Source organism: Gopherus evgoodei, chromosome 2 (genome assembly GCF_007399415.2).
Source record: "Gopherus evgoodei ecotype Sinaloan lineage chromosome 2, rGopEvg1_v1.p, whole genome shotgun sequence".
Lineage (NCBI taxonomy): Eukaryota > Metazoa > Chordata > Testudines > Testudinidae > Gopherus > Gopherus evgoodei.
The window spans coordinates 69,470,951-70,047,666 of record NC_044323.1 but is presented as its reverse complement, the minus strand read 5'-3'; the positions used below and the strand labels follow the sequence as shown (position 1 = coordinate 70,047,666).

General features: G+C 40.5%; 1 protein-coding gene across 3 annotated transcripts; it reads left to right on the top strand.

Moving 5' to 3' along the window:
• The first annotated feature begins 151,266 nt into the window (after nt 1–151,266).
• Nucleotides 151,267–511,897, top strand: ZNF385D (zinc finger protein 385D). Of its 3 annotated transcripts, none has more exons than XM_030550947.1 (9): nt 151,267–151,307; nt 320,483–320,625; nt 339,914–340,003; nt 390,669–390,779; nt 431,826–431,988; nt 500,988–501,218; nt 503,820–503,998; nt 505,287–505,388; nt 509,378–511,897. In XM_030550947.1, exons 1-9 carry the CDS (start codon nt 151,298–151,300, stop codon nt 509,609–509,611), a joined length of 1,263 nt encoding a protein of 420 aa, XP_030406807.1. In that variant the 5' UTR covers nt 151,267–151,297; the 3' UTR covers nt 509,612–511,897. The 3 variants fall into 3 exon arrangements, with proteins under 3 accessions (XP_030406807.1, XP_030406806.1, XP_030406808.1); XM_030550946.1 differs by lacking the exon at nt 151,267–151,307 and adding an exon at nt 274,897–275,083; XM_030550948.1 differs by lacking the exons at nt 151,267–151,307; nt 339,914–340,003 and adding an exon at nt 274,897–275,083.
• The last annotated feature ends 64,819 nt before the right edge of the window (nt 511,898–576,716 follow it).

The following is a 576,716-nucleotide window of genomic DNA, read 5'->3' as shown; positions in this document are numbered from 1 at the left end:
ATGGTAATGGAACATAAAAACATTCACTTCTCCTTTGCCAATCCAAACTCAGCCCAGGTTGAGCTATGTGAAAAAAGTTGATCCTTTCAGTCTAGTTCTTAGTGGGTAACTACTCAGTGTCTTCATAGAAAATTATCATTACTTTTATCACAAATTGACACCATTACTGGCAGTCACAGGAGAAAGGCCGCGGACTGAATGGTGTAGAAAATGGAGCTACTCCTATCATCTCTAAAAGTATTTTCTCCAGGTCAGGGTACAGGCATATAGATGAGGCAAAGTGGAGGAGTTTTTACTGCTGCCCCTGTTGCTGATAGAGGTCTACCTGGAGGATGATTTTGGTATCATTCACACCAAGCAATACATTTATTTCAAAAAGTTATCTAGATATGCATTTACAAATGTTAAAGTTTGATTCTTTTGCATCTAGGAATAAACTTGTATATTTAAAAATGTGTCTAATATAAATCAATCTACACTGTTGGGGTGAATGGGGTGAGATATTTTGGGTCTGTGTTTTCCTCCACTGTTTACTTATAGGTAGAAATGTCTGAAAGTGTAATTTGTTTTTTTCTTCTTGAAAGAAAAATGCAGATCAGTGTAAAAATTCTTGAAATGGTAAAAGGGATCACTGCCTTAGCCTGTTTGTGAAATCTTACCACAGGAGAAATATCAAAATCTTGCTGAAGCAGCAGGACAGCAATAATGTGAAATGAGGTCCGGTCAATGAAGAGCGATAAGTGCAGTGATCAATAATCAAGTGATTTTTGAAAAGCAGTTGATGACAGTGAGTGTGTGTTGGTTCCAGATGTGTACTGTAGGGGCAGGACTCATTATAGTCCGTAACATCACTATGTTGCAAGGTAAGTCATTCAAGTTTTCTTTCTGAGTAAGTGACAATTGCAAATTCCATTATCAGGACTGTTTTCAGTAATTTTAAGTAGTAGAATGATTTCATCCAAATCAGGAAGTAGCAGCTAGTGATGGAACAATCTCGCATCTGTAAAGGCTTGGGGGAAGGTCAGTTGTTCAATTGTTTACTTTTAGGCTGAATGTGTTTTTGATGGCTTTGCCTGCCTGCAGTGTTTACTCTTTGTATGCCTCTGTAATAAACACACAGGGAAAGTGTGACAGAGATATCAAAAGAACTGCCATTAAAATAAGACAGACGTATAAAGTGTCTGGAATTTAATATAGTCTTTTTTTTTGCTGGTTGTTTTTTTCTGATGCCTTTATTCTAACAGTTTTTTGGCATTAGAACATAGTTTTTCTTTAAAAAGAAACAAACCCACTGACAATGTAAATGTTGAGCATGAAAACATTAATTCAGCACAGTTTATAAATCTTCCAGAGAACTAAAAATAGCTGATTTGTTCAGGATTGATTAAGTTAATGACAAACTGTTACAGGCTTTTACTGCAGAGTAATTAGCTCTTACTACTCAGCTAGTGGAACATTTGCACAGTTTTATCATTTACCGTTTTATCAAATCTATTTAAAATGCAATCCTGCAAACCTTTTCACTTGAGAAGTCCTTACTCATGAAAGTAATCCCACTAAGTCAATGGAATTCTAAAGTGGAGATATTTCAAATATGGTAAGTGAAGTAAGTTTTCTTTAAGCCAAGCAATACGAGATAAAATAGATTTAAAAAGTGACAGTTTTCAAAAGCCATAGCGAAGAACTGCAGAAAGTCTGGTGACTATTTAGGTGTAGAACTACTGTAGGGATTTTAGATTTGACTTGAAAATGCAGGGCCTGATTTTGTGCCATTTTTATGCCATTGAAACTCTATTGGCTTCAACGGACCTACTCCTGTTTCTCATTTGCATAAATGACAGTAGAAACTGGTTTGCAATCTTAAGGAATAAGGTGTGTTTAGATATCTATTATGTAGTATGATATTTTCCCCATTGTGGAGTTACAACAATAAGTTAGTATTTAAGGTTGCAAACCTTTTTCTGTTATAAATCAAATTTTTATACCTAACTTCTTCCAAAAAACTTTCAGATTGAAGTTTTGTACTGTTGTACGTTCTAGCTAAAGCCCTTTTTTATGATTAGTTTATCCGGCAATGTATTTCTGAGATATGGGGCTTTAAAAGATGAGATGGATTACATTTTCTGAAAAGTCTTGTAAACTTTATTTGTATAACCGCGTCTCAAAACCTGCTTGTTCTAGGAATTTCAGTTTCATTTTATTCAGTAGTCTTAAATATCCTTCACCACAGAGGAATATTTTTAATGATAATTTTAGGTGGTAATTTGCTATGGATTTGGAACAATCAAATCCTCTGACAACTCTCAGGGGATCTTATAAACTTCTTCTAACGTCTAACAGAGTTTATAAGCTTGTCCAGCTGAATCAGCTTTGATGAAGGAATTTAGAAACTTCTCCATATGTCTCTGCTATGCATTGGTTCTTCTCAGCAGTTTTCAACAGAGTGCCAGCCTAGCTAGGGGGGTTGGAGTTTGCAGCCTGCCAGCTGAGCCAGAGGAACTCAAAGTAATTTGCAGATTCAGCAGCTGTAGCAGAGCCACTCCAAAGGACATATATAGTGCACATACTTCATTATAACAGTAGCTTCATGAATCTAGTCTGAACAAACACAACAAACAGTAAGTGGGTGGAAAACCACAAGTCTGCTGCTGCTGGGACAGGGGTGGGCAAACTATGGCCCGTTGGCCAGATCCACCCCCTCAGGCTTTGGATCCAGCCCACGATTACCCCCTGTGGCACAGCAGGCCCCACACCGCTCTGCAGAAGCGGCTGGCACCAGTTCCCTGTGGCCTCTGGGCAGGGGGGCAAAGGGCTCTGTGCGTTGCCCTTGCCTCCAGGCACCGTCCCCCACAGCTTCCATTGGCCAGGAATGGGAAACCGCGGCCAATGGGAGCTTCGGGGGAGGAACCTGGAGTTGTGGCAAGGGCAGTTCAAGCGGAGCCCTCCATCCCCCTCCTCCTACCCAGGGGCCAAAGGGCTTCCTGGAGCGGCGCAGGGCCGGGGACAGGGCAGGCATGCAGGGAGCCTGCCTGGCCCCAGTGCACGCCACTGCCACCCCGGAGCCAGTTTAGGTAAGCAGTGCCGGGCTGGAGCCCAAACCCCTCCTGCACCGTCCCCCCCAACTCTCTTCTGACACCTCGCACCCCACCTCCCTGCTCTGAGCCCCCTCATGCACCCCACACCCCTCCTGCACTCCTGCCCTGAGCCCCCCTGCACTCCATACCCCTCCTGCACCCTAACCCCCTTCCCTGAGCCCCCTCATACACTCTGCACCGCTCCTCTGCCCCAATCCCTTGCCCTGAGCCCCTTCCTGCACCCCGCACCCCCTCCCATGCCCTGCACCCCCTCCCACACCCTAATCCCCTGCCCTGCATAGAATTTCCCAACCCAGATGTGGTCCTTGGCCCAAAAAGTTTGCCCAACCCTGTGCTGGGGTCTCTCAGGGAGTGGAGGAAAACATAATTTTGCTTCAATGTGTATACAGAAACTCCTCGCTTAACCTTTTAGTTATGTTCCTTAAAAATGTGACTTTAAGTGAAACAATGTTAAGCGAATCCAATTTCCCCATAAGAATTAATGTAAATGAGGGGGTTAAGTTTCAGGGAAATTTTTTTCTCCAGACAAAATACTATATACACACAGTATACATTTTAAACAAAGAATTGAATGCTATACACAGCAATGATGATTGTGAAACTTGGTTGAGGTGGTGAAGTTAGAGGGTGAAAGAGGGTGGTGTGACAAAGTTCCTCCTCTACCTTGGTGGGTCCTGCGCTTATTGGCAGAGTTTCTCACCTCAGTGATCTTCCCCACAGTCTGGATCAGCTCCTCCTGTGTCTGATCAGGAGTTGGGAGGTTTGGGGGGAACCCAGGCCCACCCTCTACTCCGGGTTCCAGCCCAGGGCCCTGTGGATTACAGCTGTCTATAGTGCCTCCTGTAACAGCTGCATGACAGCTACAACTCCCTGGGCTACTTCCCCATGGCCTCCTCCCAACTCCTTCTTTATCCTCACCACAGGACCTTCCTCCTGGTGTCTGAAAACACTTGTACTCTTTAGTCCTCCAGCAGCACACCCTCTCACTCTCAGCTTCTTGTGCCTCTTGCTCCCAGCTCCTCACATGCACTTCCTCTCCTCAGGCTCCTCCCCACCAGACTGGAATGAGCTCCTTTTTAAACCCAGGTGCCCTGATTAGCCTGCTTTGATTAGCTGCAGGTGATCTAATCAGCCTGTCTGCCTTAATTGGTTCTAGTCCAGCCCCAGCTCTGGTCACTCAGGGAACAGAAAACTACTCATCCAGTGACTAGTATATTTGCCCTCTACCAGACTCCTGTACCCCACTGGCCTGGGTCTGTCACAGTAGGATATTTCCCGGGAATGCCTGACTGCTAAATGATGAAGTAGCACTCAGCTGAGCCCTCAAGGGTTAACAAGTTGTTAATGTAGCCTCACACTCTACAAGGCAGCACGAATGGAGGGAGGGGGGAGAGCATGGAAGATAGAGACAGAGACACACACCCTGTGTGTGTATGTGTGTGTATGTGTGTGAGAGAGGTGCATTGCCCCTTTAACTATGCTGACACCACATTCTAAGTACATTGCCTTTAAAATGATCAAGAAATTGAGACAGCAGCTGTGAGCCTTGTTGTGTCTCCCCCCTGCTCTATATGGAAAGGCTGTCAGTGGGAGAGGGGGAGGGCAGAAGTAGGGGGAGTACCCTGACATTAGCCCCCCACTTCTCTCCTCCCCTGCACAGCAAGCAGGAGGCTCCTGGGAGCAGCTCCAAGGCAGAGGGCAGGAGCAGCACATGGCAGTGGGGAGGAGGGAGGGACAGCCAGTGGTGAGCTGGGGCCGGTTCCCACCGGTTTGCGGGAACCAGTTGTTAAATTTAGAAACCCTTTTCGAACCAGTTGTCCCACGAGGGACAGCTGGTTCGAAAAGGGCTTTTAAATTTAACAAAAGCTCCAGCAGCTCCCTGCCCTCCCCCCGGCCCCAGCTCACCTCACTCTGCCTCTGCCTCCTCCCTGAATGCTCCCCCAGGTTCTCCTCCCCCTCCCTGGCTTCCCACAAATCAGCTGTTCGTGTGGGAAGCCTGGGAGGGCTGAGAAGGAAGCAGCGGCTTCCTGCAGGTGAGCTGGGGCAGGAAGGCGGGGGTGCATGGAGGGCTCCAGGCGCCGCACAGCTCCAGCCAGGCTCCCGACCCCGACCGACGCGTGTCCGGCCCGGCCCCGATCTTGGCCGGCGCGGCTCTGGCTTGGTCCTGATCTCTGCCAGCTGGGTGGCGCGGCTCCAGCCGGGTCCCAATCTCGGCTGGCTGGGCGGCGCGGCTCCAGCCCGGTCCTGATCTTGGCCAACCGGCTGGATGGCATGGCTCCGGCCCGGTCCCGATCTTGCCCAGCCGGCCAGGTGGCGCAGCTCTGGCTCGGTCCCAATCTCAGCTGGGCGGCGTGGCTCCAGCCTGGTCCCAATCTCGGCCAGGTAGTGTGGCTCCGGCCTGGTCCTGATATCGGCTGGGTGGCGTGGCTCTGGCCTGGCCAGCTGGGTGCCTCAACTCCAGCCTCAGCCAAGCACCCCGGCTCCGCCCGAGCAGCTCCAGTCCCAACCCCAGCCCCGGACGAATAGCTCAGCCCAGCCCTGGCTGAGCGGCTCCGGCCTGCGGCCCACCCAACCCTACCTCCAGGCAGTGCGGTAAGGGGGCAGGGAGCAGGGAGGGGGTGTTGGATAGAGGGCAGGGGAGTTGGGAGGTGGATTAGTGTCAGGGCAGTTAGAGAGCAGGTAACAGGGGGATTGAATGGGGGCAAGGGTGCCGGGGGGCAGCGGTTGGATGGGGCGGTGGCAGGGCCGGCGCTACTATTTAGGTGACCTAAGCAATGGCCTAGGGCGCCAGAATTTTTGGGGGCTGCTATTTTGCCGGGGGGGCGGCATGCGGGTCCGGTGGACCTACCGCAGTCATGCCGGCGGACGGTCCGCTGCTGGAAAGGCTCCGGTGGAGCTGCCGCAGTGATGCCGGCGGGCAGTCCTCTGGTCTAAAGGCTCCAGTGGACCTGCCACAGGCATGACTGCGGTAGGTCCGCCGGAGCCTTTAGACCAGCGCACCATCCACCAAAATGACTGCGGCAGCTCCACCGGAGCCTTTCCAGCAGCGGACCGTCTGCCAGCATCACTGCAGTAAGTCCACCAGGGCCACGGGGGGCGGAGAAATGGCCGTCCGCCTAGGGCGTCAGAAACCCTGGCGCTGCTCCTGGGTGGTGGGGAGCAGTCAGGGGTAGAAATTCCAGGGGCAGTCAGGGACAGAGAGAAGGTGTGGTTGGATGGGGCAGGAGTCCAGGGGGGGCCATCAGGAATGAGAGGAGGGGTTGGATGAGGTGGCAGGAGGCAGTCAGGGGACAGGGAAGGGGGATGGATGGGGCAGGGACCCGGGGGGTGTGGGGGGAGCATGACCGGCTCGTGGGATGAGGAGAGAACCAGTTGTTAGTATTTTGGCAGCTCATCAGTGGGGACAGCTGAACAGCCGATGGATAGCCTGCTGGGAAGCTGCTGCACAGGGAACTTACTGGAGCGGGGAGCTGATAGAGGGGCTGCCAGTCCACCCTGATTCCAAGCCCCCACCAGCTAGCTGCAATGGGCTGCTCCTTCTGCAAGCAGTGGACAAAGCAGGTGGCTGCCAAACAACCTTATAAGGGAGCACTGTGCAACTTTAAACGAGCATGTTCCCTAATTGATCAACAACAAAACAGCGGTAATCAGGATGACTTTACGTGAGGAGTTACTGTACGTGTATAAAAAAGTAATATTCTTTCCTGTGATTTTTATAAAATTCCTTTAAAATTACTTTTAAACTAGTGCTAGGATAAATTAGAAATAATACTTTTAAATTTCTTTGTAAAAGACAGTGGGGTTTGGGGACTGGAAAGAGACAGATGGGGAGGAAGTAGGGTGATGTGCTCCACATGGCTTTATCATAAATATATATGGCAGCCATGACAGAGAAGGAATTTTAAGGAGAAAAAGGGAGTAACAACAGGTAGGAATCATGGGGACAATATATCGGCTGTGATAGCTCCACATGGGTAGAAAATGGAACAAATGTTTTTTTTTTTATCTTGAATAAAATCCAAAGTATTCCTCTCCCACATTCTATAACTTATTTTCTCTTTTTTAGCAACAACAGGGCAGTATTTTTGAGCATGTAGTTTAGCAGACTCTCAGCAAGCTCCATTAACTTCCCAGATGTGGGCAGACATTGCTGAATAGCTTGTAAAATCATTTACTGTACTTGGAGTTTTATAGTGACTTATTTGTACAAAGCAAACAGAAATGCAAACCCATGTATTGGAGGGCAGCATTGGCTTGAGGTCTGTAATGTGTACCAATCCATTTCCCTTTTTTTTTTATTATTGATTTTTATACATTCAAACCAACATGTGTTCAGTTTTTGAGCGTACACAGAGAAGGCTCAATCCTGTTGCGTCTAAGAAGGCAAAGCTTGTAGATTGATGAAGTGTTGTTTCCTAAGGTCAGCCAGATTTGACCTGATAATTTTTCCATAAAGTTTTGGTGGACCTGGAGCTCAACTACGCTGGAGTTAGTAAGAGAATCCTAACCAAACTAGGCTTCCTCTCATGTTATGTTAGACAGCACTAGTAGGGACTGGATCTTATCATTGCAACAGAACTCAGCAAACCTTTATGTAACCAATTTAAATTTCCTCTTGTGGAAACACTAATATGATCTGGTCTCTGCAAACTCATTCTGATGCATTACTAGTGTTTAGCTATGATCAAAACCTGTAGTTTTACACAAGGAAATTAATGCATTAGGCTCTTCAGAGAGTTATATTAGAATATGATATGCTAGCACACAAATTCAAAAGTGTTCTATCAAATCAAAGTGTAAATCTTTGGGGAAATGCATTGGAGTTAATAGAGAAATGTTAAGTACTCCAGGTTTCATACACAGTGTCGTCAGATGTTTGGCTGCATGTGTTCCCTTTGTAGGCCATCCCAGCTCGGAGTGGGGCTAACAGTGGGGTCATGTAGGGGGTGGTCAGAGAGGTTACTCCCCTGACTCCCAGCTTCTCCGCCCAAAAAATGTCCCCCAGTTGCTGTCCCGGCTTGTCAGGGTACGCAGCTGGCGCACTGGGACACTTTGTTTACTTAGGTTTACCTCCGTGCCTGTGGACCCTCGAGGTAAACAAACCATCTCAGCCCACCAGCGGCTTATCCTGACGGCTCAGGAGCCAAAGTTTGCTGACCCCTGAATTATAGGGTCGGCTTATGAACGAGTTATAAAAAATTTCCATTTTTACTTAACGAACCGGCTTATGATCAAGTACATACGGTATATTGGTAAACTCAGGTTTCCCTGTAGAATTATATTAAACTATGCCTATTAATCTATGTTCCAGAGGATGCAATATAGTTTCTCAGTAGTTAGATTTCTGTCTGACACATATTTCTGTTGGCTATGCTTTCTAGAAACACGTGACTTCTAACTGTGGTGATATGCATATTAGAAATGTCATACTAACAAAAAAGTATTTTGTCAAATTCCTCCCTCTGTTATACATGTGCAACCCTATTGATTTCATGGTCCATTGTTATTGCAGTAAAATACATGAGGCTGCCTCTGTAGTGAACTCTACCTAGGTCAGCATGGATTAAGGATTAAAACTAGGAGGACCATGAAGAGGACTATAGCCCAAAATTTGTTGTTGGGCTCTGTCATGGTATAATTCCCCACTCTGAACCTTAGCGTCCAAAAAGATGGGGTACCAGCATGAATTCCTCTAAGCTCAATTACCAGCTTAGTACTTGCAGCGCTGCCACCAACAGGAATTCCAGTGCCTGGTACACTCTGGTCCCCCCCAAACCTTGCCCGGGGACCCCCAAGACCCAGACCCTCTGGCTCTTAACACAAGGAAAGTAAACCCTTTCCCTCACCATTGCCTCTCCCAGGCTTCCCCTCCCTGGGTTACCCTGGAAGATTACTGTGATTCAAACTCCTTGAATCTTAAAACAGAGAGGAAAATCCACCTTCCCCCCTCCTTCTCTCTCCCCCTCCCAGACTCTCCCTGAGAGAGAAAGCAATCCTAACACAGAGAGAAGTTAACCTCTCTCTCCCCCTTCCCTCCTTTCTCCCCACCAATTCCCTGGTGAATCCAGACCCCGTCCCCTGGGATCTCACACCAGACTGAAAAAACAATCAGGTTCTTAAACAAGAAAAGCTTTTAATTAAAGAAAGAACAAAGGTAAAAATTATCTTTGTAAATTTAAGATGGAATAGGTACAGGGTCTTTCAGCTATAGACACTGGGAATACCCTCCCAGCCTAAGTATACAAGTACAAATTAAAATCCTTCCAGCCAAATACACATTTGAACTCCTCCCAGCCAAATACACATTTGCAAATAAAGAAAACAAACATAAGCCTAACTCGCTTTATCTACCTAGTACTCACTATTCTGAACTTATAAGAGCCTGTATTGGAGAGATTGGAGAGAAACCTGGTTGCACGTTTGGTCCCTCTGAGCCCCCAGAGTGAACAACAACCAAACCCAACAGCACACACAAAAACTTACCTTCCTCAAGATTTGAAAGTATCCTGTCCCCTGATTGGTCCTCTGGTCAGGTGACAGCCTGGCTCACTGATCTTGTTAACCCTTTACAGGCAAAAGAGATATAAAGTACTTCTGTTAACTCCTACCATCTGTTTATGACAGGCTCTTTCCTGACTGTTGTCAAGAATTGACCTGTTTATGCCAGACATTCCTAATATTGCTGGAAAGATAGGGGCAAATGATTAATATAAATACAGTAGCTAACATCAAGAATGGATCCATTGTATCAGCCAGGAAACTCATGAAAAGAAGACATGAATTTTCAAGATGCATAAGGAAGAATATATTTTTAAAGTTATAAGCATTGTGTAATAGATTTCAAATAACTCCTACTGTGTTTCCTAATAGGAGTTATGTACCAATTTCCACTGGCACTGTGGTAAAAATGTACCCTGTGCTGAATTTCTTCAAAGTCACTGTAGTAATTTTCAAAATGACATCATTAAATTTCTGGTACTCACTAGCAAAAGCATCTATTAACCTTTATTAACATAATACATTTTTACCTTGATTTGTTCACGTTCAGAAAGTGATCTGGTCTCCATTAAATTCAACAGTGAATGATCCAGTGGGTGTACTGAAGCAATAAAAACAGTTAAGAGTCAGATCTATATGAGCAAATTATAATTCATGGATGAAAACAATTGCTTGTATGTAAATATAATTATAATTTTCAAATATGCGCTAAATTCTGTAGCTCTTACTAATGTTGAGAGCTGCAAAATTGATTCTACAGTGAGAGTTATAAAGGGGAAAAATTCAGTCTTGTGCTTTATAAGAATGTCAAAAAGGTTTTTGTAAATAACAAAAAATTAAGGTAGGGGAGGATCCTTGTAAGCTTTGTTTTTTACAGTTGAAATGCTTCCAAAACTCCCAATCCTTTATTTGTGAGAGCTCACAACAACAACCCAACCCTGGGAGCCCCAGAAATCCTTTAGCAAAACTTATAAAATAATCACTCCTGTTATATCTAATGTGTAAAGAACAGCAATTAACAGTAAATTCAAATTTCAGACCTACTTTATGAATCAAAAATAATCAAAAAAGTGCCCAAGCCCAATTTTTAAAAAATCTATTACTACTATTTTCCAAGCTGAGTCTATTTTCAACATATTGTCAGTTAATTTTATCAGATGAGATTTCTAATGACTATAATTCCTAGGCACAAGAAGGATCATTGGGGATGAAATTTCTGTCTCAAACCTAGATTTCTTTATTCTGCAAGGCATTTTTTACACATGTATACAAGTGAGCTTTTTTTCTTAATCTGAATTCCCTTAAGGAGTTTATTTTTGTAGGGATTTTTTTAATGAACATTTTGTTGAAATGACAGCATGCTTAGCCACAAAGGAGGAAAAAATTGACATGTTCTAAACAGTGCATCTCACCAGACAAGTAAATAGCAGTATTGATGAGTTTTGAATAGTTGCATCCTTTCCTTCTCAGCAGAAGGACAGTGATAGTAATGCAGTGGCTCAGAGGTCAGACTTCAATTACAAGAGAGTTGGCAGTGAATGAAGGGATCATTACGATGCAATAATGATGCAGAGAACATTTCCTCCACATCTTTTTAGGGAAAAAATGATTTGCCTATGAAGCTAAGTCAGGTGTGCTCACCCAGTGTTAGGCTCAGGGCCGGCTCCAGGCCACAGCATGCCAAGCGCCTGCTTGAGGCGGCATGCCGCGGGGGACGTTCTGCCGGTTGCAGGGAGGGTGGCAGGCGGCTCCGGTGGACCTCCCACAAGCGTGCCGCTGGTCCCGCGGTTCCGGTGGAGCATCCGCAGGCACGCCTGCGGGAGGTCCACCGGAGCCACAGGACCAGCGGACCCTCCGCAGCCATGTCTGCAGGAGATCCACCGGAGCCACAGGACCCACGAGCGGCAGAGTGTCCCCTGCGGCGTGCCGCCATGCTTGGGGTGGCAAAATGGCTAGAGCCGGTGCTGGTTAGGCTATCACAATCTATCCAGGTACTTAGACACTTTGATGTCTTTCATCTTCATAGGTTCAACCTAGCACCTAGGAGGAAATTTATATGATTCCCTGAATATAAATTTTGGGATGATTAGTATCAGGGCTTTGTTGTGGAAAAGTAGCTGAAGAGATCTTCCCAAAAAATCAAAAGGGGCCTCCAGAGTAGAACTGTGCAAATAACTGTTGTGGTTTTTTTAATTTCTGTGGCTTAAGAAAAAATATGACAAAAATTGACATTAAATATTTTTTTTTAATTTCAGCATGCCAAAAACATAAACAAATCCTTTGTTTTGGTTTGAATACATGTCATGGTATCTTTCCCCAATCTGAACCTTAGAGTCCAAAAGTTGGGGTACCAGCATGAATTCCTCTAAGCTTAATTACCTGCTTAGATCTGATAGCTGCCACCAATCAGGACTTGGAGTGCCTGATACACTCTGGTTCCCCCAAAACCTTCCCTGGGGACCCCCAAGACCCAGACCCCCTGGATCTTAACACAAGGAAAGTAAACTCTTTCCCTCACCAGGGCCTCTCCTAGGCTTTCCCTCCCTGGGTTACCCTGGAAGATCACTGTGATTGAAACTCCTTGAATCACAACACAGAGAAATCAGGTTTGTTCCCCCCTCCCTTCTCTTCCCCTCCAGGTGTTCCCTCCCTGGGCTCCTGGAGAGACAGACAGATTCAAGCTCTGTGAATCTAAAACAAAGGGATTCCACCCTTCTCCCCTCCTTTCTCCTTCCTTGTTAAGTACAGACTCAATTCCCTTGAGCCTCAACAAGGGGAAAAAAATCAGACAAGTCTTAAAAGCAAAACTTTTAATAAAAAGAAAGAAAAAAATAAAAGTTGTCTCTGTAATTTAGATGGTAAAAGTTACAGGGTCTTTCAGCTTATAGACACTAGAAAGAAGCCTCCCCCCAGCAAAAATACAATTTAAAATACTTCCAGCAAACTACACATTTGCAAATACAGAAAACAATCAAAAGACTATAACTGCCTTTTCTACTAAATACTCACTATTCTGAATATATAAGAGACTGTAGCAGGGAGATTGGCAAGAAATCTGGTTGCATGTCTAGTCTCTTCCAGGACCTAGCGAGAACAAAACCAAACCCAAAAAACACAAACAAAGGCTTCCCCCCACCGAGATTTGAAAGTATTTTGTTTCCTGATTGGTCCTCTGGTCAGGTGTCCGGTTCACTGTTTTTAACACTTTACAGGTAAAAGAGACATTAACCCTTAACTATCTGTTTATGACACCAGAGTAGAACTGTGCAAATAACTGTTTGTTTTAAATTTCTGTGGCTTAAGAAAAATATGACAAAAATTGACATTAAATATTTTTTTTTAATTTCAGCATGCCAAATACATAAACAAATCCTTTGTTTTGGTTTTAATACATTTTTTTGTTTGACCTGAAACAAAACATTTCGTTGTTTTTGTTTCTTTTTAACATTTTTAAAATGAAATTGAAGTAAAATTAAAAACAAAAAAGTTGTTTTAAATGGAAAAGATTTTTTTTTCATTTTAACTCTTTTGGAAATTAGTTTTTCAACTGTTGAAACAATATGGCAAATTTGACATGAATTTGTGAATTGTCTTAGTCAGACGAAATCTGCATTTTAAGGTGAATTGAAGTTTCCCCTCCAAAATTTCACCCAACTCTATTCCAGAGCCTTCCAAAATCATTGTGTGAGTCAACAACTGCCTTCTGCTGTATTGAGATCAAAGTTTAGAAATTAACAACTAAATGGGAGAGGAGAGGTTCAGACAATATCATTTTTAAAATAAGGTGCTACTTGTGAATACTGTAATAATAATGAACAAATTATGTTAAAATACTTGATAGTAGTGAACCTTCCTTGGGCTCCTAATCTACTTTCTCATAGGTTTCTCTTGAAGAATTTTCTTTAAATAAATGTCAGAGGGGTAGCCGTGTTAGTCTGTATCTGTAAAAAGCAACACAGAGTCCTATGGCACCTTATAGACTAACAGACATATTGAAGCATAAGCTTTCGTGGGTATTTCAGACGAAGTGAGTATTCACCCACGAAAGCTTATGCTCCAATACATCTGTTGGTCTATAAAGTGCCACAGGACTCTTTGTTGCTTTAAATAAATGTTCTTCTAATGCCCATCTACTTAATGTTCTTGGTTCCTACCAAAGTGATTAAATTAAATATCTTCCTAGTAGACTTTTCAGCTACTGACATTCTTTTGTCTCCCTCCTAAGGTCTGTAGTTTCTGCTACTCAGACATTGCTCACTGCATCCTGCAGAAATATTGCTAGGTCTGTGGGTGTGGAGAAGAGTTATGGAAGCTGGATTTGCTCCACAAAGGAGCAGACAGAAAATATGCCTGCAATAAAGATCTGCAGGATGTCAGAGCACTCTGCATTGTGGGGTCACTCGCTCCCAAGCCACTGTCATCTCAGAGCAATGCTGCCGGGACCTCCCAAGCCACTAGCTGTCTTCAAAACTCTCATTAGAAAGGGTTTTCCAGGCATGGAAGGCCAGAGTCCAAAATAATAACACTATCGGACTGCATTGACTTGTGTAAGAATTGCCTGTTGGACTGATGTGTGCCCTTCCTAGCTTTGTCCCTGACTAGAACTAGGTTGGAAAAAGTTTTCCTATCCTGTAATAATTTTCATGATTTTGAACAAAATCCCACTCCACCTTGACATGAAACTGAGGCCTTTAAACTATTTCCACCAAAAACCTGACAGAAAGTGAGACCTCAGAATAGTCATTAGTTATGGCACTCAGCTGGCATGCAGGAAACGTGGAAATCCAGTTTAAGTTCTTGCTTTGCCTGATTTAAAGCAAGGACTTGAACCTAAGCCTCTGACATCTCAGGTGAGTGCCCTAACATTGAGTGCCAGAGACCCACCCCCCAAAAATCCTCTACCCTGAGGGTTAAAGGGATGAAAATGATGTTATAGACTCATTTTACTTTCCCTGCATGGGAATGGCAAGATTATTGTGTGAGGGGTCCTCTCTGTGCTGGTCCCTCAGTTTTTTTAGTCCTTTTGTCTTCAGTAGGAGTTCTGTCAGAATAAGGACAGAATAAAAACCTAGTAGGGATTTCAGGGTTTGGCTGTCTGACTGTAGAGAGATTAGTCACCACAGCAGTGCTTCTCAGATTCTAACAGTTGATGTTTGCAAATTAATTACTTGGTCTTAAATAGTTCCAAACCACCCAAAATGCTCCATTATGTTAACACAAGCTAGAGAAATAGATATGTATTACTATCTAATTGAATAACATATGGTGTTGATTAGTGCTTACTTCTTTTTATAGAACTCAATTAAAAACATGACTGTAGTATATTTTAAGACTATGAGATGGCTGGGATAAGGTTGCTTCTGGCATGTAGGAACTACTGAACTGAGAAATGATGAACTTTTTCTTTTAGTTTAGCTACAAGATCCTTTCAGAATTCATGGTGTGCAGTGTTGTGACTGGGAAATAGAATGGAGTCTGTTCATATGCTGCAATACTAAAACACAGTCTTGAAAGATTTAAGTGCTTTCCAGGCCAAAAAAAAAAAAAAAAAAAAAGCCCCAGGTTTTATTTTCTGCACTATGGCTGAAAATGTACCAGCATATGGTGAACCTGTCCCAGCTTTTGGGATTTAGTAGTTTTAGGAATTAGTTTATAGAGAGGCCACCCTGGAGTGAATTCTCAAGACATAGGTTTTAAAATGAAGGAGAAAAATAAAAAAAAAATAAAACTTTCAAGGAAACCCACACCTTTGCTACTAGTAATTGACAAAGTTTTTGCCCAAGAAATTCTTCTTCTCTTAAAAATAGCAAATGCATCTGAATTTATTACTATATTTTGATTATTCACATGGATGGTTAAGGTATTACAACAGCAACAGGGCTAATTGCAGTGCTCAGACTGGAAGGAGAAAAAGGTAATGGCAGGAAAAAATGAACAGAAAAATAAGGTAGGTATTTGCTCCCCACTCCACCAACCTTTTTTTCCAATCCATCCCTCTGCTTTGTGGTGGGTAGAGGTGAGATAATCTTTTCTAACAGTCACAGGGAACATGATGATAGGCGCTTCAGAAACGCCAGTAGATTAGATATAGGAAACAGCAGTGAGAAGTCCCAATCTCTGCCCCAGTTTCAGCATTGATTAATAACTACCAAGCCAACTTTTGGGATTATGACCTGAGGAGCATACTAACGTTGTCCAGTTATGTAAAGTGTTTGTTTATTTCAGTTTCTCACATCACATACCATATACTAGTTGTACTGACATCAATTTCAAAGACAACTGTTAACCAACACAGAACAAAACAGATCTTAAAAAAATAGACAACCTTAAAACAAAAACAAATCTTTCTGAGCTCATAAAGAATCCCACCGCTTACCACTCCCTCCAGTAAATCCAAGCTCATCCACTTGGGGAAAATAAGTGAGTCTTGCAGCATTTCCTGAAGCTTCCTCAGATCATTTGGGAGGGAAGTTTACGAGACCCAAGGACCTCTCAATCAGAAGGTCCTACCGCTATCTCTCAATTGTTTAGTCCTCACAGTAGTTGTGTGACACTTCCACAATATTGCATAGGATAGAATAGCCAGGGCACAAATCACCCAGGGCTTAAAACTGTTGGCTGAAAATTCCACTTTCAATCATCAAGAGCTGGTTGGGAATTTTCTGCCAGAATGACTTTTCAATTGGAATATTTCATTTTGCATTGAATCAAGCTGAATCAAAACATTTTAGTTTCTTGAACTTCCATAAAACGTTTTATTCTGCATTTCCATATGGTGCCCCAGTGCCTCATGCGAGCTGTAGTTCAGGCATCTCATGCTCTCATTCTCTCTTATGGGCTTCACTCCCTGATTGGACTGTATCTCTCACAATTCAACATGGTCTCACCTCTGACTGAACAATGTGATATATCATGGGAGTCATATCACCACAGGAGATATAATCAGGCCAGGGTGCCTGGCCAATTGGAAAGAAAGGGGGCATGAACTGCAATTCATATGAGGCAATGTAGCACAATAGAGAAATAAAGTTTAATGTTGAATTGACTCACATTTAAAATGAAACATTTTGCCATTTCTGAATCAAAAGTTTTCAGAACTTCTCATTATGTGAAAAATGTTGGTATTTCAACATTTTGTCCTGAATCTGCACAAAAGCAAGCTGGAATATTAGAATTTCCAGTGGGACAGAAATTTAAGTTTTCACTGCTCTGTAACCTGGAGCGAGTGCAGATTGGAAAGCACAGGTGTAATGTCTTCTCTGCCTGGAACACTGCCTTGCAAATGGGCACCTCTACTTTGTGCTCACGGCAATATCTGCATGGTTTGAATGTATAGCCTTATGGCAATACCATAATACCAGCCTCGAGGTGACCAAGGTCTGGATAACTGTTATACCTTGGTATCCAGACATATCTGGGGATCCAACAAGTTACCCAAGTTGCAAACTTTAGAAACAAGCATGGGGCAAACCATATTAGTCAGGTCTGCCGATATAATTGCTATTATTGCTATTGCTTCCTACACATGAGCATCATCTCAGTCTTGTCTGCATTGAGTCTCTTCTATGCTCAGTATCTGTAGATACTGGACAAATTGTTTCACTATATTAGCAGAGTCTGAAGATGTGGAAATATAGAGATGGGTGACATAAGCACAATAAATACCCATAATTCATACACTATCATGAACCCTCCCAAATATACTAGCTACATGATGAATGAGTGTGACAGAACAAACCCTGTAATAGCTTCAGTGTCCGTAGGATAGATGAAAAATTGACCAACACTAACCTCTGCGACCTCTCAGAAAGAACAAAACAGAACTGCTCATGCTACTCCAGCTACCCTGTAGGGTCAATAACTGGGTCAGTCACAATCTAAAAAATCAATACAGGCACGTGGAGAACGAAGCAGCTATGTGTATTTTTTTAAAATAAGTATCATATGCACTTCAGTGTACTTGTTTGATATCATCCTACCCACTTGCATAGAATTAAATCAAAGAAGGCTGGTAGGGGGAAGCAAACAGCAAATGAAACAATATCAGAGATAAGGCCCTTTAAGGGAACAATATGGAGAGCTGTTAAATTGGGAATGCCCCTGCCTGGCTCCATCCAGTCTAGCATGGTTTACCCATCACAGGCCTGAGCCTAGGATAAAAGAAGATAATAAAATCTTAAAAGACTTGCTCTAAGGTCCTACGGTACAAGGGGGATTGAGACAGCTGTCAGCAGTTGCCTGTGGGGAGATGCAGATGCTACCAGAGAGACACGGAAAGAGGGAGAGAATGCAGCAGGGTATCTGTTTCTCCCAGCCCAGAGATGGAAGTAATTGGATTGAATGGAATTTACCAAAGTTACAAGTTTAAAGATTAAAGGTAAGAAAGGAGAAATATACATATAGGTCTTTATTGTTATAATGTGTGTCATTGATTGCTATGTACCTTTGGGTGAACAAATAAATAATGCTTTATATTGAATCTGGTTTTGTGTCACTTTAATGAACCACTGTCAGAGGTCCCCAGAATAAAAGGGTTTACAGTTACCAGCACTGTTGTGCTTGTCAAGTTAACACAGTTGGTAAATGGGACTGCGGGAGAGATCAAGTCTGGGAATAGTAGGTGGTTCCAGCTATGGTGGGTGGCAGAAGGTGAAGGTAGAGAAACCTGTAACTAAAGGGGTGGACTCAAGAAGGACTAACGGGGTCTAAAGCACAAGTTGCTTTGTAACCATGACAACATATTCATTAATTGCCAAAGGGATATCATCAATCAACACCACCAATGCAGCTGCCAAGGCTAAAATCAAAGAGACTTGAAGAGTCCAGCTATTACTGTGGGAGTTATGCTACAACTTTTTTGATAACCTTCCCCCAAAGTAGGAAACTTGAGACAGGGTGATAATTGGATAGATAGTCTACGTCAAGAGATGGGTTTTGAAGCAAGGTTCTAACAACTGTTTATTTGAAAGAAGCTGACTCCTTTTGCTCCCTTTTGACATTCCTCTCCAACAAAGATCCCAATATCTCTCAAAAGGCTTTCAGCAGCTAGGAGGACGCAGGATTAATTCACAGGTCATGACTTAGGCAAACTCCAGTGCCTACAGAATTTCAGCAAGCATCACTAACTGAAACTCAAGCAGAGGCAGTTTTGTGTGGGCTAGGCTGTGCTACTAAGAATTCATGCTGTAACTGCAGAGGCAGATAGCTTACTTCCGATCCAAGCAATCTTATCTGCCTGCTAGTTTGAAAACTCTTTCACAAGGAGAAACACTTGACTCTGTCACCAGATGTAAACTAGCTGGATTAACAAGAGTATTAATTGCCCAGAGCAGTTATGCCATTCTGGGTTTCAAGGATCTTATGGTGGAAGTGAATACATTTTTCTTTACTTCCTCTACTGCCATTGCTAATGCCCTCAAATCTCTTTGTGCTGCAATTAGTGGACTTTGCCACTGATTATCTAGCTTTATTCTCTGTTTTGTCTATTGCAGGATATTTGTTTGTCATGGTAACTGGAGAGGACAAAGCCAAGGAAAAGAGCCTTAAGCAGGGCCGCCCAGAGGATTCCGGGGGCCTGGGGCCATCGGCGGCAGGCGGCTCCGGTGGACCTCCCGCGGGCGTGCCTGCGGAGGGTCCGCTGGTCCCGCTGCTCCGGTGGAGCATCCGCAGGCACGCCTGCGGGAGGTCCACCGGAGCTGTGGGACCGGCAAGCGGTAGGGGGCCCCCCGCGCAGCAAAATATCTAGAGCCGGCCCTGTTCGGCGGCGGGAGGCCCTTCCGTTCCGGGACCCACCGCTGAAGTGCCCCGAAGACCCGCGGCGGGGGCCCCCCGCTGGCGAATTACTGCCGAAGTGGGACCCGCCTCCGAAGTGCAGCCCACTCTTCGGTAATTCGGTGGTGGGGGGCCCCCGCCGCAGGTCTTCGGGGCACTTCGGCAGTGGGTCCCTGAACGGAAGGGCCCCCCGCCGCCGAATTACCGCCGAAGACCGGGTTGCACTTCGGCGGCAGGTCCCGCTTCAGCGGTAATGCGATGGCGGGAGGTCCCAGAGCGGAAGGACTCCCCCGCCAGCGAAGACCGGGAGCGGAAGAAGCTCTGGGGCCCGGCCCCGCAAGAGTTTTCTGGGGCCCCCGAGCGAGTGAAGGACCCCGCTCCAGGGGTCCCGAAAAACTCTCGTGAGGGCCCCTGCGTAGCCCGGGGCCTGGGGCAAATTGTCCCTTTTGTCCCCCGCTCTGGGCGGCCCTGGCTTTAAGAGACACTGGTATTTGGTTGTCTGGTTGTTGAGTATTACCAACCCACCAATACAGCGGTGGATTGGTAACACTTCATTCTTCCTGTGAAGCCTGTTGTGCTCCAGTAGCCTCTTTAATGGACCTAATATGTGTGGCTATGCAAAATAGAATAATAGAGAGTAGTACTGACTTGGATAATTTTATACTCAGAAGACACTCAGCTAACAACATAATTAGCTGTACTTTAAGAGAACAAAGTTGTCTCTCTTTTTCCCTGTATGGAAAGTGCACTTTTGTCTCAAATCAGAAGAGGTAATTGTTGGTTCATGACAGGGATATAATTTATAATTTTATTCCCTCACTTCCAGTCCCATCTCAGAAACAAAATCTCCAGAGTGTAGTTGAGCCAGCAAACCCCATAGATTGTAGCGGGACAGTTTTCTACTTTGCTCAAAGCTATCCCTTCATGCAAAGTTCATTTTACTGGTAAGCATAATTGAACCAGAACTGAGTTCAGCACTCCAGGGAAAGTAGGCCTGAGCATTTATCCACAATGCCATTTAGCTGGCTGAATTTTTTTAATTCGCAGTTTGCTAATTCAATTGTAGTGCACTACTGCTCTTCTAAACATCTGAGAACTTAGCTTGTGCCTCATAGTCACTGATCCAAAACAAAGCTGTTCACAAAGGTAATAACTATCCACGTGTCACTTAATCTAATACAGTGAAGATAAATTCTATGCTACAATGGAAAGGAAACAACTTTCATTTAATAATACTTTGTAGGGTAGATAACATAAGTTAGTTAAGTAATTCATATAAATTGAAAGTGTTTAACTTTTAAAAATAGGACTGTGTGCTTGCTTTTGAATATTTTGAACACAATTACCAACTAGTATTAATGAGACATGTTTCCTGCAGCCACAAACTGAACTTGCTTGTGCAAACAACCAGAATTGCACTTAAATATCAATTTGTGTGACACCCAAAAATAGAAGTGTGTAACTGTGGGTATACACTTTTAGAGGCCACTCTTGAAGTGTGGCCTTCTGAGACTTCCTGGCTCATTATTTTTCCACTCTATACTATATAGTGAGTAGTAGGATGCTAGTGTACTTGCAGTCCTCATGAGAGTCAACCTACTACAGTATACTTCTGGAGGCTTGACTTAAGGGGTATTTGTTTACGTTCCTCTAAAATATTGTATCGACTAGTAAACATAATTTTTTAAAATAACATCAACAAATGATGTACAACAAGTTATCTCCTTCATCCCCTAGCCTGCTTCACCTCCACCCCTTCAAAAATAATAGAGAATGGTCTGGAACCATAAAGTCTGGATCCAGACCAGTATCTGAACTTCTCAAAAGAATTGTCAGTTTGCAGAGTTGGGTTTTTGTTCAGACCATTTCTGTCCATAACTACATACAAAATAAAATCCTCAAACACTCCCATGGAAGTGCATAGGAGTGTTCCTAGAGCAGGAAGAGAAGTGGCTTGTACAGCCTGAGACTTATAGTATGTTAGCCAATACCCCCAGTAATGCTGTTACATACGCTGAATTCACTGTCTATGTGTGAAGACCATATCAGCATGACATGACATGCTTCCTGTGCCTACCTCTGTCGTCCTGCTCTGCTGCTGCAAATGCTACCCTTGTTGTGCCAGATTTCAGAAAGAGAGCACAATAGTCAGTGTTTTATGACTATAATGCCATCACAGGTGTCTAATGCAAGCACTAATCAAATGATTGGAGCTTGAGTTATTTATTTCCAACATGGCATTTTGTTCCATTACATTCTTGTGCATTTTGTCTTTTTCTAGAATATTTTGATTGTCTTACACTCCATACTGCAGAATAAATCATACAAAGTTGTCATATTTATCCTAATATTAGTGATGTCTTATTTCACTATTATTACTTATTTTGTCTCCTTATTTCTATGACAGTTAAGAAAAAGTATTATGCATGTATGAGTACACACACTGAGCAGGTATGTGTAATGGACTATATAATATTTACTTATAAAACTGAATGTATTGGCCAGAAGACACACACATTACAGTAACTCCATGCTTATAACACTATAAGCTTAGAGAGTTACAGTACTGCATTTGTAATCTTAATATCATACTGCACTCTAGTGGGGAATGCTTTCAATGCAGAAGTTGTTAGGTATTGTACAACATATACAAACTGGAGTTTCTGACCAATTATTATCTAATTAACTTCTAATAATAGTAGGAAATGTAATAGTATGATATTATTTATTTATTCTGTTTGACATTTGATTAAATGCTGAATTTCTTCATTTAAAATTCAATTAAAATATAACTCTCTGATGATGGATTGGTACCTCCAGCAGATTCCAGAGGAGTTAGGCTTTGGGGAATCCCTTTTTCTTCCCTAGGGGAAATTCTTACTTCCACAAAGAAGTATTTGGAGGAAACTCCACAAGAAGAATCTGAGTTTTCTTACTACCTCTCACAGATTTTCCTACAAGGGAATGTGATCTGGCCCATAAAAGAGACACCGTTATCACTGTTGGTATAATACATTTATTTAATAATAATTATTCATTTCTATGTTGGGTTTTTTTTTTTCATTTGGTGTTTGTCCTGGATCCAGTGGTTTAATCTTCTTTTAGATTTCTGAAATCCTATACAATATAGAGAATTAACTGTATTTGTAAGCAGAAAATAAGCCAATAAAACTGAAAGCTGATCCTGAGAGATGCTGATTTTACTGAAGGTAGCAAGTGCTGAGGCACCTCTCAGGTTTGGATGCCTGTTCTTTGCATAATTGTAGCAAACTGTTTTGAGTAAATATTCTTCAGTTTACATACATGAACCCAATATTAACTGGAGATAAAGCAAATCTGGAAACTCAGATTGAAACTCTCAAATTTCAGGACTGGAATGTTCATCTCTCAATTTGCCCCGTACGCTTTGGTTCCAATTAAGTGAATACCTTCTGGTTCTGATATAGCCAAAGCCTTGAGATCAGTGGTGGGCAACTTGTGCCCCACGGGCCACATGTGGCCCGTCAGAGTAATCCTCTGGCAGACCACCAGACTGTTTGTTTACATTTGCGTGGCCACCCGCAGCTCCCAGTGGATTACCCTGACAGGCTGCGTGTGGCCTGCTGGATGCAGATTGCCCACCATTGCTTGAGATGGTAGCTGAACACATGAAATGTCTACCATTTGGGTAGAACAGCTTTCAGTATTTTTGTGTAAACCGGTGCTTCTCAAATGTATTGGATCGTGCTCCCACTTCTTTGTGTCTGTACTACTTTACATGCTGTCTCCCTCTCCCACTACACAAGTACATATACCAATAAAAAATATGCAACTCTCAAATATTAAAAACAGCCAGGCATTGATTCAAACACAGTCAAAAATCTATTGTAATAAGAGCAAAAGCAAAACTGAGATTGTGGTCGATGCTTACAATTAAATGTGCACATCAGGTTAACGTACAGATGGCAATGACTTGGTTTACTGCTATGCAAGCTTAAAAGAAATCTGTCAAAATGCACAGCACCATCTGAGGATCTGGGATGTCTGGAGGAATCAGCTTTGCTAATTATTCATTGCTGTGGGTAAAATGTATGCCGTAAGGTTTTTTTTCCCTAAAGCTTCTCATGTCGTTTCCCCAACTTTCCCGGAGGGTGCGGGGGAGGAGGACACCTCCCAGTTTGAGAACCTCTGGTGTAGTCAAATTAAAATCTGCCTAGTTTTGATTCACTTTTGGAGTCAAACTGTGTCATAAACCTAGTCTGGCTCTGGAAGTAAAGATGGCCTTTGCTAGCCCTCATGTATAGAAGCAGCTAGCTTTCACTTTCCTCAGTATGACTGACTTGACTGTATTATTGAGTCATCAAAAGGGGCACCATATTTGGAAAAACTGAATGCAACTGCACTTAAAGCACAATGTGCGTTGATTAAGTATGCAAGTATCCACTAAGTTTGCAGAACTGGTATTTTGCCTAATAAACTTTACCTCACTGGGTACTGCTTTCATACACCATATTCCTTCAATAATTAATTAATCTTGTTGTGTGTGCATGGAGCATGACTCATAAGTTTGTGTTTATTTCACTTTAGCTTCTAGGAGGCAGACTTTCCTCTCTCTTCTTCGCCACTGAGTTTATGGGAATTACTTTTGGTACACCTTGGTGTGAGAGGAGAATCAAGGTCTAGATTTATAGATTAACCTTACCTTAAATTATAATTCAGGAAGACTAAAATAAGAGACCAGTAATGCTTGTTTATTATTCCTCTTTAGAGTATTTTGGAGCAGAGCAGGAGAAAATGAGCAGAATCTAAACAAAAACAGAATCATCTTTGATATTTTATTCTTGGTTTTATGATTAATTTAGATTTTGACTTGAAAGCAGCCCAGACAAATGCAGAGAGTGAATAGGAATTGTACAATAATTAAAGTGATGAATACAAGAATGATCTGTCTGCAACTTGCAGGGTCAGGATTTTTTATGCTTCAGGTATCTTCAGCATACTGAATCATAAAGACTGGAAATAGACTTCAGCCTTTCCATGGGTTTTGATGGAAATCTTGCAACAGGGCCTCCAGGGTGTGCTTTACAGCACTCCCACCAACAAAGCAACTTATTGTCTGCCCCCTGTAGCCAGACACAAACATTGTATAAATATTGGAATATATTTATATGTTGTCCTCCCCACAGAGCTTAACACTGGCCTTTTTATAGTACTAGTTGATGACTAAAACTGATAACATGTTATTTAATCATAAAGAAAACTGTAAGTAAGTTCCAAGGGGGTTCAGCCATCTCACTTGCTCTTGGGGCCCTTAGAAGTACACTTACCCTTTAAGAACTTTCTTTCCTAGCTTTTCCACTAGCTCTCACTATCCCCAAATGTGGTATTCCACCCAGGCTTGGTAGCAGGACCCTGGGGAGTTCTGGCTTGTGGAGACTAGGAGATTGGAAGCCTGCTTAAAATGGCAGGGTTCCCCCAACCTAGCAGTCCCACGCCAGTCCTCAGGGAAGTTCAAGTCCTGCACTTTGGGCAGCTTTTTGCCAGTTTGCTGCTCAAGCAGGATTGTCCTCAGCCTCTCTGACAACCACCCTGATTTGCCTAGGTTGAAGCTTATTATCCCAGCTATTACTGGTCAACCAGTTAGCCATATCTAAGGAGGTAGCAACTCTGTCCCTTAACTCCTTCATGGCTGGGGCAAAGTGGGGTTATACATTCTGTCTCATATGTGAATGTATTTCTGTTACAGTAAATAATTGTCCTTTCTCAGGGAAGGTTACTGTTAGGCTGCTATAGACCCCATTCAGAGCTTGCTAAGGAAAAGGTTACCTTCCCTTCTGGCAAGAAGAAGGAGTATAATCACCTGTCCTTAATGCAGCATCCTAGGGCTGGACCAGCTGTGGAGAATTGAATCCTCCTAGCACACTATAAGAGGGAAGTGAGTTGGGATCTGAATCTAGTAGTTAAGAAAAAGAATCTCTAAGAAGAACTGGGGCTGAGTAGTAACCCAAGCAAGTTTTCTTCTCTCCCTTGTCCCCGTTCTTTCTTGCTGGAGGAGTTTGGTGAAATGAGCCATGTTTCAAAACTTTGGTTTAGGCTTGGCTGAGGCAAGCAATGCCTTGAACCTTTGCTTTGTCTGAGAGAAGCACTATTGTACCTGTGTGTGGCTGACAAATAAACATATCTCTCGTGTGTTAGACTCCAGTTGTTACAATTGTATTTGGCATAATTTAATCCTCATCTAGGGTACTCTCAAAGTGCTTTATTAAATCAGGTAGGCATCATTCTCTCTCTTTCTCTCCCCCCTCACTTTTTTTGTACTGGAGGAAACTGAGGTATAGAGAGGAAGTACTGTTACTTGCCCAAAACAGAGTCAGTTATTAATAGAGCTGGGAACAGAACAAAGGTTTCCAGGTTTCTAGTTCTGTGACCCTAACCACTAGAGTAATGTTCCATTCACATAATGGTTCATTCTGCTCTTTTTGTTCAGCTAATGAACAAATACAGCAAAATAACTGGAAGGTCAGAATAGAACTTAATTAGAAAAGGATTTTGCAGTGACAGTTTAACTCCAGGGACAGACTTACAGGTCCTGTTAAAATGCGTAAATACTTGCCTTCGCTTAACTTTGGGGTTTAATGAACACTCACCAAGAGGAAGCAAAATGTGTGAAATGGAACTGTATATTTTAAGGGCTGATATAAAATATGAAGACTAACCAATAGCGGTTCTCTCTACTTTCCAGGTATTGATACTGTGCATCGTTTGTTTATTTTTTTTAGAAAATATGAAGAAGCCCTGGAGCCCTGATGTCCCCCATGGTAATCATTCTTATACCCCAGGTTTCCCAAGTATACCAGACAGGGAAAGCGAGACAGAATTAGCACCTGATGACAGTGAGGAAAAGCAAGAGAAGGAGAAAAAACACACCAATTTCACTTTGTGCAATGTTTGTAACATTCAGTTGAACTCTGCTGCTCAAGCACAAATCCACTATAATGGCAAATCACATCAGAAGAGATTAAAGCAGCTCAGCAATGGGAATCTTAAAAATGATAAAGGTAAGCTTTAAAAATATATATCTTCTGTCTTGTGTGAGGTGTACACACTTGTCTGCTTAGTTCATGCAGGACTATTTAAACAATTTAAACTTGGTTCTTTGCAATATTAATGTAATTGACTTTGGCAAATATGTCATGTGAAAAATGTTCATTTTATCAGTATTTTTCAGCTATTTTTTTTGGTAGTACTCTACTTCAGTTTCTGTGCCAATAAGAAATAGAAACAGCAAAGTTGATATCCTATGCCTATAATACTGAGTAGCAGCATTAGGTTTAAGGTTTTTAAATGACTTAAATATGCCTCCTAGTAAATCTTCATGTTAGCGTTCTCTTTTTGGTAAATATCAGATTAAAACAAATGGAACTAAACTTATGTCAAAATGTTCTCTGTGCAAGCCAAGTAAACTTGTACCACAATTTAGCTCACTATGTACTATGTGGTAGGTAAAGAGTATTATTGATATGAATCTGCGAAAAACAACATCAAATACGATTTAAAGATCCACAGCACATTGCAGTTAATAGAAAGAATCCCATTGGCTTCAGTGGATTTTGGATGAGACTAAACCTGAGTGTTTAAGCCTGTTGCTAATGTTTTTTTGCCTGTATTGTTTCAAAGGTATTGGTTTAAACTTCGGTTGTTGGTCCAGGTTCTTCCTATACTCCACTTGCATTTTACATAGTTTAAACCTATTCAGTGGCTTTTGGTGTCTTCAGACTTTGATTGAGCTTAAAGCCTGTTAATAGAGTGTTTACCTTTCATATTTTTAAGGCAGTAGAACACTTGTTGAAATTAATTGACTATTTGCATATCTGATTCTAATTGTTGTTTTGCATATAGGGATAATACACTAATACTATGTATAAAGATACTTTTGTTGCTGGTGTATTTTATAGTATATGCTAAGAAAATCATTCCAAGCCTGATCCTGTTTGATTTGCTCATTCAAGTCTTAATCCATGTCCCATTGAAGTTTATCAAAAGACTCTAATGGACTTCAATGGGAGATGGATCAAAGATTCTGTTATGTTAACGAGACCAACTGACATCTGTGAGAGTTTTGCCTGAGTAGTTTTGGTCACTTGGTGCAGTGTTTTTCTGTATGTAATCAAGGTGAATGAGATGCTTATAATATAAACATGGTTAGAAATTTATGTACAGATGTAGAAGGAACCAATCTGAGATAGTATCTTTTAACATCATTTTGTTTTTTTCATATAAAAGGAAGGAAAAATATAGGTTTCATCCAGGATCAGTGTAGTTATTTATTATGTATATTGAAACAATACATGGATGCTCCAGTCATAGTTAAAGGCTCCATTGTTCTAGACACTGTACAAACACTAAGCAAAATATATGGTATCTGCACTCAAAAGCTTAGTTTAATATTAACTTATCTAATATCTTAAATTCTTAGGCCCCAATCCTGCAACGTGTAGTTCTCAGCTGGGCTGCTATGTCCATGCAGAGCTACACTGAAATCAGCGAGGCTCTATCTGGTTGTAGCAGTCGGTTTGCATGCTATAAGTTACAGGACTGAGGCCTTATATGATGTATATATGATTGTCTTGTGTGTTTTCTTCAAACTAAATGCATATCTTAAAATGTTCTGTAATAAAATCCACTTCTGGGGTGAAATTCAACCTGTGCATAGGAGTTGCCAAGTTTCTAATAGCAGAAAACCGAAACCCTTGCCCGCCCCTTTTCCGGGGCCCAGCCCCTGCTCACTCCATCCTCTCTCCTTCCCTTCCTCCCTCTCCCCCAACCATCACTCACTCATTTTCACTGGGGTGGGGCAGGGGGTTGGGGTGTGTGGGGGGGTGCAGGCTCCGGCTGGGGGTGTGGGCTCTGCGGGTTGGGCAGGGGATGAGGGGTTTGGAGTGCTGGAGGGGGTTCCTGGTTGGAGGAGTGCAGGCTCTAGGGTGGGACCGGGAATCAGGGGTTTGAAGTGCAGAAGGGGGCTCTCGGCTGGGGCTGAGGGGTTTGGAGTGTGAGAGGGGGCTCAAGGCTGTGGCAGGGGATTGGAGTGTGGAAGAGAGTGTGGGGTGCAGGCTCCGAAAGGGAGTTTGGGTTGGAGGAGGATGCTCGGGATTGGAGTGCGGGCTCCAGGAGGGAGTTTGGGTGCAGGAAGGGGCTCAGGGCCGGTGTGGTCTCTGGGCAGCGCTTAGCTCAGGCAGCTCCTGGAAGTGGCCAGCATGTCCCTCTAGCTCTGCGGCCAGGTGGCTCTGTGCACTGCAGTTTCTGGTGAATGGCAGCTGTGAAGCTGGCGCTCGGGGTGGGGACAGCGCATGGAGCCCCAGTGGCCAGCCCTATGCATAGTCTGCAGCCTGTCAGCCCCACTGCACTGACAACTGGACTTTTCATGACCCAGACAGAGGAGCTGACCGGAGCCACCAGGGTCCCTTTTCGACTGGGTGTTCTGATAACCCTACCTGTGCAAAGTACTAATACAAGGTGTATGCACAATATGCATCCTGAAAACAGGTTTTAAATTGTGTGTAGTCTTTATGCTGCCTCTGTGCACATGGCAGCAGCTCACCATTTGAGAATCTGTTGGAAATAATGTGATAATGTTGCTGAAATATAGTGGGAATGAATATTTCACCATGTATAGGTGAATGTGTCTTTTTTTTTTTCCTTTAAAACAACCCAAACGCTGTCTTTTAGAACTGTAGGACTGCTAAAGAGTAGTTTTATGGAACTGTTCATAGTTTAGGTGTAGGCATAATCCCTATTAATTTTAATGGGAGTTGTGCACATGATTTAAACGCCAACAATGCTGATCATCAAAAGCACTGAGGTTATAAAAAATAAATCATTGTTATTATTAAATGTCTTCAATGAAGTGCAGATTGGATTATTGTAGTGAAATGTGCACTAATTTATGAGATTATAAAAAGTGCTCCTTGTAAGAAAAACAAGTTTATTTTTGTACTTTTATGCCATGGCAGCAACAGAACTTGTCATGAAGCATCACTGAAATGAGTAATGTGTAAGATACACAGGACTTGAATAATATTGAAGTATTTATATTTCAGAGTTACCTGAAATATAGAGTATTTATTCTTGTCTCCTCTAAAATATCCCCACATTATTTATGGCTGCATCTATCAGAGCGGAGGTAATTGCACATCTAGCTCCTTGTTTGTGAGTGCAGTTTTTCAGTTTGCTTGAAGAAATGCGAGGTTTTTCACCCATGCCAGTCTGTTTAGAAAACAGCCAAAAATGCGGGCCTGGTTAACTTCATACCATGTCTAGAGAGCATAGGAAATCCTGCAAAATCAGAAAGTCTTCACACAATGTATGGTAAGTGAATCTTTTTTGTGTATTGTCCTCTTCGCCTAACTATTTCTGTATCAAGGTTTTGGTACCTTGAATTAGCAATTGGCAAAATCTCAGCACTGCTGCATGTTTTGTTTGTGTTTCATTGTTTTCATTTCCATTCTGTTCTGCCATTGAAAATGGGTTAGACATTAAACTTTATTAATCTGCATTTTCCCAGCAGACATAGATGCCGGAACTAGGAGTGCCCTGGCTTGAAATATTCAGGGTTTACAGTTTGGTTCAATGGCTTTTAGGACCCTTCCTATAAAAATTGTTCCAGCACCCTGACAGAATCTCAAAACCAATACAATAGTACATTTCAACTAATCCCTGAGAGCGGGCAGAATATAGTCTAGTGGTATATGCTCTCATCTTCATACACAGGGATTTACAAACACCATTTCCATTAGCAAGAGTTGCACATGTAAATCCCTGGATATTGAGATGAGAATGAGACTCCACCTTGAAACAGCTATTTTGATAAAGATAATAGTTATAATTTGATCCCTTTCATGTGGGATATATATTAAAATATTAGGTGCTATTTATGTATCAAATTCTGTACAAACTAAATATATCTGAGTATTAAAAAATCTTCAAAAATAGATATTATTTAAACCAACAGGGTCAAAGCATCCAACCACGTAGCCTGTGAAGTGCTGCTTATATGCAGAGTCAGTGTGGAAACGCAGGGATCCACAGGGATGGCTCTGACCTCGTGGATCCCCGTGGAATCTGCTAGGTTTTGGGGTAGGTCACACATGCTTTTCCACCCACTGATGGGATAGTGTGGGCAGGAGCAGGCTCCATGGGAGTAGGTAACTTAAACCCATTGAATTTTAGGCAGGATTTTACAGTGAACTTGTTTACTTAAAAACTGAGAGTATAATATGGCCCTGAGTGAGACCTGGCCCATTTGTTTTATCACCAGTAGCATAGCTGGGGGGAAGCAGGGCAGCGGCCACTCTCCCACGGAGCACAAGTGGCTCCTTTTCAATTTCTTGGTGCCTTTTTAATTTTTACTCAACCGGTGGCACTTCGGTGGCAGGCCCTTCACTTGCCCCGGGCCCACCGCTCTTCAGGTGCCGAAATGCCGCCGAAGACCCGCAGAGTGAGTGAAGGTCCCGCTGCCAAGGTGCCGCTGAAGACTCGGAATGCCGCCCCGTCAGGAAAAGCGTCGCCAGGTGAGTAAAAGTGCCACAGCTGGTGGCGCCTTTTTTTGTGATCGCTTCCCCTGTTCCCTCCACCTGGCTACGCCACTGTTTATCACATGCACATGGATGAATACTTTCAGCACTCTTTCTGCAATAACTGTTGCTTAAATAATACCATAAACTTTTTAAATAGACTATTGAGCTGCTTTCTTTATAAAAGACCATTATATATACATATGTGTATAAAATCTGATTGTAAAAGCAGGGACTTACTAAGCCCAATGTACAGGTTTATTGTCCAATCATTCTTAATAGACTAAACTCTGCTGTAAATTAAATGATGAAAACAAACTGAAGCCTTTGTTTCATGAAAAAGTTTTCTAAAGCCTACACATCAGCAGTTACTGGACATCTGCTGTGTTGTCTGGCACAGTGAAGTGCTTGCATCTGCAGTAGAAAATCCTGTTTCCAAGCTCAGTGATTCACTGATTGCAAAGACATCCAAGATCAGTGCAATGCAGAAGAGTCTGTTTTTTTTAAGATAATACACAATTGCAAGATCAACAACGAGTCCGGTGGCACCTTAAAGACTAACAGATTTATTTGCTTTATGCCCAAATAAATCTGTTAGTCTTTAAGGTGCCACTGGACTCCTTGTTGTTTTTGTGGATACAGACTAACACTGCTACCCCTTGATACTTGACACAATTGCAAGGTTGGTGAAAATGTGAGTGCAATTGCTCCTTGTTTTTTGTCATCTGTGAGTTATTTCCACAAAGCAAGAAGAGTTTGAGTGTTTTATATTGCAAGGGGAGTAATAGAAATTGAGAACAGATTTATGTGAAGTGACAGCAGGGCTGCCCAGAGGATTCAGGGGGTCCGGGGCAAAGCAATTTTGGGGGCCTCTTCCATTAAAAAAAAGTGGCAATACTATAGAATACTATATTCTCATGGGGGCCCTTAGGGGCCTGGGGCAAATTGCCCCACTTGCCCCCCACCTCTGGGCGGCCTTGAGTAACCGCCCCCTCTTGCTTCCAAACAAGTTTGCAATGGGCTACTGAATAGAAGTAGGATTTGGCTGTATTATGTTTGACTGTGCAATTAAAACTTCTCACTACAGTCTTTATCTTCAGAATATAAACCAGATAGACTAGATATCTGGCTAAATATAAACCAAATATTTTTTTAAAAGTTACTGTACTTTAGTATCCATACATTATTTAATTATAAATTACATTGTCTTAAATATAAAGCCTGTTTATCAGAAAAAAATACAGGGTATAAACAGCAGCATTACCGTGGTAAAAATGGCATCTCTTTGCAGGTATATCAGTGCCTGTATTGAATTTTTGAAACTGAGAAGGAAAAACACCTTAGGGCTTTCTTTAAAGTAATTGCTGAGCAATGTGAATGAATGAGGTGCTGCTACAACTAAAACTGCTTCCCTGTGCAATAGTTTTGTCAATATTTTAAATAAGGTAGAAAATACTGGCATATAGAAGATGAGTACAAAATGCATATGATGCCACTTCCCGTGACTTTAAAAAATTGCATTCTAGGGCATTATTTGTTGTTTTGAACACAGAAGCCATTTATTTCAGTGAGGCAGTTGGCAAGAGGTCTTTTATCAAGCTCTATGATTATTCATTTCCTGAATTCACAATCCAGACCAAGAATTATTCAATATAGTGAGTCCTATTTACTGTCTTATAAACTGAAATCCAGGTCTTTTCAGGAACATAAAAATTCCATTCTTATAAACTGGATCTTAAATTTATTGTTATGTAAGCCAGTCCTGTGTGTGTGTGTTTTCTTAGAAACTTATATTTTAAAAGGGTGACATATATTACTATTAAATATTCAGTTTGTATGTGCTGCTAATTGTAGAGACTTGTTACGCTCATAATTCAGTACTAAATACTGAGCATCAGTAGTCAATCCATAGTTATGTTTACATTGAGATTTGTGCTTAAAATCCATCTGTTTTACACTTTAATGGTTGAATTTAGTTTCCAAAGATACCACAATAGCTATCACTTTAGTAAAATTCTTATAATCAGGTGCAAAGGAAACATCTAAATATTAGCCCATTCTGAAAAAATAAGATGGTGACTTTTTCTATAGCTAAGAAACCTGAATCACTTCAAACTCCAGTATTCTCCTAACCTCCTACATAAAGGCCACTTTTCAAATATTACACTTAACACAAAAACTGTTACTCTCTTTGTGACGCTGCACCCTGTATTCGTCATAGTAATATTATTGTATATGATATGATTATGGAATAGTTATGGTGCATTTTGTACAAGATGGGGTGTGTAAGGTATCACTGGAAGAGTTATGATTTGCTGAATATGATTATCCCATTTGTATGCATATATCATTTTTGTATCTGAAGTTATGAATATTGACTACGTATCTGTAATTCACATGTAGTCACACCTGGGTGACACCCACTAGGCAACATGCTTCCCATCTAAATAGCTGGTTGTGAAGGATCCATTCAGGGTAATAGGCCAGTAGGGAAAACAATAGGCCTGAGGGAGAAGCTTATCCCCTGCCTGGTGAGCCTTCCTGTGGATGTTTCAGCCAGCCTGTAAGTATGGCTGCTATGACTCTGCAAGGGCATGTGACCAGCCCACATGACTCTGGACTCCATTTTAGGATGTCTGTATTTTTCCACAAACTGGTCTGGGAACCAAGTTTGAAACAAAGGGTTCCCACCATATATTAAAGCTATATAAGGCAGGGAATGACATCATCTGTTGTCCATCAGTCCCCCACAACTGAACATGTAGAAGAAGCTCCAAAAGAAAATGACTTGGAATGGGGGTGAGAGATTGTTAATTCAAATCCTATCCTACTTGTATGTTAAACATAGTTTGTGTTTTTGTTTGTTTACTAGATAATCTGCTTTGATCTCTTTGTTATCACTTATAATCACTTAAAATCTATCCTTTTGTAGTTAAACCTATTTTATGTTTTAATATAAACCAGTAAATTTGGAGTGAAATGCTTGGGAATCTTAGCTCAAGGGGCAAGGGTTGTTGCATTTCCTCTCCACATTGAGGGAGGGGTGAACTCTATGACCTTATACTGTACAGTTCCCTGTGCAGCACAAGATGGTATAATTTTGGGTTTATACTCCAGAGGGGGGTGCATGCCTGGGGAGCTGGGAAACTGGCTGATGTTTATTATTTGCACTCAGTCCAGTTTAGGTGAGTGGCACCATCTGCTGTCATGTTGGATGATAACAGGGACTGGGAGCTGAAATATTTGAGGAATTTTTATCAGTTTCACCAAATTGTTGACGTCAACCCGAACCCAAAAATATGAAAAAAGTTGAAAGATTTCAATTTTCCAGTTTGACATGATTTTTCACTTTGAAATTTCTTTCAATAACTTTAAAAAAACCCTTGAAAATGTTGGAAATCAAAACACAATATTTTGTTTCAGCTTGAACAAAACATTTTTATTTGAGCCAAAACAACTTTTTGATTTTATGGAAAAAAATTGGTTTTCAGTTGACTCAAAACACTTCTTAAAATTTCTCTGAATTGCCAGCAAATTGGACAATCAGTTATTCTTACAACTCTAGTCCTCAGGAGGGTTCTTACTACCCTGAACTCAAGTAGCTTGTTGTCCAAGCTTCTTTTTTTAATCTCACCTTCTCAGCAAGTTCCTTCCAATCAGTAAATTCAGGATGACTTATCCCTGGGATTGGCAACCTTTGGCACCAGGTAAGCATCCTGGCGGGCCAGGCCAGTTTGTTTACCTACCATGTCCACAGGTTTGGCCGACTGCGGCTCCCACTGGCCATGGTTTGCCGTCCCAGGCCAATGGGGGCTGCGGGAAGCGGCATAGGCCGAGGGATGTGCTGGCCACCACTTTCTACCACCCCCATTGGCCTGGAGTGGTGAACTGTGACCAGTGGGAGCCATGATCAGCCAAACCCGCAGACGCGGCAGGTAAACAAACCAGCCTGACCCACCAGGGTGCTTACTCTGGCAGGCCACGTGCCAAAGGTTGCTGATCCCTGACTTATCCTCTGGTTTAAATCTACTTTTGACTCCTAAAGCTGCTGACATTTGGAAAGAGGCCTCAGCTGAGCAACACAACAGGCTCCTCCTGGGTATTCTATAATGATTTTCAAATGTCATAGCTAGCTATCTCTGGAGAAGTGAGATCAGCTAAGTGCTGTGCACCATCACAAGTGCACTGTCTGCCACTGCATCCAGATGCTAATTTTTGCTCTTGTTGCAATACACTTGTCTGCTTCCCTTTCCATCAGACTGTTATGCCTGTTACTAAAATATTAATATTAACTGTTGCTTATGAAAATATCTTACAAGTAAAATACTCTCATTTTATAGCACTACTTGTGCTTACAAAGATTTACTTCTTTTTAATTAGACTTCTTCTGATGAATTCAGTGTTGTCTCAATACACAGTTAGTGACATCACAATTAATCTCACTGGAAACAGTTCGGATGTCACTGAATGCCTGTTCCTTTATTCTTGATTCAATCACACATGCCAGGTATGTGTTGCTTATGTTCAAAGGCAATTGGCACAATGGAACCTACATTAATAAAATGTTTATAAGTGCAAGTACATGCATTTAAATACACTTGTGCAAACCTCTAATGCAGACAAACTGAACCTATATAAAGTGGGGCTTATATAACACAGAGGTCAGGAGAACAGAGAAATGTTCTATTGCATTGATTTTGTTCAGTATCAATTTCCAGTTTCACAAATAGTTATTGAAAGGGTTTTGAGTTTGGAAACTCACTTTTAGTGGTAGAGAGAGAATACTGAATTAGTGCCATATTAAGAATGACTTGTATATTGATTTCTTGGTCTTGATATTGTTAAGCTCATCCAGATGTATGAACTTCCTTTAATATAGATGTCACATATACAAAGCAAAGGTAGTTAAACAGTTGTGGGTTTTTTTTCCAGGTTTCAGTAGAGGGATATGATGTGTGCTGGAGATCTAGAGACTAAGTTCAAGCTTTTTAGCAATTGGGAGGGAAAGATGTTGGCCATCTCCAGGATCTCTTTTATCATCTATAATGACATACTGGCATGGTGGTGTAAATTGCTGTCAAGTTTACATCATCTCAGGATGGTCTTACTGAATCTGAGAGAAGAAATTTATTAATAGCTGTGCAGTCCCTTATGCAGGTGGTGATGTTATCTATTTCAGATTTTAAGGTGACCACTGTACCATATATGATAATATTAGAGAACCTTTTACTGAAGACAGTGTGACATTACCCAGCGTACAATCTGGATTGATGAACTACAGTGTCCCCTCAGTTCTCCAACCTAACCTGCCTTTTACACTGCTTTGCTGGGAGAGCTACCACACCTGGTCTGCTCTCTCTCAACCTCCAGTATGTAAGTTACTTCTAGTTGTATTGTATGAGTTCTATAGCCAGACACTCTTGAATTACACTGCAGTGCAACACCAGAAAATTCACAGTCTCAGACTTTTCCCCCAGAAACGTATGTCTTGTACTGCCTAGCTGTCTCCTGGTCAATACAAGCTCGTATAAAATCCATCATTTTATTAATAGAAAATGATATACACTAATCCTGTTATCCCAAAAGGAGTTTCCCAAACACTACAGTCCAAATACACTGGTTTATATAAAACAATAAAACAAATGTATTGATTAAGGAAAGATAGATTTTAAGTGATTACCAGTAATGAGGCAGAATTTGTTACAAGAGAAGAAAAGTAAAATCCAACTAATGCCTAATTTAACAAGCTAAAATAATTTCAAAGCAAAGGTCTCTCTCCCCATGTATTTCAGAAGTCTTATTGGCTGAATTTCTTTCAGTCAGTATCCTTCCCCCAGTCCAATGCTGCTGCCTCAGGAAGGAACCTCAAGAAGTCATCAAGTCCAGCCCCCTGCACTGAGACAAGTCCTAATAAACCTAGACCATCCCTGACAAGTGTTTGTCCGACCTGTTCTTAAAAACCACCAGTGATGGGGATTCCACAGCCTCCTGTGGAAGCCTATTCCAGAGCTTAACTACCCTTATAGTTGGAAAGATTTTCCTACTATCTTAGGTAAATTTCCCTTGCTACAGATGAACCCAATAACATGTTTTCCTACCTTCACTCAACATGGAGAGCCAATTCTTCACCATCCTCTTTATAACAGCCCTTAACATTATCATAACTTTAGTCCCAGATTTGGACCTTAGCATCCAAAATATGGGGGTTAGCATGAAAACCTCCAAGCTTAGTTACCAGCTTGGACCTGGTACTTGCTGCCACCACCCAAAAATTAGAGTGTTTTGGGGCACTCTGGTCCCCCTGAAAAACCTTCCCTGGGGACCCCAAGACCCAAATCCCTTGAGTCTCACAACAAAGGGAAATAATCCTTTTTCCCTTCCCCCCTCCAGGTGCTCCTGGAGAGATACACAGACACAAGCTCTGTGAATCCAAACAGAGTGCCTCCCCCTCTCCGTTCCCAGTCCTGGAAACAAAAGCACTTTCCTCTTCACCCACAGGGAATGCAAAATCAGGCTAGCAAATCCAACACACACAGATCTCCCCCTGATTTCTTCCTCCCACCAATTCCCTGGTGAGTACAGACTCAATTTCCCTGAAATTTCCCAGTAAAAAAAAACTTCAACAGGTTTTAAAAGAAAGAAAAATACATACAAATGGTCTCTCTGTATTAAGGTGATAAATACAACGTTAATTGCTTAAAAGAAATATGAATAAACAGCCTTATTCAAAAAGAATACAAATCAAAGCACTCCAGCACTTATATTCATGCAAATACCAAATAAAAGAAACCATATAACTTACTATCTGATCTCTTTGTCCTTACACTTAGAAACAGAAGATTAGAAAGCAAAAACTACTTCTCCAAAGCTCAGAGAAAGCAGGCAGACAGACAAAGACCTCAGACACAAAATTCCCTCTACCCAAAGTTGAAAAAATCCGGTTTCCTGATTGGTCCTCTGGTCAGGTGCTTCAGGTGAAAGAGACATTAACCCTTAGCTATCTGTTTATGACACGCCCCCCAAATTGCAGACAGTGGGGAAGCTCACTGGTGGCGATTTCCTTCTAGAACTTTAAAATAAACAGATTACTACAACACATGCACCTTTAACATATACCACTAAGTATATAACTAACAGACTTCAACATTTTAAGAACACTTTTTAACTAGTGAATTGTGGGAAACTCTCACGGGAGAGTGCATCAGCTACTTTGTTAGAAGCTCCTGTGATGTGCTGTATTTCAAAATCAAAATCTTGAAGAGCTAAACTCCAACGAAGAAGTTTCTTCTTGTTCCCTTTGGCAGTATGAAGCCACTTTAGTGCAGCATGGTCAGTTTGTAGTTGGAACTGCCGTCCCCAAACATATGGGCGTAGCTTTTCCAGGGCGTACACAATGGCATAGCATTCCTTTTCACTGAGTGACCAGTGACTTTCCCTCTCAGACAGTTTTTTGCTGAGAAACACGACAGGATGGAAGTTGCGATCTGTTGCTTCCTGCATGAGCACTGCTCCTATACCACGCTCAGATGCATCCGTGGTTACCAGGAATGGCTTGTCAAAATCCGGGGCCCTGAGTACGGGGTCAGACATGAGCATTGCCTTAAGTTGGGTAAAGCCTTTTGACACTGATCAGTCCACTTAACTGCATTTGGCTGGGTCTTTTTGGTCAGGTCGGTCAGTGGGGCAGCGATTTGGCTGTAGTGTGCTACAAATCGCCTGTAGTATCCGGCCAAGCCTAAGAAGGATTGGACCTGCTTCTTGGACCGTGGGACAGGCCACTTTTGGATAGCATCCACCTTGGCCTGTAGGGGGTTTATGGTTCCTCGACCCACCTGGTGCCCCAGGTAAGTCACTCTGTTTTGGCCTATTTGACACTTTTTGGCCTTAACAGTTAGTCCAGCCTGCCTGATGCGCTCAAAGACCTTTTCCAGGCGTAGTAGGTGTTCGGGCCAGGAGTCTGAAAAAATGGCCACATCATCGAGGTAGGCGACTGCAAATTCTCCCAGTCCAACTAGTAGACCATCTACCAGCCTCTGGAAGGTGGCGGGTGCATTTTGAAGGCCGAAAGGAAGGACATTGAATTCATACACCCCCGCATGGGTGACGAATGCTGACCTCTCCTTGGCAGGTTCATCTAGCGGTACTTGCCAGTACCCCTTGGTTAAGTCTATTGTAGAGATGAACTGGGCACGTCCCAACTTCTCCAATAGCTCATCGGTGCGTGGCATTGGATAGTTGTCCGGACGAGTTACCGCATTTAGCTTACGGTAGTCCACGCAAAAGCGTATTTCCTCATCTGGTTTGGGTACCAGAACCACTGGAGATGCCCATGCACTGGTAGATGGGCGGATTATACCCATCTGTAGCATGTTCTGGATCTCCCGTTCTATAGCAGATTGGGCATGAGGAGACACCCTGTAGGGTGGGGTTCTGATTGGGTGAGCATTACCTGTGTCAATGGAGTGGTATGCCCGTTCAGTCCGTCCTGGGGTGGCTGAGAACAATGGGGCAAAGCTAGTGCACAGCTCCTTGATTTGTCGCCGCTGCAGACGTTCCAGGGTGATTGAGAGGTTCACCTCTTCCACGCCACCGTCTTTTTTTCCGTCGTAGTAGACACCGTCAGGCCACTCCGCATCATCTCCCTGGACTGTAAACTGACAAACCTGTAAGTCTCTGGAAAAGAAAGGCTTGAGAGAATTAACATGGTAAACTCTAGGTTTTAGTGAGGAATTGGGAAATGCTATGAGGTAGTTTACAGTTCCCAGGCGCTCTTGGACCGTGAATGGCCCTTCCCATGATGCTTCCATCTTATGGGCCTGTTGCGCCTTCAAGACCATAACCTGGTCTCCTACCTTGAAGGAATGTTCTCTGGCATGTCTGTCATACCAGGCCTTTTGCTCTTCCTGAGCATTCTTGAGGTTCTCTCTAGCAAGGGCTAAAGAGTGTCGGAGGGTGCTTTGTAGGTTGCTTACAAAGTCCAGAATGTTAGTTCCTGGAGAAGGCGTAAACCCCTCCCATTGCTGCTTCACCAACTGTAATGGTCCCTTAACCTCGTGACCATACACAAGTTCAAATGGTGAAAACCTTAAACTGGGATGTGGTACAGCCCTGTAGGCAAACAGCAACTGCTGCAACACTAGGTCCCAATTATTGGAGAATTCGTTGATGAATTTTCGTATCATGGCCCCCAAAGTTCCATTGAACCTTTCCACCAGGCCATTGGTTTGATGGTGGTACGGGATGGCAACCAAGTGATTCACCCCATGCGTTTCCCACAGTTTTTCCATGGTCCTTGCCAGGAAATTAGACTCTGAATCTGTAAGGATGTCGGAGGGCCAACCTACCCTGGCAAAGATGTCTGTTAGGGCCAGGCACACAGTGTTAGCCCTGGTGTTGCCTAGAGCTACTGCTTCCGGCCATCAGGTAGCAAAGTCCACTAAAGTCAGTACGTACTGCTTTCCTCTGGGTGTCTTTTTTTGGGAAAGGACCCAGAATATCTACAGCTACTCGCTGAAATGGGACCTCAATTATGGGGAGTGGCTGGAGAGGGGCCTTGACCTGGTCTTGAGGCTTTCCCACTCTTTGGCATACCTCACAAGAACGGACATACTTGGCAACATCCTTGCCCATCCCCTCCCAGTGGAAGGACTTCCCCAACCGGTCCTTGGTTCTGTTCACCCCAGCATGGCCACTGGGATGATCATGGGCTAAGCTTAAGAGCTTCCCCCGGTACTTAGTTGGAACCACCAACTGTTTTTGCGGCTGCCATTCTTCCCGGTGTCCACCAGAAAGAATCTCCTTGTATAAAAGTCCTTGGTCTATAACAAACCGGGATCAATTAGAAGAGCTGAGAGGCGGTGGGGTGCTCCGTGCCGCCGCCCACGCTTTCTGAAGGCTGTCATCTGCTTCCTGCTCAGTCTGGAACTGTTCCCTTGAGGCTGGGGTCACCAGTTCTTCCACAGACTGTGGACTTGGGCTTGGTCCCCCTGGAAGCGATGTAGATGAGGGGTTTGTTTCCGTTGCTGGTGAACCGCTCTCCGCTGGTGCACCTGAGGGTATTTCAGGCTCTGGCTGAGCCTTTTGGGTATGGTTGTCTTTTGCTTCTCCCAGTTCTGGCTCGCTGGCGCCCTCTGGCGTTGAGTTTGAAGATGTGGTTGCACTTGCTAGTGCTGGTTGCTGTTCCAGTTCCGGGCCTGGGACTGGAGGTGCTGTGGCTGTTTCAGTGGTAGGCATGGAATCCGGGTCCACTACCTCTGTCTGGGTCTCTGGTAACACAGACGGGGCCTCTGTGGACGGCTCAGGAACAGGAATGGGTCTGGAAGCTTGCCTGGTTTGGCTACGTGTAACCATTCCCACTCTCTTGGCCCGCTTCACCTGGTTGGCCAAGTCTTCCCCCAGTAGCATGGGGATAGGATAATTGTCATAGACTGCAAAAGTCCACATTCCTGACCAGCCTTTGTACTGGACAGGCAGTTGAGCTGTAGGCAAGTCTACAGCTTGTGACATGAAGGGGTAAATTGTCACTTTGGCCTTTGGGTTGATGAATTTGGGGTCAACGAAGGATTGGTGGATAGCTGACACTTGTGCCCCCGTGTCTCTCCACGCAGTAACCTTCTTTCCGCCCACTCTCAAATTTTCCCTTCGCTCCAAGGGTATTTGAGAGGCATCCGGGCCTGGGGATCTTTGGTGTGATGGTGGTGTAATGAATTGCACTCGCATGGTGTTCTTGGGACAGTTGGCCTTGATATGTCCCAGTTCATTACACTAAAAGCATCTTCCATCTGATGGGTCAGTGGGCCGAGGTGAGTTACTGGAGACTGGTGAGGTGGAAGAATAGGGCGTCTGTGGCTTGACTTGGGTTGTATGTGGGGTCTTTGGCTGTCCTCAGTTGTAAGGTTTATGGTCGGTGTGCCCCCTGGGGTATTCGTTCCCCGTGACCGTAGCTTTCTTGCTTTCTGCTACTTCCATCCATCTGGCTCCAATCTCCCCCGCCTCAGCGAGATTTTTGGGTTTTCCATCTTGTATGTACCGTGTGATGTCCTCAGGAACACCATCCAAGAACTGCTCCATTTGTATGAGGAGGTGCAGTTCTTCCAAGGTTTTAACATTGTGTCCTGATATCCAGGCCTCATAATTTTTCCCAACGTAGTAGGCGTGTTTGGGAAATGACACATCTAGTTTCCACTTTGGGGTTCTGAAACGCCGACGGGCATGATCCAGGGTTATCCCCATTCTGTATCTGGCCTTGGTTTGAAAAAGTTTATAGTCGTTCATGTTCTCCTTAGGCATTTCAGCTGCCACCTCTGCTAAAGGTCCACTGAGCTGTGGCCTCAATTCTACCATGTACTGGTCTTCAGGGATGCTGTACCCAAGACAGGCTCTTTCAAAATTTTCCAAAAAGGCCTCGGTGTCATCACCTGCCTTGTAGGTGGGAAATTTTTTGTGCTGTGGAACAATCATTGGCGCAGGCTTGCTAGGGTTGGCTGTGTTTTGCTTAGCCTTTTCTAATTCCATGGTCTGTCGGTGGGTTTCTCTTAGGAGTTCCAACTCTCTCCTGTGAGTAGCCTCTTTTTCTCTTTCCCTCAGCTCCATGTCTTGTAGTCTTTTTTCCAGTTCTCGCCTGTGTTCAGCTTCTTTGATTTGTTCTTCGGCCTCTATTTTTGTCTTGGTAGACATGGTTTCTGTTTTCTTGTGTTGGGGTGCCCTCTGGTGTTTATCTTCAGAACTGCAGGTTCTCTGTTGCCTCCTGAAGTCTGCCTAGCAACAGTGCCTTTTCTTCCTCTAGCGTAAACTAGAAAAACCACTTTATTTGCATATATATAGTGCTGGTATTTGACTCCTAATGGGAGTGGTATTGCATGACAAAAGACCTGTAACAGCTCCTTAATGGCTTCTTGCTTAATATGCAAGCCACAAACTGCCAGAGAGAGCAGAAAAAAAAATTCTCTCTGGTTCCCTTTTAAAACCAAACTGTTTCTCTCTGCTAAAAAGCCCCTAGCAGAGAAAAGAAAAATATAATATTCTTACTGGCTTCTGGATTCTGTCTCACCACTGCACACCATGTCATAACTTTAGTCCCAGATTTGGACCTTAGCGTCCAAAATATGGGGGTTAGCATGAAAACCTCCAAGCTTAGTTACCAGCTTGGACCTGGTACTTGCTGCCACCACCCAAAAATTAGAGTGTTTTGGGGCACTCTGGTCCCCCTGAAAAACCTTCCCTGGGGACCCCAAGACCCAAGACCCAAATCCCTTGAGTCTCACAACAAAGGGAAATAATCCTTTTTCCCTTCCCCCCTCCAGGTGCTCCTGGAGAGATACACAGACACAAGCCTCCCCCTCTCCGTTCCCAGTCCTGGAAACAAAAGCACTTTCCTCTTCACCCACAGGGAATGCAAAATCAGGCTAGCAAATCCAACACACACAGATCTCCCCCTGATTTCTTCCTCCCACCAATTCCCTGGTGAGTACAGACTCAATTTCCCTGAAATTTCCTAGTTAAAAAAAACTTCAACAGGTTTTAAAAGAAAGAAAAATACATACAAATGGTCTCTCTGTATTAAGGTGATAAATACAACGTTAATTGCTTAAAAGAAATATGAATAAACAGCCTTATTCAAAAAGAATACAAATCAAAGCACTCCAGCACTTATATTCATGCAAATACCAAATAAAAGAAACCATATAACTTACTATCTGATCTCTTTGTCCTTACACTTAGAAACAGAAGATTAGAAAGCAAAAACTACTTCTCCAAAGCTCAGAGAAAGCAGGCAGACAGACAAAGACCTCAGACACAAAATTCCCTCCACCCAAAGTTGAAAAAATCCGGTTTCCTGATTGGTCCTCTGGTCAGGTGCTTCAGGTGAAAGAGACATTAACCCTTAGCTATCTGTTTATGACAAACATATTTGAAGAATGCTATCAGATCCACCCTCAGCTGTCTTTTCTCAAGAGCAAACATGGTTAACATGGGAGTTCTCTAGCAAACTCATGATAGCTGCTAGGGAACTCAAGTGAGCACTCAGTTACTCTGCTAAGCCTGAGAGAGGCTGGAATGCTAATACAGGCCTTCAGTTGAGCATAAAGATTGCCATTAGATCTAGATAACAAGTGCCAGACCTGAAGTTTTTTCTCCTTTCCTTGTGCACCCTCACCCTACATTGAACCCCGTCTCTCTGCTTTCATCTTTTCAACTCTTCTTTCTCATTCTGTTGCTTCTCCCAAACTTCCTTCTCCCATTATTCCCTTCATTGCTTTGTGACCCTTGTCTTGTCCTCTTCCTTTCTTACAAATGACTACACTCTCTCTACCCAAATCTATGTTTAAAACATGCTGTCATGATATAATTCCCCAGTCTGAACCTTAGAGTCCAAAAGATGGGGTACCAGCATGAATTCCTCTAAGCTTAATTACCAGCTTAGATCTGATAGGCTGCCACCACCCAAAAATATAGTGTTTTGGGGCACTCTGGTCCCCCAAAAAACCTTCCCTGGGGACCCCAAGACCCAAATTCCTTGAGTCTCACAACAAAGGGGAATAAACCATTTCCCTTCCCCCTCCTTTCTTCCTCCCTGGGTACACTCGAAGATCACCGTGATTCAAAATCCTTGAATCACAACACCGAGAAATCAGGTTTTTTTCTCCCCCTTCTCTCCCCCTCCCAGGCTTTCCCTCCCTGGGCTATCCAGGAGAGATAGACAGATTCAACCTCCATGAATCTAAAACACATAGGAAATTCACCTTTCCTCCCCCACTCCTCCTTCCCTTCTCCCACCAATTCCCTGGGGAGTACAGACTCAGTTCCTTTGAGCCTTAACAAGGGGAAAAAATTACTCAGGTCTTTTAAAAAAAAAAGCTTTTAATAAAAGAAAGAAAAAAGTAAGAAATCTCTGTAAAATCAAGATGGAATATTACAGGGTCTTTCAGCTTATAAACATTAGAAACAAGTCTCCCCCCAGCACAAATACCAATCAAAATCCGTCCAGCAAAATACACATTTGCAAATACAGAAAACAATCAAAAGACTACAACCACCTTTTCTACTTAATACTCACTATTCTGAATATATAAGAGACTGTGCAGGCAGATTGGCAAGAAACCTGGTTGCACGTCTAGTCCCTTTCAGGACCCAGAGAGAACAAAGCAAAACCCAAAAAACACAAACAAAGGCTTCCCTCCACCGAGATTTGAAAGTATCTTGTTTCCTGATTGGTCCTCTGGTCAGGTGTTTCAGGTTCACTGTTTGTTAACCCTTTACAGGTAAAAGAGACATTAACCCTTAAGTATCTGTTTATGACACATGCTTCTTCCATAAAGATGTCAACAGTAGTGTCCTCCCAAAAGCTATTTTAAATAAAATAGATTCCTGTATCACTTTGGGACAGATACTGCCATTTGATGCATTGTTTAGCTGAACTGAATTGTCTCTCCATTTTAAATTAATGTTCCCATAGGTAGAGATTGTTTTAATCTGTTTTGGATGCAGTAAGCACACTTGAAACCCAAATACTAACATAATTGTATTCATTTCAGCTACTCTAAGAATAATCCCATGTCCCATTTGTGTAATTTTAAAGCTGTATGGAAATTCCTAATCTGCCATTCTTCACTTCTTCCTGAGTGTGGCATCAATATCATTTGTGAGAGAACTAGCATTTGACTGTACTTGCTTAAATTCCCCGACTGTTGAAACCTGGTTTGCATGGTTGTATTCCCGTCTCATTCTGTTTACATCACTGGTTTCAATATAGACTATGATGATTGTGAATTCTTTCCAAGCCCTGTCAGCCACTTGTCTTCCTTTTTAATATGATGTCTTTCTCTGCTTTGGCATCTGGCAGGCAACAAATCATATGAGTCATGACCACACACTATACTTATTAACATTTCAAGGTATTAATTTCTCCCCAACTGTCCAGTTTGTCTCCCACTCTGTGTAGAGGCACATGTACAACACTTATGTCTTAAACCTACATGTCCTTGTCCTGCCATCTGTACATGCATTGTAATAATTAGGATCTCACAGAAGTTAAAATTCTGTTTGGTAATATATCTTGTGAAATTTACATGGGTCATTACAATTTTCTTTCTCTTCTGTCCACATTAATCCAGGTAGCACTTCTGTTCTTGGTCTTCTATTCTTCTCACTCAAAATCTGCCCTGTTCTTGGTATTTGCCTTTCTGATTTATTCATCAGCTAATGTTTCATTCATTGAATATTACACACTTGAGCAAATTGGACCTCAAGATTGGGGTGAAATCCTGGCTCCACTGAAGTCAATGTCAAAACTGGCACTGATTTAATTGGAGTAAGTATTTCATCCCAACTGTCTATTTGTTGAGGCTTTTCAAGCTGGCACTGCATGCACTTTCAGAGCTTCAGGTCACTTCTGCCAGGAAGTAAGCACTAGGTTTTAAGTTGCTTATAAATAGTATAGCTGCCTTTTATGCTCTTAGTTTCTCATACTCACAGGGCCACATTAATCTCTGCTGTATCATTATAATTTCAATTTTATTTTTATCGTGGTAATACCTAGAGGCAAACCAGGTCAGAAGCCCTTTGTGCTAGGTCCTGTATATACACTGGAGACAATGGGTTTACAGCAGGGATGGACTTGGCACAGTGTCTTTTGCAAATAGCACAAAAAAAGCTGAAGGAGATATGCCAATTATGAGCAATTGAAAACACAGCAAATCATAAGAACATGAGAATGTCCATACAGAGTCAGACCAATGGTCTTTGTAGCCCAGTACGCTGTCTGCTGACAATAGCTGTTGCCAGATGCTGCAGAGGGAATGAATAGAACAAGGCAATTACCGAGTGATCGATCCCCTGTCGTCCAATCCCAGCTTTTGACAGAGGGATGATTAGGGACATCCAAAGCAAGGGGTTGTGTCCTTAACCATCTTATCTAATAGCCATTGATGGACCTATGCTCCATGGCCTAGTTATATTTTTGACTTTCATAACATCCCCTGGCAGTGAGTTCCACAAGTTGACTCTGTGTTCTGTGAAGAAATACTTCCTTTTGTTTGTTTTAAACCTTCTGGGGTGACCCTGGTTCTTGTGTTATGTGAAGGAGTAAATAATACTTTCCCATTCACTTTCTCCACACCATTCATGATGTTACAGACCTTTGTCATATGCCTCCCTTATCTCTTTTCTAAACTGAACAGTCCTAGTATGTTTACTCTCTCCTTATATGGAAGCTGTTCCATACTCCTAATCATTGTGTTATTGTTCTCTGTATCATTTCCAATTCTAATATCTTTTTTTGAGATGAGGTGAGCAGAACTACATGCTGTACTGAAGTTGTAGGTGTACCATGGATTTATATAGTGGCATTATAATATTTTCTGTTTTATTATCTATTCTTTCCTAATTCTTTTAGCTCTTTTGACTGCTGCTGCACATTGAGCAGATATTTTCAGAGAACTATCCATGATGACTCCAAGATCTTTGTTGAGTAGTAACAGCTAATTTAGACCCCATAATTTTTATATATATAGTTGGGATTATGTTTTCCAGTTAGGGTGACCAGATAGCAAGTATGAAAAAATCAGGACAGAGTGTGGGGGGTAATAGGCACCCATATAAGAAAAAGCCCCAAATATCAGGACTGTCCCTATAAAATCGGGACCTCTGGTCACCCTATTTCCAGTGTACGTTACTTTGCATTTATCAACATTGAATTTTATCTGCCATTTAGTTACCCGTTCACCCATTTCAGTGAGATCCCTTTGAAACTCTTCATTGCTTTGCTCTTTACAGAGAATCACTTGATATATTCCCTAATTATGTAATCATCACCAACTGTAGCCTTATTAAACCAAACTGTTCATCTTCTTACATATTTTACTCCAAGAAATCCACTATCTTAAAAACTCTTAAGATTTTAACAAAGTGGTATAACTTTTCTTTTAGACTTTAAAAAAAATTTTTAGAGTCTTTCTTCTTACAGGATTCTGAAATATAGTAAATGAAAAAGGACACAGAGATAAAACAAAACAAAAAACCAGCTTTCCTTTGGGCCCAATCAGTGTCTTCAACTTTCACATCCTTCTCACAATTGGAATCCTTGCAGGATCAGGTCCTCGGTTAGTAAACCATTTGGGTTTACTATGAGGATATTTGGAAAACCGGAGGTAGTATATGCAGCTGGATCTCTTCAACTTATTTTCTGGCTGTTTTCAGTGCTGCTGCCTTTGTTTTACTGTTTACATTTTAGATATTATTGGATTTAAAAGTGGCTATTCTAGAAAAGATAGCAGTGATTGACTGACGAAGTGACAGCATTCCTTCAAGTACTCTGAACCAGACTTATTATAAAGGTGATACTGACCAGAATCTATGGGCTAACAGAATTGAGGATGCATTGAGGTATTTCAAGAAATGTCCCACCAGCTAAGCAGTGCCACCTGACCCTGTGATGTATCTTTGTTGTGCAATATTTCCAAAAATGTTTGAACTCTTTAGAAAAGACAGCAAATTCTGGCAATGGCCACGTTCAGAGACAGGTTCTGACTTTACACCAGGCCTGCACAACATATGCGGCCTGCGGAGTCTCACTGTGCGGCCCCCGGAGGGATTCTAAATCCCACACACACGGCGCTCTGCGGGCAGCCCAGAGCCCTTTAAATCCCAGCTGCGGCTGGAAATCAAAGACCTTTGGGCTGCCGGCAGCTGCGGGGAGCCCTGAGCCCTTTAAATCCCAGCTGCGGCCGGGAGTCAGAGGGTTCTGGGCTGCCGGCAGCGGCGGGGAGCCCTGAGCCCTTTAAATCCCAGCCACGGCCGGGATTCAAAGAGCTCTGGGCTGCCCGCAGAGATTCCCAGCGGCGGCTGGGATTTAAATGGTTCAAGGCTCCCCGCGGCTGCGGGCAGCCTAGAGCCCTTTGAATCCCGGCCCGCCGCTGCTGATTGCCCCCTCCCCGGACTCCTGGCCCAACTGTCCCCCAGGACCCCCACCCCCTATCTAACACCGCTGGTCCTTGTCCCCCCATTTGCCCTCTCCCGGGACCCCTGCCCCTAACTGCCCCCCAGGACCCCACCCCCTATCTAAGCCTCCCTTCTGCCTGTCCCCAACTGCCCCCTCCTGAGACCCCCCCAACTTTTCCCCAGGACCCCACCCCCTACCTGTCCCCTGATAAATCCCTGGAACTCCCATGCCTATTCAACTGCTGCCTGTCCCCTGACTGCCCTCCTGAACCTCCGCCCCATCCAACCCCCCCCCGCTCCCTGTCCCTTGACTGCCCCCCGGACCCACCTACCCCTTCTCTAACCTCCAGCCCCCTTACCACGCCACTCAGACCATCGTGTCTGGCTGCATGCAGCTCCAGACACGTTGCTGCCATGTTCCCCCGCAGAGCCCACAGCTTCTCCCTCCCCCCAGCACCTGCCTTCCAGATTTGACCACCTCAAAATTCAGGAGTGCTCAAGCTCAGTTTGGGCAGCTGTTACTTCATTTCTCCCAAATCAAATATACTGATCCACTGTAACTTGCTGTAGAAAAAGTAGGATAAAATTGAGCAAGAAATGCTTATTAGGACTGGAATTGCTATTTTCAACAGCCATTGCCTTTTTGTTTGTTTAAAAGGAAGACAGTGATATTGCATTGGCAAATTCCCCATAGAAAGAAAAAGTGGAACAAAAGAATAATAAAGGCACCTCAACTTTTCCTCATTTATGGAGGACAGTCTTATAATATGCATCCAGGTATCCTCCAATCACACAAGCTGAAAATTGTTCCACTTTACTGCAGCTCTGTAACCATATGGGAACCAGTCCTGTCTGTGTTTTGTGCACATCCAAAATTCCTGCTGAATGACCCGCACTGGGAGCGTTACCAGTGACCCAGGGCTGGGGTAGCAGAAAGTGTGTGTGGGGGGACACTAGTGGGGGGGAGCCCAGGGCTGGGGCAGCAGCGTGGTGGGGGAAGCCCAGTGCTAGGCGGGTAGGGGGTGTGGGTCGGTGGGGGAAGAGCCCAAGACTGGGGCATCAGGGGGGAGCCCAGGGCTGGGACGGGGGGCAGCCAAATTTTTTTTTGCTTGGGGCAGCAAAAAACCTAGAGCCGGCCCTGCTGGGATTCCCCAGCTGCCGGAGCCCCGGGCCCTTTAATTTGACCGTGAGGGCTCCCAGCCACCTCTTCAGCTGGGAGCCCCTGGTTGATTTAAAATAACGTATCACCTCCCCACCCCCAACCTTCCTTTTTGGCCCACAGCTGTTTTGGTGGGGCGCCGCTGGGGAAGGAGGGTTTGTTTCTGCAGGGCTGGGTGGCCCTGGGGTGGGGTGTTTCTGCGGGGCCAGGAGGTTTCGGCCTTCAGCTGTTTTCTTTGGAGTAATGTGGCCCTCGCCGCTTTACGAGTTGTGCAGGCCTGCTTTACACCATCAAGTCATCCTTTTCAAGGGTGCAAGAGCTGTGCGATCTTGTGTCCTGGAGGAAGTGTCTTGCAGCAGCTAATAGAGTGGTAGCTGTGACTGGGGATCTAAAAGAAAGGTAATATGAAATGAAGACTAAAAATATGGAGAGAATCCTCAGGGATTAAAGACAATTTTAGTGGGCACTCTGATTAGCTAATATCAGGGACTGGGTGTATGGTCAAGGGATACTATTTTTTTTTCACATAATTCAACATAAGTTTGACAATTTACCCAAATAAATCTCTGTTCTCAAAAAGCTTTTGAAATGCAAGACTAAAACAAACTTTGCTTTAAAACCTCTTTAAATATTTTTACAGCTCTTTAAATTGCCTACATTGTGTTTTTGTATATACCAGTTACATACACCAGTTCTCTTAATCCAAGGCAAACTAACTAGTTTAAATTAAATAGATAAGATCTTTACCTCAAAAAGATTAAATTAAGGAACAAAACTATTATAGTTTAGAACTCAGTCTTCTCAAAATTTCCTCTCCTCCCACTAGTAGCAGGGAAAAGCAGATAATGCAGGGGTCTCATCAGGTTCTCCATTAATCAAAAATACATTCAAACAAATATGTCTGTTCCTGGTGATGCACAAGAGTGCAAATATTAATTGCATTTCAATATAATTCCAATAAAATAATTAACTTTTAAAGCAAATTATTGAAGCTTTTAAGAGCAGAACCAGTGGCATATTTATTTATAATATAGACTAAATGGCTCTGTTTAATCACAGGCACATTAATTAAAAATAAGTTTGAATGTTTGGCATGAAAATATATGGTGGTTGGTTAATATCTAATGTTTTGTGTTGAACCAAACATATGGAACATACAGTTAAAAATGTGGCATTTGAAGCCCAGTCTCAGAAGCACTGTATATCAGCACCAGAGTGCTCTTAGTGTTTGAACTTAAAATCTCTCACTTCTAGAGAATAAAAAATGGTCATAATAATTCATTACGTTCTCTCTGATTCTTATCTGCAACTCTTTTGACGTCAATGACCCTTGTTACATACAGACAAGAGAAAGCCGAATCAAAAATCATGGAAGTGCCAGGCTTGGAGAATAATGTATTATCCTGACTTGCAAAGGTGCAATTCAAAGACTTGTTACTCAGAAATGAAGTTTCTGGAGAACAGTTGTAAACTTCTAAAGTTTTATGAACATCACAAATTAAAATTGTGTAACTTCAAAAGAAAACAAGCAGTATTTCTGTAGCTAAGTAAGAACACTTAAGTAAGAGAGGCTGAGCCAACATAGAGGCCTGAATACTAGTCAGTATTGGGATATTAAAGGAGAGAATGCTTTTGCCCTGGTAATCAGTCTCTCTCTCTCTCCTTTGTTTCTATTAAAAAGACTTGTTTGTAAGTAGTTATAAATTAGCCATAACATTTTGCTGTGCAGGCTGAAAATACATCTAGGCTGCAAAGATTCAGTCCAGTAACGTACATCTCTCTGGTGTTCCATCAAGACCCGCATCAGGAAATCTGCAGTGGGGCCCAGGCAGAAATTGTTTGCCCCTTGTTTTGACTTCTCTGAACTGAGACATGCAGACTGTTGGATGGCCCTCCCTGAAAGATATTACAAAAAGAGCATTATGGAGCATGGATTAGGTCTAGGTTTATGGACATACACTTCTTGACATGACAGTGATTTCCAGCCACAGTTCCCATCAGCTTATTCTTATTCTTAGTAGAAATACCTACATCTTGGGGCTAGCTTGAGCCAAAATGGTAGTGCAGTTCTTTTTGCAGGGTTACCCGTTCAGATATTCATGTTTACAGATGCTCATCCAAATTTTGTTGAATTGATTTTTGTAAAAGATCTAGAATAAATTAATCATTTTGGCTCATCAATTAATCTTCCAAATAGCATCTAATTGTGGCTTTAATTTGCTAGGCAAACAATATGGATAAGATTTGCAAATTCACATCAATAGGAATTGGGCATACAAATCCCTAAATTGGCTTTGAGCCTAAAATAGCCTAAAATAGCCTACATATTTTACGAATTGACTTTACTTCATGATAGTGTAACTGGCAAGTTCAATGAGTCAAATCACATACAATAATAATATCAGAATATTTTTTCTTTAGTTTTTAAAAATTTTTCTCCAATATAGTTCCAGAAAATTAATCACCAAAAAATATCATCTTCTATGTATTCCAGTAATAACGTGGGTCTGATGTATGCCCATGCAAGGCAAAATAATTGAGACTAAGAACTCTAACTGTATCAGGGTCTTAACATTTCTATAATGTTGTTGTTTTTATTAATGTGTTTTGTTTTGTCTTACAACTTTTGACAGATCTGTGTGAAATCCTGAGTAATTGAGTTGTTGATAGTATTACTAATGCTAGTTGTATCTTTATGCAACATTGATTTTTGTCAATAGTAATATTAAGTGGTACAATTGCAATTCAGTGCAGTTAAAATATCTCTGGGATTTTAGTGAGAACAAATGTGCAGCTTCTTATCACTAAATTTTAGAGTAACTTCCATGCAATTATTCTTTTCTTGTTTTAGGCCTTATCAGTAATAAACTATGCTTACTGTACTACATATAATCATAGAGAAAGCTCAAGAAATCTGACTAAACTGATCCCCAATTACTCATGTGTAAATCAGTCACTATACTTTGTTTCTGGATATAGTATGCATTTCCATTTAATCTGTTCTGATGAGACTGTTCCTGGTCTACAGTCACTCTGCCATAGATGAGATGCCATTACATTTTGGTGTGCGTGCAAATGCAAAATAGCAAAAATTATGAGCTTATAATGCATTTTCTGAAAAACAAAAACATCCAATCAAATAACATGTCTGCTTCACCTTTGACAACCCTGCATACATTGGTAACTTTTGAAAGATTGCATTCATAATAAAGTATTTCACAATGTTTTTGAGTGTTTTCTAAAGTAGACAAGCAAAATTAGACATGCTAGTAATAAATAAACATTACCCCACTTGCGAGGGGGATTAGATGGTCTCAGACCATTTGGCTGCACTGCCCTGACTAAGGGATGGTTGTGTGAAGGGAGGCCATTAGGCCATATTGGGCCACCCACAGAGAGGTGAGCACATGAACTTGGGCATGGCAAGGTTCCAACACCTCATACCACCCGCCCCCCCAAGGGGCGATAAGGTTCCAGGCCCGTCACAAGGTCTCATTGTCTTCAATGAGAGTTCTACCTGAGTAAACACTTGAGGGGAAAAAACTGAGGGACATTCCATGCAAACCTTTACTGGGCAAAACTTCTGTTGACTTCAATGAGAATTTTGTCTGACAATAGGGATTGCTTGATTCGGATTTGAATAAGGACCTCAGGATTTACTGTCCTCCCCCTCTCCCGCTCCCAGTGTGCATATATAGATGCCCCAGTCTTTTTTTTTTTTAAATTCAGAGCCCATAATCAGAGGCTTCACACTGCACTAAAGCTAGAAAAACAAAACCACTCTGATCCAAGCCCCAAGATAATCACAACTGAAAAAAAATCCCCTTTACTTGTATCTCTTGTTCTTTGTTTCACCACACAGCTAAACAAATGTAAAGATTAAAAAACAAAGCAATCTTCAAACAAGCTGAAACTTGTCTTGGTGGAAGAGGAATCTGTCTCATTTTGGAGGCTAGGTGATCTGACCATTAAATTGCTGAGCAGTGCAACATACAATTCCCCACGTTAAAAGTTTAGAGATATTTGAAAGAAGTTTCTCATGGAAATATGACATCAGATGCTACCCCCACTCTGTTGGGGAAAAAAATAACACTGAAATTTGAATCAGTGTCATAGTATCTACAGCAAATTGCTAGCATCAATTATACTTCCATCAGTTTTTTAATTGTATAATTCCACAGATACAGTGATCTAAAGGCAATATTAGATCTAATATGTTGACAATATGTGTGTGAGGTGGTAGTCTTGTTATCTTTATCTCCATTTAAGATTGAAAGTTTGACAACTTCTGAGTAATGCTATATGTAGCATAAAATTTTGGCAGTAACAACTGGGAATTTTAAAAATGAAGCTGAGAAGGGGCTTCTGAGGGGTTGGAAACATGAAAGGAAAAGACCTGAGAGAAGTTCTTGCTCAGATTCATTTGAGAACAATTGGTTTAATGTTTTTTTTTAAATGACATTTCCCCAGCCTGCCCTTCTCTTGCCATGTTTATGTATCATTCCATGTGCAATTTGGTTCCAGTCTTTTGCTCCAGAGGTATATATAGTTTAGTGATTATGTTGAGTATTCAATTCCAGTTATGCAGGACCTATTAATTCCTTATATAGGCAAAACTCATGGATTTTAGTATCAATAAAGATTTGACAGGCCCTTTGTTTATATGGGTCTCTTAAAAAACCACCAAGTTAATGGTAACATTGTCAAGTATAATTCCCAATTCTGGACCTTAGCGTCCAAAATATGGGTACTAGCATGAATTCCCCTAAGCTTAATGATCAGCTTAGATCTGATAGGCTGCCACCAATCAGGCCTTAGAGTAGAGCGCCTGATAGACTCTGGTCTCCCCCAAAAACCTTCCCTGGGGGTCCCAAGACCCAAATTCCTTGAGTCTCACAACAAAGGAAATAAACCATTCCCTTCCCCCTCCCAGCTCCTTCCCGCCCTGGGAACACTAGGAGATCGCCTGATTCAACTTCTTGAATCACCGCACTGAGAGGAGTGTTACCTTCCCCCTCACCCAGAGGCCATACAGATTCAAGCTGCGTGAATCTAACACAAAGAGAAAATTTATCCTTCCCTTCTCCCCACCAATTCCCTTGAACCTTAACTAGGAGAAAAAAAATCAGACAGGTCTTAAAAGCAAAACTTTTAATAAAAAAAGAAAGAAAAAAGTAAAAGGTTTATCTCTGCACTTTAGATAGTAAAAAGTTACAGGGTCTTTTAACTATAAACAATAGAAAGAAACTTTCTCCAGCAGAAACACAATTTAAGCTACTTCCAGCAAGTACACATATGCAAATGGAAAAAAAAACAAATTAAAAGACTATGACCGCCTTTTCTTACTTACAATTCTGAATAGATAAGAGAGTGTAGCAGGGAGATTGGCAGAAACCTGGTTGCACCTCTAGTCCCATCCAGGACCCAGAGAGAACAAAGCCAAACCCACAAACAAAGGCTTCCCTCCATGAGATTTGAAAGTATTTTGTCTCCTGATTGGTCCTCTGGTCAGGTGTTTGCAGTTCACTGTTTGTTAACCCTTTATAGGTGAAAGAGACATTAACCCTTAGCTATCTGTTTATGACAAACATACTCTGTTTATCCTTGTGAAGATGGAATAAATTGACATTTGTGGCATTTGAACCCAGGGTTCCAAGAAGTCTAGTCATTTCAACCCAAGCATTAAGCAAGTGCTCTGGAATGAACCTGAAAGAGCACTTGTCTCATGCTCCTTCCTTTTTTGCTTGCACTGAACACACTCCACCAGCAAAAGTGGATAAGTTCTTTTAATTCCAACCATGTCCTTCCATAAACAAATAGTACCACTGGTAACTTCAGAATGGACCATTACAGTATCAAGGGTTATGAAATGCTTACTGTGTGCAGTGGGTGGAAACTTTTCTCCTCCCCTTTCCACTGAATAAAGTCAATTATTAGTGATCTCTTCTATGGAGACATTATTTCGAACCAATCCCTCAGAAGCCCCCTGTAGGGAGGCGCCCTGGCTCCCCGCTGTGCCTGAGAGGGACGGGCTAGAACTGACGCTGGAGTGGGCGGAGCCACCGCCGCCTGTCCCCACCCTCCAGAAGTCCAGGGGCGGGACAGGATGTATAAAGGCCCAGCCCCAGTACTCAGTTAGGTGCAGGCTGCCGGAGAGGACAGACACTGGTGCTCGAGTTCCCGCTGGGCCCAGCCTGCCCCGTGCCCGGTACCCAGAGGAGCGGCCTGAGCTTCCCTATGCCCGGTACCCGGAGGAGCGGCCTGAGCTTCCCTACGCCCGGTACCCGGAGGAGTTGCCTGAGCTTCCCTGCGACCGCTATCCTGAGGAGCCCATGGTCTGGGACCCACCAGATGCCGCCGGCGAGACACAGGTACCCAGAGAGGGGGAGGTCGCAAGTGGCCCAGGGGTAGCCGACCCTGGTTTGGCTCCCGAAGAGCCTGAACTCATGTCAGTGTGTTGCGGCCAGGATCCCCACTGACAGCAGCGAGTCTTGGCCACTGCTAGGGCCCTGGGCTGGAACGCAGTGGAGTGGGAGGGCCTGCGTTCCCCCTGCCACCCTTCCAAGGGTGGCAGACTCCCCCCTCCCTCGCCTGAGGAGGCCTTCCTGTATAGACTTACCGTTTAAACTGCTGCTCAGCCCTGGCCTGAGGGTCTGAGCCCTGTGCCTTTTTATTGCCCCGCCCTGAACCAGGGCTTGGGCTTTATAGACTTCCTCGTGGAACGGCTGCTCAGCCACCTTGCTGAAGGAGCTGAGCCTGAACTGCTTACTGCCCTGCCCTGCCCAAGGGCCTGAGTTTATATACTGGGTTTGCTCACCCTGCTGAAAGGCCTGAGCCTGAGCTGCCTACTGCCCCGCCCTGCCCAAGGGCCGGGGCTTATATACTGTGCTTGCTTAGCCCTGCTGAAAGGCCTGAGACTGACTGCCTACTGCCTTGCCCTGCTTCAGGGCCGTGCTTATAGACTCCATGGTTACCCGGCCCCTGCTGAAGGGCCGGGACTCTGCCTTGTTTAGAGACTATTTGTTTGCTCAGCTCCTGCTGAGGGGTCTAGGCCCTGGACGGACTGCTGCCTGTAGGGAGGTGCCCTGGCTACCTGCCACGCCTGAGAGGGATGAGCCCCAGCACCGGACCCTTACACTCCCTCAGCTTCATTTCTGAATTTCCCACTTAATACTGAATGGCCTAGTAGCCAAACTTTCATGATATTTGTAGTATTACTCAGAAGTTGTTAGAGTCTTCCTACCCTCTGTGAAGATCAAGATAAGTTTTTTCTCTCTCACAGATTGTCAGCGCGTCAGGCGTAATATTACCTTATGTTAGATCATTGTGTCTGTGAGATTATTTAGTTAGAAAAATGGATGAAATATAACTGATGCATTGCCTCCTTGACTTATGGGGCTGCCATTGCCTTTAATGGCAGTTTTTTGAGTAAAGATTTCAGGCCTGGTCCTTATTTTTCAAAGTGCTTTTGGAAAGGGGAAAGAAGTCCTATAAAATGTCTCATTTATTTTTACATTATTCCAAATAATAGCCTTTTGGGGAGTTTTCTGAAGACTCATATAGCCACGTTACCCTTCATTGCACAGTATGAGAAGGGACAATGTATAGTAGGAAAAATCCTCAAACGTAGGGAGAAGAGGAAGAAATGACTCTCCAGGAGAAGGAAAAGATGGGAAATTCCAGAAATCATTGGGGGCCCCCTCCTTCCAAATGCATGCAGTATAGGTGCCTCATCAGCTTTTATAGTGGAAGGTGCATGGGAGGAATTGTGCAAATTCAGTTCTCTGTGGACCTAGACATATTTCCATTTGAAAATTTGCTTGTAAATTACTGTTCTTGGACCATCCCTAATTAGCCCTGCACGTACATTACTCATCTTGGAAAGGGTAAAATGAAGGCAGGGGAATTTAATCAGTGCTGCCATGGCTTTTAGTGGTGATGCTATTATTTTGTGTGTGGTGAGGGTAGCGTGGTGAGGATGGCTTTAGATCTGTGGGTATGACTTCTTTTCTCATGGATCTTTGGTGTAAGAGAGTAATTTGCAGTTTTTTCTCCTCCACTCTTATTCCGCTCCCCTTGCCCCATCTTCTGTGTGCTTCCAAGCCTCTCAGCCTTGAGAGGAAAATCAAACAGGAACTCACAAGTATAAATTAGCAGGTTTTCTATGGTGTTCTGTCTCTCCCCCCCACCATGGGTTTTCCTGTTTGGGCCATAAATTGGTGAGAAAATAGAATGTGGAAAAGGCAGGAAAATTGCCAAGCAAAGTTCCACTTGCAGTCTCCTATCCACTGAAGGTATACTATGTGATAGATAGAAAAATATAGTTGTTTTTTACCTGTGTTTTCAGTGAACAGTCTTGAGCAATAAATTCAGGTAACTAACCAGTTCTGAACTATTTTGACTTGTTATGGAAGTACTGCAGATGGATATATGACAGTGTTTCTCAAACTGGGGTCACTGCTTGTGTAGGGAAAGCCCCTGGGGGGCCAGGCCAAATTGTTTACCTGTCCCATCCGCAGGTTCGGCCGATTGCGGCTCCCAGTGGCCGCGGTTCACTGCTCCAGGCCAATGGGAGCTGCTGGAAGCGGAGCAGGCCGAGGTCCTTACTGGCCGCCGCTTCCAACAGCCCCATTGGCCTGCAGCGGTGAACTGTGGCCAGTGGGAGCTGCAATCAGCCGGACCTGTGGATGGGCCAGGTAAACGAACCGGTCCGGCCCGCCAGGGGCTTTCCCTACACAAGTGGCAACCCCAGTTTGAGGAACACTGATATATGAGAAGAGGATCAGCTATTCATGGAAAGAAGAATGGCTACATAAATTATTTAATAATGTACATACGCTGCTTAGTGCTAAGGGGGTTTTGGTTAGTTACTAGAATAACATATAAATCTCTGCTCCTTTAAATTCAATGATTTTGAAAAATGAGGATTCCTGCCGTATATAGGTACAGCTTTCAGAGGGGTTATAATAAATCTCTTAATCTCCCTGGGCACTTATTCTCCTCTAGATTGTTCACAGGTATTTATCCAGATGGCATTATGTTCAATCTGTATTTAAATCCAGGCATGAATGTCTGAGATTTGAGCTATCTGTTTTCATGCACTCCTAGTGGGGGCTCCACCATAACAACTCTGGATGAAAAGAAAAAAAAATCCAAGCTCTGCCACATTTGGCTTCCATTTCAGCTTCAGCAGAGTACAGTTCAACCTCTGCTTGCCCTTGGTGATTACAGCATTAAAGAAAGCAATTATGTGGAAGAAAAACAGGCAGGGTCCACAAAAGTTTTCTCCAGGCTTTACACAGAGTAGATGGACATATATTAGGCTACAGAACTTTGAATTTAATGTGTTGCACAGTGTGATGGGTCTGATTTGGGCCTGACAGACATTTGAAACTGCTGTGTAAGACTCCAGCACTGTTTTATATTCTGTACCAAAACTGTGGTACTTATCCTCAGTTGCTATAAATGGGCATAACTCAATCTGTTCCTTTTAAGGAAGCAGTAACTCACTGAAGGGTGTGTGCTCACCAGTCAGTATGCACACATTAAGATGACATGTGCTTAACTTATGCCACTTATTTTTGTAATACAATTTTTAAGTCTGTACCCTTTGGTTATACTGTAATTACAAAGAGAAACATAAAGGCCGGGAGTCCAATTGCATAGTTTAGAGGCAACTGTCTCTTGAACATCCAATATTTCCTATTCTGTTGATATAAGAAAGTATCTAAATTTTGGCAACACCATTGCCATAAAAAATAATGTAAGGAACATGTATGTAACAGTAGTAAGAAGAGTTCTCAGTTGTGTTTACCATACCTATATAATGTTCTTTGACTGTAAATTGGCCCTCTCTATATAACTTGTATATAAGTGACCCTATGAATGAACTTATTTGCTTCTGAATAACTGATTAGTTGTGTTGACATTCAGTCAAATCCTCTGTGCTAAACTCTGGTCCTCAGTATCTAACCTAATATTCCCTTCATTCTCCTCCACCCCATACCACCTAGTCCCAAACTACCCTCACCTTCACTGCAGCTGCAGGAAGTTCTCTGTTAATTCAGACATTCCTATATTAATTCAAACTTCTTTGCCTAGATAACTTCAAATACAATCATGGCCCTCAAAACCAGTTTATTGCCAGTATACTTAAGATAAACAAACAGCCCTCAGTATCTGCAGTATTCTCCCCTCTTTTCCTACTCTTAGGCCTTGTCTACACTACACAGTTTTGTCAACAAAAGTCAGCTTTCATTGACAAAAGAGTGGTGTACATACTGAAATGCTCCTCCCACCACTGTAACTCTCTTGCTATGCCAACAAATTTAAACACAGTGGCTATAGGCAGGAACATTTGCTCACTACAATTAAAGCACAGGTAGTAAGCATTAGAGGGGTCATTCAAGGTGGCAAGTAAACATTGCCTGGTTGAATGCATCACATAAAGACACATTACTGGGGCTTATTGTCAAAATGGTCATTCAAAGCCTCTCTGATTCAAATAGACTCTGCTGAGCCCCTCTAATTGCCCTGATATCTGGCTGCTCAAAATCAGCAGCCAGTCAGTCCACCTCAGTGCTCCACCTCTGGGGAAAAATTTCCCTCTTTGCTTTGCAGATATTAAGCAGAGCGCAGCAGGCTGCTACAACCATTGGAATATTTTTTCCCCTTAAGATCTAACCTGACAAAAAGGCAGCACCAGTGACCTGCCAAAGGTACATTCAACAACGGTCATTCAGCACTTGCTGAGCCTGTTGTTGAAGCGCTCCTTGGTGCTGTCTAGATTCCTGGTGTAAGGCTTCATGAGCCACAGGAGAAAGGGGTAGACAGGGTCTCCCAGGATCACAATGGACATTTGCACATCCCCCTTGGGAATCTTCTAGTCTGGAAAGAAAGTCCCAGCGTGCAGCTTTCTATACAATTCAGTGTTCCTATATATGCGTGCATCATGAACTTTCCCTGACCAACCTGCATCAATGTCAGAGAAATGGCCCAGGTGATCCACCAGCACCTACAAGACCATGGAGAAGTAGACCTTTTGGTTGATATAGTCCGTCACAAAATTAAAATACACATTCAATCTATCGTCCCACTGAAATTAGGGAATCCCATTGCCCCAAAGCCATCAAGTATTTCCTTCACATTACCCAGAGCCGCAGTCCTTCATAGCAGGGGGTGATTAATGGCCCTGCACACTTGCATCATTATAACCACACGGTGGACTTTCCAACTACAAAATGATTCGTGACTGAGCAGTAGCAGTATGCATGTGCCAGCATCCACACAACCATCACCACTAGCTTTTCCACTGTGAGGCAGCTCTCATTCTGATGTCCTTGCACTCCAAGGCAGGGGCAAGCTCCACATACTGTTCTAGGAAGTTGGCTTTGTTCCAGGAAGGTGGCTTTGTCCATCCAAAAGTTCTGCAGCCAATGCTCATCATCCCATACATGCAATATGGTGCGATCCCATCACTAAGTGCTTATTTTCTGAGCTCGGTACCAGTGGTCCACTGTGTGCAGCTGCTCCATGAATGCCAGCAGCATTCTTGAATTGTTTCTTTCCGTTGCACACTGCAAGGCAGATACCATAGCTTCATTTTCTGTCTTGCAGCTCATGAAATATTGCAGGACTAGCTGTGTTGTGTTCATAATACTCATCACCAGACTGGTCAGTAGTTCAGGATCTGTGCTTTCAGGCAGAGATGGTGGGCACACAGTTTACAGGAGATGTGCAAAACCAGTGCAAAATGAAGTCAGAAGCCTATGGCATGATGGAATTGAAAGAACTGCATCATGGGTTGGAGAGCATGCCCCCATGATGCACTGTGATCCATTCCCAGATCTCCCAGTGGCAGAGGGCGGCAAGTTGCACAGTGGGATAGTGCACTTCCATGATGCATTGCTCTCTCTGTCAATGCAAGAACACCGACTGTGGATGCAGTCTGCCAACACAAGAAGCATTGTGTGGATGTGCACAACCATTGTAATTAAAGCAGCTTATGATCATTGACGTAACTTAAATTGACTCCACACTATAGTGTGGACATGGCCTTAGGATATGTTTACACTACCGTGTAGGTTGGCATAACTTATGTCTCTTGGGGATGGGGGTGAATAAATCACCCCCTTGAGTTATGTAAGTTATAATGATCTAAATACTGGTATGGAGCTTCTCCCGCCGATTTAGCTACTGCTGCTTACAGGGGCTGGAGTAGGTAAGCTGATTGGAGAGCTCTCTCCTGTCAGCTTAGAGTGGGTACCTTAGTGAGCTTACAACATACTCATGTTATCTAACTTCAAATACTTACCCAGTTACTGGAGGTAGCTATATAAGATTTGTAAGGGTTTCTTTTGTAAATGTATTTAATCTGAAATATTACATTTGAAAATATTCCTACTAGTGTGTAAAGATATTGGTGAGCTGTACAACACAGACCTTGTTACCAATGGGTACTTTAAAAAAAATTACAGGGCTTTGACTCAAGCATACCTTTTAGTAGAAATCAAATGGTTAATAAAAATGTGATGTTTTGTAAATAGTGACATGTCCTGCCAGGATCCTCCTCTTTAATGTGAAAAAGTCTGACTCAGGTCATAATAGTATGACTAATCTTTTAGGGAGTATATACTGATGGACATTAGGAAGAAAATTGATTAAAGGCCCAATTCTGCAAGGTGCTGCTCAGCTTTCATTAGCATTAACGGGGGCAGGCCAGATGATGGAGGGGAGGGAAGAGGCATGGCCAGAGGCAGCCCTGTACCCTAACATTCCCTACTGCCATAAACCTTCTAGGGGCTAAGATTATGAAACTTGCTTAATGCCTTCTAGTCTTTGTCAGATGCACCACTAACTGGTGAACAAGAATAAGCTTACAAACCTGTAGAGCTGTTTTCACTAGGATGCAAAACTCTGGCCAACAACTAATTATGGTTCTGAATCATAACTGAGAAAGAGCATGGCTTATCTTGTCTTCAGTTTAAGCAAATATTTATATAGGAGTGGACTGCATTTATGTAGCTAGGAAATTATTGCTTAAGATCACAGTTTTTATGAGATATTTGTATATTGCCTTGTGTACAATATCATATACCTGTGCAACAGCTTGTAAGTGAATTTCATAATGTTCAAAGGTAAAATGAAGATATAGTTCTGGAAAACTGTTCATACATTGTTTATCTGAAGTAGGACTCTTCCAAACCTCACAATCTAAATATTTTCTGTAGTAAATTAATGTTCTATGAGATTGGGGGTATTTTAGGTCACACACAGTTCTTGTTTTTATATTTAATACAAACTGCACTGCAGAGTGAAAATATTTCTTAGCAGTTGTATTCCATTTATTAGCCATAAAAATACCAAAGTATGTCTTAGATGTACATCTGTTTGAAAACACATTTAATTGGTAATTCAGAATAGTTTACCTGAAAGAAGTGTGTTAACATTCCTTGTGATGGCATTTATTTTACATTCATGACTGATGGCTGTGGGCAGTTGTTATCCACATGATGTCTGAGGGAGCTGCAATCCAGATTTTCCCTCATCCTGCATGAACTGTTGCCACCATAGTCTCTCTTTTTGCAAGCTGAAGAGTAATGGGGACCAGAAAAAGGTTATATAGACTCTGATGTTCCCCTCGTGTTATCTGGACCGATGATCTGCTAGGTGACCCCAATCCTTGACTCTGGGAGCCAGCCTTACCCTGCTCTGCTGTGAGAACACCCACTCTTGAGCTGTTCACACACAACTTCTGGCATGTAAGTTGTTCCTTGGATTGTGCAACCCAATGACACTAGCCAATATCTCTAGTCCCAGACACAACCCCAGGAACCGTCTTGCAGTGTCCAGGCTTGTTATCCCAAGGGGAGTCTCTGACACAGTTCAAACCAAATGCACTGCTTCAGGAATAAACAAACACATTTATTAACTACAGAGATTGACTTTTTGCCTATCACTTGATATCACTTAAAATCTGAGTGGTTACCAAAATAAAATAAAATATAAGCATGCAGTCTAAACTCTCCCCCTATTAGACTGGGCAACATCTAGATTAAGCAGTTTTTTTCACCCCACTGGATATTGCAGTCCTTAATATACAGGTTTGTTCCTTAAACTGGGCCAGTCTCCTGTGTTGGAATCTTGTCTTCTTCTCAGCGTCTTAGTTTCTTGCAGCGAAGGTGGGGGCAGGAGAAGGGCCCACTATGTATCCACTCTGTCTGTTATATACCTCAGTCCATGTGCTTGGGGAACACAAGTCCTGGCATGTCTGGGGGAACATTGCTGAGTGTCTCCAAAGTTTCTGTTCAAGTCATTTAGGGCTTCAAGTTGTCATTATTTGGTGTACTAGCTTCCTTTTGTTATTCCAGCATCTAATACCTATATTTTAGGAAAGATATGTCCTGCTTATAACTACTGGCCCCTCACATTTCAGTAGTCCACCTGGGTGAAATTTGTCAGATGAATAGTTTATATGTGTTTCAGCTAACCTCAAACTATTTGTGAATTTGATATGAATACTGAATACATTGTGGGGAAGGGATTCACAAGGGGACTTAGGCACATTCACAAAATGGCTGGTGGTGATGGCTGTGCCAGTGCCCACTTTAAAACTTTTAGCCCTGTGGTTAGGGCACTCTCCTAGGATGTGGGAGACCTGGGGTTCAATTCTCCCCTCCAACTGAGGGAGATTTGAACAGAGATTTGAATTTGGGTCCCCACTCCCTTCCTAACCACTGGGCTATGGGGTATTCTTGGGCAGGTCTTTCTCAATCTTTCCTGTTGAAGCTGTTCTGCTTTGTATAAATAACGTAACACAGGGCCAGTAAGAAGGCGTGAGAATGGTCTGGTGATTAGGTACTTATCAGGGAGGGGGAGACTCAAGTTCCTGCTCCACTAATATAATAAATTATACAAAATGGAACAGCTTCAGCAAGAGAGATTGAGACCCCATACTGGGTGAGTGGCCTGACCATTGGGCTACAATTTATAAAGGTGGCACCACCTTCCTCTGTTTTTTGTGTGTAACCAGCTCTTCAAAAGTACTTAGTGAAAAAATGTTTCAGGTTCAATGAAATGTTTTGTTCAACCTGAAATGGATTTTTTTTCTGATTTGCCAAAAACTCCTTAAAAAAAATCAGATTCGGTTCAACCCAAACTGAACTTTTTTCTTCTATTTTTTGGAACTGCCAGTGAACTGAAATATCAGTTATTCACCCAGCTCTGTTCAATAGTGCCTGTCTGGCTTTCTTGGTATTTCTACTGTAGTCATTACTAGAATTTCTGCACAGATTAACTTGATATATTATAAGGTGTTTGATTATGAATGCTGGAAACAATGTGGCCTACTGATGGGAAAGCTCCATACTAGTGAGTACAACAGCTATCTTCGGTACACTGTCATGTGGACTACTTTACATCAGTTTTCTAAGCTGGACAATTCTCTGACAGCCTTGCATGACTTTTAATGGTGATGATAATAGTGCTTATATGATGCTTTTCATCCATAAGTGGCAAGTATTAATATCCTTGTTTGACAGATAGGTGCCAGAAAATGAAGCATAAAGAAATTAAGTGACTTGCCCAAGGAGTCAGTGCAAGCCAGGACTAGAATGCCAATCTCCTAATCCCCATTGCAGTGCCCCATCATTTCTTGCATCCCTTTTTGACAGATGTAATTTAGATCCGACAGATTTCCCATATCTATCTCCTTATCTCCCTCTGAACAGGCTTACTTTCTTAGCCACTCCCAGAATAGCAGTGGAAAGATGGTGTGGACTGCATCCTCAGCAAGTTTGCAGATGACACTAAACTGGGAGGAGTGGTAGATACGCTGTGTCCCTGCCTGCAGGTATATGGGATCTTGGGGAGCAATTACCACACAGGTGGGGTGCCAATTAATTTCTTTATTAAAGGAAAAAGGAAGTGGTGGGAATTTAACAATGAAATGGGATGGGATGGGGTGTATAAGGTGTTTACAATAGATAGTGATAAGGGGGTGGGTTCTTATTGAACAGTGTAGGGAGTTTTAACAGTGGGGTACAGTAAGTGGGGTTCAGCACAATGGGATACAGTACAGTCAATAAGCAACTCAACTTTATATAGGAATAACTCTAGATATAGTGTGGAATGCAAAATAAAATGACAGCTTCTATACAAAAATGGTATACAAAGTATATTAGAAACAAGTAAAATGTGAGTCACAGTGCAATAAGACAATATGGGTGATAGGTAAAATTATGCAATGTAGAAAATTACTGACTTAATTTGTGAGGCTGTGATAGCAAGAGTATACCTAAAAGCTGGGTCAAAAAGCTGGAGGGGGGAGGGGAGTGAGTGATTAGTGGTAACTAACTAGAGGAAAGTGCAGCTGCAAGCAGCGAGAGACTCTGAAGCCCTGTGGGGTGAAGCCCAGAGCAGCAGTCTTCAGGAGCCTGCGGGCTGGAGGTACGGGAGACAAGAGCAGCTGGAGCGCACTTAAGGGGAGCCTGGGAGCAGCAAGAGGGGAGGGCACTGAACGTGTAAGCGATGGGAAGGCATGTGGAGAATGGGGGAGATGGCTGAGGGAAGAAGCAGGTTGCAGCAGCGGAGAGCACTTCAGGGAAGTTGCGGAGCAGCGGGGTGAAGACAAACAGAGCAGTGTGATGGTGATCTTCGGTAGGGGAGGGGCAGCGGAGGAGCGGGGGCACAAACACGGGATACGGGGAGAGGCAGCAGAGAGGTGTAAAGAAGGGCTAGAGGGACACCCCAAAAAAATGGGAAAGAAGCGGCAAAGGGTTTGTGAAGTTACACGGGGGGGGGTGAGCAGCAAGGGGTTACCACAGGGAGAGACAGAGGGGGAGATGGGAGCGGGGGAAAAACAGACACGGGAAAGTTCAGGGAGAGATTGGGACAGCGGGAAGATGAATTCAAGCAGTAAAAACCTTATCTATCCTCTAACTTAATTAAACTTACAAGCAGCTTATACAAAGTAATAAAACAGGTACAGAATACAACCAGGCAATGGCTTTTTTAAACCTATCTTAATCAACGACTAGGCAAAACAACAAATATTACAATTCTAAGCAAAATATAACAAGCAACTATACAGAGCAACAAAACAGCAAACTATAACAAGGCGGGTGAAACTTACAAGCTCTACAATCTTAGCAAACTAGAACTTATTAAACTAAAAAGCAAAACCTATGGTGCACTTTATGCTATGGGGAAGTCACAGAGGGCAGAGTGGTATGTGCCCAGGATACAGCTCCCAAGGCAGCCCCCAAGGAAGCCAAGGGATGGTGGTTGCAGCAGTGGATACAGCTGAGAGAGGGAGCAGAGTTTAGCAGCAGCACAAGCTTATTTTTAACAGCAAAGCGCCGCGGAGTTTGAGAGGTTTTAAGACACAGACCAAGGTTTAGCTTGAGTCTGTGTGCTAGGGAAACAGAGCCAGCAGCTAAAGTAATAAAAGAAAAGTATGGAAAGTTTTACAGAGGGATTCTTACCAGTCCCCAAGGCAGCAGCAAAGGCAGAAGCAGCAGTAACATCAGAAGAAGCAAGGAGGACTCGGTAGGGTCTTGATAATCAGGAGATCTCTCAGGCAGCAACTCCTTCTTTGTGGGGGGCGGGTTTAAAAACCGAGGGTACGCTCAAAAATAAAACGAAAGCTGGAGAAAGGACCCCCCAAAACCCCTGGCTGATCAGACCAGGCAGCAATGCAGGAACCTTTCTGATGTTTGTTTCAAAAATGTCTGTTTTTAAAGGCAAACTTAGGCAGTTTCCCGCCAGTAATCCTGATAGGCTCCCTCTGTCACAGGGGAGGAGGCACAGGGAAAAAACTGCAGGTGAGCACAGAGACATGCCTGGGCAGAGTCCTGTGCAATAGGTGACTCAAAAGCACATGAGGCCTATGACTCATGCCCAGGATCTTAGAAACACAATAGGTCTTGCAGCTCTGGACCTTGCCTGCCCTACACCAAGCCCAGGTTCAACAAGGTGATAACAGGACTAACCCTTTGAACAGGGCAGTGGTCCCACTTAGCATGCAGCACAAGTGGCTATCCCTTTGAGAAGGGCAATGGCTCTTGGTAAACAACTTAAGGGGCCTTCCCTTTGAGAAGGGCAGTGGCCCTGGTAAACAACTTAACAGCCAGGGAAGGGCGGCCACAAGAGGAGAACAAAAACAAAATGGAGTATGGGGACAGCTGTAAGAAACAAAATGGATTAGGGGAATAGCTGTAACAGACACGCTGGAGGGTAGGGATAGGACAAAGAGGGACCTAGACAAATTAGAGGACCTGATGAGGTTCAACAAGGACAAGTGCAGAGTCCTGCATTTAGGATGAACAAATCCCGTGCACTGCTAGAGATTAGGGACCGAATGACTAGGCAGTAGTTCTGCAGAAAGGAACCTGTGGGTTACAGTGGATTAGAAGCTGGATATGAGTCATCAGTATGCCCTTGTTACCAAGAAGGCTAAATGGCATTTTGGGCTGTGTAAGTAGGGGCATTGCTAGCAGATCGAGGGATGTGATTATTCTCCTCTGTTCGACATTGATGAGGCTGCATCTGGAGTACTGTGTCCAGTTTTGGGCCCCATGCTACAAGAAAGATGTGGAAAAATTGGAGAGAGTCCAGTGGAGGGCAACAAAAATGGTTAGGGGGCTGGAGCACATGACTTATGAGGAGAGGCTGAGGGAACTGGGATTGTTTAGTCTGCAGAAGAAAAGAATGAGGGGAGATTTGATAGCTGCCTTCAACTACCTGAAAGGGGGTTCCAAAGAGGATGGATCTAAACGGTTCTCAGTGGTACCAGATGACAGAACAAGGAGTAGTGGTCTCAAGTTGCAGTGGAGGAGGTTTAGGTTGGATATTAGGACAAAGTTTTTCAATGGAATAGGTTACCTAGGGAGGTGGTGGAATCTCCTTCCTTAGAGATTTTTAAGGTCAGGCTTGACAAAGCCCTGGCTGGGATGATTTAGTTGGGAATTGATCCTGCTTTGAGCAGGGGGTTGGACTAGATAACCTCCTGAGGTCCCTTCCAACCCTGATATTCTATGATAATAGTTGTTGGTTGTTGTTGTTGTTTGTTTTTATTTGTATCACCAGTACAGCATGATTTGGATGTATTTTCATTTCATCATTAATATTACCAAAATTAATCTAACACATGCTATTTGTACTCTGATCACTGTTTTAACTAACTTGGTGACTATCCAAAGACGTGTACCTTCGTTGTTTCAGTTCTGTATACATATATCTGTATCTATATCCCAAAGCTGTATTTATATCTGAATACTCTGAAAGCTTGGTGCAAAACATTACATATAGTGGCCGTCAGTTTGAAGGACTGTTTTTCTCCATCTCTTAAAGTATTTGAGCATGTCTGATTGCCTATCAAGAAGTAACTGGTAGGGCTGGGTATTGCACACTAGTGCAGTGACAGTTTTTTAGGGACAGCTTGTGCAGGTTGTTGAGAGAAAGGATGCTGAATACTTTGCAGGGTCAGGCCCACAGATATACTTTGGAGCTCTGTTCAACCCCACCACAGTCAGCAATTGCAATCCTGTTGGATGATTGTTTCATTTTATCCACAGATTCTTGATTAGGGTCAAACAAACGTGTGAGATATTAATCTTATTAAAAAGTCAGACCTCAACCATTCTGTCTGTAGGTTTTTCATGTATTATAAAAACTTCCTCTATCAAGAGCAGGAAGTGCTGGTTCATAGTATATAACTTTAAATCTTGTGAACTCTTAGTATAGCTACTATCAGTCAACTGGGCTTATTGTCCTGTCCCAAAGAGATCTATATTTATAGTGGCATATTAATAACATGCTAAATATAGTTATTACGTCTAGTGTGATAGGAACAAAAAAAATTCTCTACACTGTCTAAACAGAGTAAGATATAATCTGTGCTCTGAAGAATTTACAGTCTCTGCAAACAATTATGCACATGCTTAACTTTAAGCTTGTGAATAGTCGTTTTCAAGTAATTGAAGATAATGGGATTGCTCACATGTTTAAAGTCAAGCTTGAGAGTGTTTACAGGTCTGGAAGCTAAAAACTCAGAGGAGGAGTGTGAAAAATGTATATTCATACTGGTGATAAGTTGTGAATGTATATTTATGCAGAAGACAATGGAAATACACTTTGTATGTAAATATATTGCCGTGGCAGGCCCATATTTTTCATATATATATTTTCTTTTACTTTTTAAAGTTATTTCCTTGAGTTGAATAAGATTTGACTTAAAAATATATTTGCTCTGTCAAGAATCTGGTTGTGGGGTTAATTAAAGTGACCACTTTAAAGTCAGTTCTGATGAACTGTGGGACTTGAATATTACATGGCTGCACAAGCATCATTAAGATGTTATCTGTTTTCCCCTTCCTGCACCAAAACATGAAGTGAAAATGGAAGCTGTTAGTTGAAGCTATTGTTCAACTTTTACCAGGCAAATGCTGTAATTATTTGAAGTGTATTCACATATATATACAAACATACATATTTTTTAAAAGGTATGGTCACGTATTCAGCTGTTGTAAATTGCTGAAGCTCCACTGACTTTTTTGTAATGGATCTACACTGACCTATATACTAGCCAAGAATCTGTCCCTGTAAATATAATGTGTGACATGTGACTCATATGGTGTTTTTGTATTTGTTTACATCTTTGTGATCGCCTCTCTCTGCTAATCATGATGGATTTACTAAAACATCTGTAGTTACTATTAATATCAATTCTTTGGTGTACTTATTTCTATTTTGGAAAACTGTTTGGAAGAAAGGTCTTTCTTATTCGCTTCCTTCTGTGTCTAATTTCACAGCACCATTTTGTTCTTTATTGTATGTAATAATTATAAACCTTTCAGAAAATGTTTGTATTTTCTTAATGGTCTCCCTGAAAATTATAATGAATTACTAGCTCCTACAAATAAACTAAATATTAAATCTTTACTCTCCTGAATGTATTTCTTATATATATGTGTCCATAAAACCTATGAAGGTGTGCCTGAAAATATTTTTGGCAATGGCTTTTCAAACATTTCTTTTTAAAGTTCGTTTATGTAGTCTTAAATCTTTCAAATCTCTTCCATTTCCATCTGTTATATTCCACCTGGATGTTGGCTTTTGAAAAGTAAGAAACATTTATGTAGCTTGAAAATTCAACTCTATGTATATTAATACATAGGTTAGAAATATGAATGTATTTTACTTGCTCTTGCCCTGAAAAATCATGCAACATGCCCAGTCCTGAGCAGAGGCTTCTTTCTGGCAGGAATTTTTGGTAGTTGATTAGGAATAGTATTGAAGGTCTTTTGGGACCTATATATGTGTTAGTTGTCAGGGATTATTGCTGGTGGGCAAGTTCTATCTGTGCAGATGTAAAAGGGAAATTTCTGGTAGACTTCAGGTTCATGTCCTATCAGGCAGGAACGATTCTCAATTGATAGTTGGAAAAATGACAGAGAAAGCAACCTCTATAGTTAAAGTTCACTGAAAATTTGTGATGCTGCTGTTCCTGAATTGTTGTGTTTGGAACAACAGTGTTAGAAGTCAGGACACCTGACCTTTTAAAATAGTGGAGTAAGACCTACATTGATTTTTCTTTTATTTGGTGGGATGGCCAGGCATTTAGCATATAGTGGTGCCAGTGAGTCTTTTTTCTGAAGGGGGTATGCACAAAAAGAAATGTTGTAAATATAGTTTCACAGCATCAATGAAAACTCAAAGGGACAAAAAGAGCGAAGGGAAGAGATGCTGTAGGAGCTGGCTGATCATTTCAAAATGCAAAAGCTCCCTTTGTGTGTCTGTTTCCTTCTCTAAGAAGAACCCTCTTTCAACGGCCTCTCTGAATCCATAACCAGAGAAATAGGCTTTCATTGTTTTATTTAGACAAAATTCACATAATGCTTTTCTAGCAAACCTGAAAGGCTGTCTGTTGCCATTGCAAGATGTTACCCAATGTTTTCCATTCTCATTTACTAGGTTACATTTTAAGATACTTTAATCAATACCTTTTCCATTTAAATTATATTAAGAGGCAATTTAAAAGTTTAATCAAAGTCTGCAGCAATTGTTAATGATTATATATGCTGAATTAGATCTTTGTGCAGCAAAGTGTGAATTGATTCATGAGTGAGGCACGAAGTGATAGGAAATGAAGTGAATCAAGTCTTTTCTCAACTCTGTAAGGAGGTTTGCAAGTGAGGTATTGATCTATTTGCCTTTGTGCTTCACTGCATGGCCAGTCAATTATTTACAGATCACTGAGACAGTGAACCTCTCTGATCGGTTGAATGAGGAAAGTTGAATCTGATGTACTTGGTATTTTGCTTTTGGCATTAAGGAACTAATAAGTAGTTCACTGCTTTGAAAATCATGCTTTGAAAATGTAAAAAGATGTACTAAGTCCATTTTCTAAGTGAGAGCTTTGAAAAGTTGTCTTGAGCACACACACATGTATGCAGACTTTTTTTGCATGTTGATCTAAAGCAAGCCACATACGCACTTAGCGGTATAATCTCCTCTCAGTGTGTGTTACTTTAATGGAGGTTTTATTTTAAGAGCAAAACTTAACACTTAAAGCATGTTTATACTCTGAAAAGAGTATGTATAATACCATTGCAGGTTTCTATTTTCCATTATGGGGTTCTATAGCTGGATATTCACTTCATCATTTTCAACTGCCTTTACCTTTCTCATTGGATAGGATCAACTGTGGAACAGCCAATGTAACTGTGGATGTAAAAACCCAGAGAAAGCAAATGTATAGGTAGGAAATTCTGTTCTCATTCAGTAACTTACAAATTAAAATCACCATTTTAGAAGATGAAAGGTTATTTGTTTCTATGTCAGCACTGCAGAATAAATTGGGGACCTGAAAATGAAACTGTGTTTATAATAAATACCGTGAATCATTTACATCATGATGGTCCAAAGGCCTAAATCAGGATTGGGGTCTTATTGTACCACATGCTGTACAAGCACAGATGAAGAGATTATCTCTGTTGCCTTTCACTTCTCCACCAGGAATAAAGATTCTACACCTAGAACTTAGTTAACTATTTTGTTGATTAACAATAAAAGGCAGAATAGAATGCAGCTCATTCTATAGCTATATTAGCTATGTTAAACTGGATAGATTCATAGAGGTTAAGTTCGTTAATGGCTATTAGCCAGGATGGGTAAGGAGTGGTGTCCCTAGCCTCTGTTTGTCAGAGGGTAGAGATGGATGGCAGGAGAGAGATCATTTGATCATTACCTGTTAGGTTCATTCCCTCTGGGGCACTTGGCATTGGCCACTGTCGATAGACAGGATACTGGGCTAGATGGACCTTTGGTCTGACCCAGTACGGCCATTCTTGTGTTAACAGCAAGAAAGCTTGTTTTTTCAGTAAACTAAGCTGATATTACATCAAGACAAATAGGGAAACAGATATGTTGAGCAAGAAAGAACTAACAGATGTAATCATTTTCTAGCCATAGCCACACTTTAAAATTAGCAAACAGCAACCCGATGACACATTTTTAAAAGATGACTATGTAGAATTTTGTATTAAATGTTTACTTGCTGTCATGCATTCCTAGCCAGAGTTGAATTTCTGGGGGATTCATAGATGCATTGTATTAAGTTACCAGCCATGCTAGATTGAAATGAGTCAAGTCTAGCTGCTAGTTGACAGGTGTAGTGCTTAGCATTTCTGTTTTATAGTCCTATCATTTAGTAGGATCAAAACAAATTTGATAGTCTGAAACTTGGTACTTTGTCTTGAGGATAAAACAATCTATTTTCAGTTCTCATAAAGCCATCTAATCCATGACTAAAAGAAAAGATGTCAGGAATTTGTGCAGAGTATAGAGGGCAGAAGTGAATAAAAACATAGAAACTATCTCATTGAACGTATATGTGCTTTTAAGTATTTGACTAGTACTTAGCAATTTAAATAAAAATCAAAATAAGACTGAATTTGCTCTGATGCTTATAGCAATCTTACTAGAGCAGGGTAGATGCATTCCCATAGTAAAGAGGAACTATGTTACAGGGCTCTCTGGGCTCCATTTTAGCTTTACAGAGCCGAAACTATAAGCGTCCCAGAAAGGGAATCTTGGATGCCCGTTGTATTAATGTTTTCTGGATAGCATTGCTGTCAGCTACAAAGGGATCTGATGACTGCAGTCTTTGCCAGAGGAGATTTTCTTGTTTCATCAAAGATCTCTCATCCGCCGTGCTTTATCTTGACTGGGCCGAGTAAATCCACATACCCTGCACCCTTCCATAAAGATTTGCTTTGAGTTATCTTATTAGGAGGTGGGGAATGCAATTTTGAGAGTATGATGATGTTGCCTGGCTACCAAAAACTGAAAAGGAGGGTGACATAGGAATGAATATTTGGATTACAATGATATACAGTAAAGTACCATATCTTATGTTAACAATGGCAATATTAGGTTGGATATTAGGAAAAGCTTTTTCACTAGAAGGGTGATGAAGCACTGGAATGAGTTACCTAAGAGATTCCACCACCTCCCTTCCTTATAGGTTTTTAAGGTCAGGCTTGACAAAGCCCTGGCTGGGATGATTTAGTTGGGAATTGATCCTGCTTTGAGCAGGGAGTTGGACTAGATGACCTCCTGAGGTCCCTTCCAACCCTGATATTCTATGACTCTATGATAATGATTTATCATAGAACAGTTGCTGCAAGGTTTATGGGGCTTGATGCATGATCCAATAGGATAACCTCTTTTTCTAAAGACATATTTAAGCAGGATGAGACCCATTAGGAGATTAGTTTGTGTTTCACACACCCATGCCCCCTCTTATGACAGTTCTTTATGCTCATACTGTACACTGTACTTTCAAGATGGCTGCTTTTTTCTAAACTATCTCCCTCTCATTTGTAATACTACCAGATATTCATTCGTAGATGCCTTTTAGTTCAGTAGTGCATAAAACCCCCAACACAAGAACACTCTACTTAACAAGAAAGTACTGCGCGTATGATTGTACTAAGACACAATGATGTCTTTGCTATGCTGCCATATACATATTAATACACTTGGGTTCTATGTTCTCAAAACATATGTATTCGAGAGCTATATTTTTGTGTATCTAACAGAATTGTAAATATCAATGTTCCCAGAGCAACACTTGCTTAAAAGATACACACACACAAACTCCATTTTTTTGAGTTAACTGTTTTAACATTAAGCAACTGTTATCTTCAGACATTTCCAGATTATTTTTAACCTGTTAGAGCAACAGCCCATGGCAATCTATGTATGCTATATTGCAGAGCCAGAAGTAGATTGAATAATTGAGCTTCAGCATCTGAGTTTTGGTTGGTAAGAGGATGCTCCCTGCTGAACTGGCTTGCCTGGTTTGCTTTTTATAATAAGATTTCAATTATGAACTCCACATGAGGGGCAAGTTCTGATGATATAGTGGCATACAAGAAGTCATCCAATATTTTCTTGACATGGAGTGTTGAACAGGTTTGCTAGGATATCACTGCTCCATGTGTTTGAAGATTTTTGTACTGTTCTTTTAATTGCTGAACCATACAGAATAAAACATAGATACATGTCTTGAAAGCTGCCAAAAAGATAAGAAATTCTTATGTTGCATGAAAACACATACTAATTTTTGTACGAAATTCATTGTTAGGGTGAAGAGCACCAAGAAGTTGTTAAGATTTCATATTGATTTCTTTAAGAGTTGCACAGGGTGTTTGCAGTCTCCTGTTGGCTCTACTTGATATAATGCTGTTTCCGTACTGGAAAGTCACTAACATCTACTTGGATTTTCTTAACTAACGTCCTTTCTTACTAAACATAGATTTATCCAAGCTTGAAATATATATTACCATCCTCTGCTTTTTAGCTTCATCTCCAGCTCTAATGAAATATAAGTGCAAGATTTAGCAACTGATACCATACTGCAGGGGTTCTCAAACTGGGGATTGGGACCCCTCAGGGGGTCACGAGGTTATTACATAGGGGGTCACGAGCTGTCAGCCGCCACCCCAAGCCCCGCTTTTCCTCCAGCATTTAGAATGGTGTTAAATATATAAAAATATGCTTTTAATTTATAAGGGGGGTCTCACTCAGAGTCTTGCTATGTGAAAGGGGTCACCAGTACAAAAGTTTGAAAACCACTGCCATACTGTCACACATTTTTGTTTACAACACACATTAAACCTCTTACATGGTTTCCTATCTCTTTACGGAGGAATTTTCTTGTTGGAAAGTAATGTCCATTACAGCATTGAAGTGTAGGATGTCCAACACCTGCAGGAGGTCGTGGAGTATTGCCCAGCACTGAAAAATTATCCTCAAATTTTGGAAGGACAATGATTACATGATTTTTTCAGGGCAAAAGCAAGTTAAATAAATGGGTTTTTTAAAATAAGTTTCATTCTCAGATGGCACTTGCAAAGTTTCTAAGGGCAGATTTTTTTGTGAAAGGAAAGGGTGCTCATCTCAGGCCTCCATTTCCCAAGGAAATACTTTTTCTGGACCTGATGGCCATTAAGATACACAAGCCCAGCCATCCAAACCTGGGAACAGCTCTCCCTGGGGCCATTCATTGTTGATTGACCAGCCTGGAGTTTCCTCAGACCTGGCCAAGCAAATTTGAGATAGAAGGGAAAAGGGCTATAAGACATCTCCTAAGACAAAAAAGGTGGTGTTAGAAAATACCATTAAAAGAGTATCTGGGGAGAAAGCAGTTTGTTTTCCCAGGAAACACCTCTGTAGTCCACAAAGTCTATTGTGAATATGAAAATCAGGGACAGCATTTGCTATGGGTCAAAAGGGGCAGTTACTTCCAAACCTTGATTTTGCTTTTCCTCCCCTCCAATTTTCAGAGTTTTTTATGATGTATTTAAGTCTTCTACTTTTTGCAGCCCTCATGCTGAATTTGGGGGTGGTCATTAGGAAAGCAAATATTGCCTCTGCACCTTGAAATGTTTCTCAAATCATGTCACTGAGGGGGCAAAAGGAAATGCTCTTTAGCATATATCTGGTGGACTGGAATGCTCTCACAAACTAAAGTGGGTGCTGATAGCTGGCTGACCGAGGAGGTCATACAAGAATTTACCTTTATGTGCTGTCTTTTTTGTAACATCAGGTGAAATAACCTGAATTTAACTTTCAGCAAAGTGTTAAAATTACACATAAGGGAATACTTTTTAGGTTGAAAACCTTTTCTCTCTAATGCTATATATAAACTGCTTGTGTTTGGAAAGGCTAACCCAGCTTTTTGATCTCTGACAAGAAAACATGTTAGTAACTTCAGAGAAAAAAGAGGGTTGTGGGCATGTCTAGGAACCTAGGAGACCTACTCTTGTCCTGGTCAAAAGGGTGTGATTCAAGGGATCTTCTCCCACTGAGGTGTATTGTAGATGGCTATGGTGGGTAATAGTGAGAAACCAAGCTGGAGCAACAGGCACAGGTGTCCCAAAAGTTAACACTGCCCTTTTGTGTGCAGAGCTGCCATGATTGTGCAGACTGGGTGCTTCCATGTGCAGACTGCTAGGTAGGATCTACACAACTATTGCCGGGCCTTCAAGTCTTTTGTTGATCTGATAATGCTTTAGTTTTACATATAAAACTGCTTTACATCACTGTAATTTGGGCCAGATTGTATATGGTCCTTGAGTGGGCATGTAAGTAAAATTAAGAAGGTATAAGAAACTTTTCTCCTCACTGCCACCACCACCCCTTCTGCCCTGCATAGGGGCCCATAATTAGTAGAATAAGCAGTTTGCTAGGCTGGGACTACTGAAGTGGGATGTATCTATTAACACAGGATATGTCACTGGATTAAATGACTTTTTTGTTATCTTTTTCTCTCTCTCATGTAGTATGTAACATCTGTCATTCAGATGAGAATACATGATTGTTATATACTCTTTCCTTTTTTTTTTTCTATTTCTCTCTCTTGTTTTTTCCCCCTGCAATTGCCTTGTCATTTGTATTCTTTGTAAAAGGACAGTCTGGTTCTCTAGATATCATTTCCCAGACAACTCAGTGGGGCTTTGTTGAGTTGTTTGAGAAGGTGGCAGCTTATTTAAAGCAGGTAAGATTTAAAAAAAAACCCCAACAAAATGATAAAATTTAGCCAGCCACACAGTGATTCACTAACACAGATTAATAATTACCTTTCTCTATCACTCTGTAATGTTTTTAATAAAGGATACTGCTTAAAATTTGAAGCTGGGTAGGATAAATAGCTTAACCTACTATGTTTTACACCATTACCCTTTAACCACATATAAAATTCCTGACATATAAATTTTATTTATCATTATCTAATGTGATTTCTTTTGGAAGTCTGTGTACAGTATGTAAATGTTTCTAAATTACTACATTTTTGGAGGCAGTAGTATTTTTTCTTTAACTCTGGCCACCTTGAGAAGGCACTGATTATTCTACAGAATGTTCATTTGTCCTATGTAAATTTCTGCTGCTTCTGAACCCATTTTGAAGAATGTCACGTCAAAGCAACAAGTGAGATGCATGAAATTGTGTATTTACCAACTTTTTCCTAATCCAAGATATATTTGGCTACCAAACACTGCTTTATCTGAAAGTCTTCCTTTTAACTATTCCACTGTGGCTTAATAGTGAACTGTTTTAATAATTCAAGTGTGGCTTTCTCACAATTCAACTAATAATCTGCCTTTCAAAAATTTGATACCAGTACATGGAAGCACCAAAATATATAGTTGGTCTGGGCTGTTAATTCATCTTTTTGCACTGCGTATGTCTTAAATAGAATCATAGGACTCACACAAACTCCTAATATAGACAATTGAGTCTTTTTGTAAGACAGTCATTTTCACTCTCTCTGCTTCAAATTATTCTAGCAAATGCTTCCAAAAAGAAGCCTTTGAAAATGGGATTTAGTTGTATTTTTCTCCAGTGGCATTATCCAAGATAATGTATCAAATTTTCCTTATTTTTAGATTGCTTTTACTTAATGTCATGGTAGTAAGACCCAACTCTGTAATTTAGCAACAGCTAAACTCTGTATATTGTACCTTTTTTGATCCTCTTTTAACAAGATGCTTGTTCTGTAATAATCAATGCAATCTTTCTGCCCTACAGAAATTCATGGAATTTTTTGACTGCAAATATATTACCCAGAGTCTCTTTTTTTTTTTGTCAGAGCATAGGCTTCTATTTTTTTCTGCTTTAGCTCATTCTGGAAGTGGAGACAATTGACCTTTCAGTTCCACCTGTCATTTTAAGTGGTACAGTGGGCTAACTTATACTGTTTTTATCCTCCATTGTGACAATTCTTACTAGTTCCACAAGCATCCCTCATTATATGTACTACTTCAACTACAGAATCTGTCTAAATGAAAAATAAGTCTTCTGACTGAATTACAGCACCTATAGCTACAAATGTTACATGCTAACATTAGTTCCAAACTCGGATCAAAATGTACTTTGCAGATTTCTTTAATCTTTCAGTCATTTCTTTAGTGTCTACTCAAATGCCATAAAAATTGTCAATCCAAGCCCAAATGGTATCTTTTTTAAAACAGTGGAATAATTGGGTCTCTCTCTGTACTCAAGTTCAGTTCAAAACTTTCCATAATAATTAAATAGGGCTTTTAAAGATTCTCAGTTCTGCCACTTTAGTTGGACAAGGCTTTAAGTCTTCTGCATTGACCATATGAGACAAATAATTCACTTGTGCCTGTAAAGAAAAGAGCTCCTGCAGTCCCAATCTTTTTCAATCACTTCAGCACATAATGTGCATTTCTGAAAAATGCTGCATCATTTACACCTGTAAAGAATATATTACCCAGATGGCATATTACTCTGATCAAAATCTGTAATACTTGATCCATTATCCAGAGTTTTCCTTGGCAGAGGTTTTAAGAGCACTGTGTTGGTTATAAGGTCACATTCTGAACAATAGCTCCCTCGTTTCTTAAACTTATTTTTTTAACTAAATATAGTTTTAAAATCACCTTTTTCTAAATGGTTGTGGAAAATGTTTTGTCTCTTTAAAAAGTCAGCCAAAGCTATTATCATCTGTTTGTAGTAGTCTCAGTAGTGCAGTGTTTTGCATGCCATATACCTATCATAAACTGCTTCATCTAAAACCGGCCCAAACTGACATTTTTCTGCTACTTCCTCTAAATTTGCCAGGTAGTTGGGAAAATATATCCCTTTCTAGCTGCTTACACAAGTGTAGCTTGTAACAGTCTATAATACAACTTTTGTTTTGTAGGTGTCCTGATTTCCCTCTTATGGGTTGTATCCATTATGATACTTTAAGAAGCCAGTTTCAATTTTTTTATACTTTTCCAAATGAATTCCAACCAGATCCTAGATTTGCCTCTGGACAAGACATTTGAGTGGCTACCATCTGGAAGTGTACCTGGGAGTGCTATGCTGCCGTTGGATAAGAAATGCAGGAAAGAGTAAAGCATGGAGTAGGCTTTGATTGATTTTATGGTACACATGGCTGAGGATGGATTGATTTGAGAAGTTTGTGGTGATGAAAGGTTTATTGAAAGATTTTGTGGTGATCTGGAGATCTCCCAGTGCAGAGAAGCAACTGACTACCTTCACTAGGGTAGTTTTCAAACACTCTGAAAATCTGTGGGATCACTAGTAAATATAAACACAATCTGGAATATTTGTTGCAACAATACTTGAAGTTAGTAGTCACTTGTTAGAATTAATCTAGGTGCAATAGATTCCTAGTTAAACCATTAGATGCTGGATTTTAATACTGTGAGTGGACGAGCTCTGACAGTGTGTCCCTCTCACTCAAGTTGTCAGGTGTACTTATTTATCCTTTTAATTGTGTGGTATCCATGAGAGGGCACTGCAGGACTTGACTCAGATGCTGAGCAACTGTACATGAAAATCTATAGTAAAGAATTCAGCCAGAGGGAGAGAACTTTAGTTTGTTATTTATGATTCTTTATAAGCACTTACCATTGTGATATTACCCTGTACTATTGCATTCAAAACCCAAAGCTATTTGTTGTTTCTTAGCAAAGGTGAACAACTCTAAATAGGGAAAGACTTCACAGGCATTTAATTCTAATATACAAAAAAAAATTGAAAAACGTGGTGGTTTATGTTGGGTACTGAATTCCATATTTGAATAAAATGGGCCCGACTTTTCAGAAGTGCTGAGCACATCCACTCTCCCCACTGAAGGCACCTAAACTGGAAAACTGTGGCCAGAACTCAAAACTTCAAAAACTTCATAAAAATGGAAAGTGTTGGAAGGAAGTTCACATTTATCAGATTGTTGGCAGTGGAGAGGATGCATCAAGTTATCTTTGGTCTAATTCACTAGTAGGTGAAATCCTCCACTGCTGTAAATAAATATAGCTGCTTTTAAATTAATGATGTTACACAGTTTACATCTGCTGAGAATCTGGCCTAAGTTTTTAAATTCTACTGCCAGAGCAGGAAATAGTTTTCCTATATGGATGAATTAAGCCTGATAACAGTAAACTTCCATCGCTACCCTGGTTGATATAGCACTACTAGATGTAAGCCATTACTACAGCTTGGAATTTGAAAGATATTCAACTGATAAGCAACTGAAGGCAGCACTGTTTTTTCTTTGATTTTCTGTATCAACTCTCCAGTGTATATATTAAAATACTGAAGCTTAAAGATTTCCAATTTTTGGAGAGCTGAGGTACCTGTCTCAAGATTCTTATTTGTAGCATTTGTGAACTAACCCAGGTGCTGAAAACTCTTGAGTTATCAATTTATCACTGAAGAGCTTCTAAATAGATTGAGCAGTTTCGAGATGGATTTGAGCTATTACTGTCTAACAGAGAATTCACAATTCTTCCGAAGAGAGGAGTGGGGATACTGAAGTTCTGAAGTTTAATTCTATTGCTTTTGACAAGCTTTATTAATACGTTTTTACAAAGATTGTGGAGCTGCATCTGTAACCATTTTATTATTTCCTAATGTTTAATTGATATTGATTTGAAATTATTTAAAAGTACAGATTTCCCATTATTTTTCCCATTGGTACTTTTAAAGGTATAAAATAATACCTTTCTTATGCAGTGCCCTTCAGACCCAAAGTTCACAAAACACTTCACAAATTTAATCAAATTGTATGAAAACACAAGAATCACTTCACCTGCTATATAACACGCTCACCTTAGAGATGAAACAGTAGCTGTGTTAACAGTGTACAGCAATGTTATATGTAGTTCAGAGAGGCAGTATGAGCCAACAAGTAGGCACTGACCTGGTGTGGCTCCTCTGCCCATGTCTGCCACTAACCTGCTGTGGGATCTTGGGCAAGACACCTTACCTCTCTAAGCCTCTGTTTCTTTTCCCACCCCTTGTCTCTCATGTCTGTTTATCTTATAAACTCTTCAGAGCTGGAGCTGTCTTATGTATGTACAGTACTCAACATGATAAGGCCTTGTGACTAACTCCTCTTTAGGTTTTTAGGAGCTAAATTTCTAAATTTATCTGTGCCCAAGCTACCTAACATCAACAAATGAGAGGAGGGTTGAGTTTCTCTGTGGTGTTAATTACTTTTTCACAATGCTTAATTCACTTATAAACAGGGCACCAGTTTGCTCTAAATTGTTAATTCTGATATTTGTTTCACCTTACTTAGTATTTGGTATCAGTGAGTGAGAGTATTTGAAATAATCTTCCAGTTGGTTTTCCCTTTACCTAATCTTAATTGTTACTCAGAGGAACAGTGACCATGAATTTCTGTAAGGATCACATTTTTATGTGGCCTGCCATATATCTTTATTGAAGGAGTGCCCAAAAGGCATTTCATTAGTGTAACTGCAGGATTTTTAAATTATAGCTGACTGTACTCTGGATTGCTGATGAATTTCACTGACAGCTTCTGCAAATCAGACTGATGGGACATTTAAACTGTGGTTTTTAATTTGATATCTTATTCTAATTGAGTTTTTGGTGCATAAAGGAAATCTTCGAAAGAAAAGATAGTATAACTGCAATCCCACAATTTGCAACTTCTAGATTTGTGCCCCTTATGGTGTGTATGTAAGATAATAGATTTTTATGGTTTACAAGGATATGGATCTCAAGATGCCAGCAGTTAGAAGAATTTGATGGAGGGAAGTATGGATGAATTGCTTAATATGTTTGTAATGCTACTGATGGATCATTTTTGCCTGGTTGTCATCCAGAAGAAAAAAATACAGCCTGCTCACAATAGCTAATGTGAGGAACCAGATGGTTTGTCATATATGCCAGACAGAAATGAAAGGTGTCTTTATTATTTTTTAAACATCATGGAATCAATGTCATAACCACCCTATTCTACCTAAAAGCAATTTGAGTGAGTATCCTTAACAGGAATCTATGGCATGGTGTTGAAACCAAGAGCTTGACTAGTAGCACTTCACACCATTCTGAAGAAGCAGTTAGGTTTTCATAAAGGTCATTGTGCAGCAGGTCATGTCTTTGCCTTCCATCAAGATTCTTGCTCTACAGATTAGTTGCTTCAGTCATTATATTTAGTATAGCTAACTATTGACTGTGCCAAATAAGCTACTGTGATGGCTGTTCTGGAAACTTATTATTAGTATCTCTGTTTGAAAATGCTCATTCTGTTTTAATTAAAACAGGATACCCCAAATGCAACCAGTCAGACACTAAGTACCTTAAAGTAACAATTCCAGTCCAATTGACACCCAGTACAAATATTTCTTTATTTAATGCTTTGTTTTATTCGCACCTGACCTAATTTACTGTAAATTGCACCATGTCAACTGCTCTTCAGGCTGATAGGTACAAATTAGTAATCAAAATATTTTTCTGGATTCAGCAAAACACTCCACTTAGTTCAGTTATGTGAGGATAAAGTAACATCACAATTCACCCCCAGTCGAATAACTTAGACTTGGATCAAAGTGTAGGCAAGTTGAGGTGAAATCGTGTCTCTATTAAGTAGGATTTCACCTTAGTTATACAAATTTAAGCACCTAAACCCATATTTAGGAAAAATAAACATATGATTTCAAAGGCACCAAGCTCCTTCGGCTCCCGTGATGTTTCAAGGGATTTGTGGGGCTTTTATACATCTAGAAATTAGGCTATTTTTATTTAAGAGCCTAAACTTATGCACCGAAATTTGACAATTTGGAACTTATTTTTAATAATAATTAAAAGCCCTTCATTTTTTACCACACCCAAATTCACCCATATTCTTTAGGATGTAAATGATCATGGAATGACAGATTTCATGATTTTAAGGAAAGAGTGAGAGCAGAAGAGTAAGGACAATAGAGTTCAAAAAAGCAGCTTAAGGAATATTTAGATAAGTTAGATGTAATCAAGTCAGCAGGGCTTGACAAAATTCATCCTAGGGTTATTAAGGAACTAGCTGAAGTAAGCTTGGAACGCCTGTCAAATATCTATGAGAACTTAGGGAGGATGGGTGTGGTCCCATAAGACTGAGGAAAGGCAAACATAGTATCTTTAAAAAAGGGAACAAATAGGACCTAAGGAATTAGAAATCAGTCAGCCTAACTTTGATACATAAAAGATAATGAATTCATCAGTCCGTCAGTCTATAAGCAACTAGAGGATAATATGGTTTTAAGTAATAGCCAGCATGGATTTGTCAAGAATAAATCATGCCAGACCAATGTAATGTCTTTCTTTGACAAGGTCTAATGGATGTGAGGGAGCAGAGGACATGATATATTGTGATTTTAGTAAGGCTTATGACACGGTCACACATGAAATTCTCATAAGTAAACTAAGGAAATGTGATACAGATGAAGTTACTATAAAGATGGGTGAACAACTGGTTGAAGAACTGTACTCAGAGCAGTTATCAATGTTTCACTGTCAAACTGGGATGATATATCTAGTGGGGTTCCACCGGTGTCTATCCTGGGTCCAGTATGAATCAACATTTTCATTAATGAAATGGAGCATAAGTTTATAAAATTTGCAGACAACACTGAGATGGGAAGGGTTGTAAGCACTTTGGAAGACAGGATTAGAATTAAAAATGGCCTTGATAAATTGGAGAATTGTCTAAAATCAACAAGATAAAATTCAGTAAAGACAAATGCAAAATTCTGCACTTAGAAAGGAAAAATCAAATGTAATACTACAAAATGGGGAATATATGGCTGGCCAGTAGTACTGCACAAAGGGATCAAGGGGTTATAGTAGATCAGAAATTGAACAAGAGCCAACAATGATAGTACCCTTTTTTGCAACCGCAACCTATGATATATTAGAGTGCTGTATGTAAGACGTGTGGTAATTGTTACACGCAGCACTGGTGAGATCTCAGATGGAGTATTGTGTTCAGTTTTGGGCACCACACTTTAAGACAGATATGGATAAATTGACAGAACTGCGAAGGAGAGCAACAAAAACAATAAAAGGTTTAGAAAACCTGACCTATAAGGAAAGGGTTAAAAACCCAGGTCATCTTTAGCCTTGAGAAAAGAAGACTGAGGGAGGAACCTGATCAATCTTTCAAATACGTTAAGGGCTGTTATAAAGAGAATGGTGATCAATTGTTTTCCATTTCCGCTGAAGGTAGGACAAGAAGTAATGGGCTTAATCTGCAGCAAGGGAAATTTTAGGTTAGATATTTGGAAAACATTTCTAACTATAAGTATGGTTGAGTACTGAAATGCGTTATCAAGGGATGTTGTGGAATCCCCATCACTGGAGGTTAAGAACAGGCTAAACAAACACTTGTCAGGAATGGATTAGGTACTCTTGGTCCTACCTGAGCAGTAGGATGGACTAAATAACCTCCTGCATTCCCATCCAGGACTACATGTGTTTGATTTTATTTTTAGAAGCTTTTATTCTTATATTTTGACACCTGAACAAAAAAGCTCTGCACAATGGAAAAGCTCAGGCTTCCTACCTTTTTTACCAGAAACAATAAAGAGATAGCTGTCCCCATTTTTTAAAAGTAGAGTATTACTTGTGGCTACCACCCAGTGATAGCTCAGATACCTCTCTTATAGCTTACATTTTATCTTGTGTATAGGGAAACATTGGGGAATCGTGTAATGTGGGGAAATTATTTGCTTTGTTTGTCTGTTTGTGGTGGCTACTGCAGACAGCCAAGCTTTGAGCCAATGATAAGATTTCTTCCTCTTAAACCACAGTGCAGCTCTTGTCAGAAGAGAGTTGGAGTGGGGTGGGCCCCGCAATTAAAGTTCCAGCTCCCAATTACTCACGGTTAGTTTCAAGCATGACACAGGTTAGAACTGCTGCCAGCTCAAAATTACACCAGTCATATATGGTCTTTAATGGGCCCTATACCAGTGAACGATAACTGTAACATAGTAGAGTTCTGTCACACACATTCCTCACACTCTTCTACCTTGACTTGCACCCTACACTAGGCAAGGGAAGGGAATAAGCTGAGACACAGTCGAAGTCCATCTAGTACACCAATGCCCGGGCAAGTTCCATTGTGGCAGGGGTGTTCTCTGTCAAGTATCTGCAGCCAGTGGCATAAAGAGGCCATAAACTCACTAGGGAATCTGACCCAATCTCTCTTGATTTAGGCTTCACCCCCCAATTACATAATGGTTAGAATTTTTGATTCAAAATGACTTATCATTTCAGATTTCACTTTAATTTTTTTTAAGAAAAGAAAAAAACACTCAAATTTGGTCAAACAACTTGTTTTGTTTGACTGGAAACAATTTTTTTGACTTTCAGTTTGGCCACTGAACCAAACAATTGTTCATTCACACAACTGTAGTGCCAACATATCTGCCACCTCCTGTTTGATCTATTCATCATTTGTCTTATACCACCAAAACCTTTTGCTCCAATATCCTGTTACTCAAACTTCAGCTCTATTTCTTTGTTATGCAACCTTCTTTCATTCCAGTCTTTTCATAGAATCACAGAATATTAGAGTTGGAAGGGGCCTCAGGAGGTCATCTAGTCCAACCTCCTGCTCAAAGCAGGACCAAGCCCAGCTAAGTCATCCCTGCCAGGGCTTTGTCAATCCTGACCTTAAAAACCTCTAAGGATGGAGATTCTACCACCTCCTTAGGTAACCCATTCCAGTGCTTCACCACTCTCCTAGTGAAATGTGCCATACCTATGCTGCGATACTTGCTTCTGTAACATGGATCTGCAATGGACAAAGTGTTGGGCTTGGGGTACCTATTCAGCACTGAAGTACCTAACAGCTCTTGCAACCTCCAATTTTTTTAAAACTCCAGAACCAAGGGAACTGCTTTGTTAGCTTTATTGAAAACTCATCTAGCTGTCAACAATCTTCGAGGGGAACCTTTTTCAGAAAATTCATCATAAGTTCTGCATATGTGCAGCTGACAGACACACAGTATCCTGGGAGTTAGTAATAACCGGTTGGCAATTCTGGCAAAGGTTAAACAATGACAATTCAAGTGAAAGTGAGAGCTGTTCTGAATACATGACATCATCTAATGATGATTCCAATGGCCAAAATAATATAAAGAGTTAGAGTTCTCTTCTTGTTAAGAGGGGGCAGGTAAATTGGCTTAGACACATTCACATGCTGTGAATTGTTAAGAAACAGTGTAGAGACCAAAAGTCCATGGTGAAAAACAGTCTTGTTTCAATTAACTAGAATTTTAAGGGAGAATCATAGCAAAATGTCCTATGATAAAGGTTCAAAGCTATAATCACTGAGATTGATATATCTATTTCTTTTATTCTTGGCTCATCTGATTTGTTTGAATGTGTTGCATGGTCATTACGTTACATTACATTCCTCATGGAATGTAATTAGAAAAGGCTGGCACAGCCAAACGCCTCACTGCCAGTATAAATAAGCACACAGAGATAGACAAAACCAGTATTATTGTGATAATAGAATGAAGTCGTACATGGGAAGGTTTTTCTAGTCAACAAAAGGAAATTCCCTGTTTGCTACTCTTATTGCTTTATGAAAAGCCACCAAATTTGAGAGCTGTAATATGAAGTTGAAATAAAATATTGATGATCTTCTACTCCAGGGTTATGCATCTGTGTCCTGGATTATCTTATTTTAGAAAAGGTATAATTCCATCTGTTTTTAAATTGCTCTGTGATTTTACATGTTTATCATAGGCATCATGGTTTTGCCACCTGGTTATTTATGATATCCATCTGTGGAGCACTAAAACAGTTTATGGTAGATGACATAAATTACATTCTTTATGAATGTTTTGTCAGTTTTCAGAACAGAACAGTATGTTCAGTGTACCAGTTTAGTATTTTAAACTTTTGACTCTTTTTTCTAGACTATATTAGACTATTTCTAGGAAGGAAGAGATTTGTATGTTGTTTTTTGTTTAATAGCCATAAGTAAGATAGTTAGCTTAGAGTCTTTGTTATTCCTGGTTTTATTAATTTATAAAATATACCAGGCTATAACAAGCTCTGCACTGAACTATAATACCAGAAATAACAATCAGGTTAAGTCTGACCTTATACATTCTTTAAAAACGTATTTTACTTTTAATTCTAGAACTGCATTAAGAGGTGAAGGTGTGCCTGTCAGTGAACACTACGCCAAGCTTATTGATGATGTAAAAATATAGGGAACCATAGTCTAAAATTATTTTTTATTTTATTCAAGTTTGTGTAATGGCTCAGGAGTAGCAATAGAGCAATGAAACAGGATTGAAAGCCGAGTGACTTAACAATCATTGCTTACTTTTAAGAGTAGTTGAGAGCATTAGTGTTCAAAAGCTACATAAAATCAGGAAAAAAGGCAGAAAGAGATTAACTGTTCTCCTACTTGGAAATATAGATATCTGATTACATAATAAATCAGCAAGAAGATGCATTTAGACAAATTCACTGTTGATTCATGCTGATTTAGAGAAGCATAAATGGGGACAGCAACTCGGGCTATGCAGCAGTTGCGGTGGCTTTGTACTGCCACGTCTCAAGGGTTTTCCAAAAATATGCAGCTGGACCAAAAGCTAGGACATGGTGACCTCAGTGTAGCAGCTCTCTTTATTGGCCCACATAAAAGCACAACAATGGAAAATCTGTCTGTTTTTTTCTGAATTTGACTTATTTTAAATGTTAATAATACATGCCTAAAAAATTAAAGTCATAAACTGAAAACTTTAGAAGTGGCTGGCAACCTTCAGTCTTGGCTGTGCGCCCTCTCACCCCCCATACATTTGCATTATATTATAATCTCTAACTACATGATCACGGTGCTATTTTTTCCACAGGGCCCCTGCCTCATTCAATGCACTGAATGGACTGTACTCTGATTAAAAATAAATTATGATTAAGGCCTACTTGAATTACGGGATGATTGTCCAAAAATTGCAGCTGAGTTACGGATAAGTCACAGAATATCACAAAGTAATAATAGACCTCATTATTTGTGGTAATAAGGTTCATTTATTACTTTTTTTTTGTGATTTTTCCACTCTCGGCTGCCTGGAGCTGAGAATGAGGGTCCCTGCTGTCAAAATTGTGATGGAAGCCTAATGTTGTGGGATCCACAATTACTACAATATTGCAAATTAAGTAGGGTCTTCGTTATGATCTGTTTGCCTTTTTACATTACAGGACTTCCAAAGAAACACAAATATTAAATTTAAAAAATAAAATGAGATGTAAAGTTCCAGATATAATCATCATCTCAAGAGAATGAGGTACAGTTACTATTCTACCTTTAACTCCCAGCATACATCTCAAGGTGTTTTGTTGCATGTGGAGGAATCAAAAGACACCTGAGTATGAATCATTGATACAGTTCATTGGATTAGCTTCTGAAGAGCTATTATTTCTCTATATCAGTTTGCAGCACAGAAATATTAAGTGGGTCTTTGATGCAGTGACTTTGCAGTGATTAAGATGTATTATGTCAACAGAGCTATTTCGGTGTTAATATGGACATGATCCAGACTTTATATTTTGAAGAATGAGACAGACAAGGTGAGTGAGGTAATATCTTTTATTGGACCAACTTCTGATGGTGAGAGAAACAAGCTTTTGAACCTGCACAGGTCTGGGAAACATACTCTGGTGTGTCACAGCTGACTCTAAGATGGAACAGATTGTTCAGCAGAAGTAGTTAACCCATATTTCAAGGTGAAGGGAGGGATTGGCAGCCGGGTGGGTTGTTAGTGGGTTATAGATTGTCATAATAAAGCATAAATCCAGTGTGTAGATTCAGTCCATAATTTTGAGAGTCTAGCACAGTTATGAATTTAAGCTCCCAGGTTCATCTTTTGAAAGTGTTGTGCAGGTTTCCTTTGAGAATGAGGTCCGATAGGTCAGATATAGAGTGATCGCTTTGTGAAAAGAGTTCAGCCAGTGGTATTTTTGTCTTTTATCATTTTCCTGGGCGAGTTCACTCAAGAGCATAGTGATTGTCTGGTTTTACCCACATAGTTGTTGTTGAGGCATTTAGTGCACTGGATGAAATGTTGTGATAGGCATGTGTAGGACCCAACAGAAGCTAGCCCAATAAAAGATATTACCTCACCCACTTTCCTTCTCTAATATCTTGGCACTGACATGGTTACAATAATACTGCATATTTTAAAGAATGTCATATAGAAAGAATAGTGGACTTAATTCAGCTCCCACTGAAGTCAACAGGAATGTTTCCATTGACTACAGTGAGGATTGAATCAAGTCCATTATATGCTTGCAATACCTAGTTTTTCAGCATTTGAAGGAAAAAAGTGTGTTGCATTTGGGAAGCAGATGGAAGAGCAGGGAAGCATTGCTGGCACATGGGGTCTCCAGGTAGCTGCCCCATGATCCAGAGTGGGCTGAACAGGCAGTACTTCCCCTAGCTGCTGTGTTGGGTGTGACCAAATACATGATGCTAATAGTCTAGGAAAACTGGGGTCTTTGATTTCTACTGAGAAGGGCCTGTGGAGGAAGCAGCTATACTGGATTGCTCTTGGGATACAGTCTCCTTGGACAGGAGGGGAGGGTTGAGCATACCCTATTTACATTCATTGTTGCCATGTTGCTGCTGTTTGTTCAGTTGGCTTTGAGCACTGGCCTTTATTTTGTCACTCCTGTCCTGTTGATGAACTTGGACCCACAAGCCATAAATATGTGTTAAGGTATTAAAGAACAACAATGTTAAAAAAAGAACTTCATCTTGTGATTCTTTTTGCAGTTGCAAACCTCATCCTCCTCTGACTTCTCCACCATTTCTTTCTGTCCTATGTCTGGGCAGACACTATTCTTTTGAATTTTCTCTTAAACACCAACCATGGTTATGGTACTTCAGAAATAATAGACTATATCAAATAATAAATATATATATATATATATATATATATATATATATATATATATATATATATATATATATATATATATATATATATATATATATATATAAACAATAAAAACAATTTTTTTGAAATTGCAGAATTTTGTGGAGACTAATATTGCTAATGTCCTATATATATGTTACATTTTTTCTTGGTACTAAACATTTTAAAAATTAAGTTCATTCATTTGAAGTTTTTTAGGCAAATCACAGTGCAGTTACATAGTGCAGTTATCACTAGACTTATGGGATCAGTTCTTTGACAATAGAAAAGATTCTGTGCTTTAGACATTATTATGCACATGTCCATATGATCACTCTTATCTGGAGGGTGTTAAGGGTTGAAATGGTTGGATATTTGATAACTACTTAGTGTGTGAGACAAAAGGGAGACAGAAATCTGGGTAATGGCTGTAGTGAATGATCATATTACATTCACTACTACCATTTAAAAAAGTGAATTTTAATGCTGGTAAAAGATACCAGAAGGACTGCTCTGAATACCGAAGGCTTATTTATTTAATGAACATGTACAACTCTGACAGCAGTATTTCAGTCTCTCTTTTACTTCCTAACTCTATGCCTCAACCATTTTCTAGAAGGATCATTTCTTCAGTATGTTAGAAGGTAATATTGTCTTCAAGTCATTAAATCCTTGTTTTCTGGGCAGAGGCTGACAAACAAATTGCAGAACGGGTCAGTGTAAATGCAGCCACATGATTTGAATTGGAGTTAACTGAAGAAAGAGCCACTAGATGTATGCTTATGTAAGATCTGTAGCTATTGTACTATTGAGCAGGACTAGTGGCCATGGATGGATTACATTGTAACTCTGCAGCATTCCTCCTGCGTCCTTGATCGTGAGGATGGATCATTTGTATTTCTTTCCTTCCCCAGCACAATTCCATATACAAAAAGTCTGATTCCTTGAGATTAGTCTGGGGGAAGAGGTGTGAAATTTTGTCATATGATTTTCTACAGATCTTGTCACTGTTGTACGTAAGTGTGGAATATATAATCAGAGAGCAGTACAAAGCCCTAATGTAGATGGTTCATGGTGGATTTTGCTCTTCAACTATCCCAGATTTTAGGAAGTGTGTGTGTGTGTGTGTGTGTGTGTGTGTTCTCTTTCTCTGATGTTAGTGTATCTACTGCAGTATCAGTGTTGCCTCCTTTTATGGTAGAAAAATGGTATCAGTTTGATGAGTCTTCTGGCATATTTAAAAACCAGAAGGTTTTGGCTAAGTCTTATATTTCCTTGTTTCAAGATCAAGTACTTTATCTCAGGCTGTTAAAAACTTTGTCCTAGGTCTGGTTAGCTGCATTGTCCCAGAAAAGCACAGCTGTCTTTGGGTGACAACTGGTTCCCAGTCCATTGATGGCTTTGCAGATTAAGAACAATGCCTTGAATTGTCACTGGAAGTAGGGTGACCAGACAGCAAGTGTGAAAAATCAGAACAGGGGTGGGGATAAGAGAGCCTATATAAGAAAAAGACACAAAAATCAGGACTGTCTCTATAAAATCAGGACATCTGGTCACCCTAACTGGAAGTAAATTTGAGATTAATGAGGTGTGTAGAGAATTGGTGTGCTGTACTCTCAGTGGCTTGCCTTCATGAAGAGGCATGCTGCTCATTTTGTGCAAACAGGTGGTGACAAATGTTTGGGTAACTGTGACTAGATCCTTAATAGCAAATGGGACAATCCTGTAGAAAGTTAAAGGAGAGAGGCTGCATTTCTGCCACTGTTGCTATTTGAGCATCCAGGGTTAGTGAGGAGTTCACCAGAACCCCCAAAGATTTATACTGTTTTTACTGGTAATGAGTGAAGTGTGCAGATAAAATGGATTTGCTTAGAGTGACACCAGAAGATAATCTAAGAATAATGGAGCCAAATGGGTAATATAGGGTAAATATGTGGGAAACGTTCTTATTAAGACTTAAAATCTCCCCTTAGCACATGTGCATTTAAGTCTGTTATACTGTGTAATAATCCTGGAAGATGGTGGAAGCAATGTTACTTAAAACAGGATTGGACAAAACTCAAGATAATATATTGTGACATCAATCCTGAAACAGCAAGAAGCTGGACTAGATGGCTAATGAGTCTTTTTCTATTTCTAATTTGTTATTATAAATACTTTGGTGAAAAAAACAATATGCAAGGAAAGGTTTTAATTAAATTTTTAAAATGCAGTTAATTTTCAATAAATGTTAGTGACCATTGACTTTAGAGACTTATGATCCTAAGTCGCTTCTCAGCTTTATCTATATTGAATGAGTTGTGGCTACAGTGGAGGAAGGGCACGTAAAAACTTGCTATTTGGGGGATAGAGAAGAACAAATGTTTTAAAATCAGAAATTAGTTTTATAACTTGGCTCCAAACAAGGGCGGCAGGTGTGGGACCTCTCCCCCGTACTGGCTTTTCTGTAAAGATTTGCTTCTTTTCCCTGAGCTGCAGCAACTTCAAAGGGTCTGTTGGCATTAGCACAGCTTGGGTGGAAGCAGCCAACAGTTTGTTTGAATATTTGTACAGGCTTTCTAATCCCACAAGGTCCTTTTGCTGTTTTATATGCAAATATAATGAATGATTAAATGAACAGAAAAAAAACATGAAACATATTCTAAATATATTGTTCCCCAAATAGATTATTTCAGATCATTGTCAGTCCCAACTGAATACCAGTGAAGTGATTATTAGTTAATTTCTGGTTTGATAGATTATAATCACATAGCTGGAATCCAATCAGGTTGCCTGGTACAACTTGTTTTACAGTGCAAAGTATTTAAGTGCATCTGCCTGGTGTAATATCAAAATTTATAAATTTATTATAGTGGGGCACTGATTTCTGTAGCCTGATTTAGGGTGTTCAAATAATATTAATTTAATTAATCAATGTTATTGTATTTTTTATTAATAATATTAATACTAATTTAATTATTAATATTAGTATGGTTTTAGGCTTGCCAATCTGTTTGATCAGAAGATAAAAGTTCTTGTCACAAATCAGACTCTACGGAATTTACAAATGACCCTTGGGGGTATGACAGGATACAGCCTTAAAGACATTTTATTGAAATCAATAATAGTTAAGTAAATGGTAAAATACTCAGAGTTACAAAGTTACAGTTGCATTACTGCTATTTAAAAAGATACATATGATAATATAGTATTATGTGCAACAAAGGTTTGTTAATATACTCACACCCTTCCTTGATAACCAGGTGGTAAGAGACACAGGATCAGCCTTGCAGTTCAGGTTTCTCAATTTGTGAGTGAGGGATTCGATGCTTAGAAAAAGCTAATGCTGCTTAGGGTTTACTTGACTAACTTAAACTTAAAATCAAAACCTAATAAACTAAGAATAAAAACTAAGGGAAACCAAGCTTAGCCTAGTTCCCGTGAAACTTAGTTTAAGAAAAACAAGTACAGCCTACTAATAGTAGCAGTCATTGTAGATAGATAGGATAGAGAGAGTGGAGGAAGTATGAAAGAATGATAGAGCAGAGTACTCTAGCAAGGTGGGTCACCTCTTTTATGGGGCACGAGTGCTGGAAATCCTTCCACCTATGCCCAAATTTCATTTCTCACCCACAAAATATTAGGGTACACTTACTCCATAGGCTATTACAGGGATATGCAACCTATGGCACACTTGCCGAAGGTGGCACTCGAGCTGATTTTCAGTGGCACTCTCACTGGCCGGGTCCTGGCCACTGGTACGGGGGCTCTGCATTTTAATTTAATTTTAAATGAAGCTTCTTAAACATTTTAAAAACCGTATTTACTTTATATACAACAATAGTTTAGTTATATATTATAGATTTATAGAAAGAGACCGTCTAAAAACGTTAAAATGTATTACTGGCACGCAAAATCTTAAATCAGAGTGAATAAATGAAGACTCAGCACACCACCTCTGAAAGATTGCCGACCCCTGGGCTAGTATGTTTGTGCATATTGACGACACCTATATACGCACATAAGTTTTCTTGTGGTGTACCTGTTAAGTCTGTGGGTACAACACTGAAAAACCTTGTATGCCATTCTCCATTGGTCTAGATAAAAGTCATAGACGTAGGCATGGGTACTTATCTATTTAGGTAACAAGATATAGGTCAACTTTGCTTTCTAATTAAAAGGTCTTAATATAGATATGCCAACTTTACCTTTGCTTAATATACAGGATATGGCCTGTAGGTCTCTTGCATTACAACCAAACTTATTTTTAATATAAATTTATAAACCTATTACAATACTTTAAATACTTAAACTATAAGAAAAATATATATTTTAATGCAAGCAAGCAGGTTAATCCTATAAACTATATTACAAACTATCATAAACAGATAGTTAAGGGTTAATGTCTCTTTTACCTGTAAAGGGTTAACAAACAGGGAACCAAAAACACCTGACCAGAGGACCAATCAGGAAACAAGATACTTTCAAATCTTGGTGGCGGGAAGCCTTTGTTTGTGTTTTTTTGGGTTTTGCTTTGTTCTCTCTGGGTCCTGAAAGGGACTAGACATGCAATCAGGTTTCTTGCCAATCTCCCTGCTACAGTCTCTTATATATTCAGAATAGTGAGTATTAAGTAGGAAAGGCGGTTATAGTCTTTTGATTGTTTTCTGTATTTGCAAATGTGTAGTTTGCTGGAAGTATTTTAAATTGTATTTTGCTGGGGAGGAGGGGGGCTTCTCTCTAGTGTCTATAAGCTGAAAGACCCTATAACTTTTACCATCTAAATTACAGAGACAACTTTTACTTTTTCTTTCTTTTTATTAAAAGTTTTGTTTTTTAAGACCTGTTTGATCTTCTTCCCTTGTTAAGACTCAAGGGAATTGAGTCTGTACTTACCAGGAAATTGGTGAAAGACAGGGAAAAAGAAGGGAGGGGGAAACGGTGGAATCCCTTTGTTTAGATTCACGGAGCTTGAATCTGTCTATCCCTCCAGAATAGCCCAGGGAGGGCATGCCTGGGAGGGGGGAGATAAGGGGGGCAAAAAAAACCTGATTTCTCTGTGTTGTGATTCCCCTCCCTGGGTTACCTCCAGGGTAACCCAGGGAGGGGAAGCCTGGGAGAGGCAACGGTGAGGGAAAGGGTTTACTTTCCTTGTGTTAAGATCCAGAGGGTCTGGGTCTTGGGGGTCCCCGGGCAAGGTTTTGGGGGGACTAGAGTGTACCAGGCACTGGAATTCCTGGTTGGTGGCAGCGTATCAGATCTAAGCAGGTAATTAAGCTTAGAGGAATTCATGCTGGTACCTCAATTTTTTGGACTCTAAGGTTCAGATCGGGGATAGCATACCATGACACAAACACATTATGTTATGTATGAAATAAGTTTTCTTTTCAATACCCTGTTTTCTTCTTAACTTCAGATTGGTATTTCTCTTGCTTGGTTTCTGCTTAAAGAAGAATTTGGAGGAAAAGTTTGAGCAAAAAATTAATCTGTCTGGAGTACAAAGAGAGTGGGGATAAAATACTTACTGAGCCTTTAATGTCTCCATTGTGGAAGCCACTAGGGGTAAAGTTGGAATTTGGCAGAGAAAGATTCCCATTGAGGATAAGTGATATGCAGTGTTCCAATGAACATTCTTTTTTCTGTATCTCAGAGTTATAGTGGTACACCTCCTTCCAGCACAGCTCTGCCTCAGGTAGTTTGGGGCATATAGCAAATATTTTATTAACTATTGGGACAATTTGTATTTTGCACATACCTACAGGAAGGATCACCCTAAACATCAAACATAAGATTTGGAAAGCAAAGAAATGCCAATATGTGGAGCCATAGCTTTTATGCCATTGCAGCAGGTGTTTATCTACTTGTTTCAGTGCATTCTAAGAGAAATTTGCTGTTCTGATAAATGAAGCATTAAGCATCTCTAGGTAGCAGACATGTTAAATATGTGTCAGAGTAGTCCAAACATTATAATTTTATGTAATTCTTTCGGCAAAGAAAGCAATAACAAGAACAGATATACTGGATTCCAGAAATCTAGCAATAGAATTCCATAATTCTCCTCACCCTTTAGAAATAGGGGAAGATACTTAGTGCACATCAAATAAGAGACAAAGTCTGATCCAAAGCCCATTTTAGTCAATGGAGGTCTCCCCAATTACTTACTGGGCTTTGGATCAGGCCTTGAGAGAGGGAATAGCATAGGCAAGTGACCATATGTCAAAGTAGTGCAGAGGATATAGCTACATTACATTCATTAATGGAAGATGTCTAACTACATCATTGCATTGCTTTGAACATCTCAGTCATTTTCATTCAGGATTAAATTGAGGCTAACACTCATTTCATTTATGGCTAGTGCTGTGAACCTTTACATGATGCCATTTAGCAGTGGGATGTTTCTATGGGAAATTATTTCTGTATTTGTGGGCCCTGTGAGTGCTGAGTAAATTTAGCCCCTTGGCTTGAATAGCAGAGGGCTTATAAGGCACTTATATGTCCCCCATTACTGTAATAAGCGAGTTATCATGATTTGTAATGTTTGTCCTCACAACATTCCTTTGATGTTGGGAAGTGCTATTATCCCCATTTTACAGATAGGGAACTGAGGCACAAAGGCATGAGTGACTTGCTTGTAGTCACACAAGAAGTCTGTGGCAGGACAGATAGAACCTGACTCTCCCAACTGCTAGGCTAGAACCCAAACCACTGAATCATTCTTCCTTTCTAAGGATCATCCTTTTTGTGTCTCATCCTGATGTGAAGGAGATTGGTCTAGGAGTGGCTCTAGCAGAGTGATTTATTGTAAGAAAAATTAGGATTTTTTGTTGTCTTTTTACACCTTGAGTTGCCAGAGCAGTGGATGAGCATCCTGTAAGTGTGAGTATAGGAGATGCATTGCTGAGAATTAATTTGATTTTCATATCACTGCAATGTAATTCACAATGATTAATATATTTAGCAGTTGTGTGACTATGAGAACCCTCTATAGATGTGTTCCTGCAGCTGTACATAAGTATCTGCAGGAGGAGGGGTCTATAAAGATTTATTTGCAAGGGTCCTTTTACTACTTTTTTAACAAGCAGCTTTTAGTGGCTGTTTATGACTTTGGCAGAGCTGTGGGCTGTCTCCTAGGACTACTCACATTTTAGGGAACAGGTGTCTTACACATTGCTTTATTTGTAAATTAAGAGTAAACTTCACAGTCTGTCCACTGTGTATTTTGATTCACTCCAGCTGAGGGTTGCTAGCAATAGCCAGTTGCTTTGAGAAAAGAGGGCACTTTTAATATTTCCTTAGCTGAAAGTTCTTGGGAGTCATAATCTTGGTATGTTTAGTACTTAGTTTTACAAACAAGTCTCCTTTCCTCCTTCCTCACAGTCTCCTCCATGGGAGACTGACTTTCTTGTATTCAGTTGAAATAATTATCCTTTTAATTATTGCCCGTTTGTAAAGCAGAATATCCAAAGGTTGCTAAAGCAGCTGGATGTACAGAAATAAGGGAAAGCAGAAAGCAATAATAACCCTCAAACTAATCTTAAATTCCATTCTTTCAGTTGATTAAAAAGGAGAATCACTTATGAGCTGATTAAAACAAAAAATATAAAAATGTAAAAAATAAAAGTTGAAAAATCTGAGTTAACCCTAGTTGAGTAGAGTGCAATTTGGAGAGCAAGATATCCCTGTAAAGAGGAAATTGGAGACTCAGAGCTTTTGAGCCACAAAATTATGACAAAAAATTATTAGAACACCATACTTAAAAGTGATTTTTTTTTTAAATATTGCCTCAAGTTATAAGTTTGAAGCACCTTTTTATTTCTATAGTTTGATTTATCCAACGAAAATAGATTTGACTAAATAATGAAGGGTGCTGTATCATCTGAACAGTGCTAGGAACTGGGAACAAATCAGAAAACCAAAACAAAAAAATCTCTCAGTGCTAAGGTGAAACAGTAAAGATGCAATTTGCATAATTACCTGAGTTCAGGTGCTCATTGAAAGCTTTTCTGATCTGTTAAAGGCTCCTCTGAGATCCCCTTTCCCTCTCTGATTTTCTAATAGAACCCTGGCTTTTTTTCCTTCACAATAGGTCTTGGCTCCCTTCCATTCTGCACACTCATGCCCCAGTATATCTGCTCTTATAACAGTTTATACACTTGCTGTGTAAGTGGCAGGAACTTGAGGGAAAAGGTCTCTAATGTGAATGGCAAGCCTGTGTTCAGGTGGAGGCTTGTAGTGTCTTCTCCCTCTTTCCATGCATCAGGAATCTCTAAGGAGTAGGCCATAGTGGTGGCATGCTTTCTCACCTTTGTTACCCCTTTTTTGTAGGCAGTAGCAGCAAAAGCCAGAGTGGTCTGGTGGGATTCTGCATGTCTGGCAAAATCTCTGCTGGATCATATGGTGATTCATTGCTTCCCTACAAGTGCCTATGCCAGTGAGTTTTCAGTCAAGCATGACACACATTTTAAAGTTGTTCTCTCCTGATGGAAAATCTGGTGGAAGGCAGGCAGTAGCAAGGGTGCCCCTCTGGAATATAGATTGTTAATGTCATGTACCTGCAGGCATGACACCATCCCTAAAACAGAAACAGACTACACATTGTCTCTCAGCTCTGTGTATACTGGTACTAGATGAGCTATGTGCTTGGGGATCTGTTTTGTGGTGACTTCCCAAGTTTTAGTGTTCCATTTGGAGGGTTTTTTTCTTTTCATTTTCTGTTTCAGTGAAATAGAATACCTCATCCTGTGAACATGAATAACTGTTGTGTATTGGTTAATACTGTACCTGTGGTACCAAAATGCCTGTTGGAGGAAAAAAACTAGTGCCATTATAGTTATGGATAGTCATAATAGGTAATGCTAATGCCTTTGGGTATTTGGGGAGGAGGGGAAAACAAAATAGAGTTTCTTTGTCAAGAAAATTGCTCTCAGTGCACTAAAAATGGCATCAGTATTTCTGACATGCAATCTCAAGAGCATGTGCAGTGGCCACATTTGATAAGTCTGTCAATAATATATGGAGTAAAGAGTCCCACAGTAGTTGTTGACACTGTACATCATAATGACTTCAGAGACTTTATAGTCTGTTGTGTCAATAATGCACACATTTATGTGATAAAGTAGAATGGCTCCTGTGAGACATTAGAAATAGACATGTGAATAATACAAGTTTTAAAAAGTGTCCAAATGGTGCTTACAAGGTAAATAGCTATGGCAAAAAAATAAAATAAAATAAAGAAATAAAATTAAAATGTCCGCAGACGTAGTATCAATCCTTGCAATAGATAAGCCATTACAGTCAAATCAGCCAGTAATATACACTGACTCCTTTCACCACCCCTAATGCTAGTGGCCAGATCCAAGTATCACTGAAGTCAGTGAGAATTTGCTCATGACATCAGGGGGACCATGATTTGCCCCCAGATAACCACATGTGCCTATTAGATTTGCCATGAAGCTCAACAAAAAAGTTAATTACACGTGTTATACTTACTGCTAACACTATCAGCCTTGCTACTCCTTTTGTCTCCTCCTTTCACCAACAGATACCTGCCTGCTTTCCATGCCATGCTTTAAGCTTGGAATGTGCTTCCGAAGTCAAAACTCCCCCCTTGACTTGTTCAAATCACTCTTAATGCTTCCTTGGCCACCATGACCACACAGAATGACATGTTACGCTTTTTAAATAAATGATAAACAAAAATTTCACCCATTTATATGCATGTCTCCCTAAACTGAGGGTACACATAATCCTATATCTTTAACCTGCAACTTACTTTTTCCCTTCTTCTTGCTGTATTTTTATATTCTCACCTATCTGTCAGGTCCATCATGTAAACTCTAAGGGCTAGATGCACCAAGGTACATAGCTGCCTAAGTCCAATATATAAGCACCTCTGACAGTCACAAAATCAACACTCAGCTGCCACATAACCCTGAAGGTCCCCAAACACCTACAGATGTCAAAGTTTCCATCGGTATGAATGCAACAAGCTGCCTGAGTTCTGATGCTAACAAGTTGCTTAGAGTTTAGGCATGCCCTGAGCATGCCCACCAGATTGGGCCTTTTAGAAAGGACTGCTGGGGCAAGCAGGTTGGGTCTGGATTGGGGAAAAATGACAAGCCTGACTCTCCCATACCCCACGAGAGTGCCCTCATCACTGGGCTGTAAAGTCCCTTTTTCCCTCTGGCCCAGTGAATATTTAATTCTTCATACAAGGTGGAACATCTCCAGCAGGAGAGAGTGAGAGAGTCCTGCCCTGGAATAACCAATAGACTGGTGTTAAGGGCACTCTCCTGGGGTGTGGGAGATCGGGGTTCAAGGTCCCTGAATCAGGCAGACCAGGAATTTGCATCTGGATGTTTCACATCCTGGTGGTTAACTACAGTGGGGTGGGTGTGTCTCTGTTTTTTTACTGGTAAGGGATGACCTGATTTAGGCACCTATTTCCAGGAGAGGGTTTGCATCTGAGAATCCCTAGCAAACAGGTTCCTCCCTCCAGCTCCCAAGTACAGATCAGTGGGCGTTAGATGTTTAAATCCCTTTGTGAATTTGGGCCCTAAGCGCACCATACCTTCCCTCTGTATTTCATTCCTTCTTAGCTTAGGTGTCTTTTGCTTAGCTTGCTGGCCTCTGAAGATCCCTGTCTTAGTCTCCTAACTCTCTCCTGCATTGTATGAAGAACCTGGTTTTCTAACTCGGGGCTGAGGATTCCTCTGGATGGCAGGGCATCTAGAAGCTAGGCATTGTAATACCTGATTCTCTTTGTGGATCTAGCCCTACCTAAGCTCTTGGAGATAAGTACCATGTTTTTTTTGTGTTGTGTGTATATGCATAGCACAATGGGACCCTAAATCCTAACTGGGATTTCTGTTCTGGACTGCAATACAAAAAATTAAGTTTTTTTTAAATATTGAAGAATTGCTCTTTATTAGTGTTTTTGTCTAGGGACAATTGTCACCTGTGACAAAGAGTGCAGATAAATCATCCAAATCCTTCCTTTGGTTTGGTGGTAGAATATTAACATGATGGCTTGCAAACCTCCCTTCCAGTTTATTCTGAGTAACTTTGTTTTTAATATACCTATAAATAGACGCCAGTCGTTATGATTCATCTTCAGTCCTAGCCTCAGATAGAACATGTTTATCGGACCAAAGCCAGACTTCAATCAGGTTTTCTAAATGTTCTGAAATTTTAGTAGCTTGCAGCTCATATAGGCCTTTTTTAGCCTGAACTGAAATGATATGAACATTTATTTTTTTTATGGAGATCTTAATGCAGCCAACAACTGAGAGAGAGATTTAAATTTAACAGGAGTCTAACTGTTTCTTGATTTACTCAGTGGACTTCAAAACCCATAAAAGTACCTACTCACTGTACCTACCTAGGTCAGCCTGCCCTGGACTGAAATGAACAGGATTCTACCAGTGAGCAGCTTTCAAGTTCAATGCGTTTCTATGGCTTAAGTGTTGCAAGGCTTAGTTGTTGAAAAAAACAAAAACATTCTGAAACTGTTCAGGAGGTAAATCCCAACTGTGCCACTTTTCCATTACTGCTTAGTACAACTCGCTGTTTAACTCTGCCTCCAAATGTTCTCTTGAGCCTCAAATCAGCATCAAACGGAAAAGCAGCATGGTCAGGACAGCATTCTATATCTCTCACAGGTTCAAGACACCTTTTTTTTCCAGCTTACTCTCCAAACAGTTGTCTCTCTAAATTGGTATCACATAGGTGACATGGCTTAGGAGAGTACATCTTTCATAGTATTAAATTGCCTATTTCCCTAAAAGCAAAAATAAAATACAAATAACTGGATAAAACACAAATGTTTTCTGGCATTTAATGGAGCCTACATAGCAGAGTTGTGAAAATAAGTACTTGTACAATCGTTATCAACCAGGGCTCTTCCTTTACTTACCACTGACACTTCTGGAAGTGATGGGTTTCCTTAGGAACCTGCTGTTTCTTGAGGTGCTATGTGTACTTTATGGAAACAAAAGGCTAGAATCAGCCTACCTGAGAGTGGTTTGGTTCAAGACTGATGAACAATGCCCCAGGATACAGGCTCAGAAGGGGTGAGGATAATTTCTGGAACCCTGCTCATTACTGTAATTACTCGTGCTGGACTTGAAGCTCATGATCTTCCTTCAGACTAATAAAAAGCTACAGATAGTTTCCTGGTCTGTGTTACAGAGAGCCTACATCACTAGCTATTATGACGGCCTCTGATATCATAGTGGGGACCTGGCAGTCTCTTCAGTTTCATCTCAAATCCATTTGTTACTCACATTTCACTAGCTCATATCAGGCGAAAATATAAATAGGCCCTACACTCTAAAGCTTTCCAACACTGTTAGCTCTTTGTAGGAGAAATACATTTGTAATTGGTCCCTCATGCACTACAGGTATGGCAGGAATCAGCTGGTACTTAGGGGATGAGGTTCAAAAGGTGACCCTCTCTTTGTTAAAGGGCTTTGCAAACAAAGTAGTATTAGAAGCTGTCATGGTACAATTCCCCACTCTGAACCTTAGCGTCCAAAAGATGGGGTACCAGCATGAATTCCTATAAGCTCAATTACCAGCTTAGAACCTATAGCGCTGCCACCAACCAGGAATTCCAGTGCCTGGTACACTCTGGTCCCCCCAAAACCTTGCCCGGGGACCCCCAAGACCCAGACCCTGTGGATCTTAACGCAAGGAAAGTAAACCCTTTCCCTCACCGTTGCATCTCCCAAGCTTCCCCTCCCTGGGTTACCCTGGAAGATCACTGTGTGATTCAAACACCTTGAATCACAAAACAGAGAGGACAATTCACCTTCCTTCCTCCTTCTCTTTCACCCTCCCAGACTCTTCCTGAGAGAAAATAATCCTGGCACAGAGAGAAATCAGCCTCTCTCTCCCTCTTCCCTCCTTTCTTCCCACCAATTCCCTGGTGAATCCAGACCCAGTCCCCTGGGGTCTCACCAGAATAAAAAAAACAATTAGGTTAAACAAGAAAAGCTTTTAATTAAAGAAAGGAAAACCAGTAAAAATTATCTTTGTAAATTTAAGATGGAATATGTTACAGGGTCTTTCAGCTATAGACACTGGGAATACCCTCCCAGCCTAAGAATACAAGTACCAATTAAAATCTTTTCAGCAAAATACCAATCTGAACTCCTTTCAGCCAAATACACATTTGAACTTCTTCCAGCCAAATACACATTTGCAAAATAAGAAAACAACCATAAGCCTAACTCGCTTTATCTACCTATTACTCACTAGTCTGAACTTATAAGAGCCTGTATCAGAGAGATTGGAGAGAAACCTGGTTGCACGTCTGGTCCCTCTGAGCCCCCAGAGTGAACAACAACCAAAACTAACAGCACACACAAAACTTCCCTCCCTCAAGATTTGAAAGTATCCTGTCCCCTGATTGGTCCTCTGGTCAGGTGACAGCCAGGCTTACTGAACTTGTTAACCCGTTATAAGCAGAATAGGTCCACTAAGTAGAGGGATGAAATTGAGACTCAAATCACTTGAAATTCCGAACTCCTTTAGGCTGTCCTTTAAAAAGAAAAAATAAGAAAAAGAAATTGTGGACTATTTGGAAATAATGACTTTGTGTTGCTAAAAAAGTAAGTAAGGCATACTTGAAGGGACTGTAGCATATACAGGGCTTATTGATGTGTTTGAATGATATGCATTTACAGAGTTAAGGGAATTAGCTATGCTCTGACCATTATTTCTGAAGTCACAGTAAATTAGGCAGAAATTGAGGGGTGGAAACGCTTACAATGCTCTCCAGTACAAAAAGTGTTGTGATGCTGTGTATAAGAAAAATGACCATTTAAATCATTGTTGCCACCACTGTTATACAATTGTGACACAGCCTGCATTGCACAAAGTATCTTTCATGCAAGATATCAATGGGAAAGTTACAATTATTCTGTGTATATGCATGTATCATCCTTGTATCTGAAATTATGAATATTGGCTATGTATTTGTATCTTAAACATGTGTTGTGCTCCTGGGTGACATTCTCCAGATAGATTTACATCAGGCCTAATTATTACGTGTTGATGTTCCACTCAGCTCACAATGGGCCATTGAAGAAATTAATCCAGCCCAGTAAACCTTTCTTGTGGATGCCTCAGAAAGAGTATGTGCAATGGCTGCCCTGTTGGTCAGCAAAGCATGTAAGGACATGTGATCCTGGACTCCATCTTGGACCTGTAACTTTCCATGTACCTGGGCTGTGGGCTTGGTTTGGACAGTAAATTTCCATGCACAGGTCAGAGGATGTAAAAGACACCTGACATACCTCCAATTCTCTAGACTGTGGATTTACAACTAAAAGGAGTATTTTGAACTATGGACTGAGGACCTTCCAACCTTTTGGAAGTTGCCAGAGAGACTTTTGTAGCCAGTAGCCTATTCCATCACTGATACAAACCTGATATAAGGACTTTGCCATCATTTGTATGTATGTGATCTATCAACCATTCATAACTCTCTTATTTTCTTTTATTAATATATCTTTAATTAGTTTACTAAGGATTGGCGGACAGCATAGTGTTTGGCTAAGATCTGAGATACATATTGACCAGGGGGTAAGCGTTTGATCCTTTGGGATTAATAAGAACCTCACATATGGTGAAATGTGTTTTCCATATGCCCCCACTATATTAGACCAGTTTTTCTGGATGGGAGCCAAGGACTGGAATGCACAAAGGGGACTGTGTTTGGCTTCTGGTTAACTAGTGTGATACCGCAGAAGTTCTTTTATTATTGGCTTGGTGAATCTTATTATTGAATAAACCACCAGTTTTGAGGATCATCTGCCCTGTCCCTTGCAGTCTGTCCTGAGCATGGCATTCTCAGTGTGGTCCATCTGAGGCATGTGGTCAAAAGTGTGACTTTAGCAACTGACATCCTATAAATCTAGATGGCTTTCCTTGTAAAATAATGGTACAAATATTATTTAAAATGTTTCTGAGCATCTAGAGAAGAACAGAACCCTCTGCAATAAGATCATGGATTTATAAAGAACAAGCAATACCAGACGAACTGCTCCCCTTACTCATTTGAAGTAACACACTACCATGTGAATAATCCCATTGATTCCAGTGGGACTGTTTGAAAATTAAGGTGCTACTCTGCATGATATTAAGATCTGTCAGAGTGCAGAATATTCTCCTAAGGAAAGGGGCAAAGGCCCATTACTTGAGACTTTGTAAAGTAGACTGAGCAAAGTACTAGGAAATGCACTATATAGAAAAATCTCTTCACTTTCTCCCATCTTGGATTCAGTTATTTCCATGGCTTTCTGGTGAGTTCAGGGAAGGAACTGGAAAAGAAGAACCGTATCTTAGTAATAGTGAATGTTAAAATTGAAGTACTGAAGTAGACCAATTGCATTCTAATATGCTGACACTCGTAGTGGTCTCTGTTGGATGCTTCAAAGGAAGATGAAACAAGACCACATCTGTAATACATCTGTCCATTTCTTCAGTATGATATCCCATGCTTGACCAGAGAGTAAGCCTCTGTAACTTTTCTCATTTGTTTAACTACAGATTCTGTTATTGGGGCAAATACTGAAATCACTATTCAGTTTTTACTCTGGCAAAGCTCTCATTGACTTCAAATGATGATTTACTTGACTATGGACTGAATAAGGACCTGTTCACAAAGATTGTTTAGATACAGATAGAGTTGCCTGGTGGGATTTTCAGAAACACCTAAGCAGTAGAGCTGAGCAAATAACTGATTCCTCCATTAGGTATCTGAACCAAAACATAAAAAAAGATTAAATGGTTTGGTTCAAATTGAAAACTTATTTTCCTGGCTTTCTTGCCAAAAAAAAGAAAACAGAAAAATTGTGCAGGTTGGTTTGAATCAACATTGCTGAAACAAAATATCAATTTGAAATGACATTTTGAAACATCTCTTTTGGAAAATATTGAAAGGAAAATAAATGGCAACTGTCAAAAAAAAATCATATTTTATTCGGCCAAAACTATTTGCTAAATTTGACCTAACTTTGCAAATAGTTTTGATTGCTCCGAAACTGTACTTTTTTGTGTGGATTTAATATTTGCCAATAAATTGTTTTCCAGCTCTATTAAGCAGGTTAGGCACTTAGCTGTGTAGTGGGATTTCAAAAAAAAAACAACAAAAGTTTGTTGGTTTTGTTTGTTTGTTTGTTTTTAATCTGCCTCTTCAGGTGCTTAACTACATTTGAATATCTGGTCCTTTAGGATTTAGTCTGCTAACTGTTTATCTAATCCTTTTTACTATAAAGGATATAAAAATGATGTATATATTGTCATCTTAGTATTTTCTGTATTTTATGTCACCTTCCAAATATAACTTTACACCTTACTCAGCACTGTAGAAAATATACTACAAGCCCATCTGTTGTGCTAGCCCCTCTTTGCCTCATTCAATTATATACACTACATATACATATATATTTTTAACTACAGTAAAACCTCATTAATTCTCACTTTGCTATTTTACAAACATGACAATTTTCACAAAGCTCAGCAGTCTTGCCCCATTTCTCTTGAAAATAAAATAAGATATAGTAGGAGAGTGCTTCAGTGGGTTCTCATAATTGCTAAGGCATCAGAGAAATGTTGTGGTCTGTTATGCAAGAGGTCACATTAAATGGCCACATTCCAGCCTCAAAACCTCGGAGTCTACAACTTTTACAAAATGTATTGTTGTTTGCTTGCGCATTAGTGTTTGAAATATAATTAAACCAAGCTACAGTTGTCAAAAATGATCAAAATGCACTTTCAGTACAATAGCCTTGTTTTGGTTTTCTACTATGTTAGCTTGCTTATTCGCAAAATTCAGCAGTCTGCAATGGGTATTCTAGTCACTAGTTTGAATTGGGAAGATTCCGCAGTATTTTCATCGAACCCACTGCTACTTTCAGATTGTTTGCTTATTTTTATTTATTCAGGATGCTTTTATTTTCATTTTGTAAGACACAAAAGAGGTGCACCTGTGTGTGGACAGCTGTTTGTACTTTTGCAAATACAATTGTAATGTTTTCACACTGGCATTTTCTGCTGTGTCCATTGCTGTCAATGATTTTTGTGATGAGATAAGTCAACTGCCATTGCAAAGAGGTTTTTTTAATAAATTAGGATAAAATTAATGTGTGGGTTGACCACAAGACATGTATGGAAGCTGCTATGACAGCGGTTTGATCAAAATAATGAAGAATCTTAACACATTTATAAACTAGCATTAGAGAAATAGGAAACTTAAATTTTAGAATGCTAGTTCCACTGAGAGAAGAATGTTCCCAACTCATGTTGTTGTGTAGCTAACACAACCTGTTAGGCACTCCTAACACTTTTTCATCCTCGATGAAACTTTGATTCTCCTGTGATGCTTTCTGGGGGATCCCTGGGGCTTTGAGGCCAGGGCCGGTTCTAGGCACCAGCATTCCAAGCAGGTGCTTGGGGCGGCAATCTGCAAGGGGCGGCAGTCCCTGTGTTTTTTACCCCAACCAGCACGTTGAATTGCTGCAGAGGACGGCGGGGGCAGTCCGTGTGCCATTAGGGTGGCAGGCGCATTTCCACGGTGGCGGCAATTCAGCAGCAGATTCTATGTTCAGCTGCCCGCAGCGGCGCAGCTTCTGTCTTCTGGCTGTGAGCAGAACTTCAATAGGAGTTTCACACATCCGTTTGAAGACAGGTATTCATTCCTGAAGCAACTGGAATGATGTTTTTTCAGCAGGGATAAATTTGGCCCTTTGTGTGCAGATAGAAGAGGTACAAAATTATTGAGAATGTTGCAACTGGGGAAAAAAATCATTAGTTTTAGTTTGAGGAATGAGCAAAATAATTCAACTGAGATTTTATCCTAAGCTTCAAACTGGTGGTGGTAAGAAATCAAAGTACTAGTGTAGCTATTCATCTGTGGTATTCTATCCTATCACTGATAAGAGCTGGTATTTCTTTACTTTGGTGTCTCCTAATTATGTGAGATCTTGAGAGACAAAGAGCTAATTTTTTTCATGGTGTAACGCCACTGAAATCAGTGTTCCATAGGGTCCAAAATATTTAAACCAAAGAGAAACTATCACACTTCAGCTACCAATATGAGATTGGCACAGGGTAGCTGATCCCTGTGCCTAGACTAGGTCCAGTGCCACTGTCTGAGCCCAGTTGATCCAGTTGTAGGAGGCAGAGCTACACCTGGTGCCATAAAGGCCTTTCAGAGGGAAGGAAGGGGAGGAGTTATTAGGACAGGCAGTGCCTGAGGAGAGGAACCACAGAGGAATGGAGCTAATTCTCGTTGTGCATCCCTGGAACATGGGACCAGGTGTTCAGGGTGGTAGCCTCTGAGGCCAGGGTTCCTTTTGACAGGGATCCTGTCACTGTATATTTTGGGTCTTCATCTTAAGAAAGTTGTGACATTTTTTAGAGATAAAAGTTGTAACAATTGGTTCTTTTCCATATCTATTTTGAATATCTGTCCAGTTCTTAAATAGTGATTTGTCACATTTCATGATTTAAATGAAAAACAGAAAACCTAATTTTCTATAATAAAGTGAGGCTAAAGATACCCACTTCCTGAAGAAATGAATGCTAATTTATGATCTATATTCTTTTAAACTGAATCATATTCTATCTATAGGTTAGTCTTTCCACTAACTCTAAAGGGCCTTCTCATTTTTCAGAACCCTTAAGGGTATATAGATGGCTGTCACATTTCTCAGATAACTTAATTGTTATTCACTATTAGATTATTATGGCACTAACTTAATTTCCTATTGGGATTTAGGCTCCTAGGTCCCTTAGGCACTTTTGAAAATGTTACCTTATATAAATGACTAGATAGTCAGATCATTTATCTTCTCTTGTAAGCAGACATCAGAAATCAATATCCAGGTTCCATAAACAAAGGATAGCCACTGTATCAAGGGAGGCTAGGTGTTGTAAACCAGGGCTGCCCAGAGGATTCGGGGGGTCTGGGGCAAAGCAATTTCAGGGGCCCCTTCCATAAAAAAAGTTGCAATACTATAGAATACTATATTCTCATGAGGACCCCTGTGAGGCTGGAACCCTGGGGAAAATTACCCCACTTGCCCTCCCCTCTGGGCAGCCCTGTTGTAAACTGCCCTGTAGATGACTAATTGAGGCTCTCTTCTGCCATGGGCTGATAGTTGTGTCAGTAATACGTGTTTCCTGAAGCAAGATGACGTGTGTTTCATGTTCTGCGACCAGCTGGAGGAGGATATACTTTTGGGCTGCTGAGATTTCCTTGATATTGAAGTGCAGCACCATGAGAGCTGACCCCAGCACTAGGGTTTGTGATGCTGACTCTGAAAGGGACCCCATTGCTGGACTCCTTTGGGCAATATTTATCTTTCGCTTTTTATTATCAGAACTTCAACTAGTGCTCCAATGTTGCGTTTTGTCTAATTTCACTCCTTTTGTTTCTAGGAATGGGGTGGGGTGGGGTGGGAGAGTGACATGAACACAGTAGACTTTCTCCCCTCACTGACTGAGGAAAAGAGACTTAATGGGTATTGTCTAAGTGCCATAAGTTTTTGGACATTGTCTTTAATTTTCAACAAGTTTTCAACACCTCTTGGTTTCAGGCAGGATCCAGGGACTTAAAGCTGAGTTTAGCCATCCCTAGGGCAAACCCTTAAAATGGCCCTTGTTACACACAGTTTCAAAGTCCCCCTCTTTCTCCATCTTCTCCCAAAAGTCCATTGTGACCCTAGCCACTTTCACCCCTTTATCCCTTAATAGCTCCTCACAGCCCCTCTCTCTCTAAAGTGGTCAGGTAGGCTCAGGCAGTCTGTGTAATATCTTTTGGGAAGCCCTTTGTACTCTCCTAAACTGTTTTGCAAGATACTTTATGTATCCTTGATACCACGGCCCATCATATGGACATCTTACAGGTGGTTGCATACCAGCACTGTTTTTAGTTGTGCAGAGATACCTCTTCTGGAATGGCTACTAATTTTATCATTTCACCCTGTTGTTATAACACCCTCCAGTTATAGATAATACACAATTCAGAGAGGTTAATTGGATAGTTTTAATCCCCTGCTTTGTTCACTTCCTTCTATGTAGCACTGACATGCAGTGCTTTGCTGGCAGCATGTTAAATATTATTCCACATATGTATTGTGACACATGATTTTTAATTGAAAACCAGTGTGCACCTCTAAGGCCTGTTTAAGCATGCTGATATATTAGAATGGGAAAAATGAACAGACAGTTATGTACTGTGAGGTCTCTAAGGAAGATGTGAAAAGGAGCTTTGAAGCAGATACCAATTCTGAGGCCATGAATGGAAAGTAGTGAGCAGTATTAACTGTCCCATGCTATTGCTTAGCTGAGCTAAAATAAACTGTCATATTATGCGACCTATAAAGTGGCACTAGGCATTTTATTAATAGCTTACTGTCAACTTGAGTTCTAAACAGTTATTAAAGATTATTTAGAATGCTGCTCATTTTATTTTACAGCACAGGTGGAATGGCGTTAATGTCCACAGACATAAAAGAAAGTAATGAGATAATTTTTAAGATGATGATCTAAGTGCAACAGAAAGTATGATAAATATAAAACAAACTTGTGCACTCTTCCTTGCCAATAGCCTTTTTATATTCCAGCACCTCTGCCATTATTTTTAGAGCTCCTTACCAGAATAAATTAGAAAGCAGAAACATTAAAAGAGTAATTTCACTATGCAAAAAGGCATCTTTAGAGTCACATTAGGGGCAGTATCTGAGTATGATCTTTGCTTTCATAATCCATTTAGTGGTTTGATGAATGTTCGGGTTGTAAGGATGCTAAACAGGAATGAAACACTTTTGATTATGAGCATCATTGATCTTGATGAAACACTGGAGATACAACTTGTTTTTAGCAATGCAGCTCATGTTTTCTGTAGAACTTGTTTTAGATTTCCTTGTATTGATGACTACTTTGTTTTCCATGTGCTTGGTTTGATCTACACTCTGCAGTTAATATCTCTGTGGTATCTGGGTTGTTTTTTTGGATCACTGGATAATGAAATCAATGCATGAATATCCAAAGCAAGCCAGGCACTTGGCTATCTGTGTGTCAAAGTTTTAAACCACCACAACATCCAGATGTCAACAAAACTGCTTGTGTCCAGAGCTGCTGTTCTTTCATCTCTTTTTTGTACGGGTGTAAGACGTGGACACTATATAGGCGACACATCAAGCAGCTCGAAGCATTCCACATGCATTGCCTCCGCAACATCATGAAGATCCGCTGGCAAGACAAAGTGCCCAATCTTGAGGTCCTCGAGAGAGCCCAGATGACAAGCATAGAAATGATGATCATGAAGTCACAGCTACATTGGACCGGTCATGTCAGCCGCATGGATGCCAACAGAATCCCCCGCCAGCTTCTCTGTGGTGAGCTCTCCCAGGGCATCCATCATCTGGTCATCCACGAAAACGTTACAAGGACACCATCAAAGCCAATCTGCAGTATAGCAGTATCAAACCCAGGGACCTTGAGGACCCCGCCAGCGACAGAACACAGTGGCATGCAACAGTCAGAAATACCTGTATCGCCTTTGAGGAAGACCGCTGCTGGCATCTATAAGAGGCACGCAAACGACGTCACAGAGCACCAGCAGTGCACAACCCACTGACTGCGAACTTCCCATGCACCATCTGCAGCCAAATGTGCACCTCTAGAATTGGCTTGTATAGCCATCAGAGGGCACATCACGAGACCAAAAATAGATGATTTGCTCAGATTTGTCGTCATCGGATCGATGGACTACCAAGAAGGTATCTGGGTTGGTTTTTTCCCCCTCCAAACCATTTTATTTATAAATTTAAAAAAATATATATATATATAAGAGAAAAGAGAAATAGCTTTAGTGCCTATGAGAGGTCAGTAGCACTTAATGTCTGTTTAATCTTCACTCTCACTGGCTAATGCAGCCTGAAAGGAATACATGAGTATGTGGTATGCATAATATTTGGAACAAGCAGTCTTTATTTTAATTGTCAATTCATTTAAAATTTCTCAGTAATAACCACACCACAGGATCAAGGAAAGCGAATATCCCACAGGCTGTCCATTTATGATCTGCGTGAATTTGAGATCACCAATTTAACAATGTTTAGCTTCAGGTTATGCAAAGGATTATGAACTTATAAACCTTTGTTCACTGTAGTGTAATAATAAATATTAATTTTAAGAGGCTACTTTGGACTAACGGAGCAGTGAGGACATGCAAAGAAATTGGTTCAAGGTTTCTTTGGCCCTCTGTTCTCTTAAAATGACCCATCTATAAATTAGCTGGAATTAATAGTGCAGTTGATTCCATACCTACGTCCCATCCAATAGACTATAATTTTTATTAGGTTTCACTAGGATACTTTTTTGACATATCAAATTTGGTATTCTAAGATTGGTTTTAGCAACTTCTGTGGGTTTTGTTTTGGTTTTTGCTTTGGTTTGCAGTGGTTTTCGGTGGCATTTCAGTGGCGACGCCTCTCGATGACCACTGATATAGGGGGACCACTGATATAGTCCCTTCTAATTTAATTTATTACTATGTTAATATTTCGCCTCAAGCAATGGTGAATTAGAACCCTTTAATGTAACTCAGCATAGACTCTTATAGTCAGCCTGTTGTACAGCTGCTATGAAAACAGTTGCTTAACCAAACGACTTTATGCCCGGAGGTACAATGTGTTATGAATTTTGTTTCATTACCAGTATAAACAATTTCTGCTGCTGGAACATCTGCTTGTTACTCTGAAAGGCGTAGAAAACCTCACTATATAGTAATTGGATAATAAAGCTATTGAATTTGAGATAACTGTTTGTGGTAAAAGCTTTTTCTTTTTTTTTTCTTTTTTTTTTCTTTTTTTGCTAAAGGCCAAATTGTTGTCTCAGATCCCTGACTCAGGTTACTGTTAAATTAAATCAGTTGTTTACCAACTGTATTCAGACTTTCATTAATTGTTGCTGCTTTGATAGCTGTCAGTTTCTGTAGGTCACAAAATTATTAGTTTGCTATTGAAGAGAAAAGCTAATCAAAATACTATTCATTATACATAATGGCCCAACCCTGCAGACTTGCACCTTTACACACTGAGCAGTTCCATTTAAGTTCATATTTATAATGCCTTCAGCTGTAGTGAATCTTGCAAAAACCGTTCATGTTTTTTTTTTAAAAATGTATTTATTATTTCCAGGAATTCACCAAATACTCTCAGTGAATGTCAGAACAAGGATGTGTCTGAGAACTGTTTGCTTTCGTGGTGTGCTGCTGGCCACCTACGCCAGAAGATATTGTTTAATCTCCTTCTTTGGGTGACTGACGGATTTTGAACAGGAGAGTAATGAATAAATAATGTCTAGTATCAAGTGTTTGTGTTTAAAATTATTCAACTCTTGAGATTCATCAACGCTTTCACTCAGTGATCCTGAGTGATTTTCCAGATACTTTGGACTAAAGAGTTACATGACTCCTATAACCATAACAACCCAAACTTAACACCTTGGTTAAACTATTTGATCAGCTCTCCCAAAAAGCACTGTTTTTAATGGACTGTATTAAACAAATTTAAGCCCGGATCCAGCAAACTGATATTTGCGGATGCCTTTGGGTTGGTGCTTGAAGGGCTCCCAGGAAGAGAACATAAAACAGAGAGGAAACTGAGGTTGTGGAGGGCAGAGAATTCTTTTGTAAAAAGAAGTGAGCTCTGCTAGAAAAGGACTTTTCTTTTAATCTACAGTAAAAATTGATCTTGCCTTATTTAACTGGAACACTGAATTGCTATTAATATTTTCTCGATGGTCTCCTATTGGTATATAACGGGCCCTTCTGTTTTGATCAGACTTCTCCCTCCCTGCCCTCCGTAACTCCTTCTCTTGATGATGGTGATTCATTGACATAGCCACAGATTATTCTCCATTGTATCTGCCAGGGTTGACAATTATATGAGTAATAAGTGCTAGTTCAGTAATGTTTAGTCACTCACCTCTTCCATCACTATTTTTCTTCATGGGGACAACAGTTTTGGAAAGTGCCTCTGTCCTCACCTGGAGTTTTGAGATATGAAAATTCATTTAGATTAGTTACCATTCCTCACCCAGATTAATATGGGGAACTGAACTGAAGTTCTCAGCAGCAGCTGGCATAAATTGCTTGCCCACTCAGTCTTCTCTGCTCGACTGACTGTTCTTGAATCCAGTTTATCTTGGTTCCATGAGAGCAAGCAGACTAATATAACAGGGTTACAGTTACAGTTAAATTTCAATGTCAGCGTTCAAATAGTGTTTGTAAATTCATCATTTTCTGCAATTATAAAAAAACCATGCTATTGGAATTGTTTGTTTTTTATATTGCTTCTCAGCTCCCAGGAGTCAGAAGGTTCCAAGGATCTTCCCAATTCTCTTTTTTTATACTTTAACTTTCTGTGCTCTCAAAAATCTCATATCTTGGTGACCTGTCTTGTTGTGGAGGAAGGCTGAACATAGCTTCCCAGAAACTATGGAAGATAATCCTTATGTTAGCCAGAGGGTCACTAGGGAACAATGACATGTTCCTTCCTCTCAAGAACTACATATATCCCAGACCAGGAGCTCAGGACCTAACCAGAAATCTGAGCTCTGTTTTCCACATGGCAGTGTTGTAGTGCATTTCATCTTACACATACTGAAAGTGAAATAACCCATATGCCCCAGCCACCCCAGCTGTACTGCATCATTTTGTCTTAAACATTATCTACATTTGTTTTCCACACACATTATACTCTCATACTACTTTGTCTCTGGGCTGGTCTACACTTGGGGGCGGGGGGATCGATCTAAGATACGCAACTTCAGCTACGTGAATAGCGTAGCTGAAGTCGAAGTATCTTAGATCAAGTTACCTACAGTCCTCACAGCGCGGGATCGACGTCCGCGGCTCCCCCTGTCAACTCCGCTACTGCCGTTAACATTGGTGGAGTTCCAGAGTTGACAGGAGCACGTTCAGGGTCCATATATCGTGTCTAGATGAGAAGCGATATATGGATCCCCGAGAAATCAACTGCTACCTGCCAGTATGGCCGGTAGTGAAGACTTTCCCTCTGTCTCTCTCTTGTGCACAGGCACATTGATTAACACTTATTACTCCATAAAACTGTTCCTCTTCATAAAGGCTACTTTTGTTGCCAATTGATAGAAGAAAATACATTCTTGCTAAGCAGAAATGGATCAGCAATACATTTAAGTGACAATTCTTACTGTTGAAGTCCCAAGTATAAATTCAATAGATATTTTTGCCTATGATAAATGGAGATACAATAGTGGAAATACCCGGGTGTGCGGGTAAAGGGAATGAACTCACAAATCAAACTTGTTCACCTGGCTTTAGCAGCAGCCACAGTCCTGTCCTGTACAGGTTAGTGTCTTTTAAGGGGAAGGAACAAATTTTGTTAGGCTGAGTGCTGAACTCATATGCATTAGAAATGTGCAAGTTACCCAAATTCTGTGTGACATGAGCCAGTGCTTGTTGATCTCTAACTTGGAGACAAACTCATTTCATGTAGACCTATGTTTCAGCTTGACATGAGATTCCAGAAAGAAAAGTGCTTTAGCCACTAACTTACAGCAGCCAAATGCTTAGGCAGAGAGAGAATTAAAAATGAAAAAAGACTTGTTTCCCTATGGCTCAGGACCTGAGCAAGAGCGTATAAACATTGCTCAGAAAACTGCATTATTTATTTTATATTTTGTTGCTTTTTTTTTTCTTAAGTGCAATAATAAACCCATAGGCAGCAGTGTCTTATAGCAGGTATCTGTAGCAGTAAAGACATTCACGATTGAATTGAATAGTTGTCAGGATTTTGATTTGTTGGCTGAATGATGTGCTAGATGTCAAGTCATAGGTTGTTTTATTGACTTTCCCAGCTGGGGAATAAATCAGCTGGGTTTTTATAGCATTGCCAATTATTGGACTTGAGTGGCTTTCAGCTGTAGAAAATAGTGAGCAGATTGTAGAAGGATTAAATGGACCTAAAACACTTTGATTTGACTGTTTGCAATACAGTACCATGGGGATCACACCAGTCCATTTTACAGTACAAATAATACTTTTATTTTACATTAGAAACGGTTGTGTTGGAGTGTGGTAATTGGACCACACATATATTATTCCGCTAAAAAGTTCTATCAATACATATGCAACTTCTGTACATAGACATCTGTATGTGTGTGTTTAAAATACTATTCCATTGTAAATTTTGTGTAAGATTAAGTAACCACCTTACTTTAAATGCAGATATTGAAAACACATTGATAGAAAACACATTCTGGCAGGAAATGAACTATTTCAAAATACTTGTCTCTTATTACATGTTCAGAGCTTTTTGCAATTGTGATAGCGGTTGGTTGATTTTAGCGAGTGCCTGAAATGGTTGCATATTTGAAAGATGAATCAAGCCAGCAATATGAATATATGAATTTTCATTTTGTCAGGTCTGTAGAAATATGGCTGCTATACCACATTGATTTTATTTCAGGGCTTCTCAGTTTTTCAGTATTGAATGCAGTCCCCTGGAAGTGTACTTTATGATCTGCTTTTGTTAGCAAGAGCTTGTGTCATCTTTGACGTGCAATTTATCAGTGGCTTTATAGAAAATTGATTAAAAATTGAAGTCACATTTCGATTGCCCATATTCATGATCTCTTAAACAGAACTTTATTTTTTGTAAAATTATACACAAAGTGTGGAAAAACTAATTACTAAGGTAATTTTCACTCCTTTCCAAGCCAGTAGCCAATGCAGCTACTGGGGAAGGGTATGTGTTCTGCATTCTTCAAAGAATCTGAAAGACACAAGTTTGCATGCCTTTGTTGCCTTTTAAGAAGTTAAAAGCTGTGTTTCCAGAAAACTAAGTAATTGCATATTTGTTCAGGAAATACTTGTGACAATTTTAAACTTGACCTATGCTGAAATGCAGTAGTGATTTATTTCAGTAGAGGCATCACACAGGGTGGTCAATATTTTATAATTAACATGTACAAATAGATATTACAGTTTGCCCCATATATTTAGAATAAGAAATAATTGACCTGTGCCACTTACCAAATGATGACAGTTCAATGACAGCTATGGTATTTACAACTTTGGCCTTCCCTTACTCTGCTAGGTGCTTAAGGAAGTCACCTCTCTCTGCACTGGTCACATCCATTGCTCATTTCCAGCTCAGCTTTCTTTTTGGCCCACTACATCACCCTTCGTATAGTAAAGTACCTCTTCCCTCCTGGTCTATTTTCTTTTCCTGCCTCCTTTTTCAGCTTGCTGAACCACTCTGTCCGTCTGAACCTATACCTCTTAATTTTTCTCTCTTGTTTTTGTCTTGTGATTGATTTGATGATTTGGGGACTCTGCAGTTTTCTATAATCAAACTGAGAGGAAGAACCAAAGAAATTGAGAGATCCACCAACCTGTCGAGCCGTGGGGGCTCAAAATCTGAGATTTAGGTATAATGTCATAAGTTATGAAAGGACTTTATTGAAAATGTTTAATTACATTTGTAAAATTGTACCTTATTTATTTCTGAAACACAGCTACTTATAAAAAGAACAGGAGTACTTGTGGCACCTTAGAGACTAATAAATTTATTTCAGCATAAGCTTTCGTGGGCTACAGCTCTCTTCTTCGGATGCATAGAATGGAACACACAGACAGGAGATATTTATACATACAGAGAATATGAAAAGGTGGAAGTACGCATACCAGCTGGAAGAGTCCAATCAATTGAGATGAGCTATCATCAGCAGGAGAAAAAAAACCTTTGAAGTGATAATAGATGACCCATAGAAGGTCTGAGGAGAACTTAACATAGGGAAATAGATCCAATTAGTGTAGTGACCCAACCATTCCCAGTCTCTGTTTAAACCTAAGTTAATTTTATCTATTTTGCATATTAATTTGAGTTCAGCTACTGATGTGTTCTAAAGCATTTTTTAACTTAAGATCTTCAAAGGTCCTCCCTGCAAAAATCCTAATAATAGGGCCTGATCTTTGGATCTAGCTAAGTTGACCTCATTTGAGGAACTGAGGTAAGGAACAGCAGTCCTTGAGAGCCACACCGGCCCCACACCCTCAGTGCACGCACATTTTAGAACGTGCCTCAGGATTGCCCTAGCCTGTTCTGGAAGGTAATGGCTCCCAAAGGATCATAACAGACAAACACTCTGCAGTTACTGGCAAGCACTCTATTTATTCTGCATGGTTTGGAAGAGATGGAAGAGCTGACATAGCTTCAGATCTCTGTTGGCTCAGTTAAAGTAGCTCTTCTGAACTTCTTCATAGTGCAAAGGAGCCGAATAGTAGGGGCAAAGATCAGACCCACTCTGTGTGTGTGTGTGTGTGTGTGTGTGATTATTATAAAGTTGTCATATATAGTGATTTGAAAAAGGCAATGTGTGATCAGACTCAAAATAAAAATTTAGAGTAGAATATATAATATCAGGGGGAAAAGATATTTGTAGTATCTGAATCTATGCCTTTCCTCTTCACTATTGTGATGGCTCTGATGGTATAATACTGGATGAAAATAAAGAATTCATGCAAATATGATGAAACCGAAGATATTAATTGCAGCTAATCATATAGTTCACTTTTGAGAATATTCTTTAGATGTCAATATTTTATTTATTCTTTATAATCTCAAAAGTATTCTTGACAGTGTACTTTGTAATATAAAAACAAATGTCAGGAAGAAATGATACATTTCAGTTGCCATTTAACTGTTTGCTTGGTGGGTTCTGTAGCATCACCAAGTGATCACACATTTTTTGTCCATCAGTCACATCTGGTAATTTATGTCAAGATGATTTGTTAAATATTTAAAAACTTATTCCTATATTTTATTTTTTGTTTTTTATGACTGAAATCATGTAAATGATTTTTCACTGTAGAGCATGTATGTGTGCGTATCTAACTATAGGTATAGATATTTTGCTGCAGTGTAGAAATGTTTCAGTGTGTGTGTGGGGGAAGTAATATTAAATTGGAGTTATGTCATACTCATGTTGTTTCTGTCACAAAGATAATGTAATGATTTGGTTCTCAGTACTGAACACTGTACTCTTCTACGGGATATGACAGTATTTTTATGGCTGTGCACAGCATGGTCTCATCAAGGCTGCTGTTAAAATTAATTCTTCAACAAATGCTTGTTTTCCACACTGAATAACCAGGTGAATGTTAATCTGAAGAATCTTTTTGAGATTTTTGTGTAGTAAAGATTAGGAAAGAGACAAGAACTTGGCTTTGTTCTCAGGTGCATTGCTGATGCCATTACTATATATCATATTTAAAATGCCCCTCTGCCTGCACCTTCATTGCTGGGGAGGCTTTGTCTGGGTCAGCAGGGGAAAGAAGACTTGAGGATTTCAACCCATCTCCCCTCCTCATGGACTTGAGGACGGGGGTTCTGTATCTGATTGGTTGGACAGAAGGGTGCAGCATAATTCTATTGGTTCTTGTGCACTCAAATGGAGGCCTTATAAGGTCCTTTCTCTGCCATTGGGGACATTCTTTGTCAGGAGGAAAAGCCCTTTCCCCCTAGAAATAGATTAAGGCCAGGTCTTTGCTGTGGGCATCATGCTACATGACACTGGGAGGCTTGAAGGAATTTCCCCTCATTTCTCGGTTGGCCTGGGCAAATTGGGTTTTTTAACTTTCCTCCCAGCAGTCCAGAGACTTGGTGGGTAGATTAGGTTTAAAGTTAGTTTGATCATAGCTGGCAGGTGTCCCGAGTATGAAACTGATCAGTAGGTAGTCTAGTTCTCTCACAAATTAGGACTTCATATCAGGATTAAGAGAAGGAATCTCCTAAAGAAGGTGGGAAATGGTAGTTGGGTCTCCTAATGGCAGGTATAGTGAGAACACAACCTTCTTTTCTCCACTCCCTTAACCTATAGAAGGAGAATAACAATGGGGTCTCAGGAGTGGTGTTGGGACCAGACTAATGGGATAGTGGGCTAAAGGCAGGCCTCCTGCAGATGAGTTGTTATTGGATATTTCCCAGATGTGCTACTTGATAAAACTAGAGCTGGCCAAATTTTTTTCATCTGAACGATTTGCTGAGTAAAATTGCCTTTTTCACAAATCCAATTTGGCCACAATATTCTGGGTGGCTCTTGACAAGGTAGGTGAGGTAATATCTTTTATTGTGTCAACTTCTGTTGGTGAAAGGTACAAGCTTTCAAGTTTAAATAGGGTTTTTCTTCAGATCTAGGGAAGGAAGCCCAACCTCTGAGCTAAATACGAATTGGGACAGGTTCTTAAGCAGAAGGAATAATGCATGTTGGAAGTGATCACGTGAAATGAAGTGGGCAATTGGGGGTTAGATTGCTATGCATAAAGTGTTTTGAACTGGATGGCTCTTGACAATTTCATTTCAGAGCTGAGTTCTGGCCCTTTCTGCCTCCCAACCTCCTCCTCCACCTCTGAGCACTGGAGAGGGGCAGAGTCAAGGTGCTCAGCCTCTCCAGGCTCAGGACAGACAGAGGGAGGCAGGGAGGTTGAGTGCCCTGGCTATCTGCCTCTTCAGCAGCTGAGCTGAAAGACTCTCTTGTCAATTTCACTTTCTGCCTGCAGGTAGAAAGGGAAATTGACAAAAGCTTTCCACCAGGATTCCTGAAGCTGAGCTGGTGGGGGGAAGGTGAATAGACTGAGTACATGGGTTCTCTGGGAGCTGGAAGGGACGCTTGATGTCCCAGGTCTTCTCTTTTTCAGAAGCTGGACTAGAAGGCCTTTATCAAATTTACAAAGCCAAACACTGATTTTTTTTCAAGACATAGGAATGCTTGCATTGGGAATCAGATTGAGGCCTACTCTGTAAATAAGATAGTAGAATGCAAATAATTTATCCATATAGTAGCTGTATAGATATGTTTTTTCTCAGTTGAAGTTTTCATTGTTTTCTGCCTAACTTATCTATCTTAACTCTTTCTTCCTTTTCTCCCTGTCCCTTTGTTTTCCTTTCATAAAGCCTTTTAAGAGGTGGACCTTTGGGATCACTTTAGTTTTCTCTGTTTAATTGCTCCATAAAAAGTCAAGATGGTCAAACTAGATTTTAGCTAAGGAGCTCAAAGTATAACCTTTTGACCTTGAGTATGTACCAGCTCCACCAGCCTGAGTACTGAGCAGCTGAGCTCAACACTTGTGTGTGACCCCTAGGAATCAATGCGTTCCACTGCCATTACATTTCCAAGCCAGCACGCAAAATGCCTTTCCTGAGGTTTCTTCAGCAAGTGCTTTTACATATGTACATATTATGATTATGTGCATATTTTTAATTAGGGATATCACGAATTTGCCATCTGTTTAGATGCGTGCAATATTTTCATAGTAATTCAGTGAATAAACTGATAAAATGCAGTGTAATACTCCCTCACTCACCTTGGAGGAGGGAGGTCACTAAAGGGCTGGTGGCAGTCCGCCGCCAAGCTTGTCGCAGTTTAACTAGGGCCGCAGTCTGTCTGGGTTCTAGCAGCAGGGGAACAACAGTCTCAAGGGGCTGGCTATAGTCTGGACAGGGCTCAGGCAGGCAGCAAACAGTCTCAAGGGGGCTGGCTACAGCCTGGGCGGGGATTAGGCAGCCAGTGAACACTACAGTCTCAAGGTAGTCTGGGGCCTGGGCTTGCAGGGCTCAGTCAGTCAGCAAATACTACAGTCTCAAGGGACTTCGGGCCACTCGTCTTCAGAGTGAGAGCCCCTTGCAGAGGCACGAGGGTCAGCCACCAAGCGGGAGGTGGGGCAGGGGGACACAGGCCCTCCCTACTCCACTGCATCCCAGCCCAGGGCCCTGGTCGGTGCAGAATCAGAGGCCCCCGGGTCGGCGGGGATCCAACCGCAACACGCCAAGTGGGGGCTCGGGGCTTTTCAGCCAGTTCTCCGGAGGCTGCCTCTGGGCCCCGTCCTGCCTCCCTTGGGGTGGGTACTTCTGGTGTCCAGTCATCGTCCGGCTCCTCCGGGTAAGCGGCGATGGGCACTCCGGGCCAATTGTCGTCAGGGTCTTGGGCCAAGCCAGGTAGGGGATCCGCTCCATGCTGCTCTGGAACCAGCGGGGTGTCCTTCCCTTTTCAGGCTTCCCCTTGAATGGGCTGTGGGTCTGGTCTTTTATACTGCTGGCCACACCTCTGCCCTTCTGGTGAGGGGGGCAGGGCGGCCTAGGCTCCACCCTCCAACCCTCACTCACTCATCCAGGAGGAGAGAGGTCTGTCCACCTCAATACATGCAGGTATAAAAAGAACCAGATTTCCTCCTATTTAAAGCTTGAAACTAATGTCTGCGTTTTACATTAATATTCTTGCTCTTGGTGGGAAAGTGACTCAGCATTAGCGTCTCATGTAGACAACGTTGTAGGCAGAAGCAGAGAGGCTATTGTTTGTTTTCTTAAATATTACAAACAGGCAGCCAGATAAAAGAAGGACAAATTAAAATCTATACTAAAAAGTGTTAATTAGGCAAATTGAAATGACAAAACTACTGGAAGCCTAGACAAAAACAAACAGTCTTATCAGTGTTGAGAAATCTCAGCTGTGTAAAACCAAGTTTTTCTCTTGTGAATCGCTTTGTGAATGAAAAATTTAAATTACCTAGGTAGTACAGAGCTGAGAGAGTCTGACAAGAAATCTCTTCTTTTAAATGTAGGGAGAGCTTCAATACAGTAACTTGCTCTTCCTTTAAAATATGATATTCTGACATTAATGCTTTTTCAAAAGATTCAGTGCCCTGTCAACATGAAAGCAGGCAGATTTTTAAAGCGACAGGTCATAAAAGTACAGTAATCCTGCTGTTGTGTCCTTCCCCCACCCTGGTGCCTTTGTAAGTTCCCACCTTTACCTTTCCTTTGAAATCCAATAAGCACATGTGCAGTGTTTAAGATAAAACAATGTATCTCCCTTTCATATTGTAGTTCTGTTAATTCTAGATTTCAACTACCCATAACACTGTTCACCATCTTCACTTATGATTTAATAATAATAAATATCTACATATTATATAGTACTTTGCATCCATGGATCTCAAGATTTATTAAGGTGAAATCATTTGCTCTTAAGCATTTTCTATCTGAAAATTCCCACTCATTGTAAGCTCTCTACTTTAAACTAGAATATACTGTGGGTAAAATTAATCCCTGGTATAACCCCAGTTAATTGACTGAAATTATACCAGAGATACTTTTGGCCCAGTATAATATATATATGAACCATCCGTCTGTCTTTTGCCCTTCTGTTTTGAGTAGCTGACTTTTCCTTCCACTCCTATATAAATCTGTGCATGATCACTTCCAATTTCTTTCCCTATATACCACGTTATCAACTGCAGCAAAATGGGACTGAAGCAGAGCACCTCATAACATCAGTAGCTCCTCTCCCTACCCAGGGACGGCGCTTCCATTTAGGAGATCTAGGTGGTCGCCTAGGGCACCAGGATTTGGGGAGGTGGGATTTTGCAGGGAGAGCAGCAGGCTGCTCCTGTGGACCTCCTGCAGGCACGGGTCCGTTGGTCCCGCGGCTCCAGTGGAGCATCCATAGGCACGCCTGCGGCAGGTCCACCGGAGCCGCAGAACCAGTGGACCCTCCGCAGGGACGCCTGTGGCAGGTCCACCGGAGCCGCAGAACCAGCGGACACTCCGCAGGGACGCCTGTGGGAGGTCCACTGGAACCGCGGGACAAGCGAACGGCAGAACGCCCCCCGCGGCGTGCCGCCATGCTTGGGGCGGTGAAATGGCTAGAGCCGGCCCTGCGCCTAGGGTGCCAAAAACCCTGGCGCCGCTCCTGTCCCTACCTCAGGATAAATCAGTTGGATATGATCATGGGGCCATAGAAATAAGGTAAGGTGGATATGATCCTGCTGTGAAAATGGCAGAAGTGACCCAGACCTTTTTCGTGCAAAGTTTTGAGGTGCTGGTTTGCCAAAATTTGAGAGCCAGATTGGTAACATTGGTGTAGCTGATATTAGAAAAAAAGATAAAAAGTTGGATGGCACATGAAATGCATTAGTTGTCTCTCTTTTGTGCCCAAGGATTCATTTCAGAAGCACCTCATGCTTCAAATTTTTAGCCATCTATAAAATAACTGTCTTTTCCAAATTGTTTTCACACTCCATCTTGTGGGATATTTTCTGCTTACATGTGCTTGTTTTATAAGCATGGGAAAACAAAATGGGATCCATCATAAATTATTGCAGTTACATGTGAAAGTAAATCAAGTCTTGAAAAATAATTCATTATACTTCTGGGAACAATTTAGATGTGATTCATTGCTAAAACTTGTGGAAAGCAGTGTATCATGTCTGATGCGGTTGTAGGAGTGAAGTCTTTTGATTATAAGTTGAGAACAGAAAATTCCACATGTTGTTTCCAAGATTTTTTTACCTTTTACAGAGCTGTTTCATTGAGTAAAAAAAGTCTGATTAACTAGAAATAACAGTTATATGGGCAGAGGCAAGTTACTCATTTATTCTTTTCCAGAAGTCAGTCTCTTTAGGTTGTATTCTAGCCAAGCAAAACATTTTTGTCCCAATTCTGTATTCTTATGTGTGGGTGTGATTCCCATTGAGATGAGAAAATGCAGTGGCTTCATGTAGGCCTTCGCCTTTGGAGACAAAAGACCAGATCCTCAGCTGGTGGAAATCTGCCTACTTCAGTTGACGTCAATGGAACTGTCATCTTACACCTACTGAGAATCTGGCATTCAGGTTCTTGTGTGTGTGTGTGTGTGTGTGTGTGTGTGTGTGTGTGTGTGTGTGTGTGTTTTTATGATATGCTTTTTAATTACGTGATCACATACAATTTTGTCCTTAGGACTCCTGCCTCTTAAGGTAAGAGAGTAACTGACAATAGTTGGTTGCCATCCTCTGTGTGGACCAGTGCAAGAGGAGGATGAGACACGTTTTGCCCAATTTCACAGATATTTGCTGATGGCAGATCCATGGTGAGTCTCAGGAATCATGGTTTCCATTTCAGGCTCTGGAGGGCAGTGTACTCCTGCGGTACAGGCTCTTTTGTCTGTTCACTCCAGGCTCGACCCCTTCTGCCCCATCTGCAGCAACTTGTCCCTGCTTTACAATCCTGTCTGCTCCTGCCCTCTGGCTCCTTGTCCCAGTGCCAGTGTTCAGGCTTCTCCTTCCAATCCCCAGTATCCTTGCTCAACCAGTTTTAGATGCCCCCTTTGGGCTCACTCTCCAAGCTGCAATCTGCTGCTAAACTTAAAGTCTCTACTGAGCATGTGCAAAGTTCAATTTTTCAAAGGCTTGTAACTAGGTCAAATATGGGTGGATTTTCATGGTTCTCATAAATGGCCAAACCATTTCAGCTGTAATCTTCCAGTACATTTCAATCTAAGGCAGTCATCCGGCATGGAAAATTTCAGGCCAAAAGGTTGAAGTTTCACAGAATTATAAGCCACTGAAGACAGGGTTTTATAGTTGGAAGTGTTGAGCAAACTTAATGATAGGAAGCATTACCAGCCCCATCTATAATAAGTACAAATGAGGGGATGTCTGTAGCTATGACAGCAGGAGGGGCTAGTTGCCTTGAGTGCGTAACCATCTGAGACACTAGGCATGGACCGCTAGCTCCTCCTTTCACTCATGCTGCCATGGATACACTCTATTTTTAGCACTTTAGCTCAACCAGAATGAGCCTGAGTATGTCTCCTTGATCTGGAATTTTCCCTCGAGCTCAAAGGGTAGCCATATCTGGAGTTTGGTCAGTCTTAACTGGAACAGATCTTTAAGGATTCTGACAGTATCTAACATACACAACTCCAGATCTCTCTAACAAGCAAGCAAGTCTGCAAATGGCGAATCCAAATTGTAGTCAGCCTTTTGCATCTGGGACATACAGCCTTGCATTAAGTGTTATGTCTAGCCAGTCGGATATACCATCTCTGCATTCTAAGGGTGGGAATTCCAGAGCTGCTAAGTCACTTAAAGATTGCAAATCATACTGAAAATCAGCCTGCTGGGTCAATGGGATTTATGCTCCCAAAGCACTTTGATGTCTTCAAAAGTCCCAGTCTAAATTCTCTTTTCTCAGTAAATATTGCCTCCTCACCTCAACTGGGCTTTGTCTGCTAGTATATCCTGCTGTAAACGCAGTGTGTGTGTGTGTGTGTGTGTGTGTGTGTGTGTGTGTGTAAATATAGCAGCAAACGTGTGTGTGTGTGTGTGTGTGTGTAAATATAGCAGCAAACATTGATTATCAATATTTAAATCTTAACCTGAAAGAACCTTCTCTGCAGTGGAGAAGGGTAGACTTGCTATGTCACGTTACAGCTAGTGTTTCTGTATCACTGCTCTGTTGGATCAAGTGTCACACAAGCTCAAATGTCTAATTCTTAACGTTCAGTGGATGGCACGGGGATGATATAAAACAGCAGAGCACTAGAGCTGATAGAAAGTCATCTTTAGCTCTTGTTCTGTAATCCTGCTTCTTTTTTTTAACCTGAAAGTTGAGAGTACACCTGTTGTGTGTAAATCTATCCTATATAGCAGAAAACTTTTTTGAAATTTTTGCAAAATGATGTTACTTTAAAAAAATCACTTTTTTTTTATCTGCTGTAGTTCTGAGTTATGTTCCCACCAGTGCCACATGTAATAACTGATGCTTTATTTATGTAGATTGTGGATTTAGTACATTACACTACACTCTGATTACGTATCAGAGTAGTAAATAATAAAGTCCCTTATGCAAGTTAGCAAGACATTATTTTTTACCTATCTCCATATTTCTAAGAAAAACTGTATTTTTGTAGCTGCTTTATTGGTCTCTTTGTTGGAGTCTGTACTGTAGAATCTATGAAATCTGGTCTTCATTGATACAGGAAAGTCCTTAAACTTGTGCTTCATTTTATTCCTGTTCAGGACTGCACTTTAAGTTAAGCACACATTTGTGTGTGACCTTAACTCCCATTATTTTCATTGGGACTTAAGTCTGTCCTTAACTTTAAACCTCAGTTTAAGTGCAGTCCTGAATAAGGGTCCCTCTATGTTCCTTTCTTTGTGGTTGGCATAAAAGAAACATCCATGGGTCATAATTCATACTTAAACCTCTTCCTGAATCAAGGCCATAATTAACACAGTGAATACTAAATATCTCGCCTTTAAAATAAATCTTAGTTGATTTCAATTACTTAACATATGCAAAGTTGCATTTTTTTTCTTTGAGAAGAACGAAGAGATTTTAAGGTTTAAAAATATTACAGTATATTTTAGAAGAAATTTACTTGTCTGTGTTGCTACTAACATCTTATGGGCCAGATTTTAAAAGGCAGGAATGCAGAAAATATTTGTGTGCTCAGTTTAGATATGCACAGATGCAAAATTCGGGTGACCAGATGTCCTGTTTTTTTAAAGAGACAGTCCAGTATTTAAACCCTCCTACAGATGTCCCGACTTTTTCCTAAAAATGGGCAAATTGTCCCATATTTTCTGTCTCCCCCATCCATCAACACTGGCAGGTCCTGCTGTTGGCCAGATCCCTGCTTGCCAGCTACCCGCCCACCAGCAGTGAGTGGAGGGTCCAGTGGCTGATGATGGGGGTGAGTGTGCAAGGCTGGTGGCAGAGCAAAGCTGCAATGCGCAGGGCCGGCTGTTCCCCCTGCTTGTCCATCAGCACAGCCCCTGCTGGGTGCCGGCTCTTGGCCCCCTGTCCTGTTTCTGGCCAGAGCTGGCTGCATGCTGCGAGCTGTGGCAGCTGGCGAATGGCACTAGGCAGCAGCCAGTTATGTGTCGCCTCTACTTCCCATCCAGCAGCCCTTTATGTGTACCTCCCTCACTGTCCTTTCCCCTTCTCTCTCTCTCTCTCTCTCTCTCTCTCTCTCTCTCTCTCTCTCACACAGACAGAGCCCTGCTTTTCCTCCATATAAACCCGCTGGCAGGGCATGTCCCGCTCCCAGCATGGTGCAGAGAACCATCCCCTGGTTGGAGTGCTTAGCTCACCAACAGCCTTCCTCTCCCCACTGCTTCTGGCTGGACTGGCACCCTAGGCGAGCCCAAGACCCTCTGGCCTGGGGCATGTGAGAGAGGAGTACAGGAGTGTGTGTGTGTGTGTGTGTGTGTGTGTGAGAGAGAGAGAGAGAGAGAGACACCTCTCCACCTGTGAACCCTAAAGCCTTAAAGATAAGGTAAATAAAAAGAATCTAACTACACAGTATTTATTTTTAATAGGGGCTCAGTCAACTTGCTGTTAATTTGACCATTTGTACTGCATCATTCTGATTGATTGCAGTTGAATTTCTTGAATATGAGTAATTTTACCAGGTGTCCCATATTCAACATAGGGAAATATGTTCACCCTATGTAAAATACAATCTGTATAGGGTTTTGTTGTTGTGTTGGTTTGGATTTTTCTGGAGTTCTTCTGCTATGTATGCTTTAAGTATAGTCATTCTAATCAATGCATTTAGATTTATTAAAATGTAAAAACAAGTTATAATGGTCCACAATATATGCTGTATACATGTCTATAAACCATTCACTTTTAAATGCATAGAATGGGACAATTAATATTTCTACATCCACATGTTCTGTCTGTTATAAAAACTATTACGAAAGGGCAGAACATTCTACAAACAAAAAGAAATTATGGTATGTATCACATATTTTACTGGAAATATATTACATTAAACATGCTTATTTGAATTAAAATGCATCTTCAAATTATCTACATTTAATATGACAAGGAGGAAGGGAATATGTCATGGTGTGGTATGAAGGCTTTCTGGCAAGATTAGTCATGAAAAGTAAAGCCAGGAGTGAGCTATTTGATCACCCCAAATGAATGCTTATGAAAACCTTTATACAACATATCATCATACTCTGTACATGCCACTCATTCTATATGAAAATGGAAAAACTATTTTAGTTCATCTTAAAAAATTGCATTGATACTATGTCATATCCTTCCATCTATGTTTGATATTCTTCTAACGCAGGGATCTTCAAACTTCATTGCACTGCAACCCCCTTCTGACAACAAAAATTATTACACAACCCCAGGAGGGGAGACTGAAGCCTGAGCCTAGCTGCCCCAGGTGGCAGGACAAAACGCCCCAAGCTCCACCATCCCAGGCAGGAGGCCTGTAACCTGAGCCCCACGACCCAGGGTTGAAGCCCTTGGGCCCTGGCAACCCCAGTAAAATGGAGTCGTGACCCATTTTGGGATCCCGACCCACAGTTTGAGAACCGCTGTAACTCCTGCTTCCCTTGAGCCCTACTGTACAGATCTTGGAGGGAGCAGAAAATTATAATAAAGTTTAGAAACTACCAGCTAGCCCTGAACTGTTGCAAAATATTGGATCTGAAAGCCAGTACTGGGCCAGATCTAAATAATATCCCAAGTCCTGCACCTCAGACCAATGCAATTTTGGGGTCAGCTGACACATTTGGAGATTGTTTTAAGCTGTTCAGAAGCTTGAAATGTTAGAAGTACTTCTGGTGAGAGAGCAGTGGTGAAGGGTAGTGAAGCAGTCAAAGATTCAGGATCACTTAGCTCTCGTATATCACCACAACATTTGTGGGGTCTAGGCATTTACTCTGCAGCTGTCATCTTGAGACATGTATATGAAATGCTGTAATATATACCGTATGTGTGTATTTACTGCATTGTAGTTATATAAACTCAAACAATAACTGGTGACCAGATAAAGTACTATAACATGCAGTGTTTCATCTTCTGCTACATTTCTATAGTAAACAATTTGTTTCTAACTGGCTGTGAAAGTTATGGCCATCTTTTTCAGTTTATATCACACCACATTTTGATAGCTTCTGTACTTGTTGATTGACATATCCAACAGTGGGTAGGTTTTAAGGTTCTTTCTAGATGTTTGTCCTCCCATCAAGTTTTTCAGATTTCTCAACCCTTTTCTTGTCTGGTAGGATGCAGTGAAAGCTGCTGCTATTATTTAATTTGCAAACAAATCTATATTTAGTGGCAGTTATGGGTGATTCCGGGCACATCCAATCTACCCCAAACCTTAACAGTATGGAGATAAAAAGTTTTAGGGAAAGACTTATCCACCTTCATATTGCCTAAAACATTGCTGATAGCATAATTAAGGCTAAGATTTAGTCACAGGTATTTTTGGTAAAAGTCATGGACTGGTCATGGACAATAAATAAAAATTCACGGTCTGTGACCTGTCCATGACTTTTACCAAAATACCCATGACTAAATCTCTACTTCTGGAGCCCTGCTGCTCCAGGGGGCCCCTGCTTCAGTGCTGGGCATTGACTTCACCCTAGCCACTGCTCCCAGGGACCGCTCTCCAGCTGCCATGTGACCACTGCTGCTTGGGCAATTCCCAGGGAACCCCCAGGACTGCTGCTCGGGCACTCCCCAGAGCCAGCCACCACTGCTTGAGCGGTCCCTGTGCCAGCTGCCTGGAGCCTCCTGAGCAGCAGCTGGTGCAGTTGGCTCTGGGGACCACCAGAGCAGCTGGCCCCGGGTCGCTCCAGCAGCAGTCGGTACAGCTGGCTGTTGGCGCCTGAGCAGCTGGCCCCAGCCAACTGCTTGGGCAGCCCTGAAGTCAGCTAAATCAGCCACTGTGGAAGTCACGGAGGTCATGGAAAGTCACAGAATCCATTACTTCTGCGACCTCTCTGAAAGAATTGCAGCCTTAAGCATAAGCCAGTACTCCAGAATTCTTTTACTTCCATCTCCAACAGATATCCAAAGAAATCCCAATTTCATCTGACTTGCTCTTTAATGCAAAACCTTAACAGGTTTTATATTAATATTAACATGCTTTTATATTAATTATATCAACAGAGCAGCACATCTGCCATACAGTCATTGTATTTGGGAAGTTATTTTGCTGTAACACTGCTGAGGTCACTGTTAAGTTTTTGTCTTAATGTGTATTCCATGCATAAAGGTGGTACGGAGGAAGATATGAAGACATTTGTGAAAGGACCCAGTGAGCTGGCTTTTGAGGCTGCCACCAATGGACGTGTGGAGAGAAGTGGGACAGTGGTTTGATAGGAGGATGAGTGGATAAGTAGGGAGAGGGAGTGTTCTGAGGAGATTTAAGATGGAATTTGTTTTGGTAAGAGAGGGAACTAGTGGAGGACCCAAAGGGTAGATGTGGGAGTGTTATGGTCAGAGTGACAGTCAAGGAAGATAATCTCACCAGTTGTTTGTCTGGATCAGAATGGGGCTGCCTTGTTTACATTTATAGTAGTCTCATGGTAGCACACTTGTGATTACTAAACTGTCTAAACCACCAAAGCTGCATCCAGGTGCCACATCCGAGCAGAATTGTAGCTCAGTGTTTGTGAAGGATTCTTAATATTTTGTCTGAACATCTGGGCCATTTTGCTTACTGAAGAAGTTCTAGTTGACATTCCTGAGTAATATTTTTTTCTCTGTAATCTAGAGACTTTTTATTTTCTTCCATTTACATTTCTATACTGTATTGTAATAAGATTACAGTTGTAGTTCACATTGAATAAGAAAATGTCCCTTAGTTTATTATCACACAATTAGCATTGTTTGGTTCTCAGTTAAAAGTTTAATATATCCTAGACACCACAAAAGATGTATGTTTGATAAACAGAAGAGAAGTGGAGAAATCCAGTAGAGAATTGTGACGTGAATGCGTTATTTGTTGTTTTTTTTTAAAAATTGTGTGAAAGAAGAGTCCCTAATTTGTCATTTCAGTGGGATCAAAACTATACTTGAAAAGACTTCAGATGCCTTTAAACTAGTTTGCCTTTTTGTGGAAGTAGGAAGAAGGTTCCACACTGTTCTTTTGAATCTGTTCATTCAAGAGGTTGTGGTCTAATCAGATAGTAATTTGTCCATGCTTTGGTTAAGAAATGGGAAAATTATTTGCACAAGGAAAATAGGGCAATAAGAAAAAAAAACGGAGCTGAACTCATCCATAAAAGCATGACAGGTTTTTAATTGTGGAAGGGGGTTACAGATCATAGAAAGATATAGCTGTAATCAATTTGTAGCTTTTAAAAGATGTTAACCTATTAACGCCAGAGAAGTAAATAAAAAAGCCTTGTTGATAGTGATCTCAACCTTAATATCACAGTAACATATTTTACATGTTTCTTTTTTAAAAAAAATGAAAAGTGGAAAAAACCCAAAGAAACATATTAAGTAGGTTAGGGTGAAGGAGGTCTTCAACCAGAACTGCAAGAAGTTAGTGTCAGAAATTAAATAATGCACCAAAGATTCAAGAATTTGAGAGATTCCATTCTGGGTCAACCCTTGCTTTGCTTATGAGATTAGACAAGATACCAGCTATGGCAACACAACAGTATGGAGACTGTATTGTCAGCAGCATAGTTAAGGCAGCATTGAGCTTTTCATTTCATTAGGGATGAAAACAAATATTTATCATAACCAGGATGACCCTACTTCCTCTTAGGGGGCAGATTTAATTATCTAGAAAGTCAGAAGTAAATGTATTCAGTAGTTTGGGCATACAAAAGTTAAAAAGATTCCTTTCCAATGCTTTTGAATGCCTACGCTACTGAGTACATTTACTTCTGACTTTCTCGATAATTACATCTGTCCCCTAAGAGGAAGTGGTATCATTCTTGCTATTATGTTACTCATTTAAAATTTTAGGACTGCTATCTAATGTTTCTTTGAAACTTTCTAATTTACAAACAGATATGTTCTAACACGGAAATTTCATGAAATATCAAGTTACAAAATGTAGTGCAAAGAGTAGTTGAAGGCAAAGAAAGTTCCTTTCTATTATGATAAAAATAACCATGCACAGAAATCTTCATCCCAAAGAAAAAAATCAAATATAGAACACCTGATTTGAACATCTAAGAACCCTTTATTCAGACAGGCAATATAATATCTATCACTACGAAGGAAAGAGGGCAATTTTTTTTCCAAATGAACTGTAGGCTCTAATGTGGACAATGAAATTTAATGATACAATACCAAATCTCCTAGCAAAGCTAAACTTCTCTGTTGTGTTCTTCTACTGGCTCTATTTGCCATCTTTGACACTGTTGATATTTCCTTCTTGGATTTGAGACTTTGGTCTCTTGCCTCTTGCGCTACCTCACTGAAGGCAATTTCTGCATCTCCTTTGTTATCACAGCATCCTTCCTTGTTTGAAAGTAATGAAAACAAACTGAAAAGACAAGTAAGCAATATGATTCTCACAGTCAAGCCCTTAGCTAGCTTCCAGCCTTCTGCTGGAGGAAGAATCTTTTATTTTCAGTGTGGACTTTGTCATAAAAAGAGCTGGTTGAATAATTTTCAAAAGAGCAGTTTTCAGTTGGAAAATAGATTTGTTGAAATCAAAATGTTTCATGGGAATGTGTTGATTTTTTACAGTTTTCCTCAGGAAACAGTTGAAATGAATTTTTAACTCTTGTTTTAATAATGTTGAATTTTAATATATTACAATATTGTATTTGATATTTTATATTGCAAGGTTTTGAGAATGAAACAATTTTACGCTTTATAAATGAAACATTGCAGTAGATTAAAATCAATTTCTTTTTCAGAATTTTCATTTCAAAACTTCAACTTTTCATTCCAATTGAAAACAAAAACAAATTAGAATTTTCTGTGGAACAGAAATTCCATTTTCCAATCAGCTCTAATCATGAACTTCTCTCTCATTATTCTGACAGCTGAAAAAACCCTCTTTCCCTTGACTAATCTTGTACATTTCCCCTGACCAGTATGTGCAGGAAAGGAGGAACCGTGACAAAATGGCATTCTAATGGGAAAAGGGTGCATGATATGTCCCAGTGACGTGTCTAAAGGACAGTTACAAATCCATTTTAACTCCTTCCCCCAAAACTGCTCCAATCCATTTAAAAACAATAGGGTAACAGTTATACTCACAGGTGCAAGTGAGGGCAGCTTTGTAAAAAACATTGTGAAAAACACTCTCAACACTACTGACTTTTGAAAATGGTGTTTTGAAAATCTCAAGAGGGGAGAAAGAGAATGGCAGAAATCCTTTTAAATTCCTTTCAGAAAGGCTGTTCGGGCTTTGTGCAGGAGGCAACAGCACTGATCCCTTTTCACTGTATCATCATCTATCTTCTTAAATAATTGTAAATTAGAGAAGCTTCAAGCTTCCCATCCAATAGAGTACATTGCTGCCAGGGTGTACGTGACTGGCTCGTGTTTGGTAAAGTAGGTAGTGCAGTTTGTAATAGCCATGGCTTTCAACGTACTTTGATTTTTTTTTTGCAACATTGTTACTTACAGGTTGTCCCAGTACATCCTGCAATATTTTATTTCGTTACTTACAGAGAACCATCTCTATGACAGACACAAACATGTGCCTAAAGCACTGAAGAAGGAAGTATCTTTCCATAATTATTTTTAGCCCAGGAGTCACTTAAATTTTCATAATTATTTAAGATAGTTTTATATGGAATTTTACAGTTTAAATGAAAAATGATAGTCAGAGGTGGTGGTAAATTAGTTATTTTGCCAAAGCATTGCAGTTCTTGGGTACTGTGGGATGTGGACACATTCATCTGAGCTCACATCACCCTGAACTGGGTATTTAGTACAGCAGATTCACAGCATCAGTCTGCTAAACTGGAACAATTTGCCAGATGATTTGCTGCACTTACATATAACATGCCACTTTAGGAGTGAAATTGAGGCAACATATCTCATTTCTTTATGCAGTTTAGAATTCCCTGATGAGGGTTACTAATCTGCAACCTGGTTCCTTATCTTTTGGGGACGAATAGTTGTAAGGATGAAAAGTGAATGCAGTGAAAGTAATTTTTAAAAGAAGGGTGAATTTTGTAAGAGAAAGTAACCTAATACACTAGAGTGGATAAAGCACTGGAAAGTATTAATAAGGAAAAATCCTACAGGGACAGGGGGATAGATTGCATTATTTAATAGATTCCAAGTTCCTCTTCCATATAAAAATCCGTGGAAAGGGAAAAGTTGCAAAAATCGGTTGAAATTCATCTGCAGATCTTCACCATCTTATGGCTTAGTTATTGCAACCTCTCTGATCTTGCTGAATTCCCCACAACCCCCTAATCCACACAAATCACAGTTACACTGTCTCGCCCATATTGGAATCCTTTAATGGGCTCCCTGGTTTCTTTCATATCAAATTCAAGATTATTTTCTTCAGTCTTAAGGCCCTTCATAACTGCGTGTTTCCTACTTGTCTGGTCTTGTGTCGCTTCCCTCCCATTCCACTTTTCAATGATGCCAGCCTTGAATAGCCATTGGTCTGCTTCTCCTTGCATGTTCTTGTACATTTCTTCTTCAGCAGGAACCACCACGAATGAAGTACTCCATAAGGCTACCCTAAACTATCATCCTTCATATCTTTCACAGACTCATAGACTCATAGGTCAGAAAGGACCAATCTGATCATCTAGTCTGACCTCCTGCACAAGGCAGGCCACAGAACCCCACCCATCCAAATTTATAACAACCCCTATCCCAGGACCGAGTTATTGAAATCCTCAAAATTGGTTTGAAGACCTCAAGCTGCAGAGAAACCACCAGCAAGCGACCCGTGCCCCACGCTGCAGGTGAAGGCGAAAAACCTCCAGGGCCCCTGCCAATCTGCCCTGGAGGAAAATTCCTTCCCGACCCCAAATATGGCAATATCCTCAAGACCCTCTTCTGTTTTAGAACCTACAAGAAATCAGCTAGGTAAAGATAGTTAGGCTGAGCATCTGTCAGGGATAGGATGCATAGTTTCATAATGTAACAAAAACAAACAAAAAAACTAGAACAACAAAGCTATCAAATGATTCCAAGTCATCACATTAGGTTTATGCTATGTGACTATATTATTTTATTATTGTTACCCTCATCCTCCCCTACTCCCACTCTCACCGGTTTGTTTTTCCCACTTGTTGCTGTCTTATTTCAAATTCAACTGTAAGATCTTTAGGGCAGAGATGATGGATTCCTATGTACAACAGGGCCCCAGTTCTGATTGGGTACCACAGCAATAATGTCATTGGCAGAGAGGGCAGCAGTCAGCTACATGGACAAAGAGTTACTGCACAGCTATCCCTTTTGTGTTCTTTCCTCATACCACATTATGGGCTCTTCTGGCAAGGGGATGAGCTTTCTGAAGTCAATGGGAACCACTCACATGCTTAAAGCTAAGCACATGCTCAGGTGTATTGCTGTGTCAGGCCAAGAGCATTCAGCACTGTGCCATCCTGAGCCCTATAGCCCTTCTGCTGCTATCAGACAACAGAAGGACACAGAAGAGTCTGTTGTTCTTCTCTCTCGTCTAATAAACTTGCAAGTGCTGCAGATCATCTCAGTAATGGAACAACAGCTTGTGAATTGAGTGATTTTTACATGAGAGAGCCAATATGAATCCTTGTGGTGGTGGTGGAATAATGACTGTGTTTCAAATGAAAAAATATCCTCCAGAACGTTCCAAGAGGGTAATTTTTACATAGTGCATGCACACACAAAAATTACAGCACAGAGTGGAGAAGTAGATTATAGTGCATGGCATTGATTCTCCAATACTTACCCTCTGGGATTCATTTTGAATTAAAACTGAAAATGAAAAGATAAAAAAACTGGGAAAAAAATTTTACTGAGCTGCCGTAAAGGTCATATATAATGTGTTGCATTAAATCACCAGAGCACATATATAGCAATTGGTGGCAGCAAAAGTAAAAATATAGTCTTGCTTAACAGTTTGACAGATTTCATCACAAGAAATGGCATGAGCTAAGCCAGAAAAGAGAGAGACACTAATTTTATTGTACAGGGAGTAGCCAAGGCAATCTGGCATGGATGAAAGAAGAAAAGCATTTTATTGTAAGTTAGATATTTACCTTGCGTTATGTTTCTTTCTATCCCAGTGGCAAACAAACTGTTTTTCTGGGGGGGGAGGGGGATTCCCAACACTGTTTTATGTTGTTATTACCTCTCAAATTTCCTTGATGGTGAAATAGCTTTAAAATTTTTATTTTTAATTACTGAAGTTCAGTTGAAGGATGAAAGACAAAATTACAAGCATTATAAATACATTTAAAGAAGTACGAAAACACAAGACGGTTTAATTTTTCCATTTGGTGTGTACGTGTTGGAGTTTTGACAGTACTATTGACACAATTCCCAGTTTCTTGTGTGTGCAGTGGCCAAAATTTGCTGCAGAATAGCTTTAATTCACTTCACTGATGTTACAAACCCAAGTATAGACATTCAAGATCTGTTAAACGTGGCTAAAGGCATAAATGAAAGGAGGTAGATGGTCTCATTTTAACTTCAATAAGTTATATGGGGTTTCTTATAGGACTCTTACAATCAATCACAGAAATTAGAGATGTTAATAGCCTACTTTATAATTCCTAGTGCCAGGATTGGATAGTTTCTTACGATACATCTTGCATTTTTTTCCGGTCTGTTTTAAAAGGCACAAAGAGATTAGGGCTTCAATCATTAGTCCACAGCTTAAGCTAAACCTCCCATCAGGAACGGTTTTCCATTTGGCCGAATTTTTCCTTTACTTTCATTCCATTAACTTCTGTTTATTCTTCTGTGTACTGGAGCCTCTTCCCTCATGTGACTGAGTAGCAATGTTGCCCTTACTAATGCTTGAAAGCAGAAGTATGGATACCACCTACCATGCTGGTTGACATTTCAAATCCCAGAGGAGATATGGTCTCTACCAACCCAGTCAGATGACACTTGAAGTCCCTTCTAACCCTGTGGTTCTATACTTCAGCTAGCACATATGTTGTGTCATCGGCAGCATATTCAAACCAGGGTCTGAAAATGCTTTTTAAGAGAAGTAGAAAATGCATCTAATAGTTAGCCAAACTATCTTGCCTTCTCTGTTAGTTTAGTATGATTCATATGATGGCCTCATAGTTGGCACTGCTTTGCCCTCCCCTCCCTTTATGTGTCTACCTCACATAGTAGCAAGATATGGCCCCAAAAGGGTTTAAAGTTATTTTTGGTGTGATATAGTTCCCATGACAACAAAGAGACAAATAAGCATTTTCTTCCCAAACAGAGTTCACGTCTTGTTTGATGTGAGGATTTTTAACTGCTCACACCTGGGTCTCTGCAGCACTCACATAGAGATCACTTTTTCTGGGAATTTTATAAGGATATTTAAGATGAAGACCAAATGTTCTAACTTAGGTCTTACTCAGCCTCTGATCACAAATACCATGTGCCTTCTCCTTTACTCCAAACAACCATATAAATCTTAGTCCTTCGTAAGCAGTGAAATTCACTTACAGTCAAAATTGTTGTTGAAAAATTAGTTTATATAGCATGGTATTTGCAACAAATACAGTCACACCTGGCTTGAGTGACCACATAAAAAGATCATCCAAGTTCTATTCACTTTTTTGATTTTACTCTAAAGGCTCAAAAACCAAAAGACAAATAAAAGACTCCAAAAACATCATCTTTTCTTAAAATCTCATGATTTTGAAGTCTAGTGCATGATTTTTTTTGAGGCCTGACTCATAATTTGGAACACTGAAATGATTGTAACACCAGCAATCTCATTTGATCAAACCCAAAAGAAATAAAAACTAAGTAAGAGTACCAAAGAAAATAACAGCTCATCTTCAAAAGCCTAATTCATAAATGTGGAAGGAAAAGGAAAATTCCAACTTGAACCAATGGATGTAATCTCTCTGTTTTGCTTCATTTAGTGGAGGTTGAATTTACAGTTGAGGACTTTTACTTTTGGCAAATTGTCATAGTAATAAAACAATAATACATATATTTAACTCAATTAAAAAAAGACCCTGGTACTTAACAATAGCTATCAAACTTGCAGAATTGCACGTGTCTTTTCTGCCAGTCACTACAATTACGTATGGGCACAATACACAGAATGTGGAATTCTACTTAGTTATCTCCTGCTTCATCTGGTTGCAGAGGAGATTGTGCTTTGACTGCAGCTCTCAGATAACACAATGTAAGACTGCTGAAGTTGGCATAGATCTTTTAGGCTTTGGAGAGGACACCACTCAGTTTTACCGTCAAAGAATATCATCACACACAGATTCAGGCACTGCATGAATGAGTATGACTATCACAAACAGTCTGCTTCCTATGTTGTGCCTTCTGTGAGGCCATGAACCTGAGTAAGAGAGTTGGTATGTCTTGCTTCCATGACAGCATGCAACTTCTCCAATATGTTGTGTTTCTTCTCATCGACATATGCAGTGTTATCTGCCAGATAATGATGTTGCTCCTGCTACTGAAATTGGCCCAGTGTGCACTAGCAGACACTTAATCAGTGGTCTCGAAGTTGTCTGAGGATTTTGCAGCTTGGCAAAGATTTGGTACAGGCTTTTTTGAGTGGGGAATTGGTGGCATCTGCTTCTAGGGAACAGCAAGAGCCATTATTTTCCAGAAAGCCCACACCTTACACTTGAGATAAAGGGAAAAGGTCAAACCCCAGCTTCTTGGCACACGTAGAATTCAGTAATAGGGTACTGAGTTTGTATGTCACTTTGGGGCTTTCAAAATGCATTCTGAATGCGCTTCCTGAGTTGTAATGACACCGTGTCTCCTGCAGGCTGTGCTCTACCTGAGTTATACTGCTCTTGGGTTCCCACATGACCACCACATATACTTATGACTATATTTATTTTGTGAATATGCAATACTCATTTGTAAGGGTTCTGATCCATGGCTAATCACCATCGGATATATTTCACAACTCGCCCAACAAATGTTCCCCAAATAGAATACATTTAATACTATTTCTCCATTATTTCATGTCCTTCTCAATGATGGACTTCTTCCCTTCCAACCCATTCTGTTATTTCTTGTGCAGAGTGCTTATTTATTTATTTTAAAATAGCAATACAATTCTATGACAAGAAAATGACTAAATTCCTGGAAAGTATTAGAGGAACTGGAATTTGTTTTTCACAGGAAATTCTGAAATTTTGAAAAAAATCAGAACAAAAGCAAAATTTTGAAATCTCCTCTGAAATTAAAGTTTTTATAAAAGTTCATTTTTAGTCAATCAAAACACTTCTTTTGATTTAAATGTTTTTTAAATTTTAATTTTTGTAATTTATAATATAAGATTTTGAAATAGTCATTTTGAAACAAAGAGCATTTCATTCTACAAGGCTTTAACAGCATGTTTTGACCTTATCAAAATGCTTATTTTTTAATTTTTTTTTAATTTTGTCTGACTCACACATTTTGATACTATGGTATGTGACAATTTTGATGAAAAAAATTGTCATTTTTTTTTACCAACTCTACTAATTATAACAAAGAGATTATTGAAGTTTAGATGCATTAGTCACAGTAAGGATAGAACTGCTATTTTCATCTTATATCTCTTGTAGATTTTCTGATCTAAACAACTGCATACAAGATTTCCTGTTGTGAATATTGTTTTGACCATCGTGTTTCTGGTATATGGATAAACAGAAAAAAAGCAAGTTCTTTTATCTTCTCCCAAATTATTTTAATTTGAGTTAGAAGGTATTTTTACACATGACTTTGACTGTGTAAACAAATATTGAATGGCTGGCTGTGCTAAAGTATACAATGCTGTGTCCCAGGAACTCTGTGAAAGTGACATTTTCAGTATAAATAGGGAACATGGTAAATAGTTACTTTTTTGGCAACTCATATATTACAGAGACTCTTTAGACTTGAAAAATAACTACAGCTGGACTAAGAGAGAAGCTGCTAAATGGATTTCCTGTAGACAGAACAAGTGAGTCATTGTAGATGTAACTTTTTTGCATTTTGACTCTTAATTACAAACACTTTTTTTGTGGTATACTTATGAGCTTCTAATGAGTTACAACTTAAAGCTGGCCAGGAAACAGAATTTCTGTCCCATGAAAAATGAATTTGCAACATGAGTTTTTGGTGGGGCAGCAGAGGGGGAGAGGGAGAGAATTACATTTTGATGTTTCCAAAATGAAATACGCTCCTAAAACTGCCAGGAACAGGGCATTCCATCTGCTGGATTACCTGGCTCTGAGGCTGCCTGAACTGTCTGCCTCCCTCTCTGCCCATCTGGCAGGCTGCCCCACTCGAACTTTTCCTTGGAAACCTGTCTGGTTTCTTGCTAGCTTGACCATTTAGTTCTTGAGCAGCCCACCTGGCTTGCAGCTTCTCATAGCTCAGGTCCCAGGATTTCAGGTTCCTCTGCTCCAGACAGCCCACCAGGTAGGCTATCCTGGAGCCGGTGCTCCCAGTAGAACTGAGAGGAGAATAATAAATCTGTTTTGCAGAGAATTTCAAAATTTTGGATTTTCATTCTAATCTGAGCGAAATCAAATATGAAATATCTGAATCCTCTATGAAGTGTAATTACTGTTTTCTGGCCAGCTCTAGTCATGACTAGAGCTGGGTGAGGTAACTGATTTTTTGATTTGCTGGAAATTCCTATATATATATTTTCTATCCAAAATTTATGACAAAATTGGCAAATTGAAAAAAATTCCATTTAAATTCAAACAAAACAATCTGAAATTGATTTTCCCTAGCAAAGATAATGGCCTCCCTTTATAGCCTATAGCCCAGTGCTTAGAGCACTTACCTGGGATGTGGGAGACCCAGGTTGAACTCCTTGCTGGCTGGTCTCTCTCAATCTCTCTTGTTCAAGCAGTTCCACTTTGTTTAAATAATTAGTCCTTGGAGCAGGGATTGGAACTTGTGGCTTCCCCATCCTACATCAAGTAGCCTGACCACCAAGCTCTTACTCTTTTCTGGGTCCAATGACTCTTCTTTGTTGTTGTGAATGACTATGACTTGCTATTGTGAATGACAATGAACAGTAACTGGACCAGTGAGCACTTTAACCACTGGGATAAAGGTCATAAATATCTCCCTATCCTTCGCCACTAGCATCACTGCTCCCCCCTCATAATTTTTTTTAGCTGAAACTATTAAGTGAATTCATGTGGAATTCATAAATATTTTCAGGTTCACTGAAACAGCATTTTTTTCTGAAGTATTTTGTCCAGCTCTAGTCATGAAAACTTTAGAAATAGTGAGGACAGGCTTTGAAGATAGAGTGCCACCACTCTATCCTGACTTGTATCACCACCACTAACTACATCCTGACACACTCTTCAGTTTTCTTCGGAGGTTTGCAGTCCAAGCATTTTCCAGAACCATCTCTCTTTAGCTTGTGAAATCTGAGCGGATCACAACATAATGTTGGAATAACTGTTTTAGAGTTAAATGCATACTACCCTTTGATCTCTCACATGCATTACTTAGATCATCTCAAATTTTCCACTCCCTGACAGCAATGCACATTTAGAATAAGAGCGTATACAGTGGCCGGGTTCTGAATATTACTTCCAATTCCAGCACCTTCTTTGGTTCCTAAACTTGGAGAAGTTTTGGTTTCCTATTAAAATTGTGGCTTACTCTTCAACATGCCCCTAAGTGGGCATATTTTTATCATTCAGGATGAGGAGTGTCAGTGCCTTCTGACAATAAGATAACAAGTCTTAACACATTCTGTCTGTCAGACTTCACAACTCCAGAGAATAATTGATTGCCATTGTCCATGGTTGTTCTAAAGCAAAATATTTAATGCAACTGGAAAGCCAAATAGTGGTGTATATTCATTGTTCTGGTTTTTAAAATATCATCCCACATATAACACTTATATTTGCAAAGCTCTGTAAATAATCCCTCACACAATCCCAGTGGTCTAAGTACAATGCTTCGCATACCTTTCCCAGTAGTTACCAAGTGGTATGTGAGATTACCAGAGGTTTTTTTCCATATGCAGTTCTTAGGATAGGATATAGGACCTGTAGAAATTGTGTGCCAGTGCTTGGAAAATGCTGACTTTCCAAAATTTTCTACTGTAAATATTAATTTTCCCATTTGATATTTGGGCTAAATCCTGTACTCCTTACACAGGCCAAAATCCCAGTGATCCACAGACATTAGTGTAGCTGCTTGAAGCACTTGCCCTCTGGCTCTGGACGTCAGAGCTACAATTCATAGTCATGAGTTTCCGAGCAATTCTCCTATCATGAGCACAAATCATATATCTAGCTTTTTAACACATATTTTAGGTAATACGAAAAGAAACCACTACATACATATTTGATGAAGTTTATATCTTGGCAAATTCTTTTAGACTTGGAATAGTACTAGAAGTTTCTATTTTGTAAAATTCATTCAATATGGCCATTGTGTTACTTCCAATTTATAACCTTACGTTTCATTATTTATTTGCACACATGGATTGTCATTGGCTGGAAAGCATTATGTGATACACAAAATAAATTGTATCTGTCTAAGAAAAAGTATTGTGCATAGTATAAATTCTCCCAGAATAAACAAACATAGTAAATCAAAACAACATGACAATTAGTCTATGAACAAGTTTATAGTTGATTTGTAGGGAGTGCTAAGAATCCAAGAAAAGACACAGTCCTGTTCCCATTGAGATCACTTGGGAAAACTTTTATTAATTGTAGTGGATGCAGGACTAGGACTGAAGGCTGACTGAAATGGTTCTTAAAATGAACAGGAGTACTTGTGGCACCTTAGAGACTAACAAATTTATTTCAGCATAAGCTTTCGTGGGCTACCGCCCATTTCTTTGGGTGCATAGAATGGAATACACAGACAGAAGATATTTTTAAATACAGAGAACATGAAAAGGTGAAAGTACGCATACCAACTGTAGGAATCCAATCAATTGAGATAAGCTATCATCAGCAGGAGGAAAAAAACCTTTGAAGTGATAATCGAGATGACCCATAGAAGGTGTGAGGAGAACTTAACATGGGAAAGTAGATTCAATTAGTGTAATGACCCAATCATTCCCAGTCTCTGTTTAAACCTAAGTTAATTGTATCTAATTTGCATATTAATTCGAGTTGAGCAGTCTCTCTTTGGAGTCTGTTTTTGAACGGTTTTTTTTGTTTGTTTGTTTTGCAAAATTGCCACCTTCAAGTCTGTCACTGAGTGGCTAGAGAGGTTGAAGTGTCCTCCCACTGGTTTTTGAATGTTATGATTCCTGATGTCAGATTTGTGTCCATTTATTCTTTTGCGTAGAGACTGTCCGGTTTGGCCAATGTACATGGCAGAGGGACATTGCTGGCACATGATATCACGTTGGTAGATGTGCAGGTGAACGAGCCCCTGATGGCGTGGCTGATGTGATTAGGTCCTATGATGATGTCACTTGAATAGATATGTGGACAGAGCTGGCATCGGGCTTTGTTGCAAGGATAGGTTCCTGGGTTAGCGTTTACGTTGTATGATGTGCGGTTGCTGGTGAGTATTTGCTTCAGGTTGGGAGGCTGTCTGTAAGCGAGGACTGGCCTGTCTCCCAAGATCTGTGAGAGTGAGGGATCATCTTTAAGGATAGGTTGTAGATCTTTGATGATGCGCTAGAGAGGTTTTAGTTGGGGGCTGAAGGTGATGGCTAGTGGCGTTCTGTTATTTTCTTTGTTGGGCCTGTCCTGTAGTAGGTGGCTTCTGGGTACTCTGCAGAGTTACTTTAAAATGACAACTTCTTATTCAACAGCTCTGCCCCCGTGAATATTTAGGGTTGTATCTACTGATGATGTTTGTGACAAAATAAGATTTTTCTACTCTACTCCTGTTAGGCTTGTGAAGCCAACATAGTTCAGATGGAATGAGCTGGATTCTATCTCCTCTTGTACATCAGCAACAAAATTGTTTAGTAAACTCCATTCAGTTCACATGCTTTAGAACTTTTGCTCTGTCATGTAAGTTTTGGATTTTTTAAAATATATTACATCTGCTAGAGGAATGGGAACTTCAGGTGGCAACTTTCTTGCTAGAAAACAACTTGAAAATTCTGAATAAAGGATGAAATCAGAGCAGTGGGACTATATTAATGAAATTTGCATAGTAAAGAAAATTGCATATTCACAAAGCAGTTATTGAAAAATAACTTCAGAATGGTTACGCAAATTTTTGCACTTTGATTGGTTAATAATGACTTTCAGGCAATCAGAGTACAGGGACTGGTATACTATGTGGTTATTTTAAAAATAACTTGATGCTGCAAATCAGACACCTTCAATCAATCAGATTGCAGGGAACTGGATAAAATCTTATGGTGATGCTTCAATAATTTAAAAATCCCTGTGCTCAGAAATGACTGGAGCATGGTTGCTGACACTTAAGTCATCCTGAGGCAGAAAGCAAGCGTGGAGAATTTCAGTCAAAATCTTTGGCAAAATTGTCAGAAAGAGAAAGCATGAGCTTATAATGGAAAGTGGCAAGTAGCCTCAATTATAAGCATTGCTACTTTTTCCATCTCTATTACTATTCAAAATGTGGTACAGTTTTTTACTTTGCCATTAATTAAATTCACAAAATACCCATCTACAGGTTTGGAAATAATTTCTGTGTAGGATGGATTGTTGCTTAGAAGAAACCGTTTCCTGTTGGTTCCCCATTTCCTTACTTGGACTAATCCTGAAACAATTTGCCCTGGCATTAGGGCTGGGGCAACTCTACCAGTTGACATCCGAGGAGGGATGTAAAAGTGGTTTAAGGACATGTTGGGTACAGCTGTGTTCATTCATTGGGGTTGTATTGATAGAGCCGAGGGAACTGTGCCCTTTGGTGCCTATAGAGCTGCTCAAGCTCAGGATAATTTTAGGTTGCCATAAAACAGAAGGACCTAGTTATCTAGACTGATTGGAAGGCAGGCCATGATCATTAGGAATCTCATGAAAAAGAGAGTTTGTGTGGCATGTGGATTCCAGGGTTCATGGGGAAAACTCATGTTGCTTGACAGGTTAATGCTGATATACAGAGGCCTGGTAGAAAGATGTGGCCACCAAACTTTCACTTGTTGCTCGTGCAACCATGCAAGAGTGTACAGGTGTAGGTGATTTAGAATTGCAGATACCATTGTCAATTATTTACTTGTATAAAATATCTTAGGAATGTTTGTTTCTCATTTTGAAAATTGCTGTCATCATCTATGTTTAGAATTGATTGGAAAATGGTAGCTACATTATGCCGTCAGTTTTGAAAGAATTTTTTTACAAAAATGAAAAAAAACTTGGACTATAAACTGAAAAACAGCTTGGCTTTTGATATATAATGAATTTTTAGATTTTCAAAACCTACAATTTTGGGGGAGGGTTGATTTTTCATTGAAAAATGGAACATTTAGGAAGAAAATAATGTTTATTGGGAGGGAGAGGGGAGAATACCATTTTCAACTGGAAACGAGTTTAGATGGAAAATTTTGTCAAGCTATATTTGTATCGTACTGCCCCACTGTAATTTTGTTGTATTAAATCTAAATCTATAATTCCTTAATATTCAAATACTTCACCTGCATATTTATAGAAACCTAGAATTGAAACAGCTTTGATCTCTTATTTTTTCATATTTTGCTTTATTTTGGTACTATGAATATTCAAAACTAAAATTCTAATTATCCTATATACACAAAAGCTTCTTTAGTACTACTGTACTAAAGGCTCCATAGCACATTGTATTCCAAAGCTGTTCTTCCACAATGATGTGCTGAGAATTTTTGTTTGTTTTTTAAAAAGCAGAGGGCCTGTAAAGTTAACTTACTTTTAAAGAGACCTGCTTGGTGTAGAGAGCTCTGTTTTAGGATAAATAGCTTCAGGAACGGAAACCTCACAGATTCAATGGAGCAATACCCATTTACGCCAGATAAGTATCTGGCCCATCTTGACTAACTCTTGGCTGTTTAACTCTGCATGTGTCTGAGTAAATTAATCTAATGGGAAATTCAGTTAAAAATGAATAAATGTGTAATAATAAATGAGTGTATAATGGTGGCCTAATACTATGTGGAAAAAAAACAATGTAACTCAGAGTGCTAATCAACTGCATTATCCCAGATGTTTCAAGTATTGTGACATACGTTGCTGCTGGAATAAAACCTTCATGACATCCTGCATCGCAAAATTGTTTTGCATGTGATCATAGCAATTGTATCAATGGCCAGTGTCATAATATTTCTTCCCAGATCTGGACCTTAGCGTCCAAAATATGGGTGTTAGCATGAAAACCTCCAAGCTTAGGGTACCAGCTTGGACCTGGTATCGCTGCCACCAGCTAAGGATTATACAGTGGCTAGCTCACTATGGTCTCCCCAAAACCTTCCGTAGGGGACCCCAAGACTCAGATTCCTTGAGTCTCACAACAAAGGGGAATAAACCATTTCCCTTCCCCCTCCTCCCCTCCAGGTGTTCCCTCCCTGGGTTCCTGGAGAGAGATACAGAAGCAAGCTCCGTGAATCTAAACAAAGGGATTCCACCCTCCCTGTTTCAAGTCCTGGAAACACAAGTACCGAGAGATCTAATCTCTCCCCCTCACCCAGAGGGTATGCAAAGTCAGGCTTAGTAAATCTAACACAAAGAGATTTTCCCCTTGACTTTTTCCTCCCACCAATTCCCTGGTGAGCTGCAGACTCAATTCCCCAAGACAAAAAAAAAAACTCCAACAGGTCTTAAAAAGAAAGCTTTATATAAAAAAGAGTAAAAAAGGACATAATATATAGTCTCTGTATCAAGGTGACAATATACAGGGTCAATTGCTTAAAGGGAAAAAATGAATAAACAGCCTTATCCAAAAAGAATACAATTTAAAACATTCCAGCAACTACACACATGTAAATACAAAAGAAAACAATATAAACCTATTGTCTTACTATCCTTGTACTTACAACTTGGAAACAGAAGATTAGAAAGCCAGGAGATAGAAAATTCACTCTCAGAGCCGAGAGGGTCAGACCCAAGACAAAGAACTCTCACCCAAAACTTCCCTCCACCCAGATTTGAAAAAGTCTTGTTTCCTGATTGGTCCTCTGGTCGGGTGTTGGGTTCCCTGTGTTAACCCTTTACAGGTAAAAGAACATTAACCCTTAGCTATCTGTTTATGACAGCCAGAAAAGACAGAAACAAACAAGTGAAAGGAGACTCTTAAGCAAAGCTAGCAACCCCAAAGCTAGTACGGGAATTTTATCTGCATAGGGAGGTTTATGTTTAGTAGGAGGTTCAGTTCTGTTGCCTGATGGGATTTAATTTAATTTCTGTCTATTTAACTTTTGTCAGTGATGCTTAAAACCCCTTTTTGTTGTGGTAGAAACCCAAAGAAATAAATAATAAATAAATATTTGGAAGCAGCCAGTGAGGGCTGCCTGGCAAGGATAATTTACTTGATATTTTCACTGTGAGGTACACTGCCAGTTAACCAGGCATCAACAGTTAATTTTAGATCCTAACCCCAAATCCACTGAAATCAGTGGAAAGACTCTCTTTAACTTCACTATTTTTTGGATCAGGCCTTTTAACTGTAAATGTGCACTCAATATAACACAAAGACAATTGAGGCATATGAATGTTTCTCTCTCCATGACCTGGTGTACTGCACATGCTACTTTTGTAAAAGTGCATAACACCTTTCTTAACCACAAGTTAAGGTGATGTATAGGGAAGAGTTATAAAAGTAGAGAAATGGAAATTGTGAATGCAAAACCCTACAGACAATTGCATTCAAACTGACACAAAGGGATGCCAGTATTACAGGAATGGCTTAGAGCCTTGCTCAGCAGGGCAAGGGAGCATTAATATTGAGCCATGAAGGAGCCCATGCTAGCTTTACACACTAGCCCATAACCCAGTCAGTCTCTAGGGTCACCATGAGTAATCTTTCAATATATTCCATGGTAAAATGAAAAAATGACTTGGACCATCATTGTGCTCATCCTTTTTGGCTCAGACCCATCTCATATTAACCAACATGCTAAATCTATGCATGCTGTCTCTATATTCTGCAGCATCAGAACAATTTGAAACTTGAAAGCTGGAAATTTATCATCTCTAATGGATGCTCTCAGAAGCTGGAGAATGGCCAAAAGGAAAGACTGGGGGATGGGGAGCACATTACCATCAAGTGGAATTTTCTTTCATTTTCATAGATGTTTGTACTTAGCATATTTATCACTACTCAAAGCCGAGATTTCCATGTGTTGTACAGGGATTCCTGTTTTTATTAAAGGAAACATAGCCAATATTTCAAATCTGTTTTAAAATTTGTGTTGGATTAAACTTCAAATCACACATGAATAGAAATGCTCAATGCTTATGTAGAGTAAAATGCTAAAGAAAACGATTCGTTCCAAATTTTGCTTTTCCAGTCAGGTAATATAATTTAAAGAGACTCAATTTTATGTAAGAAAAGTTTAAATGAAATTCAAGTTTAAAAACATTCTATTTTATTTCCTAACAATACCCATTACAATAAATGTTCTTCTTTAGCTATTTCATTGGCAGGCTCCAATATACTGTATATGGTATCTTCAAAAGAGAATTCTCCATATTTTATCATTTTAAAACTCATTTCCTTTAGCTAAAAGTACATGTATAGTATATAGAGAGTAATTTTAAATTATACTATTTAAAATCCAATGTTAGATGCTCAGCTGCAGCTCCTAACATAGCATGAGAAAAATAAATTTTGCAACATGCTTTTCTAAGTGCTAAGCATGCATTTTAATGTGAAATGGGAGAGCAGAGAACTCCCGTGTTCTTAAGCTACACTATAAGCCCAGAGGCTCCACCACACTGCAGCTGAACTGCTCTTAAAAAGCTTGGAGAAAAGCTGCAGATTAACAGTATTTAGATGCACTGGTTTGATGTAATTTCAGGCTGCCTGAATTAATGTTCTGTGACAAGCCCTCCCTTGCAAACCTTTAGAAGCAAACTGTTTCTTTGTCTACAGTTTTAAGCTTGGTTACAGTCTCTCGTATATTCTGCATTGTTTCTCACATATTGGTTTTTGGACAAAGTCGAATCATCATCTATGAAGGACTAACTGCCCAAAGGGTATACACCCAATTGCTAGTGGTTTATTCAGCTTTGACACTTCTCAGTGTGATCCTAACTGCCTTTTGTAAAACAAGCAGTCAAGGGAAAGGCTCAAGAGACTTTCTTCTATTCATTTCTGTAATAGTTTTTTTGCCACGGGAGGCTTAAGAAGATTTGTACTGCCTGCTTTCTTTTCATTAGCAGTGAGTGCAATGCTGTTGGGTAAGTTAATGTGCTAGATTGTAAAAAAAAAAGCACAGGAATTTGAAAAATATATAGTTTCTCTTTAATCCATTTTAATGTTATTTTTCTTAACTCATTTAGTATAGGATGCAGACAAAAATTTAGCAAAGTGTAACAGTTAAGATATTTTCTGTTCTGAGCCAGAGAATTAGATTCTAGCTTTAGTCTGTTTGTTGAATGCAATACTATGCTTCACTGATTTTTGGCAGGAGCATGTTAAAATTCTCATTATTAGACTGACAAGGAAACCTGATTGAATTTTCAACATAATCATTGTCTCTATCATGGAATGTAACACTATTTAATAATTCTTTGTATTTCTATATGCAACAAAATAGAGCAGTCTTTCAGGGGCTTACTGTGACCACCACTTTGCATTAACCTGCCATGCTTAAATTACTGTTAGATGTATTTACTTTTTCTTTTCCTGACTGTCCACTTGAATCTGGGAAGGAAGATTGGGCAGATTTGTTAGTAAACGCTACAACTGTAGTATACAAATTCTTATTGTGTACAGTACAATAGCTATTTGGATCATAATTACTTCAAAGGTTAAATTTGGCTGAGAAAGAGGTACTTCAGCACTGAGTTTTAAATGTTAGTATAGTTAATACATAAAATTTATATTGTGTGTATATATGATGGCATTCTCTTTGTATTTGTACTATATTATCACCAATATCATCACTTTCCCAAAATTTCAGGACGCATAAAATTCCCCAGGAACATTATTGATAACCAGCGAACATAAATTAGTTTTGTGGAATAATGCTTTCAGAAGGTGAATGATGCATGTTAAAATCTACATTTGATAAATTAATACAGGATTCTCATCCAGTACATATATACATTCAGAAGAGTGACTCTAATGATAAATGGTAATAGTCACTAAAAGAAGATTGCTACATCACTGAATTTATTAATCATACTGCTCATCAGCAGCAAATTGAATCTTTTTCTTTGATATTTTTTCCTCTTGCTGTGCTATGCATGTTTGTTGTGTTTGCATTCCACAGATATGCCCAGAATATATATCTCAACCACTCTACCAGGAAATAGAGACAAAAATAATTACCTAGAAAAATACTGAGAACGCCAAGGAAACATTTTTGCGAGAATGATGCTTTTAAGAGAGTGAGCAAAACCAGTGTGACCTGAATTGTAGACCATAAGTTCAAGATTTATAAAGCAATTTCTTAGTAAAATATATACCAAGAAACAGAAATTTGTAGAGCAAAGTTTTATTATTTTTCCCAGAGTGTTTTTGGTGGTGTCTTTGACATTCTGAAATATTAAAGTAGAGATAACCTTTGATAGATTTGACTTACCACTATCCTTTATTAAAGAAATCATGTTACCATAGACCATACTGCTGTCAGCAACTCTGCATACCTGATGTTCCAGTTGCCCATAAATGCATTGTATGTTGAAGCACTGCCAGCAAATATCATAAATCAAGAAACAAATTATATACTTGCTTATGTTGTCTTTGACTTTGCATGCATACACATAGTTAGAAATAATCACTCACAATTATTAAGTCCTTAAACAACTACAGTGGCTTGTAGATGATTTCCCTGAATTCTATTTGTATCATTTTATAGGATGGAAGATTGAGTCACTGGAAACTGTAATGTAGATCAGAGCCTAAAAGAGACTGTTACTCATGCACAGTTATATAGAAAAGGAAACAAATGGAAGTGTCATGCTCACCTCATATAACCCCTCCCCCCGGAAAATAGAAATATCATTCATTTCTTAGAAAAGCTGTTTAAGTCTCAAGTGGATAGAATTACTTCTTTTTAAAGATGTGACACTTTATTGGCTTTCTAGACACCATGCCACTTTCCAAAGATGTTCTACAGTGGTCTATTTCTGCCAGCTACAGTAACTCAGCAGCAATTTGAAAAACCAGGCTACTCATCTGGAAGAACCTGAAGTGAAATCCTGGCACCATTTCAATCAGTGGCAAGCTCCTCTCACTTCAGTGGAACCAGGATTATTATTTACTCTCTAAACTAATATGTGGAGGGGGAAAATAAGCAAGACTTACTAAAATGAAATAAGATTCTAGTTTTTAAAGTCATGCAAGCCCGTGTGCACTTTTATGTTTAAAAAGGAATTCAGCAAGTAGTTGATTTCCCTATTCCTTTCACATGTTTTTGGCATGCTTTGCATATTAAAAGTCCATGTACACCAACAGTACATCAAGAATACTATTGATAAACCAATAATCATGATAGATGTACCTCTGTTGCTACATGCATTTGCTGAAGGCGTCATTCCTTTGAAAGGTTTAAGCTTTGCTTGTTGATTTCTCCTCAAAATAATAGAAAAACAAACACAGTGCCTTGCAGCAAACGTAACCTGTAATCATTTCTTGTACAGAGTATTTTTAACGGTCTCTAAGGGCCCTGTTCAGCATTCTTTAGTCACTCAAACTCCCATTGAGTTCAGTGGGCATTTTGAGGTTTAACAAGTGAGTAAGGAATACTAAATAGTGCTCTAAGATAAGAGTTTATTCAAATGTGAACAAGCCTTTAGGGCTACATTTTTCAAACTAAATTATCTGATTCTTACTTACAAATGAAGTTTGTGCTCACATTAGAGTGTTTGTGGACCAAAAAATTGGCAGTAGAAGCTCCTACCATCTTAGAAACTATTCATTATTTTGACAATGTGGACATAAACTGTTCCTCTTCAGATAAACACCTCATTTTACATAGCAGTCCATAAAATATTGCCACTTCATTTTAAACCTTTAAATGACTATGTTCCAGAGGGACACATTTGAACTATACTTTGTTTGAAAAACTAAATTTTAAGTAGTTTCTTTGTATCCCATTGTCAGATTGACATTGTTCACATTTTACTTTTGTTTGTTTGTTTGTTTCTTCTTGTACCAGGGTGATTTTGTTCCCATTAAAGGCCAGTGGGGCTTGCCCAGCCCCTGTTCCATGACATGGTCACTTTAAGAAAACAGATGTTCAAGGGATCAGCAGACGAACTGGGAATGGGAGCCAGGTGTTAATCAAACGGCTGCCTCCTGAATGACAGGATAGAACCAAGCTGTGAGGTGACTGGGGAGGAGGGTGTGTGTGACAGTCAAAGAGTGTGCATTGGAGCACAGAATCAGGAGAGCAGGTCCCTGGAATGGGGACATGAGCTGCTGGGCTGAGGATGTCTGCTTGAATCACAGTATAGCCCCAGGAAGGAGGGTTGTGAGTTACCTGAACCCAAAGGGGAAAAAGTGTGAGAGTCCAGGGACCAGAGCAGGACACCTATGTGAAAGACTCTCCAGGGAGGCCAGGAGCTTCAGTGGGACTGGCAGAACTCCACAGGTCAGAAGGAACTGGTGGGATTGAGTGTACTAGGGACCTGAAGCCCTGGAGCAAAGTGAATTGGAGACCCTCAAAAGGAAGGTTTGGGCCTGAAGGCTCAAAAGAGTCTATATTAAAAAAATAAGGAAAGGAGCATATTACTTGCCCTATTCTGGGCTGTAGAAAAGTTATTGGGAGAACCAGAAGGGAATTGAAATGTCTGTAGTTCCATGCCATGCCACAAGGGAGTGTGCTCTGAGATAGGCACACAGATATAACAGAGACAAAGGACTGATTATGCAAGAGGGAAAGTGAAACAGACTATATTCAAAGTCCTGTCAAATTAACAAAGAAAGCAACTTGAGAAAATAGAGAAGCTCTTTTTCTCTCTAACATCTTTCTGTTAGTGTTACTTGTAATTATAGTAGGTAAGAAACTTTCAGACCAAGTGTGATTCGTAAGAGGTTCGTGTTCCTTTAATGCTGCCTACAATAGGACAAATCCTGAAATCATCAACATATTACTGATGTCAATATAAGGATTTAAGGATTTGGCCATAACATACTCAGCAGGGTCTCAGTCCCATCTAGACCACTAAAAGTGGGGTAACCTTTAAAAAGAACCCATTATCTAGCTCATTAAACACTCCTGGGCCACAGGACAGTCTGTTCTTTTTTAAGCAAGTAAAGTTGGGGAATCTGTTTGACATAAATACTTCATTTTATTCGTCTGCAGGCAAAAGCGGTCATTCTTGACATGCTTAACTCCATTAGGAAATTGTTGCCTGTTAAAATGTAGACAAAAGGATAGTGAAGATCTGAGTGATGCTTAAAATATTCATCTATTGCTTATGGATTATGATGTGGATTACTACAAAGTGGATGGGATAGTGAGAGGGAATATTATTAAGGGTAAAATTTGCTTGAATGGTTCAGAGGATTAAGATTGTTGAAATAAGAAAGCTTGGAAAGAAGAGTTTAATGGTGGTGAGTAGATGAAAGAGGTGGTTCTCTTTCTTTTCTTTTTTCTTTGAAGGTGTGAGATCTCTGGAGGAGATTTGATGTTTGCATTTTGTGGAACAATGTTTTGCAAGCAAGGAGATTAGTTCTCACTATGCCAGAGAGGTGAGAGATCCATGTCTGGGGATATTCTTCTGTGATGGTGGTGGAGTTGTACAGTACTACTCTGAGGAGGTGGGAGTTTCACAGGGAGTAGAGATTTATTTCTTTTTGGGAAATGAGAACTCTGCAGGGGACATTTTGAGTCCCTCTAAATTAGTAATTTGGGGATGTACCTCTGTTTTAGGAGGTAAGGAAGTCATTGTGCAGCTCCTCCTTGATAAACCCAATACAGCACATTAACGATATGGCCAACCCCTGGCCTGCATTGAATCTCCTGTTTTGGGAAAAGCTTTTTGAGAAAGCTGTTGCAGATCAACTCTGCTGATTTCTAGAATCTTCAAACTTTCTGTGTCCTGGTCATCCAGGTTTTAGGTCTGTGTTAGGGGATAGAAAGAGCACTGAGTGGTTTTTTGTCCTGGCAATACACTACGACAACGTTTTCTGAACTCTTTCTTTTCTCTACTCCTCAGTCTCCAACTCCCTTCCCACGGGAGCATCTCCCTGCACCTCTGGAGCTATTACAGATTGCAGGAAATATAAAAGTGCTGTTACTGTACTTTATCCTCCCACATTGTTGGGGTGCTAAGGACAGGACAGTTTCTAGATGTATCCCATGTCAGGTGTCTGACTCTTTTTTCCTTTCTTTCTCCACCACAGTAGGAGAAATAGAGAGAGTATGCAGGCAGTGTATGCAGTAAGTAGGGTGGTGCAAAGGGATCTGTGAGGCATCCAGAAGGATGAATGGCAGAGACACAGCTGAAGTGAACTTATAAAACATACATTATATACTTATTTACGTGCTTTTTTCATAACTTGGGTACCTACTTCACAAGAAGCAGTTTAACCTAGAATAACTCATTCATCATATGTCTAAAGAGAGTTTGTATATAAAAGTCTTTGCGGAGTCAAACTAGTTTGTGAATAAATACTACAGCCAGATTTCAAGGTTCTGAATGGCTGGTTGCTCAAGAAAGATAGGAACTTCAGTTCAAAGTGATATTACCTCAAGGTGGTATTACAGCTCTAATCATGTTCCAGTATCAGCATAGACTTCCCACGGGGCTTAATAGAAAGGGTTAGCTAGATTTTTTTACCTGTAATATGTCTCTATTGCTGCAGAATGAGGGGTTGTTGGTGAATAGCCAAAGGGGTCCAGGCTGGTGACAAGTTATTTGTTGAAGGTGGTAGCTTTATTTTCTTCAGTTTTGATGGTGATTCATTGACCAGTTTCCTTTTCATAAGGCTCATGTAAAGCAGTAAGAATACACTGGAACCGAAAAATTTTCACTGTTTGTTTGTGATTCACTCTAAGATATATGGCCTTTGCAAAGCTTCCCGGGGGCTATCCTGCCTGGTGGTGTAGGCTCCTTGGCTAGCTTAGCATTCTGCATGTTCCTTTAACATAATGTTACGTCCCCACTTTGCTAAGTCCATTTTTGAAGTTTTCTGGTTTGTAAATAGAGTACCACCAGACTTTTTTGTTTTTATGAATGTTTTTAATCCTTTATACGTAAATTTGAAGTCACTTAATTAGAACTGGCTGTGAATTTTACAATCAAATATTTTTTATTGGAAAATGCTAATTTTTTAATACCAAAACAGTGAAGAAATGTATGTGTTGGTGAAAATTTCATTGGGAAGATTTCACAGATGCATGCTAGCCCCATAGCCCAGTGGTTAGGGCACTCACTTAGCACATGGGTGAGCCAGGTTCAACACCCTATTCTGAATCAGGCAGAAGTGTCCTAACCCTCAGGTTATTAATCAGTCTCTCCTGGTGAAGCTGTTTTACTTTGTGTAAATAATAATCTTTGGGCCAGAGAGCCTTTGACTTTTAAAATACTTTTAATAAAATCAGTATATGAACACAAGAAAATATATTACAAATTCAAAAATAATTGCCCATCCCAAACAGTAAAAAGTGCATTTCCAAAACCGACTGCTGAATAAATTGATCCAAACAGCTTATTAGTATAATATCTGAACTCCAAATGAAAGTGTAAAACCACTAAAAATCTAAAAAGCTGAAGAACTTTAGCAACCCCAGTATCAAATAATGTACATTTACTTTTTTTAAATGGCCATCTTGCTTGACCCAAAATAAAATTTGCAAGACATACCATAGATCTATTTGTGAACGTATACTTAACAGCAAAAATAAAGACAGTAGGAGAAAAATCAAGGGACAATACCTGAGAAATACCATGAAGTAAAACAAATAATGGCTGTAATCTGGAACAAGTAAGAAAAACAGTGTCATAAGACAATGACAAAACATGGACCTCTCTGGAGTCAAACAATGCACAAAAACATTTGTGGCGATAACTCCATGAAGAATTCTCCATTGGAGATCACCCATCCTCTTCGTAACTGGAGGCTTGCATGCAGTTTGACAGGCTGGTTGGCTGGAGTCTGTGCCCAGAAGCTGTCTTCTCCATATCATATTGGTATCAACAGGAGTTCAAAAATGATTAATCTTTTCCACAAGCATATACAATGACTTATGGCCTTTGCTATTAAAAGTTAATTCAGAAGACCCATTGAAGGCATGCAAGCTGCCCAGCTTGTCAACATCCCAATCCACGGCAGGAACAACAGACAAGAAAATAAAAACATTAGTATGATCAGGAATGGCTCACATAAGGAGGCAACTGTCTAGCCTGGTGGCTGATTCCACCTCCTGATTAAAATTGAGAAATCCAGTGAATGAAATGAAAACCAAGCTTGACAGCTAAGATATCCACTAAGACCCAGGGAAAATTAGCAAAATCAATTAAATGAACCAGTTTTGTTACACCTGCTGCAATAAGGGAAGAGGCAAGGCTCCTAGAAATAAGACTGAAATCCTCGTGGCTGGGTTATAAACAATGTAGCCCTGTTCAGTATGTAGCCCTGAGACCTCTCGCTGCCTATCCTGTGGCCTCTGTTTAAAAAATCTCCAAGAATTTAAAAGGCTTTTATTAAAAATAAGGTAACACCTCAAAATTGAGGCACCCAGGGTCCACCAAAAAAGTTCCCTATCAAAACCCAACCCCCCTACCCGCTGAAGAAAAGCAAAGACCAGTTGCATTCAAGGAACAGGTTCATGCACAAACACAAGCTTCTGCAGAGACTGTAACCAAAACGTAGCAACTCTTCTCAAAAGATCAATGAGACCTTGACTCCCTTCCACAATGGGTAGATACACCAATATTCTGCTTGCCAATGATAACTATCCCAGAAAAAGTCCAAAAGAATCTTCTGAACTTTTTCTAAATAGAGTGGAGGAAGATGCAAAACAGTTAAACATTTATGCCACAACACAGAGGCAATTAAATTATTAATGACTAACACCCACCCTCAGAAGAAGAATTGAGGAAAATACCACTTCCACCTTTGTGACCTCTCCTTTAACCTTTCCATATCTCCCTCCGAATTCTGACCCAAAATATCATCCAGTCCCAGCATAATTCCCAAGTGCTTTAAAGCCAGTTCGGCTCCACAGTAGCCTTATTGGCAGGAATGGGAGATTAGCCATGCCCCCAGCAGGAGTGTGTCACTCTTCCTCCAATTTATGTAAGATGAAGAAGCCTCCTCAGAAGAGCGCTGACATTCAGTCAAAAGCTGGACATCACAATCATGAGAAATAAACATAGTCACATCGTCAGCGTGTGCAGTGACTTTCACTGGAGTACAAGCTGGAACAGGAAGAGAAAGGTCAGAAAGGCTCTTTCGCAACATGCATAACAGAACATACAATAACCCAGACATCAGATTCCCCTACAGACTGGAAAGAGGGACCTCAAAATACCATTCACCTGAAGTAGACTCTGTGTGTGCACACTAACTGCTGGAGACAAACCTCGGCCCAAAATCAAAAGCACAAAGGGCAAGAAACAAATATCCATGATCTACACAATCAAAAGCCTTCTCTTGATCAAGCGAAATCAACCCAACATGCAAATCAAGCATTTTTTGGAAATTACATCCAACAATAGGAAAAGTATAAAAAAAATGGACCTGTTGGGGATGCAATAGGTCTAATCAGGGTGCATGACCAAATCCATCTCAGTTTTCAATCTGTTTGCCAACGCCTTTGAAAAAAGTTTATAGTTGGAGCAAAGCAGGGACACAGGTCTCTACCTCTTCACCTCCCCACGGTCCCCTTTCTTGGGGAACAGGGTAGGAACCACTTGAAAATAACTGAGTGGCAATATCTTCTCTCTGATGCTCTCCTAAAAGATTTGGAGCAAGTCAGGCTCAAGAAGGATCCAAAGGGCCTCACAAAACTCAATAAGCAAATCATTAATGCCTTTCTTGGAGCAAAGTCATTTAGAACAGAAGTGTATTCTGAGAATTTCAGGTCCTGTTCAAGTCTGTCAGCATTCAAAGTTGAGTTCCTGGAAAGATCCAAAAAGTAGCCACCGAGTATCAAATGGATACACAAGAATGATGGAAGCATAGGCTCCGTTGCAGAAAAAAATAAAAATGAAAAAATCCACAGCAAAGTTGCTAATCTACACAGGATCTGAAAGCACTCAATCTTGAAATGGATGCTTATCTTCTGCTCTTCATTTTTCTTTTCCAGGCCAAAGAAAAACTGAATAGTTGCATCCGTTTAAGAAAGTCGCTGAAATTGGGCCCTAACCGGTGCACCCTGAATTTTGCTATCCAACAGGTCCTTCAAGAGCTGGGTTTTTTAAAATATTTCAAGATCTTATGCAACCCAACTTCATTACACTATGAAAGCCTTTCAAGTTCCACAATCCCCAACTCTAACTCCTCCATATTCCAGTGAAGGCTACAGGATTGTCTGCTGCGTGTATTGCTGCCAAAAACATTTCATATTAACCTTACACACCACTCACCATTGCCTCCAGGAGGTAAAAAAGTCCTTTGAGGCAACTCAGGCGCCCCAAAAATAGAGAGGCTGGAAAAGAGTGACTGTTAAAATGCCAATATGGATTATGAGCTAAAAGGAAGAGACAACACAAGTAAGACCTGATCTGAAGTCCCTGTAGGGACAGTACTACTGGAAAGTAAACAAAAATGGTGCCTAAAAACATAAAAACTGTCCAAATGGTCCACAGAGAAAGAGCTGGCACTAGCACTCAAGCAGATATACTGCTGCACATCAGTCAGGTTAGAAGCCTGAAATAAAGCTGCAAGTTGCTGAGCAGACAGTGGGTGAAATTCTAATTATTCCTAGCCAATCTTGCATTAAAAGTACAAGTAAAATCGTTCTGCCCCCCTCCTTCCCATTGAAATATTGCTTGTCAAACAATTTGTTAAAAGAGGACCCCAGGTCAGAAAAAACTCAGCCTGACTTTCCCTCAGTAGGAGCATAGACATTAATTAAAAAAATAATTATATTGATCAAAAAGTAGCTTGAACGATCAGTAAACATCCTGGAACAACTTCCTGTACAACCACTGAATCAGGCTTTACCCTGTACGCAAAGAGAATGGCAACCCTGTACAGCCATGACTCAGAAGAACTTCCCTTTCCCAATCAGCAGCCAATCAGTTTGGTTGCCTGCATCTATGTGCATCCCTTGCAAAAATGAAATGTCCACCTTTTTCTGGGACAGAGACTCAAAAAGAACCATATTTTTTTTAATGTCCCTGCACCCATTCACATTCAGAAAGCCACATACAAAATTATCTACCAGACTAATACTCATCAGAAAAAATAAGAAAAAGACATAGAACTCCTCTTCCCCTTTGTCCCCCCATAAGAGTGGCCATACTGGGTCAGACCAGAGGTCCATCTAGACCAGTATCCTGTGTGCCGACAATGGCTAATGTCAGATGCCCCAAAGGGAATGTACAGAACAGGTAATCATCAAATGATCCATCCCGTCACCCATTCCCAGCTTCTGAGCAACCCCTCAAATAAAACCACCAGATTCTCCTAGATAGATGAATCCCCAACATTTCCATTGATCAAAGAGACACACACTTTAGTCATCAGAGTTTTTTCAATCTGTAACGCTTCTGTTTGTCAAATTCAGACAAAGACATATGTCTCATAGTATACTGAGCAGACAACAAAAATAAATTAAAGTTAAGAAACCAATCTGCCACTTCTGTTTCACATTTCCCTTTTGTCTCACCCAGAAACCTACCAAATAGTGTCCAGAATATATCTCCTTGAGCCAGTTCAGGACCCAAAGAATCTGAGTTTGTCATCCCTCATACCCTCCGACTCAGAGTTACTACCGACCTCAAAGGGGGAAAACCTCAGAGAGACCAGAGAACAGCGTTCTTCCCAACTGCACTGACCAAACTAGTTCATTTCACAGCCCCCTCAGAAACTGTAGCCCCCTCTTCCTTATATGCCATTTTTTGCTTTGCGGCTTTGAGTTCCATAGCAACTGGTTCAGCTTCCATTTCGCAGTCGGGCTCAGGCTGAAAGGCCACTGAGTCAGGAGCCACAGAACCAGTAATGCCATCTCCCCCAGGTTGCAAGGGGGGCACTAACCTCTCAGAAATATCCCCACAGATCTTTGGAGACTCTTAGGACTCAGTCTCTGCCACAGCCAGCCCACCTTGTGCTTTACTCTCAGACACCCCCACATTGCCAGTTACAGGGTCACTATTCTCAGGGGCAGTTTGCCTCCTCTGAGGGGACTAATTAACCAAATATATCAGAATCCCACAACGAATACGGACCATGTCCTCAGTGGCAAGAAATACAGTATAGTCACACTCCCCAATCCTATACTTAAGGATTTAAAACTTTGGAAGTCTATGAAAGGACAAGGCATGCCAAATCTCTGGGGCTTTACAGCCCAGAGAAATCCCCCTAATAGGGCTAGTCATCTTACTATAGTTCACCAAGGCACTAGCCAGCTGCTCATTTTCTAAAAAGGGAGGAACATTAGTACTAGTGACTTGACTAGCAGGTGTTGAGAGGAGCACTACAGAGACAAAAACATCCCACACAATAATCCCCTCCACAACCACCTGCTCAACAAGGCTAAGGATGGCAACAAACACAACAGCCTTGCTCATGTGGGAGGCATACCTCACATTTTTAAACCTGGTTGCCTTCCTCACAGCTGGAAGACACTCCTCTGCAGACGCAGAGTCTGGAGACAAAATCCACAACCCGTGTCCATGGGTTAAACCTTCATAATCCACAACAAACTTTGGTCTCTGTCCCCTGGACTGCCTGTGCAGACAAGAAATCCTGCAGATAAACCGACAACAACCACAAAACTTTAAAAAAAATAAAATAACCCCCCCCCCCACAAAGCCCGAGAGAGAGAGTCAGGAAATGTCTGTTTCATGATCTGTTATATTGCCAATGAAATGTTTTCATGAAAAACTATTAAAACTTCCTAACTAGCTATAGTGGTACTAGCTAGCTCATTCTTCTATTATGTGATAGATGCAGGTTTGAGACCCTTTTCTGATTGAACCTGACCCTCCCATACCCCAACTGAGTGCCCTAACCACTAGGCTATTGGATATTCTGGGGTTGGGTCTTCTCTCATATTTTGTTTCTCTCACACAAAAAATTGAGGGGTCTTATTTTTGTTCCAATGTAGAATTAAAACAAACATCAAAATATTACATAAAACAGAAATATTGTTTTCTGACTTGCCCTACACTTAGGTCATCTCGGTTCAGCATCACAGGATGAAACAGCTGTATAAATCTCCAACCTCTATAATGATACCAGTTTAATCTAGCTTCATTTATTTTTATTAACTTTTGTGCACTTCTAATCAAGAACTTAACAAATATCTGTGCCCATTCAGATTCTTAGAACACATTTTGGTTAGATTTACCTTTAAAGACTTTCACTTTGCATTGGCTTTTTCTAACATATAAAATACGTTTCATCTAGTCTTTGACTACTTGAATATATTTATTATCTGTTGGGTGTATTAACATTCAATCATTTACTATTTCTTAAACCACCCGTATACGTTTACCTTTATTATAGATGCTATTTTGTGATTATAGTCTCCTAGCAGCAAATTTCTCTTAAACTGACAATTGTAATTTCAAGATGTCTGTGTCCAAATTACTTTGAATAGTCTTAATTCTCCATACAGCTTCTGTAATTTAATCAATTCTCCTTTTTGTCAATTTGATTTAATAACAAAAGCATTTATTATTTCCTGAATCATCCAAAATGTGAACATTTTAGATCTCTATGGAATGAATACTTTGGCTTATTTAAACCTTATCATGAATGCACAGGAATATGTTGTTGTTGAACAGGATTATTGAGTTAAAATTTGTGGAAGTGTTTTTCAGTACTCTTCTACTGAGGCAGGGCCTCACCAATACTCTGTATTTTATGAGTATCATCTCATAGCCCTGCCTGAAGGAGTAGGGTGGGAAACAAGGTTGAAAGGGCTATATAGAACTACTTCCTATCTTCTGTTTGCTGGTAAGGGGAACTCTGTTAGCTCCAGATATGCTGATGTTCAGGGGAGCACTGGAGAGCAGCCACTGGGTCAATATCTGTGAGCAACCTGGAGCCTGTTTGAGCAACATGGACTAGCAACTGTTTCTATTCCAACTCCCAAACTAGAATAGCAAAGGTGGAGGGGTAGTCTCAAGACTCACCTCTGGATATAGAGTGGATTTTGTTACAGGGCATGCTCGTGAGGCATTTTTACTTGTGAACGTGATAAAAAAAACCCCAATTAAATAGCTAAGCTGGTACTATAGGAGGTGTTTGTTTCTGTCTAACAATTAATGTTCCTTATGTCATTCTATATAATTGATGCTGTAGTTCTACATGATCTGTGTCATGCTTATTCTTTTTAATGGTTTATTTGTACATTCCAGGGGGAACATGCACTTGTAAATAAACATATAAAATGGAATCACAGAAATAAACATATTAGGTAAGAACACAAGTACCTGGTTCAGCATTTTATATGCACATATAAATACTTGTTGCAATATTATTTAATGCTGAGAGGCTCAAAGGTCCACAAACTAGGCTCTGAGTTTTTTTTAAATACATGTTGGTTACCTGAGCGTTTGGTGCAGAATAAGTATAATCAGCAAAGTGTGCAGTATGTATAAAAGTGATATTGACATTGTGATAGGTATGGCACTATCCTCGACAAACCTATTGAATTAAATTAAACCTTACTGAATTCAGTTTAAGTATTTTAGGAATTTGTTTAATTTAAAATACAAATGTTTATGTACTATTGAGGGATTATATGTATTTCCCTGGGGAAAACTGATCACAGCCCTCCAGGAACTAAGAATGATGGTGGTTGCTAGACAAATTTACTTGGGTGTAATGTCTCCAAGAGAGCTATAACAACCTGTCCAAGTGGCATGGGGAGAGGTGGCATTGACTTGGTCTAGTCTGGTAGTTTTGAGTAAAAACTATTATGAACTTGTGACCACAGGCAAAACCCTTGTGTGGGATTTGAAGGACTAATCACTAGCCAGAGTCCTTATTGGATTTAGAAGGTGATCTCTGATAACCTTATTAGCATGTTTGTGGGTTCCTTTATTGTTTTTAATGTTTCCTCTATAATGTTTTTACCTTAAGAATGAATGTGCTTGCTTAGAAAGTACTGTGTAGTAACTCATAACTGTTGGCAATTATACTGTTTTGTTAGTCTTGGAAGAGAAAACAAAATGCAGATGCTGGCTATTTAAGACAGTCTGTCTTGATGAGGGATATCACAGTATAAGCCAGGGGCTGTGCAGTCTGGAAATGCTCCAGTGAGGAAGGAGAGAGATATAGATCTCTACCCAAGCATAACAGGGCCTCCTTGGTTCTGCTTTTGTCTCTGTCAACAAACCATACAGAGACCCTTGTGTTGGTTCAAAACCCTGTGCAGTTTATTTATAATTGAGTCCCACCACCTTCACAGCAAACCTAGCACCTTTGCAAGCAGGAGGAGAGGGAGAGGGAGAGCAATCCCAATCTCTCTCCCTGCCTGATTTCCCGCCCCCTTCACTTCCTTCCTGTGCTTATTTGTGGGCTCTGGCCATTGGCTTCATTAGCCTTTTTGCCCTGTCTCACCCACAAATTAGGCACAGGTTTGCCTTGTCAGCTCCAATCTGCTATGCCTGATTGGAGCTGCTGTGAACAGAGTGCTGACTCAGGGTTTCCTACCTAGCACTCTCACACCAAGTGGTGTGACAGCTGAAGATCTGAGAGCCTGCAATGGGTCCATTGTTGGATCATAGAGGAGGAATTCAGGTGCAGCTGTCATTATCTAAGTCTGACATTGTTCTAGACATAAAACAGGGTAGTTTAGGTTCAGCTGGTATTTGTCCTCGTTTCTTGCACATGGCATATCACTCATTGACTGAAGCCAAGGGCTTCTCAAATCAGTTTGGAACTGCCTAATGCAAGCTGTGATCTATCCTTATCAGTTTATCCCATTTTAAGATGTATTTTAACTATAGGGTCAATCAGCTGTAAATCATAGTTTGGGACTACATTTCTTAGCTGCTGTTATGATTTTGAATAAACATATTTTGTTGTTTTGTAGGTTTTGGATTTTTTTAATCCAAAATTGTCATTTCTATTAGCTTTTATGTATGTGGGAATAGAGTAGGTATGGTGCTCTGCTTGACAGATCTAGCAGATGTTGGAACTGATTGAGTTCATTTTGTTTGTAATAATAAAAGTGTAATTACTTAGCACTGGCATGTTCTCCATGAGGGCAAGAAAATGGTAGTCTGTGCATTTTGGCAAATATCCACCTCAAAATGAAATTTTATAATAATTTTGTAAAAGCAGCAAAGAATCCTGTGGCACCTTATAGACTAACAGACGTTTTGGAGCATGAGCTTTCGTGGGTGAATACCCACTTCCTCAGATGCCCACGAAGTATTCACCCATGAAAGCTCATGCTCCAAAACGTCTGTTAGTCTATAAGGTGCCACAGGATTCTTTGCTGCTTTTACAGATCCAGACTAACACGGCTACCCCTCTGATACTATAATAATTCTTTCCCTTTTCCTTGTATGTGCTGTGACTTCTCTATTCCAGTGCTATTCAGAGCTGTACAGAAAATGGCAATCCGTCATTTTAAATGTCTGCTTTTTTTATTCTTTCTAATCATGATTAGACTTTGGCAAGGTTTGCTATATGTTGCCCTTTCCATTTTTATATTGAAGCTGGAAATATTTCTAAAAAGATTGCTCTTCTAGGTTTGTATTATTGGGAACAATGTTCAGAAGATTTCAGGCCTGAAATGTGGAAAGAGTAATTTAGCTAGGTCAGTTTTACAATAGCTGTAATCTTAGACTGTAAGCTTTTTATCCTGTTTGTACAGCACCTAACACAATGGGGTCTTGGTCTATTGCTGCAGCTCCTAGGCTTTATACCACAATCATGAGACTAGGTATCTTTCTAAAAGGTTTGCTTTAATCTGACTTCCGGGAGAAATTCTACTTGGTGGTTCTCAAACTTTTGTACTGGTGACCCCTTTCACGCAGCACACCTCTTTTGACTGGAAACTTACAAGGAACTGTCCCATAGTATAATCTCCTCAAAGAGCAATAATAAATGTGTCTCGAGATAACTCCCTCACTTCACATCATGGAGATATATTAATGATGACAGTAGGACTGAATGTTATAACATTCTTGGAAACAATGAAATAAAGCAGCCCACCACACAAACTCATGAGATATACATAGCGCATGTGTAATGCCAACAGACACCAGTTGTTATTGGGCAAGATAGAACCGGGGACTTTTGGAGAGAGCTTCTACCCCAGGAGCTAAAACCCGGCTCGCTGTTAGCTAACGCTATAGAACAGACGCAATCTCTCTCTCTCTCTCTCTTTTTAAGTTGTCTTGGTGCCACTAGATGGGACAGAACACCACACCCAGAAGGTGTGTGGGTTACACAAGCATGTCATCATTGTATTACTAACTCCTCTTCATCACACAGTCGTCCTCCTCCCTTCCCTTTTTCATACAAGCAAAGAATCATCTGAAAACAAAGTACATAGCTTCAGGTCTACTTTGTTGCAAGAGGCCAATATTGCATTCTGTGTTGCATGCTCTTTTTCCCTATTTATTCTGTAAAACAATTTTCAGTTCATAGCTGAACTTAGTGAAAAACTATTTGTAGAAAAAAAATGCTTTCAGTTTTTTCTAAAACACAATTCATTTAAAAGTTTTGCTGATGTTTTGGATAAATTGACCTTCCGTGAAGCTCAGCAGTGTCAATATAGCTTAATTACAGTTTGAATGGAGCAATCTAGCTACTACACCTGATTCTCATTAATATAATTAGGAAGTCTTTGTGACATTATCAATCTGAGGCTGATTTTTTAAATCATCAATATTTCAATGAGTTCCATGATTTTAACAACTGAATATTTGTAGATAACTCTGGTCACAAGTATATAATTTATACACAATTTATATATATATTACAGATACCAATTAACTTTTGAAATTAAGCAGGTACCTCACTTTTCGCACATGAATAGTTCCATTGACTTTGAGGGGCTACCCATGTGCTTAAAGTTAAGCATGTACATAAATGTTTGTTGTATTAGAGAGTAATTTTTTTATTAAAAAGTCTTTGTACCTATGTTTACCATTACCAAAAAAATGATAATTTACTACTAAAAATGGTAAGAAAGAATTAGCAAAATGTAAATAAAAATGTGACAAATTAAAATGTACTGAATGCTAATGCATGTGGCATGCAATTGTTTAAATAACTGTCTGTACTTAATGAGCCACATAATAAGGCTGTATACTGCATTCTGTGCAGATGCAGTTTTAAATTGTGGAACCCAGGTATACATTTTAATCATTTAGGATATGGTTTCATCATATGTTATTAAGAAGCAGGAATAGCCTGGATATACTCTCTTTCATAGTACTTTAACTGATTATCAACCTATCATAACACTGAGGCTGAGCTGAATAATGAAACTCTCACTGCATTGTAGATAAAGCATATAAAATATCTTAAAATTGAAAATCCGTATGTTAAAAATGCTGCAAGAAAACTATGGTTTGAAATGAGTAATTTTCTCATTCTGGAACTGAATCGCTGAGTCTTGTATCACTGTTTCAGTTGCTCTGCTTATATTGTCCTTTTTGTTAAGATCATGCCTTCCAGCTTGTACAGATCGTCCAATTATTCAATTAGAGAAATAAACTGTAATGCTTAGAAGTAGCTAGGGCTAGTTACAATTAGAGAACTGGGGAAGCTTAGGAAAATCCTCCCAGGAAAGATATTTTTTTTCTTCCATCAAAAGTTCTTTAAATTCCATAGTGTCTTAGCTTCACTAAGAGAAGTGCTCCAATTCTATGGTAACTGAATATGGAGAATGGCAAGCACAGAAATAGTTTTAATTTTTTGCTGTGCATATCTGCACTTAGGTAAGCCTTAGGCTCCAAACTGTATGTAAGGGGCTATTCGTATGACATTTCCTAGCCAATTTTTTTTAGCCCAAGAGGTTTGTGTGTTTTGGGAAAGCTTTATATAATCATTGAACTTGAGTACTTCACTGAATTACAGCTCAAAACCATTTTTTTGAGATTCACCTATTTATGTTTTGAATAGTTTTCCAGAATCTATTTATCCAGTGACATTCCTAAATCTCATTTTTGCATCCCAGCCTTCCAGAAAAGGGTGTTGAAATTAAAGACACAGGTATCTGAGCCACATAGTGCACACATGTCTAAACCTGTCCTTTAATTTATGTCTGATATGTATTACATCCTCACTTCCCTCTCCCATCCATGTTCATCATTTAGGCTGATCCTGCAAACACGTCTCTGCATGTATTACAATGAGGCTGTTCATGTGTGCATAGTTATTCATATGCCCAAGCATTTGTGGAATTGAGGCCTTTGATAGTAAGCTCTTTGCTCAGGTACTTGTTTCCTGTGGAGTCCCTTGCACATTTGTAGGCATAATAAGATGGCTTCTAATGACAACTGACTAGTATTAATATTAAAGACTGATAGTGTAAGCTTTTATTAGATCTTGCTGCATAACATATTTTCTGTTGACAGAGACAAGTAGGTGAGGTAATTTTTTTTTTATTGGACCAACTTCTGCTGGTGAAAGGTATGAGCTTTCAAACTCCGGGTAGCTCAAAAGCTCCTACTACCCACCCTCTGAAGTTGGTCCACTAAAAATGATTACCTCACCTTCTTGTCTCTCTCGTATCCTGGGACCAACACAGCTACAACAACACTGCAAATTAATTTCTATTGGCTATCAACACTTGCTTGACAAAAATATGGTTTTACTAAACTACCATATATTGTATGTTATCGATAGACGTTATACTTCATTCAGTTAAGGCCAAAGTATTTGAGTCATAATATAGTGTCAAAGATGTTGCATATGGCTATTTTTTCCCCAGCAAGGTTTCTCTCTCTCCTTCAACTATGAGGACAGATGTGTCATCATATGTCATTATTTCTACAGTGGAATACTTACTGTGTATTTATAACTAAGATGTATATGGTTCTCTACAAAAATGCTGTCTTGAAAGCTTAGAAATACTACTTTCTCCTTTGCATATTATGTAAGCCTAATTAGTATTGGTCCTCTTAAAAAAATTCATGTCCTCTCCTTGATATGAGTGGAATGTGTAGCTGTAGCTTACCAACAAGCTAACAAAAATGAAAATATTCTTTTTCATGAATGGTTTAGCTGTAAACAAAATGTTGTGTTAAACTAGCAATGAAGAAAAAATACATTCAGAGAATTGAACAAAGTCTCAAATTAGGGCAATTTCACAGTCTAAATGTTGCAGTTTAGAGATTGGGGTAAAATTTTCAAGAGACTAAGTCTCTTTTGAAAATGGGTCTTAGACACTCTGAGCCAGATTTTCAAAAGTATTTAGGCACCTTAAGATGTGAATAGATGCTTCTGAAAATTCCAGTAGACACATATAAAAGTTAGACACCTAACTCCCATTGAAACCAATGGGATTTAGGTGCCTATCTTTTTAGGTGCCTTTGAAAAAATCTTACCAGGCTCCTATCTGCATCTGCAGGTGCCTAATACCTTTGAAAATCTGCTTCTTAGTCTCCTAAATCATATAGGTACTTTTGAGAATTTTACTCTAACTCTTCGTTTTATCATAGACTTCAGTGAGGCCAGTCTTTCACCCCTGCTGTAGATAAGTAGATCGTGTGAAGCAATCACTTGGATTCACAAGGAAATATTTGGAAGAACTGCCCAAACAATCAATTCAGACATTCTTCTGATGCTGCCAGTACTCAAGCTCAGAAACAGCTGACTCCCCATCCTCTGTTTCATATGCCCATGCATGCTCTTAGGAGAGAGCACATAGTACACGCAAGAACTTCATGTACCAAAAGAACAACAAACTCCAACTCCTCTTTCTCAAAATGCTGTGCTGTTTGGGAGAAGAGCAATGGAAACCATTTCAAATTGTACATGGGATTTTAGTTATACAACTCTTATGGACTTTCATGACTGCTGTCTAGCCAAAAGTCCATGTAATAATTGAAAATTAGGGGTTAATAGTTTTGTGGTGCTGGAGTCTTGAAGCGGAGTCCTTCGGAATAAGGACTTAACTTCAGAAGAAAGTCCTCTTCCCCCAAAATTAATCTGAGACACTGAATGGGAATTTTAATTTTTTTTGACAATGAGATTTTCTGATTAATTTGTACTAAAGTGCATGTGCAAATAATTTTGAAACAGAAGGGTGAGCAAGACAACATTTTCAGTCAAATTATTTGACAGCCTAAGATATGCAAAGACAAAATACAAAATAGGACTTTAAATCAAACAAATAGGCATTGGAGCATCTATCTGGAAAGTGGAAGCAATTAATAAGATGTTCAGTAGAGATCTACAACCTTATTTTGTTATCTACATGCAGTTTATCATGCACACAAAATGTATGTCATAGGGATATTTGTAAATAGCCATTATGAATAGGAATTACTCCAAATGTTCTTTTTGGTGGGTTTCAGAGTAGCAGCCGTGTTAGTCTGTATCCACAAAAAGAACTGGAGTACTTGTGGCAAATGTTTTGTTTTTAATTTGGCTCTAAGGAAAGAAGTGTAAAAATTCAGTTACAATCTGAAGGATATATGCTGAAATTAGAGTACAGTAACATTTCTATTAAGAAATGTATTATAAGTGCTATATATAACTCTGAAAATGCATAACTTACTTATTACAACATTAAACCAGTACCACTACAGTTAAATGTGTGTTTCTACTATAAGTTCCAAATATGGGGAACTCAATATCTCAGCTACTCAGATTCCATCTCATTAGAAAGTTGGTCTTCTATACACTTATGATATGGATGAAAAAATTTTTTTTTAATCCTTGCATAAATATATTTATTCTACAAAGTACTTGGAGTAGTGAAGCTATTTCTATTAAATTCTTTTCATGAAACCCCAAACAAAAACCAGCTAACTTCATTGATGATGGTAGTGATAATGAGTGTTAACTTTCTATTTCGTTATTTTAAAGGATATAGTATTAAAAGTTAGAAATATTAAAACTTGCAGCTGAACTTCTGTCCCATGTTTATTAAGAACTTTCAAGCTGTTGTATTGTTGATGACATTCACCTTGTTACAACTTATGAAATTTTACTCAAAATAATAATGAATTGAGACATAAAACTTTAATGTTGTTATGATGTCCTTGCACACATTTTTGTGCGTGGCTAAACACAGCATAGTTACACTATTGCAACCTTATTCAGCTTATCTCAAAACAGTGACTGATGTTACATACCAGCTGTATACTGCAAATATCTATTCACAATGAAATGAATTAAGGATGTCATGGTAACCCTACTTTGCTTTTTCTTCTGTTTTCTTGCTTTTGTGAGTTTATGCCTGACCCTCAATGTTACTTTAACAGAGTTATTTGGTATTTAATTGAATTATAGTGTTTAGAGATAAAAGTGTAGAGTATACAAGCCATAAAAGGATTTCTGGACAGATGGATGAACAGAGAACTCCACTGAGTTGCATTCTTTGAATACCATCTGGTTTAACAAATACTAGCAGAATAGAGTGAACATATGTTGCTTAGCTGGCCCTGCGTCTTGCCAGGAAACACATTACAGACATGCACGGGACAATGGTCTGCGAAGATATGATTCCAGCTTCCCAGAAAAGTGAAGGCTTTAGATGCATGGATAGCTGCCATTCATATTAGAAATAAGCAGGGGGAATGGGGAAGAGTAGTTACCTCTGATTTTAGGTGAGTATGCTGTAGGTCAAACTGAGTGCCTCTGCATGGCAGGAGGAGTGGGAGTGGGGGAGGGAAAACACCTGTGGCAGCGAGTCTCAGAGCCTAGGTCCAAGACTTGATCTTGCACTATGGTGCTAAAAATAGCTGTGTAGATGTTCAGGCTCAGATTCTGAAGCCTGAGAGGGGGATGAGTTTCAGAGTGTGAGGCCAAACTTCTACATGGCTATTTTTAGCACCATAGCCCAAGCCCCATGAGCCAGAGTCTGAAGTCCTGGCCTGTGAGACTCACTGCTGCAGGTCTGGTGTTTTTGTATTTTGGCTGTGTAGACATAACCCTCTGAGGCTGATGCATAAGGAAAACATTTTAATTTGTATTCTTCACTCATTTGTCTCTTAGCTATATTGGGTCCAGTTCTGCTCTCACTGAACTGAAGGCCTTTCCCCTTCTGACATGTGTGGCCTTAGAGGTGGGGAGGTTTCGTCAAGGACAGCAGGGAAAAGAAAACCCCTCTTGACTCCTTAAAGTATTGCACATACTACCTTCCTCTCCTCTGGGGCATGAGGAGTGGGGTTTGTGGCTGATTGGTTGGACAGAAGAGATGCAGTATAAACCCATAGGCTTCTGCACACCAAAGGGGAGGTGCTTACAAACCTTTTCCCCCTGACTAGGGACATCTTCTACCCTGGGAAGAAATGCTCCCTCCCTCTCTGCCCTTGGGATTAGAGTAGGACTGGCTTTTTGGTCTTGCTGTGGACATCATGGCAGTTGCCTTTTTGATAGTGGGAAAGGATTTTTTCCTCACTGCCAGGTTGGCCTGAGCAATGTGGGGTTTTTAACCTTTCTCTCAGCAGCCCAGGGATCTGGTGGATAGGTTAGGTTGTAAAATTAATTTTGTCACAACTTGGCAGGTGCCCAGTGCAGGCAATTGATCAGTAGAAGGCCAGGTAAACTGGAATTGGAAGCAGATTAAGAAAAGGCATCTCCTAAAAAGCTGAGAAATAGGGTTTGGTCTCCTAATATGTGGTACAGCAAGAAGACAAATCTCCCTTCCCCAGCTATTTAATCCTCAAAGCAGGGAGCGGGTCTGTAAACAAGTTTACTCACCACTATGCACCCCCTCAAAGTTAGTTGTGGCATCGCAACTCTCTTGTTGGGTTAGCACCTGCCAACAGTCATTCCAGCACTCCTTTTCCAGTAACTCAGCAGCGATCCATGGCCAGTGGGAGCTGCAATCGGCCAGACCTGTGGACGGGGCAGGTAAACAAACCGGCCTGCCAGGGGCTTTCCCTATACAAGTGGTGACCTCTGTTTGAGAAACTCTGCTTTAGACCCCTTCCTGGGCTCAATAACTCTTGTGATGGGCGTGCACTCCCCCTGCCTTGGGGTCATAAGGGAAACCCAGTCCCACCTTGTGTTCCAGCCCAGGGCCGTGTACTGAACAGCTAGGTCTGCTCTTTAACCTGTGCTCCAGTTTTCTGGCCAGCTTCTTAAGGTCTCCTGGGGTGTCTGTCTCTTTCCTGGCCTCCCTGCCTGGAGAGCTTTTCCTATTGTCTTCCCTGTTTTTGTCAGGGTCTCTCTCCAGGCATGGATGCCTGAGAACTTTTTTCAGACTCTGTGAGCTTTCTACCTGTCTTGCTACCCAGCTGGGATTGCCAGTCCTCCCAGTTTTGCCAGGAGTCTCCCAGAATCAGGCTCTATCTCCCGGATGCTACTGAAGCCACACTAGAAGATTTTAGGGTGCTAAAAGTCAGGTGGTGCAGCGGTGCTAAGGCAGGCTCCCTGCCTGCCCTGGTCCCATGCCGCTCCTGGAAGTGGCCAGCACATTCCTGTGGCACTGCCCATGCCCCCAGCGCTGACTCCGCAGCTACCGTTGGCCAGGAACTGTGGCCAATGGGAGCAGAGGGAGTGCCTGCAGGGATGTACTGGTTGCTTCCAGGAGTGGTGCACAGAGCGGGCAGCATGCAGAGCCCCCCAGCCCCACTTAGCCCTGCTATGCTGCTGTCTGAGGTAAGGCAGTCTCTGCCCCCTCCACCCCTCCCACCCCATAACCCCCTGCCCAGAGTCTCCTCCCAGAGTTTTCACCCGGCGTCCCCTCCTGCACACCAGCCCTCTGCTCCAGGCTTAGCCCAGAGCCCTCTCCCACACTCTGAACCCCTCGGCCCCAACCCCCTGCCCTACCCTGGTGAAAGTTAGTGAGCATAGGGGAGAGGGAGCGACAGAGGGAGGGTGGATAGAGTGAGCAGGGCGGGGTCTCAGAGCAGGGGCAGGGCAAGGGTGTTTGGGTTTGTGTGATTAGACAGTTGGCAACCCTATACCCAGCCAGACTTTATCACTCCTCAAGTCTGGTTTTCATTTCAATTAAAGATCAGTAGATGGCTGCAATATGGAGAATGTGCCTGATTCCTCTCAGGTCAGGTTCATTCTCTAATCAGGTTGACTTAGTCCCAGGATCTCCAGCCCACAGGGAAAGCCAACCTGTTACACTATTATTGGGACCAGGTTAATGGGGTTGGGGACTAATGTCAGTCCTCCACCAGGTGGTAAGGATTACAAAGGAATGTTGACCTGCAGTGGGTGAGTTATTATCAAATAGTTCCCAGATGTTTTACCTAGTAGTATTGAGGCCTGATTAAACCATAATACTGGTGACTTGGCTGTCTTCCTGCAGCAGGGTGACCAGACAGCAAGGGTGAAAAATTGGGATAGGGAGTGGGGGTAATAGAAGCCTATATAAGAAAAAGAGCCAAGAATTGGGCCTGTCCCTATAAAATCAGGACATCTGGTCACCCTATGCTGCAGTGTCTAGGACAATAGGAGTTTTCCCATTAATTTCAATGGATGCAAAATCTGCTCTGTAATCTTCATCTTCTGCCACTTATGTATTACTTTTTGTTGAGGACCAGAGATGCAAAATTCCTCTTGATTATATTTTTCAAACCTTATCATGGCCTCTTGGCAAAAGGAGACGCTAATGGAAGCTTGCATATTAGTTTTTCAAGCTATCATGCCACTTATAAATATAAATTGCATTGTGAAAAAAGTGCGTTAAAATGTTAAATCCAAATGTAACACTTTCTGTGTGGAAAAAATTTGCTATGAAGATAGTTTGTATTCAGTGGATTAAACTTTCATTTTTGTCAAGCTTTCTCTTTACTACCTCTTTAATGGCAAGATAAAATATCTCTTTCTGTTGGAAGTACTAATGGTAATGAAATGGCACAATATAAATAGATTACTTTCATCATAATGCACTGTTTTTAGAAATGTTTATAATTTAAACAATTATGTTCCTTGACTTCTTGCCAATTAAGTTTAGCCATCTAGGGGCTGTGAATTTTAATGAGGAAGCTGAATGGCCTTTTGCAGATATGATCTGTTGGCGGGGACACAATCAAATGAGAAAAGGTTTAATCTCATTTTTTCTATTTCTTTAAAGGCTTGTGAAAGAGATAAGAGTAAACATTTAAGTGACTGGAGAGACAAGTGCTGCACAGAAAATGTACTGAAGGTTTATGTAGACTGAATAAATTTAAAAAAATCTTTGCTTACTAACCCTTGAAGTCATCATGACTTTTCAGCAGAATTAGATATTTTGTCTTGTTGTTTCAAAGATATAAGGTATGTTAAATACACCCAAGAGAAAATTAAAATTAGAACAAAACTGTAGCCAATAGCTATTATATCCTGATTAGTCAGACAGTCCTAATGAACTCTGCAAGGAAATTCTGGAACCCAAATTGTTAAAAAATATATCTTAAGTTATTTCTTATGGTAAGCTGTGGTGCATGCATCTAACTTTGAATGGACAAACCAGAAACCTCTTGTGGATTAGAATTATATTAGCTAAATGCCTAACAGCTGTCTCGCAAGCATGAGACTAGATAAAGCAACCACGCTGTAAATCTGTGCAAACTGCATGAAAGGCTACATAATGCAAACTGATTACTTTAGGACTTGCATTAATGTGTCTGTGAATAAAAATAACCCACCAACAAATCCTCTCCTAATTTTAACAACTACTGAAGAGAAAATCTTAACAGATGGATCATTATGAGGTATGAATCTACAATGAATTAATATTATGATCAAAGAAAAAACTCAGAATTACTAATCCCCATGAAGTAAGAGTGCTAATCTCTGAGCAGAAAGTCAAACAGTGGAGGCTTTATCATGACTTGATAGGAGCACTATGTGGAATACAAATGTCCTTTGTGGCAGGTTTATGGGTTTTTTGTTTGATTGGGTTTTGTTTTTTTAATGAAGAAATAGAAACACTTTAGGATTTATATTTGAATAAGAGGGAAGGTTCATGATGTAGTTACTACATCATTGGGTACAATGTAGGCTATCAAAATGTGCCTCTTTAACCTCTGACATCTATTAGGAAGGATTAGTTCTCTGCAATTTTGATGTTAAATGACTTCAAATTAAGAATGATAAGAGCAGTGATTTAATTCATGGAGTCACTTAGGCCCTCACAGCCTAATTTCAATTCAGTTCCATAAATATTTCTAATGATACTTGTCTCTATAAAGTCATGTTATCTAGTCAGCAGAATCACATCATAGAGATATAAGTTTCATTTAGTGAGTACTTTGTCTACAGTAAATGTGTAGACTATGAGACTTTATGTGCTAAATAGCAATGAAATTATAAAAATACAATAAGACCACCTAGGTATATTCCCTCCTGTCATCCCAATTGTATTTACATTTGGGGTGTTGAACTGCCTAATGCTGATGATTACTCTTCTGTTACTCTGTACTCCAAGCTAATACCAGAGGGCTTTGTTTTTCCTTTGAGTTATCATGCTCCTGTGTGTAATCAGAATGGCTTGATACTGTGAAGTGCTGAGTGCCCTATGTCGACTTCCTTGGGAATTAAAGGGGTTCAGCAACTCATAATTTTGCTTGCTCCAAGAATGCAGACACTTAGCACCTACCAAACATCTTCTAAGTAGCGTCAGCCATATTCATACCTCGAGTAAGTCCACTAACTTCGGTAGATTTACACCAGGGATGGATTTAACCCTGTGTGTGTTATCTAGCTTACTGTAGCTTTGCTGCTCAACTGCTGATTAAATTTCATGATGATAAATTCAAAAAATGACAGCAAAATTTGCCAAATCTGACCAAAAAAATCGTGCAATTTGGATAGTTTCACAAAAATAGTTGTGATGTGATGGTTTTGCAGAGCTTTACCATAAACACTGTTTATAAACCATTAAAATGATAATACTCAAAGTACTATTGAATCTCTTGGACTTCACATATTATCATAATGGACTATTCATGTTGTCATAAACAGATAGTCAAGGGTTAATAGAACAGAAGTACTTCATGTCTCTTTTGCCTGTAAAGGGTTAAGTTCAGTGAGCCTGGCTGTCACCTGACCAGAGGACCAATCAGGGGACAGGATATTTTCAAATCTTGAGGGAGGGAAGTTTGGGTGTGCGCTGTTAGTTTTTGGTGGTTGTTCTCTCTGGGTTCTGAGAGTAACTAGGTGTGCAACCAGGTTTCTCTCCAATCTCTCTGATACAGGCTCTTATGTACTCAGAATAGTAAGTACTAGGTAGATAAGGCGAGTTAGGCTTATGTTTTTTTTTTATTTGCAAATGTGTATTTGGCTGGAAAGAGTTCAAATGTGTATTTTGCTGAAAGGATTTTAATTTGTACTTGTATACTTAGGCTTGGAGGGTATTCCCAGTGTCTATAGCTGAAAGACCCTGTAACATATTCCATCTTAAATTTACAAAGATAATTTTTACTGTTTTTTCTTTCTTTAATTAAAAGCTTTTCTTGTTTAAGAACCTGATTGGTTTTTTTTATTCTGGTGAGACCCCAGGGGACTGGGTCTGGATCCACCAGGGAATTGGTGGGGAGAAAGGAGGGAAGGGGGAGAGAGAGGTTAATTTTCTCTCTGTGTTAGGATTACTTTCTCTCTCAGGGAGAGTCTGGGAGGGGGAGAGAGAAGGAGGGGGGAAGGTGAATTTTCCTCTCTGTTTTAAGCTTCAAGGAGTTTGAATCACAGTAATCTTCCAGGGTCACCCAGGGAGGGGAAGCCTGGGACAGGCAACGGTGAGGGAAAGGGTTTACTTTCCTTGTGTTAAGATCCAGAGGGTCTGGGTCTTGGGGGTCCCCGGGCAAGGTTTTGGGGGGACCAGAGTGTACCAGGCACTGGAATTCCTGGTTGGTGGCAGCGCTACAAGTACTAAGCTGGTAACTGAGCTTAGAGGAATTCATGCTGGTACCCCATCTTTTGGACGCTAAGGTTCAGAGTGGGGGATTATGCCATGACACATGTATATTACATAATAAGGAAAAGATGGTAAATGTAATTATTGTTCCTGTATAATCACCCCATCTATAACATTAATATCTCAAACATTTTAATTTCAAACTTTCTCTATTATGGTTTATGCACAAGACAGAACTGACTTTAAAATTCCCTGTTTTAATATAGAATACCAAACAAAGCATCTGAAACTGAACAAAATACTAAATTTTTATTACCAAAAAAAAAAAAATTAAAGGAAAAACATTGCTACTGGTCCATTAATGAATACTGTGAGTTTTATCCCCAGGCATGTTTTATGACACAGCTTTCCATTCCTGGATAAAATGAAGAGATTCATCATGGAAATGCTAACAAAATCTTATAATCATATCATTATGTTTCCTGCCTTGAAGCAAAAGAGTGACTCCTAGTTATGAATCACCAGCCATAATTCCTCATGAACTATGACTTTTTTTTAGGGAAACAAGAATATCATTAGCAAAGTCACAACATAAGCAAATCATTGATGTTCAATTTCAGTTCAATGACAAGAAGATGTCCACACAGTAGATTTTCTTTCCACCTTGAGCACATAAGCATAGTTTATTCAATCAAAACAGAATACATAATGCTGATAAGCAGAAGTCTGATATGTATCAGTAGCTTTGGTGACATGTAGTTAAGGTCAGTCTAAGCCATTTGTGTTAAAAGTACTCATTGTTAAGTTTTGGGATACAATCTATTTGCACTAAAGCAGTAGTTCATTAGTTGTTCACCCTTGGTGTATCCTATTTGATTTCCATTAAGCTCGTGCATTTGTATTTACCTCATTTGCCAGCAATTTTCCCCATGGTTTGTCGTCCTAAAGCTGTACTTCAGGTTGTTTTATGGTGACTGTGTTTCATTAACATGAGTCACCACTGCCACTGTATATAGAGAACTAAAATACAGTGCAGCAGCCTGCTGGGCACAGAACAGAGTCTTTTGTAATGTTGTTAGTATTAGAGTTTGTTCATTTGGTTTCTTAAAAATCTGTCCTACACAACACAGCTGAAAACTTAATGTCTTTGCTAAATTCTCATCTATCTCATCTTAATAGGGTGAACTCCTGCTGCATGACACAGAGAATGGCAATTTATACCATAACAGCTTCCTCAGGTGATTCCAGAAAGAGAAGGTGATTGTTACCCTGCGTGTTCCACGTTGCACACAGATGATTGTCTGGGTACACCGCAAGAAGGACAGGAGACACTTGTTATGGACTTTAATCAGGCCGCATCATCTATTAGATGTCTGGGACTACCCGGCAGATAAAGTGTACAGTGCAGGCAAATCCATGCTTATTCTTCGGGGCTTGCACCAGCCCTCCTTTGTTTCCATCCAGGTCCCCTAGCCAACCCATGGCTTAGACCTTACCATCCACCACCCTCGTAAGAGGATTAAGGTGGGCTATAAGAATGTGAGGGGTTGGCTCCGTGCCCTACCAATCAGAGGAGTCCCCAACCCCATCCCCAGTTCTGTTCCTTTATCCAATACCTCCTTTTAAGTCCTTTACCAAGCCATTTATCTGGTCACTGGCTGCCTTCCCTATGGAGTAGCTGCTCTGAACATCCACTTCTCTGCATGGAACAAAGAGACTTGTCCCACCCAGGTTTCTTACCTTTATGCTCTTCGGATCACACATTCCTGGGGGTGGAGGGTGAGTCATTGCTGCAAAACTGACCACTGAGCACCCTTTTTACAGCAGTTTCTGACCTCCTTCTTCCCCCACCCTCCCCATCATAAAGCAGATCTGTCCTTCCTGGGTAAGCCCAGACAAACTCTGCCCCACCTTAGTTGTAGTGCAGTCATTTTCCTCCCTATAACATGACATGGCTATTTTGTAAGAGCATAAATTGTTAATCAATTTGACATGTGTATTTTTCAGTGTTATGACATTGATTAGACATTAAGCTTCCTTTTATTGACAGTGAAGACTTCTGAGAATGTGTGCATCTAGAATTCCAAACTTTAGTCTTGATACTTAAATATGCTGCAAATAGCTTTGATTGTGAGTAGTCTCCCTGAATTCGGTTAAGTAGTATGTGCTGCTTTCCAGGACTGGCCTTATCATTCAGTAGGACTGTGTATATGAATAGTTATGAATGTGCATAAGTGTCTGTGTGGTTGGGCCCTATTTCAATATTTTTCTTGAGGCTGGAAATGTAGAATTTAAGGATTTACAGGTCAGAACTTTATTAATGTTTATAAATCCAGAAAAGCAGAGCCCTTATGGCCAATACCTGATGCTTCAGAGGAAGGTGAAATGCCTGTATAGTGCAACAAACTAGTTGTACAGGATTTTGTATGAAAGCGCAGGTGGGAAGAAAAGTAATTAGTTTTATGAGTTAAGTAAACTTTTTAAAAACTTTCATCATGCACTTCTTCACTTCCAGCCGGGAATGGAAGTAGAAGACCCAAAACAGCTTGAGTGGGTTTTCTTGGTTTTAGTAGTTCCTGACATAAGAAGTTTCAGTGGGCCTGTCCTCATAAGATTTCCAGCCCTGATATGCAGATCTGAAAAGATTGGATAAGCATCTAAAATTCTGATTGCTTATCTGAATTGAACTTCTTAACCTTTTAGAAGTAGACCCTACACCACCAACAAAACAGTCTGCATGCAGTTTGGAATGCCACATAAAAACCACTTTGAGATTCTGAAATGTAGAGTCATACTGCACCATGGCTGAGATTCTTGGCTCTGCTACAGAATCATGGGAGGCAAATATCAGAGGGTAGCCGTGTTAGTCTGGATCTGTAAAAGCAGCAAAGAATCCTGTGGCACCTTATAGACTAACAGACGTTTTGGAGCATGAGCTTTCGTGGGTGAATACCCACTTACAAACTAGTTGTACAGGATGGGAGGCAAAGTTGGCTTTACGCCATCTTTATGCTTCCTGCAGTGGCTGCTGGAGGCAAGTTTAGCCCCCACCACAAGCTTGGACATTTTTTGTGCGGTGTTTAGATGTTGTTTGTAATTACTAGAACTGGGAGCACTGGCTGTTGGGAGTCTGAAAGGACAGGAAACAGGAAGGACGGGGGAGGAGTTGAGGAAAGAGTGAGAGTTACAGAGGGTGCAGCAGAAGCTTGGTAAAGAGGTTTCCACTTTATCTTTAAAGTCCTGTTGAAGTTTGTTAGTACCTTGCCTGGCTGATACAACATTTTGGTGATGAGGATGGGATCTTCTTCTGCCTCTGAACCCACCTGCACCCTTTCTGCAAAGGTGAGCCTCCAATTGCTTTTACTGCCTGGATCCATATGTTTGAGACTTATCTGCGTGCATTCAGTGCTACAGAGATTTCTGAAGTAAGAAAGCGTGCTCTGCTAATCCACTGCCTTGGAGCAGAAGGGCAGCGTATATTTTACACTTTCCCCCTTGCAGTTGACAAGAAGTTGTGAGGAACAGTGGGAGAGGGGGAATAAACATGGGAAAATAGTTTTACTTTGTGTAATGACCCATCCACTCCCAGTCTTTATTCAAGCGTAATTTAATGGTGTCCATTTTGCAAATTAATTCCAATGTAGCAGTCTCTTGTTGGAGTCTGTCTTTGAAGGTTTTTTTGTTGTAATATTGCAACTTTTAGGTCCTAAAAGTCCTTAATCACCATTAAATTAGGCTTGAATAAAGACTGGGAGTGGATGGATCATTACACAAAGTAAAAATATTTGCTCATGTTTATTTCCTGCCCCCCCCCACACTGTTCCTCACAACTTCTTGTCAAGTGCTGCAAATGGACCATTTTCATTACCACTACAAAAAACTCTTCTACAGCCAAAATGCTTCTGAAATAAATGTAGTCCAACTTTACTAATTCTGGGTCACTGAGAACGAAAATGATGCTTAAAATTGTTGATTGGCTCTAGTTTTCAAGATATGCTATTGGGTCAGTATATATGACCCTTGACTTGGGAATGGCGGAGGATAAGTGAGTTATAAAGGGAAGGGATCTCAATTGAAACCAGAAATGACTAAAATACATCTTTGACTGGATCTAGGAATAAATCTATAACTGGGTTTGGACAGGACTTTCTTTTTAGGCAAAACAATGAATGATGCAATCAGAAGCTGGTATTGCATCCTGTTATTCCTAGAAGTCATGGATGATGAAATCATAATGAAGCTTACATCGCTCTGCTGAACAAATTGCCCTATATCAACTCTAGAAATCATATAGTGTCGTGCTCTCTTATTTGTCAGTGTTTGATTTTGCAAAGGGACACATTTCTGTTTAGCCAAAGTGAGCAGAGATGCCTTGTACTTGTGTGAACAGCGCAGATAACTTTTGCTATGTTTGTGGTGAAGTGACTTTTGCATCACAAAAGCGCAGTATAACCACTATGGTTAAAGCCTATCACCTTTATTTTGGCTGCAAGATTGGAGATCAGGACAAGAGGTGGGCCCCACACATATGCTGCAACACTTGTGCAACAAATCTTGGCCGGTGGTTGAACAGGAAAAGGAAATCTATGCCTTTTGCAGTGCCAATGATTTGGAGAGAGCCAACAGATCATACCAGCAATTGTTACTTCTGCATGGTCCCTCCAGTTGGGAAAGGTGTGTCAAAGAAGAAAAAGTGGACTGTGCATTATCCAAACATTCCATCAGCTATACGCCCAGTACCACATGGAGAAGGACTGCTGGTTCCTGATGCACCAGAATCATTCTCACTTGAGTCAGACGAGGAAGAGGATGAAACTTCTGGTCCTGAACCATCAATGTCACAGGGCCCACATTTTCTCCCATCCTCCTCCTCTGAACCACACCTCCTAACACAAGGTGAACTGAATGACCTTGTCAGGGATTTGGAACTACCCAACAGTAAGGCAGAGCTGTTGGGCTCCAGACTACAGCAGTGGAATCTCCTGGCAGGCTATCAAGGCAAATGGAGCCCATCAATGCTTGCAGACTCTTGCTGGACAGTGACAAGAGACGCTCCATTTAATGAATACAAGAGACAAGCCAAGAAGCGCCGAGTAGACACTGAAAAGGACTAAACTATGTACATAATAGTTTTTTGCCTTTTGTTTCATAATAAATTTTATTGATATAACCCTTTTGCTGATTTTTAGTGTTACATAAACAGGACAGGTGAAATATTGTCATGTAAAGCAACCATAAACACATGAAAAGATCTAGGTTTACAATTTATGATTAAAACTCTACTATCTATACAATAGACATAGACATAAAATGTAAAAACTTAAATATCTTAGAAATAGTAGCCAATCAGTTGTTTTAATTGTCATATTTGAATTCAGCACATCAAAATACATAATAAATATCACATTTTATCTCTGAAGCAGACGACTTCTCAAAAATTGTAGACCAGTGAAATTTTTCTCTCTCCTGCTGGTAATAGCTCACCTTAACTGATCACTTTCGTTAGTGCGTATGGTAACACCCATTGTTTCATGTTCTCTGTGTGTGTGTGTGTGTGTGTGTGTGTGTGTGTGTGTATATATATGTGTATATGTGTATATATATATGTGTATATATATATATGTGTATGTATGTATATATCTTCCTACTGTATTTTCCACTTTATGCATACAATGAAGTGGGCTGTAGCACATGAAAGCTTATGCTCAAATGAATTTGTTAGTCTCTAAGGTGCCACAAGTACTCCTGTTCTTAAATCTCAGGGTAGTTAATGGACAAATTGATCTTCCTCAGCAAAGCACTCTTGTGGTACACACATCAGTTTCAGCTGGGACCCAGCACCAGGTTGAGGAGAAACTCGGCTGTGCTTATGGGTTTCTGCATAAAGTTAAAATGCGGAATAATGTGATGCCTGTACGACAGAAATTACGACTCTCACTATTTTCAGTCAGGGAAGCTGTTTCAGAGGAACTTAGAAAACTTCTTCAAAAAGACATTATTGAAAAGATTAACTCCTCGGAATGGGTTTCACCTATAGTAGTGACACAGAAGGGTGGAGGCATTTTCCTTTGTGTGGACTTAAGGGAGCCAAATAAAGCTATTGTGATTGACAGCCATCCTCTTCCTAACATAGAAGAAGTATTTGTAGAACTCCGTGGAGAGAGATGTTTTCTACTCTTGATTTGCAGAGTGCATACTACCAGGTTATGTTGCATGAAGATAGCAGAGACCTCACAGCATTTATTACACATGAGGGACTATTTCATTTTAAACATGTTCCATACAGTCTTGCATGAGCCCCAAGTGCCTTTCAAAAATGATGCCATTGATTCTGAAGAATCAACATGGAATTCAGTGCTATTTGGATAATATCATGTTTGGAAATACTACTGAGAACCTTGACAATAACCTGCAGTCTGTACTAAACTGCATCAGCAAATCAGGCCTCAAGCTCAATGGGTCCAAATGCAAATTTAGACAAACTGAACAATCCTTTCTGGGGCATACAATGTCACAGGCTGGACTAAAACCTGATCCAGATCATATCCTGGCAATTTCAAATGCTCCTCCTCGAACAGATTGGCAGACCTTACGTTCCTTCTTGAGTCTTACCTCCTGGTATGCAAAATTCATTCCCAATTATGCTTCTGTCATTGAACCATTACGAGAATTACTACGGAGATGTTCAACCTTAGTGTGGACAACAGGTGCACAAACTAGTTTCAAAACGGTGAAAGACTTGATTGTACGTAGTCTAGTACTTGCACTATTCAGTCCTGCATTGCCCACAATTGTAACTACTGATGCTTCTGATTATGGCCTTGGGGCTGTCCTCACACAACTTCATGAGGACAACACAGAGAGGACTGTTGCATTTGCTTTAAGGACACGAAGTAATGCTGAGAGAAAATATTCTACAGTCGAAAAAGAAGCACTTGTTTGTGTCTGGGCTACTGAAAAATGGAGAACTTACCTGTGGGGCTGCACGTTCAAGTTGCGCACAGACCACAGCCCTTTGATGATGTTGCTCACCATGAAAGGACCTGAAGAGCAGGATATTGTATTGCTAGATGGTCTGCAAGGCTACTCTCTTTCAATTATGAACTGGAATATAGGCCTGGAAACAAAAATGTGGTAGCTGATTGCCTTTCCCGCCTGCCTTTGCCTTCACCAGATGATCCACCGGAGGATGAGGATGTAGTGGTTGCGCTTATTACAAGCATCCCTACTGCAGTTACAAGAGAACAATTTCAAGCTGTTTGTTCAGCGTGTCCAATTCAACAAAAAATACAGGAATTTCTGAGAAAGAGATGGCCTAGTAACCCTAAAAACCTTGACCCAGTTTTGCTGCCTTATTTTAGAGTTTGGGATGAACTTTCTTTGCTCAATGGCTATGTGCTACGACTATGGGATCTGTATTGGTGCCCAGGGATGGACTCTCAAACTGAAGCACTCAAAGTGCTGTGTCACTTGCCAAATACATGGTAAGACAGCAATGACATGTACCCCTCCATTACAGCCTGTTCCTCTTCCTGAATCTGCATGGGAAAAAGTGGCAATTGACATTGTAGGACCCTTTTGATACTGCTCCAATTGACTGTCCTTATGCCATCACTTTAACAGACTATTTCAGTAAATGGTCTGAGGTAGCGTTTACATCACAAATCTGTTCTGCTACAGTAATTAAGTTCCTCTCTTCAGTTTTTAGCAGGGAAGGTAACCCCAAAGAACTGGTTTCAGATAATGGTAGTCAGTTTACTTCCCTGGAGTTTGAAGCTTTTCTAGCAGAGAGGAACATTTTACACAGAAGGTCATCCCTATATTACCCTCAAGCCAATGGGAAAATTGAACAATTTAACAGAAGTTTGAAAGAGTTTGCAAACAGCTAAAGTGGAAGGGCAATTGTGGATACCCTTCACTACTGATTTCTTGCAAGCATTCCAGGCTACATGGCATGCCACAATGCAAAGATCACCTACAGAGTTACTGCAAGGGTAACAGATGAATACTAAACTGAACATTGCTTGATTGTTAAAGGCATGACCTGAGGCCTCAACCGAGAATGATGTGAGAAAAAACTGTTGAACAGAACCAAGCAAAGTATAAGACTTTCACAGACAAGCGGCAGGGTGCTAAAGAACCAAAGTTTGAGTGTGGTTCCTTCGTTAGAATACAAAAACCTGGAACTTTATGCAAAGGGGACCATAAATTCACAGCTCCTCTTAAAATCATAGGTGTAAGGTCCCTTCTTCTCTACTGACTTTCTGATGGGCAGGTATGGAATGCTTCTTATCTTGCACCTGCCTATGCACCAAGAGGCGATTATGCCAACACCCAGTCTGTACTGGATAACTTCACTGTAGTATCAATACAACAAGACATTGCACTGGAACCGGGACTTGAGAGACGGCCTGTCAGACCCAGACGACCACCTGTCTGGACTAGAGACTATATTATGTGGTATCTACAGTGTTTTCGGTGTAATATTTCTGCCAATAGTATAGTGTCTTGTTTCCTATTTGTTCCTGTGGTTAGAACAACCAATGTTTATTTTAATTGGGAGAGTTTCTTAAGAGAGGAGGGAATGTGGTGTTTAGAGGTTGCTCGTGATTATTAGAGCTGGGAGCACTGTCTGTTGGGAGTCTGAAAGGACAGGAAACAGGAAGGATGGGGGAGGAGTTGAGGAGGCAGAGTGAGAGTTACAGAGGGTGCAACAGCAGCTTGGTAAAGAGGTTTCCACTTTATTTTTAAAGTCCTGTTGAAGTGTTAGTACCTTGCCTGGTTGATACACTAGGCTGCTCTAATGTACACTTATAATGCCTTTCTCCTTTCTTTGGGCCCAATCCTACTCTCATTTAAAGACTTGGAGTTTTAGTCCCACTGACTTCAATGGGAGCTGGGTTGAGTCCTTGAAGAAGCATGACTACCTCTATTGAGGGTAGTCTAGTGAAAGGCAGGAGGACAGAAGGGATTTCTTCAGGCTACTCTGTACACTCATACAGTATACACTAGTAGATTAACTCAGCTACCTATGTGCTTCAAAATCAAACTCCTTTAAATGGTTGTTAGCAGATTGACACTCCAAAGCCATACATATCACTTTAGGGTAGCTGGAATGTTGGTCAGGCTGCCTCTGAGAGTCTTCCCATCTGTGCATGTTGTATTTTTTCTGTCAGCATGATCATTGGAGAGAGCATGAGGCCATCCCTGCGAGTCACCTTCCATATCTGAGTGTTAAGGAAGAATAACTTCTTGTTCTACAGTGATGGAGAAGTGTTTCCGAGTTGCAGCTCAGAGAAGTACTTAATGGGCAATGGGCAGTCTGCTATATGAATGAACTAGAGGTACTCTTATGTGATCAAAAACACTGGACATGTACTGAAACAGCGAAGTACTCAAACACATCAGGGAATCTGACATACAAATATAATTGATAAATGGTAACAGTCAGATTTTCTGAGGTCCCTTGTATAACCTTGTACATACATATTTTTCAAACAAGACAATTGCACAAACACAGATGCATATGATGACCATAAGTGTTTTGTGCTTTGAGGCTTACATATGTCTGCTTATCGTCTAATCTACCTGTTCACTGCCTTGTTAGAAAAGGATTTAACCATTTTAAATAGCCTAATAAAGCAAGACACCATTAGTGCTACGTTATTGCCTCTAGGAACTCCTGTGCATACTTTTGAGCCCTGGGATCACGGCTAGATGACCCCTGATTGTGTCTTGCTTAACTTGCCTATTTAAATTACTTATTCTTTTCTACTGTCTTGCTATAAATATATCAGCTGACACTTTTCATTTTAAAACAAGGCGTGTTTTTGGAAATGCCATATGTTTTGGGTGGGATAATGCTTTGCTTTGTTTAGAAAACTACATTACACTTTTTAATGTTTTTATCTAAAATTTTAAGTCTAAAATCAACGGAATGTCAGTTTAAATGCTAAACATGATATATGATGTCGGATAAAATGATGTATTGCGTTTCTGTGTAATGGGTTATACCAACCCCCACTAGGCCTGCGGGGTTGAGGACAGCCTGTGGGTGTAATCACATCTCCCAGCACACCTGCAGCAGTTGTCAGGCCTGGATGGAGGAGTGAAAAGGACTGTAACTGGCTCAGTTGAGGCCTGACCAGGAAAGAGAGCAGATCTCTTGATCTCATTCAGGGAGAGAAGCCTGCCTGATGTAAGAGTGCTGAGGTGGACTGCAGGCAGATAAAGCCTCCCTGAAGGAAGGAAGGCCTGCAACAGAGAGCCCAAGGCAGCTGGGAAGAAGGGTCAGAAAGTCAGTCAATCCAGAACTCTATGTATTGGTGGAAAGGTCTGTGGGAAAACTTCATTTAAGTGAAGGATTGCCTTGCAAGGGGAATTGAGAAAAGTCTCCCATGATAGAACCATCTGTCTAGCAGAAAGGGCTAAATAGCTCTACAGTGAGATAGTGGAAAGGGCTTAGTGGGAGTGGAGTTCATGTAACTCCTAAGGAAGAGGCTTAGGCAAAGGCCCAAGACTGGGCAAGGTAGGATGTAGTCCAGGGGTCTGTGGAGTCACACTGTGACTGCCTGGTCAAGGTCCCTGGAACGGACCCCTGTGGAGAAGGACGGCACTGGTTCCCCTACCTAGCCCACTGAGGAAGGTGGAGTGGAAGCCACTGACAAGCTCTAAGGGATACCAAAACTGCCTATACCAAGGTAAGAGCTTGTAAGGACTCAGACTGAAGAGCCAATGTGAAATTGAAAGAATATTAGTTATTGAACTATTGGTTTCCGTGGGAAGGGATGGAACGCTGTGTGACCCAATCAGAGGGTTGACTAGTCACAAGAAGAAGCAGGCCACTGCAGGGCTGGAACATCAGCCAGCAGATGTCCTAACGTGCCAGACCCCTTGAATCTCACATGTTACAACCCAAGACTCCTGTTTCTTTGTGGCAATACTCCGCAAACCCCACAGAGATTCTCATTTACTGAGAACTAAATCTTTGTCAGAGTACCAATATAACCACCACTCCACAGTCACTGCCACAGCACATGATTGACAGTAATGTTTGTTCCTCTTGTGTGGGGTTTGCAAATGAATCCCCATAATCACGGACCCCACTGGCCATGCACCCCAATCTCAGCTTCTGTTTTCCTCATATTGTTGCAGATGTGCCACAACAAAGCACTAAGGCTCAGCAAAACACTTAGTAAAAGCTTAACTTTAAATAAACTATAGGTAGCTCCACTGAATTCAATGGGACTATGTGTGCTTGAAGTGTAAGATAGAAGAACTTCTCTGGACTGGAACGTACTGGGAGGACTGGGGGGAGGGAAAGGTGACAAAGTCTCCCATGGTGGCTTCTCTCAGTCTGCTTCTCCTATCAAATCTGCTTAGCTGAAAGTGGGGATGGGAAGTAGACAAAAAAGGAAAATCAGCATGAGCACATTTTAAATTGACCATAGACACACTGCTGTGAACATACTAAATAAGCTTCCTTCACAGTGAGCAAATCAGGAGGATTGAGAGGAAGGCAAATAGATATCTTTTTCACAATGCAAACAGAATCCTAACAGCATTTGAATCCATTCATAACAAAGTTAGCAGTCTTCCACTAAGCTATAGCATGTCTGTAGTTAGACACAGTTAGGAATGTTCATATAAATTAGTCACCATGGTGAGTTCTCATTGCCCTGTAAGTGTAAGAGAAACAGTCTCTCTGGCCAAAACAAAACAAACAAACAAAGGAAAAATCCTGCCTTCCTTTTGCCAGATAAAACAAGTACGTCCGTCAATTGCACACCTGTCTGTGCTGCCAAACATACTTGGTATGTCCTGACATTCCACTGCTTGGAGTATGATTTTTTTTTTTTAAGGCAGCCAAAGAAGCACAAGTTGGGTTGGGAATAAGAGGAATATATTTGATATAGATTTGAAGAAAAGGATATTCCCTGATTCTTTCTTGTTCTAGCTGCACGTCAAACATAATTAGCTGTTTTGTTTTGCAATTTAAAGTAAGTGGTTGAAGCGTTTCATTCAGACACAAGGCGTTTTTGTATGATAAATACAGTTAAGAGTTTAAAGACATTAGCTATGCAGGTCACACTAAGAAAAAGAGCAGGGTAGAATTTTAAATAAAAATTGCACCCCTTAAGGGGGTTTGAACTTGCAACCTTCTAGGTATATGACTGACACACTATTGATTAGGCTACACAGTTTTAAATAAACAACTATTCAAATTTGTTGATCTTTATTTAACCACTGGAGGGAGCCCAGATTCCATGAATGTTATAGAGACCTACTGATAATTACAAAGAAAAAAATGAATATGAAATGACAATGTGTGTTCCTGCTTCTAACAGAATCTACATGTATGCAAAATTTCTGAAAGTCAGATTGTTTTTGCTTCTTAATGTATGACAAAAGAAAGAGAGACAATGAGGAGGCTAGAAAAGCCAGGTGTTGCCTGCTTTGGGATACAACTTTGTCTCTTTTAAGATGACTTTTAGTATATAATACTTGAGTAAATCGATAAAACCAAAATGAATATAGTTCCCATGCTTTGTATATTCATGGTAATATCCTGTACTTGTATTTTTTAATATCCTAGATTCCCCATCAAGTTTGGTCCTTCATAGATAGTAATGATAGTGCTCTTTTCCTAATTTGGCAGTAGTTGCTGCTGTGACTCTTTGTTATAGCTGTGCTCTGACTTTTTTGATATGATCCACATTAATCAGCTATAAAGCATGGCTCAGATGCCTAGAAAAGTTACTGGTGCAATGCTGTTTGTCATCATCTTATAATAACCAGTTGACGGGCAAGAAGGTATTAAAGCTTTTTTCTCCCTTGTGGATTATTTGATTTGTCATTCACTATTTCTGCAGCCTGTGTACTCAAACCAATTTGTGATAACATGACCAGAAAGCTAAATTCAGTGCAGAGTTCATGCTGACATTGTTATTCCACACAAGAGGCCCCAGAGGGGACAGATAATGCTATAATTCAGATAACATGATGAAATGAGATCTTGTATCACAAAGACTTTGGTGGATGAAGAAATGTAAACATCTTCTCCTTTAATATAAATTAGAAAGAGATGTGCGGTCATATTGAAGCACCATCTGTGCTTTTCAGACAATTCCTGTGACTTAGTAAGCCAGTTTGAATTGGGAAATGGTGTTGATTTTGTGGAGTTATATGCACACTTTTAGAGATACTGATTGGCTTTGGCAAGTTGCTTTGATTTCAGATGTTTGGATTAGGTCAGAAGAAAAACGTGCTATATTTATCGTTGTGTATATTTTCCAAAGCTGGAAAGCGTTTTCAGTTTCCATAATTAAGCTATAATTATTTATCATATAATCCTTAAGGATTATTTTTGGAGGTTTGGGGACATCTTAGACTATCCCCTGTTGTTCTCAGCAAGCATTCCATAGAGAGAGTAAAATATTTTCTACTTGAAATGTGTGATTTGTAGGTTCATTGTGTACTGAAGATTTCACCCAGCTTGTCTTAGCTCACATATTTTTACTCCCCTCATTAATCACATTCTAGCGGTTCCTCACATTAATAATTGAAATGTAATGTTCCATATCAGTTTAGACTACAAGGTTTATTCTCACCTCTGTGCATAACCACCCCCTTAATAGTAGGGGATTTCTTTATTTGTATAAGTGCCTTCCACATTAACAATGGAATTTCAACCTTTTCTTTAGATTTCACATAATTGCGTTGCAAGACAACTATAGTTTTGTATATTAAAATAAAAATGAGGATAGTATTTGAGGACATTATTTAATGAGGAGGGTAAATAGGGATGTCTATCTTGTGAAGCAGTATTGAATTAAGGGCAGAAAAGTACATTTCAGAAATGATCATTCCAGACTTTAAAATCCCTGGAGATTTTATTCTTAGAGAATTTATTCTGACAAGCCCGAGGCAAGTCTTTTACTGCACTCTTTTTAGGATTCTCCAGTAACGTACTGGGGTGATCTATAGAGAATTGTACACTAAGGATTTCAGGAGAGGAGGGTGGCGAAAATAGAGATGTGATAAGTGCACGTATACAGCTCTGTAAGCATGTAAATGTAAACATCTGTCTTTTAAAAATGCAAATAAGCAGAAATATTTATACTGAAGGGTTTCTGAAAGGTATGTTGCTTTCCAGGTAAACAAATGTGATGTTTTAGGTGTGCAAATTGTAAACTCTATTGCATAGAGTATGATATTTCAACATAAAGTGTCACACTTTCAAAGGTGGGCTTCCATCTGCTCTCATATTAAGGTCCATTGATCCTCACAAAGGCTTTTCAGGCTCTGTAGAGCTTTGGGATGAGATAATAATACTTATATATTCTATCATTCAAAGGAAGTCAGTGTAATTATCTCCATTTTACTCATAGGGAAGTTGAGTCAAAGACTGGGGACAGTTACTTGCTGAAGGTCATCCAGCAGACCAGTGCCAATGGCTAGCATCGAATTTCCAGAGTTCCAGTCCAATGTTCTGTCCACTAGACCACATATGCAGGTCATTGGATAGAGATAATCCCCACCTGTTGGAAAAAATCCCAAGTAAAAGGTGCAGGTCCTTAGCAACTCTAAAAATCAAAGCAACAACTGGATTGCCTAGACCTTCATCTGCTGATTGTTTATCCAACTTCTTCTTAGACACAGTCAATACTGCTAAAGTCTACAATACTTATAATTTGGCTTCAAAATTGGTTGTCATAAATTCAGTAAACCGAGTTGATGAACAAGATCTGGAAGACCAAAGAGGGGGCCCAGGAAGTAGTTTCAGGCAGCCTCATGAAGAAGGAGCCTCTGCAGCTAAGTGTGAGGGAGCTGCAGGGAACACAAAGTTATAATTAATACAATAATTGTGTACTCTCAAAGCATTTTGCAAAGGAGATCAGTATTGTATCCCCATTTTACAGATGGGGAAACTGATGCACAGAGAAGTGATGTGACTTGCACCTAGTAGGGAACAGAAACCAGCTCTTTTTGAGGCCCAGTCCAGTTCTCTATCAACTAGGCCACACAAGTTCTGGACTGTCACTTAGAGAAAGGCAAAGTCTCTATGTTGGATCTGCTTATAAAACTCCCACCATTGGCAAGTGCACAGGTAAGACACTCATTGATCAAAGAATGTAGATTACAAACAAGCTGGTGTCTCCTTTGTTCCACCACAGAATAAGGGGTAAGTCAGCCTCCTGTTTCTACAATCTTGTCTTCCTCTTCAAGCTCCTCTCTCCAGCCAGTATTAATGGTAGTTTCAAGCAAAATGTAGCTTCCTAGAATGCCTCTGCTTCATAGCACTATCTGCAGACTAACCCCCAGCTCTCTCTGTTTCCTCCTGCTCCCTGGGCTCAGTTCCTTCATTCTGAATATAAGTAAGAAAATCATCCGATTTCTGAAATTCTAACCAGCCTACATCTGAGATTCCTGCTGCTTTATTAGCTCTCAGAGAATAGCGTTCTTGACTCATGAAAGGACGTGTAAAACCAACGACAGATCAAAACTCTCCTAAACCAGAGGACAAATTCCATTCATGCCGTAATAAAGATAGAAAGAGAGCTTATCTCCAGTCTGGAGTTTCAACACTCTTTTCTTACCTGAGTTAGTTTAATATCTCTGTAAAAGTTTGCAAACTCTGAAGCTCTTATATTCAGAAATTTAAAATAAAAATTACAAAGTGTACCCAAATGTCCTCAATTTCTTAGGACAAACCAGCAGATAGACAAGTGGAGAAAAACTGTCATTAAAAGAGTGTGAAGAAAATCACAGCACACTAAGAATCTATCTATTTCTAAAGCACCTACTGCCTTGGTATCCAAGAAGAGAAAATACTCCTTTTTGATTAACTTCTCATCCACCACAAAAGCTGAACTATCATTGCAGATTCAGCAACAGCAAAACATTTCACGAGTACATGTTAGTTTTGTTTTGAATTGCTTGTGTGTTTAAAAAAAAAAATCCAAACTTTTCATTTTGACATTGTTGAAATTAAACTTTTTGAATTTCTAATTCAAAATGTCTGTTTTTAAATGTCCTTAACTTTTATTTTAAAAAGTTAAAAGCTTGAAATGAAAGCAAAACATTTAATTTCAAATGATAAATACAAGGGAGGGAGAAGAGTTAAGTGCCAAGTACACAAGTACACATTGATATAAACTGGCATCAACAAGTTTAGGTTTAAAATTATGCAAAGGTTTCTAACTATCAAAGGAGTGAAGTTTTGGAACAGCCTTCCAAAGAGAGCAGTGGGGGTAAAAAACCTAACTGGCTTGTGTCATAAACAGATAGCTAAGGGTTAATGTCTCTTACACCTGGAAAGGAGTAACCTGAAACACCTGACCAGAGGATCAATCAGGAAACAAGACTTTTTCAAATCTGAGTGGAGGGAAGTTGTGTCTGAGTTCTTTGTTCTGGTGTTCTGCCTGTACTCTCTCTCGGCTATGAGATGATTTCTGTCTCCTGCTTTTCTAATCTTCTGTTTCCAAGTTGTAAGTACAAAGATAGGTTTGGTTTTTTTGTATTTACATGTGTGTAGTTGCTGGAGTGCTTTGAATTGTATTCTTTTTGAATAAGGCTGTTTATTCAATATTTCTTTTAAGCAATTGACCCTGTATTTGTCACCTTACTACAGAGAGACCATTTTTATGTATTTTTCTTTCTTTTTACATAAAGCTTTCTTTTTAAGACCTGTTGGAGTTTTTCTTTAGTGGGGAACTCCAGGGAATTGAGTCTGTAGCACACCAGGGAATTGGTGGGAGGAAGGAGTCAGGGGGGAAAATCTCTGTGTTAGATTTACTAGCCTGACTTTGCATACCCTCTGCATGAAGAGGGAAGTACTTGTGTTTCCAGGACTGGAAATAGGGAGGGTGGCGTCCCTCTGTTTAGATTCACGGAGCTTGCTTCTGTGTATCTCTCCGGGAACCCAGGGAGGGAACACCTGGAAGGGAGAAGGGGGGGAAAATGGTTTATTCCCCTTTGTTATAAGACTCAAGGAATTTGGGTCTTGGGGTCCCCAGGGAAGGTTGTTGGGGGGACCAGAGTGCCCCAAAACACTCTAATTTTTTGGGTGGTGGCAGCTTTACCAGGTCCAAGCTGCTAACTAAGCTTAGAGGTTTTCATGCTAACCCCCATATTTTGGACGCTAAGGTCCAAATCTGGGAATAGGTTATGACAGCTTGATAACTGAGTTTAATAAATGTATGGAGGGGATGGCATGATGAGTCTACCTACAGTGGCACGTGGCCTATCTACAACAGCTAGCAGCAAATATCGCCAGTGACCAGTGATGGGACACTAGATGCGGAGTGCGCTGAGTTACTACAGAGAATTCTTTCCCAGGTGTCTGGCTGGTGGGTCTTGCCCACATGCTCAAGGTCTAACTGATTGCCATATTTGAGGGTGAGAAGGAATTTTCCCCCAGGTTAGATGGGCAGAAACTATGGGGGCTTTTCACCTTCTTTTGCAGCACTGGGTATGGGTCACTTGCAGGATTAAACTAGTGTAAATAGTGGATGATCTTTAACTTGAAGTCTTAGTCATGATTTGAGGACTTCAGTAACTAAGCCAGAGTTTAGGGGTCTATTACAGGTGTGGGTAGATGAGGTTCTGTGCTCTGCAATGGCAGGAGGTCAGACTAGATGATTATGATAGTCCCTTCTGACTTTAAAATCTATGAGTCTAAATAAACATATGGTTCAACCTGAAACAAATATTTTTATTCTTTTCATTTTGCCAAAAAAATTGTAAACAAGTTGTTTTTGGTTAGCCCACTACACTTTTTTTCACTGTTTTGGAACCAACAGCAAACTGAAAAGTCAGGTAGTTGTGCAGTTCTAATCCCAAAAGTCATAAAAACAGACAAAGTATCCCAGTAAATCAATCCATCTAACCAGAAAAAATTCAGAAGTCCTGCATTGTCCAAAAGAATAAATCCAGTTTTGTATTTGTCTTTAAGGGAGAGACAGCCTTGGCTTTTACTAGTCCAGTACATACTCATCCATCTGAAAAAGGCTTCCTTGTGAAGATACTAACAGAGAGAAGAATGCAGTCTTCCTTAAGAAGGAATAATAGGGTTTCTCCAGAGACTCTTTAAGCCTTGGCTGACTCTGGTATTTTAGTCTAAGGCCATGTCTACACTTACAAGCTTACAGCCATGTTATGCCAATGGGAGAGAGCTCTCGTGCTGACATCATAAATCCAGCTCAACTAGTGGCAGTAGCTATGTTGACCAGAGAGTGTCTCCCGCCAACACGTTGGTGTGCGCAAGAGTGTTTCTGCCGGCAAAACTTATATCACTTATGGGTGTGTGTTTTTTCACACCCCTAAGCAACAGTAGTTTTGCTGACAAGTGCTAGTGTAGACATGGTCTAAGACATTCTTGCCTGGTGTCCCCATACAATTACTCCTTCAAAGATAAAAAGCTTAAAATCTCCTTTCAGAAAATATTCCCTCTCCTTGTCCTGAGACATTTGTGTCCAATTTATCCCTAGGCTGTCTCCATTTTGTAGCTAGATCTATAGTATCTAACAGTGCAATATGTTAGATTATGCCTGGAAAACTGAGTTCTAGACAATGTTCCCTCTAATTTTTTATATCCATTGTGGAATGAATTTTGTTATGTGCACCAATATGCAGGTGATGTGTGGTGGGGGTGGGACTGAGGGGTTCGGAGTGTGGGAGGGGGCTTGAGTCTGGGGCAGAGGGTTGGGGTGCGGGGGGAGGGCTCTAGCATGTGACGGGATGAGGGGTTTGGGTTGCAGGCTGCGGGGGGGGGGGGAAGACTCCCTCCAGCCCTCTCTCACCGCAGCAGCCTGGGGCCAGGGGAGAGGCACCTTTCCCTGGCTCTGGCCACTCCAGGGCTGGGGCCGGGGGAGAGGCACATCTTAGAGGGATCTTAGCTTCCAGCCAACAACTTGTGTTGACACCAAAATACCTCAGAGGCAAATTAGTTAGCGACTCAGTTGACAAAGGTGTGGCCAAAACTTATGTGCAAGTAAACAGACAGACATGGCCAGATTTTCAATGTGCATTACTAAAAAAAAATAGGGAGCTGCTGGGTGCTGAATGTTTCTGAAAATCTGGTCAGTAGTGGGTATTTGTGTACAGAGATATAGGCATACCCTGAAGAGACTCTTATTTTCAGTTGAGAAAGACAACTGACGGGACATTTTAAGGATAGAAATAACTTATTTGATGTTAGCAAATGCTGCCAAACAGAGATTGCATGTTTCACTGTTTCTCTGTCTGGGAACTTAGTTTAGCGAGGATGAAGACTTCTCTCCTTTTTGGCCAGTGGTCCCAAACAAACTGAGATGGGCAGCCAATAGAGGTAAAATAACTTTGACTATTTACTGATTTATCAAAAAATGATCAGTCCTTCTTGAAAATCCAAAACTACCAAGGGAAAAAAATGAGATGACAGACATAATATATCATTTCATACACATAGCTACTCTGCACTGAGCAGATGTTTGCATTGAACTGTCCTAAATATGTTGGTCTTTTCAATGAGTGATCACAGGCTGAGAGCATTTATCAGAAGCTTACAAAATCAAAAGTATGTTCCCTGCTTCATTTCTTATGGCACACATGCTCAAGTGATAATAAAATGTGTGTCAAGAGTGCGTGTCAGGTGAAAAATAATATCTAAAGTTTTTAATATTGTATGTACTGGCTTACATATGTATTGCAATTGTGTAAATTATCTCTGGTAGTTAGGCAGAACTTAGTCTGTGACTCAGCTCTGGTTCTGCCCTCTCAAGCCCCCATTAGGATTGGTTTCACCTGAAAAATTAGATAGTCTTGTTCGGGTAAGAATATATAGTGTACACAAATGGCCCAAAATTATTTACTGTGTTAATCATTTGCAGTTGAGAGGAAGTTTGTCTAGTAGTTAAGTACCCACTAAAGCACCAGAGGATTCTTGGGTTTTATTCCTGGCTATACCACTGACTCATCATTGGCTATGGGCAAATACCTCACAGCTTCTGTGTAACTCAGTTTTCACATCTGTAAAATGGGTACTGTATTACTTATCTACATCACTATATTCTGCTAAACTAGTGTTTGTAAAGCACACTGAAACCCTTTGATTAAAGACATGAAAAATATAAAGTAATATTGACATGTGAATGTAGTCATTCAAAGGAACTGATTTTGTTTTTGAATTGCAACAGGATTAGGCGATAAAAAGAAAATAAATTAAAAGATTATGCAACAGGGAAAGGAAATGGAAACCCAGATTATGCAGCCATCTGCAGGATATATTTTAATGATTAATACCAAACCATTTTTAAAGATTTCAAATTCTCTGGAATGCCAACCTGTTATTTACAAGTTGGCCTTGTTAAACAGCAAGGAGCTACTATGGTTTTGGTATGCAGATGATTACACAAAACAAAACAAAAATAAGGTTGATTAGTGATTTAGGAAGGGATTTTAATTGCTCTGTGTGACACTGAAGTAAGTGTTTATATAAAAAAAATAAATACTGTCTTTGATCTTAAGTAAAGGAAGGAAGCAAATAGGGAAAGAGAAAATTAAGGCAATTTGTACTTTAACTGAAATAAACCTGTTTCAAAATAGTGCTAAAATACAAACCAACAAAAGCAAAAAGGACTGAAATTCCTGTTAATTCTTTGTTGCTCAGTTTTTAATGCTTGTTATCATCATCAGGAGTTGTGTGACTTTTAAGACTGGCAAATTGGATTCCAGGAAGAGTTCTTTCCCGTGCCAATGCTCGGGTTGGCATGGGGACAAAAGAAGAGGTGGATTGCACCTCTCTTATTCAGCGATGATTGGGAGCCATTTCATGCCTCAGTCAGGTTACTGGAACCCTGAGGACTCCCCTGACTTGGGCCCATATGGCATTGGCCTCTGTAGGCTGCTGTCATAGGGGAAGAATTGCCAAGAATAACCCATCCACTCTCCCTCCTGCCCACAGCCTGCCTCAGAATGTACCTTGATACCTCTGCAGCTTCCAGGGGTATTTTCCAGGGAGCATGTCTGCCTGTCTTGTGGCCCATCTATGTCATTGCAGTACTAAGGAGCCATATGGCAACGATGAATCAGATCCCATACCTTGGACTGGGTTTTTGTTGCTGAGTTATAACTGTTGTGGGTGTGTCTCATTCTCGAGTGGTATTTCTCTGAATTCAGTGAATGCATAAAAATAAAAGAAATATGGGTTTTAGACATTAGAAACGGCTATTTTAAAATGATTTTTTAAAAAATAAATATCATGTGGAAAATTCCCATTTCCCACTGAGCCAATTTTTTACTCAAAAACGTTGGTTTTGTGAAATCTTTGGGAAGTGGTAGAATAGTTTTGAAACATTATTTATATTAGGAGCAGTAGCTAGGGGCTCCCCATCAGATTAGGGGCCCTTGTGCTAGGCACGATAGAACCACATAATAAGAGCGAGTTCCAGGCCAAAGGAACTTGGAATCTAACCAGAGAAGACAAAGTAAGAATAGAAGCAGAAGCAGAGACATATGAAATGATGTGAAAATGAAAATTTTCAGCATTTATTCAAGAATATGGTAATTTAAGTGAAAATGGGGAGATTTTTATTGAAATAACGGGCCCATTCTCAAGTAGAAAAACACCACAAAAATGAACAGATTTTCACAAAAGTGAAAATTTCACTAATATCAAAACATGAACCCCTACCTTTTTGAGCATTTCCACTGTGAATATTTTGAACAGCTCTGCTTTTAAGGATCACATGGATTCGTTCTTCTCTGTGGAACAAATTGACTTTCAATAGTTTCTTTATATTTTCAAAGAGCACCAGCCATTCAAACTTGAGTGGCCTTATCGATGCTAGTTCTTTCCTGAAACTTCCCATCATGGCTACCATCAATTCATCTCCATTGATGGGAGAAACAATGGAGGCATTAGTGTAGACAAAGCATCAGCAGCGGCAAGTATTTTTAATCACCATGTGTCATAAACAGATTGTTAAGGGTTAATGTCTCTTGTACCTGTAAATGGTTACAAGCAGGGAACTGGACACCTGACCAGAAGACCAATCAGAAGACAAGATACTTTTAAATTTGGGTGGAGGGAAGCTTTTGTGTGTGTTCTTTGTCCATTGTGTGTTCTTCTCTCGGAGGGTCTGAGAGAGACCAGACATTACTACAGGCTCTCTAAGTTTCTTTTCAAATAGTAAGTAAAAACAGGCGGTTTAGGCTTTTTGATTGTTTTACTCTATTTGCAATTGTGGATCTGGCTGGTTAACTTTTATATGTGTAGTTGCTGGGAATATTTTGATTTGTATTGGTACTGGGGGGAAAGTCTCTTTCTGGTGTCTGTAAGCTATAGGACCCTGTAATATTTACATTTTGAAGTTACAGAGATAATTATTTACTTTTTCCTTTCTTTTATTAAAAGATTTCTTTTTATAGAAGCTGATTGATTTTTTCCCCTTGTTTCCCTTGTTTTATTCCAGGGGATTGGGATAATTCACCAGGACGGGTGGGGGAGATGGGAGGGGGGAGAGAGAGAATCTCTCTCTGTTTTCCTTGAATCTGTTTGCCTCTTTGTGGAAGGGAAGGGAGATGCTTCTCTGTATGGTGATTTAAGAGGTTGGATCAGTATCTCTCAGGAGAGCCCAGGGAGGGAAATTCTGGGAGGGGGAAAGGTGGGGGAATGGTTTATTTCTCCTTGTTTTAAGAACCCAAGGGATCTGGGTTCTTAGGGTCCCCAGGGAAGGTTGGGGAGGTCAGAGTGCCCCAAAACACTACATTTTTGGGTGGTGGCAGTGCTATCAGATCTAATCTGGTAATTAAGCTTAGAGGATTCAGGTGCTAGTATCTCTTTTTCTGAACTCTAAGGTTCAGATCTGAGAGGGAATGCTATGACACCATGTTAGCCAGACCAGCTCTGACCTAGATTAGAAGACAATGGGAGGCCTAGCTAGATTGATTTTCCTACCACTAGGGCAGGTTAAGTGGCTGTAGCAACTGTGGGAAACCTTTGAAGAAAATTCCCACTGGAGACACATCCAGTAAATCTTGTAAAATGCCATCAGGTTGCAGATATAGTGAACCGCAATGGCAGTAAACAGAAGAAACACAGCAGATGAAATTTGTGGGGAGGGAGAAAAAAATTGCAATGTATCTAATTTTAAAAAATGCAAAACTAAATGAACATTAAGAAGCATCAAGGGCTTAAAAGCAATGTAACGTTTCTTCCATGGACTAATCTTTGTAGCGTCAAATCATTAAACAATAAATAATGGAGTTTTTGCAAGGATGACATCTCATGCTATCAAATCAGTGACATAAATCTGCCCATATGGTTAGAAAGTCATTGTTATCTACTTACAGTCTAATCTATTGATGATACATAATGTGTTCTGTTGTCTTTTCTTTAATATGGTTGGAGCCGAAGAACCCATCAATCATTTCCAGATAGCCATCAATAAGGATCTTTTACTGAAGATAATTTTTAACAGTGAATTGTGTGTAACTGCCTGACATGACTAATTAAGATTCAACAAAGAAAAAAGTAAATGAATTATTGTAATAAGATCCTACTTGTCTATTATCCTAATGGTATTCCCCCCATCAGAAAAAATGCATGCTCAGAATCTCTGAGGATAGTGTGAATGACAGAAGTGTTGTACTTCTGTATACATTAAAATATCTTAACTGGATAAAAGTTTAAAAACATGTCATGTCATGTCATATTAAAATACTTTAGCAATGAGTATAAGAGCACTTAAATGGCTTGCATATCAGCCATGTTGGAAATAGAAAGATTACGATTTTTGCTGTACAGATAATTCTTTATTTTATAACATTTCCCCCTCTTTCATAGGCTTTAAAGCAGCACCAACTGGTGTGGGAGGTTTTAATGACACTTGATGTGCTTTCTGCAACTGCTTTGTATGATGGTTTGCATATGTATGGGCTCTGACTGTCATTTTTCCTGTTAGCTGTAAGGTTTCCACACAGCAGAACCCAAGCACTGCTAACTGCTTATTCAGACATAGGGATACCTGGAACGATTTCCTTCATAACTCTTCCTTTTTTAGGGAGGCAAACTTCTAAGTGGTCAGGAGAGAAGGTGATAGTTGGATTATTATCATTCCCTTAATCCTCATTCTTCATCACCAGAGGAAGGGAGTGCTGAGGTTATAAAATGGATCCGAAATATCCCAGCTGCATCCTGCAGTGGTGTTTGTAATTCTGTTGCTGAAGTTAAAAGGTGATAATTCTGAAGAATGGAATATGTTCCTGGGTACCCTATAGTGTCTGGTATGTTGTGCCATGAAACGAGGTATTGTTTGTTCATTGTTAGGCTTTTTTTTTCCTAGGTGGCACTGTTTTTTTTAATTGAAGTAGTGTTCCATGACAGGAACAGCTGTTGAAGAACTCTTCTACTTATAAAATAACTCCCAGATTTATTTTATAACAGATAAATCCAGATCATATACTGGCTTTATAATATTAGTTCATTTATTATGGTAGCATCAGTGACTTGGTAAGCAATATATTTTAGTATTAAATAGGGTGAAAATTTGTTTTTCTTTTCCTCTTTGGTATGCTGCATTAATATTCTGTTTTCAGTATAAAACAGCTATATTAAAACAAAGACAGCAGCAGCTGCAAAGGTAGCAGAAAGCCAACAATATGATCACAAGGACAGCAAGAAGTTGATCCCTTGTGTCTTCTCATGAGTATACATTCTGTCACTTAGAGAACTCTACAGTTGTGCAGAAATAATTTAGGAAAATATATTATTTTATATTAAGCAAACTCCATTCATTGAAGTGATAGGGCATGGCAGGCAGCAAAATGTGATTTCTTTCTATCCATGATTTTTTTAATCCATTGAGAGGCAAATTATCTCATCAGCTGACTGGCTTGTTACTGTCACTTTCTGATAAGCCTAACATGAAGGTTTTGACACATTTTACAACTTGGCACTATTTATATGTTAAACCCCTCCAGAAAGGTGTGTATTTCAGTTGGAATAAAAAATAGGCACCCCAGTTTTCAATGTTACCATAGCAGAATATCTTGGTGGCATATGTAAATACAACTGCGAATGATATTATTATTATAAATAATTACATAGATGAAGAAAGGAAAGCATTTATGGTAATTACAATCCCAAGAACAGCTGACATGTTAACAAGTGAGGATTCATTTTGTGTTGTCATTTGAAGGAAAACCTGCATAACCATTGCCAAATTTGTAAAACTGCTCCTTAATTCTAAAAAGCGCGTGAAAAAGACAGTGTGTCATTTTATGACACAATTTCAAGAAAATGTGAAAATGGGGGAGGACCAAGATGATGAGTTTGTCTAGCCTGATCTAATGATATATCATAATCAGGGCACCAGCTCAGCAAGCAGGTGCTTGGGGCGGCCAAGGGGAAGGGGCGGCACGTTGGGCATTTTGGTGGCAATTCGGTGGTGGGTCCCTCGTTCCCTCGTTCCCTCTCGGAGGGAAGGACCTGCTGCCGAATTGCTGCCGAAGAAGAAAGGGGCGCGGTGGAGCTCCCATCAATTGCGACCATGGCTGCTTTTTTTTTTTCTTCCCCGCCGCTTGGGGTTGCAAAAACCCTGGAGCCGGCCTGATCATAGTTACTTTCTAAAAAGTGACAGCATGTTTGGAGTTAATTCTCCAAACAGCAGATGTTCATGTGTGTGTTTATTCCATTTTAATTTATCATATTTTTCTTTATTGTAAAATATAGGCTGCAAGCTCAATAGCCACTGCCTCTAATAAACTACCAGTAATCTTTTACAAGTGAATTAAAAACACTCCTTAAAGTGTTGTGCATCAGGTTATTTAATTGTTCTTTCCTTTAAACCAACTGGAAGGAGTTACTAGGTTCTCTTGTATGATCTTTATATCAAATCATCAAGTAAATGAACTGCATAAGCCCATATTCCTCTTTGCTCTCAAGTTTCTTATTAAATATATTGGAGAAAATATATGTATTCCAGAAAATATAAGAATGGAGACTCTGACTTCATACCTGTCCTCTGATCACTTCATTCTCTGCCTAACTGGCTATTACATTTTTGGAGGTCAAATTCAGCCCTAATGTAAAGGGAATAATTCTGTTTAAGCCCACAGCCAAGTTGTAACTCTTAATACCAGGGCTGTGTTTAGACCTCCACGTGTAAGATCTACATGCAAGATTTTATTGCAGTGATTCCCAGAAACACACAACTACATTTATCCTTGTAATGATTTCACTGTCCTAAAGATGTAAAGTATCTGTTAAAAATGTGCATGCTTTGATGACATTTGCTCTATCTTGGTATATGCCAAACACACACTCAATCCCTCTGACTGACAGCATTCAGACCCATACACTATTGTTGCCGGCAGATAACTGCCTGAGGCCAAGCAACAGCGGGGGGGTCCGTCGCCTGGTGTGCCGCGCCAATAAACACACCAGGGTGGAGAAGCAAACCAAGTTTATTTGAGATCTCAAAGCGGTGCAGGAAGATTGACTCAGATCAAGCACACCTAAAACAAGCAGTCTGTTCCTTTATATCCATGAGAACTTTTCTCACTGACTAGCAATCCCGTTTCCCCTCCCTCCTCCTCCTTCCTCCCCCTGTAGCAATTACGTAAGCGCAGGTGCATTAAGTAATCTTGGCCGCGGCAGCTCGTTAGTAAGTTTTCCTCCTGCAAGTTATCTTGTCCTTCTGCTAAAGGTGCACAGGCCTCATTATTTCTGCTTTAGACCAGTTAGAACTGTTGCAACTGATAATGGCTGTTACACCTGGCCTTTTAGGTCGATTAAAGTTCAAACATGGAGGGACTCTTGTCTGCTGAGGCCTAAAACCAGGAAGGCTCCATACTCTTGTGGCCTTCCACCCTCCCAAGTTACGTAGGGTTATGCTTAGTGACACCAACACTATTGAAGACTTCCTTTTAATTTTCTGGACTGTATCAAAAGAGGTAGCAGTTAACACAAGAACAATGTGTACTAACAAAATAATGTAAGGACTAAATACAAGGTTGGGATGGGAATGATTTTCTGTTGGAAAATGCAGATTCTACAAAATAGGAATTTTCTCTGGGAAAATTTTTTTATTTTGCTGAATACTTCTGATTTTTCATCAGGAAAAGGAAAATAAAATATTTCATTTCATATCCATTTGACTCAAAAGGGGAATATTTCATTTTTTGAACTGAACCCAAATATTTTCTTTTGAGTCAGCACAACAAAACATTAACTGCATTTCTCTGCGATGCCTCATAGTAATTGTAGTTCCAGCCCCATTCTCGCCTATGGGCTGGGTTCCCGGGGGTCTACTTATGCCATGAGGCAATATACTTATTTCTCTCTGGCCTAGCACTGCGATGCATCACGGGAGTCACATGACTAGGTACATTGTGATATGGAGTCTGGCCAGGGAACCTGGCCCATAGGGAAGAGTGGGGGCATCAGGATTCCAAATTAGAACTCCCAGAATGCAATGGGAAAATGCACTTTAATGTTGAAATGTCTCAGAACAAAGCATTTTATGTCATTTCAACAGAAAAAATGAAATGTTTACCTTTTGGAGAATGTCCAAAACTTTTGTTCCAATTAAAAATGTCTAACCACAAAGCTATTGACCACTTTAGGGTGTGTCTCATACCCCATAATACTTTACAAGCTGCTGGTTAGGCCACTAACCTGGGAGGGGGAAGACCTGGATACAAGTCCATGTTTTAAAGTGGAGATTCAAACCTACCAGGTGAGTGCCCTAATCACTGGATTGTTGGGCACTGTTACTACAACCTCCCTCTGTCACCCTTTGTTTCCTAAATTCCTTTGCTTTTATTTGAAGAAAATTAGAAACAGCTGGAAGTTAAATGAAACATTTTATGGTTGGGTTGAACTAAACTTTTTGTTCAACACAGTTTCCCCCCCGCCCCCGACTTTTCAATTTACTGAAAATTCCACAAAAAAAATCAGTTTTATATTTAACCCAACCAATTTTTTTTTCAGAACTGCCAGCTAAATTAAAAATTATTTCCCCAGCTCTAGAGTTCAATCAGTTTGGACCATTAGTAGAGTGTCTTGCACTGTCTCAGGAGTTGCTTAGCAGTCCTTGCTTCCGTACAGCATCGCCCTCTCAGATGAATGTTTCACTTCAGCAATCTCAATGCTCCCTGACATACTAATGTCCTGAAACTTGCTTTTCTCATTATCTTTATAGTATATTTTATATGAACTCTATCAATTATCAATTACACACTCAGAACAACCAGCTAGAATACAGATTCACATATATTCCCTTAGATACGTAGCTGATACATGAAGGAACATGAAACTTATCTTCCAAAAAGCTCAGGTAGACAATAATCCCAATGATGATCTCACCTCTTCAGCCAGAGGAAACACATGGCTAGATGCCAAACGCTGTTAGGGTGAGATGCAAGAAAGAGGTTGATATTCATAAACTAATGTGGGTTAAATTCCTAAGTAGTGTTCTCTTGTCAAATACTGGCCCCATTGAGGTCAAAGGGCATTTTCCATTGACTTTAATGGAGTGGAATTTCATAATACATTTTGTTGCTCACGCTACTGTTAGGCAGTACTTGAAGGGGAACTGCAGACTCAAGGTTACTTTATAGTCCTGGGACAGTACCCAGAAGGGGAGAAGGAACTAACACAAATAGGAGTGGAATTTTTCTTGCGTTGTTCAACAGGAATGTCTTTGCTTAAAAAAAGGCAGTTCAGTAAAAACCTATATTGAAATAAGTAGTTTTTTTTAATTTTTGGCTGAGGAATTGTACCCTCTCTGTAAAGAGTGCTGACTAATTCTGAGAGAGTCAATGAGATCTGGAGTATCTGCAACACATTGCATGCAAATACTGGATCTGGTCTCTTTGCTTCATTTTGGCCTTTAATATTCCCTCCCAACATATTCTGATTTTGTAAATGTGGGCAAAAACCACATTCCAGCGCTTTCCGTTAAAATTACAGGAAGATCATATCAGCTGCTCCTTCCCTGACCCTGTGCCAGATTCCTCTCTCAGCTGCAAGCTGCCAGCTCCCCACCCCACCAGCTGCTTCTAGAGCTGTGTTGAACTCAGCAAAGGTGTGAAGCTGTGAACTTGGATTTAGAGAGACAGCCAGCAGGGTCCAGAGAGGGGTGGCTTTGTAGATGCCTTGCACATAGTTCTGGGACACTGGGCAAGAATACCTTTTTTCCAGTAATGGCTTTTAAATATGGGACTACCTTGGCCAAACCGGGACTTTTGGCAGTTACAGGTGTGGATTTGGTCTCCTTATCTCATTATAAAGCCAGAAGCATGATTAGGGGTTGGGGAAGTGGGGCTATTATCAATAATAGAAAACACCATGTGACCTCTCACCTTCATCGTCCTAACTAACAAGGGGTATTAGCAGCAGGCTGTAGTTGGCCAGATTGCCAGTGTTGAGTGATGACTTCTTTAACGAAGGCCAGACACACGATTCCTTGACTGCTTGGCCCCCTGCCCTCCTCAAAGGAGGTGATGACAAACTCCTCCAACACAGGGTCTAATACGTCTAGGAAGGAGCATAGCGATCCAAAGCAAAGGCAGTGATGTGAAGTTCTGTCAGCAAATCCAAACACAAGATGGTAGAGGAGGCTATTGTTCAGGTTACCCAATGGGTGTGATTGTGAAGAAATGGATGTGTATGTTGTGAATAGTTACATTCTGGAACTGTACAGATGTTTTGCTGGGGAGCAGCGTACTCTGCTAATATATGTGGCTATGATGCCTGGGTAGTAAGGTAAGAGTTGGGGTTGGTGAAGATAGCGCTACCTGAACTAGTATCATCCAGCATTGTTAAGAAATGAACTTGACCAATCTTAACTCTAAGTCAATTAATTTTTTGGGTGGGGAATTTCATGGGTTTTGTATGATGACTATTATAGTTTGTATGATAAATATTATAGTGTCCCCCGCTCTCCCAATTTCTATGGACCTCTTCATCAGCTGCACTCTACCAGTGTACTTCCTAGATTCCTGCATCACTCCTGAATGCCTCCTTTCTGTGATTCCTCCAAATGTCCCTTTCAGGCCCCCTATCCCCTGAAATCTCATTGCCTCAGTGATCCATTGTACCCTGGTTTCCTGCATGCTCCCTCCCTTAACCCCTTACTGCCTCCCTTTTATGGTTCCCTTATTCCTCATTTTTTAATATTGAGATTTTAATATTTAATAATGGAACAGCGTAGGGGGCTGGGGAGAAGCACATGGTAGGGGGAACTGACTTGGGGGAGCCATTGTGCTGTACAACTGATTTTAATAATGAAACAGCGTAGGGGGCTGGGGAGAAGCACATGGTAGGTGGAACTGACTTGGGGGAGCCATTGTGCTGTACATCTGATTTAATAATGGAACAGCGTAAGGGGCTGGGGAGAAGCACATGGTAGGGGGAACTGACTTGGGGGAGCCATTGTGCTGTACATCTGATGTGGTGGGTTGGTGAATATGCCTGGGCAGTGGGCCTGTCTGCTAACTCCTGGGATGTGCTGCTTGCCTCGTCCAATTCCCTGGCCTCCCTTCCATTTCAGCCCCCTGGTTTCATGAGCCTTTTCCTTCATTTGCTATTCCAAAATGAAAGATTGTTCATGTTTGAGGGGTTTTCTTATGAAAAAATTAAATGTCCCAATAAATAACTGTAGAAAGTGGATAGGAGATGTGGAATTAGGAAACCAAACTTGGCTGGGCAGCGAGGATGAAGAGGGGTGAATAGCAGGGCGAGGGAATCAATGAGGAGCCTTATGTCCAGTTCTGCTCTTTCACACTCTGCAGATAAACATTTGAATGCTCCTTGGCTGGACTGTTCAGGGGACTCCTGTGGTGATGATTTAAGTCCTTTGGGGAGGTGTGGACGAGCACAGGGGCAGTGAAGCATCTAGTGTCAAAAACTACTAGGGAAAGAAATGGGATCGGAGCATTCAGGAGGCAGCATCAGAGGATGGAAGCAGTTGGAGTATCTGGGCCATTCCTACAGTTACTAAATTAAGCTAACACAACCACAATGAACAACTTCTTTTTCTGTTGTATGTAACCTTTGAAAGAGCCCCAAGCCTGAAAATATTTGTCTGGCAATGTGCAATTTGTAGTGCCTGTGGTTTAACAGTTCCAGGGATCTGAAAGAACATTGAAGTGACAATAGGAGAAATCTTAAAAAGGGATGATTGTTTTAAAATTTCTCTGCCAGTGTTAGTAAATACTTTATTAAACAAATATTATGGAAAATTTAGCTGTGCTCTGAAGCTGCTGTGTTAAAAGTAAAGACAAAATGCAGTCATCAAAGCTTGGAGAAAGGAGATTTAGAGCCTCATTATAATCTTAACTATGGAGTTGCTCCCTACAACTTCATAATATATTGCCCAAAACCTTGAACCTGCAATGAGACCTACATAGGCAGATAGCTGCACCCACAGACAGCCCTGGTGACTTCAATAAATAGATACATTTCAAAACTGAAAGATACTTGTTAAGATGGAAAATCTTGAGTCCAGGGTTTTGTTTCTCTATCAGGCTAAAGCCTGAACTGCTTTAGATGATGATGTACTGCATTGTTGTCCCTACTTTAGATGCTTGTGATAGTATCAGCTCCTTGCAAGTACTTCATAGTTTTAAGCATTTAAGTGTTTTGTTAGGACTAGCTTCCAGAATGACAAACACATAAATAAGAATTGTAAGTCACATGTGTATTTCAACTGGACATTGCCACGTGGTGAGCTGTGTCTTTAAGGGATACTGACCTGTGCCTGGTTCCCCTTCACATCAGTTGTGTGATGGAGAGGGAAGGGCCCTGAGAGGCTGTCTTGCTAGGGGACACTTCAGATACCTGTGTGGCTCAGGCTAGAGAGAACCAAAGAGAACAGATTGTACCTGAGTGTGCTGGGAAAGAGGCCTAGAGAGAGAGCCTGTTAGAAAGGGTAAGGAGTAGAGTGGATTTTTGTGGCTGGAGCAAAAGTCTGTTCCTCTTATAGAGTCTGGGGCAGGCAAACTGAGACGCAGCAGCTCAGGATGTCAGAGAGGTAAGACTCACCCTCACAGATCAATTATGTAAGTAACTGCTCACCAATGAGTAAGAAGGACAATCTGCCCTTTAATATTGGAGCAGCTAAAACAGTATTTAGCATCTTTCATCTAGTGCCTGATCTGACTCCTACTGTAGTTAGAGGTAGGTTACTAGCGGAGTTCCTCAGGGATCGAATTGGGGACCAATCTTATTTAATCTTTTTATTACTGATCTTGGCACAAAAAGTGGGAATGTGCTAATAAAGTTTGCGGATGACACAAAACTGGGAGGTATTGCCAATACAGAGAAGGACTGGGATATCATATAGCAAGGTCATCCAGATCTTCTAAACTGGAGTAATAGTAACTGGATGAAATTTAATACTGAAAAGTGCAAGGTCATGCATTTAGGGATTAATAAACTGGGGAGGCATCAGTTGAAAGTAACAGAGGAGGAGAAGGCCCTCAGAGTATTGGCTGATCACAGGACGACTATGAACTGCCAATGTGATATGGCTGTGAAAAAAGCTAATGCAGTTTTGGGATGCATCAGGTGAGGTATTTCCAGTAGAGATAAGGAGGTGTTAGAACCATTGTACAAGGCACTGGTGAGACCTCATCTGGAATACTGTGTGCCGTTCTGGTCTCCCATGTTTAAGAAGGATAAATTCAAACTGGAACAGGTACAGAGAAGGGCTACTAGGATGATCCGAGGAATGGAAAACCTGTCTTATGAAAGGAGACTCAAAGAGCTTGGCTTGTTTAGCCTAGCCAAAATAAGGCTGAGAGGAGATATGATTGCTCTCTATAAATATATCAGAGGAATAAATACCAGGGAGGAAGAGGAATTATTTAAGCTCGGTACCAATGTGGACACAAGAACAAATGGATATAAACTGGCTATCAGAAAGTTTAGACTTGAAATTAGATGAAGGTTTCTAACCATCAGAGGAGTGAAGTTCTGGAACAGCCTTTCAAGGGAAGTAGTGGGGGCAAAAGACATATCTGGCTTGAAGACTAAGCTTGATAAATTTATGGAGGGGATGGTATAATGGGATAGCCTAATTTTGGCAATTAATTTGTCTTTGACTACTAGTAGTAAATATACCTAATGGCTTGTGATGGGATGTAAGATGGGGTGGGATCTGAGTTACTACAGAGAATTCTTTCCTAGGTGCTGGCTGGTGAGTCTTGCCCACATGCTCAGGGTTAGCTGATTGCCATACTTGGGGTCGGGAAGGAATTTTCTTCCAGGGCAGATTGGCAGAAGCCTTCCTCTGCAGGATGGGGCACATGTCACTTGCTGGAAGATTCTGTACACCTTGAAGTCTTTAAACTGTGATTTGAGGACTTCAATGGCTCAGACACAGGTTTGATACAGGAGTGGGTAGGTGAGATTCTGTGGCCTGCGTTGTGCAGGAGGTCAGACTAGATGATCATAATGGTCCCTTCTGACCTTAAAGTCTATGATTCTATGGTTAATGGACAGACTCTTACAGAAGTTGTTGTGATTGAATCACCCCCATAAAAAGCATTTCAATTCCTCTGTTACATCGGGTTGTAAAAGAGAGGAGAGTGAACCTGAGGCAGTGACATGCTGGAGGTAGCAATAGGGTGACCATCCATCCAGAATGGGGCAGAACAGTCCCAAAATGCAAAGTTCAAGTCATAGTCCTTGGCTGAATGACTGTGGGACAGCATTTGTCCAGGATTTTCTCACCCCCAAATCCTACAAGGCCCTGCCTCCTCCTCCTATTCCCGGAGGCCCCACTCCCTGGCCAGGTCAAAAGCCAGAGCCGAGCAATGGTAAGAGCTGCTCAGGGAGCCCTGAACTCAAAACCTTCCCTCGGGGGCAGGGACATGGGGTGTGTCCTGCTTTTGCCTTTTAAAAAAATGGTCAACCTAGGTAGTAGTGCTTTACATATCACACATGGGTAGGGTCCTGGTATGCATAATAACCTGTCCTATGCTTAAATTGTAAATACTTTCAGGTGAATTCAAGCACTTACATTTTCTGTAGCACTGGTTTGTGTAAGGAACCTAATAGTAGTCTGATTCTTGAAGGTATTGAGCACCTGCAGCTCTTCTTCCTTTCAGTGGCAGCTGGGGTTAATTAGCACTTTTGAAAATCAGATTGCTATTTAAAAAACAACAAAACACAGCACTAGGGGTGGGCAAACTATGGCCTGGGGGCTGAATCCACCCCTCCAGATGTTTTAATCTGTCCCTCAAGCTTGTGCCGGGAAGCAGGGTCTGGGACTTGTCCCACTCCATCCAGGGAGTGGGATTGGGGATTTGCCCTGCTCCGCATGGCTCCCGGAAGCAGCAGCATGTTCCTGCTTTGTCTTCTATACGAAGGGGCAGCCGGGGGCTCCGCACGCTGCATCTGCCCCAAGCACTGCCCTCGCAGCTCCCATTGGCCAGGAATCATGGCCAATGGGAGCTGTAGGTGCAGCGCCTGCAGATGGGGCAATGCACAGAGCCGCCTGGCTGTGCCTCCATGTAGGAGCTGGAGGGGGGACATGCCGCTCCTTCTGGGAGCTGCTTGAAGTAAGCACCATCCAGAGGCTGCACTCCTGAGCCCCTCCTGTGCCCCAACCTTTGCTCCATTTCTGATCCCCCTCCCGCTCTCCAAACCCCTCTGTCCCAGTCCGGAGCAACCTCCTGCACCCCCAACACCTCATCCCCAGCCGCACCCCAGACCCCACAGCAAAAGCCCTCATCTCTTCTCCTCCTGCACCAGGGCTGCCCAGAGGATTCAGAGGGCCTGGGGCAAAGCAATTTTAGGGGCCCGTTCCATTAAAAAAAGTTGCAATACTATAGAATTCTATATTCTCATGGGGGCCACTGTGGGGCCTGGGGCAAATTACCCCACTTGCCCCTCCTCCTGGGGAAAAATAAACATTTAAAAACCTTCTGCATCTCAGCACAAACCCAGTTTTGAGAGAACTTCTTTTCAAGTCACCTTTACCAGGTATCACTGGTGCTCAGCATCAGCTAGTACTAAAAGTCACTAAAGCTCATTAAAAGAGTTGGACAAATATTTTCTGTCAAAACTTTTATTGAATACAAAAATAGGGATTTTTAAAAAGCAGAAAAAAATCATGGACAATGTCTGCTTTCCTTCAAAATTTGTTGTGGTTTTTAATTGAAAAGCTGAAATTAATCTGCCAAAACCTGAACATGGTTTAGGGTTTCAGAAGTGTGTGGCCAAATATTTGCTGCTTGCTGTGTTTGATTGTTTAAAGAAACAAGAAAAAAAATTCTGCTTAAAAAAAATCCAAAACTTCTGAACCACCTCAGCTTGTCACCAAACGCCTGAGTCTATCCAGTCAAAGATTTTTCCAAGTTTCTGATGCTCTGCTGGCTTCCTTGACTCATATTTGTCTCCATAACTTTGGGTTCATTTAGGTTAGAACATAAAAACATAAGAATGGCCATACTGGGTCAGACCAAAGGTCCATCCCAGTATCCTGTCTACCTACAGTGGCCAATGCCAGGTTCCCCAGCGGATGTGAACCTAACAGGTAATGATCAAGTGATCCCTCTCCTGCCATCCATCTCCACCCTCTGACAAACAGAGGCTAGGGACACCATTCCTAACCTATCCTGGCTAATAGCCATTCATGGACTTAACCTCCATGAATTTATCTGTTTCCTAGAGACTGGATCCATGGGGGGTCCCTCACAAACTGGAGACAATTACTGTGGGTTTGTCTTTAAAGGAGCTTATGTACATACTCCACGAACTGAGCATTTGAGCTTGTTCCAGAATCTGGAACAAGTTGTGAAAAGTGAAATGCTCAAAATAGCACATGCATGTGAATGGACACAGGGTGCTAAAAGTAAATTAACCCAGGGGGTCTCGAGGTGGTTATTGGGGGTCGCGAGCTGTCAGCCTCCACCTCAAACCCTGCTTTGCCTCCAGCATTTATAATAGTGTTAAATATGTTAAAAAGTGTTTTTAATTTATAGCGGGGGGTCACACTCAGAGGTTTGTTATGTGAAAGGGGTCACCAGTACAAAAGTTTGAGAACCACTGAATTAACCCCTCTGGAGCTTCGGGGAATGCAGGGGTGGCAGGGAGTGTGTCTCCCTTGGTAGAGTTGGGAAGGAGGTAGGTGGTGTAGGATATTGCTTTTCCCCCATGGCTCTCTTGGCTCTAATACTGTTAATCTAAAGTGGCTAATTTTAAATGAAGCTACCCTCTCCTGACACGAATCTCCCTATGGAACTGAAATTAAATGTAGACTATAATTTGTCATTTGAGAAGTGAAAGGGATGGTAACCCTAGGAAAAAGATAACAGCTTGGCTCTTTGTGTTAAATAGCTGTCTGCAAGTCTCAAACTGTTGAATGAGCTTCAAGGTAGGGAAGGCTGTGCCTCCCCAAACAGCCTGGCCCTGGCCCCTAGCCAACCTCCACCCACTTCCTGCCCCCCGACTTTCCCCCTCAGAATCTCCGACACATCCTGATCCTTGTCCCCTGACACCCTCCCCAATCACCCCATGGGACCCCACCTCCCGTGAACCCCCCCGTTCCCTGTCCATTGACTGCCCGACCCCATCCACCTCCCCACAGAGTCCTGACAGACCCCCAGAATGCCCACGATCCAACCCCCAGTTCCCCGTCCCCTGACCACCCCCACAGAACCTCTGCCCCCTCGCTGTCCCCTGACTGTCTTCGGGACCTTTTGCCCCTTATCCAACCCCTACGCCCTCGGCTCCCTTACCATGCCGCTTACCCCCGCTTTCCCCTATCCCCCAGCTCCTCAGCGCGTCATATCCAGGAGTGCCCCGGACAGCGCTGCAACGGCCTGGCTCCAGCAGAGCCTGCGCTCGCAGCCCCACCCCCTTACCACGTGGCTCTAAGCGGGAGGAGCTCAGGCCCCACTGGAACCACACCACTTTAGGTCTGTCCAGGGCCACTCCTGGACGCGGCGCGCTGAGGCGCTGGAAGATGGGGGAAGGCGGAGATGGGAGGGAGCCTCCGACATTCTTGTGGGGGCCCCTGCGGGGCCTGAGGCCTGGGGCATATTGCCCCACCTGCCCCTCCCCTGGGCGGCCATGCCCCACACACCAATTCCCTGTCCCAGCCCAGAGCCCCCTCCCACACCCTGAACTTCTCATTTCTAGCCCCACCCCGGAGTCTGCATTCCCAGCCAGGGCCCTCACCCCCTCCTGCACCCCAGCCTCCAATTTCGTGAGCATTCATGGCCTGCAATATGATTTCTATGCTCAGATGTGGCCCTTGGGCCACAAAGTTTGCCCACCCCTGCACAACACCATATGTTGTGAAAAATTCACATTTACTTAACAATCCAGGTAGGAGAGGAGGTCCACCTCTATATTCAACTTAAACTCTACTGTCACTAATAAATTTGTTATGCACTTAGTTTTGACACTGCCTACAGTGCATAATATAATAACCTGCATGGCTGTAACAGCGTATTTAAAATGCATAAATCTTCTTGTTTTCTAATAGCACTACATTTACCTTAACAACAATTCACTATTGATTAGGTAGGAGGACATTGTTTTATGATTCTTATTCAAGACAAAGGATATCTTCTATCCATGTGTAATGCAAAACAAGCAATGGAAATGATTTGAGTTCAGTTGAACTCACAGTGCATAAAGTTAAATACATGCTTAAATCTTTGCAGGATCTAAGCCTAAACAAACTAGAGAAAGAGGGTGGCAGGGAGGAAAATATTATCTGTATTTTGCTGATGGGAAACAGATTTGATGCAAGAAAACTGACATCACCATACACACATGCACAAAAGGCAATGATTGCTAATCAGGTAGGACAGGTAACAAAGGTTGCTTTGGGTTTGTTATAAACACACCTTGATTGTTAATTATGGCTTATTATAAAATATAAGTTAAATTTGCATTTTATAAAGAAAAGTTGGTAAGGTGTCTCCACTGGATGCTCTATGCAGTAGGTGACCTACTTCTTATTTTCATATTGAATGCATATTAAAGTGATCAGGATTTGATGATGCATGATAGTGTTTGTAGGACACTGCAGCTAATAAGCCATCCATGCAATTTAAAAAACCTATTTTGCTGATATGTTTGGAAACACTGGTACTTACCATAGCTATAGAACATGACTGATGAATACTCTTTGACGTTCTATGCTAATGTTGTGCTCTCTGACACTGCACCTCATCCCTGTAGAAATATACTAACCCATTAGCACTGGTAAAATAGTCTTTAAATTAAATGATGAGATAATCTCTTTCTGTTGCCTTAATCTTTGTGCTAATGAGTTTGTATAATGCTGCTTACTGCATTGTTATGCAGCACGCAAGTGTACTAAAAATAACTGGTTAATTTTTTTTCACTGCATACTGAAACAAAAGATATATTTTATCTTTCCTTTGATGTAACTCCTGCTGGCTTATATTCCTGTTTTTAAATGTCGTATTTTTCAAGATACCCAGAGAATGTGATGGGGCCCTAAATCCCATCCCCACAAATAGGTTCTATTCCTGCAAGGCATCATTTGCCTTCAGTGCCTATCTAACAGATGGATCACATTTTCCTGCTACAGTAAAAAGCTGTTAAACTAGGAAGGAGAGCCACAGCAACAGCATTTTCATTTCACTGTATTTTCAATTAATTTTACTTACCCTCTTCCTGGAACTTGCATCGAGTCTTGAGAAATGGATGATTTGCTTTCTATGTGATATCCATAAAAATGTTCAAGGCAACGTTAACTCCCAGTCATGCCTGGAAATAACAGCTTGAGTGAGGTTACCTACCTCTTAGGTGATAGGGGGAGGCAAAGTTAGGTTCTGCAGTTAACTAAAATGTTATGTGACGAAATCAGGAGATTTTGAACACATATAAGGGTCATACTGTGGTTGCACATGGTCGGGGGAGCTCTTCTCTCTCTCTCTCTCTCCACAACGTCCCCACTGCATCTCTTGTGGACAGGTTCTCCACAATTACAGTCGCTGCACTTTGGTGAGCACAGGGACTCTTCTCTTCAAATACTCATCTGGATGCCAGCCATCTGAAATGGTCATGTCCTCTTGTCATAAACAGATAGCTAAGGGTTAATGTCTCTTTCACCTGAAGCACCTGACCAGAGGACCAATCAGGAAACCGGATTTTTTTCAACTCTGGGTGGAGGGAAGTTTGTGTCTGAGTCTTTTGTCTGTCTGCCTGCTTTCTCTGAGCTTTGGAGAAGTAGTTTCTGCTTTCTAATCTTCTGTTTCTAAGTGTAAGGACAAAGAGATCAGATAGTAAGTTATATGGTTTCTTTTATTTGGTATTTGCATGAATATAGGTGCTGGAGTGCTTTGATTTGTATTCTTTTTGAATAAGGCTGTTTATTCATATTTCTTTTAAGCAATTGACCCTGTATTTTGTCACCTTAATACAGAGAGACCATTTGTATGTATTTTTCTTTCTTTTTATATAAAGCTTTCTTTTTGAGACCTGTTGGAGTTTTCTTTTCTGGGAAATTTCAGGGAAATTGAGTCTGTACTCACCAGGGAATTGGTGAGAGGAAGAAATCGGGGAGATCTGTGTGTGTTGGATTTGCTAGCCTGATTTTGCATTCCCTCTGGGTGAAGAGGAAAGTGCTTTTGTTTCCAGGACTGGGAACGGAGAGGGGGAGTCACTCTGTTTGGATTCACAGAGCTTGTGTCTGTGTATCTCTCCAGGAGCACCTGGAGGGGGGAAGGGAAAAAGGATTATTTCCCTTTGTTGTGAGACTCAAGGGATTTGGGTCTTGGGGTCCCCAGGGAAGGTTTTTCAGGGGGACCAGAGTGCCCCAAAACACTCTGATTTTTTGGGTGGTGGCAGCAAGTACCAGGTCCAAGCTGGTAACTAAGCTTGGAGGTTTTCATGCTAACCCCCATATTTTGGACGCTAAGGTCCAAATCTGGGACTAGAGTTATGACATGGTGGTAGCGGTGGGATATAGAGTTATGACACCTCTCTCCCCACCATCCAGCAGAGCTGTAAAGAGACACAAGTGGAGATATCCCACACAATCTTAAGAAATGGTGGAGGGAAAGGGGTGCAAAGGGAAGAGGGGAGATTGACTTGTGATATGTGAAAGTGGAGAAAAAACGAATTGACCTTACATGAACAGCAATATAAATTGAAAGAGGAAGATTTTCCTCGTCACTTCTCTCATGGCTTTTTTTTTCTTGTTGCATTTTTTATAGTATTAGCTCCAAAAATCAGGATAGGCTTAGTGTTTGATAAACAAATGCCTCTAAGGCAGGAGTTTCAAACTCAGTTTACCTTAGGGCCAGTGCCAGTCCTCAAATCCTCCCAGCAGGCCAATAATGTCACTGAAGATGGTGTTCAGAAAAGAAAACGTTTATATTGTATTTTTTATTTTGAATTTCTTAGAAATAGTAACTGTCATACAACTTCATACAATTCTTTGCCTGCCAGAGAGTTTTTAATGTTTGCCAGACACCTGGCAATGCTTCAGTTCTGTCAGTTTGTTGATATTTGGTCTCAGTGAGTGAGCATTTGAAACCTTCAGGATTGCAGCAAGGTGTGCATCAGAAAGTTGTGTTTGGTATTTTGACTTGTTTATATTCATTGTGGGGAAAAAAGTGCCACCGCCTTCATGGCTGACTCTGCCCTGCGACTAGTGATGGTATCTCTGTCCGTCTCCCCCAGCCGATGATGATGAGGGGCCGCGCCTGCAGCGAACAGTGCCGGCAGCATGGCTACATGGATCTCTTCTCCGCGGGCTGCAGTCGGGAGGTTCTTGGGCCGCAGATGGCCCATGGGCTGGGACTTTGAGACCCCTGCTCTGAGGTTTTGATCATGATTACTGCCTTTGATTGATGATGAATTTATAACATAGATTACTTTAGCTGCTTGGGTTATTTTGTAGAGATGTTAACTGTTAGAACTGGCAGCACGGGGCTTCTACATATCAATTACTATTACTACATCTATAACCATTGTATTATTGAAATTCTTATTAATTAAAAAGAAAATATATATTATAGTCTACAATTTAGCTTATCTGGATTTTGCAAGCAAACATTTAATGCATGCAGTAGTTGTACCAGGATAGAGAAATTGACTTCTCAATTGGTAATTGGGGGTGTCTGGTTTATCTTCTCTCGCCTTAAGAAACGGCCTGATTCTGGTCTCATTTACACCAGTTTTACACTGGGTGTAACTCTATTGACTTCAGTGAGACTATTTCTAACGTGCTGAGCTGTAAATGTTAAAATCAAGTCTCTAATTAGTTTTTGACACACATTTTATATATAATTTTGCAATATACTCAGGATGAGAAGAAACTAGTGGTTAGGAATCAAGTGATTAATGCTGAATTACAATAGATCAAATACTGGAACACAATGAGAGAAGAGAGAAAGAGGTGCTAAAGGAGGAGATAAGTACTGGAATTTAGCAGTTCAACAAAAGGAGTATGTGGAAGGACACCACTGGAGAGGGATCAGATAGTGGATTATGTCTTTCCTGGGTGGTTATATACTAATGGAGAAAGATGCACAACTGGAACGTAGCCATCCTGGAGAGAGAGACTACTGAAAAGAGATGAAGTATTGGAGCACAGCCAGCCTAGAGGGACACCCCACTGAGCGCAGTGAATCAAGGTCTTAACACCTGATTATTCCAACTTCAATAAAAGAGCCCGATTCTCTTTTCATCTTCATTGGTTTTATATTGGTGTAACTCAATTGGCTTCAAAGGAGTTACTCCTTATTTATGACAGGGTAGATAGGAGAAGTCTCAGGCATGGTGTCTTCTGCTTCCTATGAAAAAAGAGCAATGACCAAACTGTATTGCACTGTAACCCATTAACATTATTTAATGCCTACAGAGATGTTTACACTTCCATTTAGTTTTAGGTATGTCACTTTACGTTTTACATGGCAGCAGGCTTAGCATGTGGTTAGATTTATTACCATAGTATCTTAAAGCTTATACAAAGAATAAATGAAGAGCTGAAATACTCAGGTACCAGATAACTCGGGGATGGGCAAACTTTTTGGCCTGAGGGCCACATCTGGGTATGGAAATTGTATGGCTGGCCATGAATGCTCATGAAATTGGGGGTTGGGAGGGGGTGAGGGCTCTGGGGTGGTGCCAGAAATGAATTCAGGGCACAGGAGGGGGATCTGGGCTGGGGCAGGGGTTGGTGTACAGGGGGCAGGAAGAGGTAAGGGCTCCAGCTGGCGGTTTGTGGTCTGAAGTGGGGCTGGGGATGAGATGTTGGGGTGCAGGAAGTTGCTCCATGCTGGGACAGAGGGGTTTAGAGGGCAGGAGGGGGATCAGGGATGGGGTAGGGGGTTCGGGTGTGGGAGGGGGTCAGTGGTGCAGGCTCTGGATGGTGCTTACCTCAAGCAGCTCCCGGAAGCAGCAGCATGTCCCTCTTATGGCTCCTATGTGGAGGCACAGCCAGGAGGCTCTGCACGTTGTCCTGTCTGCAGCCACTGCCCCTGCAGCTCCCATTGGCCGCAGTTCCAGGAGCCATGTGAAACTGGGCAAATCCCCAATGCCGCTCCATGGCTGGAGTGCTGGAGCGAGGCAAGCTGCAGACCCTGCTCCCTGGCGGGAGTTCAAGGATCAGATTAAAACATCTGGAGGCCTGGATGTGGCCCCCGGGCCATAGTTTGCTCACCCCTGAGCTAACTCAACTTCAGGATCAATATGGCCCAGTTGGGTCCTACCTGCCATTCCTTGCAGCTGAATGCCTAAAATCCCTTTTTGTTACTGAGCATCCTCCCAATTTTGACACCGAGACAAATTAGAAACAACACTTGTAAGTAAAAAGCTAGAAATAAATAAAATATAAATCATAACCTTCATGTCCTGGTGGCCCTAGCTGTTTCATCCAGTGCTCCCTTACTTCCTTGAAAACGTGTAGCCTGTGTTACTCTTTGTTTATAGTACTATAGTTATACCTGGAGATATCTTATGTATGTATAAAACAAATACATCTGGAGGAAAATTGCATCACCCTCCACTTCCACCGAGTAGTCCCACTGAAGTGTATATTCTGTCAGCAAAAGAAAAGATGAAAGCAGCACTACTGAGCTTTTGTCCACTTGCAAAATCATGGTTTTGTGGCAATGCACCCTAAGTGCATCTGCAACAGAGCTATTGTGGAATTTGCTACTGATTCACAAAGGAATCGTAGTTTACAAATGGCACAGCTGATTCTTGAAGGTACATATGCTTTGATAGTGGGCACATTTCCGTCCCTTTCTGCCATATCAATCACGTATATATACAATTGGTTTGACACACACCTGGTGTTGATAAAAGTACAGCCTACATATTCCTTAGTATCAAACGTAAGAAGGAATTCAGGGGACTAAGACAGCGCAAACAGCACGTCAATGATCTAGCTAGATGGCAAGATGCAAACCCATCAGTGCAACCACATATGGAGTTTTGCACCATATGCTGAGATTGCAGCTGGAGTAACAGACTCCTCAGCTTTGAATCTAGAAACTTTGTCTTCTCTCTGTGTAGCTGTAGGTGCTGACCCCACTCCTGGAAGGAGTAGATAAGGAAAATGTTTTAATCTGTATGTTAATTATTTAAATTATTACAGTAAACAGATATTTTCAGAAACTTAAAGTTCTAAATGGATTCTCTCCCCCCATCTCCCATTTGAAGTGCACTGTGTAATTGTGTATTATTTCTAAGGCAAGGGATCTTTCTAAAGATTCATACATTATGTATGGCTTACTGTGCTGGGACGCGGAATATGTCATGCTCCATGTACTAGTGAAATGGGGGAATTATTCCATACACAGTTGGAGAACAGGAAAGAAAACTTTTTTTTTTCTGGAACGAGACGCTTGTAGATGTTAGTCAATGCATGTGTCTGAGATTTCTTTGCTCTTTTTGTTTGCACCCTACCCCAACTAAAGTTTTTAACTGTAAAAATGTGAAAAGCTGATATAGTAGAAAGGAGAAATAGTGGCTAAATGCACAACACAGGTACCAGTTCTGTCCAGCGTAGTTCAAGTACTCTGCTGTTACCTCTGTTCCCCTAAAAACCAACCCAGGGTCACACTTGTATTAGTTTTATTACAATACTGCTGTTAGGTCAGATAGAAAAGAGATGGAGCTTATTCATACATGCACACATTCATTGCATTCATACTCTCATGCACCCACACACTTACACAGGCGGAGAGTTACCAGAGATAGCATGAAGGCCGAGAAGCCGAAGCGTGGTAGATCTGGTGTGTCCGCCTGTGGTCACAAATCCAGGCTGTTGAGCAGGTCAAGGAGCAGCAGCGGCTTGTGTGCATGGCTGCTTCCTTTTGCTGGAACTGGGCAGCTCCTGTCACGTACACTGAGTTTTCCTTCTTTGACCGTCACCGAGAAGCATTCCCAGACCAGTTCCTTTCATGCATGCCAGGTTCTTCTTTTGTTTACAGCACTCCGTGATTGCCTTTTCAGGGCAGATTATATTAGACACATCTGACTCCTGACTCTGGGCTCCTTTCTCCTTGCACTTCCTCTCCACCCAGTCCCTTGTTCACACTCTCTTATCTTCCTCACACACTCCCTTGTTCACACGCACTCTGATTGTGTGATGGGATATTACATAGCTTGGAAGTTCATACAAGTGGTAACTTGGAAAGGTTACAGAACTTGCAAAGGTTACAAAACTTAAAAGGCTATATGCAGAGGGATGGGACCGGGGCTCAACCCTCCCTGAGTGCAGAGGGGAGCCACACTGGCTCGCCCCACGCTGTCGGCCTGGTTCCTTGGCTTCAGGGCTGAGGCAGCAACGCCGAGTCGCTGGGGAGTGCGGGCCTTCCTCTGCAAGGCTGAACAGCGATAGTCTCACTTCCCAGAGTTAATAGGCTCAGGCACTCAGGCAGGGCTGAGCAGTAATAGTCTGGCTTCCCAGAGTTAATAAGCTCAGGCCCTCAGGCAGGGCTGAGCAGTAATAGTCTGGCTTCCCAGAGTCACTGGGCTCAGGCCCTCAGGCAGGACTGAGCAACAAACACAGCTAGAGACTGAACAGCAAGGTAACCGGTACAAAAGGTCTCCTCCGGCACGGGGGATGGGGAGTCTGCCACCCTTGGAAGGGTGGCAGAGGGGACGCAGGCCCGCCCACTCCACTGCGTCCCAGCCTGGGGCCCTAGCAGCAGCAGGGATTCGCTGCAGTCAGTGGGGATCCTGGCCACAACACACTGACATAGGCTCAGGCATATCTACAGCCTGACTGGGGTCAGCTACCCTCGGACCACTTCCAATCTCCCCCTCACTGGGTACCAGCCATCCACTGGCATTGTCTGGTGGGTCCCAGACCATGGGTTCCTCAGGATACCGGGTGTCGGGAGGTCCAGGCCACTCCTCTGGGTACCGGGCATGGGGAAACTCTGGCAGCTCCTCTAGATGCTGGGTGTCAGGAAGCTTGGGCAGCTTCTCTAGATGCCGGGCGTCGGGGAGTTCAGGCAGCTTCTCTAGATGCCGGGCGTCGGGGAGCTCCTCCGGGTACTGTGCACGGGGTAGGTCAGACCAGCGCTCCTCCAGGTACTGTGCACGGGGCAGGTCAGGCCAGCGCTCCTCCAGGTACTGTGCACGGGGTAGGTCAGGCCAGCGCTCCTCCAGGTACTGTGCACGGGGCAGGTCAGGCCAGCGCTCCTCTGGGTACCGAGCACGGGCAGGCTGGGCCCGGTTGGAGCTCGGGCACCAGCGTCTGTCCTCTCCGGCAGCCTCCTCTCAACTGAGTGCTGGGGTTGGGCTTTTATAGTTCCTGTCCCGCCCCTTGACTTCTGGGGAGCGGGGACAGGCAACGGTGGCTCCACCCACTGCCGCGCCTGTTCTGGCTTGTCCCTCTCAAGCGCGGCGGGGAGTGAGGCCTCCTCACTACAATATGCTAACAATAACTGAAGTTAAAGTCTGCAAAAAGGTTGCAGAACTTAATGATACAAGTTACAGATCCTATAATCGCATTTGAGCGGAAGCTTTACATAACATCTAAAAATAGACATTTTCATGTTTCTTCAAATTTATAATACTTACCTAGAACTTCTACAACAATATTTATTTTGGGGATATACAGTATAGCAGAGTATGGTATCTTAGAGCCAGGCAAATGCACATACAGAAAAGTGGCACTGACTCAAACATGGTGGGTCCCATGTCTAACTTCTAGTCTAACTTCATTGTCTTTGTTGAAGTTATGGTAGGGATGAACTTGACTCAGTAAGTTAGAGACTGTTTTATGAAGCTATGAATTTATTAGAAGCAGAACCAATATGCTCTAGCTATGTGCTAGCAAAATGTGCAAATATACAGACAGCACTGAAGTGCCTTCCCCTCACATCAGTTGGGACATATTCTGTCACCATTACGCCCATTTTCTTAATTTTTTTTAACCCTGGATTTTGCAAGTTTAGCCGTATACTCCAGCTTTTCTTTTCCTTAGTGGAATAATAGAGGAGAGAATTGTTGGTCCACCCAATTACAATGTCATCATGAAGGGCAAAATCCAGGCCCCACAGAAATCAGTGGTAACATTCTTCTAACAGACATCTCCTAAAGCTTTAAATAAATTTGAATGGATAAGTAAATACCAGTAAATTTGCGTAACTTTTAGGGATCCATCTTTTCTTTACATTATTCATAGAGATTTCGACTACAGACACTGGCAAAAGACAGACGCATGCCTAATGTCTTGGATTAGCTATTAGTGGACTCTCCACTGAAATTTGCTTGTATAACTGAACACTTAAATGGCAAAAAGTTGTAAAGTCATTGATATGAAGAGAGAGATTTCATTTTCCTATCTGCCACTAAAATGATGTTAGAAAAATGCAAGAGGAAAATTATCCTAAACACCTACTCACTGAGAGTGGAAACCTGGAAAGCAATCATACTGAAAGAGATCTAGAGATGAGAGTAGAGAACACATTAGACTTCATCTTGCAATGCAATGTGGAAGTAAAAAAGCCACAGGCTACCTATCCCAGAAGTTCTCTATAGCCCTGCTGTGACTGTACCTCCAATATTGAACTCAATAATGTTGAGTTCAATATTGGACACCTTCCTAACTATTAGCCTCCTTTGAAAACCCCAGATTATGTTAATAAAATAAATACATTCATTAAAATAACAATTAGAAGAAAGCAACATATATGTTATGAGGCTGAAGGGGGCTGATTTATTATAAGGACGATTTAAAAGAACTAAATTTATATAATTTGGCCAAGCAGAACTAGGCAGAAATATGATAAAACCACAAGGATTTTAATAAATTAACATCTACTTGTCCTCTCTCAAGAAGGATAGGAATTATTTAGGATCTGGTGCTGCATGTGAGTGAATATATTTATCTGAATTCATGGAGACTAACTGTGTAAGGGATTGCAAGATCAAGCCTTAGGAATAATGTCCTAAGGGAAGTAGAAGGAACAACCAATGGATACAGTTATAAAATAGACTAGACAAGACACTAAAATGTTGGAGAGTTAAGCCAGTGGAGCTTAGTGATTTACATCAGCTGAGGCTTTGGCCTGTAATGTTCTTCACTGGCAAAGAAATGGTTATATTCTATATGACTAGATCTTTTTCATCTCTGATATCTTAAAAAGCTGTGAGTCAACATGGTTGGACATTTTTCAACAAACATTTTTTTTGCTGGAAAATGCCAATTTGTCAAAACCAAAACTTTTTTGCAGAAATGCATCAGTTTCAATGGGAAGGGTTTCTCAGGTCCAGAACAGAATTTCTGGTCAAAACTAGAGGGGAACCCTAGTGAAAAGCCCATATATAGAGCAAGGACTTGAACCTGTATCTTCTACCTCCCACATGAGTGCCTTAACACTCAGGCTAGTGGCTGTTCTGAGCTGGGTATCTTTCTGCATTTTTCATGAAAAAATTCAAAAGGTTTCAGTTTTATCGTGATACAGAACAAAGCCAACTGCTTGAAACTTCTACATTTTTTGCAAGATGTAATTGTTGTTTTCTGGTCAACCTTAGTTATGAACAAATATTCTTTTCTTGACATTGCTTTCTCCTCCTCACTCATAGCTTTGCATCTGTTAGAGGACCATATGGTGGTAGTCCATAAACAAGCACTACACAGTTAGTCAAGGAAGACACTCGCCATATTAAAAACCATGACCATAACCATTTGCTAATTAGATTTTAATTATTTCATTCCATAGCTTCTTGTGATGAATTTTGTATTATTCAGCACTGATTTTCTTACTCTGCATCAGAAGCTTTGGATATCAAATGTCTCATCTTCATGTTTGATCTTTTGAATAGTGTGATATATATATATATATATAAAGGATATGTGAAGCTATAAAGGTTGAAGATGTATTTGGAGTTGTTTTGAAAAAAAGGTTATGTTTTTAGCTGTATATCTTAATTTCTCCACAAAATATTAATTTTATATTTTGAGTAGTATTACAAACAGTGCTCTCACTGAAAAAATGCAAGTTGTCATATTTATGGTAGCATGCTATTTTTGGAAAAGCAGGAAATTCTGGCAATATATATATGGAAAAATATAATCTGAAGCAAATGTATCCGTTGGTTGGAGGATTCTTGAAAATATAGTAATGCAGAAAGACATCTAGATTTATGACAGACACAGATTAGATATGAGCTTTAAATAAAATATGTTTGTCTTAAAAAAGAGTGATTTAATTTTTGATATTTTTACAGAGACATCTTTTAATGGCCTCGGGGCTGCAGTCAGCTCTTAGGCCAATATATAAAACTGTTCTGTTTTTTCAACAGCTATCTAAACCCCTTTGTAGACCAGGTTGAGGAAGAGGAGGAGGAGGAGGAGGAGGAGGAGTGCATATCAGAAACACTTTTATTGATGATGGATCCATCAGACTCTCTCCTTTCATCCTAACTTGGTGTGACGACTGTCTTCTTGGTCAATACTTGGAACTAAACTGAGAACGTCAGAGTTAAAAGCACTGCGCTAAACTCTCAAGTTGAGAACTATAATAGAACTGTAGATCAGGCATACAGAAAGATGCATAACCAGTGCTTTAAACTAGCAACTGTTCCCCACCCTTTGCCCTGGTCCACAGTAGTGGAAACAGGAGCATTTTACTAATAACTTTTACCTCATAAAATATCTCTCTTGGAATATATAATTTATATTAAATGTTTCCACAGTACCATGTGTTGATAGTGGAGATTCTGACCTGCATATTACTGGTACATCTGGCTCACTTCAGAAAGCAGTACAGTCCTTGATATATCTAAGCGATTGATTTATCAAAAACATCCAACAAAACTACTTCTAATTTAGTAATAGCAATTGGGGAATTGTTTTGATCTTTTACTTTGGTGATGTCTTTTCTTTTCCATGAGTAAATCAACTATATATTTCAAGCAGGTATAGAATGAGGTATGGGAGAGTGTATGGATCCAGATCTCATTTAGGCCAAGGTTGAGTATCATTGGTGCCAAAATCTCATAAGCCATTTTTATGACTCTTCAATCCACTGCAGTCAGTGGAGCTGTTGAGATTTTAACCACCTTGAGACAGAAAATATTTTGGTTATGAGAAATGAGAATTCAACCCCTTTTAGTTTTGGATCTGACACTGTGGATGTAGGGTTGGGTTTCAAATGCAAATTACCCCTCCCCAAATTCAAAAGTGTTAGTATTCCAGGTTTCATTTTTGAATCATCTCTAATTTCAAGGGTTCTTTTGTTCTGTTTTTGCTTTTTTTTTGGGAGGGGGTAGATTTTAATGATGATCTTCTTCAAAGTCAAGTATTTTGTTTTGTACATATGATGGTGAAGAATGTGAAGTCACACTGGCCATGATGCATGGAAATGTTAAATTACATTGTTTCCTTTTTTCTAATTATAAATGCAGTGGGGTGTGCTCACATTATTCCTCTGAATAAAGCAGATCGATTAGTGTTCTAATTTTGTATTGTTGAACCAGTAGTATATACAACATATTGTTTTATTTAAAAAAATAAATGTTCCTGTCTTTCATTTTTTTTTTTTTTTTGAAAAAGTAAACTTGTCAACCCACAAAAGATTAATGAGATTAGGTAAACAGTTAAATCAATGTACTGTATGTTTGTAATAATAATAATTAATAGAAATATATGCCACTTGCTCTTTTTACAGCTTTTCATCATCAGAGTATTTAAAAAGATGACTTTTTTATCCCCACAATACTGCTGTGAGGCAGATAAGTACATATTATATAACCATTGTATTAAATGATAAACTGAGGCACAGATTTAGCGTATTTGTGCTTGAGGCAGAAACAGAGCCCAAGAGGCCTGACTCCCAGTCCTCTGTCTTAACTGCTAGACAAACTTCCATGGCTGGAGTGTAGAGATTTAGCCAAGAGTTAACTTCTGAGAGAATAAAGTCCTTGCTAATTGTTGCATTATAAATCTTTTCCTAATTCTTTCTCCTGGGAACTAGAGTGATGGGAGACATAAAAGAACCTAACTAGAGCTATACGTTTGAAATTTTCTCACTCATTTCCATTCAGCACCTTGATATGCAGCATAGCGTATTCTGTGGCTTTGGTCATTCAACTATCTTTTCATTCGATGTATGTATATCCATTCTAAAGCATTCAAAAACAGAAGAAAAATCTCCTATGGATTGAAAGTGATGGTTGCTTTCTTTGATGAATTTCAGTACGTATAGCTTTTGTTCATTTCATTTTACTAAAATGTAATGCCATGTAAACTTACATTTGCTTAGTAAGACCTCTATCCATCTAGTTTAGTGGCTTTCATAGCTGAAAAGACATTTTAAAAAAAAATGAAATATAATAGCACTAATATTAGATATAGCATATTTGAGGCTTTTATGAGTTCATGGCATATCAAAACAATTATGCTTATTATTTTCCATTAGGCAAGAAGTCACATCTTTGTGCTGAAAATACTTCTGTCAGGCACAATTTAAATCTCTGCACACTTACTTTTCATCACAGACAGCTAATTCCTATTTTAAATAGCAACTTTGCTAGCCAAAGAAGCAATACACAGAATTTAGCATTCCTAAAAGTTGACCAATTTAGTTAAGTAATAATATACCTCTACTTTATTGGTAAGATCTGCATACAGCTCAGACATGATATAATCTTACATAGTTTGGAGGCTAATAAAGTCTACCTATTTAACCCTCTTGTCTTGCTTTATGCTTCTCAGTGATGGAGTAGTGTGTAATTAAGGAGCACAATGTTTATTTCATAATTACTATCTTTATGAAGTAGTCATTAGAAGCTTTAACTTGAAATAATCAACTCTACAATTTTCAGTTGTTTCAGGATGAACAAGTAATCTGGTATGTTTTTTAAAGTGAGGTTCTGCGGCAAAAAGTGAATGTATAAATGGAATATTTGGGGCTCTATCTCCCAATGTCTGTCTGTCTCCATATAAAATTTACTCAGTTTACAGCAATGCAAACTCAGCCGAAGATCTGAAAGTTAAACTGTATTTTTTTCTGGTTCACACATAATCAGGAGGAATGCAGTTTCCCCAAATGAAACTGAACAGATAATTCTTTTAAGATTGTAAATTCTTTGGTTTGGGAGAGGGGCCATCTTTTTGTTCTGTATTTCTACAGGGCTTAGGATAATGAAGTCCTGCTCCATGATTAGGGCTCCTAAGTGTTATGGTAATACAAATTGATCTGAAAGACAATATGCCTCTTAGTTGTTTTGACTCTTTAGCACTATAAGGCATAAATAGCAGGGGACAGTGTTATTGAAGTAAGGAGTTGTGACTTGAAATACACAAGGAGCAGACTTTTTAAATAAGAAGATAGCTTTTTATGTAGCCAATTTTCTGTCCAGGACCAACTCTAATTTAGCAAAAGCTGTTGCAGATTGACAGACTGGATACTGAAGTACACTATCTCTGCACACAACAGGTACTATAAGGTTTGGACATCAGCATATTTACATGGCAATGTGATTTAGCCCTGAGTAACAAAAGCTACAGGAATTTTGGTATTACAGCACCAAAACACTTAAACATTGAACCAGATCTTCAGCTGGTGTAAGTTGGCGTATCTCCACCAAGTGAATACTTGGCCTGATTCCTGTAAGTGGCACTTCATTTTGGTTAGGAATGGGAGGAATGCAAAAAAAAAGAAAAAAAGAAATGGTGAGTAGTTGTCCATGTTACATTTTAACCTGAAAAGTAATTGGATTATTTGTTGGAATTACATTTTAGGGCCATATTCTACTCTCAGACATCATGTAGAATTGATATACCTTGCATGGAATGAGGATAGAAAAATGTAATTTATTATTGTAATCCAGTTTCTTAAAACAGTATTTAATGAAAATCAGGAGAAAATGTAATGCTTTGTGATAAAACAATGTCTATTAAGGAAAATAGGAAAGAGTACAAACTCTGGCGGGTTAAGTGTAAAAGTATCATAAGGCAGGCCAATAAAAATAATTGACAATTAACGTGCTAAAGATGCAAAAACGAACAGTATTTTTTTTTAAATACATCAGAAATAGGAAGTCTGACAAAGTAGGCAGTGGGGTCTTAAAGGAGCACTCAACAAAGACCCGGCCATTGCAGAGAAACTACATGAATTCTTTGGATTGGTCTTCACTGCAGAGGATGTTGGAGGAGATCCCCACATCAGACCTGTTCTTGTTGAGTGATCTGAAATACTGTCCAAAACTGTCTTAGAAGAGATTTTGGAACAATTTGATAAATTAAACAGTAATAAGTCACTGGGACCAGGTGGTATTCATCCAAGAGTTCTGAAGGAACTCAAATATGAAATTCCAGAACTATTAACTAATCTATGTAACCTTCAGTGACTGAAAGATAGCTAACATAATGCAAATTTTTAAAAAGGACTCCAGAGGTGATCCTAGCAATTACAGGCCAGTGAGCCTAACTTCAGTGCCAGTTAAATTGGTGGAAACTAGAGTAAAAAACAGAAATATCAGACACATAGATAAACAAGATAAACAAGCACTGCTTTTGAAATTGGAAGTCATGACTCCCCAGTCTCTTAGCAAGAAGCATGTGATTAAAGTGATCCAGTCGATATAGTGTAGTTGGATTTTCAGAAAGCTGATGATAAGGTCTCTTTCCAAAGGTTCTTGAGGAAATTAAGTAGCCAGGAGCTAAGAGGAAAGGCCCTCTCATGGACCAGTAACTGGTTGAAAGATAGGAAAGAAAGGGTAGGAATAAATGGTCAGTTTTCACAATGGAGGGAGATGAATAGTGGGGTTCCCCAAGGATCTGTATTTGGACCTGTGCTGTTCATTGTTCACCCCATTTTCCAGATAATTAATGAATATATTGAAGTGATAGTTTGCAGACAATAGAAAATTACTGAAGCTAGTTAAGTCCAAAGAAGATTGTGAGGAGTTACAAAGGGATCTCTCAAAACTGGGTGACTGGGCAACAAAATGGCACATTACTTTACTTTGCACTCATCAACTTTTAATTTCATCTCCCTGAGCATCACTTATCCGTCTCTAAATAGAAATAATTCTTTCTTTCTTCAACCCACCCTCCATTTTGTCTGTATAGGCTGTTTAGGTGGTGTTCCTGCAAACACTAGCCCTAGCTGCTTAACTACTACTTACATCTTAATGTTAAGCATCTGGGTAATATTTGCAGAATCAAGGTCTTAGTCTCTGTCCCACATAGCTTACAGTCTATCTCTGTATTTGTACTGTGCTGGGCACAATGGACCCCTGACCTTGCTTGAAGACTCCAGGTGCTACTGAAATACAATGAATAATACAGATACCGGAAGCTTTTTTATGATTTGTAACCTGGCAGTGTCAGGTTAAATCAACTTTGTGTTAACTGTTGTTAAAGTATCTTTTGTTCAGAGATTGTGCAGTATTTAAAACTGCTCCTGGAAATCCTGAATGATCATTATCGGTGCTGAGCATTGATATCTGCTGGGACTCAGGCGCTATAAAATCGTGAATTTGACTGAAATAATATACTTTATAAGTAGTCATGATTCAATTAGTTACCTTTTTATTATTGCCTTTCATTTTATGGTTTGCACAGATAGCCGTCCTGCACTAGCATGAGAAGACAGAAACACATCCATTTAAAGATAATAGGATGCAGCACCTATAGTAAAAGCTTGGTTACAATTGCATTTTTTCCTCCATGCATCATAAAGTAGTTTAACAATTTAATGATTTCTCAATAAAATGACATGTTCCCCCAAGTTTGATATACAGTTCTGTACAATCCATTAACACATATTGACTTTCAATAAACCTAAGCAGTCGAGTCCCAATGGGGACTACAGAAGCAGAATATTTTCTGTTGCAACTTTGTGCCATGCAGTCAGATAATCTGCTTTGATCATATGTAAGTATTACTTGCTCCATTTGCATTTAGTGGTGCATTATTTGGAAAGAAAACCTTCTGTGGTTATGGAGTTTTCTGTTCTGATATTGTTATTGAATTTTGTTGCACTAGCTGAGTTTTCTGGTTAAATTCTGGCATATTTCTATTAACTGCGCAAAATTAGTTGCTTGGGCCAGAAAATTCATCGGTACACAGCCATGCTCAACCAGATCCCTAGAGAAAGCCTGCATCCTTATGAGAAAGGAAGTGAAGTAAAGCAAACTGCTTATATGTATTCTATATATACTAAAATAGGAATGAGAGGGTTATATGTGTGTGTGTGTGTGTGTGTGTCTTATTGATACTTCATTAATAAAAGTTAACACTAATTCAGAATTCAATCTCCATGGATTCTGTTAGAATAGTTTTGTGTTTATCCTTAAGGGAAAATACTTATGGCAGGGGTGATGCCATAGTAGATGCTTAGATACCATGGGCACAGTGTAAGACCCTTGACAGATTGTGAGACAGAAATAATTCTTTATGTGAAGTATAAAATATGTTCTGAGACACTCATGTGACATGTAAACATGTTCCCGGGGAAGAGGGAAGAGGAGTGTTTACCTGAATGAAATGCAAATTAAAAGGAGGACTTTTTTGTTTGTTTAAAGAATATTTATTAAAGTGGGCTAAGGAAAGACTCAATTCCATCAAAAGTAATGAGCTGAAATGGAGCACAAAGCACTTCAAGGTGATATGACTTAATCTGATCCACTCCTTCTCTTGGCTAACTCATGTATTCATTTACTGGTTCAAAGAATATGTTCACACATATGTTCATAAATCAGCAAATCATTGCCATTCTGTTCTTGCAAAAAGCATATTTGGAAACTATAAGTTGCAATAATAATAATTGTTAATATGTATAATAACTTTGAGGTAATCTTTGAGTACCTGGCTGTGGCAGAATTTGCTAAAGAGTGACCCAAGTGAGTACATAAAAAGACAGATACTATATAATTTTGCAGCATGAAATAACCTTTGCTGGCTTTTTACATCTAGAAAACACAATGCTGAAATGAAGCCACTTGGAGAAGTAAGTATACTTGAGACCAGCATTTAATTTGTCCATAGCATAAGGCTCATAAACAAACACCCACATATTTCATTAAAACACTTAAGGGACGGATCTCATATAATTTATATCTACTGTTAGTCTCAGGGAGAAATTCTTTCCTAGGGCTGATTGAACAATGGAAACATTATTTGTGATTACTTTGAAAAACACCCCAAATCAAAAAGAATAGTGACCAAGATTCTCAGCCATGCCAAATATTTGTTGTGTGCTGCTGGTGGGGAACTGGTTTCTGCTACCTTGGTGCCATAGGTACTTTAGATCACACTTAGTGTTCCTCTAAAACAGTGGTTATCAAAGTTTTGTACTGGTGACCCCTTTCACATAGCAAGTCTCTGAGTGCAACCCCCCTCATAAATTAAAAACTCTTTTTTATATATTTAACACCATTATAAACGCTAGAGGCAAAGCGGGATTTGGAGTGGAGGCTGACAACTTGCAACCCTCCCCCATGTAATAACCTTGCGAGCTCCCCCCCCAGGGGTCCTGACCCCCAGTTTGAGAACCCCTGCTCTAAAATATGTTGTCTGGCTATGGACCTTAAAGCCAGGATGTAACCCAGGGATCAGTGAGCTGCAGCAGCATTTCAACTAGATCTCCCATGCCAGTGGCTATGAGTAGCCGGGTGGTAGAGGAAGCAGCAATGCCAGATCTATGTCGGCTAGGGAAGGGGATTCTGACCTGCTCAGAGCTGCTGGCCACAGTCTATTGCAAAGGAACTAGTGAATATAGGGGAGAATCTGATCTCATATTCACAACAAACTATTCAACCAATTATATTCTTCACAACTTTGTGCAAGCCAGGAGAAGATGGCGAAGGGATATAAGAAAATGGATTGTTATCTTAGTCACAGAAATTAGCAGCTGAGCAATAGAAATGACTTTCTGTTCAAATCCAGGCTGCTTTATCGATTTTAGTGTGTTTTTTTTTTATATAAATGTACTGTATATTTCTTATCAGCTTGATGCAGCTTCAGTTGGTTTGGCACTTTATGATGATCTTGACATCATTCTTAGTAGTATTGAGTTAAAGCTGAACAGTTTCCTTGACCTAAACAAAAATGTGACAGTCTTGGAGCTGAATTTAAGACCTATTTGCACATCTTCAAAAGTATTTTGGAACTTTTCTTTTAACAGGTGGCTAAGCTGAGCCCATTTCCAACTATTACTATTGATAATATGGAAGTAAATATTCACCAGCTAGATTGGTACTTTCTAACAGAAATGAAAATCATTTAGAAGCTGAATAAACATGTCAAAAGGACAGATTCATTGATTTTTGGTCAGGGGAATGTAAAGTATCTCTCCTGGTGGGCATTAGGCTCTCTGTACCATTCAAAGCCAGCAGGTAGTGTTGTCTATGATGGGAGGCTTTTCATCTTCCCCTGCTGCAGCTTGTATGAGTTGTCATTGGAGAGCATGTACTGGACTTGATGGACCACAGGTACTATGGTATTGCCACTACTTTCCCTTGCTTGACGATTTTGCTGAGGAAAGAGGTTGGTTGAGTATATGACTGGGGGGTTCATCGGTGCTCTCCGCAGAGGCTGCTGAAGGTATGTGCTGAATTAGCACATCTCCTGGTTGCCCTGGCCAGGCCCACTTCTTTGTTGGGTAGGCCTCCTACTGTTCTTCTGGTGGATGGGAAATTCTGACCACTTTCCACCACTGCAACTTGCTCCTATCTACGAATTTCTACCTTCAGGGCACTCCTCCACGGTATGCACAATTTCCTTCCCTGGCTACTTTGCCCCTCTTTAAGGATGGTCCACGGCCTGCTAGCGTCTCCCACTGGCAGCAACTCTTTAGATGGATGCAACGTCACACAGCCGCTGCTGATAGCAGCTGGGAAGGAGGTGGTCAAGGTGCACTATTTTTTTATCCCTCGTGAACTCTTACATTCCACAAAAACGCATCAGCTACAGTATGTGTATTTTAAAGTGATGGGGCTGAGTGCACAGTAAGGAGGCAGGACCTGGAGTTCACAACAGACCTGACTTGGTAAAAGCCAGCAGCGTGTTTTGGGTGGTCCTTCAAAGGAGGCAGGGTGGGTGGAGTGATTTGGGGGAAATGTGGAGAAATGTCTCCAAGGAATTGTTTCTAGAGGGAGATGGCAGTGCCTTTTAGGCTTGTGATTGGGGGAGGGAAGAGGGAAGGAACAGAAAAGCATCTTGGTGTGTCCTCTTTTAATAGAACTTGTCCACCTTAACTGATTGGCCTCAGCTGCAAAGTAACTAGGTAGCCGCTATTGCAGTCTTCAGGCTGTTGTAGTCCTTTCCACTTCTGCCCCTTACTTTGTGAGGGCTGATAGATGCTTGTCCACAGGACAGCAGAGATCTGCCAAAGCTCTGTTTTGCAGGCAAAAAGCCACATCCATGCCCCAAAGAGCTTGATGAACACTGTTCATTGAATAATTCTCAATATTTGCATTTTGGTTTGACATTAGGTTACTGGCAACCACAAAGAGGCAACAGGAATTAAATACTTGAATTAGAAAATACTATAGTTCACTTGTAATGATCTAATGAATCTTAGTTATGCCTTGGAGAAGTTGTTTTTCTGAAAAAAATATGCAGTAATGATCATTAAGTATTTGCTCTTTAATTTTCACAATATGATCACGTCTTACTGTAAGATGTAATGAGTAATACAAAGAAATCCTATCTACCTTACTACAAAACTGTAATTTCTGTGAAAGTGCATGAGACATCATGTGCAAACTAAACAAATGGGTCACATGTTAAAAAATATAAACATGGGACTTAACATACCATCATAAATTGTGACATATGAAATAAACAGTTTCTATTGTACATGGGATAAATGTGTCTCTAAATGGTATTATGTGTTACAATTTATAGGGCTGTAGATGTCTTTTTATTTAAATTCAGGGTTACTTCTGTTTGTGTATGTAGGTGTTCATATGACCTAAATTGGTTGCCTATTTTTTAGAAACAGAAATAATAACAAAAATTCCCTCCTTCCTAGTCTGAAGGAGAAATTGTTTTGTGGTTTATAGGTTTTTGCTTGTTTCATTGTATCAGTTTGTTCTTTTGTTGTTTGTGTGTCTATTTCTTGGGTTTGTCAAAGTGTAGAGTGACTGTTGTGTCAAAGAAATTAATATTGCATTTAGTTCTGGTGAATTTTATGGTCATTATTATGTCTTGCAGGAATGAATTCCATAGTCTAGGTCCAGCTCTTGACTTGACTGCTAAGAAAGATATACTTTTTCTACCTCAGGGTAACTAATGTGTGTGAGTTATCCTGAGGTAAAAAACCCAGTGAAGACAAAGCAATTTAGTTTTACCTGGAGTTAAACATAGGTCAACCCAATGGAGGAATATAGTACTGACCTCACCTAGGTTTACCTCCAGGTGCCTTGTCTTCACTGGTTCCCACCTCTCCCCGCCCTCCCACCCCCAGGTTAGCTCATGCCCCAAGGAAAAAGACACCTTTTTTAGCCATGAAGCAAATGCCATAGGGAAAGGAAGTTAGATAGTGGGCGGCAGCTCATGAGGTCTCTAATGTCAAGTGATGATAATTTATTTAGTATCGATCAGACTGTTGCATGTTCTAGGGTGAGTGGTAGATTCCACTCTTCTGAGGAGGTATTGCAATCTTTGTCAGGTGTCTCATGATGTCTGCAATCTCTTTTACTATCCCTATTAAAAAAAAGTGATAATGGACCTTCTAATTTGTTAAATTTAGACACTTAGAGACTGCAGAAGGACCGGCATTGTACATGTCAGCCAGAGGGCAGACTGCAAACAAACAAGAATCAGCTGTGATGGTTTGTATAAAAGAAAATAATCCCACTCACTCTACTATTGATATACTTCAGCTTGCTAGGGAAACTTCATCTGTACTTTGAATTTACCAATGATGCTAAGTCATTTTTTCTTAGAGTTAATTTTGTACTTGATTGATTTCTCTGAATCATTACACTTTGCTGATAGCTACCATTGCCACATTTCTGTTCATTTTAATTATAGCTTACATCAAGAGATTTACTTCTGTCTCAATTCCTGCTGACTGTCACATTTCATCATGTAAATAAAACAATTAAAAATTCACAGAGAGGCATAGCTGTGAATAATGTACACATAGCAATGGCTTACATAAGTAAGAATGCTCTGCTGCTTAGGGCATAAATGTCTTCCATCTTGCCTGTAAAATAGTCTTTGTAGAATAAGTATATAATGTAGCATTATTTATCTATTTTTGCTGTGTGACACTGCTAATCTCTCACTGTATCATAGCTATGATGTTTTCATTAAAGTCTTAATTTTGCTCTTGGGTGAGTTGATGTGAAATCCCCTTTGCATTTCTGCTGCCATATAATTACCTGACTATTAAACCAAGCTCTATCAAGGACCAGAACAGATTTCAACTGGAGGCGAGGAATACAAAACTACCTGTACTCACGTTAAGTGCAGTTTAGGTGGCATTGCTCCCATTGGATCCAAACTTCCCTACAATTAAATGATCCCCAAAGGATAATTAGAGATTGTTCACAATCTAAATGCTGTACCTTTTAGATTGTCTTTGTAACCAGCAAATGTTATCCTAGGTCTATAAGGAGTTTGTAATTAAAACTGGTTGGAAAATTCTGAAAATTTCAAAATTCTTATGAAAACTGAAAAGAAACACTCGAATGGATTCCATTTTTTCAGCCAACCACATTCATAACTGTTGACCAGATCAAAATATACATATATAGTTTACATATATTTTTCAGTAGTCAGGTTTCTGATTTTTTAAAAGAACTTGAATAACTTTGCATTATTTCTATTTATTGTTTGTTGGTTTTGTGATAGTGCCACGGCCCTCTTGTGCTGGGTGTCACATATGGAGACAAACAGAGTAAAACAGATTTTCTGTCACAGAATACTTACAATTTAATGATGACACATGACTAAGGCTCAGATTTTGTCATGGTTTTTTTTAATAAAAGTTATAGGCAATAAACAAAAATTCATGGAGCCCATGACCTGTCCCTGACTTTTACTAAAAATAACCATATAATCCATAGGGCAGGGGCACGCGGTCCTGGCTGCAGCAGAACGCGGCCCCAGCGGAAGTCCCGGTCGGAAGCTGCGGGGCAAGAGTTTGTGGCCCCTGCTGCAGCCCATGGTAGAAGCCACGGGAGCTGGGGGACACGGCCCCAGCTGCAGCCCCTACCACAGGTCAGGGGTGCATAGCCACGGCTCCAGCCCTGGCTTCAGTTGCTGACATCTGAAGTCGAAGAAGTCACGGAAGCCCGGTAAAGTCATGGAATCCATGATTGCCGTGACCTCCATGACTAAATCATTGCCTTAGACATGACAACATAACGTAACAAACAATATGAACCAGTGAGACAGAAGTAGAGTAATAACTATAAGTTGTGGTTACAGAGGCTAGTTCTGTATACAATTTATGCTTCTGATTAATATAAAATGAAATAAGTAAATGATCATCCGTTTCACTTCCACTTAGTTATCTTCAGTTTTTGTGTTTTTAATATAAATAAAATGAAAATGGATGGTTTTCATACCAAATCTGATTCAGAAAAAGAAATCAAATTTAAAAGGAACATGTCTTTATTTAGCCTATGTCAGCAAAGCATTTCAGCAGAGATTTACAGTTAAGCATGTGCTCAAGTGCTTTGCTGGAGAAGGATGGGACATTGCAATCCATGTTCTATTTCAGTGTATAGGACTTGAATACGTTAAGCACATGCTTGAATGTTTTACTGAATTCAAACCCAATGTGAGTGAATATAATACATTTTAGTGCTTATGAATACTAAGGTAAGGACAGCATGGGCTAGCGGCAGGTACAGTAGTAGCAAGTTCTGTTCATTCTCCCTTACGTGCCAATACACCTTGCTCTTGACCAACTCAAACTCCTCTCCTGTGACAATGACAGGCAGACTATTCTGAGGACGAATGACTAATTGTGCCAAAATTATGCCTAACTTTTACTGTAAGTAGAAACTAGATTGTGTCTAGGGCCACATTTCATTCACATACCTCTAGTCCTGGACTGCCTTCCCACCACTTTTCTGGGGAAGTAGTTACTGATGGCCAAATATTATATCAGTATATGGATGTACATGAGAAGAGTTGAAAGACTATCCTTCTGTCTGATGTAAAAAATTACATGAGGACGCAGGCCTATGGGCCTTTAGGTTTTGCAAGTCTCTCCCCACACCTAAATATACACATACATACAACCCCAATCGTTCTTTGGTGGGAGTCCCACGCCTGTGATGTACTTTCAGTTTCCCTGAATGAAGTTCCAAACATATGGCCCTACTTAAATAGGATAATCCCAAGAGGATGTTGAATATTTTTCTCAGGCAGACACTGAGGCAAGCTGCAACTTCAGAGACATATTCTTGGGTTGAGAAAAGAATCCCCCCTTTAATGTTATTTTATTTAAGAAGAAGAACCCTGGTCTGTGAAACCTGTAGGGATAGTTTTGGGCTGCACATGGTTGGAAAGGTAGAGACAAAAACTTGCCCTTAAGAAAATGGGTTGTTATTAATATTCATGTCTGAATTATGGAGCAAGAAATCCAAACCTGAATATTTTCCTCCATGCACAACTTTTGTTGATTCAACCAAATATATGTACTATTTAGGGAAAATTGGAACTAATGCCTCCAGGGCAATTAGCACTTTTTCTGCAAATACTTTTTCTGCAAATAATACATTTTTGTTAGTGAGTAATTTGCATGCTACTTTCAGTTCCACTCTGTGACAAACTATTGTTGCTCTACTAGATAATGTATACTTTTCATTTTATTTTTCCTTCCTCATTTCAGGTATGTATGTTAAAGAAGGCCAGATAACATTAGATGTAATAAAATACTAGTTAAGTTGATAAGCCAAAACTTTGTGGTTCAGATAATATTTTTTCCATCACTTTTAAATGATACATTGTTTGGGTAATTGTCCATTTTTTAGATGATTATCTACACTGAAACAAAACTACAAATCTTCTGCAGTTGCACATCTGTGCATGTATTTGTTGTTTTGGGAACAACAGTTTTTAAGCTTGGAGGCAACTTAGAAAATCAACACCTGAGTTTAATAAGTATGCATGAGCAGGAAAAAAAAGTTCTGAGCTTCCGCATAACCTGACTGTCCAGTAGGATATCAAGTAATAAATTGAGCATGTGAAACGCTAAGCAAGCCACATTATGTGTTTCCTCAGAACAAGCTCCCCGTGGCTGTTCATATCCTGGTGGCATGATGCTGTTTCTAGGACCTTATGAAAGCTATCTTTTACAAATAATCCTTTTATACTCCACATTTGTTTAGTTTTTCAAATCTCTTTGGGCATTTCAGCTACAGTGCCTCTTCTTAATTTACTCAAAATGTTGTTCTTTTCAGAATTTCAGTTATCTTTTAAGCTGGTGCAATACTTGTAAGCTACAACAAGAATGATATTTTAAAGGGAACGTTTGTAATGTGTTTTGGTACAATTCAGAGATGTGTTGTGATTGCCTTAGAGTAGTAGAAGATCTGAGGAGGTAGTTTAATGATTCATTGGTATATTCTTAACTAGTTCAGTGTTAACTCAATTTCCACCCCCCACCTCCATACATAAAGAAGATGTATTATAGTAGGAGATGACTACTAAAGGGATAAATACATCAATGTGTATTTCTTTCACAGTGTTTCTTTAGCAGGTATTTTCATGGGGATATGACTGTAATTTCTTATATGCTTTACATATCTGCACTGTATAGTAAACCTCATATGCTCTCTGAATCAAACCAGACATGCAATGTAAACAGTACATCGTCTCTGCAATCCGTGCTGATAGCTTCAAGTGCTTTGCATTATTTATTTGAAAATGTCTGTTGCTTAAACAGTGATTTTGACTCTTGTGTTTTTGAAGTGGCAGAAAGTCTTTCAGTTCAGATCCATTTAGAGAAAAGGGAAAACTACTTACTATAAATTTAAAGCACTACAGTAGGAAATGGTGTCAGCAGGGATGGTAGTGAATCAAGTTCTTTATAGAAAAGGTAATTGAATCTTCCAAACAAACGGTCGTATCGCTATCTGAGCTTCAAGTTTCCTCTCTCTCCCTCTGCCAATCGTATACTGAACATATAATTTAATTATGCCATCCCCAGCAGAGTGGGCTACCCAAAAGTGAATATTTATTATTTCAAGTGGCTGGTTCTCTACTCCCAGCAAAAAGATTTTGAACTTTACTTAATAACTTGAATATACTTGTGGAATAATTGCTTATTTCTTGTGTGTAACCTTTGGTGAGCTCTGTGAGTGGATGCATGATGTGAGAAAAATTCTTGATGAACCTGTGATAATAGCTGCAGAATCCCAGAAATGACACTAACTCCTTGAGAGTTGTGGGTCTCAGCCAGGTGGTTACCACTTTCACCTTCTTTGGGTCCATAGCTATACCATCTGCAGACACTATGTGTCCCACATAGTCATGGACATCAGGCAGAAGATATACTTGTCTAAGGATAACTTGAGGCCAGCCTCTTCCAAATGATCCAGGACTTGGCACAGCTGAGTCCCATGTTTTTCTAAAGTGTGCCCAACCCTACGATATCATCCAGGTACACCAGAAACTCCTAATAGGTGCATGTCCGCTACCACTCGCTCCATGAGTTACTGAAATATGGCTGGAGCCCCAGTCACTCCCTGGGGCATGTGATTAAATTGGTAAAACCCCCAGGGGCAGATAGCATTTACCTTCTGACGGTCCTCTGGTGCTATGGGTACTTGATAGTATCCACTGCAGAGATCAAGGACAGAGAGTCGGCGACTGCCGTTCAGGCTTTCCAAGACATCATTCACCTGGGGAATTGTGTATTAGTCAGGGATCATCTGCCAGTTGAAGGTGCGATAGTTGACACACATCCGCACCTTGCCACTTCTCTTTTGTACTACAATGATTGAAGACACACAGGGGCTCCTGGACCCTCAATGATACCTGCTTGAGCCAGTTCCTGTAGGTGCTGCCTCACATCTTTGATATCAGCGGGGGCTAATTGTCTTGCCCTTAATCAAAAAGGCTGATCATGCTGCATTCAGATATAGGGCTCCACATCATGAGCACACCCAGCATCCTACTCGTGTGTACAGAAAACAGCCTTCCTCTTGACTAACTTATTGCACAGATGGTCCTTCCACTTGGCAGGAACATTGGAATCCTCAAACTGGAAAGCATCCCTCCCAAAAAGTCGAGCATTGGTCTCCTTTTTGGAATGGGTGCCCCCTCACTCACGGGTATGTGGTTTTACATAAAGTGTGCATTAGCAGCTCCTGCAGATCATTGTTCCCTGCCACCTCACAGCACTTCCTTGCCAATCTCTGGAACAGGTTTGCATTTGCCCCTAAGATTAAAAGGTACATATTCTGTTCCCTCTAGATCTGGGCAGACTAGCACCAATGTTTCTGTTTCCTGGGTTACCCCTGAAATGTCCTTTGGAAACTGGACTTTCAACAGAATATATCCCCAATACGGGCAGGAGTCATAGCCAATTCTCCAGACTGTCAGGTCGGACAGGGGACGCATGAGTAAATGACTCTGGTGTTCTCGGTAGTAAGATCCATAAAGTATGTGATCTGTGATCCATTGTCCAGCAATGCCTTACACAATCATCCTTCTATACGAATGGTTACTACAGCCGGGGCTCCCAATAGCCCATACGGGTAAACCCTGTCTGTGGTATTTGCTAGGGAGTCTTGGAATTTCAGGGTCTTGGGATGCTCCTTCCCCAACCCTCCTTAGCATTTCCCCAAAGCTTCCTAATGGTTTGCTACAATCTCTGAGATACCCTTGATGATCTGTCTTGTTTTGGCAGTTCAAGGCATAGTGACCATCTCTCCCACAGTGGTAACCTAAATCTTTTCACAGGCTATCACCCCTCCAGCAGGTGGCGCAGTATGTCCCTGAGCCTTCATCATGATCACTTCTCAAGTCAAATCTCTCAGAACTGCTGCCATTAATGGGGCCTCTTCCCTCACTCCAAGCACTGTGGTGAGGGAAGAGGCCCCATGATTTTCATGAGTGTCCAAAACACATTTTGGCTTAACACATTGGGCTAACTATATTTCAAAACTGTCTCATCTGGGATTGAAGATTGGGGTTGTGAAGATACCTTTTGTCATAGTTCATGGGTTCATGATTCTGAGAGGTGGTACTCCATGAAACTAGAGCTGAGTGAATTTTTTGTCCAAAATGTGGTGTTTGGCCAAAAAAAAAAATGCAGATTAGGTGATGCTTAAATACTCTGCAAAGTCAATATGGCTGCATTGTGTTGGTAGATGCCCCTCTGCTCCCCATTCCCAAAAAATCTGAATGTTTAATTTCAGTGTTTTCAAAAAGAAATATTTTAATTTTTCAATTTGAAATGACTTTTCACTTTGAAATTTCCTTTAGTTTAACTAAAGTTATGTAAAATATTAAAGCTGCTTATATACTGGTTTTAATTTATTTTTTCACTTTTCTGAATGGCCGTCAAACCAAACAATCCATTATTTGCATAGGTCGACAAGAAACAATCTGTTCAGTTATGGAAAAAATGAGAATCCATGTTCTTGCTGAACTCAAGTCTGTTCAACCTCTCAAGCATGCTGTGCTGCAAATTTAGTTTGATTATAAAATAATGAGAGGTGTAAGGTATTGCAGAAGGTGGAGGTCACTTTGGGGGTAGCAATTTCATTGAATTCTTTAATTAGATTTATGGTTGCAAATTCCTTTGGATTAATTTGTGAATTATAATTTTGTTTTTTAATTAGTTTTATGCACATGTACTTAGAGATGATCAATGGGATCATTTTATAAACTTGAAAAAATACAACACATATGCATATTATATATATAGTGCCCTATTCTGTTCCTAGAGAGATGAGTGGGAGTTTTCCATTGCTTGCCAGTAGAAGCAAGCTCAGGGACATAGTATGGATTTGTGTATCTTAAAGTATTTATTTATTTTAAAAATTGTGTTAGTGTTATACAGAAATAAAAAATTGTTCTCTTTGCTACAGGATAACTGTTGCTCCTAATAATTGATAGATTGATTTACAAAAATAAGAAGAACATATTTTTCTTATGCTTTGGATTTGACATGCCTAATATACTCAGACTTTGGTTCTATTCTTAACATGTTAGAAGAGTTCCACAGATGCTCACTGGTGCTATTGGTAGGTCAAGAGGAGAAAAGGGATGAAATGGAGTGGAAATTCTAAACAAAGTTGTCTTCTTCTCTTCACAAGTCATACAAATTATCCTTCAAAATACAATTAAATATCACAGTTATGGACCACACTGTAAGTCACTAAATGATCTAAGTAAACACATTAGCTTCCATCCAAATGGTTAATATAAGAAATTGTTTACTGAGATGTTATGCAAAGTTCTGGATTTCCCCCCTTCCCTTAAAAATCATCTGAACTCCATACATTATTTTATCTATCTGCTGGAGAAATATAATTTAGAATGGCATAATTGCATGTTTAATCCAGTCTTTATGACAATGGGCTTAATGTGTAAAACACACAAGACTCTGAACCATGAAACCTTTTACAAATGTAACTGTTGGATCAAAAAATAATGTGTAGTGACATTTTTAAATGTGCATTGAACTTTGAGCGTGATCACAGTGTTGGAAAAAAAATATGACCCATTGACTATTAAACCAGCACCTGTAGTTCCCAGTGCCAATGCCTGGAAACCAGTACATTCTTCTGTATAAAGGACAGTAGTGTGGCCCTAACAAAATCTCAGAGGAAAGTAAGAGGGAGGAGAAACATACCCTTAACCATTTCCTGCACCACTATAGATTGCCTTAAGGAGCAGAAAGGTTGTGGATAGGGTCCAGTCTCCTCCAATGTGCCAGTGAGCAGAGCTGAGATGTCACATGAAGGGGACAGTATGTCACACTTGGGAAAGGTGTGTAGCACATTACTCACCCCTTCCCTCCAGGGCAAGGGGAAGAAGTATGACTGTGTCACAGTTCTTTTAAGGGGCTTTTTTTAGGCTGCCACTACAAATAATAAAATATGATGCTTCATATTCAGGTCACTGCTCAGTCTCGACCAATATGAGTGGCTTTATAGAATAGTTTCACAGTAAGGACATAAAAACTCCCACATTTCTGATTTAAAAGCACTGCAACTCCTATAGGCAAGTTTCTGACACTCATATTCACGTTGAGTAGTAACTTGAAATCCATAGGACTAAGTGCTTAGCAATGTTACTATTCCCTTAGTAAAGTATTACTCAGTTTGGGTGAAGTGGCAAAATCTAATCCAAAATGACTTAATATTTTTCAGTGACAATTTTCAGACTTTCAATGCACACAGAAGTCTGTACCTGGAGAAAATATATCCTGAATGGCTCAGATGTAGTGTTTTGAACCACAATTCCCACATATTCACAGTAACTACTATGCTATGCACAATTAGTCTGGGAGTTCAGAATACCCGAATGTATACAGGTATTTCTTACCTGTCAAGATTTCAGGTGGTTTAATTGGGATTCAGCAGCACTGGGTTTGGCCTGTACACCCTTCCGTAGATTGAGACAGAGGGGTGGATGGGCTACCTTTGATTGGCACTATGGCCCTGTGGGCTAGGTTGCAGCGCCATTCAAATTTGGCCCAACCACCTCTCCATAGAGCGGTAGCCAGGTCCAACTTAAATGGTGCTGTAGTGCTGCGCGCCAAGTTGCAATGCCACTCAGTTTGAAGGGCCTTGTTTAACACAGGGCCCAGGTTAAACTGCTCTTCAATCAGGACAGAAGATTTTTGGGGTAAAAGTAGGACAGTCCCACAAAACCTGAGGCTTTTGGGGGTGGTAAGCTCTTTGATTCTGATTTCATACATTCCTGTTTCCTTTTGCATTCACCACATAAGTTTCAAAGTTAGCTAGTGCCATGTGCTCCTAAATAGAATATCTGCTTTTAAAGATAAGAAATCGTAGTGTGCAATGGACTGGACTGGCTCTCAGGAGATCTGGGTTTTATTTCTGATTCTGCCATAGACTTCCTATATACCATTGGCAAGTCATCTAGGCCCTGTCTCAGCAAGGTACTTGAGCAGCAGCTTCAATAAAACTATTGCTCTCAGACTTAGTTACACTGTAGGATCTCAATCTCTTTGTACTTGAATTCTTTCTTTGTAAAATAAAGTTAATTTTTTTTCTACCTTGCAGGGGTGTTGTGCAGATAAATTTCTTAAGGTTTTTAAGGCACTCAGATACTGTATTGGTGGGCCGATATCAGTTCATATAAGATAGCTCTGGATGGTAGCAGGTAAAACATGTCTCTGTCCTGAAGATCAGATTAGAGACATGAGTATTTGTTATTAATTAATTGCTCTAAATGCTCATTTAGGACCTGTGCTGTGAATGTGCGTTAAGAAAAAAACCCAAAACTTTTTTTTAATTTTAATAAAAAGGATAAACGCAAAACCAAGCTAACAGCTTTGCATATTATGGGTCCATGTCTAATGGTATATTGAGTTTAATTTACATTTGACTGTCATTCTTAGCACATGTTTTTAAAATATAACCAAGTAAACAAACCTCACTAAAGGAATTAATATAAGACTATTTTCTGAAAATCAGCAACACGTAGCCTGATTCCTTGCAATAGAGATAAATGTATTTTCAGTAATGTGCTTAAAAGGCAACTATTAGTTTTTAATGAATGTAAGAGATTTATTTTTTTAGCAGAGCTACTAAAATAATAATCATACATAAAGGAGTACTTCATACAAGCTCAGGAAATTATATTCAGAGATTTAACTGGGGAATTCGGTTCTGGTTTGAAAGATAATGTTCATTTATACATACAAAAATGTTTAGTTCATTAGCATACTTCTATTCTGTAGACACTCAAAAGCTTTAATGCCCGAAAAATTACTTAGATGTAACTTGGTTTTATGAATTACCAAGCACTAAAGATATAAATGGTCTTATTATTCTGTCACATCTAGTGCTGTACTGTTCCAGAATGTAGCTATTGTACAATAAGAGGCATTCTACAGTTGTTTTTTATCACAAATGTACCAGCATAGCTTGATTCTAAGGTAATATACTGACTACAAGTGGATATATGATTTTAAGACGTTTGGCAAAAGTGCAAACCTTCAGAGCAAAGGCTTTTGAATGTTTCAAACTTGTAGGCATTATATTTCATGAACTGAGGCTTTTATGTGTTTCATAATAAAAATAACCACTAACAAAATAAGAATAATCCAGTCATTTTGAATGATTGAGAAAAAGCAAATGGGCCAAAAAGTGTTAACTTGCTGCTAAAATCACTCTGTGTGATTCTTCAGTGTAAATAAGGAGAAATTCCACTGAAACCAGTGGAGTTAAAGTGATATAGAACTGGCATAAATGAGAGGAGAATTTGGCCCATTATCATTTACCTTTTCAAAGCAGTGGGTAAGGACCTAGCTGAGTAACTCCAACAGATATCAATTGGAGTCATGTGGCTAAAAATGTGCTAAGAGCTGACATTTCTCTCTGCTCTCTGAAGCACCTCATGATATACTGGTTAGAAATTGGTATTTATCTTTTGTCTGTAATTAATTATCATCAGCACTGATTATTTCTGACTCTTTAATTCAGTTCAGATTATGCGCTAACAAATCTGCTATCACTTTGTGTTTTGGCTTTGGGTTTTCTTGCCGCTCAAAGTTTTCTCTTAATCATTGCGGGTTTATCAGACATAACACATACATTTGGGACACAGAGTTCTGAAAGCAATTGCCATTGTCTGGAAAATAGGCCTGAGAGTTGTTAATGGCCTCTTTGTAATGGGGAAGGAAGTTTGCCCCTGTTTATTCACTGTTTTTTGTAAGTGTTTATTTTTAACTTTTAATACGGGCAAAAATTATTCTGAAGAAATGTTCACTGTTAATACCCACACTGTGCTAAATGATAAAGCTCTTATACCAGAATGATAAGCACCTGTGTGAAAGAAACTGATTGCCAACTGAATTAGTCTGGTAATACTGATAACTCCATAGCAAGATCTATAGTGTCTGCAATGAAAAAAAAAAGTTGTGCTTACAACCTATATATTTAGTCTTTGCATACTATGTGCATGTCAATCAAGTTATTGTGGAAATAGCTTAACTTCCCAAAGATAGAAGTTGGCCTTGAATGTTTTCTTCAAATAAATGTCTCCCAAATCCTCCATTCAGCAGGGGGAACGTGCTTAGTGCTTCCTGCGCTAAGTCTTTAAAGCTGGGATTTTCAAACTGGCCTGAGTTAGGAGTTGTCACCAAACTCTTTCAAGCCTGTTTGGAAAATCTCAGCCTAAAAAAATGAAGCATATTTGTAACTAATGGCTGTGTATAGGAGTGGTGACACCCCTAGATATTAGAAAAGGGTCTATGGACCAGAATCTCTGCAGCCATTTTGTGCTATTCCACTGCATCATCTGGTCCTAAAGTCAGTTTAACCAGTCTTGCATGCATCACCTCAATATGTGTGCTCCTCGATGGCATAAAGACAGTATAGGGGCTCTTACACCACTTACACCCATGCTGTTGTGAAGAAGGGGAATGGGCATGACCTGGATGTCCTGTGCTATGTCGAACCCTGGCTAGCACTTTGAGGCATCTCTGGTTAAATGCATGAGCTGCTCTAATGTGGGAAGAGGGGGACCAGCCCACAGAGCCAGCAGCAGGATCAGGGGAGTTCAAAGATAACTTTTAAATCCTAACTTGTGCTCTGTGCAGATCACTCCAGGGTCTGGCGCTGTACACTTTTGAAAGTAAGGGAGTTCATCTAGTTGGATTAGAATTAAATGGGTTAAAGATAGTTTAGAAGAGGACATTTAATGAATTGTATTTGTATGGATTTGAGATATAGCTTTGTAGATGTGAGCCAGCATGTATATTCTATATAAGATTCATAAACCAGCAATGTACCGGGGCATAAAAGCATGTGGGTAAAATATAAGTGATTACAACAATTCAAACTTGGGGGAAATGTATCCTTTTTATGGCCACAGCTGTTATTTTCACTAGCCTATTCTGCCTGCAGAATTTACCCTGAATCTTGTTTAAGAATGTATGAGGTAGCTGATGGGTATTAGGCATCAAATGAGTCTGTCAAAGAGCTGACTGTTGATAAGGTATTGCAACCAGTGGCATGGCAAATCTCTGTACACCAACTCCTTGCAATCAATACTGTATTAATCGTTTAGCCTCTGCTAGTTTAAAATGAACATCCTTCCAGGGACAGCATTCAGCCCAGTGGCATCCAGGAAAGTAGCAAACACTGCTGTATATTTGGAGAAGGAAGTTAAATTAAATGTGTGAAGTTCTAAATTGAATTAGTAGATTGAATGCAGCATTAGGTACTGGAGTATAAGTAATGCATGGTGATATAACATGGGGATGTGTATGTAAGCTATTGTTTCTGATGGGCCTCTCACCAGAGGCAGCGGGACAGACCAGAAAACATAAGCACCAACAACAGTAAAATCCTAGTCCTAGCTTCTGGATCCTATCCAACAACCTCTAAGGAAAAGGGAAATAAAGCAAAAAGAATGAACGGAGCCAGCTTCTCTGTTGGATATAATCGTTCCAGAGGGCAAGGTCACTCAGTTGGCCCCAGGCGTTCATATAACAAAAATACATCTGAACGCAGCACTCGTAGGAAGAAATGGTTATTGACCTGACACGAAAAGAAGGAAGCCACCTTTCCAGAATAACTCACGTTATTAGAGCAGAGTTTGAGGACAGAAGTCTATTGCTTTGCGATGTGTCATTTTATTATCAAAGGAATAGAGCAGAAATTTTATGATTTTTTTTTAATTCATGATCTTGTTATCCCTTCATCACAATCGAAAGGAAAGGAATTGCCAGTAGATGGTATAAGTATTACAATCCTATTCTTCAGAGGCTGCCTCCCAGGTGTTTATTTTTTAAAAAAATTGCTTGTTTTCATTACCTCTTTCAAAGCAGCTGTTAATATTGCCCTTTTAGGGCTGAATCCTGTTGTCAAATGGATCTGTGGATTGATCGCTCCAAATGTCTATGTAGAGTTCTGCATAAGAGTAGGTCAGAGAGATAGCAATCTAAATCTTTCTCATGCTGACACATACAGGGTGTTCAATAAGCAAATAAAATTACTACTCTGCTTTGAAAAGAAGTGACACACACCATATAGAACCCAAACATATCTCTTTTCTGGAGTTTGGTCCTACTGATAACTCAGATACCAAAAAATAGACTTCAGCCTAAGCTTTCTCTCCAAGTTCAGTTTTTCCTAGTGTAGCCCCTCCCCTGAGGTGTGGCTTAAGCCTCTTCCTTAGTGCTTGCTAATCAGCGTTTCTTCTCCTTCATCCTTGCATGGTTTGGGTCCTAGGTTCTTTGTTGTGAGGGGTGCTGTCCCTTGGGAAAATAACTAAAACTACTACTCTTAACAAGGAATATGACCCAATACATAAGAAACAAAATACATTCCTACAAATCCCAATAAATGAAATGCTACATGTGGCACTGAAAGGCTCCTGCAGTGGAGAAAGGCTCCACTGCTGGAGACTTTCACTCTGGTGAGGACAAGCTCTGGTAGATGGGAAGCAGTGGGACACTACACAGATAAAAATAGAAATTTAGATGTGGGCAGCATAGTTTGGGTGTATAGAGAGCCTGTAGAGTATATATCCTGGAGGATTCAGGCATATAGAGCACTGTATTCACCTAAGCTGTGTCTCACCATCTATGCTGCTATTTATACCTGTGCTATATGGGTGTGCAGTGTCTAGTCACACTGCCATAAGTGGCTTGAGGGACTGAGCAGTCCTTGTTCCTCACTGGTCCTGCAAACTGTCTTGTATTAATCACTCCTTCAGAAGCCTCTCTGTTGACTTGTGCAGGAGTTTCCAGTCTATTGTGTCTGCACCCCCGACTCTAAACATCTTGGGAATTGGTGTTTGGAGGCTCTGGAGCCAATGTTGTAGCCCACAGGGTAGATGCCATCCAGGCTCAGACCTGCGTCCCAGGAGCTCTCAGAACTCCAAAAGAGATTACATGTGTGTTTTCCTGAAGGACTTCTTCTTGCCCCAGAGAAACACTCCAAAGTTAACCACCTTATAGCAGGGACGCTGCAACAGTTTTTATAGAGGGGATGCTGAGAGCCATTGAACCAAACTGTGTAAACCCTGTATATGATGGAAACCACTTCAAGCCAGGGAGTGCAGCAGCACCCCTCACATCCTTAGTTCCAGTTATATCCTTGTTATAGCTAACACGATCCATCTATCAGCAGCAGTGACCCTGCAGGAGCATAGCACTTGAGTTTAGGGTGACCCACCAGGGAAGGCTTATATTCTATTGAGGTCCCCAGAACCAGCCACCCTGTTGCAGAAATATTCACAGATCTGTTCAACTACCTGGCTAGCAGCAAAAATGAATTATGTATTGTCAGTTCAAGGTTTCTTGACTGTAATTATTCTCCAATCCACATTTATGCAGACTATTACATTAGCATTATCTGAAACACATTTACAGAATGATTTTGTACTGGTAAACCAGGGACACATCAGATAATCTATATGAATATTTCATGATAGATCACCAGATACATTATTTTCAAAATTTCTAATTTATTCCACAAAATTCAAAGATTATGTCAATTATTTACTGGCTGCTATGTCATGATATGCCACGATCACTGTCCCGAAGGCATTCTTTATACAACCAAATGTAGGAGCCCAGGCTGCAACACAACTAGCTTAAGCAATCTTAAAAATGTTAGCACAGTTTAAGATGGGTGTGGGAGGGCATCAGTTGAGTTAAGCTAACACAAATGAAAAGGAACCTTGTTTTCTCATGTAAACAGAGACCAAACGTCTACATTCTAGAAGAAAATAATAGGAACTGCATATGTTATTCCCTTTATATGCATTTACATTTTATGGTCATTTAATCAATGTAAAAGCTACTTATTCCTGTTACATGCCTGCACACTTTCTTTTGGGTGTTACCAAGTCTCAAAGGCAAAACCAAAAAAGTAGGGATATGTCATATTTCTCTCTTCTATGCATTCACACAAGCACAGGACTGCCTCTAGGCACCAGCAAACCAAGCACGTGCTTCGGCAGTTGGCTCTCAGAGGGTTTTGGTTTTTTGTTTGTTTGTTTGTTTTTGCTTGGGGCGGCAAAAAACCTAGAGCCGGCCCTGCAAGCCACAGAATTCTACCATCTTTTTCACATATTGGTCGAACACTTTCGTATTGTATTGTCTGTCTCCTACTACAGGAACAAATACACACCACACATACAGAGGAGCAGAGATACTTCTTACCTTTTTAACTTTAAGCACTTGTCTGAGCTACCGTTTCCCTTTAAATTGGTTGAAAGCTTTGAGGGTAGGATTATATCTCTCCTGAATTACCAAATGCTTTGTGAAGGAACTAAAATCCCAAATCCACACAAAGTTCTTATGTGTCAATATTTGCAGTCGGATCTGTACACAGTCATAATGTGTGTGTTCATTCATCTGTATAATAGCTCCACATCTGACAACATGGCTGCATACCACCTAAGAGCTGGAATAATTTCTGTTTCTGCCCTGTATTTTAACTGCTGGAAATACAGTAGAATCCAAAATTGTGCTAAAAATGATCTTTCTGCCAAGCCAATATCTCCAGAGCAAATGCAGTGTGCAACTAGACACTATTTCCAGCATGGGAGCATCCAGCTGAGTAAAAAAAATTCTCCATTGTACAGCTCAAATAATCCTTCATTTCTTCCATTTATTTGAGATTCACCCTGCTTGAAGATCTGACTGGGAGAATTTTGCCCTGGGTATTGAGGTAAAGTAGGTTTATTATCTTATTAACAAAAAAAAAGTCACTAAGATATTAGTAGGAAACTGTTATGTAAAGACTATTAATACATTTTTGTGACAGAATATATGTCAAGAGAGTACTCTTTTCATGGCAATATTTTTATTAGATTCACTGTATATTTATGAAACAGTTGGCTACTGCATGCCAGAGCAGCAGACTTATTCATTTTGCTAATATCAAGCTGTGATATGAGACTTTTTACATACTGTCCCAGCTTCCTAGAATTTAGGAATTAGAAAGGATGTGAAAATCTCCATGCCTCTTTGAAATGTATGTATATTTTTATATATGGTATTTCCTCCCAGGTCACCTAATCAGAATTGTTCTCCAGTGCATTTCAAGAGCTGCACTCAACTGCAGGTGGAGGCAAGACTTGCTTGATTGACTGTAAAATGCCTCCACGTTTAAATGAGAGAGAAATGTGAAGATAAATATGTGAGTTAAATATGAAATAAGTCCTTTGCTTGTTTCTGAACCAGAATGCAGCTGCCACCATCATGAGACTGTGTGAGCTGGGGGAGGAGGAATGGGGAGATGGAAAAGGAAGGAAGAGGAAAAGGAATGTTCCATAAACATGCGATCTTAAAAACAAATATTGAATGAACAACAAAAGAAAAAAAAACTTTCTGTAAGACTGAGTAATGTGCATTTGACAAAGATGCAGAAGGCAAAAAATAAATTCTAAATGCAACTGAGATGCTACTTAATTTTATTTTTATCATGAGATCTTTCAATGGAAATGTGGTTGCATTATTGCAAGGGATCTACTAAACTGCTATGGCCAGAGCAAACATAGATTCTTGCCATTGAACCATCACACTATCTATCTACCACATTGGCATGAAACAAAGCAGTGATGCCACTGTAAATCTTATATTCTCTGGCATATTATCCTGCTTCCTTTGGAAAACCCTTCTTCAGTATTATTTTTTTTTCACCTTAAACACTGTGTAAGAATGTGCTGCAATGTAGTGTTTATGGAAAATAAACGCACTTCAGTAAATTGAAAATGGGTTCCCGACAAAGATCAATAAATGCTGCATACAGCAGAATGAAGTTATCAAAATGCAAATATTTTAAACAAAATAGAATTTAAAATTGCCAAGATTAACTATTCCCTTAAAGCATACTGGTGGAGACATTTTCTAGTTTACATAATGTAATTAAATTCAAGCTTGAAAAATTCAAGACACTCTTGGCAACACGATTTAATGTGGTGATAAGGATGAAAATGTAGCATGTTTGAAGGCCACAAGAGTATTATAAAATTGTGTTTGAAAGCTGACAACAATTGTTTGCAAGCATTCTTAAGAAAGGCTGCTCACTAGAGGCATTATGAAAATAAAACCTATTTTCTTATTAGTCACCTCAAGGAGACAATATGGACCAAAATCATCCCTGATGTGACTTCACTGGGTTCACTGGATTACCCTAGGGATAAATCTGGCCTGTTTTATCATGCAGAAAACAAACCAATGCAAATGTAGTGGATAGAAAAGAAATATGAATCAGAGTCTTCTTAAAACATTGTAAGACATGTTGCTTATTGTTTTGCTGTATTGTATAAGAGTGGTACAGGTGTTACACAGTCTGCTTTGTTACACTGTTTGTTCTCATTCTTTATTTGATAGGAGTCAGAATGAATGCAGGACTAATAGTCCGGACTCAGAAGTTTTTATCCTGGCTCATCCACTGATCTAATGTAACCTTGTTCAAATGATTTTACAGATGGGAATGCAGAGGGTTAAATGAAGATAATACTGCCCAACAGCCAGGGTCAGGGAAATAGGATTAATTAGTTTACATTCTTACAACACCTTTAGAAAAGGTAAAGCACCAGCTCTGCTATGATTAAGGTTAAGATTAGTTTCCGTTTAAAGCTTGAATTTTCTAAATGCTCTAGAATCCTCAGTTACTCAGATTCAGAGATGACCCGTAACCCTTGATAGTGAGGAGAGGGCACAATTTAAAGGTTTAAACTGTGACTACAGGCAAGGAAGGGATGGGACTCAGAAGGCTTCTGCACGCCCCCTCTGGTGAAGTTGTGTTGCCAGCCCAGGCTTGCTTCCCTGTTCTGGGCACCACCTAGTGTGGCTCAATATGAGCGCTAGGTGCTGATGCCTTTCCCAAGCACACCCCCCTCAGCCTGACTCCCACCCTGACTGAAATTGGGGGGGACAGGGCATGTGACACCATGTGTCTTGCCGCACATGTTGCCACTGCTTAGATTACCTCAAAATTTGGTGCCCCTCTTGGGGACATTTCATTACTAGTCTAATTTTAGAGCCATTGGACCCAGGAGTTCTTGAGATTCATCCTCCCAAAAACCAGCTTTTCAAAAGGTTGGCCTACTTTTTGTAACTTTTATTGCACACTCATAGGGATCCAACCAGGACTGAAATAATTACACTCGAGTCTCAAATGCTTGAGAATTACCCTCCGAGATATGCATGGCACCCATCAGCCCTTTGGAGGAAATCAAATTACAGTGTTGTTAGACAAAGAGTTTAGTTCTTCCGTTAGGTAGGCTGCAAGCAGTTCTAATGCTCACATGGCAAATGGATCGCATGTGCAGAGAGAGGGGATGAGGGCACTGAAAGCTAGCCAGGACTCATAGGACCTGAAAGGCTCCAGGGGGAAATGGGCACTGTGAGTTCAGAGCCAATCTGGGCAGAAATCTGAAATAAAAAAAAAAGGCATGTTGCTCCAATCTGCCTCTGGTAAAGGGGGGTTGTGGATGGCTTGCTTTGGGGGTGGGGGGAGGGTAGGGAATCTAATCTGAGTGTAGCAGACTATTCAGAAGGTGCTCAAACTGTTTTTTTTAAAGAAAATCAATTACATGTGCAAATGCTTGCTGGGAGGGGAGGATTATTAGGGACGGAAGAGTAAGCGAGAGCAGGGGGAGAGGGATGGGATTCAGCGAAGGGAGGTGGATAAATGGAGTGGGGTTGAGGGTTAAGTTGAGAAGGGGCCAAGAAGAGTGGGAGGGGAAGGTTGGGTCACTGAGAAGCAGGACATGGGAATAGTGACAGGACTGGGGGAGAATGGAAGCAGGGGCACCTGTCAGACCCACATTCCCCTCTTGTGTGTGTGCCAGGATCTGGGGCCCCCCTGCTCGTCTCTAGGAGTGTGACTCTCCCTCCCCATGTGAGCTAGGTTCTGGGGGTCTTGCCTGCTGGGGGTGGTCTGAGCTCCTTCTGACGTGAGCTGAGATCTGGGGTCCCTTGTCCCTCTAGGAAGTCTGAGACCCTTTCCCTACTCCCTAACATGTGAGCAAGGATCTGGGGCAACCCCAACCCTCTGCTTGTAAAGCTGAGAACAGGCATGCTAGGAGGATGCACCAAGAACACACTGCTGACATTGGGATGAGGAACTGAGAACAGGCATGCTTGATGCATGCGACAGGTTCTCCGGCCCAGGGGAGTGGGGATGGGAACATCCATTGATATGAATGGAGCAGTTGATACTCCTCAGAGCAATTGTTTCAGTTTATATTTGTCTCCATGAGTCTCCTGTCAGGACAGTGAGCTGGAAATGATAGCAATGTGGGGAATTATGGGGGATGAGGGGAGAAAAAGAGAGAGAGACACCAGTCTTTTCTCACATGCTTACATTTCCTGTAACAACCATGTAATGAAACTGTCAAATCTTTGGAACATAGAACATATCTGAGATTTCTCTCACCAGCCCTGCTAGCAACTACATATTGCAAACATTTCAAACAGCCACCATTATCCCCATTCTGCTATAACAAAGGGTGTGTCTACTCTATGCGCTGCAGGCATGATTCCAGCTTGAGAAGTCATGCTCCACTAGCTCTGATTGAGCTAGTGCACTAAACACAGAGAATCAAAGTTTCTCTTCCAGAACATCAAGTTCAGCAAAACTCACACTTGTGAAAACCAGGAAATAGAGTTAAGGTAGTGTGGGCATGAACCTCAACTCTGCCCTCTTAAGTGATTCTCCACTACTCTCTTAAAACGTATATTCTGCCTTTACACTGTATTTAACAGGAGCTATCCACAGCCATCCTACACACAATCGCTTAGCCTACTCCACAGAAAGAACACCCCATTTGCTAAATTTTATAGCCCCTTCAGTCCCTTTACAAACACTTCACACTTATGCCATCAAACACTTTGTTTTCACTTACTCTTCATTAAACTCACAGACACATTCATCGCCTGCTAACAATGCCCATGGCAAGAAGACTTCTGTGACCCACTACTGCCACCACCTACACAAAACAGCACAGAAATGAGGCATTCTGGATCCCTTCAGGCACACATAACACCTTTCCTTTGATCATACAGACCTGGATCAGAGAGGAGGGCTCACATACACAACCAGAAGGACATGGTTCCCCTAGATCATTTCATATCACAATCACCACTCTTCCGAGCTGCTCCAACTAATTCCTCCACCACTCAGTACAAGTACATCTACCACAATGAATGCAACTGGCGTACATGCAGATAATTTCCAGTAGCTATTCCCCGCTCTAGCAGGACTGAGTTAAAGATGCATGGATGTTTAACCATAATTCTGTATTTCTTGGTTTTGCTGAACTTGACATTCTGGAAGGGAGCAAGATACCACTGTGCAACCTTAACTATGCATCAGTGAAGGGTTGTTGGTTTTTTTTGCCATTTAATACCATAAGTATTAAATATTCTCTAGGCTTCTGACTATCCTTTGATCATGTAGGATTATGGGTGTCCTCAACTCTCAAGTCATTTGGGAATTGAATCAGTGGAACTAGAGTCCTCAGTGACTTGCAGGAGGTTCTTTGCACCTTCTGGCATCTGATTATATACACTTTCAATATTTTTGTTGTTTATGAACCTTTTCCTTACTTGTTGGCAAGCATTTACAATCATAACTAGAATCAATCAAAGGGAGGAACAATTTGGATCTCCCTGTAGTGTCTTCTTTAAAACATAAAATGTGTCCCTTTTGAATTAATTCACCCATGTCATAAAATCTTGATGTCATAATCCCCTGGTGACAGCCATACAGTATTTCTATTTGATATTATTTGGCCAGTCTTTGCTTGTTTGTCTTTTGGCAAGCTTTGTTTTGAACTGGTTATACCTTCTCAGAATTTTTGTCTTCATTATTCAGGCAGGGTGTGCCATTTAACTCTCCATTAAATGTCCAAGATGGGTGATATATTTAATATTTGTACATTTCCTTTTCTTCCCACGCACATTATTTCTTGTTGCACATTTGCCTTTCTTAAAATTCCATAAACACACATTTTTTAAATTGTCCCTTCAATAATTTTTGGAGAGAGAGATTGTTCTGTGTCTTGCCCTCCAACCCTTTTCCCCTCAAAGTAATGGGCCAATTTGGTACATTAGTCTTTACCTTTTGTATACACTTCTGTTTCTGACATTAAAAAAAAATCTATTTAGCAGGTTTGAATGCCTTTAACAGGTTTGAATGCCTTTGAGTCATGGAACTGAGATCAAAGACTAATCCATTAGTTGCCTCTCAGAATTGCCCTTGCCTGAGAGACACTCACAGAAAGTTGAAAACTAACCTTGGCACAATGTGTTGACTTCAGCGAGACTAATTCTGAAAGTGTGTAGTATGCCCAGTAGTTCTTCATTTGTTATTTACTTCGCCAATCTTGTTAAATAATCACATAAGTCATATAAACAGTTGTGTATCTTTAATCTTGTTTGTTTTGTCTATTGCCTTATAGTTCTTTGAGTAATTTTTCCCTTGAAAAATGGAAAGTAGTCACTTCTATTGATGATCTGAGATAAATAGTGCACTTTTAGCTTAGCTGCTGGTTTTTAAAAATGCTTGAAACCATTTGATTTTCTGTTCTAAAATTTAAAATACTAAACCAATTCCTCACCAAGCAGTGCATGCTTGGGGCCAATGCCCAAACAGCTCACTGGGTTACAAGTATCTCAGACTGGACCTTTCCAACTGACAAATCTCATTGGGACCCATCTCATGATTTGTTCCAGTCAGATCTCAACTAGCTTCAGTGGCCTGGGTGAGTATGAAAACCATGCCCCCTCTCCATTCTCAGGCCTGTGCAGGGACCCTGACAGAAGCCAGAGCCTGAAAGTGCTCCCTTGCTCCATTCTGGAGGTAGCAGAGATGAGTGAAGCCACAAGCTGCATGAGATATAGAGGCACACCCCCTCAGTATGGATTGCAGTGCTTAGGACCATTGACCAAACAGCCCACTAGATTACAGGGGCCTCATCTGCACACACTTGCTAACCCACCAACTGCACTACAACTTGCTAGTGTTGCAACAGTTGTAATTTAAACCTGCAAGACTAGACCTCTAAGATGCAGAATGGAGGTGAAAACCCGTATGAGTGAAACATCCCTTCCAAACTCCAGGACAGTACTTCACCCTAGGCACTGGTATTGAAGGAAATCCAGAAAAATAGTTTAAGAGGGGGAGGAGTGGGACCCTCAAAGCATTACTTGCCTTAGAGCAAACTGTAGCAACCTCCAGCTCCTCCAGAGAATAGCCTATCACTGGCCCCATTACCACCCCTGCTATCCAATGGCTGTAGTGGTAGGTGGGAAAGGAATTGGAAGAGAGAAAACAAAGAAGCAACTGTCTCCACAACACATGCTGAAATGAATGAGAGGGGGAAGGGGAAGCAGAGAAGCACATGAAGCATTGGCCTAGCTGATCCTAGTTGTGATCTTTTCCACTCTACCCATTCGAAGGTGACTCTACTACTTTTGGCCTCATCAAAGCTGCACTCTAGCTAGTGAGCTGAGTAGTTGCTCAAATTTGCTCATTCATACAAAATACAATATTTACCTATCCAGTCAATCCAAACAAGATTTTTTTTCTCTCTCCTGCATGCACACACCTGCTTGCGCATACATACACAAAACAAAATCTTGTTTGGATTGACTTTCATGGAATATTTCATCCCAAAAGACAGGGAGTTGGCTGAAAAAATGATGTGCCATGGGAGAGTTAGAATGGAAACTACATCTCAGTTTTAGCTAAAGAACTTGCTATTGGCAAACATAATAGATAAGGTTCATTTGAGGCATTACCATTTATCCAATGCTTTTCTTGTGAAATGATTGTAATGAAACTGTTACTGCAGATTTATAGTACGGCATGGGTACTTAACCAAAAAAAAAAGTAATGATAACCAAATAACCATTTTGACTCTTATTTGTCAGTGAGCTTTTTTTGATAGGACCAAAAGTTGTGTGGCTCAGTTTTACTTAAATTTGATATCCTGTCCTTGGTTTTATGGAACTGGAAAGTTTTCATAGCTCTGTTTCTACTTCAGATTTATTCACATGTTCATGGATGTCATGACTAGGCAGCTGTTGTGAAACTAGCCTCATTGTTGAGAAAAATAACCTATTTGGTTTCATCTTGGTGCATTTTAATAAATAGAGAACGTTTATATTTTATCATAGATGGACCTAATTCTGATCACTGTTTACAAGTAAATCCGAAGTAACTCAATTGAGTTTTATTACTGAGATTAGAGTTTCATGCTGTCTTGTATGATATTCATTTCTTGAGCTGACTGATTATTAGTCATGTATTTAAATTAATTTGTTCAGAAATTGGTGGATTTTTGGTATGCTTTTCTATCAGCTATTTTTTTCAGCAAAAGACCTTTTAGACATAATTAAAATTTAACTTTTTGTATTGTGTTGTAACCAACATCTCATTATTTTCACATATTATGCCACCTACTGTTGATGTCTGAAGAGTGGGCCAAACTTGCTCAGTTAATTTTAATGTGTAAGCAACTACTTTTAGTAAAAATAATTACTTGATGAAATGCTCTGGGGGTCAGTGTTCAAGGAAGGACATGATAGATAAGTAACGAAAAAGAGTTCTAATACAAAAAGGAGCAACAATTTAAAAAAAGATTATCATTGGTGGGATGCTATAGGCTTTTGGATAAAATGCTTACACTGGGTTTTTCTGTCTCCTCCACCATTTTAGCAGTGCGGGCTTTCCATTTAGTGATCCCATTTTCTATTACTCAGAGCTAAATTGCCAAATTGCTGCAACACAATATGAGCTAGAAGTCACTTTTATACTGCAGCCAACTTTCTAGGAGGAGTTGGAAAAGAAATCCACCTAAACAAAACTCACTTCCCTCACAAAAATGAGAAATCAGGCTTTATGCATATGAAGTTCAGAGGAGGTGGGAAGGTGACAAGGCAGAGGGTTGCAATATACGGCTACTCACTCTCCAACACAAGTTTGCTATTCCATGTCATGGGTTAGAATGGTGGCTGCATTCAACCGTTCCCCTCATCTTTAGTAGATGTTAAAGTCACAGCATCCATGTAATCGAAGACCCTGTTTCCTTTCTGGACTGCCACCGTCAACATCACTTTTGATTCTGGTTTGTGCAGAACACAGAGGCAGAGAGACACATCCTCCTACCCCCATGCTGATCCACCAGCAAGCCCTTCCTCACTTTAGCTCCACTGCAGAGCTAAAGTGATACACAGAGCTTAGTATAGATCCTCTTCGCTGAGGTGAACTTTTCAGAAAAATAGTTTAGTCACCCCAAAATTCAGAGTCTGGTTAGCCAAACTGCAAATTTGAGACAAATGTAGTGGTGAATAGTTTTGGACAAAAACAAACACCCGCCCCCTAAGAAATAGTGGGGGGAATAGATTCACAAGGAGCTTGGGTGCCATTCACAAAACATTACCCTCCTTTCACCCAATAGCACAGTGTTTAGGGCATTTGGTGGGAAGAAAGGAAACCCAGGTTCAATTCCCTGCTTTAATTGTAATGTATTTATACAAAGTGCAACAGCTTCAAGGGGAGAGATTGAGAGTCTCCCCCTGCAAATAACCAACATGCTGGTAGCTAGGGCACTCACTTGGGAGAATAGAGACCTGGATTCAAGTCCCTGCTCCAGCATGGGGATTTGAACCTTGGGCTCCTACATCCCAGCTCAGTTCCCTAATCACTGTCCTATCAGGGAGTTGTTTGTGTGTGTGTGTGTGTGCATGTGCACATGTGTGCGCGCACACACACAGTTGTCACTGGTGGTTGTTTTTTTTTTTGGGGGGGGGGGTAAATCCAGCCCTTTGTTTTTATTTTTAAAAATGTTTTAAATGCCTGGAAATGAAACAAAATTTTTGTTCCCTTTTTCGATTGACCAGAAATTCAAAATATTTTGGTTTGACTCAAACTGATTTTTTTCCCCATTTTTCAGAACTGCCAGTGAAGCGAAAACATCAGTTATTTTCACAGTTATACTTTGCCCCATAGATAGTCCATACACTAGTAATAATCACCTTGAATGCAGTTTTCTTGGAGGTAATTCAATTACTAGATGAGTAGTAGTGAGGATAGGCAAGCAACTGCAAAGTCTGTGGATGGAGATCCCAAACCTATATGAAATCATTGCAGGTATCTAATTATACTTTAAGAGGTAGAGTAAACTTTTAATTAAGCCCTTTTGCCTTTCTGATTTATCACAGAGTTCAGAGATGGGTGCACATAGGAAGAAGCTCTGTGGTCTAAGAACCTAGACCACTATTTTCAAATGTGTGTGCCTAAAGTTTGACACCATTCCCTCTAAATCCATAGTTAGGCACCTAAAAGTGGTCTGATGATGTTTAGAGGTACTGAGTTTGCGAACCATCCAAAAAGGCGAGCCACTTAAGCATCTAATGGCCTAAATTTAAATGCCTGTCTTTGGGAATTATGTATTTTGTCCTTAATATATTTGAGAAGTGTTGTATTTAAGCTTTATTTATAGTATGTGAGAGAGAGCTTGACTGGGAGGTATAGCACTGGTCTATACTACAAACTTATGTTGTTCTAACTACGTCGCTCAGGGGTGTGGAAAATCCATGCCCCTGAGCGACACAGTTACACTGACACAGTGTAGACAATGGGAGGACTTCTCCTGTTGACATAGCTACTGCCTTTCAGGGAGGCATAATACCTATGAGAAACTCTTTCGTTGGCGTAGTTAATTTCTTCACTAAGCACTACAGCGTTGCCGCTGCACCACAGCACCACTGTAACTGTAGACAGGCCTGTAGTCTTTTCACTGGGACATGGGAAACAGAGAGAATTAATTTATGGGCAGATATAGTGGCAGGGTGTTTTCAGACTTCATAATTAAATTCAGAGATACAGCAGATCAAAAGGGACCAGTACAAAAAGATGTAACAAAAAAAGCAGGTGCTGATACAAATTAGAGTTTCTCTGTGTAAATGTCTTTCTGAATTAGAATGACAAGAGGCTCTGTTAATAAGATCAAAAGGTGGGAACAGTGATGAAACCCTCCTTTTAAAGCTAACTATTATAAACCAGATACGAAAGTATTTGAATGTTATTGGCAGTGTGTTAGAAAAGCACTGTCTTTGTTCTTCTTCTGTAAGAAAAGTACTGGAGCATTCAGAGTTTAATCAAAATCAATTGTTCCTGAGTGATTTTACAATAATTTTTTTTAAACAGTAAATGGCAGTACGCATTTTGTGTTTTGATCCCATTTTGCCTTTAAAGATAAGCATGGATGGCCCATGTTAGTCCTCAGAGAACTCAGTGGAACACTTAGTTACAGTAGGATGCCGTATTGGCTGTTGTTTGGTCACAGTGTTCAGTCTATAGATTAAGGAACCAGTGCCTCAACACTGTTTTAGAAGTTTGGAGATGCCATTCTTTAGTAGGGGATGAAAAATTAAGGTCATTAAAGATCTAATGGAAATCTTGCAAGTGTAGGGGTGTTATTAACAGCAGTGTTCTCATCAAATTGTCAGTGGGTAATTTACATTCTTCCCACATACATCCTAGTTTGGTTTCAGTGGAAGATATTCCTCACTTTCTGCCCTAAACTGCTGTGTAGTGCTGCTGTACACTGCCACCAGCTGCCATGTTCATCCCAGAGGTGGCTGGGTTTCAGTGGGTGTGAATGATCCAATAGTGATCCCAAGTTCTGAAGCCTCCTGAGGTGCAGTGTATAAATGTAAGTCACTGGCATTTTCTTTATATGCCAACACGTTTTTTTTTCCACACTGTGTTATGTAGCACACAGGTATAGAAGTGCGAGGTGTGGATTTAAGGATCAAATTCAGAACTGATGTGAAAAAGTCAGTGTAAGTTGCTTTAAAATAGCTGTTGAAAGAGCAGAACCTGTACTTTATCTTACCCTATCCTTCCACCTGCTCTGTACATAGGTTACTGGTGTGTTACAGTTTACTGCTGTGTAACTTGCCCTATCTTTTATGTCGCTGTAATTTTGCCCAGAATGTTTTTCCTTTGAGAACTATACTTGACATGTTGATTGTGCATGTTTTCCATCGAATTAATTAACATGGTTTATAGCCTTCTCTTCTTCATTGGTATTTTATTGTATATTTAGAGTCCAATCCAATTCCCATTATAATCAACAAAAAAAAACTCCCATTGACTTTAGTAGGAATTGGCTCAGGCTCCTTCTTTGCAACAATTTCCAGTTTGGAATTACAAGTATAGAAGATATCATAGATTGTATGTTGGGAAAGAGAGATCTTAGTTCATTATCAGCCTTCAATTTTGGACCTTGCTGTGATGAATGAATCACTAGACTGGTTATATAAGGACCAGTGATCATGATCTAATTACATTCAATATGGCTAAACAGAGGACAGTTCCCAGCAGTATATACTTGTGCTTCAAAGGGCCTAACTTCTCAAATGGAGGAGAATTATTAATGAAGTTATTAGGGAAAAAATTCAGACAAAAATAAAAATGAGTATCAGGAGTTATTTGTTTATCAGGAGTATTTACTAGATAGTCAAAAAGCTGTGATTCAATAATCAACAAAGAGAGTAACTTTAGCCTAAAATCCATCTTGGTTCAGTAGCAAAGTGAAGTCTGCAATTAGAAATGAGGAGGCAACATATAACAAATGCAAAAAAAGGGAAAACAGATCGCAATCAATATAAATGAGAAGTTATAAAGTGTAGAAAATAGAAAAGGGCAGCCGAAGACATTGGGGGAGACTCCATGGGTGACAATACTATGGAAAATTAAGTTTTTTAAAGTATATTAAGAATAAAAGAAATCCTGGCAATGGTATAGGCCCATTACTAGATGGAGATGGTAAAACTGCCAATAGTGATGCTGAAAAGGCAAAAGTGCTTAATAAATATTTCCGTTCTGTACTTGAAAAGAAGCAGGATGATGTACTATGCCTATCACGAGAAGTACTTTCCAATCCATTAGTAATCCAGGAGGCTACTAAGAGCTACTATGGAAACTCATTTTTACATCAGAAGGCCCAGATAACTTTTCCCCAAGAGTCCTAAAAGAGTTGACTGAGAGGTTTTCTCTGGCCCCCTGCTGTCCATTTTTAATACATTTTGGAAGAACAGGGAAATTTCAGAAGACTGGAAGAATGCTTATGTACCAATATTAAAAAGGGCATTCGGAATGACACAGGTAACTATAGGCCAGTTAGCCTGACATCAATTCTGGGCAAAATAATAGGAAAGCTAACATGGAATTCCATTGATAAAAAATTAAAGCATAAAATGAATACATTTCAAAGCTAGAAGGGACCATTGTGATCATCTAGTTTGACTTCCTGTATAACACAGGAGGTCAGATTAAAACACAATTAATGCAGTCATCATCATTTTATGGTAAATATGTCTTGACAAACCAGAATTAACATTTTATGAGATTACAAGTTTGGTTGATAAAGGCAATAATGATAATGTAATATAATTGGACTTCTGTAAGGCATTTTGATTAAGACACTAGAAAGATATAAAATTAATATGTCACATATTAAACAGATTATAAATGGGATAACTGACAGATCTCAAAATGTTGTTATACATTATCAATCATAACAGAGAGAGAGTATGTTTCTAGTGGGTTGCCACAAGGATCACTTTTAGCCTTATACTGTTTATATATCTATCAAGGACCTGAAAGAGAACATAAAATCATTGCAGATAGTTCGAAGATGACACACAGAATGGAGGAGGAGTAAATAATGAAGAGGATGGGTCACTGATATAGAGCGATTTGGATCATATGATAAGCTGGGTGCAAGTAAACAATATATGTTTCATTATGTCCACATGTAAATTTATACATCTAGGAACAAAGAATGTAGGCAATACTTATAGGATGGGGGGACAAGGGATTCTACCTTGGGAAGTAATGACTCTAAGAAGGATATAGGGGTCACAGTGGATGAGCAACTCAACAATATTGTGGCAAAAAGGTTTAATGTAATCTTTGGATGTAGAAACAGCAGAGTAATGAGTAGTAGGAGGTTGATTTGACCTCTGGGTACAGCATTGGTGAAACCGCTAATGGAATACTGCTTTCAGTTCTGGTGTCCACATTTTAAAAAGTATATTGAATAATTGGAGATGGTGCAGAAAACAGATTTAAGGGATGAAGAAAATGCCTTATGGCCAGAGACTTACAATTCAATCTGTTTAATTTAGCCAAAAGGAGATTGAGAGATGACTTGATGACAGTGTATAAGTATCTTCCACAGGGAGAAAATATTGGATAGAAAAGGCTTTTTAATCCAGTGGAGTAAAGCATAAGAAGAACTAATGATTGAAAGCTGAAGCCAGGGAAATTTAAATTGGAAATTAGTGAAGGTGATTAGTCATTGGAGTGGTGGATTCTCCATCTCTTGCTGTCTTCAAATCAAGACTAGATGCCATTCTGGAAGATATGCTTTAGCCAACAGAAATTATTGGGCTCAAAACAGGGGTAACTGGTGAAATATAATGGCCTGTGATATATAGGAGTTCAGACTAGATGATCTAATGGTCCCTTCTGGCCTTATACCTTATGAATCTATGCATAAGGGGGCCCTACATAGCTGAATCCTCTGTCCTCCAGGATGGACCATAACCTGTCTGTACAGGAAACAGTGGTCTGGGAAGCAAGTAAAGGCCCATTCTCCTGAAATAGAAGCAGTGGTGAATTTCTCATTAGTCCAACTAATATTCTTATGTGGATGGTCCCTGTCACAGCCACCTGAAGGAATGGATAAGGTTACAGTCTAGGGGCAATGGCACTCGGATAGGGCCAGTGGGTTTGTCCAGGGCCATGAATTGCCTTAGTCCAGCTCTTGACTGAAATAGTTACGGATGTTTTTAAAAATATTTTATCTATAACATGAACCATGAGTAAGACTTATCACTTCCTGCCACCACTTTTTGCTTATATGATTAGAATATCTCTAACAAATTATGATCAATACACATGATCAAAGAAGCTTCTGCATTAGGCATATTATTCATTCTGATTTATCATCTTAAACCCAATCAAATACCTGAATGGGTCCCTTAGTGGAATAACAAGCAGAGCCAGTGCCTGAAATGTTGAATTGAGTTTTTTTTAAAGGCACTATAATAAACATCACTATTCATGAACAAACTGTGACCTTTCATTTGAAATAATATCTATGTCCAGACCTTTCATTTGAAATATATCTATGTCCAGACTGTAAACTAGTATCAGTATAAAATTTAAGCCACTTGGTTTCTACACATAAATGCATATTGGTGCTATTCATAGTTCTTAAACCTCATATTTGGAAAATCCCAGCATTTTACACATAACGTTTGCTGCAAGTATTGTTATTGAATAGATAAAGTCTGCATGGTTAAGATTTGTAAAGATTTGTAAAGGTTCGCCACATCAAAAGGAGAGTCTTTGTTTATCTCTAGAAAATGCTTTTATAAGAGGTTCTGGATAGTCATTTCCAATAGAGAATGGACCAGTTGATCAGATAGCAGCTAAACTAATGAAAAGCATCATGGAAGTGACAGGAAGATTAATTAAGTTCCTCCAGTTGTATTCACGTGTGGCAGTACAGAGTTCCTTTGGGTACTGCTGCAGTTAAATGGTATTCATGGTGACAAATACTGCAGATTTCTAGAAGTGACACTTTTGAGTCAAGGGTAAAAAGCACATTTGGTAGTTTTATCCAGTGGAAAAAGACCAGAACAGAGATGAGCTACTATGCTAGTTACACACACACACACACACACACACACACACACACACACACACACACACACACACACACACACACACACACACACACACTCTCTCTCTCTCTCTCTCTCTCTCTCTCTCTCTCTCTCTCTCTCTCTCTCTCTTCCCCTTTAATTTAACCTCAGGGGATTAGTTAGGAATTACAAAATCTATGTTATTTTGTAGTAAAAATGTCATATGTCTTAAACTATTCCAGATGGCTTCAAAGTAAAAACAAACCAAACTTCTAGCCAATGTATTAAGTGTATTTGACTTCAGGCACAAATTTATGCACACTTGGAAACACTTCCAATTACTTTTGGATTCTTGCAAAATTGTAGCTTGGTTACTCTTCTTTGTGCACTCTTGTTGTTATGACATAAATAATAATAAAATATTCATTATTCATAATGTTCTCCCATTCCCAATTTGCTAAAATTCTACTCAGTTTACCTTGAAGAGGTTTTTTTTGTTTTTCAAAGGGAAACAAAGAGATTCTGTATGATTTGGGCTGCTGCTTCCATTTTGTTTTCAGATTCAACACAGTACATTTCTGTCGTGCACAATAGATGAAATTTATTTTGAGAAAAATTGGAACCCTCTCAGGTGTATGAGATCTTTTAACCTTCTATACGAGACACATAAACTGATAATGTTGTGTCACTGGTGTCTTTTGTTGCATGTTATTACATTTCTGCCAATAAAGAGTCCCTGGATGTGCTTCTGCTCTCACCTTAAAAAAAAAAAAAGTGTGGTAAACCTCTCAGATTGAAATTCCTCAAAGCCAGCCAGTAAGAATCTTGATATAAATCTATTATTGGCTGCTTCCTGGGATAATTCAAAAGCAGAGAGATTTCCAGGAATCAGCAGGCATGTTAATTTTATTAAATATTAATCAGTGTTTGCAGTATACATGTCTGCATGTAGTTTTAATTCCCAAGATGGGGGCAGTGTGTAAACTAGCAATAAAATGTGTGAGAAAAGAGTGGGATCAAAGTTAGAAAACAGGATAGTAGAGCATATACCTTACCAAGGGCTGTATTGTGGCTTTGGTCCTGAGTATAGGGCTGGGCCACCCCAGGAGAGAAACAGGGCACAAATTAGGTCTTTGGGAAGTACAATTCCCACCCTACTTCTCCCTTGTTCTAGGCAGGTTGTAACATGCTGCTGACCTATACCTGCAGGAAATTATAACACCTCTGTGCCAGCTCAGCTCTGCTGGTCTATGTATCAGAAGGGGAGAACCCAGGGTTTTCCCTACCTGCCCCCTAGCTTATTCCTGCATGCCCAGATGCCTGGTCCGAGTAGTGCACCCAAGGCCATAAGGAAGGTTCTTACTTACTTTATGATCCTGCATAGCTTGTCCTAAAACACCTATCACCGCAGGTTAAAATTATCGCACCAAATCCTGTTTTCCTGTGCAGCCATGCAATTCCATTCTGGGATCAGAATTTGGCCTGTGTTTGTTGGAGCTCTGATGCTTTCTGCGATTTTTGGTGGATTATACATGTGGTGAGAGCATGATTTGACCCAGACTATGTGAATTTGGGCTACGGAAGTTTGCCAGAAGGAAAGACCAGCCTCTTCCCTTGCATCTGCTCCATAATGGAAATGCAAAGTTACTTAAATAAAATATCCAGTTCTCTTATGGCTGTTTTTGATTATAGATTTTCTTTATTTATACAACAAACATATACTAACTGGAGTGACAGTTTTAACACATTAGAATATAAAAATGAAAATAATCATCTGAATTGTGTCTGTACTAAAGATGTGTTTTAAAAGGGACAAGATCATCTGGTGGTGTAAATCAGGTATGCTCCATTCAGTTAAACAGAGCTACAGTGCTTTACATCAGCTGAGGATCTGGCCCAAGACTCATGACAATTTACGATCACACAGGCAGCACTGCACATTAAGCAGCTGTTTAGAATGAGGAGGTGATGGCTTCTGTGCCGGCAACTAAGTCGCAAATGCAGCTGTGCTGATGTACTCCTTTAACTATTTGTGCACTCTGTACTCACCAGGTGAAGAGCCTCACTTTCATTTGTCCCTGTTCGTTGCCAGAAAAATAAAGCCACCACAGCAAATAGCTGTGTTACTATCAGCTTCCCCCATGTCTATAACCTTTGCTTAGGGTTACCAGATAGCAACTGTGAAAAAAAGGGATGGGGATGAGGGGGGGAAGGGGGAGTAATAGGCACCTGTATGAGAAAAAGTCCCAAAAAACAGGATTGTCCCTTTAAAAATGGGACATCTGGTCACCCTACCTTTGCTATTAGGTCTAAATGTAACAGCTACTTCTACCTTCCTTGGTATAGAAGGTCCTCCTTCAGCATGCTCAGTGTAGTTTTGCTGTGCAAGATGGAGGCTGGATTTGGGACCTCCTGTAACCTAAAGATCTGCAGAGATGATAGGGACAGGCAAGGTTAGGCCAAGAGTAGAGTTGAAGGATTTGCCATTGGATAGATCCTCTGGTCTTTTTGCCCTTGATTAAGTCTGCTGATGATCTGTGAGGATTCCTTCCCCCTCCTCCAAAGATGTCACCACTTCTTATCTGAAATACTTGGACTGCTCATCAGGAACCACGTTTCTGCTACAGGTGAAATATATTCCCCTGTACAAAGAGGAAGCAAATGAGTGAGTGACAATGACTTTGTAGCCTAGTGATTAGGGCACTCCCTGTGGGAGGTGGGAAACTGAAGATCAAGTCCCTAGTCTGGTGAATATTCAATTATTTATACATAGTGAGAAAGCTGAAAGAAACCTACTCCAGAATATCCCATACCTCACTGATCATGGCCCTTGCTTGCAAAGTAGGAAACTCAAGTTCAAATCCCTGTCCTGCAGAGGGGGGTAATTGAACCTTGGTTGTGCATATCCCACATGGGTGCTTTATCCACGGGATAAAGGTTATAAAGGAGGCTTCCATTACCTTCTTCTCACCTTTTGTGAACCTAGCCCTTTGTGTCCTTTGATTTTGTATCAAAAAGTGCATGGAAACACAATGAAATGGTTCATTTTTAATCAACCAAAACATTTTGCTTGACCCAAAATAGTTTTTTGTTGACTTTACAATTTGCCCATTTTGGGGGGTTTTGTTTAGGTCAAACTGAATTTTTTTTCTTGATTTAGCTTTGCCAGAGGAAAAAAAACCAGTTATTCATCTAGGTTTAGCCATGACCCCTATACACCCCCTTTTCAGGGCTTTCTTGTCATGAATTTCATACCATGGCCTTTTCCCTCCTTCAGACTACACTCAACTCTTTTGGCCTTTGTGGAGGTAGCATGGAACCCAGTCAAGTCTTGTATGGGATGTAGAGTTCCCTTGTACGCCTAGTATATAGTCACCATCTACAACAGAACTTTGCTTGGCTCCTTTGGTGCTAGAATAATTTCACCCTACGTAATTGGACCTTATAAAAACTGAACTTAGTGTAGTGTGGAGGATTTAAGGATAAGAAGTGGAGCTTTAAATAAATTGTACCATTAATGATCTGGATGATGGGATGGGTTGCACCCTCAGCAAGTTCACGGATGACACTAAGCTGAGGGGAGAGATAGATACGCTGGAGGGTAGGGACAGGGTCCAGTGATGTAGACAAATTGGAGGATTGGGCCAAATGATGAGGTTCAACAAGGATAAGTGCAGACCAACTGGCTAAGTGGCAGTTCTGCAGAAAGGATCTGGACAAGAACCTGGATGAGAGTCAACATGTGCCTTGTTGCCAAGAACACTAACAGCATATTGGCTGCACTAGTAGGAGCTTTCCAGCAGATCAAGGGAAGTGATTATTTCCCTCTGTTCGGCACTGGTGATGCCACATCTGAAGTATTGCATCCAGTTTGGGGCCCCCCACTACAGAAAGGATGTGGACAAATTGGAAAGAGTCCAGCAGAAGGCAATGAAAATTATTAGGGGGCTGGGGCACATGACTTATGAGGAGAGGCTGAGGGAACTGGGCTTATTTAGTCTGCAGAAGAGAAGAGTGAAGGGGCATTTGATAGCAGCCTTCAACTACCTGAAGAGGGGTTTCCAAAAAGGATGGTGCTAAGTTGATCTCAGTGGTGGTAGATGACAAAAGAAGAAGTAGTGGTCTCAAGTTGCAGTGGGGGTGGTCTAGGCTCGATATTAGGAAAAAATGATTTCACTAGGAATAGTGAAACACTGGAATGGGTTACCTAGGGAAGTGGTGGAATCTCCATCCTTAGAGCTTTTTAAGGCCTTGATTGACAAAGCCCTGGCTGGGATTGGTCCTGCTTTGAGTAGGGGGTTGGTCTTGATGATCTCCTGAGGTCTTTTCCAACCCTAGTCTTCTATGATATCAGTCATCTTCTTTCCTATGGCATGAAAGCATTTAACCTATTAGACCCCCCATTATAATGAGATAAACACTTCAGTGTACTTTCCTTTGTTATTTTTAGTTTATTTTTATTTATTTATTTATCTGAAGTGTATTACTAGTGAAAGATGCCATACTGGCAATACACAAAGATAATGCCCTTTACTGATCCACAGAACAGACTCAATACATAAAGAGGCATGGACAGTGCAACCTCACCAGTGCTGCCAATGTGCATCAAATGTAACCTGAGGCATGACCTCTAGGGCAACAGGGTATTTCATTATCTATGTCTTTTGTCTTTCTTTTGGAGACTGCCAGCAAAGATGCCAGTTGTAATAGCAGCTATGATCATGTGGGGATCTGTCTATTAGGACCTGGCTTTGGATCACCACATTTGTCACAGAGACAACAAACTAGCCATCAGCTGCTAATGACTTACCAACCTGGACAGGACCTTGAGAGCTAGAGGTGAAAGGTTCTTAACCTCATTATTAATCTTTTCTGCCATCAAGTTTGCCTCTCACATTGTTATTTATGGGCAGAAATCATAGTTTGAACTATCATTTGAGCACAACTGTATTTCTGTTTATGATTTCTGGGTTTTGAAAAATGCATTTAGAGGGAAACTGAGCTTCAAACAAGACTTGGATGGAAACATCTGTTTAACCTTTTAGGGGCTCATTCTGCAAAGTGCCAGCCACCTTCATATCCCATTTAGGTCCATGGGAATTGAGGGCATTCTATACCCTTCTGGATTGTGCTCTTAGTGAGGAAAATAGGTTAATGATATATGTGCTGTCTTTTCCCACCTATTATATAATTGACCATATTATGTCACTGAGTGCATTTATTACACACACACATATGCCAAACAGTATAAAATTTTAAGATTATTTTTTTCAAGCCGAGATTAGTTAAACCAGGATATTAGAACACTCCAATGGGAGCTAGTTAAAGAAAAAATCTGTTTGTAGTACTCTTAGTACTGATGTCACAGGCACAGCAAGGACATGACAAGGAGGAGTCAGATTACAGTAAGAATGGGCAGTGCAGCATGCAGCCAGAGTAAACGCTAAATCAGACCGGGATTGTATCAGGGATAAGACTGCCTGCAAAGCACTCATCCTGAGGAGGCACACTACTCACTCACTGTTCCTATGCTGGGAAATTTCCACGCAATGTAGAATGAAAGAGCTCTGTTTTACATGTCAGCCCTGTTCGGGAGCTAATGCTGAATACACAGCAGTGGGATTCTGACTACATGATTAATGAGAAACATCATGTATTTTGGTAAGTGTTAACTATGATGATGTAATTCTGCTTCTGCTCACATCTTATCAATAGGAGTAATTATTTAAAATTTTAGATGCAAGAACATTTCATGCTGGCACGCACCTAAAACTGACAACTAGAAAACCACATAGATTGTGCAGTTTAAAAAGGAACCTATTGTCTTAGAAAGGATTCTGTTTGAATGGGTTATGGCTTAGTGTTAGCCGCTGAAAAAAAATGAACTCACCCTACAGTTTGTTTTATATGAACTTGTGTTTCGTCTGCTCGGGGGGGGATGAAGAATTGATGTGAAGCATGGGAAGTTACAGAAAAACTTAATGAAATATATAAGCTACTATTGCATGGTTTATGATTGGAAGTCTCAGTAAGTATTAGGTTTTCATTCAGCATTTAGCTCTAAGAATTCTAAGGCTGAAAGGAGAAACAATGCTTTATTTGCAATGGTATGTTTACCGAGTACTCTGCACTTTGCAGATCACAGCTATGGGGCTGGCTGCTAGCATACCATGAATTACATGTAATTTTAAGCCTTTAGAGGTCTCAGAACTGTTAAATATTTGTGCAGAGTTTAGTTTCGTGGCTTGATGGAAATCTTCCTTAGGTTTGCAGCTGAACTGGCTGCATACCCAAAAACATGCTGGATCTTGGATATGTGTTACTAATGTAGTGCTGCAATACAGTGCTGAGATGTGCAATCACACTGTAATACTGCAACTTAACGATGGGAAAATATTTTTAAAAATGTGACAAAAGGGAGGAAAATCCTATCTTTTTATATTTGAAGTCTTATGCAACATTGGTATTAATGTATTGCTGCACAATATCTAGTAATGAACAGAACTGGAGGATTTCTGGGACATTCAGCAGCTTTCTCTGTTTCCTTAAATATTAAATCAACAGCTCACTTTAAGCGTAAAGTATTTCTTTGATATTATGATTGACTGTGCTATACTGTACATAGTAGTGGGTTTTTAGTGTAGCCATTATTTCCTTATTTTCTTTATCGTCCTTAAAAATATAGGGGGAAGGGCCCCAACTTATTTACTAAAGCTGACGTCCATCAGTTGCCTTGAAAGCAACTATGATTTTGCTGTAAATTGTCATAATAGAAAAGATATTTTAAATTACTGGCAGAAATAGCCACCTTCAAAGATTAATTTCCTCTAATATATCCTCAGAAGAGTGTGAATAGATCACTTATGTATATTGAGTGAACTATTGTTTATGCCATAAACATTTTAGGTTTGAGTGAATTGGATAATTTTGATTAAGAACAACTTGGCATTAGGATTTGCTTTATTTGTTTATTTGGCTTGTTTTTATATCACTGCAAGTGCTTAATGTTTTCCTTGCAGTAAGCTTTGCATTGATTGCCTGCTTAGTTGGGGTAAGATTTTCTGGTTGACTATAGTTGTAAGGATTAAAAGTGTTGGGTAGAGGTCAGCTATACTATCTTAAATTAAAATGTATCTGCTGTTTTAATGACATTTTCATATCTACGTAACATGGGTCAGTCAGTGATTACTAATGTTTTGCCATTCCAAACTGAGTGTACTGCCCAGTGATTTGCATGGTAATTTATTTAATTGTGTAATTAAAGTTTTTAATGGGGAAAACTGAAATGTGACCTGCTTAAACCTCTCTTCTAAGGGTTCAACTATAGTTTCTATTACACAAGTTTTCAGTATGCTTTGTTCAGCCTGAATCTTCAGGTAACATTAGTATAAAATTGGCTTCCTATTTTCCTCCTTTTGGGTAACAGACCATGCTCTCGGGGGGAATGGCACATTCATCTACAGCTATTCTAGGCAGTCTCATACTCCAACTGTCAGAAACCTAAAAGTTCACCTGCCCTAGTAGAGTATTGTACTGGTACTAAGCAATACTGCACAAACCCAAGTGAAGGCAGAGTAGTGTACATCACACACACACTAAGACCTAAAACTGAACCTTGTGCTCTATCCATCATTTACACAAAATAGACATTTTATAGTTTATGCTTAATTTATTGTAGTATTTTTTTTATTTTGCTTCCAACTTTAAAAAAAAATCTTTCTTGCTGCTTTTTTTTGAATGTTGATTAGAATGATGTTAATCTACTTTCAGACTAAAATAGGGGGAAAAACCTTCCCTGGACTGCAGGGGTGTATGTACATGTTTTACTTGCTTCATTAGGCCTTACCAGCTAATTGGTGCTGATGTAAGGTAGCATGATGGTAGAACATGTCCTATGCTGGGTGCCAAGTAAATATTAAAATAATTCCCATGAAAAAAATCTAAACCCTTTACCTCTGGAAATACGATTTTACATAGTAAATATCCAATGAGTGAAATAAGCCTATATGAAGCACTCTCTCTAAAGTTATCTTCTATCAAAGCCAGGTTATTGAATGCAGAAGTCAATAACTGTGCACTTTCCCATATTTAAACCTGCAACTCCCAAGAAAATGTTGTGTAGATATTGTATATATAGATCCACTATATAGCGTAAAACTTAGCTTTCAAATGATCGAACTAATGGACACTCTTAATGACATAAGCTACACTCTTGCTTTCTATTGGAATTTCAATACAGTGATTTTCAGGAACTGTTAATTTTCACTCACTGTGCTGTGATGTAGAGTTTGCTGTTCAGTCACTGTGGATACTTTTGTTACCTATTCTAACTGACTGATAGTATAGCTGACCTCTACCCAACACTTCTAATCCTTACAACTGTAAATAAAAATAAAACCACAACCCTACCTGGCAATATATTTGGCGTTTGTGGAAACTAAATGAAAATAGTAAATACTCGTGAAGTATTTTGTAACTAAATATTTTACACTGTTTAAAAAAAAATCTTTTGTCAAAGATGATTATCATGTTAATAATTTAGCAACCGATAAAAGTCTCTGCTATGAACTTTCTCCACAGATTAGAGAAGAGAGACTGTGGGTGGTTGTCAGTGTCACAGGGCTGATGTTGCAAAGTGGTTACAGGGGATCTGCTCCAGTTCTGTACCGTAATTTCTGGTTAAGGCAGAAGCATTGTTATGACTGACAGATTATTTGCTCCTGTATGCCAAGTCTGTTTTAAAAAAAGGTACAGTTTGGGATTGCTACCACAGTTTAGCTCCCTCTCCTAGCACCATGCATTTATATCACCCCAGCATGATCATATGGGCCAGTGAGTAGAGCTTGCTTATTTTTCAGCACCATTGTAATGGTCATTGTTGCCGCTGGTTGGGTCAAAATATATATTTGAGGCAAGGTTGTTGGGTCTAGACGTGATGTGACGTTCATTCTTTTCAGGCAGGAGATGAAGCCGCTGGGAGGGCATTTTAAGAGGGTTATACATGTTTGTGAGCTAGCAGCATATTACATGATTGTCAACCAGGGGATACGCTGCAGTGGTATTGCAGTTCAGGGACCATGAACACTGTTCCTGAGAATCCAGTAAACCTTCAAAGGAATGGAGGGAAAGATTTTTACAACAGATTAACACAAACTTTAATTAAAAATGAAAAAAGTGGAACATTGTGCAGTGATGTGTGCCTGATTGAGGGTGGAGATAATATTCTGTAAGGGTCAAATTAATAAATAAAAAGAACAAATAGGAAAAATCCCTAATTCTAGGCAACCTGAAATTCCATCACATTTCTGTTTGCACATTGGCTGTTTCCAGGTCCAGTTTTATTTTCCAGCAAACGTAGTATTTTGTTTGCATTTGACGGTACCACTCTGAGTATCACTTTTTACTCCTGGAAAAATTTCTTGAAAGAGAAATTCATATTGGATGAGTCATGAAGGAAAAAATGCTCCCGGAATCTCACAGGTTCTTTAAAGAAAATACATATTGTAAAAAATGACATAAATCTTTCATAGCAGTTTTAGTGAAAACATTTTAACAGTTGTCACTTTGTTTTTAGAAGGTTATGATGTATATGCTAGATTAGATATAGCAGAGTCCTCCCTCACTAGTTCTGTTTATCTTCATGTAAGGAAGGATGAATCAGTGAGCATCTTTAAGATCACACTTCTAAAAAATATGAAAAACTATTGATACTGGGTTATGCACTGTACTGTAGTTTATTACCAGCCATATCCAATAAAAAGTGTAGTTAATATATAAAGAATGCTGAATATGACAGAAGAATGTAGTTGAGAAGAGCCAAAGTATAGTCTCCTGAAATCTAAAGAAGCCTTATATTTATACTGAGATCTTTACAGAGTATATGTCTTTACAGAGTACTCGTCTTCTGGAAAGTGAAGTTCATATCTTGAAATTTGAAGAATCAATTAACACACAAATACATAAAATAATAATAATTTTAAATCCTGCTAAATACTTATCCAGTGCTGTGGTGTGTTCTATGCCTCAATTCAGATATCATGAAAGCGGGTTGTTAGAAGTTTCTTTAACTGGTTGCAATATACTTATGGAAATATGATATGTGTCTATTTGAGAGAGAAGTTCCCAAATTCATGAGAAATTGTGGCTCTCAAGGTTATCCCTTTGTGGGTAGCATAATTGTTCCAAGAAGAAATGCAAAATTTAAATTAGTGCTTTCTTGCTTCATTAGAGAACATTTGGTCACAGCTGCTTTTGACTGCACCTCCCTTAACAGCAAATGTGTTTGTGTGTATTTGCTTTAACTGTGATGAATGGAGTTTTCCTTGTTTCAGGCGCAATCATATATCCTGCTCAGGAGAATCTTTCACCGCTGTTACACAATGCAGAGTCAGACCCATAGCAACCAGCTACCATCTCTCACTTTTCTTAGTCCTATCTCTATGTAGGATTCATATTTTTTTTCTTCCAAATGGTATTTAATACAAATTCTTTATCGTAAAATACTTTAAAATAGGAATGTGGCATTTGACTCCAGAATTCTGTTTGACTCATATGGCTTCTACTTCTATGTATCTGTGCTGAAATAAAAATATATGACATTTTTATTATATGGCGTAGCCTGTTCGAAATTATAGAAATTCTTGCAGTTGCAAAAATGTTATCAGGTTACAAGAATCCTTTCAAAGCCTCTGGCTCTCATTATGGCAGAGAGAACAGTGATAAAAAAGCAGAAATGTATTTGGACTTTGATCTTGAGAAAGGGAATGTTTCAGTTTGGTATTAGACCATGAAAAGTTCTTAAAATACAGCAAAGGTCATACAGTCTTTATTTTTAAAAAGGGGTTATTACATATCATTTACTGCAAAGATTAGTTTTGCAACTGAATTTCACAGTTGATTGGTAGCATTAAGGGGAAATGCAGAATAAGAGGTTGGCTAAAAATATCAAAACCTAAAGTGCGTGAGATCCTAGTTGAGTCAAATTACTAGGTTTGAAAAGAGGAAGAAGCTTTGCTCTCTTGCAGTATTAAGTATTTTATAGCAGAATCACATATTGTAAGTCAGCCTGTATTGACCACAAACACATATTTCCACAAAATCTATATGGGGCTGCAAAATCTAATATATATAAAATATTCTAGCTCCATGTAGCACCCATGTCTCTTCATCCCTTTTATTTTCCTCTTATCTCTCTTTTTGCTTTGTCTAAGGCTAACACCATCATAAACATGGCATGGCAAGACACTAATCAAGAGAGTTTAGACTCAAGTTCTTGCCAATGTCAAAGGAAAAACAAACATAATTGCAGTTTGAAATTTGGATTATTAAGGACATTATTGTGTCCTGATAGCATCATGAATACATCTGCCCTCTGTCTGCCTTTATGCTTAGAAGTTACGGTGATTAGAAGCTTGTATCATTTTGAAAGAAGTTAAAACTTCTGTAGTAGATGTTTATGGCTTTTAAAGATTGTTAATTTTTCAATTTCCAGTTTAGTAAGGCTAACAACTGTTTAAAAATATAAATATAACTATGGTTATAACATTCTATTCAATGTTTATTTTTTAAAGAACAGGACTGAATGGTCAAATCAGTGGTTTGGAAATTAAGGGAAAACGGTCATCATTGTGGGGTCAGATTCAGATAGTCTTTCTCAAGTTGAGTAACACCTCACTCCATATCTAGTCACATTGATTTCAAAGTCTAGAATCAGAATCTTACTGTCTTCAAATACAGCTGGAAAAACTCCTTAGTATTTTATATCTTATGGTATTTTGATCTTGGAGGCAGAGTTACAAGAGACACAAGAATGAGATCACTTTGCAGTGTCTCCTTACTCTATGTATGACCAGTTGATATTTTAGTGGGATGCATCAGAATCCAAAGGCTTTGGCTTATATTGAGAATTTGTATTTCATATAGTGAACGTACTCTACATAAAATAAAAGGAAATTGGGAAACACATAACTCTTGTTTTCCTTCATAACACAATGCAGATCACAAAGGGCTAGTTTGGGAGAAGTCTATCCCAGCATTATAAAAAATCAAACAAAGCAATGGTTGAGTTTAATTTAATGTTTGATTTCTGCTCCATCAATGTGCGCATTTTTTTTCCTGTCCTGAAAACTACAGAAGCAGATTCCAGATTGTTCAAATGTTACAAGCCATGGAATTATTGTTCAGTTTCTTTTGTTTGTTTATTCAGTTTGTTTACAATGGAGTGCAGTAACTTATGAAGACAGAAGGAAATAGTGGCTGTGTTTTCCAATACTGTTACCCATCATTCTGTTAGGGATCAATATTTTAAAAAGCAGAACCTTGACAAGATCTGCAGTTGTAAATGCACAAGGGAGAAGAAAAATAAAAGACTAGCCTTGGCACCACAATTGAGATCACTGCTCTTCTTCCTAAGCCAAGACATTTGTCACTAACGACTTGAGACTGTATTGTCTGTATAGTCCAGTGTTTAGCAAATGAGGTTTTTTTTGGCCAGTATTTACCTGTGAAAGTCAATCCACTCACCTTCTCTCATGACCAACCACTTATCAGAAGCTTTTAGTTTGTCTGATATGTGACTATTATATACCAAGCACAGTGTTTTCTATTACTATTGGTAAGTGGTGCTGATAGAAGCAGCCAGTTTTTCAATAGTATGGGTTATGTGAGCTTGTCTGCTGCTGAGAAGCATTAAAAACTGAAACAACCCCTCAGTACAGCATGTGTTGTTTTTGGTAGCCATAGTTTCAGCCATAAGGAATATTACTACTCCTACTAAGAATATTAATAACAAAAAATAATAAAAAACACACCTAAAAGTTTCTCAGAAATGCACAGCTTACTCTTGCAGTTTACAGGTCCAGTAAAGATACGTTCTTACAAGCCAAACAGGCTGTAGAATGGGGAGTATGTTTGTGTATGTGTGTGCCACAAAGTATTTTCATACTGTTTCTCCTCTCTCTCTCTCTCTCTCTCTGAAGGAATGCCAGGCAGGCAAGTATCGGTGCTCTAGGGCTATTTTTATGGAATATTTTCAATACCCTGTTACACATTTAGCACCAAGACATGAAGTAATAATTTGACAAACATTGTTCTACTAATCCTGACCACAGACTCTAAACCCTGCAATACTGAGTATTTAATCTACCATGCCACATGCGGTAGTGTGTCATTTACACTAACCACATAATAATATTTCATTTCCATTGGACCAAATCCTGAGAGGTGCTGAGTACTTGCAATACCTATTGGCCATTACAATATGGTATAATGCTTTCCCTTTTTTTCCTGAGAGACCATGAACTAACTCCTTTTTTAAAGCAGACTTTTAAGCCTTTTTTTATTTCAGATGGGCTATTGATTTTAATTTATAGTTTTTATAGTGATTTTAACTGTTGCTTTGATCTTGCATGTTTTTAGTCTTGGACTGAATAGTTGTTTTATTCTAGACCACCAATGATATTTTTGTACATTGATGAAACTGGACAGATACTGAGGGGTGACAAGCAGCTACCCAGCACTTGGGATTCCCACTGACTGGGCGCTTTTAGAATCAGCAAGATGCTCAACATCCCTCAGGATTTGTCTCACAGTGCAGCATGTTGTGGAAGTAAGTCTAGTCAGACCTACAGAAGTGGGATTAGGGTTCTAGTGCAGACTGCTGGAGCTCTGCTAATAACTCTCTCCAGGCACATCACTAGTTTCCAACAGTGCTGGGGTTCACAATTTATAATCCAGCGGCTGTACAGGGACACATTGTGGTACTTACGCAGCAGATATAAAACCTACTTTACAATAAAACAAACATAGATTAAAAAACTGAGAACACATACAATAAAAACAGCAATTAAAGTCACTGTAAAACCCACGAATGCAATCAAAATGCAGTTCCAGAAGGCCACATGAAATAAAAGAAAAAAAAACTACCTTCAAAGGGGTTAAAAGTGCCATGTCTTTCATATTGCAAAGCAGAAGGTAAACCCTATTACACCTCTGGGTCTACAGAGGCAAAAGGATAGACTGATAACCCACGTGCCCCTGTAAGACTCTGGTCACCACAGAAAATTGATTCATTTTTCCATTAATGACTAATTGGGCACATCACTATGATCAGTTGCAAAGATCAGCATTCAGAGAAGAAAATTAATTTAAATGGTCTAGCATTACCCTCATGAAGTCAATGTACAGTGACGCTGACACCTAGACAATAATACATAAAGGCCATTAACGTCTTTATATTGTTTATGCTTTTACCACCTACATTTTATTCTAAAATAGAAATTTGAACAAACTGAAGTGAATCCAGTTGTGAGAGGAAATTATCTTTAATATAGCGCTATCACCGTTAACAGTATCTGCCAACGGGTACCACTAGAACTGGGTGGGCATTTCCCATTAATATTCCAACAAATATTTAACTGAGTTTCCTATGATTGTGTTCTCACAACTTTTGTGATTGCTTTCTGTGAATTTCTAGCCAGATACGTTTACTAGCGGGAACATTTCACAGAACCAGCAAATTGTAATGAAATATTGTGTAATATTTGCAGAAAACTAATTTTAATTTTATAATAAAATCAACAAAAATGATTTTAAGATTCATCCAAGCATGAAACAGAAATTGCCATATGACCTTGGTGTCCAAACAACAAAGCTTGAATGCTGAGTACGTTGCAACAAATGGGATTTCAAACACAAGCAGCAAGTTAATAATTATTTGGTGTATATTCTGGCATTTCAAATACATTTAACAAAAATCACAAACAACAATAAATCATATTCATCAGATGTTATTAGCCCAGCTCTAGGAAGCTAAAAATGAGATGAGTATCACAGTATTCCACAATATATAGAATAGTAGATACAGTGATCACTGTTAAAACTTTCCAGGTTGCCTTAAATAAATACAGCTGCTTCAATATGTACAGTATTCTTCAATTAGACCATAGTAAGTACCATATTTGGAACTTTAGGTAATACTGCAAATACATAGAGAGCTTCATCAGTTCATCTCAAACAAAACTGGTTTTTAAGGTTGACCACTGCATGGGGTATGTGGCAACAGTTGGCAGATACCTGTCTATTACAAAATAAGCTATTAATTCTTGGAGTCCTTAGGTAAAAGGGCAGCTGTCTGTGTTGGATTTGATTTCTAATGAAAGAGTCCTTGTCTTCAGCAATAGGGGAAGTATGGGAAGGAGGAAATAATCATCATTTGTAATGAACTGTAGACTGTGTTGTAAAGAGATGGCTTCAAATCAGTTCTGCACACTGTACCTAATTCTGCAGTCCCTGAGCAGGCAAAACTCCCATTGGCTCCAGTTGAATGGGAAATTTGCTTTTGTTGGGAACGATGGATCAGGGCTACTCTAATTAAAGTGATTGTAAAATAATTGGTAACAATTGTTAAGCATTGTAGCTTTAGTACAAATGTTTAAAATGTTAATTGAATGTTCTTTAAAGATCCTGAATCGATGACCTAGAGACTGAAACCCCGCATTTCTAAAAAGATAAAGTTGGCTATAATCAAAGCTTTTCTGTCTATAGCCCTCCTGCCTGAGTACTTTAAGATTTTATTGTGGGGGGCGTCCATGTTTAATGGTAAGATAGTAATTCAGTTTCCATGCCTGTTAAAGCTTTGGGCCCATGTGCTGAGATTGCCAGTACATAACAAATAGTGCCAGCTGGGCTGTTTTTTGTCTTTGAGGAAGGGACTTCAGACACCAAATCATTTTCTAAAAGTCCACAAGCAGCTTTGAAATCACAATAAATTTCAATGATTATTACTATTCATGATTTTATCTGTTCCAAGCAACAGTTCAACCCAAGTCACTTTGACATACTGGCAACAATCTGAAAGGCTCCATGTAACTTTTTAAGACATCTGAATTGTTCACTTCCTCACATAAATATATATTCCTGTCAGGGCCGGTGCAAGGATGTTTCGCGCTCTAGGCGAAACTTCCACCTTGCGCAGCCCCTCCCCTCGCCCCCACCCTGAAGCGCCCCCCCCAGCAGCTCCCCTACTCCACCAAGAGGGGCCCCCCCTGCCCCAGTTCACCCCTGATCCGAGCACGAGCATGAGCACCCCAAGCACGCCGTGGCTGCTTCACTTCTCCTGCCTCCCAGGCTTGCGGCGCCAATCAGCTTAGGTGCTGCAAGCCTGGGAGGCGGGAGAAGTGAAGCAGCCACGGCGTGCTCAGGGAGGAGGTGGGGCAGGGATGAGCTCAGGCGGGGAGTTCCCCTGTGTGCCGCCCCTCCCACTTGCTGCAGGCGGCGCTCCCCGCACTCCCCTGCCCCAGCTCCCTCAGCCTAAATGCTAGTGGTGACCGGGGCAGCCGAAGATCCGGCCACCGCGGTCGTTGCTGAAGAAAATGGCACCCCTCCAAATCCCAGTGCCCTAGGCAACCGCTTAGGTCGCCTAAATGGTTGCACTGGCCCTGATTCCTGTATCATTGCCTTCCATTCTCTTAAAATCTGAAAACTAATGTTATTGCCCTTTTAAAAATGTTATACTTAGTAAGGAGTGATCTTTTTTCCTTTTGCTACTTATGAGCAGGGTCCAGTTCAGCTGCCCTTACACACAAGAGTAGTGCTGATTGAAACCAGTTAATTTCAATGGGAAAACTTACTAGGTTATGACTTCACATATGTAGGGGTTGCCAGAATGGGTCACGCTGGCTTTTTCTTACTTGTTTATCAACATTATTGGTGATATCATTAAATATATCAATTCACTTCAAAGAACAGACTCTGTTGGTTATCTGGTGCTTCTTCACTAGCTCACAGGCAATAGGTGGAAAGAAAAGCTATTGGTTTATGTTTTTAATTTCTTCTTGTAAGCAGCAGGGTCTTATCATTTGTCTAATAATGTCACCTGTTTAATATTACACTTGCAAATCATATAAACACTCGTTTTCAGGGGTTTGCAACTCAGCCAGAAAATGTTGTACTTGGATGAAACTTGATTTTAGTCTCCAAACCAAAATTTTAACATTTCCAGTTGTGTGTTTGAAGTATATTAAAAACATCAACAAAAAAGGGATTTTTAGTGAGAGAACTGTTTTTACTCATAACCGGAAAGTGGCTTTGACTTTTAAAGGAGTCATTTTTGAGAGGTTAAGCCATGTTACAGTGCTTTAAAATTTTGTGGGGAGGAAAAATACATCATAGTGGAAAAAGTGTATAACAAGAGGTGCAGGCATGTGCAAAGTGAAAAAAAAAAGGTGAAAAATAAAATTAAAGAACAAAAAATTCTCATATCACTCAGTTTCTCTCTCTCTCTCTCACACACACACACACACACACACACACACACACACACACACACACACACACACACACACACACAAATGTGTGCACAGACGTGTAGATTACTTTATATTACATGTTGTCACAGGGATAGTTGGCCCTTTAAGGGGGTGGGACTCAGCTGTACCTTATGCCAGGCTCAGCCTTCCTCCCCAGGTGAAGAGAACAAGTCCCGGGATCATGTAATAGAAGCTTGTGACTGGGAGCAGTTGGAGTTAAGGAAGGGACAGGAAGGAGCAGAAAGAGAGATTCTCCTTAGCTTCCTGGTAGAGGCCCTGGGCTAGGCAAAAGGATTTGATTTATATATTGAGTTCAGGGCTGGATTTAGGGGCAGGTGGTGCCAGGCTTGGAGGGTACTGGGCTTGGGGTGCTGTTTTTGTTGGTGGTGACAAAAGGGAAAATAGAATGTTTGAAGTAAAATATTTCAGGTCTTCCATATGTGGTTTCATTTTTCACTAACCTCCTAGAATGTTCTGGACCTTTGTAGAATCTCATGGAACCTTCCAGACTTTCTGAGAACTACATTTTCCTTGAACCTCCTAGAATATTGTCAGGCATGCCCTTGCCTGTATATAAGGGGAGGGACAGGCTTATATGACAGACATAAATCATGCATGCAAATTGTGCATGACAGTTGTGAAATGGGCTACAAATGCAATACAAAATAAGATATTCACAAATTTAACAAATGGCGTGGGGTGGGGGGAGCTGGTCTAGGGCTGGTCCTGGTTGAATTTGTGTAAAACTGTTTTAATTTGGAGAAATAAAATTCAGCTCTGAAGAGAATGGACTGAAATGCTGCTGATACTGGTGGGAGTGATTTTTGATGCACTTGCTGGTGAGTTGGCCCAATGTCTTACATATGTTTTCAATATTAGTACTAGAAAATGTGTTCTAATTGACTAGTATGTATACTGCAGTATGAACAATTATATCTTCTAATAACCTGAGTAGAATAACCCATTTATTATTTATGCCAACTGTTAATGTGTGTCTTTCCAATATGTATTTCCAATAGTGCAGGTGGATTCTTGCGTCACTGCAGAGCAAGGTTCTTCCGGGGTGGATTCAGTCAAAGTTTGGGGCCTATGTCATGTCTGTCTTGGAAATATAGTTGCTTTTTCCCTCTTTTTAATGGCATTTTGTAAAGCAATAAATGGAACACCTGAGGTAGATAAAGTATCTAGTTAGATAAAGTAGTTTATGATACAAACTTGGCATGAATGGGCTTTCTTCTGTCGAGTCTAAAACCCTGGTCTTGATTCCGATTCTCAGTTTAGTAGGGAGAATCAATTATATATTTGTTCTCCCTTCTGTTCCAATTCCTCTCTGTGTTTGGAGACAATCTAATTAAAAATGTTTAATAATTTTCTCCTTTTAAAAAAATGTTCTTTTTAGGTTGCTGCTTTAGTATATTTTAATTACATTGATACTATCATGCAAAATATTATATGGAGATTTTCTGCCATGATCAAATATAGGGTCTGATCCTGCTCCCATTGAGTCCAATGGAAAATTAGCCATTGACTTCAATCACAGCAGAACTGAGCCTATGTTGCTGTCCTACATGCAGCATCATACATAATGGCAGGACATGTGAGAAACATAAAGAATTCTCCAATATCAAAATTTTGAGTGTGAAATAGTAATGCAAATGTCATGTGAATCAAGCAAATCTGGAGCCCATCTGCATGCCATTAATCAGGTCTCTCCCACGTACAGTAACTAAGCTTCAGGAGTAGGATAATGTTGAGAGTCTTGAGCCTAATGCTGGACTTTCAAAAGTAACTCACTGAACTCTGTGTGTGTGTGTGTGTGTGTGTGTGTGTGTATATATATATATATAAAATATGTATGTAAAGGTCCTAATATTAAAGAGATATGGCCTTTAAGGGAAGGGGAATGTTGCCCTGGATTTGAGGGATGTACATACACCCAATCATCCCATTCTACTCCTTCTCAGCTGGCATGGCATAGTTGTTTGGAATGAGAGGAGCCAGTCCTATAGTATGAGGATGGAAAAAAGAGAATGTGTCCAGAATTTTGTAGAGGAAGTTGTAGAAATAGTTAATGGAAGGCTCTAGTTAAACAAGGAAAGGGGGAAAATTCCCAGGGCATCCACTTATCACCACATAGCAGTAAGACGTACTTCTCAGCAGTAAGCAACCTGTGTACTTCAGTTCAGACCATGTGACTGGAGCATGACTGCTGATGATTGTCATTTCAATCTTTTGCCTGTGAGCTGCAGTCTCCAGCATATAGGGGATACCCCAAGACTGAAGGTTTGGCAGTATTGCCTGGTCTGGCCTTGGCAACCGTGGGACAGAAATCACCCGCTGTGTCAAACTCCCATGCATAACAGGGTAGTTTACTGATGGAATCTGAGCCTGAACTCTGCTATGCCTTGCTTTTGTTGGATTTTCACCGCTGCAGTGTTATTTTGCATGTAGCTTTCAGCTTCTGAATACTTCACAGCTCTGTTAGCACAGCTGATGCTTGGCCTAGGACATGGAGATTTGCCTTGCTTCTGCCATTTTTGGAAATGCATATGCTAATATAGTTAAACACCATAGCCATTTGAATGCTTTCTGTGAACTTAAATGGCACGCTAAGTAAGAATTCTCCTGGAACCAAAATGCTGATTTTTTTCTACATGCAGTAGCAACAGAATTTGCATAGCAACACTCAACAGCTGTGTGTGCTGTAGGATGTCTTAAAATGGGTTAAGTATAATTTAGCTGTCTGAAGAGTATAGTAAAGAAATCGTGACACTCTCCATTTATATTCTATCTTTATCTGGGCATGAGTTCTAACAGATTTTGTCCAACTACACAACAAAATGGAATAGCCAGCAACATACACACTCAGTAACCCTTAAATATTGAATCAAATTCAGTCCTGGTGTAAAATAGCAGCAACTCCATTAAAGGCAGTTTAGTTGCACTGACTTATACGAGGTCTAAATTAAGTCCCGGGAATGTGGAAAGCACCAGTCTTCGATTCAGACACAGTTTTGACACTAGAACTATGCAAACTTTTGGTTGTTTCAATTTGAAGAGGTTTGTGCAAACCTTGTTTTAGGATTTGGATTGGGTTGCTCCACACATGCTGAGTTTTGATTAACGTTTCATGTTAAAACAGACCAAAGCATGCACTCAGCTCTTGTTATTCCCCCCAAACCATAAATCAGACCATCTTTGCTTGCAACTCCAGGTTTGTAAACCTGATTTGAATTTAGGATTTGGAATGAAACAGACAAATTATGCTTAGTTTCTGGTGTCTTAAAGGGTTTCAGTATGAAATTTCCACATTGCTCAAATTGACACCTCTAGTAAACAGATTCAGTGAACCGCAGTAATTGACCTTTAATTTTATGGGTCAAACTAATCAATTTCATTAATAGCATCCTTGTACTAGGGATGCAGTTCGCCTCTTGTCCCCAAGACCTTCTCTTTGCTGTGAGTGTGCTGTTTTTATACCTTTCCTAGATTCAAGAAACAAGTTTTCATCTCTGGAATATTCCTGCTTCTTTTTAAGGATGTCATGTAGGAAATAAATGATGGAAATCTTAATGTATCTTTAAAAGGACACTGCCAGTGTGTTGAGACTAAGGATTGACCTAAACTCACATTTCAGGTTTCACCATATGGATTTCCCCAGTACATTTTAATCCATTTTAATACTGCACAACTTGTTAAAGAAGCCAAAATGTCTGACGCTGTAAACAATTTTCTTCCTGTATACTACAATGTAAGTCAATTATTTGGGTTTTTGTTTCACACTTTACATTCTCTATCTCTTATAAGGATTTAATTTATAATTAATAGGACAGTAATATATGCTATTTAAGAACTGATTGTTATGAAATTTTTTGAAGTGCAATCATCTGAAAACAAAATTGGTGCCACTAACATCGTGCAAACAAAGTTTAGACCCTGGTTCTGCAAACTTACTTACAGGATTGATTTTGTTACTGTGAGTAGTCACTAGAGCTGGACAAATAACTGATTTTTGGCTTGCTGGAGAGACAAGGTGGGGGAGCTAATACCTTTTATTGGACCAACTTCTGTTGGTGAGAGACAGGCTTTCAAACCATGCTAAGCTCTTATTCAAGTCTGGGAAAGGAGTTGGTCCAATAAAAGATATTACCTCACCTACCTTATCTCGCTAATATCCTGGGAGTGACACAGCCACAACAATACCGCATATTTGGCTTGCTGGCAATTCTAGGGGAAAATATTAGTTCAACTCAAAGTGAAATATATTTTTTAAATTTTTTGGTGAATCAAATGAGTTAACAAAACTTCATTTTGTTTCTGGTTATTTTACAGCTTTTAAAAAAAAAAATAAAAGCAAAGGAAATGAAGGGCTAGAGTCACAAAACCAGCAGAGGAGGAGCCCATCCCCCTTCTGTTATATTCAGCAACCCAGTGGGTAGAGCACTTACCTGGGCTATAGGAGACAAAGGTTTGAATTCTCACTCTACAGGAGGTACCTGTACCCGGTTCATTGTCTCTCCAGGTGAGTGCTCTAATCACCAGGCTACTGGCGGACAGGTTTCTCTCAATCTCTTCTGTTAAAGTTGTTCCACTTTGTGTCAATAAGTACTCATTAGGTATGAAAGAGAATGATTTTATAGCCTGGTGGTTAAGGCACCAACACGGGTTCAAGTCTCTGCTCCAGAGTGGAAGTTCCAGCCTGGGTCTCCCACATCTCAGATGAATGCCCTGACTACTGGGTGTAAGGAGAGTAGCCGTAACACCTCCTCCTTCCTTCTGATGTTTTGTGAGTGGTGAGGCCTGAGCTCCAACATTCAGATCAGATCCTGATCTGAACTTCTTCAAAGTTCAGGGGTGTAAAAAGATCGGGGAGGAAGGCGTTGTACAGGTTAATCACTAATAATCACATTGATTATTTAATGTACAAAATGCAACTAAATGCACATGTCTATTGCTTAGTTTAAGTGATATTTTTAGTTTGAAGAAGAGTAAGAGGAGATATGATAGCAGGATGTAAAATAAAGGATGACATTAGAGGTCAAGTGGTGGCTCCTATTTATTTATTCCTACTACACAAAAAAAATAACATAATAGAAATTAATAAGTAACCTGGTTAAAATGGATAATAGGAAATACTTGTGTATGCAACATCTGCCGTTAAACTAGCTAGTGTATAAACATTATAAAGATTAATAATTCTCATGTTTCAGGGCATAAACTGGTATCCGTAAGGGTTCATCACACAGTATTGCACTATAAGGAGAATTAAGAGGCTTTATCCCTTCTCATAAGCATCTGGCATTGGCCTATGTCAGATAATGATGCTGGCCAAGATGGACCGGTGTTGGCATTCTGTTCTAATACCTATTTAGGTCCTGAAGCAGAGAGTGGTTTAATAAAATACATGGTTGAAATATTTCAACCAAGACTCTTGCTTTGAGCTGTGGGGCAATTGTTAAGGACCAGTAAGTGAGGTTTTGATGGCTCTACTGTGTTACATCCCACGGTCTATATTTCCAGCACTTTGGCAGGGTTACACACAAGATTATTTGATATTCACTTTTGGAAATGTTCATGTCTCTGGATTGGTTCAGGCCTATTTCTAGGTATGGTATTTTTAGTCCATTCAGAAGTTCTGTATTCTAATCCACGCACAACAGTTGAAAGAAAAGAGTAGTTATGTTACTATGTTATGTCATGTTACTATGTATTTCTTATAACACTCACATTTAGACCTTTTAAAATTATTTTAGAGAATCAATAAATGCTCTTAATTTTGCATATAATACCACTAGAATTGTTTGATTAAGGAGCAGGATTCTTAGAAATCTTTCATCTCATGCCCACAATCAGCTCTCGAATTAGAGCTAGACTGTAACATTATAATATGCTCTGAGTAAGGGGGAGTGCACAGCACTGCTGGCTCAGGAGCAGATCAGCAAGGGAATTGTAACACTAAAGCACAGTTCCCTCCATGGTAACCATCTTGCTCTAGGAGGAGAAGAAAGTGTCTTGCATATTGATTACTGCCCCCCTCTGTGCCAGATCAGCTCCATTTTGGGTGATGGTGGGAGGGCAAGGTCCAATCTATTCCTTCATCCTTCCCCTAAGCAAGGGGTCAGCCAGGAGGCAGGTTGCTATTCCTTCCATCCACAAGATGTGCCTTGCATGAGCTACGTTACTCCTCTGAATGGTAACATAAGGGCTGGTCACAATTCTGCCGTAAATTAGAATGCCTGATATCTCCCTTGGGGATCTATTGCTGCCCTCTTCATACAGGTTATATTTCAGTGTGTATCCTCTATAAATGTCTTGTATTTGGTCAGTTAAGAAAACATGACAAAACCTTTTCAGAGTATACAGCTAGAAAGCTAAAAATGTTCATTGGTAAATGTTGTCCTCTGTGAAAAAATATTTTGAATGAGTTCAACAATAGCATGGGAAAAGACAACATAATGTGTAATTAAGCTACAATAATATCACATTGTCAGAAAAGACTGTCCTGAGATTTCCATTCCATGTAAGCAATGGAATAGCCAGCACATCACAGGTAGCTCATGCAGGTTGCAAAAATACCATCCGGCTGACTTTGCTGGTAGTAGGCTTTGAAAAGTTTCAATAGTTCAAGCTGCTTTACTATCTGCATGTGTCGTTTAACACAGTTTGTATTGGTCAAGGACAAATAGTCCTCGTAAGCTAACTGTGTGAAGGATGTGTCTTTTTCCACTTCCCTGTACTATTCATCAGAGGCCTCAAGTTCCCAACCCTGGGCATAAGTCTGGAGCAGCCAAGAGGTCACCAAGCTGATCACTTAGGCATGCTGCTGCTGAAATGCTAGGAATCAGGGTCTTAGTACATACAGATTTTCATCAGGTCCTACTTTTCTCTCTGCAGAAGGAATGAATCGCTCCCTGTCTCCATGTTATACCAGAGGCCAATTTATTTGACCCTCTTGTAAGAACTTACCACCAGAGCAAGTAGGCATAAAGAGTGAGGCCATATATACATACTGTAACATGCTGCTGGGGATACCCAGACCTATGAGTCACTGTGTTACCTCTCTGCCTCAGCAGGAGTCAGTTTAGCTGGCATTTAGACTGTGTGTCAGCTCCCTGCCACATCTGTCTGTCTTCCTCACCAACAAACCCCTCAAGGCTCTCCTGGCCCAAAACTTGCTTAGCAGATAACAATCAGTGAACTGCAATCCCTGAGTTCCTCAGAGATGTTTCTCTGCAATGCATAGTCCCTACCACTATGCTTTCACAAAAGATATTAAGCTCTGTTAAAGAATCAGTACATCACAGCTTATTTATTTAAGTGGTGGTAAATACACCCTTTCCTTCACACACAATACTTAAATTGTTTATAGTGAAAATAAAACAAGTTTATTAACAAAAGAGCATGGATTAAGTGATACCAAGTAAAAGAGATAAAGATAGAAATGGATACAAGAAATAAAAGTGAAAACAAGCATCTAGAGGTCTAAAACTTAATCTTTTACCCCCCACCTCCTGTCTGTTTTTCTAGTGTTTTTCTGGCCAGCATGGCCAGGACCCATCACAGAGATCAAATCTTTGGTTTCTTTGTCTCCTGAAGTGAAGGATAAAGATGGAGTGTCTCGCTCTCACATAGCACCAAAGAGATTTTTTTGTCTTACAAGTCAGGAACGCCTCCTGGGGATTCAGTCTGCTGTGTCTCTTTAGGGTACAGGAGTCATGTTAATTCTCTGTCTCTAGAGTTCAGGAATAGGATAACTGCTGCAGGTTTAGCTTGATAGCTTTGTTTACAGCTTAATATGTAAATCAAGGTAAACCCACAATCCTTTGTAGGACAGACCTGTTTATTACCTAGGCTAGGTTCTCTGATCTTAAACATGTTACTAGATGTTACTAGAACAAGGGAATTCATTGTTTCATGTATAATGTTAACACATGCATTTTACAATGATATGAATAACAAGTGTGGAACTTAGCTTTCATATAATATCATACTAGGCATATTTTGTACAAATATTATTGCAGTAATGCGTCGGTTGTGAATACAGGGGTGCCTAGGGTCATATGGAAATTATGAACAAAACTGATATATGGTACACTTTTGCAACACAGAAGCAAATTAAATAACACAAGGTCCTGCCTCCCTCTCATAGACAATGACACATAAATACCTTATAGGAAAACATCATCCATACTGATGGGCACAGAGAATGGTTGTGAATCTGAATGCAGAACTCTATCACTATGGACTAGATGGTAGGAGAAGTAAAGTCCAGCTCAAGATAGCAACAGGAGGGTGGATCCCCACCCCTCTCTAGTGCATATCCCTACCAAGGATGTGGACTGCAAATGGACAGGCTGGTTGAGGGCCACATCCCTGGGTACTCCACCAATCAGGAGCTAGCAAGCCTAGAGTTTAGTCCTGAAATGTGGTAATTAATCCCTCATGCCCTTTTTAAAATGAATCTTTCCCAGAATCCTTTTCTGGTAGCTGGCCTTTTAAATTTGGCAGAGAGAGCAGCTGCAAGTCCTAAATTGGTTGTTTGGCTGTTGGATGATAGATCTCCCTTCTTTCCAGCTGGTAAGGATTCCTCTGTTTCCCCTCTTATCAGTAAAGAGGTAACAGATCCTGACAGGCAGTTTTGGGCAATATAGTGAAACGGAGCTTTTAGCTGAATTAGATTTCAATATGACCACTAGAGCTAGCTGGTAAATGGAAATCTCTTTCCATTAAAAACTGCACATTTTGGGGGGAAAAATTCATCCTTAATCTGGATGGAAAGTGAAAAACATTAATTTTTTTTATGGGAAGGGATTTCCAGAAAAACCCTATTATGGGAAAACCACAATGGAATTTGGGGGCTTGCTGGCTGCCCACCTGAAAGGCTCTTATCAATTTCACTTGTTGCCTGCAGGTAGATACTGAAACTGACAAGAGCCTTTCTGGTGGGCTGCTGGAGGCTGAGTACTCAGCCCCCTGTCTCCCTGGCATCCCCTCAGTCCGGCTGTTGGGAAGGCAGAGAGCCAGGACACTCAGACTCTGTCATCCCTCTTGAAAAGGCTCTTGTTAGTATCAGTACGAATGAATACTGACAGACAAAGTGGGTTGAAAAAAGCTATACAACCTCCACAAAATGAAATATTTTTATTTTGTGCAGAATCTTCTAGTTTTTCTATTTTTAAAAAAAGTGTTTTAGTTCCCCCCCCTTTCTTAATTTCCTCCCCCTATGTTTCCCGGGGGGGGGGGGAAATTGAAAAGGGAGAGAGAAGAGGAGCTGGGGACAAACAATGACATATTTTGGTTCTTCATTAAGAAACTGGAAAACTTAAACCAAAATTAAAACTTTCATTTTGGTTGAAAAGCCATTTGTCATTTAAAAAAAAAGAAAAGAAAATTTTTGAGGGAAAAAATGTTGAGCAGCTCTACTGGAGAGGTGAGAACATAGGGAGCAGCACAGAGTGGTCAGCATGCTAGGATTCCAATAAAGCATCCGTGAGTCTGGGAATAACAACATCCCATGCTGATCTTTAGGGCTCGGAAGGGTTTGTCCTCTGTCCCCACTATATGGCTGCAGAATGAGGTGACAACTGGGCGAGCCTGACCTCATGATGGTTGGAAGTATGTTTTTCTGCAGGAGGTGATGGATTGACACAGATTAATATTATTTTAACAGGAATGAAGATGTCTTATCTATGCAATGGTTATCCATTGTGTGCATAGATACTAGGCTAGTGGGTCAAAAATTCATTCTTTCCATCCCATGAGAAATTCTGGCATTTCATCATCTGTTTTCATCCCAAATTGGGATGAAAAGTTAAAATAATGATATTTTTTTCCAGAAAAACTTTCAATTTGGAAACGTTGAAGCATTTCACTTTGGGCCGATTTTGATATTGAACTGCATCTGCTTGACCTGCTTCGGTCTCTATGAGAGTTATAGTTCTGGTACCGCATGTCTCCATTTTCTTATAAGCATTTGGCCATCATCCCCAAGATAGAACTCATTTCTCATGATGCACAACAGTCATGGGACATCCATGATGCACTCTAGTACTTCAGCCAGAAAAGAGATCATAGTGCATGAATCATGGGAGATGTAGTTCGGCTAGGGTGGCCCACCGAAAATGAAGAGGGGAACATGCATGAGGCACTGCAGCACCTCAAGTTTCTCAACCGAAAACCAAAAATTGGAGGATAGAATTGAATTTTTCCCTTGGAAAATTTCAGATTTGCACAAATCACATTTTTTATTTAAATAAAAAAAAGTTAATTTGAAATTTTCCATCAACTCTAATGTTAGGCTGACAGTCATTAGATACTTCTAATCCTAAAATCCTCAGCTGTTTGGACGTCCTTACACTATGTGAGGATGGTTGATAAAATACTGAAAACAAAAAAAAACAAAAAAAACAATCAGTAAATACAATACTGAATCATTTGCATAAAACTGTGGTAACTTGTCTTGCATTTCAGTTGCGTAACCGAATTCATGAAAAATATCAGTGTATCTGACTTTTTTTGTTTAACATGGAATAGGAGATTGGTATTGGCATTGGTTGGTTTTAGTAAATGGGGTTATAGAGATGGATATTTTCTGTATAGTCATCTCAGTTAAACAGTGCCCTATAGTCATGACAATTTAATGAACTTGAGGGCTCAATACTGGATACCTTCTCCATTCAACTGAATGAACTGCAGAGAAAGTGTCTAGACTGCACTGTTACCCAGTTCAACATCTAGTTAGTAAAGGGCTACATAATTCCCAGAGCACAGTGAAGAAATATAATATCCTGAAGTGAGAGGGAACCAGGCCCAGGACACAGGAGAGAGAGAAGCTGTGTGAGAGCAGAAGGCTGGAGGCAGCAACCAAGGAGCTGGCTGTGAAGAGAAGGCCAGGAAGCAGGCAGTCTGACAGCTGGAACTGGAAGGTTCTCTGTAAATACATGGCGGGGGCGGGGGGAACGAAGGAGGGAGAAGCGCTGTTTAAGCTAAAGGACAATGCTGGCACAAGAATAAATGGGTATCAACTGGCCATGAACAAATTCAGGCTGGAAGTTAGAATAAGGTTTCTAACCATCAAAGGAGTGGGATTATGGAACAGCCTCCCAGTAGGAGTCATGGGGGCTGGAAAAATGTATGTATGCCAGGATTGCTTGTGATGGTGGGGAGCCAGGTTCAGCAGCCCTGGGGGTCTCTTCCGGTTTCTGTTTTCCGTTCCTAAAATCTCATGCATCAAGGCTTTAGTTATCAGAGAGGTCGTCGTGTTAGTCTGGATCTGTAAAAGCAGCAAAGAATCCTGTGACACCTTATAGATTAACAGATGTTTTGGAGCATGAGCTTTCGTGGGTGAATACCCACTTCCTCAGATGGCCCCACAATATGCCAATATTTTTATGGCCGACCTGGAACAACGCTTCCTCAGCTCTCGTCCACTCATGCCCCTTCTCTACCTACACTACATTCATATCATCTTCATCATCTGGACCCATGGGAAGGAGACTCTGGAAAAATTCCACCACGATTTCAACAGCTTCCACCCCACCATCAACCTCAGCCTGGACCAAGCTACACGGGAGGTCCATTTCCTAGACACCACGGTGCAAATAAGTGATGGCCACATTAACACCACCCTATACCGAAAACCTACTGACCGCTATGCCTACCTTCATGCCTCTAGCTTCCATCCCGGGCACATCACACGATCCATTGTCTACAGCCAAGCACCGAGGTACAACCGCATCTGCTCTAACCCCTCAGACAGAGACCAACACCTACAAAATCTCCACCAAGCATTCTCAAAACTACAATACCTGCACGAGAAAATAAGGAAACAGATCAACAGAGCCAGACGTGTACCCAGAAGCCTCCTACTGCAAGACAAACCCAAGAAAGAAACCAACAGGACTCCACTGGCCATCACATACAGTCCCCAGCTAAAACCCCTCCAACGCATCATCAGGGATTGACAACCCATCCTGGACAATGATCCCACACTTTCACAGACCTTGGGTGGCAGGCCAGTCCTCACCCACAGACAACCTGCCAACTGAAACATATTCTCATTAGTAACTGCACACCACACCATAGTAAGTCTAGCTCAGGAACCAATCCATGCAACAAACCTCGATGCCAACTCTGCCCACATATCTACATCAGTGACACCATCATCTGCACGTCCATCAATGTACTATATGCCATCATATGCCAGCAATGCCCTTCTGCTGTGTACGTCGGCCAATCTGGACAGTCTCTACGGAAAAGGATAAATGGACACAAATCAGATATTAGGAATAGCAATATACAAAAACCTGTAGGGAAACACTTCAACCTCCCTGGCCACACTATAGCAGACCTTAAGGTGGCCATCCTGCAGCAAAAAAACTTCAGGACCAGACTTCAAAGAGAAACTGATGAGCTTCAGTTCATCTGTAAATTTGACACCATCAGCTCAGGATTAAACAAAGACTGTGAATGGCTTGCCAACTACAAAACCAGTTTCTCCTCCCTTGGTTTTCACACCTCAACTGCTAGAACAGGGCCTCATCCTCCCTGATTGAACTAACCTCGTTATCTCTAGCTTGCTTGCATATATATACCTGCCCCTGGAAATTTCCATTACATACATCTGACAAAGCGGGTATTCACCCACGAAAGCTCAAGCTCCAAAATGTCTGTTAGTCTATAAAGTGCCACAGGATTCTTTAAGGCTTTAGTTGGTCATCTGCAGCAGTCAGGAAAGGTTTACCCTTAAATTTATGCTATTTTTTGGTCTCCTTTCTCTGAAGCATAAGAGGTGGCCACAGCTGGAGATGGACACTGAACAGGGTGGGCCAGTGCTGAGGTGGCCCAAAGTATTTCCTCTCTCAGGTGCTTGACTGGTTGGTTCTTCCTCACATGCTCAGAGTCTAACTGATTGTCATATGTGGGTCTGGGAAGGAATTTTCCTCCAGGTGAGATTGGCAGTGACATTGGGGTTTTCACCTTCCTCTGCAGCACTGGATGTGAGTCACTTCCTCGAATCATCTGGATATTCTCACTTAATCAATTCCCTGCCATAGCATCTTTGTTTTACATGTGGAAGACCAGTGCTTTGCCCACTTAGCCACACTTCTTCTTCGAGTGCTTGCTCATATCCATTCCAGTTAGATGTGCGCACCGCGTGCATGTTCGTCGGAAGATATTTACCCTAGCAACACTCGGTAGGTTGGCTGGGCGCCCCCTGGAGTGGCGCCGCTATGGCGCGGATATATACCCCTGCTGACCCAGCCACCCTTCAGTTCCTTCTTACTGCTCGTGTCAGTCGTTGGAACAGTGGAACGCCTCCACTATATATATATATATATATATATATAGGTATACGTTTTTTCTTTACTGGCATAGTTAGTTTAGTAATAGTTAGTGGGGTTCGGGGACTAGCCCCTTCCCCACACCCGGTGCTGGAGCCTATGCTGGGCTCACCAGGTTCTAAACCGTGCTCAGCCTGCCACAAGCCGATGCCGACAGGAGATCCGCACGACTCCTGTTTGAAGTGCCTCGGGGAATCGCACTTGACAGCTAAGTGCCCCATTTGCAAGGCTTTTAAGCCAAGAACAAAAAGGAGTGGGACTTTCACTTACCCCTCCACCTTTGGCACCAAGCGATGATCAATTGGCAGACAGAAGTGCCTCCTCGGCACTGGATCCCGCCATTACTGCCAAGGACTTTCGGCACCGGCCGTCGCCGGCACCAAAGTCGACTCGGCACCGCTCCCTCTCTCAGAGGTTGAGAAAGCCTACAACTCCCCCTGCCAGTGCCTGACGGCTCCCCAGCACGTGCCGTGGTTGAGCTCCCTGCTCCTGCTGCTTCCGTGCCACCTGCACTGCAGCCAGAGAGCTCGTCTAAGTCGGATTGCCAGGCACCGACACCTGCTGAGGCACTGACGACGTCGGCACCGTCGATCCCGGTCCCACGAGGGCCGTCGAATCCGGTGCCTGATATCTCCCCGGTACGCGCAGTGGTTGAGCTTACTGTTCCCTCCACACCGGAGACATTCCCAACGGTGAGGGATCTCATTGCCATGACAGAGTCGATGCTGCCTGACCCCGGCACCGCCGGTGCGGGTAATACAGTCTCTTGGCAAGCCTCCCTTGATATGACTATCCTCTGTCGGCACAGCAGAGCGGCTCCGTTAATGATCACGGTCCCGCAGTCGCTCCAGGTCCCGTCGGCACTCCTGCTCCTGACACCACTTGCAGTCCCGGTGCTGTTCTCCTCGGTACCGGTTGCACTTGCCACACCAGTCGGTATCCCGTTCACTGACCCGCTACTCTCAGCACCATTCCAGCTTCCGGTACTGCTACAGGCACCATGACTCCTGTAGCCGCTCCCGACGTCGAGCCTCGAGATCTCGGTCGACCTCCCGGCACCGTTCTGGTCGCCGGTCTGGATCTCGTTCCAGGTACTGGCACGCCTCCTGGTACCGGTCCCTGGTGCCAAGTTGGGAAAGGTCCGATAGTCAGATACTCTACCCATGGTTTTTCAGCACCTCCATTTCCATCCAGACATGCATCAGTGTCATCCCACGCGGACAGCTCTTATGCTTAGGGCCGCTATTCTGATGTGCCCACCAACAACCTGAGAGCCCATCAGGACCTCCTAAGGAAGGTAGCACTCCATATGGACCTCCAGGTGGAGGAGGTCCCAGAGGTAGAGGACCCGGTAGTGGGCATTCTATCGGCGGTTGCCCCACTAGAGGGGCCCTACCTGTTTATTCGGACCATCCAGGCGAATGCCGATACTATGTGGCAGTCCCCAGCCTCTATCCCTCCTGCGGCCAGGGGAGTCAAGCGTAAATATATGGTGTCCTCTAAGGGGTACGACTACTTGTATGTCCGTCCTCCTCCCTGCTCACTAGTCGTTCAGTCTGTTAAGGAGAGGGAACGGTATGGCCAGCAGGCGCCAGTCCCGAAATCAAAGGAGGCTAAGTGAATGAACCTACTCGGCTGCAAGGTGTACTCTGCAGGGGCCTTACAGCTCTGGGTGGCAAATCAACAAGTCTTGCTTAGCCGCTATACTTATAACATCTGGGTGGCGGTAGTTAAGTTTATGGAGCTTCTCCCTCAAGGCTCCCGCCAAGAGTTCGCTGCCCACTTGGAGGCAGGGAAAAAGGTGGCCAGAGCTTCCCTCCAGGCCTCGTTGGATGCAGCAGACTCGGCAGCCAGGACTCTGGCCTCAGATGTTGCCATGCGGCGCATCTCATGGCTTCAGGTTTCAAACCTCCAGCCGGAGCTGCAGTGTACCATTCAGGACTTACCATTTAATGGTACAGGCCTCTTCGCGGCAAAGACAGCCCCAGGCTTCAAAGCCTGAAGGACAACAGGGTCCTACTGGGCTCTCTCAGCGTGCATACACCGGTGACCAAACGCAGGCCTTTCCGTCCCCAGCCACACTACTGTACTCTGTGCTTAACCAGAGACAGGACTTTGACAGACGGCGCGGCCGAGATGGTCGCAGATGACCGTCTGGATCCCTAGAGGGCCAAGATCTAGGTCCCTCGCAATCATCATTGGGACCAAAGACGAACTTTCGTAGGTGCGCCTGAGGGCGGCGTACCAGTTAGAGGCCGGGATCCCACTCCTACTTTCTCCTGGCGTGGTCCCAGTTAACTTCAGATCGCTGGGTCCTACGCACGTTGGAGAATGGGTACCACCTCCAATTTGTTCCAGCACTGTCCCCCTTCCGGGACCCCTCTCACAAGCAATTCCTCTTACAAGAGGTACAGACGCCAATGGACGAAAGGGGCAATGGGTTTTACTCCTGTTATTCCCTAATCCCCAACTCGAACGGAAGTCTCAGACCTATCCTAGACCTGCAAGGATTCAACCAGTTGATGATAAGGTTGAAGTTCCGCATGGTATCCCTGGGAACCATTATCCTGTCCTTGGATCCTGGAGACTCGTTTGCTGCCCTCGATATGAAGGACATGTACTTTCACATCCCCATCTTCCCTCCGCACAGGAGATACCTCCGCCTTCTAGCCAACCATCAGTACTTCCAGTGTACAGTCCTGCTGTTTGGCCTTTCTACAGCCCCATGGGTATTGACCATATCCGACGTCGGATATGCGTATTTCCGTATCTGGACTATTGGCTTATCCGAGGAGACTCCGAGACGCAAATCACTCAGCATGTGGGCATCGTCAAGGACCTATTCACATGTCTAGGCCTGATGATTACTATAGAACAACCCACTCTGGTTCCCACGCAGAGGTTAGACTTCCTAGGAGTTATCCTGGACTCCGACCTAGCCGGAGCCTGCTTAGCACAGCCGCGGTTTCAGGCGATGGCAACAATCATCTGAGGTCTGCAGACTTTCCCAACAACCTCGGCTTGCACTTGTCTCGGTCTCCTGGGTCCCATGGCTGCCTGCAAGTTTGTAACCAAACACGCCAAGCTCCGCCTCTGTCCTCTCCAAGTGTGGCTCAACTCGGCGTACTGCCCGGACAGGGACCCAATGGTCACGATAGTCACCATTCCCTCGAGCACCCTAGGCTCCCTAGAATGGTGGCTAACTCCCTCTCTGGTGTGGGCAGGGATGCCGTTCCATCCGCCCCAGCCCTCGCTGTCCCTGACGACGGACACGTCATCTCTTGGCTCAGGTACTCACCTCAGTCACCTTCGAGCTTAAGTCCTTTGGCCTTTTCAGGAGCAGGCATTCCACATCAATGTCCAAAAATGAGAGCAGTCCGCCTGGCATGGCTGTGAGGCCATGGTGTCTCAGTGTTTACAGCCAACACAACGGCCAGGTGCTACATAAACAACCAGGGAGGGACACGGTCCTCCCCCTTTTCTCAGGAGGTCATCCATCTCTTGGACTTTTGCATAGCCCACTCGATAAATCTGGTAGCGTCCTTTCTCCCAGGCGTTCAGAACACCTTGGCGCTTCGACTCAGCAGGTCTTTCCTGTCTCACGAGTGGTCACTCTGCCCCGATGTGATGCATTCTGTTTTCCAGAAGTGGAGACTTTTTTCCCCACATAGACCTGTTCGCTTACCACGAGAGCAGGAAATGCAAGTTGTTCTGCTCCTTCCAAGGTCTCTCCCAGGGATCGATCTCGGATGATTTCCTGATGCTGTGGAAGGGCCAACTCCTTTATGCCTTCCCACCATTCCCGCTGGTTCATTGGGTCGTGCTCAAACTCTGCAGGGGCAGAGTGCGCATCGTCATAATCACTCCAGCGTGGTCCAGGCAGCACTGATACACCACGTTGCTCGACCTGTCAATAGCCAACCCAATTACCCTGCCACTCCACCCAGACCTCATAACTCAGGACCACGGCAGGCTTCGCCACCCGGACCTGCAGTCTCTTCACCTCACAGTGTGGCTGCTGCGTGACTAAACTGGGGTAGCAGGAAGCCTTCCACCTGGTCAACGTACCTGGCCGAGTGGAAGCGTTTCTCCTACAGGTGTGAAACGCTTGATCTTACTCCTACTGAGGTCTTGATCCCCTCTCTTTGGCCTCCCTCTGGCCTACAACAGCAGGGCCTAGCAGTGTCATTGATGAGGGTACACTTGGCAGCCATCTCTACCTTCCGCCCAGGCTAAGGTGGTCGTTCCGTGTCCTCACACTTTATGGGTTTGAGGTTCCTCAAGGGCTTGGGGCGCTTACACCCTCAAGTACACCTCCCAGCCCCAACCTGGGACCTCAACCTGGTTTTAACCAGACTTATGTCTCCCCCATTTGAGCCATTAGCGACCTGCTTGCTGCTGTACCTGTCTTGGAAGACTGCTTTCCTCGTAGCCATTACATCGGCCAGACGAGTCTCCGAGCTCAGGGCTCTTATGGTGGTTCCGCCGTACACTATGTTTCATGAAGACAAGGTGCAGTTATGACCACACCCTGCTTTCCTCCCTAAGGTGGTTTTGGCCTTTCATGTTACCCACTCTCAACACAATGGGAGCAACAATTGCACGCTCTGCACGTCTGTAGAATGCTCACATTTATATTGCGTGGACAGAACCATTTTGTAAAACGCCCCAACTCTCTGTCGCGGTAGCAGACCGAAGGAAAGGCCTACCTGTTTCCTCTCAGAGAATCTCATCTTGGGTGATGGTGTGCATCCACACTTGTTATGATTTGGCTCATATTTCCCCAAGCCACATCACCGTGCTTTCTACTAGGGCTCAGGCTTCATCTGCCACCTTGCTGGCTCGTGTACCTACCCATGAGATCTGTTGCGCAGCTCCATGGTCCTCGGTCCATACCTTTGCTTCACATTATGCTCTGGTTCAACAGCCAAGAGATGCTACAGCCTCTGGCTTGGCAGTTTTACATTCTGCCACATTTCACTCCGACCCCACCACCTACGTAAGGCTTGGGAATCACCTAACTGGAATGGATATGAGCAAGCACTCAAAGAAGAAAAGACAGTTACTCACCTTTGTAACTGTTGTTCTTCGAGATGTGTTGCTCATATCCATTCCAAATCCACCCTCCTTCCCCTCTGTCAGAGTAGCCGGCAAGAAGGAACTGAAGGGTGGCTGGGTCAGCAGGAGTATATATTTGGCGCCATCGTGGCGCCACTCCAGGGGGCGCCCAACCGACCCACCGTGTGTTGCTAGGGTAAAAATCTTCCGACGAACGTGCACGCGGCACGCGCACACCTAACTGGAATGGATATGAGCAACACATCTCGAAGAACAGTTACAAAGGTGAGTTTCTCCTATAACAGAAAACTTTCCTGTATATTAAAATCTGCTCGATGATAGCCCAATGTTTCCTTTTTCTGTTAATCCCACCAAAAGTATAAGTACTTACTGCTTTATAGGGTGGGAGTTTCTTGGTAATAATCCAGTCTTTGGTGGCAGAAACTCACACAGTTTTTGCAAGGAGATGTAAACATTTATTCATCAAGAGGCTGTAATAGATGGATTCCAAAGTACTGTATGTCACATTTATGTTTGTATTAAAAAAAATACCTGCAGCCTTTAAAAAATTCAAAATACACAGTGCACCTTGTGTTATTTCAATGAAGTATTTTAGCAACTGACTTAGTATTTTAAAAATGCATTAGTTATTACTACCCTAAAATGCCACCAGGCTGAAAAATTTAGTAGAATAGGGTTATGATGAACAATATTTTAAGATTCAACTAATAATTTATTTTTAAGTATGTTTTATGTGCCCTAATTAAACTTTATTAAAAGTGACTAGATATAAAATTTCCATAAACCATCCTTGTAATTTATTCCAGCCAAGGTTAAAATCTGATCAGTCATTCCCTGTTTTATTTCCAGTCTCTTTTTCTTCTTTACCTCCTGCTCCCCAAATTTGATGTGATCCATCAGTTCTAAACTTGGGAGATTTATGCCTGAGTGTGCACTTGCTCTTCTTTCATGCTTGACCCCTTGTTGAACCCAAACACTGTATGCTGTAGACCAGGAGTAGCTAATCATTTGCACCCCTGTCCCTTGTCAGCCCAATTCAGGATGGCAGATGTGTTGAGCAGTACAGCAAAACAAAGGCGTTATGACATTTAGTGACAATTGGCAATTTGTGGTGTTTAAATGACTGATTTCTTAATCCTGAAAGGCTGGTGTCTTATCCTTTTGCATGTTTTTACTTTATGAGTCATCTTTGATTTGTTACATAGCAGTGGTTGTGGTTAACCTGCAATCATGTGGTATAGGACTGTCCTAGATAATGTCTGATTTTATGTTGTCCAGCCAAGTTTGTATGATTCAGGCTGGCCTGGATGAATTTCATAACAGTGAAGTATGGTGTAAAACATATTCACAGTCCCTGGTCTTGTAAAGTTTACTATTGAAGCTTTGCATATCTGAGTTTTGAATGCCTGTAGATGGAGCAAGCTGTGGTTCTTTAATGTAAACAGCTTATATTTAGTGTTTTAAAACAGGAACATACCAGTTCAAACTAGTTGCCCATTTAGTTAGATATCATGTCTCTGAAAGTGACCAGTATTTCATTGTGGAAAATTATAAAATAACCTGCCCATTGGAGCAAGTTTCTTCCAAACTACTATCCATTTTACTGGTTGCTTTATGCCCAGAAGTATGAGGCTTTATATCCCTTATAAATCTTATTCCTATCTAATGTGACTGTGGATGTTCTCATCCATATAAATATCCTTTTGTGAATTCTGTGCTTTTGGCTCCACTCTATTTTCTCACCCACTAATATTTAGCTAGAAACAATTTATCTTACCCCCCTGCCTACTTCTTAAGGGACATAAACCTAGCAGAAATCAGATTTAAACATTTATTCATCCAATATTTACTGTGAATCAAAACCCAGAGGCTATAATAGAGGAATTCTAAAGTACAGTTTGTCACATTTGTCTTTTATGCACAAAAAATAATCAGACCTCTTAAAAGCTGAATTGTGCAGAGCACCACAGTATTCTTGCTGGCAAGTTAAGGAAGTATGGGCTGGATGAATGGACTATAAGGTGGATAGAAAGCTGGCTAGATCGTTGGGCTCAATGGGTAGTGATCAATGGCTCCATGTCTAGTTGGCACCCGGTATCAAGCACAGTGCCCCAAGGGTTGGTCCTGGGGCCAGTTTTGTTAAATATCTTTATTAATGATCTGGAAGATGGCGTGGACTGCACTCTCAGCAAGTTTGCAGATGACGCTAACCTGGGAGGAGTGGTAGATACATTGGAGGGTAGGGATAAGATATAGAGAGACCTAGACAAATTACAGGATTAGGCCAAAAGAAACCGGATGAGGTTCAACAAGGACAAGTGCAGAGTCCTGCACTTAGGACGGAAGAATCCCGTTCACTGTTACAGACTAGGGACTGAATGGCTAGGAAACAGTTCTGCAGAAAAGGACCTAGTGGTTGCAGTGGATGAGAAGCTGGATATGAGTCAACAGTGTGCCCTTGTTACCAAGAAGGCAAACGGCATTTTGGGCTGTATAAGTAGGGGCATTGCCAGCCGATCGAGGGACATGATCATTCCCCTCTATTTGACATTGGTGAGGCCTCATCTGGAGTTCTGTGTCCAGTTTTGGGCCTCACACTACAAGAAGGATGTGGAAAAATTGGAAAGAGTCCAGCGGAGGGCAACAAAAATTATTAGGGGACTAGAGCATATGACTTATGAGGAGAGGCTGAGTGAACTGGGATTATTTAGTCTGCAGAAGAGAAGAATGAGGTGGGATTTGATAGCTGCTTTCAGCTACCTGAAAGTGACTTCCAAAGAGGATGGATCTAGACTGTTCTCAGTGGTACCAGATGACAGAACAAGGAGTAATGATCTCAAGTTGCAGTGGGGGAGGTTTGGTTGGATATTAGGAATAACTTTTTCACTAGGAGGATGGTGAAGCACTGGAAAGGGTTGCCTAGGGAGGTGGTGGAATCTCCTTCCTTAGAAGTTTTTAAGGTTAGGCTTGACAAAGCCCTGGCTGGGATGATTTAGTTGGGAATTGGTCCTGCTTTGAGCAGGGGATTGGACTAGATGACCACCTGAGGTCTCTTCCAACCCTAATATTCTATGATTTCAGTGAATTGTTTTGGGTATCTTCTAAAATCCATTAGAATTACTAACAGTGTAGTGTTTTAAAGCAAGAAAACTATATGGGGGTTGAGGCAGGGAAGAATCATACCCCACAGCTGCATATGACTAGTATAAAGTGCTGCAGTACATCTTCCTTGTTTTGAATTTTCTATGCCCCAGTATAAGGGGTATGGTCTGGTGGATCCACTTAGCCATGTACCTGTTGGCCCCCTCCTGATTTCCCTTTTGTATCAGCAGGGCCGGCTCTAGCCATTTCGCCGTCCCAAGCATGGCAGCATGCCGGGTGGGGCGCTCTGCCGCTCACTGGTCCCACGGCTCCGGTGGCCCTCCCACAGGCGTGCCTGCGGATGCTCCACTGGAGCCAAGGGACCAGCGGACCCTCCGCAGGGCCGCCTGTGGGAGGTCCACCGGAGCCACCTGCCACCCTCCTGGCAACCGGCAGAGCGCCCCCCGCGGTGTGCCACCCCAAGCACGCTCTTGGCGCGCTGGGGCCTGGAACTGGCCCTGTGTATCAGAATAGAAGTTGCTCTCTGGAGCTGTCCTTGACATGGTTAGAGTTTGCTGTTCCTTTATAGACTCCTATCATCCTTCCCTCACCTAATCCTTAACTCCCTGTATACTCCACCTTTCCATCCATACACTGGTTTTGCTGCTGGCATGACCCTCCATGGATGGAGGCAGGTAGGATTTTCTCCTAAAAATATACATAGCAGCATAGTTGTCAAGATCAGGTCCCCTCTGCTCCTTAGTGCTTGTGGCTAAAAAAGTGTGTAATGACAACAACCATTGGATTAATAAGAAAGTTTTTAGCTCTCAAACTTCCCATGGCTGCTTGAAAATGGCATTGCTGTACACTATTAGCTTCATTGCCAAAGTTTTACAAAATGTCAGTGGAGTCTGTTGAAATAACAGAATCTCTTTTATGATATTTGTCTCATTTGTTTCTGAGTTGTGTACCTATTGTCTTTAAAATAAAGACATCATAGCTGCAGAAGTTAATTAATTTTATTTTTTCCCAAGCATGCTCTTGAAAAATGGGGCTTTTTAAATAGCTAAGATATTCAGCATAAAAATGAAAAATTCCTCAAAAATCTGTTTGCGATATAGTGTTTCTCTGATTAATAACCCTTGCAAATGTGTGTTCATTATACCATAAACATGACCTTTATAAGGACATTAGAAAAATCCAACCGCCGAACAAGCCAGGTCAAAGATTTTTAAATGTCAGCAAGTATAATGCTTTTAAATTAATGTGGGTTTATAGTACTCAACTGTTAGACCTATTTTTGAATTTTTTAAGGCTTCATGGTTAAGGTATATTAATGGAACCTGACACTGGAAGAGAGTACATTGGATTGACTCTGGTGCTGTTTAGCAGGCTCCCACATGCAAGTCCACTGTGGGGTCCATGAGGTTTATAACGAGCTTTTTGTTGAGTCCTGCATCAGTTACTCCATGGCACTATCTGGGAGGTCTTTGATCACAATATATTATAAGCTTCTTGGATGGTGAGAGAATCTAGAATACTCCAGCTAATAACAGAGCAGTCAGTTTGGTTCCCAGCAAAGATATTGCCACAACTGCTGAACCCCACAAAAGAAAGGGGTTGTGCTGTTTGAATGGTTTGGCCAAAACTCCAAGCTGGCTGAAGAGATCCTCATAACTTCAGGTTTTCCTCTTCTGATGAATGCATTTATATAATTGTTCATGCTGTGAGTTCATCACATTGCAATGCCAGCCAAAAGGAGCCAGTGCTCCTCATGAGAACTGGATCTAGCTGCCATTGCATTTAATTTGTTAAATGACCATTGACTTCAAATGGAACAGGACTGAGCATAGACACTGGGTGAAAGCTGCACATGGAAGTGCCTGGCCAAGAGGAGTCCTTTAGTTCTTTACATGAGTCTACATGGTCAAAAGAAAAGGGACAACTGCTTTCCCCTGTAGCTAGCCCTCTTCTGTTACCTGCACTCTGTACAAAATCCTCGGGCTGGCATTCTCATGTCATGATGAAAATGTTAGCATAATGCTATGCATTATGGGCTTGGTTTCAGCAAGCTAGTCTTTGCCGCTGTAACCCTGGCTTCCTCATGATCACCTTGCTCTAGTAAAGAAGTTGATAAGGCGGGGGGTGGGGGGCGGAGAAGGTAATGGCCAACAAGAAATGAGAATCATCGTAGTTTGCCAAGAGGAAGGGGAGCTAGTGGAGCAGATGCAAACAGATCTTTCAGTTGTTCTCCAGAATCTGTTTTCACTTTTTTAAAAATAAATAAGGTCTGATCTACACTAGGAAATTAGGTTGGTTATAACTATGTCAATCAGGAAAAAAATCTGCACCCCTGAAAAATGCAGCTAAATCTAACTCCTGGTGTAGACACAGCTAGGTCGATGGGAGAATTCTTCTGTTGATCTAGCTACCATCTCTCAGCCAGAATTATGTGTAAATTGCATAGAGTGGCAAATGTTTTCATTTTCCTGAAGGTGGGGCTTTGCTTTGAAAAGCTTGAGAAACACTGACTTAATGATATTCTTTCTTCTTATTGTTCAACATACTAAGCCTGCTTGGCATTTAAAATCAAATAAATATGTTTACCACTACTTTTCATGTATCTTAACGATGGCTAATTGTAAGACTCCATGCTTCTCTGGAAGGTTGCAATAGGCATGTGTTTTGTTTGGTTTTTTTAGGAAAACCTTAAAAATAAAGGTTCAGAATAGACAGAAAGGGATGAGACCAACTTCAATGATAGTGAAAGATTGTGCAATTCCCCTGAAATCATTAGAGCTGGGCCTGGTTAAGCCAGGGCTGAATTTGGCCTATGGCACACCAGGTTATTTTGTGTTTCTAAGACCTGGTTCAGACACAGTTATTCATGTAGTTAAAGTACCATTTCTGACTAAAAGTTATACTTGAGCGTCCACAATTTCTGTGTCCTGTGATAATTAGTGCACAGTAATTAATTCATAAAAACATAAGGCACATTAGACATTGTTGCATATAAACACTACATGTACCATAATTAAAAATACTGTCAGTTACTATATCTCCATTCTATGGAGCTATAAACAGATATCTGTCTGATCACGACAAAACTCATTATAGTTGTTAACGTATACAGCCCAATGAATATGTGCTCAAATGCCTGTGAGACCAAGGGATGATGGTTCTGTGGTTAGAAGGCTGGTATGGAACTTGGAGAACTTGGGTTCAGTCCTATTCTGCCTTCAATTACTTGTGTAGCCTTGGAAAAATCCCTTAGCCTCTCTGTGTCTCAGTTCCTCATCTGTAAAATGGGGATAATAGTTTACCCATCCCACGTAGGTGTCAGGAGGATATATATAGTAGACTTGTGCAGATAAAGTTAATTCTGTTTTGTGGGGGGATCTGATCATTCAAAACATCCTTTCATTCTAATTGGGAATGAAAACCAAACGTTTCTAAACATTTCTAAATTGAAAGAGATTGGAGCCCAGGCTCTATCATGAGCTGTGCTGGAGCTGCTGGTCCAGGATGCCTTGAGGTCCCTAGCTCTGGAGCAGTCTACATGGTAGGTTGCTGAGGAGCCAGGCTGGTGGGCTGGCAGGAAACATACCTGTGTTCCTTTGGAATTTGGTTGAAATAGTACTGTCTCGACAGAACATTTCAATTTTGATGAATGGGCAAATTCCAACAAAAGTTTAGTAGGAATTTTTTTTGACTAGCCCTAATAAATACATTAAACATGGTGATACAATTGGGTACCATTTATTCCTTGGAAAGCAATGATTATAAGTAAGATGTGGGGTACAATGGGTTAATATGCTTCATGGCTAGAATGTGTGAAGTACTGGGTTGTGGGTTCAGATCCTGTTTTTAGTCGATTTTATATTAATTTATTTTTTTGAAAATTCTTGTTTATGTTCGCCAAATGCACTATGAATCAGGAGTACAGGGGATTTGAATGGTTTCTCTTGTGCTAAAAACAGGACGAGGTGAAAAGTCATGATGTCAGTTTCATGTGACTACCATAGGAGTTGCATACAAGCAGCAGAGAAATGTGCTTCCATACATGCATGACTATAGAGACAGGTTCATTATCCTATTTAAATATATCTGTCTTAAAATGCATTTTTTATATCTCCCAACATGCTCCAACCATATTGTAAATGCAAAGAAATAATGTAAAACTGAAGTTGCATTACTTTGCATTGAAATACATAGTCCCAGGTTGCTATAAATAAGTTAGTTTATTTTCCCAAAACAATTTACTAACTTTGCAGGAATCACAATTATCTCCAGACAAAAATAATTCTCTAGATATCAACAGCTGAGGCACTGTCCAATTCATCCTCTGCAAAGTTATCAACTGTTAATGTGACCAGCTGCAAAGCCTATGAAAGGAAAGCATGAATTACCATATGTTGTACGGGATTCTAGGCTTCCAACTTCCCTACTCATGGAAGTTAGGGGACTTTTGCACAAATAAGGACTACAGACTGGACCCTCATTTCTGAGGTTTATTCTCTGTTGTTAGGTCTCCTGTGTCAACTTTTCTGAAATTAACAATGATTATATCACACATTTATATTTGAAATCTGAATATTTTAATTTTCAAAAGCATCTTTAAGATTTTTACAGTATGAAAGAACAGCAGTAAAACCTGTAATACCAAACGAGAAATCAAGTGCATATACTTCTTTTAAAACTTCAAAGAATTGAGACCTAATGTTATAAATGTTAGGCATCATCATCAGACTTCCAAATAATATGTTGCTATTGAAGCACTGGACAAAGTAACTCAGCCTTAGTGTAGATTCCTTAAGATCAACAGGGATAAGTACCAGAGATTAATTTAGTCTGCCAGATTTTAATATTTAAAATAGATATATTTACATATAAATAATACATAGCATGAAAATCAAATTAATATTCTGTACACTGAGTGTGTGCATACTCTAAAAACTAAAATAGTATAGTATAAAGGCCATTTGGCATTTAAACAAAGAATATTTTACCAATGGAGGTGAAAATAATTCATCAGTGGATACTGTTTATTACGGAACAAAAGTAATCTTGAAAGTGCCAGTATAGCACTTTCTAAGAAAAGCATCTGTTGCGAAAATTAAGACCACTGATCCAAAGATGGGGAGCTTGTTCAGAGCCAAATGAACAATTTAGCAGTAAGACCATTAGTAAGGGAATGTGACCTAGTGGTTGTAAGTCCTGGCAAATCACATTAGCCTGAAATATTCCTAGAAGGCAGATCTATATTTCATATCCTGTGGACACACCAATTATTTTCAAGTTCTCTCCTAATCAAGGAGCCTTTTTCTTTTGTCTTGTTACAATTCTTTAAAAATCTCCTTCCAATTTCTCCGCATATCTGAGTGTAGTCAGCATTTGTTCAGAAATTATGAAAATTTAGTATCCATCATAACCAGCCCATCATTCTTAATGCTTATATCTTTTCTTAATTCGTGAACAAGATCAGTTCAGACATGGCAAGAACACTTACCTGTCCTCACCGATGACTAAGGGCTAGGTCCGCAAAAGGACTTAGGTGTATATCTGCCCCTTTAGGCACCTCAAAACCACTGCTCAGCTGACATCTAACTCTTTAGGCACCAAAAGGACTTTAACAATAGAAATTTAGGTGCCTAAGTTTCTACCAGTGAGCAGGACTACCACTGCCTCAACCTAGGTGCCTATCCCATGCTTAAACCCTGGCAGGAATCTCAAACTAGGTGTTCCCCTATGGGTCGCAATTTCTTACACATGCTCTGAGCGTGCCTAAACATACTAACAGCTTGCAGAGGAGGAGTTGGTCTCCTTATCCACTTTTAGCTCAGTGATGTGAGCATTCACCCAGGCTGTGGGAGACCCTAGTTCAATTGCCCTTTCTGCCAGCTGTGGAGAAGAGATTTGAACTTGTGCTCCCTAACCACTGGGCTGGGAGATATTCTGGGGTGAATCTTTCTCTGTCTCTCCTGTTGAAGCCATTCCACTGTATATAAATAATTAGTCAGTCATTGGATCAGGGAGACTGGAACCTATGTTACTACCCTCCCATGTTACTACCCTAACTGGACTATAGTTATTCTCATTTTCTTTGGTCCAATTAATATTTAATTATCCCACTGGTGGCAAGGTATCTAGAAGTTAGGGCATTGTAATGCCTTAATTGCTTTGTGGATCTATCCTTAAAATTTAAGCTGTTTTGAGTTTCAAAGCACAAAAAACCTTAATTAAAATAAAAACAAAACATATGCATTCCCCAACTTCTACCCAAACACACTTGTTTACTGTAAAAAATGTCTCAGCTAATGTTGAAAATCTTCTGCAAAATAAATATCACTTTTGGGCTCAGACTCTGCGTGATAAATTTTAGCCCTTAACAGTGATTGGTTGGCTGACTTTAAGGTCCTGTAGAATGAGGTTCTCAACCGGGGTCCAGGACACCGTGGGTGGCTGCTAAGCAGGGCCAGCATTAGACTCTCTAGAGCTCAGGGAAGAAAGCCAAAGCTCCACTGCAAAGGACTGCAGCCCGAGTCTCTGAGCTCCACCACCCAGGGCTGAAGCTGAAGCCTGAGCAACTTATCTTCAGTGTGCCCTCTGTGGTATGGGGCCCTGAGCAATTGCCCTGCTTGCTACCCCGTACTGCCAGCCCTGGCTTTTATATGCAGAAAAACAGTTGTTGTGGCACAGCTTGGCCAATAAATTTTTATTGCTTTGGGGGACGAGGCTCAGAAAAAAAAAAAGGTTGAGAACCCCCACTGTAGAAGAATGGGGGGCTTTTCTCTTGTTACCTTTAGCTCAGGTAGTAAAACCCTGCAAGATTATTATTTCTGAGTCCCATTAACTCCAACCAGGCTATAAAGGGAATATGAGTGTTACTGTGAGCCAGAAGGAACTAGGGTAAGAATGAAGGTGCTGGAGAGGATTCCTAGGAATAGCCATTTGGGGAGAAAGTGAATGCTAAGACTTACATTTTGCTATTGGTTTTGGTTTACTGAAAAACAGATTCCAGGATGGGAGTGAATTTAGACACTAGTTTAGAGTCTGGTTGATCTGCTGAGAATGGAATTAGGGAATCAGCCTAAAAGGGAAAATGTTTGCCAAGTAATGAAAGAATGAAAATACAATTCAGAATTGAATTGTTCTTTCATTTTATCTTTGTGGTGGTGGCAGCTAGCGATGGAATAATTTTGAAAGGATTAGATTAATAGATTATACAAGTTTAGAGTTTGTGCTCAGTTGCATAGTACCTAAAAGGTTCCAAATACTTTTGCAAATTATTTAAACTGTTTGATTCTGCAACATTGAAATTTCCTTTCTGAGAGATATGGCTCTTCTTCTGGAATTTAAACCTGAAGTTGAGGGAAAGGACTAGGAATGTGCATGTACACGTGGAAATGACATGTAGGCTGACAAATAGAAAATCTTTCTCCAGGTCACAAGAGTTGTGTTGCCCAAGCTCTTCTGAGTAGAATGTCAGTGGGCTTGAGGGATAACGGTGTTTTCCTATCACTCCAGCAACCAACAAAAATAGTATTTCTGTACTCTGCATAGTAAACAATCATTTGTTTACTATGCAGAGTACTTCGGTACTCCCAGGCTATTTTCTGCTTTGTCGTCATTGTTGCATAGTTTATTTTGCTTCTGGTCCTAAACCAGATAAAGGGTAGCTGTATTGTAATATATATCTTCTCTCTCTCTCTCTCTCTCTCTCTCTCTCCACACACACACATTGTGTGTGTGCGTGTGTGTGTGTACACACACACTCCTCCTCCTCCTCCTCCTCACCTAGCAGTGATCTACAGAGCATATCAAATTTTCATTTGGAAACAAATTTCTGTTAAGAAATTTATTTTAAATTAGAATATCATACAATATAATATAATCAAAAACAAAAAGCAGAATGCTTTTATTTGACCTGACATGATTTATTTTTAATTTTATTTCATGGAAATGTTCAAAATTCTTTGTTAAACCACACTCCCTTTCCCCACATTATGCGTTACAAAGTATAAAATTGCACGCTAAAGAGAACGGGTAGGAAAGGTGTTTCATGCACAAATCACTGCTGGCTTTGGAGTAACATCTGCTCATGTGAAATATACCATCTAGAATGTGAATCTTACATGGCAGGCAAGTGCTGCGCCAAGTATAGTGTATGCTCACAGACACAAATGCAGTATTGACTGCTGCGCTTGACTTAAAATACTGCAAAAATAGCCTTTTTAGTGGCAACATATTCAAATGTTGAGTTGGGAGTGAGTGGAATTAGTTGAACTTTTCAGAATTTCACCCAAAACACATTTCTTTTGGTTATAGGAAAGGGCAAAGGTTCAGGTGGGTGAGTTATTTTTTTCAAAACCAGTTCACTCGCATTTACCCAGTGCTTAATTTGTAATGAAAGAGGTGCTGGGGCTCAAGCAATTTTCTTACATTCATACCTGATGCAGCAAGCCCAGAGGTGCCAGAGCTATGAACTGCCAAGTGTAGAGGTGCTAGGGCTCAAATTAAGCACTATATTTACCCTGGATGTGTTGTCAGTGACTCTGGCAGAGGAACTGTGATGCCTGTATTTTAGATCCTTTGGAATCTCAGCCAACAAACGATTACCTCAAACTTAGTTCAAATACTAAGGTAACTGTGTTTCTAAATGGCAATATATTTTTCTCCCTTATGAAGAAAAAGCTGGGCTCAAACCCCAGACGTGAACACTCCTGAATTTTGGGGAGGTTCAAATCCAGATTAGGATCTGAACTTTTTGTTGGGACTCTGGCTAAACCACAATATCACTAGACTGCAAATACTAAAGTATTAACAGATGTCCTGCCACTTTAAAAAGCAGTAGTGTAGTGAGGGTCAAGAATAGCTTTATCTCAGGATAATTTTTGAGGGAATGTTCAGGGCCTCAAGCAGTGCCCAGTCCATAGAAAGACTCTGTTCTACCCCTCCTGGTGATCTCTGGGAGGGGAGCCTATATCTGCTTCAGGCACTAAGTACAGGGTGTCAAGGGCATGGTGTGAGGACAATATTCCATTTTTAGTGATGGTCTATAGGATGGGGTATGAATATACAGTTGCATATCTCCCTCCATCCACAGTGAAACTCCAACTACAGTCAATGAAAGGTTTGCAAAAAGATCCAGAATAAGTACGTCCTTCATGTAATAACTAAAACCGTGTAGGTATTGTTACTAGCTAACTACATTGTTGTCACATTCAGTGTTGCTCAGTGGGAAAATGTACTCACCTCTATGGCCACCATATTTTATTTCTTTTCCTCCCGTTTGCCTTCCTCTTTTTGTCTCTCTCGTCTCTGTCTATCCTCATTTTCCTTCCCTCTGCTAGTAATGAAATTAGATTCAATGAAATTAGACCTGCTTAAATAGCCACTAGTGCTAGTATACAACTGTAAACTGTATCCAAGTGTACTGAATATGGTTAGTTCTTAGCAGGGAACCCACTTCCAGAATGATGTTAATGCTATGACAGCAGAACTCTCCAAAGCTCCGGGTCCTGATTACGTACAGTGATGGCACTGTAGTTCCCATCTTCTTATAGGATGACATACCATAAAGGAAAAAGTGACTCCTTCTATGATCCTTTATCACTGTCACATGACAAAGGCCTCAGCTACATACTGCTGCCACCCATCTCTGCATGGTGCCATCTGGTGAGAGGAACAGAATTAAAAACATAAACTTCAGCCAGTTCTACAGGCCACTGGTTGGGACTAGGAGCCTCCAGAACTGAGTTTAAAAACCCAGGACAATCCAGGCTCAACAGAGGACAAATATACTAAGCAGCCCAGCTACTCCATGCTATTATCAAATATTCACCCCACTTGATGTAGTTATGCTCTAAGACTGTCAGATTCTCCAAAATTTGATCTTTCATTTTTGTTTTTATAAATTAAGTTTCTCATTCTTATGGGTGCAAACATTGCATTTGGTTTACATTTGGAAGGTAAGCAAGGGCAGTGCTGTACTCCTGTGTCTGCAAACATACAGCCTGGAGCAATGGTCATGCTCTCACATGCACCCTTTATCTCACTGGGGTGTTATCTCAAAAGCCTTATGATGATATTTCAGAATGTCAGCGTTGAAATAGTTAAATGCTGATAGTTTAGCAGATGGGATGTGGAATGGGTGGGAGTGAAGACCATGAGGGGGAGTCCTCAATAAGGTGTTAGTAACTAGTATGAGGTTCCCAGTTCCTAGCTACTGTAAGTGTAAATCCCAACAAAGAGATGAGGAATATCTGGCATCTAATAGGCACCTTGGCTAGGACTTTACTTGTTAGTAATAGTGTGGGTGGTTTGTGGTCGGACACCACCTTGAAGTAATACTTTGCAAACATACTGGAACCCTCTTGCCTATCCATATATTTACCAAGTTTTCTTTCTCTGTTTGGCTGGATTTATCCTGTGTAGCACTACATCGAGGCCTGTCAGTTATTTTTTACATAGTCTACATAATAATTACATAATAACATTCCAGCAGTTCATCTAGTCCGGTATCTTATCTCCAACAGTAGCCACTCCATTAATTGCTGCTATTATCAAGCAGATGATAAATAACTTTCTAATGGACTGCAGTGATTGCAGACTTCTTGTAGTGTTTTTATGTAGTCTCTGTGTGCTCAGCTGCCTTATTGTACAGTCCTGATTCTGTGCACTCTTACACTCATGTAAATCAGCAGTAACTCCAACAGAGTCAGTGCAGTTACCCTAGTGTGAAACCAGTGTGAGAGTATGATGAGCCCTAAATTAATTCCTTTGGTGTACTGGTGATTAATGCATCCTATTCAAGAATACTTTGTAAAGTGTTTCACAGAGGAACTGAAAAGATGTTAAAACATAGTCTTCGATCATTTGGCTCCAGCTGAATTTATATTGAGAAGCCCAAATGCTGATGTCCCTGCTACAACTGATTAATTAAATCTTATGCCATTAGCACTCGGTTAGAAGCACTGAGTTGCAACTCTGGTTAGCAGCTTTGCTGGCCAAATGTGGACAGATTTAGTGTGTCATTCTGACTGCTGTATATATGAACTCTAATTTAAAAAAATATACTACTCATCTGTGAAGCAAGTGTGTGTGTGAGAGAGAAATTTTTGATCTGTCTCTCTCTGTGTTCTGTGATGGGGTAAAACTCCCTTTCCATTTTGTTCTTTGAATGTTTCTTGGCCTCCTCCCAGCAGGTTTTTACAGTCTGCTGCCTGCCTCTCAGATTAGAACAACACTGGCATATTTCAACAGTTTCCTAGGATTCAAACAGTCTTTAATTAACAGTGAATTGATGTTTTGAAATGTAACCAGAAGATGGGAGACAGTGGAAGCCGAGATTGGGTTTGAATATTTCCAGCTCTCAATCATCTGGACTATGTTGGGATCTGTGGCAAGGGGCAAATAAATCTGTAAAATCGTGGTTCATTACAAACAGGTGGCTGCTTATTAGTATGCAAGGGGATTTATTCATTTACATAATGTTCCCACAGAACTGTTCATTGGTAGCTTTAGCAAGGAGGAGCTTTTCTGCCTTACAGAGTTCTGAACCAAGCCCATCTGCCGCAACAGCAAAAAGTATCTGTCGGTAGCCTTGGAACTGCAGTAGCATTCAGAACTTTGACAAACACCTGTAATGTGGAATTTGTTTTATAAGTGTGCGTTCACAATAGACTTTTACTGAGCAATGCTTGAGGCAGCAAGGTATGCTCTGCTAGTTAGGTTTAAGTTTGTGCTGAAGTTGCTGAGCTAGCGAAATAAATGCACATTTAAGAAAATACAATTTAAAACAAACAAGTGAATGGAAAAGTCTTGGACAGTCACCGGCTGAAATAATTTTTACTGAATGGAAGAGTAAAAAAAGTCTTTTGGAGCTAAGTTGACCTGGAGTGTTTGAGTAAAGGTCAGTGGTTGCAGCTTTGATTTTATAATAGAATCAGGTCAGCTGAACATCTAAAGGAAAATTTGACTTGAACAATACTAACATTTCAAGATAATCCAGAGGAGGGAAAGGAGGTTTGCTAGCTAATTTTAGAGAACTGAAAGACTGGTATCTTAGTCAATTATCAGCAAAGAATCATAAACATTAGTTAAGCCTGTTGCACACTTAACAAGGTAGTAATTTGATGGTAAATACAAATGTGTGTGTTTAACCTGATATTGGCATAAAACTCTTTCTATATTTATTTTCATACCAAGAATCACTTGCTTACTATCTTCTTTCATATTTTTCCTTGAAGGTGGCACATGCCAGAGCCCTGCTCTTCCAGCCCTGGTGCGTACTCCAGCCCCACCATTACAACCATCGCTGGATATTAAACCATTTCTTCCATTTCCACTGGATACAGCAGCAGCAGTCAATCTCTTCCCCAACTTCAATGCAGTAAGTAGCACACTGATGGATTAATGTCTATTCCTCCAATTTACAATTCTCTGGAGACACAAGTAGGCTCCAAATGGAACTTTGTCTTCACTTAGGATATGAGGACATTTTACCAGACTAGGTTTTGGTACGTGTTACAGGGTGGATCCAAGATGAATAGCTCTCATGATGATAGAATTCCATTGTCAGTCACCAACACACTTCACTAAAAATCCTAAATAGTAACATATGTGGGTGAATATCAACAGCAAAACTTCAGGGACAAACTGAAGCAACAATGAAAACATAAATACATGGTATACGTGCAGATTTGAATATCAGAAAACAAAACAATGTATTTTTTCTCTTTCAGCTGAGGATTTTTTCTTTCTTTGCCCTTGAAACTAAAATCTATGGTAGTTGTATCTTTAATAATTGCTAATTATAAATGATCTCTCACACTTTGAGAAAAATGTTACCACTTAAATGTTTCCATCCATTTTTTCTAACAAAAGCCTATTTCATAATCCTTCCATTTTTCCTATATCTGCTGAGATAATTAATTCTGTAAACAAAATTGTAACTTGGTTTTAAATTGATATCACATTTGCTGCATTTTACTGCTTTTTGCCTGACTAAAAGCAAGCAAGCAAGCACCCATTGCAGGACTAAAAGCAAGCACCAATCATAGCCCCTTTTGCAAGCTGCACAAAGCCCCTTGCCTTATGTACAAATATTAGATATTGAAAAGGAATGACATTAAGAAAAGATAGAAGAGGCTGAAACTTCCAGATCAGAAGAAAATAATTCTAATTCAAATATATATTGAAATAATTAGGAGTAGTAAAGGAACATGTCAATTTTCTAAGTAATTAATAATTTATAACAAATATCAGTAATTAAATATTAATCTACTTGTAAATAGAATACCCATAAATATCATAAACTATAATATTATTAAAATGTACTAATTGGTAATAATATTTGCTAGTCTTAAATACAAGCAATTAACAAGAACACACATTAATGAATACCCCAGAAGCAGTAAGTTGCAAGCTGATTACTTTTAAATCCTAAGAAGCATAGCACCAATTCCAAACTATTCCCTAAAAGAGTATCCCTCTCTGGAAGACAGCCTGTTGAGATAAAAATCATATCCAGAAATGTAGGAAGATTAAACCTCACAGTTTTTTTCATACCTGTGTTACTGATAACATGTTTTGAAGCTCAGGGGCTGCAAAGTCCCATTTCATGTCGGTGTGTGTGGAGGGTAGGGACATAGATTTGCCCCCCTTTTGACAATCCTCTTCCACACCAGCAGCCTGACCCCCCTGGCCCATGAGCCCCTGTGCCACCCCCTCCAAATCGGAGTGAATGGCATTTTTGACTTAGCACAAACCTGAGTGGCACAGTGACCCAAGCACCACCCAAGCCACCTACTCAAAATATGACAGAGGGATGGCCGAGCCACGTCTGAGTGAGTGGCATTTTGACTTGGTTCATGGGGTTGCAGCACCACTCACGTTTGGCTTCACCAAAAAGTGGTCAGGCCATAGCCTGGGTTTTTCTCACTTGCTCAGTGGCCAATTATGAAATTTAAGAAATTAAAAATCTGATTTACTTTTTATGATTTTTGCTGCTTGTTTACTTTTGAATCTAATCCAGTGTAGAAAACTGGCCAATGACACTATTATTGTCAGTTTCACTTGACAGTTTTCATTCACTAGCAGAATTGCAGTGTTGACTGCATCCTAAAACTTCAAGTATAACTTAAATTATGAAGCCACTTACACATCTTTTCTGTGCATCTGAAAGCTTATGCTCCAGTACTTCTGTTAGTCTATAAGGTGCCAAAGGATTCTGTCGCTTTTTACAGATCCAGACTAACACGGCTACCCCGATACTTGATCTTTTCTGTTTGTTTCTTTTTAAACAAACGCCCCATTTAAGACTATTATGACATGTACCATTAAGTGGCACTTGCAAAAGCATACTAGTGGTGCAAGAATCTGCTGAGCAGGCACTATAAAGCCATTCCAGGAAGTGCCCTTTTTCAGAATCGATGCTTCTGGAAATGGCCTCAAAGGTAGGTAGGTAGGTGTGTGTGTGTGTGCTGCATTCCTCCCCACATTTGCAAAAGTGGCAGGTATTTCTTGGGTGACCCAACTCAAATTAAGTATTTATTAATTAAACATATACATTCCTACTACAGTACATTTTGAAAGAAAAAGATGCATTACAATTATTCAAGAAATGAGAAAGTAAAAATGGTCTCCTACCAGTGCCCCTTTTGTTCTCATCACCAAACATTTTTCTACTAGCAATCCATTCTTTGCTTACCCCACCACGTTAGACTTTCTCTATTTCTATGCCCATCTTTCTAGCAAGCTAGGACTAATGTATCAGGACCCCATGTCCCTTGCCTGAACTTCAGTCTCATGCAGTGCTGCTGTCTCTAAAGCCTGGTGTACAGTAGAAAATTATGTTGGCATAACTATATTGCTTAGGGATGTGAAAAATCCACATCCCTGAGCAGCACAGTTAAGCTGACGTAGGCCCCCATGTAAACAATGCTAAGTCAATGAAAGAATTCTTCTGTTAATTTACCTGTTGTCTCTCAGGCAGGTGGATTGCCTATGCTGATGGGACAACCTCTCCAGTTGGCATAGGTAGCATCTACACTGAAGCCCCACATTTTAAGCTGCATTTTAAGTATAGACAAGCCCTGATACTTTGCCATCTGTTGAATTCACCTTTGCTGAATGAGACATTCCTGTGCATGAGGATCCAGTCATGTCAGCCATTGTCATCAGCATCCTCTCATACTTCATAACTGCAACATGACCCTTGCATTCTGATTTGTGGTATCCCAATCTGAGTTTCACTTTTCCATCTGAACAATACAATATTGAACATTGCTACATGTAATTTATAAGCCTGAGTTGGATAAAGGCATTCTGTAAACAGGCAGGTTGGCTGAGAAATCCTGCATATTTCTAGAAAGTCTTCCAGTCTGAAAAAAAATCTGTGAGGACATATCAGCTGCAGTGGAACAGAATCAGCCTAAGGAGAAGGTAGCGTACAAGCCAGTTTTGGTTTTCAACAGCACATTCTGACAAGGACGTACATTTAGCATGAGAGAAAGAGAACATGTAAGATTTGACCAAGATGTCTTTTCCAAATACATTTGTTCATGTATGATCATGGTTTTGTAAATATATAGAGTGCTTTATAACCAAATGATCTCAAATTACTTTACAAACCTGTATTAACTGAGTTTCACAGTACCCTGTGAAATAAATAAGTCATGTTATGAGACTAAAGTAAAGTCAAGCAGCAAGTCAATAGTAAAACTGGGACGAATATCCAGAACTCTGGCTTTCTAACCCTGTGCTTTAAATGCTATACTATACTCCATCTCACTACTAGTGGAGGACCTCATTCCAATAGCAGACATATTAGCATTGACCAAATTACTGAGACTTAGAAGTGACAAATCATATCAGAGGCAACAGACCCTCAAAAAACCCCTCCGTCTCTCCCAAAGTCCTAGCAAACAGATGGGTTTTGCAGTATATGCATAAGGTTATCTCATTTGGGCTATTTTAGAGCAAATTGCGGATAAGTTCCAGAGTCCTGGTCCCCATGCTGCCAAATTTCCAGACACTCCCTTTTCTTTTAAACCAAGGGGTGGGGGTAGGGGGAATCTAGCTTAAACGCTTCTGCTTAACTGCAGCTGAAGCAATGTCACAGGGGAGAGTAGACATCCCTCAGGTGGGCAGGTCCCAAGCCATTTAGGGCTTTGTCAATGAAAAACAACTCTCCCTAGAAACATGCAGCCAGCGCAAAATCATAGTGCAATTAAGTAATGAATGTGCTTCTAGAGAAATGCTCTGCTTAAAAGCAGGCTACATTAATTTTTTAATAGATCTAAGGGGTGATGCTAGATGACTTTCTGGATCTAGTTGAGCTAGATATAAAAGCAATGTAGAGTTGTATATACAACCAATCCGGTTTACTCAAATTGAAAATTCTCCGGGTGGCGGTGGTGGGTGGGAAAGAGAGTGTGTGTGTGTGTGTGTGTGTACACGTACGTACACATTGCATAGCACAATGATGTCCTGATACTGACTGGGGCTCGGAGTTACTGCAATAGAATTAAACAATACTAACAATTATCTTTCATGTTATGATTTTATCCACATTTCAGTAAAATCCTCAATACAATATTATTTTGTTTAAAATCTCTCAGTTTGGGTCTCAGAAGCGTTAGCTGAAGCAATTACTAATGGGTGCCGCCGGGAAAGAAACTGACCTCTGGCCTGTGTGAAGGCAGGGCAAGGAGTATCAAGCATCTGGGGAAGAAGATGTTGGGGATGGAGGACATGGGGAGACTGGTGAAAGGGGACAGGGAAAGCCAAATAGCATCACTGTGTTTTTCAGAAAAACAACCAGGAGTCCGGTGACACCTTAAAGACTAACAGATTTATTTGGGCATAAGCTTTCATAGGTAAAAAAAACCACTTCTTCAGACGCATGGAGTAAAAATTACAGATATAGGCATATGAAGAGAAGGGAGTTACCTTACAAGTGGAGAACCAGTAAGGAAAAGCCAATTCAGTCAGGGTTGATGTGGTCCACTCCCAATAATGGAGGAGGAGGTGTCAGTAGCAAGAGAGGGAAAATTGCTTTTGTAGTGAGCAAGCTACTCCCAGTCCCTATTCAAGCCCAAATTAATGGTATTAAGTTTGCAAATGAATTGTAGTTCTGCAGTTTCTCTTTGAAGTCTGTTTTTGAATTTTTTTTTGTTGAAGGATGTCTACTTTTAAATCTGTTGTAGAATGTCCAGGAGATTGAAGTGTTTTTCTGCTGGCTTTTGTATATTACCATTCCTGATGTCTGATTTGTGTCCATTTATTCTTTTACATAGAGACTGGCTGGTTTGCCCAATGTACATGGCAGAGGGGCATTGCTGGCACCTGATGGTATATATCACATTAGTAGATGTGCAGGTGAATGAGTCCCTGATGGTGTTGCTGATGTGGTTGGGTCCTCTGATGGTGTCATTAGAGTAGATATGGGGACAGAGTAGACAATGGGGTTTGTTACAGGGATTGGTTCCTGGGTTAGTATTTCTGTGGTGTGGTGTGTAGTTGCTGGTGAGTATTTGCTTTAGGTTGGGGGGCTGTCTGTAAGCGAGGACTGGCCTGCCTCCCAAGGTCTGTGAGAGTGAGGGATCATTTTCCAGGATAGATTGTAGATCGTTGATGATGTGCTGGACAGGTTTTAGCTGGGGGCAATACGTGATGGCCAGTGGTGTTCTGTTATTTTCCTTTTTGGGCCTGTCCTGTAGTAGGTAACTTCTGGGTACCCGTCTTGCTCTGTTAATCTGTTTCCTCACTTCCCCAGATGGGTATTGTAGTTTTAAGAATGCTTAATAAAGATCTTGTAGGTGTTTGTGTCTGTCTGAGGGATTGGAGCAAATGTGGTAGTATCTTGGGATGGAAGCTGGAGCCATGTAGGTAAGTATAGCAGTCAGTAGGTTTCCGGTATAGGGTGGTGTTTATGTGACCATCACTTATTTGCACTGTAGTGTCCGGGAAGTGGAGCTCTTATGTGGACTGGTCCAGGCTGAGGTTTATGGTGGGGTGGAAATTGTTGAAATCCAGGTGGAATTCTTTAAGGGCCTGCTTCCTGTGGGTCCATATAATGAAGATGTCATCAATGTAGCGCAAGTAGAGGAGGGGCGCTAGGGGATGAGAGCTGTGGAAGCATTGTTCTAAGTCAGCCATAAAAATTTTGGGATGCTGTGGGGCCATGCAGGTACCCATAGCAATGCCGCTGACTTGAAGGTATAAGTTGTCCCCAAATCTGAAATGGTTGTGGATGAGGACAAAGTCACAAAGCTCAGCCACCAGATGTGTCATGGCCTCATCAGGTATACTGTTCCTGACAGCTCGTAGTCCATTCTCATGTGGAATATTGGTGTAAATGCTTCTACATCCATGGTGGTTTACTGTGGTTTACTAGGTTTGCAGCTCTCAGCCGTCTTCTCTCACCAGCGTGGGGGAGGACCCTCTTCTCACTCCCTCCTGACCATTTTTTTTCTAGGCTGTATGGTTCCCTGCCTACACTATGCTATCCCCAGCAAATCAGACTGCCAAAACAGGCCAATGTCTGTGCTTTTCTCTCTTTGAATGCTGTGAACAATGTAATTGTCGTTGTAAGCAAGAACATTTAATCTTCAGATGAAAGCATGGATGATGTTTTCAGGAAGATCACCAATGCATTGTAGTTTCCTCAGGAAGTCGGTGGTGTCTCAGAGACAGCTAGGAGTGCTGGTAGCATAGGGTCTGAGGAGAGAGTCTAAATAGCCAGATAACCCTGCAATAAGAGTGGCAGTGCCTGAGATGATGGGGCAGCCAGGATTTCCAGGTTTATGGATCTTGGGTAGCAGATAGGATACCACTGGTCGGGACACTAGGGGTGTGTCTGTGTAGATTTGTTCCTGTGCTAGAGCAGGGAGTTTCTTGAGCAGATGATGTAGTTTCTTTTGATATTCCTCAGTGAGATTGGAGGATAGTGGCCTGTAGAATATGATGAGTTGCCTGGCAGCCTCCTGTTCATGTTTTTCAGGTTCTTGTGATTTTCAGGTTATCTTTGAAAGTTCATTCTGTGTCATGAATTTGATATTTTCTATTTTTAAAACAAAGCATAAAAGCAGCATGCTAATTAGTCTGGTAAGCTGAACGTTTGTAGATGCTATATACTTAACTACAGCAAATGCGTACCACGGAGTCATACGTAAAAAGGAATTTTAACAACTTGGCCATTTAAATTGAAGACAGCATATTGCTGTGCAAGCCCTGAAGAATCTCTTTCTCTCTCAAACTCATCAGTTCAGTGTGAGTTTATCTGGTAAAGAAGCTGAACAGAGTTTTTATTGAATCCGGACATACGAGATTTTGGATAGAAACAGTATGGAATACTTATATAGTTTGTTAATTTTAAAAAAACAGTATCATAACTTTGGTTACAGTGAAGAAGAATATCTGTGTAGTAGGAAAATAAACACAAGGAATATAAGTATAAATAAACATCTCAAATGTGTTTATCGCACATTTGGCATTCTCGGCATGCCACACCTTTCAGCTACCTAATAAGATACTTTTAAAAAATATCTGAGCTTTGGAGTCTTAGAAATATGAATTTTGGCACTTATAATTACTGCACTGAAAACTAAACAGTGGATTTCTCCAAACTGTTTTTTTTTTCTGATCACTCGCTATTCTGCAAAAATTTCTATAAATATTACCTGACATTTTGTGGACTTATTCTGCTAAAGAATATGCCTAGCATATGTAATATGAAAGCTAGAAAAAACAAATTATCATAATTTCCCTGACCCCACACAAGTGTTTGAAGGCTAGAAGCTGGATATGTTGGTTGTGAAATTGCACATTTTAGCCTCATTCCATGTGTTGAACTCCCAGTACGGTCAATGGAAAGTCTCCACCAAGATAGTGGGTAAGACACATCCAGGGGTGTGTGCAGGGGGGAGGCATGCAGGGGCATGCCAGGCTTCCCACCCAGTCAGTGAGGGCTCAGAACTCCTCTGGGGCGGGGAGAGCGAGCTCCTCCAACCCGGGCCAGGGCAGAAGACGACAGCTCCTCCAGCCTTGGGCCCTATGACCTTGGGCCAGCTCCTTGGCTGCCAGGGAGGGCCAGCTCCACTGGCTCTGGGGCTGCAACAGGGAGAACCAGGTCCTCTGGTTGTGTGGGAGGGAGAGGCAGCTGCTCCGGCCGTGTGGGAGGGAGAGTCAACTCTTCTGGCCACGGGGGTAGGGGGTGGGGTGGCGTGGAGGAAGAGCCAGTTCCTCCAGTCACATGGGCAGCGGGAGAGAGGAAAAGCCAGCTCCTCTGGCTGTGGGAGGCACAAAAAGTGCCCCTCCAAAAGCAGCTAAATTTTTATTCTTGTGCACACCCCTGGACATGTCCTTTGCCAAGCAATAAACCCAGCTTGGTTTTAAAGAAGTGCAGCTATGTGCCAGAAATACAGTACATATGGATTTTTAAATGATGGAATGTTGTATAGAGGCCTCTTGTTCAATGTATAGTTCGCCTTCAGTGTCTTGACTTTTCTTCCAGCTATTTACACACTGCTGTCGTATTTAAGAGCCCCACATCTCTCTTCTGCCTATGGAGCACTTAGCCATATGGAAGAGGCTGAGGCACTAAGCAAATGGAGCTGGGAGACAAGAATTTCAGTGTCTCCTGGAAAATAGATGAACATGCTTGCCAGGGGTATTAGTTTCCTGCTGTAAGTCAGATTTTGCAGCACCCTTCCTGACTAGCTGGTGCTCAGGTAACTGAGGCCTCCCCACCCCATTACTACAGGTGTTAGCAGGAAGCAATTGTGACTGGCCCTTTTGCTGGCAGTTGCCTTTTTCCAGCCTTGCACACCTGCACAGGGGCAAATCAACTTTATTAGCAATTCACCTAATTAACACAGAAGGTAACCCTATGGTTGCTTGGGAGATGTAAGTGACCTGAGCAAGCAACTGGTAGGAATAGACAGTATACAAAGACTTGTTGCTGACCCAGGAATTTCCTGGGGGTTTAGGACCAGGACACATGAAGAAGAGGAGCTCACAAAGAGCCCTCCAGAAGATATTTTGAAAATCTTCTCTTTAGGCTCAGGGTCTCAGGTAACTTTTCAGCCAGGAAAGAGCCAGTTTGCTGTTTCTTATGGATGGAATGTAGCTTTGGGGGCCAGGGCAATCAGAAATACTGGTGAGTTTTGTCACTGCTGGCAGTAGGAAATTGACAAAATGAAAACTGGTTATTTTGCATTGCTCTGTGCAATGGCCGTAGTGTCTGGGTTAACTGAATGCGACTATTTTTCTGCAGGACAGAATGTCCTTTAACGTGCAGCAGTCGGAATGCTCTGGTTCAATGAAGGGCTATTCATGGCAAAACGTGGCTTCAATTTAGTATGAATCAAAACAGCATTACAAGGACTCAGTAATAAGAACCAACTCTTACTTTTTAACTTGGCTTAAAAGTGAAGGCACTCTGTCAGATGAGGAGCCATAATGTACCAAACCCTTTTAAATATAATGGTGAAACAGAGCAGGAGGAATGTTACTGTTTCTGGTAAAGAGAGAGCCTCAAGTTTCCATTGCTTGGCCGGTCATTCACAGGTTTCTGGGAGCAGGATTTTTGTCTTTGGCTAATAGCATAAGTCATCTTCGAGCTGTCTTCACTCTGGTGTCTGATTCTTAGAGCCCACATCTCTAGCATTGTTCAACTGGAATATTTGCCAAAATGATCAAAAAAGCTGTAATCGGAGTTTAATAGAGCTGGGTAAAATTTTAGGAATAATGGCCTGTTCACAAACAGAAGAAAAAGGGGGCAGGGTGTAGCCAAATAAGCAAACACAACAAAATCCAGGCAATTCAGACATTTTGTTTTGGTACTCACAAAACATGAATGAATCAACATAAGTATGAAACATTCAATTATTTGCAGAGGCCAGGTTTGTTTGCTGAATTGTTTAACCCTTAATCTATGCTCTACTCCAGAGGTAGCCAACCTGAGCCAGAATTTACTAATGTACATTGCCAAAGAGCCACAGTAATAAGCTAGCAGCAGCCCCCGTCAGCTCCATCTCCTCCTACCCCAGTGTATCCAGCTTGTCAGCAGCTCCATGGATCAGCACCTCCCCAGGCCTCCTGCCAGTAGTGTAGCCGGGGGAGGAGGGGAGAGCAGGGCAGCAGCTGCTCCCCCACAGAGCATAAGTGGCGCCTTTTTAATTTTACTTACCCTGGAGTAAAAAAAAAAAAAAAAAAAAAAAAAAAGGCGCCACCCGCTGCAGCACTTTTACTGATGGGGCGACGCTCTGGGTCTTCGGCGGCAGGCCCTTCACTATCCCCAGGCATCTTTGGCAGCACTGAAACTTCATCGCCAAAATGCCGCCAAAGACCCCGGAGCGAGTGAAGGGCCCACCGCCAAGGTGCTGCTGAAGACCCGGAGTGCTGCCCTGTCAGTAAAAGCCCCGCAGAGGGTGGCGCTTTTTTTTTTTCCCCGCTCCCCCTGTTCCCTCCACCTGGCTACACCACTGCCTCCTGCCTCAATCAACTGTTTCACAGTGTGCAGGAGGTTCTGGGGAGCAGCCAGGGTGCAGCAGGCTCTGGGCAGGGGGTAGGAAGGGGCATGGGCCGTGGGGGAAGAAGTGGAGAGGGGGCCGAGCCTGTGGCAGAGCCAGGGGTTGAGCAGTGAGCACTCCCCCTCCCTGGCACATTGGAAAGTTGGCGCCTGTAGCTCCAGCCCCAGAGTCGGTGCCTATACAAGAAGCTGTATATTAACTTCTGAAGAGCCGCATGTGGCTTCAGAGTTACGGGTTGGCCACCCCTGCTCTGTGCCCTTACTGAAATACGCTCTGACTTAGATCCTCTTCTATCGCTGAAGGGCACACAGCTCAAGCAGCACAGTGCAAAGGTCGTCATTGTGTTTACCCAGTCACGGGTTGGTCGTGTGCCAGCTCAGTCCCCTGGAGCAACTTAGACCAGTTACTGCCGACATCCTCAAAGAAGCTCCAACCATATTCCTGTCTTTCATCTATAGCTTATGTCAACAATCAGACATGGCAAGGGTGCTAGGAGTTGCTATTCTGGCTCTGTACTACTGGTTGATCGTCCTATATTGAGGTGAGCATGACTGACTACAGTTGTTTTAGGACTGCTTTCCACTGCTGTCTTTCTTTTATAACTTTTAGTTTCTTTTAGCACCCAACCAGTTAGGTCTCTAGCATGTTTCAGTCCAGACCCCAACAATGGTGTCCTTGTATTGCATTCTAAATGTTACCTTATGTTTCAACAGCCCTATTGGCCCTGCTCTTGGAGCTGTTTGAATTTCCTGCCAGTTGGTTGGAGCAATGCTCTGCAATTTTCTTTTCCGACTATGCTCCAGTAAGAGAATTTGAAGCTGTTCTGTGCTCATCATGAGCAGCAGACACATGTTACCAGATGGATGGCAGTAGTCTTGCAAGGATAGAGGGGAAGAACTGGATGAATGTTGCCAGAAAAAAATCCATGAAAAGTTTACATTTGAATTTCAATTATATTTGCAACAGCTGCGTTCACACTCATTCTGTATTTGCTTTCTACAGACATTCAAGTGATCACATTTCTTCCAGCAATGGGAAGCAAACTTTAAGATCACATTAAAATATCCTGGGTTCTTCTCTACTTTGAACAACATAGTGCCCATGGTATTTTTGAATCTAAGGTCTCCATACATACCCAGGATATAATTCCCTTGTTCACAGTCTCTATTTCCTGTTGTTTACCAATTGTTTGGAGTGTGCTGTACATCAGTGGTAGATCTGTCTTTTCAGCTGCTGGACCATAAGTTTGATTTTTTTCCCCAGTAGGTAGAATAGTGGAGTTGGCCAAAAAAACAGCACTTTCAATGACCAGTTTCATGGCTTCGTTGAATGTCCCCACTGATGTCTCCTTATGGGTGATCTTTGTGGGCAGTCACTGCAGCCTGTATTCCTTCTGGATCTGAGAATATCAATGCAGAGAGATATGCTGTTCAGTTAAGCCTGTGGCACATGGAATTCCAACATTTGTATGATAGCACAGAACCTCTCCGATACATTCCAGGCAGTATATTATTTCTTCAGTCACTCATCGCGGCTCACTGGTGCTTGTTCTTGGTTCTGCTACTCCTAAGGCTGCCCCACTGATAGTCAGATTTATTACCTGCACCCACTGGTTCATCTGCGTATAATTAGCCAAAAGTGCCCCTTGCCACTAAGTCTTAATAGTTGTCAACCAAATGACTGGATTTGATTTGTAACCTGCAGGTGAAAACCTATGTATGCCATTATCAGCTCCTGAGCTGAAGTCAGGGTAAATTTTCCTTTAAAAATCCCAAATGTGTCTTCCAATTTTCTGCTGTAATTTATTTATTTAAAAAAATGAATAGCAGCATCTAAAGACCTTATATATGTTTTCTTTTAAATTGATGCTTAGTAATACTGAAGGAATAAAGCTTTCCTACTTAACTATTTCTGCATTGCATATGTGCTAGCAGGCCCTGCAGAGTGGGCTGGCAGGTAAGAAGCTATCTGAAAGCCATAGCATACTACTGGGCTACAGAAGGATTCCTCAGACTCTGTTTTGCATGCAAAACATCCTCATAAAGGAAATTAAATGAAGTGCTCTTCAGATTTGTCAAGTCTTAATGAGTAGAACTGCTTAAAAATAAATTTTAATAAAGCATTGAAAGCAATGTTTTAATCAGTTGATGTTTACACCCTTTGTCTTAATAGCACTCAGATGAAAAAGATCAATGATTATTTTATTCTGCAAAGAAAAAAAACCTTTAATGGGTGGCATAATCATAAAATCTACAGTTTAAATATGGATGGCTGGTATTAACCTGTTTTTAAAAGCTGCAATTAAAGTGAAATGGAATCACTTAAAGAAATTATTTGATTACTGAGGTCTGAGGAAGAAAAGAGTGAAAAACATTCTAAATTCACTAATATTTCTGTTGATGAGACAAACATATTCACAGGGACTTGCTTGTATTGCTAATCTAGATGAATAACTGGTTTACAGAATTTATCCACAATCTATGCTTGTAAGAGAGTGGACTCACCCCTGCAGCGCCTCCTGCTGGTCTCTTCTGGGCATTAGATCTGCCAGCCTTGGAGCACCCTCTGCAGGCTCGTATCCCACTTCGGCTTGGCCCCCGTGTCCCTTCCTGGTCTCCAGTGCCCTGTTATCTCGGGTGCTGCACCCTAGCAGTACACCCCTCAGTCTCAGGATCTCCCCTCCCCAGGGAACCCCCACCCAATATCCCCACGTCTCCTCAATCGTAGGCTCCTGCCAGTCACCAACTAGCCCCTGCTCCCTGGGGCAGACTGCAGTATGAGCCACTCTTCACAGGCAAGGGGCTTTTGGACCTGCTGCCTTTCTCTGCAACTCAGTACCTCTATGGGGCCTTGGACAAGGCCCTGCAGCCTGGGGAGTTGCCAGCCTGGAGCTCCCCAGGCCCTCTGGCCTTTCCCCAGCCCTGCTTCACTCTAGATACTCTGAGCTTCCCTGCAGCCAGGTCTGTCTGTCTGTCTGTCTGTCTGTCTCTCTCTCTCTCTCTGAAAGAAGAGAGAGACTGCTGAGCTCCTGGCTCCCAGCCTCTTATATAGGGCCAGCTGAGGGCTGATTAGGGCTAGGGTGACCAGACGTCCCAATAATTGGGTGGTCTTGGGTCAGGACGCAATTTGTCCCAATATTTCGTTCCACCGGCAGCACTTTTTTTTTTTGGTTTTTTGCTCCCCCCCACGTATCCCAATATTTTCTTCATCTATTCTGGTCACCTTAATTAGGGCGTGTCCCAGCTGTGGCTGCTTCCTCAATCAGCCTAGTAGCTTTTCCCTTGCCACAGCCCTCTCCCAGGACTGTCTTTAAACCTCTCAGAGCAGGAGCGGGTGACCACCCTGCTACAATGCTTTGTTCTTTTATGGACAAATTTCCAAGAAGAGGCATGAAAATAAGCATCCACGTTCAGCACAGAAAATTTTACACTCTGACCGAAAGCACCCCTTTGGCACCATACACACTAGTGTGATAATCTGTGTACAAAATATGCCTTGAGAGGTATCATTTTAAAACTAATAACTCACTAGTCAATAATACCATGGTGAAATATTTGTAGCAACATTATGTAATCCCAGAGGAGATTTCCTAGCTTCCTGGGCTCTGTCTGCTAGGAGCTCAGGGAGAGGCACACCATCTCTGGTAGGGAGAGGGAGCCAAGACAAACTCAGAGTCTGCCCGGCAACCAATAGGGAGTGAGATGCCCTTCCCAGGGAGTTCAGGAAAGGGGAGAAGCCATTTTTGAGTCAGTCTGGAGCCAGTCAGTGCAAGGGCAAGGGCAGGAGTGGCTATGTGGGGAGCTGGTGAGTCCCAGGCCTGCTCCCTACACAGCCAGTCCTGCCCTTGCCCTGGCTGGCTCCCCCTCCCTACCAGGGATGGTGTGCCTCTCCCTGAGCTGCCAGCAGACAGAGCCCCAGGAATCTAGCTGCTCTCCTTCGGGGTTACAATTATAAATTATAAAATCCCACTCTATGGTGTTATTAGCACTTGTTGAAAACTAGACAGTCTGGACTAGGCAAAAGTTGTTCAACAGGTCTGTCCTAAACAAAGGAATGTGTTTTTACCTCAATTTACATAGAAGTAGTAAGCAGGATTCTCCAGACAGCAGGGAGAGGAAATGGCAGGAGATACAGCAAACTTGTATTTCAGCAAACAGGTAAGAGGAAAAAGCCTGGAACCTCCTAAACCCCCAATCACCACCTTCACTGTTTGAATCAATTTTGCTTTGAGGGGTAATCCTCGGAAAAATCCATGTCAGAGTTTCACTGGACTATGAGAGAGGAGCCTAAGAAGACAAAGGCACCAGCACTTTTGGGCACTAGGAAAGATGCTTACCAAGGAAAGGGTCAGTCACTATCTTGCTGGAAGACTGTAGGTGAGAAAGACCATCTTAAACACAGCCCAGAACTAAAACTTGCTGGAAGCATATTTTCATTTTTATTTTTATTTTCTTGTAACCATTTTCCAACTTTATCTCCTGTACTTGAATTCATTTAAAATCCTATATTCTTTTGTTACTGAACATGTTGTATTGTTTTTAATCTAAACCAATCCAGTGCTGTGTTTAAACTGAACTGTTTGGTAACTCCAGTTAAAGTTGCAAACTGTTGAACATTGACTCCTTTCAGGAATCATAAACTGCCCAGAAGAGGGCTGGACAGTGCAGAACACACAGCTTGGGGAAAATCTGGGACTTGGAGAGCTGGGGGGAGCCTGCAAATGGCAGCCAAGGCTAGTGGAAACCAGAGTGTGACCGGTATGTTGCTGACAGGCTACTGGGGTCACAAATGCTAGACCAGGGCTGAAGCTATATAGCAGGGGGCGGCAACATTTCAGAAATGGTGTGCTGAGTCTTCATTTATTCGCTCTAATTTAAGGTTTCACGTGCCAGTCATACATTTTAACATTTTTAGAAGGTCTCTTTCTATAAGTCTATAATATATAACTAAACTATTGATGTATATAAAGTAAATAAGGTTTTCAAAATGTTTAAGAAGCTTCATTTAAAATTTAATTAAAATGCAGAGCCCCTCGGACCAGTGGCCAGGACCTGGGCAGTGTGAGTCCCACTGAAAAACAGCTTGCATGCCGCATTCAGCACATGTGCCATAGGTTGCCTTCCCCTGCTATATAGAAACACTCAGGATGTGACCTGCATGCTGTTTGCGAGGGGCCCAGGTTGGGAGCTACAACTGCAAAGCATTGTGAGGCACCCCAAAATGTGACATGCACATAAAAAAATATTTTTGAGCACATTTACCTCTTTGAGTGTGTGTATATATTTAGCAATAGTGTTGGTACCTTTGTTTAAGAATTTGGCCTAAACAACACACATTTTAATCCATGATGATAAGTAAATACAAGATTTGAGATTCTTTCTTCCCTTCCCACAATTTTAAACCACAGTGATTCTGGCTGGTAAATGACACATGGTTAGGAAAACATTCATCTCATGTGTCATGGAATGACTCATAAAATGGAGTATTTTTATAGTGTCCATATTCTGTCTGATTTATTTTATCATCCCACCATTTTTTTAACAAGGAAAGACAGTCCCCAAAGGTTATGTTGGACATGTACAGTCATATTGAGATTTTAAATTCAAGATTCTCATGCAACTGCTGTTTTTCTTGGCATCTTGCCTTTGGCTCTGCTAATTGTTTGAGGTAATACTGCATAGAAGAGCTAGACACGTGAAACTACCAAAATAATTCATAATTAATTGTGCAAAAGATTACATTATATTTGTTTTTAAAATATATTTTTTATTATAAAACAGACGTGTTAATCAAATGTTGACTATATATCAAAAAGCAACATATTAATGGAGTGTCATCCCATAATTCAGGGAATCGCAAAGGTAGCTTAAAGCTGCCTTTGCCTCACTTGCACAAGTGTCAGAAATGCGTTAATGACCACAACTGGTGAGGAGGTCAGTTTTTGTGTTTCATCCAAAAGATGGAGTCCCCGACAGCAGAGTGTCCCTAAGCCTTAGAGAAAATGCAAAAAGAACAGGAGTACTTGTGGCACCTTAGAGACTAACAAATTTATTTTTGCATAAGCCTTCGTGGGCTACACCCAAACAACTTCCTCAAGAATCCTGTATTTTCCTTTGATGCATTCCCTCCAAGTACTGATCCGACCTGATCTTATTTAGCTAGTGAGATGTGATTAGGCCACAGACTGAGTTGATATGATCATGGAAGCAGTACGTTTGCTTATGGCAAGTAGAGCTTGATTTTCCTGTTACGTCATCCCAGTCTCTAGATGGTGTCTGAATGTATCAGGGCAGGGGGACTCCTAGAAAGATTTCCCTTGAGTGACCTGCCTCCACTTAGAAGGCTCTGGCAAGGAGGGGTGGGGCCAAGGATAGGGAGGAAATCACTCTTTGGCCTCCCTTTTAAGAGAAGCTTGTGGAGTAGAAGACACTGAGATACTGCTGAGGGGAGCTGGATAGATGAACTGCGCTATGCCTGCATAAGCCCCACAAAGCACCACTTACCCCGTCTCACAGACTCTGCCACCACACTGCAGCATTAAGTGGGAGTCGTGCATGAGGCTCCTGCTTGTTCCTTTATATTTTGTTGTTTTGAGACATTAGCTATATAATATTTGTTGTACATATGGTTTAACGTTATGATCCTAACTGCAAGCTCTCTTTGTCCTGCAGTACCCACCCTTTGCTGCTAAATGTGCCACCTCATTTCGGAAACATTCTACCTACTGAGCTTTACTGGTTTTGTATCTCCTTTAGAAATTGTATATTTCCCCGGAGATTTCCAGGTGAAGGCACCACACACTAGTCTGTCACCAAAGCTGCAGTTTTAGCCATTGTCATGTCCTGCCAATGCATTTGAAAAATAACCATTGTGGTGACATTTAGAGCAAAGCCAGCTGAGTACATCTTCCAAGAAACTGTTCAGGTGCCATTTATGAGAAGTTGCTTCATGTCACAGGCATGGAGTAATAAATAACTAAATAAATTCAGGTATAAACAAGTTTGGAGTTATGAGCTGCAATTCAATTGTGGGTTTGTGGTGACTGTGCAGACGGCTAAGCCTTCATTCCAGTGCTATATTACAAGAGATGATCACATCAGTGGTACGATAGCCCTGTATGTAATTCAGTTACCTAAAGAAACTGGTACACTCTGTGGCTTAGAATCGTACATTATTAGGGTTGGAAGGGACCTCAGGAGATCATCTAGTCCAACCCCCTGCTCAAAGCAGGACCAATCCCCAACTAAATCCCCAAATGGCCCTCTCAAGGATTGAACTCACATCCCTGGCTTCTAAGGAAAGACAGTTGCAAGCAACTTTGAAAAAGTCTGCTTGAGGAGAGACTAGAGGAGATCATCACTCATAACACACAGGCTTTGAACTGTGACTTGCTATAGCAAATAAGTCTAAGCATTGTTCTTAATAATGGGTACATGCAGGGTGCTGTGCTTTTGTTACAGTAGGGAATAGGTTAATGAATGTCCTATATTCACTTTCTGGCTTGCATTTTGTTTTTGAAATTTACTGATTTGCTAATGGAATGAAACTATTACATTATTGGTGTTGCTAGACTCTGAGATTACAAGGGAAAAAAACCCTAAAGGAGTACTGTCAAAGCTAATCAGTGCCCTCCAGGACTGCAGCATCAGCACCTGGAAATGAAATTAGCTATCGTTGGTGTTTGGAACTAACATGAGAGGTATCTGGAAGAAGAAGGTGACACTGAGAATGGTAGTGAAGAACTTGGAAAAGACCAGGGGATAGAGGGCATTGAGAGAGCCTGGGAGAGAGAGGGAAAGGAAGCGAAGGACTTGGATTTGGAATTTTTCTCCATCTTTGTACTCAGAGGTTGCTCTCATGGACATTTTTAAATTGCTGTCTTTGTTAGATGCACTTAGTGAAACAGTGGGGAAAAAAGACATACATAGGATGTTTTAAACTTGCTTCACTATTATAAAGCTCTTACACTTTCAGAAAATTATTTAAAATAAAAATGTTAAGCATTTTAACTATAAAAAAATGTAAGTTGGATTTATTTAGAAACTACTTTGTTCTCTTACTACCTACCCACCACCTTCCACCCACCTTATTCTCTCTCAGTTGACTTATTCTCTCTCTACTGCAGTTGTGTCTGCTTGGAATCCAAATCTGTTTTTCAGCTTAATTTGCAAAAAGAAATATAGGAAATTATCCCACGTCATGTTGAAAACATGTCTCAAACTGCACTAAAATGGGTACCGAAGTAAAAATAGCTCATGCCTTTGAAAGGGAGTCGCAGTTATGAAAAGAATGGAAAACTCCGCTCCAGGGTGCCAATTCTCACTTGGTGTAAATTATCAACTCAAGATGTGCCCCTAGAAAAGCCTACCAGATGAAAACGTTGCCCTTAAGTTTCCATCCACAAAGAGAAATGCATGTACTCTTAATCTTAAATGTATGTAGAGAACACACAGTGTGTATCTCCCTTCTAGGCAGCAGCAGTAAAAAATGCTTAGTGTCTTTTCAGACAGGCAGAGTTAGGAATGTAAAAGCAATAGTGGTAAAAAACTGGCCATTTCAAATGACACATGGTTACACCAAAGCTGTGAATCTGAGGTGTTATTTTATTGTTTCTACCCTAAGGTGCAGTTTAGTTAGAAAATGTTATTATTGCTTTCAGAAATATTCCCCATAGCTGATACTTTGCAAAATATTGGAACTTTTTAAAACGACTTAATGCACTCAATTTCCTTTTAGGGGGCTGCTCTGATAGGGAAGAGGTTTGCCACATAAATTGATGGTGACCCTAAGGGTGGAGAGCTCTGTATATGTAATGCTAAATTTAGTATCCTTCAAGTAGTTCAGGTGAGAGTATTAAAAAGCAAAGTTTTGTGGCTAATACATATACTTAGTTACACATTAAAAATTTATTAGCATTGCACTTAAAATGTAATGAAAGAAGATCCAATTAATTTTGATCAAATACATGTTTTCTCCTTTCTCAGTTAAACATGACAATGGTACAGGCTCACCGATTGGCAGCTCAAAAGTACATACAAAGTTTAATGTTTAGTCAATTAAGTGATCTGATTACCTTAGATTAAAAATCACACTGAGTATAATTTACGTGACTTTATATTTCTTGTCTTGCCCCCCAAAAAGATGCTATACCGTGGTTGTGCCTGTTACTTAAACCTACCTATATGTGAAGCAGTGTACACCAGAAAACGGATTGTAGAGAAGAACCTCAAGGTTAGTAATTAAAGGTATACTTAAAATATATTCAGGCTCTCTATAAATTACAGTGATTACTTAGTAATGCAAGACACTCCTGACGTTAGTTACAAGTATTAGCTGGGCTTCTTTTAATATTTGTTTTTATTTAAAAAAAGAGCAGTAATCATCTCTGTTTTAGCCTTTGCCTGTTACTTACTAGTCTTTGAGTCTTGAACCCAATCAGGGATTTTACATTAGATTTTTTTCAGGCAAATATCTGTCAAATAGTTTTTAGATGATTGCTACTAGTGACTTGTGACTTTTCAGGACTTCTATGATTGTAAAGAATGTACTTTATACTGTAAATAAAAAGGCAGAGGCAGCTTTCAGCATACTTGAATACATCAGATGCTAATCACTATTAAAAAAAGGTTTAATATAAATCAGTTTGCTTTGAAGTTGTCAGTGTTTTAGGAATTGTCCCACTTGATTTTTTTTCTCCCTTTCCTTACAAGATTTCAAAGCCATTTCATGCAAACTTCTCAGCCATAATTCTGTATTTCAAATATCAACAGGAAAAATAGTCAGGATCACGCCAAATATACATTTCTGAGTTCAGGGACCTGTTTCTCCTCTTCCTTACCCATTTTATTACAGTATTATAATATCTTCAGTTTAAATACTCCGGACTGTTACTGGTGTGGGATGAGACTCAGACCTTGTATATTTAACAAAATTAAAAATTATGTACGCAGGGAAGGATACTCTTATTAGTGATTAATCCTCAAGGGTGCTTCCATTTGGACAACAGTTTCCAGTCCTGCAATAAGGTCCATGCAGGAAGACACTGAAGTCAATAGTGCTCCATCCAGGTACAGGAGGTCCATCTTTACAGAGCTTATTGCAGGACTGGGGACATAGTTTGGATGCTGCTTAAAGCTGACCCAGATCTTTAGGTAATAAATTGAGCTGTGAATTTAGTATGCATGTAGTTTCTTGTGAGATTTCCAGTAGCTCTTTTCTGGCTTTGTCTGGATCAGATATACCACAAGAATAGCATTTAGTACATTATTTTTCCTCTGGGCCAGGAAGTGCTGAGGTACGTAGAAGCAAAGAAAATCTTTGAGGTTACCTCACAGGTTCAGTAAATTTGAAGTTTTAGACTAAAATTCATGTTGGACCTTATTTTATCTAAACAAGTTCAGCCATCACTAATTGTTTGTGAGGCACAGAATAACTTTTAAAATGCACTGCTGATCTTCTTTGCGTATGTCTTCATAGTTCTTCTATTTTGGCATAGCATAATCAGCACATATTTTTCCTTCAAGTGATCGCTAGAGGAATCTCCTTTTCTAATACATTATAAAGAATGCTAAATACTTTAATAGAAAATTCTTAAGAAACAGTTTTCTGATAGGCAGCACCATGATCTATTGTGTTGATCTCAAGCATGGGATCCAGGAGAACTGGAGGACATTTTTTGGAGTTTATTCACTGAAAAACGTCATTTTGTGTTGACCAAAACTATTCCCAAATTTGACACAAATCTGTGTAATAGTTTCAGACCAAAAAAAGTGTCTGGGGCTAGATTCACTAGAGGATTTAGGTACCATTCACAAAACTGGAGGAGGAGGCAGTGTTACCACCACCCTTATGCCCAGGGCACTCACCTGGGATATGGGAGACCCAGGTTCAAATTCTCTTCCAGATGAATGGCCTAGCCACCAGCCTGTTGGCTATTCGGGGGAAGGGGTTCTCTCTAACTCTCCTATTGGAGCTGTTCCATTTTGTATAAATATTTATGGAGCAGGGACACAGACTTGTAATTCCCATATACCAGGTGAGTGCCCTAGCCACCAAGCTATAGATTCTCTCTCTGTATGGTCCAATGACTATTCAAGTATGTTATATAAAGTGGAGCAGATCTAGCAGGAGAGAGAGAGAGATCCATTTCAGAATAGCCAAAATGTTGGTGGTTAGGGCCCTCTCACCTGGGAGTGGGTCCCTGCTCAAGAGCAGGGATTTCAACATGAGTCTCTCACATCCTAATGAGTGTCCTATCCACCATGCCTTTGAATGTAAGGGATCAGGGAGTGGCGGGGGGAATACTACCTACCCACAAACTCTTCTGGTTTCATTTATCTGATCTTTCATTTCCTTTGTGGGTTGGTTGGTTGGCTGGTTTTTAGTTTAAAATGCCCTGAAATCGAACAAAACGTTTTGGGTCAAACTAAATTTCTCAACTTTTTAGTATGCCAAAAATTCTGAATTATTTCATGTTTGCTTTGAAACTATTTTTTTCTCCCTATTTGTTTTAGAACTTCCAGCAAACCAAAAAATTAGTTATTTGCCCAGCTCTGCTCCTGACTATGTGGCCTCTGGCATTTCACTAAGACCCAAATTCTGCCCCCTTCTCTGCAAGGCCCTAATTGAGTAGTGCCTGTAAAAAACGAGAGCTCCAGAGGCTATTCCACCTCTGCAGATTCCTGCAGATAATGCTTCCCCCTTAATCTTTGCAGGTCTTTAGGGCTCAGCCCATCTACTCAGTCTGACTTTTGAAACAGGATTTTCTTTCCCCTTTAAGCTCTCTGCTTCAGTTTCCTCATTTGTAAAGGGGGATATGAATCATTATGTGCCCTGACGGATATTCTAAAAAGTTTTGAAAATGTAAAGTGTTATGGGAGTCACAAGGGTTACAAATAATTACAAATGTGCATTGTGAAAATATCATATTCCTCTCTAATACAGGGCTTTAAGTTAGAAAAAAATCAGTTGATAAAACTTAAAATAAATGATAAATGATGCCTAAGTTACGCCATCACTTGACTTCTACAGTTTGGCATGCAGAGCTATCACAATTAAAATTTGCAAAGAAGCATTTCCAAGCTGATGCCCATATAATAATATTTTTTAAAATTGATATACCCAGTTAAAAATGTGGGACAAGGCATGATCCAGAACCCTACATCCTTGCTTAAATTGAATCCAAACCAGAATGTCACCTCATTGGTCCATCTCTAGTTCAGACCTTCAGAAATATTTGGATGAAGGTCAAAAGTTTTGTCCCTTAGCTGAACTTTATCTAGGCTGATTCACTCCGACTGTTTACAGTATCTGCCCTTCCCAGCAAGTTTAAAACAGTTCTCCCCATAAACCTGTCCTTGTCTCTTGTGCTGAGATACTTCCCCAGAAGGATGCCTTTCTGATAACTGAGCTTTTCCTAAGCCTGGTCACTGCTCCTGTCTGGCTTTGTCACTGTCACCTGTAGTCAAGCTCCTGGCTCCCTCTGGTGCAGTTGAGAAGCCCCAATAGCCAGTTTGGATATCTTCTGAATGGGATCTGCAGTCCTTTATTAGAAAATAATTCACTGTGTCTTAGTGATAAGTCAAAGCATGAAAACAAACAGTAAATGAAATTAGTAAACACAAAGGGTCTGATCCAAAGCCCACTGAGGTCAAGTTGACTCCAGTACCCTTTGGATTAGGCCCCATATTCATATCTATGCAACACTAATACAAAATTGAACATGATGACTTAAAGTTTGTAATAAATATACGTTGTGCCAAACCAGTTCTTAATTGTAGGGGAGAAGAGGTGGTTATGATGCAGTAGCCTGATTTTCCCCTGCTGCTGGTTGAAAAATATAGCATTTTAAAATCTTGAGAAAAGTTACTAAGATTTCAAATGTCTCTGCCTAAATTTAGGTATCTGTAGTAACTAAGTGACCATATTCTCTTCAGGGGGAAATGCTTGTGAAAATCAGTGTTCAAAATCAGGACAGTTATTTAGGTATCTAAATATGGACCTAGTTGCCTCACTTAAGGTCCAAGTTTGAAAAAAAACAAGCAGGACTTTGTGCCTTTTTTCTCCCCAAATCAACCACGGACCAAATTAAAGTTGTGTCAGAGTAGAATATGTCTGAGTCAAACTATCAGCTCTATCGTGTGGGGGAGGGGGCGGAAGGGAGGATACTCTGACTGCCTTCAGGAAAATGCAGCATACTGTGTTGGATTCCAGAGAGCTGCCTTACCTGAAACACCTTGGTGAAGGAGTATTTCAGAGACGCAATCAAGATTTCAGTCTAGGGACATTGACTTTGATTCTGCCTCAATGACTGGCTCACCTCAAAGGAACATTTATTTTTACACTGGGGCCCACAGGTGAGGCAAATATGACATAAGGGAGAGGCTGGAGCTTCTCAGCTGAGCATATAACACAAAACATATTGTACCTAATATCAGGGTTCTGCTCTGTTCAGTGGGACTGACCATCACCACATGTAAGAAGACTTACAGGAGGGACTGCGCCCAGCCTGAAACACTTGTGAATTTCAGGGTATGTCTACACTACGGGATAATTCCGATTTTACATAAACCGGTTTTGTAAAACAGATTGTATAAAGTCGAGTGCACGTGGCCACACTAAGCACATTAATTCGGTGGTGTGCGTCCATGATCCGAGGCTAGCGTTGATTTCTGGAGCGTTGCACTGTGAGTAGCTATCCCATAGCTATCCCATAGTTCCTGCAGTCTCCCTTGCCCATTGGAATTCTGGGTTGAGATCCCAATGCGTGATGGTGCAAATGCAGTGTCGTGGGTGATTCTGGGTAAATGTCGTCACTCAGTCCTTCCTCTGTGAAAGCAACGGCAGACAATCATTTCGTGCCCTTTTTCCTCTGGATTGGCCTGGCAGATGCCATAGCATGGCAACCATAGAGCCTGTTTTGCCTTTTGTCACTGTCACCGTAAGTGTACTGGATGCTGCTGACAGAGGCGGTACTGCAGTGCTACACAGCAGCATTCATTTGCCTTTGCAAGGTAGCAGAGATGGTTACCATCCCTATTGTGCCGTCTGCCATTGTAAACTGGTGATGAAATGATGCACCGTTTGCAATTGGAAATAGGTGATGACGATTATCAATCATTTTGTACCGTTTGCAATTGGAAATTGGCAATGATGGTTATCAATCATTTTGTACCATCTGCTGATGTCCTGGGTGCTCCTGGCTGGCCTTGCTGAGGTCGGCCAGGGGCCCATAGACAAAAATGGGAATGACTCCCCGAGTCATTCCCTTCTTTATGTTTGATCTAAAAATAGAGTCAGTCCTGCCTAGAATATGGGGCAAGCCTACTAGAGAGCGAGAGAGCACAGCCACTCCGGGTCAGAGCCCCAAAGATCCCGCAGAAATGATGAGCTGCATGCCATTCTAGAGAGTGCCCCTGCAACAACCCCACCCATTGCTTCCCTCCTCCCCCAACCCTCCTGGGCTACCATTGCAATGTCCCTCCATTTGTGTGATGAAGTAATAAAGATTGCAGGAATAAGAAACACTGACTTTTTAGTGAGATAAAATGAGGGGGAGGCAGCCTCCATGATAGTCCAGGTAATACAGAATCTTTTCTTTAGACACGAAAGTCTCCATCATCTCCTATGATAAGGACGGTTACCAAGCATTTTGTACCGTCTGCCAGGAATGACAGGGAGTCATTCCCATTTTTACCCAGGCGCCCCCGGCTGACCTCACTGAGACTATGCGGGAGCACTCACGGGATGATGTACCATCTACCATCAAGAAAGGAAGGGGAGGGGATGGTGCTGTTCAACGTCGCAGCACCGCATCTATCAGCAGCATGCAGTAGACATACGGTGACATTGAAAAATGGCAAGAAACGATTTTTTTCCCTCTTCTTTCACGGGGGGGGGGAGGTAGGGCAAATTGACGACATATACCCTGAACCACCCCAGACAATGTTTTTGACCCTACAGGCACTGGGAGCTCAGCCAAGAATGCAAATGCATTTCAGAGACTGCTGGGACTGTGGGATAGCTGGAGTCCTCAGTCCCCCCCTCCCTCCCTCCATGAACATCCATTTGATTCTTTGGCTTTCCGTTACGCTTGTCACGCAGCACTGTGCTGAGTCCCTGCTGTGGCCTCTATCTATCGTAGCCTGGAGATTTTTTCAAAGGCTTTGTCATTTTGTCTTCTGTAACGGACCTCTGATAGAATAGATTTGTCTCCCCATACAGCGATCAGACCCAGTATCTCCTGTACGGTCCATGCTGGAGCTCTTTTTGGATTTGGGACTGCATGGCCACCTGTGCTGATCAGAGCTCCACGCTGGGCAAACAGGAAATGAAATTCAAAAGTTCGCGGGGCTTTTCCTGTCTACCTGGCCAGTGCATCCGAGTTCAGATTGCTTTCCAGAGCGGTCACAATGGTGCACTGTGGGATACCGTCCGGAGGCCAAAACCATTGATTTACGGCCACACTAACCCTAATCCGACATGGCAATACCGATTTCAGCGCTACTCCTCTTGTCGGGGAGGAGTACAGAAACCGGTTTAAAGAGCCGTTTATATCGACATAATTTTATGGGTGCAGGGTTAAATCAGTTTAACGCTGCTAAATTCAGTTTAAACGTGTAGTGTAGACCAGGCCTCAGACTCACAGGAAGGGCAAGATCAGACTAGTGAGGATCTATCTGAGGACTCTTGTTGTTTTCAAAGGTCTGTGGTTCAGAAATTCCTTTGCTCAGCTTATGCTCCTTGCTTTCCTGCCACATTTTTCCTAAAATAGTTAGCCCAGAGTGTCCACAGTCTCAGGACAGCTCTGGGACAGTATGTGCACATGACTGGTGGGGAGGGAAGGGGCAGGCTAGAGAGGTTTCAGATATTGATTTCAGGGTCTGTAGCAGATAGTTCGTGACAGGCAAGGATGGGTGTCAGAGAAGAAGGTTGAGACAGGGTGTCCTATATCCCAGGGATAAAATCAGCGAGTAAACTCCACCCAGATTCAGTTGGCTTGGAAGCACGTAGGTCCACTGGTAACAGACTGATATTTGTACATGATGCTGGGCCAAGTTGTAAAAATAATAATATAAGTATCACTGAAGCTTGTGTGGGAATTGCTTTTTTTAATTAAACCTTGACATCATCTGTTGGGTATTTACAAATTGCCTTCCCATCCAAAAGCAGCAGCACTTTTCAATAAATTGAAGTTTTATGTCAGCTTCAAATTAAGGAGTAGTCACTTCCAGGAGTGTGGTGCCTTGAAGGCAAACAACATTGAATACTGTTTATACACAATACTTCAAACTTCACACAGTTACTTGAGTAGAACATATGCTTGTTGCATGATTCAATTAGGTAACGGGAAATTCAGTATTGGAAAGTTCACACTAATGAAGGAGAAGGTCACAGTTAAGAGTTCGGAAACAGCTTTGAGTTCTACTTACTGAAACATCTGCTTCTGCTGCAAAATGGGACTTGGAAAGGTTCAGCCTCCTTGAGCTATTTTCTTTATCATTTGACGTAATTTGTATTTAAATTGCGTAAATCTGCCTTTTTTTCAGTAGAAAAATACAACAGACAAAAAAAAATCAAAAAAGAAAATGTCACCCAGCAAAACAAAAGCTACCACCAGTAGTATGCATGTGTATTTGGTAGGGCCTAATATGATAGGAAGTCCAGCACAGTGTTGTTCTTTTTCAAAGTCAGCGTTTTCCAAAAGTCACTGCACAGTGGTATGTGGGATAGTATGATTTTCCTGTGTACATAACTCTGGTCTTTCCGCCACCACTCTGTGGCAACTGTTTAAAAATGTTGAATTGGTTATGGTGACCACTTGTATCTATGTTGTGTGCTTCATCGGAGGTGCCTATAATTAAAAAATTAGACTAATATTAAAGGAGAGAGAACCTCACTGATGACATTTTCTTTACTATTGTATTTCACAGTTCAGGACTACCTGCATTCAAATGCACTCTCAGTTGTAATATGCTCCAAAAATTTGGTATAGCTGTGGCAGGAAGCTAGTAAACTGTACTTCAATTATATGAGTAAAAGGTACACTAACAGTAATGTATACTCAGAGAGACAAGCTTTTGAGCTTTGACCTGAAGAGCTCTGTGTAAGCTCGAAAACTTGTTTGTCTCACCAACAGAAGTTGGGCCAATGAAAAACATTACCTCACCCATCTTGTCTTTCTAACGTCCTGGGACCAACACTGCTACAGCAACACTGCATGCAGTATGTATACGTAACACTTCACAAATATTAACATCAGCACTTATCCCAAAAGGGCAAAGAATGTGACTTTGACCTCACAGAGACTGAGGATTCACAGAGAATTCCAGCCCAACACCATTAAATACTCATTGTGGAAGAACTGCCCATTCACATACTGTGCTGCCCTGCCCTGCCATCTCATTCCCCAACATTGGCTGGCTGGTTCCTCCATTGTGGCTATACACTAATATCCCCTTTAAAGGGGTGGGATCTAGAAGCCATTGAGGTAGACATAATGCTACAGCTACTTGAATAAATTAATGGCAGCTGTTCTGGGGTTTTTCTGCTCCCTTTTTGCCATCCACTCACATTAAAAGTTCATAATGTTTAAGCTACTGACTCAGTTCTCTGAATCTTCAGAGTCACTCATCCTGCAGGTTAGAATTGCTCTATTTCTATTTTCAGGACATGGTTGTTAAGGACATCTATGAAAAGAATGTATTTGGGTGGGTGTGTTTTTTTAGGAAATATTTTAAAATGGCAGCTCTTTGAAGCTGCTCAAGTGTTTAGAATGTCAGAATGAGTCCTAAGGAGATGGGTGTGTGTGCATAGTCTAAGTGGTCAAGGATCTACAATACACATAATTGATCTCATGGGTCTGCAGTTTAGTTACACACTACAGATGGGTAGGTGATATCTTTCTGTCTAACTTGATGTACATCAAAGACCTAAATATGAACAAACCATAGGCACAAACTCTGTGGGTGCTCCAAAAAAAAACAGTGGATGCTTAGCACCCGCTAGCCACCTGCTGATCAGCTGTTTGGCAGCAGGCAGGAGGTGCTCAGGGGAGGTGATGGAGCAGGGATGGAGACTCTGGTGAGGTGGCAGAGCAGGGGCAGGAAGAGGCAGTGTGAGGGCAGGGCCTTGGGGGAAGAGGCAGAATGGGAGCAAGAAGAGGTAGAGCAAGGGTGGGGCCGTTAGAGAAGGGACGGAGTGGGGGTGAGGCCTCGGGCAAAGCAGAGGTGGAGCACCCATCCAGAAAAATTAAAGTCAGTGCCTGTGGAACAGTCCCACCCCCCACGGTCCTTAAGTTTTCAAGTATTTGGATTGGAGGACCAGGATCTGGGACATTCTCTGTGGCTTTAGATCCAATGCAAAGGTTCAGATACCTGTTTCTATGAGAAAAAATGTGAGAATGCTTTTTCCTTGCTTGCCTGCACCAATTCTTCCCCTCCCCCTTGCAGCCGCAACACTTACCCCTACAGACCTAGGCCAACTGTGGGTCTGCTTTATTCCTGGCTCCCTCACCCATTCATGCTCAGTTCTTTTGCCTCTCCTTCCTGCTCCCCAGTTCCACACTCATACTAGAACAGAGGTGGGCAAGCTTTTTGGCCAGAAGGTCACATCTGGGTATGGAAATTGTATGGTGGGCCATGAATGCTCATGAAATTGGAGGTTGGTGTGCGGGCTCTGGGATGGGGCCAGAAATGAGGAGTTCAGGGTGTGGGAGGGGGCTCCGGGCTGGGGTGTGGGTGAGGGGGTGAGGGCTCCACTGGGGGTGCGGTCTCTGGGGTGCATGAGGGTGGGACCAATGTTCAGAGGGCGGGAGGGGGATCAGTGCTGGTACAAGGGGTTTGCCTCAAGTAGCTCCTGGAAGCAGTGGCATGTCCTCTCTCTGGCTCCTATGCGAAGGCTCAGTCAGGTGGATCTGCATACTGTTACTACAAACCATAATCCTTTCCACAGATTTGTTAGCCTCCGCTACCTGGGCCAATTTTGGCAGGGTGCCTCCAGCATTCAGAGATGGCAAACTTTTCTTATCCAGTTCAGACAATGATTACTTAATGACTTAGGGTATGTCTATACTACTGCCAGATCGGCGGGCAGCGACTGATCCAGTGAGATCGATTTATCACGTCTAGTCTAACTGCAATAAATTGACCCCAGAGCCCTCTCCCATCAACTCCTGTACTCCAGCGCCACGAAAGGGGCAGGCAGGGTTGATGGGGGAGTGGCAGAATTGGTCTCACTGGTCAGTCGAGCTAAGTATGTCAACTTCAGCTACGTTATTGCTCCCCTCCCCTGCCGCTGCCCAGTGTAGACAGGGGTTTAGATAGCTGAGCTATCCCTTTCTGACTCATTTCCAACCAGAAATGTTGGATATGTCTGTTTAATTGGATTTCTGTGGGATATATTTTTAAATTTAAAATGATTAGTAGAATCCCTCCATAAGTAGTATGCTTGCAAGTGTATATTTACATTTATGGTGGGATATAGCCTATTTCACGTCAGTCATTTGCATGAAGTCAGATTTGTTGTATTTTGGAAATGGCTATAGCATTACTCCCTAAATATCACTATGTTAATATTTTTATTGCTGTGACACCCCCAACTAGCAAAGACTTATGACCTCTCATAAAACAATGCTTTGCAAATATCATTAAGGGTTACATGGAGAGAAGACTGATTTAATGAAAACAATAAAGTCTTTATCAAACATTTTTCTCCTACAGACAGGCAGTAAATTCTATAAAAAGTAATGCATCCTCCCCACTTCAATATATATTGTGCTGTCTAGGTTTATTGTGTTGTCATCATGGCCAGCTGTGCTCACTGAATCTTGGAATAAGCTGTATTTAGATAAAACACATTTATTCCAGGAAACCTTTCGATATTAATCCAGCAAAGCAATTATATATAAAAATCTGCACTTTCCTGAAATTGGACTTTCCTTTGGCCAACAGATATATTATACGTCTGAATTGTATCATTATATGTCTGAATTGTATCATGCATCTGGTTTAGAATCTGAGCCCTTGAGGCAAGGACCAAGTCTTTCTATATGTATTATGCAAGACCGAGCACACCTACTGTGCTCAGAGAACACTGTGCGATGTAAACCTACCAGAGCTGAAACATTTGATAAGGATATCCTTAACTCATGGGTATCCTTCCAGGTCCAGCAGCTCATGTGGAATCAACTCTCATCTGAGTTACATGCATAAGAAGTATTAGGAATAAGGTTGATTTAATTTTAATCTCATTTTCCTCCTCTTCTAAATGTACCCTCAATTCCCTACTTCTTCAGAAACAAATATAGGCATCTGGATGACCAGATGTGACAAGTATGGCTGTATATATATTAATCACAATTTTAATCGCACTGTTAAACAAGAGAATACCAATTGAAATTTATTAAATATTTTGAATGTTTTTCTACATTTTCAAATATATTGATTTCAGTTACAACACAGAATACAAAGTGTACACTACTCACTTTATATTATTATTTTATTACAAATATTTGCACTGTAAAAATAAAAAACAAAAGAAATAGTATTTTTTTCCATTCATCTCATATAAGTACTGAAGTGCAGTCTCTTTATTGTGACAGTGAAACTTACAAATATAGATTTTTTAAATGTAACTGCAATCTAAAACAAAACAATGTAGAATTTTAGAACCTACAAGTCCACTCAGTCCTACTTCTTGTTCAGCCAATCACTGACAAACAAGTTTGTTTACATTTATAGGAGATAATGCTGCCCACTTATTATTTACAATGTCACCTAAAAGTGAGAACAGGCATTCACATGGCACTTTTGTAGCTGGCATTGCAAAGTATTTACGTGCCAGATATGCTAAACATTTGTATGCCCCTTCATGGTTTGGCCACCATTCCAGAGGACATGCTTCCATGCTGATGACGCTCGTTAAAAAAATAATGTGTTAATTTAATTTGTGACTCAATTCCTTGGGGGAGAATAGTATGTCTCCTGCTCTGTTTTTTCCGTATTCTGCTATATATTTCATGTTATAGCAGTCTTGGATGATGACCCATCACATGGTGTTCATTTTAAGAACACTTTTACTGCAGATTTGACAAAATGCAAAGAAGGTACCAATGTGAGATTTCTAAAGATAGCTATTCAACCCAAGGTTTAAGAATCTGAAGTGCCTTCCAAAATGTGATCAGGGCTGGGTGTGGAGCATACTTTAAGAAGTCTTAAAAGAGCAACACTCCAGTGTGGAAACTACAGAACTCGAACCACAGATAGGAAAATCAACCTTCTGCTGGTGTCATCTGACTCAAATGATAAAAATGAACATGTGTTGATCCACAACTGCTTTGGATCGTTATTGAGCAGAACCCATTATCAGCATGGACACATGTCCTCTGGAATGTTGGTTGAAGGCATGAAGGGACATATTAATCTTTAACGCATCTGGCACATAAATACCTTGCGACGCCAGCTACAACATTGCCATGTGAACACCTGTTCTGACTTTCAGGTAAACATTGTAAACAAGAAGCAGGCAGCATTATCACCTGCAAATTGTAACCAAACTTGTTTGTTTGAGTGTGTGACTGAACAAGAAGTAGGACTGAGTGGACTTGTAGGCTCTAAAGTTTTATATTGTTTTATTTTTGAATGCAGTTATTTTTTGTACATAATTCTACATTTGTAAGTTCAACTTTCATGATAAAGAGATTGTATTACAATACTTGTATAAAGTGAATTGAAAAATTCAATTTCTTTTGTTTTTTACAGTACAAATATTTGTAATGAAAAAAATAAATAAAAGTGAGCACTGTGCACTTTGTGTTCTGGGTTGTAATTGAAATCAATACTTGAAAATGTAGAAAACATCCAAAATATTTACATGAATGCTATTCTAATATTGTTTAACAGTGTGATTGATTGCTTTAATCGCTTGACAGCCCTAGTGACAAGCAAACATTTTCAATAGAGAACCATCTCCTTCATCTACAATTTTGTAGCGCTGGTTGTTACAGCTGTATTAGTACAGCTGTATAGGGCCAGCGCTGCAGAGTGGCCACACTTACAGCAACCAGCGCTGCAAGTGGTGTTAGATGTGGCCACACTGCAGCGCTGTTGGGCGGCTTCAAGGGGGGTTCGGGGAACGCGAAAGCAAACCGCGGGAAAGCAGGTCTCCTTCCCCGGTTTTGCTCCAGTGTTCCCCGAACCGCCAAGCAAGCAGGTCTCCTTCCCCGCGGTTTGCTCTCGCGTTCCCCGAACCGCCGTGCAAGCAGGTCTCCTTCCCCGCGGTTTGCTCTCGCGTTCCCCGAACCCCTGAGCAAGCAGATCTCCTTCCCCATGGTTTGCTCTCGCGTTCCCCGAACCCCCGAGCAAGCAGATCTCCTTCCCCGCGGTTTGCTCTCGCGTTCCCCGAACCCCCCTGCAAACGGCGGGGAAGGAGACCTGCTTGCTCGGGGGTGCGGGGAAGGAGACCTACTTGCACGGGGGTTCGGGGAACGCAAGAGCAAACTGGGGAAGGAGACCTGCTTCCCCGCGGTTTGCTCTCGTTTCCCGAACCCCCCTGCAAACCGCTGGGAAGGAGACCCGCTTGGGGGGGGATTTGGAGAACACCGGAGCAAACCGCGGGGAAGGATACCTGATTGATTACCAGAGAGGCTTCCTCAGGTATGCTGGGATACCTGCTTATTCCACGGAGGTCAAGAAAAGCGCTGGTAAGTGTCTACACTTGATTACCAGCGCTGGATCACCAGCGCTGGATCCTCTACACCCGAGACAAAACAGGAGTAAGGCCAGCGCTGCAAACAGGGAGTTGCAGCGCTGGTGATGCCCTGCAGATGTGTACACCTCCTAAGTTGCAGCGCTGTAACCCCCTCACCAGCGCTGCAACTTTGTGATGTAGACAAGCCCTGAGGCTCCTCAGTTGTGGGGCTGAGAGAGTGATCAGTAGATTTTTTTTTCATTAGGAAGAAAATAGAAAATGTGAGATTGGAGGTAGCTTCATGAAGAGAGGGGTGAACCATCAGGGCATCCTTGTGTTGGGCAGGAGAATGAAGGAAATGGCAATCTCATGTTCAGTGATTATCCCAATTTCTGTAAAACTATGCAAAAGCAACAGTATTGTGAGTATTTTACTTTTTGCATGGGGTGCTTGTAGCTGTGCTAGTTGTTCCCTATTCATTCCAATAGTAGTTTCATGCCTAGATTATGTCTAGGATTAGCAGAATTTGATTTTGATTTTTTTATATTATTTTAACTCATAATATTGATGTTTATTTTAAGCAGTTCTTAATTTTTAATGTATTTAAATTTTCACAGTTGTACGAAATTTTAGGGGGCTGTGTCACCATCACTTGTCAAAATATCAGGGTCTTTGACACAGAATGAGGTCCCACTGCTATCTTCTGTTCTGTCTACACTGACGGTTCAAGCTCGGGCTGGAGTCTGGGCTTTCAGACTCTGTGAACAAGGAGAGTCCCAGAGTCTTGGCTTCAGCCTAAGTCCAAACATCTACTCCACAATTAAACAGCTCCATAGCCTAAGCCCACGAGCCCAAGTCAGCTGACATGGGCCAGCCCCAGGTGTTTAATTGCTAGTGTAGACATACTCTGAGGAGAAAGTTACCCTGTTAAGGTCCCTTAACTTTTGATCCTTGTGCCAGAATATATAATTGTCTCTAGCAACTTTACCAATAGGTTTAATATTTTCTAAAATTCCTCTGTGAAGTCTCCTTATTACCATTGAGAAGAATACCAGAATATTAACTTTCTCGAACTTAATTTATATTTTAAGTCCTTCAATCTTGAGGCCCAATTTTGCAAGGCCCTGAGCACTCTCACTACAAGGAACCGTTGATTGGTATCTTGTAGTGGGTGAACTGTATAAACAAAGAAGAAACTCAGGACCAAGTCTGACAAAGTGGTGAGATACTCACCATCTCTCAGGACTGAGTCCTAGATGGCATCTTTGGTACCTGCCCTTCACTGTCTCCAGTAATAGCTTTCCAGTTGTGCTACTTGTTGCAGGATACCAGTAACTCAGACCTATTTTAATGGGAGTTACTTGGCATCCTGTGGTGAGGGAATTGGGCCATAGTGCTGCAGACAGTTGTCAGGATGGGTTTTAACTAGAACCACATAGTGTAAATGTAAAACACACCCAAAATAGGGCAAGTGGCATTTACCTGACTTAGTCATTTTTTAAAAAGCTCTTAAACACAGTAGGTTATATTCTGCTGCCATTTCTTCCAGTGCAACTCCCACTGATGATGATGTGTAACTGTGAGCAGAATTTGGGCTATTGTCACTTAAACAGAGACAGTTTGAGTGCTTTTCCCTGTTTATTGAATTGGCAATGTTGCACAAGAGAAAAACCTACATAAAACTGAACAGTAGACACTATCAGAGACCAATAATGAATTATTTGGTACAGTTATATGTATTTATGACCCATGGAGAAGGAGGGAGATAGCTGTATTATTTTGTATTAATACTGCGCCTCAGTTTACCTGTTTGATATTATTCTGGCTGACTGCACAAAGTTAAATCAGAGGAGGCTGTAAGGGGGGAACAAGAAAGAAATAACAAGGATAAAACAAAGTGTCTTAGGAGAGCGATGGGTGAGCTAATCATTGGGAAATACCACCCTGGCTGCTGACAGGCAGGCAGTTAAGTAACAGGCTTCTTTTTCCATGGACAGAGCCTAAGATCAAAAGAACAGTAAGCTGTTAGAAAGCCCTGCCTAGAGGGAAAAGGGGGATGAGCTGGCAGCCTTCTTCAGAGACACTGCAGGAAAGACACACAAAGAGAGGGAAACTGCAAGAGGAGAGTATGTCTCTCCCTGACCAGAGAGAGGCAGAGCCTGCCATATGGCTATGGAATTGAGGCAGGGACTCTCTGGGATGTGTCTGAAGCAGCTGGGCATATGGGATAAGGAAGTGTTATTTACCTCTTCACATAACACAAGAACCAGGGGTCACCCAATGAAATAATGGGCAACAGGCTTAAAACAAACAAAAAGAAGTACTTCTCATAACACACAGTTAACCTGTGGAACTCATTGCCGGGGGATGTTGTGAAGGCCAAAACTGTAACAGCTTTCAAAAAAGAATTAGCTCATGGAGGAGAGGACCGTCAATGGCAATAAGCCAAGATGGGCGGGGATGCAACACCATGCTCTGGGTGTCCCCAGCCTCTGATGACCGGAAGTTGGGATTGGATGATAGGGGATGGATCACTCAATGACTGCCTGTTCTGTTCATTCCCTCTGAAGCATCTGGCACTGCCAACTGTCAGAAGACTGGATACTGGGCTAGATGGACGATTGGTCAGACCCATTAGGGCCATTCTTATGTAATACATATGTTTTGAAGGAGCTGTTTTGAGCCATTTTAATCAGCCACTGATCACAGGTGCCTGTAGAGCAGTGTCTCAAAGGTCCCAACTGCACTGCCTGTCACGTCAACACAGTTTGTGAACAGGAGCTGCCACCTCCGGATCCAGTCTGGGTGGTAAGACTGTAGGATTCCACCTGGAAAGAGGTGAAGGTGGCAAAACCTGTCACCTGAAGGGTGCATTCATGAGGGACTCCAAGGGTATATAAGGAGCTGCTTACCCTGTAACCATGGCAGGTTGCTGGGAGTAGGGGGATGTCATAGCCTGCTGATTCCATCAAAAGGGGGGTGAACTGAGGAGCTCCACTCTGGGAAGTGTGCAGATAGAGGCCTGTCACTTGGAAGGAGTGCCCACGGTGAGGCTTGGGGGCGGAGATCACACGTGCCGCTTGCCCTTGAGCCAGCACAATGCCCATTAAAATGTATATTATGTGATTATTTTCTCTTTATGGGAATTTAAAAATAAATAGTAATTATTACAGCTACTACTAGCACTTTAGCGCTTTATATAGATTAATCTCTCACATTGCTCCTGTGATATAGCTATTATCATCTCCATTTTACAGGTGAGGAAATGGAGACAAAGGAAGGGTAAGTGTCATAACAAGAATATGCAGTAAATCAGTGGCAGACTGAGGGGTCAGACCAGGGATAGCCAACCTTCGGCACATAGCCTGCCAGGGTAAGCCCCCTGGCGGACCCGGCCTATTTGTTTACTTGCCATGTCTGCAGGTTTGGCCGATCACGGCTCTCACTGGCCATGGTTTGCCGCTCCAGGCCAACGGGCTGTGAGACGCCGCGACCAGCACATCTCTCGGCCCGCATTGCTTCCGTAGCCCCCATTGGCCTGGAATGGTGAATTGCGGCCAGTGGGAGCCGCGATCAGCTGAGCTTGTGGACATGGCAGGTAAACAAACCGTCTCGGCCCAGCCTGGCCCACCAGGGGGCTTACCCTGGTGGGCCACGTGCCAAAGGTTGCCGATCCCTGGGTTAGACCTCTTGTGTCCCTTAGGACACCCTTGTTTCCTTTCTCTGCATGGTGCTGGTGATCATTGGGAGGAGATAAGTAACTGACAAAGGGACTTCATTCTTGCCCACATCCCCGCTACCGCCTGCAGCCATAGCAGGGGTGATTTGGTGTGAAACACACAATTCGTGCATGAGGAGAGTGACAGATAGACAAAATATTGTATTGTACATAAGTACAGCAATGTGTCTTGAAACTCACATTCTGTAGTTAGGAAAACCTTGATGTTTTGTTTCATTGAAAAGGCAAAATGGAACATTTCAAGTGTCCTCACAGAAGTTCTCAGTACACAGGATACCATACAAAATAGTCACTTTAACTTTGAGGAATATGAGGTCTCTAGGCTATTAAATGTTTGTCGAGAAGTTAGATGAGACCAGAGGTGTTTTTTAGAATTAACAGGCAGGCAGATTACAAATGAGAGAATGAGGAAGCTTCTATTGTGAGTGCATCTCTCGTAGGCATCTGGGCCCTTTTGTTGTCAATAGGGACCTGTTAAAGTCTGTAAGTAGCAGCTGCGACTGTGAGCCAACTGGCCAAGTCCATAGTTGTTGGGCTAAATATGTAGGATCAATTCAGTGGGATTGCCAGGGTCATATTGAGTTCAGTGGGATTGCCAGGGTCATACTGCAGTGCAGACTCTGGACCATATTCATCTGGAACTCCTTCTTTGCATCTTGTACATACGAGTTTACTTTTTGGTCCTTTGAATAAAATCAGGGCCCCATGACCTAAATAGTTAAAAAAGACCCACACAATTAAAATACACATTACTGATGGTAACATATGTAACCCTGTAGAGGGGATGCTCCTGAAATACCACATTGATACTCTAGAGGACTTGCTTCTGGATTACAGAAGAAACGGCTGCAGAGGATCAGGGCTCGGTTTCCCAGATTGACTAGGTTCCAGGGCAGAGAGAGAGAACCAGCTAGCAACATTACCAGAACCGTCAGAAGCCAGAACTCAGAGACAAAGGTCTTGGTTTTATTTTGTACTGTGTTTGGAATATAGCAGGCAGAGACGCATCTCAGCCAGGGAGAACCTTTCTTCCCTGCACATTGCTACCAAGGGAAGACTTTGAGCCCTTTCGGGATTTCTTGGACACTGGTCAGCCCTATCTCAGCAGAGACCAGAAACCTAGGAGGCTGAAGTGAGAGTCATGGTCAGGCTACCAAGAGCCAGCCTAATTGCACATTGGAATCTAGGCCAGAGGGCCACAAGGATAATTTGACCACCCTTTGTAGGAAACCTTTGTATGAGCACCCATGTTTATTTTTGTTGATATTGTGTTTTAAGTCGATTACCAATTTCAGTGCTGCATCACCCATCGAAGACTGAGCCCAAACTCACTATTTGCCTTAGTAGGTATTGGGAAGGAGCACAGGGTGGTTTGTACTGGCTGTAAATGTTGGGAAGGGTGGAGATGATGTACTGTTTTTTATTATCCTGGTTCCATTTTCTCCATTGTCCCTTATCCTGAGTTCCCGATAGCTAATAAGATGCAGTCACTGTTTTATTATTCTTTGAATTGTGATAGCTATTTTATTTGTGTGTATCCTAACTGACACCACTCTGTATTAAACTGGGTATTGAATATTTTCCCATTGGATGACTGTTCCTTGGCATTAAGAAGGGATTTATTAATTGGAGGCACCAAGCACCCTTATAGGCAAACCCAGGATCCATACTCCTGAGGAGAAAAGCTGCCTAACCATTGTGGTTTCAGTTTATTCCTGGTGAATAGTTGTCTGTATCACAAAATTACCACAACAGTAAAGCATCCATCTGTGCTGGAAATCTTAGCAGAGACCAAGCATCAAAAACATAAAAACTCACTTACAGAGCAGAACTTGATTGGCACATTGGGTGAAGCTTTGCCACTGTTTGTATTTACATCTTGTTTGGCTAAATATAGAATTTCACTTTGCAGGACTGTAAATCCAACACCTCTCACCAGGACAACATTCACTAATTAAAAACAAATAGCTACCAGTGATTAGACCACACTTTGAACTAATTACCATACTTGCTTTTTTTTCTCTCTTTGCATTAGGGAAGCATTAAGATATCTTTAAACTTATGAATGTCTATCTTTTTTAATGACACTTCTATTTGATGTTTTTAGCAAATAAATTTCCTTCCTGGTGAAGACCTTACTTTCCTTTCTGCCAAAGTTCAGAGCAAATTCCTGGACAGAGGGTTGTCAAGGAGAGAACTTTCAATATAGCAGCACTACTAGGCCCTACAATAATATATCTTGTAAGCCAGAAGGGGAAGCTCCAGTGAAAGACTGAGTAATCATTTTAAAAATAGTATTTTTGTTTACAGCAGTACATTTTATAAACAAAGCATTTTGTTACAAAATAGCATTGATCTGAATGCAAATCATACATTACAGTGAAAACGTACCATACGGTACAATGAAGAAATTGGACACCCATTTAGCATTTACTGCATTGCAGTCAGATCCATCCTGACAGGGTTTATCTGTTATCTCATTCAGTTTCCTCAGAAAAATGAAATTATGAATTTCCCTATATGCTCTCAAAGCAGCTGAATACACTGGGTCTGTATACTTAGTATAAGGCTTACAGTCATTTGCCTTCTTTTTACTGCAAGTTTATTGGCATTTGTAATTCTGTATGTATTTCCATCAAACTTCTTCTGCCATACTGCTAAAAACCGAATTCTACAGCCCATAAGGTAATGCTGAGTTTGCGGGGGGATGAGATTTACAGTACAGCAATATTAGGGTGTTTGCTTGTATTTTAAGCACCAGAATTGAACTCTTAATGTTATACAATAAATTTTTGTGGAAGTGTAATTAATTTTTTCACAGAGTCATGATTTTTTTTCCTAAGTGGAAAATTATGCTAAGTCTTTATGAGTTAATTAAAAACCTTATCTGTTAATTATCTACAGTGTATATACAAAATAGCTGTTCACGTAAGTTCTGAAGTTAGGAGATTTTATCACAGGCATCTTACAGACTAAGTTAGAAACAATTATTAATATACTAAACTTTTGCTTTTATCATTTTAATTGGAAGGTATTTGAAATGGTGGTTACAGTCCATCACCACATCTAAGTTGTAAATGTAAAACTAATTGCAATAAAATGACACAGAGTAAGTCTGAAAATAAATGATATTCCTTTTGTGTTTAATGAATCTAGGTTGTATAAATATCCTATCTGTCACCAGTTTGGGCTGGGAGAGATGGGATTAAAAATGTCTCAGCTTTATGGTGTTTTGCTGTCATTAATGATCTGGAATGTTCTCCTATAAGAGAACTGAGTTTATTGTAAGTTCAGGACAGTTACAATTTTCCTCACAATGCGTTCAATAAGCTTAGCAGTTTTAAATCAGCAAGTCTAAGTAATTTTATCTTGGACCAAAAAAAAACCCTTGTCATTCAGATGCAGTAGGTGCAGAGCTTGATTTCATTTAATGGAGGTATTAATTTGAGTGTGATTTTTCTTTAAATGAGTCAAGACACACAATATCTACAGTAAAGGAATTTCTGGTACTTATTACCAGATTTAGTCTCTGTTTTAAATTCCTGGCATGTGAAGTGGCAGAGCATATATTCACAGGTAATAAAGACAAAAACAAAAGAGAGTCAAATAAGCACAGTGATAAGGGTTTGGCAGGAACAATTAAAATTAATACAAGTGCTGAAGGAATAAAATTAGTAATCAAGTTGGGAGTCGTATGTTGGAAATAACAAATGTGCTACATTATCTACAAAGATAACACACTGCATTCATTTTTCTTTGGTAGCTAATTTAACTACCAGGTTTTTATTGCTTCTCCTGCTCAGTCCTTCCATTATTAACTGAAGTCGACATTTCCCACAAAAGTTCATCTTTGGTAGCGATAATTTGCTGCTGTATAAAATAAATGACTTTACATAAAATATATTACTGATTGCAGTGCCGCTTGGCAGTTTCTTGTTCACTGGTGAAATGAACAGAGTGTGTTTCTATTATGGCCTGTATGACTGTCCTTTAACAGCAATGAATATTGCAAGTGGTAGCATTGTTCTGTCTGTATATTTTTTTCACAAATTGTTCTTTATAGAAGAATGTTAATTAGTAACTGATAGATATGAAGATTGGCAGGGACAGCCCATTAATTCCATTTAACTTAATAGCACTTAGATCCTAGCTTGCAGTACAGCTGTATTCAGACTGGATTATAAATGTAATTTTTTGCATCATTAACTTGCTTGATTAATCTTAGAAACACAGGACTTGTAGTGTGCTAGTTTAAGGTTGTAACTTTGCTTCTTTATATTTGTTTCATTGTAAGTAGCTTAAGTTTTGAGAAGGAAGCTAAGAACTGAGTCCTTTTGTTTTCTCAACATGTTACCCATGCTAAGTAGTAATCATTTCTCATTTCTGTTTTTTTAAATGCCCTGCGTACCATGCTTTGCTTTTGAGGAGCACAGTTATGGGACATTTGAATAATAATTGACCATCATTAGCAGCGTGTTCATGCTGTTCAAGAAGTATTGATGGAAGCACGTGTAGTGTATCTTTGGTGCCCTTCATAGAATCCCATGGTTTCTGTGCAGGTTTCACCTGGGGGACACTTACTGCCAGAAGATGTCATTGTGATTTTCATGTCGCAGTCATTGTAGATGATAAGCAGTTCCCCATATTGGACAAAACAAGAGCGCCAATTCAAATATCAACTTCAGATTTAGAATGGATTTGATGAAGTGCTGGACTTTATTAGTGACAGGCCTGGGAAGGAAATGCCCTTCGTGACCTCACATTATCTGTTAATAATAATCAGGAAACCCAACTTGCCTGGTATCCAAAAAGTGTTTGTTAATTTTTTTGTCAGTAGAATAAATTATACCCCCAAAATGAGTATTTGACTTTGGTCCAAGTATTGTATCATCAGTATTAAATAGCACTGAATAAACACACACAAAAAATCCCCTACTGCATGCAAACTCACACTTTCATATAAGTACTAGTCATGGGCTTAACTCTCAAAGTTAAGACCCAGAGTCAGCTCTGGTTCTGAACCCCTCAAAGCTCCAGAGGGGATGGATTCAGTTCTTTGAATATGGTCATTCTCTAATGCAATTTCTGTACTCAAAGAAAAAGAGACGGAGGAGCTAAAAAGAACATAAATGCGGTGGTATTCTTTTTATAGTCACACACAAATTTAAGTGGTGGCTGGGGTCACAGAGAAAGGGTGTGACTGGAGTGCTCTGTGTCTGTTGATATGTAACTGGTTACTAGATAAAGTGCCGGTTGGTGGCTCTCAAGAATATGTAGCATAGTTCCTGGGTTTGGTAGGAACAATCACTTGCGTTTGCACTGTATATGACTTCCTCTGTGCAGCTCTTTTCTAGAATTTGAACAGAGGGAGCATTTTCTGAGATAAAGATGAAGCATTTAACTAATTTTGATTTTCCCAAGGGGAATTCAGATTAGTAGCTCAAAGGTTGGCTGCATGCTTACCTTTTTTTACTAATGCTAATTTTTCATGAAAGTAAGGCTCAGAGAGAGTGCACAAGCATCCTTCGAATTAAGAAAATAAAATATTTCACTGTTTACTGCTGTTTCTATAGTCGAGACTCCTAACCCTTTTTTCCCCTTCCTGTTTGCAGTCAGGAGCCCTGTTCAGGTGAACTCCTGCACCTTTGAAGGGAATAGTGCCAGATAGGGGGGCAGCAGCTGCTGAAAGAGCTAGCAGCACTCCTAAGACGACCAGGGAAGAGGTTTGGAGCACTGCAGGGGTCTGGATAGTAACCCTGACTTTGAGTGTTGAAATGCTTGCATCTCCTCCTGTCAGTACAGAACAGAGAGTGGCTCCAGTGCATTCTCCTCCCAATAGTTCTTCAATCTGCTGCTGAGAGAGGGAAAGGGGAGTTACCCACATCCAGGAGCCCTCCCTTGGGGAGTGGGCGATGCACACATACCATCCTGGAGTGAAGAGGGTCCTGGGTTATCAGGGTGCTGGCAGCTCAGCAGGGAGCTTCTGTTCAGTGGGGTTTGTAACCCCATTGGGCTCTCCTGCAGAATTAAAACACACATCTCTCTCTCTCTCTGGCCCCCATCCATTTATAAAGGGGGGATTGTTTTTCCCTGCTCCCAGGGATGCCCCAGGCTCTTGGGGCTCTTGGGAGATGTCACAAGTTCTCTTTTTCAGACAGACATTCTCCACCACCACTTTACCTCCCCCCCCCCCAAAAAAAATGCTGTTGTAGATTAAGGTGACAAGCAGGGGTGCTGGAACTATGGTCATTGGGGCTGCGGCAGCACCCCCTGGCTTGAAGTGGTTTCCATCCTGTACAGGGTTTACAGTTTTGTTCAATGACTTTCAGCACCCCCCACTATAAACATTGTTCCAATGCCACTGTTGGCAAGGTAGTGATGCCCAAACCTCTTCCTGTCTCTCTTCTGTGGCAGGTGGAAATATTTCTCCCCTGACCTGTTAGGAAGCACTGGATAGAGCACTGAAGTGGGACTCAATTCCACTTTAAGACAAAGTCTTCCTACGTGAACTCAGGCCAATCACTTTAAGTTACCCTGGGCCTCAGTTCCGAAATGTAAAATGAGGATAGTATTTCCCTTCCTCACGAGGCTGTCAGGAGGCTCAAATCCATGAATGATTTTGAGGTGCCCAGATGCTATAGTGATGAGAGCCACAGAAGCACCTAGACAGATACATAGAATCAGATCATTTTGGTGGGTATAGGTGCACCTGTCTCCTGAGCATCTTCAAGTCCTTCAAGCTGCTGCTACCTGACCTGGTGCCTCCCACCCTTTCTAAGATGTCAAAATCTATCTGGCTGGAGTTTCTGCCTGCAAACATGAGGAAAAAGGAGAGGGTCAGTCAGAGACACCTATATGTCAAAAATTAATATTAAAAAGAAAGGCACAACTAATCTGATGATAAATTGTGTAGTCAATTGCTTGATCATACCTCAGTTCATTATTAAATATATTCAAGAGGCCAAATGACCAATATCAGTCTCATTTAAGGCCAGACATAGCCCTAGTGAAGTACATCAGAACAAAGTGGAGGATGCCACTCTAAGTCTGTCTAAAATGTGCTGAATCTTCAGTATAGTATTTTAGATTGCACTGCAGAAGAAAAATCAATATTCTTTCCATGAAACTCAGTATTGTGCCCCTTTTAGTTGTGGTGGTCTAGTTTAATAAAGGTCAGGGACAGAAGTGGGGGTGGAATGGAATTGTCTTGAAAATAGAAAGTTGTATTTTGATTAAAGCTTTGATTTTAGATTCAAACAAGCCTAGTTTGTTCTTAGGGGGGAAAATATAAAATTGCCTCATTCTGCACTAGAGTGCACACCATTAATTTCCGTTTCTTTTTCCAAATGATGTAAAACATGATGAGAAATATTTCATACATCACATTTGTAGGGTAGGAGAGGATAGAAAGTACTCTAGGTAATGAATGAGCTGTAAATATATTTTTCACAGCTGTTCACTGTGTTCAGGATCACTTTAATTATCTGCTCACTAAGTCCAACAGGAGATATGGAATGAACCTCAATGCAATCAATAGAAAATTAGGCTTTTTAAGTGGAGTCGCACTGCAGGTATGAGTCTGCTCTGTTCACCAAAAGTCATAGTGTGAATACAATTTGTGTTTCTGTATTAGTATTTATTTAGCATAGTAGTAGAAGCCCCCCCATCAACCTTCTTTTAAAACTTGTTTGCAAGAAAACTGAGTTTCTGAAGAAAGGGGAATCTTTGACCAATTTAGCATCATCAGTGAGTGACAAGATTTACATCTAAATCTTGTGGCCAATTGCCAGCACTATTTTGATGGATCTCGCGCTTTCTCTTTTTTGAGGGGGGTTCAGGGCACCATTTCTTGCCCCTGCAGTGGCATGTTAACTGCCCCACTAGTGTCCTAGAGGAGGGGAGTGGAGAGGGAGGGACTTAGGCCCGCCCTCTACTCCAGGTCCTAGCCCAGGGGCCCTGAGGATAGTGGTAAACCACTTGAACTGACACTTCTTTCCCCGGGCTACATCCCTCTCTTGCCCATCAGCTCGTGGGGGGCTTCCTGCCCTCCCTCTGCACAAGCCAGGTGTCCCTTTACCTTGTGTCTTGGACTTCTTAGCTCACCACAACACTTCTCCAAACTGTTCTCTGCTCCAACTCCCACACTGTCTGATTGAAGCAGGGGGTTTTATCATGTGACTGGCTTCAGGTGCTCTAATTGGCTTCAGGTGCTCTAATTAATCTATAGCAAACTTTCTTCCCCTTACAGGAAATAAGGCTCCCTTCTAACACTCTCCTGCTGCCCTCTGGCCATGCTGTATCACAATCTACAGAAGAATTAAATAAGTCTGTGCCATGCTCTTGATTTCCTGTGTTTGGAGGACAATACAGAAAATCTGGGACAACATTTTTATAATAAGATCAATGTGTGGTAAATCTATTTTCCTTTCACTTTTCCCCGACGTTTTTAATCCTAAAAGAACTGAAGCAGAAATCAGAGTGATAGTGTTTTTATCCCTGCTTTGCACTGGTGTAAATGACTATGGAAAGGGTAGGCCAACAAGGAATCAGATCCTCTGGTTGTATCTCTCTCTCCTATATCTCACCTAATTTAGCACCAAGGAAATCCTGATACTGTTCAGGCATACCTGCACAAAGGTTTATTTTCATTTCTCTGCTTCACAAGCTACCATAGTGTACCTGTAAGGGCCTTATTATGGTTTTCACATTTCATCCTCTTCTCTTGTGTCTATCCTAGGATATGCAAAGCTCATGTTATATTATTTTTATTACAAATATTTGCACTGTAAAAATGGTAAACAAAAGAAACAGTATTTTAATTCACCTCATACAAGTACCGTAGTGCAATCTCTTTATCATGAAAGTGCAACTTACAAAGAGATGTTTTTTGGTTACATAATTGCACTCAAAAACAAAACAATGCAAAACTTTGGAGTCTACAAGTCCACTCACTCTTACTACTTGTTCAGCCAGTCGCTAGGACAAACAAGTTTGTTTACATTTACAGGAAATAATGCTCCCACTTCTTATTTACAACGTCACCAGAAAGTGAGAACAGGCATATGCATGGCATTTTTGTAGCCAGCATTGAGAGGTATTTACGTGCCAGGTATGCTAAACATTCATATGCCCCTTCATGCTTCGGCCACCATTCCAGAGGTCATGCTTCCATACTGATGACACTTGTTAAAAAAAATAATGTGGTAATTAAATTTGTGACTGAACTCCTTGGAGGAGAATTGTATGTCTCCTGCTCCATGGTTTTACCCACATTCTGCCATATATTTCATGTTATAGTAGTCTCGGATGATGACCCAGCATGTGGTGTTCATTTTAAGAATACATTCACTGTAGATTTGACAAAACACAAGGAAGGTACCAATGTGAGATTTATAAAGATAGCTACAGCTCTCAACTGAAGGTTCAAGAATCTGAAGTTCCTTTCAAAATCTGAGAGGGACGAGGTGTGGAGCATGCTTTCAGAAGTCTTAGAAGAACAGCACTCTGATGTGGAAACTACAGAACCTGAACCACCAAAAAAGAAAATCAACTGGCCCTCCAGACGTTTTAACCCAGCCCTCCAGCTCCTGCCAGGGAATGGGGTCCAGGGCTTGCCATGCTCCAGCCAGGGAGCAGGGTGGGGGATTTCCCTGCTTGGGTCCCAGAAGCTGCGGCATGTCCCTCCTCTGGCCCTATATGTAGGGGCAGCCAGGGGACTCCTCACGCAGCCCCCACCTCAAGTGCTGCTTCCACAGCTCCCATTGGCCAGGAACCACAGCCAATGGGAGCTGCAGGGGCAGTGCCTGCAGACAAGGCTTTATGAATTTATGCTCCCAGGCTCATCCTTTGAAAGTGTTGTGAAGGTTTCCTTGGAGGATGAGGCCTGAAAGGTCAGATATAGAGTGATTGCTTTGTGAAAAGTGTTCATCCACAGGTGATGTGGTGTTTTTGTCTTTTTATCATTTCCCTGTGTGAGTTCCTTGTGAGTGAAGTTGGTCCAATAAAACATATTACCTCAACCACCTTGTCTCTCAAATATCCTGGGACCAACATGGTTACAATTTAGTGTATGTCTACCCTGCAGCTGGGAATGTGCTTTCCAGTATGGGTAGACAGACACACAATAACTGTCTTCAAGCTAGCATGCTAAAAATAGCAATGTAGCTGGGGGAGCATGGAAGCTGCTTGGGCTAGCCACCTCAGTACAAACCCACATGGACCCCTTGGTGCACACGTAGGCAGCTAGCCTGAGCTTTTGCCAATGTTACTCAGGCTACTTTGTTATTTTTAGCATACTAGCTGAAATGGAGCTAGTGCATGTCTGTCTACCAGCGCTGGGAAATGTGCTCTGGGCTGCAGTACAGACATTACCCTAAGTGAAAGCTCATCTCCCAAGCTATTTCCTATGGGTTACTCTTCTGAATCAGCAGTTCAGGCAAGACTCTCCTCTGATGGCACCACTGAGAAAGCAAAAAAGTTAATGGCTTCTACTCTGGGCCAAACTGTTACCAGTCCTGCAGAACTAAACCTTCTCCTTAAAGCTCAGCGATGAAAGCATGATGTTGTAATAGAGCTGTGATAGCAATTCTGTAGTTCATAGTTAAAGCTATGACATCGGCTACCTAAAATGTTCAACCTGAAACTCAAAAGTACTCAGATTCAAGGTTTTATTTGAGTTTTCTCAGTTGTATCTGCAAACATACATTATTTAGACTTTTTTGCCTCAGCGGAAAACGTTGAAGTTAGACACACAATCTTGTTGATGTTGTTGTCCTCAATGAATGACAGTGAAACATTTCTGGGGAAATTTATTCCTAATTTCATGTTTTGAGATAGGTTTATTGGAATTGGTCACGTGGTTCTGTTCCCAAAATTGTCCAAGCCTAATCCATGCGGTTAGGTCAGCAGATAGGTCAGCAGAAGCTATTGTAGCTCATTTTTTCAGAAGAGAGAGGGGTAAAAATTTTTATGGTTTCTCTGAGCCTGTCAGAGAAACTCTGCATGTAAATATTCTCATTTCTACCTGCAGTTAATTACTTCCCCCAAACTTTGAAGCTAGATTGATGTGCATTCAAAAATCCAAGGCAAAATTAAACCGGTTTTCTGACTACTCTGATCATAGGAATGGGTGTTGGCTAATAGGTCCCCAGTGCAACTTACTTGCCCCAGCTAGAATAGTTTTCTAGGGAACATTCTGCCAGTCCATGATTACCAGAATGCATTGCAGACCAGCTCTGCACTCATCACTCTGGGGACCAGAAGAGGGTGAGCGGTGGAGGGCATTAAGTTGGCTGCACCAGCTTTATGCCATTTGTATGCAGTGTAGTTGTAGCCATGTTGATCCCAGGACATTAGAGACACAAAGTGGGTGAGGTAATATCTTTTATTGGACTACTGTTTGTGAGAGAGACACACTTTCAAGCCAGACAGAGAGGAAATTCTCAGGTGCTCATCAGGAATGTTTTATGTTTGCTTTATGCCACTCTGCTGAAAGAAAAGGACTTTCATACCTGCCAAGAATGTGGTCCCAGACCCTTCATTTTAATTATTGGATACTCGACCAGCTAACATGTTAAAATACAGCTTGCTTTGTCTATGCTAAGGTTTTAAAATGTGTGAGATGGAACATGTTAGCTAACCCTTTTAAAAAGAGTCCCTCTTATCCTAGCCTAGACAATGGCTGGGATGAATGGGTCAGTTGCCACCTTTCAGAAACTATTGTTTCAAGCTGTCTGCAGAATCAGGTAAACACCACTGCATTGTTACACTAAGGTCATGTGTTCAAGGTGTTCTTCACAGCCATAAGCTATAAGCACTAGAAACATAAATTAAAGCTGAGAGTCTGACAACTTAGTGACTCCAGGAGTCAGGTCCTATAGTGCCTATGGCTCTTGTCTACACTTGTGAGTGTAAACAGTGACATGTACACTGCTAGAGTGTATACCATGTACCCATGCTGAGTGTCGACATATGCTGTGCTCTGCATGGGTACACGCTATACACAGGCACATACCTATATCCACACTGCCTCTTTTTGGTATGTGACGGTAACACTAAAATTTCAGGGGCAGATGCTGTAAGAAATGCTTTGCTGCATGTTGCTGCCTTCAGGCATTTGATGATAGCTGCTCCTGCTCGTCTCTCCTTTCTGCCACACAGTGTTGGGAAAATGGAGCAAGTCCAGGAAGCTGTGTTCCTGCTTCTGCTCCTGCTCTTGGGACAAATGTTTATGTACTGCAGTTTCACATACTGAACAGAATTGGTTCAAAGAGCTGTCAGAGGCTGAAGACAGCTGACCCAAAGGAGGAATGACAATCCAGTCAAGTCCTGTGTAACAGATAGAGTCATAGACTTTAAGGTCAGAAGGGACCATTATGACCGTCTAGTCTGACCTGCACAACGCAGGCCACAGAATCTCACCCACCCACTCATGTAATAAACCCCTATGTCTGAGCTATTGGAGTCCTCAAATCATGGTTTAAAGACTTCAAGGTGCAGAGAATCCTCCAGCAAGTGACCCATGCCCTATGCTGCAGAGGAAGGCAAAAAAACCCCAGGGCCTCTGCCAATCTATCCTGGAGGAAAATTCCTTCCCGACCTCTAATATGGCAATCATCTAAACCCTGGGGTAATATTCACCAGCCAGACACCCAGGAATGAATTCTCTGTACTAACTCAGATCCCACCCCATCTAACATCACATCACAGGCCACTGGGCATATTTGCTGCTAATGGTCAAAGATCAATTAATTGTCAAAATTAGGCTATCTCATTATACCATCCCCTCCATAAACTTATCAAACTTAGTCTTGAAGCCAGGTATGTCTTTTGCCCCCACTGCTCCCCTTGGAAGGCTGTTCACTCCTCTGTGTTTTGAATGCCAGAATTGACATAGTACACACATGGATGGACCACTATTTCTGTTCACAAAGATCTGGCATGATGTGGGACCACATCATATTCGAAACCTGAAATGATGATAAGGGGTGCAGAACTTCAGAATGAGGAAGCAGCCCTTCATCGAGTTGTGCAAGGAGCTTGCACTAACCATCCAGCACCAGATCACTTGATTTTGGAAACCTATATCAGTGCAGAAGCAGATGGCTTTGGCCCTTTGGAATCTGGCAACACCTGACAGCCAACTAGTCCGAGGTTGAGAAGTCAGCTGTTACAGTAGTGGTTGTACAGGTTTGCCAGGCTCTCAATACTGTGATCTGCCCGCTGGTGGTTGCCAAATACCAAAGTCCCTGAAATTATAGCGGGATTTCAGAGGATAGGTTTTTCTCAACAGTGCGGGGGCCATTGATGGAACACACATCTCTGTATTTTGACCACTAAAAGGGGCCAATGACTACGTGAACCACAAAGGTTACTATCCAATGGTTCACCAAGGCTTAGTGAACAACAGGGTTCGGTTCATGAACACGAGCAATGGACATGCATGACAGATCCATGATGCCAGAGTGCTCAAGAGATTGGAGTTGTACCATAGGGGGAAAGAAGGGACTTTATTCCCCGGAAAAGGCGTGATTATGTATGGTGTTTCTGTGCTGAGATTTGTTTTGGGGGACCCCAAATACGTGGTCCTACCATGGCTCAGGAAGCTGCACCCTGACATTGCCGACCCAAGAACAAGGGATTTGTACTGCAGACTGAGTAGCTGCAGAACAATCTACCACTGGTGATGCCTCTGGACCCACTGGGATGCCAATGTGTCCAGTACTGTTTGGATTATTGTGGTATGCTGTGCTTTGCTGAGAGGGGAATACTTCCACAAGGAGTGGGCACAGGACACAACTGCTTTTCAAATTCAGTACAGGCAGTCTGATCTCACCCGCATGCACACTGCTTCTGGTTCCCAGGAAACCAGAGAAATTTGTGATAATGTGAGCTCGCACGTAATGGACCAGGGTGGAGCCAGAAGCTTACCTGGGACTGTGCCAAGGTACATTATTGTGACACTGTGGTGCTGCTTGACAAGCTCAGTAGAGTATTGCCTTCTGTTGTGAGATACATTGGTGGGTTTTGATCCTCTGCAGCTGATGTACTAATTGAAATCAGACAACTGGGGAGGACCCTGAAGCTTATCAGTTTTAGCTGTAGTTTTGTGCTGTGGGAACTTTTAACATGCTTTAATGTCATCCTTCAGCAATGCTTTTGTTTCATGTTAACTGCTGTATTTCAGGTTGTTTTATGGGAAGCCCTTAAGCATTTTTACAGTACTTTAAAAAAGTTCTGAAAGGTTTTGGGAGGGAATTAACACATTCCTTACCTTACACTTCCGTCTGTCACTATAGCTCAGAGCTCTTATCAGGTGCTATGTTGGATTGCTCCCATGGCATGGCAGCTCACATGACTGCAAGTGGGAACTGTTTGGTGGGGTAGGGAGTCATTAAAGCACTTAGCTGTTAGGTACCTTCACTATTACCTTTTTTCCCTTTGTCTGTGTTCTCACTTCATTATCAACAGACACATAAAGGTGATTCAGTTAACTTGTCTTCCAGTTTTCATTTGCACAAGCAACAGTTATTTCACAGCATACATTGTTGTTTTGAGCTCCCCGCCCACCCTCCTTTTCTTTTAAACATTAGCCAATTCACAGCTGGAGGTGAGGGGCAGGGGTTGTGGAAGGTACGGAATTGTTAGCATGTCCATGGAAACAGATTTTCACAGAAATCACAGTCTTGTGCTGTGAATACTGCTACCTCATCCCAAACCTCTGGGGATTATTGCATTGTTCATACTCAGGAAAACAAGGTTCACGCACAAGGGAAGTGAACAGTAACTTTTATTTACACATATACATGGGACATAGAGCTAAAATGGTTTGTAACAGGAACAAAATGAACCCCCCTCCCTCCAAGCCATATTCTCACAGAAGTGGGCAACCAAGTCTGTCGAGGTGTCTCCCTATGCCCTCGTCCTCGCCCTGAGAAGGGGGGAACAGCCTCAGAATATTGTGGGTAGTGACAAACGTGGACATCTCCTGTGTGGGGTTTGGGGACTATGCCACAGCTACATAATGGGGCTTGTCATTCCCCTCCTCCATGCTCTAGTGGTTCCCATGTTAGGGATTTGGGGTGCAAGCAGAGTATGTTGTACTGGGCATCCAGCATTTTGTTCCCTGATGAAGGGTGGCGGGGGGAGATGCTGCCTAGGCAGCAGCCTGGGTATCAGCTGGAGAGTGAGAAGAACAGGGAGCAGGAGGAGGAGCCTGATCTGAGAAAGGAGCAGTGGCAAGGGTAGTGGGCGGACCCTGAAAACATTCTGCCACCAATTGGATTAGGGATTACATGAGCGCATAGTCCTGTTCCTTCTTTGCACACTCCCTTTGCCTGTGCTTTTTTTTCATTTGTCAAATGCCTCATCTTGCCTAAGAGCCCGATCCTCCCTTGCCTTAAGAGAGTCCAGCTGCTCCTGACTCCTTCTATCTGTGCCAACAAGTAGATTCTACAGAGTACTTTGGCAGCTTCCTCTGCTCTCCCTGCAGTGCTGCTCCTTCCCTCCTGGCAGAATAGGCTCCCTCTTGGCATTGGAATATCGTGCCAAGTAAAACAAAATATCCTAAATCCCCACATGTAACACAACTCTGTTGCCAAAAGCCATAATAGTGATGCTTTTTAGAATCCCCCGAATGCAGCTGTTACAGCCACCATCCTTCAGACTACTTTTGCAGCACATGAGGAAGGAATTGAGGTTAATATGGTAAGATACTCGCAGGACTTTTATTAAAATGTTGTGATGTTTACTGTTCATGGATGGACTGCTTAGGGGGGTGGGGTGTTGGTTCCTTCAGGGCAATGTTACCAAGTCACCTTTGTGTTCTTTAAAGGCTGACCATCACTTGGAGAACACAGTTATTTGAAGGTACTGGAATGGAAAAGAGAAGTGGTTTTCCAATACTGTGAACAGGACCGGTTCTAGGGACCAGCAAACCAAGCATGTGCTTGGGGGGTGGTACAATTTCAGGGGTGGCATTCCAGGTGCTCTTGGAGGTTTTTTGTTTTTGTTTTGTTTTTGCTTGGGGTGGCAAAATACCTAGAGGTGGCCCTGACTGTGGAGGAAACTCAGCCACCTGTGCTAGAGGGACATTTCTGATAATGGTCACCCCTCTGTATATTGCTGAGTGGAGGGGTTTGGTGAACTATGAAATTGAGCCCAGCACATTTGCCCTGCTTTTAAACCTCAGGAAACCAGCTTAAATTTCTGCTATACCAAAAGTTTGCAGAATTAGGCTTACAAGACTAGGTGGCAATTTGAGAGGAAATTAACTGTATTTTATGATAGCAGGCAGAATTGCCATAGAAGAGGAACAGATAACCACAGAAAACATCCACCTACCTCCTAGGCCTGGCCTATGTCCCGTGAAAAGTATTGAAAGGGACATGGAAACAGATGTATTTTCTTCACTGAAGTTTTGGTTAACACTGCAAGCCAATCACCTCTCCACTGGTGAAGGACATGGAATTGTGTTTGTGCAATCCCTGGAGTGGATGCTTCACCCACACCTACTTCTCCTGGCTTCTGCAGAGCTGTTCAGTGTGGGGAGAGGACAGACACCAGGGACTGGGAATGATACAAAACATTTGAAGTGGTCACAGTGTTAATAGACTGCTCTGACTTTCCTTGGACAAGTAAATAGTTTTCTTTAGCCTTCCAGACTGATGCCTGAGCCACCAGCCCCTCCCTCCCACTCCCCTGGCTCCCTGTGAAGGAAATACGTGGGGAGGAGAGGAGTGGTTGTGGGTCTTTGAGCAGCCATAAGAATCATAAAACTGTTCTTTTCCCACCTGGACCCTTTCAGAACCCACATTCTCCCTCATCATTTCCACCCCAGCAGACTCTGCCTAGGTACTATCGCCATTCAGAGTGCTGGCTGACAAATTCACAGACAACCAGGAGCACAGGGACTGCTTGTTAATACGTTGCTACAGTTGATGATAAATGTTTTACAGTGATTCTTGAGATTTCAATAAAACCTTTTATTTGCAACTATGTCTTGCTCAGGGACCAAGTCAGGATGGACTGAGGTAGGATGGGGTGGGGTGGGGTGGCCAGCTTCAGGCATATATTACTGGAGCAAGAGGGGATATTTCCAGGTTGTGCGGGGATGTATTGTGATTTATCAGGTTCAGGTTCTGGTTTCTGCTGCAGCGTAGGGTCTCCTCAGGCTCCTCAAGGGGGTCTTCTGGGCTATAGGTGTAGAATCACATTCTCCTCACCAGGGCTGCCCAGAAGTGGGGGCAAATGGAGCAATTTGCCCTGGGCTCTGCAGGGGCCACGCGAGCCGCTCCAGGTTTTCGGTGGCGGACTCTTCACTTGCTCCGTGTCTTCAGCGGCGGGTCCTTCAGTGCAGCAGAAAACTCTGAGCAAGTGAAGGACCCACCGCTGAAGTGCTGCTGAAGCCTTGGAGTGCAGCCCGGTGAGTACAAGCGCCACAAGTGGCGCAAAAAAAGAAAGACGCAATCAGCAGCACTTAGGCTGCTCTATCACCACCGCTTCATTCTTCTGCAGCAATTTGGTCGTGGGTCCTTCCCCATCTTCCTTTGGTGGACAGTAAGGGGGCACGGCCCAAAACCACACTTGTAGTTGTAGATACGTGCAAGTGTAGATGTTCTCTATGTCTCAGTCTGGGCCTGCTTGAAACTACTTTTTAAAATTAACTGAATAACTCCAGTTGACACTGACCCTTTAAGACATTTAGCTTTGCAAGATGCTTACTATTTACATACAGTAACTTCTTCTCAATGCTTTACTTTTACCTTACTTATAAAGACACATTCCATAAAGTGTTTAAATACCAAAAAGGCTTAGACACTATAGAATATATTATAGAGTTGTTTGAAAGGTCTATAGAGCTCTCACAGGTAAGCATTCTACTTTTAAAAATATTCTAATCACATATAGCATGTTGGATTAAAATGGCTTTTTTTGGAATCATTACACTCTGTTGCATAAATAAGAGGTGTTATTAAAAATTGCCTAACTGGGCATAGCAGTACTGGCATAATGCTGTGCAGCCCTCATGATTAACAGTGAGAATTATTCTTCAGTCCCTAAACATGCCTTCCTATTAACAATTTTTTGAAATGTGTGTATGTAATAGACTGTAATGGCCTTTTTGGACTCTCATGCACTCTGAGGAAATGTTCCCTTCAAGGCCCAGTTCTGTAGAAATTAATAAAATTTGTCTGGCAAACATCCTGCTTTTGTTTACTAGGAGTTATTAAAAGGATCCACTGTCACTAAAAACAATTATAACCTTTGGTTCAGTTTTTCAAAGTTCATTCGCATATGAACATATGAACAATCCTATTGGGAATGCCTTATGTAATCTTCATTACGCTTGCTAACCTTTTGTTCCAGACTCTATCTTAAAGACTAAGCTTGAAAATGTTCTTAGCTTTTTATTATTATGTTGTTTTCTCCAGAGTTTATAGGTGCTCCTATCATAAACCTAGTCCCAGATTTGGACCTTAGCATCCAAAATATGGGGGTTAGCATGAAAACCTCCAAGCTTAGTTACCAGCTTGGACCTGGTAAAGCTGCCACCACCCAAAAAATTAGAGTGTTTTGAGGCACTCTGGTCCCCCCCAAAAACCTTCCCTGGGGACCCCAAGACCCAAATTCCTTGAGTCTTACAACAAAGGGAAATAAACCTTTTCCCTTCCCCCCTCTAGGTGTTCCTGGAGAGAGAGACAGAAGTAAACTCTGTGGATCTAAACAGAGGGAGTCCACCCTCTTTATTTCCAGTCCTGGAAACACAAGCACTTCCCTCTTCACCCAGAGGGAATGCAAAGTCAGGCTAGTAAATCTAACACACACAGATTTCCCCCTGACTTCTTCCTCCCACCAATTCCCTGGTGAGCTGCAGACTCAATTTCCTGGAGTTCCCCACTAAAGAAAAACTCCAACAGGTCTTAAAAAGAAAGCTTTATGTAAAAAGAAAGAAAAATACATAAAAATGGTCTCTCTGTATTAAGGTGACAAATACAGGGTAATTTGCTTAAAAGAATATTGAATAAACAGCCTTATTCAAAAAGAATACAAATCAAAGCACTCCAGCAACTATACCATGTAAATACAAAAGAAAGCAATAGAAACCTTACTGCCTTACTATATGGTACTTACAACTTGGAAATAGAAGATTAGAAAGCAGGAAACAGAAATCACTTCTCATAGCTGAGAAAGTGCAGGCAAAAGACCCCAGAACAAAGGACTCAGACACAAACTTCCCTCCCCCCAGATTTGAAAAAGTCCTGTTTCCTGATTGGTCCTCTGGTCAGGTGTTTCAGATTACTTCTTTCCAGGTGAAAGAGACGTTAACCCTTAGCTATCTGTTTATGACAGCTCCATTCTTGGTTAAACTTGTGAAACAATGAGACTTTGAAAAAGTTAGAATTTTAACTTTATTGGTATCTTTACAGAAAGCTTAACATTTCTCCCATTCTTTGTTTTAGGAAGTTGTTATATGTTTAATAATATTACCACCTCTGCCTCTCCTCATTTAAGTCTCCTGAAATACCGCTTTTTCCACAGTGCCTATAAAAATAATCCCATTGTTTTTAGTACTTTAAGCTTGAGCTCTTTTGTTCTTATATAGTTAGAAAACCAACATGATGTATGTGTGGACCTTAAATTAAGGTACCACATTCTATTCTAATCTCTATATGTATGTATACTGCCTTCATCACTGTAGCATCTGAGCACCTTTCAGTAGGGCATTAAATGACATGACAAACATCTATGATGGGTGCTTTGTTCTCTCTGTCATCTGCTCCCCACAGGGACAGTTGTGTGTGCAGGGTAAGGTTTGTTTTGATAAGGTTTGAGAGGGTTTTTTGGATCTGCTCTGGGGATGAATCAGGATTGACTAGTGAAGGAGACTGTTGTCTATAGGACCCTTGCCTCATTCGTTGCAGAAGTTGGAAGATGTGTATGAGGCAGGAAGTTGCAGGAAATAAAGGAGGATCCCACAGTTCAGGTAGTTTAATGTTGCCCTAGAGAACTGGACTCTATCACTGCCTGTGCCACGAGTTCCTGTGTGATGTTAATCAAGTCACTTAAACCATTTTTTTCACAGGTGGTCACAAATTATGTGTTCCTCACTTTCAGGGTGCCCAGTTTGATGCCCTGCTGTCTGATTTGCAGAAGTGCTGAGTACTCTTAACTGCAGCTGAAGTCAATGGGAACCGGGCTTTAAACCTATTAGTTGCTACGTAACACTAAGTACTCTGAAAAATCAGGTCCTTGGCATCTCAGATTGGGCATCCAAAATGAATGGATACTTTTGAGCTTAACCTCCTTGTTCTTCAGCTCCCTATCTGTAAATTAGAGGTAATACTGTCCCATCTCAGAGGGGTGTTGTGCATTAATTTAATATTTGTGAAGCACTCACTTACTATACTGATTAGTGTCAAAGAAAAACCCAGGAGGAAATTAATAATTCTGTTTTCAGAGCAGGATTTGGTTAGTGTGCAGTAAATAAGGCCCAGGGCCACACTTTGAATAACGAGGGAAAAACATAATATTAAACAGCTGTTCATTAAGTGAGCACTGTCCATTCTGTGCACTGAATGAGACAGGGGTCCTGAGGAAAAAGCATGTAATGAAATTAAAGACTGTATCATAACAGAAACACGTAAATTGGGCAAATTAGTGTTGCACAGGCAACCTTAATTCTGGCATTTCCTAACTTTTGAAAGCTTGATTTTGTAACCATTATAATGATCTTTTAATGTACTAGGTACGTAAAATATATCTACACAAACACGTGTGCACAGGTTTATTCTAGTTTTACAATTCCTTGCATTTTGTTCTAGTGTGCCTAATTAGCACAATGATTGTGTCTTCAGACATTCATTTTTAGAGTTCTGCCCAGTTTTAAATAATTACTTTTTAAAAAATAGTCCTTGTGCAAATACTGCAGATGGTGGTTATAATTACTAGAGATATTTTTCTCCTGAATCATTTTGTTTAATTTGGGTAAATAGTGTTTCTATATGAGATTTATGAAAAGCAGCACATTACAGTATTACATTGTTTCATTGATAAGATCAGAAACAGTAGATCACTATGAAAGGTTGCACTTGTAATGTTCAATTTCAATTCACTGGGTAATTATTCCGCATAATTACTGAGGCAACACTGAATAGATTAGCAATAAGAGGAGGAGCCATGCCTGGTAGCACATCTAGAACGTGCATTTTAAACATCTGATACCATAGTTTTCCAGTTGCACATAAAAGCAAATTATTTGAGCATCTTTATTTTTACTTATTTATTTTGCTAAGTCCTCTAAGAGGGCACCATCGTTTATTTTGAATTGTATACATAATTTATACATTTATTTACACACACACACACACCCCGGTGAAAGTAACACTCAGAAAATGAACTGGATTGATAGCCCTGATAGTGTACATCCTCAGATAAATAATGGATGTCCAATGAATTTAGGGCCAGATCTCTGAGCTATGCTGACTTACACCAGTTGAGGTTCTGGCTCAGTTACAGTTACTGCATCCCCACCCTTTCAATGTGTCTCAGAGACAACATGGAAAGTTGTCGCATGTTCTGAACTGTGCAGTGTATATCAGCCATACAGTTTTCAAAGTACATGAAGTCCACCAAATTATTGATTTTGAGAGAAAATAGCTTAGTGTAGCAGTATTATGTTCTCTGTTCTATAGTATAATTCTTGGGCATGGTGTCTAGATTTGCAACATTCTTATAGTGTCACAGTTTGGATGTATGGGAATTAGGGCTGTAAAGCAATTTAAAGAATAATCATGATTAATCGCGTGGTTAAAAAAATTAATCATGGTTAATTGTGTGATTAATAGCACTGTTAAAGAATAACTGAATACTATTTATTTAAATATTTTTGGATGTTTTCTACATTTTCAAATGTATTGATTTCAATTACCACACGCAATACAAAGTGTACAGTGCTCACTTTATATTTTTATTACAAATATTTGCACAGCAAAACACAAAAGATATAGTATTTTTCAATTCACCTCATATAAGTACTGTAATACAATCTCTTTATCATGAAAGTTGAATTTACAAATGTAGAATTATATACAAAAAATAACTGCACTCAAAAATAAAACAATGTAGAACATTAGAGCCTAAACTCCACTCTGTCCTACTTCTTGTTCAGCCAAGCACTTAGACAAACACGTTTATTTACATTTACAGGAGATAATGCTGCCCGCTTCTTGTTTACAGTAATGCCTGAAAGTGACAACAGTTGTTTGCATGTTGTAACTGGCATCGGAAGATATTTACGTGCCAGGTGCGCTAAAGATTCTTATATCCCTTCATGCTTCAACCACCCTTCCAGAAGATATGTGTCCATGATGATGACAGGTTCTGCTCGATAATGATCCAAAGCAGTGCGGACCAACTAATTTCATTTTAATCCTCTGAGTCAGAGCCACCAGCAGCTTTCTTTTTGTGGTTCAGTTCTGTAGTTTCCACATCAGAGTGTTGCTCTTTTAAGACTTCTTAAAGCATGGTCCACACCTCATTCCTCTCAGATTTTGAAAGAAACTTCAGATTCTTAAACCTTGGATCAAGTGCTATAGCTATCTTTAGGAATCTCACATAGGTACCTTTGTGTTTTGTCAAATTTGAATGAAAGTGTTCTTAAAATGAAGATCATGTGTTGGGTCATTGCTGTAACATGAAATCGCTGTACCATGAAAAATATATGGCATAATGTAGGTAAAACAGACCAGGAGACATACAGTTCTCCCACAAGAGTTCAGTCACAAATTTAATTCCCGCATTATTTTTTTAATGAGTGTCATCAGTATGGAAGCATGTCCTCTGGAATGGTTTCTGAAGCATGAAGGGGCATACGAATGTTTAGCATATCTGGTACGTAAATATCTTTCAGTGTTGGCTACAAAAGTGCCATGCAAATGCCTGTTCTCACTTTCAGGTAATACTGTAAATAAGAAGTGGGCAACGTTATGTCTCATAAATATAAACAAACTTGTTTGTCTTAGCGATTGGCTGAACAGGAAGTAGGACTAAGTGGACTTGTAGGCTCTAAAATTTTACATTGTTTTGGTTTTTGAGTCCAATTATATAACAAAAAATATCTACATTTGTAAGTTGCACTTTCACAATAAAGAAATTGTACTTCAGTACTTGTATGAGGTGAACTGAAACTATTATTTATTTATCATTTTTACAGTGCAAATATTTATAATAAAAATAATATAAAGTGAGCACTATACACTTTATATTCTGTATTGTAATTGAAATCAATATATTTGAAAATATAGAAAAACATCAGAATATTACACTTCAATTGGCATTGTATTGTTTAACCATGTGATTCAAAGTGCAATTAATCACGATAAATTTTTTTAATCACAATTTTTTTGCCTTAATCTCATAAATTATCTGTGATTAATCGACAGCCTGAATGGGAATTAATTCTTAAGGGGGCCCCTTCTACTAAGTTTTCAATTTTTGCTATGCAGTTTTGTGTCTGGAATTAAACTTTGGTCTAAATTCATTTGTGGGCATACATTTTTCATTTGGAAGTATAAACAGGTGATTTACAATCACAATGATGTATTAAGAGAGTACGATGGGTAAGGGGGCATTTGTCTTTGCATTTTTGCCCGTGCCATTAATTGATGGTGCAAAATTGCACACAAAATTGGAAGGCTTTAAAAAAAAACAATCCTTAAGGTTATTTACACTGTAATTATCATGCATTCAAACAGCAATTTGGTTGTGAGAAGTTACAGGAGATTTTGTGAAGCTGTGGCATTGACTTCACTTTCAGATTCCAGTAATTCTAGTTCTAGTGTTATGGATCGTGATTTGTTTTAGTATGGCATTCCACTGAAGGAACCTGATCTTGAGATCCTGTTTCTCCAGGTATTTAGTGTTAGACTCTAGTTACTGGACACAACAACTACTTTTCTGGTTTGCCAGTTTTCTCTTCTACCAGCTCTTCTCAGAAATTGAACATTTCTGCAATATTAAAATTTCTGAACAATTCAAGCTTCTTGTGAAATCAGAAATAATGAGAAGGAATTTTATGAAACATAACATAGTAAACTCAAGTGAGAAAGAGAGAGTACTCACTCTTGCGGAAGGAAAAAATACAGCATTTGGAGAAGGGTGGTAGCAATTATTTTCAGGAGTGGTGCTAAAACTGGGACTGAAATAGCAGTAATGGGGGACAATGGGCAGGTTCTGTTTTGCAGTAGCCAGTTTTAGAACACAATTAGCTTTGCAGCTAATTTGTTTGGCTTTGAGATAAAGTATACTTTTACTTAACTTTTATCTAGTGGTTTGGGGCCTTATTTCAAGTAAATATAATTATTTTTAACAATCTTTGAGTGTGTAGATTATCTTCATCTTCTGAGCTAGATCTGTTTGTTCTTATTTTATAGTGCAATGCATACAATATTGCCAAATTCAGACATTCAGAACTTGGATGTCAGGCCCACTGACTTAAGAATCATGATATTTGAGAAATAATGGTTGGTTCTTTTTATTGCTCTTTAGGTGCCCAGCCTTTATAAACAACTTTGTCAAACCTTTCTCTGCCACTGTGAGATCTAGAATCCTGTTTTAAATGAAAGCTGAAATTTGCACATACCAGCATGGCTCCAGGAACTGAAGCTATAAGAATGTGACCAACTATTGTGATACTAGTGATAAAATCATGAGAGTTGACAGTACTGTAAGGCAGGCAGAAGTGAGTCACACTATAACATACTTTTACACAGGGAGGCACTGGTGACAACATCGATCATAAGCCCTTTTTACATTGGGTGTGAACACACTCGTCCACTAACACAACTGGCGGGATATATTAATCACAAGCCCCCAGCTAAGACAAAAGAGGTTGTGAACCCACACAGGAGTTTCAGACTGAGTGGGCAGAGGGGTTTTTCTGAGTACCATTTGAGTAAGGATGGAGGTGGGTGTAGGAAGGCAGAACACACAGAATGAAAGAAACTTAGGGTCAGAGCAAGAGAGCCAAACAGCAGTCTGTAAGCATGGTGAGACCCTAGAGAGATGTCTTGGTCAAGGGTGATGGCTGAACCAAGCTTGGGCCTGTAAGCTAAGAAACTGCTGCTTTGATTTGGTCCCTCCTGTATTTGGAGAATCAGGACTTTGTACTTGCCTTGTAATAAACAGGATTCCATTAAAGGAAACACCAGACTCCATGGTCAGTTTCTGCTCCCATTGATAATACCGTGAACTTTGACTAGCTGTTTGGGTCAAAAAGGGGTACCAATACAATAGGCATCAATAGGTTGATATTTAGATTTGTTTGCTATTAATATTTATGAGCCTTAGCATTTGGGAAATCTCTGAATATGAATATCCACCTACTTATCCCCATTCTGTGCCTTTCTTTTAACTCTGGGGTGCCGCTGATGGGATCTTCTTTCATCTGGATTTCTGGGACAGGGTGTTGAGCCTCTCCTCTTGTGGCTATTGAGAAGGAATCATGTGATGAAGCTGGCGAAGATTTGTATTTCTTTCACTTTTCTATAGGAAGGAGAGGTATAGATATCAGATCTTTAATGTCAGCAGCAGTAAGGGAGCCAAACAGATGACTATCCAGAAACCAATATTAATATTGAAATTTAATTGCATTTTGCTGGCTGAATTTGGCAAATAGTTTTGCAATTCAATAAAATGCTTTTCACCCAATCCTATTATACAGAGCCACCAATGCCTGGAAAATTGAACATATGTTGTTGTAAATGGCACTGGGGACAGTGATGGAAATGGCAGTGGGAATGGCGATGGACATCTGTAATTTTGGCCAAGTGGCTGCAACTTTATTTTCCCATAAACAAGATAGTTTTTTGAGGCAACCTGCATTGCTCTGGCAACAGCTGATCAGTCTGTCACAAGCCTTACCTCTCTTGTGTCTCTGTGTCTCATCTGCACTGGTTTACATGGCATGGCTATTGGAGAAAGTTGTTTTCTGTTTATGGCTAAACTCTTGAAACAGAGTGGAAAAACAAAACACACACACACACACACACAACCCTATTTTTTTCTGCTTCCCATTTGAAACAGTGAAAATTGAAAAGGAACAAAATTCTTTGTAGGCGTAAACTTTTTTTTCCCCACACAGCTCTCATGAGTCGCCAGATAATTAGGACATTATTTCTGTGTTTGTGATTAAACAGATATGCCTGGCAGATTTGTTAGTTAATGGCTTCAGTAAGAAGGATCATCAACGAAAGGAAGAGCAATTAATAACTATTTTACAGAAATGATCCTTATGACTATTCAATTTTGTATCAACAGTTGCTACGTAGAAACTCCCTACCCCGGATTTCATCCCTGTCATTGACAAGACCCCATATAGATAGTTGGCTAGAGAGGCCCTGTAGGGACAACAGCTATGGTAGCTCTAGAATAGTTGCTTAAAAACATTGAGAGGGACATTGTCAAGTGGTTAGATTCAAAATGTGGACTTTGTTTAACAATAAATGAATGGGAAAGGAAGAGTTTGGGTTAACAAAACTAAATAAGTGGCGAACATTAACTCAGGCAGTTACCAAAGCTACCAATGTAAGTTAACATGACTGAGTCTTGAAGAAGAAAGATAGTATTTGACCAAAGAATAGAAATATTTTATAATTTGAAAACAATGAAAAAACCCACAAGCTTTTATTTGAATAATTAAAAACACAAACAAAAGACCATTGTACTAGTGCTTGGGTATCAAAAAGGAAAAGTGACTAAGATTGGAACATGAAATTTTCCCGCCTATTAGCCAGACCTAAGAGTTCCATCATGGCTTTGCCACCTGCCCTGAACAATACACTGTCCCAGGAGTAGACCAGATGTCACATTGTGACTTTGAAAGTCACAGCCAGCCTTCCAGGTTCCTTCATGTTTCTAGGGGGAAATAACTGATACCGGATCAAGATCTAGTACAGAGTACTTTCCCCACTCCAGCCTGCCAGCATACCTCTGATAGCATGTTCATATGTGTGAAGGAGGAGAGACAAAGCTCCACCCATCCTCCATCCCAGCCTGTAATGTGGGGGTTTGGACATATTCTACATATGGAGGCTACTTTCCTCCCCATACTGCAACCCACAATCCAGGAAGCTGGCTCAAGGGAGAGTAAAGGAGCATCTTACAATATCGTACCCTCCAGCATAACCTCAAAAGCAGAAGCACAATCTGTTCCTATGTGAATTGCAGTCTCTCCCTACCTCACACCTCCAACCCCGCATCCTAAATAGAAAAAATAAAGGAAATTTTTTTTAATTAACAAACTATAATAACATAGCACTAGTAGAAGAATAAAACAGATTTTATAAAATAGTTGTTATCCTGATAGTACCTCTTTCAAATAAAAGCATATAGTTAGAACATAAATGATATTTAAAACATGGGATATAGTTTGCATGTATAATTAGTAGCAATCAGTGAACCTGAAAAGAGTTCCATTAAGCATCTAAATTCTCATTTGCTTCTCTAAACATTGAGAGGCTATGGCTCCCCTCAAACTTGCCTGCAACCCCTCTCCTAGATCCCTCTGAGAGTTGACTATCTCCATCCATCTGTGTGATCCCGACAGGCCCCACAGGCTTCTGCCTTCCAGTGTCAATCAGTCCCCAGTTCCCATCAAGCAGCACTCAAAAATGTATTTGCTTCTCTCTGCCGTCCTACAACAAACTTTTGGATGCTTCTGTGATGCTTTTGAATGTTTTTTTTTTTAATCTCTGCATTGGCAGCGATTCCCAAATGAGATCTCTAGGAAAACATAATAATGCCAAATATCACTCTGTCATTCTCACTCTCACTTATGGTTGTCTGCCCTGACTTTATTAGGAGTCGGGTTTATGGAGTCATATTGGGAAAAGTAATTCTGACTTGCTGTGTCAAAGTGCAATTGGCAGAGAAAGGATTCCTGCATTTGAACCAGCTTTCTTTAATCACCTTGGAGGTTATCCAGAGAGCTTTGCTTATAGCACTTCAAGAACAAATCATAAGGTTCACAATGCGGCCATGTTCTGTAGTGAGTAGGAGAAGTACAAATCTATACAAAAAGAAAGGGAAATACGCAGACATGTATTTCTTTATCAGCAGGAAATGAAGAGTAAATCTGTGGAGAATATTTGATCCTCTTTCCACACACCCTCCACCCCAAAAAAACCAAACAACCACCCAACCAAAAACCCACTGCTTACAAAAGTTATGTGCTGCAAAGTTGTTAAACCTAATGGGAGGACATTAGTTCCATCAGAAACCCAAGCCCCTTTAGAGTCAGCATCCTTATTACAGAGGTGGATAAACCCAAATCCTTGAGAAATTAGTTGTTCTGTTCTAGTAGCCATTGAAGCAGCTTTTGTATTGCACTTTAAGTGCTTGTTTCCCGGATAGTTGACTCCCTGATTTCATATGAAAAATGTAGTGCTTCTGTAGCTAGTTTACAGCCTGGGGTGTTAATGCTGAGAGTCGAGGCCATCATCTGTGAGGCGAGCACAAGTACTATAGCAGCTGAACCAAGTCCTGGTATCATGACCCAGCTATGTAGAGAGTCAGAGGGCCAGTGCATATGTGGGAGAAGGTGGGGGGGAAGGAGGGGAGAGAATTACAAAGGAGGAGGAACAAGAGAGAGAGAAGAAACTGAGGTAAGGGACAGGTAGAGAGAACAGATCAAGGTCCATCACTACAGAACATTTCATATCAGAGAAATTAACTGGAAGATCAGTAATTCCCAGCTGATGTCACAGAACTTGTGGCCATATATGAGGCATGTAAAGCTGCAGACAAACCATCTAATCCACTTGAGAATCTGAGCGTCTCATTGCAGTTTGAGCATTAGTAGAAGAATCAGATGAGCTATGCTTGCTAAACCACTGATTGTGATCTGTTCCTCTTGGCAGATGAAGCTAATTTCTCTAATGCGCCTGTGGTCCATGTGTTACAAAAATTGATATTAATGTTTATTTTTGTATTCCAGGTCTAACTTTATTTAAAATGTTACTGATTAAAGGATAGAAGTTTACAGAACTCAAAAAGACAAGCGATTTCAGGGAATAATGACTTTTATTGCAGTAAAACCCAGAGCCACCAATGAGGGACATACTGTATTACGCTAGGAATGGAATAAACAAATAGGTAGAAATAATCATTAGTGAGGAGAGATCACAATTTAATTTTAATCAGAACATTAAAAAAATAGGCTAGACATGGAATGGGGTGATCACATAAATCATCAAAGTTTTTTTGTTTTTTTAATAGGTAAGTTATACCCCAAATGCTGTTTAGCCTAGCCATTGTTAGCTGGTTGATTTCCTGAAGGTGTCTCAACAGAAGTTAAGTCTTGAGGAGGGATCTGAATTAAAGATTAGATCAGGAAGAGCAATCCACACATAAGAGGCAGCATGGAAGAAAGCGTGGAGATATTTGTGGGAGAACAGACAGGACTCAAGGCTGATTTCATTGGCAGAGTCAGGGATGTGATGGGATAAGAGACATAAAGGTCTATCTTTTAGAGGTGAGGACCAGCTGGAAGGAAATATGTTTCTAATTCTCAGGAAGTATTCAAGCAGTGCACATTTTTCTTGTTTGTATACTTTGAGTACTAAGGTACTGGGTTAAAAAAAACTCAGCCTTTCGAGGAAAAGGTATATTGGAAGAGAGAAAAGAGTGTATCTGTTCAGTTCTTGTAATATGATCTGAGGTGATAGGGTGAGTGTGAAGAGGTTCCCATTTCTAGCTTGGGGCTAAGGATATGTCTGCATTTGAGCTGGGAGGCGTGATTCTCAGCTTGTATAGACATATCTACGCCACAGTTCCCAAAGCCTCAACACCAGTTAAATGTGGTAAAATCAGCCAAAGCAGACCCTGTGCTCTAGTGATGGAAGTCAGGTGGCACAAGCAGATCTGTCTTCTTTTTTCCTCTCTGTGTCACCCAGGAATGGACTCCTGAATTGCCAGGCTATTTGCTTTCCCCATAGAGCTGCCCCTCTCCTGCTCTGTGTTCTATACTACATTCTGGAGCATGGACTTTTCAAACATGATACAGCGTGAAAAGATTGCAGCACACACATTAGATGAAAGTGTGACATCATCACATTGTGCTACAGCATGTTGTCATTACAGTCCTTGACATAATCAAACTAATCCTTGTTATTGTATATTATTTGTGTTACAGTGGAAAACAGAGGCCCCAGTTGGGATCAGAGCACCATTGTGCTGGGCATGGTACAAACACATGTGACGTTTGTGTTTTGTTCAGCAAAATCTAACAAGCTGATAATTTCCCCACAAGCTGTTTGCAGAACTATCAAAAGGTTGATCCTCCAGGGCACATGTCGGGTTTCTGAACTCACCCAGCCTTTGATCTCCAGACTGCCAGCAGCATGGGTCTGGTTGTGGGATACTCAGCCCTCCAACTGAGTCCATGGGAGTCTACCTTTCCATAGAAGGATTCTCTTCTTTCAGAGACCTGCAGTAGGCCATGGCTCAGTTCAGTGTCCTCAGGCGAGTGTCTGTAGTAATAATTCTAAAGTAATAGTATAGTATAGTAATAAACTAAAGTAATAGTTTGTTGCGTTTTGTCAAAGTGGACCTCAACAGGCAGTGATCTCCTGAACAGTTCTTGCCTTCAGCCAGGCCCTCTGTAGGAGCTCTCCATTCCTCAAAGTCTGCTGCTAGCTGAGCTGGGCTTCTCCCTTTACATCTTCCCCCCCTCCCCTGACATGCCTGGCAGTTGTGGAAAGGTAGGGTTGCTTGAGTCCAGAGCAGTTCATTAAGTGTCACTTGGCCAGTGTGGGGTTTATACATCCTGTCATGGAGCTTTACTACCTTGTGATAGTGTTTTTATGATCTGAACACTTTTCCACCAGGGACTGGCCTAAGATCACAACCCATTTAACATCAACTATTGAATAGCCATCACGTAATACAATGCTTCAGTGCTGAGCTGGTCCAGATTCATACTAGAAGAGATGAAAAGCTCCCTCTCCCTACTATTACAATTCCCCTGAATCATTAATTACCCGCAGACAAAGCACCAGTCCTATATTTATCAAATACCTCGTGTGTTGCCTTGTGAGAAGTAAATGAACCACAGGGGTATTAGTTCAGAACAAAATTCATTTTTTTAAGATAAATATAAAAATTACATGAGCTGAGTATTGGATGCATCATGGTTAGGGGTTGGATGACTCAGATGATGACTTTGTACAGCCCTGTGACGACATGCCTCAAAGATAAAGCTTACCTGTTGCTTAAATGAGTGGGCTTATGAATTATTATACAGCTTTTAACATTTTTAAATAATATAGTTATCAAATGGTTATTGTCGAAAAAGAAAGAGTCATGACAACTTTAACATGGAGGTTTGTGGACGTTTATTTCAGCATTGGTGGTGAAATCTCATGAACAGTTTTTGTGAGATTTTAGGCCTAAATCATAGAATCAGAGAAATGTACGGCTGGAGGGAGTTCAGTAGGTCATCTAGTCCTGTCCCCTGCACTAAGGCAGGCTTGAATATTCTTTAGACCATCACTGATAGGTGTTTGTCTAACTTGTTCTTAAAAACCTACAATGATGGAGATTCCACAACCTCCCTAGGTAATTTGTTGCAGTTCTTTCTACTACCCTTACAGTTAGGTAATGTCAAACCTAAATCTCCCTTGCTGCAATTTAAATGATAGATTTCTTACAGGACCAGCCAATCTTTCCCCCGGAATGATGATTTTCATGAAAGTTTGGCCATTGCTGAAAAAGAACCATAAAACAGGCTACCTATTGGATCTAACCATGGCACCAAAACCATGATCCAACGTTCCCCAGATCAGCATGCAGAGAGATTCCTTTGCTCAAAGTTCTCACCACTTGCATGGGAAAGAGGCACTCACCTTCCTTTACATAAGCAGCCTCTGCCCTTTTCCTGGATTATGCAGAGAATGGATTGGTTTACATATTGAGGGAGAAGACGGAATGTAGGCAACAGACCGGATTTACACCTTATGTGCCCCTAGGCACAGCATCTTCAGTCCCCTACCCCACCTACAACAGATCTTTGTGTTTTCCATAAAAAATGAAACTTTTAACCCACTTTTTACTGTTACATGCCCCTAGGCATGTACCTACTGTTCCTAATTAGAAATCCAGCCCACAATGGGTGGGTATGAACCTGTAACACCGATAGACCTGGTCATTAGTGGGTGGGATTGAACCTCGGACCGCTGGAGCTAAATGCATGAGTCTCTACTGCATGAGCTAAAAGCCACAAGGCCCTTAGCTAAGGCTGTAGAGCAGACTCATTAATCTCTCAGTGGTCTTGGTGCCGCTAGATGGGACAGAGGAACACACCCAGGAGGTGTGTGGGTTACAGGGTACACATTATCCCACTCTGCCCTCATGAAGATTGTCCAAGAAAGGTAATAAAGTCTATTTTGCCTTTCTCGCAAAGCACCCTCCACAGTGGTGAGTCCTGCTTTGGGAGGGCACAAAGAGCAGCAGTGACCAGAGAGGTTCCCCAATAGGATGACTGCTTTAGACCCCATGCTTCCATGGTTAGTGTGTAAGGAGGATTGTGAGGGGTTTTGGAGAGACAGTTTGAAGGGGAGAAGCTAGAGTACAGCTAGTTGAGTCATGATTATAAGAGGGGTGTAAGTATGGCAGCTGTTCATCCAGCCATGTATTAAATGCTACACCAAGCTCCACAGTCTGGAGGAGGCAGGTAGGATACCATTCCCCTCTGACCCCTATTGAAATTCTTTGTTTAAAGCCCATTTACTCAGACTTTGGGCTGGGGAGCAGGATTTGACCTAGAGAAGTGTTCCCTAAAGGAAGGATAAAATGGTTGAAAAAAGATTTATTTAAATGGCAGAAAAATAATCTTCAGACACTTGAAGGATGATTTGGAATTTACCCTGACTCTGACAGAAATCGTCTCATATAAAAGACTCATTTCTGGAACCTAGGACAATGTTGAAGACTTTTATAATATTTGGGAATCCTGCCAGGATGCAAAGCCAGCTAAGCATCACACTGCGTAGAGTTGTTTATACATCCTTTTCTACATTTCACTTCATACTCTTTCTTTTTTTCTTTTCCCCAGGTTCTTATTTTATTATTTTTACTCTGCTGTTTTCCTAAAGTAAAAATAGAAATTAACTTATTGATAGGTAAACATATTCAGTGTTAACTGATTCAGCTTTCTTCACTGAAGTGAGATAGGAATGAATAGTAGCCAAAAAACGCTTTTCAAGGTTACTAATTACATTTTGTCTTTCCCCCTTTTTATTCTCAGTAGAAAGCAGCAATAATAATAGAAAAAGAAAGGGAGAAAGGTACTGTCACCAAATGAATAATGGTTGCTACAGATTGGCATTGGACAGATTCTCTTTAATACCATAAGTGGCATAGGCAACCTTCCAATGGAACAGAAAAGCTTTTATTTTTCTCTTTCTCTCATTACAGATGGACCCAGTTCAGAAAGCTGTAATAAATCATACATTTGGGGTTCCTCTTCCTCATCGAAGAAAGCAAATCATATCATGCAACATTTGCCAGCTGAGATTTAATTCTGATGTAAGTTGACTATTTTGTATTAGTCTAAAAAATATGCATTAGTCTATGCTGGATGTGCAATGAGAGAGTCTTTTCTGTGTGTATTAATTACTTGAGCTTAAATGAAACATAATGGTTTTAGACAGTGGATCCATAGTAGATGAGGATGTAGGATACTGTACACAGAGCCAATTACTTGGTACTTTATACATGGTGGATCAGATTCTCCCCTCAGTTCCATTCCTGTAAGTTTACTAATTTCAGCGGTGCTGCACAGGGTATAAGTGAGGGCAGGACTGATCCACCATCTTTAATGGGTGCAATATAGTTTCTAGATCCTAATGCCTCTACCAGAACTAGATAATTTGGCTGCACTATTTTTCCTTTAAATACCAGAGGCACTTCAGCATTGTCCATATGACTTAGCCGTACCTTTTCTGCTCATGCTCCAAAATCTGTACCTCCAGTAGTGTAAACAGTTGTGGCAGTTTGGTGCTGCTGTCTTATCCACTGCAATCCTAGCTTTTAAAAACAAAGATTATTTTCATTATTTGTCCTCCACCTCATCCACAAGCAAATGATGTGAGATGAAGGGGACTGCTCCCAGCCTGAAAATTCTCATTCTGTAAGGGGAAGAGGCTCAGAGTCTGGATCGTTTGTTGGACCTTCCACATCCTCACATGCCGTCCAAGCCTTCTCTCCATTCACCTCCACAAGGGCAGATTAGTCATCTTCAGAACTTGGAACATGACCGATTGGACCCATCCTTTCCTATTTTTCAGGGATAAAACAAAATATTCCAAAATAACCCTTTCCCTTGGTTCAATCCACCTTCAAAAGAAAAAAAGTTTTAGGTTTCCATTCCACATTCATAAGTGGATAATAATTGGGCAAGGAATCTGCCATCCTTTCAGACTCTTCTTCTTCCCAAGAGGACGATCCGGGCTCTTTCTGCAGGAGTGTTCCTGTGCTTCCTCTCCATTTACATGTTAGCCACTTAATACCACAGGGACTCAAGACCCTCACACCCAGGCTAGGACCAAAAAGATCCCCCAATAAGAAAAGAAAGGTGGCCCAATGGTGAATAAACTACCAAATGCCACCAAAAAGTTCTGAAGTGTTCCAGATCCCCAGTATTGACTATTAGCTCCAGTTTCCCACCCAAAGAAGCAGAACTCTTCTCCCCAGATCGTAAGCCTGATCCAGAGAGAACAGACAAGGTTCTGTATACAGATGTATTTAAAAGTAAGGAGGTGGTAGACTCTATTGAGCTCCAGGCAGAGGGAAGAGGATGAGCAGATTCAAGTGAAGTGCAAACATCTCCAATCTAAACCCTTTCTTTTCTCCTTTGAAGATGCAAGCAGAAAGAATTGGGAAGTGCCTGACAAGGGAAAGAGGCTTAGTTGGCAAGTCCTAGAATATTCTCTTCCATGGGCACTGCATCTCTCCTGGAGGCTTTCTCACATGAGTAGATTTGGCAGAAACTTATCTGCCTGTTCCAAACAGGTCTTGTCATTGACAGTTTCATTTGTTTGCTTACTAAAATAACCGCTACCAATACAATAGGTTAACTTTTGATCTGCTGTCCAACCCCAAGGTGATCACAACAGTATTGGTAGAGATAATAGGTTGAAAAATATTGGCGCTTATCCAGGCCTATTCTTAGGCAGCATACTTATCAAAGCATTATTCTCAAAGACCTCCTCATGAGAAGTAATTCAAAGGACCATTCATTGCTTCAGCAATGAAGATTTGTCATAAAATTTAAGAGGGGATCATGAATCTTTTCTGTAAGTGTTGTCCCCCTAGGGAGTAGGATAAATTCAAATAAGCCTAGTGTCTTTCTGATGACAAGATCCACACACTGATCTCCACAGTCAACCAAGTGTCATGCATTCATCTTTACTTGCATTCCTGGATCTTCTGCTTTCATGTATAGAGATTATTCCCTGCACACATACAAGAGCTTTTTTTCACATCACTGGAACTATTCCCAACAAGGCATACAAAGATTGGTAAAGATACCATTCAGAGTTATCTGACCTCTCAGTGAGTGAAAACAGTATACCTAAATGAAGGTAGGATCAAACTCCAGAATCCTACTGTGGACACCAAGACTTTCAGGATTGGTAGCTCACCTGAGGCATAGCAACAAAAGGGAACATTGGCAAAGTCAGTGAGGCTTCAGAGAATCATTAACGCTAATGATCACAGCAGCCACTCTAGCCCTTCAGGATTTGAGTAGGGAGGATGTCCTGCTTCAATCAGACAACATGATGTGGCATACGTAAATCTGCAAGCAGGAACAAAAACCTCAAGTCTCAACACAGTAGTGATGATACACATCCTTTCCTGGGAAGAGTGCCACCTACTCTGCATCCAGATGGCCCACATAAAAGGGACACAGAACACACAATTGAACTGGTAAAGTCATTGGCAGACATTCAACTCAGAGTGGTCCCTGAACCGAGAAGTATTTCAGCTGATTTGGAGGTAGGCTTTCCTCAGATGAAACTGTTCACAGCCATTTGAAATCTGAAATAAAAAATATTCTCCATCAGGGAAGCAAACAATATGTCACTGGGAGCCAACCCTGGCACACAGATGTCTGAATCTGCTTTTATAGTCTTCCTCCTCTTTTGCTGCTAGGAAGAATAATTCAAAAGATAAAAATGGATGACACAATGGTCATTCTCAGAGGCACGTGCAGCTGCAAATAAACCAGTCCCAGAAGGAATCAGTTCATTCAGTACATTTGACAGCAGCTTTTTTGAAAGAAATCTGTAAAGCAGATGCCTGGCCATGTCATAACACCTTAAAATGCTACAGGCTTGAATTCCAGTTCCCTGGAGCAGCATCCTTCATCAGGATGAACCTTTATGTGTGCTCCCAAATTAGATAATGCCACTAATTTTAGGGAAGGGAAGATCTATCTGCTTCCCTCCCTTCTCCTTAATATTTCCCTATTTTTCATTGCATCTCAAGTGTCTCTGACTGAGGCAGGAGTCAGAGTCCTTAATGGAAAATTTGTTACCTAATGATTTCCTTTCTGGGATCATATCTCTTCATTCTGCTCCATGCAAAGTCAGGTCTCTGGTATCTCTATGATGCTCTTTTTTGGATCCCAGAAGCTGGGACTGGATGACAGGGGATGGCTCAGCTGATGATTGTCCTATCCTGTGCATTCCTTCTGAAGTATCTGGCACCCAGCACTCTGGGAAGACAGGATACTGGGCTAGATGGACCATTGGTCTGACACAGTAAGGCCATTCCTATATTCTTATCACTGTTGAATTACAGAAATTGCTGTACAGATGCTTTAAAACACTAATAAGTATTCAGTATTTCAATATAATATTGCAAATACTTATCTGGCTTGTGGTTGGAATGAGCACAAACAAGCTCCATAGCCCCATGGACTCCTTTCAGTAATGGGAGTACGAGAGGTGCAGCAGACTATGTTTAAATTGCATCTGGAGCGAGATTCCCATCCTAAGTTCACAGACTCATGCGAGTGAGCTAAAAACAGCTGTTTCAATGTTGCTTTGATGTTGTGGCTTGGGCTGGAACTCAGGTTCTCAAGCGCCTCCTGCCATGCCACAGCTCCCTGCACTACTCCCAGGATTGAGAACCTGAGCTCCAGCCCAAGCCACAACATCAAAGCAACATCAACACAGCTGTTTTTAGCACTCTAGATTGAACCCCACTGGCACAAGTCTGCGGACCCAAGCTGGGAGGCTTGCTTCCAGATGCAGTGTAGATATAAATGTCACAGGTTAGGGGAAAGATCACTTTCAGAAAGGAAGGCATCAAGTAACAAGTTGTGATTAATGGTACTGTAATATGTCAGATCTACATGTATTACAAGTTTTTCTTCTCTTTGAAGAAATGTTTGCATCTTACTGAACATTCCTACCCTTAATTTCTACCATGTTTTATTGAATGTAATTTAAAGCCATAAGAACCGGACCTTACTGACAGTTCTACTGATGAAACTTTATTTTTTAGATCCCAGAGGTAGGATTTATCAGCCAGTAATGAACAGAAACTCCATTTACTTACTGTATGAGAGTATTATTGAAATGTTTATAGTAAAACTGCTCTTTTGGATTTTTTTTCATTTTTGTTCAAGATACAGAATTGTCTCCCTTTTTCTATAGATTTCTTTCAGCTTTTTTTCAGCCAGAAGAGCTGTTTTTCTGGTTGCATGGTCACAAAATTAAGTTTAAAGGAAAAATAAAAAAAGCAGTACATTAGTCTAAAACTGTTTATATTCTTTCTGAAGAAGTTATTTATAAATCTTTATGTCAGCGGTACGGTTGCTATTTCTTTTTAAAATAAATCTTCTCATACAAGAGAAGGGAAGAATGAGCAAATAACTTGTGAGATGAGAAAGAACATTGAAATGGCAAAGGTGGGCTCTGCTCTATCTGTTTTTAGCAATGAGCCTCTTGTCCCACAAAGACCTCAATTCAATATTTGCATTCTCAACATGGTACCGTTCCAGCGAAGCATTTAAGCACATGCTGAACTGTAAGCACGTGAATGGTCCAAGAGCTCAGTTGTGCCACCTGCCAGAGCAGTCTGATGCCAGTCCAAGAAAACTGTTGAATACCTGCTTAACTTTAAGCATGGGATTATTCCCATTAAGTCTGTGACACTAAGAACATGCTTAAACATCTTGCTGAATTATGATCATAGTGCTGAGCACCATACAGGGTCAAGCCCCAATTGACTTTAGTGAGACTACTTATGTGCTTACTGACACACATGCTTAAGTGCTTGCTGGTATGGGAACTAACTGCAAAAAAGCCCAGCAAGGAATGATTACTTAAAAATATACATATGCCAAGTTTTTCTAATTTTTTCCATCATTTTGGTTTCTGTCTTGAGTAGGACCAATCTTATTTTGCCAAGGTCACCAAGTCAGCAGTGATGTTACATTACAAACTCTTTCTCCTTTCACTCTTGGGTAATCTCTGAGTGATCATCCAGTTTGCCTTGTGTTGGAAGGTTGGACAGGAAATTTGGTGTGTGCATAGCACTAGATTGTCATTATGATCAAATATAAAAGTATTTCTTACTGTGCTTGCCAGAAATAATTGTTTAACATAAAGAGCAACAGTAGCATAGCTCTCTTGAGCTGAACATTTGTCAGAGAGACCTTATCAATCATCCTTTTGCCTTGTTTCCCTCCCCCCCCCGACTTTAATATTGCCCTAATCCTGCAAACAAAGACCCTGGAGCCCATATGGAGACCAATTGATGTCAACGGAATTCTAAATTGACACAGAAGTCTGTGCTAGCAAATACCACTGCAGGATGCATGCAGAATAAGGATGAATCATATTTTATCTGTGTTATTTCTTCCTTGTTATTCCTTCCTTGCCTTTGGAATAATACTGATTAGTAAGAGACTTACTAAATAAATTTTTATTCTGGGGATGTTTTATTAGCAAATGTTGAAATGCAGAACTACTGAAATGTTAGAGAAACAAGGTGGGTGAAGTAATATCTTTTGTTAGTCCAACTTCTCACCAAGAGAAGTTGGTCCAATAAAAAATATTAAGCTTGTCTCTCTGACCAACAGAACTGGTCCAATAAAAGATATTACCTCATCCACCTTGTCTTTCTAATATCCTGGGACTGACATGGCTACAGACACTGCATGCTGAAATATTAGACATTTGGGCAGAGATTTCCAAAACTCCACTCAATGGGCAGGATCTGTGTATATTACTGTTTACATATACAGCTGTAGATAAATAGATAATAGATATTTGCATAGATAAATAGTTGAGAATTTACTTGCATGATGGGTCACATGGCATGGGTCACATTTTGTGCAGGCCTTTAGGAACAGAAAAAGGCCAATCAGGGTAATACCCCTATTCTCTCATAGGCATTGAATTCCACCTTCCTGCTTTCACACCTGTTATCCTTCAATACAATTTCTCTACAGCTATAAATCTATGTGGTGTTTGAATTTGTTTACACTATTTGCTTCAGTCATCTTCTGAGATATCTACCTCCATGTTTATCACACTTTCCATGAATTAGTTATATCCTACTTGCTCCTACTATCCTGATTGTTTTTAGATTGTATCCATTACATTTAGAATCCATTTTCAGTAGAAAAACATCAGCCTCTATTGTCATTCTAATAAGTACCTTTCAAACTCAGTCATGATTATATATAGGCATGTACCATGTACTGGAAGCCACAGAGCAAAACTGTAACTATTCTTAGGACATTTCTTTGGTAACTGGTACATTTTTCTTCTTTTCTCCTTTTTTAGTATATCAACAAAACCCTAGCTCTATGAATTCACTGTTAGACCCTGATCCTTATGGTGGGGGAAGATGGGGGTGGAGGGGGAGTGAGGAATCCAGATCCTTATGCCTGCCCACCATCTCAGTGAGGTCAATGGCACTCCAGTGGTTGCAAGAATTTGTAAAGGTTGCTCTCTAATTAGGATAATGGCCAATTGTGATCAGATTATACCATGAAAGAGTGTAGATGCTCTGCTGGTGGTGGACAATGGGTAGCCCCTATGTAAACACATGTAATATTGAATGAAACATCTGCGTGTACCTTAGAGTGTATTTTCCAATAAGACTAAGCTCAATTTCTCCTAACTTAATTTCTTCAGACATGAGCGTTGTACATTATTTTTGTCCTATTCTACATCTGTTCAGTGAAGCACCATCTTTCATTTAGTGTGGAGATCAACTTTCAGGAGCAATTTCAGATTTCAAATATGGAATTGCACATTCTATTCACTGGTGATCAGAACGTGACTCAAAATGGAAATATGCTTTTATGTCTACCCTTTTCCAGAGATGCTGGATTAAAGCATTGACTGGAAAAAAGTAATAAACAGTAACAGAAAGTGACTAGATGTAAAGTGTCTAGATGTACACGGAATCTCTAGCATCTATATCAGTGCATTGTAGCAACCCTGAAGAGTTTCTGAAGAAAAACTTGAGATATAAAATTTTTGGCATTATTAAAATCCAGTAAAATAACCTAGAATACATTGCACTTATATAACATAAATAAAAAATTTGAGAACAACCCAATACATTTTGTTTGGGGTACGAGATGGCTTCTGTTTATATATGCATATGCAGGGCATTTTAACAAGTGTTATCTCCTCTTTCCTATGTCACAAAGTTTAAAGTTTGGGAGAAAAAAATTCAGTCAGAACCTGTGCAAGTCTCCTGCCATACTGTAAAACTGGAACTGTTATTTTGAACTGCATTCAATATTTTGAAAGAAAACATTTTTTACTTCATTTCTTTCTTCTCCTTGCCATTAGTTTGTTCTTTGTAGTTATATAGGAGCCAATCATTTTTAAAAATCTAGAATCATAGCTTCAAAATTATTTAAACATGCCAGAAATCTAGGAAAGCAATATACAGCTGACATGCACACCTCCTGAATTGCCTCAGAGCATTTCTGAAATGGTTACCAGAAAGCAGAAATTAAATGATTGCTGATCAAGGTAAAAATCATGTTATACAACAGGTGTATTTAGTGTATTTTAAAAGTAGGTTTTTAATACAATATATAATATACTTACTTTTGTAACATACATGCAGAGGCATATTTGTAACATACATGTTTTGATATATTTGAAAACCATAGGACCTCACCACACTTGATGTTCTATCTTCTTCTTCAGCTCTTGAGTATTTATGGGGCTATTTGAGCTGCATTCCCTGGATGAAATCCTGAGGGGTATGGGAAGCTCCTTACCCTTGCCTGATAAAGTCCAGCACAGTATGGGGCACAAAGATGCTCAATTGCTCTATGGCTAGCTGTTGCAGAGGGAAGCTCATATAAATGACCTTCTCACTCCATCCATCAGCTCTCCTTGGATCCCAGTGCCCCTCTATTCTCTTGCAGGGAATGTGGAGTCTACTGTTGTTCATGGGCTGCTTGTCAGGATGGATGGTAGGGATGTTGTGAGGGGTTTAGTTGCACTCCTATCCTCAGACCTTCCTTTTCCATAGGGTTGGGGAGAGATTTTCAAGCTAGTAGCATTGCATGTCAGCTGACAGCTCACTCTAGTGCTGATATGGGGAAAGAAGCTATTGGTCTACTCCCTGACTGTGTCATTGTCACTCAGCCAGGGAGACATCACCACCATTAGCCCTCTACCATACAGAATTATCTCTGCCTCCCTGAACATCACTCTCTAGTGAACTGTGACCACATATGGAGTAGCAAAGAATCCTGTGGCACCTTATAGACTAACAGACATTTTGGACCATGAGCTTTTGAGGGTGAATACCCACTTCGTCAGATGCATGCATCACCCACGAAAGCTCATGCTCCAAAATGTCTGTTAGTCTATAAGATGCCACAAGATTCTTTGCCGCTTTTACAGATCCAGACTAACATGGCTACCCCTCTGATACTTGACACATATGGAGTCAAACTCTACCTCTAGGTAGGAAGTGGATTCGAATGCCCACACTACCATGGCTGGTTCAGAGTTGAGCCTGCCTTGATTAGAGAGCTGTATGAGCACAGAGTCTAGTCAGGCTGGAGCTGTGGTCAAAATTTGGCCATATGTGAATCGTAGATAGACTCTAACAATTGCTGGGGAGCAAAGAAGGTAAAGGGCAACAGCCCTTATATTGATTTTTCAGGCAACATTGAGCATTGGGCCAACCTTTGTGGATGATTTCTCCTGCTCCACATTCTGCCTGTCCTACTGGTGCATTTCAAAGAGCTGTTCCTTTGATGTAGCAACTGTGTTCTGCAAAAGGTATGAGATCTTTCAAAAATGGCACAGTTTTGCTGCACAAGATCTCTTGAGTGTGCAGAGCCCTCCTCTTTTTAATAGGCAAGTTATGCAGAATTGGCAAAGTTTAAACACACGAGATCTGTCTTTTTTTAATGACCATTCTTCTAACTGTGGAGTATGGAGATGAATTGTTTTCAAAGGTTTCTGCTTCTAGCACGGAACTCAGTGGCTTCAGCATTTGCCCTTTGAAGAAGAAACTATTGATAGGCCAGACTCTCAGCTCATGCCTGGGCTCAAACTGTCTTAAAATTTCTAGGAGCAACAGAGGAAAGAGGGTAAGGCCAAGGTGAGAGCAGTTGGAGGAGTTAATTTAAAAGGGAGAAGGTCTGAGGTGAGAGAAGACTCTCCCTACACCATTTAAACACATCCAGACAATTAATATTAAAGCCATCTCTTCTACCCCCAAATGATGAAATTAAGGTATCACTTAAGATACCAGCTGCTGCCACAAAAGGGGGTTGAATTGCATAATGTTTGGATTTAGCTATTGTTATTTAGTGTGCCATGTTTACTTTGCTTTATTTAATTTGTTGTTGTAGCTTTTTCTCAATATATTTATGTAAAAAAACACAGAAATTCAAATAGCAGGGAAATTGAAGCACTGGGCTAGTAATCATGGGTACAGTCCACACATTTCACATCTCAATAACAAAATGTTATCTGCTTGAGTCCCCATTAATCAATGCTCCCCTTTTTGCATCGTAATGCATTTCTGTACTTAGGTAACCACACTTCACCTTTTCGGGGTGCTCACTGAGGACAGAAAGATGTGAGAGAGGAGAGTTATATATTATTATAGTGTGACCCAGAGAAGGAACACAGATCTTAACAGATAATGTTTATGTGTTTCATGTGGTGTAGAAGTGTCTCCTTCAAAATCAATTGGCAGTTGTAACACACAGTGAGTTTTTCCTCCAAATTGTGTCCTAAATCCCTTTTGAACATGCTCTGTACTAATTGGTCCTATGGTTGACATTGGTTGATTATACCTCTATATTAAGCACAGTGAGACCTTTTCTAATGCTTTTCTGCTAACTCTGGACACTTCTCTTGATGACCAATAAAATCTCATTCCCATAAGAGTTCTAGAAATATTAATCACAGTGTACTGTGCAGCCTCCTAATGTAACTAACAGAAGAATAGTCCCTTTCGTGACAATTACTAACAGGCTTTACTGTATTCAGTAAATTAAAGTCTACCTAAGAATTTGTAGGACTGACCCTTCCTTAGCTCCTGCATTCTTAACACTTGAAAAGTTTGTTACATTCTTAGGACAAATTGTGAGATAGGCACATGTGACTGCAATATCTGCATTCCAGTCACCAACTGGAATTTGATTCTCTGTAGGAATGGGACACAGTAGCCAGTTTAAAAAGCTTTGTATTCATATACAAAATGCATGTTCGAACAATGCCTACGAGGGTGAGTTGCCTCTTTTCATGTGTAAGTTTTGAGCTGAATTGAAAATGAAGTCTCTAAAGGTTTAAAATGGCCCTAGGAGACTCGCTCCTTTTCAGGGCTGAATCCAATATGGGAGTCTCAAGTGACTCTCCCACAGCCTTTGAAATTTTGGTCTTCAGAACATATATTGAAAACCTAGACCAAACTCAGATACAAACATACTGTTGCATTAATATATAATTGACCTACACTGATGAAGAGCAGATTATCTTCATATTATGATTTAGAAATGTAAAGATTTATTCTCTGTTGGGTTCATATATGTTTCAATATACAGTGGTGGAACAACTGCAGGCACAGATGCATACAGGGCCGCCGAGAGCAGGTTTGGGCCCCGGTGGAAAAAAATTTGCGGGCCCCTCAGCAAGGGCGGACTGGCTAAACAGGGCCAAGGAAGCCGGGCCCAGGTCCCAGTAATTTGTACTGGCTTCCCCCTCCCTTGTCCACCCTGGATGCATAGTAAATTTACTCTTGGTTCATTTAATAAGCATAAATGTTTCCTCATATTCTTTATAAAGGAGGTTTTAGAAGGTAGACTCTGAACAGGTTTTATGCTTTCCCCAGCACAACTTATTTTCTCTGCATCAGTGGACTTGTCATGATAATCAACTTTTTTGTCCCAACCATCAATCACTCTTGATTACAGCTGGGTAGACGTTCTGTTCTGTTGATCAGCTCATCAGTGCACATAATATTACACCTGGAGACTCGTGAAAATCATCCTTTGGTGGGAGAATCACTTGCCTTCAAGGCTTTTGTCAAAAGTACTTTCATTTACATTTGGGTCTCCTTGCAGTTGTCAATTCTAGCTATGATTGTACCATTTCTTTTATGAAGATAATCGTTGTAAATTCAATTGATCCTTGCCAAGATAATTAAAAAAACAACATTTTAGTTTTGAAATAACATCTTATGTTGTACCTTTTTTTCACTTGACTGTACAAATATTGCAATAATTAAAATTACATGAATTACAAATTGAATAACTATGTGGTACTTTGCTGGGAAGTAATTTAGCATAACTTTGCCCAGAATTTTTGCAAGGGCCATTCTGTCAATTTTTAATAGGTTCCCTAGGAATTTTATTTGGTTTGTTTGGGATAATATTAATCTTTAATGTTTGGTTTATTTTAAGTGGTTGGTTAGCTAACTTCATGGTAATAAGAGCTTTGAAAATTAAACATATCTTTCATTTCTTGAAAGGAAGTATGATTTATATTGCTGTGATCTTTATTGCATGCCATATTTAGGTAAATAAATTAATTTATTTTGTGTTTCTAAAGCCAAATTTCTTTTGTGTTTCTAAAGCCAAGTATTTTCTTGCTTGTAATGGGAATATTAAGCAGTCGTTATCAATATGATGTAATTTGGCCTGATTAAGTACTTTGTACTTCACTAACAACTTAAAAATTACTTTTAATTAGCTATCAGGCTAACCAGATGTAAATTAATGTTGTCATACTATTTCAACTCACAGTCATTCTTCTTATTGTAGAGATACTTTTTGTTCATTATTACCATAAGTGTAATCTTTTACAGTATCAAAAAGAACCATTTAAAAGAAGCCCATAAACATGACACTAAAAGGTTCAGGACCAAGTATAAATGAAAACCACAGTAGAATATGAGAATATGGAATAATGAAGATTTGATTAGCAGTCATGTTTTTATATAAAAGGTTTAATTAGCAGAAGCCCATTTTCCTATTCTTGCTAGCGTTTCAGGACAGTGATATATTGCTTTAATGCATGGAGTCATGCCAACAAATAGAAGGTTTTATGTTTTCATAGATGCAGACACTTCAACATTATTATTTCTAACCTTAAGCTACACAATGGTATAAAACATAGTAAAATGTCATCGTTTAATAAGCCAACGATATATACAGTAATTTTACTGTAAACTATGAAGTGTTCACTAAGAGGCTTTACTTTGTTTCTTTTAAAATTGATGATAAAAGCACTAAATTACAAATCTGTCTTCTTGAATACCTCTTCTGCCTAGTACAGGATTTGATCACTTGTTCAGAAATTCTTCTTCCAGAGTGACACAGCTGTTTTATTTTTATGGTTTAATAATTAATATTAGTGCACTGCAGCATTATTATTTTACAGGATCCATCAATCTGTATTACCCTTCCATAGACCCATCACTCTTTATTATAATTTAAATAACAGAACATTTTCTGTTGCTGCTGAATAGAGGTATTTGATATCTACTGACTAAAATAATTCTAGTCAAACAGTCTACCATAAGATTCCTTTCATTGCTTGTCAATTTATCCTGTAATGTGATTTTTACATCAGAGATGTATGTGGTGATAAACGGTTATAAGAAAGTCAATTCTAATGGTAAATAGCTGTTGAGAAGCAGCAATAAGTGAGTAGTCGTGTTTAGAGATATAGGAAAACATAGAGTATATTGAAATTTTTATCTCTGTCACTATTGGCAGAATATTGAATGTTACTCAAATTGACAGGGTTTTTGCTGTATTATGTCTAAGCCCCCAGGAAATCTTTTCCAAATGTAGATGCACATGACAAACTGTATCTCTTTAGTGCCTGCATATTCTGAAAGGGTAAAATTCAGCCTCTCTCTTACAAAAGCTGAGTAATTGTGCCAGATGTGTGGAGCTACATGTGAGGTGAAATTTGAACACACTACAATGTAGGAAGATGTTCTAGGCTGCAGCACAATGCCCTTGTGGCTGTTGTTTTACCCTTCAGAGTATCATCGTGGTTAGTGTCCCTCCATATTCCCCCTTGTCAATATTTTGGGCCACAGATCCAGTAGCCCTGCAATGACAAACCATAGCCCATGTCCCCCTACGTGTAAGCCTGTTGGGAGACTAGTGCAGAGACCATCTCCCTCATGCATATGAATGTGGATGTCTTCCTTGAATATTCTCTCCACTGACAGAAGGTTAAAGAAGGGCTAATGTGGTGAATAGGGTGCAGATGTCACACTTAACAAGAGTGTTACGGGTTTTGTCGAAACTAAGAGGGTAAGAAGGAGAATTTCTCATATGATCACGATGTAAGTTTAGGCAATGCTTTTTGCAGTTTGTTTTAACTTTTTTTTAGACTGAAGGAAGGGCATGTTTTCTGAGCTTTCGGTAGCTGTATTTTGTGAAGATTTTACTGCTCCTGTACAGCTATGAAGTTACCAGCAGCAGCAACCCAATTCTCAAAATCAAAATTAGCTGATGTTGAGAACGATCCTGAGCCACGATGATAGGGACAGGAATCAGGGTCTTATCTCTTACAGTCCAATAGCAGAGTGAATGAGAATTATCAAGGGTGGGTGGACCACATTAGCACCAAAAGGAAATACTAGTTTGCTCCAAGGAAACTTATAGCCTGCATTTCTAATGAGAATTAATCATTTTGAGACTGGTTTTCCAGCTGAGGCTGCATTGGTGGTTGTTGTTATCTTTATTTTCAGACATCAGCCAGTAGTGCTTTAGGTCCCAACTGAAAATGAGGTCAGTGTTCACATTTTATTTCTTAGTGAAGTTTATCTACATCAGCAAACAATAATCACACAACACAAGACACAGCTGGCAATCATTTCTCAAGGAAACCTGTATTAATAAGATCTACATTATCATCCTAAAAATCAGGTTAGTTCTATTGTCAATGGTAGTACTTGGGACCATTACTGGAGAATAGTATAGTCCTTTTATACAAAGAGAGTTCAAGAACTAAAATAATTATAAAAATCATGTATATAACACTGTAAATATACACAGTGCTTGCTTTGCAGACAGGGAGGACATGACCTTTGCCCTAAAGCGTTTACGTTCTATGATACAAGACACGAAACAACAATTTAGGTATGGGAGCACAGGGAGAGATTATTAATAAAGTGACGGAGGAAGGAAAGTTTCCTGAAAGGAGTAGGTTTTAAACAGCCCTCTGAAGGACAGGAGATTTGACAGGCAGGAAGTGGAAAAATAATTTAAGGATATTGGGCAGCATGATAAAATACTCCAAGCCAAGATTGTAGAAGAGTCTACGGACACATAAAAGCAAAAGGATTGGATGATGGCACTTAAGGGGTTGAGGCAATCAGGGAAAAAATGAGATGCAGATTTTTTTTATAGAGCACTTCCTGAAGGTGAGAACAAGGAGCTTAAATGCCATATGGTAAGAGATTGGAAAACAGTGATGAATTCTATGTATGATTGTGCAGGTGGAGTCGTATGGAGAGCATGACAGGAGAGGGCAATGACTGTAGGCATGCTGGTTTGGATAGAATGGAATGGGGAAAGGCAAGGAAAAAAAATTTCAGAAAGTACAAAATTATGGTGGGCAATGAGAGAGATGAGCCAGACTTGGACGGGTTTTTTAGCAGAGGGTGTATATAAGAAATGATAGGATTTAATGATACTCAAAGAGCTAAAAGGGATAGGAGGGGGAAAGGAGAAAGAATCATAGATGACACCGAAGTTACAAACCAGGGAGAATGGAAGAATAGCAGAATTATCAAAGCAGGTGGAGAAGAAAGGCAGAGGAGAAGAATCAGGAGGAAAGAGAAGTACGTTTTTAGAAACAGTGAGTTTCTGACAGCAATGGCACTTCCAAGAGATGTTTCAGAGTGGACTGAGGGAGCAAAGTCATAAATAGACAGCAAGATCTGGGAATCAATCATGATGAAGTGCTTGTTGAAACAATGGGAGTAGCTGACATTGCAGAGGGACTTTGTGCATGTATATACAGAAGAGAGGAGAGGCTCAAGGACAGAACACTAGTCTAGCCAGCCCAGAGCTACTTTAGCCACTGTTGAGAGGCAGCCAGGTATGTTCTGTCATCTACTTCTCTGTCTCTAGCGAGTACACCTGGACCTTCTGCAACACTAGGTTCTGAGTTCCAAGGATTCAAGGATCTTCCCTTAATTAATCTTTGATGGGACATTTTCTGGGGAGTGTGAATCGCTATTTTTTCCCACTAATATTAAAGACTTTTATAAAGGTGAACATTGATGCTGACACAGTCTTTCAATTCACTGTTTTCCAATGTTGCTATAGAGGACAGCACACAAAGGCACATCTAGCATGATTAAATCATTCACTGTATTAAAACAGAGTTTTTAAATGAATGTAGTGTGTATGTCCGTCCTTCTTTATGTGCTCCCTAGGCTCAGATTTGTTGTTTCAGAGAGAGACACAAATTGCAAGATCCCCTGGAACTGAATGTGAAATAGATTTGTGGTTTTTTAATCTTACAAAAAATGAAGCCATGAAATCAGTTTGAAAGTTAGTGTCTGCAAAGGTTATTAAGAAACATGTAGGTGTGCCAGACTAGGAGCAAGGTGACAGAGTAACAGAAGATCTAAATGAACTACGCTAGGGAGTTACAGCCACGTGCAGTTATTGGCTATGAGCTTTGATTTCAATCTACATATTCTTAATGTCTCAGGTCATGGAATCTGTGAGAGTGTTCGGCAGGCATGCCCTCTCTTTCTTAGAAAATGAGGTCCTGCTAGTTACTGTATATGAATTATAAAATGAGCACCTTTTCTTTAAACAGAAAAGACTGCTTTATAACTGTAGCTAACATGCCAAAACTGCTGGGCTAACAGAGAGTGACTACCTTTCAATGTACTGTGCAATGAAACATGAATTGCCTGCAAGAGATGGGTGGCCTTTAGTTTCACCACAGCATGTTCAGCATGTGCAAAAGATGCATTTTCCACTGATGAGTGATGGGTTGGCACTTGAGGCCCCTTGGGCTGGGGACAGAGGCAGAATACTTGCTTATAATTCTCTTGTATCAGCACCACACAAGACAGAGGAACAGTCTGATGACCCTTTTATTCATGTCAGATCTTGATCCATTTTATCTTGATCCCGGCATTGCATATATAAATATTTCAGGCAGACCTATTCAGTAAAGGTTCAGCTATTTTGGATGAGGGAACCAGCCCTTTGGCCAATTTGGAGTCAGTTAAGTTGTTACACAACAAGGCTGCCATTCCCACCTGTGTGTTTAATGTTTGCTCTAGGGTCAACTCTTTTATTAATGTTTTAAATTTTTTAGGTTTAATGGGTGCGAGAACATATTTTGATTTTTGATAAGGGGTACGAGAATATATTTTGAGAGCCAAAGGGGTGCAGGCTGCAGTAAAGGTTAAGAACCACTGCTATAGATAAATTCTGCTGCAGGCTTTTGCAGTAATAAACAATGAACTCAAAAGACTTCTGGGACTAGTGCTGTGGTCTGCTTAGTGAGGGTGGTTTTAAGGCCTTGGCTCCTGAAGCCTGTATAAGTCATAAACCTACATGAGGGTGACTGAAAGGAATGTTCCATTCAATTGAATAAACTGTTCAGCTATAGACTAAATTCATCCTCAGTCAAGAGCTGCTTGCCCTACTAGCAAATTCAGACCAACAGGCTCCTTGGCTTAGCATGCAAGCTTTAAACCATTTCCCTGACTGGTTATCTGCCTCAAGGAACCCTTTAGATTTTTCATGTATAAAAAGCCCAAAGGTGCTAATATATCTTAAACCTCTGAGCTGGAAGGCAATATCTGGTATATATTGGAGTGGATACAGTTTTATTTTGGGGGAGAAAGGATAGCGCAGTAATACTGAAGCTAAAATTGCCACTGTGAGAAGAAATTGAAGAAAGATTAAGGTAAAGACCAAAAGCTCAATCCTCCGCTTATGAGTGGGGGAAAAAAATCAAACCAAAACATAACATTGTAATAATAAGTGCTGTGCCTTAAAGACATAGGAGTAGTTAAGCCACATCAGGAGTTCTAATTCAGGGGTTCTCAAACTGGGGGTTGGGACCCCTTAGGGGGTCACAAGGTTCTTACGTGGGGGGTCGCAAGCTGTCAGCTTCCACCCCAAACCCCGCTTTGCCTCCAGCATTTATAATGGTGTTAAATGTATTAAAAAAGTGTTTTTTTTTATAAGGGGGGGGATCGTACTCAGAGGCTTGCTGTGTGGAAGGGGTCATCAGTACAAAAGTTTGAGAGCCACTGTTCTAATGTATATTTGTGAGGCTTGGCAGAACCGATGTGTAAAAGCAAGTGGAACTGAGTACTGCCCAGTGGTTCTCCCCTATGCAAATGATTTTGCAACACACCTGCAGACCTGCCAACTGTCACACATCTGACAGGAAACTGATGCATTTGGCAATTCTGTCATGCCTGCCTGCAGCTCAGGTAAAATCTCAGGGAGAGAGACCCCACAAAATACTCTGTAGTGAAAAGGAAGATGCCCTGTGTCAGGAGCCAGGAGAATATCATTTCTGATCTCATCTCTTCTACTCTTCATATTGTTACGCAGCGGACGGTGTTCATTCCTTATCAAGGCGTCTTATCACTGTCATATAGACAGTGGGTTCTATTCCCAGTTCTGCCTGACGTGTCCTTGTGCATCTCTCTCCGTTGTCTTATTTGTAAAATAGAGAAAAAACTAAGCCAAATCCACTCAGTCATGCTGCCTTTCAAAATGAATGTGTTAAATCTGTATACGTGGCTATATTGTCTGTTACCATTACTGCTAGAGAACACTGGGCTTTCAGAGCTAGGAGGAGAACCAGAAATCTGGATATCCAGATGTTCCACTATTGTCCCACAAATAAAGTAACATACTGGCCGAGTTTGTTATATCCCCATCTAGGGGTTGGTCCACATAGAATATAACAACGTATTGCCGAAACCAGTTGCTTTTTTAGGTCAAGTGCAAGTGTCTTGTGCTGTTGATTGAAAGATCCTGGACTCAATGCCCATTTCCAAGCTTTGAGTGCTTGAATTTGTAGTCAAAAGACCTTTTTATATAGGTTATTTCCCTTTGTTCTATCTAATCTATGATCCACCCTTAAGTTAATGTGAAAACTCTGAAATAATTGTAATTCTTGAAATAATTTTATGTTGCAACACTCTCTATATGGAAGTAAATTTGTGTGTTATGTTAGTATTATTAGTTGTACTATTAGTTCTCATTAACCAGAATACAAATAATAAAAATAAGTCTCTCTAACATGGTGTAGCTCTTGGACTACATAATGTGATAGGTGACTGAAGGCAACCTCTGTGAGATTTTACATGTCTGTCTACGGAGTGGAAGACTGGCTGTACAAGCTCCATGTAGGTCAGAACTTCATTTAGTAAACTTATCTTTTGAGAATGACAGCTTCATTCTTGATGGTATAGTATTAGCACTTACTGGCATTTTGGTTGTCTCAGGGCATTGCTAATGAGCTACAGAGCTTTGCATCTGTAGGTCGATTTTTTTAATCCATCTGAGCTCAGTAGGGGCTAAAAGTTGTTCCCATTTTATGCGTGTTTAGTGGGCACCCATCTGAGATGAGTTTGGCGGCTTCATTTCCATTTGTACATCAAAAACTCACCACTTCCCTTAGACTAACTGGCAGAATCAGAAGAAGGCCAGGAACAGCATAGGTTGTGGTTCCTGAACTACCTTTACTCTCCTTGTTGAGGAAGTTTCCCAAATTTTTAAGCATGCTAGCAGGGCAGTGTTGTTGATAGCTTGCCGTGCTGCTGCCCTGTGGATAAACTGAAGTCTTTATTCACCAGTTCTGTCAAGCCAATGTCTTTTTCATGAGCAATAAATCTGCACATTTTAAAAAAATCCTGAAGTTTATACTTGTGTATAAATTTGGAAATATGCAAATTGACTCATTATGTAATTTGCAGACATAGGACTTCAGTGATCTCGGGGGTTCTGTCTATACTACTTCTGAATTGTGAATTAATGTATTAAATTGTATCATGAAATTATTGTCATGGAAAGTTTATATGTATGTGGATCCAAGGTAATTAGGAGGGTTGTGTCCAGTCTCTGCCAGGCCATAAACAATGGTAGGTGATCAGCACTCAGTGATCATCTATTCAAAGTAAAACACCTTCAGACAATGGGTTAGTTCTCCCTGTGAGAAAGCACTTCCTCTTGCCTGAAGGGAATGGGGGTTTGGGAGCTGTGGAAAGTTGCTGAAAAGCAGAACAAAGGAAGAAGATGATGCCAGCAGGAATCTATGAATGCACTCACAAGGGGGAACTGGAGGAGACAGCCACTTTACATCATATGGCTGCTACAAGGCAAGTGTATGGAGGAGCCTGCTCGCCTGCCTGATGGCACACAGATGATCCCCCAAGGAAAGTGTGAGCTAATAAAGGACTTTGTATTTCAGATGTTTTCTTGTTTTGTGTGTGATCTGTACTCTGTATGTTTAAGTACCGGGGAATCAGAGGGGCTAGGTGACTGGACAGCAGGTTCCAACAGTCAAAGGAGGCCTGCAGACAGAAGGTCTGTGCTCTGATAGTATGTCTAGGGACACAAGATTAGGGAAGTGGCTGGACTCTGTTCTGGATCCAGAGCAGTCCCAGTGGGTGTGCAAAGAGTGCTCACTAAGATCTATGAGAGAGCTATCCAAAGCCTGGCAGTTATGCTCTTGCTATAGCAGCACAGAAGTAGATTAGAAATAGATTGCTGCACAGGAAACATACAGTGGCAAAAATTTACTAGCCTGAACAAACAAGTTGACTACATAATGGGGGCATTAGCTAAAAGATAGTTCACCTTCGTTCATACAGGACAAGGCCATTGGATAAAGTGATACATGCACTCCAATGGGGTAATTAGATAGAAAAACAGGTTTCAAAGAGCAGCAACAGGCTTCAGGTATACATAAAAAAACTCCAGTCTGCACAGAAGTTCAGAAAGGTAATATCTTCAGGACAAAGAAGGCTCCTGAGTGAGAGTAGAAAATACAGGACTAGATGCAAGGGTAATAGCAAAGGACCAACACAGACTGCAGAGGGCCAGGTATGTATGCCCCCCTCTGATCCATTTTTGTTACCTATGTGGTGCTTCCAGTGAGCACTGTGGCTTTGTACCTGGCCAAAAATTGCTCTGTAGATAATTTGCAGCCCAATAAAGGACAGAGGATTATCTATCTGTTTGAAAGGCAGGTGGAAGCCTTGCTCAGCTTTATGGATGGATGCCTGCTGTGTATACAACAAATATAGTCAGTATTGGATGCCTGCCTATGTTCTATGACATCTGTTCTGATGAAGCTGATATAGTAGACACTAAGTTGCAGCAGCTCATGTGCCTGTGTCTGTGTGTATATTAAAATGTTAGACATTTGTCTACCAGTGACAGGCCATTGTTTGGCTTCCAGGATACACTGGACCATGGAAATATTCTGGCACGAAACACTTCTAATGGCTTGGGGTGTCAATGGCCCTAAACAGTGAATATAAGAATGGTCATATGGGGTCAGGCCAATAGTCCACCCAGCCCTCCCCCACTGTCTCTCCTCCCCCACAACTACACCGCCACACGGGCAGCGCTCCGGGTGGCGGGGCTGCACGCTTCTGCAGGGCAGTGAAGCAGGGTGTCTGGCTCTGTCTGAGCGGTGTGGCTGCCAGACATGCTGCTCTGAGTGGCATGGTAAGGGGGTTGGGGTGGGGGGATTGGATAAGGGGCAGAGGGTGCTGGGGGGGCAGTCATGAGTCAGGGAACAGGGGGCTGGATAAGTGTGGGAGTCCGAGGGGGCCGGGCGGGGGTGTAGATAGGGGACAGGGAGCGGGAGGCGGTTGATGAGGTGGGTTCCAAGGGGAGCAGTTAGGGTCAGAGGGTCCCGGCAGGGGGCAGTCAGGGGACAAGGAGTGGGGGGGGGTTGGATGGGTCAGGGATTCTGAGGGGAGCAGTCAGAGGATGGGAAGTGGAAGGGGGAAGGGGCCAGGGTGTTTGGGGTGACACAGCCTTCCCTACCTGGCCCCCACTGGGCTAAGGTCACTCAGAGCATGTGGTTGCATCCCTGCCCAAGAGTGGCTACTCTTTAAAATATTCCAAACATTTTCCGTGATATATTTATGGAATAGAAATGGGGAAGAAGAGAATGGAAACAAAGAAATTAGAAAACACAAAGAGAGGTCAGTCTGCTTTCAGTCGAAAGCTGGTTCATAGACATTTGCCTATACTACACTGGATTTTGTGATGATTTTATTCATAGCAGAGCAATGTTATCAAATAAAAGTTCTAAGTGGGGGCAATGGGCATGCCAAATCTGTACTGGCCTTGGAATCTATGGATTTGAGTGCCACAACTGAACAATTAGCAGACCCCATCTCAGGCCATGTGCTTTGTGTAGGATGAGGAGAGAGGAATTGCAGATACAGTAAAAGATAGGGTGTGTTTTTTCTAAAAGGTATACTCTAGAAATTGTTTTGGGAAAGTTCTATGACCTGTGTTGGATTGGATGATCACAGTGGTCCCTTCTGGCCTTGGAATCTATGAATCTATAAAAGGGAGCTCTGCACTACAATTAAACAATCACGTTACTTTTTTCTTCTTACTGTTTTCTGTTCATTTCCTCTCCTTTTCCACCCAGAAGAAGCCATTATGTATTCTGATACAGACTTTAATGCTATTAATTTATTGTTACACTAGTTAGAAAAGACCCAAGTAGCCACTAATTTATTCCACTCCCTCTCCCTTTAAATTCAGATTATTTTGGCATTCCTGTCAGTTGTGGTAAGTATTTTAGGGCGAAATCCTGGCTCCACTGAAATCATGGCAAAACTCTTACTAATTTCAATGGAGCCAGGATTTCACCCCAAGCGATCAAGAATTGATATACTCAGTATCTACATTTTGCTCCCTTGAGGCAGGACTGCTATCTTTATTACAACCTTAAAATATCCACATGTCAAGCGAACCAAGATGGTTGAATGTTTATCGATTTTGGTTGATTGTGTAATGGATTTGTAGGGAGGGATTTATAAGTGATTTAAGGACTCATGTCAAGATTTGCCAAAATTTCTTTTCTTTGTGGAAAAGGTAATAAGGTTTTAGCTAAACTCAGAAAATATGTATATGAGAAGTTGGTCAAATAATATGCAGAGGAAGGAACTAATAGAATATACTGTAGTATTCGAATAAGCAAGCTAAAAGAAAGCAATAGGGCTTTGAGAGAAATTTGCTAACTTTATCATTGGTTAATTTCACTATAGATTTCAATGGAGCTTGAACTATTCATGCAAATAGCTCATTCTTGACGTTCTTTTGTTGTTTTTAACACATTAAATTAGCTCATTACTATTGCATATGTAGTGGAAAATAGCATCTGTTTACGTTGTAATAATATAATATAAAAATTACTTACCAGTAACAGAATAAGGAGCAATTTGCAAAAGCTAATCATATTTGTGCACTTGTCTGCAAAAAGTAAGTTGTTAATATGTACCCAAGGGGAAAACCACTTGCTGATTTAAGCAATGTAGCAGTAGCATTAAGCATAATATATTAGAAACAAAACTATTTAGGAATGAGTTAAAGTCCTAAGTATACAAAAATATAAAATGTAACTGTCCCCGTCACTACATCACCTTTAGTTAGCAATGGATGACCTCCAGAAAGTATCAGAAAGCTCAGATGCTTATCCAGTGCTGTGGAAACTATTCAAACATCTTGAATGTGCAAAAATTGGCTTGAAATCTAACAACTACACTCTTCAGTGAGAATTCTGGTGATTTCTGCTTCCACTCAGACTAGAAGTTACCATCAGAACAACCTTTCTCATTGCCATTTCTGGACAGAGTCACCAGGTGCATTGAAATGAGGTGGCAGGTAGAGAGAATTAAAAACCCAACCAAACTTTTTCAAAACCCCAAAGTTCAGTTCAGGTTTTGAATGAAGGTTGATGACAGTTGTTGTTGTATCCAGACTGGTTTCTCCATGTCAGGAAAAGTAATCCCTGACTCCTGATCTTGCTGCAACTATTTCCAGATATGCATTTCCACAGGATTAACTTGGGGTGAGGGCTGTGAATGGAGGTTCTGTGTCAGCCTCTTTGCAGTCTTGTCCAGTTTAGCCTAGCCATAATGCCAAGTTCTTTTTGCATCGTTATACAGAGAGCCCCACTGAGACTGGGTTTCACACCACACAGGCTGTGTTAAAAGATGTGTGTCCCCCAAGTCTGACATCTTCACACCACAGAGGAAATCTCCAGAAGTTGGTCTTAAGTGGTGCTTTGCTTTAGGGCCTTGTGCATTGGTGTGAAATTCACCCTTTGAGAGGCTTTAACTGAGTTCTTTAAGTACCAAACTTTTATATGCCTATCAGTGAATGCCACAACTGTTAAATGATAAAATGAATATTGGAATTTTAAAAATCCCCACATATTCATTAAAATGTTGTAGCGCCTCATTAATTCTGATGGTACAATCTAGTCTTTGATTAGTCAGGTTGTCAAGTGTCCATGACTAAACTCTGATAAAATGGTAGACAAATGCCATTCATACCACAGTGGTGCCACATGAAAAAGTCAGCATTTCTTCAGGTTGTAAGGTCATATTGGCAAGGTTAAATTAACCTTGTCTTGGCAACTTTGCTAGCACTTCCCTAGCATTCTACTCCTATATCTTGGTGCAAATTGCCAAAAGACAGTGACATAAATAAAATACAGTGTCACCAACATTTTTCTAAACTTTTTCGCTGTGATGCATACCTTTGGGGTGTGGGAAATTTGTATTTTCGTCTCTCTTACATTGATAAAGTTGATGGAAATCAACACTGAGAATTTATAAAGGGAAGACAGCCTGAAGATAACACCACACAATAAATGAATGCATATTCGTGAATAAATAAGAGACTGGTCTTTTTTACAGACTGCTATGAAGACAAGCTCCTTGGCCCCAAAGAGTTTGCAAGCTTGGACTTGAATGTCAATGGACATGAGTGCCTACCTCCCCTGAGCTACTTTAAAAATCCCAGACTAAGTAAAAATAAATAGAAAAACACAAGGGAGAATTCACTGATTAAGGCCAAAAGTGACCATTTAGTCTGGCATTATGCGTAATTCAGTGAACAAGTTAGTGATAGAAAGGTAAGAGGGGTGTCATTTGAGTCGTAAAAATCTACAGAATTATCATTTCAAAGGTATCATCCTATGTTGTGTGGCAGGGGGGACTCGCTGCCCCCTGGTTCCCAGCTCCAGGTTCTCCGATTGGTGAAAATTGTGATAACAGTTTTGTCAGACATGGTCGAGTAGGTTATCATTCGAAAGCCCTTTCTCCTATGAACACAATGGTACCAAACATGACAAACCTAGAACAATTATGTAGATATATATCTTTGAGAAAATATTTAAAAATCAACATTTAAAAATTATATTTTAACACAGGCATGTCAAACATGCAGCCCTCCCAAACTAAGTTGTGGCCCTTGACTGATAATATTGTGGTATCAGTTAATGCTCAGAACATGATACCTGATTCATTTTTTTAATGTTACAGGTTACCAAAAATGGAAGGAGTGTTTCAGGTTGATATGTCATCACTGGCACCAAAAAAAAAAAAAAAAGTGGTTCAGTGGTATTGATTATCAGCTTTATTTATTATGCCAAATGAGGCACTAGTCAAGATGTGAGCATTCAGCCAGAAATTACTGCTATCCATCTGTAAATAGTATGAACATAGTTACATAACATGCATTATGTATCATAATTAATTACAACCACAAAGTAATTTATTACAAAATCATTGGTTTCACTTTGTCTGTACCCTTTGTTTGCCCACTGATGCCTAAAAATGATCAAGAACAATCTTTAGAAAATATCAATGCTGAGGACTTGGCTAAACACAACAGTCAGTGGCACTTTACATGCTATAAAAAGTGCGCCCATTAACTGAATTCAGCAAGATTGAAGAGAAAGTATATTGAGCATCAGGAAAAAGTTGAAGATGCCAGGGTAAGTGCCAGCTATTGGCAAGACTTTCCTTATACTAAGTCCCATAGCATGTATTCTGAGAAGAACATCATCTGCTTTTGTGGTAAGACAAAAACCCAAAGGCACCCATTAAGCACAGTTCCAACATGTGAAACAGGTGAGAAACTGTATGATGTAGTGAGAGTGTTGCATGGAAAGTAAAGATAAGTGGGTGCATTGACCCAAAAGATGCCTGCACATATGGCAGAGAGTGTCACATCGAGTTTACATAGTGTGGTGTACATAATGTGGTGTATCAGAAAGTAAAAGCAACAGAAACAAATACTGATTTTTACTACTGCAAACTATGAGCCTCAGCTGGAATTCATAAATTGCCTCACAGAGGCTCTAACAGATGGGAAGGTGGTGGTGATGGCTGATGCAGGGGCTAAATACAGAGAAATATGTGCTTTGAAGATGATTGAAGAGGAACAGAGGCTTAGCAGAAAGTCTCTTAAAGCACTTATTGAAGGTGAACTAGTGTAGGATATGGACATAGATTTTAGCAAGCCTACCCACAGAAGTGAATCACAGCACATATCCTTAAAAGCTGCAAAAGACCTGGCGCTATCAAAAGTGGAAGAATGTGCTGATATAACAGTAATATGAAGACTCTGTTTGCAGCTGCTACATTTTTACAGAAAATAATTTTGTCCTGCAGTACATGGGCATTTCAGAGATCCATATGTAACTCCCTCTTTCCTCCCTGGGTTACTCGGGAGCAGGGCAACACTTACCTGTGTGCTTGGGTGCCTAATGTTGACATTAAAGGAGATCCTGAGTATCCCAGTGGTGATATTGAATAGGTGGGTATCCTCTACCCATCCCTGTGCTGCAGTCCCTTCACTCCTGGCCCCTATACAAACTCAATGGTGTGCCTTGGGAACCTCCAGGAATAAACCCATTCTAATACTATAATAATTAATAATAATCTGTGGCATGAGTCTAACTCAAAAATACCAGTTATAAATCATATACATCCAATATGTTTAAATTGGAGTTAAACACATCTTTGCTTAACAATTTAAAGAAACAGGATATAACAGACTAAGATTAAATGTCACTTCTAATTTAAACCCATGGGAGCAGTTGAATAAAATCAACTGACAAATATAGGATACAGTGATAAATGAAATGTATCTAAGTGGCATTTACACTGTCCCCACTTACCCACCCCTAAGCGTACAGTCCTCAGGATTTCAGAGTCCTAGACACTTTTGTGGGCGTGTTTGAAGATCTGCAGCTGGAGACAGGACTCTGTTGGTTTTGCGTATCAGTCCCGCCAAGGCAACAAGCTGCACAATCCCTCTGAAATTGGAGTTGGCCCCACCAAAAGTCAGAAGCTCTGGGTCCTGTACGATGGGAAGATCGCTCTACCTCTCCTCAGACTCAGTCTCTCTGATGTGCCCCTTCCCTTGCAAGTACTTTCCCAAACAAGTGGGGAAAGTTACTCACAGTGGGGTTTACTCACAGTTCCTTCACTGCAGGCCCAGCTCAGTCATCTCTAGACACAGCAACAGTCTTTGCACTGGCTCCAGTGAAGCCAACAACGGCCTCTGAGGCTCCCTGCTCAATCGAAGCCCCTACAGGCTCCCAGCAGCAGCTTTGGCTTCCTAGCAGAAGCTCCTGGTATGGACAGCACTCCACAGCAGCAATCTCACTCCTCTCCCAAAATGGACCCAATTGCCTCTCTCCCTGCATTGCCTGGAATAGGAAGTCTCTCCCTTTTCCTTCAAGGCATCATGGGAGTTGTAATCTCTAAGGCTTGATTGCAGCGCACAGGATCTCCCAACTGGAACACTCCCAGTAAAGTTCAGAGTCTCCTCTAGTAAAGGGGGGTCTACACATAGCTGATGCCAAACCTGAAAAAAATAATATTGCGTGACCTGTACTACTACTTTAAGCGGTGTATCGGTGGGTTGCAGTGACTGCAGCAGCAAGTCAAGTGTGCCATTAGGCAAATGGAGCACAAGGCTGCCATTTTATTACAAAGCCTCATGTATGAGTACTTGAGTGAAAGGCAGCTTTCCACTGCAGACACAACAACTATGTAATCTACCACTACAAGTGGCTGTTGGTTTCACAATGCATTCCAAAACCCATAACAAATTCCTTGTGCAGCTTTTTTGCTTGTTACTGCACATTGAGCAGATGTTTTCAGAGAACTATCCATAATGATTCTAAGATCTCTTTCTTGAGTGGTAACAGCTCATTTAGACCCCAACATTTTGTGTGTATAGTTGGAATTGTGTTTTCCAATGTGCATTACTTTTGCACTATCTATATTGACTGTCTTCTGCCGTTTTGTTGCTCCATCACTCTTTTTTTGTGAGATTCCCTTTGTGACTCTTCATAGTCAGCTTTGGACATAACTATCTTGAGTAATTTTGTATCATCCACAAATTTTGCCACTGCAATGTTCACCCCATTTTCCAGATCATTTATGAATATGCTGAACAGCACAGGTCCTTGGGGGACCCTGCTCTTTATCTCTCTCCATTGTGTTAAAAGGTTACCAGTTCACTTGATTAGGATGAAGACCTAGAACATGAAAACAGAGCAATGAAAATTGTTGGAGAGTGGAGAGGTTGGTGGACATAACACAATATTCAAATATTCTTTCCTGGTTTTTCCTGACAAACCCAGAACTCCATCAAATTTCATGCTGGGATGACTTCCCCAGAAGTAACCATTGACTCATTAGGTGCTGTTAAATGCCAAGAAGGCATAGATGCCAACTCTGTTGGTGCTTAGGGGCTGGCGCACCCATAGGAAAAAATAGTGGGTGCTCAGCACCCCCCTGGCAGCACCACTGATCAGCTCCTCCCCAGTGTCTCCTGCACGATGGTGGGCCCAGACAATCAACGCCTCCCCCTCCCTGCCAGCACCTCCTGCCCACTGTGATCAGCTGTTTAGCAGTGTGCTGGAGGTGCTGTGGGGAAGGGGGCAGAATGGGGGTGGGAAGAGGTGGTGTGGGGCTTTGGGGGAAGGGGTGGAGTGGGGGTGAGACCTGGGGTAGAGTGGGGGTTGAGCACCCTCGGAAAGTGGAAGGTTGGCACCTCTGCAAGAAGAGGAAATTTTAAAGCTACAGGATGGATCTTGCAGGATGGACTGATCTCACCAGTTATGTGTGAAATATCATGTACTCCCAAATCAATTCTTCAGTTAATCGAATGCTCATATGAAAAGATCAAAAGCTCACCAACCTGCAAATGTTTAGCCAGCAGTCTGCCCTGTATGGAGATGTGCGAAATTAGTATGGATGAGGATCAGTGTGATATGTTTAGCAGTGGTGCCCTAGTCAGAGATGACACAGATAATGACTTTGATGAAGAAATGTTTTCAGCCCTACATGTCAAAGCTAACTTGCCTAGGATTACCAAAGATCAATGTCTTTCTTGACACATGAGCAATGCCTCCCTGTGTTAAAGTATAATTTTTAAAAGTTGGTTTACAAATATTTTTCTCAAATGCATATCTGCATAACTGTTCTAGGTTTGTCATGTTTAGTACCGTTGTGTTTGTGGAAGAAAGGGCTTTTGAATGATACCCAACTCAAACCATTTTCAATGAAATTGTGTTATCAACATTTTCGCCAACTGGACGAACTGGAGCTGGGATGGAGGAGCAGCCATGCCACAGAGGGTTACACTGTTGAAATTATGATTCTGTAGAGTATTACAAATCCTTTGCCTTGCTATCACTAACTCACCCATAGAATAAGATTTTATTACATTATACTTTCCGTCTAATTAGCTCATCTAGTCTGATCTGTGTGTCACACAGGCCATAAAATTGAATGCAGTTAATCCTGTACTGAGCCCAATAAAATTGTATTTGACGAAAGGCGATAAGAAACAGCAAAAACAAGGTGATTGAGTCTAGCAAATTTAGCACATCTCTTATGCCCTGATCCTTCCAACACGTAAGCATGTGAGTAGGCCCATTGATTTCAGTGGGACTATTTTTTTGTTTAAAGTTAAGCCTATGCCCTGTAGTTTCATGGTGTTTGTTTGGATTTATGTAGTTAACATTTTTGAACAGACTAAGATTTTGAGATTCTAGTGTTAATAACACTAGGCAGAGGGAAGAAAGTTAATAAAGGATAGGAGATGTAATGTAACTGTATTGTTAAGAGTAATGCCATAGAATATTATTAAAGTCTGCATCCTGCATTAGGATCTGCAAATGTGGTCTCCCTGTGCAGAGTCCAACTGATAGCCAAGAGAACAAGGTGTGCTGTACTGATGACTATTTTTGTCTCCTCTGTACTGATAATAGTGTACAAGTTTGTGTTTTATTGCAAATACATTTTTCTCTGCATGCACAGATTTCAGACATTCTAAAAGGTAGGACTTTAAATAAGAGCTTTGTCTGACTACACCTATTTATTAATGTAAAATGAAAATAAATTGTATAGATAATTTTGTGTTCTATGTGATGGACATCTGTGTGTGATATTTGTATATATGGTGGTTACTCCCAAAGGCCCTACTCATGCAATGTATTATGTACTGACAGATCCTTAGGTTCATAAATGGAACTCCATTGACTTCAGTGGGGGGTCTTCATAGGTGCTGGGGTCCACCCATGTGCAGTTTATTTCAAGACTGTCGCATAAGTAATTTCCATGTTGTTGAGGGGTCTTCTTGTGCCCGCACTTCCTATTTCTTCTCTATATCTTGACTGCTTTGCTGAAGATGTCTGCATCTTGTTTGACAACATTTGGATAGGCATTAAGGAGAAAATAGTTACAGAAAACCATTTCCTTATTGCAATAATAGTAGTGCATATCATTTAGGTATTTATTTTCATAAATGTATACAATTAAAATTATTGCTAGAATTAATTATTAATTATTATTAGAAAAATATTATTCATTACTTTCACATTAACATGCTTTCACAATTAGAAATGACATTTATTCATTGATGTTAAAAAAAATCTACTATTGAATCTGTCCCAAGGAGAAGTGCTGTAAACAAGACAGTTTGCTACCAATAGGTGTTGTCACAGCAAAAAATAAAATAAAATAAAACAAAACCAATACCAAAAACAATAGCATGTGTATCTTCCATATGTAATGCTGGCTGTGAGTTACATCAAAATTCTTTGAAGTAAAAAGCAAAGAGGAGCACATCCAGAGCCCAGTGACTCTTGGGAGGCATTGTGGGATAGAAAACAATGCCCTGTGGAAGAATTGTGGGATATAAAACTTCATGCTTTAGGGCATAGGCCATTGTGAACAACTAGGGGCTAGGAGAAAACTTTTTCTGTGAGCAGGTTGTTCCATATATCCTACTTCAGGGTATCTGGAAGCTTCCTGTGAAGCAACTGGTAGTGTCCACTTTTGAAGACAAGATATTGGACCAGAGAGACCATAGGTTTGACCTGGTATGGCAATTCTTTTGTTCCTAGAAACTATGCAGCCCCAAAGACTTGGTTTCCCTTTGGGGAGGATGGAAGGATTCATAAAGCATCAGACCTTCAGTCCTGTGCCTAGCCCTCTGATGTCTTGCCCTCTCCCTCTCTCTGTGCGCTGCTGTGGAGAAAGTTCACTTGGAACAGACCTTTGAAACACTCCATACCCTCCAGGGCAACGAAGAAGGAGGCTGGATTTAACCCAGGAGTACATTTGATCCTGTAGGTGGACTGGACACAGAGATCACTATTCAATGAGATAGCATTCACAAATCTTATTGGTGGCATTTGAATTTTCACGCACTAAGGGTATGTCTATAGTGCAATACAAACTCCACGACTGGCGAGTCTCAGAGCCCCAGTCAGTTACAGCTTGGGCTGTAGGGCTAAAAATAGCACTGTAGATGTTCGGGCTCAGATGGAGCCTGGGCTCTGAGATTTGCTTCCATGGGTCTTTTATTGCAGTGTAGACATAACGTAAGTAGAGCTGAACAACCCCACGTCCCCCCGCCACACACACACAGTTTGAACATACATTTTCCAGGGGATCCCCATCCCCCCATCATCAAGTGAGTGACGATTTCATTATAACTCAATCAGAATTCTTCAATCAGCTCTCTATCAGGCAGAAAAAACCAGAAAACTTTAATAGAAAATTTTCAGGATTTTGCCCCCAATCAAATTAAAATTTTAAAAAAAAATAGTTGAAAATTTTAAACTTGGAAAATTTCATCAACTCTAATACTCCATAATATAAAAATAAAATATCTGTGTCTTTCCTGTTCATGTGTGCGTATCACAAAAGCACAGTAGAGGAAATATCTTCAGTTATTATACTCTACCTCTGGAGAGGAACTAATTTACCCTTAATTCCAAATGACTTCTTCAAATACAAAATAAAGCACAATTTAAAATATACACTTTTTGGCCTTTCCTGTTTTTATGTTAAGTTTCTCATGTTATTTTTAGATCCCACTCACCACCTTTTTGTCTGATGCCCTAGCTGAATCAGGGAGATAAGATCTGGAATTCAGGGAGACCATTGTTTTGAACTCAAGCACAAAAGAAGTGGTTTCCCTAGCAACAGAAACCAGGTGAAAACACTTAAATTAGCTACACTAAACTCACCCACTCCAGTTTCCTTTAGTTTCAATTCACAGGAGGAATCCAGGGAGAATCAAATGTCTAGTACTCAGTTAATGTGAAGTTTTCAAGTGATCTGAGGGGCTCAGGAAAGGTAAGTCCTGTACATTGTTTGCTGCATCTGCAGTTGTGAACTGCTGAGGCAAGGATCTCCACTTGTGGCAAACTGACACTCAGAAGGCACACACTTTATTTCAGTGACTGGGATTCTCTTTGGAGCTGAGATCAGGAATTATATTCTGATCTTTTCAGTACTATCTAGAAAATTACTCTTTATCCTGGAGCAATTGCTATTGTGTATTTATCTTAAGGTCAGCAGCACTTATCTTATATGTAAATAAACATGATATGGAAACAATCTAAAAGCTGAATTACTTTGAGGTTATTAAGCCTGTTATTAAGTAAACCACCAACTTGTTTTATGTCACAACAATGTGAAAGTTTCTGTTTTTCTTTTGTTTTGTAGTTTAATTGTATGTCAACTGCTCCAACTGAAATCTTCCAAGCCTGCCATTAATAGTACATCATTCAACTGATATATAATATATCCTGTAGCTCAAGTTCTCACTTCCGAATATGCCTATTATTTCAAAGCAATATACATATTTTACCTAACTGTAGACATTAAATGTGTATTAATTTATCATGTAAACTGCACAAATGAAATACTTTTCTTAGGAAGCCGTCTACCCTACTCGGAGACTACTGGCTTGGTTCATCTGAGTGGAAACGTCAAGCGAATTTCATTTGCTCTTGAAGCTTTGACTCTAACAAAGATTTAACGTGGGCAGAAAAATAGACAATGCTTGTCTGTCTGCCAATTCGTCAATGTATTACTGGTTAGATTATAGACTTTTATGTGCTAATGTTAATCTCCATCTAATATGCTGGTTTGGGAAGAGTAATCCCCTTCCCCACCCAAACAGAAAAAAACAAATTTTGCTAATACCATAAGTGTTATGATTAATGCTATCACGTTATAAGTTTACACAAATATAGTTTCTGCTATCTTGAATGTCAGTACATGAAGTCCTCCCTGGGACTTGGGAAGATTTCAAACATGCTAAACTTGACCTATATTTACACATCAATAAGGGGAATAATAGATGGTCAACTGTGATGTAGCAAGGTCCTATACACATGCAAAAAAAAAAAAAAACTGGGTTAAAAGGAAGTTATGTAGGGGGCAAAGCCAAGCATTCAAATGTTAGAAATTGCCATGGAAGGTTGCCTGTGCAACTGGAACTACAGTCCCTTGTACACATGCATTCTGATATAGTCAAAAGCAAACCACTATGTGAAAAACAGATGGGCAATGGTGATATTTGACCTTTTGTAATTTGGCCAAATCAGATGGATTTTCAAGGAGACAGCGAAAAACAATCTTCTCATCTTCCTTGCCAAATGTCAAGGTCGTGCTTCAAACCATTGAGGCCATAGCGTTTTTCAAAGACGGTTGCACCATGGTGACCAGTCTGATCTAGTGCTCAAAGGGGCAGAAGAGTTCCATTGTTGGGACCAATGGAGCTGCATGGTGAGGGGAGGAGCACATACAAATGGGAGAAAGGCCTGTTCCAAGGCCAGAGGAGTCAAGTGCTTTAGTCAGAGTTCCTGCAGGATGAGTAGGAGGGGAGGAAAAGGCAGATTTGTTACTCCAAAGAAAGAGAGACAAATTTACCTTGGAATGACTGGCTGTAGGCATTTCTTCTCTTCTCCCACCATTTGCCAGAGCAATGGGGAAGATTTATTCTCTCCAGCTGAAAGTTCAGTTTTGATGCTTGGTCTGCTGTCACAGAGTTGACCCCTGGAAAAAGGGCAATTTGTCCTAATCAGTCCACTCACACATCTCTGGCCAAGGAGCCCTGCTGTGTCCTAAATGTCTTCGGGGGTCTGTGCTACAGATGCTACTTGAGCCATGCAGTAATTACAAGTTGTGATTCTGAATTACAAGCACACTGATGTTGAGGCCCATACTGCACAAGAAGTTGAGATGTGACAGAGATTTGGAAGAAAAACTGGCTTTACAGAATGAATAAATGACAGAATAATTTTTTAAAAAATCAGGTTGCTCTACAATAATTTCTGTGGCTGGGGCTTTGTGCATATTTTGAAGCACAGCTACAAACAAATATACTGTGTAAAAGCACTCTTATGCTGTTGTAAGCTGGTAGAATTGAGTACTCTTCTAGTTGAACATACAAATATTTTACAATGCATGCATCACATTTAAAAAATAAATTATACCAAATTAAATGTGACAATTTAGGCTCAAATCCTTCAAAAACTTGCATTCATGCTTGACTTTATACACTGTTGGGCAGGTCCTCAGCTGGTGTAAATTTGCAAGATTCCATTGTAGTCAGGAGAGCTTTACTGATTTACACCAGCAGAGGATCTGCTCCTGTAAGTAGTCCCACTGAAGTCAATATATGCACTAGAAACAAACAAAATTTGGAATATTGACAGATTATCCTTGTAATGCAGTATTAAAAGAGCACTTCTGTGAGAGGGGTTCTCTCACCACAGGTGCCTCATTGTAACTGAGGCAAGCTCTCTTCTTTCCTGCTGTCCTGTGTTGACATTTGTTCTGACTCTGTGGCACTCTCTTCTGATTCAGCCCTCCAGCCAGGTCACATGTATATGTCCACCTCTTTGGAGGTATATAGAGTCCAACAACAGGGTATTCCTATGGGTTGAGTGAGAGGTCTCACAATTTCGACCCTTCTGTCTTTAGGGCCTTCTCTCATTTAGACTCCCAATATCAGTGTGGCTGGGGGAGCCCAGGCCCACCCTGTCCACTGAGTTTCAATCCAGGGCTGAGTGGTAAGGCATGCACCCATAAGTGCTATACTTGCCTCCCTGGATCACTTTGTACCTGTCCCTTTCCCAACAAATAAATTAAAGACATACTGAATTCAAAGGTAAAGTCTCTGACCTTCTGAGTGCCATTAATCCCTTCTCTGTTGGTTTGATGAAGTTGCTACAGCAGGGCCCCAGGAGTATGGACAGTAGGTCAGTTCAGCTCCATCGTTTGTTCTCTTATTGAGCTGGTCGTCTTCTCTTTTAAGCTCCTCCAGCTCACACATGCTTTACAGGTATGGTGGAGTTGCCTAGACCCAAAGTAGCTCTTTAACCCCTTTCTTTCTTGTGCCGGGTTTTTACACCCCATGAAAGCCCCACACACCATTGGGGAAAATACACTCCAATACAAGAGGGTCCACGCAAGAGATTATTTATCCGTCAACATTTTTTCTTAGCTATTGCTACATTAGGAGCCCTATCTGAGATTTATTAAGTCAATGGCTAAACTACTTTGGATTTTGATGGGAGCAGGATCCAGCAGTAATAAGGTATTTGGTTCTGCAGTCACATGCTTGTTTGGGCATGTGCAAAGCCCTCCTTGACTTCCATGCCTATTGCCTATCTGTATATGCAGATCCCATTGAATGATGGGGAGCCTGTAGGAGGCTTAGGGCCTTGTGTGGGTTCTCTGCTCTGGGGCTGATTTCAGCCTTTCCCCAGTTTTCAATGGAGGTATGAAACATTTAAATATTTTTTATATCTGTTTTTTCCCTTTCACCTTGACTTCGCTGAGCACTAAGGTTCCTGCACTCGCACAGAGCTTATGACAGTAATGAGGCCTAAAGAGCCAGATTATCTGTTGTTCCAAACCATTTAAAAAAAACCCTCAACTAAATATGATGCGACTTTTTCCACAGAGGGTGTCTGATTTTGATCAGAATTTCTTACAGGGGTTCAGAAATATGGCATTCCTACATTTAGAGTGCAGTTGACTCCAATGGCGCAATGCAAGCCTTCCTCTTTGTGTCCAGTATGTAGATGGTGATATTTTGTTATGGCCCCTGCTAGAGAGCTAGACAAGCTGTACCTCAAGCTCCAACAACTTGTGCTTTTTAGCTTTGAAGGGTCCCAATTCAAGTTCGAGTGTGTTGGCTAAGATGTCTGCCATCACACTTGTAGCTTGGGAGTAACTGGGGCTGCTGGCCCTCTTCCTTCCCAAAAAGGCAGGGAAAGGGGTCTGTTCTCCTCTCCAGGAGTGGCAGAAGCAACCTTTTCCTCCCTGTCCAAAACCTAGAAATGCAGGGGACCCAGTATCTACTCCAGCAATTGGTGTGGAACAGCTTGGTTGATAGGCCAGGACTTCTGCACTCTTCTGGTATGCACAGAGCCCTCTGTTGAGATGATGTTCCTGAAGTCCCTTAAAGCAGTGCATCTTGGAGTGAACACCTGAGATGGGTGAACAGGGCTTCAGTTTTCACCTCTCACAGAGGTATTGTTTTAGGCTTTCTGCAGACTCAGGTAGACAACTCTTCTTATTGTTTATTGTATTGTGATGGGGCAAGGCCAGATGGCTACAGTAAAGTACTGAGAAATAGGTATGTTAGCCCCAGGCTAAACAAATCCCTAGGATCCTGGTAGCCAAATGGCAGTTGCTCCAGGTTAATCAAGGCACCTGGGGCCAATTAAGATCTTTCTAGAAGGCAGTGGAGATAGCTACTTTAATTAGAACACCTGCAGCCAATCAAGGCAGGCTAATCAGGGCATCTGGGTTTAAAAAAGAGCTCACTCTAGTCAGGCAGGGAGGAGCCAGAGGAGAAGGAGTGTGTGTGAGGAGCTGAGAGCAAGGAGCTGAGAGTGAGGGAGTGTACTGCTGGAGGATTGAGGAGGACAAGCATTATCAGACCCCAGGAGGAAGGTCCTGTGGTGAGGATAAAGAAGTTGGAGGAGGCCATGGGGAAGTAGCCCAGGGAGTTGTAGCTATCCTGCAGCTGTTACAGGAGACACTATAGACAGCTGCAATCCACAGGGCCCTGGGCTGGAACCTGGAGTAGAGGGCGGGCCCGGGTTCCTCCCCCAAACCTCCCAACTCCTGATCAGACACAGGAGGAGTTGACCCAGACTGTGGGTTCCACAAGGGGGGAAGATCACTGAGGTGAGCAAATCTACCAATAAGCGCAGGACCCACCAAGGTAGAGGAGGAATTTTGTCACAGTGTGTATTATCAGAGCACCCAAGGGATCACTATGAATGTTAGTTCCATGATTTTTTTTAATCTTTCTACTTTGGGTTGGGTTTTGTTGAGAAGAGTTTAGCTAGAAGGAAGAACAAAGGAAGGGAGGGGTGTGTAGATGAGAAGCGGAGTAAGGCAGGGAACAAGAGAGAGGAGAGCATCTAAGACAAGTGCAGTGATGCTGAGTGAAAAGACAGTGAGAGCAGCAAGGGAGTTCTTTTATTTCATTATTTTTAATTAAAGTTAAGATTTTTATAGAATCATGACCCCGGGAGTAGGGCCATAGGCCTGGGGGCTATAGTGCCTATGTACAACTTAATCTGGGCCTGCTCACAGGGCATAAAGTTAAGCACACGCCTAGGTCTTAATTGGATCAAAGCCTGAAGAACTTAACTGAGATGGTATATGATTTACTCATGTACACAGCTGCTCAGGTTCACAGGGTTCTCTTCAAGACTGCATTGTAGACATGATGAATGTAATTCTAGGAAAATACTGATGTCTGGCTTGTTTAAAATATTTCATCTGTTTCCCATTGCTCACTGAGTGCTATTTGCTTGGTAATGTGATGCTTTTATGGTAATTGTGGTGCAATGCAATAGCAATATAACCAAATATGTAATTGTTCATATAGAAATGTGAAAAGTCTCTTTATTTGAGTTAATGCTGAAGTTTTATTAATTCATGTATAAATTCTACAAATTCAACATAAGCAGGTTTGATACCTTACTATTAAGGATTAGAATAAAAATAAATAAATAAACCCAGGGCAAATTATTTGTTTTGCAGAGGGTTTAAAAGTTGATCTACACTACTGAGATTACTAGGAGCTCTTTATAATTAGCTAGTGAAAAAATATTTGGCATTTTATGGCTTATCTGGCCTTAAATTGGAGACACATTCTCCTAGAATTGATCCTGCCCACACTTAGTTATGCGCAGGATCAGAGCCGTCAAAGCTTAACTTAGGATCCATAGATATCTAGCTTTGGGTATAACCTAAAAATCTCCCATTTGTAGTGTTTGTTTGCTGCTGTATAATGCATACTCTCTTACAGCGTAGTGTAAGTTTACACTGGTAATATTTCATATGCATCACTGGTTTGGTTTCACATTGTGGCAGTGGCACAGCTTTACAATGCCAAGAGTAGTGATATTTATCAAATTATGAAGTCATGAGTAAAGAAGGAAATATTAAACTATATTTACATAGTTTATAGAGGCTGTACTGATGGTGAGAAACAGGCTTTAATTTTAAACAACAGGTCGTTGGTTCTTTGGAAGGGGATGAGGAGGAGTAAATCACAAAATATACTGTAGTAAAGGAGGAGCTTTTTCCCATACTATTACTTTTAATCAATTTAATCTGATAGAACTACTGGTTTAGGTAAAAGTAGAACAATATCATTTCTCAAGGACAATGGACCTCCCCAGTAACTGGAAATTAAAACAGGCAAAAGTCCTTTTTAAATACACTGTGGTGCAAGCCTACCTCCACTGAAGTCAATGGCAGAATTTCCACTGAGTTCAGTATGTCCAGGATTTCAGCTAGTGCATCTCGTCCTTGTACTCTTGTACTCCTCTAGCCAGGTCTTTTCCAGTTCACTTTTGTTTTCTGCCACTGTTATCTTCAAGAGTGTCACAGGAGGATTCCCCTACTCCATACAATGGTGTAGTCAGTTATTCACTGTTCTCGCATAGTTCTGCATCATGATTTCCACAAAAAAATCTGACATATGCCTTCCCCTCCTTCCCACTCTTTTTTTTTTTTTTGTAACAATTCTGCATGACATTCCGGAATAATTGTATCTTACAATCTGTCAGATTTTTTGACTTAAGCTTTAAGTAGTAATGGCATTCTAGTAATGACACTTACTTAGTTCTCTTTCATTCTCTAAGAAATGATTTAGTCAGGTGCTGCTATCACATTTTCTATTGCCACGCTGGATAGAATATTTATGAATCATTCTCCATTATTTCCCCCACTGGTTTCCTCCTGCTAGGGAAGACAATGACAGATTTTTGTAGGGTTCCAGTTCAGAGTGTAAGCTCATTTGGGGCTGGTTAAATGCTTATGGAGCAAACTATCTCATCCCACATAGAACTACCATTAACCTGCCAGCTATGATTATCTTGAGAGAACCTCAGATGCCTTTGTATCCCCACAAAGAATGGAAATTTACATTCTGAAATTAAAAAAAGCATAAAAATCTTCTGTAAGTAGACTATGGTAAACTGGCAGCCCTCTGTAGGAAGTGAGTAATGAACAGTTCTCCATAGCAGCCATTTTTTACTTATAAATTGAAGCAATGTGTTTCTACTTGGAGCAATTCTGTTTCTATATTTCAGAACTCTGTAAAGGTCACAGAGTTCCATGCAGGGCCTCATTGTGCATCACGTATACACTCAAAACTCTCCTTGAAGTCAAGTTTGTGGAGCTGTACCAAGGAAGTGAAGGGGAATGATGGGTGAACAAAAAATACAAATTTAGTTCTCTGAAGAAGCTTGAGAGTGTGTCAGACTAATACCATATGAATAATCAACTGTGTATGACCAAATTCTGATACATTTATCCACATTCAAGAAGTAAGGTACTAGTCAATGTAAGTAAGTATATCAGTGCCAGGGCCTGATTGAGCTAAATAAACTAGAATGCATTTAAAAAAACACTTTTGGAGTAGATAATCATACTTAGCTATAAACTATAGACATAGACATGATTCAATAGTGGTATAAGGATGTACAAACAGTATTGTGCCATTTTAATGCGGTCATCCTAACCTGACATTGATCCTTCAATTTAACAGTTATTAACATCACTTAACTGTTCATATCTGGCTTACAGTACATCTCAATGTTATGTGTTGGGAACTGTAAAAGATGCATGATTGTGCTATTTCTGTTAGTTGTTTCTGATTAATAACTTCACTGTCCAGTGTTCTTTCAATAAGGGTACCTACTATAGCACTTAAATCATTTAATGGATAGAGAAATCAGTGTTTCAACCAAACTGAATGATGCATGTAAAAATAGAGCTAACAGTTTTTTGCTGGAGTAGATTAAATCTCTCTCTCTTACACTTCTCCCACACCCCAGATCTCAGGCATTCAGGCAGGAATCATGACTTTTCATCAGTGCTGAGAACTATAAATAAACCTCAGTATAATATAAATATTAGCTTAACATTTCCTGGCGTCACCTCAGAAAATTTGCCACAAGATAATGTTCAAATAAAACTCTAAGAGATCCTAGATAATGCAACAATCTCCCACCTCTGCAGTATTGGTTTACATTGAATAACTTGTTATGGCTTTGATCCTCTCAGTTGCATACATAATGAATTCCTGCTGTTTTCCCTACAAGTTGCAATTCTACAATAGAACATACTTAGCTCTTGACTCTAAAATAACTGAAGTTTTAAGGTCTTTCCTGAAGAATTAGTGGTCTTGTCCGTTAGCAAAAAAACGAGTTGCTACCAATCAGAGTTGAAATTCAGTAGCAGAAAGCTTGAGGCATCCCATTCATTTATGAACTGCGGGATTGGTTCCTGTTATTCAGAAGAGCTGTAAATAACCAGAGAAACTAATCAGGAAGAATATCCACAGAGCTCCACCATGTTTTTAATAAGATACATTTTATATTTAAATACCCTCCAAAATCTGTAGCATAAGTGAAGAGAAGAGTTCTCACAATGAGCTCTTAAAATGATAGGGATTCAAGGTTCTTTAGAGTAGTGTGAAAATCCCTGTAGTACATATACAAATTTGTGATCTAACATCAAGTAGACAAAACACATCTGACAACACGCTAGGCTTGGTTAGAGGATCATACACTGAAAAGTTCCTCTCACCTTGAATTTCACAGGCTACCTTTGTAGTAGGTAGACTGAAGTGATCTAATTTTTTAAAAATCCAGACATTTGCACGTCTGCGTTGTATTCAGTTAGTTCTTAAGTGATGGGGTTTTCTGGACAGTGAGTCCTTGCTTTCCATTTGAAAAGTTTCTGCTTCCAAAGTTAGATGTAAACCATCTCCTATAGAAACCTGTGGCAAGGTTTTTAATAAGAAGTGTTTAAACCCTAGACTTGTCAAAAGAAAAACATATCTTCCTCCCTGCTCCTTGAAACTTTGAATCTTTATGTGATAGAAAAAAGCTCTTGATAGCAAAACTGAAAAAGCAGATATATTTTAACATGTGGTAAAGTAAAGCTCTATTATACTGATCTGAAAGTAATATAGTATTACATAATATTTATCATTTTGGAGTTGTTTGAATATGATTTTCATTGTTTCCTAAGCATCATTCTGCACAGAATTTGGTCACTGGCTATGTATGGTGAATGGTACCCATTACTGAAAGATAGTCTGTATTTGTACTGATACAGAGAATGCCAGTTTAGAAATGAGCCTGATTGCATGGTTCATTTTGTTCTCCTTTGTAGAGCCAGGCTGCGGCCCATTACAAAGGCACTAAACATGCCAAGAAGCTCAAAGCACTGGAAGCCATGAAAAATAAGCAGAAATCTGTTACTACCAAGGACAGCGCAAAGACTACCTTCACTTCCATCACTACCAATACCATCAATACCAGCTCTGACAAAACAGGTTAAGCGATAATCTTTGTTGTTGGTTTTTTTTTATTTTTCTTGTTTAACTCCATGTCTGTTTTTGTTATATGCTTGCCACATTGATTCATGCTTGATCCATCGTTCTGTGTAATATTGATTTTGTTCTTCTTTTCAACACACTTGTGAGAGTAAAATAGTCATGTAACTGACTTCTCTTTTGTGAAAAGAGGCTTGCCATTCTTTTAGGCTAGAATGCATACATATGACTCAGGTAATATTTATGGCAAATGAACTATTAAATACAAACTGCTCTAAATCTTGTAGTTTGTATGCAATGTCTCTCTCTACATAATTACCTATGTCACATTTGTTTTAACTACAAGCGATGCAGCAAATTGCACTAATTGTGTCTTGAAGCCTCTGATAAAAACATTGTTGGTAAAAGACATACTGTCATAAATTTCAAGCATTGCATTATTATTTAAAGTGCATGATTTTGAGCTAGGTAATAGCTGTATAACCTCCACTCCACATAAACAGGTAAGTGTTATTGATGGCAATTATTCTGCTAAACTGAGTCTTCATACTGAAATAATATTTAAATTATTGCTTGGGGACTAGGTTTTTTCCTTGCAAACAAAACCCATGCAAGTATCAGGTGAAGTCAATGGGATTCAATTAACCTGGCATTTTAACTATAGGCTACAATATTGGAAATTTCAAAGGAAGGATGTAAGTTTAAAGAAGATAGTTTCAGTTGTTCACAAGAAATAATTGCTCTTATATTTCTCTGCAACGTGTGTACTGTATGCAACTCATGAGATGCATACACAAAATCTAACAGGAAAAAATAATGCATGATCAAATAATGTATAATATTCTGGTGTTGCTGCTGAGAGCTGCTCATCTGGAACAAATTCTCCTGTCAGTGGCTTTGGTGTTTGTAAATAGAAAAGTACAAACAATTGAAAGAGTTACAACAAAAATATAAGTATCATATAAACACGCATTTAATTCTTTTTGTAAGGTCTTTGCCAGAAGACATATGGTAAAGGCAGTATGTGTCTTATGTGGAAATTCATGTTATAATTGTGGTTCAAAAATGAAGGTGGATTTTTTCAGACTTGTCATATGTCTGAACTTGGCACAAGAAGTACCTATAAAGGGTTTCCTGTTGCATCATGAGATTTTTCTAATACTGAATATAGCCAATTTTTTAGTGACACTGAAAGCATTAATAATTGTGGAACAGTGCGGGGAAGGAAGGGGAGTACTGAAACATAGTTACAAAAATTCAAAACTAAACTAAAACTTAACCATAGTTTTAAATGCTGGGTTTCTCTTACTTATTAGTGAACTGGACATTCTGTTGATATGTTGAGTGAGTTTTGTGCGAAGGACTGACTTACTGCTTTATACATAATCATGATAGATTTCTAATAGACAAAAGAGGAAGACAAAAGTGAAATATATTAAAGTTGTAACTTTTAATTGTTAAAAAGTTGCCTGCATTGTATTGTTTTGTTTATCTGAGGCAGACATTTGTTCGGCGGATGATCCAAAGCACATCAAAATCGATGTTATTCTTTCCATTGACTTTATGGGGCTTTCAGTCAGGTCCCTGACAGGTTTTATTATTTGCTGTATATCTGAACTCAGTATTTTGAATCTGTGATTATACCTGCATACAAGACAACTGCACTGGTAAGCACTGGCCTGGGGAGAAGTTCCTTTCACTTTCAGATCTCATTTATAACTTGCTGGAGACATTCCATAAATTAGGTATATATCCTATGTGAACAATATGCATTTGGTGGTTGTTTGAGCGTTCTGTACTATGTTTGCCACTGGGGCCATTCCAGTGATTTAATTTTAATTACATTACCTTGATATGCCAAAGTCCTATCCATGCCCCAAACCCGCAACCCCGTAAGTATTTGTGTAATTTTACTCTTGTGAGAAGTACCAGTGAGTTCAGCCATGCTACTCACAGAACTGAAGTTGTGTGTATAACTGTTTGCAACAATGAGGACCATGTTGTTACGATAATATCAGATTAGTGTGAAAATAGGGATTGGTCATGGAGTCTTGGGAAGGAGAAGGAAGAAGAGAAAATGCTGACTGAAAGATCTGATTTTTAAAGTACCTCTGTGGAGGAAGAATCTGTTTTGAGGGATGCTGGAATGATGCCAACAAACCAGAAACCAAGGCAGCAGGAAATACATTAAGATCAACTGAAAAAAATGACAAATAGAATTATTTTCACGAAATATTACAAACCCTAGCCAACTATTGACATTTAGAGATACGATGCAAACAAAAACTTACCAAGCTTGCTCTTCTGTCACCCCTAAAATATATCAGCCAAAAGAAGGATCACCTGTGGACATTTGGAGCCCAGTTCTGCACTCTGGATTTCTATTGGCGTAGCTGAGAGCATAACTGAACCTTCTTATATAAACACAATTCATATAGAAAACATATTCTGCAGTAGCAAAAGAAAAACAGTACAAAGATTTTGGGTACCCAAGTGACAGACATTTCCTGGCAAAAGCAGGAGTATTTGGACTCATTATCTGCAGGATTATATGAATTTTCTTTTCAGTTGCCCTCTATCCCACACGGGCTTCATAGAACTCTTCCAAATACAAATATTTTTTGAAAGGTAAAGAGAGTCTTGTGCATCACATATATGTATTCTGAGAATGGTGGCCATAAAAAGAATGTACACTGAGATTCACATCACTGATCTGAATGTGTTGCTATTCCATATGGTTTCACTAATTTATTATACAGTCGATGATTTTGAGTAACCTCCATTACTAGTTCCTCCTCACATGGTCATTTGGAAATAGTTTTTTTCTGAAGCGGTACACAGAAGATTAATGCATGATCTCAAGTAAGCTGAGAAGGAGTCATGTTCCCATCACCACTAATGCATCACGTACAAGAATGGTTAAATGGTGGATTACATGTCAGTCATAGCAAATTGGTCAAGATCATTGGACCAAGTTCATTGGTTCTGCTTACCCTGTGCAGCACCTACATGAGGGAACCTGCAGTGCCATGCAATAAAGATTATGAAAAAGACCACATAATATACAACATAATGCAGGAGCTGAAGCAGCAATTTGTTATGTTGTTTCTCCCTAAAGTATTTTGTCATGCAGTGGTGTCAACATGTCTTAGTGCAATAAATAATGGTGACTATGCATCTTACCATACAGGGTACACAGCTTAAAATCTTGGACAAATGCTGGCACTGCATACTAAGAGTGGAAAGCAAGATCTGGGGACATTTTGCTCATTCTGTGAAGGTCACTAATATCTTAACCTATCTGAATAACTTTTAAAATCAATGGGGGCTTCAGCTAGTTGCTGTAAATGAGTGATTCTTTGGAGCAGCAAAGAGCTATGCATGGATGTACTGGCAGTCACAACAATTTGAAAGGAAGATGCCCTGCTCTCAACGTATTGGAACTTCGGTGATGCTAAATTTACACTGGTACGGAAACCAGCACTTAGGATTCCTTCCCTCTGCTGACTCTGTGGAATGTTTGAGAGGTGACAAAAATGCATATTTTCCACACATATAGGCATATCTGAACTCAGTATTTTGAATCTGTGATTATACCTGCATACAAGACAACTGCACTGGTAAGCACTGGCCTGGGGAGAAGTTCCTTTCACTTTCAGATCTCATTTATAACTTGCTGGAGACATTCCATAAATTAGGTATATATCCTATGTGAACAATATGCATTTGGTGGTTGTTTGAGCGTTCTGTACTATGTTTGCCACTGGGGCCATTCCAGTGATTTAATTTTAATTACATTACCCTGATATGCCAAAGTCCTATCCATGCCCCAAACCCGCAACCCCGTAAGTATTTGTGTAATTTTACTCTTGTGAGAAGTACCAGTGAGTTCAGCCATGCTACTCACATAAATAAATACGTTCTTATACATCAAGTCCTGAAGGCATAGGGTCAGATTCTTTGTTCTACCCATCAGAGAATTTGAGTGTCGCTTCATCTTTCTGTCTCCATACGTTGTAGGCCACACATAACTCGTGGTTGTGTCCAGCATCTGATATCAATATAGCAAAATAGGCCATTGAAAATGTGACAGTCACTGACAGAGCTTCCACCCACAGAGATCAACAGTTTCTATGTTGTTTCTGGATGTTATACAGTTAGGCCCAGATCCTCCGAGGTATTTAAACACACATCTTCCATTGATTTCAATTGAATCTCAATGCCCAAATGCCTTGGGGACTTAGGCCCAGATACTCTCAATTCCTATTGAAGTACAACATTCAGAACACTTCTCTAAAAGCAGAATAAAAGTTTATTTAGGAGAGCAGAAAAAGTATTCTATAAACCATGGTGTGTGTGTGTGTGTGTGTGTATATATACAGACCTTTTTTTCTAGCACAACAGGTATGATCTGAAGATGCTTTGCTGCCCACAGAGCTGTGGCATAATACTTTATCTTCTCATGTATATAGGGCAACACGTTGATACGCATTCTTTTAAGCTTTAGGGTGCTGATGGGAAAATATTAGAAAAAATAATAGGTGAGAATCTGAAGCAAAAAGCTGACGCTATGCGTGAGAAAGTTTAGGGAAATTGGGATTATACATCATATGAAGGGTTAAAGGAAGCTACAATTTTTTGCTGAATGAATCTGTCAATTATTAGCAGACTTGTATAACCCTTTAATAAATGGATTTATTGGAACCGAGAAAATCCTTGTATTATAACAGGACACTGATGATGAACAGATGGCAGTTGGGCCTGAAATGACACCCAATTTCAATCCAGCTTGCACAATTCTTAAATGTGACGTAGGTGAGCCCATTCAGCATCTGGTGCAACGAAGTGCTGATGTATTGGATGGGAGACAAGGAAGTAGGCTGAAAGAGTAAGGGGAATATGCGGAACTTGGAAAGAGGAGGTGACTGGGGGAAAACTTAGAGGAAGAGAGAGTGATAACAGGAAGAAGGGATGTCAAAAAGTAGAGATGAGATGACAGAAGTGCCACAACAGCTGTATTCCAGCAACTATCTGTTTCATTTTTATATATTGTGCCTAAAAGATTTACCCAGCACTCTCCGAGCATATTCCTTAGCATAAATTCCATGGGTTTATTGAGATTCCGATCTGCACTAGTTTTCAGTTATGAAAAGAAGCCTTGGAACATACACTATTGCCATCACACAGACATGTGATTCATGTTGCATTACGGTAAGAAACATTATTGATGAGAATCTGATCAAACTGCTAAGTGTCTTTTGCTTGAACTTTCAAATTGCTTCTTTGCACCTTTCTGCTGAAATACAAGGAAAACGTGAAACTGTAGATTCTGGTCTTACCTGATTTTCTCTTTGTGCCATATTTAGGCTCCATTGTCTTTGGATAACTTGATCTTTTCTAATTATTTCCCTGTGGTTCAGACCTATCCAGGCAATCTGCACACCTGGATAGAAATTAGAAACTGAATTCAGATCTGATGTAAGCAGGTGCAGCTCAACTGACTTCACTGTAATTTCATCCAATTACACTAAGGCTGAATTTGGTGTAGGGAGCTGAGAAACAGAGTTCTCAACATCCAGTATGTCTGGTGGCACTGTTGCAGTGGGTAACCTTGCATCCAGTGCAATAAATCATTTTTCTAGAAGTGAAACTAGTTAACTTCTCAAATTATCCAGTTGTCCCTCTGATTTATATAGTATGTGAAGGAGAGAGTGACAATGATTAAGTAACAATTCAAGCTGAACAAACAATTCATAATTTATTTTCTGAGTTTAGCTGCTTTTTCTGCTCACAAAATGTCTGTGACCAAACTGCAGTTTCCTCAGATTTGTTGTTCAAATTTCCTTGACAAACTTGAGTATTTTTATTCAACCGTGGATGGTCTTTCAGTATTTGATGCTGGAATATCAAAATTTGAGCTATGTTGGTTAGCTATGATTGGTCATATATCTGCTGGTACTGTTTCTTATTGGATAAACATAACCTTTCTAATAAGAATGGATGGCCTATGAATTTCTGAGGGAGAGGAAACAGTTTTGGAGAAGTTGGCAAGAGATGCACAGGATTAAGGAATTGCTGAAAAATTGTAAATCCTCTTCATTTTAAGACACATGCGCGTTGACCAAAACATCATTCCTAGTAAAATTAGACTATTGAATGTATTGATTAGTTGCAGACTATAAATTTCAACTGTTTCTCATCACAGTCACACAAAGTAATTAGCAGTGAAGAGTTCTACCTGTAAAGTCTGCAGCTAAGTCTTTGTCTGTGTGAAATTGCAGAATCCTCTTCCTAGTTTGAATTGCAAGCTTGCAAAGTATGCAGACTTAAAACTCACCATCCACAACTGTTTGTATGAGAGAAACTTAGTCAGATGAAAGTTCATGGACAGCAAATATAATAGATGTTTAACCCGAAGGGCCCTTCAGTGCCAGCTGGCAAAAGGTTTTATTGATGTGAAACAACAAATCCGATCAGGCCTGATGTACTCATACACTTAACACATTGTTGTCCTAGTATTCATTGGTGAAGAATGTAGTGTAAAGTATCAAATGAGAGCTTGTATCATACTGATCACCGTAAGCATTGTGGAATATATTTAAGGTGTTCTTTTCCTAAGGCAGAGAGGTAATCATGTCACCCACAGTTTTGGGAGCCCCGAGAACGTGTCACAAGGTGTGCAACCACTACCCCGTGAGTTCAGTTAAAAATTTCAGAAAATGAAGTACAGACATTATGATGATTGCCCTGGTATGTTTATAATGCTGATTGACTACTCCTTTCTCAAATTCCCTGAGTGAGCTCTCTTTGTCTAATACATTTATATTATGGCTGAAAACAGTCAAATCCATGTGTATTCCAGATATATGCAGAGCTGCATTTGTGATTCATCTTCAGGACCTGGCCTGGAAAAGGGCTCCCATTAGAAAAGGACAGCCAATTTTTTCTTGTTGCTGCTCTCATTTTATCTCCCTCTCATTTCTCTGTGACTTCATTTTCACTGCAAGCATCTGTTTCCCACTTATATCAATAGTGGATAGGGTTGATAGTTTATGAAAGAGTCCTCAAATTTGGAATCATTGGATTATTTCTATTCTTAGTGACATTGGTATAATTAACATTGGACTTTTTAGTAACCATTCATTTGTTTACATTAGAGTATATAATCTATTGTTCAAAGATACATCATACTAAATTTTCCTCTCATAAGAAACCCAGAAGAAAGCATATTAATTTTTTCATGATGTCTTACAAGTAGTTATAGACAACTCCTCTATTTTTTAGCATTTGAGCAGCACAGCAGCTTTTTATGTAATCTTTTTAACTAAAGAACATAAATTGAATTTATAGCAGTCCTAGTACGTGTAATGATGATATGAATGTTTAATTAATCTTAAATTCATAATAGTTTTTTATACTAACTGAAATTTACTATAGGATTCAGAGCAGTTTATTGTACAATTCAAGTATAACATTTGCCAAAATATTATAGACTGTGAATACACCTAAAAATAGATAAAACTCTTTAACATTCTAATTCCCAAAAAACAGTACAGTGCAATACATGGTTATATAAATTAGCAATACTTTGTTTCATCATACATTATATCATGAAGTGTGCCGTGATTTTAACATATAATGTCTAAGTACTCTTTCAGTCATTTAAGGCAGATCAGCATTAATGGACTGCATGATGTCTCCAGGCTTGTAGAGGTCACTGCTACATATTTCTCTTCCTTCACAAGTCCGTATGTTGGTACAGATCAACGTACAGCTGATGATTTTGAAGTCTGAATCTTTTAGGCATTTCTGGTTCACATGACCTCATTGATTCACATATTTTAGATAGGGGAAACCAGAGCTGTATGCTTGGAATAAGATGTGAGTCTTTCTGTATAATTTCTTGGTAATATATACATTAAAGGTGAGAGATTTAGATTGAGCTAGGGGACATGGATGCCGAATTCTCATTAATTTTAATGGGACTGGGCATCTCAACCCCCTAGGCAGCTTTAAAAATCCCACATTAGGTGGATGCCTTTTTAAATGTTATTTTCAAAGTAAAAGCTTCAGATATAGCCTTGCACCAACAGAGCATATGGCACACTGTTTCATAGTATCATTACTATGCTATCATTACTTGTCAGAGAATTACAGATTATGGATGAACAATTATATAGCGTCTTGATTACATTCTTGGAAAATTCAGTATAATGACCCAAACTAGCCATATTTGAACAAACCTCAACATCCTTGACTTTAAATTACCTATGCTTTGACTCTTCCATACTTTAGACCATCCATAATTAATTGCAGCACAAAATGTTATCAGCATTCCACAGATGGTAGTGTAATTTTTGCATTTGAGCTTAATGGTAATTTGAGAAACAATAGATTCTCTTTTGATTTGTGTGTAGAAGTACTTTTCTTTCTTTTTCAGTGTAGTCAAATGGTAACATAAAATTACAATTTATATGTACATCAATTGATCATTAATGTGCAATAAAATCCTTTTTTTAATTGCATCTATATATGTTGCAACTAAGATTTTCATCATATGGACACCATGTGCTTTCTGAGGACCCAGCTGCTTTTGATTGGGATTGCATGGACAACAATTTTATGCTTGAATACTCCCACAGATACAAACTTCTGTCAGTCACAAAATCTGGATCATCCTACCCAGATAGAAAGAAAGAAAAATGCTTTTGTTAGTATTGGACATATGACTGGAAAAGCATTTTATGCTAAAACATTTAATAGAGCCTTTCATAGCATTTCAGTTGTCAGCTTGTTTGTTGCTAGAACTCTTGGAATAATGTCTAGTTTGTCAGGCGATATCTTTACACTCATCAGCTTTGCTATATAAACTGAATACCAGATACATGAAATACATTATGTCTGCCAGTGGCCCCTTCCAGATTGTGTATTGCTTTGTTGTTGTTTGAGCAGTCCTGAAGCTAGTTACAGAGGCAGGGATCAAAGGTGTTGTAGCCATTGGGCTCTTACGAGAGATTGTAACATTGCAATACTTCCCCCATACTCTGTCACCTTTTTATTATAAACTCTTAGGATTAGAGATTTATTATATTAATCAACTTGTTTATTTTCTGAGTTTATGGACTAATTTGCTATGGAATTGGAACCAATCCCATGACCCTATACTTGCAAATTGTTAATTTTTTTTAATTTCTAGAAAACTATATCATTGCTCTCTATAAAAGTACAACTGAGGAAAAAGATCTTCCTTCAAGTGCTCCAGTATCTTCAAGCTTGCAAGTGAGACACTTAGTAATGCAGGAAAATAACAGTGATTATTTGTTTGTGCTTCCTGGGAGTGTTTTGAACTTTGTATCACATATGGGAGGGAGGGTAGCCCCTAGTAATGCGAAGAGTCCACATTTCCACAACAGGTTTAGAACTGGTGTAGACAACTCCTATGCCACACTCCTGTAGTCCCTAGTTTAGAGAGTTAAGAGGAGTGTGTTGGAGGTAAAAACCCTCATCTAAAAATACTTATTCAGTAAAACATATTAGTACTACAGGAAGTTGATTGCAACTGAAGTGAACCAATGGCTAGAAACTGTAGAAAATTCATAAAGGAAGCAAGACTTCAGAAGAAGAAATGCATAGGTGGCAGAGTTAAGGATAGTAGGAAGAAGTTTTTAAGACTTATAATGGTATTCCACTACTATCTGGAAAAGGCAGAATTGTCAACAATAATGCAGAAAAGTCAAGTGTTCAATAAAGGAGGATGTATTAATATTGTATGATGATGATGAAATATTTCCAGTTCACAGTAACTAAGGAGGATGCTAACCAGATGCTATGGTGGATACTAAAGTTAGATATTTTTAATCAGTGGGTCTGGATAAGTTGAATCCAAGAGTTTTAAAAGAGCTGTCCAAGGAGCTCTCTTGGCTGTTAATGTTGCTTTTTAATAAATGTGGGAACACTGGGAAAGTTCCAGAGGCCTGGAAGAAAGTTAATATAGTGCCAGTATTTAAATAATTAAAAAAATGTCAGCATGACTATAGTTCCCAAGCAAAATTGTGGAATAGCTGATAAGAGGTTTGATTAGTAAAGAATAAAAGGAGGGTAGAATAATTAATGCCAATCAACATGTGTTTACAGAAACTAGATCTTGTCAAACTAATTTTATATTTTCTGAGATTGGTTGGTTTATAAAGGTAACAATGTTGATATAATATACTTGGACTTCTGTTAAACATTTGAGTTGGTACTGCATGGCATTTTGATTAAAAAACTAGAGTGATCTAAATCGTAGAGTGTGTTTCTAGCAGGAACTGCTTGTTGGTCCTATGTTATTTAACATTTTATTCAATATGACATGGAGGAAAACATAAAATCATTACTGCAAAGTTTGCAGCTGATACAAGAATTGGAGGAGTGGTAAATAATGAAAATCACAGGTCACTGATATAGAGTAATATATAAGTTAGCTGGGCACAAGCAAACAATACATATATCAGTATGGCCAAAGTAAAGTCATACACTTAGGAACAAAGAAAACGGGATAGCAGGAATCTATACTGGGAAGTGCTGACTCTGAGTTGGCGTTGTGGTGGATAATCAGCTGAATGTGAGTTCCCAGTGAGGCACTGCAGCCAAAAGGACTAATGTGATACTTGGATATAAAAACAGGGGAATATTGAGTAGGAGTAGAGAACTTTGTATTACCTCCGTGTTTGTCACTGTCCAGTTCTTATTTCCACATTTCAAGGAGAATATTGATAAATTGAAGAGGATTCAGAGAAGAGCCAGAAGAATGATTAAACAATTGGAAAACCTACTTTACAGTGAATAGACTTAAGAGATCAATCTATTTAGTTTATTAAAGAGAAGGTTAAGGGGTGACTTGATTACGGTCTATAAGAACCTACCAGAGAAACTGAAATTGATAATAGAGGGCCCTCAATCTAGCAGACGAAGGTATAACTAGGTATAACAAGATTCAGTAGCTGGAAGATGATGACAGACAAATTCAGATTGGAATAAGGGGCAAATGTTTAAGTGAGGGTGCTTACCCACTGGAACAATTTACCATGCAAGAACTAATTCTGGGTATTCCTATGTCCAATGTTATACAGATGGTCAGTCTAGATTATCAGAATGGTGCCTTTTGGCCTTAAAAATCTGAATCCATGAATATATAATCCACTGAAGAAATATATGTTCATGACTCCCCTCTTGCCCCCCACCTCCAAAAAAAACCAGGCATCTGCCATGCTTGAAGACATTACCTTTTCATCTGATATTGTGCATTTGAACTGTGCTGTAATTTAGGTCCCATTGTGGTAAAAACTTATGCTTATTCTTAACTTTAAGCAAATAACTAGTCCCATTGACTTCTGTGAAACTACTCGCTTCCTTAAAGCTAAAGTTCGGGCCCTTAGATTGTATCTTGCTTGGTCAATAACTATTTATCCCTCTGTGTTTTATACAGCACTGGACATGTGTTGAATGTTGAATAAATAACAAAAATCAAACCACCAACAAATTTAATTGCTGGTATAGACTTGTTCTTGGTAATGTAAGGACTTCAAGCCACCGAGCTGTATGCATCTTGTATCAAGAAGAATAAGCTCTGTATTCTTAACTGTGTCATAAAATTGATATTGGAGAATTAAAAAAAAAATGACTGGAAGCTTAATTTCTTTCTATTCTTATGCCAATTTTAATAATTTCTTTCTGTCTTGGGCAGACTTAGACATAAGACAATTAAAATTTATGTTCTTATTCCCCAAGGTCTGCATTTACAAGCATTCTTATCCACTCACATTTTTCTATCAGAATTTAGTTTATTTTGTTTTTTCCCTATCCCTTACTTGAACAACTGGAAAATAAGCATTTGAAGGGATTCAGAAGTATCTCCTAATCTGATCCATGGGATCTATGTTAATCAAAGTGTCAATAATAACATCATTTTTAGCTCCCCTCTACTTGTTTCCTCTCAATACCAAAGGGAGAGCAACATTCCTATAAGTTGTACTTTTTTACCACATTTTCCAAGTTTCCATTTCTGCATGCAAAAAGATTTCCTCTTCCATTAGAGCCCCTGAAAGAGCTGTTTCAGTTCATCTACCATATCATGGAAGTCCAGAGACATCTGCTATACAGTTTTAATCCATTTCTTTGCTATATCCAGCTTTTCACTATTTCTGGTCCAAATGTGTCTATTTTCTACTCCAGTGGTTTAATGGCTGGAAGTGAAGTTTCTAGCATAGCCTAAGCAGATCCATTTGAAAGTTCCATAAATAGATTACTCACTTCATCCACCCTATCCAGTTCACTAGCAATGGTTGCCATTAATAAATCAACATTCACCAACACTTATTTCCTGATTTTAAGTACAGGGAAATAACAATATCTCAGACAGTCACTGAATGCTAATCCGAGCAGCCCTCAGCATTTTTATGGCCGATCTTGCAAATTAATTTTTTGTCACACATTTCACTTCACCCCACTCATTATAATCCATTACTTATCATACCAACATACACAAGACTGACCTAAGGATTTGGAGGAAAGTTAGCAAGATGATCCTTTGAGAATGGACCAAAACTTACTTTAAATAGAATGTATAGAGAAATGTTAAAGTATCAGCACTCCAGCTTCTTCCTGCAGAAGTGGTGTCAAGTTCAACTCTAGCCATTGGTTTACAAAGGAAAAGGTTCTAAACCAACTTTATTCTTAAAATTAAAACTGAGATTCTCTATTATGTTCCTGGTTTCCCCAGTTGAAGGGATGCTGCAATTGCAGGCTGTATGGTTCCTAAAGGCAACTATTAGCAAATGTTACATTTTTAATGGCAAGCACTTTAGGATACCAAAGGGTCTGCTAATTCCAAACCGGGGAGAGCTCAAGGTTTCCATCTGCTTCTTCCTCCTCTCTCCTAGTTGTGAAACCTATCCATCCTAATACTGCATGGCTTTATCCCTGTCTCCTTGTCTTTTCCCCAGTTTTCCCTCATCTTATTTTGTGACATTTTATCATATCTTAGTTAATTTTAAATGATGGAAGGAAATTGGTGGAGTTTCTCAGCCTTTAAATCTTTTCCCACCATCTTATTAAATGTAAATACTCATGTTTTACACCAATATCTTAGTCTGTTACTAACAACAATAGTGTCCTTTGGGGCTGGAAATCCAATTCTATGTCTTTCCTTCAGGTAATAATTGTTCTAGTTCTTTAAAGAGACAAAATATAAAAATTCCAAACTGCTCTTCCCTGAGAGCTTGTAGAGGCTTATGCCCAACTGAAATATGCATGCTCTGAAAATCCTACAAACAGTACCAAAAGAACCCAATTAGTTGTAGGTACTAATCTAATCCATCCTGCACAAGTCACAACATTTGTTGTCATCTGGCATGGATCTGTGTAGTCTAAAATTAGTCTTTTTCACTTCCTCATACACTCAGGATGTATATCTATTCAAGATGTCTATATATTGCTGACATTTCCAGCCCTGCATATTTGGGAGTGTATTTTTCTTCTTTTGGCAGAATGTCATGATCTGAGTAATGGACACTGTGCACCTGCATACATTGGAATTGACAGAGAATGCTTCCCAGCCCTTTTTACTGTTTCCTTTTAATACATATCTCAAGAACATGTATTTATTTTTGAAGTCATTATCTATACTTTTGGCGAGTCACTCAAGGCAGATATAAAATTTGATATTTTATTGAAGTAAAGAAGCTATTTGATACAAATAGAGTACTTTTGGAGTTTAGTTTCTGTATCCCTAATATCAACTGCACAAAGAAAAGGCTATAGACTACTGTCAATAGTCTATTGTCCTCATCTGTGGTTAACTTAGTATACTACTGTTAGTTCAAGCTCTGCTTTATTTCTATTTTGTAACACTAAACTTCTGCTTTATCTCACTTCTATTTATGTAGTGCTATGGTACAATTCTGGCCAGACAGTTAGACTTGTAAACTTTTATTTGAATGAGAGAAATCCTAGGATGGCCAAAATATGTACTTTTTGCATGAAAGTGTAATGCAGCAGTGGCACAAGTTAATTTAATGTCACTATATGTTTGATGGCTACCTCTGAGGGCCATGATTTAGAATGTCATAATAAGTTGAAACATTTCAATGTGAGGGAGGGGGCAACATGATAAGCTATGTCACCAATGTACTACATGAGAAAAATGAAGGATGAGAAGTGTTGGAAGAGAGAAATTGATCCCGCATAATATACTTCTACACGCATAGATACATGTACAAGTTCCTTGATGTTTGGTCTCATTTTGGAATCTGTTTTACTCTCTTCTTAAATGTAACTGCTACTACTGGGTTATGGACCATGGCAAGAGAGCTATAGTGCAGTATATAGACTTCTCAAATGGGATGCCATGAAAATGGTTCCGATAGAGATACCCAGCATTGTATCATCTCTGCAGTTATGTGATATTTTTTTTATTCTCGTGACTACAAGTAATTTGTTTATTTGTCCCATCAACCATGTTGTCTGATGCCAGATGCACTTTCCAGCTTCAAAAGAAATGCCAATGCTCTTCACTTCATAATGACTTTAAATATAGACAGTTTTCAGTTTTATAAATATAGACTGTATATAATATGCAGGGAGTTCTCTAAAGACTTATTAATGTGGCTCAAAAGGCCATAGTAATGTACCTCATTCACATTTAGAGCCATTGAATGGTTAGTATGAATTTAAGTACTTCTAAATATTTGGATTATTATTGACATGATTATGTAAATGAGTCTTCGGGGAGAACTTTAAGAAGGGGATTTTGCCCAGAACTGTTAGTCCATTGTACAAATCCATATTTAAGTGTCCCTATACCATGGTTTCTCATGGTATCATGAGTTGGATACATATATAGGTGAGCATTTGGACTAATTATTTGTTTAAAGCATATTGCAAAACATTAATTTAATTCATGTAAGATCATTGGCCTTGTATGCACTGGGATTTAAATGCCTGTTTTCCGAGACATGTCAAGCTATCATTTAGTAAGACAGAGTTAGGTCCAGACTGTTAGACACTTAGTACAACACTATGATCCTAGATTATTTATCAATAAGGAAAAATTCCAAATAGTGGTCTTCTCAAGGACAAAAATCTGCTTGTTAGTAATATAAAATATGGTTTGAGAAATCCAAATTAAAGAAAATTTTAGAAATGTTTTACTTCCAGTTATGTCGTCTATACTAGAATTTATTTGAACATGTTAACAAGAATCAACAAATTATATTTTTAGAATAACCAGAAAGAGTTTGTCTCTCTCTCCTATTCTTTAATAATAGTCTTTATTCTCTAATGTGATTGGTACAAACTGACTTTAGAGACGCATTTGAGCCATGTCCAGTTTTTCTAAAGTTTATATTTTGGGGGGTGAAATCAGCTAAAAAAAGTAGGGCTGTCAAGTGATTAAAAAAATTAATTGTGATTAATCGCATTCTTAAACAATAATAGAATACCATTTATTTAAACATTTTGGATGTTTTCTACATTTTCAATTACAACACAATACAAAGTGTACAGTGCTTACTTGATATTTATTTTTTTATTACAAATATTTTCACAGTAAAAACAAAAGAAATATAATTTTTTTCAGTTCATCTAATACAAGTACTGTAGCACAATCTCTTTTTCATGAAAGTTGAACTTACAAATGTAGGATTATTTACAGAAAATAACTGCATTCAAAAATAAAACAATGCAGAACTTTAGAGCCTAAAAGTCCACTCAGTCCTACTTCAGGCAATCACTCAGACAAACAAGTTTGTTTACAATTTGCAGGAGATAATGCCTGCCCACTTCTTGTTTACAATGTCACCTGAAAGTGAGAACAGGCATTCACATGGCACTGTTGTAGCTGGCATCACAATATATTTATGTGCCAGATGCACTAAAGATTCATATGTCCCTTCATGCTTCAACCACCATTCCAGAGGACATGTGTCCATGCTGATGATGGGTTTTGCTTCATAACGATCCAAAGCAGAGTGGACCAACATACGTTCACTTTTATCAGCTGAGTCAGATGCCACCATCAGAAGGTTGATTGATTTATTTTTTTTTGGTGGTTTGGGTTCTGTAGTTTCCACGTCAGAGTGTTGCTCTTTTAAGACTTCTGAAAGCATGCTCCACACCCCATCCCGATCAGATTTTGGAAGGCACTTCAGATTCTTAAACCTTGGTTCGAGTGCTCTAGCTATTTTTAGAAATCTCACATCGGTATTTACTTTGTGTTTTGTCAAATCTACTGTGAAAGTGAACATGTGCTGCGTCATCATACGAGACTGCTATAACATGAAATATTTGCAGAATGCAGGTAAACCAGAGCAGGAGACATATAATTCTCCCCCAAGGAGTTCAGTCACAAATTTAGTTAACATATTATTTTTTTTAATGAGCATCATCAGCATGGAAGCATGTCCTCTGGAATGGTGACCAAAGCATGAAGAGACATATGAATGTTTAGAATATCTGGTATGTAAATACTTTGGAATTCTGGCTACAAAAGTGCCATGCAAACACCTGTTCTCACTTTCAGTGACATTGTAAATAAGAGGAAGAAGTATCTCCCATCAGTGTAAACAATCTTTTTTTTTTTTTTTTAGAGTATATCTACGCTACGAAATTAGGTCGAATTTATAGAAGTCATTTTTTTATAAATTGTTTTTATGCAGTCGATTATGTGTGTCCCCACACAAAATGCTCTAAGTGCATTAAGTCGGCGGACTGTGTCCACAGTATGAAGGTTACCGTCGACTTCCGGAGCGTTGCACTGTGAGTAGCTGTGCCATAGTTCCTGCAATCTCCGTTGCCCATTAGGATTCTGGGTTGAGATCCCAATGCCTGATGGGGCAAAAACAGTGTCACAGGTGGTTCTGGGTACGTGTCATCAGGCCCCTCTCTCCCTCCATGAAAGCAACGGCAGACAATCATTTCACGCCTTTTTTCCTGGGTTACCCGAGTAGATGCCATACCACGGCAAGCATGGAGCCCGCTTAGCTCACTGTCACCATACATCTCCTGGGTGCTAGCAGACATGGGACTGCATTATTACACAGCAGCAGCTCATTGCCTTTTGGCAGCAGAAAGTGCATTATGATTGGTAGCCATCATCGTCATATTCCTGGGTGCTCTTTTTGCCGACCTCGGTGAGATCGGTCGGGACACCTGGGCAGACATGGGAGTGACTCAGCCAAGTCATTTCTATCTTCTGCCGAGCACCCAGAAGATGACGATGGCTAGCAGTCCTACTGCACCATCTTCTGACGAGCAGCCAGGAGATGATGATGGCTGACAATCATGATGCAGCATCTTTTGCCAAGCACCCAGGAGATGACGATGGCTTGCAGTCGTACTGCACCGTCCACTGCCAGCCTAAGATGTAAAACATACATGGATCAAAACAAGAAACTAACCCGATTTGTTTTGTGAAATCAACGGCCTGCTAAACCCAGGGTTTTGAGTTCAGTTCTTGAGGGGGCCATTCTATGTGACAATTGTTTGTCACACCCCTTTTGTTGATTTTAATTTCCTGTAAGCCATGTCATCAGTTCCTCCTCCCTCTGTCACAGCAATGGCAGACAATTGTTTTGTGCGAAACCAGGTAAGGAGGCGACGGCAGCGTGGTGACAAGAGGGACATAGTTATAGACTTCTCACAAAGTACGGGCCGGGCAATGTGCCCCAGCAATGTGCACATCATGCTGATGAGCTTTGCGTGAGCTCTGCAAACATGCTGACCAAAGAGGAAATGGAATTCAAAAGTTCGTGGACCTTTTCCTGTCTACCTGGCCAGTGCATCTGAGTTGAGAGCATTGTCCAGAGCGGTCACAGTGGAGCACTCTGGGATAGCTCCCAGAGGCCAATACCATCGAATTGCATCCACACTATCCCAAAATCAACCAAGAAGGCTGATTTCAGCTCTAAGCCCCTCGTCAGAGGTGGAGTAAAGAAATTGATTTAAAGAGCCCTTTAAGTCGGAAAAAAGGATTCCGTTGTGTGGACAGGTCCAGGGTTAAATCGAGGTAACGCTGCTAAATTCAACCTAATGTCGTAGTGTAGACCAGGCCTTAGCAACTGGCAGAATAAGAAATAGGACTGTGTGGACTTGTAGGCTCTAAAGTTTTATATTGTTATGTAACAAAAAAAAATCTACATTTGTAAGTTACACTTTCACAACAAAGAGATTGCACTACAGTACTTGTATAAGATGAACTGAAAAATACTATTTCTAATGTTTATCATTTTTACAGTGCAAATATTTGTAATAAAAATAATAATATAAAGTGAGCACTGTGCACTTTGTATTCTGTGTTGTAATATAAATCAATATATTTGAAAATGTAGAAAAACATCAAAATATTTAATAAATTTCAGTTGGTATTCTATTGTTTTACAGTGTGATTAGTCGCATTTCATTTTTTTAATCGCAATTAATTTTTTGAGTTAATCGCATGAGTTAAGTGTGACTAATCGACCCCTAAATATATATATATAATCTTGGTGTTTAATTAACAGCAATTACCATAGTTTCTGCTTATATTAATATTGTCTGAGTACATTATAAAGCATTGGTCATAGCTAATGCATTCCTGTCAAATCAAGCAATATTAGAAGAGGACTTTTATAATGAATATTATTACGAGAGAGCAATAAGTGAAGTAAATTATAGAGGCATGTAAATGTAGTATTAGCTGCTACAGCAATGTAGTCTTTCGCTGTAAATTAATTTCTTCCTATGATTTAAAAAAAAAGTTAGGCCACTTGGAAGTCAGTTGGGCACTGCTGAACACTGACATAAGTTTTAAAGTACTTTGCTCATATATCTGGCTCTAAATTCAAAGCTTTATTCACAAAAATTAGTTTACAGTAAGTGCGCACAGGTCATTTGTAATTTTTTCTGCATAGATCTCAAATTCTTGTTCACACGTCAAAACACCTATCTGCTATTCAGCTATGCACAGGGATATAGACAAGTTAAGAAATACATACAATAATTATCCACTGTATTAAAAATAAACAGTGTGAGTTTTAAATGTATCATCTCTTTGTTTGATCCAGATTTCAAAAATCCTAACATTTGGGTGGGGAGCTCAAGCTCAGATTTTTTTAATTGGCCTGTTAAGAGGGTAGGAACTATTTGGAAATATGGGTCTGAATATGTATTCAGTCTTTTAATATACCCCCAGGCGTGGGTCTCTAATTTTGGTTTGGGCCAATCTCTGATTTAGTCTATAAAATAAATGATTAGAAATCAAGGCAGGACTACAACATGCATGGAATTTTACTCATAAAATCAGGCCTTGTCAATATTTGTAATGGTCAGCATGAGACTATACAGTTATCAATATAAATACATATGAATGAACATTTTAATGAATGCACTACTGTACTAAGATAATTCTGCTGCAATAAGGTTGTGATTAGTACTTTGAATATGATTTGAACCCTCTTTTCTCCCCCATACCATATGCTTCAGTTTAAGATATTAAACAAAGTATGACTTGAGTCAGTATAAAGATGGTTTCAAAATAGAGAGGAAGGATGATCCAGAAGATAGTGCCCTAGCCTAGGGCGTACGTCCAGACTACCCTCCGTATCGGCGGGTAGCTATTGATTTATCAGGAATCGATATATCGCATCTCATCTAGACACAATATATCGATCCCTGAACACGCTCCTATCAACTCCAGAACTCCACCAGAGTGAGCGGCAGTAGCGGAGTCTACGGGGGAGCTGCGGCCGTCGATCCCATGCCGTGAGGACGGGAGGTAAGTCAAAATAAGATACATTGACTTCAGATACGGTATTCCCGTAGCTGAAGTTGCATATCTTACATCGACCTCCCCCGCTCCAGCATAGACCAGGCCTAGGACTGGAGTTCAATTCCCTGCTCCACCACAAGCTTCAGCTCTCACCTTGGGCAAGTCACTTAGTTTCTTTGTACTCCAGTTCTCCATCTGTACAATGGGAAAATAGCACTTTCTTGTTTATGAGAATAAATATAAACAGGAATTCCAAAATTGTGATGATGGGGACCATATAAGTACATTAGATAGAATACTGAATAACCAGGCTGAAATGTTATTGCTTATCTGCTGTGATTTGTATTGAAAAATTAAGATACTACTTTTCTCATTGTATATGGTGCATATTATTAACAGATCAATTTCATTTTGTTGTATTTTATGAAAGAACATTGCATGATACAGTTTTGACCAATGTCCAGTTTATATTTAGTCCTGAGAACTCCTGATGCAACTGCCTTAGTAAATACAGTAGAAAGGGGGGAAAGGGAAGTAGGTCAAATATTCATTTAAAGTATAATTTATTATTTGGATTTTGATAGTTCCTAGGGGCCACAACCGGAGATGAGGACCCCAGTGTGCTAGGCACTATACAAACACATTCATATGCTGTGTTACAAATAAACAAAGATGGGTTGACACTGCTGTACTCTGTGGTGCTGCAAAGGGGTCAGTGTTCTAGACTTTAACCTCAAAAATCTGAGTTCAGAAATGTGTAGGTCACCATTGAATTGAATTTGATAGTTTCAGTTTAGATCCTAGTGGATATTTGTCCATATAATAAAGCTACCACACAGTGTGACACAGTTGGCAGTCTCTACCCAAGAGATTCCCAGTATTATAATATCAAGAATGAGATGAGGATTTAAATGTATTTTTAAATATGATGCACATCCGATGCAGTGGTATTGATAGAAGGCATTGTGATATATCCTGTTGGGATACAAGCTACCAGCCACTGTAATGACTGTTTCAGTTTATTTCTGTGTAATTCCCATAAAGTCTTCTGCATCTTTCACTTTTCAGGATTAATCTTTTCCATGGTTTATCCCTGACCAAAGGTAAATATTTTTAGACAGTTGTTGAGACATTTGTATATGTAAAATAGAAAAAAAATCCTATTGGGTGGCTATTTGAATCTTGTAATACTTTTATTAACAGTTTTACAGCAGGAATAGCTATAGATATAAAGATAAGAAAATATGGAGAGGAAGTAGTTTTTAATTAAAAAAAAATGGCTTTGAGAATTATACATTGGGCATGCTGTGAATTTTACACAATATCCATCTAAAGAAGACTTTGATGCACATGTAAACAACTACAAATAATGAGGGTTATTTCCAGGAAGAATACATTTCACTTCTCTGTATTATCTCTGCTGAAAATTGTTGCAGTGAAATCTTGGCCCCATCGAAGTCAATGGCAAAGCTCCCACTGACTTAAATTGAGCCAGAATTTCACCCTTGAACTTTAATTCCCAAACAAATTAAGATTTAAGAAATGTGAAGCACAACTGTTGGTAAGATGAAGCTTCAGGTTTTCAAGTGAATGGTTGTGAAGCACATTACTTGATTGGCAATGGTTTTTTTCTTTTTTTTTTAGTTTTCTAGATCTTTGGAAAAGTCACAGGCAAAAATGGCTAGGGCTAAGGAAAGATTTTAAGGATTCAGATATGTTTGTGCTGTCTTTCTACTCTGTAAACATCAGATAAATCTTTTAAATCAAACACGTGATTCCAAGCTCCTTGCATTCTGATCTCTCATCAATTTTACCTCTGGGTAATTCTACTAACATCAGTGGAGTTGCTCTTGATTTGCACTAGTAGAGAGGGAACAGTATTACACTCTCTGTCTCTTTTTGGAATATGAAGTGCTGCCCATGGGTCATGATTGTTCTTTCCATCAAGTCATTCCAATTAAATTGTTCTCCTCTGGACATGTCAACAAATGCCAAGTTAATCCTCAGTCAAAGCAAATGACACTGGTAGGCCTGGAAATAAATAAATAAATAAGATCATAATGGTGTTAATGCATGATCATCATTTATAAACTGATAAAAAGGATTTGCTTGATGTACTTAGTTCTTACTGAGAAGCCTCAAGATGATCTCTGAAAGTTTTGTGTGCAATGGACAGTGTTCAAAAAGACAAAGAATTTTGAATAACAAAAGCAAGAGAAAAATGAAGGAAAAGCTCATACAGGTAGACAAACAAAACAAGATCACATGTACATAAATCTACACCCTTGTAGTTCTGTACTTTTATTTAAAAAACATATTAACGTGACTAGAATGCCCTTTGTTAAACAGGTGTAAATCAAGTCTAACAGCATCATTGTGTCTTCAGTTGCATGACTCTAGATTTAGGTGTAACTCAGGAGTGAATCTGGCCCCATATCCTTGTGATCCTTTCTATCCTATTATTTTTTAGGCATATCATGAATCGCTTTCTAATATTGAGTTTCTTTCAGTTATCTACACACATTGCCTGTCATTAGTAATAAGACTGAGTTGATTTGAAAGAAACAAATTGCTCAAAATAGAAATGCCACTCAAGACATCAGATGCTGGTTCTCATCTGCATTTCAAGCTGCATAGTTGTAAATGGCTATTTCCAGCTTGTTACATAATATATTGCCATGGAACACTATTTAAACATGTTTCATTTATTTTTTCAAGTATCGGTTAATATTTGTATTGAATGGATCTAAAACCAAGACAATCCCTAAATGGTCTGTTTTTTTCCTCCAAGCTGGCGAATGACAATGCAGATATTATTGCCCATATTTTAATAGCATATTCCATGTCTGCATTTTCAGAGATTTGCAAAGGCCAATTTAAAACATCTCCTTCCCTCCCAAACTCTAAATACACAAGTGCAAGATTTTCATTTATTTCATCAGCTTGGCATAAAAACATAGCAACTTCCCAGCCAAGCCACAAGCAATGGTTTATCTTGCAGATGCTGTATAACAATAACCTATCAAGAAGTGCAGGAACTTTTTTCATTCTTAATCTCAGTCCTGTGGTCTCGCTTTACCATTTGATTGCAAAGGAAGTTAAAGTAAAAAATCAGTAGTTGTTTGTGTCTGTGGTAAAAACTCTAAGGAAGTTTGTCAGGGCTAACCCTAACCCTAACTGTAATTTTGACTTTAGATTTTTCTGTATGTGTGCCTTAGTAGCCATAACTAGTTTTATGCAAGTAATTCTGTAGTTTAATTTTCTGAGTTTTAAAAAATATTTCAAATAAAGAAATTGAAATGGAAAGACAGGCAATAATCTTAGTTTGAAAATGAATTTGCTTTACCACCATTTACCTCAGCAAGAAATTATCCAGTTTTCCCCAGTGAAGCTAAATCTTCAACATGGATGTTAGACTACCCCTAATAAAGATATCCACTGCTTCCCATTATTCTCAGTGCAAAGGAACCTACGAGTGTCTTTGGTTAAAGTGAATACCATTTCCCTAAAACCTTGTAAGAGGAAACTAGAGTGCATCTAGAAAAGTTGTCTATTTCCTTTTGTTTTTCAATGGAACTGAAGCCAGGCTGTCCTCTGTCTGCTCCAGGTTCCATGATTAGGAAACTGTTCAAGAAAATGTGAGGAGCCAGGGGCCTGTGACTATTACAGACATGCTCAGCAACATTATCATTTTGGCTGTATTGCTGCAAACTGGTTTGAAACCACTCAGTTAAGTAACCTTGTTAATTGTTGTTCATTTTGTTTTTATGTATTTTTGGTGTCTTATTAATCAGAGAATGAAAAGTTCTTCATCTGTATAAATTTTCACTGCTGAGAAATTATTCTGCCAATTTGCACCTAAAGAAATCCAAAAGAAGATACCACCTACCTAGAAATTTGAACACTTTAAAAAACTCTTCACTTAGGAATCCAAAGTGCTTTAGAAAATAGTCTTCAGATTTATTATTTCCATTACTTTTGACTAAAAATATGGAAGTCAGAGCTAGCAGATTACAAAACACTCATTGAAAGGAAAACGTAGGCACAATCTCACTCGGGGCGGGCAAGCTTTTTGGCTTGAGGGACACATCGGGTTTCAGAAATTGTATGGAGGGCCAGTTAGGGGAGGCTGTGCCTCCCCAAACAGTCAGGCATGGCCTGGCCCCCCCCTCCATCTGACCCCCCCCATTTCTCTCCCCCGACCGTCCCCCCAGGACCCCTGCCCCCATCCACCCCTCCTGCTTTCTGTTCCCTGACCACCCCGGGACTCCCTGCCCCTAACTGCCCCTTGCCATCCCATCCAACCCCCTTTTCCTTCCTGATTGCCCCTCCAGGACCCCTACCTCATCCACCCCCCCTTCTCCCTGTCCCCTGACTGCCCCTGGAACTCCCGCATCCATTCAACCCCCCTGTTCTCCACCCTCTGACCATCCCACCCCTAGCCACACCTGCAGCTCCTGACCAGCCCCTGAACTCCCTCGCACTCTATCAAACCCTGCTCCCTGTCCCCTTACTGTACTGCCTGGAGCACTGGTGGCTGGCGGTGCTACAACCACGCCGCCCAGCTGGAGCCAGCTACACACCGCGCAGCACAGAACACCAGATCAGGTCGGGCTCTGCAGCTGTGCTACCCCAGGAGCTCAGTGCCCAGAGCATTGCGCCAGCGGCGCAGTGAGCTGAGGCTGTGGGGGAGGGAGGAAAGCGGGGGAGGGGCCGGGGGCTAGCCTCCCAGGGCAGGAGCTCACAGGTTGGGCAGAACAGTCCCGCAGGCCGGATGTGGCCCGTGGGCCATAGTTCGCCCACCTCTGATCTTACTACTTATATATATTAACATAATCAAGACGTTTTCAGATTGTCATATCTGAGATTTCATATTCTTTTTTGATTTTATTTTAATATTAGGATAATACTGCAATGTCTTGGATAAGGCTGTGTGCCAACTTTTGTCAAATGTTGACTTTTTAATGGCCACCCCTGTACTTGCTCAAGGATTTATTCATCCTTAAACTGTTAAACAATCTCAAGGTGTGCAGACTAAAAGCAGCTGTAAAACATACATTGTTACAATGCAAGTGACACTGGCTCTTCTTTCTTCCTCGTTATTTCTGCCACTTTTCTGTGTCCTCTTTGCCTCTTAGTAGAGGGGATGATTTATTTCTCATTTCTTCAGTTGGAAAAGCTAACCCTGAATTTTTTTTTCCTGTGATATTGTGTAAAATCAGAAACCAACTTGTATTTTCTTGCTAGAATCTACAGAGGTTCCCATAGATATTTATATAGTTATATCAGGGGTTCTCAAACTTCATTGCACCACGACCCCCATCTGACAACAAAAGTTACTACACAACCCCAGGAGGGAGGTGAAGCCTGAGCCTGCCTGAGGCTGCCACTCCTGGTGCAGGGACTAGAGCCCAAAGGCCTCAGCCCCAGGCAGGGGGGCTGTAACCTGAGCCCTACCACCCAGGGCTGAAGCCAAAGTCTGAGCCCCACCTCCTGGGAGGTAGGGTTCAGGCTTCAGCCCCAGGCCCCAGCAAGTCTAAGCCAGCCCTGGTTGACCCCATTAAAACTGGGCTGCGAGATGTCCTGATTTCATAGGGACGGTCTTGATTTTTGGGTCTTTTTCTTATATAGGCTCCTATTACCCCCCACCCCCGTCCAGATTTTTCACATTTGCTGTCTGATTACCCTACTTGCAACCTACTTTGGGGTTTGGACCCACAGTTTGAGATGGTTTATATGTAGCTGATACAAAGGACTACAGGAAATCTAAATATAGAATATGCAAAAGAGCGGAATAAGAATACTCAATTTCAGGTATCACCTGCTCGTTTTATTTCTGATGATGTAGCCCAGTGAAGGATGTTGGGTCCTTAATGGGACACTCGTTGTGGCTACAGTGCTCTCTCACCAGGGGATAATATTGCAGACCTGGAGCTTGTGTACTATTTTTTGTTCTTATTTTTCCCCTTTCCTGCTGAATTTTCCATGTGTGGGGATAACAGGAACATTATTGTAAAGTTGGAACTTCAAGAGGTATTACCGGATGTCATTCCCATCCCTCTTAAATTGTATTCCATATAGTCTCAAACTGTGTATATTTAGTATGCCTGTCGTATTTTAATCTCTTAGCTCTTGATTAAAGAACAAAACAACTCCAAATGACGTTGGTGATAAGTAGTTTTGACATTCACTGCAAATTTCCTGGTAGAATGAACCAAAATTACTTAAAGAATTAAATATTGTCTGCCTAAACTTGTGTATTTTATAAATATAGCATATAGTATATGGTACAATAAGTGCTATGCTTTGAGCTTATAGCCAAAGGAAAGGAACATTCCCAGCAAACATTAACAGATTCTTCTTCTGTCTCTGATTTTCATGCTAAAAGTTTCTCTGACAGGCCTTGTAAATATTGCTAGAAATAAGTCGTTTCACTAGAATTGTGTGAGAACTAAGGAGTCCAAAGGGAAACATTAGCATGTAGACTTCAGGCCTTATCAAGAAAGACTCTATTAATTTTAATTAAAGTAGTTGATGTTTTAACTTGGGAAAAAAACAGCCTTGTAACTAGTTCTCTGGAGGTCTCAGATCACTAAAAAGATTATGGATTGCCAATTTAATTTAATATGTGAAAATATTTGTTTATATAAAGGTAATTAAATAAAAGTTATATTGACCCATTTATTGGGGACAAAACCCCCACAACCTAATACATCAGCCTCATAGGGTGCTCAGAAGACCAGGTGACCTAGTGCCTGGCATGTCTGAAATCTGACCCCTTACTTCCCTGGCAGAGGTGCGTCAGTCCTTACAGAGGTGTGATAGAGGGACTCTCCACTGGATGCCATTTCAAAGCTCTGTATGAAACAAAGATAATCTCCTGGCAGACAGTCTAAGTCCACTCCCCTGGGCTACTTCCTGCTTCTGTCTTTTCAGTTTTTACAACCAGGAATAAGCCACACATATCATCCTTGGGCTTCTCAAATATCAAAGCTCTGTGTGTGTTACACATCAACAGGAGCACTTTGGTTCATATCAAAGCACTGCTTGGAACTTATCTATTTACATTTATCTATTTCTAATGTCTAATTTAAGAGAACAGTATTTCTCTCCAAAAGTATCATAGTCTTCCCCTCCGCCACTGTTTGTTCTTAAATGGGAATTGTTCATACTGGTATTCTCCCAAGGAAAGTATGTCTGCCTATTCTGGAGTCATCTTGAATTAAAGGGAAACTTGTTCATTAAACCGCATGGATAACATATACAAATATATTCTTATTTGCGGTGGTATGGAATTCTGTAGCTGGGATTTTTTCACCAAGAATGTCCTGAACCCTGATACCAAGAGCTCCACCCTGGATTCCTTAAACTATAGTGTTACCATTGAGAGCAATATTTGTGGTGGGTTATGGACAGTGAGGTGATCCTAGAGATAGTGAAACCCTAGCTTGTTGAAGATTTTACAGCCAGAACCTTGAAGTTGATCCAGGATTAAATAGTGTAATGTGCCCTTGTCAGTTTGTCTGGTTGAAGAGGTGGGCTATTGCATATTGAACCAGTTTGACTTTTGGAGTCAATCCCCATGTATATAACACATTGCAATAATCTGGCCTGAAAGTGACAAATCACCTATTACTGTTCATAGTCTGCATACAAAAAAGAGCAGAGTCTCCTGATCAGCCGCAAATGGAAATAGAGAATTGCCAAACACTGCTGTTATTTAGGTTATTAAGTAGGATGCTGAGATTTCCCACCACTTTGACAGAGGTAAAATTTCAAAATAGAGGTCAGAGTTCTGGACAGCATTTCAGGGTGCTCCCTCTCCATACCAGCATCACATCTGCCTTGGCTAAGGCCAGCTTAAACCAGTTGATTGTAACCTAGGTATTTATTTCTCTTAAATAACTGGGCAGCTGGGTAATAGTACTGTCTATCTTTAATGTCAGAGAGATAGAGATAGATGTCATTGTCAATACTAAGCAAGACCAAAGCATCTTACAATGTCTCAACATATATGTTGAATAAAAGCTGAGATTAGACTGAACCCTGCAAGACACGACTGGTCAGAGCTCTGAGAGAGAAAAAGTAACTACCCATCATGATACTCTATTATGTATATGAGTGGAATTAGCTAAGTCATCTTAATGTGGATGGTCATTACATGTGACTGCAAGGTCCAAAAGGCAAGCCAACAGCACCTTTTGATTAGTGTTGAAAGCTTGCCAAAGATGTAATAGTGCTGTCGTGGACACTTGCTTTCTGCTTGTGGCTAGAAGAGAGTAAACCTGCAGCTTAACCAGTGTTGTTTCAGTACCATATCTTAGTCTGAAGTCTGACTGAGAAGGGTCTAGGGTATGAACAGAGATCAGGTACTGTTGTTGTCATCTTGCCCTATCACCCTACTCTGCATACAGAATTGGTTCAAGACAGTGTGGTTATTGATTAGGTCATTTGAACCATGTGATAGTTTTCTGAGCCCTGGCAGGACAATTGTGTATTTCAAAATTGGCATTAAACTGCTTTTTAGAAGACAGCATTGATGATCTTAGCTGACCTCACATGACTGTCTCATAAACAAACTAGGGAAATATAGCCTAGATGGAGCTACTGTAAGGTAGGTGCATAACTGGTTGGAAAACCATTCCCAGAGAGTAGTTATCAGTGGTTCACAGTCCAGCTGGAAGAGCACATCCAATGGGGTCCCACAGGGATCAGTCATGTGTCTGGTTCTGTTCAGTATCTTCATCAATTATTTAGATAATGGCATAGAGAGTACATATATGTTTCAGATTATACCAAGGTGGGAGGATAGGATTAAAATTCAAAATGATCTAGACAAATTGGAGAAATGGTCTGAAGTAAATAGGATGAAATTCAATAAGGACAAATATAAAATACTCCACTTAGGAAGGAACAATCAATTGCACACATACAAAATGGGAAACGACTGCCTAGGTCGGAGTGCTGCAAAAAGTGAACTGGGAGTTATTGTGGATCACAAGCTAAATATGAGTCAACTGTGTAACGCTGTTGCAAGAATTGCAAATATCATTTTGGAATGTATTAACAGGAGTGTTGCAGGCAAGACATGAGAAATAACTCTTCCAATCTACTCAGTACTGATAAGGCTTCAACTGGAGTATTGTGTCCAGTTCTGGGTGCCACATTCAAGGAAAGATGTGGACCAATTGGAGAAAGTCCAGAGAACAGCAACAAAAATGATTAAAGGTCTAGAAAATATGATCTGAGAGGAAAGATTGAAAAAATTGGGTTTGTTTAGTCTGGAGAATTGGAAACTGAGGAGGGACGTAACAATGGTTTTCAAGTACATGAAAGGTAGTTAGAAGGAGGAGGGTGTTCTCCCTAACTTCTGACACTAGGAGAAGCAGCAATGGGTGTAAAATTGCAGCAAGGGAGGTTTAGGTTGGACATTAGGAAAAAATTCAGGGCAGTTAAGCACTGGAACAAATTGCCTAGAGTGGTTGTGGAACCTCCATCATTGAAGGATCTTAAGAACAAGTTAGACAAACACCTGTCAGGAATGGTCTAGTGATTAATTGGTCCTGCTTGGAGTACAAGGGACTGGACTAGATGACCTATTGAGGTCCCTTCCAGTCCTACACTTCTATGATTCTATAACAATGGATCCATTAGCTACCACCAATCAAGAGTGGGATTTACATGTTGATGTGCTCTTAATGGGGAGGGCAGAACATTCCACTTCAACTAAGAGGAAAAGTTGCCGGAGGAGAGATGGTGACAGATGGAGCTAGAGCGAACATTTCCAAACCAATTTCTCTCTCCTGCCACTTCAGCTCTAGTCCTCTACTATCCCCACATTAACCCATGTTGCAACTTCTTCACCTCTTTGTCCTCACTGCTTCTGCAACCCTTACTTTCTGTCCATCTTTCTTTGCAGCTGCTTTTATCTCCAACTCTCGCTGCCATGAATCTGCCAGCCAGAGGCAGAGTTCTGCCTTGCTCATTGTTGGCAGCAGTGCTACATTTTAATTTGTATATTAATCAAAAAAAGGCTAAATAGGGAGTTTGTAATTTGTATTTTTAATAAAACTCATCCAGAAATTTAAAATGTTCAGCAATCACCCATAAATGCACTAGAAGCCTGCATCCAGCTGGCAAATTAAAATTAAATATTTTTATAAATGATCTGTTGTTTTATTTATATTACATATGTTACTGATTTTAGCTGCTTATTGCTTCAGATTAATCTTCAGAGCAAATGACAGAAAGAGTGCACTTCTCTGTATTTATGCTTATGCTGTAGGAACCAGTTGTGCACTGGCAAGAGGAATGGACTAAATGACTAATAGATCTTTTCCATAACTAATTTCTGTGGTTGGTTGATCTGATAGGTGTTTTTCTATCGTAAATTTCTCAATCTGGTGGCAAGCATTATTTGACATTCATCATGCTTTCTTCTTTTTCTTTTTAACTACTATCTAAACTGAATAGATCATTAAAATAAGCTTTGTTTACTGGAATTAAGTTACTTAAATAAATATTGCTAATAAGTTTCACAATAGCTGTTTAAGTACTAGAATTTTCATTCTTTAAATGAAGTAATCAGGCCCAAGTAGCTTGCTGAAGTCATTGTGATCAAAGTTAAACCCACCAGTAGTTTACACATCCATGGCAACTCTGCATGCTACGTTCTTTGTCAGTCCCTGCCTCCCCTTTACATTTAAATTAAATAATTAGTTAAGTCTTGGGGAAAATATTGTCTTTCTTTGAGCTTACATTGTATTGAGTGGTTTAGATCATTGTGGTTGTATGTACCAAGAGCCCAGTTCATAATAAAAAAAAAAAATTAGAGAAGTTCACTTGATTAGTTCCATTTTTCTCCCAAGAAATGACTCAAAAGAAGATAACACTATATCAGGGATTGGCAACCTTTGGCACATGGCTCGCCAGGGTAAGCACCCTGACGGGTCGGGCCAGTTTGTTTACCTGTCGCGTTTGTAGGTTCGGCCAGTCTCAGCTCCCACTGGCCGCGGTTCACTGTCCCAGGCCAATGGGGGCTGCGGGAAGCAGCACGGGCCGAGGGATGTGCTGGCTGCCGCTCCCCGCTACTCCCATTGGCCTGGAGCAGTGAACCACTGCCAGTGGGAGCTGTGATCGGCTGAACATGCGGACGTGGCAGGTAAATAAACTGGCCTGGCCCGCCAGCGTGCTTACCTTGGTGAGCCGCGTGCCAAAGGTTGCCGATCCCTGAACTAGATAATTTTGGACTAGCATGTAGGGCCTGGTCCAAAGTCCACTGATGTCAATGGGAAGACCTCCACTGATTTAAATGTGCTTTGCATCACATCCTTCATGCTGACGACAGAAATTTGATTCAAAAGTGGCATTTGATTACAAAACACCAGGGGACAAATGATATAAATATCTGAGCTAAACAAGTGTAAGATAGGGAAGCGAAGTTTAAAATAGCCAGAATGTACATTAAATAAGCACTCTCTGCAAAACGTAGTACAGAAAAAGTATGTGTGTGTGACAGTGGACAGAACCAGTAAATACTCTCTCACTATGCATAAATGAAGCTTAAAAAGGCAGAAGGAACAGAGCTATATGAGAAGGTAATAAAACACAGGTTAGAGGAAATTATTTTAGAGCTCTGTGAGGGGCTTGTTAGACTATATTTGGACAGCTGTCTGATTTTGAGCATATGTATAATTTTAGGCCATATGAAGAATAAAGAAGAGATGGAAAAAGGTTCAAAGGAAGGCAACGAGAATGATTAAAGGGTTCGAAAGGTTAACATATGCAGAAAGCGTGGAAAAACTGAGAATGCACTCAGGGAGAAGATGTGTAAGCAGAGTTATATTTTTGGTTTTTGAGATGCTAAGGATAGTTGAGCATTGATAAACATCATCTCTTAAAGGTACATTATCTCTTTAAGGTACATTTCTCCTGTGAAGTGGACTAAACAGGAGAAATGGCAGTTAATGATATTATTCAGGCTAGGTTTGTTCATTCGGAAGAGGACAAACAAAATTGCTTGAAATGAGGGTGTTTTTTCCCATGAAAATTCATGCATTCCGCCAATTAACATTGTGTGATTTATTTTCCTGAATATTTTTATTTTCAGAGAGAAATATTGGGTGATTGAAAATGATTTGAAGCATGGGAAAATTCAGAAATAATATTTTTACATTTACATGCACCAAAATATGTATTTAAGAGTTTCTCACAAAGCTGGAGAATGTAGTACTGATTACATTTACAAAAGCCACCTCATTATTTATTATTCCAATTGATCCTAGTGGCCGTAACCCAAATTAGGGCCCATAGTGTTACATGCTGTATATTCACATAGTAAGAGACATACTTTATACCAAAGAATTTACGATGTAAAGCCCAATCCGCTATAATCCATGCAAACACAGCCATCCATTGTACAGATGGGAGACTGAGTCACATAAAAATTAAGTGATGCGCTCAAGGTCACACAGCAAATCTGTGATGGAGCTGGGAAATAATCTCTTGGATCATGAGTCCCAATTCAGACATTCACCAGAATATTATCCCTCTCATCAGGCCTAGGAGCCTGGAGCTTATCAGTTCTAGAGTAAGAGGAGCTGCACATTCAGTATACTGCAATCCCCAACAATTACTGGTTCTGGAAAATATCTGTACATTGGGATCTGTTGGGAGGCACCAGCGAAGGGTAAATAAAGATGTAAGGGAGAAAGATTGTAGATCATTGTACAGTATTAACAGTCAGGAGAAACTGTGAGATCATGAGCCAGTCTCTTGACAAACAAGGGGAATTTCCTGTTTCAGACACAAAACATGGCTTCTGTTCATTTACAGTGCTCTTTCCAGAGTTGTCTGTCTTCTTCCCAATTCCCTGTCCCTCTCCACACATGCCCAAAGTGATAAGATACTGTCTATTCCTTATTTTTCAGTAGAATGAAATCTTCAAATGTGTAGTAATATTTAAAATCCAAATTTTCTGGAGCCTGCCCCACTGAATATCCTATTGTTGTCTTGCTACTGCTATCAAATGAGATTACTTGATATATTTTCTGGCTGCATCCCTGGCGGAAGTCCAGTGTAAGAAATTGTAGACCTGACTGTATTTTTTTCTGCTTGAACAATATGTGTAATATTTATGCAGACAAATTCTTCCATTTTATAGTTGTTCAGAACTCTGAGGAATAGGAAAAAAATGTAATGGTATGAAACCTCTAAAAATGCTTGAAATGGTTTGTGTACATATCTAAAATGTTACACTTTAAAATCTGGCATCAGAGGACTTTCCAGGGCTGGAAGCAAGAGCTGAGTTCCGTACTGGAAAACTTAGAAAACGCCTTTGGGTATAAGTCAGCTTCCAGGAATTGAGGTATAGGAGGAAGCTTTCCTTGAAGGCAGGTTATTCCATAACTGTTCACTGCAAGGTTTCTTCCTTAGAAGCATATAGTACTGGCCACTGTTGGAGAGAGGATACTGGACTAGATGGACCACTGGTTTATCCTCAGTGGATCACAAGACATGGCTCTTATGCCTGTTACTGGTTATCTGTCTGGTATGTAACACAGGGTAATTGTGTGGGAGAAAGAAAGAAAACATTTCTTTTGTCTGGTTAACATTTTTATTGTCCTTATTTTGGCAAATGGCAGCTGTTTGAAGATGCTTAGAGGTTTGGAACCTTAGACACAGACCTGGGAGAGAGAGAGAAGTAAGCAAAGGATCAGATGAAGTGCTCAAGGGTGCATGGCAAATGCAATATATTGCGTGGCTCTGAAATTTATCATATGGGTCCCAACCCTGCAATGAGCTCTGCACTGGCAAGGAACAAGCCCAGGACTGTGACATCCCAGTCTAGTCCTTTAACCACAAGAGCATCCTTCCTCTTTAAACTAAATTGCAGTTCCCATATTCATTTTTTTCCGAGTGCATTTCCTGTTTTTTTTCCCCCTGAATGTTTAATTTTTGGGGTGTGGAGGAAGTCAGGATGTGTGTGATCCTTTTTATTGAAGATGACTAAGGTTCAATTGAGGTAGCAGAGAGAATCAGGCTATTTTAAATTCTAGGAAAGGCATTTGGAAGCTCAATTTTGCACTTCTAACGTATTTTAGTGACTCTCGTGTTTCTTTGTTTCTGATTAAGAGCTGAATGAATTTTTCACAAACCACACACTTCTGAATATCTCTTTTTGCCCCACCTGTGTGCTTAAATTTACATATTGTACTAATCTGAATAGGATAAATAAGAAGTGGAAGTGTCCAGTCAGTATGGGCCGTAACATTTACCACAGCGTGTATTTTGTAAGCCTTTTCAATGGATACCTGATTTGTTGGTTTGTGAGACTTGTTTGCTATCCTTTTCAGTGCCTCACATGGTGTTTCTGATATGCCCAGTAAATGCACTAGCATTTTAAATGTTTTTAGTCTGAAAGTATAAATCTGTGATGGAACTAGATGCAAGGAAAGACACAATTATCCAGTAAAAAGTGATGTGAATATAATTTCTCAAGATCTTCAAGGTGACTTGCAAGGCTTAAATCACACATTGTGATTCAGAAGAACATCTAGACAATAAGTTCTAAGGGCTTAGTATTACGCAGTTAGTGAACCAATACCAAAGTAACCATTAACTTGTACAGTATTACACTAGTGGTACCAACATTGTACCAATTCTGTTGGTACAATGTTCTAACACAATGCCTCTGCTAACAGTGACATGCTAATGCTTGGAAAATAGCAGTTGTCCTTTTTAAAATTTCTGAGTATTCCAAAGGATAAGCCAAGGGGTATTAAACAAATCAGTTTTAGCTTAATATTTGAGAGTTAAGTGACCTTGGGGGGAAAAAAAATCCTCTAGGAAAAACAAATGAGTGTATGAGCATGCTGTTCTCCTCAACAGTGGAGAAACATTTCAAGCCAGAAACTACATAACTACATAACTACAGAAACCCTCAATTGGATTAGGGTGACCCAATGTACGGATTTTTATAGGGACAGTCTCAATTTTGGGGTCTTTTTTCTTATATAGGCTTCTATTACCCCACACCCCCTGTCCCGATTTTTCACGTTTGCGGTCTGGTCACCCTAGATTGGAGTAATTGAATGAAAGAATGGAGAATGTTGCTATACTCACTGAAGAGTTTGGACCAGATTCTCAAAGGTATTTAGGCACCTAACTCCCATTGTAATCAGGATATGGTCTTGTGCCTTAAAGTGGAGAGGAGCTAACATTCAATCTAATCCCTCCGTCCTCAGACCTACTTTACTGAAAGTACAGGTTTCAAATCAGTGTAACTTCCTTCAGATAATGTATCTTTGCCACGCACATTCAAAGCCACTAATTCTCAGGGGTGGTTGATAACCAAAAATGATTAGAATTAAACTTTGGATATAAAGGGGTTTAGTTTTGTGAATTGTAAGGATAGGGTATATTTTTACTTAGTCACATTTTAATTTAATCCTAGAGCAGGTATTACAGATATTGGCCAATTAAAAGGGTTTTTTTCTTAAATTTTAAAATAGTTATACAAAACTATACACAGTAACCAAAAATATGGACAAAACCAAAAACAAGCAAACACTTGGCAGAAACAAAGCCATAGATTGCTACACCACTGCACTCCTTCACACTTTTTTAATAGTCTCAGGTATTTCTCACTTACAGGTATATTCTCATTTAGATAGAGAGAAATTCTTCTTTTACCACATGGGGAATCTGTGGTTCTGTAGCAATATTTGCCGTATCCGTAGGACACAACAAGTTTTCTAGCTTCATAAGCTTTACCTCTTGGCCCTTGATAGCACAACTGCAATCCATTTAAAAAACAAATTGTAGTCCCGGGGGTGAAGAAAATTCATGTACCATATATAGTTCTGCCTCAGCTGGTAATTTGATCTCACATTATCTTTATAACAGAACATTTAAGCAAACATTTCCAATGTTAGAACATTGCCTCATAATGTGTGTCAAGTTAACACCTTGATTCTCACACTACTTGCACATATCTCTGTCCACTAGGCCACATTTAAGCAGCTTTACAGCAGTCCTATACATTTATGATTTTAAAGTGATCTAACTTCATTTTAGATGCACTAGTAGTTGTTGTTGTTTAGTCTAATATATCTGACCACTCTTTTTGTGTGGTCAGATCTGTTTCTGAGAGACTGAAATGCAATGTTAGGGAAATATAACATCACATACATTTTTGAGATTGGATGAGAGGAGGATGCACATTTTAATATTAAAATTGCTATCGGAGATGGCTTATTTATTCCAGGCAAGCAGGAATACTAAAACTTGAAATTATATGAAATCTTGGTGGTTGTTTGCTTCTCAGGTTCTCAAACTAGGAGGTAAAAGTATCTGGTAAACCCTCCTAATATAAATTTCTAAGAGAAACTATCCCTTCCAATTACCATTGCTTTTAGTAAAAGAACCTGCCCTCCATTTTTATGTTAGCCCTGTTCCTGATTAAAAAACAATGGGTTAATTCTGGTAATACATTGGTCAGTTTGTGTTCTAACTGAAACATTCTTAAGACTGGCACTTTTTTCATTTGATATAACTAGGCAATAATGGGTTGGAAAGATGCAATTTCTAGGACTTCTGAATGTATTCAAGAATGAAACGAGTCAGCATGTGAGTGTATGTGTTTTGGTTCTCAGCTGAATGAAGAAACCCACACATTAGGCCCAGAAGAGGCAATGGGGATTATTTTAAGAGTCATGCTTGCAGAGAAAAGCTGGCAGCTGTTCCCCATTTGGAAGCAGAAAGGTAGAGTTGACAGCTGGGGGTTATTAAGAAGAAGCTGTAAGAGACTAAGGGTTTCAGTAGGATGAGGGATGACTCCTAGGAAAAAAGACTGGAGTGATTGTCCCAAAATGAGATGAGAGGGCATCATTTATCCAACTTTGATGCAAAGCAACACATGGACTATTTAAACCATCCTGCTGAAAAGGATTTGAGTGATTAATTGTCTTGCCACAAGAGACAAACTACTCTTCTTTCCTTCTTAGGGAGGGAAAACCGAAGATATGCCCTGGGCTAGAAAAGGGCCCTGCTATGTGCAAGTTTTAATATGTTTTGAGTTTGGTTTTTCCACTCTCTTTTTAAAGGATTGGTGATACTTACCTCAGGAGCAAGGCAGATGCACTATTATTTAGTCACACCAATTGTGAATGATCATTTGCAATATGGTCTAGTTCTATATTTGGAATCTCTAAATGACCTTTTGCTTTTTGGGTTTCTGATCTCTCCAGAATAACTCTTGGTCTTTTCCCTTCCCATAGGAAGGTCTGAATCATTTGCTAAATTACTGTAATTGGATGGGATTTAAGTGGCACCATACTAAAAAGTAATTTAGCTTCCAATATTCTCTTCTCAGTGTGATGGTTTCCTATTGACCCAATAATTTGCTCTAGTTCGTAAAGTGGTTTTGCAGTGACTGCATTACTGCAGTGATATTATCTCGTACTATAGGTGATAGTTCTTTGTTTAGCAAAATGCTCAACTACTTCATATACTTCGTTAGCTATTGAAAGTTCTTTTTACATAATATGGTATGAGGCAGAATTGAGAACAGGAGAGAATTCACTTTGTTTGCCCATTTATTTTATACCCAGAACATTTTGCTTGGTCAAATGACCTGTGGATTTCTCTTAGTTGGCTAGCAAGAAAGATAACCATGCACATAACAAAATGTCTAATGTTCCATTTGTATGACTTTTGTGCATTGGTTTTGCAAAATCAGGCTACTAATTTTGTTTGTTAAAACCACCCAGAACTTCCATTTGATTTTGCAGGAGAGGAATTTGAAACTTTGTGATGAGAGAGCCCCACACCCCAGAGTAGACAATAGCTTACTGGTTAAGAGAGGATGTGTGATGGCTGGGTTCAAGTCCCTGCTCTGTCAGATCAGATTCAAAGCAGGAGCTGAGCCCAGGTCCCCCACATATCTGATGAATGCCCTAATTCCAGGGGTGAAGGGAGTCCTTAGGCGGAGGCGGGGCCTCAACCAGAAGAGGCAGGGACTTAAGGGCCCGGGGCTCCAGCTGCTGTTACCACAGCAGAGCCCCTGGCACTTTAAATCACCATCAGAGGGGGCCCTGGCCTCTACCAGAGCTTTAAAGAGCATGGGGCTCTGCTGCAGTAGCAGCAGCCAGGAGCCCCTGCCCCTTTAAATCACTGCCAGAGCCATGGTGCCACTACCCCAGGGCTCCAGCAGCAGGGCTTGGATGGTGATTTAAAGGGGCCAGGGCTCCGGCTGCTGCTGGGCCCTTTAAATCATCCCCAGAGCCCTTCTGCCAGAGCCCTGGGGTAGCGGTGGTGGGGCTCCGGCGGCAAGTTAAAGGGCTTGAGTGGTAGTGGCAGCCAAGCCCTGGCCCTTTAAATCGCTGCCTGAGCCCCGCGCCACTACTCCAGAGCTCCGGCAGGCTCCAGGGACAATTTAAAGGGTCCAGGGCGATAGCAGCTGCCAGAACCCTGGACCCTTTAAATCGTCCCTGGACCACTGGGGAGGAAGCTGTTTTAAGGTCCAGGGAGGTAGTGGCTGCCACAGCCCCAGATCCTTTAAATAGCCGCCGGAGCCCCGCCACTGCTACCCCAGGGCTCCAGGGATGACTTAAAGGGTCTGGAGCAGTAGCTGTGGCAGGTGCCTTGGGCCCTTTAAATCGCTGCCCAGGCCCCACCGCTGCTTCCCCAGAGCTCCAGCAGCATGACTCTGGTGGCAATTTAAAGGGCCCGGGGCTCCAGTCGCTGCTGGGAGCCCCAGACCCTTTAAATTGCCATCAGGGGAAGCCAATACATCCTGCTACCAGGGCGTAGTGGCTTACTTTCACCTCTGCCTAACTCTCAGGTTCTTGGCTCTTCTACGATGTGAGTCTCTCTCTTGTGTGTTTTGACCAGAAATTCCATCCTGGACCTAAGAAACCTGCCTCAGCAAAAGTTTTCTCAAACCTGTCCTTCCCCACAAAGTATTGGTTTTGATGAATCCGCATTTCCTAAAAAATTCTTGACCAGCTCTGGTTAGTAATCTCCTTGGGCTAGACTGTAACTATACAATCTTCTCTCATAAGAGCTAGCACATAGCTGAGCCCCACCAGAAGCAAACCAGACAATGAAATGAGTCTCTGAGTCACATTCGTCCTCCTGGGTTGCTTCTTGGGCAGCACAGTGATGTTGCCCTTTAATCTGGGTTTGTGGGAAGCCATTTAACTGGTAATTAAGCAAAATCCAGTCTGGATAGACTACTTGATGGATTCAGTATAGGAACACGTTTCAGGTGTTGCTGCCATCCAACAACTTCAGTTTCCAGTAATCCATTAATATGTGTCATTGATGCCTTCTTTGAACCACCGGAGAAGTATATTTATAGACTATTAACCTACACCCTGAAGATTTGTAATACTGTAGCAAGAGAGAAATTAACTAAGTTTGTGATATACTATAAACGTATTATTTCAAAATTAATGTTTCCTATCCTGAGGGACATATTTGGGGCAATTATTGCTTCAAACATCTGCTACTTTAACATCTAAATTTTGTTTAATAAAAGTCATGTAAATCATCAGCTAAGAGTTGACTAAAGAACGTATGCTCTCTAAAGGATATGTGTGATTCAGTGCTAAATTCTCTGAATAACATATCTATGATCTCTGTGATCTTTGCTTTTGGAAAGCAAGGTACAATACATGTATGTGTTGTACACTCTTACCTTATATTTAGTTAAGGGACCAGCAGACTAGGTTCTAACTAGTTATTTGGCTGTTGCCACCAATAATCTTTCATGGTGGTATACTATATAAACTCTACATGGGGCTATTGTTCAAATAAGTACTAGAACTTTTCTGTTAAAAATAAATGCTTCTGCTGCTGGAATAAATAATTTTTAGATACAGAATCATGATATCATATATTCAATCTTGAGAAGCAAACGATATGATTGGTCAGAAAGATATAGAGTACATAATTTTCAATGTTCTCCTTATTTAAAAACTCATGAGCATAGTAAAAGTTTTATTTTGTTTTAAATTAAAGCGATATGAACATTTTTCAAATAGAACTCTGTTAGATTATACCCCAGTTCATGTGTGGAATTGTGTAGGTCATTCATGGCTTTGCCCCTCATGAGTATCTCTGTCCTTAATACACTTGTGAACAATTTGGATAAATGTATTATTCAGAAGCCATCTACTGTACAAATAATATATGTTGAAAAGCTCACCATCAGAAACAACAAAACCCTTCCTCAGAAAGTCCTCTTATGTGGCTGTTAAATCTCTGCACATTGCTAAGTGATTGCTTTGTCTCATTCTATGCTGATTTGGCTACTTTTTTGCATAATCTCTGTTAGTGGAACATATCATCTCTGTGCTTCACATGTACCAGGTGACTCCCCCACTTTTCTTCTTAAAAACCCCTCTGTCTCTTAGCCTTCCATCATTTTCCTCTCTACCACTCCATTTTACCTGCCCTCACTTCTGTGACTAAAATTCTGAAGCCAAGATCCTGCAAAGACTTATTTACAGGTTTAACTTTACACACACTCTAGTTTTATTGACTTCAATGGGACTGCTTCAAGTTAAGCAGATGAGTAAGTCTTGGCAGGTTCAGGGCCTTAATTTTTTTTTTAAATTAGAGTGAAAACTCCTTAGGACATAGCCTTTGTCTTTTGCATGACTGTAAAGAGCCATGTCTAATTATGGTACAATTTCTCATAAAATACACTTTTTAACCAATAGGATTATAGTATGTAAATGAACAAATAAATCTATTGGTTCAAAAGCCTGATTTTACAGGAAATGGTTATATAACCAGTGTGCTTAGGCCTGCAGAGTCATTCCAAAAAGATAAAGGTCCTGCCCTAAGTTATTTAAATTTTACAGTGAAGTCATACCATGTTTTGCAGTATTGAATTCAGTTGATTAAACTGTGATAATAATTTCAGCAATAACTCAACAATCATATTGTTACCTTGAATTCAAACTGTAAAAAAATTAAAAGCCAACATTATGCTATTTATTAGTAATATCCTAAAAAGAGGTCATTATAAATTTATTTATATAGATTTGTAAAATATTCCCTTTGAACACTTTTGTTCCAATAATAGATTCTCACACAGCCAACATCTGACAGTGCCAAGGTTTGGAAACTTTGTTTGCTGCAGGACCAACAGAATCTCATGTTGATGGCAAAACCTAGGACCCAGATACACCAATGGAACCCCAGGCTCTGGGCCTCCCAATGTGGTCTCAATGTGGTCCTCTTAAGAAACTCAGAGCTTGGAAAAATTGTCCTAGACATGAGCAGAAGGACCCAGAGATATCTACTGCTGGTTGGACACAGGAAGCAGGCCTTCTGTGGACTGTCGGGCAGAATTTAAGGCAGCCATTGCTTGGTAGAACTAGTGAGAGGAGGTGATAGCAAACAGTACCTTTGGCATCCTTCCCCTGGCATGCATCCCAATCACTAGCTTAGGTGCTTCTCTGGATATCAGGAAAAAGGGTGATGTTGCAAAGTGCACAACCTCCCAGCAACACCTTTTGTTTAACAGTCTGTTTATTAAAGTACAAAATCACGGCATAAAGTATCACTACTAATATTGGGGTAGTTTGACACAATGCCCTAAAAACATATTATCAAAGTTCAATGATACTTATGTATTAGAGGGTTTACAAACCATTTTTTATCAAACAAATGGACAACATTGCTCAAAGCAGCAAAGTGATTTTAAAGAGAAAAATAAATGCTGATGAGCCATAGGAATAAGAAAAGAAAAAAATATAATAAAAATAACAACAAATGGTATCTTCTTCATGCAGCTAGAGGGAAACAATTTAATATTTCACAGGGTAAGCAGTGAGGTGTGTCTGTGACAGACTGAATCACAAATGTAGCAGCTGTATGCTACTTAGCATCACATTTTATTACAGAGTTTTCTGCATCAACACTATACATGATCAAAATACTAAAAATAAAGCTTAGCTACCACTCAAATTAACCCTCAAAGATATTTGAATACAATCCCCACCCTCTCTCCCAAACAAAATGTACAAGACAGTAAAGCTAGTAAATTGTCAATTTTTTTCGTTTAATTTTGTATTTAAAAAGGCACCATAAATGACAATGCATCTGGAAAGGATATGTTTAAAATGAATAAGGACATGATGCTAAACTCCTATAAAGCTTTTATTGTAGAGAGGGCATTACTAAAATGAAATTGTGGTAGGTGATTTTTTTGTAATATTTTAAAAGTTTTTCATAAGATTAATTTCATACATCCTTAATAGTGCTAACAGAACATGTGAACCACACCCAAGATGTTTAATCTTTAACTGCTGAATTTCATTGGATTGGAAGGGTTTGGATTTCAGTCCAAAGAAGCTCAAGCATTTTTACTCTACGAATCAGATCCAAAATTGGAAGAGCTTGGTATAGATGTGGCAGAAAACTTGCAAGTGTGTTTCTTATGAGATTTCATTGATTTCCCTCGAGATTTTGTCCTAAAATCGTAGATTCAGAGACTCACAGAAATGTAGGATTGGAAGGGACCTCAACAGGTCATGTAGTCCAGTCCCCTGCATTGAGGCAGGATTAAGTATTCTCTGGACCAGCCTTGACAGGTGTTTGTCTAACTTGTTCTTAAAAATCTCCAAATGATGGATATTCCACAACCTCCTTGGGTAATTTGTTCTCGTGCTTAGCTACCCTGACAGGTAGGAAGTTTTTCTTAATGTCTAACCTAAATCTCTCTTGCTGCAATTTTAGCCCTTTATTCCTCGTCCTCTCCTCAGTGGATAAGGAGAACAATTTATCAACCTCCTCTTTATAATAACCTTTAACATACCAGAAGACTATCATATTACCCCTCAGTCTTTTCTTCTCTAGACTAAACCTGTTTCTTTCCTCATAGGTCATTTTCACTAAATGGCAAAGATTTTGTGAAATTTGCATCACAAGATTTTTATGTCATCATCTGCTCTGAACCTGTTAACAAATTTTCAGAGACATTGACACACTACACATGCAAGCCACTTTATGCTTCCTATATGCAAAGCAGTAAAATTGTTTTTTTTAAATTGATAAGTATATCACACACTGACTACATGTTTGTAATAAATTTGCATCATAAATTGGTGCACTGGCTTTTCAGTCCGATATTAACGATGTAATACAGTCTGATTTGTGTATGGATCAATGGATCATGCAAACCAGTACATAAAAATTCAACATGCATTTGAATTTTGCTCTGCTCTGCACTTATAGTGGAGAGACAGTTGGTACTAAAGGATCATCTGTGCATGAAGCTCAAGCTAGTCCATTGGTCCCAGCAGAATCCTTGCGTAAACAACATCAACAGAAACATGGACAAAAAAAGTGCAAGCCTGACATTCAGGGTAAATTGAGTGAGAACTTTGCAAATTTGACAGGTGATTTAACAGCAGCTGCTGATACTAGTGATATAAGCCAGTGCAAATCAAGACTTTGGTTATAAAGCGACAGCTTGAGAGTTACTGAGCTGTTAGAAAGAGGAGCAGGAACAGAATTTCAAAGAACAAAGTGTTACCTAAAAGTTCACAAGAGAAAGCAAGGATGCCAGGTATGCAAGACTAGTGGAAGTTTTAGTAGTTTATCCACAGATAAAGTGTGTCTGGGAAATGAATGCTTAAAAAAAAAAAAAGCTGAAATTTACTAAAGGTGGAGTCTATAAGCCTCACAGCTAAATATACATTTTTTGTTTAAAGAAACATTACTGAAGTATTTTTCATATTTTTTTTAATTATTTGATTTATTGTTGATCATAACAACATAACCTCTTGGAAGCAGGGCCGGCTCCAGTGTTTTTGCTGCCCCAAGCAGTGAAAAAAAAAAAAAGCCGTGATTGGCAGTACTTCGGCTGCAGGTCCTTCCTTCCAAGAGCGACTGAGGGACCCGCCGCTGAAGAGCCGGACATGCCACCCCTTTCCGTTGGCCGCCCCAAGCACCTGCTTGCTGCGCTGGTGCCTGGAGTCAGCCCTGCTTGGAAGATTAAAATTGAAATCAGGTTTCCTTACCATGTGTTCCCCCCATCATGCATGCAGATTGGTTTGTTATTGTATGGATGCTGGCATTATTTATTTTCTTTTTTAGAAAAACATCATTGAAGCATTTGTTTTGGAAAAAACACATATAAAGAACTACATGGACTTTGCAAACAGGTATGAGAAATTATTTTTAAAAAAGATGGGTCACAAGTTAGGCCTAAAATTGTTGTCAGCCTCCCTTAAGAGTAAAATATCAGTTCAAACAATCATAAATTTGACAAATAGGAAACAGCAGAAAGCATACAAGTGCAGCGCCTTCTTGGAAGGTGTCCCCTGTAGATTGAATTTTCAAAGGGGCCTCCTCAACATGGCCTCTGAAATTGCACAAGCAGTTTTCCATGCCCCATTTTTCAGAGTCTTGCCTTTTAGATGCAGAAAAACTCTGATTCATTAACTTAACCCTGCATTTGGATATGCCAATTGAGTAGCTAGGAATCTAGACAGGCTGAAAACTGGGCCTGTGGTCAATAATGTGAGCAGTTTTACTTGATTAATTATCTTGGTGGGTTATTTCAATGCATAGAATCTTAGAACAGTCACACACATTTTCATTCTATGCTCATAAATAATTAAGGCCTTAATTTTGATCTCCATTACCCAGGTGATAATCAGGAGTGTCTCCAATGGAGTCAGGTTTCAGAGTGGTAGCCGTAATAGTTTGTATCAGTAAAAACAATGAGGAGCCTCGTGGCACCTTAGAGACTATTTGAGGATAAACTTTTGTGGACTATAACCCACTTCATCAGATGCATGGAGTGAAAAATACAGTAGGCAGGTATAAATACACAGAACATGAAAAGATGGGAGCTGCCTTACCAAGTGGAGGGTCAGTGCTAACGAGGCCAATTCAGTTATGATGGATGTGGCCCATTTCCAACAGTTGACAAGAGGGTGTGAGTATCAACAGAGGAAAAATTATTTTTTGTAGTGACCCAGCCACTCCCAGTCTTTATTCAGGCCTAATTTGATGGTGTCAAGTTTGCAAATTAATTCCAGTTCTGCAGTTTCTCGTTGTAGTCTGTTTTTGAAGGTTTTTTGTTGAAGAATGGCCACTTTTTAAGTCTGTTATTGAGTGTCCAGGGAGATTGAAGTGCTTTCCTACTGGCTTTAACTGGAATTAATTTTCAATTAATTTTCTCTGTTGATACTCACCCCTTCTTGTCAACTGTTGGGAATGGGCCACATCCACCCTAACTGAATTGGCCTCCTTAGCACAGACCCCCCCACTTGGTAAGGCAACTCACATCTTTTCATGTGCTGTGTATTTATACCTGCCTACTGTATTTTTCACTCCATGCATCTGATGAAGTGGGTTATAGTCCACAAAAATGTGTGCCCAAATAAATATGTTGATCTCTAAAGTGCCACAAGAACTCCTTGTTGTTTTTCCAGAGGAGTCAGTGAAGTTAATCCAGTCTGAATGTGATCTGTCAGGCTCTTTGTTATTTTAATGATTATTATTGATATAAGTCAGTGAGTGTTTTAAGATAAGAAATTAATATAATCCTTCATTAGCTGATCAGAGAAATTCCCCAAACCAACTAATACATGATTATCACCTAAACTGATGTGATTTTACTAGTACTAAAAGTAAGACACATTGGAAAACATATGATGGAGGGAAGAACCTTCAGTCTGGCTTGCTGATTTATTAGCTATAATTTTAAGTGGTGTGTGATTTATCGATCTGTTCTGAAAAATATAACAGACTTGTTTTCATAGTTATTCTTCACAAATGCTGGTGCCATAGTGATCACTCCCAAACGAATGAATAAAACTTAATGCACTATGTTCCAATTACCTCCAGTGAAGAAACTCAAACTGTAGATTTTTGCAGTGTAGATGGAATGTCGGTCATTAAGAACCTTGTGTTTAGAGTCCCTGTAGAGCAAAAGGAAGAACTTTAGCTAAATCATCTCATTTGGCACTGCTGCAGTTGCACAGTTGGACTGCTTTAAAAGTAATTTCTAGATGAAAGAATTGATGATAATTCTATCCATCTGCAGAAATCTTAACATTTGTTGTGTCTAGGTTATATCTGCAATCCCTGCTCTTGTTACCTTTCTTTTTAATTCTGCTCTATCAGCTCACATTTGAAACCACTGCCACAACCTCAGGTCATAATAGGAAAGAGACTAGTTCAGTCCATTCATTTTTTTTTTTTTGCCAAAATAACTAAAAAATGAATTCCATGGAGAGATGCATTGATCAGTTGACTAGACTAAGATTAGAACATTAGAGTGACTGGGTTACCAGCTTGGAAGTTCACATGATTTACAGAGATATCAATGTTTCCATAGCTGTGGCTAAAGGAAAAGCTAAGCTCAAAAGCCTTGTTGTAATGGTTACTAGGAAGCTGGAAATGCAAAGTGTGTTGCAGGATGTGTGGTAAGAGAGAGCTGAATGTTGAAATTAACATACGTGATTTTTCCACAGCAAGGCAAGTTGTCTAAGATTCTGCTTAAGACAACTTATTAAAGAATCCTGCCTGCAGTCATAACTTTCCTAATATGGGCTGCAACATTAGTGATTATGCGCTATGTCTCTAGAGTCCCGAAAGAACAAAGAGGAGAGTGTTTTAATTTTCTTTTTAATCCACACCATCTATCTTATTTGGCACAGCTAAACCAACTGTCAACAGCAGAATATGAGAGAAAGAGACAAAGGTTGCAGTTTGATGAAGACAATGGTGATTATTATATATGGAAGTTTATAATAAGCTGATTGCAAGTGCCTGAGTGAAGGCTTATTATGTCAGGCTTATTATGTACTTTTCTGATAAGCAGAAAAGTAGAGAGTGTAAGAACTAAACCATAACACATGCAATGGAATGAATAGGCTGCCAAAATTTCAACAAAAGTCATTATTTCCTTTAAAAAAAAAAAAGGATACAGGAAAACATTTTGAATATTTGCCTTTCAGTGGCTTCATTTGACTATTGCCATTGCTAGCATGTCTTCACCAGCTCTAAACAAACCCAAGTGTATTTTAAAAACCTCTGTAGAACTGCTAGTAAACTCAATCTGCAATTTTATCGTGGCGGTCTGGTTACAGTAACAAAACCTCTTGAAGTTTCACTCCCAGAATTCACAGTGTCTCCAAAATACCTTGATAGATATACAGCCCTATAATGTAAAATTGAGAAATACATTATCTTTACACTGTTTAGGAATTCTTCCAGTATCCCAAGACATACTATTCTGCTGTCTTTGAAAGGTGACATTACAGCATAAATGCAGTGTTGTTTGGAGAATTGTCAGATCATGCGTACCATATGCTGAGAACTGATGAATAAAAACAGGAAACAAACGAGGAAAGAAAGTAGAGTTAAAAAAAATTCCAAGATGTTCTGGGCTCACTTTAATTTTATCTCTTGCAGAGTTTACTTGGGATTCGTAGCTTGGTGCTTTAAAATTATGTTGGAAAGATTGCAGAAAAGAGTTTATAAATAACACAAAATATTGGGGCACAACCTTTAGTCTCCAAGCTCCCTCTTAGCTCCCTGAGATGATGGTAGTCCACTGATGGTCACTCCACTTGTGCAGAATTTTAGTCTTCATGTTTAAAAATCACATCATAACACGAAGGACTGACTACAAAACAATCCTTCCAAATGGACCTGGGGCAATGTTGTCTCACTGTGTCTTCACACATATTAGCCAATTGATGGTAATTTGTCACTGCTCCTCATTTTAGCAAAAGAGCTAGTTAATGTACCTGTCCATTGTGGTTGAATATCACAGAAATTAAACATGGAAAATACCTGCTGTGCTAGGTTTGTGTTTAATTACACATAGCCCTTGGGCTGACTCTGCCCTCATACAGTACATGTCTCCAGAGAAGTAGTACCAGTGGCAGTAGGCACAGGGAAGAGGTCAGATTTCTGTGTTGTAGACACTGGTTCTCAATCAGGGAAGTAGGTGTACCCCTGCGGGTACACAGAGGTCTCCCAGGGAGTATGTCAATTCATCTAGACATTTGACTAGTTTTACAACAGGGTACGTAAAAAGCACTACCAAAGTCAGTACTAACATTTTATACAGACAATGACTTGTTTATACTGCTCTATGTACCATATCGGGGGGGTAACAGGATGGGTTTAAAGGAGTTGCAAGTGCAGGGCTGGCATTGGAGGTGGCCAGCACGGGTCCATGAAGTTGAGATACATGCTGAAGCCCAAGGCCAAGCCCCACTGCCCAAGGGCTGAAATCAGACTCTTGAAGGGTACAGAAGTCTGGGAAGGTTGAGAACCATTGTTGTAGACAGTGAGTAGATCTGGGAATTTCAACAGCAGCTGACTGTGGAAAGTGGTAGAAGGTACATTCTGCAGCTATCACTCACTGATAGTCTGAAGCTGCTTCTTGACTCTCAACAGCTGGTGAAACATTGATTTTCAGATATTTGAACATATTAAACTGTAGAGGGGAGATGAAGATCTTTGTATGCGTCTTCCAGGGAGGAGAAGGGAGCGCGGGGGCCTTTGTTGGAAGGGGCAAGAGAATTGAAGCCTTTGCTGATGCAGGCCTTCTTTGTTTTCATTCCTGTTTCCTCTTCTGTGTGACCAATTGACTCTGAAGCAATATAAGTGCGTTCCTGTGCTTAACAGATCAAGAGACTTCCTGATTCATTTGATCAATGGCTCTGAGATTTTCAGAGAGACAAAATGACATTCAGTTTTGTTAGCTGGTTAATTTTCAGTCCCTGCTCCTCTCAAAATAAATAAAGCTGAAGCCAAAGAACACCAAATTTTTCCAGGCAAATTTTATGAAGGAAACTTAAGCAATGTCAGTAGCCACCTACGAAATGACAGATATCTACAGTTATGTTAGAGGGCTGCTATTTGTGTAAGTCTCTTCCAAAGTCCTTATATTTATGAATAGAGCATTTTTAAAAATCTGAATCTGAACAAATGAAACCTCCACAATTGCCCAGGAGTTTCAAACCTGCATTTCATAATGTGTATAGCCACCTCAGAGACTGTCATAACAAAAATTGTTTCAGAGAAGTAGTGTCATCTTCCTATTTTTCTCTAGAGTCCTGAAAGCATATTCTGAATTTCGTAAGGTATTATGTACACTTCAAGTGTTCCAAATAAATACATAGGACTGTGTACATTTATCGCTGATTCAACCCCTTTGCAAATTTATGTGCAAATGAGGTGCTGTCCTTGCACTCCTTACAAGTTTCTAATGTGGAATTTAGTGCGGCAATATTTTTTCAAGGTTATATAGGTGCCCAGATATCTCTGGGGATGCTGCTGTAGAAGAACCTGAACAGAATATAGAAGTATGTAGTAGCTGCTGCTGTTCCCCCAATGTGTAGTAATATTGTACCTATAGATTAAGATCTTCAAAATTGGGTACCTAAAGTTAGGCTCCTCATTCCATATTTAGACACCTAAATTAGTGGTCTGGTTTTCAAAAGTGTCTGAGGATACATTAATGTGTAATTGAAACGTCATTGAAAATCTTGGCCATTACTTTTGCTAAAGAGGGGTAAACTAAATCCGATAAAACAAAAAACAACGCTGAGGTCAGATAAACTTGTTCAAGGTCTAAAAAGTTTGATTCAATTGTTTCTGTTTTGGCCCTCTTTATGGGCTGCTACCAGAACTGGAATTGTCAAAATAACAAGAGAATCTATTCCTGAGAGATTTCCAGATTACTTTTGTTCAACTTTTCATTGTCAGATATGAAATAACATTTCATGTTTGTTGCTTATTTATTTATGATAGCTGACTTATGGTGCTGGGGAAAAAAAAGTAGATTTAATCATTTGTGTTTTCCATTTGTATCATAGCTCTTCATAATAATATAAATGTATTCCAAAAAATAATGCTTTAGCATCTTATGGAAAGAAGTAATTTCTAAGTTTCTACATACGTCTCTATCCCAATATAATGCGGCCCGATATAACATGAATTCAGATATAACACAATAAAGCAGCGCACCGGGGGGGGTTAGACTGCGCACTCTGGTGGATCAAAGCAAGTTCGATATAACGCGGTTTCACCTATAATGCAGTAAGATTTTTTGGCTCCCGAGGACAGCATTATATCGAGGTAGAGGTGTATATATTGTTCAGAGCCATTTTAGATCACCATAGCTTCCTATCCGGGGCTCCACTTCCGTGAGTTATTTAAGAACATATGTAACTTTGAGCATGAATAGCTTAGTAAAAGTAAATTGGTCTAGTCACATGCTGAAAATTATGCAGATGCATTAGTGCGTTGGGGCCAGATGCAGCAGTATAAGCCCAAAGCATCATTTAAAAAAAATCTAGAACCAAATATGTAATATTTGGGTTTCTCAACCCAGTAAAAAGTGTTAAGAAAACTACTTTGGGGCTTCTGCTGATTGTTTTTCTGAAGAATATTTTAATCACCCCAAGTCAGTCGGAGTCTTTACATTAATTTCAGTGGGCTGTAAAACAGTCGAAGGAGAAGGAAAAAGAGGGGAAACAGTTCTATTGTTGTGTAGAGCTGATTGGTACTAGTGACTGCAATTATGTGCATAGTGCCTAGAAACCACACTTAAGGACTGGGAAATTGTGTTAGGTACTGTACACACACACACACACACACACACACACACACACACACACACACACACACACACACTGTGAATATGGTCTCTGCCACAAAGAGCTGATAACCTAAGTATATGATGAGAGGCTGGGATCATACAACAAATAGGGAGAACATAAAGTGATATCCAAAATGTGCTTTATGACATTAGCCTGTCCTCTGGCAATCCTGTGCATGTAGTAATACTGCCCTCTAGTGGGAGGAATGTCAAACTTTTTCACGTGCTTATGGCTTAGTACATAATGGCTTCAGTCTGCAGAAGGCATTAGACATGCCCTAATACTGCCACATAAGAATGGCAAAGAGAATGTGTGTTCACCATCCTGTATAAGCACACTTTGGGTGTCCCGTGGCATGGGGCGTATCTAAGTGCACAGTTACATATGCGTATGCGCGCACATTGGCTGTGAACACTCATCACAGAGTATATGATTGCTCCTAAAAATGAGCTAGTGCTAAAAAGACTTCCCTTTTGTTTTATCCCCTATCGTCATCCCAAAACTAGCTGAAGAAAGGGCACTGAGAATAAACAGGAAGAGTTGGAAATATTAGTACCTAAGCTAAATTGTGACTTATTTGGCATCACAGAGACTTGATGTGAGTCAATGGGAGTCCTTCTTTTGACTTTATTGGGATGTGATCCAGACCCTGTATATTTACTTCTCCATTAAAGTGCCGCTCCTCCAAAATAAAGTATATGGGGAAGAAGAAGAGGAAAAGAAGTAGAAAGTTTGTGAGGAAGAAGAAGAGATTTCAAAGCAGAATGAGAGAAAATGGGTTTGTGGTTGAGACAGAGGACTGGGAGACAGAAGATATAGATACTTGTTCCATACATAGTGTCCTTGGACACATTCCAACTCTGGCCTAATTTATCAAAAATTACTAATGGTGTTGGGAACCTTAGAATTGAGTGTCCAACTTGAAACACATTGGAAGAGGCTGATTTTCAGTGAATGCTGAGCACCCACCCTGTGAAAACTCTCTGAAAACCATTTAAGCATCCAAAATCATTAGCTACTCTTGTCAATGTGGGCCCATCATGCCTAAGCTTCCTCATCTTTAAAGTAGGATGATAATCTATATCTATATCTCACAGGTTGCCCTGAAACTTAACTCATTGATATTTGTATGGCATTTTTACACCCTCTGATGGCAAGCATGGTAGAAATGCAAAATATTACTATTTATTATGAAGAGGAAGAGAGTTTTTTAAAAAAATCATTGATACTCAGCTGGGTGGAAGGCATGGCTATGCAATGGTGATCTAATTGTTGTGGCCACTTGATACTTTGAACTTGTGTATTCATTAGGAGATGATTACATGGCTTAAAGCCTCTTCAGTCAAGCAGGTTGTTGCTATCTTCCAGGACACTGTAAACGTGAATGTTTGAAGAGATACTTTTAGTTATTCGTAACAATGCTGCATTTTCAGGAGATGAAAATGAGGACAACTTTTAAATGGCTGGACTTGTATCTCTACTTTTTTTATTCTGATTCATATACCTTTATTGGTTATGCTGTATGAGAGCGAGAACAGAGTGAAAGTGAAGAAACCATCTGCATAGTACGTTAGACTCCCAAAATGCACTTTTATAAGAACAGAAGCTGAATTATGTCTAAATACCTGTCACTATTCAAAGAAGGGGAAAATCCTAACATAGGAAATTAGCTGTAGGCTATATTGGATGCAATCTCGTCAGCTGAGTAGTTTCTCTAACATTGGATGAGGCCAAATTTAGAGGGGGTAAGGTATAAAAACCATTTGTATTGCTACTATATTATGTCCACTAGGGACAGCATGCAGCAAAAGAACTATTTATATAGGACAATGTGGTGTAAGTAGAGAATGCCAATTTGAGTCTACCACTGACATTAATAAAAAGCAGTAATGACACTCACTAATATCCTCTTCTAGTGAACAAATTGTAAAAAGACCAAAAGCTATTATAGAACCAGCATGAAGAATTTGCAGTTAGTGACTGTATTGTTCCTGTTACCTTATGGTTGTTTTCCTCAAATGTCCATCTGTGCTGTCTCTTAGGAGCAAACCTTCATTTAGTCCATGCCTAACAACTAGGCAGCTATCCCACTTGCAATGCTTCTACCTGTCTTCAGGAAGAGGACAGAACCTTTCTCACGGACATTAATAATCAGTACCGTTCCCCAGAATTAACCATGTCAGTCACTTTGATTTTCCAAATCAAATAGGTTTAATGTCAACTGGCTTACAAGGGAAAGGATGCAAGAAAACCAAAACAAGCCAAACATTAAATGCTTCATTCAAGATCCTCAGAAGAGCTGCTAAAGCTATTCTGTAAACTTAGCTGCATAGGAAAAAGACAGAAAGCATAAACTGCTGCTATGAAGATTTTCCTTTAGATGATTTTGGAAAAAACTAGGGGTCCTTGTAGCACCTTAGAGACTAACACATTTATTTGGGCATGAGCTTTCATAGGCTATAACCCACTAGTGATCTGAGTTATCTCAAATCCAACTAAAGCACCAGAAAGAGGTCTAGATTTTTCGAGGGCAGTTCCTTAGCATTAGCTGAGAACGAGGCCCATTTAAGGCATCTCAAATTGGGCATCTTAAAATATGAGGTATCTAAAATCATGTCACGTTTGAAAATCTTGGGCTGGAGCCTGTTTGAGATGTCAGAGCACGTAGCAGAGATTTTTATATTAACTGCACAGATATTAATAGCAATAAGCTATCCTCACAAGCTGTCTGCAAAGTCGCTTTGGCCTGGTCTACACTAGGCGGGTGGAGGATTGATCTAAGGTATGCAACTTTCATGTAGCTGAAGTTGACGTACTTAGATCAACTTACTGTGCTGTCTTCACCACGGTGAGTTGACTGCTGCTGCTCCCCCGTCAACTCTGCCTGCACTTCTCACGGTGGTGGAGTACAGGAGTCGACGGGAGAGTGCTCAGGAATCGATTTGTTGCATCTAGACTAGACGCGATAAATTGACCCCCACTGGATCGATCACTACCCGCCAATCCGGCGGGTAGTGTAGACATACCCTTAGTCTCGTTCTTCAGCAGTACCACAAGTGAGATAAAAGTCAATTTTCAGAACTTTCTAAATGGAGTACCAAAAATATGTACAGCTATTAGGGGGAGGAAAGTGTGCCAATGGAAAGGCTCCTTATCAAAGCGTCAAACTGTGGAGACAGGTTGACAGTCCAACAGAGACTGAGAGTTGTTGGGAAGTGAAAGTAGTGACACATCAAGTATTTACAGTAAAAAATACAATATTACCTCTTCCCCTCCTGCCCCAACTATTCTCTGTGTAATTTACCTACCAAATATCTGGGAGTCTTCCACATATAATTTCAAATACCAATGTGCCAATGGACAACTGTAAGTATGTCACTATGGATCAATCTGCTATATGTTTTACTTAGCGTGCTCTCTAAGACAGATGTATGAAAGAATTCACATATTTCTTCTCAATGCTCTCTATCACCTCTTCTTTCTATAAAGAAAATAATACTGTTACAACAGATGCTTATATAGCTTCTGACCATTCTCATGATAGAAACAACATTAGTTCGTTGCCAAAAACAGATTTACTAGCCTGATGCTCTCCTGTATAGGAAGTCAGTTTTTGTAGGGAGAATAACTTTAATTATTCCTGTACCAAGTACAGGGGGAATACCATGTGGTATTGCACGTAAGAGGGTTGTCAGAAGTTAGTTCTCTGAGATTCTAGGTCCTGCTTGTAGTTAGTTGAATCTATTTTTAAATTCTAGGATTATAAATCTGTTGTAGAACTCCGTGTTCATACATGGGGTGTAGAAGAGGACATTGTGAAACTCTAGACTTGGTTAAAAATGGAAAAAAGGCATAAACTCCCTTCTTAAAATACGGAGAGAGCTTTTGCAAATTGAAATTCGGTTCACTCATTCTTTCCTCTCTTATTTCACTTTTGATTAACGAAAGCAATTTCTTTTCTATTTTCTGTCATTGATGAATACTTCTATGGTCTTTTGGAGTATTATGGGTTGTTGTTTTTTTTCTCTCTCTTATCCTTGCAAGATTGACAATATAGAGGATTCCTCCTCTGGTGCCTTCCTATCACATCCACGTGTTTTTTCCTTTCTAAATGGGTCTACCTCATTGTAGTGCTATCCAGTCCCTGCTACCAAGTTCTGAGATTCCCACATTTAAAAATGTCTTTAATGTCAAGTTTTCAGTGGGTTCTGTTTGTTTATTTTATTGAGAATTAGTTTTGAAATCACTAATACCTTATGGCCCAGTTTGGGGCCCATTTTTTGTTCCTACACAAGATGTATAAAGTGTCCCGTATACACCCCTGTGCCATCTTTCTTCTTTGCAGGTATCAGTGTAAGGTGGGGGAAAGTAGCTTCTGCTTGCTCATCCATGGATGGGCAGAGTGTGGGCAGATCCCTAGCTCTGCCATCATCCCCAGTGAACCAGCCAGTTCAGCTGTGCCAGTGTGTGCTGAGAGACAGACACTGCACTAGGTATAGAGCTGGTACAGGTACTTATCCCCATGGCTGGAGAAAGCTGGGAGGCACGTTTTGTCTGAGTCAGATTCTTCTTCCTGACCTGCTCTTGGGGCAGAGAACGATACACTGTCCCATTCAAGAGGCTTGTGGCAAAGCCATAGTTTAGCGCTGTGGGAGAAAGTAGTCTTTAAGGCAGTCCTGTCAGCAGTACATTGACACCAGTGATCAAGTATATCCACCTTTTGCTGTTAGTTCAGATTTAACTTCCTACTTTCTCCTTATTATTTCATTGGACTTCTCATATGAATTCCTTATTCTTTGCCATTGAGAAATTGCTCTGCTAAATTCAGCAGTGACAGGCATCAGACTATTCTAATTATACTGGCACTTAGGTAGGGGGGCTTTCCCTACTTACTGCTGCTCTAATTGTTTCCTCACTTTAAAATCCCACCCTCTGTAGTACAGCACAGAAAACTGCTGCCAGTGTACTCCATGCTTTCTCCCATTGTCCCACTTACCCACCTCCAGCTGCTGGCTCAACTTCTCTCTGTACTGGACAATACACTGCCTAAGGGACAGTGCAGGATGTGCCCTCACTTCACACCAGGGAACTCTTGGAAGAAATGGAATTCTGGGCAAGATTTTGCCTCCTGAATTACAATCCTTCTTTGAGCCCTCCCTGGAATAGTGTGACTCTGTACTGTCCTCAGTATTGGCCTGTATGTAATTCATACAATCTGGCCTCCGTGAGGAGGTATGAATCTATGGAAACAAATGGCTCTAACAGTCCAGACCCCCTTAATGTGCTGTTCCCTCTGACAAACAATCATTGTGCAATTTCAATTCATTTTTCACGGAAGATATGAGATATATAAATGAGCAGGGGGTTGGACTAGATGACCTCCGGAGGTCCCTTCCAACCCTGATATTCTATGATTCTAAGATAAAAGTACAATGATGATTGTTTTTCTTTTGATTTAAAAGTATGGAACTGTGTCTAGAAAATACATGCAGCTATTAGGCTCATGGCAGTTTGCTGATGTGGCCTTGGTGTTGTGAAGCTTGGGTATCCTAGATACAAGGTAATCTAACATTCACATAAATTTGATAGTTTTGTGCCTTCTCTTCAAAGCTATGCTTTACATGATTAATCTTACACTGCAGTGTCCAAAATAACAATGTAGCTACAGAAATTAAACTTTATACTTAACCTTATGCTTAACCTTGAAGTCAGAGTCAGAGTCCAAATGTTATTTTAGCAGGTCAGCCGAAACTAAAATCAGCAAAATCCTCCCTATGCTTGATTGTAAACTCCACCCTTTAAGCTAACTCTTTGTCCCGCTTTTAAATTGAATTTTTCACTGCAGAAGTCTCATTAATTAAATGGCAACAGTAGCTTCAGTTAGCAACACTTTTTTCTCCTAAAGCTCCTTGAGCAGATAACCTTTCATTCATAGTTTCTGAAAGCAGATTTTCTTCTGCCTCACAAATGAGAAATCTGTGTGGTGGGCCTGAAAGGACAGCTCCCAAATCTACTCACAACCAGGAATTACTTAAAATATCTTGAGAATAAATTGATTCTCCTCCCCCATCTCTCTCCTTCTTCCTCTCCTTTTCTTTTTGTCTGTTTTGTAAGCAATATTTATCAGAAAGTTCTAAAATTCATACACTGCTTCACACTTTCCTCTTTCTCCTTGCCCTATGCCTTTTTAGCCCCTGCTGTTGTGATTACGGCCAGCTCCATTCAATAAATCTCAGCAGGAATGTAGTCCTCCCTTTTCTTTGGTTAATCCTTCTCAAGATTGGTGACCTATGCATTAAACTGAAGGGACTGATGGCAAAAATGTAATACAGATTTTATTCAAAATTATGCACTGCTAATTGAAGAAACAGGCCATAACAGAAAACAGCTGAACTACAGAAGTCCAAAAAGCTCTTGCATGCAGTTATCTGTTTTCCTTTTCCTTAATCTCTTTCAAAACACTTTCAGTCATTGAACATTCAGTCATCTCTTTTCTGCTTGCTTCCTATTAACTCACCAGTAAGACATATCAACAGAGAACTTGGAGCTGAGACATCAGTAAGAAGAGGGTCAAATGGAATTATTGATTTCTTCATCCTTTGCTTCTGAGTCACAAACAACTGAGTACATCAAATTGATGTGGCTTGTCAGAAAACTGAATAGCAGGAGCTGGTCAAAATAGTGTAGTCAGCCCTCTTCCAATTAAACACCAAGGATGTCTCTGGTACATAGGTGCTGCCACATCCCCTGGCTTGAGGTGGTTTCCATCAAATACAGGGTTTACAGTTTTTATCAATGGCTCTCAGCACCTGCACTGTTCCTGCACCCCTGCTCTGGTATATGGTTTCCATGACCAGAAGAAGTTGAGAGCATTGGAAAGGCAATATGCTGGCTCTGGAAAAGACCAACAGTCCTTAAGTCTCTCAACAATGTTCCTTCCATCTGTCTAAGGAGTAGTGTTCAGGGGTTCCAACGAAAGCCACACCTTATTCACCTCAGGCTGAAGGATGGTAGTCTCGATGCAGGCCTCAACAAAGGGAAGAAAAAAGTGTAGGCATAATGGAGTTTTATTAGGGCTTCAGTGAAGTGGGGAGAATGCCCAGGGATTAAAAGTGAAGCCAGAAGAGTCACCTCAGTAGTGATCTTCACATACTGTGCTGGTTTGAATAGAAATAGTTCAGTTTTTGACATTCTACATTATGGCAGATTCAGTAGCCCCCATCATGTACAATATCGCTTTAATGTTTTTAAATATCGTATAAGTCAATTGTTGGTGATACTTAACTGAAAGAAGTATATGCCTAATTCTTCTCAGAAAAATGCCTAACTTCTCAGAAAAATTATTCTTTACCTGAAGAGTGAGTGCATTTGTCAAGGGGTGGTTAGACTGCATTCTTCACATGCAGGAAAGTGAGTGAATCGCTGCTTTAAGTGCAAAACGCATCTCAGTCCTAACTGTGAAACAGCAACTAGAGATGCTATAACATTTGTGAGATACCAGCAGTGGTGAGCTGGAGCCGGTTTGCACCGTTCACACGAACCGTTTTTTAAAATGTGAAGCAGTTTTAGAACCAGTTGTTAACCCGCTTCCCTCTGGCCGCCGGGGGCACTGCACTGCGGGAGCCATGTGGGCAGCCACCTGGCCCTGGGCACGAGCTCTGTTCCTGCTGCTGCTCCCCCGACCTCTGGCCTTGGGACTCCTGCTGCTGCCTGGTGGGTCCCCGGCTGCTCGCTGGGCCTGGGCTGTGTCCTGCTGTTCTGGCTACTCCAAGCCACTTTACCCATGAGTACTTGCCCCCTGCCCGCAGCCAGCCCCTGCCGCAGCCCCTACCCTGCCCACAGCCAGCCCCTGCCGCACCCCCTGCCGTGCCCTAGGGTGACCAGATTACATGAACAAAATATTGGGACACAAGTAGGGGGCAGAGCGCCACCAAAGCAAAAAAAAGAAAAGCCAAGTGGAGCGCCGCACACCCTGCCCTGCCCGCACCAGCCTCACACCCCCTGCCCGCAGCCAGTCCTTGCCACATCCCCTGTCCTGTCTCCAGCCAACCCCTGCCGCACCCCCCTGCCCAAAGTCAGCCAGCCGCACACTTCTCTGTCTTTAGCCAAGGCCATCCGCACACCCCTGTGGCCCTGCCCAAAGCCAGCCAGCCCCACATCGCTGTCTGCAGCCATCCCTGCACCTCTATGCACTGCCAGCAGCCAACCCCTACCTCCAGTCAGCCCCTGCCCTGCCTTCAGCCACCCCAAACCCCCGTCTCCAGCCAACCTGCACCCTCCTGTCTCCAGTCAGCTCTACACCCTATGCCTCCAGCTAGCCCTGCCCCACGCCCCTGTCTGCAGCCAGCCCCATATCCCTGGTGCCCTGCAGTTCCCAGGGAAGTAACCCTGAACACCTGCTTCAATGAGAGGGGAAGGGAGCAGCTGGGACCCACACATGTGCACACTCTAGGGAGACCAGACAGCGAGTGTGAAAAATCGGGACAGGGAGTGGTGGGTAATAGGAGCCTATATAAGAAAAAGACCCCAAAATCGGGACTGTCCTTATAAAATCAGGACATCTGGTCACCCTAGCACACCCCCAAGGAGTGGCGGGGACCCACACATGTGAAACGGAGCTCATTTCTAGTTTAGGCCCATCTTTTAAAAAAAGAACTTTAAGTAGGGTTAACATACAGTCGTATTTTCCCAGATGGCGATTTAACAACCAAAAAGCCTGACATGTCTGGGAAAATACAGATGTATAGTAACCCTATTGGTACAAAAAATACATACCATGGCACATCCCTTAAATCAGAGCTTTTTATAGGGAGCTGGTTAAGATTTTGGCAGCTCATCACTGCATACCAAGATACAGATCAGACTAATGAGGAGCTATGTCACCCCTACCCTGCACTCTGGGCTGTCCTTTACAATGTGTTGCTGCTCACAAACAGCCTTCAACACATGTCACTCCCAGCTATGTTTGTGTGTGTGTGCTGCAGCTAGCGAGCAACACCTGGGCTCTTAGCAGCTATAAAAACTACCACAGGGTGGCCCCCAATACACCACCAGTCCCAATCCCCCAGAAATGTATGTCCAGTACTGCCCTGCCCTCTCCTGGATAGTATGACTATATTAAGTCCATTATTCCATTAAGGGAATAATATGCACACAACTTGTTACCCCCAATGGGGTTACCCAGGCACTTCAACTTAAACACACTGCATTAGGTAAAACAAAAAATACATTTATTAACTACAAAGAGAGAGATTTCAAGTGAGTACAAGTAGTGAGGCATAAAAGTCATAAAGGGTTACAAGAAAAATAAAGATAAAATGCTTACTGATGCCTAACTTAACAAACTCTATTAGTTTCCAAGCAAAGTTTTCTCACCATATTCTGTCAGTAGTCTTACTGACCAAACTCCTCCAGAGTCCAATGACTGCTTCCTTTGTCTCTTCAGGTGCAGTAAAAGCAATAGGCAGGGAGAGAGGTGGGGGATCCTTTGTGGTGTTTGTCCCTCCATTTTATAGTTTCAGTCCCCATGTTGAAAAACATTTCCAGCCAAAGAAGGATAATTGCTGCTGGGTTTTTTTCACCTGTTTGAACTTTCTTTGTTTCCCTTCCTAATTGATTGACACTCTTTACGCTTAAATGCAAATTAAGCACAGCACATATTCCTTTGTTTAGGACAGTCCTGATTTCTGCCTGGACAGGGCTGTAGGGTTGAAACATGTTAATAACATCATACAGGGGAATCTTATAACTTCACATACAATGTTGCCACACAAGTTTTGCTAGGACAATATTGACTGGCAAATTGCGAGTTTTCAAACGATGCCTTACAAGGCATACTTTGTAGAAAGATTATTACAATAGTGTGCAGGGTGTGAACATGAGTGTATTTGGGGCCAAAATGTTCAAACTTGGGTGCAAAAATTACTCCTCTAAATCCATTTTTAGTCATAGGGACAAATGTCCTGATTTTCAGAGATGGTGATGATCACCCAGAGCTCCCAACAAGTTCGAACTGAAAGAAATGGGAGCTGCAGGGGTCAGCAACTTTGAAAACCGGGCTACTTATTGAAGGTCCTGATCCAGTGAAGCACATACTTAACTTTAAACATGTGAGTAGTTTCAGTGAAGTCACCCAAGTTTGAAAATGTTAGCTTGCATATGTTTGTGAGAAGGCAGTTTTGTTTTAATATACTTTTCTATTGCATTAAAAGATGCAAATAGTATCTCATAAATTACTATAACTATTAGAGAGAACACTAAGAGTGAGAATTTCAAAGCAACCAAGTTAGGTCCCGCTGAATTTCACTGGGGTCTGAGCAACAAATTCCCTTAGTCTCCTCTTGAAATCCTGGTCTCAAGCAGGAATGTAAGCACTGTAATACTTCTAGTTATTTTAATGCACTAAATTAATGAATATAGAATTATTTTAACTTAAAAATATTTTTATGTACAGTATATTGGGCCAAATCCTCAACCCACTGAAATCAATGGCAAAATTTCCACTGAAAAAGGACCTTGTTTGGGTTGTATATGAACATGTTAAATTGGATATTTAACATCCATGCCATCTGAGACTGGGGGAGAAAAAATAAGCTCATTAATAGTTATGATTTGTTTTAAACCAAAGAGCACCTTCCTCGGGGGGTCGGGGGGTGTACGTACAGTTTAAGAATGAAGAACTCTTAGGTTTAGTAGGAAGAATGATGGGTGAGACTCACATTCTCGGAGAGCGGGGGGAAAATGCACTAACTATAATTTCTGTGTCTTTAATCTAAAGAAAATTCATGAAGTGCTTATTTGGGATATAAAATTAATCCTGCTTACTTAAAAGGATCTTAATAACTCACTTGTGGTTTCTCACTTGAATTATGAGGTCTGTGCCTTATAGAATAAATTCATACTCACAGATGCTTTTTATGTATTCTCTGGTTTTGTTTTTATTATGAAAATAAATCTTTGATTTTTCCAGTGCTCAGGTCTTGTCTTTTAGAGATTTTTCTAAGTACTTACTCTATTACTATATTAAGATGAGACCATCAGTCCATTGTGAAACCTGAAGTGTTTCCTTTTCTTTGCTGCTGATGTCCTATTCCACACAATATTAGTAATCTCTTTCTATGCCAATGCCAAAGCCAAACAGTGACAGTTCCAATAATGAATATTTTCTGCAGGCATTGGTATGAAAATAGCACAGCACTGCAAGCCAGTGTCTCCAGAAACAATTCTTTCACGTTTGCACTTTGAATGAATTTCAGGCTTGATTTTAGGTTATATATTATTGAAATAGCTCTTAAAGAGTTGTCATAATACATTGTTAATAGATGCTGATTTGGTCTTCAAGCAATTGTCAATTAAAATGACTGACTGCTGGTGTTTAAAATCCTTTATACGTTTAAGGCAGCTCCCTTATTGAGGCAGCTCCCTTATTGCACCAATTTGCATGGAGAGAGCAGAAACTTAATATATTCAAAGATCTGAATATTGGTTAACTTGGAAGAATGGTGGGAAGGGGATTTTAGTTTCCTCTTTTTAAACTGACTTGACAAATTTTAATATGTTTGTACCTTAATCCTTTACAGACAATTCTAAAGTCTACATGAGTAAAGTTGTCTTTATAGCTTTAGACTTTGCATGACTTTTGACTGTTAACTGAAGTGTACTTTGAATAGCTTTCCCTTTTATTGGTTTTCACATTATTAAAAAAACAGTATATATGGAAAGTATGTGGTGATTAAAGGGCAACTTATTGAAAGGTGTATAAGGAAGATATATGGAGTGCACATTAGTGTTTGCTATCTGTCACATAACATGCTGGTGACATTTGGCTCATTTAGTTTGTGACAGAGCTATAGAGTCTTGCTTTGAAGAATATATATTAAAATGAACTCAAATAGAATAAGAGTTGACAGTATTTCCTTTTTCACTTCAAGCTAATTACATGGTGATATGCAGATCAAAAAACATATAGGAGGTCAGATATTCAGGCAGAGTTAAAACTAGGTATTTCACTATGAGGGTAGTGAAGCACTGGAATGGGTTACCTGAGGAGGTGGTAGAATCTCCATCCTTAGAGGTTTTTAAGGCCCAGCTTGACAAAGCCCTGGCTGGGATGATTTAGTAGGGAGTTAGTCCTGCTTTGAGCAGGGGGTTGAACTAGATGATTTTCTGAGGTCTCTTCCAACCCTAATCTTCTATGATTCTATGATAAGCTTTTTATCATCCATTCCCTCAAGCATTTCCCGTGCACAGAATATTCCTTAAGAAATGTTGTTCTATGTAAGTTTTTTGTTTTTTCTCCTACTATATGATGTATCTGATTTTTAAACCAATAAAAAGCATTGCTTAGTATTACTGTCTCACAGTTTTGGAATGAAGACACTAAAGTTTTAAAGTAGTGAGAAGCATTGATGAGAATAGTTTTTAATTAGAATAATTTTACTGCAGGTAGTATTCAATAGAAGGAAAGACAACATCAACACTTGAAGGATGAACAGGCTGGTAAATATTCATCACCTATATCTCCCACAGATACCACCAAAATACAGCATATATATATATATAAGTTCTAAGCACTCCTAAGAGTCAGGATGTAATACCATTCTCAAAAGAACTGCATCCTGTAACATGTCTTACCCAGCGAGGTCACCCACGTGAGTATCATTATTCAGTGGTGAAATTTAAAAAAAAATGGCAGCTCTCCTATCAGCCAAGTGTTAAGGCATGTAGCATAATACATTGTCCCGGTCATGGTCTAAGCAGAACATTTTTTCCCTAGATGAAATTGGGTCTAGGCATCAACTTAATGTGCTTAAGGAGAAGTAAAATCCTGTGTCGTAGGATATGACACCAGCACTAATATTTTTAAGCAAGTTACCAAGGCTATTTTGAAAGAAAACGATGTATTTTAGATACCCATGAATTTCCCAAGAAAAATACAAACAAGGTCTTTTTTGGATCTGTCCATAAAACTGTGCTCTTCTAGGTGCTCTTTTCCCATCCCAGAAAAGCAGTACCATAATATGTCACAGGTGTGTCGAATATCCACTTTACAAACCCAAGAAGTTTTTATATTGATTTTCTGGAAATAATAAAGACCGAGCATGTGTAGAGGAATATATATATATACACATCTCATATATTGAGGTCTCTGAGGCCAATAGCACCTGTTTTACCTGTGCAATAAGTTGCACCAAAAAAAGGTTATGAATGGAGAGGATTGTGACATGAGAAGTTGCATGCTTCATTTTCTCCTCCCTTTCCTCACTCTCATCCTTTTTCTTTTGAACAGCTCATTTCTTAGTTTTCCCATTTAATATAAGAGGAAAGTCACCCCTCCACTTCTCTCCCTGCTTGTTATCCTTTGGAATTGATGTGCACATTGCAGTGTCCTTGGTTAAAATATGAGTCTGCAGGACAGGGGAATGAGCAGACACACACAATTTTTCCAAAAAAAAAATCATAGTTACATTCAGAGCTATAATATTAAGGTTAATATTTTAAACACTTTAGAGTCAGAAAATGCAAAATGTAAGGGTCTAATCCTTACAACTGTGAAAACGGAGTATTGCTCACTGCCGGCCATAGGCCAATTTATGTCAATGTAACTATGCTCACTTAAAACAGAAATGAAAAAGCCTCCACTGGATAGTAAGGCTTTGCAGGATCTGTCTAAATTTATATTAATCTTAACATGTCACAATGCACACGTAAGACCTAATTTTGCTTCCTGATATATTTGTTCAGCTCCCATTTAATTAGAGCTGTGATTGTGTCACTGAGCACAAAATTGCACCCATTTTATATTAAAATTCACAAGTAACAGAATAATTAGTCCAACAAAATATGCCATATAAGCAATGTAAGTGAGATAAGGTGGCAACTAGAACCTTAACATTTGCATTTTTTGATATTTCAGCTTTTAAAAATGTAACCTTACTGTTACATGTATTGAGGATTGTTTAGTTAATTTCTCTATGTAAGAAGGAAAGGAATGGGATTGAGAACCTGATCTCAAGACTTTAGAAGTGAATGGGAGTCTTTCTGTCAACTTCATTGACATTCATGTATATGTGTATTGCCATAGTTGCATGATCAGCATTAAAATAGCAACTACTTCTACAGTATGTAGATACATATGTAGTGATAAACATAGTGAAATATGTATTTACCCTGTTCCATAATTCCTTAAATAGAGTAACATAGTAAAAAGTTGCAAAACACTTTTCTTTTTAAAAAAAAGTGCAATCCACTTTGATTTTTTAACTTGATCTGAAGACTAGACCTCAGTGAAGACTGACTACCTTAAAAGCTTCAACTTTTATAGTTGAGCCACTTTTTTCAGTTAACTTGGATGTGTGTGGAAACCTCCAAAACAAAACTAGCACCACAACAAACATGTTTACAGCAGAAAAAAGGTAAATTTTATCACCCTTTAATAGTACAAAAATGGGCAAATAGATTTTATTCAAACATTCCAAAAATATTCATCTTTACATTTGAAAACAGAGACTATAATGGAGGTCTCAGTGTAACCCTGTAAAAGCACTCTGTATCTATACAAAAGCAGAGATACTATGCTATGAGTAAGACTATATTTTAGATTTATTTCTGGCCTGACTGAAACCAGAGCCTGCTTCTGAAATTTTTACAGCCTACTGACTAGATCTAAGATGTTCAAATAACCTTTGAATACCCAGTTGGAATACGGTATACGTAAACAAAAACTTCACACCTTTTGGAGCTTACCCATAATTAACTAAATGTATGCAAAGAGCCAAACAGCTTATGTCATTGTCCCAAATATGGGATCGGCTCATGAAATGGAACTAAACATAATATGCAGTATGATATAATATACTGATGTGAGATTTCTAAAAACAGCTACAGCACTCGACCCAAGGTTTAAGAATCTAATGTACTGTCCAAAATCTGAGAAGGATGAGATGTGGAGCATGCTTTTAGAAGTCTTAAAAGAGCAACACTCTGATGCGGAAACTACAGAACCCAAACCACCAAAAAAGAAAATCAACTTTCTGTGGGTAGCATCTGTCTCAGATGATGAAAATCAACATGCGTCAGTCCACATTGCTTTGGATCATTATCAGGCAAAACCCATCATCAGCATGGACACGTGTCCTCTGGAATGGTAGTTGAAGCATGAAGGGATATATGACTCTTTAGTGCATCTGGCACATAAATATTTTGCAATGCCAGTACAACAGTGCCATGTGAATGCCTGTTCTCACTTTCAGGTGACATTGTAGACAAGAAAAAGGCAGCATTATTTCTTGCAAATTGTAACCAACCTTGTTTCTCTGAGTGATTGGCTGGCCAAGAAGTAGGACTGAGTGGACTTGTAGGCTCTAAAGTTTTACATTGTTTTATTTTTAATGCAGTTTTTTTGTACATAATTCTACATTTGTAAGTTAAACTTTCATGATAAAGAGATTGCATTACGGGACTTGTATTAGGTGAATTGAAAAAAACTTTTTGTTTTTTACAGTGCAAATATTTGTAATAAAAAATAAAGTGAGCAGTGTACACTTTGTGTTCTGGGTTGTAACTGAAATTAATGTATTTGAAAATGTAGTAAACATCCAAAAATATTTAAAATAAATAGTATTCTATTGTTGTTTAACAGCACAATTAATTTGTGGTACTTAGCATTTTAAAGTCTTACTTCTAATATGAAGTACAGTTTGAAAACATTAAGCCACATCAACAATGAATTAAAGAAGTAGAAGAAGGTAAGAAGAAAGGAGAAAGCCTTAAGACAAGAGGAGGCTATTTACTGTATCCATTTCCTGTGCCTTCTCTGGAACTACAAGAGTGACTGCTGTCATTATACTGTATGTTTATATTGCCTGCCTCTAAAGGCAACTTTTTGTTTCAACTCTAGTGTTGTTAAATTTGATTGTCTCCTTGCGTGGACAGGTGACTTACACTTTAATCATGCTGAAACTATAAGAATAAAAATCCAAAAAGGAGAAAGAGAAGATTAATAAATTCATAGAGATTACTGATGAAAAGGACCATCTAGTCCACTACATTGCTAATACAGAAGCGTCCCCTACCATATATCTTTGTTCAGTCTAATTTTAAAAATCCCGAGAGACAATGCCTGTACTCTGTCCTTTGCAACACTAACCCCCTGGCTCAATGTCCTTACTGAGGACATTTTCTTGATGTGTAGTCTGTTTCATTCCATGACACATGTTAATACATCCTCCAGGGGTGAAAGTAACATAAAAGTCTTACCGGTATGGGGGCCCGCTCTGGGCCCCCAGAAGGGGCATGGCTTTGGGTGGAAAGGGCAGGGTTGGTGGTCAGCCTCCCCTAGCCAGCCCTTCCGCACTGGCCATTCCATGCCACCCGGGGCTCTTGTGGTGATTTAAAGGGCTTGGGGCTCTTGTCGCTGCTGCAGTAGTTGCAGCAGTGGCCGGGAGCCCCAGGCCCTTTTAAATCATCGGGCCCCGGGACAGCTGCCCCTTTTTCCTCACCCCCCCACCAGCAGCCCTCAGAGGGGCAAAAGGGGCAGAAACATTAGCACTTTAGTGTCGTCTGTGTACGGGCCTGTACCGGCGGCCACTTGTTACCAGTATGCCTTACTGGCCCACTTTCACCTCTGACACCCTCAAACATTCCTCCCTTGTGTTTGTGTTTCTGTACTCATACAGAGTACAAATACTCATTGACCATTATCATTCAATTAGTTTTTGTGTTGCCAAGGTTTTTTTTTTCGTTTTCTCATAAATCAGTCTCTTTACTCCCATAATCATATATATTTTTTGCTCTTCTTTAAATTCACTATAATTTGTTGATGCATTTCAGGTGTGTGAGGGACCCTAAACTAAACACAGTATTTTAAGCACAGTTGCACCATGGACATATCTGGCCAGATTCTGCTGTCCTTACTCATGCTGGGTAGTACCTTTTTTCCAGGAGTAGTCTCAATGAAGTCAAAAGGGCTTCTAATGGAGGAAGGAGCTACCTAAAATGAGTAAATGAGTAAATCTAAGTCTGACTATTGGGCTCCAATTCAGCAACCACTCCTCTTCAGGAAAGCACTTAGGCACAAACTTAATTTTAAGCATACATTTGAGTTCTACTGACGTTAAGCACATGCTGATGTGTTTTTCTGATTCAAGGCCATGGAGAGGAACTAACCTTTCCCTGTTCCATGATCTGTTATGCAATTTACAAATGGCATTGCCTTGTTTTGCCACCATATTTTACTTAAATGTCATTTCTTATTTATGGTCCAGCTTGATCCTTAGGCTTTATATATTATAATAACAAGTTTGTTACCAAAGTTATACAGTATTTCATGGCTAGGATGTAACTGGAGGGCTTTTTTCATAGCTACAGTAGGATGTAATTGGGTTATATTTTAAAACTGTAAAATCACAGTCACAAAGTAACTATTTCAGAATGTAAATAAAAAATCCCACCTTTTACAGTATTTTAACCCTTAGGACTGCAAATGGACTAAAGTAAACTCTGTTCTGATTGGCTGGGCTATCTCTAATGTCACAATTCATTTGCTATAATAATTTGTAAATCAAAGTCTAGGTTTTTTAAACATTATCTGCCACCTTTTACTCCTGTAATTGTTTCAATAACACTCAATCTTATTGTAAAAAATAAATATATAGGAGGTTGTATGGACTTATTTGTATATGATTTTAATAAATAAATTTTCTTGTGATATTCTCCAAAAATATACAAGTAAAGGAAAAATATAAATCCACACATCTCTGCATTCTGATGCCATCACAAAATACTATAATTGAGTTTTATTTCATTATTATAATGATGTCTACAGAATATATGTTGATTGTATCTTTAATTTTGTTTACTGTATTTGTAATTTAGGGAAAGGAGTCTCTAGGTGAGCATAGGTGCTTCTTTATATGGGAAATTTCTAAATAATTAAAAATATGTGTCACGTTGTATATAATAGTTATACACACATTTTTTCTAAACAAATTGAGTGTGTTTCTACAGCTCTATGAAAAATATAAAGCCCTGTAAGTAATGACTGTTATTTGGCTAATATCAAGAGTAATATCAATTTAAGGTTTTGTCTTTATCTGACTCATTTCAGAACCACACATTTTTTAAAATAGTACAGAATATTAAAAGATTAAAAAAATCAGATAATACATACCAGTTATGGCACTTTATTGAACTCAAAGGACTTGTACAAATATTAATTACCTAATTTACTAATAAATGATAGGACCTCTTTTAAGGGTTTATCCTGCATTTGTAAAGGAATGGCGTCAATGATGTAATATGCCTTTTCAGTTTAAGAAATTTGTATGTCATAAGTGTTTGTATTATACAGGGGGACAGTGTGTGTGGTATTTCAATATAGCACTGTATTTTGCAAATGTATTCTAGTAATAAGAAAAAAGTCAAATTCAGTTGATGATTATCAATAGTCAAAGTTTTGCTGAAATATTACATGTCTCTTTGTAGCTGCAGTATTAACATGCCCAATGAAAAAGGTCAGTACATTTATTTTGTTTCCATCTCCTTCTTATTGTTGACTGCAGACCTTACCATTGGGACACCAGCAATATCAACAACAACAGTGGAAATTCGAAAAAGCAGTGTTATGACAACTGAAATCACCTCTAAAGTGGAAAAAATCCCCACAACAGCCACTAGCAGCAACACATGCCCTTCCGTGGAGACCGAGGAAGAAAAGGCAAAAAGACTCCTTTACTGTTCACTATGCAAGGTTGCTGTCAACTCCACCTCACAGCTGGAGGCGCACAACAGTGGTGAGATGTAGCAATTTCTTTTCTGTCTCAAGAGCTCTGCAATTATCTTCCTCTGAATAGATTAGATCTCTTGCAGCAGGGGACAAAGAGGTGGCAGAAAACTGGCAATTACATGGAATTCATTAACTATTAAAGTATAAAAATGACAAGCAAGGAGTGTTTCATAAGGGGAAAAAAGGAAGTCTAGTGCCTGAAAGTTACCAGTTTTCTTAAATTTCACTTTTCGTTGCTTCCAAACATTATGGTGCTAAGTAACAGCTTATACTCTCTTACTCTGACTGCCAGAAGCTGAAACTGGATGACAGGGCATGGATCACTTGATAATTGCCCTGTTCTCTTCATTCCCTCTGAAGCATCTAGCATTGCCACTGTCAGAAGACAGGATACTGGGCTAGCTGGACCATTGGTCTGATCCAATATGACTGCTCTTACCTTTGGTGCTCAGAATTTGCACACTTTCATTTATGTCAAACAGCAAAGAGCAGGGCTGGCTTTAGGCCGATTCCCATGAATCAGGCCCCGTGCCTAAGAGGGTCACACAAAGTCCGAAAGAGGGGCCCCACAAGGTAAGGCTCCGGAAGACAACTGCTGCTGAGGAAGGACTCTCTGCGAAGTGCTGCCGGAAACAGCAGCAACCAACTGAGCTGCCGCCGAATTGCTGCCACTATCGTCGGCAGCAGCTCAATCGCTGCTGCTGTCTTCGGCAGCATTTCGGCAGCAGCTCTTTTGAATCAGACCCCTCACGTCCTAAAGCCGGCCCTGGCAAAAAGAATAGTTTGGTATAAAATATAACAAATTATTCTGAAATAGAGGGCATCAGCCAGTCAAAATGCAAAGATCAGAGATCAAATTTCTTGCTGAACAATAATTTTTGGTAACCATACAGAATAAAAAATATAATCCCTGCACTAATTGGCTGATGATGGCTACTGCTTGGCAACTAGTGACTGTCTTTTCCCTAGATGTAACACTTTCTTGCCACTAGTGTTAGTAGTGTTGGAGAGCCTTGGTGTAGACAGGCCATCATCTGTTGGCAGCATATTAAACGCCATTTTGATTCAACTTGTTGTGAGCAGGGTTAAGAATTCTGGTGTCAGTAGCCAGCATCTGGTCTATAATAGAACTCCTAACGTTGCTAGCACCAGTGGGACATTTTGAAAACATTCCCTAATGTAAACAAGGCTGGAAAAACAAGACCTTAGGAGATAGCCAAGAATAGACTTGAAGAAGAGAGAGAAAGCTGAACTTAAAGCCTGAAACATGACATAGTGATAGAGATTACTCAGTGTTGACCTATGAGTTTATCTAACGTCTCATGAGTGATCTTAAGCTTGCTGTAAGTAGAATGACATTGTAGGGGTATAGTATTGACCGGCGTGTATTTCATACTAATTTGGAAGACACAGGTGGGCAAGTAGGTAAACATAGGTAATGGGGTTATTAGGCTAAAGGCCTTATTGTATTAGCGTGAGACTCTGTGGGATTAGTTAGGGTAAAGACTGGGTTTTAGCTGAAATATTATAGGCCTAAAACGATGAAAGGTCTTAAATTGAAATCCAAAAGAGATAACCTTGGCTTGGTGTAATGTTCATTTAAACTGAGAAGAACATGCTAATTTATTGTTTCTGATGGTGACAAGAAGTTTGAGTAGTTTTAAATATTATGGGCCAGATCTTTAACTAGTTTAATTTGGTATATCTCCATTGAAATCAATGTAGTCATATCAATTCAACATCAGATCAAGATCCAGCCTTGTGTGTTTATCGCAATAGAAAGTCAAAAAGTCTTGAAAATTTAGGTTACTACTCTGCTAAAGTATATGTGTGCGTGTATTAATTTTGAATAAAGATTGTAACACCATTATTCACATTAAATCGTGAGTGGCCACATTAAAATCAACTCTATATGGTATTATTTAACATGAGTAAAGATATAACAATCAGACCCTTTATTATTGATTTTTGTCCTTTTTTTTTTTTTGGTTAGTAACAAATGTGAGCAATGTCCATATTTCTCTTGTGTTTTGGTTTCTGTCACGGGCCCTTAAGATCGTTAGATTGCTGCCTGGAGCTTGTGCTCTGTCTGAGTTATTTATTTTTTTGGAAGCTCCAGGATTTGGGAACTGATTATTTAATTGCAGATTCAAGTTTCTGGTACATAAAAAGTGCTGTTTATCATTCTCATCACAGAAGCCTACAAATCACTTACAACAACATCTTTAATAGCCAAATCTCTCTTCCTTTTCAACTACAGTTCATGTCTTATTAGCAGCAGGTGTTAATGAAAGAAGTCACACCTATTTAACTTCACCTCAGGACATCCTGAGCATGCCGTTACTTACTGGTGGTGGCTGCTTATTCCTGTTTTGTTGCCTAGATAGGTGCATTTAATAATTAAATTCCAGGTAATTATATATTAAATGTGAAATATTGTTACTCTATTATCCTACTGATATAGGCAATGTGGACATGTTTCAAAGATAACACATCGGACAAAACAGAGATTTTATAGATAGATTAGATAATATGTATATAAAAGTTGAAATAATAAAATGCAGTTAACTTGCCCAAAATATCTCTTTCCTATTTGGAATCTCTCCAGGGACTAAGCACAAAACCATGTTGGAAGCTCGGAATGGAAGTGGAACTATTAAAGCCTTTCCTCGGACAGGCGTCAAAGGCAAGGGACCTGTTAATAAAGGAAACACAGGCCTACAAAACAAAACATTTCACTGTGAAATTTGCGATGTGCACGTAAACTCTGAGACACAACTTAAACAGGTACTTAACCAGCTTGAACAACACTGAATCCTTGGCTCTGCCTTGTTTTCGTAAGGGTGAAGTACCTGCGCATTTAGCATGTCAGTGTGATGAGAATTCACATCCAAATGGAGCTTGCTGCTTTTGCCCTTTGTACTTGGGCTTGTGCTCTGTCTGTCTGTTTTCAGTATGATTTTCCATCAGATAAAGTACAATTCCTCAAAAAATACTGATTATATATTTTAAAACTGTTATAGAATCTTTCTCTAAACTACAGTGTTACAAGTGTCCTTAGACTACCATTATTGTCATGGCTTAATGAACCCTGTCATTTGGTGTTGTGTGATATTTGTATTCACGAGGATGTAGGTGTGTGTGGAGAGAGTCTTTTTATAGAACGTTGAAAAACCTCCTTAGCAGTGTGGGTTGTTTTTATCAGTGTTCCTCTGCAGCCAATAAGCCTCACCTCTAAATTGCAACTACACTAAGTTGGAGTCAATCATTCTCTCTCAGATGAACAAAGCCATTGTTCTGGAAAACACTTAGTTACTTTATGTGCCTTTTGGAATTGAAAACTTGTTAAGAAAAGTATGGAGATAAATACTTTGATGGACTACATTTGTACCTGTCATGCTTTCAGGAGAAAAAAAGGTTCCTTTCCTTGTTTATCTTACTTGCTATAATTCTTTTCAGAAAAAAAAATCTAGAAAAAAGCCAATTCTTAGCATCTAATGCACCATAAAATCTGTACAGGAAATTACAGTACATTCTAATAGTTTTTATGTATAGGCTCTGCACTGATATGGTTTTATTTTTAATTGACTGCCACTCAGCATTCTGTATGGCAGTCTTTCAGGTGAAATCTTGAAAGCTCCTGTCTGTCCTACATGGACGTTAAAAGTCTCATAGCACTTTGTTTTTCGGTAGGAGATGTTCCTTGGTTCTCCCCTCTCTGCTGTGCAGCACTTGGTGGGATTTTTCTAAAGGCCTAACTTTGCTCCCATTAAGTAAGCAGTTCTAAAACTCCCATTTGACTTCAATCGGAGCAGAGTAAGGCCAGGGCTGAGCATTTTGGAAAATGTCGCCCAAATACATGAAGCACTAAAAGCTCCTTCAAGTTGAAATACATCTAAATGGTTATTAATTATTGCTTTATTTTATTTTAATTTAGTCAAATTAATGCTATTGTGGAGAGCAATAGTCTTCAGGACTGGAGTATGCCTGTCGAAAGGCAGGAGTTGAAGTGAACTATTAATAATGTGATACTGATTGAAAGAAGGTAATTTTTGTAATATCCCTTTTTTAACAGCACATAAGTAGTAGAAGGCACAAAGATCGAGCTGCTGGGAAACCCCCTAAACCTAAATATAGTCCTTACAACAAACTCCAAAAGGGAGCACATCCACTTGGGGTAAGCAAATGATTTTCTCTTCCATGATGTCCTACTGAGAAAGATTTTCAGAAAACATCACTGGGAAAAATATCCAAAAGTTGAAAGACAGAGTGGGCTCCAGAGTGTGTGCATGCTGCAGGATATAGCACAGAATTTAGACTTGATCACATTCCTAAATCCGTTGCTTACATCCCTTGGGGCAGCTCAAATGCATCCTAAAAGTGAGGAATGTCAGTTCTTAGTAGTAGATGGAGATGGGAAGTAGGAAGTGATAGCTCACTGTACAACTGAAGACAATTGAAATCTTTCTATTAACTTCAATGCGCATTGGATTAAGTCCCATAAGCGCCCTTTTGGGAGTGGTACTGTAGATGATCTCAGAACAGGGTTCCATTATAAAGGTTATTAGAAAGAAAGACAATCCAAAGGGGTAGAAAGATAGTTCCCCAGAATGATAAGGGCTATAAAGATCCTATCTACACCTTCCACAGTGAATGCCCAAGAAGTTAATGCTCAGATTGCTGGACAGGATCCACCATAAAACACACATCATTTTTATTTTATTTTAATTTAATTTGTATTTATTAAAATTACCTAGATAAAATTAAACATAGTAAAAAATCTATTGTTTTATCTTGTGCCATTTCAAGCCAGGGCTGGTCACATTCCCTCCCACGGAAGAAACTGTGTCACGCCCAGATCTTGTTAACTTCAAAGACTTGGGCCAAAGGAAAAATAATGTATATTTGCATTTAATAAAACACTTCTAGTGTCTTGCATTAGTAATAATACTCTAGGTCCCTGGGATAGTGGAGTGTAACATAGCATCCATCTATCAGATGATCTACCTGCGAATTCTTCACATAGCATTGCTAATGCAATACAGTTTTTCACTGAGATTCATTATTCTAGTATTTGATGCAGGCTCTTAACAAATCCCTGGTGCTGTACGTACCAGTCACTTGTTCGTGAGCTGAAGTGTACAAGGATCAGGGCTCTGTTGTACTAGATGCTGTACAGTTGAGTAACAAAGAACACAGTCCCACCCCAAGAGCTCACAATCTACATGCCAGACAGGAGCCAATAGCTGGATGTAAGAGGCAAATGAACTGGGATGGGAGGATGAGGTAGTAGTTAACAAGCACAAGTTAGCAGAGAAGCAGAAGTGCTATAACTTACTCAGGATAAGGTTAAAAGAGGGTTTTTTTTGAGAGGTGGCGGGCTGTTTTGGTTTTGTTTTCCTTCTGCAAAATAACCTGGACAATGCTGTTATTTGGAATTCAAATAGGATAGACAAAAAGCCAAAAATACATTGATCTTCCTTTGATTATAAATGTCTTTGGTAAGTTCTAAAGATGATTAACTCTCTTTTCTCAACGTTTTAGTTTTTCGAGTCATTTAGTTGCTCTTCCTCATTTTATGCACCTGTAAAATGGGACCAATAATACTTAGCTATTTCACAGGGATGCCCTGAATGTTAATTAGTATTTGTAGAGTACTTTGAAAATGTATAGTGCTATATACTGTATGCACTAAGCATTACTATTATTTAATCTCTCTTGGAAATAAAACCATGAGCACTTCAACAAATGAATTGAGACCAATAATACTTAGCTATTTCACAGGGATGCCCTGAATGTTAATTAGTATTTGTAGAGTACTTTGAAAATGTATAGTGCTATATACTGTATGCACTAAGCATTACTATTATTTAATCTCTCTTGGAAATAAAACCGTGAGCACTTCAACAAATGAATTGAAAGCCTATATAGTTTCAATAGAATACTAGCTCTTAAACTTTTCAAAGAATCAGAGCACCATGCTGCACTTTCTACATCAACAGTATCCTAAGGGGATTTTTTCCTCCTTTCCCAGTGGCAGAAATACACCAGAGTCACTAATAGCTTTGCTACGTTCATGGGATCGTAGAATTTAGAGATAGGGGAAAGACCTAATACAGTTCTGTAACTCATCTTGTTCAACATTCTACCAATGTAGTATTGTTCCCTAATGTATATTTTTCTAATGCTTGCCCAGTGTAGTTTTAAATGTCTCATAGAAAGGGGCTTCACCACTTCCCTTGAGATATTATTACACAGTTTAATAGGTCTTACTGTTAGGAAGTTCCAGACTACATTGGGACTCACTCTGTCCCTTTCCAAACTGATCGGTCCTGCACATAAAAAGCTAACATGACAAAAATTCCAAGTTGCTGTGATTCATTTCTCGCTTTTCAAATCCATTTTATTATATAATAAAAAAGCTCCCATATCAACATGATTTTTCTGATTAATTTATTCTACATAAAGATTTTTTTTCAAACCCTATTTAAATATAAATAGAAAATGAGGAAAAATAAAGTCATAGAAAGGGAAGTAGAGAGCTTGCACCATGACCTGCTAAAGGGTGTGACATTGGTTGTTTCAATGACCATAAAGAAGATCTGGGGGTAGATTTTCATAGGCACAAGGGGGGAGTTAAGTGTCCAACACCCAAAACATCTCAATGGGGTTAGGTGCCTAACTTCCCTTTGTGCCTTTGAAAATTTCCCCAAAAATTCTTCAGCAAACTTGAAGTCAGCAGGCAAGGCAGCAGATCCAAGACCTGTGAGCTGATAACTGGTAGATAAAAACTGAACTTTTGGATCGTGGATAACGTTGATGAACTACACAGATGAAATTCACTGTTGATTTATGGGGCAATCCTCCTGAGTCCAAGAGGCCAAGCTGGGGCAGTGTGGTGTTATCTGAACACACACACGCGCACACACACGGTCTATTGGCTGGGGTGAAATTGGCCCTAGTAAGTGAGAAATGTCCATATTTATTCCGTGATGTACAACTTACTGAGAGAGAGAGTTGCAGCCCAGGGACACAAGGCCTGATCCAAAGTCGACTGAAATCAACAGGAGTCTTCCACTGGCTTTGGAGGTGGCCCATATTCTCATCTCGGGTTGTAGCCTCTCATATTGGGATAGTTTATGCACATATCAAACGTCAGTGCTAATACACTAAAATGAGGTCTACCTCGAAGTGTATTTTTAATTATACTCGGATATAGTTAAGCATTTTGTACACATTGTGTATGTTTGAAAGCTGTAAATGGAGAGTTTCATGGAGCAGATGCTTTAAAAGCAGGTTAAAGAAAAAGCTGCAGTGCTTAGCTACAGTACTACATCACAGCTCACTGAATAGTGATCGCATAAAGATGTACATCAAAAATGAATGTTCAAAACCAAGTTTTTAAGATACCTGTCAATTTTCATTGTCTCCATAACTGTGAACAGCATCTCAGTGAGAAATGCTATTTTACTAATTCCTCCCAGCAGGAGAGCCAGTCAGATAATGTAGAATAGGGAAAAGGGAATGCATCTCCCATTTGAATGCATGACAAATCAGGAGACGTTCACAGATGTTGTTAGGTAAAATCTTTTTATGTTTTTCAGGAGCAGGTGTTAATAAACTGTGGTTCACTGAGTATCTGTTTTTTTTAATGGAACTTACTTAGCAACAATAAAGTACCTGCTTTGTAATACATTCAAATGGGATGTGTTTTCACTTAGTTCTAGTCTGCAACATCACACTATCCAGATGGCTGCTTCCTCACTGATTGTCAGTTCTTTTTTATTCAATTTTTCCAGGGCAACTGCAACTCCCCTTAAATTTTGGGCAAGCTGAGTTTGCTCAGCCCGTCAGGACTCACTAAAATGTTGATTTGAAATTATGTATCAAATTATAGGTTTCCACATTAAGATGTGAAACCAGAACCAAAATAATATTGGGTTTCAGTAGCCTCTACCAAAACAACATGGACATACTCCTTCCTAATAGGAGTGTGTGATATAGCAGCTCTTTTGTTACACAGATGCAGCTCACTTTTAGTGCCAGAAACTAAAACCACTCCTCTCTATCTATATTTTTCATATATAATCTAAGAAGAGTAACCTATCACATGGCTAATATGAACAAATTCTGCTTTCTCTGTTTCTTTCTTTCTTTTCCTCACAGGTAAAATTAGTATTTTCAAAGGAACCTTCAAAGCCAATGGCTCCACGAATCTTACCAAACCCACTAGCAGCTGCAGCAGCAGCTGCTGCTGTGGCTGTGAATTCCCCTTTCAGTCTTCGAACAGCCCCAGCAGCTACCCTATTCCAGACTACAGCACTTCCTCCAGCACTCCTACGACCAGCTCCTGGGCCTATACGGACCACCCATACTCCTGTGCTGTTTGCTCCTTACTGAACTCCAAACAGGAATCAATTGTACTGCAATAATTTTTCAAAACAAAAACAAACAAAAAGAAGCAAATCAAGAACATGGAACTATGCAGTGTTTATTTATAGTTTAAAGTATATATGAAGAGCCAGGACTTTTGATAGAGAATTGATCAAATTCTAAAAGAGGGAAGGGGGCAGTATTTTCTCCAGATGAGAACATCCCTCTTGAATATTGACTGTTTTAGAAGTGATCTCCAGCATTGACTCACAGTGATATACAGAACTTGTGAAGCCTTTTTGACTATGCTTTTTGGCACATATTTCCCCTGAAATGTCTTTCCTGCTTTATGAAACAACTTACAAATTTGTCTAAAGGGCATTAACTGGTTCCAATGTACATAAAATACTCTATTCTGTAGATTAAAAGAAGAAGAAGAAAAAAGAAACACTGTGAATAGTAGTACCCTTACTGATCCTCCTGCCAAATGAGCAGTTACTGGGTATTTTTCTGAACAAAAGTAGCTACAATAGATGTCTTGTACAACAATAGTATTGTGTCTCTATCTATGCCACTAGGTTTATAACTGAGTTGCAAAAGGTAAAATGAACAAATTATCTCACTTTGTTAAATAAGCAAAATGACAATGATAATGTGGTGTTTCTAGTTAGAAAACTTTCCTTTCCTCTTCTCACCTAATAGAAAAAGTTAAAGTACAGAGACATACAGTAGATCTATGGTTAAGACAAAATAAGAGATAAAGAACATTTAGTGCAAAAATTCCATATGCTGTACACTAAATAGGCACATTTCTATCTAAATGAAAAATATGTGTACAGTGTATGTATCCGAAAGAGCTAATACTTACAGGATGGAACTAACATGAAAGGCATAAAGGTGGACAGCAAAAATATTCCGTTTTCATGAGTCACAGAGAAGTATAACTTCATTAGTGGTAAAACAAAGTGATGTCAAGAGTGGGTTATTCATGGTCATACCTAGCATATAAAAACCAACTGTGAAAAACTGGCCCCTTTGAGAACAGGAGATTTGCCACTGACTTCAGAGGAGCCCAAGACTAGGACATATTCTTTTTATATCATACCAGTGGGACTGTCTGTATTAAGTAGAGGTCAACACTTGTTTGTTATAGGTATAGTAATAGAAATAAATATGTTCTATTATTTTATTTCCTACTCATGTGATATACACACATATATATAATCTAAGCAGCAACACACAATATACATATTATGAAATAATTGCACATCATGGGTCTGAAGCAAATACCATCTTTAGGATCCTAGTGGACTCTACATTCTGTATCTGATCTTTGCTTCTTTGCAAGGGTTTAAAGCCTTATATATTCACTATGAGGCTTAAAGGCGTTGATAGTGTCCCTATAAAATAGGATTCATCAGGGGTATATATAGATATATTGTATATATGTTAGAGTAAGAAAAATAACTTATAAACAGAAAATCTACTATATAAAGTAATTATATTACCATTCAGTTTCATATGTGGATCATTAAATAGTAACAAACAGCAGAGAAGAAAATTCGGCATGTCTTGAATCTCTGATATGTGGTGCCTGCTTTTCCCCGTAGGGATCTGAAAAATATCTGTTAAAATTATGGAGTGGACTGCTGAGTCTGATGCAGTCACTCTGACGTGTAGCTCAGTGAAAATCCTACCGTACTTTTAAGACAAAGAAAAAAATTGAAACCATAATTTAAGTTCAGAGGTGTGTGTGTGGGGGGGGGTTTAAAAGATTTTATAACAATGCTTTTAATATAAAATAGTGGCCATGGGGTCGCTACCTAAAAGTGCTTGGGGTTAACATAAGCAGTTTGGGAGATGTACAAGATGGGAATATGCAGCACCCTGGACTTTCAGTTTATTAGTGGGCCTTCCATACACATTTTTAAAGCTTATCTGAATATAATTTTTTTTTTACAAAAATAAATAAGAGCGAGAAAGAAAAGGTGTTCCCTGGATGGCTGTGTCCAAAGAATTCCAAAGAGATGTGTTTATTTCTCTGTAAGGATAAATTAAAATAAGCTGTGTATTAATCATGTCTATTATTTGGTCCAGGTTATCTGCAAAAGTTTGTGCCTTGAAATCAAGTTGGTTGATAGTAATCACCTTAATCAGATACAGGACACAAACTACATACTGTGGTGATTTCAGGATTACTTACTTACATGAATTTCTTTGGCCCAAGATATTCATAAATAGGAGAGAAGGATCAGAGGGGTAGCTGTCTTAGTCTGGATCTGTAAAAGCAGCAAAGAATCCTGTGGCACCTTATAGACTAACAGACGTTTTGGAGCTTTCGTGAGTGAATACCCGCTTCGTCGGATGCATGTAGTGGAAATTTCCAGGGGCAGGTATATATATGCAAGCAAGAAGCAAGCTAGAGATAACGAGGTTAGTTCAATCAGGGAGGATGAGGTCCTGTTCTAGCAGTTGAGGTGTGAAAACCAAGGGAGAAGAAAGTGGTTTTGCAGCTGGCAAGCCATTCACAATCTTTGTTTAATCTTGAGCTGACGGTGTCAAATTTGCAGATGAACTGAAGCTCAGCAGTTTCTCTTTGAAGTCTGGTCCTGAAGTTTTTTTGCTGCAGAATGGCCACCTTAAGGTCTGCTATAGTGTGGCCAGGGAGGTTGAAGTGTTCTCCTACAGGTTTTTGTATATTGCCATTCCTAATATCTGATTTGTGTCAATTTATCCTTTTCTGTAGAGACTGTCCAGTTTGGCTGATGTACATAGCAGAGGGGCATTGCTGGCAAATGATGGCATATATTACATTGGTGGATGTGCAGGTGAATGAACCGGTGATGGTGTGGTTGATCTGGTTAGGTCCTGTGATGGTGTCGCTGGTGTAGATATGTGGGCAGAGTTGGCATGGAGCTTTGTTGCATGGATTGGTTCTTGAGTTAGACTTACTATGGTGCGGTATGCAGTTACCGGTGAGAATATGCTTCAGGTTGGCAGGTTGTCTGTGTGCGAGGACTGGCCTGCCACCCACAGCCTGTGAAAGTGTGGGATCATTGTCCAGGATGGGTTGTAGATCCCTGATAATGCACTGGAGGGGTTTTTAGCTGGGGACTATCTGTGATGGCCAGTGGAGTCCTGTTGGTTTCTTTCTTGTCTGTGATGGCCAGTGGAGTCCTGTTGGTTTCTTTCTTGGGTTTGTCTTGCAGTAGGAGGCTTCTGGGTACATGTCTGGCTCTGTTGATCTGTTTCCTTATTTTCTCGTGCGGGTATTTTAGTTTTGAGAATGCTTGGTGGAGATTTTGTAAGTGTTGGTCTCCGACTCAAAGAATACTTTCAGAACAACACTGAACAGCGCACTGATACACAGTTACCCTCCCACTAACAGCACAAGAAGAAGAACTCCACATGGGCTCCTCCTGAGGGTCGAAATGACAGTCTGGACCTATACATTGAATGCTTCCGCCGACGTGCACAGGCAGAAATTGTGGAAAAACAACATCGCTGGTCTCATAACCTAAGTCGTGCATAACGCAATGCCATCCACAGCCTCAGAAACCACCCTGACATTATAATCAAAGGAGCTGATAAAGGAGGTGCTGTTGTCATCATGAACAGGTCTGACTACCAAAAGGAGGCTGCCAGAAACTCTCCAATACCAAATTCTACAGGCCACTTCCCTCAGATTCCACTGAGGAATACACTAAGAAACTGCACCATCTACTCAGGACATTCCCTACACTAACACTGGAACAAATCAACATACCCTTAGAGCCCTACCAGGGTTATTCTATCTACTACCTAAGATCCACAAACCTGGAAATCCTGGACGCCCCATCATCTTGGGCATTGGCACTCTCACTGAAGAACTGTCTGGATATGTGGATTCTCTACTCAGACCCTATGCCAGCTATCTCCGTGACACCACTGATTTCTTGAGGAAACTACAATGCATTGATGACCTTCCAGAAAACACCATCCTAGCCACCATGGATGTAGAGGCTCTCTACACAAACATCCCACACACATATGGAATACAAGCTGTCGGGAACAGTATCCCTGATGATGCCACAGCACAACTGGCTGCTGAGCTCTGTGCCTTTATCCTCACACACAACTATTTCAAATTTGATGACAATATATATCTCCAGATCAGTGGCACTGCTATGGGCACCCGCTTGGCCCCACAATATGCCAATATTTTTATGGCCGACCTGGAACAATGCTTCCTCAGCTCTCGTCCACTCACACCCCTTCTCTACCTACGCTACATTGATGACATCTTCATCATCTGGACCCATGGGAAGGAGACTCTGGAAAAATTCCACCACGATTTCAACAACTTCCACCCCACCATCAACCTCAGCCTGGACCAATCTACATGGGAGGTCCACTTCCTAGAAACCACGGTGCAAATAAGTGATGGTCACATTAACACCACCCTATGCCGAAAACCTACCAACCGCTATGCCTACCTTTATGCCTCCAGCTTCCATCCCGAGCACACCATACGATCCATCGTCTACAGTCAAACACTGAGGTACAACCGCATCAGCTCTAACCTCTCAGACAGAGACCAACACCTACAAAATCTCCACCAAGCATTCTCAAAACTACAATACCCACACGAGGAAATAAGGAAACAGATCAACAGAGCCAGACATGTACCCAGAAGCCTCCTACTGCAAGACAAACCCAAGAAAGAAACCAACAGGACTCCACTGGCCATCACAGACAGTCCCCAGCTAAAACCCCTCCAACGCATCGTCAGGGATCTACAACCCATCCTGGACAATGATCCCACACTTTCACAGGCCGTGGGTGGCAGGCCAGTCCTCGCCCACAGACAACCTGCCAACCTGAAGCATATTCTCACCTTTAACTGCATACCGCACCATAGTAAGTCTAACTCAAGAACCAATCCATGCAACAAAGCTCCATGCCAACTCTGCCCACATATCTACACCAGCGACACCATCACAGGACCTAACCAGATCAACCACACCATCACCGGTTCATTCACCTGCACATCCACCAATGTAATATATGCCATCATTTGCCAGCAATGCCTCTCTGCTATGTACATCAGCCAAACTGGACAGTCTCTACAGAAAAGGATAAATTGACACAAATCAGATATTAGGAATGGCAATATACAAAAACCTGTAGGAGAACACTTCAACCTCCCTGGCCACACAATAGCAGATCTTAAGGTGGCCATCCTGCAGCAAAAAAACTTCAGGACCAGACTTCAAAGAGAAACTGCTGAGCTTCAGTTCATCTGCAAATTTGACACCGTCAGCTCAAGATTAAACAAAGATTGTGAATGACTTGCCAGCTGCAAAACCAGTTTCTCCTCCCTTGGTTTTCACACCTCAACTGCTAGAACAGGACTCATCCTCCCTGATTGAACTAACCTCGTTATCTCTAGCTTGCTTCTTGCTTACATATATATACCTGCCCCTGGAAATTTCCACTACATGCATCCGACGAAGCGGGTATCCACTCACGAAAGCTCCAAAACGTCTGTTAGTCTATAAGGTGCCACAGGATTCTTTGCTGCTTTTAGGAGAGAAGGGTTAAGCTCCTAACGTCATATTCAGGCACCTAAATAGGTGAGATGATTTTAAAAAGTGCTCGGCACACAGCGGCACCCAACAAGGTTACAAATGGGCCCATCTCTAAAGCATTGGGCCTGACACTCAGAGTATTCAAGTCAGTCCTCTCATTTAGGTGTATAAATACAGTTTTAGGAGCCTAACTTTGATCTCTTCTTTTTAAAATCTTGGCTTGGGTCTTTAGAATATTCATCCTATGTTCTGTATGCAGTAGCTGTGATGTCATCAACGTGTGTGCCTATCCCTTATTGAAGGTGACAGTGGTTTTCAATCTATGCTCAGTTGTACCATTTGTCAGCAGAGTCTTTCCTACTGGTCCACAATTTGAAACATTTGAGAATCAAAGGGAGGACTAGAGTGTTGGGACAGAAGATGAAATAATATGTGGAATGGAAAAGTAGGAGAACCACTAACCTTTTTGATAGTCTTGTGCATGGCCTACTAGTAGGGGAGGCACATACTGTACATTGTGCACGCTATCACAATGCCATTAAAATCAACAGACCCATCTTTGTGAACATGTTGTGGCCTGTGGCATGTATGGAGGCACAGTACTAAGGGGAGAATTAATAAAAGTTTTGCTAGAAATAAACAGCGTCATTCCAACTATTTCCACCTGCAACTTCACTTTCTGTTCCTTGGACCTTTTTTTGTCACAGTGCTCTATGGAACAATTTTTGGCCACACAAGTCTCTCTTAAATTTCAGCTGTACACAACAATCTCAAACCTTTTTATGTCTCTTACTCACTACCTAATAAAGGATAAAGCCTGAATATTAGAATGTATAGTGGATTTTCTGTGCCTTGCTGTCCCCCTACCTGTTGAGCAGCATCTGTTTGTCAGGAATAGATCAGCATCCATTGGGATCCAATCTCCTCTGCTAAACAGCTGTTTGCTTCATATTTTAATAAATAAATGTGAAAACTACTAGCAGAGCAATCTGCTTGGTGAATGGTGAGGCCAATCCATTTCCATGACTGCAGTATTTGGAATTGGAACTGTCATACTTAAGCCACATTACACACACTTGTGTCAGTATGCCCATGGCAGCAAGAATAGTAAAAGAAGAAATGTCTTTTCTTGTTTCATTTTAACTAAATATAAATAACACTACAGGACTAGACAGAAGCCTAAAGCCCATGGAAATGCCTCTCTTCACCCAAGATATGAATGTCATTGGGCTGACAGAATGAAATCATGGTTGCTGGGGAAAGGGCTGTGTATGTATTCAGACAAGCTGATATGTTCAATGATGTTTTCTTAGATTTCATACTAAGTTTTAAAAAATGATTGTTCTGGTCTGACGAGAAGTCATGATGTTTTATTTATGGAAAGGGTCTTCTTTTATTTTTTACAAACTATCTTTTCTGGTAAACCCTATAATTTTCCAGGCATTTGTGCCTTCATACATTTGGTCTGGAGATTCATCATTGTTCTGAAAAGAGAGATTAGTTACTTTCCTGAGAGCTAGTATAGACTTTAGGCTCTGCTAGGTCAATAAGCAAATGGTGTAGTTACAGAAGCATCACATGAACTGGAAAGGATGAACAATGACACGGATGTGGCAAGGAATATTTATTTTTTAAGTGTACATCTTAATTATTTCAAAACAGTTGATACACATTCTACTAGAATAATTAAGTCTGCCATTTTAGAAGGGGAAAACCACAAAACAGGCTGCATACTTGTAAAGACATACAGTCTTTTCAGATGCTGAAGGCACAGAGCCAATGCACAGAAACCATGCGTGCAGTTTTTATTGTGTCTCACTCATTCATATATTGACCTCCAGTATAAAAGGTCATTCTCTACCTTGATGGTTTTGCCTGTCTGTTGCACTTAAGTGACCAATGGGATTGCAGAACCTTGGCATGCCATTCCATCAGAGATGATGCCACCTGTTAATATCTTATTTTTCCTCTGCCTTCTGTTCCCCAAACAGTAGACCTCTTTTTGAGTTTCCTTTGTAAATTTTTACCTCAAAAGTATTGGGGTAAAATTTTCAAAAGCACTTAAGTGACTTCAGAGCCTGTCTCATTTTCAAAAGTGACTTAGACACTTAGGACCAGATTTTTAAAGGTACTGCCTTTCAGTGAGACTTAAGCTCTTAAGTGTCTGAGTCGCTTTTCAAACTGTGACTAAGTCACTTAGGTGCTTTTGAAACTGTTACCCATAGTACCTAAGTATTTGCACCTTGTGTCCCAGGCCGTATTTGCTCTTCAGCAAGTCCCATTACTTTGTTGACAGTGAATCATGGAAATTTCTGATTTAAGGTTTGGCCCACAGTTGAGGGGAACATTCCATCAATGATAAATTAATAGGTCTCCATTAAACTCATTGCTATCTCAACCAGATCTTTAAGAATCTGAGAAGAACAACTCTGCAAAGGACACACCAAACCTCCACTCTAAGAGGTTATTCCAGTATGGACCTTGCTGTATTTAACTTTCTTCAGTCTGTAAACCGAGGAGAAAGATGGTTATCATGCATACAGAGCCAGAGGGTCAGCTGCCAGGAAAATGAAACAAGGCCTAGTAGGCTTTACAGTCCCAGATCCAAAACTCTGGAATGTCTAAAGCCTGTAAAGTTTCAGCCTGAACGCCTGTTCCTTTTGAAGCCAGTGGCAAAAATTCCTTTGACTTCAATGGCAATAAGATTTTACCCTCAATGGCTGGAGCCTAATAGGCTGATACTAACCTCTTCACAATCAGGTACTCTTCCAAGTGTCAGTCAACTCTGAGGCAAGTTCAGATGACAAAAATGGATAAATAAACTTGGTTGAGTTTCAAGCCTGCATTAATGTCTGTCTAACATTTGCAACCAACTTTGCATTGGACTGCTACTCAGTGGCCAGGAAATGTATGGAAACAAGAAAAAGAATTTGACCCCCCGTGGGCCTTTTTCTTATGTTTCAGTGAAGTGCATGAGGCATTAACAGCAAGGAAAATTCTGCAGCTGCTGGATGACATATAGGACCAGTGATGTTACATGAGCTTAGGTTTTAAAAAATAATTAATGTGATGGTGAAGGAAACCTATGAGAGAGAGGTTGGCTCACATTTGTCAGTGATCTTATGTGGGCATGACTGGAATCTAGTATTTGTACTATGCACAACTGGAACTGAACATTTGCCTGTATAATTAGGAACAAATCTGGATATTAGTGTCTAGTGCAATACCATAACATATAGGGTACATGAGACAGATCCACACTTGGTGTAAACCAGTATAGCTCCATTTAAATCAGTGGAGGTATGCCAGCTTACACCAGATGAGGAACTGGCCATATGGGTTGTAGTTCATACATAGTTTTGTCCCTGTAAAGGATCTCCGGGATTTATAGTTTATATTTTGCTTTAATAGTCTTTGAAATTTCCACTATATTTCAACTGTCCCTTTCAAGCTTTCTTTAGCAGTGCTTCAGTATTCATACATTCTTTTCACATGAGACTTTGAGTGCAATGTGGAGTTGTAAATGTAGATTGAAGAAGCTGGCATTCAAAAACCTAGCTGATGAGCCATTGGATCAGAGTCAATAAATCACAGGCTGAAGTTCAGGCAGCATGGAAATAATAATAATAATATATTTTCTATAGAGGGAAGATGTACATTACAGTAGAGTAACTGCCATATTAAGGTTTCACAGTGCTTTCCATTCTAACCCCCATTTCAGCTGCTCACAACTTTCTGAAACATTCATCTTTTGGGCTTTAATATCTTCCAGGCTTCATATCTGATTAAATATGAATTTTATTTTGTATGTGTACTAAACATGGGTCTACATTTTTGAGACCAAGGAAAATGGAAAGGGAATGAAAACCATTAACTATACATTATTTCTCACATTTTTTAACAGTTCTAGCACCATGTCAGCTGGGGACAGAGCATTGACAGTGGCCATGGAGAAGTGCCTTTGGGTTAAAACTGGTTTTGACTTGGTTTGCCAGAGGCTACACTGCAGATGCTTACCCTGGGAGCAACTAAATTAGAAGGGACAGGGAGCAGGCAGAGCCATGGTTCTGATCCCCCCATTGTGCTGTCCAGTGGAGCTGGTTAGTCACATAAGAGGAGTAGGCAGAATCCCATAAAAGGATGTAACAAATTACTGTTCCATCTTTTCCCCCGACAACAGGGTATCCCAAGAAGGATCTGGAGATACTACTAGTCCTCCCACAGGAGGATGTTGGTAGGCAAGCTTCAAAAGTTTATAGGAGATCAGTTTGCCTCCTCTGATGTTTCTGAGGTCCAGAGAGACAAGCTAGGAGTGGCCGCTTTCTTCCTTCACTGGTTGAGTAATAAGGCAGATAGTTTGATGGAGAATGTTTTCACTGTCAGTTTTCCATAGAAGGTTTCTCCTAAACTGATCAGCAGTGAAACAGTTAACAATGTTACCAGTATAGCTGTCATCCTTAGGTTTCAGAGTTAAAGACCTCAATGAGATAAATGTGATAATTCACATCTCTTAGGGTTATTATTTTCTAGCTGGTCACACACTCCAAAGACAATACTTAATTGGCTTAAAGTTGATATACCGTTTCATAATTGATATATCTTTTCACAACCACTAAGGCTACCTAAGAAGTTGGGGAGAAGGTTAATTGAAAACTTACACCTTGGAGCATCCATCTGATGGAAAAATAAAATTCCGAGAAGAGAGAGTTTTAAACACTTATAACTTCCCCAGTAATCAGTATGTTCATTTGAAAAGTCTCAGAAAATGCATTGTGTGTGGAAAGAGCAAGGGCCAGAAGTTTGAGGAGGATGCACTATATCAATTGTAATCCTTTCTGGAAGTGCTGATCTCAATTTAACCATCACGATGGAGCCAGTATGGCGGCTACATCATAAAAGTATCTAGGTTTCATTTACTCTGCTTCTAAAATTTAATTTACTAAAAAATCCTCACAAACTCTCTAGTTAATAACCTGAAAAGATCAGTCTTTCCTGAACCCCTGCTGGCTGGAAGACCACAATGGAGAAAACCCTCTTGGATGAGCTAGTATCTGCATATGCTTCTCCCTTGCATATTTGTCTTGATGATCTGTTCTAACCAAGTTTATAGCTCAGCTTCTATGTTGGATGGTGGTGGGCACCCAGGAGACAGTTATAGTTCCCTGATTCTCTACCCAGTTCTGCACCAGCTCCTGCCTCATCATTGTTTAGAGCAGACTGAGGCTCCCCAAGCAACTGTATTCCTACTGGTGATTGAACTACAACTAAGACTTCTCCCCATCTCCTTCCATCCTCAATACAGCCCTTATTGCAAGGGCCGGGATGCCAAATGCTGTGTGAGGAGGCTCTGCACCACCCAAGCACTTCCCCATGCTAGATGAATCATTAGCAGAGGAGTTACTGATATTCTCATCCCCTTTGCAAAGCAAAGCAAACAGGCAGAGAAAAGAATGTGGTTTGCATGTTTTACTGACATCCAAGGCGTTTATCTGAACATCAACGTTCCAGAAAACTAGCGGGATGTTGGTGATGGAAACAACTACCATAGAAACACTTTATCTGTGTCTTCGTAAGAATTTACAGCACCCTCTAGTTTGCTGTATCACTCAGACATGCATGATTCAGGGCCTATTCAGGGAGATCTTGAACACTCTCAGTTCCTAATTATTTTAACGGGAGATGAGGATGCTCAGGACATTACAGGGCTAGGCCCTTCAGGCAGCAGATCTCTGTTTCCAAGGAGCTTCAAAGCTTTCCTAATCACGAAAGCCCTCCATTCCTGTTCCATTTAAAGTCAATGGGAATTTTGCTATTGGCGTCAATAAATGTAGGATCAAGCCCTTTTTTTCCAACTGCATTGCTAATAATCTTTCAAAACGCACTTAACACTTTCCTCACAGCAGTGTTTTGGTAAGCTAATATTTCCACAATGCAGTCCACAAGATATCATAGAGTTGTCTCTCATGAGTATACCCTGCACCTACTGTGTATTGTATGTGAGGAAACAACCTGATGAGTCCTTCACTATATATAACCAGTAATTAACATCTGCAGAAGTCTCTATTATGTGCCCACTTATACGTTCATACCATCACCTGCTGAACACAGTTAAAGTGTTTCCACAGTAGATGTTTCCAACACCAGACTGATATTTCACCAGCCCTGGTCTAAACAGCAAGCCAATGTATAAACCAGAGATGGGCCTGAACCAAAATCTAAGCTTTTAACATCATTAAAAAAACTTTCAGGACAGTAAAACAGTTAAGATACAGATGCAAATTTCACAATTTGCAGTGTTAAATACACTTTTTTGTTACTTGTATGTGCCCTAGCCAAATATTCCAGGGACTTCCCCCCTGCCCCCAAATTCATAGTGATCTATCAAAAAAACCCTTTAATTTTAACAGTTTATTATAAATATTTTCCATACTTCTGTATGTATTCTTCTCTCTCCACATCTTTCACTTGATAGAGAGCAAAGATACGCTGAAGAATTTCATGGGACAACGGATAAGGTTCGGTGTCTCCTTTTATCATAATGCAATTTAAAATGATTCACTGAGTGCTAACTGCATGCCTCTCCAAAAGATTATTCAATTACTTTTTGTCATGAGCTGAAAGCTTTGGGAGGAGTGTAAGAAATGTGTGTGTGTATATTTGCATTTCAGAGGAGCGGGTCTTTTTAATATCAACTGGTATCTATTTCGGTTGTCACATTAATTCTATTCGGAGTGGTAGCTGTGTTAGTCTGTGTCAGCGAAAAGAATGAGGAGTACTTGTGCACCTTAGAGACTAACAAAGTTATTTGAGCAGAAGGTTTTGTGGGTTTGGAGGGGAGGGCAACAAAGGTGTGACAAGATTATGGCGATCTACAGATGGCTTAGGCAGTGGTGCCATAAGGAGGGATTTGGGATGTACGGCCATTGGGAAGCATTTATGGACATTTATGGACAGAAGACTGTTCTCTCGGGATGGACTTCACCTGAGTAAGGAGGGAAATAGACTTCTAGGATGGAGGCTCGCCCAACTGATTAAGAGAGCTTTAAACTAGGAATTTGGGGGAGATGGTTGGGAGATGTCCAGGAGATCTCCACGCCGGAATTTAACCTTGAGAGGGAAGAAGAAAAAGTAAGAGGAGATATAGCCGTGGACAGAAGAATTGACATAAGGAGGAAGGGTAGTGTAGATACCAGACTAACAGGTGATGCTGGTGGTAGAATATCTGTGCCTAACAGGGTAAAGAATGTCAGTGAAGCCAAACGGCAAAAATTAAGATGTCTGTATGCTAATGCAAGGAGCCTAGGGAACAAAATGGAGGAACTAGAGCTACTGGTGCAGGAAGTGAAACCGGATATTCTAGGGATAACAGAAACATGGTGGAATAGTAGTCGTGACAGGAGTACAGGTATTGAAGGCTATGTGCTGTTTAGGAAAGACAGAAATAAAGGCAAAGGTGGTGGAGTAGCATTGTACATCAATGATGAGGTTAACTGTAAAGAAATAAGAAGTGATGGAATGGACAAGACAGAGTCTATCTGGGCAAAAATCACACTGGGAAAGAAAGCTACTAGAGCCTCCCCTGAGGTAGTGCTTGGGGTGTGCTACAGACTGCCGGGATCTGATTTGGATATGGATAGAGACCTCTTTAATGTTTTTAATGAAGTAAACACTAATGGGAATTGTGTGATCATGGGAGACTTTAACTTCCCAGATATAGACTGGAGGACAAGTGCTAGCAAGAATAATAGGGCTCAGATTTTTCTGGATGTGATAGCTAATGGATTTCTTCACCAAGTAGTTGAAGAACCAACAAGAGGGGATACCATTTTAGATTTGGTTTTGGTGAGTAGTGAGGACCTCATAGAAGAAATGGTTGTAGGGGACAACCTTAGTTCGAGTGATCATGAGCTAATTCAATTCAAACTGGATGGAAGGATAAACAAAAATAGATCTGGGACAAGGGTTTTTGATTTCTCAAGGGCTAACTTTAAAGAATTAAGGAAATTAGTTAGGGAAGTGGATTGGACTGAAGAACTTGTGGATCTAAATGCGGAGGAGGCCTGGAATTACTTTAAGTCGCAGCTGCAGAAACTATCAGAAGCCTGCATCCCAAGAAAGGGGAAAAAACCCATAGGCAGGAGTTATAGACCAAGCTGGATAAGCAAGCATCTCAGAGAGGTGATTAAGAAAAAGCAGAAAGCCTACAAGGAGCGGAAGAAGGGTGGGATTAGCAAGGAAAGCTACCTTAGTGAGGTCCGAACATGTAGGGATAAAGTGAGAGATGCTAAAAGCCATGTAGAGTTGGACCTTGCAAAGGGAATTAAAACCAATAGTAAAAGGTTCTATAGCCATATAAATAAGAAGAAAACAAAGAAAGAAGAAGTGGGACCGCTAAACACTGAGGATGGAATGGAGGTTAAGGATAACCTAGGCATGGCCCAATATCTAAATAAGTACTTTTCCTCAGTCTTTAATAAGGCTAATGAGAAGCTTAGGGATAATGACAGGATGGCAAACAGGAATGAGGATATGGAGGTGGATATTACCACATCTGAGGTGGAAGCCAAACTTGAACAGCTTAATGGGACAAAATCGGAGGGCCCAGATAATCTTCATCCAAGAATATTAAAAGAACTGGCGCATGAAATTGCAAGCCCATTAGCAAGAATTTTTAATGAATCAGTAAACTCAGGGGTTGTACCGTACGACTGGAGAATTGCTAACATAGTTCCTATTTTTAAGAAAGGGAGAAAGAGTGATCCGAGTAACTATAGGCCTATTAGTTTGACATCTGTAGTATGTAAGGTCTTGGAAAAATTTTTGAAGGAGAAAGTAGTTAAGGACATTGAGGTCAATGGTAATTGGGACAAGTTACAACATGGTTTTACTAAAGGTAGATCATGCCAAACCAACCTGATCTCCTTCTTTGAGAAGGTGACAGATTATTTAGACAAAGGAAATGCAGTAGATCTAATTTACCTCGATTTCAATAAGGCATTTGACACGGTTCCACATGGGGAATTATTAGTTAAATTGAAAAAGATGGGGATCAATATGAAAATTGAAAGGTGGATAAGGAACTGGTTAAAGGGGAGACTCCAACGGGTCATACTGAAGGGTGAACTGTCAGGCTGGAAGGAGGTTACTAGTGGAGTTCCTCAAGGATCAGTTTTGGGATCAATCTTATTTAACCTTTTTATTACTGACCTTGGCAAAAAAAGCGGTAATGTGTTAATAGTTTGCGGATGACACAAAGCTGGGGGGTATTGCTAACACAGAGAAGGACCGGGATATCATACAGGAAGATCTGGATGACCTTGTAAACTGGAGTAATAGTAATAGGATGAAATTTAATAGTGAAAAGTGCAAGGTCATACACTTAGGAATTAATAATAAGAATTTTAGATATACATTGGGGACACATCAGTTGGAAGCAACAGAGGAGGAGAAGGACCTTGGAGTATTGGTTGATCACAGGATGACTATGAGCCGCCAATGTGATATGGCCGTTAAAAAAGCTAATGGAGTTTTAGGATGCATCAGGTGAGGTATTTCCAGCAAAGATAAGGAGGTGTTAGTATCGTTATATGAGGCACTGGTGAGACCTCATCTGGAATACTGTGTGCAGTTCTGGTCTCCCATGTTTAAGAAGGATGAATTCAAACTGGAACAGGTTCAGAGACGGGCTACTAGGATGATCCGAGGAATGGAAAACCTGCCTTATGAAAGGAGACTCAAAGAGCTTGGCTTGTTTAGCCTAGCCAAAAGAAGGCTGAGGGGGGATATGCTTGCTCTTTATAAATATATCAGAGGGATTAATGTATTAGGGAGGGAGAGGAATTATTTAAGCTTAGTACCAATGTAGACATAAGAACAAATGGGTATAAACTGGACACTAGGAAGTTTAGACTTAGAAATTAGACGAAGGTTTCTAACCATTAGAGGATTGAAGTTCTGGAACAGCATTCCAAGGGGAGTAGTGGGGGCAAAAGACATATCTGGCTTTAAGACTAAGCTTGAGAAGTTTATGGAAGGGATAGTATGATGGGATAGCTTAATTTTGGCAATTGATCTTTGATTATCAGCAGATAAGTATGCCCAGTGGTCGGTGATGGGATGTTGGATGGGATGGGATCTGAGTTACTGCAGAGAATTCTTTCCTGAGTGCTGGCTGGTGAGTCTTGGTTTAGCTGATCGCCATATTTGGGGTCGGGAGGGAATTTTCCTCCGAGGCAGATTGGCAGAGGCCCTGGAGGTTTTTTGCCTTCCTCTGCAGCGTGGGGCATGGGTCACTTGCTGGTGGATTGTCTGCAGCTTGAGGTCTTCAAACCACAATTTGAAGACTTCAGTAACTCGGACATAGGTTAGGGGTTTGTTATAGAAGGGATGAGTAGGGTTCTGTGGCCTGCTTTGTGCAGGAGGTCAGACTAGATGATCATATTGGTCCCTTCTGACCCTAAAGTCTATGAGTCTATGAGTAAAATACAGTAGGAAGATATATATACACAGAGAACATGAAAAAATGGATGTTGCCATACCAACTCTAATGAGACTAATCAATTAAGGTTGGCTATTATCAGCAGGAGAGAAAAAACATTTGTAGTGATAATTAGGATGGCCCATTTCAAACAGTTGACAAGAAGGTGTGAGTAACAGTAGGGGAAAAATTAGCATGGGTAAATAGTTTTACTTTCTGTAATGATCCATCCACTCCTAGTCTTTATTCAAGCTTAATTTAATGGTGTGCAGTTTGCAAATTAAATCCAGTTCTGCAGTTTCTTGTTGGAGTCTGTTTTTGAAGACTTTTGTTGGAGAATTGCAACTTTTAGGTCTGTAATTGAGTGACCAAGGAGGTTGACGTGTTCTCCGACTGTTTTTTGAATGTTATAATTCTTGATGTCTGATTTGTATCCATTTATTCTTTTGGGTAGAGGCTGTCTGGTTTGGCCAATGTACATGGCAGAGGGGCATTACTGGCACATGATGGCATATATAACCTTGGTAGATATGCAGGTGAACAAGCCTTTAGTGGTGTGGCTGATATGATTAGGTCCTGTGATGGTGTCCCTTGAATAGATATGTGGACAGAGATGGCAATGGGCTTTGTTGCAAGGATAGGTTCCTGGGTTAGAGCTTTTGTTGTGTGGTGTGTGGTTGCTGGTGAGTATTTGCTTCAGGTTGGGGGCTGTCTGTAAGCGAGGCCTGGCCTGTCTCCCAAGGTCTGTGAGCGTGAAGGGAGCGTTCTTCGGGATAGGTTATAGATCCTTGATGATGTGCTGGAGACATTTTAGTTGGGGGGCTGAAGGTGACAGCTAGTGGCCTGTCCTGGAGTAGGTGACTTCTGGATACCCTTCTGTCAATCTGTTTCTTCCCTTCAACAGGTGAGTATTGTAGTTTTAAGAACGCCTGATAGAGATCTTGTAGGTGTTTGTCTCTGTCTGAGGGATTGGAGCAAATATGGTTGTATCTTAGAGCTTGGCTGTAGACAATGCTAGTACAGTACTAATAAGGTATGGTCACATTAACACCACCCTATATTGGAAACCTACTGATCACTATACTTACCTACATGCCTCCAACTTTCATCCAGACCACATCACATGATCCATTGTCTACAGCCAAGCTCTAAGATACAACTGCATTTGCTCCAGTCCCCAAAAGAATAGTATGGCTATTGATTTAGATTCTCCAGATTGATTGTATCCCTAATGTAAATGAAATATTTGAAGGCTGTCAGAGTAGTTTACGTAAATGATTATTTTCACTGTTTGTTCAGAAACTAAAGAAGTTTTGACTTAAAAAATAAATAAAATTGGACCAAATGTTGCTGTGCTTGAAATCAATAGGTCAGAGGTCTTCAACCTTTCAGAAGTCGTGTGCTGAGTCTTCATTTATTCACTCTAATTTAAGGTTTCACGTACCAATCATACATTTTAACATTTTTAGAAGGTCTCTTTCTATGTCTATAATATATAACTAAACTATTGTTGTATATAAAGTAAATAAGGTTTTTAAAATGTTTAAGAAGATTCATTTAAAATTAAATTAAAATGCAGAGCCCCCCAGACCGGTGACCAGGACCCAGGCAGTGTGAGTGCCACTGAAAATCAGCTCGCGTGCCGCCTTCGGCACCCGTGCCATAGGTTGCCTACCCCTGCAATAGGTGTTTGGTCTAAAAACCTGATCCTGCAAGATGCTGAATGTGGAAGGGAGATTCTGAGCACTTTGCAGAAGGCACTCCTGCAAGCCAGATTTTCACCACGTAGGTGCCTAACTCTCATTGCTTTCAATACTAGGCACTTTTGAAAATCCCACTAGGTGTCTGTCTGCATCTTTAGGTGCATAAATACCTTTGAAAATCTGTCCCTCAATGAGTCACAGGATCAGACCTTTTAGGAAGGACTGGGTAAATGTTTTGGCCCCTGGCAGGTCCACTGAGAGCGAGTTCAGGCCCTGGTGAAAAAAAAATTTTGGGCTCCCCAGCAAGGGCAGATCAGCTAAACAGGGCTGACAAAGTCGGGGAAGCCGCCCCTCCACCCCTTCCGAACCACTGGGCCCTGGTAATTTGTACCGCTTTCCCCCCCTCTTGTCGGCCCTGCCCCCGGCACTGCTTTTCAGGTTCCCATGTAATTCCACTAATCTTTTACTGTTGCTAGGAAAAGTTTTGGGTCAAACCTCAACAGTATTTTTCCTATTTTACTGCTTGATTTTGAATAGCATCTTTCAGGCTTCCAAAACACTTTGCAGAATTAAAAGCTTTGTGTGACTGCAATATAAAAACATGATTCAAAATGTTTTGGCTAAAAAAGGAAGCCTTCTGCTTTCTGTACAGCTGAGGCCAAACAATTTCAACTCTTGGCTTTTTAACTACTGTCAAAACCAGAGCATTCTGCATTTCTCAGCAAATAAATATTGCCACATTAGTATATGCACAGTTGTTCTGTTTGTCATATCTGTAATCTGGGCACTCTGAATGTGTGAGCAATTAGACCTGAGAACATCATACTGAAGCTCATGCCATAGATGACTGGGAAGCTAAGTGTCCTAGATTTGCAGAAATATTTGATGTGACTTGGTTTCATGAGCAGTTAAACATCCATGCTAAAAAAAAATCCACTATTTTGTGTGTGTAATGTGGATGGGATTTTATTTATTTGTTTTATTATTTATTCATTTGTATTACAATGGTTCTAAAAGACCCCAACTGGGCTCAAAGTCCCATTGTGCTAGGTGGTGTACACATATACTCAGAGCCAGTCCCTACCACAGAGATTACAATATAAATAGACAAGACAAAGGCTGGGAGGGGAAACCAGCACCACCAAGACGTAAAGTGACATGTCCAAGGGAACACAGCAGATCAATGGCAGAGGTGGGAATAAAACTTGGCTACTGATCCACAGTCCAGTGACCTATCCGCTGGACCACATTGCCTCTTTAGTTAACCAAGATAAATTCTGAATGTGGAATCTTAGTGCTATGATAGGCCACAGTAAATGATTTTTACACACAGGATGAACACAGAAGCTTATTGGGAGGTGAGGTAAAGTAGTGGTTCCATACATATGCATAGTCTGCAGAGTTTGCTGACCCCAGACCATGTCCTGCCCTCTTCTCATAACCCTAGGGAGCATGCCTCACTGCAGTCATTGGCCTTTAAAGGTCCTCCTATGCAGCAAAAGCATAGTGGTTTGGTACTTTATCAGCCTTCTGCAGCTACTAGGAGTCCTCGCTCAATTAGGAGAAGTCCTGTATTTCCTTGTGCAGTACATAGCTATTCCCTGTATGTGCAGAGAGGTTACCTTACACAGCATCTTTCTTTTATAAAAGCTAAGGAAGGAGAATATAATGACTATGTTTTATTTAAAAGTTCAGGTTCAGATCTCAGCTTGTGCAAATCACTGTAGCTGCATTTTTAGCAGATCTATATCAATTGGCAGCATCAGAGGATCTGGCACATAGGTCAGTTTGGTTATCGCCACTTCATAATTTTTATCCTCAAACTGTGTCCAGAGAAATGATCCCTATTACAAACCTGGGCATTCCACAGTAAATATTTGTTGGCTTCCAGGAGACCTTGGTAATACATGTTCCAGCTACATTGCTGTTTGAATTCTTTATTATTTTTAAGTGACGGTAGTAAGCAAATGCAGCTGCACCAAGACACAGCAGCATTATAGGGTCCTGCAAGAAGACTCCTGATCTTCCTTGTGTGTGGGTGGGTGGGTGGGTGTGAAAGGACACGCCCTCCCACTGGCCTGGAAGAGGCTAACAAGCTCGTCTGGGCCTGGCCTGTGCTAAGGAGACATGACTACATGGCATGTTAAGCCTGAAAGAGGAGGGGCTTAAAAGGAGGCAGTTTACCATAGGAAGAGAGTGGTGACCAGGAAGAAGGCTACTCTGTGCAAAGGTTGCTAGTGATAGAGGCAGACTAGTTGAGGAGGAGACAGCCAACTTCCATTGCTTCTGGAATTGTCCTGGCTGATAGCCAGGCAACATGCCCCAGGAAGAGGGATAAGCAGTAGACCAATGTTTCTCAGACTGGCGTCTCCGCTTGTGTAGGGAAAGCCCCTGGTGGGCCGGTTTGTTTACCTGCCCTGTCCACAGGTCCAGCCAATCATGGCTCCCACTGGCCGCGGTTCACTGCTCCAGGCCAATGGGAGCTGCTCGAAGTGGTGCAGGCCAAGGGACTTACTGGCTGCTGCTTCCAGCAGCCCCCATTGGCCTGCAGCGGTGAACCGCAGCCACTGGGAGCTGAGATTGGCCGGTCCTGCGGACGGGTCAAGTAAACAAACCGGCCCACCAGGGGCTTTCCTTACACAAGCGGTGACCCCAGTTTTAGAAACACTGACATAGATCCTGTGAAGGGGCAACAAAGTTTGACTGAGCCTACAAAGCTCTATCCAGGGGCTGGCTGAGAGGCTGACCCCTGTTCCGGTTACATGCTCCTCTCCTGCAAGGGTAAAGGGGGGAAGAAGAACCATTTCCCTTCCAGGGTGTGTTCCCCACTCACCCCTCCCCCCAAGATCTCTCCCAAGTGTAGCCACTGGGGAAGTAGAGAGGATAAATGGTGAACAGTAGGACCTGGGGAGGGGAAGTCTAGGGAGTCCTGCCCCCTCCTATAGTAAGGTGGTGGATAGGGGAAGTGTTTGGTTGTTGTGGGTTTTTTTTTAATGGTTGCTTTGAGATCCTGAACTTCCAAACCTATACATGGCATATATTTTAATATGGTCCATTTTTACTGTATTTTAGTCTCAATTTCCTACTCCTAATGCTTTATATTAGTGAATTTATCACATGGCAAATGACTGATTGCAAATATATTAATTCACTAAATAGTCTGGTATAGCCAGAGGCCAGGCTCTCTTTGGCTCCTGTATGGATGTCTTGCTGTTCCTGGAGTATTAGCCCTGTCCCAAAAGAACAGGGGTAGATAGGTGGTGTAACCATGCACTCTACCCTCCCTGCCCCCAACAAACTGCAGCCAAAAAATCTGACTAATGTAAGTAGGGGTAGCTGTACCCGCTGAGGTTCATGCCTCTAGCATGCGCCTTTTGAGGGCTCCAGAGCATTTGATGATCTGGCTGTAAAGCTAAAGCAGTGGATGAAGAGCTGGAGCTCCTGAAGGGTGCTCCTCTGCTGACAGCAGTCAATAAGGCATTAATCAGATGGCTCTAAGGTTACCAGTCAGAGTTATGGGTACTGTGCAGTTACCAGGAGTGGGGGATGGTGGCTTATGCCCAACTAAACTATGGATCTTGGGGAACTCCATAATGTTTCATACTAGGGAACCAAGATGCAGGTTGGTGTCCAGGTGGTAGATTTAGTGAAATTAACTGTCATGAATCTGCTGAGCAGGCATGGGTGATTAGACGGGGATCATGATAAATCTGCTAAGAGTGAATCCACTGGTGCTCTTCTCCCAGTAATGAAGATGGATGGAGATCACCAGGGGGGAAAGTTCTGGAGGCAGGTGGCATTTGGTGGATCAAGAGAGTATCCAGTACCCTGGCAGGAGTGTGGTAGTTAGCAGAGTGCTTCTTGGGAGTCTCCTAATGCTATAACATCAGGGCCTAGAAGAAGTAAATAGAGGTGCTCCTAAGTAGTGGTACACAGCACATAGTACCAAGGGCTACTTGAAGACAAAGGTTGCAAGGACCACAGCATGCAAGCTGTAGAATTGATTCCCTAAATTGTTTAGATGGGAGCACTCAGGAACAAAAAAATTAAGACTCAGATTCTCTGAGGCATTTAAGCATATAACTCCCATTGATTTCAAACTTTTAAGGATCTAGACCTAAGTCCATAGTAGAGAAGACTTGAACCCAGGTCTCTTAAATCCTAGGCTGGGGCCCTAATCACGGTACCATGCCATCCTCCATCTCAGACTGAGGAGGTGACACATTGTTTACTCCCTTGCACCTGGCTTAAACATGCTAGCGCTTCATGTTCTTTGCTCCAAAAACAAAGCTGAAGTCAAGCTTGAGACTGACCGTCCTTTCAGATGATGTCATGGTATCTTCTCACATTGAGGACATTAATGGGCAATTCGATTATTAGAAATAGTTGTGATGACCAGAAGAACCACATGATAAATTGCTTGCTGGGTACAAAGCTTGCAGAGCTCTGAGACATCTAGACAAGCTTATGTGCAGTGCCAGGGAGGAGGAGCTGGTGGTCATGGTACATGTAGATAACAATGATTTAGGGAAAGATAGGAGAGATGTCCTGGAGGCCAAATTTAGGCTAGCAAAGTAAAGTCTAGGACCTCAATAGTAGAATTCTCTGAAACATGTCCAGTTCCACACACAGCACCAGAAAGACAGGCCCAAGTACAGGGAATCAATACAGTATGTGGATGAGTTCATGATGTAGAAAGGAGGAGATTTTAAGAATAGGGGAACCCTTTGAGAAAGAAGGATCCCATACAAAATGGAACCAGACTGCTGGCATATGAAATTTAAAAAGTTATAGAGGATTTTTTTTAAACTAGGAGCTGGGGTGGGGAAGCCAGGAGGTGTGGAGGAGCACATGCTTTCATTGGAAACATCCCTTAGGGATGAATTTAATGAAGAGGGAGCTCTATATCCTAGTGAAAAGGATAGGGAAGAAGTTGGAGAAGTTACAGGTAGGAGGTAGTGAGGAACAGTCAAATGTAAGAGTCCCATTAAAATATAGCTCATGAAGGCAAGCAACTGAATATTGACAAAATGTATGAGTGTTTGTTTATAAATATCAGAATTCCAAATACTAAGATGGGTGAACTAGAATGGTTGTTGTTAAATGAGGATATTGCTGTAATAGGCATCATGGAAACTTGGTGGAATGAAAGTAACCATTGGGATGTGGTAATACTAGGGTACAAAATATACAGGAATGACAGAAGGTTGCACTGGTGGGGGAATAGTATTATATGTGAAAGAAAGCATAGAATCAAATACAGTCAAAATCCTAAATGAATCAAACTCTACCACAGAAGGTAGAGCCCTAGCCTGCTAATTGTCTGTTTCCTGTGTGACATAGTGAGGCAGAGTGACCTCCTTCTGAGCCTGAGTTGGAGAGATGATCACAAAATCACTACAGGATTAAAAAAGACTTAGATAAATTCATGGAGAATACTTCAACCAATGGCTGTTAGCCCAGATGATCAGGGACACAACCCCATGCTCTGGTTGCCCCTAAACCTCCAAATGCCAGAATTTGGGGCTGGATGACGGGATGAGTCACTTGCAATTGCCCTGGTTTTGTTCATTCCTTCTGAAGAACGTGGCACTTGCCGCTGTCAGGATATTGTGTTAGATGGACCATTGCTCTGACCCAGTATGGCTGTTCTTAAATTGGAAACAGAAATTTTCATCATTTCTCTTCCAGGCTAGCACTGGGAACTATCTATGTATATACAAATATAGCCCACTCCCTTGTTTAAGGTTGTATACATTACATAAGCAAGAAGTGACAGGTTGAATCAGAATAAGATTCATATAGCTGGGCATGCTTGTCATGGCATTACTTGGAGGGAGGGCAGTTGTTAATAAACAGATATATTTTATTGATATATATAATGACTGTGATTCTTGTTCTAGACTTTATCTTACTTTGTGGTGGGGCTGGATAGACCTCCTAGTCCACACAGCACTCTGTACACAAATATGCTACAAAAGAAAAGTATGTAATGTAGAACAGTGTATATCTGAGACTATAGTTAGTCTGCCACTAATGTAGCCATTAAGTTTTCATGTTAGATTTATTGTGCTGTCATGACAGCACTTTTCTTTTCAGATGTATCAAGCCACTACTCCAGTTCATGTTTGTTGACATCTCATTCATTTAAGGAAGGCAAGTGATTACAAATTACCAAGGAAACTAATAAGCAGTATGCAATAAGTGGGCTCCAAAATTCTACTTGGAAGATAACAACAATGACTTTCTTTAATTTCAATTACATTACATCTACTTCTCATGTTGATAACAAACAAACCGTGTGACATTATAGAAGGGAATTCACATAACTATATTCATTTAGCAAATGGAAATGAACATTGTTTTGTGCATTATACAGCTGGAAAATGTATACAGACACTTTGTTGAATGACTTGTATCTTATAATTTTACATGAAGAGGGCTATATATTACATGAATTTCTGTTCCATACTGTAAGGCTCTAGGACTGTGTACCAAAGCATTTGTAGAAGTTTTAAAACTGAGACACAATTGGTTTTCTGACCCTGAGTGGTGTACACCAGCATTATACAATAATTACAATATATAGTTGCTTGAAACGTGGGCTTTCCAGTCTACTTGAATCCCACATTTTGAAATCTCCTTCCATTCTAATTTAGAATAAAAACAAAAAAAATTGAACCCCCCTGGAACAATTTTTGAAAGACAATTGGGTCAACTGAAACCTTTTGTTTCAATAAAATCAAAATATCTTGTTACAAAATAAAGTCAAAATTAGATTATAAATTATATAACATATTTTGAAATGGAAAATCAAAATATTCTGCTCCAATCAGATCAAAACAGAATATTTCAACTTTATCAGTTGCTTTGTTTCCACTTTTTTCCAAATGAATGTATCAGAATCAACACATTCATTCAGAAAGTTTCAATTTTGACAAAATGGCATTTTCTGATGGGAAAATGTTCAACTGGAAAATTTTTGACCAGCTCTACTACAATACTTTTCATCAAATTTAAAACTTTTTAGTTTTGGTTTCTCTTTTTGTCATTTTTCATATTCTAACCCTAAGCCAGGGATCAGCAACCTTTCAGAAGTGGTGTGCCGAGTCTTCATTTATTCACTCTAATTTGAGGTTTCGTGTGCCAGTAATACATTTAAATGTTTTTAGAAGGTCTCTTTCTATAAGTCTGTAATATGTAACTAAACTATTGTTATAAGTAAATTAAATAAGGTTTTTTAAATGTTTAAAAAGCTTCATTTAAAATTAAATTAAAATGCAGAGCCCCCCAGACCAGTGACCAGGACCCAGGCAGTGTGAGTGCCACTGAAAATCAGCTCGCGTGCCACCTTCGGCATGCGTGCCATAGGTTGCCTACCCCTGCCCTAAGCTATATTCCTCAAGTGCATTGAGGCACACCAAAAGCAGGCAAATCTTTGATAAGAGAATAATTTTCCTGGGTCGTTTTTTGTGTGTGTGCAGATTGAGATGGTGTAGTGGTTGGTGTGAATGTGTGTGCAATGGAAGCAGACAGCATAGAAGCCACTGAAGAGGATGCAGTAGAATGAGCACTGTACTGCTGTGCTCCTCCTTAATGGCATAGAGGAGTAAGCTGGGGGTAGAACAGGCCAGTGGGATGACAGGCTGGAAGATCCTGACTAAAAGGATCCATTGGCCGACAACTGTAACTATAGCCTATGGGCTGTGGAGGAACTGCACAAATACTCCATGGTCTTATAATCATGTTGATTGTGGGTTTGGATTTTTTTAAGGGAGGAGAACCTCAGTGGGCTCTACCCACTGTTCTTCCCCAATCAGCTTGCTCTTCCAAGCCTTCACAATAGCCTTCCAGACCTGGAATGTGGTATCTTGCTAATTAGTGTCGCAGCTTCTATCTCATCCTCTGTTTCTAAGTTCCCACTCTCAGTAAAACCAGGGTATCAACAAACCAACTGGAGAACAGAACAAATGCTGCAGACACCTACACACTGCTTAAAACTAAACAGCAGTAGGCATAATGCACTTTGAGATGACACTCATCTCTGTCCCTGTGGAGACAGATGTGAATAAGCACACGCCCACAGTGCATTAGTGGGGTGTGGGGGGGAGAAGGCCAAGAATACTAAATACAATACTGTTGGCATTGATAATGTTGTTTGTTTGTTGGCTTGGGATTTCATTTCTTATTTGTGTTATTTACAGTGTTTTCATGGTACTCATTGCTGTAACAATCAGTCCAAAACATTGGTACAAAACATGCAAGTGTAACCCTTCTGCCCCTCTGAGTTGGCAGCAACAAGGGCCGGGTTCAGTTTCCAGGGGTTCCGTTTCAATAACCCAATGCCAAACCAGCTCGAGCCCCCACCTAGTGATCTGGGAAAATCTTACACACATCCCTAGGCACCTCAAAGAGGCGATGCTTCCCCTCTCGCAAGCACAGAGTCTCGGTGTAGCAGAAAAGGTTTAATACATGAGATAAACAACAAACACTAAATTGGGAAAACACCTCAACTAGAGTTCATAGACCAAACCGTGAGCAAAGACCCACCCCAGGAAATTGGGCTGTGTCCTCTTTCCTGGGCTCTTGAGTCCAGCAACCTCCAAATCACCCACAGTCCCAAAAGTCCCACAATCCAAAAGTCTCTGTCCTGGGTCAGTGCAGCCCCAAAGTTCGAGAGTCTATCTGCACAGGTCCCTCCCCCCAGCCTGGGTAGAAAGGGGCACCTTACATGGTCCGGGGCCAACTGCTCTGCCTCTCCATGGGTTCTGCTCCCGCCTTCTCCACAAACTGCTCCACTTTACCAGCCGCTCCAGTCTGCTCCTCCAGCCGTCCTCACAAACTGCTGTGCTCAACCAGCTGCTCTGCTCCACCAGCTGTCCCGTGAGCTGCTCCAGTTGTCCCTGCAAACTGCTCGGCTCCGCTCGCTCTGTGGGCCGCTCCACCCATCCCACAGCTACTCCGCTCTGCTCCACCAGCTGTCCCGTGATCCCCTTCAGCCGTCCCCACAAACTGCTCCACTCCGCCAGCTGCTCTGTTCCACAGTATAGTCTCAGGCTCCCCCACTAGTTAGCACAGTACTCAGTGCTCTCAGCTCAGTAATTTCAGCTCTTTAGTGATTTCAGCTCATAGTAGGGGAGCCCCAGTGCTAGTGCACCATTAGCCAAAAGTGAGTTCAGCTCAGTAACCTGTATCTGGATTCTTAAGGGAATAAAAAATCAACTCTGACATTCCACAGTGGAGAGAGGAGGATGTGCAATTGATGTTCCAGGCCCTCACAAGGGGCCCATACCATCAGGTACACACACTAGTCCCCAACCTCTCTCCCTTCATGGGGTTTTGGAACCCATGTCCCATGTTTAGCAAGTACCACCCAACTGAGGCTGAGTCATCTCTGTCACAAAGCAGTCCCACAGCTCCCCATTCACATAATCAGGGTGACAAACTTTTTTTTTCCTGCCCCAATAACAAAGAAATTGGGGATCCCAGAGCTGTTAAAATAACCACCCCAGTCTGCTGTGGGCTTATGCTAAGTGGAGGGTGGATGCCAATGCAAATCTTTCCCCATTCTTTGAAATTCTTGGAATTCTTTCCACATTCCCTACAATTCACCACCAGATGTCAGGGTAGCGCTCATCCTGACTCTGCTTACACAAGTGTGTGGTACAGTTTGAACCAAACTGTCTCACAATGCTTCCACACACACACTCCATCATGCACCCAACTAAAGTCCCACTAACAGGCATGATATTGCAGCCCTTATTCATCAATGGGTCAATGAGTGTGAGTAAAATATTATGGCTCCTGTGATACAGGAGGTCAGAGGAGTTATTCTAATTGTCACTCTGCCCTTAAGATCTGTGAAACGATAAAATAGTTTTAGTCATTTTTTTTTATTTTTGAAAAACTTTGTCTCAATTTTAAAAAAATCCTTGAATTGCATTTTTTCTGTTTGTTTGTTTTTGTTCCAACCAGCTCTAGAATCAAGTCTAAACAAATGCCTACTGCAAAATCAGAGCTATGACCTATGTCACAATAAGAATCAAATAGCTGGAATGTATAATATTCATAAAAGCCACAAAGAGTCCTGTGGCACCTTACAGACTAACAGATGCATTGGAGCATGAGCTTTCGTGGGTGAATACCCTCTTCGTTGGATGCAAGATGAAGTCGGTATTCACCCACGAAAGCTCATGCTCCAATACGTCTGTTAGTCTATAAGGTGCCACAGGACTCTTTGATGATTTTACAGATCCAGACTAACATGGCGACCCCTCTGATATTCATAAAATATTCCAACTCTGATGTCCCCTTCATAATAACACTATTATTATTTTTTGTCAGGAAAAAATAAACAACATATTTTGTTTTGGGTGCATTTCCCACAAATTAGGATCTTCTCATTAGTTGAACCAAAATGTTTCATTTTGAATCAGTTCACCATTAAACTCTCGCTGTAATTTTTGCTGCGTTGCCTCATAGGAGTTGTAGTTTGGTTGCCTCATGACTCTATTCTCTTCTATGGGCTAGGATCCCAGGCCAAACTACTTTTTTCAAATGATTACAAGTGCAACATGGAAGATGCAGTCCAGCTGGGTCCAAGCCCATCGGGGAGACTGAGGGAAGAAGCGTAGAGCCCTGGGCAGATACAAATTTTATATCTGCAGATATAAATCTGTATCTGAGGATCTGTGGGGCTCTACCAGGAATCACAGTGATGAAAGCAGAAGCAGAATCTGCCTGGTGGGCCGCAGCTCCACCAGCCAGTGCCCTGTGCTGGCAGCTCCTCCAGCGTGGCTGTACCAAGCCAGCCTCGCCCATTGCACCAGCACAACCAGGGATAGCTGCAGGGTGAGCTGGTGCCTGGCCCAGTGAGCAGGGCTGGGGAGGTTACAGTTATGCCAGAGGAGCTGCCAGAGCAGGGCACTGGCTTTTGGGAGTGGCAGCCCACCAGGCTGCTTCAGCTTTCACCGCTGTGGTTCCTGGTAGAGCCCCACAGATCTTCAGATACAGATTTATATCCGCAGATACAAATTTTGTATCTGCACAGGACTCTAAAGAAACATTTTGATTGAGAAACTTCAGAATTTTTCATTCCATATTTTAACTTTTCATCCTGATTTGGGAAAAACAAATATTGAAATAGAATTGCCCATGGGACAGAAATTCCCAGTTTTGTTCTGCTCTAGCAGTGAATGTGTTAGGGGGTTGCAGGAAGAGAAAGGATAGTCTCATAGTTAAGGCAGTTGAATGCTGCCCTAACTAGGGAATCGGATTCTATCTCTGTATCTGCCACAGAGTTCCTGTGTGGTGCTGTGCAAGTCACTTAATTAAATCAAAATTTTCTCAGTTAGCCTCTGTGTGTTCCTGTGTGAGATACTTAGGGCTAGGTTTTCAGACGTGCTGAGTGCTCACAACTGCAACTGAAGTCAATGAAATCTGTGCTTTGAACATATAATGTGCTATAAAATACTAAATACTCTGGAACACCAGGTCCTAGAAGTCTCATGCTGGGCTCCCACAATTAGTGGATGCTTTTGACAATTCTGGACTTAATAGCTCTGTGGCTCACATCCCAATCTGTAAAAGGGGATAATATCACCCCTCACTTCCAGGGGCGTTGTGAAGATTAATGTGTTTGAGAAACACTCAGATACTAGGTTGAGAGCATGATAGAAATGTACAGGAGGAAATTAGAAATATTCTGTTCAGTGCAGGGTTTTAATGGTGTGTGGCAAACAAATCTTGTGGCCACACATTGACTGTGGAGGATTAAAAAAAAAAAACCTGAATAACTATCCCCTTCACAGAATAAAGCAGATATGATGAGTCTTTTATAGCATTTTATAAAATCATGAACCTTCTTTTGAAATAGGAGAGTTCCCTATGCATTTATTGTAACAAACAAACAAACAAACAAAAAAACTATGCCAGATTTTATAATCAAATCTGGCCTCTTTGCACAACTCAGGAGATGCGAAATGGTTGAAAATTGGCTGCACCAGGGAACTGGACTAATCTCCTATTAGGGAGGAACTTGTTGCAGTCATATTATTATATCTACTCAATTACATCGGTTTTCCTTTAGCATCACAAAACTCCTACTACCCTGGCTATATTTGCAATTGAAATATATGCAAATAAGTGTTTTATCAAATTTAAAAATTCTGTTTGTGGATTACAACTACCCCTGCATTTATCAATTTTTGGTGCAATAAAAATGTGAATAATGGTATCAAACTAAAAATGCATATTCACTGTAAAGTGATGAGAAAGGTGTCAGAATAAGGGAAGTGTTTCATGGATGGAAAACACTTTGTAATATAGGAGGAATTGTTGTAACAAATGTAACTGTTGGTGTTTGAAATATCTGAGGATCCAGTAGATTTGCCCCAGGCAGAGCTTTCTAACAGAAGTTTATGATGAGGTTACAGTAGATGAGGCCATAAAGGAAAAGGCACTCTGCAGCATCTTGTAAAAAGTAACCAGGATTAAAATTATCATAGATATTGTATTTAGAAAACAATTATGAAAAGACAAAATGGAAATACATGCTCTTAAAGCATTAATCAAAGACAATAGTTACAGGATGATTTTAGCCAATCAATCAAATTTCAGGCAAAGGGGGCGTGTGGTATTAAGTTTAGATTCAAAGTAAAGAATTAAATTATATACTAACTCAGATAACTATTTCTGGATTTGTATAAGTAGAAGCCAGTCCATAATTTCCTCCTGTGGAATAAAGATGAGAATTTCAAAGGCTCCTTCCTGGCTAAATGCGTTTTACATAAATGCATAATGCAAAAGTATAAGCTGCAGAGAGAACCATTCTGGCTATATACAAAATCAAAATTATGTGACATTTAAAGTACAGCTCAGAATGTGCATATAAGAAACGTAGTTGGTTTATTTCTTGGACACAAATCAACAACAAAATGATTTCATGGCAATCACTCCTTAGAAGGACCTTGAGGCTTCTGGGACCCATAAAACTAATTGCAACAGAGGGCCAGAACTGAGTATGTTCTAGGACTCCCCCTGCTATGGGAGATGAATCGTTCTGAAGCTGTCAGAAACTCTGAAGGCAGTCTATTAAAGGAAGACAATATAATGAAAGGGGAAATTGTGATGGGAGGAACTCTTCAATATATAAGGGAAAAGAGGTGATGATGACCATCAATTACATCTAGCCTGACAATCCTTGGAATAGAAGTTGTGTCAGCTTTAGAGTGAGTATCCACCACACAATCAAGGTAGTTACAGGGCAAGCTGTGCAGAATGAGGGACCTAGCTCTGTGTGTGGCATTTTTGTTTTTGTTTTTTTATAAATGTGCACCTCCATTTACTTCTGTAATGTTATCCTTCCTGGCTGCATAGTTAAAGTAAAAGCAGGAAAAACATTTTTTTTAGGGAGAAAACCATCACATAACTAAACAATGGCAAAGATAAGGTACTGTCATAAAAAATACCAACGATCCTTGGTGAAACAATGGGGAAACTATTAATGGTGGGGGGAAGAGTGTTCCACAATTTCCTGTTTGCAGTTAGGCTAGCAAGCTTTATTCTTCCCAGACCCAAACCTAGGATCAAAAGAAACACTAAAATCTTCTTGATGCTGGTCTAACATGGAAGGGGTCTTGAATGGCTGTCAGCAGCTGCCCAAAGGGAGAGGCTGATAGAGACACGCAGCAAGGTCATCTGCTTCTCCCCGCTAGAGTTGGAGGTAATTGGAATGAACAGAATTTACCAAAGCTTAAAGGAAATATTAAGGTTTATGTACGAGGGCATACATATAGGCCTTTAATGTTTTAACTCTCATTTCTGATTGCTATGTACCTTTGCATGAATAAATAATGCATTGTTTTAAAGAAGCTACTTTTGAAATACTTTACTCAGCTGCTGCTCCTAGGGACCCAAAAGCAAATGGCTTGTAGGTGCTAATCACAGTTGGACCTATTGGGTTAACACAGTTGGCAAATAGGGGGCTGCAGCCCAGAGACCCAGTCTAAGAATGCTAGGACCATGTGGTTCCACCCAAGGAAGGGTGAAGGTAGTGAAACATGTCCCCAAAGCTGTGCACTAAAAGGGGTCTAAGCACAGCTTGCCTGGTACCTATGACAGAAGCATAGAGTGTAACTACAAGTGAATGACATAAGGAGTGGGGAAGTAACTGGACTATTTCATAAAACGTGAAGATAGGATCAAAACCAAAATCACAGTTATTAGAACAGTTCTAATTGTAATAATCTCTTTTGGTTGGTTGTCCATTCTCAGAATTGAAGAAAAATAATCAGTTTGGGTTAAAGCTAACTTTTTTTAAAATTTTGGTAAATCCAAAAATTTCATTTTTGGTCAAATGAAACTGAATGCAAATGAATTAAGTATTACAACTGGTGTCCCTAAGAAAGCTTTAACCCTGTATCTTTCATAAAGTTGTCATTATCTCCCTGAAACATAGGTAGTTACTTTCTCTGAAAAAAGTCAAATCATGCAACCAAATTCAACTTGTGTTCAGATGAGAAACTATTTTTAAGCAAAGGGCTAGAGATGAATTAACACCTTCATTCAAATGTTGATTTAGTACAAGAGAGTCTGATGTGGGACTTATGATATAATAGATATTTGGCATAGTCCCAAGTTTAAGTCTGCTTTTAAACCCCCTACAGACAAGTTACTTAGTCTGACTAAGCTCTCCTGAGAAGTAGTGCATCAGAATGAGTAATTTGAAATTTGATACTGTCATAAACAGATAAGAAAAGTTAATAGCACAGAAGTACTTTATATCTCTTTGACTGTAAAGGGTTAACAAGTTCAGTAAGCCTGGCTGTCACCTGACCAGAGGACCAATCAGAGGACAGGATACTTTCAAATCTTGAGGGAGGGAAGTTTTTGTTCTGTGCTGTTAGTTTTGGTTGTTGTTCACTCTGGGGGCTCAGAGGGATCAGACATGCAACCAGGTTTCTCTCCAATCTCTCCAATACAGGCTCTTATAAGTTCGGACTAGTGAGTACTAAGTAGATAAAGCGAGTTAGGCTTATGGTTGTTTTCTTTATTTGCAAATGTGTATTTGGCTGAAAGGAGTTCAAATTGGTATTTTGCTGAAAAGATTTTAATTTGTACTTGTATACTTAGGCTGGGAGGGTGTTCCCAGTGTCTATAGCTGAAAGACCCTGTACCTATTCCATTTTTTAAAAATTTACAAAGATGATTTTTACTATTATTTCTTTCTTTAATTAAAAGCTTTTCTTGTTTAAGAACCTAATTGTTTTTTTATTCTGGTAAGACACCAGGGGACTGGGTCTGGATTCACCAGGGAATTGGTGGGAGAAAGGAGAGAAGAGGGAGAGAGAGGCCGATTTCTCTCTGTGCCAGGATTACTTTCTCTCGGGGAGAGTCTGGGAGGGGGAAAGAGAAGGAGGGAGGAAAGTGAATTGTCCTCTCTGTTTTGTGATTCAAGGAGTTTGAATCACACAGTGATCTTCCAGGGTAACCCAGGGAGGGGAAGCCTGGGAGAGGCAATGGTGAGGGAAAGGGTTTACTTTCCTTGTGTTAAGATCCAGAGGGTCTGGGTCTTGGGGGTCCCGGGGCAAGGTTTTGGGGGGACCAGAGTGTACCAGGCACTGGAATTCCTGGTTGGTGGCAGCGCTACAGGTTCTAAGCTGGTAATTGAGCTTAGAGAAATTCATGCTGCTACCCCATCTTTTGGACGCTAAGGTTCAGAGTGGGGAATCATACCATGACAGATACCCATCCTTTCAGGTTCCGTTTAAGGAACAGCAAAGTAGATGGCTACCATTCATCCCTGAGATAAAAATGTGTATGGATTTTAGTGCTTGTGAATCCACAGACCAAGGTTTAGAAACTTTCTTTATAGCTGCACACAGAGTGCAGTATGAGCACTGCCAGTGCATGCATTCTTGCTAATGGTCTCTGACCTGGAGAGTCCGCCTTAGTCTAAGACTGCATGTTCACACTGGAGGCTCATGGCAGTCATTTCTGAAGAGGACTAAGTCTACACTCCTTTGTTCCTCCTGTTCAAGTTGGTCATCAAGATGCGTGGACTCAAAGCCATTAGATGCTTGAACCAAATATATACATTACATATATCCACAATTTGGTCACAAGGCAAGAAGTCCTACGTTCTGGGACATCAACTTGGGCAGCAACACTTCACCCCCACCCCAGTTAATCTCATGGTGATCTATCTCTAGTTAAACTGGATTTTTTATCCTGTGACTAGGAGCTAGGTTTTAACATGGTCTTTAAGTAAGAAGCTTTGGGTTGGTAGTTCTGAGCATTTTAACAGATCGTCCTTACTAAAAAGCAGTTAGGCTGCCTGCTCCCCCTAAGTGCTGAACTACACTGAGTTCTCTCTAGGTGAAATTCATCCTCTGTGCAGAGGAACAACATGAGGCCTAAGCACCTCTGAAAACTTAAAAACAGGGCTTAATTTGTGCATTAGGGAGCCCTTTCGCTGTTTGCTAGTGTAAGCCACACATCTCCTGGGTGTGATGTTCTGTCCCATCTAGTGGCACCAAGACCACTTAGAGAAAGAGATTAATGAGTTTGCTGTACAGCCTTAGCTAACAGCCAGTTGGGTTTTAACTCATGCAGTAGAGGCTCATGCCCTAAGCTCTAGAGGTCCCAGGTTCAATCCCACCAGCTGACGACCAGGGTCTGTTGGCATTACACTAGCACCTGCCTCTCTCAGGTCAAGAAGGAATTCTTGCTAAGTAGCTCTGCATTTGAATCTCAACAGTATAAATCCACCTTGCTCCTCCCCCCTGCTCAGTTATAATCAATCGTCTGCTCTTACCTATCACTCACTCACTTCAAACACAAGTATTTTCAGACTTGGCAGTATGTGGAGTTGTAAAAGTATGTTAATGGAAGATTACTACCAGAAATAACAACATCATTCAACATTATCCAAGAAACAGATAAACAAAGTGGTGTTGGGAACCTGACAATCAGCAACGAAGCAGACTTTTTTTTTTTAAATCTGTCAGTCCTCTTAAAAAGTGTACTCTTTAAACATCTGGTACAGCTGTAGACAATTATCTGCTCATATGAGAATCACAACAGGAAGAGATTGGAGATTATACCCCAGTCCAAAATGTTATTCTGATCCTTAGTTTTATGTAATAAAGGAGTTCTGCCTCACAGAGGCTGACTTCTTCTAAAATGGTGATACTAGGGAAATGTAACTTCTTTCTTGAAAGACAACACCAACTTGTCTCCTCTACAGCTGTGAAACAAAGCAATGCTTCAAAAGATGAGTCATATTTAAAAACGGCAAATCACTGGGATGATTGCAAATCCAGAGCATCTTACTGTGGTTGAGCATGGCATAACAAAGAGCAATGTCTTGACACTATATGGGCAGTTAACTGTAAAAACAACTAAGTAATGGAATGATGGGCAGAGGGCAGAAGCTGTTGCACCGCCCTGAGTGGTGGTCAAGAATAGGCTAGATAAATGTGAAAGGGGCAAAAGTAGAGGAGAATCCTGGTTCTTGCAAGGGGGTGACCTGGATGATTTAAGGAGACCATTTTTAAAGGGACAGTCCTGTATTTAAGCTCTCCTGCAGGTGTCCTGACTTTTTCTTTAAAATATTTTCTCTTTTCCTTCCCTCAGTAACGGTGGGTGCTGCTGCTGGCCAGATCCCTTCTTACTAGCTGTCCACCCACCAGCGGGGGGAGAGGGTGGGAGGGTGTCTAGTGGCCAAGGATAGAGGTGGGTGTGCAAAGCTGGTGGTGGAGCAAAGCTGACATGTGCATGGCCTGGTATTCCCCCTGCTGGTTCCCCCTCCCCTGCAGGGCCTTGTCCCTCTCATTTCTGGCTGGCACTGGCTGCATGCTGTGAGCTGCAGTGGCTAGTGAGTGTCGTCTCCGCTGCCCCCCAGCGGCCCTTTACATCTTCCCCCTCACTGTCCTCTCCCTGCTTTGCCCTTTGCTCCTCCATATCTCCCCTGGCTGGGCATGTCCTGCTCCCAGCGTAAAGCCCTAAAAGATAAGAAGGTAAATAAAAAGAATCCAGCTACATAATATTTCTTTTTAACAGGGGCTCAGTCAACTTGATGCTAATTTGAATGTTTGTACTACATAGTTCTGACTGTTTGCCATTCATCTTACTTGAGTACAAGTAATTTTACCAGGTGTCTCATATTCAGCATAGGGTAATATGGTCACCCTAGATTTACTTGACCAGTTAAATCATCTACAATACACAAAGGAAACTGGGGTTTTTTTGGTAATCTGTAGGGACAATATTCTAGATTAATTTGGGCCCAGTCCTGTGGGGTACTGAGCCCCCCCCCCATTTACACTGACCAAGGTACCATATTACATTATTATGCAATCCAGGAATTTGTCCAAGAAAGGACCATGTAAAAACTAAATAAGGTGCTCAAATTCATAGGTCTGAAACTATTCTTTGTTAGTGAACCTGGGGAGCTATCTGAAATGATCTTTTTTGTTAGAGATTTAGCTGTCTTAAATTGCCACTCAGTTTGGGTAAACTTGTTCAGGGATTCTACACTGTAAAGAGAAGGGTTTTTTTTGCATAAGATGGTGAATCTGGTCTTCCAAGGTCCATGGCTGTGGGGCAGCCCATCAGATGGACTACCCCAGAGCCAGGGACTGCAGGGCTTCTAGGGTTTGTGGCTCGGGCAGCCAGTCAAGGGGTGTGTGGTGGAGAAAATGGGAATGGAGAGAGAGAATGCCAGGGTTGAGGCAAATGTCACCTAGAACAAGAAGGAGGATGCAGATATGTGACCTAGACTGCTGGGAGTAAGGGTGGAGAGGGAAGAGGAGCAGACAGAAATGAGAATTGTAGAAGGTGAGGGACAAGGCAGGCAAGATGGAGCTAATGTGGGGGAGGAGAAGCAGAGGGAGAGAAGGGAGGAGGACAGATGTTATGATGCAGAAAAGGGTCAGAGCCAGGGGGGAGTGGGAGATGCACGAAATTAAAAATCACATGACACAACACAAAGCAAAAATAATTTAGAGACAGCTTAGAAAGCATGGGCTCACCCTGCTCCCAATGAATCAATCGCAGCAGTGTCACTGATATCAGTGAGAGTAGCATCAAGCCCTAAGAGAAAATCCAGCTTTAAATAGGTCCTCATTTTTGGAAAAATATTTTTTTTTCTGAAAATGATTCACTGTTGTGTTTTTTTAATTGGGACCTCAAGGGAGCCAAAGGTATTTTAATTTATGGTAATGAGGTAGACTCTAACTCCATTTTTCTCAGTTGATGTCATAGTGACATTTTTTTTTTCTAGATTAAGATTTAAAAAGGCCAGTTGAATCTGCTCTGCTGAGATTAAAATCCATACAAAACATTATGTGGATGATTAAATATATAGTGTATAAGAAATTGTGGTTAACATTACAAATATGAGAATTAGCATGTGTTCATCATTACAATTATAATAACAGAGCAAGTATCTGTAACTCTAGCCCCCATTGTACACATGGCCTTGAGAACAGATACTTGCTGTGCTACTTTCTGTCCTCTCCAGCTGTTATCACAAAACTGAGGTTATCCCCCTTACTGTAGACGTTAAGGAAAACAGTAGGTTGCAATTCTGATATGCTGACTCTTCCTATTCTATCATTTTTCAGTCTCAGCATTATAGAAGAGCTGTGTAATGTCTGATTGCCAGCCAATCAAATCACATCATATTTCAAGGTTAAGACAGTCCAGCATATAGTGCTACTATCATCCACATACTATTTCAGGCATTAATTTACTGATGTCTTAGTCTCATGACAAAGTTGTAACAAGAGCAGAAAAATACCATATTAATCGCTTTGGTGTAAAGAGATTAGGAAATAGTATGAACTCATTGCGGCTATAATTTTCATACTTGCATTTCTTCTGACAACCTGTCTTTATAAATAACTTTAACTTTCCATGCAGCAAACAGATGTCCATAATGCTATCAGCCTAATTGTTAAATACAAATGCTTTGACTTAGCACCATCCTCTCTTGCCAAGTTGGTTCAGCATCCATTGTTTGATTACCTATTAGGGCTAGATTCTGTAATGGATCTGCACCAACATGCAGTGAATTGCAGGAACAGGAGCTTTAAGTTGTAAGATTGTGCTTACAAGGATCTTTGTCCTTTGTGTCTTGGACAGCACTGAGGACATGGTCAGGGCTTCACAAATAATGCCTTGAGAGATGGATGGCTTACTACTTTTAGTTTAGTTTAAAGAGAGAATTTTAATTTGGTTGACAAAATAAATGGTGTATACTTTTACCTATTTCAAGGAGCAGGGAGGCATGTATCTTCATCTTTGTAATTCTGATTTTAAATTAAATACTAGTATTTTCAGCAGCCAACTCATTGACAATGTCCTAAGTATGACGCTGATTCAGCAACCAGATCTGTGGGGGACTTTGTGTTATCTGATTCATCATAACTAAAATCCACTAAAATCACCAAATCAACTGACTTTTTAAAAACTAGACTTGCTCTTACCGGCAATGATGTGGAATATATTCCACCAGTGATCTGCTATGTACTCTGCTTCATGAGACCCAGACAGTGCAATTGAATGACTTAACCAGTGTCTGGTTTAGGTTGGATGAGAATGATCTGGGTGAGGTTAGATAAAATAAGACTAGATAAAACTAGAAATCTCTGCTTGTGGGGAAGGAACCATAAAAAATATAATCTCTGCCACCTCAACCAAGATATTATGCCTGCTGTATTTTTTCCTCATGTTTGCAAGCTGACAGTTAATTTGTAGCCTGCCCTACCTACTTCTAGCTACCCTGGTAGTGACAGTGGCAAAGTCTCTGCTTTTCTTCATCTGTGCTTGGCAAAAAGGGTACCACCTCAGCTTCCAGATGTTGACCTCAACATCACAGTGACCCATGCTCTTGTCACTTCATGACTGGATTATTGTCTGGGGCTAAACATGAAAAGCACTCAAGTTCAACAGGTGTGGAACCTGACTGGCCATTTTCCAGGCAGTACATCTAACAGGCAGCATCTTACACCTGGTCTCTATAATCTTCATAGGTTGCTAGTTTATTTCCAGGTGAAGTTTAAGGTGTGATGTTTGGCCTAGAAAGTCTTAAATGGTTTGTGTCCTGGCTATCATCAGCACTGCCTTGTGTGATACTGTGGCAGCCGCTGAGGTGCTCAGGTTTACAGATCCCTGGTTTAAACAGAAAGTGACCAATTACAACACCTTTCTGGGGAAAGAAGTGGGAATTACTTCTCTGCTTAGTCTGACAGAACTGGTATATGACACTCCCGGGGCTGGGGAGGGGGAAAGAATAGCTGGACTGGAATATGAGTGGGATGAGAGAAAGGGATTTATTTGTGGAGTGTAAGATGTGTAACTTACATTATATTATAATAAAATGTTGATCTAGTTCAGTGTCTAAAGACTGTATAAGGCACCAGGACTGCTAGAGAGATGCTCTTAATAAAGTTACATGAGTGAGAGAATGAAATGAATTGAGCTGTAAGACCAACATATATAAATATTTTTAGTGTACCATTAAGGTTCTGTTTGCTGAGAGTACTTGAACTCTGGTAGCTAGTTGCAAACTCAAAGTAACAGCTTTCTGGAAAGCATGCTCAGAAGTAGCAATTTGCTATTTAGATTTTGTTGTCAACTAGTGGCTGATAAAATTCAATTCAAAATACTTGTTTGACATGACAAGCTATGTAAGTGGTGCCAAACTGTAAAAAAACAACAACAAAGAAACAGACCCTTAGATGCTCTGCCTCTAGATGTGAGTGCAATCTGTCCAGCATAAGTCTATACTGTTTGGGGGGGTTTATTCCCTGTGCCCACTTGACACTATTCTTTGATCCTTATTTGATGGCAGGCAGCTACACAGCATCATCATAGGCTAGAAGGGACCTCAAAAGGTTATCTAGTCCAGTCCTCTGCTCTCATGTCAGGGCTAAGAATTAGCTAGATCATTCCTGACAGTTGTTTGTCTAACCTGCTCTTAAAAATCTCCAGTGATGGAGATTCCACAATAATGCTATCACTTCTGCATATACATATACTTATTGTATCTTTGTGGACTTGATCCTGCAAGGAATAGTGTCCTTCCATGCATGTGGTGAAATTTGATATGAAGGAACTTGTGGGTTTTTTTTGTTTTTCTGCTGGGGCAGGGGCTGTGACAGGAAGAGTCCTATAGATACATATATCTGACACAGAGCGTAGAGACTCATGACTGCAGAAGCAGTGTAGGCTGGCAGCCGAGGGGACTGAAATCTCCTTTGCACAGCTCTTTAGCAAATTTTCTCCATTATAGTAGGAAACAATTCTGTGTTATGCTGAAATATAAACGTATCTGTGAACACAAGACCCATATAGGCTCTGATTCTTCAATGTAGTCAAGTGCAGAACTACGATTCAGAAAAGCTGGGGGTCTATTCCTGTCTCTCTCACTGACCTGTTGTGTTATTTTGGGCAAGTCACTTCACCTCTCTGTGCCTGTTTACCCTCCCATTAAAAGAAATCATCACTGATAACTATATACTAGAGGGAGAAGGGTGGGGGGAGAAGAAAGTAGAAACAGGGGGATGGATTGGGGAAGAATGAGAGGAAGTGAGAAAGAGGATCTGGACTAGAAAGGAGAGACCAAGTCCTGGATCCACAAAGGGATCTAAGTGCCTAGAAAATCCCAGGAACAAAAATGAGTCCACAAAACCTGAGTTAGGCTCCTAGACTCACTATATATGAATGGGGAAGATAGGCACCTGAGAATGGGATCCACAAAAGCCAGCATGCTAGGTTGGGAGCTGCCTAAGCTAGCCAATGGGAGATGTGATGAGAGGAATGTATCCTAAGCCCCACCTCTCTCTCAGAGAGAGGTGCCTAAGTCCAGGCAGTAAGGATGCACCTATCTCTGCTTGTGACTCATTGTGAGGCACCCCTTTCCTGGAATCCGGCAGCTTAGGTGCCTAAGTTGTGTTTTTGTTTTGTTTTGTTTTTTTGCTAGAATGATTTAGACACTTGCCTCAATCCCCACAAAAGAGATGGAGATGTTGGTTGTGCCCACTTTTATAAATTTTAGCCCAGTGCTTAGAGCACTCACCTAGGATTGGTGACCAGTGTTCAGTTCACTGCCTGAGGGGGTGAGGGAGAAACTATTTATTTAAACAGGGTCATTTATTAGAGTAATTGTGAGACTGCCTTTTTAGTTTAGCGGTTAGGGTATTCACCTAGGTGCTGGGAGACTCCGGGTCTAGTCCTCCTGTTCCAATGACTTTTTTAAAGTATTTATCCAAAGTGGAACAGCTTCCACAGGAGACAATGTCCATTAGCTCAGCAGTTAAGGTGCTCTTTTGAGCAGGGCTGAAGTTCTGCTGAAACACCATTCCAGGGAGCTGGAAGTATTAGAACACCCTTCCAAGCGCAATCACTTATGAGTAATAGTTCCAGAAATACAGAGAATGCATTCCAACTACTCCTGCTTTTAGGACTTGTACCCTGTTTTTGAGAGGTGGCACACCACTGTTCAAATCCTTTCTCTCCTTCTGCTGGAGGTAGGGTTGCCAACCCTCTAGGATTGTCCTGGAGTCTAATTAATCTATAATTAAAGATTAATCTTTAATTATAGATTATGTCATGCGATGAAACCTCTGGGAATACGTCCAATCAAAATTGGCTACTCTAACATGAGGGGAGAATTTCACCTGTGATGCGAGAGTTCCAAGTTTGTGCTCTAACCACTGGACTAAAAGATATAAGGTGGGGACTACCATCACCTCCAGCCAGACACTGAATGGAACCCAGTCTGGTAGGCATGCTCTGAGGCTTCCTACTGGATCAGGTCCTGCAGGCAACATAAGCATTTGCCCATCTGTATTCCCCTTGTTTGTAACTCAGGTAAGAGATAGGCACCCAGACACATAGAGTGAACAGCAGTGCAGATGCCCAAAGGCAGCAATTTAGGCATCTAGCGAACTCTTTATGGCAGAAATTTAGGCACTGAGTCGAGTTTAGGTGCCTACAGGGTCAGGTGGCAGTTGAGAAAGGGTCTGGGGGATCACAGTGGTCCCTAAATCTGTGGGGAAACTGACAGAGGTGAAACTGGAGATGGAGAGAACACTTTAAGAGAGGCTGAGAAATGAAGGCATCAGAGAGAGGGTGGAAAATGAGTTTTGTTTTCCATTTTTGTTTTCCGCAAATATGTAATTCATGATTTTGTTTTCAATTTACATATGTATTAGAAGAACGAAGAGGAAAATTTACAAGTGAACTGCATGCACAGGGCTATGAGGGGCCCCATTGTTTATCACAAATGGAAGTAATAGCTCCAACCCCGTAAGGTTGAAAACTCCAATTATAAATTGGGGTAAATTTTTTCAGTAGGACCTAAGTGATTTAGGATTAGAGCTGGGAGAAATCTTTCACCTGAAATTTTTGTTTTATTGAAAAACGGAGATTTGGGGTGACCTGAAACATTTCATGAAATCATTTGAATTTTTAGTGAGTTTTTGTTTGAATGGATAACCCCCTAAAATGTTTTGAAATGTCAAAACTAAATTAAACTTTCACTTTAAATGAAGTAAATTTCAAAACAAACTCAATTTTATTATTTTGAAAATTATCAACATTTCATGAAGCTCAGACAAAACAAAATGCTTCATTTCAGGTCTTTTGAGTAGATTTTAGTTTTTGGTTTGCTAAACAAACAAACAAACAAAAAAATGCACAGCCAGGAAACTGGAAAATTAGTTATTTGCACAGCTATACTTAAGACCCTACTGATTTTCAATAAGAATTACACTCCTAAGTCAATTTTTAATGGTTTTTGAGCTCCTAACTCACTTAAGCACTCTTTGAAAGTATTACCCTTAATCATATTGAGTAGGAAGATAATCATGATGCTCGGTAAAGCCTCCATCACAGGAGTACCATTCACTAAAGAGGTGTGGAAAACATAAGATGAATTTATTCTTGCAAGGAACCTGACATGGGGGGCAAAAATAATCTTGCTGCCTAATATTTTACACGACAGTTTGAAGAAAAAAAAACCACCCTGAGTTTAGCAATCTTGATGTAAAATAAATAACTTACAAAATGTCTCAAACTTTAGGACTTTGATAGAGATACAAAAGAATGTTGACTCACAAATGAAATTCATCCTTGAGCTGAGTTCTGACATATGACCCTTTCAATCTCATGTAAGCCCCCAAAAGCCTGGGATTGGCCATATGCACAGGGATGAATTTCAGTCTGAACCTTTTTTTTTGTTTTAGAATGACTATAGCTATTAAAATACTAATGGAAAGCCATCCTAGCACACAAGCCACCGATCTTTAAGAGGGAAGGAATGATAAAGGAGAAAACAATGGAATGTATTAACTCAATCTTATCTTGCAAAATGATCAAAATATGACTCAGATCAACCTATTTAAAAGAAAGAGAGAAAAGACTACCCTAAGCAGCACTTTCTATAATCTACATAGAGAAGGACCAGAGACTTCAAGACATCCTCTTGGGACTTCACTATTGCCAGTCTAATGCGTACATTTCTCAGATACTGCAGTGATTATTGGGTGCACAAATGCAAAAATAGATACAATGGTCTCTAGGGCCACACTGCATTATTGTTTTTACTATTTTAAGTATAGCAAAACAGTCTCTCATACCATCTGTGTGGTAACAGAGAGAACACTTTAATGGCAATCATTGCACTGCCATAGTTTCATCCAGGCTAGAGCTACTTTGAGACTAGCCTTTCTCATTGTCAAAATCGCCCCACAAATTTCCAAGCCTTTCAAAAAGTGGGCTGGTTTTTATTTGATTTGTTCAGAAATGTCTTGTACATCAACATAATCAATGGTCACCTCAGCTTTCAGCCCACTGTGCTGAAAAAAAGAGATGAATTTTTTCAGGAGGGCTTAGGCATCTGGTCACAAAGTCTGGCGTGGAGAAATGCACCCCCAACACTCTCAGTTCACTGTCATGAATCCTTTACTAGAGCTAGGCATCTAAGCCTGGTCAGCCCTTCTTGAAGAAGAGGAGGTGATTTCCCTTCCCATATTTTACTCAATATTCCAGTGGTTAGGGCACTCAGCTGGGATAGAGGGAGACTCAAGTTCCTAGTCTACATAAGGCAGAGTGAGGATTGAACCTGGGTTTCCTGCATCCTGTGTGAGTGCCATTGCCACCTCTTCCTCCATCTGTGTTTTGTGTGGGACTCAATACAATAGACATGACCTCAAGTGGCCCCTGGGCAGGCCTACTGAACTGGGCCCCCATGGATGAGATAGATAGGAAAATGCATAGTCTGTGAATCCTCCTGGGGTTAGGCAGGAATTAGATACCAAGCCGCTTGGTGGTGTCAGGTCTGCTGTGCACATGTGCACCAGCAGAACTTTGGATGCCTATGGGATTTTATTAGTGGAATTTTCAGCACCTAGAGAGGATTGAGTCTAATGTTCCTGGTCCTCCACAGCTACCAGAGAGGACTAGGATGCATTGCAGCAGGGAGTTTAATAAATGTCTGGCCTTCCTGGTTAGGGAGTTCTCTAGCTGCTACTTCAGGCATGTCTCTTTTTGTTCATGTCCTCATGCTACATGGTGTCAGAAAGAAAAGAGACTCCCAAACTGCTAGAATTGTGATTGAGTGGGGAAAGTGGAAAATCAGAGAGGAGACCTGTGAAAGCAGCAGGAGGAAGCAGGCAGAGCCCTGTCTCAATACAGCAAGGGATCCCATAGCACAAATGACTGTTAGAAGTTTAATTTTGGCAGCTCAGGCAGCTGGTCTTTTTGGATCCACAGATTTGAGCAATTACAGATAACTTCTGGTTTACCAGAAAAAACACAAGAATACCTGGCAAATGCCCTGATACTTGTAATGGGGGATGCGGCTGATGACATCCTGTGCACTGCTGAGGAAAAGAGAGAATATTCCAAAGTGAAAGAAGCTTTTAGAAACTCATTTAATAGGCAGACAGAATATTACATATGAAATGGCCAAATGTAATACGAGGTGCCAAGAACAAGGGGAAACAGCTGAGACCTTTATTACTGCAGTTGACAGCTTTGCTGTACATTGCAAATATGGAATGTTAAGACCAAGTATGGGACAGGAGAGTTGAGAAACCAATTTATCAGCACAGCTTCAGTTAGACCCAGATCTCTCACTAGCAAAAACTATAGTAAGAGTGAGAATGCAAAAAACCATAAAGAAACAGTAACATGACTTACAAGCTAGCAACATAGAGACAGCATTGGACGATATTGAGATAGGAAAGAGAAAAGAGATGAATGTCAGAGGAGAAGTCAGACCTAATGTACAATATATCCACACTGCACCACTACAGTTGGAGACCAAAGAAACTTAATAACAGGAAAGCTTGGAAAAGCTATGGAAAATGGGGAAAGACACCATGCCACAGCTGGCAACAATGTCCAGAAAAAGAGGCAGAATGGAGGAGATGCCACAAAATGGGACACTTTGCAATACCATTTAAGTCACCGAGGAAAAAGAAACAATCCAAGAAGAAGAGCTATCATCAGATGACAATGAGCCCACACTTCTTGGGGCTAGATCCTTAATCAAACAGACATCTTGGTACACAAGCATGAATTTAAATGGTCAGAACACTATCCTTAAAATTGATACTGGGACTGCAGTCACTGCAATTAAAAAAAAAGATAATTAATCCCAGGATGGAGATCTGACAAGACCAAATAAGATTTTATGTGTAATGCTAAATCAGATGGTTGGGGCTAGTTCCTTGGGAAACTGGAAAGGGGAGGGGAAGTACTTCAACAAAAAATATATGCAATAAAGGATTAATAACTCCCCTGCTAGGGTTGCTGGTAATATGAAGGCTACACCTAGTAGAGAAACCAGACTGAATTAATGTAAAAAAGAAAACTCTACAGGATATGTGTCCCATGTCTTCAAGAGGTTAGGAAAGCTGTTAAGGGAGTAAAATTAAAACTGGTGCCATCAGCAGGTGCCTTTGCTCTCACAGCCCCCCACTGAATCCCTATTCTCTTGTTAGGGAAAGTCAAAGAAGCATTAGAAAACAGAAGAAATGGTGGTCACTTCCCAGATACAAGAACCTACTGGCTGGTATGCAGGGATGGTTACAGTACCAAAGCCCAGTGGCAAAACGTGGATTTGTCTGAACCTTACACAATGTAGTAAAAGCATGTGTAGAGAATGACACGTTTCCCTCAGCTGACCATAACTCTGCTCAGTTAGCAGAAATCAAGGTCAGATGCTTCAGCATGCTTCTGCAAATCCCGCTTTCTAAAGAATCTATATTATTATCTACATTTCATTGCTCCATTTGGAAGTTATTGTTTCAATCTTCTTCCATTCACCATATCTTCAGCACCACAAAAGTGAATCTCTGAGATCATGTCAGGTTTGCGTGAAGATGTGTTGGTATGTGGCAAAGACAAAAAAGGAACTTGAGCAATACAGGACCTGCAATTTGAGATGTTTCCAACAAACTGGCCTCACTCTGAGAGATGTGAACTTGGAAAGCAGTTGTAAAAATGTGTAGGATGGCTAACTAACAGGGAATTCAGCTAGATTCAGACAAATCAAAGGTGTTACTTTCCTTACTCAAATCAAAAGATGTTTCTGCTGGAAGAAAATCCCTGGGCATGACAAATCATTTTGGGAAATTCTTACAAAATGTAGCTCATCTACCCAACCCTTGAGAGATTCTTAATGTTCACAATATGTGGATATAGCATAGCCCACAATAAGATGAATTTTATTCAATATAAACTGACATCTCCACCTGTTTTGGCACAGTATTTGGTTAAACTATCCAACAGTAGTAGTAACAGGCTCCTTTTCATATGATTTAGGAGCACTGTTCCCACAAAAGCATCCAGAAAGAGACCAGATCCATGTTGTATTCATATTAAGAAGCTTCACAGAAACAGAGCAGTAATATGCTCAAGTGGAAAAGGAAGCTCTAGCAGTCCTGTGGGCCTATGAATGGCTCAGTGCATATCTGTTTGGCTTGAATTTTGACACAGAAACAGACCACAAACCCTTAGCGGCATTATTGGGTTCAAAACCACTGGATGATCTTCCATCCAGGTTTCCAAGATGTTTGACTAAGGCTGATGTGCTCTTGTTTCAACATGGAACAGTGAAAGCACACATAGAGTGTCTGCTACTAACGTACTAAATGAGCATCCGAAGAAGAGAAGGCTTTAGAGAAATTTTCAGTTTACATTGACCCTGTGCTGTCAGCTGACTTCAGCAAATTAGAGATGAACCGCTAAACAATGAGACTTTCTAGAAACTGACTCAACTCTGTCAAAGAGGTTGGGGTCAAAGGACTCAACTGCCAACAGCCCTACTACCATATTGGCAGGACCAAAGTGACCCTCACATGGCTGACGGCCAACTCCTGAAAAGACAGCTCATTCTTATCCCTAAGATAGTTCAGAAAGATGTTAGAAATGAAGACCTTAACAGAGGGTTGTGAAATATGTAACAAGGAAAATTTCAAAATTATTACTCCTTACAAAGTTACCTGACTAGCCCAGGCAGTCGGTAGCCACAGGTGGTTTTTTTCTGAAATATCAGAGGGGTAGCCGTGTTAGTCTGGATCTGTAAAAGCAGCAAAGAATCCTGTGGCACCTTATAGACTAACAGACGTTTTGGAGCATGAGCTTTCGTGGGTGAATACCTCAGAGGAAGTGGGTATTCACCCACGAAAGCTCATGCTCCAAAACGTCTGTTAGTCTATAAGGTGCCACAGGATTCTTTGCTGCTTTTTCTGAAATGACACCAATACATTATTTTAATCAATTATTTCTCCAGATGTATTAACTTGGCTATACTTTCACAGACTTCATCTGCACAGGTCATCCAGAGACAAAAGTCAGTATTTGCAAGACATGGAGTTTCTGAAGTCCTCATCTCTGGTAAAGGGCCTCAAGTTACCTCCAACATTTCTAGCATTTGCACAGGACTCTGATTTTGAACATCATACTTGTAGTCCAAACTACCTTCAGAGCAATAAGGATATGGATACAGCCATGCAGATTCTAAAAAGACTCCCGCAAAAATAAGTGGGCCCATATAAAGCACTGCTTTTTGTGTCTGGGCTATCTACAGCCGGACTTCTAATGGGAAGATGATTAAAGATGCCTCTACCTGTGGCACTGGAACATCTTAAATCTAACTGGCTCAACTTGAAGGAATTTTGAAAATGGGATGCTGAAATAAAAATGCAACAACTAAACTTCAATGTTTGGCAGAGAGCAAAAGCACTACCTACTAAGATCAGGGAATGAAGTTTGGCTCAAAAACTTCTAGAGTAGCTATTGAGTTCCTGGTCCCACCATTACCAGAGAGGACCAGGATGTGCTGCAGTGAGGATCTTAAACACAGAAACTTCTTAGTTAGCAAGCTGTTGTTTAAGGCATGCATCTTTGTGTTTGTCCTCAGCCTACATTTATGAAATCTAGATGCCAACAGGATCAAGTGGCAGCTGATCAAGGGTTTTGGAGGATCTAAATTTTGGATGTAGGCATCTAAAATAGCAGTTAGGCACATATGTCCTCTTGTGAATCTCAGACTATGTATTTAAAAAAAAATAAAGAGAAGATATGTATGCTGCTCAGTGAGTTTATAGCAAAGTCAAATGACTCCATCACTTTGATTCACATTTCTTTATTGTGTGGGCTGCAGGGTATTCTTTTTTATTTTCTCTTTCCCCTGTGAAGAGGAGCAACTCATAGCTCACAAACAAACCTTATTTTCATGGGTTAAATGAGACTTTTATATGCATAGGCCTTGAGCTGGGTCTTTGTGCAACTGTGTACTTCATTCTGTGATCTGTTATATTTGTTGTTTGTGTCTACAGTAGGCTATACCACCTGCTTGGTGGTGTATTTATCTATGGGGCATGGATTGGGGCAGCATAGAGTGCTAGAAAGAGATGGATTAGATAATTTTTCAATAATGTTTTTGTTAACGCTATCGGTGTGATACACTTCAGCCCAGCAGGTGGCTCTCTGATTCCCTAGCGTAACACAAAGCTTTAAAAAAAAATTCTGACTTTTTACTAGTGTGGGAATAAAGACAATATTTTGAGTCTTAGCGCAGGCAATACAAAGGGTTAATCCATAACAGTTGGATATTGCCTGATGCTTCCCCTTAACATGACTGGGTGCAGAGATACTGTGGCAGCTATTCCTTTTATCATTATCCCAGATAACACTGAACCTCACCCTGGGCCAGTGCCACACTCAGTAGTGTTAAAAAGTTTTGTCATTGACTTAAGTGGGAGCAAATGCAGACTTCTTAAAATTCTAGAAGAGTACAAAAAAAAAGGAACCTAATAGTTGCTGAGATATTAATTTTATAAATCCCATTACATTCCTTTGTCTCTTTCTGGTAAGTATAACACATTAACATACAAGCCTCTGTGCAGTTAGCATGTACTATAACAAAGAAAGGAGACAGAGCCTTTTGAAACCATGCTATTATTTAGCCTGGCGTATGTGATCCCAACTCAGCAGAGAGGCTGACAAGCTGAACACCTTGTATTTGGTTCAGCTCATCCATGCTGAAATGAAGTTTATATTCCTATCCATTATGGGAGAAGGATGAAAAAACACCTCATTTGTTTTTTAGTGAGAGTGATACAATAGAATCAATTGCACTGAAAGTAATGGATTGAGACTGCCCACACCATTACTCTCCATACATTCCCTTCACTTGCTCCTCCCTCAGCTCTGGGTCTGACTTGAGTGGTTCCTTCATCTCATCTTTTCTTTGAAAGACAAGTTTACAAAAATACTTCCCCTCCTAGTTGGAGTGAGGTGTTTTGGAGTTTTTTGTTGTTGTTGTTGTTTGGGGGGTGGGGGGTGGAAGGTGGAGATGAGTAGCATTTTAAAACTTTATTTTTTAACATGTATAAGATTAGTGAGACAGTTGGTGAGGTTTACTGGACTGGGCTCTGCACAGAGAGTTGGTAGACCTAGATTCTCTTCCTGGCTCTGACAATAACCTGTTGTGTGACCTTAGGCAAGTCGCTTCACATCTGTGCTTATGTTCCTCCTCCTGCACTCTGTTTTGACTACTTGGATTATAAGATCTTTAGGGCAGATGCAGTCTCCCTATTACTATGTGGTTGTATTATGCCTAGCACAATGAAGACCCGTTCCCCCCATTTCAATTGAAGCCTATAGATTTAAAGGTCAGAAGAGACCACTGTAAAAATCTAGTCTGGTTTCCTGTATTACATGCCCCATCCCTGCATATATAGGTCAACAAGTTGTGGCTGAATTAGATCATATCTTTTAGGAAGTCATCCACTCTTTAGGTGCTACTTTAAGACAAATCATATAATAAGAATAATAATAAATAATAATGATAAAATCTCAACTGCAATGTCTTAAGTGCAGGGAAGAGGGTGAGGATAAGCTTACCCATCCTCTCGCCTCTTCATTGCCTTCATTCTAGCCTAACTTCCAGCTTGCAATGCCTCTCTCTGAACTTTTTTCGGAGTAGCAGCTGTGTTAGTCTGTATCTGCAAAAAGAACAGGAGTACTTGTGGCACCTTAGAGACTAACAAATTTATTTGAGCATAAGCTTTCATGGGCTACAGCCCACTTCTTCGGATGCATAGAATGGAACATATATTGAGGAGATATATATACGCATACAGAGAGCATGAAAAGGTGGGAGTTGTCTTACCAACTCTGAGAGGCCTTGTTTCAGTGAGGATCACTGGCCACATTTGCTCCAGACATGGCTTGCACCAGAGGGGAGGGAGGCATGGCTGGCTCTTCAAGGAATCCTGGGTGCGGGTGGCTGCATGTTGAGGGGCAGACAGGAGTGGTGAATGTCAAGGGGATCCCAAGGGGATCCCCAGTTGTTGCTCTAGGGCACTGTCCAACTTCTCTTTTCTGTCTGACCTGTGCAAGGCAGCCAGAATGAAAGCCAAGAATCTGGTCCACAATTTAAAAACCTATTTTAAAATAGTATGCTCATTGCACAGGTGTTCTTAATTCAATTGATTTGACTGTTCTCTTAAAATATTGTTCTTAAGATAATTGCCTGTTATAAAGGCTGACTATTAATCCAAAGTTATACATTTAAACGTGGTCAGAGGGTCATTCCTTATGATTCAGACTTAATTAGGAATGTAGAGAGGATATCACAGGTATATAGTTTTTAATACATTATCATGGGCAGAGACCATTTAAGAATATAAATAAGCAATATTTAGTTATTTTAATGTCCATTAGTAAGAAAGTATGTTCTACTGGACAGTTACAGAGTCATTTCCCAAGGGGTATAACAGGAGATTCATTCTCTTCTTCTCAATTCTAGTGGTGTGTGAGTTCCAGGTTATGTATTTGAAATCAGTAGTTATTATATAACCATGTGGGAAGGGAGCTAAGCAGGGAACTGGATTAATGAACTAACCTTTCATTGCTAGATCTTTGGGTTCACAGTTCTGTCATAAATTCTGAGACTTCTTGTAGCCTCTACTTAGTGACTAGCAGACATCCTCCTGATGCACATCAGAAAATACACTGAGCAGTTTGGCATAGTCCATCATGATTGGCAGACATAGCCCAGAAAAGGCCTAAGAGGAGAGAGGTCAGGGCATCTCACATTAGGAATGATGTATTTTGGAGAAGCTTGCCCAGTCTCTCCTCACAGAATGCCTAGCTCTAGCTGTAGCAGCTACTTGTTTTAATGGACACTAATTTAGCAACAAAAACTAATGTTTTTATTTGCATGTCATATTGCATGTAGATCCTCCAAAGTATTAATGTATTCATCAGTTATATGCAAACAATAGTACATAACGGCATGGAGTATGTAAGTCACTGTCTAATTTATGCAGTATTGGTCAAATCCTGCCCCTCCTCTGCAGCAATAGAGGGTTCTTACCCAGAGGAACTGCATAATTCTGCTGCAAAGAGGGGTAAAATCTGAGCACCCAGCATATGTGGGTTCCATACTGAAGAGTTCTGCTCCCTGAGGTCTTCTTATGCCCAGTGCACTGGGATTTTCAGAAATATTGGGCTGGGACTGGTGAATCTCTGATCAGATGGCTGTTTTTATCTGCTCAGAGCTCATTGGCCCCAGGAGCTAGTGCAGCCCTGGCTTTCATGCTGGCTGTGTAGCACTGCTCGCACAGTGGAACGAAACCAGACAGCTGCTATAGAGGGGCCAATCCTCATCTCATGGAAATCCACATAGCTCCATTGAAGTCAATAGTGCTATTTTGCTTTACACCATTCATTCAGTCTAGTTACATTAAATAAACTCTATGCAAATTCTACAAAGCAATTCTAAGATTGGTAGATTTTAATTTAACAATTTTGGTCTATAATCCCATTTCAACTGGATCTAAATTTCAAGGAAGATCAACAATTGTTAAAACAACAAGGAGTCCTTGGGGTACATTAGAGACAAACAAATTTATAAGCTTTTGTGGGCTAAAACCCACTTCATCAGATGCAACAATTGTCAGTGAGTTTGGACTAAATATGAAATGGAGCAGTCCAACAGTGTACCCAGTATTAACCCTCTAACATACTAACCTGGCAGGCTTTCTGCTCCGTGCAGCAACTGGATGGCCTCAAAACAAGGACAATCTATATTAATGAAGCCAGCATCAAACCTTTATATATCTTGGTTAGTACTAGGTCACTTCAGAATTTTCTGGCTCCTGAGCCATCAATCACCAAAGCAAGTGAAACTTCAAGTTTAATGTGGATCTATCAGTCCAGGGAGCTTTGGGAGTAGAGGGGCAGTCATTCTTTAACATAAAGAAGAAGAAAGTAAACTATACGCAGAGCATTAAGGGAAACTAAGCTTGGTGTGATATGTCTTGGGAAATGAGATAAAATAGAGATGTAGAAGGGTCCTTAGCAATCTATAGTGACAGAAAGAACCCTGTCTGATATTCTGTCCAGTTTCCACTCATTTTGGTGGAGATGTTAAAATTTTTAAAAATCTTATCTATTAAAACCTTCCTTGCTCGCTTAAAATCAGTTGGGGATACCCACTCTCCCCTCCATTTTGATTGAAAAATGGAGAAAAAGCAGTATCAAATTGATATGTGAGCTGTCATATACTTAGAACATTCAGCTAGTTCTCCTCCTTCCTCTCTAATCTTTTTTTTCCTTTCTACCCCTTTGGTTTTTCTTTCTTACCCCCGTCCCCCTTGCATTCTCACTGCCTCCTTATTCTCTTCCCCTTTCCACTATCTACTTCCCCAACATATAGAACAGGGGTCGGCAGCCTTTCAGAAGTGCTGTGCCGAGTCTTCATTTATTCACTCTAATTTAAGGTTTGGTGTGCCAGTCATACATTTGAACCTTTTTAGAAGGTCTCTTTCTAGAAATCTATAATATATAACTAAACTATTGTTGTACGTAAAGGAAATAAGGTTTCAAAATGTTTAGAAGTTTCATTTAAAATTAAAGTAAAATGCAGAGCCCCCCGGACTGGTGGCCAGGACCCAGGCACTGTGAGTGTCACTGAAAATCAGCTCGCATGCCGCCTTCGGCACCCATGCCATAGGTTGCCTACCCCTGATACAGAACCATACATCACGCATTTGGTGGTGTTATCCATGTGGTAAAATGCAGAATCAGGGATAAAAGATAGAAAGGAAGGGTGGTCCAGCATTAGGGCATCAGGCAAGGGAATGGGAGATCTGGGTTCAAGTCCCTCTGCCACAAGCAGTCTGGGTGGTGATGGGCTACTCACTTAGGGATATAGCTACACTGCATTTTAGAACCGGCAGTGGCAAGCCTGAGGGAACAGATTTACAGACTGGTTTGCACTACAGTACTAAAACCAGCAGTGTACACATTGCAGCCTGGGCTCTGAAGCTGCAGTGTCTATGCCGATGTTCTTAGCACTGTAGCACAAGCCTGAGCCTATAGACCTAGGCTCTGAGACTCACCGACAGGGGTTTTAAAGCAGATGTGGACATAGACTCCCTGTGCCTCTATTTTGTAAAATGTTGGGAGTATTTCCCGACCTTGCAGGGGTGTTGTGAGGATAAATACATTAAAGATTGGACTGGCTCAGATACTTCAGCTGGGGGGTGGCCACATATGAACTTTAGATAAATTATTAAACATACGTCTGTGATGGTTTTCACCTGATTTCTGCCCAGTAATTCATCTTCCCATAACTTATTCTAAACACTGAGCAGCTTTGAATACAAAAATAAATACACTAAGGAAATGTTTTCTTTAACTTTTTGGGGGTAGAGGGAAGGTATGCATTTAGATTCCAAATCTGGGTAAACAAAATATGGAATTTAACCCTCCTCAAAAACAATTAAAGTGATCTAAGGCGCAGCACAGGTAATATTTGGAAATGCACCAGTAATTAAAGTTTAAGTTCTTCGAGTGTTTGCATGTGTCCATTCCAATGTAGCTGCATGCTTGCCTCAAGCACAGCTGCCAGAATTTTTTCCCTCAGAGTCATCCTTCTGGTCAGCTCTGGAGCGCCCTGAAGTTGCATGCTCATAGCGCGAATATAAAGGGTCCTGCCAACCTACACCCCCTCAGTTCTTTCTTACTTCACGTGGTGGTCACTGGAACTACTTTGCTCTCTCTTGTTTTCTCTCTTTATTGTATATGGTTACCCTTTTTTCACAGTAGTAAAGTTTTTGTTAGTAGAGAGCTAGTTAGATAAGTGGAACTCTATTTAGCAGAGATAGTCTCTACCCTGGTGCCAGGACATGCCTCAATCTTTGGGCTTTAGGCCTTGTGCCTCATGCCACAAACATATGCCTGTGAGCAATCCCCAGTCCTGCTGCCTTAAATGCCTTGAGGAAGCTCATGTTTGGGAGCACTGTTAGATCTATAAAAACTTCAGGCCCTGCCCTAAAAAGACAGGGACATCAGACTGAAGTTTATTCTTATGGAGACCTCCCTTGGAACCGGCTCACTCTGACTCAGCACTGAGTACCTCAGCCTCAGAGAGGAGCACGCCAGCTGCTGTCCAGGACCCTTGCCACAATTCCTCATCATTGGTACCAAGGGTAGACACTCCATCCACTTCTCAAGAGCGTTGGCACCATCCCATCTCTGGTGCCAAGGAAAAAAGAGAAGACTGACAGGATGCTCACCCAACCCCGAGGGCAGCGCAGCATGGAGAAACTAACAGAGTGTGATCCGCATTGGGCCACTCCGTGGCTCTAATAACCTGTTTGGCACCATTGACTCCAGCCCTGGAGTGGGTACCATTGACTCCAGCACCAGTGGACTCACCAACATAGAAAAGCCACAGGAATACCAGTGCTTTGGTGGTACCATCTGTGCAAGAGGCATTCGCTGAAGTGAGAGACTTACTCACTGCTGGTACTGGCATCCCCAGCTGTGCAGGAGCTGACAGCATCAGCTCCACCTGCCTTCTAAGGGGAAACTTGCCATGAAAGTCCAACCTCAATGTCCTTCCTTCTTAGCATTGCTATTTCCTTGTCTCCAGACAGGGAGTCTTCGGATCTGGACTTGGAGACAGAGTTATGCCTCAAGCAGGAGCTTGCACCTTTACTCCAGTTGGCTTTATCCTGCCATGGACCCAGGCCAAGGCATCCCAACCACAGTGTGGCCCCTGGGGCAGTGGCAAATGCCAGTACAATGATTCTTCTGGAACCCCTGGGTTTTCTCACTGATACAGGGGCCCCAATCCAGAAGGTCATACACTTGCATCTGAATCCAGAGCACTACCACCGTTCTGCTCAGAATGGATTCAGGCTCCAGTACAGAGGCCGGTACCAAATACCAAGAGCCAGCCCCTTGAGACCCATCCAGTGCTGAGGATGAAGAACAGTGCCTTCTACTGGTGCAGTCTTCTTCCTCCTTTTCTCCTTATGAGGCAGTGGCAGAAGCACTTATAGTGCCCTCTCAGGATGACTCTAGAGCTCAAAGGAGCTCCTTAACATGGTGGCTCAAAAGCTGGAGTCCAGGTAGAGTATTCCAGGTGGTCAGGGAATATTCCTCCCATGTCTAGATGGACATTCTAACATCGACAGGCCCATCAAGAGTAGCACTGCCCCTTAATTACACCATTATGGAGCCCAAAAAGGCATTGTGACAGACCCCAGTGTCCCTTCACCTGACAGCAAAGAAGATTGAAATGAAGTACTTTGTCCTGGCTGAGGAATATGCATTTTTATATTCACACCACCGGGCTCTTTGGTTGTGTCAACAGTCAATGAGTGAGAATGACAGGCTACAAGGGGCAACCCTGAAGGCCAAGGATACAAAAAAAAATCAACCTTTTTTGGCAGACAGGGCTATTCAGGGGCAACCCTGAAGGCCAAGGATACCAAAAAAATCAACCTTTTTGGCAGACATGGCTATTCAGGGGGCCTACAGCTCAGGATTGAAAACCAACAAGTGCTCTTGAACAGATACAATTTTAATTCCTGGGACTCTGGGCTAAAATTTAATGAGTTTTTACCCCAGGAGTCCAGATGTGAGTTTGCATCTCTTATGGAGGAAGGAAAGTCTGGCGAAGGTGTTCCTACAAGTGGCCTTGGATGCGGTGGACTTGGCAGCTCGATCGATGGCCTCCATGGTAGCAATGCTTGGATGCTTATGGCTTCAATCTGCAGGCATCCCGCATGAGGCCCAATAGACTGCAGGACCTTCCTTTTGAGGGCATGTCACTCTATTTTCCAAGTAGATGGACTCAAGGGGCACAGCCTAAAGGACTCCAGGGCTACCTTGAAGTTCATAGGCTTTTATACATCGGCATCCACAAGGAAGCATTATAAGCCTCAACCAGCCTTTTGATTCTTCCCACCACCTGCCCGGCAGGACTCTCATAGGCAGAGGAGCAGGGGCTTTACAAGAATACCTCCTCCCCAATCTCCATCTGCAGCCATGCTGACTCTCCACCCCAGCCCCAGTGATTCTGGTGGGTCCAAGCAGGAATTTTGATGGGATGCTCGAGGATGACATACCAGTAAAGAACCTGGATCCGACCTTCCCAGTATTTTAAGATCGTTTATCTCATTTCTGCCTGTATTATAATAGATTGCTAGGTGCTAAGCATGATAGCAGTGGGATATACACTTCAATTCAGTTCTTCTACCCACATCCCTCTTCAGGAACCCTTCTCAAGTCCAACTTATAGCCCAAGACATAAGGGTGGGAGCTGTGGAAGAGGTTCAACCACAGTTAAGGGGACAAGGGTTCTACTCCTGATATTTCCTAAAGCCAAAGGCCATCTCAGACAGATTCTCAGGACACTTGTTGATTAGCAACTTGGTCATTCATGCACCCTGAACCCCTAATTTCCCAGTGAATGTGAGTGAGTGTAGGAGAAAGTGAGCCACCGAGGGAGGGGGAATGTAGTGAGCAGGGGGTGGGGCCTTTGGGAAGGAGAAGGGTCTCAGGGAAGGGGAGAGTCTAGGGTGTATGGTTTAGTGTGATTAGAAAGTTGGCAACCCTAAGTTGGAGGCCCATCCTGCTGCCAGCCCTTTGACAAAATCAGCAGTTGAGCAAGTCGTCTCTTCATTGAGTGTCCTAACTTACTCCATTTGAGGGCTTGTCTACATCAGAAAGTTGCAGCGCTGGTGAGGGAGTTACAGCGCTGCAACTTGGGAGGTGTACACATCTGCAGGGCACCACCCGCGCTGCAACTCCCTGTTTGCAGCGCTGGCCGTACTCCCGTTTTGTCTCGGGTGTAGAGGATCCAGCGCTGGTGATCCAGCGCTGGTAATCAAGTATAGACACTTACCAGCGCTTTTCTTGACCTCCGTGGAATAAGCAGGTATCCCAGCATACCTGAGGAAGCCTCTGGTAATCAAGCTGGTCTCCTTCCCCGGCTTGCTCTCGCGTTTCCCGAACCCTGAGCAAGCAGGTCTCCTTCCCTGAGGTTTTCTGGGTGGTTCCGGGAACGCGAGAGCAAACCGCGGCGAAGCTGGTCTCCTTTCCCGGTTTGCTCTCTCGTTCCCCGAACCCCCGAGCAAGCAGGTCTCCTTCCCTGCGGTTTGCAGGGTGGTTTGGAGAACGCGAGAGCAAACCGCGGCGAAGCTGGTCTCCTTCCCCGGTTTGCTCTCGCGTTCCCCGAACAAGCAGGTCTCCTTCCCTGCGGTTTGCAGGGTGGTTCGGGGAACGCGAGAGCAAACCGCGGCGAAGCTGGTCTCCTTCCCCGGTTTGCTCTCGCGTTCCCCGAACCCCCCTTGAAGCTGCCCAACAGCGCTGCAGTGTGGCCACATCTAACACCACTTGCAGCGCTGGTTGCTGTAAGTGTGGCCACTCTGCAGCGCTGGCCCTATACAGCTGTATTAGTACAGCTGTAACAACCAGCGCTGCAAAATTTTAGATGTAGACATGGCCTTAAATTTCAAACAGAACCAATCAGACTTCAAGATATCTTTTCAAAACTGACTCCATATCTACCCTTACAAAGATAACAGCAAATGTTTTTGACAACTTGAATTTCATCAAGTAAAGATGTTGACTCCTTAAATGTGACTCTACTGTGAGAAATAACTATGTTTAAATGGTACCTCCTACTAAACAGATCTGCTGCCCATATATATATTCAAGTCATGGGGGACAAAAACAAATACCTTGCTGTTTGTTCCTGTCATTATTGCAGAACCAACACCATTAAGAGTGAGTGCTTTCCTTGTTTCGTCAACTGAAATGTTTACCATGTTCCAGTTAGTTACACCTGTGCAAACCTTTCCCACTCTTAGAGCTGGTAGAAGTATCACTGAGTTCATAAGATGAAAGCAATCAGGTTGCACTAATTTGGCCTGTAGAATATTTATTTTCTCATGATGATGAACAGGAAGGAAAGAATCTGCTTTGAATCTGAGTGTCTAGATGGAATTTTCAAGGTGTGGTAGTTGAGAAGAGGGAAACATAGCATATTTTATATGGAAACAATGAAGAGTCAATAACCATGCAGCCAAACAATTCTCCCCCCCCACCAAAGCAGAACTGCACGCTAGGAATAAAATGATGATTGAGTGCAGCAGATGAGTTTTGCCATTCTCTAGGGGCATCCCCATGCTAATGAGGGTATATGGAGAATGATTTATGTTAACCTATATTGAAATAAAAATGAAACGTGAGTTTTAATCAACAGTGAGAACAAGAGGCATAAATGAGCTTTTTTTGTCTATTGTTTAAAAACAAGTTACTGTAGTACATTAGTGCTGACCTCTGTCTTAATGGGCCAATGATATTGAAGTTCAAAATAAAAACACAAAGCAGAATATTCTTCTGTTGATTGAGATCAGATTGTTTTGTCACTCTCCAGAATGGATCAATGCAAAAACCATTAAAGCTGCTCAAAAAGGCTGCTGCTCTGCCTCTTATTTTTAAGCTCATAATAGAACCATTGACATCCTTTTTTGCAGGTGTGGTTGCATGACCAAGGGGGGCATTTGTTAGGTTTGCATATATTATGCTCACATGCATTGGGGAGAATCACTGAATCTGACAAGTTTCATTCTTTTCTAAAATTAGGTTCCATTCTCTAATAAAATAGGGAAAAGATAGACTTAGTAACTAATACTTGGGATATTACAAGGCAACTAGGAAGAAACACTTGGCAGGCAGACTAGGAAGTCTTCAGTCTTTGAAATAAAAACTCTGGCCAGGAGCAGTCACAACAACAGGATTAGCAGCAGGATTAGAGTTTCAGACATCTTTTGTTCAGTTGGTTTTATTATACTCTGATTACAAAAAAATAGTGGGACCCACTTCCTTTTCTGTCTGTCTCCTATTTCATTTAAAAGTACATAGAATAAGGTATTGTCTTCTGTTTTGATGACAATTCCCATTAATTTACAAGGTTGAAATCACATGAGGCACGAAGTCACAAAATGACTGCTCCTCAGTGAATGTTATAGGAAACAGGAGTGAACTATTAAATCAAGAGGAAAAAAGCTCAATATTGTCATAGTTCAATGCTTCAAAGCCAGTGATGCTTGATAGTGAAATTTAAAGTAGACACTCCAAGGAGTATACAGGAGACCCAGTCAGGTTCTGACGCTTTTTAAGCATTCCATTAGTTACCAGGCATCTTAGTTTGATGCTTGTTTGACTATTTTAAAGTCCATTGATTGTTGCATTAAACTAAGTGATAATGATACATAACTCCAGTTCATAATGGATTTGATTCTTTAACCTAATCTAGGCATCATGAAAGAAACAGGATTATTCACTGACCCATTATGTGGAAAAGTTTAGGTATGTAAAGAGGGATTATGATTCGATTGTTAATTCTTTTGAGGCAGGGCCTCCCTGAATGTGTGCAGAGGACTTAGCACCACTGAACTTTGATTCTGGTTTTACATTTTTTTTCATCCGCGGCTCCTTTGAATCAAATTGTAAAATTGGTTATTTAGGCATCATTTTTGCTCTACCGCCACCCACTCATGTTGCTCAATAGAAAATTATTTGACTTGAGATTTCTATTTTGGATTTGACAGCATTGGGTATGATAAGATCAAGGCCACAATTGAAGTATAAACTATTAAGCAATTGTTTAACTTTAAGCACATGCTTAAATCTCATTGATGTCAAGATTTAATATGAGGGCATCCGGTGCACCGGAAACAAGTCAACACAGATACAAGAAAGTCTGAAAACCGTAATTAAAAGTGAAATGCAAAGAGGACAGTAAATCCAGAAAATGCTAAGCAAAATATTTATGAAATTGAGCTGCCTAGGTTGTGTGCATGTTTGTGGGTATTAATTAGAAGCAGTGCTGCCTAAGGAGCCTGATTTTAGTTTTAGAACTGAAAGAAGTTGACACTGACTATTCTGAATGTGAGTGTTCAGACTTAGAATCACTATTCATATCTCATCTTAATACAGATGTAAATGTACCCAGTAAAATAGACTTCATGAATAGGTTCATGGGTTTGGTCAGGTGTAAGGGGTACAGAGAAGCTGAAGATTAGTATCAAAACCATTCCTAAAAGTACCTTTACAAACCAGCCTCTTCTTATATAATGAACTGAATGGAGAAGTGGATACTACTGAAGACCAAGATCTTTTGGGACCGAGCATAGCACCCTAGCTGCATATGGCAGGAGGAAGAATGTTCTGATGGAACAATCAAGTGGAGCAGGGAAGTACCAAAACAAAAGCAAACCTTTAGGACTAAAATGTCTGAGATGCTCATTAATCTTGAAGACTTTCCTCTGGCCTGACTAAAGTCTACAAATTCATATCCTGGGGTCCATACAAGGGAGACCACAGTCAACTGAACTATAGAACAAACACAGAGTCCTAATATTTTCTTTCTTGCAGGCACACACAAAGGGCAACTGCACATTAGAGACTCTTCTTAACTTGTCTTCTATAGACTCTTTTTTGCTTTCATGGGAAAGTGCCATCTCTTTATCCTGGAAGATTTGCACTAAAGAAAAAGTGCCGGGGAGGGGACCTATAACATTGACTTGCTTGTAGACTTGAATGGAATTGGTAGCACAAATATGTCTCTAACTTAGAGTTTCAGTGAATGATCACAATATACACTACTGGAAAGTTAAACTAAAATGTCATTGCTAAAATACAAATTATCCATAGCAGCTGAGTAAAGAGGCAGTGAAGGGGTGGCAGGCGTTATGCTTTCTCTGGCAGTCAAATTTTCTGTGGCAGTTATTGCCACTGTGCTGCACTGCGAATGAGCATCTCTCTCATTTTCACTCTCTCTCTGTTTTTCCCTCTTGTTCTAACCTTGACTCTTCCTGGATCTATTTTCAGACTACTTAAGCAGCACTGTTTCTAATTAACACCCCACAAACACATCCACAACAGGGGATGTGTGTGTGAAATTTAGCAGTTCAATTCCATTGGAACTCATATAAATATTTTCTTTTGTTTTGTTTCATGCAATCACATGCCTCCATGCCTTTCATGTTTATTTTTTGATATCATTTGTATAGTGTGTTACTGGTGGTTCAGAAGTAGAATTTTTATGACCCACATAGGAAAACTGGATTCAAATCCCATCCAGTGCTCAGTTGAGTTTTCATTTACCAATGAAATTCTGTTTACCAATGGACCTTCCCTCTTGGGGTGGTTCCAAAGAAGCCACCAGGGGAATTCCAATTAATTTATCATTTGGGAGCCCATGAAAGACGCTATTGGTCCTGTTCTCTTTTCAGTACATTACTCCCTCTTTGATTCTACAGTCAATAGGACAAGACCATGTGGAGGAAAAAAAGCACTGATAACCAAAGTCATATTAAGTCATGCTTCAGACTGTTGCCTGTGTATCCTTCCAGCTTCAACCTACTGGGTTTCAATTTGATGCACAATTTTATTTTGACAAAACTCTGCCAGTAGGATGCTACTGTGTGGCATTTGTAAAATTCACTGTTAAAATAGGCAGTGGTCAGGAAATCTATCTTAATTAATTTCCTTTTCTAGGGAAACTGGGGTCAGATCTGTTGAGAACATTTAAGACTTTGTCCAGGAGGCTAGAAATTGCATAAGAGAGGAGAAAACTGAAGGCTTAGTACCAGATTAGTATTCTGAGTATTGAATTGGATACTGTGGCAGATGTCTCATCTTCCTTATGAAAAATTTGAAAAACTGCAAAACTTGTTGTCCACCATAATGGTGGCCAAGAAAATGTCTCCTGGTTCCACCTTTAATGCATGGCTGGAAGCATACAAAATGGGTGTCTCTAGGCTTCACCACTATATTAGCGTGACTATGGAGATAAGCAAGGACCTAAATGTTCGGGATTAGTTCTTAGCAGCATATAATGGATATCTTTTTGTCATGAAGAGTGGTTGCAGTATGCCAACTTGCAGATCCACTCTGAAAGTCATATGGCCTATATTTGGGTTGGCCTGGATAATTTTAAATGTTCAATGCAAGATAAAGTTTGTTTGATATAAATGTTAAAGCATCTTTATGCCGTTAGGCTAAAGGTCAGTGGGGAAGTTCATAAATCTGAACCAGTCTGGGCACAAAAATCACTTCCCTAATTCTTTGCCAAGAAACAGTCATGAGTACAGAATGTATGTAAAAGTCTGAAAGTTACCTGATGGCTATTAATTATCAAGGACCAAGTGTGGGTCTTATGTTGTTGGTCTAGGCAGAAGTCTGGGATCAAAAGTGAGCAGTCCATGCTAGAACATGTCCTACTTGGAATAGGACATCTGTGTGTGGTCACCTTCAGCAAATGTTGCAAGATATCTTCTATCACTAACTGGAATCTTGTAGTTACCTAAGACAAAGACTCTGCCCAAAGGATTGGGCCATGTTGAATGCAGAAAATATGCTGGAATCCTTTAATTGGCCTGGTGCAAATGTGGCCCCTAGGTGGAGTGAGGGAGGCACAGACTCCCTTTAAAAATCAAAGACCAAGTGAAGAGAAGTGTGGGGAAGTTTTCTCCACCATAATATTGATACCACCTATGCCCCTCTTTCCCTGGGCTAGCCATGCAGTTGAAGAGGTGAAGGATTCTGCCAACTGGCTGCACCAAGCCTCAAGTCTACAGCTAAAAGAAGAGACCAACACCCCCTGTTCCAGTCCCTGCTGCATGACTGAATCTACTAGCTCAAGTCATCTGTTCCAGCTGAATAGCAATCACAAGTCAAAGATCCCAAGAAACAAGAAGTGAGGACTCTAACTCATTGTTCTTATGTGGCATAAGGAGTCATCCTAAATGGCCAATTTTCGGTGTGTGTGTCAGTGTGAAAGAGAGAGAAGATGTCATTACATGGTTGAGAGCTTAAAGTGAAGGAAACTGGCTTTCCTGTAAAGGGTCAAAGTAATCCTTTTTGTAACCCTATAATTTTTTTCAATTGGTTGTGGAGTTAATTGAACATACTCATAGACTGAGCCACTGATTTATTGATTACATTTCAGTTGCATTGTTTTAACTTTACTTTTGATTGAGACATCAAGACTTCAAACTGATTAATTTTAGTCCATATTTAATTATAGTAAGTTTAGTTAGTAATATGTTTATTTAGTTGTACATTTGCTCACTTATGCTTTTTTAAATCCATAGAAGAACCCTGCACTGGTTTATCCCTCAGAACTACACCATGGCTAAACAACCTAAATGTGTGCAGGAACAAATGGCCCGCTCCTGCCTTAAACCCTTATGGCTACAACTCAGACAGGGCAGGTGGCTTGGGCTTTGGAGTGTAGTTTGAAGAAGAGTGATGTGCTCAAAGGTGTCTGGAGAATCAATCATCCATGTCACCAATGAGCATATCGTATTTCTGGTTCCAGTGCTACTATTGATCACTATGTGAGGAAACAGGTTCCAGAATAAGTGGGTCAGGTTCTGGAGTGACAACATGGTATGGATAGTTAACTCAGCTTGCAAAGTCCCAGAGCATGGATGGAGGTTCCAAGTATTTGTACTGTAGTGCCCTGCATATGAATATACACTTCATGGCCAGGTATATTTCTGCAATTTAAAATGGCACTGATGGAAAACTATTTTTGATCCTTGGATGTTTCAAACTTACCCAGCATATTTTCCAGAGAGCACAGATTTCAGGGTGTGCCAAGGCTCACCCCATATATGGCCTATCCCAGAATCTCAGCTAGCTCATGCCTAAGCTCCAGAAGGATTTTCAGACTTTGCATTCCCTTGCCTATCTAACCCGTAGGGCCCAATCTGATAGGTGTTCTCATAGCATGCCTAACCTGCAGAAAAGAGTGCTGGGGACAACCAGATCAGAAATTTTTGGAGAGATGGGCACCTGTCTGGGTCCTAGAATACCTTATAGCTCAATGATGCTCATCTGGAATGTTGGAGATCCAAGATCAAGTCTCGTCTACAGATTGGACAGAAGAACAATTTGAAAACAGGTCTCCAACCACCTGACTACTGGCTATAATGCGGTGGGGATATCTCTTTCTCTCACTTGTTTTTCATTAGAAAGGACTGACCAGGTGACTAACTCCTGGAGAAGATTCATGACTGTGAATCCTAAATGGAGATAAGGGGCTCTCTCCAGCCCAGAGTTAGATGCTAATAACCTCCTCAACATTTCCTGCAAGGTAGCTTAGGCAGTTCCTCATGAGGTGATTAGTTTCTTAGATATCTACCTCTCCCCATACATTGTACAGTGATCCTGGACACCTAACTCACAGCTGGAGATTCCACTGGGTGGCTGTGCACCTAAAAGGTTGAGAGTTGCCACACCTACAAGACTGAGCACTCGGAAGCCTAAGTGCCTTTTTGGAGCTATTCCCAAGTGCCCATACTCTTCCCAAGGTTTGTGGTGGCCACAGCAAGGCAATGCTGTTCAAGGCAACCTTCCTGGGTGGCCTTTTTAAGATGGGGAGCTAGTTTCTGGACAAGGGTACTAAGTCATTACTAGCCACTGGAGACTTGCAATGGGATCATCTTGATTTTACATGAATTAAAAACAGATCGATTTGGTCATGGTACAAAGATTCTCATGAAGGAGAGTAGGGAAGCAGACCTTTGCCCAGTGCAGGCTTTGAAAGCATTCATTGCAATTGGGCCTGTTGGTCCAGGTCCACTCTTTATCCCTTTTTTATAAGTGTAGTGTTGAAGGGAGTCAAGTTTCTGTGTTTGACTTCCGAGGATTTCAGCTTTCATTTGTTTAGAAGACTGGATACATCTGCTGCAGTATTAGGAATGGGAACTGAAGAGATATAATCTATTAGCATTGGCTGTCAGGGTGTTTTTAGGTGCTACATTCAGTCACCCCATGGGGTAATAGGTCAATTTTAAATTTCATTGTTAAATGTATTACCTGTTCTGTTTCAGAATTGGGTGGAAAGGCCCATCTATTGAAATATGGCCATACCATTGTTCATTAGGTCAGAAAAAGGTGTGTGGCAAAGATGGGGGACTCCAGCTGTAGGCAACCTCAATTCAGCCACCTGTGAGAGATGGCAGAGGAGGAGAATCATGCTGCAGGACTAGATGGCCCCTTTCATCCCCTGTACAGAAGACATTTCTCATGCTCTTCAGGTGACCATTATTCACCTGGGGGAGAGTGATTTAGGCATAGCAATTCCATTCCTCACTGTCTCCTCTGAAATACTTAATATGGCACAGAATTAGCCTATTATCATGAGATTTCAGGTTTTTCTCATAAGATTTCTATGACCTTCTAGTTTTGACAGGGTAAGTGATATGTGAGATTACTATTTTTCATGGCATTTTACGATATGTCTGCACTTCAATTAGACATCTGGTCCATGCTAGCTGACTCAGATTCATGGTGCTCTGACTATGGGGCTGTTTAGTTGCAGTGTAGAGATTCGAGCTTGGGCTGGAGCCAAGCTCTAGGACCCTGCAAGATGGAAGGGTTTCAGAGCTCAGGCTGGACTTATATCACCTCATGCCGAAATGTCTACACTGCAATTAAGCAGCCCCTTAGCCTGAGCCTTATGAGCTCGAGTCAGCTGGCACAGGCCAACCATAGGTGTCTACTTGCAGTGTAGATGTACCTTTGATGGTTTTGTTCCAAGCCTGTGCAAAACCATGACCACAATTTTAAATATCCTTTTGTGAAAGGATGGGTTAATTTTGCAGGCTGAAAGAATTCTGGCAACCACTTTTGCATTTCAGCTAATTCCCCTCAGGGCTGCTGAAGGCCAGTTTTTTTAAACATTGCCTATTTTAAAATGGCAGGATATTCTTTATCAAGAGGAGTAGGACTAGGGAGATGATTTAAGTCCTGTATATAGCATTCATGAGACACTGGAATACTGCCTACGGTTCTAGGATTCACATTTTAAAAAGGATGTTTGAAATTTGGAGAGTGCAGAAAAGAGCCACAAAATTATCTGAGGGCTGGAGAAAATTACTTATGGCGAGAGACTTAGAGCTCAGTCTGTTTAGCTTATCATAAAGAAGACTGAGAGGAGACTTGATTACAGTGTGTAAGTACCTTAATGGAGAGAAAATAGCAGGTACTAAAAGGCACTCTAATTTACTGGAAAAAGACATAACCAGAACCAATGGCTGGAAGCTGAAGACAGACAAATTCCAATTGAAAATAAGATAGAATTTTTTAACAGGGAGGGTAACAAACTATCAAGGGAAATGGTGCATTCTCCATCTCTGGATGTCTTCCAATTGATGGAATGCCATTCTGGAAAATATGCTTTACCCTAACACACATACAGGGGCAATTTAATGGCCTGTGATTATTCACGGGGTCAGCCTAGATGATCTACTGATCCCTTCTAGCCTTAAAGGCTACGAAAGTCTATCTGTCTTGCTATTTTAAAATAGGACATATATGCTTGAACTATGCTGATATTAGCTTTTATATGTAGTACAATGTACTCCTTCAGGAATATATTTATCAAAAAAAATAACAAAGTCAGAGTACTTTGTGGTGTGATAATTAGCAGCAGCAGTCCTTGTCATGGCTTTCAGTTCTTAACCCAC

Excerpts from the sequence above, each read along its gene's own strand:
- ZNF385D (XM_030550946.1), top strand. The coding sequence starts at position 275,062 with ATGAGAAACATCATGTATTTTG. Across the intron at positions 275,084-320,482 it reads GAGAAACATCATGTATTTTG|GTGGCACATGCCAGAGCCCT; the intron begins GTAAGTGTTAAC and ends TTTTCCTTGAAG. Across the intron at positions 340,004-390,668 it reads TTGTAGAGAAGAACCTCAAG|ATGGACCCAGTTCAGAAAGC; the intron begins GTTAGTAATTAA and ends CTCTCATTACAG.